A 429,251-nucleotide genomic window follows, 5' to 3' on the forward strand; every position below is an offset into this window, starting at 1 on the left:
TCCAGGCAGCGCCATTTTGACTCAAACCACGATCTTGCTTGAACCAAGGCTTGTTGGACGACTCCAGTGACGCAAACTGCCTGCATCCAACTTCTCGACGTGGGACATCTCCTGCACCATGCAAGAACCCACAGCCATCTTATTTGGTGCTCTTCTGCAGACTTTTTCTAACTGGAGAATCCTCTTTTGCACCATCTTCTAGGTTGGCAGGGGCTCCTGTCCTTCCTGGAATCTTCTGCAACTTCTGGACTTGGTCTCCTCTCTTCACAGGTCTTCAGGTCCAGGAATCCACCATTTGTTGCTTGCAGTCTTGCTTGGTTCTTGCAATAACTCTTATCACGGCTTTTAATGTGTCCTGAGAAAACTTGCAGTACTTTACTCCTGCTTTCCTGGGCTCTGGGTGGGGTATTTTACTTACCTTTGGTGTTTTCTTACACTCCCAGTGCCCCTCTACACACTACACTTGCTTAGGGGGGAATTCATGATTCGCATTCCACTTTCTTAGTATATGGTTTGTGTTGCCACTAGGCCTATTGCATTCTATTGTATTTTCTACTGTTTTGCACTATCCTATGACTATTTACTTACCTGATTTTGGTCTCCAGTGTATATATTGTGTATAATACTTACCTTCAGAAGGAGTATTGCCTCTAAGATATTTTTGGCCTTGTGACACTAAAATAAAGAACCTTTATTTTTGGTAACACTGAGTATTGTCTGTTATTGTGTATGAGTACTGTGTAACTATAGTGGTATTGCAGGAGCTTTGCATGTCTCCTAGTTCAGCCTAAGCTACTCTGGTACAGCTACTTCTAGACAGCCTAAGCTGCTAGAACACTGACTACATTTCACTAATAAGGGATAACTGGACCTGGTATAAGGTGTAAGTACCTAGGGTACCCAATACAAACCAGGCCAGCCTCCTACATGTCTCTGTTTCTGTTCAGCATACACACCCAAACATCCCATCCTGGTGCAACAGCCAGACACTGCAGCACAACACAGAATCAATGAGCTTTTCGTCCGGCCTCCGAAGCACAACTAGTTCTCCTGTCTACACATTCCTTCATATTGTCTGAAAATTATTTTGCAAGCATTCTCATCAAACAGTACGTACAGAGATAAATAGATAAGAGTCCTGTGTTTGGTACATTTTAAAGGGTTTCCATCCACTTACAGCTCTGCCTCATCAGCTCCTGGCATACCTGTTGCACCTGTCTCAGACTGGCCTAAAGAAAGCTTCAATCAAAGCTCCCTTAGCCATCTCACAGTCTCACTGATAGCTAGGGTGAGGAGGCTCTCCCGGGTAGACCCTAATCCTTCATAAAACATCCCTGACCGGCATATTGGATGGGGCTGGAGTGATACCCCAAGAACAGCAAATACTGGCTTCATTATCTGTGCCCTTCAGAGCCGTTTTAAGAAATGGGCAAAGTGGGCTCTGGGCCAGGGCCCCAGCTTTTCGCCCCCCCCCCCTTGACAGAGCTAGCTCTTCTCTGCAGACAGTAGTGCCTGATGACTTTTAAACATTTTTAAACAGGTTGTTTTAAACAGCGTTTCCCTTTAAGTTATTTTTAATGTGAGTGATCTGTGAGCGTCTATTACAGACATTTTGCACAGAAATGTTGTGTTTACGTTTCATGCAACAAATGTAAAAAACAAAGTATTTTAAATCAGAACAGGACCTCACGTGTGAGAGATGAGCCACTGTTGTGTTACAATCTTAAAAACACACCCCACTATCCCTGAATATTAGATGTAAAAACATTTATGGGCGTATTTATACTCCATTTGCGCTGAACTTGTGTCATTTATTTATGCAAATTTGGCGCAAAACTAACTCCATATTTATATTTTGAAGTTAGACATGTCTAACGTCAAAATATTGGAGTTTGTACCATTTTTTAGATGCATGAACCTACCTTGCGTCAATGAGGTGCAATGTAAGCATTTCCGTTTAAAAAAGGGTGCTAACCCCATAGCCCCATATTTATCCCCCCTTGTAAAGCTTGCTTTGCACCATTATTTAAAGCCTGGGTCAGACCAGGCATTAGGGGACCTGTGGACCCATTTCCATGGTTGAACATCATGGAATGGGTTCACAGGTGCCCTCCTCAAGCCCCAGGGACACCCCACCCACACCAGAGGGTCACCAGAGGATGGGCGACCCCATCCCAGGAAGGTAGGGTAAGTATAGGTAAGTATTTTTATTTTTAAATTAAAGTGCCATCGGGGCCCATCTTGGGGACCCCTGCATGGCACAGGGTGCAGTGGCCATGCCCAGGGGACACTGGTCCCTTGTGCTGGCCACTGGGGTGGTGGGCATGACTCCTGTCTTTTCTAAGACAGGAGTTGTGTGGTATGGATGGCTTTGCGTCAGAAAAAGACTCTAGGCTGGTTAGAGGCATTTTTTTTGCCTCTAACCAGCCTAACATCATTTTTTTATGCAAAACGTCCCTTCTCCCATACCGCCACCCCCACCTTGCTAACGTCATTTGTTTTTTATGCTAGCCCACCATTTGTGCCACTTTGCGGCATTCCATAAATTTGGCACCCAGCTGGTGCTCTGGAATGACGCAAGTTGGCATTATACTTTTTGACGCAAAACTGTGTTTGCACAGTTTTGAGTCAAAAAGTATAAATATGTGCCTTAGAATTTGTACGTGTGTGCCTGTGTCTATAAATGACCTGGCCAATGAGGGCATGAAAAAAGGTGAAACTGGATCATAAATTCAAAGCTCATCCAAATGAGGCTGCCAAAATATGTCTGGCCCAGGGCCCCAAAATTACCAAGATGTACATGGTGCCTGTTATGTTTAGGGACGGACCGCCCCATGTCGCCATGTCAAGGAAGGGTATCCGGGAGGTAAATCCCATGATAAGGGCTAGCATTGCGGCTCATGGGGATTACTGAGGGCGGGACGGCACGGCACGCGAAGGGGGAGGAATTAATAACATAATTTTTTTTTTTTAGAAAAACACTTACCTCCGCGCCGCACGCCGCCAATTCTGCGTCGTCTCCAAGCCGGGCAGACACAGGCTCCCAACCTGCCCTTTGGCCAGTCCTGACGCTGCACAGAGCAGCATCAGGATTGGCTGGCAGTGCCCAGCCAGGGCGTTCCCAGGCAGCCTGGGAGCCTGTGCAGGCTCTCTCCAGCCCAGCAACACTGTTGCTGGGCTGGAGAGAGCCTACCACGCATGTGTGTTTGGCCAGCTCTCAATGACCGGCCTAACAGACATGCGCTCTGCTCGTCACCCCCAATGCCCAGCCCCTTTCACAAGGAAAGGATAATAAGCACAGTTTATTATCCGTTCCTTGTGAAAGTATTTGTAGTGGTTGCTGCTGGTGGGGTTGGGGGCTGGGGGCTGACGCTGAGGGCTAGGATGGTCACAGCCTTGACGTCTCGGCCAAAAGCACTAAAAGTTGCCAAATCCCAGGTTCGAGGTCTTTTGGCCAGTAGCTGATAATACAGAGTCTGTGTGGTTATTCATTTAAGAGGTGACGTGTGGACAAGCACTCACTCTTTTCACTGGCACATAACAAACTGGCATTGAGTGGGTAATTGCCCACCCACCTTCGCGCTCCTGCTCATGGATGCAGTCACTGCCGCTCGCTCATCGGTGACCTGTAGAGTGTTCCATGTTGTTCTGCTGTCCTTGCCACTGTCCATTACAGCTGCGGAGCATCTCTCGTTCCTCTTGCTGCTGAGGCCTGTTCCTGCTGAGAGGCCTGTCTGGTGGTGCGAGCCTGCTCCTGTCCTGACTGCTCGTTGCACTTTGCTGTGCACGCATGCATGCGTTTAAGTGGACACTGAGAGCAAAGTGGTGTGTTCTGTCTCGCTCCCCTGCCCCTTGCCTGCAATGTGTCCACATGGCTGTACTCCTCACCAGCGAATCATTTTCAAGGGGCCAAATTGAAGTGAGGCTCTGACATTCGTGGGAGGGATGCCTGTCAAGGACATCTGAGTTTGTACTGCTGCTCTGTTTTGCCCCAGGATCTGAGGGCCTCACGGGAGGGGTGTTTACGCACGGTACATAGCACTGATTCCCCCCTGCTCTACTGCTGTTCTGCAGGTGTGGAGGGTCTTTCTCTGACATGCTTTTCTGCACATCATCTGGCTGCCTGGTGAGTCATGCGAGGTGTGCCTGCTACCTACTGCCTGCAACTATAGCGCCTTGATCATGTTCCCACTTCAGGCATGTCTACCCAGCCAATAGGATATTGGGCCCCCACTCCTCTCCGCAGGTCATCGGCTGGCCAGGTTCCAGCGCTCCTGGGACTAGTGCATCATGCTCTAGGACTGCACCACTGTGTGTTTTGGCACCATCTTCCATCCTTCTACAATGGCCTGCCCCCAACTGCGCCATCGGCGGTCGAGGTCATCTTCACAAAGGTCAGTGGTTGGGCCCGGACACTGTCTACACCAGCCCACTGCTGCTGCCACCCTCATGGCTTCCCTACCTGCGCTGTTTGTGGTGGATGGGCCCCCATCTGCTCAAGCGGCAAGGTGAAAGGACTGGGTCGAGTGGCTGGTGCCCTTTTTTGTGGCGGTGGATCTGGAAAACGATGAAGGGTGTCCCATGCTATTACATTTAGGAGGGGTCTCCATTCACAAACTGGGAAGTCTGTTGTCGAGGATGGTCCTCCATACACTTATGCTACGTTAAAACAGGCTTTGACCTCTCACTTCGAGCCCCTTGCAAATTGTGCAAATGAGAGGTTTTTGTTGCACCAGGCCTGTCAGCTGCCTGAAGAATCAGTGGACACTTTTTATGCCCGACTTAAAGACTTGACCAGCACCTGAACTCTGTCTGATGCCAATTTTGAGATTTGTGCCCAATTCATACAGGGCTGCTCTTCAGTCAAGCTCAGAGAGAACATTCTCCAAGTTCCAGGGATGTTCATGGCTGACATACTGAGCATGGGTCACTCCAAGGAGCTCTCCAAAGTGCGAGCTGCACAGATGGAAGCGGTACTACAAAGCCAGGTGAAGACAGAGCCGGTAAATGCACGGAGTACAGATGAAAAGAAACCCTGTCCCAAATCCAGCTCGACTCCCAAGATATGTTACAGATGTGGGGAGACATATCCACACCAAGGAACTGGCCCCGCTCATGGAAAGTGGTGCTCAGCGTGCAACAAACCTAACCACTTCGCCAAAATATGCCGTTCTTCCATACCCAAAAAAGGGCAGCAACCCAAAGCAACCAACACAATGCAGTCTCTCACAATACCGGAAGATGAAGAGGAAATGGATGATGATAGAGGGAGCTGTTCATGTCATCCATGCACTGCATCTGGGCGGACATCCACAGAGTGCAACATTCTCCTGACAGGCCAGAAATTGCCGGTGTTAATCAACACAGGAGCTTTGATTAATATTTTGGTGCAGGATGTCCTAAAGACACTCCGTTACAATCGGTCTTATGACCCACCTCCACCCAAGTTTTCACATATGCATCATCCACGCCACTCCCACTGGCCAGCATGTTTATGATAGAAATCGCACATGAGTCTCACTTCTCTTGCCAAAGTGTATGTGGCCAAAGGGGCTCTGGATTGCTGTTAAGCTGTTGGATGGCACAGTCTCTTTAACATGTTGCTTTTGCCTACAGCATCCACTTAGGAAGCGTGGACGGCCTGTTGGCGGAATTTGCATCTCTCTTTGAAGGCATAAGATGTCTTAAGGGCTGTCTGATACGTCTGCACATTTATGACTCTATTCAACCTGTCGCACTGAAGCATCGGAGGGTAGCCTTTCACCTATGCCCTAAGGTAGATGCAGAGCTGCAGAAATTGGAGCAAGTAGACATCAAAGAGAAGGTTGACGGCCCTGCGCCCTGGGGGTCCCCAGTCGTGGTGGCCTGGAAACCCAAGCAGCTGGGGAAGGTCAGAATTTGTGTTGCTATGTGCCTACCCAATCTGGCAATCTGACGTGTAAGACCTCTCACGACCACTGTCGACATCGTACCTGAAGTCAGTGGCTCCAGGTGGTTTTCTAAAATGGACCTCCGTGCGGGGAACCACCATTTAATGCTTGCTCCAGAATCTAGAGCAATCACTACTTTTTCCACCCATGTAGGCTTGTGGAGGTACAAACGCCTCAGTTTGGGTGTATCGAGTTTGTCAGAAGTCTTTCAAGACACAATCAGAGGGGTTTTGGCTGGCCTCATCAGTGTCATAAATGTCAGTGATGACATTCTGGTACATGCACCGATACTGGAGGAACACCTGGACCGTCTCTGAGCCACTTTTCAAAGACTAAAGGACAATGAACTCATGTTCCCCAAATAAAAATTAGCATTTCATCAGAAGAAGACAGCATTCTTTGGATACAGTTTCTCGGAGGAGGGGGTCATGACATCCAAACAGCACCGGCGTCCACTACTGTCACTGGAGTGTGCAGCTTTTTGAGCATGGTCACGGATTGGGGGTGCTTTATCCAGAACGTGACAGCCCTCACTGCCCCACTTCGAGAACTGACTAAGGCTAATGCCACGTGGAGCTTAGGACCTTCCCAGGAAGAAGCCTTCCAAGCAACCAAGTGAACTATATCCGCCAACACCACATTGGTCTACTTTGACCCCAGCTGTGAGTCTAAACTACCCATAGACGCAAGCCCCACTTGTTTAGGGGCTGTATTATCACAGAGACATTCCCATGGTGAGTGAGCCCCTGTGGCCTACGCCACTGGTGCCCTGACAGAATGTGCGCCGTTATTCTCATATTAAAAAAGAGGCCATGGCGGTACACTGGGGCTGCCACTATTTTCATATTTACTTGTATAGCCATCCATTCCAGTCCATAAAGACCATAAACCACTGGTTCCCCTCTTCATTGGATTATCCTCTAAACTGTCTCCAAGAATCGAGAAATGGATTCTTCAACTTCGAGCGTACCGTTTCTCTGTGGTATATCGTCCCGAATCACAAAATTCGGCTGATTATTTATTCAGGTATACACGGCCTGGCACTGCAGAAGAGGAATCTGATGCTGAGGAGATGGAGGGGTATGTTCAACTGGCGGTGGAACGATCCGGGCCACTCCCATCTCCCTGGCGGACATTGTTAAAGACACTACTGCTGAAGAATGTCTTCAAATAGCCATCTCAGCAGTAACGTCTGGCAATTGGCACACCCTCACTCAAAGCATACCGAGGAAGCCAGATGGACCCTGACATCCCTTCACAATGTTAACCTGGGACTGTCCATCTCTCCAGGAGGGGATGATGAGGGGATTTTATTTGGTAATCCTGCAGCAACAGGTAATTGACCTTGCTTACACAACACACCAGGGGATTGTCAGAACCAAATCCAAGCTGCGATGCAAGGTATGGTTCCCGAACCTAGATGATATTGTGGAGCAGACTGTCCAAAAATGCCTGCTGCGTCAAGCTGCTGGACTTGCTGAATCATAGGCACCCATCATCACTGAGACTATACCTCGTATCCCATGGCACAGAGCCAGGTCTGACTTTGGAGGTCTATCTGATGGGAGGCATATGCTGGTTGTCATAGACAATTTTTCAAATTACCCTGACGTTGAAATCATGAAGTCAACGACAGCCAGCCAAACAATTGTCCATTTGGAAAAAGTTATGACCACCCATGGTTTGTTGAGAGAACTCCGTACAGATAATGGTTCCTCGTTTTCCAGTCAAGGGGTTCACTGAGTACTTATAGTCCTGTGATATCCGTTACATGCGAATGATGCCACGTTGACCCCATGCCAATGAAAAGGCCGAAATATTCATACAGACTTTAACCAAAATCCTCAGAATTGCCCTGGCAAATGAACACAACGTGGTATGTGCCCTCTATGCTTTTCTGAGGGAGTACCGGCTCACATTACATGCCATGACTTAATTGAACCCTTGCGCTGTCTGCATGAATCAAGCCATGAGTGATACCATTCCCCATGTGGAAAAACCATCAGCTTTAAAGAACCAATTTCTATTTTGTGTGGCACCATGCACTCAGAGGCATATTTATACTCTGTTTGCACTGGATTTGCGTCATTTTTTTAATGCAAATCCGGTGCACACTTAACTCCAAAATATTGGAGTTAAAGTAATTTTGTGCCGGCGGAAAACTACCTTGCGTCAATGAGATGCAAGGTAGGCGTTCCAGGGCAAAAAATGACTCCAAGGCCCTAGGCCTTATTTGTCCTCCTGTGCAAAAATCACATATGGGAGGAGGAGGGCCATAAATAATGGCGCTAAGCCTGCTTAGCATCATTATTTAACACCTGGGTCCGGGCAGGCGTTAGGGGACCTGTAGGCCTTTTTCCATGGTCCGAGACCATGAAAACAGCCCACAGGTGCCCTTCCCTGCCCCCAGGGACACACCCACCCACCCACACCCACACCTGGAGGACACCTAAGGATGGGGGACCCATCCCAGGTAAGTCCAGGTAAGTATTTAACTTTTTTTTTTAAAGAGCCATGGGGGGCTAACTTGGGCCCTCCTACATGGCACTGTGCCCAGTGGCCATGCCTAGGGGACATAAGTCCCCCAAGGGCATGGCCATTGGGCTGGGGGACATGACTCCTGTCTTTACTAGGACAGGAGACAGGTTCATGGGGGTTGTGCATAAAAAAAATGACGCTAATCAGGTTAGAGTCATTTTTTTTAATCTAACCTGATTAGCGCCATTCTTTCCTGCACAACCTCCACCTTTCCCTCTGCCTCCCCTACCCGGTTAGCATCTTGTATTTTTACACAACCGGGCCTTAGCGCCGGCTTGCACCATTCCTTAAATATGGGGCCTGGCTGGCGTCCTGGAATGGCGCTAGCCGGCGCTATACTTTTTGGCGCAAACCTGCGCAGGTTTGTGTCAAAAAGTATGAATATGGGCCTCAGTCTCTGTGGCTTTACACCACTATCACAACTTCATGACATCACAAATCAATGTCTTTAGGGGCACATTTATACTCTGTTTGCGCCTATTCTGTGTCTTTTTTTGATGCAAAAACGGTGCAAACTTTACTCCATATTTATATTTTGCCGCTAAATCCGTCTGGTGTCAAAATATTGGAGTTAAATTATTTTTGGGGATGTGTGAACCCACCTTGCGTCAATGAGATGCAAGGTAGGAATTCCTGTAAAAAATAATTACTCTAAGCCCGTAGCGCCATATTTATCCCCTGTGCAAAAATGGTGCACAGTGGGCCTACATAATGGCACAAAGCCTGCTTAGCGCCATTATTTAACACCTGGGTCAGACCAGGCTTTAGGGGACCTGGGGACCCATTTCCATGGTCAAACACCATGGAATGGGCCCAGAGGTGCCCGCCCCAGGCCCAGGAACACCCAAACCCACACCAGAGGGACACCAGAGGATGGAGGTCCCATCCCAGGTAAGTATTTTAAAAAACTATTCTAAGTGCCATTAGGGGCCCTTACGTGGGGCTCTCTGCATGGCACTGGGTGTCATGGCCATGCCCAGGGAACACTGGTCCCCTGTGCTGGCCACTGGGGTGGTGGGCATGACTTCTGTCTTTGCTAAGACAGGAGTTATGTGTTATGGATGGTTGTGCATCAGGAAATGACGCTAGGCTGGTAAACAGCATTTCTTTCCTCCAAGCAGCCTACCGTCATTTTTTGAGGTAAAACCCTCTTCACCTTCACCCCCACTGTCACCCCAACCCGGCTACCATCATTTTTTCTGATGGTAACCCAAGCTTAGTGCCGACTTGTGGCATTCCATAAATTTGGCATCCGGCAGGCGCTTTGGAATGATGCAAGCCGGCGGTAAACTTTCTGATTCAAAACTGCATTAGTGCAATTTTGCACCAAAAAGTATAAATATGGGCCTTAGTCTCTTCTCTTGAAATGTTAATGGTCTCAGTCACAAGCTCAGAAGTTTTTTTTTTATTATATTAAGCCACAACTTCAATAGTGCTCCTTTAGGAGACACCTGCTGAGTGTCAGGTGCATATTCCTATCCCGCTATGACTATAAAATGGTATATCACCCTGGGGTGCTAGAGAGCTCATGGCAAGATGGCGCACCATAGTGCAGGTCTGCTAGCAATGCGCCAACAATCCAGCATAATCCTGAGCCCTGGTGCACAAAAAGCAGTGGAACAGGGCAGACTTTAACGACACAGTCCTACACCTGCTGTTCTAAATTTTTGCTGTACACTGAGCTGTAGAAGACGAGACGAAAGAAACCGGGACGAGCTTGCAACTCAAAATGGCAGGCAGAGTGGCGGACTGACAGGGGATACGGACAGCCCTGCGCTGCACCCGTTTAAGCCACCAGAAAGTGAAGCAGCATCTGGCCCTACCTGGCTAGGCAGTGCCCTGCTGACGTCAAAATATAAATGATACACTGTTCCAACCAAAAAGAACGGAAACTAGTGGCAGGGGTCCTAAATTCTAGGAGCAAGAGGCCTCACACATCCATAGGATGTCATGCTTCATCATCGGCACTGCTCCTCGTCAGACCGGCACTGCAATGTCTGACGGGCACCACCCCTGGTGGGGGGGCTCTTTGCCGGAGATCTTTTTTTAATAGGTGGTGCCGTGACACCAAAGGTGAAAAAGTGACAAAGGAGATCAAAAGAAAGCGTGGTTAAAATTGGCTCTCAAAACCGCCACTGAGACAATAGTTTTATTAGACCAGATGGACGGTCAGGGCCAAGGTTAAAAAATATATAGTCATAAGAGTGAAATTAGGAATTAAGATCAATCACTCTATAGGAAAAAATATATCAAAGGGAGGAGTCTGGAGATTTTCCAAAGCCTACCCTATCATGGGTCAACATGTTTCGCATCCTGGTGGTCCATACGGATCCAGTGATGCTTCATCAGGACCTAGATGACTATGTGTATCTCCTACTTATAAGGGCCACATATGCTTCCTTAAAAAGTGTACAAATTACTGAAGACCAGAGAATACCTTGGAAAAGTAACAGTCACTTACATAAATGCGGAACCGATAATTCCTAACTGTCGCCCGTCCTAAATTAGAGAACGAGCTTCCTAGGAACACATAGACCAATGGTCCAGCGCTAATGAAGTTTGTGAAAGCTGCTGAGGCCAGGCGGCAACCTACCCCGGTCCGTGGTTCCTGAAAAGTGCCCTGCTGACTGCATATGCCACTTGAGGGGTGCCACTGTGAGCCGGGTATAATCCAGGGAAAGCCACAAACATGTCCCTCGAGGGAAGTGCTTAGCTGATCATACCTGGAAGGCTCGGGTGGGTGACGAGCCCCTGCAGGACTGCAGCTCCTGTGGAGCTGGGTGGTGAAGAGGAGTGGCTGAATCAAGGAGCTGTGAGAGGACTGAGAGATGCTGCGAGGCAACGCTGCTGTGGTGTTAAGTGGGGAGTGCGGCAGAGGCAGTACCAGGTGCTGTGGGGCCCACTGAGTGAGGAAGAGTGAGCCACGGTGAGGACGGTAGCGGGAATCGCCTGCCTCCTCCTGCCTCCCCTGCTCCTGTGACAGCTAGCCTGCCTGGAATAAACAACGGCCTGGTTGTGAACCATCAGGGCCGGAGTGGAGCCATGGCAATGACAGTGCTGCATCGGACTCTGGCTGAGTGGTGGATGCAGGGAGGCAAGAGTATTCAAGCTGCAGTAAAGCATGTGCGGGGGGAGCCTGTGAGACTGAACTGCAACATCGTAGAGCGTGGAGCGGAGGCCCCTGGAGGTCCAGAGCACGGTACGGAGTGGAGAGCATTTATGACACCTGATCGTACCCTGCAGTGTAGGAAGCACTAAGCCAGGTGGTGGCCGTGGTCTGTGGTGAGTGGAGCTGGTAACTAGGCCTTTGCATGTTGCCCCGCCATGATGGGAAAGAGGGACCCTAGCCTGACAACCAACAGGAGGGATGCTTGCAGGGATCCACGCGAGCACTGAGCAGACTGGTGGTGTATCCGTATGCGCTGGAGGTGTGGAGCGTGGTAGAGCACCTTTGCTGATCCATTCCCCCTGTTACTTCTCCCTTTTGAGATTGCAGGTCTGCGCTGTCACTGAGTGGTTGAGTGCTAGACGACATGGGCAAAACAGACCAAACGCAACTTGGCTCACTTTTGAAGCTAAGAGGAGTGCTCACGATTTGCCTGAGGCTGAAGCAGAAAAGGAAGCAGTGAACTGAGAAGTGGGCTTCCTGAAAAGCACTCTACTTGCAATGCCACAAAGCCTCCAAACCACATACAGTGAGATTGGCAAACTAAATCTCTGCATGGATCACATCTCTTCTAAACTGGATCAGCAACCGGAGAGATTAATGGAAGCGGAACAAAGAATTTCCAGCATGGAAGATAGTGTCCAAACCATATCTGGCAAAATGCTGGATATGGAGAAGATCCTGGTGGTTATCAAAACAAAGAATGAGGACTTAGAGGTGCGATCACAGCGCAACAACCTGAGAATCATTGAGGTCCTGGAATCGACTAATACGGGCACTATGGAAACATACGTGGAGCATCTTCTCACTGACGTCTTTGGATCTGAAGCCCTATCTCAGATGCTAATAGAGGAACGTGCCCACAGGTCTTTGGCGTCATGCCCCACCACAGAGCCCCCCCATGCCGCATTCTGGCTAGATTATTAAACTACAGGGATAGTGACACTGTATTGTGGTTGGCCAGGGAGAGGGGGAAAATCACTTACCAAGGAAATGACCTGCCTTTTTTTCCCCTGATTTTAAGTCCGCTGTGCAGGCTGCCCGACGAGAATATCTCCTGGTAAAAAAGAAACTTCAGCGGGCAGGAATCAATTACACCTTGTTATACCCAGGAAGGTTACAGATTGCACATCAGGGTAAAACGAGCATCTTCAGCTCACTGCAATCTGTAATGGAATCTGTCAATAAACTGCTCTGGAAACACAAGGATTGCCGTCCGTAGGATTCTGCCTAAGCTGAGCAATGATTGGGCTTAAGCTTTTCCGATAAGGTGCCATGGTCAAGTAAACATCTGGTCTCAGTTTCAGAAAAAGGAAGTTGAAGCCCTGAGATCTGCTGCACTGAGGCGACAAGAATGTTCTGGTGAGATTGGATGTCTGGCTGAGGAAGCTAAGCAGAGTGGCGAGTGACCAGATTGAGACTCAGCATGCAGTGGACGTCAGGAACTTTCCTGGCCGCAACATATCATCTAGCCTCTGCTAAAGGTTCTGAGCCAGTCTTATAATATATTATGACCACCCTATACACTGGGAGATGATGGGACTATAGGTGCCCTCCTGACAGTGCACCCGAGTGAACTGTAACTGGCCTCTTGTTAGAGATACTACCCTTTGATCACTACTGGTTATACTGTTCGAGGGGAATTTCTGTTGCATAGTTGGGATGTTGAAGTGGGAGAGGGGTAAAGTTCAAGTTATATTAAGTTATTACAGCAGCTGTACCATACACCATCACAACATTGCCCACTATCACTCACATGTGCACAATAACCTTTCAATTTAACACTGGGATGCAGGAACAACAATCCCATAGAGCTACAACAATATCACAGCTAACTTAACAATCCCTGCAAAACACGTCAGGTCCTTGTATATCTTGACAGACACCATATACAGATCCCTTTCCTCTAGGAAACCCACTTGACATGCTATTCAAAGCGGGTGATTGGCGCTCGCTGGGCGGAGGTAAGGGCAGCAGCATCGTATTCCTGATACTCTAGGAGGGGTGATAATACTGATTAACAAGCATGTGCAATGCAATATGGTCTCGCATTTCTCCGAGTTAGAGCTATTAGCAGTTGTAAAATCCTAACCAGATTTTTCTTGCCACATAAAATGGAAAAAAAACTGCGCGATTGCGCTGCTACAGTTCACTCGTAGTGAAACCTATTGGCAAAAGTGCAATTACCTACGTAACCGGCAAAAGTGCAATTAACTATGTAAAAGGGTCGATGTTATGCAAAGCGCTCGACTTCTGCCAAGCAAGATCGTGCTTCAAAAAAAAGTTAAAAAGTAGTCCACAAACCAGATGGGAAACAGCAAGCCTTGCATGTTTTCAGTACTTGGTAGCTGCGCTCGAGGAGGGCTAACCACCGGAAAAGGCATGAGGTATGCTTGCCTTCCACTAATGAAAGCAAGCAGATTTTAACAGGCAAGCCCACAAACCAATGAAAGACACTGACGTGACATGGACGGGGTTCCGGGTCCTTTTCTAACTCCTAAAGCGTCTCACCAGTGAAACGCATGCGCAAGCGCATGCAACGTAGACTCGACTCTAAAAAGGGCACACCCTTCAACGCCACTCACACCAAAGCAGATGAACAGGGCTGCTATGTCATTCTGAAGGGCACACTGGTGGGGGGGGGGACAGTGGTAACAATGGTGAACGTGTGTGGTCCGAACACAGATGACCATGCATTCTACACAAATCTCTGGAATGTACTGCGCCATTTCCTGCCAGCAGAGATCTTTTGGAGGGGGATCTAAATACGACCCTTGATGTAGCACAAGATCAATCCACAGGACTTCCAAGTCATGATCGACACTCCGCCAGGGTGCTACGGGAGGGTATGGAAGAATTCCAGATGGTGGACGTCTGGAGACTACGTAATGCGGCATCACAAGAGACATCACTTCATCTGTGCATGCTACTTGGGTCTGTCAGGATTACTGGCTGGTGTCAGGGGACGTAAGCACTTGGGCCGCAGGCATGCAGTATATGGCTCATACGCTGTCAGACTACTAGCCAGTTAGACTGAATATTGTTATTCCTACACTCCCCTTCAGACCTTTTACCTGGTGCTTTGAGAGCACGGCCCTACTGGTTCAGGTCTGCATTAGACAAGACTGGTCAAGCTATAAGCAAATATTTTGAAATGAATAAAGGCTCAATGATAGAAGCTGGCACCCTATTGGGAGGCCTTCAAGGCTACAATAAGAGGAGTGCCACAAAAGAGGGGATTCCTAGCGATATCTGAGCACAGCTGGGCAAGGCGAAGCAAATAATACAACAACTAGAACAAGAATATGAAAGCACGAAAACCCAAATGTGCTAGGATCCCATATCACTAATTATCAGGAGCTAGCAGACAGAGAACTGTATTATATATCCCATCACTATGTGGCCTGGGCCTACGGGGAGGGAGGTCGCCCAGGCATGTCCTTGACGGCAAAAGTACGGCCTGCTAGAAATACTCATCAAGTGACCCACATTAAAGATCAGGCTGGCAAGAACTCCTGGGATGTAACTAGAATTCTGAATGCTTTCTCACAATATTAAAGTGCTTTTTACACCTCTGTAGGATCGGCCAAACCACTGGAAATAGGGCCTTACCTAAAGGATATAGCAATAGCATGGCTATCTGCCACACATCTGGAGAGTATCTCTCCAGGCTGATAGAAATGGAGGAAGTGCGAGAGGTGATACAGGTGCTTCTCAACGGCAAAAGCACCAGGCCCAGATGGGCTGGCAGGTGAATTTTATAAGCCATATGCAGCGCGGGTTGCGCCATATCTACACGCCATGTACATGGAGGCCTACACAAACAGGCACTGCCAGAGACTCAGGGAGGCCCTCATTGTTGTGCTCCTGAAAAAAGATAAAGTACCAGATCAATGTGGATCACACTGCCCCTTATCACTCATAAATAATGATGTTAAGATATTGGTAAAGATATTGGTGAACCGCTGGCAGCTTCTAATGCCGAATCTAGTGCTCCCTGACCAGTCCGGCTTCATTCAAGATGGCTCCACCGCGCACAATCGTCCAACGCTCTTTGGCCTACTTCAACGCCTAAGCCCCGGCTGGAGGCAGCGGCGCTGCTATTAGAGGCCGCCAAAGCCTCTGATTCTATCGAATGGCCGTATAAGTTCACCCTTCTAGCGCATTTGGGTCTGCCTGGTGCCTACCTGAGTTGGATAAAACTCTTATATAACAGTCCACCAGTACGTACACAGGTGAATGGACACACATCGGCACCGATGTGCATTTACAGTGGAACAAGGCAGGGTATCATCCGGCAGAGACACGCGGCAGCAGCGCTATGATTTAGGCAGCGCCTGATTGGAGTGTGGTTATATGGTGACTATATGGTGGTTTGTGTCAGAAATCCCTCCGCCCACCTTGCGCCACTGATTCGGGAATACATATGATTCGAGCGCCCCTCAGGGCGCTGCATAAACTGGGAAAAGTCAGTGAAACTCCCCCTAATACCCTGTACAGAGCCCTTCTCACTGGAGTACCCGGTAGAGCGGGGTACTGAGGCGGTAAAATACTCAGGTATATAGTACACAAAGATCCCAATTAAGTGCTGAATGCTAACTATAGCACAGCCATATCGAAATGACAGACAGATGGACCAAAATGCCATTTTTGCTCGCACACCGCGTGACTTCCTTTACCTGTTCAACAACATCCCCATTTTTCTTCCCAGCAGATTCTTCATACACCTCAGAGCACAACTCATCAAGCTAGTCTGGGTGAGTAATCAGCCCTGGTAAAACTGGCAACTGCTGACTCTGCCATACAAAAGAGGAGGCTTCACAGCCCCGATCTCCAGATCTATTATCTATGTGCACAGGCGCAGCATGGATACTACTGGTATAAGCCACATAACTACATACCACACTTAGCATTCGAAGCAGAGGACACGTACTCAATAGTGCTATGCCACATACTACCCCACAAGCGCAGAGATACGCCACACTCGGAGCACACCGCACCACCCCGCAGCATGGCAATCACAGGGAACTCGAGAAGACAAGCTGCCCCTGTATGATCCAGCGATGCCGCTTGGACATCACCTGGCACTGTCCATCACACGAGACTAAGGCACTGACGCTGATGAGATTAGCTGCTATTGCCACAATGGGCGATCTGTATCATGAGGGAATCTTTTGGGCACTCACAGATCTGCAGCACATTCAGAACGCCACACCACTCTTCTCCTTTTACTACCATCGTTTAACACATGCAATGCAGGATTTCTACCCTATATTTCCCACTGAGCCCCTGACACTGAACTCACTTCAAACTCTGCTCACGAGCACAGGTCAGCAACATTTTATCATCAAACTACACGTAGCCATCCAGATAGATATATCTCTGCTAGCTGACAGATCGCTGGAGCGGTGGGACACCTTATTCCAGTTGCACCTGACACAAGAGGACTGGCAACAGTGTTGCTTCTTAACGGGACACCTCACCTCCAATTGCAACCTCCCTACTATTCATTTTAAGTACCTTCTCGAACTGCATTATATGCTTTTGAGACTGTATAGATATGAGATCAAAGAGAATGCATGCTGTGACCGCTGTGGGCGGATGGGGGGCTGTTGGACCTGGCCCTTTTTCCGGGTTCATCCCTAGGCTTTTTGCCTCCTTCATCCTATTTTTTTTTTACCTCTTGCTGTTGGCTCTAGGATTCTGAGGACTTTATCACTGCTGATCAGTGATAAAGTGCAATTGCTCTCCCTTCTAAAGTTGGTATGATTGGCTTATACCTAATTGGCACATTTAATTTACCTGTAAATCCAATGTACAGTGGTATCTTTATGCCCAGGGCCTGTAAATTAAATGCTACTAGGGGCCTGCAGTGCTGCTTGCGCCACCCACAGAAGTAACCTTTCAATCCTGTCTCAGGCCTGCTAGCGTAGGACCTGCATGCGCAGTTTACTGCCAGAGGGACCTGGCATCTAAATTTACTTGCCAGGTCCAGAACTCCCCTTTTACTACAAGTAAGTCACCCCTAAGGTAGGCCCTAGCTAGCCTTAAGGGCAGGGTGCTATGTATGTAGAAGGCAGGACATGTGCCTGGTTGTGTGGCCTGTCCTGGTAGTGACAAACAGCCTATTTGATTTCTCACTGCTGTGAAAGCTGCCTTGCTTATAGGATTGCATTAGAAATGCCTTGCCTTATGTCTAGGGGATATTGTCTGATTTATGAAGGGTAGCGTAGGCATATTTGGTATGGTTGTAATGGTAATAAGAAATGCTGCTTACTGGTGTAGGTTGATTTTTTATTATCATTACAGAAATGCTACTTCTAGAAAGTGAGCATTTCTCTGTGCTTATGACTCGGGAGTTTCGCAGCTTGACTCCAATCCACGTCTGGGCAGAGTGACAGTTGGGTTTTGTGCATACTTTTCAGACAGCCTGTGCACAGGGAGGGTGGAGGTGTCACAGAGATGCATCTGCAGTTTGAATGGTCTTCCTGGGCTGAGAGAAGGGGAGGTGGGGCACACTTGCATCTGTAAGGGCTGTGCCCTGGCCTCACACAGAGGGCTTGTTTACCCCAACTGATGTCTGGAGCCTGTGCTGGAGGAGAGAGGGGACACTCCTGGAACAAGCTGTAACTGGTTGGAACCTCCTCTCCCCCCTTTGTAAATCTTTGTAAAACTGAGAATAAGTACAGGGGACTTTTCCCCACAATTGGAGACACTGGTAACATACTTGGAACTGGTCACAGAATGCTGCTGGAGGGACTCACCAGGAACCACCTTGGACTGCTGCTGCTGTGCTGACCTGTGACATGTGGGTCACTAGGAGGAACTGCCACTGACTGCATTCCCCTTGTGCTGGCCTGTTGCTGGGCCGTGCCACCCTGTGCTCCATTGGTGTCCCCACGTGCTGGATGTTGTGTCCCCTGCCCCCTGCAGCGGTCTGCTTTTCAGTCCGAGGAGTGTGCTTTGTTTGGGTGCCCCAGCACGTGAAGAGCTCTTTACCCTTTATGCTAGGAGCCCCTGGGGAGTGATGTACTAGATTCATTTCCAGCACTACAAGAGAGCTTGGCTTTATCCAGGACCAAGTGCGAGAGGAGCGCTTTGTCTGTGTGCCTGGGCCATCGTGTTTGCCAAAGCGCATCAGAGCACGAGAGAACGAAACCTGGAGCGAGCGTGCTCCTAGCGGTGCCCCCAGGGAAACACACACTCTGAGGAACACCCCCGGGGCACCAACCAGCCCTCACTGCTGGAGGTTCACTTCTGTAGCCCGGGCGGGCTGCAGCTGAGTCATGCACCAGGTCGGGTGAGGTTGAGTCAGCCCTTCAAGGACAGGCGGTGAGGAGGCCTCATCAGAGGCTTCCCTGGCCCCCAAGTGAGTCGCTGCACAGAAAGGTGGGGAGGAGGCCTCATCGGAGGCTCCGCGCCTCACCAGGCCTTCATCCTTGTTAGGAGATTGCGGGCCGGGAGGTGGCCTCATCAGAGGCCCCCTGCACCGCTTGGCCTCTTGTTGGGTTTTTGGCTCTGACTCCCTCCCCCCCTTGGGTTGGGGGGAGCTACAGAAATTATAGGTGCCCGGTTTGGACGCGGGCCACAGAAAGGGCCCCTGTATAAAAACGGAGGGGCTGCTTGCCGCCCCAATCACCAAGGGGCCCCTGCTATAGAACTGAGGAGCGCTGGGGGCCCCCTTTCCTCGTGGCATTGGATGTGCCTGCAACATACAAAGACAGGTACAATTTTACTGGCAAAGTGCTGTTTTGGGGCATTCTTAGTATGTTTCCCTGATTTGCCATACATATTTCGAATGTTCCTTTTATGGGCATGCTGGAAATGTTATGCTAATCTGTTTCTTTTTATGATGTGCCATATGCCTGGTAATGTTCCTGTTACGGGCATTTATGCTAATCTGTGTTTATGACTTGCCATGTGTTTCCTAATGTTCCTGGTATGGGCATTTATGGGGATCTTGTGACGTGCATTAGTGTTGTAATGTTTTCCTGACTACAGCTTATGTTGTAGAATAGTGAGCAACCTGTGTGTTATATGTGACTACTGCTGGTTTTTGCGGAGTACTGATGCTGTGTAGTGTTCTGAAAACTGCTTGGTTAGCAGGGTATTACTGACATGTTATGTTTGGTCTAATAATGTTGTGTACAATACAGATTATTGTTATATAACTTGATGTTGTGTTTCCTTTGTGGTGGAGATAGTGCGTCACATGTGTTGTGTGTGTTGTAAAAACGCTTTACACATTGCCTCTGGGATAGGCCTGACTACTCGTGCCAAGCTACCAAGGGGGTGAGTAGGGGTTATCTTGGGTGTGTAACCCCCTCGCCCTGACTAGAGTGGGTGGGTCTGCCTGGCTTAGGTGCATACCCTAGTCATCCAGAAACACTGTTTCTAACAGGGGCTGACTTCATTCACCTGGCCTGGGTTGTGCACGTGTGCAGGTGTTTTTAAAGGTGGTGGTGGTGGCTGACCTGTGCACTATGACTGAGCTCTCTGTACAGTGCACTGTCCAGGTGTGTCTGCTCAGGCTGTTGAAAGCGATCCCACCGGAGGGGCGCTGATTTGTGGTGGATGGTGCTCATGCTGGCAAAGAGACTGGTGGCTATTCACTGTGGAAGGCGCTCATACCCTACACGTACAAAATGGCTGAAGGACCTCATATATTGCAGGGACACACTGGAAACGTATGCTGAGGAACTGCCTGCAGCATCTTGACCAAAAGACATATGGGCTCCTCTCACAAATGATCTATTGAGACAAGAAGGGATCGGTCCAATAACCTTGTAGTTTTGGAAGTAGCACATACTTCTCAATACGTAGAAAAGTTCAGATGTATTGGAAATAAAAATGCATGTCTGTAACATTTAGATGTGTCAGTCTGTATTGCTGCGGGTAACTGTTGCTGTATGTTTGTATGTCTTAGTTTGCATTTGATGAAAAACAATAAAAAAATATGGTATATCACCCTGGATTCACATGTAATTTCTGTGGCACTGCCATACTTATCCACAAGCAATTTGCATTGCACATCACAACTACACATTATGTAGTTATGATGTGCAATGCGAATTGATACACTGCAGGAGATACACTGCAAATTGAAAGAGCCCTTGGGTACTCAAGATGGGTGTTTGTGTCCGTCTTCGAGCCACCCACTCTGACTGACAGTACACTAAAAATACTTACCACCCTGCTAATAAAGTTCCCTTTTGGGACAATACTTAGGGAATATTTAACCTAGTGATGGACCCAACAGTAGACACAGCAGGAGCTATGGGAGACCCACAGCTGTACTTACATGGTCTGGATAACTGGGCCAGTCGGATGAATACTACACTCTTATGCCAGACACTTCACATATCATTCAAAAGCGCATAGATCCTCTTCTAGGATCAGCTATATTTTCATCCCTGACTTCGACGTAAGATCTTTTACATCAGTGAACATTTTACCACGCAACCTAACCGACCATGCTCACTTATTGGCAATACTCAGGAAGCTTGAGAGGCAAAGTTGACAGGCTATGGAGAATGAATGCCTGGTGGCTCCGCAATGATGATTTTAAGAAATATATTAGGCAGCAGATAGTGGATTACTTTACAATTACTGTGGGCACATCTGAGTTCCCGACTACACTCAGGGAAACACTCAAAACTGTCTTACATGGATAGAATATATCATATCAGACAGAAGCCAAAAAACATATGTATAGGGTCATCTGTGACTTAAAAGAAAGTATTGAGTGTCTAGAGTGGCAGCTGAAGGAACCCTATTGTGCTACCTCAAACATCAACAGCTCTCGCTCTGAAAGAAGAACTGATACATAGCAACTGTGTAGGAAGTGGGCCCTTTGTGTAGTATGTGAATATCATGTAGAGGATCCAGGGGTTCTCCAGTGAGTGGACAGGGCTTGCTATGCAATCACAAAGTGATCTATTTAGGGTAGTGTGGTCGAGCAGCCTTAGGTTTAACACAGAGGAGTACAAGACATCTACAAATACACACAATAGTTAATATATGAGACACATGACTCAAGAATGAGATCCACATTCATTTATAAAAATATCAGGTATCTTCATATATGTTTAGACATCAGAGAAAAATTGTTCAGGTAAGTATGTTTTTAAGTAGGAATTCTTTTCACTTTCAAAAGGGTATACTGCAATTTCTGAGTTCTGCAATGTTATCCTACTGGAGGAAAAACAAGTTCTGCAACCAGGTAGAGTATAGTGACTTACAAGACCAATATCCTGGGGTTAAGGTACGTAGTGGGTAAGGTCCAAGGCAACATGCAGAGTACACCCTCAGCGGCACGGGGGCATCTGGGTGCAGAGTGTAAAACAGCGATGGGTGCCCAATGCATTCCTATAAAGATCAATCACTGTGGAAAGAGGCTGAAGACTCAGGCCAGGAGGCTAGTTGGGCAGAACCAACAGCGGGGCCCATGATGCTCGGGCAAAGGTAGGCACCTCTGTTCCTTATCTCCACAGCTCAGGGGCAAGGGGTGCAGAGGTGTCCTTAAGTGTAGGTTTTTCTGACGAAGCAGTTGTAGTAGAGGAGGGACTAGGTGCAGATGCTGCAGGCACCGTCGGAGAGTCCGGGAGGGCTGAAACCACGATGGACTCAGACTCTGGAGGGCTGGGGAAAGTTGTTGGCACTGGTGGTCCACTTCAATTCAGGTTGGAGAAAGCAGGTGTAGTGGGTGACTTCAGATGTTGGGTTTTGATGGTTCCAAAGACTTCAAAGTCCCTTCTTTGGAGTTTGTTGGAGAATAGGTCCGCTGTTCAAGGGGGTTTTTGAGTCTTTTTTGAAAGCAGGCAGTCCTCCCGTGTTTCTGGAGTCACAGCTGCTGGACGAGTCATCTTTGGAGCAGATTTCGATGAGGGATGCAGACAGGCCGGTAGGGTTTGTACCACGTCAGTTGCTTCTTTTTTCCTCTTCTGCTGACGTGGCTCTTCAATGTCCTTGGTATTCTTAGGTGATCAGGATCAGCTTCTCTGGTGCCAGGGGCTCCCCTAAATACTGAATTTAGTGCTGTTAGGGGTATGTAGGGTAGTAGCCAATGGGCTACTGACCCTTGGGATCAATACACCCCCTATATGATCAATTCCTGTGGGATGTGGGCACCCTGCCACAGAATTCCTAGGTATGCCATCACCAAGAAGGCTACTGCTGAAATTTTATGTCCACCTCGCAGTAGCCCACCTTAGGGATTGTACTAGCCTGTGGGTGGCATGTCTACCTGACTAGCTAATTTTCCCACCTGCCCAGGTTCCAAATGGGCTCTGGATAGGGGGCGTGCCTTTCTGTCCTGTGAGGGGAGCCTGATTTGCATTTCAAAGTTGGCAGCCCTTTGAGGCTTGCACCTTAGGAAGGCTAATCAACAGGTCATCCTGTGGGAGGGGGTGTTATACTCTCTTCCCCAACAGGTTTTTGTTGGCTGTTGTTTATTGGACCTTATAGAAACTGTTACTGTATATACTGTGTATACATTCTTGGATATAAAAAACCAAGAAGCTTCTTTTAGGGTGTCAAAGCCCTTTTGACAGCTCACTGTCCAGTTCACTTTCTTGGGCATCTTTTCTGAGGTCAGCTCTGTAAAAGGTGCCACAACAGTGCCATATCCTTTTACTACCCTCCTGTAGAACCCAGTCAAGCCAAGGAATGCCCTGACTTGAGTCTGGGTGGTTGGAGCTACCCAGTCCAGAATGGTCTGGATCTTGGGTTTTAGTGGTTGAACTTGGCCTCCCAAGGCGTCCCAAGTATACAACCGTGCCCTGCCCTATCTGTCGCTTGCCTTGATAGTGAGGCCTGAACTTTTCAGAGCCTCTAGGACCTTCCCAAGGTGGATCAGGTGATCCTGTCAGGTGGAGCTAAATACAGCAATATCATCAAGATATGCTGCACTAAAGTCTTCCAACGCAGCCAGGACTTTGTTCACCAACCTCTGGAAGGTAACAGGGGCATTCTTTAATCCAAAGGGCACAACAGTAAACTGAGTGGAGAATGATGATGATTTCTCTTATGCTCCAAGGGTCAGACCTATCTGCCAGTACCCTGATGTGAGATCAAAAGTACTGAGATATTTGGCTGCCCCTAATCTGTCAATTAGTTTATCAGCCCTGGGAGTTGGGTATGCCTCTGTTTTGGTAACAGCATTGAGGCGTCTTTAGTCCACACAAACCTCATTTCTCTCTTTCCACCCTGGGAATGCAGCTTCGGACCGAAGACTACTGAGCTGGCCCAGGGGCTCTCAGAGTGCTCAATGACATCCAATTCTAGCATCTTGATTACTTCAGCTTTGATGCTCTCTTTGACATGGCTAAACTGTCTGTAGATTTTATTTTTGACAGGTAATCTGCCCCCCAGTGTCCACAACAAATGTATAGCAGGCAGTCTGACCAGGGGTCAAAGAGAAGAGCTCAGCATACCTATGTAAGGCTTGCTTGTTGTCAGCCTGCTGTTAGTCGGTGAGGGTGCTTGAAAAGACCACCCCTCCAACTGAGCCATCTTTGGGGTTGTCGGAGAGGGGATCAGAGAAAGGTTCACTCATCTTCCTGTCCTCATCAGTTACGATGAGCATGGTCACCTCAGCTATGTCATGATAGGGTTTAAGGCGATTGACATGGATAACCCTTTTGGGGTTCCTGCAAGAGCCAAAGTCCACCAAGTAGGTGACTTTCCCTTTTCTTGCCAGTACGGGTAGGGTCCACTCAAATTGTCCTGGTGGGCCCTAGGAGCCACAGGCTTCAAAACCCACACCTTCTGCCCTGGGTGGAACTCCACCAGTGCACCCTTTTTGTCATAACAGTGAAGGAGACTGGCTCTCTATATAGTGTGCAAAACTATGCACACTATGCAGAGAGTCCAGGAAACCACATAATGGTGAACAGAGGTAAAACTAGGCCACCTAATGCTCTAATTTTTATGGTAGCTTGGTCGAGCAGTTAGGCCAATCTTGGAGAAGTGCAAAGCATTTGTTGTGCTCACATTATCAATAAAGCAACACACACACTCAGAGGAATAACTCAAGACCAATTTACAAAAATACTTCAGATTTTTAAGACCAAGATCATCAAAATCGAGAAAGTACTTTTTAAATTATGATTTTTCTAAGTTTAGCAAAAATTGTATTTTGTGCGTAATTTCGCTCCATAGGAATCAATGGGAGAAAACGTTAAAAATGCATATAAAATTAGGCAGTGCGTTTACCATGTCTCCTTTTGTTCTTAGGTTAAGGTCATCAAGAAGTCCTGTGGACCAGCCGGAGGATTTCGGGCGGTTCTTGGTTTTGGTGGTAAGAGCTGCTGAAAAGTCCTTGGAGCTGGTGAAGGGCCACTCCGGGGGACCACTTGGAAAAATAATGCAAAGGTGGACTTCAAGGTGAGTCCGGTGGGCACCCTTGCAGTGTAGAGGTTGCAAGGGGTGGGGGACCCGTAAAGCACAGCTAGTTCTCTGGTGCAGGGCCCAGGGAGGCCGGGCGCAGAGCAGATAGGTGAGCCAAGAGCTTTGTGCAAAGGTGCCCTTGGAAGCAGGAGGGAGGTCACTTTGAGGGTCGCTTGCAGGTCAGCAGGGCCACTCTGGTGGGTGGTTCTGGTGGTTTCTGAAGTCCTTGGATTGGGGCTTCTTCCTGGTCCTTTTGGAGTCCAATGTGTACTTTTTATCTTGGTGTCGGCAGTTGCGTGACCAGTACCACGGGCTATTGCACTGTGTAGCCACTGGAGGGGGCAGTGCCACCAAACTTGGCACACTGGTAGGGTTTGTCCTCAGGGTCTGTTGGGTGAAATGTGGTCTGGCTGCGGTTTCTGGTTCTTTGGTCAGTGAACTGGACTTCACTGGTCTTTGGATCTTTGTTGCAAAAGGGTGATGCCTTCACTCTTGAGGGTAATCATCAGCGATTTTCAGAAGAGTGGAGGTCCTCTGGGGATTTTTATAGTCCATCCACTGTGCAAGCAACCCCTCAACAGTGAATGTCAAGTCCTGGGTGCAGCAGGCAGGGTTTGGAGCCTTTTTCTTTGTGCAGCAAGAATGCAGTTCTCAGTCCTTGGTTCTTCTTTGTTGCTGGTCTTCTTGTGTCCTTTGAATCTGATCTGCAGATCTAAGGATGCCCACCAAATACTGCATTTAGTGGGCTTTTATGGGAGTACCTAGTAGTGATGACCAATGGGTTATCTACCTTAGGGTGGTTACACCCACTATGTGACCGCTTCCTGTGTGCAGACGTCACTTCCCTATTCCTGATAGGCTATTTTCCTACATTGCAAGATGGAGGAAAATCAAAGAGAGGGGTCACTTCACATGCAACACCTTAGGAGTGGTGCAAGCTGGGGTAGCTACTCCTCTTGTCCTTTGTGCATTTTCTTGCCGTTGCTTCCACCAAAAGTTGGGGCTTGCACTGGGGGTGGCCATCTGCTGCTAGCAGCAGGGCTGGAGGTCGAGTTTCAAGAGTGGTAAGCCCTTTAAAGCTCATAGGCAGGGCTGTGAATATTCCTGAGGGAGGAGGTGTGACACTTCTGCACAGGAAGGGCTTTGTTCTCTGGACCCAGAGAGCACAGACTCCCACCCCAGGGTTCCAGAATCCTGTCTGGTGGTGGCATGCTGATTGTGACCGGCCAGCAACCATGCCAGAGTAGTTAGCTTTTGCAGGGGCACCTCTAAGGTGGCCCCTGGGTACATTTTGCAATAAACCCAATACTGGTACCAATTTTTATTTATAATTCTGAGTTGTTTGATACCAAACAACCCAGGGTGCAGAGTGGCTATCATGTAGCTGTGAAACTCGTACTGGCCAGTGTCCAGCACCTGCATGTAAAATGGCTGCTCTGTTCGCTTACTATGTCACATGTTTGGCAGGGACACAGTAGAGACAGACTGTGCATGCACCTATGCCCACACATGCAGTACAGTGCACCCTGCCTCAGAGCTGGAAGGCCTGCCAGAGGGGTGACTTACCTATGCTGCATGCAGTGTGTAGTGGACAGGGCACTCAGACCATGTGCCATGTCAGTTTTGCATTTTAGGACACTCAGCCTGCAATGGTAGGGGTGGGTACACTTGGATGCATGGTCCGTGAGGGTGGCACAATCTGTGCTGCTGACCTCAGGGGCCTACCCTTAGTACCGCATGCCCTGGATACCTTAGTACTATTTACTAGTGACTCATAGGGGCATCTAAAGGTGTTTCCAATTGTGCCAATGCATCACAACAGTTTTGGGAAAGAGATCTGGCCCAGGGAACCTGGTTTGCAGGGGCCCTGGGCACTAACAACTTTGAAACCACATCAAATACCAGGCAAGAAGTGGGAGCTAGCCATGTCAAAAGAGGCCCTTTCTCACAACCAGAGCTTCTGGAGCTTAATGCTGGCCTCAAGGGTTTTGGAAGCTTTATCCATGTACTCAGCCATTTGAGAGCAAAGGCCAACCACATAGTCCACAATATCCTGTTTAGGTTCTCTGAGAGGTCTCTCCCATCCCCCTTTCACAAGACAAAGTGGTCTTCTCACAGGATAACCAAACAAAAGTTAAAAGGGGGAAAAACCCATTCCCTTCTGTGGCACTTTCCTGTAAGCGAAAAGCAGGCATGGAAGTAAGATATCCCATCTCCTTCTCAGTTTTTCAGGGAGTCCACCATACATACCTTTCATTATCTTGTTGAATGTTTCAACAAGGCCATTGTTTTGTGGGTGATATGGGGTGGTAACTTTATAGGTCACCCCACATTCAGCCCACATGTGTTTTTAGGTAGCAAGACATTAAGGCCCATATTTATACTTTTTTAGCACCGCATTTGTGTCATTTTTTGACACAAAAGCAGAGCAAACTTACAAAATACAATTATATTTTGTAAGTGTGTTCTGCTTTTGCGTCAAAAAGCAGCACAATTGCGGCGCTAATAAAGTATAAATATGGGCCTAAGTTTGTACCTCTGTCTGACACCACCTCCTTTGGAAAGCCCACTTTGGTAAAGATACAAATGAGGGCCCTAGCTTCTGAAGGGGAAGTAGTAGTCCTCAAGGGAATTGCCTCGGGATACCTGGTTGCATGATCCACTACAATCAGTATAAATCAGGCTCCTGATGCTGTTGCAGGGTCTATGGGATCAACAACATCAATCCCTAACCTCTCAAGGGAACCCCTGCCACTGGAAGTAGAATTAAGGGGGCATTTGGGTGGCCACCTGTCTTGCCACTGGCTTGACAGGTGACACAGGAGTTACAAAACTCCTTCACCTTTTGGGACATATCTGGCCAGTAGAAGTGGTTCACTAACCTATTCCAAGTTTTAGCCTGGCCAAGATGCCCAGCTAGGGAGATGTCATGGGCCAATGTGAGGATAAATACTCTAAACTGCTGAGGAACTAGCACTCCTCTAGTGGCACCAGATTTGGGGTCTCTGGTCTCATTGTAAAAGCGTCCCTCCTCCCAATAGGTCCTGTGGGAGCCACTGACATCTACCTTTTCCTGATCAGCAGCTTGCTGTCTCAGGCCTTCAAGAGTGGGACAGGTCCTCTGCCCCTGGCACAGAACTTCCCTAGAGGGTCTGTCTGGGCTCAAGAGCTCTGCCATGTAAGGCCCAAGTTCCTGAGGCTCAGTTCCCTCTGGGGCTAACAGGTCTTCTCCCTGAGGAGAGGGGATCTGGACTGGTACCTGTTTAGAAGCTGGTTTACCAGACTTCTTGCCCTTTCTTTTGGTAGGTTGTGTCATTATTCCAGACTCTAGCTCTACTTTTTCCCCCCTGGGCTTTGCACTGTGCTCTTGTTTTTACACACACACCCATTCAGGTATACCCAGCATAGTTGCATGGGTATTTATTTCGACCTCAGCCCATGCTTAGGACTCAAGATAATTGCCTAGCAGACACTGTACAAGAATTGCTGGAGAAACCATCACTTTCTTTTGGCCAGCAACCCCTCCCCATTCTAAGGATGCCATCACCATGGGATGTGCCTTAGCCTAATTATCAGCATTGAGGACTGTATATGTCTCACTAGTCAAGGTTTGGTCTGAGAACACCAGTTGCTCAGTCACCCTGGTGACACTGGCACCAGTGTTTCTTAGGGCTTCAACTCTAACCCCATTGATATGTGGCTTTTGTCTGTATCTCTGCAAATTACTGGGCCAGACAGCCAGGTCAACTACATCCACCCCACCCTCTGAAACTAGAGTTGCCTCAGTGGGTTCACTGACATGGTCAGGACCCACTTGGAATCCCATCTGGAGACTTATCACTGCTTTTACTGCAGGTGCACCAGAGGCATTCTTTTTGTGGGGACAGGTAGGGCCTTCAGTTTGGTGTACAAAAGCCTTGCAGTCATGACACCAAGCCTTTTTTGGAATCCCAGTTTTCACCTCTGTACCAACCCTTGGATTGGGAAGAGTCTGCGGCCCACTCTCCCGAGAAGATCCTTGGGGGCCTTTAATAGACTCTTTGGGGCAGATTTAAGGAAAGTGGTGCTGCACCTAGTGCAGCGCCACTTTCCTTGCACCCTCCTACCGCCACCATGTGTACTCCGTATTTAAAATACGGCGCACCATGCCGCAGGGTAGGGGGAAATAGTGCAATTTTTTATGACACTATTAATGTACTCTGCAGGAGCAGCGCCAAAATGTTGGCGCTACTCCTGCAGAGTACATATAGAGAATGGTATGCCCCCTTTCTAATGCCTGCTCTGAGCAGGCGTTAAAAGTGCTGATAAAAACGGCACAAGGAAATCTCTTGGATTTCTTTGCGCCATTTTTTTTGGCCCCTCTAACGGGTAACACCCCCCTTGCATACATTATGCCTGGCGCAGGAATAATGTGGCGTTTGGTTTACAAAGTGGTGCAATGCATGCATTGCACTACTTTGTAAATATGGCGCAGGTAAAATGCCACGTTCACGCTGCCTTAGCATCACAAAAATGATGTATGGCGGTGCTAAGGTGGCACTAGGGGCTCCCAAATATGCCCCTTTGTTTTTATCCTTTGCCTGGTCACCATCTCTCCCTTGGGAAGGCTTTTTGTCCTCTTTCTTATGGTCACCTCACCCCAGTGGTAGTTTTTGGTTTGACCCAGTGGCTGCCTTCTTCCCCCACTCCTGAGAAGAAAGCAGACCTAGGTCTACCAAGTACTGATGTAACTTTTCTTGAACACAAATACTTAGCAGATGCTCTTTCATAATTAAATTATAAAGCCCTTCATAATCATGCACATTGTTATCTTTTAGTCAACCACCTAGTCAACTAGTTTTCACTGGACACTGCAATTTCTGAATTCTGCGATGTTATCTTATGGGAAGAAAAGCAAGTTCTGCATATAGGGTGAGTACAGTGACCTACAAGACCAATCTCCTAGGGTTAACATGAGTGGTGGGCATGGTCCAAGGCAGCACGCATAGAAGACCTTCAGTTGCATGCGGGCATTGGGTGCATAGTGAAAAACTGCTTTGGGTGCTCAATGCGTCCCTATAGAGATTGGTCACTGCGGAAAGAGGAAGAAGGCTCTGGCAAGGAGGCCAGTCGGACTGAACCAACAGTGAGGCTCAGGCCTGGTTAGCAGGAACCCAGTGCCCTTTCAGTCGAAAATCACATTTTGTACTAGACAAAAAGTGTGGGGGGGGTAACCATGTCAAAAAGAGACACTTTCCTACAAACCGTGTCTCAGAAGACATTGCAATTTAAGGTATATAAGCAAGGAGAAAAGGCAGGTAAACTCCTCTATTAGCTTGTCAAGAGCGATCTAGGACTTTAATTGGTGCCCGGCCTTCTTGCTGTGGTGAATCAGACCCTTCATGACACACACCAAATAGTACAAGAATTTGCACACTGCTATAGATTGCTATAGACATCTGAAACGCTCCCAATAGTTGAAGATCTATTGGCCACTAGAGTGCATAAAGAGGCTCGCCTCCAACTTGAGGCTCTCCTAATTAAAAACCAGACAAGCCCTGGCAGGATTTTATTGACTAATATCCTTAATTTACCTTAAAACTAAATCACTAGCCATGGTTCTTGATAATAGACTAGTTGCAGTGATCTACAACAAGGTCCACTATGACCATAATGGCTTTAAGCCTTTGACGCCTTCAAAATTCTGGAGCATGCTCAAAAAACACTGGGGAATGGCATTTGATCCTAATTAATTTTGAAAAGGCTTTTGACTTAGTCCATTGGCCTTTCATGGTACCTTTTCTAGAGTGAATCAATAATGGCCCCTTCTTTCGCATTTATGTCCAAGTGCTTGCCAAGGAACCCTGAGCGCAAGTCACGATAAATGGCACCCTTTCCTCTTCCTTTGCCATTCAATGGGGCATGCAACAGGGCTGCCCTCACCATCTCTTCTCTTTGCGCTCATTATTGCATTAGCTGAGTAGATCTGGTGAGACTATAAGCAACAGGGCTTTAGGTGGACGATGTTGAGGGAAAATGGAATATCTTTATATTCCAATGATATCTTGATTTATATACATGACTTCGAGTCTTCTGTCCTTAGGTTGATGCAGGTATTACAAATTTATGGCAAGGCATCGATCCTTATGGTAAATGGGACCAAATTTGCATATGGGGCAGTCTTCGGGTGTCATGATGACCTCCATCTACATATTAAACCCAAGATGAGTCACAGACCTTTTGAAATATTTAGGTATGTACAGAGCATCCAGCTGCCAGAGGGCCTGGGACTTGAATAGTTCACTCCTGCTTTCTTGAGTCGAACACAACATGGATACATGGCGCTCTCTTGCTCTGTTAATTTCCCAGGCAAGGATGCACTATTCAAAAGGATTTGCCTCCCTCATTTGTAATAAATCCTCCAGAACATTTGTTAGGAGATTCCACACTCCTTTTCTTTCAGTCATTATGACCATCAACTATAGGATTCATGTGGGTGGGAAAATATGCCCACATAACATTCTAGTAATGTGCCCTACCCCCACATGACGGTGGTCTTGGCGTGGCAGCGTCAAACTGAACTAGTGGGCCGGTCACACAAGCTCAATCAATGATTGGTTCCATGTCGATAGATAAGAGCCTTGTGTTGTCGCTGAACTGGACAGCCTTGAAAAAAGCATGGCATGCACATCCTTCTGTATGTCCCACTCCAACACCATAAACTTCCCCCAGCCACCATTACCTCACTAAGGTGCTGGCATCAAGCACTTCTCTGGATAACAAGGGAGGGTGCCTTGACTGCAGAGACTCCATTGTAGAGTGATTCCTTGTTCAGAGACACCACAGGGCTAGGGGGTTTCGAACTTGGCACCAGATAGGCATCTCCAGACTCTGTGATATATGAGCAAATGCACACATTCAGCCATTTTCATACATGGTAGACACCTACGACATGAGTAAATCACATTTCTTTAAATACCTTCAGCTGTGCGACGCTCTGGAGGCATACATGAGGGACATAACCACTCTCCCAGACCACAGCCCCATGGAGGCAAAGGTTACACTGGCAGCTCTTAAAGGAGAGGGTAGATCTCAACTATATCACACACTGGTGAATAACAACCCACATCCTGTGTTGAAATTGGGGGATAGATGGGCTCAAGATCTAGGTCCGCTAGACAATTTGCACTGGGTGGCAGCAAAGATGGCCCTAGAGTCCTTGTGGTTTCTAAAAGAATAAGGCTCAATCAGCTTAAATATCTATACCATGCCTACTACAGTCCAACAGGCTTAAGCAGAATGAAAAACATAGACCTCCCCACTGTCTGCACTGCGGGACCGAACTGGGCACCTTCTATCTTGTGATAGAACGTAAATTTTAGCTCTGTTCCTCGTGTCACTAAAGTCAGTACACTGTGACAAGTTTAAGCTTATAAACGCACAAGTGAAAAACTAACGTAGAAAGCTGAACTGACATGCATTTTAAATATGCCATTTGCTTGTATTTCAAACTCAACATTGGTGCCTTTCATGTTAAACAGCCTATGTCGAAACAAATTTGTATTTCTAATGTTTAGTGAAAGAATAATGACTTTGAAAATAAGTGCAAGTGAGAGAAATACACTTATCTGTTATACTTAATGTAATGCAATGACAACGCTTTTACAAATTTATACTGTTGGAATACTATTAGTGATGAATTTATAAAGTTTGCATATCATGTGTCTTTCATTAACAAGTATTTTCCAATGCATTCTATAATTTCTTCTGTTAGCATAACTAAGACCTACAGAGCTTGCAATTCAGTCATGTAAACATGCTCAGTTGTTTTTTTCATAACATTAAGGCCCTCATTACAACCCTGGCGGTCGGTGTTAAAGCGGCGTTAATACCGCCAACAGGCCGGCGGTAAAACAAATGGGATTTTGTCCCTGGCGGTAACCGACATCAAAGAGTGCCACTTTAACACACCTACCGCCAGGGTGGTAATGGCTGCTGCGCTGGAGACTTCGCCATGGTTTTCGGGCCAAGCTTACTGCCACGAAAACCATGGAGGTAGGCACTATCAGTGCCAGGGAATCCCCTGGTAGGGGTCTCTCCTACCCTGCCCCCTCCCCAGAGTTCTCCCCCACCCTCCCCCACCCCCACACATATACATACCCACACGCGCACCCATATACACACATGCACACACGCATACCCACCACCACCCACGCATGCACACATACATACCCACACACTGCAACACAGCCCAACATACCTTGTCACACACATGCATTCACAACACTCACAATCACTCATTCATGCACCCATTCGACATGACTCACTCCCGCATGCACGCATTCCAAAACATACACACACTCCCCACATACACACAACACCCCCCACCCCCCTTTCCTTTCGGAGAACCCGACTTACCTGCTTGCAGGGGGTCCTCCGGCTGGAGACGGTCTGCAGTGCTGCGGTCGGCAGAAGCGTCAGCCAGCAAAACACCGCCAGGCCGTATCATTGCTCATGATACAGTCGTCGATGTTTTGCTGGCATAGCAGTGCTGCTTTCAGCAGCGCCGCCTTACCGCCGTCCGCCACCATGACCGTCGGCGGTGTTCCACCAGCATTCTGGCTGAATACCGTCAGCGGTCATGATACGCGTAGACGGCTGGTAGCCACCGCGGCGGTATGTTGCCAGCCGTCGCTGTGGCAGTAGGCAGTAGTTACCGCCAATGTTGTAATGAGGACCTAAGTCTTACTTCAGATTTCTTTCTCATGAGAAGCAAAGTCCTACTTATAAAAAGCCTATTGTCTAACCCTGGAAAAGAAGTGTACTTAACCTTGAGAAGTACATAATGCAGGAAGATGGAATACTTGTGTTTCAACTGTTTGGAGTCACACAGAAAGAGGAGATGTTCTCATGACGGACCTTAGAAAATGTGTAGTTTTCAAATGTATTCTTATTGGATGATCCCCCTTTAGCATGACCTGAATTGATGTCAGTGGACCAATCGGAACGTTTTATAAGATTTGAAATGCCAATGGAACTTTAGTCAGTCTGCAGAATTTTTCTGAGCAGTCCCATGCAGACCCTAATGCTTGCAGATGCCTTGCTGACCTAATGCTTTGCTGATGAAGATTCTGTGAATGATGTATCCCTTGGAGAGGTACCTTCCTCTCTGCCAATTGTCCTTGCCCCTTTAAATGCCCTTTTAGGTTAGACTCGCCACTATGCTGATGCATACGTTATTGTTCTTTTAGTAAGTGTCCCAACTTATTATTTCCCAAATTATTGTTGTCCTTTTTGTATTTTCCTGCATGTGTTACTCACTACAAATGTGTGTCACTAATTTTGTTAGCTTTAGGGTTGACTTGTGCCTAGTCAATGATTATTGACTTGATTGAATTGACTAAATGATTGTGCAATCTGAGCACTGCGTGATTTCCATGTCTCAGATATTTCTAATAATTTTCTGTATCATTCTTCATGAATGCTTGGTCTTGTTAATGTTAGTACCCTTGAACTTATTTCATCGCCTTGGGCAACCCTTAGTGATTATGTATTTTTATAACTTGGTTTTACCCATAGTTTATGTGACTTTGAGCTTATGTTTGTAATAAAGCTTTGATCTATATTATAGAGTTTTCCTTCTGTGGCCACATTGGTCATGGTGTCTAAATTATTGGAGTGGTGTTGAAGTAATTGTTTATGGTTCACCACACATCTTACTGGGTCAAAACATTCCTCGATCTCATTGTGCATTTGATTCCTGCAAAGGATGAAAAATGTGTTCACACAAGCAATCTGGAAATGTAGTTTTATACAAAAAATATTGGCCTTCCATCCATGTGAGCCTTTCCAGTTATTATAGGCGGACCTGTGGTACCTTATCCCAAAATGGCCCTCCTAAGACTTTTTGTGGATGAATGGGGGAGAGGAGGCACAAGCTACTCAACTGCTTGTTGCCAAAAAAAACATTGCCTGTACAACGTGAGGTGTGTGCTGGAATTAACTTCATAACTAAGATTAATGTTACATATCTAAATCTATCAATCCTCTCATAACTTGATTGTATTTCCCTTTTAGAAAAAAAGCTACTAACTGCTGAACACTGTTTTGTCGTGTTATGTCTAAACCCAATTAAAAAGTGTTGACAAAAAAAGAACAAAAGAATCAAAGAAAATCTGTTCAATTACAGGTCACTTTTGGGCATCCACAAACCGGTTGATCCCTCTCCCTAGGATTGCAATATGGGTAGCAGCAGCTATCACTTTCTGTCATGTCAGCAGTGAATGCATATTGTACAATTAACGTGATTGGGTCTCTAGTTGGCAGTCAGTATGCACCCCGTCCACATAGGGACCCTCACTCTAGTCAGGACAAGGGAGATACCCGCTCAGATAACCCCTGCTTACCCCCTTGGTAGCTTGGCATGAGCAGTCAGGCTTATCTCAGAAGCAATGTATAAAGCATTTGTACATAACACACAGTAATAAGTGAAAACACTACAAAAAGACACCACACCAGTTTTAGAAAAATAGCCAATATTTATCTATATAAAACAAGATCAAAACAATAAAAATCCAACATACAATGCTAAAAGATATGAATTGTGCAACATTTACTCAAAAATACAGTTCCTTGAAGTCGATAGCTCCACCTGGGACTATCACGGCGTTATGACCAACAAAACCAACAGTTCAGGCCGACCACAGCGTCGCCGACCAGCTGCGGTGTAGGGGAGACCCGCAAACAGTACCTTTGGAATTGCAGGGCATGGTGATCCTCGCGGTGAGCTCCGGAGAGCAGCATCGCTGGCATTGCGGTGTCGGTTCCGGCATCAGTACGGGGTCGTCGGGCCTTTGAAGTCACATACGTGGCAGATCGAACTCTGGCCTGAGGAAGTCAGGAGCGCTGGCGTGGATAGCGTCAGGGATGCAGTGCGAAGAGGGACGATGCGACATGCAGTGCCCACAGGTCACGGTGCAGGCAGCGGCTCAGGGACGGCATCCAGCAGTGTCGGTGAGACCAGGGCTGTGGTGTGAAGCGGGGCAGTGCGACTTGCAGTGTCACCAGGTCATGATGCAGGCAGCATCGTCGTCCTTGTTGAAGCGCTGTTGTCGGTTGGCCCAAGCCTGTGGTGCGGGACAGGCTGGTGCTTCGTGACCCTCACAAGCAGTGTCCACAGGCCACGGTGCAGGAAGGGATGCCTGGCGACGACACTGGAGTCGATGATGCTGGCATCTGTGGACCAGGGCTGCGGTGCAGGATGGGACGGTGCTTTGTGTACCTCACGAGTGGTGTCCACAGGCTACGGGACAGGCAGCGGCGCCAGTGTCAGCAGGACCAGTGGCGTCAGGGATGCCCATGCTGCTGTGTGAGCAGGCGATGCCGGAGTGCGGGCCTCACAGTTTCGGTGCGAGCAGCGGCTCAGTGAAGTTGTCCGATGACGGCGTCGGTGAGGCCAGGGTCGCATTGCAGTGCCGCTCCTTGCGGCGTTGGCAGGTCATGGTGCAGGCCAGCGGCATCGTTGCCAGCGTCGCAGTGGTTTCTCTTCTTGAACAGCACAAAACGCACAGTTCCCAGTGCTGCAGGTCGAGGAAAGTGAAGTCTTTGGTGTCCCTGAGACTTCTAACAGGAGGCAAACTCTAAACCAAGCCCTTTGAGAGCTTTCTCAAGCAGGATACACAGCAAAGTTCACGCTTTGCTCTCTTTAAGGCAGAAACAGCAACTGCAGGCCAACCCAGCAAAGCAACATAGCAAAGGGGCAGTACTCCACTTCCAGCTCTTCAGCTCTTCTCCTTGGCAGAGGTTCCTCTTGACTCCAGAAAGATTCTAAAAGTCGGGGGTTTTGGGTCCACTACTTATTCCCAGTTCTGCCTTTGAAGTAGACATACTTCAAAGGGAAGCCTCTGTCTTTCACAAGATCCTGCCTTGCCCAGGCCTGGCCCCAGACACACCCCAGGGGGTCAGAGACTGCATTGTGTAAGGGCAGGCACAGCCCTTTCAGGTGTAAGTGACCACTCCTCCCTCCACTTTATCCCAGATGGCTCATCAGGATTTGCAGGCTACACCCCAGATCCCTTTGTGTACCTGTCTAGAGGAAACGTGGGAAAAACCAACTTCACTAAAAGATGTATTTTTAAATTGTGAGTTCAGTGACCCCAAACTCTATATTTCTATCTGTTCTCAAAGGGAATCTGCGCTTCAAAGTTATTTAAAGGCAGCCCCCATGTTAACCTATGAGGGAGATAGGCCTTGCAACAGTGAAACCTGAATTTGGCAGTATTTACTGTTAGGACATGTAAAACACAGCAGTACATGTCCTACCTTTTCAATACACTGCACCCTGCCCATGAGGCTACCTAGGGCCTACCTTAGGGGTGCCTTACATGTACTAAAAGGGAAGGTTTGGGCCTGGCAAGTGGGTACACTTGCCAGGTCGACTTGGCAGCTTAAAACTGCACATGCAGACACTGCAGTGGCAGGTATGAGCCATGTTTACAGGGCTACTTTTGTGGGTGGCACAATCAGTGCTACAGGCCCACTAGTAGCATTTGATTTACAGGCCTTGGCACCTTTGGTGCACTTTACTGGGGACTTACCAATAAATCAAATATGCCAATTATGGATAAACCAATCAACAGTATAATTTACCTAAGGAGCACTTGCACTTTAGCAATGATCAGCAGTGGTAAAGGGCGCAGAGACAATAAACCAGCAAAAACAGAACCCAGTAAACCATAAATACAGGAGGTCAGCAAGCAAAAAGACAGGGGATTCATGCCAAAAAGCTGTCAGGTGTAACAGTCAGTGATCCTGTATGCAGGTTTGTCAGTCAAAGATATATGTAGAGCTGCTACCTGGAAGAATCGCCAAACATTTGCAAAACAGTTTTGCTTGAATGTGGCAGCAGAAATTACATTATTACTGAGACAGGCTGACCTATGGCACATATTGAATTAAAGGGAGCCTCATTTGTTTACTCTCACCATCTGCATTGGAAGCTCCTGATTGTGTTCTATTACATCCTATTTGGATTCAAACATTAACATCTATAAACTCTCCAATGCTGCAGAACAAAAATACACTTACTTGTAACTACAGTTCTCCTACATTGAGATCATTCATAAATTTACATGTGGCCCTCCCTGTACCCGTGGCTGACCTTTATATCCTTTCACAATTGTGAATGAGGTTTGGTGGCCTCTGAGGGACTGGAAATGAGTGCATCTACAACTCTTTGGATGGCGTTTGGGTATTTTCCAGTGAGGCAGAGGGACAAAAAGGTGGCCCTTTTTAGAGTTTTTCTAACACGTTGAAGGCCAGTACTGCTATTTTTAAGTTACTTGGAACTCCACACTCAACGATGGGGAACAATTCAAACACTAGTACCCTCGTGGGTACTAGCCAAGAGCGACCATTCTCAGTTGTCTTTACCATTTAGCCAATGGACGGCATGTTGGAAATGTGATGTCAAGTATTCAAGCTCGAGGTCAGGGACCCTCATTCCACCATTTTCCCATTCCCTCTTGAGGGTAGATAGACAGATCCTACAGCGCCTCCCCACCCAAAGTAGTGTTAATAATAATCCGTCCTATTCCGTAAAGACCCATAGGGAGATTTCACACATTGCTCCCTGCAGGATGTACAGACATTGAGGCAGTACCACCATTTTTAAAAGGGCAAATTTCCCTATCAAGGACAACTGTAGTGTATTCCAGAAGTCTATGAAGGGTCACAGGTTAAGGGATCAGCTGACCCAAGTTCATATTGTATGTTCGTTGTACATCATGCGCCACCTGTATCACCAGGTATTTGACATTATCCACTGTCTGTGGTAATCCCGACTCAGGCAGGTGCGCTGCAGGAAGCCCACGTAGTTGGCCCAGTAGGAACAGAGTTGACTGACGGCAATTAATGGAGAGCCCTGAAAGGTCACCAAATTCTTGCATAACATTAAACAGGAACCTGATTTAGAGGTCTGGGTAACACAAATAGTGCATGGCGTCTTTGACATATAGAGATGCGACATGCACCATGTGACCGACCCCTATGCCCCATCCCTGCAGCACTTGGCGAAGCCGGCAAGCCTGTGGTTCCATTGCCAGGGCAAAAAGCAGGGAAGACAACGGGCAGCTCTGACTGGTGCCTCTCTGAAGCAGTATGTCGAGCGAACCTTTGCTAGTGGGCATTCATAAAGTAGTTGAATCCATTTAATGTAATTATGGCCAAGGCCTGCCCTGGTCAATATTTGCCAGATATAATAACAGCAAAACAAGCCAATTCCCTGTTCTATATCTACAACAGCTAACACATACGGGTCGCTGTCAAGGCTGGGATTGTGTAAAACATGAGTCAGACGGCACAGGTTACGCAACGTATTTCATCATGGAATTAATCCTGACTGATCTGTATGGATCAGTCGCGGGAGGTGAGGCAGCAATCTCCCCACCAGTGTGTGACTGAGGATCTTCTGGTCTACGTTCAACATGGAGACTGGATGATAGGAGTCTGCCTCCATGGGGTCCTTCCCTGGTTTCGGTACCAGCACCACCAGGGCTTCCTGCATGGAATCTGGGATGATACCCTGCTCAAGTGCCTTGTTATAGACAACCAACAATTTGCCTATCAGGGGCTCTGAGAAGGCTTTATACAATTCTGCCAATAGTCCGTCTCCCCCTGGAGATTTAGCAGTCTTCAACGCATCCACTACTCTAAGCACCTCGTTCTTACTGGGGCCCCGAGTTCCTCTCGATCTTCCGGCATAAGCCACTGTAGGGGCAATCCTGTCAGATAGTCAGGAAGGAGGTGCACATCACTTCTGTGGTACGGTGTACACCTCCTGCAGATGATCAGCAAAGACCTTGTTAATTGCCTGCTGAGTAGAGACAACTGGCCACATCAGGTCTCTCAGGGCCAGTACGGGTTTCACTGAGGTTTCAGATTTTATGAGTCATGCTAAGAGGCATCCTGCCGTGTCCCACTACTTACAAAATCTCCATGCGCTGTTGCATCAGCTTTTATGAAGAAATAATCTAATCTACTATGCGTACCTGTCACAGGGATATAGCAGGAGTAGGCAAGTGCCTGGCGATGTTGTGAGCACCACACGTCCACCAGTCTCATGCTCGCCCTAGTCTGTTCGAGCACTGACATCATATAAGGCTTAGTACCGCAGCATGGCAGGGATCTGGCCAACATATCATCTACTACACAATTAAAGTCTCCCGCCATAACCACCTCCACCGCCATGAGTCCTGTGCTGCCACCAGCACTGCACTGAGTTACGTACCGTCATCAGTATTAGGTGCATATATATTGATAAGACATAACTCATGGGTGTCTAGTGTACCTGTCACAATAACCTATCTCCCATCTGCATCAGTCAGTATGTGTCTTTTTAAAGGGGACTCCTGGTGTGACCCAGACCAGGGCCCCTCGAGCATAGCAGGAGTAGGATGTGGCGTAAATCTGTCCCCATCATCTCTTTTTTAAAACATTTGATGCATTCCCCCCACACAAATGCATTTCCTGGAGGAATGCTATGGCCACCCCATACCACCGGAGATAGGCATGCACTTTCTGTCATTTCACAGAATTATTTCAACCTTTCGCATTCCAGGTGAGGAATTTTTATTTAGTCCCTACAGCAGTCATGTATGTTGCGTGTATGTGGAATACCCTGCCTCAATCATAACAGTAACCAACTTGATAACAGGCTGCACCAGCAGTGTGTGGAAGCAGCCCCAACAAGATAAGACAACAAAATACAACATACCCCATCCCCAAACTTACCGTACCCCTACTGACTTAACCACTGACCAACGGGGCACTGAAACCCACCCCAAGATCCCACCCTTACTGCACCCAACTAAGTTGCTAAAACTACTTTAAGTGTGGACACTGTCCGGGTTTCCAAGCACTCCACAAATCGCAAACCTGCTGTGGGTGCTCAGCAATCCAGGGGAGGGAGGGTCCTCAGTCGTTCCCAGTTGTGAAGATGGTAGATGGCAAAATGTAACACAATATTATAACAACAAAGAGCCCCATCCTACAAGGTGTGTGGCAGAGTGCCCATCTCAAACTTCTGATGTACAGCAAAACAAACTATGAATGAGAGCAGGCACAAACCATATTTCCAGAGTCACATCCTCAGCCGCCTACACCCTGCATCAGTACTATTGCAGAGGGTGTCTGGGACCACACATATTTGAAAGAACGAGCTTTGGGACACCGCATCTGACGATTCAGCTTGTAAGATTCCATCTTGGCAAACCACAATGCGACCTCCTGTGAGGTGCCACTTTGTTTCTGTTTCAGCGACGTACTCCACACAGTCTCTGCTCTCACCATTCAGGAGGCTGTTGTTCGAGGCGTAGTCCCAGCATCTCCAGCCAGTCAAATGCGGCTTGCGGATATTAAAGAAAAATGGACCTTGCCCGCACATTGGACTTGGAGTTTCGCAGGTGTTCTCTCAGCAGTTTTTTGATTGGCATGAAGTTTTTCTGAAGCTCTTGATCTTTCCTTGTATAGTCCGGAAATATAAGAATCTATCTTCATTGTGTGGAGGCTATGTGAACAGACATGTTACAGGTTAGCGTCTCAGTTCCTATAACTGAATAGGCAAGCGATCAGGGTTCTTGGGGGAGACCCTGGGCATGGCTCTGCCACCAGTGCCTTGTGTGCCCGATAGATCGTGAAGAAGTTAGAGAAGTGCCCATGTTGAAGTGTGTTAATAATCCAATCCTCTAGGAACAGTTAGGTAGAGAGGCTCTCCACATGTTCCAGAAAACCAATAAGGCGTATATTGTTCCTCCTGGAGCACCCCTCCGTTTGCGTTGCACTGCATGTCAGGCTGGTCACAGTAGCCTGAAACATTGGGATTTCCTTTTTAATGGTGGAAACGTCATCCTCAGCATTGGTAACTATCAGTGACCATCCAGAGATCCAGCTAGAGAAGGTTGACCTCAATGGCCACTGAGTCCATTTTAGTCTCTAGTGCAGCCCTCGTACTTTGTATTGAGACCAGAATCTCAGGTGCGGCTAGAGCTTGGGCCCCAGTTTGGACTCTTCACCCTGCCCAGCCTCCTACAGGGTGCAACTGGGCACAGTGTATTTGGTCAATTTTGTTCAATTGCGCAGCTCTAACTCCCTTTTCCCTACCCGTCATGGAGGCAGCTCCATGGGCCTCCCCCGCCAGGGAGCCAGGCTATGAAGGATTCCACTCAAGTAGCACACGAACAGACACCAAGATGTCACCCTACCCACCTCCTCCAGAGGGTCATGGCCCGGCTGTCCATTAAGGGGCAACAGTGACCGTCTCCCACTGTCTCCGTCACCTTAGTGTTTGCCTCAGCGGCTGGACTAGGGAAGGGGGGAGAGAAATGCTTTCACTGCCCACCTTCTCAATATCCCTTAAATCCCCTCCTACATCGGGTCAGTCGGGAGCCCCAGGTAGAGCCCGGCTCCACCATGTGCCTTGCATATGCAGGGCTCCAAATGAAAGGGGGTGTCAGATGAGGGTCAGATTTAGTTCCATTCGACCTCTTCAAGAGTTCAGTAGCCGCAGGCTTTGGACTCTTCTAACCTGTACACCTCCCAAGGCAGAGACCAGATTTCTTTCAGGAAAGCCACGGGCGACCAGATGGTCCCCCAGTGGACCTAGGGACCGCTAACAGCTCCAGGGGCCCATCAATATCCAGGGTGCTCTCAGCCCAGTGAAATGCCATATGAGCAATAAAGTTCGCCTTTTCAGGGCCTAGGCATCGCCATCTATGGTGCAGGAGAAAAGGAGGGCACTGGGCTCTATCCACCCTGCCCATGCCGCTCCTAACAGCTAGTTACAGATGTTGGGGTTAATACAGCGCTGCTTCGGGATCTGAGTTTTTTTTGGTCTTTTTAGGTGGTGCGTGCAAGCGCTCTGATGTGTTGTAATCTATCGGTGGGTTTTTAACCATGCCCACCACACGCCCATCACTATCACTCGTTCATGGGCTTGCCTTTCAAAAATCCTTTGTAATCATTGGTAAATGCTTTACGTTTGTCCCTCCTTGGGGCAGTTTTGTTACAGCCTTGGCCATCAACCCTGGTACATGGATAATTGCACGTTTGCCGATACTTTTGACTGCGAGCGAACGTCTTTTTCCTTTTGTGTCTCTCCTTCATGGTCATGCTCATGGTGGCCGTGGCGATTTGAATCGGCTCACTTATATCAACTGTTTTACTTTTCATTTTCAATTTATGTGTCGAGAAAAGAACAGTTGGGAATTTACAATGCTAATAGCTCTAACGCGATTAAACGTGAGACCGATTGCATTGCAAATGCTTGTTTGAACCCAGAAACCAACAGGTGTGGTGGTCTCTGCCCCCCTGCAGTTTAAACAGCCTACTGTCTGGGGTTGTAGGCAAGTGCTGCACTCACAGGATTCAGCGCCACAGGAGTCCACGAGGCTCCTCCCAGGTGTGGCCGGCGCCTCCCTCCTCACACGAGCATCAGGGAAAATAAGTCGAAGGACACAAACAGGTCCCCACCCCATGGGGGGAGGCAGAGGCAATTTCGGGCCTGCTGTCGGCATCACAATGACCACACATCAATTTGTTGCCGGTCCCCAACATCCGCAGGACTTAGGTCTTGCTGCCTCTCTCAGTCACTACTGGCTGCTGGCCCACAGCATCGTCAGTTTCTTGTCTCCAAATGTTGAACGCCACAGGGACCAGGAACTGGCACTCCTGGGCAGTAGCAGGTGTAGGCGCTCTGATCAGCGGGGCTACAGCATCTTGGGAGCTCAGGATTGTGCCCTTTCACGCTGATAGCTTCATCGAGGTATGTCTATTCAGCCATCTTGGCTGGTCCGATCCCCAGGGTGTCAGGTGATGGTGGGCTATCCAAGCCTGGATGACCTTGAAAGCTATAGCTAAAATTGAGATATCATTCAAGACAGAGATATTCAGATACTATTGGGTATCATCAGCACATTCATTGATGGTGTGGTGTGCCAGAAAGTTTCCAAGAATATCCCCAAGAGATGTCTGTTATAAGTTGAACAGTGTTTGTGGGAGAACGCTTACTTAAGAGACGTCTTGTGAGAGGGGCACTGGACTGAAAAAGTAGTCACTTACGTTTAGTTACATTTGAAGCAAAACTTTTGCACTTTTCATTTAACACTCACACCTATGTCATAAGCCACCAAAAAATTGAAGATCATTTGAAGGCAGGAGTCACCAATGTCAAGAATATGTAAAATGGCATCCAGGGCCTGCTTTAGCGCTGGTGGCGCCCTGTGCAACAGTCTTTTTTGGCACTTTCCATCCCATGACCACCTCCTAGGATTCCCTCACTACCACCCGGCAAATGTGCCCCTGATCTCTCCTTAGCCCCCCTTTCACATACATTCATTTATTTTAAAGCGCTTGTAAAGGCTGGCTTTACTAATCCACTCAGCTATCCACATAAAATATAGTTCTGTTCTTTGCACTTTAACCCTCTGTGCGACTTTTTGGCGAGTCAAACCTGCCGCTGGACAAAACTCCGATCTCTCTCTGTAGCAGGAAAATTCATCACAAGAGGTAGCTTGACATTTTAAATACTTCTTGAAGGCTGGACTCACTGGGAACCTTCCACAAGGTGCCTTTAAATCGCAAGTTTCGTAAGTTATTGCTAAACACAGCGCCTCCATGAGGTCAGCGCCCCCAATCCAGGCCAGCACCCGCTGATGGCATCCCACTACTTGAATCACAGGTGTCTCAATTTCCTAGCTTAGTCAGGTACTTGATAACAAGTAATCCAGGAGTTTTTGATTAAAATATGGTTTTACTTGAGATGTCACACAACTCACAATTGTCTTTGCCGAGAAAAAAGTGTCTTGATACGACAGTAAGCAAATTATTTAGGTCTGTCTGAGGTTTTTTTCAGAAGCAGCAGACAAGTTCTGTGACAACCAGGGCCCCCACAATGAGAAACTGAGAAATGTTTCCAAAAAGAAGCAGCATGATGGCTCACGGTTCTTGCCTGACCAGGATGTTATTGAAGAAATGATTGGGTTTTAAGTTGGCATTGATTTTGAACAAATGTTTGATAAACGTCATGAAAAGCTTGCCAGTTGTTCAGAGAATTCTTATTGTGTATCGAAGGCTTGAGTGATAAGGGAAAGCGTTAAAATCCTCAAGTAATTGGACATATTCATCAAATTTGGCAACTAGGGAAATCACAGCAGAGAATTATGGAAGTTTGAAGTCCTGTTAAAAAATGTCATTATTTTTCTCAGTCATTAATTAGTTGAGTTAACTTGACCTTCAATGTACGTTGCCTTGGCATCGAAAATGTGTATTACACATTTTTAGGGTCAAGCCTGGGTATTGCTTGCGAGACGCTGTAGTAATTAGAAAATAGCTCGGAGCCCTGCCCATGTCAACTCAGTGTCCTTCATTGGTTCGTGGGCTTGCCTTTTAAAATCTGCTTGCTTTCATTAGTGGAAGGCATGCATAAGGCATGCCTTTTACGGTGGTTAGCCCTCCTCGAGCGCAGCGACCAAGTACTGAAAACATACGAGGCTTGCTGTTTTCCATCCGGTTTGTGGACTACTTTTTCTCTTTTTTCACAGCGCGATCACGCTCATTTTTTTCTATTTAATGAGCAAGAAAAGTCCGGTTGGAAGTTTACAACTGCTAATAGCTCTAACTCGGAGAAATGCGAGACCCGTTGCATTGCAAATGCTTGTTCTGACTGAATGTCATTTTCAAACCTCAGAATCGTGGGATGTCATTTCCATTTTTTGCTAAGGTCTCAGGACATTTTTCATTCATTTAGCTCTTTCAAAAACCATTGTGAAAATAGTTTAGATCTCACTCTTATGTAGCCTACTGGAGGAATCTCCTTCCCTCTCTCCCTCCTAGGGAGGCAACTTTTTAAAAAACGGTGTACCTTTTGAGATTTTTCTCTTTTATCCAAAATACTCTGGACCAAAGACCAGAGACGTTCTTTGCTAAATTAAATGTAACACTACCCATCTTGTTGTGGAATACCTCTAGCCACTCTGTGGAGACCCCCTCCTCAGCCCCCTGGATATTAGGAAGTACTACTGAAGCATTACTGAAACTGGTTCTGATGGATCTTGGGCTCAAGATGTTCCTTTATAGCCTTTCAGAACCTCTCTGCTGTCACAGTTCTAGAAGCTGGGACGGCTTTCCTTAAAGACATGATTCTACCATTGGATGTGTTGAATCTCCATTTCGCATTACGGATTTCCAGAGGAAGCTTTCAATCCATATATATATTTAAGCGAACTAAAAGGACACAGCATTTCGAATAATCAACATAATATAGAGAGTAAATTTAACATCCATGGGCATTATTTTAAAATCAATCAGAATGTTTCTCAGCTTAAACTGAAAGATGTGAGCATTGCATCAATGATGACTATATAGAGACTAACAAGCCAAAGCATTATTTCCGTTATAAAATTGGGATTAACTGAAAATCCCTCGTTTTCTGTAAGAAGAGCTAAATCCATAGGAAACTCTACAAGTGGATTTTCATTTACCATCTATGTCTATGGGGGAGTAAATTCCGCTGAAGAATCCATCTTCAGATTTAGCAATTTCAAATCAGAAGGATTTCAGGTACTGCCAATCTTTAAATAAGACTTTAAGACATCTGAAAGGTACCTTGTTAGAACATGTCATTTGGAAAACAAATCTGTGTATCTAAGCAATTTCTGATGGTGTAGAAACTAGTGGAACTAAGAATTTGCAGTTGGCTATGAGGAGTTTTCTGACGTACCTTTATGGGCTACATTTCGAGAAGAAAAAGTTAAACAAACTTTTAGTCCAATTGATTAAAAGTTCAGCTGCAGGGGTTAATTTATCCGGGGCAATTAAGAAGACAAATCTGATCTAAGACGCCCATAATGTACGAATATTCCAGAACGTTTCCGAAGGAGGAATTGGGAAAAAAAAAAGAAAACAACTGAATGCCAATAGGCTAGTCACAACCGAGGTTTATATTGAAAACGCATCAATGTGTGGAGAATTCCTCAAAATGTGATCTAATTTACGGCATTACCCAAGTCTGTAACCCCAAGGAGAGTCACAAAATTACACATGGATTAAATAAAACGTCTTTAACTAAAAGAAATACAAACTAAGACAATATCTTTCTTCATACAGTTTACATAGTTTATTTGCACTGTTGCCACAATAAATGTGGTATTAACCTAGTTCAGAATATGTGCAGAATAGTTGTGGTAGTTTTCTAATATTACTGGCCCAGATGTCTTGTGTGTGCTGATCCAGGGGAAAGGGTTAGGAGTACTCCCCTCTAAACTGTCTGTCTGTCAGGACTGTCTACATTCCTAATGTAGATCCGCTTTCAGGTAAGCAGGGAAGAGAGTTCATGGGATACATGTCGGCTGTCTCCACTCCATACAGTAGATTATTGTACCTGTGCTACATGTGTTTAGGACAAACACTCCTCTACCGATACAACATATATCATATTTTATTAGCTTATATAATTGCTTCTTGAACTTGTAATTTTAATTAATCTTGCAATTTAGCACCATGTTTATTAGCTGCCTAGAAGACAGAGAGTAGAGTCAGATATACAACAGACAGGTCACGAATAGTAAGTGCAAACTGGGCACTGACTTTTTGTGTCATGACTAATTGTGTGCCATGCCTGTAATTGTGTGATGTGACCTATGTGCTAATAAGTCACATTCAAAAACTTTTCATGCGCAGGAGTTCACAGAACAACCTGTCTAACTAATATTAATTAGGAAGGTAGGTATTTGATATCCCCTCCAATTGGCTGTATATACAGAGATGGTGGCATGCAAGTCACAGCAGACCACCATTTCTGCATATGCATTCACAAATGGGAAATATTTTTTGTAAAGCTTATCCCAGTGTTCGTTAAAGGAAGTGGTGCTGCTTCACATATTTCCCATTGGGAAAGACATCTGGGGGAGAAGGCAGCGGTCTCCTGAATAACATAGAACTCTTACGTGAAAGAGTGGTACTACAAAGACATAGCTCATTATGCAACCTACCAAAAACAGGCAACTATGATACATACCAGACGTAAACAGCATACATATAGGGATATGCATTTCTGTAAGGGCATTACTATGGCTGCATTTCAACAGTGAGGCAAAAACTAGATCTTTAAATTGAGTTAGCATAAGAATCAATAGGACTTTCAAATCCCAGATTTATTAACTGGAAAGTTACATAATACCCTGAATTTCACAATATGCATGGAGCACATCAGTGGGGCACACCACAGATAGCAGAGAATTGGAATCTCTGTTACCCTTTAAAATATTGGCCACCAAGGACCTTCTGGATGCCTATGGACAAAATGGTACAGCAGCAACCGCATTCAAGTGGATGTTAAGGAGACCTGTTGCCACGCAACTGAGCATTTTGTTAGCGCTGCGCACAAGTCGTTCATCTGCCATATCTTGAGGGACCCTTAGCACTGATGTTTGGTGGAAAAAATGGTGCAGAAATGTATTTACTAAAGCGGTTTCTTAGGAAAATTGTTTACTGTAATCACACGTATTCTACTTAACAAGCGTGGCAGATAAAGGACATCTGCATCCAAGTAAACAAACCACCATAATGATAACGTTTGGGAAAAAATGTGCAAAAAATGTGCATGGCTGACACTATTAATAACCCTACCTGATGCATTTAATAATGGAGGCACCATGTCACACAGAAAATTGTTTGTATGCTGGCAATAGTATCACAGCATAAACTATGCGCGAATGGCAGAGCATACGAGAACCATAAAATATTGGAACGTTCGACGGTAAATGTTGGCTATGTTGCATTTGATATTTGCTGGCAGATTGAAAAGCAACGGGGCAATCTCACAGATTTATCACATTTGTCATTTTCTGCCGGAGGAACAACTTTTTCTAAAGGGTGAACAAAGCGCAACTCCTGTGAAAGTATTAAGAAGTCTAAGAGAGTGTGAATGATATAAAAGCAATCCACACACTTTTATGAAAATATTGTATTTTTGACTCTCAGCAGTATTCAATTCAAATTTAGTAATCCTTCAATTGGAGCAAAGCAACACGTTCTTTAAGAGCAGTTGGTGTTTTGTTTTATGTTGTTATAGGCGCTTTAAATGACTTTGCAGTGCCGATCTATCAGAAAAGTGCTGGAGGAAGCCCGCTACCAAACAGTAATCGCCAGGAATTCGGTATTTTCCATTTTGTAGAGGTTGCTGTCGAATCCCCACTCTATCGATTTAAAACAAAAGGAAAATTATATTAATATATGTGTGCTTTGCCAGACTACATCATCAGAACAAAATGGAATGTATCTGCTCCTCATGGACACCAAATTCATGCCCCTTTTTGTCTCTGGCTCTTCTCTCGGGAGCCATTTGTATGACCAAACACAGCCAGCATCCATTAGCTTTAGTGCAACATTCAGAAAGACCAAACACATTCCAGTCTTTTTTTGCTGTCAGTGTTTAATGCTTTGAAGGATACACATAGTACGACCAATAGGGAGACACCACAATGCTTCACTGTGTCCATACTTCAGATTGCATTACTTGTTTCAATACTGCCAGACTATGCCCACATAACTAGGTTTCTCAACTCCCCAAATATTCTAACATTGTCAGTTTTGGTAGTGTTCCTGCGTACCCACAATACCAGTTTCCAAAAAGTTGAAGAATGTCCACATAATCAGTTTGCGTTTCAGAACAGTTGTCACTCGTCTCAGAAGGGCTTGTGCCCGAGATACATCTGCCATCGCTTTCCCCTTGGGCCCATCTCCAAAGCTGTTGAATGTCACCTTCAAAGCTACACAGAAAAACCCAAACACAGCAACTTACCAACCACATTGTTAAGTGCCAGTACTGTTTACTGCGTAGCTGCGACTGTGGCAATAGAGGAATAGAGGAGCCTACATGTTACTTAAAATGGTTAACTATAGCTTTTGATGCATGTATGTATCTATCTAATCTTACACGCACATTATATATTCATTTGCTTATTATGTTTTATTTCACAGATGGTGGCACTTAGGTTCAGGTATTGACGGACTTACAACATGGATTACAACCTAATACTTCTTAAAACAAGAAACTCAAAAGAGCTATTGTATCCTTTTTTTCAAGTAGCCCACTTGGGGTTTGATTGAGCTATGTATCTTAGAATTTTCTCTTGTTTGGTAGTGTGGATATTAACTTACAGTTTTTTCAATTATTTTGGTTACAAGCCACTATATACTATGTTTATTTGGAAATATATGTGATATTAGTTAAGGGGTCAGCCCACTTGGGCCGTAACCATCGGAACATGTGAATATTTATTTTTCATTTGGATACATTTTTTGAGAACAATTTGTATTTAATGTATAGATTTGGAACCCTATGAATTATTCATGTTCCATCAATTTGAGCGGGTAGTAGCATAAGAATACGGTCTTGTACGGTTTTTAATACTGTCGCTGGTAGTAGCCATTTAAAGATGGCCAACACTGAAGAGGCAAGTTTAGGTTTTTCCTGGTGTATAGACCTTCGTTATTGTCTGTGTTTTCATGTTTCCGTGTTTGCACTGAGTACTAAAAATGGAAAAAGTTATAAATCTTCACTTCAGCAACAGTTGATGACTGAGACTCGTTTTTCTATGCCAGTGGCATGGAACGTGGAATTCACTTGGGCTGGATGAACTGTGTTTTTGGATATTGGGGGTGGTCGCTGCCCCGTCTCGGTCTGTCGCATTGAGGCGGAGGACCCAGCAATTTCTTTCTAGCTTGAGATATATATATATATATATATATATATAAATATATAACCTACTGGTGATTGCCAGCAGGCAGTTATAGTTAGGACCTAGTTTCCATAGGAAAAGCATTTTTTGTTTTGCCAATAACTTTGGTGCCTCTTGACGATTCTTCATGAAATTTTAAAAACTAGCACACCACTCACTTCAGCAGCTGTCTTGAAAGTTTCTGGGTTATTCGTCAAGCGAGGGCTGAGAAAAAGGGGAGGTGGTCCCAAAACGCTCTTTCCCTATGCAATTTCCACAGACATTTGAAGATAACTACAGCCTGACCGTTGGACGAAATTACACCAAATTTGGCAGAAAGCTAGCTCTTGGTCCAGAAAGTGTGCTTTTTGTGATTTGTGTAAATTCGTTCAGAGATATGAAGGAAAAATACATTTGTATATTTAGGGGCGCAGATCCTACACGGATCTGACAGCTTTTATGCTGAGGTCTGATTGGTTGTGAACACTTCAACACGGAATTATTGGCAGCCATTTTGGTACTCTGACTCTGAGTCCCCTCTCCCCCCCAAAAAAGTGAAAAATAAAGAAAAGGGTCTGGGTAGGAATATCCTAACCACCAGGCCTGGTGCTGGGGTCCCTCAGGGAGCCCACTTGAGCCAAAAAGCAATTAGAAAAAAATTGTGTTGAAATTCGCGGAGGATCCACAAATCTCACCGAAAAATTGAAAAGAAAAAAAAAAAATGGATTATTTTTTAATTAATTTAGGAACAACTCATTCTGCTCTCCTTCTCAAATTAAAGAGATCATCATTAAAACGAACCCACAGGACCACCTTACCCAAAACCTCAGTATTTCCTTCTGTCCATATACATTCTCCTTCCGAATGGCCCATCGTAAGGTTGGAGTAAGTGGGAGCAAAAGATGTTCCCAAGACTGTCTCTTTCTTCTGGATATAATAGTCGCCAACAAAGATATAGATGTTACTGGTAAGACAGAACTCTATCATTTCTAACAACATCTGTGTGTGCTCCAACGGGCCTAATGATCTACTGTGTACAAAGTATGCACAAGCTTTCAAGCCACCCTCATGTTTGATTGAGGTATATAAAGGACAGAACATCCACCGGTGCCATTATATATTAACAGTTCCACGGTATACCTCTGATCCGATTTAGTAAATCCATGGAATCTCTAATATAGGATGCAAGTGCCGTCACATATGGGAGTAAGAAAATATGTAAGAATCTTGATGTATTCTCCAGTAATGAATCACAGGAACTGATTATCGGACGTCCCGGAGGATTTTTCATGCTTTTGTGTACTTTTGGTAGCACATATATTGTTGCGGTTATAGAGTGATGATTTTTGATGCACATCAGTTCCTCATCTTTTAGCAGAACTTTTTTGTGGCAGTTGGTTAATGGAATTTTTCATGAAATATCCTTGTAACTTCTTTCATAGGCTCTTCCTTCAATTTCTCATAGTTGTCTTGAATCGATAATTGTCTATTTATTTCCTTGCTGTATCCACTGCGATCCATCACCACTATATTTCCCCCTTTGTCTGAGGCTTTTATGACAATATTTTTGTATTTTTGTAGATCTTGTAATGCCCACCAATAATTATTTGTCATATTATTTGCATGTCTATGAAGTTTTTGTTTTTCATTTTTTAGTAATGTCTCTCAGGTCATCAACCATCAGTTCCTGAAACACGTCCACCTTATTCCCAGGTGGTAGTTGTGGACAAAATTTAGATTTTAATTTACATCCACTCATTCCTGATTTGTTCGTTTCCACTCCCATTTTAGTGCAAAATTGCCAGTCAGATAGTACCCCTTCATTCAGTTGATGTTGTGCTGGACTCTCGTTCCAGGTCCCATAAATCCCGTAATGATGCAATATCCTTTATTGTCAAATTCAACAGGGATTGAGGTGCTCCTGAGCTTGTATCTTTGGGGGGGGCAAAGTATTTCTTTAATTTTATTTTCCTGCAGAATTTGTACAGATCAATTCTTGGTGTTCCCAAATCCATTCTCGCACTGGGACAAAATGTAAGAACTCTGTTCCAAAGATTAATGTGTTTACTATTGAGAACCTTTGAGGATATATTAATAACCAGATTATCATTTAAATCTAATTTCATTTTCATGTGCTTCTGTTTCCTCTTCCTTTTCCTGCTCTGCCTTGGTCTTTTCGATCAGTCTGATTCCCTGACCTCATCTTGTCTCCACCTTTTCTGCGAATTGACATCTGTAACAGTCTCATTTCTCCTGAAAAATCCAGCTTGGTAGTCTGTGTCATCAACGGTCCTTCGTCCCCTAAACTCACTTCGGAGCTTTCTACACTAGAGGATCGGTCTGAGTTATCTTGGATTTGATCCATCCCGTCTGTTGTACATTGCATCAAATCGTCTTGCATACATATACACCCTACCTGCTAAGTAATCTAGTTTCTCTGTTAGTTAATTTAAAAAAAAAAAAAAAAATCTGTTGAACTTCTTTTTCATGCTTATCCAGTTTGTTTGCAAGTGCCTCAGTATCTTTATATTTTTCGAAGGCTTTTTCCAGCTCCTTAATTTTTTCAGTTGCTAGTGCAAGCCATCTTTCAGCATGGATAATTATTTGCATCAAACATTTCTCTAATGAACCCTTTGCGTTTTGTTCTCCTTTCAGCCATTATTCTCAGTGTATTAGTAGGTCAAAACCTTGTTCTGGTATCTCTTTAGTTATTATTCCTTTTAATTTTCGGACAATTCCTTGTTCCCACCTCTTAACTGTAGATGGCAGTACAGCTTTAATTTCTCTTCAAGTTCGTATGATGTTACAGTTTAACTGCCGATCGAATTTTCTTTTAAAGCAATTATCACATTTTATTACAAGTATTTGTATGTCTATTTACAGTCTAAATCTCTAGTTTTAATGTTTTTTCCTTTTGCCTTCAAAATAAATGCCGTGGTCTGTGCTATTACCTTCGTTGCTGTGGCTAACCTCTATTCATATATTGTTTGTTTTAATTACTCCCAAAGTACCAAATCGTGCTGAATATCTTTTAATAAAATGCTGTGGTGTCTCTGTGATCCACACTATATTAAGTTGGCCCCAGTGTTCGCTGTATATTTTCATCCAGAGCGTTTTCGATTCCGGACTACGGCCACGTTTCTCTCTCTACATTCCCGTGACTGAATGCTCAACAAGATTACGACGGGCATGGCCCCTGCTTACAGTCTCCCTCCTCCGAAGAACACGGTCAACTTTCCCCTCACTCCGTTACCTGTTCTTTGTTTGCATAAATGATTTCCTTTCAGTCCTCGGGTTGGTGTTGTGGCCAGAGGCAAAGGGCATTTTACTCGATTTATATGTAAGTTAGGACCAAGTTTTCACATAGACAAAGCAGTTTTTGTTTTTCCAATACCTTTGGGGCCATTTGACGGATTTTCACAAAATTTTCTAAAGTAGTGTACTAGTTACTTTATCTGCTGTCTGGAAATTTTTGTTATGATTCATCAAGAAGGGGGCTGAGAAAAAAGGTCGGTCCCAAAACACTTTTTCCCCATGCAATATCTATAGGGATTTTGCAATTTTAGACACAGCTGCAGCCCGAACCGCTCAACGGAAATACACCAAATTTGGCAGAAAGGTAGATCTTGATCTAGAAAGAGCCATTTTCCTAATTTGGTGTAAATCCTTTCAATAGTTTTTGAGTAATTAAAGGAAATAAAATATAAATATCTAGGGATGCAGATCCACCTGCTGGGGATCCGCGGAAAGGCAAGGCCCCGATTGTCTGGCCCCAACCTGCAAGTAAAGTTGCTGCCACCATTTTGTTTGTCGCTTGGCCCGGAGGAGGGAATAATAAAGTGTGAAAACACATAATAGGCCAGGATACAGGTATCCTGACCCCCATAGGATAGATAGATGTGTCCCTGAGGGAACCCTCATGGGTAAGAAATTGTCTAAAGTGTTTTTTTGGCCAATCCGTGGACCCACCACAGTACTCAGCAGGCCCCCAGTGTAACTTTGCAAAGGATCTCTGGATCTGAAGCACACAAAAAAAAATACACCCAGTCACACACCAACCCCAAAAGCAATGCACAGTGTGAAGTTGGGTGCATGCGTGGGGGTTGGTGGAAGTGGTTGTATCAATGTATGTGTGAGTAATTGGGTTGTTGGCTGACTGAAGTGTGAGCCCTGGTCAAGCAAGAGCCACAATCCCTAGCTGAGTGAACCATAAAAAGTCACTAAATTAATCCTACTTAACCCTGGGCAGCTTGGCACACAAAGCAGTCAGGCTTAACTTAAAGGCAATGTGTAAAGTATTTATGCAGTACAGAACATGTAATAAAGTGAAAACACAACACAATAAAAATTCCAAACAAATTTAGAAAAACAGAGAAAATTTTAATAAATTGACACCAAAACTATCAAAATCCAATTACAAGAACCATAGTTATGGATTTTTAAAGTCTAAGTTTCAAAATAGTGCTTAAAAGCAAAAAGCGCCAACTGTGGACATCTGGCTACGCCAAACCCAGGCAAAGTCAAAAGATAAGGCAGACTGCAATGAAGCAGTTCGGATATATGGAGTGGACTGGGCCCTGTCAGCGCTTACCTTCAGACTTAAAATTATTTTGAAGAAAAAGTCTCTGAGAAAATAGAAGTTCAGCAGGGCAAGTCTGTAGGGGTGTCCGAGGAAGGTACATCATTGTCAGATAGCCGTGGAGCGAAGTTGTGGTGAAGATTTTTTACCTGGGGGCTTAGCCGTCAAGAGGGAAGTTGAAAATCTTCAGTGGAATGAAGCAGAAGGCTGTAGCTGAAGACAGTTCCACGAGGTTGGATACCCCTTTCGCGAAGGACCACTGAAATGGATGTGCTGCTGTGGAGAACGCAGTGAGAGAAGCCGCGTAGTCAATCCGACCAGCGATGCATCTTGGGCAGTTAGGCGAGCAGGTTGGACCCGGTCTCATCCTGGTTCTCAAAGCACTTTAAGAGCAAATTTTGTCAGTCTTCAACTTTGGAAATTGGCAATCTGGGCACCTTTAGCACCACAACTAAGGGTCCTGGAGTGGATGGAGACTTCTTGGGGGTTCAAGGCTCACTCTGGCATGGTCCAGGTGCGGGTTCAAGGTGGTGGAAGTCTGTTATGTCCCTGTGACTCCGAACAGGAGGCCAGCAAACTAGCCCTTGGAGTCACGTCTTAAAGTCCTGGGAGCAGGTGAAGATGCAAGGCTCAATAGCAAGTTTGCCCTCTGAGGGTTCAAGGCAGGCTCCGGGCAACAAAGCAGTCCTTCCAAGAACAGCAGCAGGCTGACAGAGTGCACAGCAGGTCACAGCAGCAGGCAGTCCTCTGAGAATCCTTCCGTAGGTCCAGTAGTGAATTAAAGAGTGGGTCTGAGAGCCCTATTTTTATACCCTGGTGCCCTGCTCCTAGAAGGTATGACAAACGTCAAGAAAGGTTCTTTGAAGTTCCAGGAGTTTGCTGCCTGCTCTGTACTGGCTCCTAGCTGGCTGCACTGACAATACAGGGTCATTAAGCCTACTGTGTGGCGGCAAAGCACAGCCTATTCAGGTACAAGTGGGAATGTGCTCAGCTCCCCCCACCCATCCTGCCAGTGGAAAGGCCATTCAGGCTATGCTAATCCCACTATTGTGAGACTGTTTAGGGTGAATTCAAAGTCTCAACTATCAGTAACACCCAGACATGTGACCTAAGGCAGACTGCAGGTACAGAGAGCTAAGGGTAGGAAAATGGCAACTGTCTAAAAGGGACATTTTAAAAGTTGTAATGATAAATTCAACTTAATCATTACAAGTTCATAGACCACCAAACATGCCATAGCAACCTCCTCTTCTTTTTGGAGTTACAGTATTTAAATGTAATAAGGAATCTCCAATGTTACCCGATGGGAAGGGTAGGCCTCACAGTAGTAAAAAACTAATTTGGGAGTTTTCCCACTACTAGGACATGTAAAACATAAAAGTATGCATCCTACCTTTTGATTACACAGCACCCTATTCTAGGGGCTACGTAGGGCCTACCTTAGGGGTGACATATGTAAGAAAAGGGGAGTTTAAGGCTTGGCAAGGGGTTTTAAAAGCCAAGTCAACATTGCAGTGGGACACTGCCTTAAGGCTGCAATGACATGTTTTGAAGTGCTATTTAAGTGAATGGCACAACAAATGCTGACACCCACTGGTAGCATTTAATTTACAAGCCCTGGGTGCTTGGTATAGTATTCTATAAGGGACTAACAAGTAAATTAAATATGCCAATGAAACCATAGCGTGCCAATGAAACCCTGTTTAGGGGATTGAGTACAAGCACTTTAGCACTGGTCAGCAGTGCCAAAGTGCAGAGAGTCCCAAGGCCAATAGAGCAAAAATCCAGAAAGAATGGAGGCAAGCAGGCAAGCAGCTTTGGGGAAGACCACCCTAAGATTGACAGGTCTACCAGCATGGTAATTATATATTACTTTATGTTACAAAAACCATACAAAATCACTGACAAAACCAAAAGTTACAGGGAAGTTATAGTTAGGATGGCGTTTTACTCACACAAAACCATTGAAATTCGGCAGCTATAGTTATACTTATCTGAAGAAACTATAACTTGTGATGTAAAGTAACTTCAGGCCACAAACTATAGTTTCTTTAGATAAGTATAACTATAACTGCTGAGTTTTTTATGGTGTTGTGTGGGTAAAATGTCTAACGCCCCTGTAACCTTTGCTTTTTACAGCATCTCTGGTAACGAGATGTGTTTCGGCTGATCTGACAGCCTTTTTCAATCTGACCAGTAGCCATTTTACTCCCTCATTTTATACTCCTTCTTTCCATAGCGTTAGTGTCACTTGCACTTTATATTTCTCAATTTTCTTTGATAAAAACTCTAATAGTTATATGTCCATTAAGGCAGCACAAGATTAATCACTGTTTAAATATCTTGTCCATCACTGCAGCAAACCCTCATACATTTTAATTATTTTCTTACTTCCAGCATAACTTCGCCCGTGCCGTAGCAGTCATCCTCATCCATGTTTAGTAATTGATGCATAAATCCAATGTCCGGTACCGGTCCTCACCTCTAGACAAATGTCTTAGGTACCCAGCTCCTGGCAACGATTTGAGTTTTAAACAAAAACACAGGGGCTTCCTACAGCACATCCAGTCCCCGCACTGGAGTGCACTGACCCCAGTGTTGGACCTCTTTGTGCTGCCCCAGCCTCCAATTCATTGCTAAAACTTCATTTGAGGCTGGGGACTAGCCGGTATTTACAAACATGTTCAATGTGCCGTTTCCCGGCTTGCACCTGAACGCAGTGGTGCAAGGAAAGACGCTACCACCATCACCTATTAAACAGCAAACAGCCCTCTTCACATTAAAAGAGAGCCTGCACTTAGGACAGGTGCTGTTCCATTCCTTTAATTGCAGATGGGGACAGCATTGGGCATTCCCACAGTATGTGTAATAATTTGGCATCCAACATGTGACAGCGGGGACTTGTCAGCGGGAACGTGGGGAACATTTTGTGTAGTCTGTGTGGTGTAAGATAGGCGCAATGTAATATGCAGAATCGTATACATTTTAAGTGGGAGTTCCTAGAGATTTACCGGGGGTATTCTATTATGAAGTCACGCTCCGGGCCATGTCTTCTTCCCATTTAGTTCTCAGCGGGACCAGAGAGGTCTGCAAGTGTGCGAGGAGGCCTCTATAAAGCCGGACTAAGTGTTGTCCATGTCCCACGGTGTGGAGTGCTTGTAGCAGTTCGTGTGTGGTAGGTTCAGTGATGTGCAGTGCCATCGCACATATTGGATGATGCTGGCGTGAGTTATGAATAGTGTATCTGGCAGACTTAGGGTATGTACAAAAGCGGTGTGGTTTAGGAGAGTGGCCTCTGAAAAAAGGGCTTCCACCATTGTCACCCCCTTGTACATCCAAGGCTGCATTCTGGGGGCTATTGACAGGAGATGTAGATCTCGGGCACAACAAACTATGTAGTTTGCCTCGTTTAAGCATAACCTTTGTGTAGTGTGTTTCTGAGAAGTTACAAGCAGCTAGCCAATAGAGGAGCCATTGTAATTGCCCATTATTCAGTACAATATGAAATCTGGGGCACCCCGCCGTCCCTTAGCTGGCAGTAGTGGAAGCCTGGAAAGGCCAACTCTTTGGCGCCTATATTAGGTCAACCAAGAGAGTATTAAGCAACTTAAAGATTGGTGCAGGGACAACCACTGGGATGTCCACGAAGTTCTAAAGCAGACATGGTAACAAAACCATTTTAGCGAGGGCCAGTCAGCCCGTCACTGAAAGTGTCAGCGTAGTCCAGAAGGTCACCTATGATCTAAGGCTTGTTATGGTTTTAAGGAGGTTATCATTTAACATATCTGGTGTCTCACTCTAGATTTGGATTCCTAGATAACGGAATGTGTGAGGTGACATCTGAACAGTCAGGTCGCCGAAGGACACCGATGGTTGGTCATAGGTGCCTTCAAAGGAGAATGTGTGGGACTTATCAGTATTGATCTGTAGCCCAGAGAGTAGCCCTAATGTAGTGAACACCGGGGCCACCTCTGTGAGGTCCATAGGGAGATCTTTAACATACAGTATCATGTCATCCGCGTATAAGGATATGGCGTGGGTGGTGGGGCCTACAGGGATACCCCAGCACCCAGCTTCCTGTCTTATGCACTGTGCCAATGGTTCCAGGGCTAGAGCAGATAAAAGTGGCAAAAGTGGGCAACCCTGTCTAGTGCCACAATGTATTTTGTATATATTTGAGATAAGTTGACCCGTTCGTGTCTGGGCCTTGGGGTTCGTATACAGTGGGTGTATTCAGGGGGAATGTTAAAACGTTCAAGGGCAGCAAACATGAAATCCAAAGTTATGGTGTCAAAAGCTTGTCTTAGATCCAGAGACAGACAGCATGCCCATCAGTATTGCCCACATGCAGAGTCAATGATCTGGTGAAGGTGGCGTATATTAAGTGAAGTATTGCGATTGGGAACAAAGCCACATTGATCATTGTGAAGGAGATTGGGAAGCATAAGAAGTAGGATATGAGCGAGGACCTTATCAAGTATTTTGTATTCAGTGTGGTGTAGGGAAAGATGCCAGTAGGGAGACACATCAGATATGGGCTTATTAGGTTTTAGCAATGAGGTGACCAGTGCTTGTGCTGTGTTAGGGTGTAGTCTGCCCTCAGCAAAGATGCATTGTACAGGGGTTCTAATTGTGGAGCCAAACCAGCAGCAAACGTTTCATAAAATTCATTTAGGGAGGCCATCGGAGCCTGGTGTTTTGTTCCTGGCTAATTCTTTGATTGCACCCGAATCTTCCTAGTAGTGATAGATGCCCCCAAGAGGTCGCGATCTGCTATTGCTACCTTGGGAAGGATCCGTTGGTCTAGGAATCCAGAGATTGATGCAGGGGCCACCGGTGGAGGGGTTGCAAACAGAAATGAGTAGAAATCATGGAGTGCCATGTTAATATCTAGCTGGGTGGTGGCTCGTGTATTTTGTATCATAGTGATTGAGAGAAATGGAATGGGTGAGGGCGTTGGCTGAATCAGGCGGGCTAGCAATGCCCCCGACTTGTCCACTTCTGTATGCGCCTTTTGTAGATAAGCCCTATAATCAATGACTCACATTCTAATAACTCTGCATACTCAGCCCTGGCTTCTTGTAGTTTCTGTGCATCAATCTAGTTATTTATCACTGCCCTTTCTAATGGACCAAGGCTCTCTTCTACATGGGCGAGATCTCTAAAAAGTCATACCAGCTCCTGCGGCTCTACTTCTGGATGTCCCCTATATCACTTCCTTAAATGCTTCCCATTCTGTCAACAGTTAGGAGGTGGTGTTGGTATTTTGATGAAAACAGTTGTCTGTGGTAGTCGCCAGAGTCTCCCGGAAGATGGCATCTTCTAGTAATTGAGGTGACATATGCCACATGGGTGTAGGAGCTGGGAAACGCCCCAATGAAACTGTGCCTTTTAGGAGTTTATGATCTGGTAGAGTCTTCCCCAGGTATGTTGCATTGGTAATATTAGAGTGCAGTGAGGTTGTGCATAGGATCATGTCTATCCGTGTGTGGAAAAAATGTGCAGGGGAATAAAAGGATTATTCACGCATACCGGCACTGCAGAGGTGCCAGATGTCAGCAAGAGACTACCCCTTGGCCCATTGTTTCAAAGATTTGGCTTGATGCACTGAGGTACCATTGGGGGTGAAGGGTGTGGTGGGGGGAAGGGGGCTGGGGTTTGTTCAAATTGGTATCCAGCACCACACTGAAGTCCCTACCCAGAATCCAAGGATAGTGAACCCAGTCCACAAGAACTGTGGTTATGTGCATCAGGAAGGCCTGTTCCACATTAGGGAAGTATACGCTTCCCAACACTATGGAGCACCATCTAGTGTACTCTTGAGTAAAACATATCTTCTCTGGGCATCGATCTTGGACCCTACAACTGTAAAGGGGACCCCTGCTCTAATCCATATTGCTGCCCCGGGCGAATGCGGAAAAGGACGTATGAACTAACTGACCACTCCATTTTTTATTAAATTTATGGGCCTCACTGGTGATGAGATGTATTTCTTGGAGGCACACCATCTGCGTTTGGTGGCTGTGCAGTTGAGCTAGGATCCTGTATTGCTTTGGTACCGACCACATGCCCCTGACATTCCAAGTTATCGCAGTGTATTTGTTTGTGGCTGCCATGAGTGGCTAAGAGGGTACAAGCAGTGCCAGGTGAGTTGGTACTGACAGTCAGTAAATGTGACAGCATAATTTAGAGGTGAAGATGTTACATATCTAACAACAATAACTATAAAAATATAAACCCAAAGTTGTTTGACTAAAACTGTAAAAGGAAAGAAGACTGAACATAATAGTGTATGCATTCGCCAGCAGGGTACATGGAGTTCTTGCGCATGACGGGTGTCAAGGCGGTGCAATTACCAGGAACTGGAGGTGGCCTGGGCCCGGTGCACCGGAAGCTTGGTGTAACACCTGGCGGCAAAGAAAAATTGTGTTGCATTTAACAGTATTTCTGGTATTATGTGGCACTAGGATGTTCATGAGAGAGTAGTGGAGAGCTCTTCCAGGTGTCTCCCAAGCTGAGAGTTGAGTCTCACCTCTCACCAGCGGAGACCCACTGCAACTTAGTAGCACTCATGCCAGAAATGTGTTGCAGGGGCTGAGAGGGTTTTCTTGGGTAACGGTACTTACAGTTCATTCAGCCCACTAAATCGTGAGCCATCTGGGGAGAAATCATAGGGAATAGTGCTTTACTGCTAAACCCACCCCCCTTTCCCTATCCTATGTCACTAGCATTGTTTGGGGAGAAGATGGGGCTGACAGCAGGTCAACTGGAGCGGAAGGAGGTGGCTGAGATTTGTGCATCTTGTTGGCCCTTAAGGGCTTGATGCAGAGAATGGGCTAAATGTCTCCCCGGTTGTCGGCCCTGCCTGCTCCCTTTCTGCTGTCTTTGCCATCGAAGTGCTGGTTTTGTTGTCCGTGTTGTCTCCAGTTGTAGCGAGTCTGGAAATTGTTGCTCTACCCAGCCCAAGCCTTCTCTGGATAATCCAAGAAGTAGATTTTCTGTTCGTATAGCACCTTGAGTCTTGCTGGGAACATGGGGGCATAGGTAAGGCCATGTGTCTGGAGCTGCTGTTTGACCGTTTGGAACAAGGCCCGTTTACGCTGGACTGTAAGCGTAGTCTGGAAAGATAAAAATCTAAGCACAGTCCAACAAAATGGACTATCTTTCTCTGGCATTACGAAGAACTGCGTCCCCTCCCTAAAGGTCAAAATCTGGGCCACAATTGGTTGGGGTGGTGTGCCAGGGACCTGTCTTCTCATTGGCACCCGGTGTCCTCTTTCCACCACTAACATGGCTAAGAGGCCCTCCGGGGCCACTTCTGTGCACAAACAGTCCGCACCATAATGGGTGGGATCTGGGCCTTCTGTTCCCTCTGGCAGACCCATAATCCTGACATTGTTAAGACATGCCTGCCCCTCCACATCTTCAGGCATCTCCTGTAGCATCTCTACATCGGGTTAAAGGCAGCCATTCTTGGGCGTCTGCTCTTTTAGCCATGCAGTCAGGGAGGAGAGAACAGATTCAGCCATCTTGACCCTTGCACTTTGGCGTGGTCATCTTTGAGTATAAAGACAAATGTCAGGGCACTCATGAATCAATGATATAAAGTTCTCAATGTGTCCAATCTTGCATATATAGTCACAGTGACACCATGTAAGGTTCAAACCCAATTTATTCTTGAGGCGTAGAGTTCCTCATATCAACAAAAGACAGTTCTTAAGGTCGGTATTCATGTAGCAACCACAGCCAACATGTGTTTCGTCCACTGAGATAACACTCTCAAAGACTTCCTCAGGGCATGGTTAGAATAGAGTAAGTTCCAAAAGGGTCTTCTATAGAGCGTTAACATAATCTTATGTGCCAAAAGTAAGTCAAGCGTAGGTAATAACATGTAGTAGTCTCCTATTTAATCCTGTCATAGTAAACGAAGAATATATCATAAGGAAGAGAGCACCGCGGTCCTGTCATCACACAGCGTTCTCAGTATCAGTGTTGCAGTCGAACATCTTTGAGTATACTAATCTCCGTGGAGAGTACCCCCAAGCGCTGCTCAATGGACTGAGGGGAGTCTCGGATTTCACACAACATAACATATAATTTGTCCATAGTCTGATAAACCAGTGTCGGCGGGACACACTCCTCCTGTGTCACCAACGAGGAGCATTCAGACGGAAGAGCAGGGGGAGCAGATGTGAACTTACCCTCGGCTCAAAAGTCTTGGCTTTGGTTCGACCCATTGTGATGAAGCTGAGGAGCCCTGGGTCTTCTCATTGCTGAAGAGCGATTATGACCGATATGTAATGGAAGCAGGATACGGGGGTCAAGGCCGGTGCTCTCTAAGCATTCGCCAGGCGTCACTCCAGGGAGGGGCAGACTGACTGGAATGTTACCTGCTAAGCCACAATAGGTATCCCTTTTGCACCTAAGAGTGAAGCACAGCAGCAGTGCTTGTTGGTCAGCCAGAAGAGGAAGCCCTAGAGGAACGCCCCGGGGGATCCACACCACAAGGGCTCAAGCCAGCTACTCGGTCTGTCATCCAGGGTCTGCAGTGTAAGGGATCAATGGAGCCCACATGGTAGTAGCAGTGTTCAGGTACACAGTTCAGTATCAATAGTGGGCCATTCGCAAGATCTCCCCAACACTCCCAGTTCCTTAGAGACCAAGTTTACTTTGTTTTCTGCCAGTATTGAACAGCAGGTATCAGCTCCGGGCCACACTGCCAGTGTGCAGCCGCAATCCCTGGCGCGGCCCCAGAGGCTCTTGCTTTCACAGTCTTGATCGAGGCATCCCAGGCTGGAGAGGACTCCAACAGCAAAAGCCCAGGGCCTGGTGTAATACTCTCAAATGGCCCAGGTAGTGCTCACCAAGTGCTGTGGTCTTAGTTGGAGAATACTGTTTTTGGTGTCCCACCCACAGGTCCTCCCGCATCTGGGCCCCGACGTTCTGGCTTCTATTCCCGAAATGGGTCCATCGTCTTCTCAGCCGCAGGCTCCGTGGGTTGGGCAGTGCCAAAGCGGGCCACCGGTCTTCCCTTGGGCACAGAATTCCAGGATCATGTGGCCACACCAGGCCAATCAGGGACGTTCTTGTTCAGTCTCTGCTCTTAAGGCACTGGGGGACTCACAGCCACCTCAGGAGCCACAGGCTCAGTCAGACTGGGTCTCAAATTCAGTGAGGCTCCGAGAGGCAGGTCAGTCGCATGGCACATGCCAGTCTGAGATTTCAGATGGGGGGCTTCTAGTTGGTAGGCCATGCCATGGGCTTGGTTTGGCCGAGTTAGACCGCCCCCATCTGAGCGCTCCCCTCCATCCTCACTCGCAGAGAGTAGTCAAGTGCCACCTGTGATGTTGTGTGGTGGCATTAGGATCTTTGGATGCTGTGCCAGGAGTGCAATATTTGTGGATGTCTGGGCCAGACCCGGGAGCTCTGCAATTATGCTGCCACCAATGGCCAAAACCCTGTGGCTCTCTTGTGGACATCAAAGTGTCAGATCCTGCTGGAGTATCAAGACCTGCTTGACAGGTCTACTAGAATTTTACATATAACATTTGAGGTGCACTTTAAAGGAAGGAAACAGAATTCCAAAACACTTTTTTGTGTGTATTCATAGTCTGGTTGCTGCAAACGTTTGTACTACCAGACTTTTGTCTCTGAGTTTGTTTAGGGTACAGGGACTGCCTAAAACTGAATTTTAGTGTAAGATGTGAGCAGACACAGGGATTACCACAGTACCCCCAGACCTCAGAACCCAAGTTTCATATGGCCAAAGGCTTCTGCCATCTTGAAAATACCCAAAGTGGTAGGATTAGGTGAGGGAACCTTTACCTCATTGGTTAGGGTGCCTGTGGGGCAATTACCACCCACTAGCTCATGCCAGGCATAAATGTGGCATCTCAAGGACACTCCTGGTTCTGTGGAAGATCAGAATAGGGCTGAACCAGCTGTCTGAGATTAGTGAAGAGCCTAGAAGACAGGGCCTATTTTCCCTCTTTCACCCAGGTCAAAGAAGAAGACCCCAAGTGTCATAAGGCTAACCTTGTGTTAAAGCTACATTGACAACAAGCTACAAGAGGCCTTTTCCTGCAACTGCAGAGCTGACCAGTGGCAACTGGACCTCGACTGGGCATTACCGTGCCCCCTGTCTGACACCTGGAGAGTATCGAAGTACCTCCCTTGAGATCCTGGGGGTGCTTTATAAGTGTACACTCTGGAAGTGGCTTGGCATTTAAAGGACTAAAGTCAGGAAGTAAAATATTTGACCAGGATGAACCTGGTTAGTGTATCTGACCCAGGCTCCATTGTGGTCAATGCCAAATTGTGCCTAGGTCCTGTTCTAAAGTTACCAATGAGTGTCACTGACACTTTGTGCTTCTTGACAATATTTCTACTTAAAACTTTAAAAACTCCCATCTCCTGATCCCTCTGTTGGAGTTTTGCTATTCTGGTGTAATTTTGTCTATTACTTTTTACTCTATCTCTTTAATTTGTTTTGTAATTTTTATAGTTTTCAATTTTAACTTTATTACACACATTGTCTCTAAGTTAAGCCTGACTGTTTTATACCATAACTACCAGGGGTTGAGTTAAGGTTTACTTAGTGACTTTGGACGTTCACCCTGATGAGGATTGTTATTACTTGAGGTGGGTATTTAACGCCCCTTAAACTAATACCTCAATGTCTTTCACAATCTCTTACGTGCCCATTTCATAACTATTTCCCATAATTACCAAGTTTTCCAAAACATAAATCACCCATAACACCCAAAAATACCCATACCACCAACAAGGGCCAAGTCATCAGATATTTTCAGTTCAATATTGTGCAACAACACACATATAACCCGTTGTAATAATGTGAATAATTATGGTAAATGGATGTAAAATAACAACTATGTAAACAGTTTAACATATGTGTAAAAGTGTGGCAATTTACCATAGTGAAAGGTGATGGTGAGCAAGTATTGCAACACAAAAGGATGATGGACAGAGTGCTGGACAATGCAAACACTCACCCCCCAGTCACGGACCTTGGTTTAATCCATCATTCTTTTGCTCACCATGCCACCCCAGGTTGGACCAAGCCATATGCAAATCAGTCTTGACCCTGTTCCTCATGGGAAGAGTCCAGCCCGAACTGCCAAGCCAGATCCTCCCTGGCCTGGAAACAAGCATCCTGGGACCGGTTTCAGGGTATTACCCTTCATCAGCCAGGCTAGCTTAAATCCAGTGGCACAGTGAGAAAGGGACCCACGTGAGAACCTGGCCTGGCAGTTCGGACTGGAATGTTCCCATGTGGAACAGGGTCAAGACTTATTTGCATATGGCTGGGTTTAAACTGGGGTGGCATGGTGAGCAAAAGAACAATGGATTAAACCCAGATCTGTGACTGGGGGTGAGTGTTTGCATTGTTCAGCACTCCGTCTATCATTCCTTTGTGTTGCTAGAGCAAGTATTGCATACAATACAACAATAAGGCAAAATTACCAGTTTCCATAATTCTCAGAATGCAGTACCAGATATCTGTTTTTATAATGTTCCAGCGTGCTTGAATTATCAATTTATTGGATGTCCTTATGCACCCTTGTAATCAGTTCCTACTATTCCCTCAGATGCCCTACAAGATATTTCCCCTCCATATATTCTCACATATCTGGTTGCCCCAGCAGGAACAAGTAAGCTGAGTGGATGATCAGTCTTAATAATGTGTTATACAATTACTAGTGTGTTGGGGTATACTTGAGTGTATGAAGTGAAGGTGAGTGTCCCCTGCATAGTAAATTGACTACAACCCCCTCTCTAAGTGTCAGACTGCATGTGAATCTGATAACCTGACTTTTTGTTTGGCCCAGTCAGCAAGGTAATCTAGGAGATGCACTGAGGCTGAGGCCTAAGCCTGAGCAAGGTAAAGCCAAGGTACAGAATGTGCTGTGTTACCTACGAGGTCTTGGGTTGTTGACCGTGATAGTGGCAGAATATTAATGTTTCAGGATTTATAGTTCTGGGTAGAAACTTTTTGTCTAACTCAAAGGAGTGCACCCTAATGGCTCAGTCAGGACCCTTGCACTGACGTGTGTATTGAGTGCATTCTGCGTAATGGAAGTATAGCACAATTCATAGTAAGACTCTGTATAGTCGGAGTATGATTGTTTTGACCAGTAGAATCTATTTTGGATGGCCCCTAGCTTCAACATGGCAGAAGATAGCGACTGGAACATTCAGACTCAGGCACTGAAGGGCAGATTCACGAACACAAGGTTATATTTAGAAGAGGTCCTTTTAGCAATGGGTTGCAAATTTGTCCTTTCTGAGCACTGCCACTTGGTGGGTGATAGGAAGTGCATCAGCTGATTCTGATATTATAGGTGAGGAAGTTTCTAGGCAGGGCAAGTCCTTTTGTCTGTGCCCCATGATCACGTAAGGCAAACAGATGAGCAGCAGGTGCAGAGATGTCACACTTCACTGTGCCCTTGTTTTGAATACTCCTGCATGGAAGCTCATCACTACCTGCTGTGCAAGTCATCCCCTTGCAAAAAGTCAATATTTGAACTAGAGACAGAAATTTACATTTGAAAGGGAACCACCCCAAACCGGTTGCAGAACCTTAGACAGTGGCTCCACATCCCCTCTCTAAACAAGCACTGGCAAAGGCAGTACACTCTCACCCACGAGAAACATTGGCTTTGGCGATGATTTTTAGCCATGGTGCACAAATAAAAAAGGCTTGCGACCCCTAAAGTTTGTTTCAAGATTAGCAAGTTGCTGCTGGTCTGTGGGGAAATCTCTCAGTTTTCCTGCAGGCTACCTCACATTATACACCACAGTAGAAGTTATCCGCTGCCACAGGTGGACCTAGACATGCAGTACCACAGGGTCGACCCCTGAAATGAAAAGGCAAGGAGAAGGAGAGTGTGCCTGGCTGTCAGAGTAGAATGGGAGTACCAGGACCATGGTGGGGCATGCCAGGGGAACAGAGATATTCTGCTGCCAAGATAATGGAGCTGGATTTATCAGGAGACTGAATATGGGAGGTGGGGAACCATAGGCTAGCTTAGGGTATCAATGAATTGATGAAGATACAAGTGGACCTAGAGATGTAGTGGAGTGAAATCGGAAACCTGATGGTAACTAAGGCAGAACCTGAGAGGACCTGCACAGCACTGTGGAACATGATGGGGGCCTACTGATGTACAGGGAGAACAAGAAGGATGTGGGAGAGAACCAAATGCTTGGAAGTTGGTTTTGGGTGACAAAATATAGCTGGGTTAAACTAAGAGGCCTGAAGGGGTGCATAGGGGACAGGAAGTGAGCCATATTGGGTGACTAGAGGGTGGCAGTAATCACAATGATGCTACATGGGACCAGAATGGTACTCAGTGATTAAAGAAGTCCTAAACTAAATGGGGTGAGGGTTAGCTGTGAGACCCTGATGTGAGTGGTCAAGGATATGACGTGAAGGAGGGGATGGAAGACTGCCAAGATACCAGTGGACCGTAATATTGAGGGTGAGCTACCAGACATGGGAAAATGTAATACTAGGAGTCATTAATGCAGATAGAAGGCTAGCAGGGACCAGATGGGAGTGATAGGTTACCAGTTACCGGTTTCTGGGGACTCGAGGGAGGTGGGTCGTGCTTGGTTGTGCGACGGTAGCGTAAGGGTGTTGAATCCAGAAAGAAACACCAGGGTTGTGATTTGTGAAGGGTTTAGAACATCAATAAGTCTCTTTTAGATTGTAGCAGGTCATCACATCTTGCTTCCTAATAAACAAATGTTTGTAAACGTGTATCTTTTGGGTAGAAGATTCCAAGTGAGAATTCACAAATCAATAGGATAACAGAACCATTCCATCACAGAAATAAGAGCTGTCCTGCAACATATCAAAGAAGGGAATACTCACTGATTGATCAACCAGCTGCAGCCACTCATTGAGATAATTCACAAGGCCAAAGGCATCAAGAATGTTGTCTCCTTCTGAACAAAATTTCAGGAGAACGGCCATGTGGATGCCTTCTGCACAGCTTAAAAAAAGCACACAAAAAAGCAATAGATTTGTTTAAATTGCAGGATCACGGTTCAAGTTCCAATTGCATTAAAATTCACTTTGTCCAGTTGCCTTCAGTGCATCACAAAGGGAAATGTTCCTTAATTCGTAAGCATCTATTAATGGCATGTGTAGATGTAGGCACACACGCTCTGCATACTCTTGTATCTAGTGTTGGGCTTGGACATCTACAACTTGTTTTTCTTTATAGAAGTATTTCGAGTCACTAGGTAAGTGACTCCTCCTATGACTGGTAATGCGCATGGGCATCAGCTCCATTGTTAAGATTGTCTTCCCGCACAGGGTGAGAATGGAGATGGAGCACGAAAAGTGCAGGAAGATGACCATGAAAGAAAGCTAGAAAAGGAAGGAAGGTAAAAGAAAAAAAGGCATCTGCAACAACTGAATGCTTATGGGGAAGAGGGTGGAAATATATGAATCTACAGCACTATATGCCACAAATAGATGCTTGCGGTTAAGTAATATTTTCAGTTTGTAGCATGCAGCTGTAGATACACAGGCTCTGCATAGAATGTAAAGTAATTCTCCCCTAAGTGGTGGCTAGCCAGAGGATGTTGCAGGATACTGAAAAAGTGTACAGAGCACATGATGGCCCAGGTGAGCTTACTGTTGTGCTAGGACATCGACAGAGTAGTGTTTGCCAAATGTGTGTGGTGTGAACTAAGAAGCTGCCTTACAGATGTCAATCACTGGGGTATTACCCAGAAAGGCTATGAAAGATACTTTTTTACAGGTAGTATGCGGCCTGGGTGGAGCAGGGAGTTGTCTTTTGTTCCATAGCATAGCAGATTTAATTACACTTAGCTATCCAGTGAGCTATCCCTGCTTTGGAAATGGCAGTGCCTTTATGTGGTTTAGTGTAGGCCACAAGACGCTGTTGAGTTTTACAATAAGCTTCGGTCCCATCAATACAGTACATGAGGGCCCTCTTTATGTGTAGTGTGTGGAGGGCTCTCTCTGGTACTGAATCCAGACGTGGAAAGAACACCGCAAGTTCAATTGTTTGGTTGAGCTGGAAATGCGTGACCTCCATAGACAGAATGTTTGGGTTAGGTTTAAGTACTATCCTGTTAGTGTGTGCCTTAAAAAAAAGGTTCCTCACAGCGAGAGAGCTTGAACCTCACTGACCCATCTGAGGGAAGTAATTGGCATTAAAAACGTGACATTTCAAAACTGGAGAGAGCAAGTGTGGATGGCCTCTAAAGGGGGTCCCATGAGCCTAGTAAGGACAACATTAGAGCTCAAGGAGGAACAGGGGGTAACCAGTTTGGGGGGGAGGAGGTGTAATAACCCTCCTAGGTTCTTCCATAAATGCTTTAATGACTGGGAGTCTGAATAATGTTGTTCCCTGTTCTGCAGGCATGCTGCTATTGCAGAGAAGTTTAAGCAAATGGAAGTTTAAACCTGTGCATTGTAAATGGAGTAGGCAGCAGGCAACGTGCAGGCTTGAGTGGATGTATGTGTTTGAAGAGGCAATAGTGGGCACATTTTTTCCACTTTGCTACATAGAAGGACCAGGTAGTGGGATGGTGAGCATCTTTGAGCATGGACACACACTCAGCTGGTAAATTGAGATACCCAAACTCTAAGACCTCAGAAGTCAGATCGCTAGTTGGAGCTGCCTGGGATTGGGATGCCGGACTGTGCCCTTGTGTTGAGTGAGCCTGTTGGGGAACTTCTTGTGAGAGATTCAGGTTAAGAACCATGGCTGCCTGGCCCATGCGGAGTCACCAGGATGAAGGTGAGGGAGGTCTGCCGTAGCTTTCGAACCACAAGTGGAAGGAGTGGGAGAAGCAGAAAAGTGTAGGCAAATATCCCTGACCAGTTCATCCATAATGCTTTGTCTATTGACTGTCGGTGTGGAAACGTGGAGGTGAAGTTTGAGCATTTGGCATTTTCAGGGGTTGCGAACAGATCTATTTTGGAAAATCCCCAGTGCTGGAAGTACGCAAGCAAGACTTGGGGGTGGAGTTACTACTTATGAACTTGTTACCACGTGCTGCTGGGCAGGTCTGCAAAGCTGTTGTCCACACCCAGAATGTACTTTGCTAGCTGATGTACTCTGTGGTGGATCAGCCAATGTCAAATACTCTACGCTACTGTTGAAAGCTGGGGAGAGTGCATGACCCCTTCCATTTGGAGGTAACACATGGAAGTCATCTTGTCTGTTTCGACCAGGACTGTTTTGTGATGTACATGGCAGAATAAAGCTTTCAGCGTGAACTGGACTGCCAAGAACTCCAGACAGATGATACAGAATGTTTGTTGAAGGGTTATCAACAGACTCTGGATGGACATGTCCTGCAAATGCCCGCTCATCCAGTGAGAGAGGCGTCTGTAGTGATGGTCCCATGGGAAACTTTGTCTAGAAAGGGCTTGCCTTGAAACAGATTTTTGCTGTTCCACCAATACAGACCGTGATGTGTGGTGGGCCAAATCAACACTAGATCCAGTCACTCTTAAAATGGATACATGTGTCATCGGCAGCAGGGAACGATGGCGATGCAGGAGGCCATCGTTCTGAGGAGGTGCATTACTGTCCTCACTGTTAGCTGGTGATCTGGCTGGAAAAGAGGAAGCCGAAACTGGAAAGTCTGAACTTGTGCGGGACTGGGAAGAGCTTCCTAGTGAGTTAGTTTATAATTGCACCTAGGAAGGGCTGTATTTTAAGGGGTTGGAGGTGGGTCTTGCCCAGGCTGATAGAGAACCTTAGGTCGTGGAAAAGATCTAGGGTGATCTAGGTGTGGGCCAAGTAACTCCGTCTGCTTGTATTCTTGATCAGCCAGTCATTGATGTACAGGAAGATGTGGATGTCCCCTCTTCTGAGACTAGCAGCTGCCAATGCATGGCATTTGGTAAAGGCTCTGGGAGCTGTAGTTACCCCAAGGGCAGAACCTTGAATTGCTGTCGACTTAGCATGCACCTGAGGTATTGGCGGGCGCCAGGAGGTTCAGGATGTTGAAATAGGCGTCCTTCTGGTAGAGACTGGTCATGACATCACCTTGCTGCAGCACCGGAGTGACATTCTGGAGAGTGACCATGTGGAAGTGCTCCAACAGGGTGTACTTACTGAGTGGCCTGAGGCAGACTACGGGCAAGAGGGACCCAACTTTCTTGAAGATGAGAAAGTACAGGAGTAGACCCCCTTTGCCACGCTGGTGTGGTGGCACAGGCTCTATGGCCCCTTTGAGTAATAGTGCATCCACTTCCTCACTGAGAAGGTGCTGGTGTTGTGGGTAAAACGTTTCTGTAGGGGACATTTGGGGATGTAGCAGTGAATTCTAGACAGTAACCCTGTTCTATAAAGGACAGATTCTATTGGTCTGAGGTGTGGTTTTGCCACTCAGTGAGGAAACCCCTGCAGGCCTCCTCGACCAGAGTTGTGTGAGCAAGGGTGGAAGGGAGAGGGAGGCACTGTTTGTGGGGGAACCTTCCTTAGCCGCCCCATCTTTACCTCTGCCCTTGGAATTGTTCCCCATATATGCACCCCTTAGAATAACCTCCAGTAGGCGGCCTCAAGGAAGGTGGCGTTAATGCAGCCACTGAACTGCGAGCGACCAAAATCCGCACAGGCAGATGGCGTTTGGATAGCTCCCATGTCACTGGCTAGGTCCGTGTCTTTTTTTTAAAAACAATTTTCGAGCATATGAACAACTTGAGGCATGAAAGGGAATTCCCCATCAAAGGACAAGTTGATCAGATGCTGTGTGGACATCAGGCTTAAAGCCAGACACATGGAGCCAAGCATGCCTGAGGAGCATGACACTCAAATTTATTCCTCTGGAGGCGGTGTCAGCCTCGTCCAGAGCCCATCTGAATGTGATATTGGAGATAGTTTGTCCTTCTGCTACAATCTCCTGTGCCCGCTGTTTGTATTGATCCATGAGGTGCTGGATCAAGGCTCACATTTCGTCCCACTGGGCTCGATCGTATCTAGATAATAACTCCACAGAGTTGGAGACCTTCCAAGGGTGTCGGATTGCGTGACAACTCTTTTCCCTGCCACATTAATCTTCTTAATTTCCTTGTCTGGCGGCAGAGTATCCCCAGTAGCCTGTGCATTTGCCCATTTACAGTTGGGGTGCACAAGCAATGAGTCTGGTGGGAGCTCATCTCTGATGTAAGGCAGGTGAGAGGGGGGAAGGCTTTAATTTTTTGTCAGCTTGAGGGGTGACTATACTAACCTTGATGGACTATTTGAATACATCCTGGTTAGGCTTGAGCATCCCCTTGAGAATGGGCAAAAACTGTGTACAACGCTGGGTGTGTGAGAACGTTTCCACTAGGAAGTCATCTTCCTCTGTAATTGTGTAAAGGTCTACCTTGTGGAAGGTGGCCATCATGTGAATTTTCTAATGGCAAGAGGTAGTATTGTCCACAAGGGAAGGCTTAGCAGGGTAGCAGTCTGGGTTACTAGGGGAAATGGCACCATAATCATCCCGGGCTGCCAGGTAATATAGGGCATCATAGGAGTCTACGTCTTCAGGACTCCTCTCCCCATAGGGTGAATAGGTTTAGCCTTCTGGGGAAGGAGGCCCATGTGGTGGTGGAGGAGAAGGAGAAGGAGGTGGAGAAGGAGGAAGAGAAATGGGAGGCAAAGCACGTTGAGGGGGGCAACGGACTGGTGCCCCTCTCCTTAAGCCTTTTCAGTTAGGTAGGTGGAAGATGCTTCAATGCCAGCTGCTCCTCAAAGGTAAGGTTTTGCTTGCAGGGAAGGGTCTCCTGTACCTTAGGTAATGTTTTGCTGCAATTTGCCTATGTGAGGGTAAATAAAAAATCTCTTTTGCCAAGTGCCCAACTCCTCTTGGAGACATTGTAAAATCTGCAGTTTTTGATTGTTGGAGTCTGCTATGGATGGTTGACTGGGCGCCAAAGGCTGTTTTAGCTTCAAACGTAGTCTCAGCGTCAACCATTGTTTGAGCTCCAAAGAGCCAGTAGGTGCAGAGGCCCCAGAGGGCATCAAGGGAGCAGTCAGTGCCGAGGTGGGCCAGTAGCGGTTCAGAAGGCTGTGTTCCTGTATGTGGCCTCAACTTCCGACCCACGTAGTGGCAACCAGTGAACTGATGATGAGCGCTGATACTCACTGTTGCTATTTTCTGATGTTGGCCCAGAGTGGGATGCAGGACTATTGCCTCAGAGTCCGGAGTGAATCAGGTTCCGGAATAAAGGCGGTAGCCTGTTCGGCCTCCACCTCTGCTTCCACTACATCTTCAACATCCTCTCTGAATGTGTCTGGGGTATCCTCATCTCGTTATTCTTCCATGGCACGTTGAGCAAGCCAAAAATCTCGACGATTCTGGATTGTCTTTTTGGACCGTAAGGTGAGGCAGGAGGAGCACGAGTTCTTGTTATGGTCTTGGAATAAGCAGAGGTTGCAAGCTGCCTGTTGATCTGCTCACCATTACTTGCAGTTGCACTGTGGACAGTACCATAAAGGCTGTTTTTCCATCATGTTACTCTCATTGTTGAGCGCAAAACCTGATGGAACAGGCTTGAGAGGAGCGTCGACGAACTGCAAGACATGCATCTGAGTGAAGGACCATGATGGCAGCAAAAAGAAAATGTGATGCAGAAACAATGGTCCAAAGCTATCTGGAGCAAAGGATGCAGAGGCCCGATGAACAGAGCCACACAGCATCTACTCCAAGCCACGTGGATGTATGTCCGACTCTGACAGCAGAAGAAAACAACCTAATGATGGAGCCGTTGCCCATGCGCAATACCAGTTAAAGGATGAGTCACTGTACCTCGTGACTCGAAAAACTTCTTAAAAGAAGAACAAGTTGTACACGTCCGAGCCCAACACTAGATGGCGGAAGTATGAAGAGTATGTGTACAGCTCCACATACCATAAAAATAAGCTTAACATTCTAAGCGAAGACATATGGATTTCCAGAATGTGGCAGATAGCAAAAGAGTTCTAACTTAGACATAGTCTAACAGTTCTTAGATGTAAGCTGTTCTTCTCAGCTTCTTCTATGGGTCAGAAGTGAGATTCTTATCCATCATGCTGTGACAATACACTCCTTTACAGGCTCCTATTCTGGAATATGGATAGCTTTCAGTTTCCCTGGGTCTCCAGTCCAGATCATTCCGGCTCGGATACTGCCAGATGGCCAAGCTAGGATTATTTTACTCTGGCACATCTACTGTGAACACTGGCTGGCCTGGTGCCCTGTTTATGCTTATATGAAAATGCATCCACTATACAAAACAATCATGCTTTCCAGAAATATATACAATGGCAAGGAAGGGAGAAAGGGGAGGGGGTGGAAAATCAAGAGGAAAAAACAAACAAAAACTGTGACCCCTTTCAGTGGGACGAGTAAAGTGGGAAACTCGTATCCATATGACTTGAATGGGGTGCACTTACACCACCTTAGGTGGAGAAAAGGCCAAAACTGAACAAATACAGAATAAACCGTTTTCATCTGTTACTACTGAAAGAAAGAGCAAACTCACTGGGAACAAAAGATGGACCACATGTTTCCAGACTCACTCCAGTGGAATAACAATGCCTGCAACATTATCTTTATTGTTTTATAATAGTATCTTGACATTTCCACCAAAACAAAAAAGAGAGAAGCTTCTACACTTTAAAACAACAATTCATGCTCTGTGGAGCATAAAGGATGAGCTCATTTACCTGTCACTGTATAGCGACTTTGTGATCCCTCCACCAGGGATAATGATGCGTTTCTCAGTCTCATTTACTCCTGGGTAGGGAACAACCTTCTCCATCTCCTTCCAGTGCAGCTCATGCATTGCATTTCCTGCACAACTCTGCATGGCTGGAGTCAGCAAGTAACGAAAAGGAGTGCTTTGAATGCAAAAAGACAATATTTATTTAGCAGCAATATCTAAACAAACACAATGGCACAACCACTGTAAAATGTGAACATGCTAATTGTCTAAAAAAAAAAAACACTAAAGATTTTCCTCCACTTATTCATCTGACTAATTTCTTTCTAAACACTCTTCTCCATCAGATTGTTTTACAGATTTTGTAACCACAAGGACACCACTGTGCATGCAACAACCCCCTCACCACCCCAAATCACAAGCAGAAACAAAACTCAACTAGGCTCACAGAAGCAATCTATCGGTTTCCTTCCCCTTTACGTCGTGATTGATCTGTAACGCAACACCCCTCTTCTACATTTCTTTTGGGGGATCTACTCTCACAAAACAAGCTTGCCTTTCTGATCAGGTTCTCTCATTAGAGCCAACTCAGTTGGTACCAAACCATGTATGTGTTGAGGTCTTTCATGCCAGGGTGCAGAACAAAAAGTGTTATGGAAACGCTCAAGCTAGCTTCTATAAACCACTAGTAATACTTCAGACAACACCCAGGAAATTTTGTATTTTCAAAGTAATTGATCTTTCTCATCAACAGTAGCCCCAAAACGAGCTAACAACTTAATACAAACCCTTAAACAGAGACATAATGGATGCAATGCAATGCAATGTGTTAACTGCCTGACCAACATACCCAAGAAGCTGCTGATCATCGCGTTGATATGCATGGCTGCTGGACAGAAGAATTACTTGTGCAAATTCGCTCCGTTTGATCCATGAAATCAGCGCCTGACGGAATGATTTTGCTTTATTCTTTAAAGTACGATTAGAAAGGAAACAGAAGTCAAAGAACAATTAGAGGTGTCAACACAGCTAATACTTGATTCTTCGTCACTCAGGCAAGACATTTTAAACACACAATTCCTCCACATTTCTCTAAATACTCTGACATCGAGACCAGACATAAATCCTCACCAGACCTGCCCCTTTCTCCTTCAAATCCCACTTCTTACACCTCTTTGCCTGTGAATCTGACTCTTTCTAAATTTTCACATATGTGCCCTCCTCCCTTTTTTTTAGCACGGATAGCACAGTTCTAAGGAGTAGTTAATAAAAGTGGAGTTTTATACCAGGTGATGCCTATATTGGGTTCTCTCCCACTGGTGGGAGGATACCTTATAGGAAGGTGATGCTTGAGACCTTTGGAAGACACTCTGGCCCTAGTGGAAAAAGGCAAACCAGTGCCCTACTTGATCCCCCAATAACACCTTTCAATCCAACACTACATATTTAAAATCATGTCGGTCCTAGGAATGATTCACAGTCTCTTTTTAAAAAGGATGCGATCAGTGCTTTATTTCTCTCCTCTCTGTCCTGCCGCCTTGTTCAACTTACCCTTCAGTTTCAGGTCTAGAAGGAACTTTATATTTGTAGAGAAGAACATGTAAGGAATAATGTAGAATGCCTCTTACTACTTTTTTATGATAAGCTTATCTTGGCTCCAATAACACACTTTCCAGTACAATAAGGGTACTAAAAAACAGGTCACAAATTGAGCATTGACTTTTTGGAAGCGGTATCTGATTTTGCAAAACAACCTATACACTAATGGGTTGCATTGTAAAATCTCTAGTTTCAAGGAGTCGCAGAATGGCCTCCCTAATGATTACTAATTAGGTAGGTTGCTGTTTGCGAACCCCTATGATTGGCTACAAACAAATGGGTGGTGGCCTGCATGGAACATTTAAACTTTTGTTTAAAAAAAATAAAAAATAAAAATAAAGCAGCCCATTTTCCTTAAAGGAACCACTGTTGCTTAAAAATATAATCTCCTTTGGAAATCCACTTGGAGAAGCAGGCAGTGGTCCCACGGACCACTGCATGCTCGCCCAGAGGTCACCTGACAGGGCCCCAAGGGGACTTCTTCCCCTTTGCAACATCAGCTCCCACCATCTCCAAGGTGTTGGTAACTGATCAATTGTTTACGGTTGCAGTCATAAACCACTGAGACATGCCATTGTGGCTGGCAATTAGGAAAGGATGCCTCTTTCACTTCCTCTCCGAATTGTGATTCGGAATGGATCACAAATCTAATTTTGCAAGTCAAAAAGACATTTTTGACTCGCAAAATGGGGTTAGTAAATTGGAAAAGGCCATTCTGCAGTGGCTAATCCCAGGATTTTGTAAGTCACAGGAATTGCAATTGCAAATTGCCGTTTTGTGTAAGGCCCTAATTTATATACTTGGAAATGCAACCAACTTAACATATTTGTACCAAGAATTTAGATTTCCTCAACTTAGAAACTGTCTTTTCTACCCCCAACATTACCTGTCCATCAAAAGGTTCTGCAAACCTAAGTTTACATTTCAAAGCAAACTGCCAAATGTACATCTTGTGTTCCCTTGTAACAGTGGCTCTCAAGGTACAAATCAAGGTCAGATGTTGTCGGAGGACCACAGGTAAGACTAGTACCAACATAGGCCTGAAAGAGGGATGAGTTTTAGACCCATGTTTGTTCTTCATCTACATGGCCAACCTCGACAGTCACCTGGCCCAAGTGATGAGTGACCACTTGTAGGAAAATGCCACTGTTGGCATGGTTACCCCCTAACATTTTGCCTTTTGTTGATTCCAGCTTTGATTGAAAGTGTGCTGGGACCCTGCTGACCAGGCCCCAGCACCATTGTTCTTTCCCTAAAACTGTACCTTTGTCTCCACAATTGGCACAGCCCTGGCACACAGATAAGTCCCTTGTAAAAGGTACCCCAGGTACCAAGGGCCCTGTGGCCAGGGAAGGTCTCTAAGGGCTGCAGCATGTATTATTCCACCCTGGGGACCCCTCCCTCAGCACATGCACACTGCCCCTCAGAGTGCCATGCCCACAACCCACTGCCTGTGGCATAGTTAAGTCACCCTTCTAGCAGGCCACACTATACCACAGGTGAGGGCATAGCTGCATGAGCACTATGCCTCTACAGTGTCTAAGCAAATTCTTAGACATTGTAAGTGCACGGTAGCCATATAAAGTATATGGTCTGGGAGTTTGTCAAACACGAACCCCACATTTCCGTAATGGCTACACTGAATACTGGGAAGTTTGGTATGAAACTTCTCAGCACAATAAATCCACACTGATGCCAGTGTGGGATTTATTGAGAAATGCACACAGAGGGCATCTTAGAGATGCCCCCCTGCATGCCAGCCCAACTGCTAGTGCTAGACTGATCAGGCTCTGCCAACCTACCACTTCCAGACCAGTTTCTGGCCACATGGGGTGAGTGCCTTTTTGCACTCTGTGACCAGGAACAAAGCCTGTCCTGGGTGGAGGTGCTTCACACCTCCCCCTGCAGGAACTGTAACACCTGGCGGTGAGCCTCAGAGGCTCAAGCCTGGTGTTCCAGCGCCCCAGGGCACTCCAACTAGTGGAGATACCTGCCCCCAGGACAGAGCACCCACTTTTGGCGGCATGTCCAGGGAGATAATGAGAAAGACAATGAGGAGTCACCCCCTTAGCCAGGTCCACCCCTAAGGTGACCAGAGCTGAAGTGACCCCCTTAGAAAATCATCCATCTTGTTTTGGAGGATTTAGCCCAATAGGAATAGGGATGTACCCCCCTCCTCAAAGGGAGGAGGCACAAGGAGGGTGTAGCCACCCTCAGGGACAGCAGCCATTGGCTACTGCCCTCCAGCCCTAACACACCCCTAAATTTAGTATTTACAGGCGACCCTAAACCCAGGAAATCAGATTCCTGACAACCTACAAAGAAGAAGGACTGCTGACCTGAAAACCCCGGAGAGAAGAAGGAAGAGGACAACTGCTTTGGCCCCAGCCCTACCGGCCTGTCTCCAACTTCAAAGAACCTGCACCAGCAACGCATCCTGTGGGCCCAGCAACCTCTGCCGACTCAGAGGACTGCCCTGCAACTACAAAGGACCAAGAAACTCCAGTCGACAGCGGACTTGTCCAACCAAACAAGAAGAAACCATCTTTAAAGGGACTCCCATCTCACTACAGAAGCGTGAGTCCCCACCACTCTGGACCCGACGCCACTGCCCGTGTCCAGAGAAACCAAAGACCCAGAAAGGATCCCCACGTGACTCTGGGCTAACCTCTCTGCACCCCAACGATGACACCTGCAGAGGGAATCCAGAGGACCACCCTGACCGCGACTGCCCGGGAAGAAGAAACCCAACGCCTGGAAGAAGCACTACACTCGCAGCACCCAGGCCCGTGAAGAACCAACCACCAGTGCAGCAGTGACCAGCAGGCGGCCCTCACCCTTGCCCAGTCAGTGGATGGCCCGAGAAGCTCCCAGGTGCCCTGCCTGCAACGTCTGAGTGACCCCCGGGTCCCTCCATTGAAACCTATTACAAACCCGACGCCCTGTTTGCCCACTGCTCCCGGCAGCCCCGCTGCCATTGAGGGTGTGCTTTGTGTGCCTACTTGGGACCCCCCCCAGTGCTCTACTAACCCCCTGGTCTGCTCCCCAAGGACACAGGTACTTAACTGCCAGAAGACTAGAACTGGAGCACCCCGTCTCCATAGTCGCCCATGTTCTTTGGGCTCCTCTTTGACCTCTGCATCTGACCGGCCCTGTGTTGCTGGTGCTGGGCGTTTGGGGTTGACTTGAACCCCCAATGTGAGCTATCTATGCCATGGAGACTGAACTTGTAAGTGATTTACTTACCACATTAACCTAACTGTACTTACCTCCCCCAGGAACCATTGAATTTTGCAGTGTCCACTTTTAAAATAGCTTATTGCCATTTTATGCCAAACTGTGTACATTACTGTTTTGATTCAAAGTCCTATCTGTATCTATGCAAAGTACCTTACATTTCATGTACTTACCTGCAATTTGATTCTTGTGGTTCTAAAATAAATTAAGAAAATAATATTGTCCTATATAAAATATATATTGGCCTGGAGTTAAGTCATTGAGTGTGTGTTCTCATTTATTGCCTGTGTGTGCACAACAAACGCTTAACACTACCGTTCCCTCACCTATGGTTCCAAACTGCTGAAGGGGAAAGACGTGCCTACCCTAAATCGACTGCAGTCAAACATTTTCAAAAAGCTGTTTGGGCTACCAAAGCATGTTTTGAAAGCCCAAGTCAGGTTAGAGTTTGGCCTCCTCCACCAGGGCCTGTCTTAGGAACAAGATCATAGTAAAATTATGTTGGAGGCTTAGATCCCCACAACCTAACATAATGGCTCCCTCGTGCTGGCAGAAAATGGGAAAACAGCCCAGTCATGAGGCCTCTTGGCTCTCTGTTTTACAAAAATCGACCAAAGCTTTAAAACTAGAGGACGCCTGGGCACACCCATGCTGCCTTTAAGAGTGTCACCAACAGACTTGTCAAGCTTTCATCACAAACTCTTGATAAGGCAGAATTTGCACACAAACGTTGTTTGTGGGTGGTCCTGCATCATATGCCGCTTGTGGCCCAAAGTCATACTTGGCTATTCACTTTTCTGCGGCCATGAAATATAGCCTGCTGCGCATATGTCTTGGAGTTTATCCATCAAAGTACCTGGTTCCTGTCTGGAAACACACTTGGCCCAATGACAAGTGTTGCTTATGTGGATACAAACAGGAAAGCATACTGCACTTGCTTTGTATGTGCCCAGCTCTCATAGTCCAAAGGTGAACAATCCTAAAGCCTGCCCTAAGAGCCCTCCAAGTTAGGTCATGCCATCCAGCAGTGATCACCCTAAATGGGACCCCAATTCAAAAGGCAGTGAGGTTCCTCATCCATGCAACAAAACAGCTAGAAGAACACCAATATTGATACTGACCAACTGGGAGGGTGGCAGACCTCTCATAGCGATTGACCTAGCGACAAAGGGGCCCATTTCTCGCCTGTATTCATGCACTAGCACGGTCTATGATTTTGGTGGCTGTGTCTTCACCTTACATGCATTCACACCTTTTGACCTCAAAATCTGGAGTCTGTTGGTTAACCTTTTTATGATTCATTATACTATGCTTTCTTAAGTAACATTTTATTGCTTTTACATGCCAAACAACAAAAATAATTGCCAAGTTCCACCCAAAATCACAAGCAAATTGATCCAGCTCAACAATACGTCCCCAGGCCCATGTAGGAAGGCACCCTTTTTGACATGGTTATCCCCTACCTTTTGCCTGGTTTGTGATTTGGCTTTGGCTGTTAGTACACTGGGTCCCTTGCTAGCCAGGTCACCAGTGCCAGATCTTTCCCCAAAACTGCACTGTTGTTTTGCACAATTGTCAAACGCTTTAGCTACCACTTTAAGTCCCCAGTAAATGGTCCCCTGGAGCCTGAGGTACTAAGGAAGGTCTTGGAGGACTGCAGTACCAACTGTGCCACTCTCAGGGACCCCTCACCAAACTCACACAAGTGCTGCCATTGCAGACTGAATGTGTTGGTGCAGGTTAAATTGAAAACACGACCTGTCACACACCCCTGTAAGTCACCCCTAAGGCAGGGTGCATCCAGGCACATGTGAGGGCATATATGCATGAGCTTATATGCCCCTGCTATGTCTTTTGTCGATTTTAAGATAGTAAGTGCACAAGGAAGCCATTTTGAATGCATGTGCTTTAACAAATTCATCAGCTACAGGATGGCTTCTTTGAATCCTGGGGCGTTTACTATCAAACATCTCAGACTAGTAAACTCTCACTGACCCCAGTGATAGATTTATAAAAAAATGCACACAGAGGGCACCTTAGAGGTGCGCCCTGAAAACCTATCAACTACTAGTGTGTTGACTGACTTGTCCTGACCAGTTTAGCCACCACAGATGTGTTTCAGGCCCCCCCCAATGTGACAGCCAGCACCCTGAAGGGCCTGAGACAAAGGCCTGCACTGGGTGGAGGTGTGACCTCCTCTCACAGGCAAGTTGGATATTCGAGGGTGGGGAGCTTCAAGGGCCTTGCCATCTTTGTAACGTGAGCCAGGTCTCTCCAAATGGCGAAGATGACCAAACCCCTTGTGCTGACCCCACTTCTGGTGGCAGCACAGGCAGAAATATTAGTTGAATTAGGAGTGCCCACTTCATGCCAGTCCCACCCTCAAGGTGGACCAGCTGAAGTGGACAATACTTTTCAAAGTCCTCCATCTTGCTTAGAAGGAATTAGGCCACAAGGGTTAGGGCTATGCCCACTTCAAAGAGGAAGTGGCCATAAGAAGGGTGTAGTCACACTGATAGTGGTCAGCACATTGGCTGCCTCCTAGAACCCCTTGAAACGTCCCTAAACTGAGTATTTTGGTGGCACCCCTGAACCCTAGAACTCAGGTTTTGAGAACCTAAGACGACCCAAACAAAGAAGAGTTGCACATGCAGATGAGGAAAAGAAGCAGCAGCTGACACGTCGGACTGCCTGCTGACCTCAAAGGATCCTGCACAAGAAGCCAACTCATCCAGCCTTCAATAAAGATTCCAGTCTCCTGTGGACAGCGAATCCGCCCTGCGAGAAGAAACTCCAAAGAAAAGACTCTGCAGCTGCTAGAACCACGGAAACGCAACACCAGAAGTGATCACTGCACCTGATGTCCACTACCGGAAGTAACGCCAACCAACGGTGCCAAAGCAGGTCCCCAGCTGCTCAAATATCAAGTCCAGTATGGTCTCACCCATCTTTGACTCTCCCAAGACGCCTGCAGCCTCTGCACGCAGGCCCCCTCTCCTACAGGCTTGTGGTGAGAGAAAATCCGACAACTCCAGTAACCACTGCACCCGTGACCGTTGACCCCCGCTGAGGTGGGTCATTGGCTCCAACTAAATCCCCTGACTCTTAAGAGTTCATGTCCACCCTGGGTCCAGCCCTGCCAGACTCCCTGATGACATCTGCAGCCTCAACACACAGGACCCTGACTGAGTGCTCCGGGACATGAAAACCCGACGCCTAAAGACACCCCTACATCCATCACTCCTGGGCACAGGAGAAGAGTATCAAAGGGTGCACCTACGTCCCAGAGCACCCCAAGTCTAATACCTACCTGCTTTTTGTCCCTGACTGGCTTCCTAGCAAGAGCCTGCAGATTGTTTGTCAAAAGATCCAACAACGATAGAGGACCAATGGGCACCCAATGCCTTACTGCACCTCTGCCCCGGGACGGACCAGTACCACCCGGCGTGACCTATTGGTGTGGTTCAGATCAATGCCCAGTAATTACCTTTGCTCCCTGAGCTTGTAAGTCATTGTTAACTATGTGTTTGCTGAATATTGTTTTTCCTCCAAACAATAACATTGAGAAAAATTGCACTTAGTGTTGATTTTTGAAACTGCAAAGTATTTATGCTTAAAAGCCTACTTACCTGATTACAAAGTTTTTGTGTTTGAAACATATATAAAAATTGTTAATTTTCTAAATTGATCTTGGATTTATTCTTTGAGTGTGGGTCTCATTTATTGCTGTTGTGAATCCACTGGACTCGCTGCACAGTGGACTTCATTTTAGTGCACTATATAGAGAGCCAGCTTCCTAAAGACTATTTCTGGCTCTTGGTCCCCAATGTCTTGTAAACATAATGTTGAAGATTAGTTACTCCATCGGTCCATGTTAGTCCCACCATTGCTTCCATACATTTTGAAATTTCTTGGGCATCCTCTCACTTCGTATATGGTTTCCTTGAGCTTACCACACCAATCCATACCCCTCCTCTACGCCTCTAGGGAAGGCGCTGTGGTGGATTTCCATTGGCGGGCTATATCTCTTTTCGCAAAGCAGTGTCCCCAAACCAACCAATGATCTATCTCCTCTAAACCCACCCATGTCCTCCATAATGCCCAGCAGAGCTATCCAAGGTTGCAATTAGATGGAGGACCCTATAACAACAGAAAGAATCCCTATAAGGGCCACCCAGTAGGCTTGTATTACACCGCAATTCCATACAACATGAAAAAATCCCCCCCCGCCAGTGGGTCGTGGCACCTATAACAACCAAGTGAGTTGAGAATGCCCACATGCCACTGACACAAAGGTGTTATATACGCTTGGTGTAGGTACTTGAACAGCACCAAATGGAGCATAGCGGACACTGCCAACATTAGGGGCGCCATACAAGCATCCCTCCAGTCAGCGTCACATAAGTCCCCAACCCAGTCCTCCCATCTCCTTTTCAAGGGGTCCAATGTCGTGGCGGAGTGCACTACCACAAAAATAAATCTGAGACACACCCCTTTACCCAGGTGACCCATGAGGAGCTTGTATTCTAAAGGGCTATATTCTGAAATATCGCTAAGTCTTCTTGATCGGTAGAGAGGGAATGTCGGAGTTGCAGATACTGAAACAACTGGGAGGACAGCATGGCAAATTCTTCCATAAGGCAGACATCCAGACATCCAACATCATTCTTTGAGATCCCTACATTGTCCCAGCCTCGGAATCCCTCTAGAGGAGCTACTTAGGTCAGTCATATACCATTCCAAAGTGGAGTCTCTATGGCAAACTTACTATTCCACCCAGCCCATTGGCGCACAGCCCTCCACATTCTGAACACCACTGAACGTCTGTGGACGTTGGGCAGGGATAGGGGCAGCACAAAGGATGCTCATCACTTTGTCAAGCCCCAGTAAAGCGAATTCGCCCTTCTAAGCAGGTTTGTCCCACCCCCTATGTAGCCAGTCATTAATAGGGAGAAGCTGGGTAGCCCAGTAATATAGCCTCATATCCGCCATGGCTGCCCTCCCTCTTAAGTCACACGAGTACACTTCCCCATGGCCACTCTGTGAAGGACGCCTGCCCACATGAACTTGCGTCACATAGCCTATATGGTATCAAAACATGTTTGTGGGATAAATAGGGGATGATTTTGCAACACATATAAAAGCATCAGGAGGACCATAATTTCAAAAAGCGCATCTCTGCCCATAACATTTAGGGGGGCGGGGTTAGCCCAGTGTTCCATATCATTGCGAACCTTACGCGTCACAGGGCACAGGTTCAGTCTCCATGTTAAATCTGGCTCCCAGGAGATGTGCATCCCCAAGTACTGACAACTAACCCTGGGGATCTGGATTGGAGATTGCAAGTCCTCATCATGGCAGTCACCCTGCAACTGGACCAACTGGGACTGCTGCCACCTATAGGGATTCCTCAATCCAACTTCTGGAATCTTCCTAAATACTGAGGATGACCCAGGACACTGCTTGGTGTGTGGCGAGCCAATGAAGCAGTTTACTCGACTTGTCTCCCCACTCGTACACCTGCTGCATCAAGGTCAACCAACATTTATGGGCCTCTTTCATTCTTAACTGACGTAGGGACAGTCTATCTAGTTCATATTGATGCCTATTTTAGTAAGTAAATACCCACAGGTCTTTATACTCTCAGACTAGAATGGAAGTCTCCAAGTTAGCAATTCGTCTGAGGTTTTTCACAATCTAAGACCCTGAGGTAACAGCAGGCCACCCCCGAACATAAGCTTTGACAGTCCCTCACATGATTTCCGCTGATTTCACCGAACCCTCGTTCAGACCAAGAATGGTCACAAGTTCATCACAGAGAAATTCAGTGAATTTCTCATCTTGGAGAAACCAAGTGTTAAGGCCCCAAATTGGACAGTCATCCTGGCGAGGTGCGTGAAAACAAACTAGGACTGGGGCATGGCCTGATATCCCATGGGGCAAAATCTGTGTCCCGGTACTGCGGAGAAGGTCATCAGCAGGCAAGAACAAGTAGTCAATGCAGGACAAGGACCCTTGGGCAGCAGAGACATGGGTGTATTCCACTGCCTCAGGATGCCATATGTGCAAGGCATCAGTGAGACCAAATCCCCTTGACCAGTCCCCCAGGCCTCGACTGTGTCGCAGAGTACCCTCCTGCAGGCTGAACCAGCCCTACACTCCATAATATCATCAATATCCTCACCTATTATAGTAATCCCATGGGGTGGGGTTGCCACAACCAACTCTCTAATAACTTTTAGCGTGGATTGGTGCAAGGCATTGGAATATAGACATTTACAATGTTATAAGGCATGCCTTCCAACCAGCCTTTCAATATTATATACCTCCCCGGGTGTTGCCAGTTACCTTTGTGACAGCCAGAGGTAGAGACTTGTGTAAGAGGAGGGCCAACCCTCTGGATCCTCTGGTGTGTCCAGCATGGGAAACCCTATCATATCTCCTGCGGGTCAAAAATTGTCAGTTTTGACCCTGCAGATGCATTTCTTGCAACAAGAGTATGCCCAGTGCGTGATGCTGAATGAATTGGAAAACTGCCCCCATTTAATACGGTCCAGTAGGCTGTTAACATTCCATGTCATAATTGTTAGGGAATGAGGCATGGTAAGAATGGTATGGAATCTGTACCTTGTAAGGCCGTACGTCCTCAAGAACAAGACCAGTAAACAGATATAAATTTGAGGGGATATCCAAAAAACCCTAGAGGTTGCAGAACATGGTAATAAATCTGGAACGGAAAACATTCAAAACAACATTCCTTCTCCTTACCCTTCCCTGCCCAAAGAAGCATCTGTTACCTATCCCAAACAAAAACACAGAACCATCTATGAAATTATAGAGGGAGGTTGTACCCAGGTGTGCGAAAAGGATCCCAGCCACTACTCTCAACAGTAAACAACAAAAATAATTGCATAGGATACAGCAGCGCTGGTGTGCTAATAGTATCTAGGCTGCAATATAGTCAATCATCCGGAGGGTTCAGCTGCAGGGGTATCCGATCTGCCAGGACCTCATGGACATCATCTCTATCTCGCCACCCCACCTCCATCAGAATCTGTGATGGCATCGGCCTTCACAGGCCCCTTTGGTCACCGGCGCAATCTACTTCGCAGTTTCTTTCCCTTTGGTCTCTCTTGTCTGCAATTGCCCATCTGACGCGAGTATAAGGAACCCACAGGAAACAAGGGACTAGAGATAACTGGACGCCGCTCAGTCAACCATGTCCAAGCCTCTTTTGGGGACTCAAAAACTAAAGTCTTGGATTGATGAATCACTCTTAATTTAGCAGGGTACAGCAGCATGTAGGAAACCTGCATGGTACGTAGTTTTGCCTTGATGTGGTCAAAAGACTTACGCAAGGTCTTCACCCTGCGAATGTAGACCAGGAAAATCAATATGCATTCTGATTGGAATAGTAGTTCTTTGTCTAGGCGTGCGCCCTGGAGATCTGCGTCCCAGTCTTTGTAGTTCATAAAATGGGCAATTAGTGCCTCGGTGGAGGCCCAAGAGGAGCGATGCGCCTGCTCAATCACAAAGTGAGGGAAAAGCTTGTGGGGTCTAGGGAGAACCGGAGCCAACGCTTGAGAAAGCCCTTAGGGGGCCCGCCCTCCGAACGCACGGCAACGCCAATAAAACAGATTATTTTGCCTGGCCCTATTTTCAGCACCCTCTGTACATTCCCAAAGGTGCTTCATGTCACGGGACAGGTAGGTCACCTCAGATGAGAGGTGTTTAACAGTGTCTTCCAAGGTACAAATCATCAAGATAGCAATCCTTGCTTCCATCTCTAAGACTCTTTCGACTGTCTGGCGTAAATCCTGACGCAGCCGGGAGGCATCAGCACTTACATCACAAATATTTGTCTACAGCAGTCTTGGAGTCGTTAATAGCCTGCAGGATGATTGATGTATTATTTTCAATTGTAGGAGCCTCTTGGCTCCCCCCGGTCCTCCGGTGGGGGTTGTATACTTGTCCATTTTCCTTTGGCTTGATTGGCCTTTGTTGCGGCCCATGCCGCCTTAAAGATGGTAATTTGGAAAGTGGGCAGGGTGGCAACAAGTAAGTTGGGGACTGGCAGCCTGGAAAAAAAATGAAAGTCCGTACAAAATCCCAAGACTAGAACCAAAGCAGGCAGAGGCCGATCAGCTTGCACCAGGCACTGGGACTGGGCAGCATGAACAGTCAGCGCTAGTCCCCATAGTCATATGGCGCCACTAGTCAACAAAGTCTAGGAAGGTGGGAATCGGTCTTGTGTTATAAAGGTCTCCCACACAGATATAAACAGGCTCGTGCAGACAGACAATATTCATAAGGTGGAGGGCCAAACAATGAATTCCAAGGGCAGTGTTGTACAAAATTATGGAAGTTCAATCAATTTCATGTATTTCTCCTCCTTCCGCTTTCGGGTCAAAATAAAATATACTGATAATTGAAAATAACAAATTATAGGGAAATACTCATGAATGTATTAGGATTAGTTCCAATGCATAAGGATTTTGTAAATAAACATAAAGGCGACATGTAAACACTGTAAATATTTTGTTCACTGTAGGAGTATTTATGTATTAATTTTAATGTTTAATTGATTTCTTTTTCCTTTTATATTTTTTCTTTTTACTAAATCATGGTTATTTACGTTTGTATTTTTCTAGCCCTGAAGAAGTCCTGTGGGACAAAACGCGTTGGCTATGGCTATTTTTATTTTATATGAAGTTGTATATGGAAAATTACAAGTGAACTAATAAAAATAATCATGACAAAAGAAGATGTGGTCGATGAGATAATGTTCACATATGGTGCTGCATAAGGATATAAAGACACAGAGGAGATTTATCCCTTTTTTTCCACAAGTGGATGTATATAGGTGCTGAGTCTCGTCCTTTTTAATCATGTTTTTACTAGTGCTCGAATATGTTAATTCCTAATACTGCAGTTTGTATATAATGAGAGAAGAGCGCAACCTTAAAATTCGTATATGTCTAAGCATTTGTACTTTATGCTTTGGATTGGTTAGTTATTTTAGTTGAAATTGCAGACCACAAGAAACACATTTATGTATATTGAAATTATTTTAATTGAGCAAGCAATAAAGAATACTTACAGTGGCTCTCATTTGTATATACACTGAAAGGGACAGCAGAAACAATAAATAAGCTCATGTAGTTTACACATTTATATACCTATTGTGGAAACTAAAGGACGCTGCCTAGCCTCCTGCTTTACATCAGTGCTAGGCCTGGCAGTTCTTGGTGTGGTTTCCCCTGTCTTTATGGCTTCTGACCTCCTGTTTTCTGATCCTGTACTGAATTCAGTTTTTGCTGGCTTTAGGACTCTGGGCACTTTACCACTGCTGAGCAGTGCTAACGTGCAAGTGCTTTCTGTCTAAATGGTATTGGTGACTGGTGAATCCTTGATTGGCATTTCTGATTTAGTAGTAGGTCCCTAGTACAATGCACAGTGTGTGCCCATGGCCTGTAAATCAAATGCTATTAGTGGGCCTGCAGCACTGAATGCGCCACCCACATGAGTAGCCCTGAAAACATGTCTCAGACCTGCCACTGCAGTGACCGCATGTGGACGTGTTACTGCCAGTTCAACTTGGCAAGTGCACCCACCTTCCAGTCCAAAACAATACCTTTTACTACATGTAGGTCACCCCTAAGGGGCAGCCCCATGGACAGGATGCAATGTTTTAAAAGGTAGAACATGCACTGGTGTGTTTTACATGTCCTGATAGTGAAATACATCTAAATTCAGTTTTCACTATTGCATGGTCTATCTCTCCCTTAGTGTAACATGGGATTTGCCTTGTAATATATTTTAAGTTTAGTTTCCCATTGGAAGCAGATAGAGATATGGAGTTTGGGGGTCTCTAAACTCACAATTTTAAAAATACATTGTTTTTTTTAAGTTGTTTTTTAAATTTTAAGTTTGAAAATGCCACTTTTAGAAAGTGGTAATACAACAAAGAAGGAATCCAGAAGGAAAAAATAAATAAAGACACAACTAACCAAGTGAAAACCACAATTTCTCACTGGAACTTAATTTCTTTTAATGTAATCAAACTAATTAAATCAGTGTCAACGAATTACCTGTGCAACTAAAAAACTAACTAAACAAACTAACCCACCAGATAAAATCTAAATATATACAAATCTTATACATAAAGCACCGTAATATAAAGCAAAAGGCTGCTTAAACCATCCAGTGGCAAGCAGTAGCAGAAACAGATAGTGACCGTAGTCCAAGGGGAGTATCTGGCCTCAGTGAGGAAAACCAATCACTGGAACAAAGTCCAATACAGTCCTCAAGTTATAAATCCAATAATTCAGAAATTCCGTTGGTCACTCCTTTGAGATAACAGTCGACGCGTTTCGGCCTTATAACATCCAGCCTCTTCAGGACAATGGAAAAGGTGCCTTACGGCAGAAGATGCAAATATGCATCAACTAAATGCTTGGTAGAGAACAACTGAAAACTCAAGCGCTGCTCTTAAAAAGCGGCAAACCGGCATCGTCAATTCCCAGAAGCCAACTTTTAGAAAGTGGGCCTTTTCTTGCTTAACCAGTCTGTGCCTCTGCCTGGTTGTGGAATACACGTTTGAGTCAGGATGACAGTTGGGCTGTTTGTGAATTCACTTTCGACAGTCACACAAAGGGAGCTGAGGTGTGCCCTGCATATCCTGATGGGCCTTCCTGGGCTAGAGTAGTGGGAGGAGCTGACACTTGCACCTGAATAGGACTGTGCTTTTCCTTACACAAAGCAGTCTCCAAACCCCTGGAGTGTGCCTGGGGCCAGGGCAGGAAAGGCAGGGTCTTGTGCACTACAAAGACGTTTACAAAGACTTTCCTTTGAAGTCTGTCTACTTCAAAGGCAGAAATGAGTTTAAATATTGGACCTCTGAGACCACAACCATAGAATCCTTCTGGACTGAGGACATTCTGCTAGGAAAAAGACCTAGATGCTGTAAGAGGGACTGCCACTCCGCCGGTTGCTTCTATTATGAGAGTGAAAGGACTGGGCTTTGCTTTCTACATCCTGCTTCCAAAGGTTCTCCAAGGGCTTGGACTGAGCTTGCCTCTTTTTAGAGGTGTCAGGGACATCAAATACTTCATCTGCCAACACCTGGGCTCTCTTGCTGAGAGTCCTGACTTACCAAGTGGTACCATATCCAGTTCCTGAGCCCCTGGGAGGGAGTTCTGGTGTAGCCAAGAAGAAACAAAGTACGTCAACTCCAGAGCAACTATGGAACCGGTGCCGCTGTCCAACTCCGTGGCGCTGCCTGCACCGGAGCTGTGGTCTCCGCTGAGTGCAACGACCACGGCCGTCATCGCAGGCTTGATGCCACTGCAGCGCCTCCAAAGTCCCACCACAGCATGAGACCTGAGAGACATTTCACAGACGTCTGTGAAACCCGACTCCACAGCACAATACAGCGAAGTCGACACCTCGCGTCATGGCCAGCTTGACTCATCAACCGTGCTGGATCGTAAGGAACCTATGCCTCGCCACTGATGCCACATCACCCCCTCCTGCAACCATAAGGAACTGGTGCCTCACCTCCCCTGCCTTGCAGTAAGGAACAGACGCCTCACCTCCCCTGCAGCAATAGGGTATCAACACTGCACCATCAACGCCTCACCTCCCTGACTCCGTGGAACATCTTTGAATCCTCATCATTTTTTAATGTACTGCATCTGGGGTCCCTGCAACTTTAACTTTTTTTTTTTCTCTCTCTCTCTCTCTCTCTCGCTCTCTGGTTATCTTAACTGTGTGGCTCCCTTACCCTGACTAGACCCTCATTGGACAGGGTGCAAACCACTGCCAACTAGAGACCCCCATTTCTAAAAATAAGCCATCCATTTGTTGTGTTTTATGGCTCTCTGCTCCTTTATTCCATGTCACAGCTATATAATTATATATTCACAGTGAAACTGGAGGTTTTGTTTTCATTCTACCCCTTATAAAGAAGAACCCAAAATTAACCCAATCATTTACCAAGCGTTCACTCCACACATTCATGTCACACAAATGCAAATAAGCTCTCTTTAGACACGGCTGGACTGGGTTCCTGCCTCTTGCCCTAGATGGTGTGGTACTCTGAGAGCTTGAAAGCAAATACAAACTGCTGATTTCCTTAGGAATATATCAACCACAAATCTATAATTAGCCACAAATAATCAAAGAATCCATACAAATTGTTTTAGATTTTACACATCCTTTCTTTCACAGAAAATTTCAATTACTGTTTTCTAATCTTTTTTCATTTAAATGTTAATTAAAAATAAACTGAATCAAAATTAGTAATATTTGAGGAAGGAAAATGGGTTTGGAGAATGGCAAATTACACTTTCTTTAAAGTTGTTTTATTTATTTTTTGCCTATTTTTTAAAAATGTGCTTCTCAAGATTTAAGTCTTATTGGATTTTGACAGGGACCAGTTAGTGCTTTCTGTTTCATAATACATACTTAGAGCACTGCTCTAACAATATGTAAGTTGAATGTTTGCCCACCACACACTAAGCAAGACACCCGTAGATATGAGGCTATAGTATGTTGATCAGTCCCCAAAGTTAATAGAAGGTACTAACAGTAGTAGATGGTGCTAGGTATATTCTACTGGTGTGCCCTGGGAAGAGTATGTGAAAATTGTACACTTTATTTAAAGATCTAGCTACGTGTCGCATATCTTGTCATAAACATGTTCAGATATCAGTTTACCCCTGATCGCACCTGCCGGCCCTCCCCCCCACCCCGGGGGGGGGGGCAGAAAGCCAGGGATTTTTTTTAAATATAGGGCTGGGAGCAACCTAGCATGGGCATGGCCATGTCCCCTCAAATAAATGGGACAACAGTCTTTCTGCCCCCTGAAAGGCAACAAGGGGTAATTACCCCCAAAATCCCCCCCTGGGGCAGAGAGCCACCGTATGGCTGGAATATATTATATACTTTTAATAAAATAATGGGGTGGGTCTTGCCCATCCTCATATCAGGCCCCACCCTCACCCCTAAAACCTCACCAGTCTTCCCTGCGGACTGAAGCATTCCATCGCAATGGCAAGTGAGAGGACATGTGATTCTTTTGGGTGTTGTTTTTACATATGGGACAGGAGAGTGTGCCTAACTCCCAATATCATTCCATTTGCAAAGCTAAACAGCGCACCTTGTGGGCTTGAGTAGGCGGTCACCTAGAAAAACCTACCAGACCCAGACTTCTAAAAACTATGCATGTTACACATAGTGGCCAGGCAAAATGGGCACCTTCCTTACTGTACTGGGTTATTATAATAATGTCAGTGAAGCTTGGTGCCCAAGGGCAAGAGTTGGCCACCTAACAAACCTACTAGGATCACAAAAGGTACACTATGCAACAAAAAATCCTGAGCACTCAAAAGCAGTACTTCAAAACATCCAAATTCAATTTGAGTTTGTTCGATGTTCCTTAATTAGTTCCACGAGTGCCTCCTTTCGTCTGTACTTCTTACAACAGTTCAGTCACAATGAAAAGGTTTTCTACAAGAGCCATAAAACAGAGTGGTAATGGTATTTTATGTAATTTTTGTAAAACGTTATGACTTTATGTGCTCATAGGTGAATAATTATCATGTTAGTACTAAATGAAGAAGGAATATTGTGCAGATAGGGCGTATCTTTTATAAATTAATTGCTTTTGTACATGTAATTCTAATGTTGAGCACTACCTGGTGTTAGCTAGGTGCAAATATGCTGCAAATATGCTGCCTTATTTTATAATTGTTTTTTGGGAGGGGGAGAAAATATTGTTATATTTACACTTTTGCTGGTATTACTGGACTCTATGACACAGAATAATCTATTGGTGATTTACATTAAGCAGATGGTGTTTACATTTAAGAATACTTAAGGTTCATTATTAGTTTATATGCTTGCATGAATAGCCATGGTGTGTTTTATGGTTGAGGGTTTTCTTAATTTGGCATAGATGGGTGAGCCTACCTCTCGAGTTTGGACGCTTTATCTCACTTTCAGCATGTTTGAACTTGTGCACTATTCTTGTTATGGCTTACAAAAACATTATAAACGATGTAAATGAGATGTGGTATTTTAATTTAGTATATGAGTGGGTATGAATTCTATGTATGATTTAATGTTTCAATGGTATTTCTGTACTGCATAGTGTATATGCTCCCTTACACTTATGGGCTTGGTGAAGGTACTTAATCTAAAAGTTATTATCAGCAAGTGACACATGATATATTTGTTTACAGACCTGAGGAAGTCTCAGGCTACCAAGCCATTACGACAAAACATGTGCTGGCTGTTAAGGGAAAAACTTACCACTTGTGGCTTTTGTGGTAAACCTTTTCATTGTGACTGAACGGATGTAAGAGGTACAGACAAAATGAAGCACTTGTGGAACTAATAAAAGAACAACGAGCAAACAAATTTAATTTGGGCTTTTTGAACTACTTCTTTTTAGTGCTCAGGATGATTCTTTGTTGTATAGAGTTCTTTAAACTATAAATCAAGGGGAGTCCAAGGTGGTGTGCTCTGAATGCACCCCACCCCATTTTCCTACCAACAATGCCCGCAAACCTCAAACTTTGACTAAAAACACACATTTCCCTCACATTTCTATGAGGAAAACTTCTGGAACCTATGGGGAGTCACAACTTCCCTACCACACAGCATTCTCACAAGCCTCTAAAAAAAATAGTACCTCACTTGTGTGGGTGGGCCAAGAGACCTTGACACAAAATGCCAGAAATTGCTACATGGAGAGATCAGCAATAAGGGTAGATGTGGGATTTGGGCTCAGCCACCACCCATAAAACCTATCAATCACAGATATTTATTATTTAAAAAGCAGAAAACAAGGAGATTCTGGGGTGGTGTGCCTTGTGTGAATCCCACAAGATTTTCTCATCCACAATGCCCTGCAAATCTAAAACTTTTCCTGAAATCACCCAATTTTCTTATGTTTCTGTGATGGAAACTTCTGGAATCCGCAGGAATCCACTAAATTCCTACCACCCAGCATTGTCCCACTTGTGCAGATAAAAAAGCTGTGCTACTGGTGTGATTCGGCCTAGTGCCTGAAACAGGAATGGAGACTTTTAAGAAATATATACCTTTCCTGGTTTACCCATGGGTTCCACACTGTTGTCCAACACAAACTGAGAGTAGGTTGAAAGCATTAAAAAAAAAAAGTAAAAATAGGCTACCTCTTTTAAAAATGCCAAAACTGTGGTAAAACATTTTTTTTTGTTTTTTTTATTCAGCTCTGCCTGTTCCTGAATCTTGGAAAGATAGCGACTTTAGCACAGCGAACCATTTGTTGATGCTGTATTTATGAAAAAAACAACAACAAAAAGACACTTTTATGCAGAGCATTGTTTTTCAATTTTTCTAAAAAAAAAACCCTCAAAATTTAGTTATATTTTGGGGCATTTTCTCAGTTCCCTCCAGGGGAATTTCCAAACCCTGGTTACCTTTAAAATCCACAGGATGTTGGGAAAAAAAAGGACGAAAATTTGGCATGGATACTTTCCGTGGACAAAAGGTCATGGAGGCCTAAGCACAAATTACCCCAAATAGCCAAAAATAAGGGCTCAGCACCGGGAGAGCGGGGTGGCCCAGCTGTTAAGGGGCTAAATAGTGTTTAGGACATCAGAAAATACACCTTTTTGAAAAACTGAAATCCGCTTACCTTTATTAACGGTGATCTGATCTGAAGCACTGCAAGCTTTTTATCAGGAAGTAAGTATACTACAATAGAATAAAAGAGAAATAATTCATTAACCTTGTAGCGACTTTTTCCTCAGTGAGGTGTAAACACATGCAGGATATTTAATAGTACATTGCTAACAGATAACTGGAAACAGCATGTTTAGGTTCTTTTGATGGAAATAGTAGTGTGGCAAAAAACGACATGAGAAATGCTGCATCCATAGCATTCAAGAGACTGGTGTGCTTCTGCGGCTCTCAATTGTCTCGTCCTTAATTTTTTACCTCTCTTTTGTAATAGAATTCTGGGTTGCAACATATTTTTAAGTAACATACTAGTTGACCAAACTCTTTTTCTTAAGTTCCACTCTTGTAGCTGCCATTTCAACTGCCCAACAGTCTCCACATCCTTAAAAGAAATAGCAAATGCAACATAAAGGAACATGGTAAGCCCGCCCTTACCTCCAGGATTTAGGGAGGTAACCCCACCATTGTTTAAAATGAAAAACAGCAAAGTGAGTAGCAGTATCGCAGGATCCCTTTCAGGATTCACTGTTGTTGGACCTGGCCCTTTTTACAAGCTCATCCCCAAACTTTTTGTCTTCCTCCTCCTATATTTTCTGACCCTTTTGTTGACGTTAGGACTCTGAACACTTTACCACTGCTAATCGGTGCTAAAGTGCATGTGCTCTCCCTTCCAAACTTGGTATGATTGGCTTACATCTAATTGGCACATTGAATTTACCTGCCTATCCCTTGTACAGTGGTATTCTTATACCCAGGGCCTGTAAATTAAATGCTACTAGAGGGCCTGCAGTGCAGCATGCGCACCCACAGAAGTAGCCTTTCAAACCTGTCTCAGGCCTGCTTCCACAAGGACCTGGCATCTAAATTCACTTGCCAGGCCTGGAACTTTTACTACATAGATGTCACCCCTAGGGTAGGCCCTAGCTAGCCCTATTGGAAGGGTGCTGTGTATGTAAAAGGTAGGACCTATGTCTTCATGTACTGTAAGTCCTAGTATTGACAAATTTGGTTTCTCACCACTGTGAATGCTGCCTCTCTCATAATACTGTATTGGAAATGTCCTAACATATCTAAGTGGTATTGTCTGATCTATGCGGGGTGGCGTAGGCATGTCTGGTATGGTTATAATGGTAGTGAGAAATGCTGCTTACTCGTGTAGATGGATTTTTATTACCATTATAGAAATGCCACTTTTAGAAAGTGCGCATTTCTCTGTGCTTATGGCTCTGGTGTTTTGCAGCTTGCCTGCAATTCACGTCTGGGGCAGAGTGACAGCTGGGCTTTGTGCATACTTTTCAGACAGCCTGTACACAGGGAGAGTGGAGGTGTCACAAGAGTGCATCTGCATACTGAATGGGATTCCTGAGCCAGGAGGGGGATAGGCAGTGCACACCTGCGTTTGTAAAGGCTGTGCCCTGACCTCATACAAAGAGCATGTTTACTCTTGGAGGAGCGAGAGGACATCCCCGAAACCAGTTAGTGCTGGTTGGAACCCTCTCTCCCCTTTTTGTGGAGGCTGCACAAATTGAGTTTAAGTACTGGGGGCTGTTGCCTACATTTTGGAGAGCACTTTTGGAACTGGAACACAACCTCTGTCAGAAGGACTACTGGATGGTGCGAAGGACTCATCTGGACTGCTCTTCTGTTTGTTGCCCTGACGCCTGCTGGGTGGCACAAAGGACTCATCAGGATTGTTTTTTTGCTTGTTGCCCTGCTGCCAGTACTCCCTGACGTGCACTTCCCTGCCACTTGCTGGTCTGCCAGGAGGAATCGCAACCGTTGGCCCTGTGTGCTGGCCTGCCTGGTGTGCCCCAGAGTTTCTCCCACGAAGCCTGGTGCGTGGAGGGCACCAGTTTTGTTCCTGATCTCCCTCCAAGTCTAGCACCAGTAAAGCGCTACATTTACCTTTAGTGGTTGTTACCTGGTGCAGGGAGGATGCTTTTTCATTTGCTTTTCCAGCGCAAGGGAAGTGCTGTATCCTGCTGTCCCAGCGCTCGGAGAACGATTTAGTCTTGTCAACCTTGGCTGGAGCAAGCGCCCCGGTATCACCCTGTGTGCGGGCTCCCCTCTTCCCGGCGTGGTGTAGCGCAGGCAAGCGCGCTCTGTGCTGAATCCCAGTGGCACATGCTGGCACCTACTTGGGTGCGATCACTGCAGCGGCCTGGGTGAAGAGAAAAGGAGAGGACCTTTGTTGGAGCCGCTGTACAGCCTGCTTGCGGGCAGCGGCCCTGTGAGAACTGAAACAGCGGATCAGGATTCCCAGGGGCTTGGGGGGCCGCGAACACCACACATGGACAACCGACCCCTAGGAGGGCCTCAGGCAGCCTTGCTCTCATGAGGAGTGAGGTTGCCTCTCCTTGCGAGGTTCGCAGGGGATGATCCTTTGTGGGCATTGCCACAGTCGCACTGCATGACTGTGGGCAGGGGATCTAGCTTTAGCTTCTTGTTCTGCAGGGAGGACTGTAGGAGGCCTCCCCCCGTCACCCAGCATTACCATAATGGCCCAGAAGGACAGGGAGGATCGCCTCCGAAGCGTCCACAAAAACTACCATAATGCTCCTACTAGAAGCACAGGCAGTTTCTGGTGCCTTAATAATTGCAGTAGAGACCCTCGCTGGGATAGCCATTGCTGTGATTCAAGCGGGCTACTGTAATTACACTACTAGGAGCGCAGGCGTACCGACACCCCCCACACGCCGGTTGAACTTAGTGGACTGTGTGTGCTCCAGACCAGTTTGCAGAACTGATATCTCTCACATAAGTACATTCAGTCATGCCATATGAGCTTTCCCCTTGCCAGCTTGTACTGGCTGTGTAATGCATTGCTACTGGTGGTGAAATGCTACCCCACTGTGTATTAGGAGCACCGTAGCTCCTTTTGCAGGGCAGACATTGAAGTGAGGATGTAATGTTATAGAATGCTTGCCAGATGGGAAGGTTTAATTTTGATGTCTTGGTATTCCTAATCATCTGTTTATGCTGACCTATGTTCTGATTGGTTATGTCATGTTTATTTGGCTATAGTATCAGGCATAATTTCAGGGCCAGCAGTATATGCCCTGGGGGGATATTGTTCATGACCTATGCCACATAGAACTGTTTTATTTTATGTGCATTCATGATGAAGCGTTATCACGTTCACCCTAACATGTGCATTTTTGGTGACAATGACAACCTGGCTACTGCTTATGTTGCAGAATACTAGTAACCTATATGTTTATCTGACTACTGTTTGTGTAGAAGAGTATTACTGATACATGTCGGGTTTGGTCTAATGATATTTTATGCAATACAATTTATTTTTATGTAACTTATTGTGTTTCCTTTGTGGTGTATTTATTGTGACACATATGTTGTGCAAGCGCTTTATACAATCCCCCTGGGATAAGCCTGACTTCTCGTGCCAAGCTACCAAGAGGTTGAGCAGGGGTTATCTTGGGTGTGTAACTCCCTCACGTTGACTAGAGTGGTGGGTTTTGCCTGGCTTAGGTGCATATCCTAGCCAACCAAAAACCCCATTTCTAACAACTGCACATTGACACCTAAAATTGCACCAGGAGTCTGGGGTACCTGCTTCTATATCATGGGTCAAGGGTGCCATTTTAGGTGTCAAGATACTGGAAATCCCAAAGAGGATCTGAAAAGACGGCAAGCTTCGCCAACCCGTGCAACTTACGGTTTTGCGGTCATGGCTTTGGAACCATGGGCCCCAAAAAGCGAGACATGGGTCAGGAAAGCTTTCCCTCATCTGTGGATCCCGGGCATGAAACTTGCTCTGGGTTCGTGGAACTTGTGAGCCATGAGGGTGTCACAAACCCAGCCCTGAGACTCCCAAAATATTTAAAAAACAGGGGAAGATCTGTGCGGAAACCCCCATGTGGAAAATGGGAGTTGGTTGTCCACAGAAGTCGACCATGAAGAGTTATGTTTAGTGGATGATGGAAAATAAGTGCATAGTTTAAAAAAAAATAAAAATAAAAATAAAAAAAATTAAAATAAAAAAAATCGATGAAAAACCCAAAGTGAGAAACTGAGTTATGCTTCTGGCTCAAACGTGCAAAGCAAATTAAATTCACAGGTTATGGTACGCAAAGTACAAAATGTGCACCATAAATGATGCCACCTACCATGCATAAAATGCCCCTATGCAAATGGCACAGTGAAAAAAAAAGGCAGTGTAGCAAGAGTTAAACATGCCAGATGGCATCAGTTATGGTGTATGTTGCGTGCATTGCATACCATAACTGGTGACTTTCAAAGGTTTTGCATGTCTGCGATTTAGTACCATAACATCATATATATATAAATATATATATATATATATATATATATATATATATATAAATATATATATATATATATATATATATATATATATATATATATATATATATATATATAGAGAGAGAGAGAGAGAGAGAGAGAGAGAGGAAGCAAAATAATCACTGTAATAATGGTTAGGTCAGAGTTTCCATTCATATGACATTTTTTGTTTTCAGAATAACTTTGGAGGCGTTCCACAAATCTGTACAAAAGTTCATCTGATTTGGGTTGGATGTTCTGTAGGTCAATCAAAAAGACAGCTATAAAAAAAAAAAGCTGAACAGAAGTACACTAACCTCGGAATGAAAGTGGAATTTACTCAATGAAGTGCTGTGGTTGGTTTAGTATAAATACGTTCAATAGTTTGAGATATTAGTGTTATAAAATATCAAGATATCTATCTATAAATCTATATATATCTCCAGGGAACACATTTGAAACATTCTATGAATTAGTATAATCAGATATTGACAAATTAAAAAACAAATCACAGCCAGCTAGGAAAAGAAAATATAAGTATCAAAGAACAAGCTTCCTTAAACAATCTTCTGAACAACAACAAAATAATTATCAAGCCTGCTGGCAAAGGCGCACATATAGTGCTCCCCAATAAGGAGGACCAGGGTGTGGAATTCCTATAGCCGGATGCCCAGGGCATATTGTTTGGGATCAAGGACAACAAGATTTATTGTTTATTTTGTCCTTGTGACAAGTAGACCAAACCAACTGCAGCACAAACCCTTTGGCTGCCGGTTTACTGTAACACATTATGGAAAAGGGAAGGGCATTGTCAGCAGTCAAGGTAATATTTGTGTTCACATGTTAATGCTGTTCGAGCTTGTATTTATGGTTCATTAATGCAAAGCCCTTACAATTAGGGTGAGCGTTTTAAGGAAATGTTATAAACTAGGACTGCATCACTGACAGGGGTTCCAGTATAAAAATAAGGCTACATATATTGGTCCCAGAATGCACTCTGACTTCATGCAAATATTTGCAAATATTGAAAGCAAGATTAATGATTGTTTGCTTTCAAATTAAAATATTCCCAAAAAATGCAACTAGGAAAAAAAACGTTTTGTTAAATTACTGTGAAATGTTAAGCACCATTTCTTTGAATCTTCATTTAGTAAAATGTGTTTATACATGCTAGCATTTAAAAAAAATGTTCGTAATGAAAAATCAACGTAACCAGTTTTAACAAGATTATGGGAAACATTAAAATAAACAAGCATTGGCAAAGCCAATAGGTCTAACAGTGGTGGCCAGTCTTTTGGTTTTGTCAAAGGGTGTCTTGTTTTGACATGATTTTTGTAAAACTTTATTGCTGTGGGAGCTGCCGGGCCCTCGCCATTTTAATAAAAATTAGCAAAAAGCAAAAATATGTTTTGGTCTCAAAAAGCACACATTGCCACAGTAGCTCCTGGCACTGAACAAAACTTTCTTGTGCAGATATGCTACTTATGAAAGAGAAGTATGAGAGATAAAATTTTAATAATTATGAAAGATCTTGGTTACCACCAGACCAAACAAGATGCCTAATTCTTAATGTCAAACCTGCACCCGTGGTATATGTCCTTGTGTTAGTGTAGATTTATGGCTTTCATGAATTCACAAGAATTTACGTTAGTAGGCCAGGAAATTGTACTACCAGAAAATATCTGTGAACTCTATTTTAGGTTTAAGATCTCTTTTTATTGTTTTAAGATGGAAAAGAAGAACAATACAACATCTCCCACCTACTTCCATAGGCCAGTGAGGAACACAGTTAGGGCAGGTGGGAAAGGGAGAAATGGGAAAAGGAGAGTGGGTAGGAACACCTGCAATTGCTAAAATGCAACACACAGTGGGTAGGCTAAAACGTAAACAAGGCAAGTAGTACACCTCCCATTGGAGTCATATTAGCCTGGCTCAGCTAAAGTGGGTTTACGTTGAGGGGAGGGGGGGATTGGGGTGTAGTCAGAGAATACTAAAATATAAGGGGCATCTCAGTTCCCTGAATTCATCTGACAGATACCGGATACACGGTCCCCAAGTTTTATCAAAGAGGGGTAGTAGACCAGCCGCACACGCTGTCAATTTTTCCATCTCCATTATCGTCCAAAGTTGATGTAGTCAATCAGTGTGTGTGGGAATGACATCTGAACTCCATCGGGAGAGTAGTAGCTGTTTAGCCACACCTAGGGCCAATGTGATTACCCGACCCTTAGGTGATCTAAGGGGGTATAATTGTGGGTTTGGAAGACCTAATAACATGTAACTCAGAAATCTTGGTTATGGTTGTGGCGTAGATTTCATTCACAGCTTTTTTGGACATTGCCACAGCACTTTTTGGACACTGCCACAGAATATGTGTAAGTGTGCCCTCTTGTCCACTTTGGCGCCGACACTTGTTGTCGCCAGTTGCCCTCCACCTGGCAATCCTCGCTAGTGTATAGTACCAGTAGTGGCTATTTTTAAAAACATTTATTTGGTATTCGTGGCCCATGCTCTGTGTAGAATATCACGCCACTCCTTACCTGTAAATGAACGATCGCACTCCTCCTCCCATCTATGCCTTGCTGAGGTTTTTGGTAACACAGGAGGTACAAGTAAAAATGCGTATTTATCGGACAAAAGTTGCCTGTCCGACTTATGGGTAAGTAACCATCGTTCAAACCGTGTGAGGGGCCTGCTCACATATAGGCGGATTGCAGAAGAGGCCACCCAGTAGCAAACCGCGAGGTACTGCCAGCAGGCTGTGGCCAGGAGACCATATCCCTCTTGAAGTCGGGCAAAGTCCAAAAACCCATATGCATCAAAGAGGTTGCCAATTCTTTTACAATTAGATTCCTGCGAGACAGAAAATGATGATTCATTCTGTGCAGGTGGAACGTCTGGGTTTCCGATGAATGGAGTCTGTGCGGAAACAGGTGTGGATAGTCCCTTTCTAACCTGCACCTTATCCCAGGTTCCAAGTGTAACACGTAGATTTGGGGAGGTGTATACCCCTGGTGGAGAGTGTTTCTTTGGCAGCCATGGTATTTTCCAGATATGTACACCAGCCACAGATTGGTTGATAAAGCACCAATGTTTCTCTCTGAGTGGCCATGCCCATTCAGCCATATAACACAGCTGGGCCGCTTGGTAATAGCTCAGCAAATGTGGGAGTCCCAGCCAGCTCTTGGTCTGTGGCAGGTAGACCAGGGCCTTTGCCATTCTGGCTTTCTTGCCATCCCAGATGTACTCCCAAATGTGTGTTTGTATTTTGTCCAGCAAGATGGGGGTGGTTGCAGAGGCAGGGTCTGCATAACGTACAGCACCTTAGGCAGAAGTGCCATCTTAACCGCCGCCAGGTGGCCAAGCCAAGAAAGACAATATGCTTTCCACCACCCACTTCCCCCCTCAGATCCAAACAAGCGGTGCTTAGAATTGCTTTATAATTGTACTCTACTGTGACCTTCAGTGCGGGAAGTATCTGCAGGCCCAGTGTGAACTCTATTTTAGCACGAGCAAATGTGCATGCCTAGATGCTTATGCGAAAATCTGTTGAGCAAGTTTACAAGTTCCCTTTCCCTCCAACCACTTTTTTCCCCAAAACTGGAAGACATTTAACTTCTGCCCTTGTCAAGGAGTTAATTTCCAACCTTTTCCACCATGGGAAAAGATTAGAGAAGATCTGGTGAAAACCTCTAAAACAGACAAGTTATTAGGTTTGCAATATACTCAAAAGGGCACTCCAACTGTGGAACTATTGCTTACTGCTACCTCCAGTCCCAGTATGCAGATCTGCGGAAAGGTGGGAAAATAAAGGAATTGCTAGTACTCAAACCCTACTATAGTATGAGCCCTGGCATAATCAGAGAGACTATTATCTGAGCTCTTACATAGTGAGATTGTTGCCATATTTGTTGCGCACTACATGGCACCAAAGAGACAAGTGGATTTTATCATAGGACAAGTAGATTTATGAAGCAACATGCCCCATTTACAAGAAGATATTTAATGACATTCCACACCTCTGAAGACTATTTAAAAGAGGAGATGAGACAGTTGAGTGATGAAATTACCTATAAAAAAAACTTGACAATAATGCTATAAAACAGAATGACTGTATCTTCGAATCAAAAATTGAAAAAATGGCATACCGAACTGTTAATTAATGATGATCAATACAAACAGCTAACAACATACAATCCGATTGTTCCCTCCAACTAATTTTCTCCCTAAAATTAATAAAACTTTATATAACCCACTTGGGAGACCAATTGTGTCTGCATGTCAGTCTCTCTGTGAGAAGATATTCAATTAAGTTGATAACTGTCTGGCACCTATAGATAAAAAATCTATACTTGTATATTAGAGATACAAGCGACTTCTTAAGGACTCTAGCCAATACCACCTGGACAAATGATTACTTACTGGTATCAACAAAGGTAATTTCTCTTTATACCTCAATAAGACATGCTATCAGTCTGCAAGCATTCACATTCTTTTTAAAATAAAGGAGTGTAGGTAAACTACAACATACATGATTGCCATCACCTATGAATGAGATGTACTTAACTATTAATATCTTTCTCTTCAATCATGTAATATACCAAACACAATGCAGAACTGCTACGGAATTTCTTTTTTACCAAGCTAAACAAATCTCACTATGGTATAGTGGAGAAGGAGTAGGCTTGGAGCTCCAACAATGAAAGTTGTTCGGAGAAAATGATTTTATGGTTACATAAGATAGATTGATGACCTATACATAATATGGAATACAACAGGAAGAATTCCAGGGTTACTTCCACATTATCAGTAACAGTGGTTTCAAATGTACCTGTACCACCAGCACAGAACGGACTGATTTTCTACATGTCACAGTCTATGTTCAAAACAACATGATTGAGACTACATTGTTCAGACAAACCACTGCTATCAATAGCATCTTACATGGTAACAGTTTTCAACCAAGATCACTCATTAAAAGTATCGCATACGGGAATCTGTTACACATGAGAAACTGATACAGTGATAAAGTTCTATCAAATCAATTCGATGAGGTAAAAAAAATGATTCGTGAATACAGGGTACCACAGGGAGGACATCAGGAAAGGTCTAGAATGAGTGAAATAGGTGGTAATTAGTATCCCCAAACCAGGTTACGTTGTTAAAAAAAATCATATCACCATATATCCTTGTCCCCTTTCCCTCCCCTCCCTGAAAACAATGTTATGACCTAGTAGATCTGCTATATACCCCTAAGGTCCCATTACGGTAGCCAAATGTGTCCCTAAATGCCTCTAAGGTGTCCCTATAGAGACTAATAGTTCAATGATGTGCTCCTAACCAGACATTCTAGACTATAAAATGCATCAAAACTCCCAAAAAGTACCATAAATCGTCAGTAAGTGTTGCCAAATATCTCAAAGTACTATAAGAGTCCTTAAAATATGCAGTAATGTTTTCCCAAAAGTGGGATCATTTGCTAAAGAGGGTTGCATTCCTTAAAAGTGCGATTGTTTCTCATAATAGTGCCAACATATGCCCCAAAATCTCCAAATGTCTTCCAAGTATCATCATATTTGCCATCTTGGGTTCCTCATATACCACCATGTGCCCCTAAATAAACATGATATTCCTCAAGAAGTGTGATTATAAGTCAAGAACGGTTGATGTAGATGTGATTAGACTGAAATCAGAGCAATAGAAGGATTAAAATGAGGACAAGAGATAGAAACTCATTTGGCTGACATTAATTGGTTGAGGGCATGTGAATTTACTTAAACAGTATCCCGAAATAACAGGTTCAACCTCCTCCAATATAAATAGCTAATGAGAGCATACTTTACACTCTACATAGTTCACAAAATTAACCCAGCCTTCACCCGTCCTGTTGTGGATGCATCATAGATGGGGCAGACTTTTGTCATATGTGCTGGAAGTGCAGTGCCATTACAACTTCCTGGGATGCAGCTCCACAGACCATTGGGTTCCAAGGTTGGAAACGTAATCCTAATTCAAAATTGTGATTAGGAGAAATTTTACACATGAAAAATAAAGTGTATCCTCAGCTACCGCACCAGCCACTGGGTCTCCTATTGGCTAAACATCGCATAGCCATGCCATGGACAAGTTCAAAGTTCAGCACTTGGCTTACATGCTCTGACTTTTTTTTTTTTTACAATTGTACATTGATGAAAGTGAAAAAACTGTCCATTTGGGGATGGGAGCCCTGCCACATAGAGCAGGATGTATTGTATGAGTATCTGAAAGCTAGAGATAAGGAGTCCAATCTCAAACTCCAACAAATATTGCACATTGATTAAAATGGTAAAAGACATGTTGCCAAGGCTCTTGATAGGAGTACAGCAAACTGTTTTATTTAAGACTCAAACCACTGCTCTTCATTTTCTTGTGAATGAATATATGTTCCGATTTCCCCTGCATAAGGAGAGGCATATTCCACTGGTATAAGTGTTTCTGTGTTTTATGTATCAGTGACTTTGTGCTCACTCAGAAATGTATCTCCAACTGATTTTGATTTACTCTTTATCCTGTTACCTGACACGGATGACATCATGCTGAGCTTGCACAATTTACTCCATAGGAAGAGATAATATTTACAAATATGATTCGAAACAAATGGTGTTATGCTCTGTAAATGCTGCTCTATTGCAATGATATTTACGGACACCCTACTCCACCCCTACAAACATCAAGGGGTGACTTGAAAATAATGATTCATGTGTGCAATTGTGCAATAATTTGCCAAGGAGGGAATAAGGTGAAGAGTCACAGAAAGCAGTGAGTTGCTAATTTGAGTAAAGATTTCAGGTAGGGATACGGCTGACTTAAGAAGCTCCTGCCACTTGCGCTGTATTTGCTTTGTCTTCCTTGCTGAGGACTGGGACAGCAAGTGCAACACATTTGAATCACACTCCTCACTGCTGTTTCTCCTGATCTCTTAATAACTGCAACCTTCATGTTTCCAATAAAATGTGTGACCCTGTGGGATTTGGCTCACCGCACATTGTGTGTCGTGCCTAGACTTTGTGCACCTTCAAACTAAATTAGTGACTCAAGTCTAGTAATAGCAAATTAATTTGCTGAACTTCATACAACATTCTAGTTGGACTACAGCTTCCACTTCGGAAGACACATTGCTCGGAAGATTGTAGACTGTACAACCACAAACAAATCTTAAAAGTGATAAGGAATTTAAACACATTTGGGAAAGTAAACAGCAAGAGAGAAAAAAATAATGAAAACACTGAGAGTTCAAAAGTTCAAAGACAACATAGCGATATGTGCATTGCAAATTATGTTCTCAGCAAAAACATGGGGTATTTTTCTACAAAAATGGCTGCCAGCGTTTCGTTAGGAAGTATTCCTCTGCAAAAACGAATAAAACTGTGGAATATGAGGCGTATTTACTATGACATGACACCAAGCGTTCATGCATGCTATATGGTGCGACAGCAGGTGGGATTTAGAACTTATGGCAACGTCTGGTCAATCCCGTTAGGACGTATTTATCATCAAGCTTACATATGTTAGCACTGGATAAGAATCATAGAAGAAAACACATATACTTGTAGTAGAACTAGAATTGCTGGGTTAGCTGCATTTCCACCTTAAATGTTTATAATATAAAGTTATACAAGAAGAATTTCGTTTCCATAATCTGTTAGGATTCAATGTTTCATCCAGATCAAAGAAATGAGTATTGATAACCTAGTGACTTACAGTGCTTTAACAGGTGACTCAAAGCACAATTGTCAGAACAGTCTTTTAAACTGTGGGAACCTACCTTCGGCATTTATACTCAGCTTTGAATTTGCTCCGAGATCTGCGTACGGATCACTTCCTGCCATTGGTACCAAGCAGTCTGTGTGGAAATAACCAACTTTCACCATCTTCAGTGTAGATATAATGAGGTCCACTGCAAGCTGGCCTACATTCCCCACAGACACAGCTGGCTGAAATGGCAGAAAATGTAAAAGGTGAATTGACTGAAGACTGTCTTGATAATTTAGGACTTTAACACAAGCAACAACTAGTATCATTTGTTCACTTAGTTATCCAGGAAAACAAATATTATCAAAGACTGTAGACAGAATGCAATGATTGGCATATTACCTAAGCAATTCAATATAATTTCCTTTATTTAAAGTCTTGGCACTCGACAATCGGTGTTTAGCCTAGTCAAATAGCAACTGCCTAAGGTGTAACCATGCTCTTACCAAAGTTTCCCTTCTCCCCTCCACTCGCCAGAAAACAAAACAACATATGATAAAATAAATGCTGTAGACAAAGAAAGCCACAATCAGCAGGAATTAAAACTTGCACTAGTAGATATTTTTATCCCAACACATATTGAACCTATTTATACTTTCTTTTGCATAATAGTCTCATACAGTTTTGCACTTCCAATACCTTTGCTGTCACATTATGTTCTATGTTTTTAAAATAGCTACCCTCGCTTCCAAATGCTGTTATGCTTTTCTCTTTCATCATAAATGCTCCTTTTCTAAACATTTTCAATTCTTCGAAAAACAATTAACTTTTACCCATAATCCCTTTCAGACTAAACCCGTGGCTACTCAAATGTTTTCCCTGGGTAGTTCTCCTCATTCCTGTTTATTTGCTTCTTCTGTGTTTTGTCACCCTTACTACATCCCATGACACGTTCTGAACCAGCATTTGCATTACTTTTCACCAATGCAATCTTTACAGGTGGCTATCGGCAGGTGGTAGAGGCACTCCTACTGTTTCATCCACATGAAAGCATCTGCAACCTTTTTCTGCTGTCAAAAATACACCCTCCTCCTAAATTGTCTGTACTCTAATATCTTCATTTTTTTGACCTTTCTATAATTCCATTCCTCTTCCATGATAGACACAGCTTCACTATAGTTTTCTTTTCTCCCCCTTAAGACTTCCGGCGCTGATCGAACAGTTGTGTGGAAAGTAGCTCTAAGCACTTGCATGGCAAACCCCAAAACAACTTTTCTAGCTTAGCAGTTCTTTCGACTTATCCATCAGCCATGTGTGAGATAACAAATCCCCACTGTCTTTAATAGTTTGTTTCTTCAAAAGTGTTTTCATATCACACAAGAGAGCTTTGCTCGGTTGTCCACCATAATTTCCAGAAGCAAGCCTTCCCTCAAATATATTCCTAATTCTTACAAACTATCACCAAATGTAAAAATGCAGATTCCACCCCTGTTAATTCAACCATAAGCATGCTGTACTACTACGTATGGGAATGTTTAGAAATGTGGCAGTCATTTCGCAATTCGGCAGTAAACAACTTTGACGATTTTGGGAGGATACTCCAACACAGGCACAGTAGAATAGAGAATTAGTTAAATGGGTAGAGGGTCACGTAATTTTGAACAAAGCCAGAACTGTGGCTGTACCCGAATCATAAAATGGGACACACTGACGCTCCAACTGCCAAAAAAGGATGATGGAAAACCTTCTTGAATAGGGTGGCGCTCATATACAATGAAAATGTATAACTATGATTTTGATCATAGTTATTCAAGGAAAGGACTGAAGATTTTGACTACTTGGTGGTGGGAGCAGATGGACCTGAGATAACCTTCAAGAGCTCCCTGCAGGTTTCTGTAAGATACAAAACATACACTTTGCCAGATGGTGTGGTGAACAATGTTTATGAATCTTTTTATTGGCCATTATCATTGATACATACAAAAACATACCAAGAAGAAACAATGCAACAATAAGAACTCTTACAGCTCCATGCTTGCCTATTTGCTGGGTCAATCAAATGTGCCAGGTTAAGGATCCACACCCTCTCCCTGTACAGGTGTGTCACAGTCTTCAAATGTTTCTTGCATTTGTGGATATACCGAAGTTCTCAAACAGAGTTGAGTGATCTCATAGTTGGCTCCTCAGCTCACACTCATGCCACTGCAGTGTACTCGGTCTGTCGCCGGTGGACCCAGTTGATTGTGAGTTTGTACCCTGTGGGGGCTCTTCCCCATTTGTGTCCGTTAGCTCAGTTAATAAAGTAGACCATGTCTCAAGATGGTCCTGTAACTTATCACCATGCCTGCTGGCCTTCACGTGCACTTCTTCAAACAAGGGGGATGTATCCCTTACCAATCCTTTAGCCAGGGCCAGAGCCAATTGTAGGAATTTCCAGGGTATCTTCCTCCCTTTTGTTTGTTTGATGACCCCCAGTAGACAGGGTACTGGTACCGCCTCTAAGGCGACACCTGTTACCGTACGCAGTGGCTGAACCAACACCATCTAAAATGCGTGAACCGCTTGACATACCCACACCAAATGTAAGAATAAAGTGTCATCCATCTGCATCTCGGACAAACCATGCTCCTGACCTTGTACATCCTATAGAGCTTGACAGGGGTTAAGTACGTGCGGTGGACATAATCGAAGTGTGTCAGTTTGAGCATGATATTGCAGATCTTTTTCATGAGCATACAAGCGATTTACCCCTCTCCATCCGATAGAGGAGCTTTTAGATCTTCTCCTCAGGCCCGTACAGCGATATAAGAGGTACTGAGTTCCCAACCATGAAACCAAAAGCGTCCATGTTCCTGCTAAGCTTGACTGTCTAAGGCTCAAGTGCCAGAGCGAAGAGGAGTATGGTGAGCCGACTATATGATGATGGGTTCATCTCGTTGCCCCCTGGCTTGGGTACCATACAGATCATCCTTTCTTGCGGGGGTTAGGAGGTGCTGGAAGGTGTTGGGGGTTCTGGAAGGGGAGGAAATATCTCCTTTCCCCGTCCTCCTTGAACTCCTCCAAGAGTGGCTCTGCAAGTTGTGCTGCAAAGGTGTGATCATATTTCACAGGGAAGAAGTTGTCACCCAGTGCCCTACCTCTGGTCATCCTCCCCAGCACCTCTTCCATTGCCTCCAGTGCAAACTCTGCCTCTTGTTCTTCCCTGAGTGGGGTTGATAGCGCAAGGAGTTCCACCTGGTCCTGATAATGTTCTATGGAGGTCGAATCCGCACTGTACAACTTCCTTAAGTGCTCCCTGAGAATCTCATTGATGGACTGCTGGGACTTTGAGATAGTCCCATCTGGGCGTCTCAATTCCACGACAGGGGCCCTGTCAGTTTTAGGCTTAAGTAGCTAGGCAAGTAGCTAACCGGTGTAATCGCTGTCTATATTCCTGGCGCAAGTTTGTGTAGTCAATCCCTGTGTTACATAGCTATTATTTGAAATCCACCAGGGACCATCTCACTACTCAGAATTTTGTTTCCTGATTAGTGTCTGCAATTTTACACTCTAGGGGCCCCAGCTTGAACTGTAGCAGTTTCCGCGAACCATATACCTTGCTTATGCACTATCCCCTCATGACAGCCTTCATGCCTCCCACTCTCAGGGCTGTGGAATTTCATAAAACATCTACTTGTCCATGGGACATGTTGCTTCATAAATCTTCTTGTCCTATAACAAAATCCACTTGTTCCTTTGGTGCCATGTAGTCCGGCGACACATTATGGCAACAATCTCATTATGTAAGATCTCTGATAAAAGCCTCTCTGATTATGCCAGGGCTCATGCTATAGTAGGGTTTGAATACTAGCAATTTCCTTATTTTGCCACCTTTCCGCAGATCTGCCTACTGGGACAGGCGGTAGCAGTAGGCAATAGTTCAACAGTTGGAGTGCCCTTTTGAGTATATCGCAAACCTAATAACTTGTATGTTTTAGGTGTTTTCACCAGCTCTTCTCTAATCTTTTCCCATGTTGGAAAAGGCTGGGAATTTACTCCTTCACAAGGGCAAAAGTTAAATGTCTTCAGCATTGGGGAAAAAAGTGGTTGGAGGGAAAATGCGCTTTTAAACTTGCTCAATAGATTTTCCTATAAGCATCTACGTATGCATATTTGCTTGTGCTAAAATACAGTTCACAGATATTTTCTAGGAATACGATTTCCTGGCCTACTAACGTAAAATTCTTGTGAATTCATGAAAGCCATAAAACTACACTAACACAAGGATATATACCACAGGTGCACGCATCTCGTTTGATCTGGTGGTGTAAGGAAATGCCTCTTGGCATGGTTACCCCCTAACTTTTTGCCTTTGCTGATGCTAAGTTTTGATTGAAAGTGTGCTGGGACCATGCTAACCAGGCCCCAGCACCAGTGTTCTTTCCCTAAATTGTACCTTTGCTTCCACAATTGGCACAGCCCTGGCACTCAGATAAGTCCCTTGTAGCTGGTATCCCAGGTACCAAGGGCCCTGATGCCAGGGAAGGTCTCTAAGGGCTGCAGCATGTCTTATGCCACCCCGGGGACCCATCACTCAGCACATGCACACTGACTCACAGCTTGCGTGTACTGGTGGGGAGAAAATGACTAAGTCAACATGGCACTCCCCTCAGAGTGCCATGTCAACCTCACACTGCCTGTTGCATAGGTAACTCACCCCTCTAGCAGGCCTTTCAGTCCTAAAGCAGGGTGCACTATACCACAGGTGAGGGCATATATGCATGAGCACTATGCCCCTACAGTGTCTAAAGCAAAACCTTAGATATTGTAAGTGCAGGGTAGCCATAGAGTATATGGTCTGGGAGTTTGTCAAACACAAACTCCACACTTCCATAATGGCTACACTGAAATCTGGGAAGTTTGGTATCAAACTTCTCAGCACAATAAATGCACACTGATGCCAGTGTGCAATTTATCGTAACATGCACCCAGAGGACATCTTAGAGATGCCCCCTGAATACCAATCCGACTTCTAGTGTAGGCTGACCAGTTCCTGCCAGCCTGCCACAAACTAGACAAGTTGCTGGCCACATGTGGAGAGAGCCTTTGTCTCTCTGTGGCCAGGAACATAGCCTGTACTGGGTGGAGGTGCTTCACACATCCCCCTGCAGGAACTGTAACACCTGGCAGTGAGCCTCAAAGGCTCACCCCTTTTGTTACAGCGCCCCAGGGCATCCCAGCTAGTGGAGATGCCTGCCCCTCTGGCCACTGCCCCCACTTTTGGTGGCAAGGCTGGAGGAGATAATTAGAAAAACAAGGAGTAGTCACCCACCAGTCTGGACAGCCCCTAAGGTGTCCTGAGCGGAGGTGACCCCTGCCTTTAGAAATCCTCCATCTTAGTTTTGGAGGACTCCCCCAATAGGATTAGGGATGTGCCCCCCTCCCCACAGGGAGGAGGCAAAAAGAGGGTGTAGCCACATCCAGGACAGTAGACATTGGCTACTGCCGTCCCAGACCTAAACACACCCCTAAATCTAGTATTTAGGGGCACCCCAGAACCCAGGAAATCAGATTCCTGCAACCTGAAACAAGAAGAAGGACTGCTGATCTACAAGCCTGCAGAGATGACGGACGACAACTGCTTTGGCCCCAGCCCTACCGGACTGTCTCCAGAGTCGAAAACCTGCAACCAGCGACGCATCCAACAGGGACCAGCGACCTCTGAAGCCTCAGAGGACTGCCCTGACCCCCAGGTCCAAGAAACTCCCATGAGCAGCGGCTCTGCTCAACCACAGCTACATCTTTGCAACAAAGAAGCAACTTTTAAAGAACTCACTCTTCCCGCCCGAAGCGTGAGACTTCACACTCTACACCCGACCGACGCCTCTGGCTCGAGATCCAGAGAACCAACACCACAGGGAGGACTCCCCGGCGACGGCGCCCCCGTGAGTAGCCCGAGATGACCCCCCCTGAACCTCCACAGCGACGCCTGCAGAGAGAATCCAGAGGCTCCACCTGACTGCGACTGCCTGTAACAAGGGACCCGATGCCTGGACCAAGCACTGCACCCGCAGCCCCCAGGACCTGAAGGAACCGAACCTCAGTGCAAGAGTGACCCCCAGGCGACCCTCTGCTTAGTCCAGGTGGTGGCTGTCCTGAGAAGCCCCCCCGTGCCTGCCTGCACCGCTAGAGTGACCCCCGGGTCCCTCCATTGTTTCCTATCTAAAACGCGACGCCTGCTTTGTACACTGCACCCGGCTGCCCCTGTGCCGCTGAGGGTGTGTTTTGTGTGCCTACTTGTGTCCTCCCCAGTGCTCTACAACCCCCCCCTGCTCTGCCCCCCGAGGACACGGGTACTTACCTGCTGGCAGACTGGAACCGGAGCACCCCTGTTCTCCATAGGCGCTAATATGTTTAGGGCACCTCTTTCACCTCTGCATCTGACCGCCCTGAGCTGCTGGTGTGGTAACTTTGGGGTTGCCTTGAACCCCCAACGGTGGGCTACCTATGCACAGGAACTGAGACTTGTAAGTGTCTTACTTACCTCACAATCTAACCTTTACTTACCTCCCCCAGGAACTGTTGATTTTTGCACTGTGTCCACTTTTAAAATAGCTTATTGCCATTTTAACAAAGACTGTATATGTTATTGCTCTAATTCAAAGTTCCTAACTTACCTGTGTGGAGTACCTTGCATTTTATGTATTTTCTTCAAATCTTGAACCTGTTGTTCTTAAAATAAACTAAGAAAATATATTTTTCTATATAAAAACCTATTGGCCTGGAGTAAGTCTTTGAGTGTGTGTTCCTCATTTATTGGATGTGTGTGTACAACAAATGCTTAACACTACCCTCTGATAAGCCTATTGCTCGACCACACTACCACAAAATAGAGCATTAGAATTATCTAATTTTGCCACTATCTTACCTCTAAGGGGAACCCTTGGACTCTGTGCACACTATTTCTTACTTTGAAATAGTATATACAGAGCCAACTTCCTACAGGTGGTAACCAAGATCTTTCGTAAGTATTACATTTTTATCTCTCATACTTCTCTTTCACAAGATCCGGTGGTAACCAAGATATTTCGTAATTATAACATTTTTATCTCTCATACTTCTCTTTCATAAGGAGCATATCAGAACAAGAATGTTTTGTTCAGTGCCAGGAACTACTATAGCAATGTGTGCTTTTTGAGACCAAAAAATACATTTTGCTTTTTGCTAATGTTTGTTAAAATGGCGAGGGCCCAGCATCTCCCACAATAATAAAGCTTAACAAAAATCATGTCAAAACAAGACATGCAATGACAAAATCAAAAGGCTGGCCACCAATGTTAGACCTATGGGCTTTGCTAATGCTTGTTTATTTTAATATTTCCCTTAATCTTGTTAAAACGGATTACGTTGATTTTCCATTACAAACATGTTTTTTACATGCTAGCATGTATAACCACAGTTTACTAAATGATGCTTCCAAGAAATGCTACCTAAAATTTCACAGAAATTTAGCAAACGTTTTTTTCCTAGTTGAGTTTTTTGGGAACATTTTATTTTGAAAGCATAGAACCATTGATATTGCTTTCAGCATCTGCAAATATTTGCATGTAATCAGAGTGGGTTCTGGAAGCATTATATTTAGCTTCATATTTTTAAATTTCAGAAACGTGTACACAATTTTATACAGGAACCCCTGTCAGTAATGCAGTCTTAGCTTATAACATTTCCTTAAAGCGCTCACCCTAATAATAAAGTCTTTGCATTAATGAACCACAAATACAAGTTTGAACAGCATTAACATGTGAACACAAATATTACCTTTACTGCAGACAATGCCCTTCCCTGCTCCATAATGTGTTAGAATAAACTGGCAGCCAAAAGGGTTTGTGCTGCAGGGGTGTTGGCCTACTTGTCCCAAGGACAAAATAATATTGTCCTTGACCCTAAACAATATGTCCTGGGTGTCTGGCTATACGAATTCCACACCCCTGCACTCTGTACCTCTGCTAGCTGTGGAACCCCAGTTATCTGTCTGGTAATTTGTTATTGCTTCCGCCACAGTGATTGGCTGCATGGAGCATCAAGGAGGAGGTTTCCTGTTAGCCTCGAACTGGCTGGCCCTTTATATGCATTTGTGACACCCACGGTCAACAGCAAAGGTGAGTGATCTGATAGATATCATCCCAAGTATGTGACCGACTGGACCTCCGCGCTCAATTCTGCAGTCCCCAATGAACGGTTTAATCTACTGTATGTGCCTCGAGTGATGGGAGAATTCCTTTTTTGCTGGATGTATTTCTCTCCACACGTCCCTGCATCACAGATTTTGCATTGCTGAGCATAGCGCCTATGCCATGCCGAGCTTGGTGGAAGGTCTGTGGGTCCACCTGTCCATGTCCTCATCCAAGATGCAAATGAAATTCCCAACCCATAGCATTCATACAACCCTGCAATCTGTCAAAAGCCTTTGCATTTGGACAAAAAAATCCCTGACATCCACATCTAGAGTACAGATCTCTGTGCCAAATAGCGTCCCTTGTACTAGGACGTATATCTCCCATTAGGGTCTGCTTCGAGTAGGTTAGTCGCAACAGGACTCCCAGAGTCACCGATATCTCCACACCCCTCAAATAAATGGAGTAAGTAGAGGAGAATAACTGAACCCTCCATTTCTTTTTCAATTTATGGGACTCCTCGTCAAATAAGTGTGTTTCATGCAAACATGCAAAGCTCATCCCATTACGCTGCAAATAGGATAATCCCCTGTGTCTTTTCATGTGCCATCCCAGTCCCCTGAGATTCCACATTATCACTCTGTAGGACTGCATCCCTGCAATGTGTACATACCCCACGTTAGGGGCAACCTCCCTCTCCCCAGAGGACGGGCCTCTCATTTCCCTAGCCGTACCAAAATGTGCACTGTCTTCAAGTAGCAAACAATCTGAGTGCCTAACTGAGCTTCTTAAGATCACAAAAAGCAAACAAGTTAGACATCCAACCCAATCATTGTTTTCCCACCCTGGGTAAACACTAAACCTGAACAACGCATCATTGTGCTTTCTCATCTATGAGCATCAAAGTTCATGTTTCAGGCCCCCTCCCCCCCATGTCTTTAATCAGTGATTCCATCACTCTCAATTGAGGGAGCCAAAGAATCACACAGAACACTAAATTAATCTTGTGTGAGGCAGTTCTCAGGTAATAACAATTACCATGACTGCCTGTCTCCGGCGCTTCCAGCCCTTCTGCGGCTTCCCATTCACCCAGTTTTCAGGGTCCCTTGGTCGTGCCGTGGCACTTTGTCCCGTTGTTTCAGCCATGCGCATGCATCGTCAGGTGTCCCAAAGAAATTTGCTTTGCCATTAGCTATCACAAGGAGCCACGCTGGGAACATCAACATGTAAGGCAGGTGAATGACTGAGTTTTTGTTTAACATCCAGGAAAGATTTTCTTTGTGATTGTACTTTGTGGGTGTAATCTGGGAAGATGGCAAAGGTATGATTCTCTGGAACAAAGCTCTCCTGTCTCATCAGCCACCCTGAGGATACAATCCCTATCTTGATAATTAAATATCCTTGCAATCAGGACTCTCAGGAGAGACCCTGGTGGAGGTCTCACCGCCAGGCTCTGGCGCACCCTCTCCACGATGAACATGCGCAACAGGCCCTTCGGTTGCAGTGTGTGTGTGTGATCCATTCTTCCAGGAAGTGTTTGGCTGAGTCGCCCTCCGCTCTTTCAGGAAATCCCACCAGGCATAGGTTGTTTTGGCGCAACATTCCCTATAGGTATTCTGCCATGTTCTCTAGGATTTTGGTAGTTGCCATGAAGTGGGAGAACTACTCCTTGAGTGTGACCATCTCTGTGCCAAATAGCGTCCCTTGTACTAGGACGTATATCGGCCATTAGGATCTGCTTCGAGTAGGTTAGTCGCAACAGGACTCTCAGTGCCACGATATCTCCACACCCCTCAAATAAATGGAGTAAGTTGAGGAGAATAACTGAACCCTCCATTTCTTTTTCAATTTATGGGACTCCTCGTCAAATAAGTGTGTTTCATGCAAACATGCAAAGCTCATCCCATTACGCTGCAAATAGGATAATCCCCTGTGTCTTTTCATGTGCCATCCCAGTCCCCTGAGATTCCACATTATCACTCTGTAGGACCGCATCCCTGCAACGTGTACATACCCCATGTTAGGGGCAACCTCCCTCTCCCCAGAGGACGGGCCTCTCATTTCCCTAGCCGTACCAAAATGTTCACTGTCTTCAAGTAGCAAACAATCTGAGTGCCTAACTGAGCTTCTTAAGATCACAAAAAGCAAACAAGTTAGACATCCAACCCAATCATTGTTTTCCCACCGTGGGTAAACACTAAACCTAAACAACGCAACATTGTGCTTTCTCATCTATGAGCATCAAAGTTCATGTTTCAGGCCCCCTCCCCCCATGTCTTTAATCAGTGATTCCATCACTCTCAATTGAGGGAGCCAAAGAATCACATAGAACACTAAAATAATCTTCACAATGTGCAGAAGCGAGGTGTGCTGATGCGGCCTCAGTCCAGCCGGGTAGGGCACTACACTAGGCCTCCCTCTGGCTAACCACATAAGCCCTACATTGTGTCCGGTTGAGTTACTGAACCATATGGTTGAGGTCATGTCACATTATAGGCCAGGAGCATCCTAAGCCCCTCACATGTCTGCCCTCCAGCCACACCCCAAGGCAAACATGTACATACGGTCAGAGTTTCCTGGTTCTATTGCACCTAATCCACCCCACATAATGTACTTACAAGGTAGCCTTACAGGAACCACCACAAGGCAAACCACACACGTTTTTGTCATTCAAGCAGGGTTTCATTATCTGCTGATGGAGAGAGGTGATCACATTCCCATTCCCCACCAACGGGATGGTCGGAGTCCGCAGCATCCATCTGATCATCCATCAGTGTGCCGTCATCTTGTAGAACAATTCTTGTGTGAGGCAGTTCTCAGGTAATAACAATTTCCATTACTGCCTGTCTCTGGCGCTTCCAGCCCTTCTGTGGCTTCCCATTCACCCAGTTTTCAGGGTCCCTTGGTCGTGCCGTGGCACTTTGTCCCGTTGTTTCAGCCATGCGCACGCATCGTCAGGTGTCTCAAAGAAATTTGCTTTGCCATTAGCTATCACAAGGAGCCACGCTGGGAACATCAACATGTAAGGCAGGTGAATGACTGAGTTTTTGTTTAACATCCAGGAAAGATTTTCTTTGTGATTGTACCTTGTGGGTGTAATCTGGGAAGATGGCAGTGGTATGATTCTCTGGAACAAAGCTCTCCTGTCTCATCAGCCACCCTGAGGATACAGTCCCTATCTTGATAATTAAATATCCTTGCAATCAGGACTCTCGGGAGAGACCCTGGTGGAGGTCTCACCGCCAGGCTCTGGCGCACCCTCTCCACAATGAACATGCGCAACAGGCACTTCAGTTGCAGTGTGTGTGTGTGATCCATTCTTCCAGGAAGCATTTGGCTGAGTCGCCCTCCGCTCTTTCAGGAAATCCCACCAGGCATAGGTTGTTTTGGCGCAACATTCCCTATAGGTATTCTGCCATGTTCTCTAGGATTTTGGTAGTTGCCATGAAGTGGGAGAACTGCTCCTTGAGTGTGACCATCTCCTTGCCCATGTCATTGAGACAGTGCTCTGCTTCAGTCACCTTGTCTGCAACTTTCCGAAGATCTGTATGCGAAAGACTCACCCCTACCGTGACCGAGTCAACCTTTCACTCTAGCGCAATGTGCACACCTTGTATTGCCTCAAGGATAACAGCCACAAACCTCGACCTGATCGCAAATAGGAGTCCCGTTGATCACATGGTCCGAGACGGTAGGCCCTGGGGTGTAGCTATTGGGTAATGGTATTGTTCTGCAGGCCCCTTGCTGTCCTATCCGTCCCCATCATGTGGGTTGTTACTGCAGGTTCGATGTCCCCAAAGAAATACAAAAGAGAGGCGGAGTGGGAGTGTCAAAACCACAGTACACATTTTGGCACTTGTTGGAGGTCTCCATGCCCCCAGCTGTCCACTTCCTTTGACTTGCTTGGGGAGAGCCAACCCCCACACCAACGGGGCAATGGCAAAACTCCATCCAGCTCGTCCTTTCATACAGGCACCCCCAGGCTGCTGCAGCCTATCAGGAGCCTGTCATCTGCCTCCTGCGCTTGCGCCCCCACAAGGCACCATCATCGGCTTCTCTGTGTTTCTAACGCCATTCTCGTCTGGTGCCCCTGGGCAGGATTTCCAGGGTAGGGGTGGGGGAGAGTGAGGTCCAGCCAAGCTTCCTCTCTGAGCTGCCTCTACCTCCGGTCCTCCAACCAGTTAAGGCCTCAACGCAGGTCTTCTCCAACGTCATTGACCCGTTCACTCTAGGGCCTGTCTAGGCCTGGCCAGGCCCCAGTCTGAGTAGGCTGGTATGGAATCATCCGTACAGCCAGATCTCCTCTGGAGCTGGACTCTCCAGGCAGGATTTTCAGGGAAGCGATTCCCCAACCAGTTGAGGCCACAACTCCAGTCGCCTCCGGAGTCTCCATGCCTTTTGCTCCAGGGCCTGTCCCAGTGTGCGGATTCAGGATCGGCCATGCAGCCGGCTCTCAGCAGCAGTCGGCTCCACAATGGTTCAAGGCAGCGAGAGAAGCACCAGCCCGCCCCTGGTCACACCACCAGTGCCAGACAGGGTCCCAGTCCTCTGGCAGGTCTCCACACATTGCACCGCTCCTTCATTGGTTCCACATCGCATCGCCTGGCATCAGCTCTGCCTTGCACTAGGCCGAAGCAATGTCACCCCTTGCAGCAGCACTGACGCAATGTCCCCGGCTAAGGTGCATTCAGGATGGAGGTGAGCAGTATGTTATGACCCAAACTAGCAGAATTCCAAATCTCCTACAGGCAAGATCATACAGGATGTTTTTTAAATATCTTTATTGGATTTTTGTGTTGATTGTTTTGCAAATATCATAGCAAACAGTGCAATCAGGCGCTAATCATGCACCGTGCAAGAAAATACAAGAAACAATCAGGGAGGCACACACATAGCCACACCCACCTAAAGGGCTGTCACATATCAGATTCAAATCAGGTGTAAATGGGATTTTATGGCCACCTCTCTCAGGTGCATCAAGGCTGCCTTTCAGTCCACATCCTCTAGCTCCCCCACTTCGAGGAGCCACTGTTCCCTCAGTCAAGACAGTCTGTCTGGCATATTATTGTCAAGTGTTTTATATGCAAGAGACATTGCTTTGGATGACAATTCTTCCTGCAGTATCTGGCCCTCCAGGGGGGCGGAGTCTGGCAGATCCAGCGTCTCTATGCCCTCTGCCTGTGAGGCATGCTGCAGCTGGGCATACTTCAGGAGTTGATTGGTATGCATAGAGTACTCCTGATGGAGGAACGTAAACAACACCAGATCGCCCTAGTCAAGGAGATCCCCTACACATAAGATTCCCAGCAGGTCACAGGCTCCAAAGCCCTTTAATTCCCCAATCTCTTTCAACCACGTCCCCTCCAAGAGTGGTGTCACACGTGTCAAGTCCTGTGCACATCCCACAAAGTCTGTGGCTCTTCGTCAGGCCTCTATTGCCACCTGGGTGGGAGGCAGCAGTCGTCAGACTCCCTTTCCCACATAAAGAAAATGAAGCTAGGGGAGATCAGTAAATTGGTCACATTCCAACTTGTACATGAAGTGGCCTTGAGGGGCGAGCACACAGGCATTTACCGTCACCAAGTGCGCTGCCTCATTGGAGGCCATGACATCCGGGAGTGCTATTCGGCCATTATAGGGGTTGCATTGGAGAGTGGGCAGGGCTATTCTGGGTGTTTACAGCACCACAGCAGGGAGCGCACATCACTTTCTAACTTATTCAAGAAGACCCCAGGGATCAGGTAGTAGGAATTCTGCAAGGCGTAAAGGACCATTTTGAACATCATGGCTTTACCCAGCAGCGTAAGGGGCAACAAGCACCACAGGTTTGCATCTTCCCGGAAAGAGCAGATCACTGTCCCAAGATTCCTATTGAAACATTGCTCCTGATGTGGCGTCATATACGGACCCAGATATTGGAAACCCTCGGTCGCCACTTGTAGCACTTGAAGGAGACCAGTGGCAACAAAAGGGGTGTAAGGATGGCAGAGCACTTACTTGTTCCAATTAATATGGTAGTCTCAATGCGTCCCGTAGATCTAAAAAATATTGAGGGTCACAGGTACGGTAGTCCTGGGATCGGTGACATACAGCAGGTTGTCGTCCGCATAGAGAGATCTCTTCCTCCTCCCCAGCAATCACTGAGACCCAGAATCCCCAGACATCTCGATGGGAGCGAATCATCACCACAAATGGCGCAAGAGCAAATAGCAGGAGGGGATAATGGACACCCCTGTTGGATGCCACGTTCTATTGAGAATGCTGAGGACAGGACTCGATTTACACAGACTGCTTCATTTGAGGCCCTGGTATAGTAGAGAGATCCACTAGCGGAAGCAGGGGCCGAAGCCAAATTTGCAGAGCCTTTGGAGGAGGAAAGGGCATTGTATGGCATTGAACGCCTTCTCCGCATCCAATGGTAGGAAGACGTGGGGGTCCTCTCTCAGCACCACTGCCAATGTCCAATTGTGGAAGAGTTAAAGGTTATGTCTCGTAGACCTACCCGGCATAAAGCCAAACTGGTATTTGTGGATAAGTGGGATGATCACAAGTCAAGTGGAAAGAATAGTAGCTAAATACCTTCACCTCAATGTTTAGCAATAAGATGGAGCAGTAGACGGTGCAGTCTGCTTCAGGCTTACCCTGCTTTTGGATCACAACAATGATCACGCGTTGTAGGTCCGGCGGTAACACTCCTCGGTCCCTCGCTCTTTAAACAGGTTCTGCATGGGTGGGGTGGGCTGGGGGGGCAGTAAGTTTTACATGTCATTTAAGTAACTCTGCCAGGAGGCCGTTGGGTACCAGCGTCTACCGGTTGCCCTATGGGTTTTACATACAGTTAACATCCCCACAGTGGGACCAACAAAGTTACCAGCATAGTGTCTCCGGTCATCTTCACAGTGTCCATCACAGCTCCCCCCTCTTGTCCACTGGAAGCACACCATGACCAAGGAGGCTGTCCGTGGCATGACAGCTGCAGACCCCGTTAGTGGAACATGGGTGGTCAGTCAGCGGGTGAGTGTAAGGATAGGGAATAGAGGGGGAGGAGGGAGGAGTCGGTAAGTGTGCAAGTTCGGCATATCTTCCACCATTTCCGACACGCTTCCCACCGATGTTGCTGCAGTGACTGCCTCGACAAGTGTTCTAGCCTCCTCTTGCTCTTGCCTCTCGGACTCCACATCCAGTGTACCCTCCTGCTGCACCACCACCCGGGCGTTGGAGTTAAACTTCTGCCTCGGGTGCCACTTCATCTAGATCTGGAGTCTTCTCTGTGAATTTGCCGTGACCTCTCCAGCACCCTGACCTGGGAGACAACCTTGTCCACGGACGTCCAACTGATCCCACACCTTGTCCCGGTTGGTGAAGAAGTGCTCATGACTATCATGGAGCACCTTCAGTTTCACAGGATGAAGCAGCATGTATGTAAGGTCCATGGCATTCAGTTTTGCTGGACTCCTGCAAATGTCTGCCTCTGTTGCTGGACCAACTGGGTGTAGTCGTGAAAAATGAGAATCACATGGTTGTTGAACCTCAGGTCACCCAGGTGCTGGACCTCACAGAGAACAGTGTACCTGTCTTTGTAGTTGAGGAGTTTCGCTATTATTGTCCGGGCAGACTTCCCTGCAAGAGAAGGTGGCGCCAAGGAACAATGTGCCCTCTCCACAACGAACACTGCACACATGGCAGTTTCTGGGATCTCTCTGAGCCTCTGCACCAGTAACAACACCAGAGCGGTGCCCTCTACTCCCTCCGGGAACCCTGCAAATCGCCGGTTGCAGCTCTGGGCATGACCACCTGCACGTGTCTCCAGCCTCTGCATCTGCATCCTAAGAGTTGCCACTATAGCTTTAAAGAACAAAAGTGCTTCCTGGATTTATACAACCTGCTGTTCCGTCTCCTTAGATTTATCTGCCACCTTCCATAGGTCGGCTCACAGATTCAATTTTAGCCTGAATGTTGGCACTAGAGGCCTCAATAGTTGCCTGCACCTGTGCTCCCATAGGCCCTTGAGGCACCTGGAGATTCTCCCCACTTACCGAACCCCCCCAAAGCACTCGATTGCCCTCCAGCCGGACCAGTGGTCGTGTACTGGTCCATTTTCATCTGTTGAGGGCTGCGGGGCACTCTATCTCTGGCATGCTAAAGTCCAGGCAGAGAGGAGATCAGGGTCGTTGTGTGCAATGTGCCTGTTTGGCACTGCAGGTGCTGGGCAGTCTAGTACTGTCCCACTCAGCACTCGCCACACCTGCAAACAGGTCATAATCTCCCACACAGAACAGAGTCACGGGCCCGACTAGCGCACTACTATCCAGTGTAACCCGGCCATGGCTGTAGTTACCTCTCTGACAGGCGCCCCACCAATGTCAAAGCACCACAAGTAGACACAAAAACCTCCATGATCTGGGGTGAGGCCAAAAGCCCCAACAGCTTCCATTGCACACATTCTGGGGGACCTCCTCCACAATGGTAGCCCCTTCAGGTGGAGTGTGGAGGGGGTGTGTGATGAAAGGAGTGTTCACCAGCTATCCCCAAGCTGAGAGGGGGATTAGGCGTGTTTACAACCACTCACTGTGTGCTGGGGGCAGGGAGTGAATGTCCTGCTCCTTAGTTGGGGCACCATTGTTTCCAGGGACAGATATATAGGCCGTGTGTACACTGCAGTTCAGAGGCCTCTCTCCCGGCTCCTCACTTCTCCTTGGGACTCCCAGATCTGCAGTTGGGGGAAACGGGCATCAATGCTCCCCGGCTGTACCATGTATGCCGCTTTAGACCTCAGCAGTGCACCACAGGGAAACGGGTGCAAATTGCTCAAAAAGGCCTGATTAGAACCACAGGAGGTGTGCCCAGAGCAACACGGTCACTACAGTCCCCCACAGTGTCCACCTACACCTCCACTCTACTCGAGTGTCCCTCAGGGCATGCTACGGGGGGCAAAGGGATACCGCTCCACTGGTCCAGATAACAGTTTGTGAGGATCCGGCCCTCCAGCACAGTCCCCGCGGGCCGGACCACATCCCAGTTGTTTGGGCTGATAGCATCTCCACTCCTTGCTTCCTCTCAGCCATTCCTTCAAAAGTCCTGCGGCCAAAAATGGACATCACCCTTGTGTCCCTGCCGCTCAAGGGGCAGATGGGAGCCTTCTGCAAGGGCCAATGACAGGGCAGAGGTGGCGACGGACCAGCCGCCAGGTCTCATCTGCCACACCACAGTGGCACTCCAGGCAACCCCCATCTCCGCCTACTCTGCGGATTGTTATTCGTGGCAGTGGAACGGTGGCTCAGCATGTCTGAAAAGCCATGCTGCCAGGTCACGCCTCTCATGGTGAACAATGTTACTTATTTGTGACTAGTGAGGACACCCTGTCCAACTTGCATCAGTAGTTGCACCTTAAATCACTTATTGTACGTCTCTTGAAGGTATTATCTTGTAAGATTTAAGTATAAACTCAACTCAAAATCATTTACTGTAATCACTGCTCTGACTACTTATAACCCTCCAACCCCCCTTTTTTTTTCTTTATCCATCCTACTTCTTCTTTTCCCTAGGTTCTCTTTCCTCCAATATAGTACATATTTATTTACCCACACTGTGAATGAGAACACACAGCCTGGGATCATAAAAGGGACAGTGGGCTTTGTGGTCTATTTTGGCAGAAACACTTGTGTCAATTGTTGGTCCATTTACAAGCTGGATGTAGGACTATATTTCACTTATTTGTTCTTATGCACAATTAAAAATGATACGAAACTGTTAAAAAAACACAACTTTGATGATTTTGTTCTCAATGTTGTGTCACTATCTCTACATATTGCACAATAATCTTTGCACAAAAAGAATTCTATTGATGGCCACCGAAACATTTCCATAAACTCCCCCTGAATCATGAGGGTTTAAAATGAGCAGTAGAACTAGAGCCCTACACACGTTATTTAAAATGTCAGGCTTGGTGATGTGCTTCTAGAGAGTGTGTAACAGCCTCCTTGAATGTTCCATTTGATAACATGATGGCACTCTAGAGTGATGCAAGACTGATAGGATATTTGGCTCTGTACTGCCACAAAATATCCCAGTGCACTAGCAATCACATGTTCTTGCAGATGGCAGAGATGCACAGATTGTCAAGTAGTGCATACTCTTAAGGTAGCCAGATACATTGATACTTGAGCACCACAACACAAGGTACCTTGGGAATAGAATCGGTCCCTTCCCTTGTGTCTCCTGCTGCTCCCACCAAAAGATCTGTGCTGCACACCTAAGTTCCAGCTTTCCGTTGGCCCCAAAAAAATATCATCCTCCTACTCCCCACTAGTATGCTGCTAATACTCTCACCGTTCTGCCCCATCATATCTTCCAGTGCAATTTTTTTTCACAAATTCAGCATGTGCCTGAAGCTATTCCTTCTACTTCTCACGCACAAATCCTTAAGATGCTGCTCAACTGTCCACTGCAAAAGTCCTGAAACGTACCCCTTTGTGCTCAGCATACACGTTTGTGAGGTGGGAGAGATCAAAAAAAGCTTGAGTAGCCCAAATTCGGTGGGGTGCCTTTAGTACAGTTAAAAAAAAAAAAAAAAGTGCTCCACAACTGCAAAATGATTAAAGTGTTTAAGGTAGGAAATTTCATGGAACGGATAAAGCCCATTCCACACAAGAACCAAGGCATGAACAAGAAAAGAAAGTGCTTGAAACTTTGGACACGAAAGAGAAAAATGATATGCAATTGTTGTGACCAAGTGAATGCCCAAGTCATGCAACGTCAGAATCTGTGAGGTTATGGGGGTTGCCCAATGAGTGCATAAAAAGAAAGAGGCATCATTCTGACAACAGACAACACCATGGCTGACCTCAATGGGGCAAAATGGTTTTCCATATGTGAACATATCTCTAACATCAGCTGCTACCACACTTTGAATTTTGAAATAAAAATCCCCTTGACTTTGCACCTAGGAAGGTATAATAAGCTGTGTTTTGAAGTGTTTGTAGCTATGGTGATGTTCCACCTCATCAGGCCTGTGCTGCTGTCCTGCCTCTTCCCCTCAGTGAGTTGTGATTAAAGTATGCAAATGACACTCATGTACATGGGCAATTAAGAGAAAAATCACCACTTCACTCATCGGCGTGTAGTGTTACACAGACTGAATGAAGGTCACTGGGTCTAATGCTACACAAAACTAAAATATTATTTCAAGGGGCATATATGTGTTTTTTGGCTGGCTACGTGTTTTGCTAGAAAGGAGTGTTGACTGATCAAAAAAGAGTTTGAAGACATCATGACTGTCACTGTTCCTCGAAACACAGAAGTAAAGAATCTTATGGGATTTGTCAAAGACGGGGGGAAGGGTTCTTCCCAAATTCAGCAATAATCAAAAATCTGCTAGCTGCTCCCACATAGTGGAGACATAGGAAGGCATTGCGAAAGACAAGCTTAACAAACAAAAGGACCGTGGCCTACTTTGATCAGGATCTGATAATAGGTGCTAGTCTATAAAACTCCATCCTACCCCAAGGAGGTGAGCAAGTAGTTTATTGGTTTGCACTGATTTGTCACACAACCTGGTGCTACCACCAACAGAACAGTATTGCTAATCCAAGAGGGAAGTCCTAGTAACCTTGAGGGCATATTGGTATTTTAATGTGTATGGCCACCAATTGTAGGTGGTGACCGACCACAACCTGTTCACTTGATATTTTGGGCGGTGTTCCTCACTGTCCAAATTTCTCCTTGCCTTGGCCTGTAAAGGTAGTTGTTTATAACCCTGTGAATTAATTCACAATACACCCAAAGACAACTCCTCCACAGAATACTGTTAGGCAAGGAAGATGGAAGAACATATGAAGCAAATCATCAGTATCACTCAGTAAGACGAAGGCTTACAGAAGAGCATGTGTGTGTGTAATTGACAGACACAAGGAAGAATATGAAAGTCGCAAATGTTCATAATGTTGAAGCCAGGAGGATATGTAAGACAAAGGAAGTCAGTGCCAACGGAAGGTCTCCTCTTGAAAGAAGCATATGTCATGTTATTGACATTTCTCACTCAACTAATTGAACTACAACACAGTGAGCTACAAGCACATGCATGTTAAAGGTGCATAGACATGAGGAAGAAAACTAATTCCAAAGAACTTGTAACTCTTTTTAGTGGACCAGACGAAGAAAAGAGAAATTGACAGAAGTCTGCTTTATGAAATGGGTTGACTCTTTGACGGTTCTGCACCAATCCAGTCATCAAAACAAAGCAAGACACAACAGCAGCAACTCAATACGATCTTGTTGATCTTCAGCATCTCCTGGTAGTAACAGATAACTTTTCTTGATATCTGGAGATAGAGGACATGCGAACCCCAAGAGCTCAAAAAAGTTGCTAACACTTGAAAAATACTAGCCAACAGTTCCTTGTCTGAATAAAACAACTGTTGCAACGTACAAATCCAGGCACAGCAGTTGAGTCTCAAGTATATTTAATGCAGGGTGAAACAACGCTTTGGAACCACCAACCTTCCAGCAAGCCAGACAAACTCCAACTGACTATTCTTATATCTCTTTGTAGAATAACCTGCCCGCCATCTCTGTCCTAGCAACGAAAACCTGACCACCAATCGGCCTCCATGTCATGGAAAGAAATTTCACGACAACTTCGACTGACTAATTATCAAACACTATGAGCAGGAGACAATGTACAAGAACACCAGATCTGAAAGCAAGTACAATCAAACACTGGGTTCTACATGGAAAATGAAAAGATGCTGATTGCAACTGTAGGAGTTACAATTTCATGTTGCAAATAATATTCTATATTACCGATTTGTATGATGAATTGTAGTAACAATTAATTAATAGATTTGCAGCTGAAACGAGTTCTGTATATAACTTAGAAGTGTATTTATTAATGTGTTTAGTTAAGCCACATTTTAGAGGAAACTGCTGTACTGGGTACAGGGATGTTGTTTCTCTCTGAGTGTCAAAGGGCCAGATGTACAAAAATGCAATATTGCATTTCTTAAATAGCGACTTTGTAGAATGTAGAAATCGCTATTCAAGAAATGCAAAATGCAATGTACAAAGATACCGATTTCCTAATAGCGATTCCTACAAAGTAGGAATCGCTATTAAGAAATCCCATTCCATTTGAGTCAATGGGCCTGTTTTGCATTTCCCAAACAGCGATTTCTTATTAGAAAATCGCTATTTAGGAAATACAAAACCAAGGATGGCAATAGGCAAAAGGCCTACCTTGGTGAACCCCAAAAATAGGGGTGCTCCTGTGTGTGCTCTATTGCTATTTGAGTTTTTTTTTTTTTGCACCTGGTTTTAAGTTCATTGTAACTGCATCTCCTAAATGCCCAAGTCGCAAATAGGAAATGCATGGCATACCAGAATAGGAAATACCTATTTGCGATTTACTTTTCTGGGAATTGCAAATTGCGATTTCTACACAGCAGGAATTGTAATTTGCGATTCCTTAAAGGGCTTTGTACATAAGAAAAGCCCATTTTGCATTTCTTAACGGACCAATATAGCGATTCGGACCATTAAGAAATGCAAACTGGCTTCGTACATCTGCCCTTGGCTCCTGCTTTCACCCCTTTCATCAGGGTTTCTGCGACTGTTCTCTCCTCACAGGCTTTGCAGTACAGGAAACAAAATATCAGATAGTGTTTTTTCCAAAATGTGCATTTAACATGAATTAGGTTTCTGATGTTCGAATACTGTTGTTAAATGTTGCCATAGTCCAAAGGCTTTTCCGCTGTAATTCTACTGATGGGTTAACACTCTGAACTGGGATATTGGCCCATTTTAGCTGAACTTCCTATGATGATATGCTGTGAGGCTGCTTGAAGTTTATTTAGAGATGGGCTAGTGTTAGCATTATCTGTATTTGACTAAAGCTTCTGGTTTGTTCAATATTGACCATGACATGATGAATTCATATTTTAGCTAGTTTACTATATGAAAATGTGTATAAAAACAAAAACTCTTATTGTGGGAGTGAGCAAGATGTTTTTGAGCTTTCCTTTATCTATAGGGATGCTGTCCGACTTATGTTTTGCTGCTTATTTGAGACTTTCTGACTAATCTGTGTAGCTCAGCAATTTGGGCCTTCGTGGTATTTATTCTATATTGCTTAGCTTTGACATTTTTGCAATAAAACTATTAAACTTTTTTCTTTGTTCTATAACTCATTTATTGAGTTTTCTTAATTACTTATTTTGTTATTTGCTAAACTGATGATGTGCTCTTACGCTAGATCAGTTCAGAAGTGGAACCTCCTGAGGTAACTGCAGAGATTAAAAAAAACATATCGGTTGTCATGATCGCTGGGATACAGTGCTGAATATAGGGGTACAAGCGCTCCACTCCCACAAGACTCTTCCACTTTCAAACGTCATGAAAAGACTAGCTTGCTTTTCAAATAATTTAGCCCGTTACATTCGCAACAGTGAACTAAAATGTTAAAATCAGAATCTTATGGCCTCATAGAAACAACCTTACGCAATATGTCGATTCTGGCCCTTCTTTTTTATACAGCACTTCAAGTAGACTACATTTCCAAAAGTTAATTTCAGCCGAGAGACAGCCAAAATAAAGCCATTTTTGGTTTCAATAATCGGGAGTCTCCTGCTTGCATCGGGTCACAACCCGCGACTTAAGGACACTTGAACGTTTTTGAGTGGAGCTTGCTTGAATTGTCGGTCCTTTATAGAAGTCAATGGGGGAAATACATTCTCCAGATTGTTTTGTAATTAGAATCTCCCTCTTTACTCTTCTAAAATGTTGGCATGTATGATATTGGTATTATACCTTAACCTCGTTAAGGTCTCAAACGAATAAATATTTAAATCGCTTGTTCTGATCTGTTATTAATTTAATCCGCCGTCACTGTTCTATTAACCAATCATTGTTCTTCTGTACTACAGAATCTGTAGAACATATGTTATCACGTTGAGACTGTCAGAGTAAATAGATAAAATGTCTGAATTCGCTATGGTGAAGAACTAACGTAATTACCGCGGAGAAGAAAAACGCAAAATAATACTTGATGGCATGCAACACCATCAAATATGCAAAAATGTATACGCGAAATCATACATTAATTATCAATCTACATTACTTTGGCAATGCCTAAAACCAATATGAACATAAAAATAATTTAACTGAATTACCAGTGTTAGAGTGCAACCTCGAAGCTGCGGCGGAGGTAGGCCAGCGCACGGTACAAACATTATTTTGGTGTTACTGTTCGTGTTGGCGACAACGAAGTCACAGACGCGTGCAGCGACAGCACAAGCACAGAGAAAGCCTTCCGTGCTTGTCCGACTACCGTCATCTGTACAGTGGACATAGAAAGGGGGCTACAAGTCCACCCTGGCGGCCATGTTGGTGTTTTGCGCTCCATAGCGCGTGTTCGTGTTCTTTGCACATTAGTCCATTGGCAAAGCAGTCGGCTTTGTCTGTGCTAACTGCTGCTGCCTCCATTTAGTTGTGAGAAATCCTTAGTTCTCTTAGTCTGTTTATTTCTCGTGGAGTCACAAGCAAAAAAAAAGGGGTCCTTCCTTGTACTCCGTCGCACGCTGACGTCATATAGGCACAGGGCTACTCTTTTTGCTACCTTGGTCTGTGGACTTAAGACTAGACTGACATTGATTTTGACAATGACCGACTTTCGCCGGCATAATTTTGGAAGGGTGGTAATGCCTTGTTTGCTTTGCGGAACGTGACTCCGCAATTTTCCTGTGTTTGTTGGCCTCAGGCGGTGCAAAGGACAGCCTCGCGCCACTCTTTCCGCCAATGTTTGAAAGTAGTTACAGTCCATCCCGTTAGCTGGGGAGTTTTCATTGTTGGGGAGTAACTCGGGGAGGATGGCGCTACACCCGGAGAAAGCGTCGGAATTGCGGCAGATCATCCACAGCCAGCTGCATAAGGCCAGTGATCTATTGGGGGATGAGGAGGGAGGTTGGTGCCACTCCACGGCTGCCAAACTTTTAGATTGTTTTTGTGTGACATTTTCATTGTTTCAGTGTACTTATGAGTTACATTCAGATGCTAAATGTGTGACTCATAGAGTTACAGTTTGTCACGAGTAAAACCAAATAACGGAAAGCAATAGCAGTGCTGTAAATGGAAATATAGAGGTGCAGGCATTCACTATTTAGAATACTTGTTTGCTCCTAAGAAGTTCTGGTACTCTCACATTAATTGTATTGCAGCAGTTCTGAGAAGTGCAAGTACTCTCCCTTATAAATCAAAGAAGTGCAGGTAATACCTGCCCCTTAAAAGCACTGGACATCAGAAACTGCACCCCTTTGAGCAATGAGAAGCTCTGTGAACATCTTGAAACAGCTGCAAAACACCTGAAATGACATTTTTTTTAACCTAGTACCCCTTAATGTCCTGTGAAGCATTACAATTAATTGCCGAAAGCCAGTATTTCCACCCCCTTATTTGTACATACTTTAAGAGTAATTATAAGAAGAAAGCTTTTAAAAATTTGTTCTTGAGCTGCCTAAATGATCCCTAACCGATAAAGTAAACAAAGACAAACAAACTATGCTAACAATCATTACAGATGATCATATGTAAAGTTGTATTTAATTATCCTGGCCTGGTGTTTGGAGAGTCTTAAACATGAACATATAACCGGTATTTTTCTTGGGAAAAATGGCAACCGTAATCTCTGCCTCAAAGTACAACACCCCAGATATTGATGCAACTCACTGTAGGACTACCAAAACTCCCACTAGAATAGCATACCGACATGGAACCCAATTCATGCGTACATCAAAATAGCTCTTTCTCATTACATGGCTATTTTGCCACAAGGCCAGCTGGCACAGAAACAGGACACCAATTGAGGTTCGAGCACAATTGCTGGTATACATAGTAGTGTCAGCAGGCTCCGGGCTGTGTCCTCAATGCTGCTGCTTACTGCTGGTGATTTAGCTGTGTTTGGTGTGCTGTAGACAGCCCAGATGAACCGGACCTTTGCATCATTTTCAAACGGGCTGGGGTCAGGGAAGGGGGATCAGTCTGCATGGCGACACAGAGCAGCTGCTAATGCAGGCAGAGCCTGCTGCTACAGGTGTTTAGGAAACATCCTGCTTCAGTACAACAAGTATGTGTCCCTTTGCCCACCACTTGGAGAACAGATGAATATTTTCAATCTGGCCAGGGTGCCCGGGCGATGCAATCCACCTGGGAGGGGTGAGGAGGAATGCTGAGGCAGGCACGGCAAGGCGTACAGTAGTTTCCAAAACATCCTGCCAGCTGCAGTGCGACCTCCTCCTATGGCCATGCGCAGACAAGCGTCTACTCTGGCAGCAGCGGGTACACAAAAAATAGTAAACCTGCCGCCCACCGCCTGTCTGCTGTGTTGGCAATGGGCCTTGTTGCAGTTGGGAAAACCGCAACATGCAGGCGCTACCCCTGCATTGTTGCAAGGGGCCAGAGCACACACTCTGCTGCAGGTCCAAATAGCTTTTTTTTTCAGCATCTGCTAAACCATTGACGGAGACCACGTAGTACACTCACTCTGCTGGGTGAGGGGCTCAACTTCATCTGCCTTGTAAATGGGACTTAATTCGTTTCCTGGCACACGAGGTGATGCATACATTAATTAAATCTAGTGAATAAGAGTAAATTGAGATTCAGGTGGCCTCAGTTGTGACAACAGAGCATGCAGCTGGGCAGCATAGTGCAATCCTTCCTTTAAATGCATTGTGGCATCCCAGCACCTCTGTGGCCCCTTGGACGCTATCATTGCCTGACTTATGCATTTTAGTGCAGTGATGCGGACACCAGCACTAAATTGCGTAAATTTATCCCCTGATATGTGATATTTGACAGGGATGCCAATCTCAGTTCTTCTTTCTAAAATTTTCCCCAAAAGAAATGCTTCATAAGGTGACACCTGGACCATATCTGCCAAGTTATCATCTGTATTCATACCTGGGGCATTTTTATACAGCGTGACTATGTTTGACGTTAAGATCACCCTTGCATGGCATATTATACAGTGTTTTTATTAGTTTACAAATACTGCTTTAGAACAACTAGTACAAGAATGCAACTTAAATAGAAATTACTGAGTGAAGCACTCAAGACTGTCGTGGGATAACTGGCTGAGTCGAGATCTCAAAAGTTGTCTTTTGCCATTTCCCAACCTGCTTTTTTATTTTGGACTTAGACATTTTTCTGTGGAATAGTAAAACATGTTTCACGGAAAATCAGATCCTGATTTTGTACAACATACTTAAAATGGAGATTGAACTTAATCTGTGACAGGGTGAGTGGCTTATCCAATCACGGTTTTCCTTGCATTCTCTAAACAGATACAGTTGTGTAAAAATAAACTTGGACTGCATGCCAATATTAATTCATGGAAACCTTTCCTACTAAAATAGATTTAAAAATCCAGCTGCTTTACATCACTGGATTGTGATATTAAGTATCTAAAAAAGAAAATTTAGGATCGTTAGGAAGTGAGGGGGGAATATATAAAGGTAAGGCTTTTCACAACTGTGTTTTACTTTTGTACAAAGATTCTAAAGGCCTTCACGTGCCTAGCGCAGTGAGCGCTTCTACAGGGCTCTTACAAATACAGAAAATAAGTTTGAGAATATGTATAAGAATCTAGAAATACATCAAGCATATCATCAGAGCAAATTCAAAACCATATACATTTAATGTATTGCGCCTTTCCAGAAAATATAATACATTGTATACGTCTGAAACATATAAAGGTAATCATGGTTCTGTGATGAGAATGAATATATATATATTTCCCACTTATGAGCTCGAATATCTAACCGAGCCTGTAAAAGAAAAGGGACATCCAAGGCAGCCAATCAAACAGGGGCAGGAGCAAACCCCAGATGGATTAACTGATGATACTATGATTAATTCGACAGATGAGGAGCAAACAGACGAGTAAATGAAAACACTTAGCCTTGGCCGCTCTTTTTGTCTAACACGTCAAAGTGATAATACTCAAATTAGAAAGTATTTGTTTATGTTCACTCAAAAGTTTAAACTGATTAAAGTACATTTAGCTACAAAATGTAAAAAAGGCCGATACCCACAAAAGAACTTCCTAACAAATACTAAGCCTTGTATGATAGGAGATGCTGAGGAACTCTGTGATGCTTATGTTCCGGACAGAGGTGATGATCTAGCTGAAAATGGAATGAAGGAAAAAAACACAAATGAAAATATTAGCACCCTCAGCGAAATGGGCCTGAAAACCAACCTAAGTAGTGGAACAGAGTTCAACTCTAAATCAAGATCCGTCCCAACACTACTTTACAGTGCTATTGATGTTTTCCACGTGGTAGCAGTCAAGCAACTCACACATCTAAGGAGACAAATACTCAAAAACAAACCAGTGGAATTTGACCTGGTCTCAAATGAGGACTTTTCGCACTTTGGGGGGCAAGAACCGACTTTGTCAATAAACCACCTGACGAGAGTGGGAAGGTAGTGATGTGGGAGAAAGATTTGTACATGGAAGAAGCCCACCGACAGTTGAAGGATCAACGAAGATTATCACAAGGAACTCATCACGAGATACAACAACATGTTGGCATTTTGGGAAAATGAGAGAATTTAGGAATTGGAGAATTCCAAATCCTTAAAGATGGGCCTGCAATTCCGATACTTTACTCACTTCCAAAGGTGCATAAAAATCGGGAGTAACCACCAAGGAGACTGATTGCATTTGCCAAGGGAAGTCTTCTGGAAAGTATATCAGTATCTATAGACCACTTCTTTTTCCCACTTGTTGAACACTGCCATCTTACATCCGTGACAGTATGGATTTAAAAAAAAAAAAAAAAAAAATGATCAATCATGTTTCATGGGATTAAAATTTTATATTTTGGTTACTCTAGATGTACAATCTTTGTACACAAGTATCAAACATGAGGATGAAATAGCAGCAGTGAAGCATTTTTTCTTAGCGAGACCTTTGACTTTGTGTGAACACAGGAAAATAATCATAGACCTGATCAGATTCTGTCTAGAAGAAAATATTTTTTTGTTTAATAGTGTCCTCTATAAACAAACTCAAAGGACGGCCATGGCTGTGCCAGTTGTGCCAATTTAGTAATGGGCTGGTGAAAGGAACAGGTGTCCACGGACCCGAATATGGAAAATCAGCTGGGGCAGGTCGTAATGTGCCATTGTTTTATAGACAATGTGTTTATGATGTGGGATGGGAAGAGTGAAGAAGTAAATGACTTTTGCAAATGGTTAAATGAAAACAACATACATTTGCAACGGTTGTAAGTCAGAATAAATTGTTTATTTGGACATTTATGTTGAAGTAGTTGAGTCTAGATTAGCAACAACCCTTTTTAGGAAAACAGCAGCAGGGAACATTATTGTACACGACCTCAGTAGTGATCCAAACCATATGAAATAGAACATTTCGTATGGAGAGCTAATGAGTCTAAAAAGAAATTGCAGCCCTCAGGAGAAAATTTGTGGAAGCATGCGATATTCTAGTAGAAAGATTCAGATCAAGAGGCTATCCTGAAAGAATTTTACAAAAAGCAATGGAAAGAATTGCCCTAATACAGAGGGAGAGATAATTTTATAGAACGAGGAAACAAGGACAAATATCTTCATTGACACAGAGACCAAGAGAACTACAGAAAAGTCTGGGTCAGCCTGACATACAATAATGAATCTAAAAAAAGGTGGTGAGCATATTGTTGTGGGCTCATTTTAGTGACTAGCTTAGATACATTTATTTTAGCTCCAGGTGTGCTCCCTTTTAACCAGAAGCATATTTCATTTCAGTTGTTCATTTTATAATATTTTGGCATGGCTTGCTTTTAGTTGGGATGTTTTATTTTCTAATCTGATGTTTTTCTGCAAAAGCATTGTTTTTAGTTCCTTTGCACGACCTTTCATTCTGTGCCTCAGCTCAAGGCTGTACATTATACTATACTTAGTTTCTGCCGGTACAAGAGTATGGAGCCAGCCTTCAAAACCTAGCCTTATTATCACATCCGGTCTGTTCTCGGACCACGTTTTGTTAGAAAACACCACAACAGGCCAAAATATGTTAGAGGGGACATTCCAGCCAACTGTCTTATGCAGTATGCTACTTTGTCACAGCTTTGCTGATCTAGGCCCTGTTTCCAGCCAACTGATGAGACTGCCAGCAGACAGACAGGCAAGACCCCTGATTTCAGGCTTTGGGGTTGTGGGTCTTTCAAGGGACTAGTACTGGCACAAAGGGCTATAACTGCTATGCTCTTACGTTAGGTGCTAGAAGTGTAGGTAGGAATTTTAGACCAGTGATTATTCCAGAATGGTGGGATTGTTTATCTGTTTCACTCTAACAGTCACAATAATAACCATATTATGTTTGATTTTTCTAATAATTGCAGCTCATGCCTTTTATCATAGAATGTATTTCTTTTAATAAATATATTAAAACTTATCCTGCGTTCCTGGTCTGTCTTTGCATGTGTGAGACTTTTGCAAATGAGAGAATGGGGTAAGATCTGTTCCACAACGGCTTCCCTGTTATGCATCAGGCTGCCTCAAATCACCTTTATTTTTTAGGTTGTGTGGTGCAGCTATTTAGCTGAAAATGGTTAGTCTGACAGCTTGTAGTTGGCGTTGGACTGACTCAGTCACCCTCACCTGGTACCCAAAACCTAAGCAGTCTTACCCCCATGGTAAGAGTCCTACGACATATTTCCTAATTACTGGGCCATGTTAAATAAATAATAATCAACAGAGTTTTATAGGGAACAAACCTAGCATTATATATCATAGAAGCAAGAACATCAGAGACATACTATTTCGGAACCACTTTCAGAATGAGATTCAGCAGACTTGGCTAAAAGGAGAACCTACAGCTTCCCTTCCATGTACCAACTGTAAAGCCTGCAAATAGTGTTGCAATAGAATGACACACTTTGTCCCATTTTGGGAAAAGCCCTATGGAATCGGGTAACGCGTAACATGCAAAATAGACAATTAAGTGTATTGTATTGAGTGTCCTGACCCCAAAAATGTATGTTGGAAGTACAATCTTTCAAGACAAGAAAACAAATCTTAGAACCTATGAGAGCAATCACAAATAATGACCCCCAGTACTCGGAGGTTTGACACTTCCATGGCAACCATAAAGGGGATTGGCCATTAATGTCATTCTTTGGTCTTGATAAAGAAAAAACAAGAGCAGGATCAATGCCTCAGATTATGTAGATTGAAATCAGAGTACATTGTTAGTCTAGAAACCGTGAAACCAGAAGGGTTGAATAGCAGTGAGGGACTAGGTGTACATTTAGAGGTATAGTGCACAGCCTCATTAATTGTCTCCTTCCCGACGAGCTGCCCAGTTTTTAGGTTCAGTGCAAGGTTTTAAGTGTTGTGTTGTAATACTTTTTATTACGCTATATATTATTTTCACTTTTGACTACATATTTTTCTTAATTATTGTTTGTATATCCCCATCCAAATTAATTGTACCTGAAATATCATGTACCTTTATCAAGTTCTTTAGTCACTAGGGCTTTAATCAATTACATACATGATCAGAAAGTTAGGTTACTTTGTAATTAAGCATAATGTGGCACAAGGTTGAATTAATGTTTTTCATATTTTCTTATCTAGTGAAATGAGGGCAAGACTGAATTATTTGATCAGTTAATATGCCCCACGTGTAGATGTATATTTATTTTCTGAAATAGCAGTGTTAGGCTTGTCAGGTCTTGGCATAGTTTCCCCTGTCTTTTTTGGCTTCTGACCTCCAGTTTCTGATCCTGTGCTGAATTTAGTTTTTGATGGCTTTAGAACTCTGGTCATTTTACCACGACTGAGCAGTGCTAAAGTGCAAGTGCCCTCTGCCTAAATGGTATTGGTGATTAGTTTATCCATGATTGGGATATTTGATTTACTAGTAAGTCCCTAGTATAGTGCACAGTGTATGCCCAGGGCCGGTAAATCAAATGTTAATAGTGAGCCTGCAGCACTGATTATGCCACCTACATGAGTAGTCCTGTAAACATGTCTCGGACCTGCCACTGCAGTGTCTGTGTGTGCAGTTATTACTGCCAGTTCGACCTGGCAAGTGCACCCACTTGCCATTCCTAAACCTTCTCTTTTACTACATGTACATCAGCCCTACGGTAGGTCCAAGGCAGCCCCAGGAGCAGGGTGCAGTGCATTTAAAAGGTAGAACATGTACTGCTGTGTTTTACATGTCCTGATAGTGAAATACTGCTATATTTGTTTTTCACTATTGCAAGGCCTATTTCTCCCACAGGGTAACATTGGTATTGCCTTGAAATATCTTTTAAATGTAATTTCCCAATGGGAGCTGGTAAGCATATGGAATTTGGGGTCTCTGAAATCCTAATTTAAAAATACATCTTTCGGTGAAGTTGGTTTTTAAATTGTAAGTTTGAAAATGCCACTTTTAGAAAGTGGGCATTTTCTTGCTTAACCATTCTGTGCCTCTGCCAGGCTGTGGAATACACGTCTGGGTCAGAATGACAGTTGGGCTGGTTGTGAGTTCTCTAGACAGTCACAAAAAGGGGGCTGATGTGTGCCCTGCAAATCCTGATGGGTCTTCCTGGGTTAGAGTGATGGAAGGAGCTGACACTTGCACTTGAATAGGGCTGTGCCTGTCATTATACAAAGCAGTCTCCAATGCCCTAAATTGTGTCTGGGTCCAGGGCAGGAAAGGCAGGGTCTTGTGCAATACAAAGACTTTCCTTTTAAGTTTGTCTGCTTCAAAGGCAGAAATGAGTATAAGTATTGGACCTTTGAGATCACAACTTTACAGCACTTCTGGTCTGAGGACATTCTGCCAGGAAGAAGAGCAGGGTGCAATAGGAGGGACAGCCACTCTGTCTTTTGCTTTGTTGGGCTGGCTTTCTTCTTCTGTCCTGGGAATGAAAGGACTGGACTTTTGCTTTCTACATCCTGCTGTCTAAAATTCTCCAAGCGCTTGAACTGAGCTTGCCTCCTGTGATAAATCTCAGGGACATCAAAGATTTAATCTGCCAGTACCTGGACTCTTCTGCTAAGAGTCCTGACTTGCCAAGTGGTGCCAAATCCAGTCTCGGGTCCCTTGGAAGTGGAAACTGGTATCCTGAAGAAGAAAATCCATACAACAACGCAGTGCCTGTGAGACCAACGCAGCACCTGTTCCACCGCTGCTCCATCATCACAGCATGTCTGGACTTTGCCAGGCACCATCCCTGGGTGTCACTTTTCCATCAACTCACCTATCGCATCAAGGAACTGAGGCTGCGTGACCGGAAGTCCACTCATCATCTCCCCTGCCAGTAAGGAACCAACGCATCACCTACCCTGTGCGGTAAGGAACCAGCACATCTTGTTTTTCCGGCACCTCCCCTGCTCTGCTGCCCACATCGTTTTTGTTTTTGATGCATCCCAGGTACTGTGTGTTAAAAAGATACAACCATTGGTTCCTCTGAATTAAGACTCATTTCAACTTTCAAAAAGAGATATCTTTACTTGGGTACGTTGGATTTTTGTCGTTTTGGTCTTGTTCTATTCATATAAATATTGGCTATTTTTCTACGCTGGTGTGGGGTCCTTTTGTGATGTTTTCACTGTGTTAGTTTGTGTGTACAAATACTTTACATGTTGCCTATGTAACAAGCTTGACCGCTTGACTAAGCTGCCAAGGAGATGAGCAGAGTTTATCTTAGCTGTGTGACTCGCTTACCCTGACTAGAGTTAGGGTCCCTACTTGGACAGGGTGAAAACTACGCTACCTTGAGACCCCATTTCTAATGAGCAGTAACCCAATATGAATTCTAAAAACGAAAAATGATGTAGTGAAGTAAAGTATCTAGTATTTCTTTTATGATGTTTACCTTGTCAGTAGATGTGCACTTTACCTTTAAAGGTTGTATGTGGAGAAACCACGGCCATCAGTGAGCAAGGCTCAAGGTTATGAGCCAAAACACGTTGGTCCAATTTGCTGCTATTGATAAATATTTTTCACAAGACACCTGTTTGGTTCTCATTGCTGACCAATGTCTATAAAAGTCAGAGTTACTTCTCAATTCCTCGTTCATGTGTTACTTTGGTTATCGTTCCTATTTTTAAAAAAGGGAGCAGTGCTGAGCCTAAATGGTATCGTCCCATTTCACTGATTGACATCCCTGCCAAAATTCTTGGCAGAATTCAGTGCAACTGAATAGTGAAATGGGTTAACGATACTAACATACTAAATGCATGCCAGTATGGCTTCTGAAGTGGTATAGGTACGGTAGAGCAGTGCCTCAAACTAAACCTGATCATTGGGAAATATCCTTTGGCCAAACAGTCTGTGTTACATCTTGCTTTCATGGATTTGTCAATTGCATTTTACTGTGTCAACCGGAAGAAGTTATGGCAGTCAATTATTAAGTTATGCATGAGTTATCTCAAGTAACTATAACGCTTTCGCTAAGGTAACTATAACTCGCACCCTTGCCATGCACTGCTAATTACCCCACATAACACAACAACATTAATATCTTTTATAATATCATTGATAGTATCAATGTAACATTTGCAGTAAAATTATTTAGTCGAAAACTTTGAATGGTGGAGGTACGAGTTATAGTTACCATAGGGCACGAGTTATAGTTATTTGAAATAACTCTATCATGTGAATTTCTGTGGTTTGGTACGTTTAAAGTGTGAACCTAACTATAACATCCATGTAACCTTTGTTTTTTAAGTGTATTTCTATGTTTTTTAAAATTCTATTTCCTAACTATAATGACTCTGTAACCTTTGCTTTTTCAGTGAATTTCAGTTTTTAAGCTTAATATTTATTTATATATATATATATATATATATATATATATATATATAACAAAGGTTAAAGTGTTGTTATAGATAGGTGTTGAAATGAGACAGCTTGGGTTATAAAACCCACTGAAATACACAAACTCACATTCTTACCCCCCCCCCCACACCTTTTTTTTAACATGCCATAAATGATGTAAGATATAATGTCATAAGAAGTACATGTTATGGACTTTGGTGTTTTAAAAAAAACATTTAGTCATGTCTCATCTTAACAAAGATGTCACTTTCTTGGTATTTGTGTGGGTCTATCTATCTATATTCTACATCTGGGAAAGAGGGAAACAGAAAGAGAGTGCCCCAGACTGATTACTACATTCAGTAATCAGGATAGAGTGATAAGATCACTGGTCCGTAAATACTGGCACATTGTAAAATCAGATCCAGTCATTGTATCCAAGTTTCCCAGCAGCCCACCACTAATATATCTCAGAGCATGCTCCACGAAAGATGCTCTGGCAAGAAGTAGTCCTGAGATAAAAACATCCAAACTTGGTTGACACCCATTAATGGATTCTGCAAGTATTCAAAATGTTGGGCCTGAAAATAGGGGTAAACAGTACAGAATATTCCACCCACTTCCATAAAAAAGCATTTAAAATCAAAGGTGCTTTTCATTGTAAAACTGAGTTTGTAGTTTGTCCATACATGCAATTGTAATCTGCTTATTGTTTGCAGCACAACACTGCAAGTCCACAAAGCGCATACTGCAACACGTGTGTGCCATCGGCAACATTGATAGGCTCTATCCAGTAGCGAGGTATTGTGCTGAAGTTCGCAATCATGATGCAATTCAAATGCAGTACTTTGTCATTGATGCAGCACCCCAGAGTAACAGAGGAGTTGACAGAATGAAAGCGCTGAGGCAGTTTGAAACTAAATATGTTTCGACCTTGGATACAAAGTCACTAAATGGTTTAAATGTGGATAAGGATCTATATATATGTACATATATGTGTGTGTTTGTGTGTGTATATATATATATTTGTAAAGATGACTAGGCTCAGAAGTTGTTAATGGGGTCTCATTGTATGCTGTTATTATCTGAAATGAAGTGTGCTGCAGGGATCAGTTATACCCTTTTATTTCTTCTTTCTTCTCTCACTTTAAAGCCTGGATTTTATTAGATGCTTTATTCACATCATGGTTACTGTTGCATCTCATGATTGCAGTTGCATCATCTGCATTGAATGCAGTATATGCCCACTTGGGCTCAATTTTGTTTTGTTTTGGTTAGGTTTTGATTTTGTGTGATAATTGGGACATATGTATTGCAGGCCTCGAAAAATCATAAAAATGTTACTGGACCTGCAGGTCGAGTAGCTTGAATAATCTTTTTGACCTAACTATAATGTACTTGATCCGGAAAAAGTCTCAAATTGTGTGATCGTAGGCAAATATTGTATTTTACAGTCGCCTTTTTGTTCTCACATATGAGTGCAACTTCAAATATGTGTGTTCAACATTTCTGCTTTTGTTTGATTAAATACACTAAATGTTCCATGTATAATAAATCTAGCTCACATATTTATGTATGACTTGCCTCTTAGATTACTAATAGCTTTGCCATCAGGGGAGACGTGTTTCTCTGTTTATGTTTAAACATTCACTTTTAATAAATATATTACTAAAGCATGATGTGGTAGAGCACTGTCATTTACAGACAGTACATTTCAAAGAAATGTCCAAAAACCTTCCACTAACTTACAGCTTTACTGATAAAATTATATAGTGTATTAACAATAATCTGTGAAAGTTGGGTTTCAGAAAACATTTATCATTCACCAAGTAAAGTGTTCTGACCTTTTGGGAGCAGGAGCCCTAGAACCAGAGACTTCTCCCATAATACACTACATATTACAGGACGATGCCCAAACTAAAGCAATCTCAAGCCTATACAAGATACTTAGCAAACCCCCAGAGCCCTATTTGGAGAGGGCCAGGGAGAGGTGGAACACTGTCCTCCCTGTCACGATCCCTCAAGAAGACTGGCCGAAAGCACTGTCTCACGTACGGGGTGTATCAAGGAACCCCAGATTCCGTTACACCCAGTATAATGTTATACACCAAACGTACCTATCACCGGCCAGGATAAAGCATATGTTTCCCGACACGGTTCCGACATGCCCCAGGTGCATGGAGCCATCGGCTCACTTTTATCATATGGTCTGGGATTGCCCCCGGGTGAAAACAGAATAGAACAAGGTGGTGAAGGAGATTTCAGATTGGACAGGGCTTGTGTTGGCAGTGGACCCCAGATCTTGCTTACTGGGAGTGAAGACAAGAGCAAAAAAACACAGACACTTACACAAGTTTGTAGACTTAGCTTACGTGATGTATAAAAGATTGTTAGCAATGCACTGGAAAGCGTCCAACGCCCCTGACCAGAAATCCTGGCACACCCTTACACTGCGTTGGGCCCGCACAGAGCATCAGGTGCTTAAAAAATTGTCACGGTGTGAGAAAGTAGCCTCTTTCTAGCCTTGTTACCCCCACTTTTGGCCTGTTTGTGGGTATATGTCAGGTGTTTTCACTGTCTCACTGGGATCCTGCTAGCCAGCACCCAGTGCTCATAGTGAAAACCCTATGTTTCCAGTATGTTTGTTATGTGTCACTGGGACCCTGCTAGCCAGGACCCCAGTGCTCATAAGTTTGTGGCCTATATGTATGTGTTCCCTGTCTGATGCCTAACTGTCTCACTGAGGCTCTGCTAACCAGAACCCCAGTGGTTATGCTCTCTCTTTACAAATTGTCACTAACAGGCTAGTGACCAATTTCACCAATTCATATTGGCATACTGGAACACCCTTATAATTCCCTAGTATATGGTACTAAGGTACCCAGGGTATTGGGGTTCCAGGCGATCCCTATGGGCTGCAGCATTTCTTTTGCCACCCATAGGGAGCTCTGACAATTCTTACACAGGCCTGCCACTGCAGCCTGAGTGAAATAACGTCCACGTTATTTCACAGCCATTTACCACTACACTTAAGTAACTTATAAGTCACCTATATGTCTAACCTTTACCTGGTAAAGGTTGGGTGCTAAGTTACTTAGTGTGTGGGCACCCTGGCACTAGCCAAGGTGCCCCCACATCGTTCAGGGCAAATTCCTCGGACTTTGTGAGTGCGGGGGCACCATTACACACGTGCACTGTACATAGGTCACTACCTATGTACAGCGTCACAATGGTAACTCCGAACATGGCCATGTAACATGTCTAAGATCATGGAATTGTCACCCCAATGCCATTCTGGCATTGGGGAGACAATTCCATGATCCCCTGAGTCTCTAGCACAGACCCGGGTACTGCCAAACTACCTTTCCTGGGGTTTCACTGCAGCTGCTGCCAACCCCTCAGACAGGTTTCTGCCCTCCTGGGGTCCAGCCAGGCTTGGCCCAGGAAGGCAGAACAAAGGAATTCCTCAGAGAGAGGGTGTTACACCCTCTCCCTTTGGAAAAAGGTGTCAGGGCTGGGGAGGAGTAGCCTCCCCCAGCCTCTGGAAATGCTTTGATGGGCACAGATGGTGCCCATCTCTGCATAAGCCAGTCTACACCGGTTCAGGGATCCCCCAGCCCTGCTCTGGCGCGAAACTGGACAAAGGAAAGGGGAGTGACCACTCCCCTGACCTGCACCTCCCCTGGAAGGTGCCCAGAGCTCCTCCAGTGTGCTCCAGACCTCTGCCATCTTGGAAACAGAGGTGCTGCTGGCACACTGGACTGCTCTGAGTGGCCAGTGCCAGCAGGTGACGTCAGAGACTCCTTCTGATAGGCTCTTACCTGTGTTGCTAGCCTATCCTCCTTCCTAAGTAGCCAAACCTCCTTTTCTGGCTATTTAGGGTCTCTGCTTTGGGGAATTCTTTAGATAACGAATGCAAGAGCTCATCAGAGTTCCTCTGCATCTCTCTCTTCACCTTCTGCCAAGGAATCGACGGCTGACTGCTCTGGACGCCTGCAAAACCGCAACAAAGTAGCAAAGACGACTACTGCAACCTTGTATCGCTGATCCTGCCGCCTTCTCGACTGTTTTCCTGGTGGTGCATACTGTGGGGGTAGTCTGCCTCCTCTCTGCACTAGAAGCTCTGAAGAAATCTCCTGTGGGTCGACGGAATCTTACCCCTGCAACCGTAGGCACCAAAAGACTGCATCACCGGTCCTCTGGGTCCCCTCTCAGCACGACGAGCGTGGTCCCTGGAACACGGCAACTCTGTCCAAGTGACTCCCACAGTCCAGTGACTCTTCAGTCCAAGTTTGGTGGAGGTAAGTCCTTGCCTCACCACGCTAGACTGCATTGCTGGGTACCGCGTGATTTGCAGCTGCTCTGGCTCCTGTGCACTCTTCCAGGATTTCCTTTGTGCACAGCCAAGCCTGGGTCCCCGACACTCTAACCTGCAGTGCACGACCTCCTGAGTTGTCCTCCGGCGTCGTGGGACCTTCTTTTGTGACTTCGGGTGAGCTCCGGTTCACTCTTCTTCATAGTGCCTGTTCCGGCACTTCTGCGGGTGCTGCTTGCTTCTGAGTGGGCTCCTTGTCTTGCTGGGCGACCCCTCTGTCTCCTCAGGCAATTGGCGACATCCTGGTCCCTCCTGGGCCACAGCAGCATCCAAAAACCCTAACCGCGACCCTTGCAGCTAGCAAGGCTTGTTTGCGGTCTTTCTGTGTGGGAACACCTCTGCAAGCTTCTTCACGACGAGGGACATCCATCCTCCAAAGGGGAAGTTCCTAGTCCTCTTCGTTCTTGCAGAATCCACAGCTTCTACCATCTGGTGGCAGCTTCTTTGCATCCACAGCTGGCATTTCCTGGGCATCTGCCCACTCCCGACTTGATCGTGACTCTTGGACTTGGTCCCCTTGTTCCACAGGTACTCTCGTCTGGAATTCCATCGTTGTTGCATTGCTGGTGTTGGTCTTCCTTGCAGAATTCCCCTTTCACGACTTCTGTGCTCTCTGGGGAACTCAGGTGCACTTTACACCTACTTTTCAGGGTCTTGGGGTGGGCTATTTATCTAACCCTCACTTTTTTTTTACAGCCCCAGCGACCCTCTACAAGCTCACATAGGTTTGGGGTCCATTCATGGTTTGCATTCCACTTCTAGAGTATATGGTTTGTGTTGCCCCTATACCTATGTGCTCTCATTGCAATCTATTGTGACTGTACATTGCTTGCATTGCTTTCTATTGCTATTACTGCATATTTTTGGTATTGTGTACATATATCTTGTGTATATTTGCTATCCTCATACTGAGGGTACTCACTGTTATACTTTTGGCATATTGTCATAAAAATAAAGTACCTTTATTTTTAGTATATCGGTGTATTGTGTTTTCTTATGATATTGTGCATATGACACCAGTGGTGTAGTAGGAGCTTTACACGTCTCCTAGTTCAGCCTAAGCTGCTCTGCTAAGCTACCTTTTCTATCAGCCTAAGCTGCTAGACACCTCTTCTACACTAATAAGGGATAACTGGACCTGGTGCAGAGTGTAAGTACCCCTTGGTACCACTACAAACCAGGCCAGCCTCCTACAACGGGATGGTCAGCCACATACGGGGTACGACACCTGGGAAACACTGGTAACCAAGCTCGAAACAAAAAATGATGATAAACCTCCAGAAAGGGGCTGTATAACAAACAAGCTGCACTCACCAGAATCCCAACCAGATATAACACGACAGGAGGCCACCAGGACAAGAAATTCGCTGATGGGGTGCATTCCCCCACACCTCTCCCGCCAAAGATATGATCGTAGACCAGGAGTCTACTCCCAGGTGCCAATCACTGTCCAACGGGAGGAGGGAGTAATAAATACTGAGAACTCCAGCAAACAACGTTCAGAGGGTTCCCTTGCGGGCAACAGTTCATTATGTGGGGAGGAGTGCACTGATCCTTCCAAGCACTCACCAGTTCCGGGCCCCGGGTCAACACTGTGGTCTTTGCATCGCTCTTGAGGGCAGGACCCTCTGTAACCTCGTATCGTGATTCAGGGTGAGGGGACGCGATAAGCAACCAGTGCTGCCCCGCCAACCTGAAGGCAAGACTGCCAATCTCCTTATTCTTCGTCTAGCGGGCACGCTGCGGCACCAGGTAGCGACTCGGCTCGGACAGGCAGACTCCACAGATAGGTCCGAGGCTATCACAGCCTCTGTAGCAGGCAATTCAATCACGACCCCTTGCCCCCATGCGGTGCAGCAGACTCGGTCACCTCAGCGGTGGCAAGGGCCGCATACCCATTTAGCACCATTTAGCAGCCCCCGTCTCACCACCAGCCCCCCTGGCCTTCAACCTCCGTCCACCTCACTTCAGAGGGGGCAGCGGGTGGGGGGGTGAGGGGGGGGGCAAAATCTAGTTTCTCAAGCCGCCAGGGGTCTGAATGTGATCGTTGGCAACACATTGTCCGGCAGGCTGCTCCCTATCCCTCCAGGGAAACCACCAGCCCCGCTGCAGTGCTCTGTTGCCCAATCCACTATTCCCGGGTGCGGGCAGAAGTGGTTTTATCCTGTCCCTCTTATCTGGGGAGTCAGGTTGGGGCGTCCGATGGCAGCTACAACTCCTGATTTATGACGGATTAGAGGGGGCTCAGAGCGGAGCTAATTAGGAAGCTGCTGTCATGTTGGCAGTCCAAGCCATGTTCCCCACATTTTTGTTTCTTGAGAACTGTCCACAAAAAGTGAAGAAAAAAAAAACCTGCTCGGCTGTAAATAGGCATCAAAACGCACCCTTGTTGCGCTATGTGTCTAGGGCAGGACCCCCATGATGAAGCAAGCCACTAGCTAGGTTGGTGAGTAAGGGATCTTTTTCAGAATATCATATGTTCAATCATTAAGAAAGCATAGGGTCCGTAAGGTCATCTAGTGACACTATCTGAATGTGGTGACGTACTCGCTTCTCTTTGTTGATGTACATAAAAAAAGTTAACCCGATGGGGCTGCCCACTTTCCCTGCTGCTTTTCGCGTTGTCCATGGAGCTTATGGTTAATGTGTGAAAATAGATAGGGGGGGGTCTTGGTATAACAATCTTGTGTCCACATCATCTCTGTATACACCGATGATGTATTGGTGCACTTACATGGTGCCACCCAAGACCCCTAAAAAAGTAATAGCCAATCTGAAGGAATTTGACCACAAATCTGGACACCAGATCACTGGCCTAAGTCTCACGTGTTTCCAGTCAGGCCTTCTGAAGCAGTGGGACCTTACCTGCACCGATAGCATCAACTGAAATGGAGCCACTGACATTGTGTATGTTTTTAGAGTGCACTCACAATTATTATTATTGGTACAATAGCACAAAAAAAGGTAGTGCTGCCGTGCTTTATGTACTGCTAGTTGGCTGGAAACGGATTAGGCCGACAGTTGTCACATGGTGTGGGATCAAACTCCGTTCCGCACAATTCAGGTTATGCTGCCGCTCAATTCCAGAAGCATCATTGGTACAATGAGAGCCAAAACAACACCTCCCCTTCTATCTCTTCCCAGTTCACTATTCATGCTTTAGCCAGCACCTCAGGAGACTTTAATGCCTGTTTCTGTCACGATTACAGCCAAATCAAGAAATTGATTTCTGATGCTTTTCTTTTTCAAAATGCATTGATGTTTGAAACGAGGGTAGAATGTTCAGAGAAAAAAAGCAGAAAGAAAAAGAGAGGACTTCACGAAGAGGAAATGCTTGTACATAAAATAAAAACGCTGTGAAGAAAAGTGTAGAATTTTTTTTAATTATCTATGTGATGTCCAACGGGGCATATTGCTAGACAGCTGGGATGTGCCCTCCTAACCACAGGATGCTATGTTGCCATATGGCTAATGTGCTTCCTAAATGTGCATGCCGCTATGGCTGAGTTCTGGTGTCATTGGTGTTTGGGGTTATATTGCCTTTACAAACATAGCAGGGGTGTACCTTTTGAGCTCTAATTTAATTTTCTTTTAATTAATTGCTATTTGAAAAAGTGCTTCATCTCGCACAACTGCTAGATGGAAGGCTGAGTCGGGCTTGTTGGGATTCAAACTCATGATCTACGGATAGCGCATTGATCAGTGGCGATCATACAGTTCATTGAGGCATCCTGCCTGCTTTTGGTGATTCATTGCAAAGTGAGGTTAGTGTGCCATCCACTAAAGCACAATAGTGCTTTGGACAGAGGGATGGTGCATAATGTGTTCACTTAGGGATTCTCCAAAGAGGCATAAAGCAGAAAGGAGGTGGAAGTGTTTTTTCACTGGTGTATGTGGTTGAGGCAGGAGCATTCGTCTGGTCACAGGTGTTATGAGGCATTATTAGGGGTGTAACCACTGGTTGTATATAGATGTTGTATTGCTCATGGTAAAAGAGTGGTACTGTTGAATCTGTGACCTTTTTTTGGACTTACCTCTGCCATGAAGGTGCGTGCTTTCCATTCTGTCTGACCACCTGGGCATCACCGTACACCAATCACTGTCAATACTACCTACCAGACACATTGACTGCCACAAAAAGCATGATTCTTTTTAGGTCGAGTGGAAATGTAGGACCTCTTGTATACTTTTTCCTGGGCTTCCAGCTATTTCATTTGTTAGTTTCAGTGTCATTTAAAAATCGTTGCTTGCTAGTGGTCAGTCATGCCTCTTTGTCTCTTCTTTTTCTGTGTGGGAGCAGGGACCAACAACTGTATTATTACACTTTGTCCTGTTTATCTGGTTTGTAGGGGACTGAGTTTTTTTTTTTTTTAACTTTGTTTCCTGCTCCACTCTAGATAAGCTTCCCTTTTCATTTGCAGAGCATTCTTCCTCTGAGCTGAGCTGTAAACAAGGCTATAAATCAGGCTGTTATCTTTGTCACATTTGATCTTTGTGGGCTCTCTGCATCCTCTCTCAGCTGCCTGGCTACCACTCTTCCTTGGCTTGGATTTTCTTTACCAAGTGTGCCTGCCTGTGTGCTGATAGCAGGGGCGGCAGATCGCTTGTAATTGCTTATAGCTTGGGCACCCAGCTCTACCAGGCTCCGCAATCCTTAGAGACAGTGCCCATTTCTGCTCCATACTGGGATCCCAATTGCAGCTCCAACAGTGCACCTTAGTTCACACACTGCAAGCCCTCAGCCGTGCCAGTGCCAGGAACCCCACACACACACTGTCTGCCAGAGCACCTCAGTTCTTATAGTCAGTATATTCTGCTGTCCTAGCACTAGGACCTCGGGCTCAGGTCCATCAGTGCACCTCAGTTCTACCCCTGTGAGGTCACTTCCTTTCCTATACTGGGACCCAGCTCATATACAGTTCCATTATAGCAGCTCAATTCTAATATTCAGTCACACTGCAAAGCCAATACTGGACTCAAAAGAGCAAAACGCAGCTCAGCCAGTGCACCTCAAGTCTAACATTCAGTACCCCAGTTAATGCGAACCACCACAGCTCCGTCACAATCCATCAATTGTAACATTCAGTGCACATTTCTTCTCAGTACTAAGGCTCACACACACGCCCTTCAGGACTTCTGCTTCTGTGGTTCAAAGGCAGTGCAACTCCCATACTGTGCCCAGCTCACAACTTCACCAATGCACCTACAGGCTAGCACTCCGCAACACTGGCACGCCAATACTAGTTTCCACACATAGCTCCATAAGTCTCACTTCTGACCTTGTGTGCCCGTTACTATTCCAGGACTGCAGTCCACATACAACACTGTCGGTTCACCTTAACCCTAACCTGCAGCGGCCCATTATTTCAATACCAGGAATTACACAGCGCTCTGTTTCTCATTCCTCACCCGCTGCCTTTCTGTTATTCCAGCACTGGGACGGGACACAGCTCTGTCTATAACCCTAATCCTGATCTGAAGCACCCCAATATTGCTGCTTTGAGGTTCACATACAAATCTGCTATTGCACCTCCTGCTGTTCTGCAGTACCCCCCTGCTGTCCCACACTCTGACTTCTGTTTAAGGATGTGAGGGAGACATTTATATTCTTAGCTGCCATCTTTATTTGGCAGGGTCTGTTTCACCTATCTCACTCTGTTCTTGCCTTTACTCTGTTTACTCTCAATGTTTTCTTTCTACCCCACTTTTCTGTTTCCAGCTCTCAAAATCCACACATTAACAGTTTTGCCCTTTCTTTCAAATGTTTAGTTCTGCTTTCTTTTTTCCCCCCTTTATTTCCCTCTTCCTCTTCCTACCTCCTCTTTCAAACTTGCAAAAACATGCTTATTTCTTTCCTTGTTTCGTTCCTAATTTTTCTTCAAGGCATTCATTATTTTACCTTTTTTCCTCTTTCCTTCATTCTTGGTATGCATCCTTTCCCTTTTATTTTTTTTTTTATATTTTTTTTTTTTTTTTTAGATCTTCCTTTCTTTCACTGGTATTTTTCTCATCTTTATCGGTCAATTCTCGTTTTACTATAAATCCCTCTTTTTCTCGTCCTTATATGGAAGCCACAAGTTACTTGTCTGGACCTGAAGTGTTTTTCCCATTCTATGTCTGTGGGAAAAGTGTCAATACGTACATGCATTGGTTCTTTCGCGGCTTGTTTCTCTCACCATTTTCTCTTTCTTTTCACACTTCTTTCATTATTTTTCCTCTTTATCTTTCATTTGCTAGCTTCCTTCCCTTTTTTCTTTTGCCTCACATGTTTGCTCTTCTTCTCTTTGTTGTTTTCATTTTCTCGCTCTTTCTTTCCCTCCTTTCTTTTATTTCTTTGCAACCGCTTCTCTTTCTTCCCTTTGTGTGTTGTATTCCCTTTGCTTCTCTTTTTCTGCCCCATCTGCTTTCTCTCCTGAGGACTAGTTATCAGTGGAGCAACGTGTGTAGTGCCACTGGGGTGCAGAGACCTATGGACCTCACTCAACTTTAATTACTGCTGCACGTTCCTACCGAAATTGCAGTCAAACTTTTTCCTTTTTTACTCCAGGACCTATGACCCTGTTACTACAACACTTGTCCTGTCCATCTTCACTCCTGACTCCCTCTTCCCTTTCACCCTCCAATCTATCCAAATTATATTTGTGTTATGGCGTTTTGAGCATTAAACTCTAATGCCAAAAGTTTATTTATGATAAAGGTTTATATGATAATTGTATATGTTTTAAGATAGAGGAAGAAGTTCAATGGAAGTGCTTTAGTTAAATGCTGGGCCACTGGAATTATATGGCAGGAAAAGATGAAATTATGAGGCAGGGTTGACCAATTTATGTGGCAAGAAAAGTCCAGTTATGAATTTACAATGCCAATAGCTCTAAATCAAGAAAATGTGAGACCTATGCTTTAATATTGTTATTGACTGTGTACTGCTTGTCTAACCTCACACAAGCCTATTCTACTTGGAAATTCCTTTCACACTCCCTGGGCCCACTGCAGGATATAGTGTCAACTGAATAGTCAAGGAGGTGGGCTTCCTAGTTGATGCTAGTATTCTTTTTCAGGCCTCAAAAATCATAAAAATGTAGCTAGCTCTGCAAGTTGAGTAGCTTGAATGATCTACTCGACCTAACTGTAATGTACTTGATCTGGAGACAGGTCTCAACTTGTGTGATCCTAGGCAAATATTGTATTTTACAGTCGTCTTTTACTTCATTCTCACATATGAGTGCACCTTCAAATATGTGAGCTCAACATTTCTGCTGTAAAAACAAAAAAAAAAACACTTTTGTTTGATTAAATACACCAAATGTTTGCTCCATGTATAATAAATCTAGCCCACATATAGGGTACACATGATCTATGCATGGCTTGCCTCTTGATTTACTAATAGCTTTGCCATTAGGGCAGGAGTGAGTTTGTGTGTGTGTATATATATTTAATAAATACATATGTTAAGCAGACCCATAAGAATATCAATATATTTTTTAACCACCATAATTTGTTCAAAGAAATGCACATATCTAATTACATGCATATAACCAGATTATACATGTTTACACACACAAGCATATGCTGTACATTTGTGTTTTGAGTATGGAGGCGGGGTGACAATCTGGATTGGAGGTTATTTTGTCGTATGTATTTGGTGATTTTATTCCTGATGAAAAGTGGTCCTGTTCCATCTGTTGCTTGGGGGTGACACAAAACAGCTTGAAGGGGGAGTTTCTGGCAACCTGTAAACAATGTATGGCCTTCAAGGATGTGGGCTTGAGTCTTTACATGTAGAAGTAGTCTGGCAACAGAGTTCTGAATTTGTTGTAGTTTTTTCATAGTTGATAAAGATGATCCGTGGTAGAGGCCATTGGGTAATCAAGTTTAGACAGTCCAAGAGAGATAGAAGCTTGGACCTTGTGTGAAAATCCTAGGTGGGGAAGATTTGTCTCATAGTTTTTACATTAATGAAGCTTAATCTTGCTAACTTCTCCACTTGGGCAGTCATTGATAGCTGCAGTCACGAAATCTGAGTATTTCAGTTTTGGACGCATTCAGTTTGAGATGGGTCCATGTCATGCACTGATCAATGGCTCAGAGGCAACTGAAGATTTTTGAGTTTCCAGTGCAGAGGTATGGAACTCCTACTGCCCCAGGCCCGGGACATATTTGTTGGGGTCAAGGGCAACAAGTTTTCATGTTTATTTTGTCATTGGGACAAGCAGGCCCAACCCCCTGCAGCACAAACCCTTTGGCTGTCAGTTTACATAGAAGGGAACTGTCTGCAGTTGAGGTAATATGTGTGTCCATATGTTAATGCTGTTTGAATTTATATTTATGGTTTATTAATGAAAGGCCTTCATTATTAGGTTGAGCACTGTAAATAAATGTTTTAAGGTTTCACTACCCTAATGACAGTGGTTCCAGTAAAAAAAAAAAAGTGTGCACTCGTTTGAAAAGTTTAACAGTATGAGGCTAAGTATAATGCTCCCAGAATGCTCTCTAATTAGATGCAAGTGCTCGGAAGCAAAAGTGACGATTCTTTGCTTTCAAAATAAAATGTTCAGAAAAAAATGCAAGTAGGAAAAAATGTTTTGCTACTATGAAATTTTAGGTGCCATTTCTTTGAAGCGCCATTTATTAAAGTGCGTTGATGCATGGTAGTACTTCAAAAAAATATTCGGAATGGAAAATCAGTGTAACCATTTTGAGCAAGATTATGAGAAGCATGAAAATAAACAAGCACTGGCAAAGTCAACCGATCCGACATTTTTTTGTGAGACTTTTGGTTTCATCAGTCCGTATCTTGTTTTGATATGGCTTTTGTAACACTTTATTGTTGTGGGAGCTGCCAGGCCCTCACCATTGTAACAAACACTGGCAAAAAAAACAAAAACGTTTTTGGTCTCAAAAAGAAAACATTGCCACCAGTGGCGTAACAAAGGCTCCGCACCCCACTCCAGGAGGTTCCCCCTCAGCACAGCACTTACTCTGAGTCTGGACAGGGGGCCTCCACGTTCCCTGCAGGGGGCCTCCCTCCAGTTTTGTTACACAATTGATTGCCACAATAGTTTCTGGCACTGAACAAAACTACCTTGTGTGCTAATAGGCTGCTTGTGGAAGAGTAGAATGGGATTACTCAAAGCAAAGCCAGCCGATAGAGAGAGAAATGTAAATTTAATAAAAACAAATTTTTTGTTAACGCCAGAACTAACTAGGGACCCAATTCTTAAAGAAAGTCGCAAAAGTGCTCCCATGGTATATGTCTTTGAATTAATGGCTTTCATGAATTCACAAGGACTTACAGAATTTAGACCAGGAAATCGTACCCCTAGAAAATATTTGTTAGCTATATTTTAGCACGAGCAAATATGCGTGGGTAGATTTGGTCATGTGAAAATCTATTGAGTGTTTACACGTTCACTTTCCCTCCAACCACTTTTTTTCCCAATCCTGGAAGAACTTCTACTTCTGTCATTGTCAGGAGTACGTTTCCAAACTTTCTCATTATGGGAAAAGATTAGAGAACAGCTAGTGAAAATCCTTAAAACATGCAAGTTAGTTGATTTGCAGACTCAAAGGCATCCCAGCCCTGGAACTATTGCTTAATGCTTCCTCCAGCGGAAAGGTGGCAAAATAAGGAAATTGCTGTAGTCGCGATTGAAATTCCAAGTATTCAAACCTTATTATAGTAATAGCCCTGGCATAATCAGAGAGGCTGTCATCAGAGCACTTACATAATGAGATTGCTGCCATAATTTGTCGCTGCACTACATGGCACCAAATGGACAATTAGAGTTATTTACAGGGCAAGTAGATTTAAGAAGCAACCTGTCCCATGGACAAGTAGATATTTTATTAAATTCCACACCCCTGCAATGTCTTTAGAGCTTTCCAGTTTAATAAATATTTGTGTGTGATCTGTGTAGTTCTATCATGTGAGCTGAAAATCTTTTTTCATTGCTGGTAATGACTCCATATAGAGGTTGAAAAGCATGGGTTAGATGTTAGAGCCTTAAAGGACCTTTCCTTTTGTGAAGTATGGTTTGGATGAGAAAGAGGAAGAACGAATGGCATATGTTCTGTTTTAAAGGTAGGATATAATCTAATTGAGAGCAGGCCCCTCTATACCGGCGCAATAGAAGTAGTGCGGTGATTTCCCGCTTGTAGGAGGCTGGCCTGGCCTGGTTTGTAGTGGGTACCTAAGGTACTTACACCTTATACCAGGTCCAGTTATCCCTTATTAGTGAAATGTAGGCAGTGTTCTAGCAGCTTAGGCTGTCAAGGGGTAGCTGTAGCAGAGCAGCCAAGGCTGAACTAGGAGACATGCAAAGCTCCTGCAGTACCACTATAGTTATGCAGTACTTATACACAATAAAAGACAATACTCAGTGTTACCAAAAATTAAAGGTATTTTATTTTAGTGACCCAAAGCCAAAAATATCTTGGAGGCAATACTCCTTCTGGAGGTAAGTATTATACACAATATATACACTAGTAACCAAAATCAGGTAAGTAAATAGTCATAGAATAGTGCAAACAGTAGAAAATACAGTAGATTGCAATGGGCCTAGGAGCAACACAAACCATATACTAAAATAGTGGAATGCGATTGTTGAATTCCCCCCTAGGCAAGTGTAGTGAATAGAGGAACGCTGGGAGTGTAAGAAAATACCAAAGGTAAGTAAAGTACCCCACCCCAGAGCCCAGGAAAGCAGGAGTAACGTACAGCAAGTTTCCTCAGAACACACTCCTAAGTCATGATGATGAATTATGCAAGAACTAAGCAAGACTGCAAGCAACAACCGATGGATTCCTGGACCTGAAGACCTGTGGTGTGAGGAGACCAAGTCCAGAAGTTGAAGAAGAGTCCAGGAAGGACAGGAGCCCCGGCCAACCTGGAAGAAGGTGCAAAAGTGGATTCACTGGTTGGAAGGAAAGTACAGAAATACACCAAAGAAGATAGCTGTGGGTTCCTGCTTGGTGCAGGAGATGCCCCACATCGAGTTGTTGGATGCAGGCTGTTTGCGTCGTTGGATTCCGCCAACAAGCCTTGGGTCAAGCAAGTACGCGGTTTGCGTAAAAAATGAGCTGCCTGGACCTATGAGGGACCTGGGGGTCTCAACTTGGATTGAGGAGACCGAGGGGGCTCTCAGCACTTCAGAGAGCACTCAGAAGACCAGGAGGCACCCACAGGAGTCCCAGAACATGGGGACAAAGAAGATGCAAAGTGTGGTCATCGCAGCACTACACTAGAGGATCCCACGCCGCCGGAGAACAACTCCGAGAGCTGTGCGTCACAAGATGAAGTGATGGGGACCTGGGCTACGCTGTGCACGAAGACCTTTTGGAAGAAGTGCACAGAAGCCCGAGGGGTTGCAGAAGGCGCTGTGCACAGGGGTACTGTTGCAGCACGGGGAGGCAAGCTTTTACCTCCACCACATTTGGACAGCTGGACCCTTGGACAGTCTGGGTCACTGCGGTCCACCATCTGTGTTCCAGGGAGCACGCTCGACGACAGGAGAATCGGTTGTCATTGCAGAGAGGTGCTTGCTGATGCAGGGAAGGGACTCTGTCACTCCAAGGGAGATTCCTTCATTTTGTCTGGTGCAGGATGAAGACAGGCAGTCCTCAGAGCGTACACAACTTGGAAACTGTTGCAAAGGCTGGCTGCAGCTGAAGTTGCAGATCACAGGAGTCGTCCTGGATACTTTGTTGCAGTTACAGAGGTTTGTATCTGATCTGACAGTCAGAAGCTGAAGCAGAGGAGTCCTGGAGGAATCTTTCAAACCGAATCTGAGGAAACACCCAGAGGAGAGACCCTATATATCCCTGAGAGGGGAATTGGCTTCCTACCCAGGTATGCACCTATCAGGAGTGGTCTATGACGTCACCTGCTGGCACCTCCCACTCCGAGTTCTCCAGAGGGTCCCCACACTTTGGAATCCAAGATGGCTAACGCCAGGGTCACACTGTAGGAGGTCTGGGCACCACCCCTGGGGTGGTGATGTACAGGGGAGTTGTCACTCCCCTTTTCATTGTCCAGTTTTGCGCCAGAGCAGGGACTGGGAGTCCCTGAACTGGTGTAGTCTGGATTATGCAAGGAGGGCACCGTTTGTGCCCTTCAAATCACTTTCAGAGGCTCTGGGAGGATACCCTTCCTACGCCTGTAACCCCCCTCTCCTAAAGGAAATGCATTGTTCTGCCTTCCTCGGATTGAGCTGTTCAGCCCCTAGTAGGGCAGAAACCTGTCTGTGAGGTGGCAGCAGCAACTGAGGCTACAGTGGAAACCTCGGAGAGCTGGTTTGGCAGTGGGGGTCCATGGTGCAGCCCCCAAGGTGTATGGAATTGCCCCCCCATACCAGATTTGGATTGGGGGGTCACCTCCATGATCGTAGACACTTCACATGGCTATATATGCGGAGTTACCATTGTGAAGCTACTTTTATGTATCATTATGTTTCAAGCGGCACTCCACATACACCCCATCATTTTTTTTATTTTTTTATTTTTTAAACAAAGAAACCACTAACTAATTATAAAATGATACCAAACTACAAACACAAAAGCGCTAACTCAAAACATGACAGAAATGTGAAACTGAACATCTGAAAATATAAAACAGGCAGTTTACGCTCACCGTATTTGCCAGATTTTTTTTTGGAGTGGTAACTCCTGAAACAGCCGGCCACACACAGCCCAGGCTTTGAAGGGCCATCGGGGCAGTACATCCGGCTCTCCCTCTGGATACCTCTTTGGGCACAGACTCTACATTTCTTAGTGGGCAAGTCTTTTTTGGGAGTGGGAGGAATGTGATCAGGAAAATGGCGATCTTTCAGTCTAGCCCCATCCTCCACCACTGCTACTCTAGGAACTCTTGCCTGTTCCACCACAATAAGGCTCTCTATCACCGACTCCTGAAATGTAACAAATTTCATCCTTGACTCAGGTGAACAATCCTTGAACACAATAAAAGCATTAAAAGTTGCCAAATGAAATAAATTTAGACTACAATAAATAAATTTATGGCCAACTTTTTATACCACACGTAAGACTTACAAAGAGCAGTGTAAGGTTCCAACCCCTGATCTAGTCTATCAACACCACCCATGTGCTTATTGTAGTCCAAAATGCACACAGGTTTGCGCACTTCGGCAGCCTGACCCCAAACAGTCACAGAGGAAGTACTCTCATCATGGATGGTAGTTAGCATGTACACATCCCTCCTATCTGAAAAAGAGCTAGCAGCTCATCATTCCGCAAAGCACTGCACTGTCCCCTCTCAAGTTTTTTTACAGACAAGCTCCCTTGGATAGCCTTTCCGGTTAGAACGGATTGTGCCACAAGCAACAGTGTCCACTCTGAACAACTCCTTGAACAACTGCACTCCAGTGTAGAAATTATCTACGTACAAATAGTTACCTTTGTTAACCAGTCGTCTACCAAGTTCCCACACAATTTTCTCGCTAACTCCAAAAGTGAGCAGACAACCAGGGGGGTCAATACTGGTATTTTTTTTTTTGTTGTTGTTTTTTTTTTGTTGGATTAATTCCTGCTTACAGTGACTGGTGATGATGCCAGATTGGGTAAGGGAAACGTATTTGTTTTCAGTGAATGGCCTTTGGGACCAGCAGAATCTCATACGGCTACAGAATGGAACTACTACTCTCGGTCTGTGCTTGAAATGAGATACATAGACATCTTTGCTGAACCAAAAGTGTGATGCAGCCCCACTGCTCCGGAAGTGTATGTCAATGTAGCATTAACAAACTTTCCAGTAGGGTGCGCCACCTTGGATGCACAAAAATATGTGAGAGAACATTAATCTTGCTAAGAAACAACCTCTGTAGCTCTAAACCGGGTCAATGCACACCGTTCTCTCAGTAAGTAACCCTCCATCCTTGCATGGACAAACCGTAGCCACTTCAAAGGAGCATAAACTTAAGTCTGTGCCAGTGCACCGGGCCAAAATGCGGAAACATCTTCCTCTCCAAGGATGCATTTGCAGCTCATGGCTGCACCATTGCCCCTCAGCTGTGCTTAAGGAAGCCATGTCAGTCAAAAAAAATTAATGCAAAGACGCAGCTACATCAGTGGCCTCAGTCTAGCATTGGGAAATCTGTCACTCTAAACATGTAATATCAAAGGACTGCTCCTTCCGTGCACCTCAGCTGGGCATGCAACATGTGGAAAACGCTTGCCAAACCAAACATGTAATATTACTGTTTGCCAATGTACCCTCATTCTGGGATGTGGGAATCTCTGGCATTTAAACATGCAGTGTCAACTCAGCTCTGTCAGTGAGTCTCTCTGGTAGTGGACTATTTGTGCCAGCTGCACCTAGTCATGTGACTGACAAATATCACAAATAGTGAGGCAAAGGTAAGATAGGTTTGGAAGGATGGCCCACTCTGAGTTAACAAGAGGGGAGCTGTCACTGATCACACTTGCGCGTCACAAAAGCTCTGCCTGAGCACTCTCACAAAGGGTTTGTCACTAGTCGTTTGTGACCTCGGATAAGCTGGGGCTATAGGACAGGGAGAGGGTGGGGTGCCTGTCACCTCCAGAGGATGAAAACCTCTAGAAGCTTCCTTCAATTGAAAGAGAGCACCAGATATGAATATTGGACCTCAGACCCCAACTCTTCAGTACATGCCTGAACCTGTGGACTCTAACAGGAATAAGGACTGCTGTGCTGCTGCGAGGACTGCCACTTTGCTGGACCGCTGATCTGCTGTGCTGATCTGCTTTCCTCGTGCCTGGATGAGAAGGACTGGACCTACATCTCTAAACCCAGGACCCCAGAGTGACCTCAAGGGCTAGTTGCCTGGCCTCCTGATCAGAAACCTCAACAACCTTTATCCCGGCATCTGGACTCTACCATCTGTGAGTCCTGCATTCCCAAGTGTTGCCACCCCAGTCCTGAACCATTGAAGGTGGACTTGAATGTGCTTTGCCAGCACCTCTTTTTATCCAGCAGAACCCACCCATCCTCTGTAGCCCGATGCATCACCATTGGAATAGACGCATCACCTCTGTTGCGCGGACTTCCCTGATGCAAGGGGTTTGCGTAGCTACAGCAGCCCATCAGAACCGCCACTGTGCAAAGCCTCTCCACCACAGGACATTGATTTGCAACACAGCCCGTCGGAATCATCACTGTGCGATACATCTCAGCACAAGGATATCACCTTGCACTTCACAGGTCACCAAAACTGCTTCTGCGTGACGCATCTCCTCGCCCACAACTCACATCGCCTGTGCTGCCCGACACATCTTCTGCATCTCTTCGCAACCAGGATTTAAGATACTCTTGTTCAGCGGGCCCAACTGGGTTCATGTAGCCTGTCTGCGCTCCATCGCAGTTGTTCTGAACTTGTTACTTTGTCCTGGTCTACTACGACCAAATGGCACTTTGTGCGTTTTGGTGGTATTTTCACTTCAATATTAAATAAAGATTTTAGTTGTTTTGGTCTTGATTTATTTATTAAAAAACACTCTGTCTAAACTGGTGTAGGACTTTTCTTATGTTGTGTTTTCACTTTCTTTGTGTTTGAAGAGCTGCACAAATACTTTAATCATTGCCTCCAAGTTAAGCCTGGCTGCTCTGTAACAAGCTACCAGGGTGTTTAGCACAGGTTAATTTAGGGTTTGCTTGTGACACTTTGCCCTGACAAGGACTTTGGATCCTGTTTTATTAGGGATTAACACCACCTCCCCTGCCCCTCCACCAGTTCCCCAATTTCTTAAAAATAACCTCTAGCTATCTTTTTGTGTGAAGGTCTCTGTAGAAAATCTCAAGGTACATCTTTTACCTTGTTTACATCAGGAATTTCTGCACATGTGTGGTAAGGCCCTTTGTCTTTTCAAATAGGCTATTCGGTGGTCTGAATTAAGGTTTTTTTTATTCTCGGGTTCATGTAACAGTCATGTAATTCATGTTTGACGTAAGAGCATTTCCATAGCTTTTATCCGTTCTCTTATGGAGGTCATGTGGTGTTTCAGAAGTAGAAAAATAAGAGACTACTTAGATAAAATATTAATTGTTTACAGACCATAGCTTGTCTTACTGGCACTTGAGTTATTGCCCATGTCCCTCATTAAATTGCAATTTGAGACACTTACAGAAGTCAGTCTAAAGTGATTTTTCACAACAGTTTTTTTTTAGTCTTCGGCTGTCTGGAATACACCTGATTGGCAAAAATTGTTTCTGTACATAGATTTCATATCCTGGTTGCCACATTAAGCCAGTGACTTCTTGGAATAATTTCAGAATTATCTTAGCTCCATTGAGTATTGTTGTCTACTCTGCTTTAGTATTTTGCATCATACTTTTAAAGTCCAAGTATTCTTGATTACAGCAGCTCCTGTCTGCTGCACTTTCCCTGATATTAGAAGCGAGAGCATCTTCCGATTGGCTTTCCTGTAAGTGTTTAATTTTTATTGCACAATGTGTGCTGTGAAATTTTTAAATTGCAATATTTGTTGTATGGTAAAGTGTAATTTTAAGTTTATGGCCAAGGGTGTGATGAAATCCAAAGTTTGCCCTCACACCCCTCTGCAAAGCGTGTAGCCCCATACAATAGTTGACTACAAAGAGTGTCATAGAAGATTTAAAGTGAAAAGAACCATTTTAAGTGTACGTTTTGACTTGAACGTCTGTCTCTTGAGAAGCTATTTAGAACATTGAAGGGTGATTATTGTTTGACTACATCACTAAGACTATAATAATTGTTTTCTACTTTTCAGATGGATGTCCATGGCAAGATCCGTGAAGTTCTAGCTGAGACAATCAGTGAAGAATTAAAGACAGAGAGCCATCATTTATCAGAAGAGGATTTGATGAAGGCATTGCGTAGACGTGGGATTATTGATGATGTTCTCAAGGAGCTTAGTTTTGTTAAAGTGAATAATCTATTTTGCCTCAATACCATGATGTGTTTTGTTATTGTTGATTTACTAGAAAATAAGTACATGGTGTAGTTTCACGTGTTTGACATCTCTCCCTTCTCTGTCTCTACCCCTACCTCCCCTGCTCCTTTACTTTTCTGCACTCACCAAGTTGGCAGATATGCGAGTGCCCACAGTTCTGTTGAATGTGTGAGCTGAACGTGTGAAGGAAGGAAGGAAGGTGTGCCCACTGTTTTTGTAAATTCACAAGTTGGTGATGCCAGAGTGTCTTGTGCCCACAAAATATGATTTGTTCAAATGGTCCATGCTACGTAAGGGGGAGCTCCACTTCAGGATTTAGGAATTCTTTCCAGACTGGAGGATATGTTTTTGGGGGGGGTGGAGGGAGGAATGGGCTATTTTTTTCTTTTCTTCTCAGAAGAAAAATGCTGCACTCGCCATGAACATTGTAAAGGGTGCCAAATATATTAAATACTCATGATTAAGGAGCTAAGTGGGTCTAATGAAAAAATCATCTTATAAGATCATGTTTGTATTTTTTGTGAATAAAACATTTATTAATCTGTGGTTCATAAATGTTAGTTTCTTTCTACACATGTGCCAGCATTTCTGCTTTCAGAGGGGTATACAGTCTGTTGTCTGTCCCTACTGTTTGCCTATATTCAATTTCCTTTTGGTCATTTTCTTCTTTTTTAATATTACTGAATAGTGCCATTTACAAATAGATAACACAGAACTGTACAATCTGTACCTGATATAACAAGTATTGAGCACATATAGAATACAAGGAGCATATTGGCATTCATCATTGATTATAAACATGAGAGTATCCAACCCTCCATGGCACGTCATACACTGTTCCTTGCCCTACACTCTCTGTGAAATGTCAGTTGATGGGGTGTAATTTGAAATGCTCTTACCATGACTCTCCAATTTTCATATGTTTCTGAGGACATCCTCATTGTTTAAAATTCAGGCTTTTCCAGAAACATGTTTTTTTTTTAATTCTATACTTGTAGCTATCCTTTAAAAGTGTATGCCTGTGTGAGGGTTGGGCAGGTGTTACTGTTCCTTCACTGGAAGGCTAGCACCAGACCTCATTTAAATTAAATTGGAGGTAGCAATTGGTTTCAATGCCTGGGAGTATATATAACACCATTTGTTTGGGTGAAGATGACAATTTTTTGTTTGGCTTTCTTTCACAGTACTTTTAATTTTCTGTTGTAGTTTTTCCAACTCCAGCTTTTATAAGATTCGTTTCTCTGTATGTGGTTCATTTTCTTGCGCTCACTGAGTTTCCATTGTTAATCCAAAGGCCATTTATGTCAACACGAGTTGGTATTTTTACTGCTCAACACCACAGTGATTAGATATAGATTCAAGTCAATAGTTTCTACCTTGCTTTATAAGCTATAATTTTTTGTTCACTCTCTCTGTGCTCTTCTGCTCGACTGCTCCGTGTACCAGTGCTAGATCATCCTTTTTAATGAATAGTCTGTATCTTTTATATATGTGGTTGAAACGCCACATTGTAGCCATTTCAGATTGCTCGCTAAAGGGTGCATTGATATTATTAATGCTGTATTTGAGGCAAGATCTTGTACCTTAGTCAGACGCATAGCATTGTCCTTATAACATAATTGTAGGGTAGTGTTTATTGCAGATGATCGGAGATGGTTCCATGGCTTTGATTTTCTATTCTCAGACCTTCCACACAAATTGATTGTGATCAGTGTACTTGTTGACTGAGTGAAGAGGTAGTCTGACACTAATCTTGAGAGGTGATACTCCATAGTAATTGAGGGGCAAGTCAGCCATAAAATTACGCAATATCCCATTCATTAAAGAACCTTACACTGAAAGGTTCAGGTAGAAGTAGGATAAGCATATTAGGGTTTTGGTCCCCTATATCCTCCTAGAAACTTGTTTTTTTTATCTCCGACAATTTAGTTTCTGGCCTAGTATGTCCTCTTTAGCTGATTCCAGCATAGAGTACCTCTGATGTCCAAATCCATCATTTTCGGTTCCTAGGGTGATTCTGGTCTCATATATGCCTACCATTTTGTTTCAGGTGGTAGATAATCCCAAGGCACTAGAAAAATATTAGAGTTGTAGTTTGGATAGGTGTGATCTACAGGAATATTGCTCCTGAAAGGACCATCATGGTTTAAACTCTGTTCTTCAGAAACAAATTACAATAAAGTAATTCAGTGAAACAACAGTTTCAGCAACTTAGTTGCACTGCTTTCTTAGTTGTAGTACTTTTCATGGACCATCTTACATGGTGCAGCCTATGCTCCCGGAACCAATCACTTGCTCTTTGCTATAGATTGAGAAAGCTTATGAAGATAAACAATTACTTATTTTAAACACTTCTATGGTCTGACAACATACCTTTTCATCACCTCCAGGACAGTAGATTTACCCTGCAGTATGCAGCTTTGCAATTGATGTGTGATGATGTGGATTCACCAGTGCCTTCCAGCAAAATTGAGCTATAGAGAGACTGTTGCCTGAAAATAGTATAGTCCCCTTTTTTGGAGCTATGCATCACACACAATATTTTCAACTCCCAATTCTTTTCACTGGGGTCTGCATTATCATTGACCATCAATTTGTGAAGATGAAACCATTCATAAAGTTAGCTACTCCATCAATAAAATAATGAATGTTAAAGAAAATAGCAAACCTCCTTCTCCGAGTCAATTCAGTGTAGTATATAAAGAGCTAGAAAGTGCATCTAAGTCCTGCCCTAGAGGTTTTGTTACATAACTGAATAGTATGATAATACACTGCTGTACTGAAGTAATATCAGCAGATTAATCACTACGTCCCAACAATCAGTATTCTCCTTCTGTTTAAAAATTAAACAGAATTCCCTTGCATTGAATTTTTGTTTTGGTATTGATTTGCATTAATTCTGTGTTTTGATTTCGAAACAACTGGCAAGTTTTTTTTCTTTCTACTTAATTAACATTTGTATCCATTAGAACATCTGTTTATCAGGATACAGCAACCTCTTTGCTGCCCTATGCGTGGTCCCTGTGAGGTACAGCACCTTATTTAAACAGCACATCTTTTTTTAAACTGGATAAACAAGAAATGTAGTAATACCTGATGGAGCTGTTTTATCTCTTTCTGTCAGATGGAGGACAGACCGGTGAAAATGGGTCATGAAATCTATATCGGGTGTCAATACCTAATGCCAAAGAGGCCACATAATGGAGCTAATGGTAACCAACACTCAGACCCTCATTATGAGTCCTACGACTGCCAGACTCGCGGTGGCGGTCGGACACCAACATTGTGACCATGGCAAAAGTGCCATGGTCCGACCGCCGGCGCTGCCGCTTTTTTGCCGGCCGGTGGCCTGGCAGTGCCGACGGTCTTAGTCCCTCAGGCCAGCGCTGCCGGGGATTACGACTCCAGTGTCTGCCAGCTTTTGCATGGCAGTTCCACCACCATGGAAAGGCTGGCAGAGACGGGGTGCTGGGGACCCCATGGAGGCCCCTGCTCTGCCCATGCACTTGGCATTGGCAGTGCAGGGGGCCCCATGGGCAGCCCGTCGCGCTTTTCACTTCCTGGATTACAGGCAGTAAAAAGCCTGACGGGTGCTGTCGCACCTGCACCTAACACACCACAACATTGCAGCCGGCTTGATCACGAGCCAGCGTCAATGTGTGAGTAGTTTCCCGCTGGCCCTGCAGGAAACTCATAATGACCTCCACCGCCAGCCAGAGACAGGTGCTTGGGGCCCCATGGAGGCCCCTGCTCTGCCCATGCACTTGGCATTGGCAGTGCAGGGGGCCCAATGGGCAGCCCGTCGCGCTTTTCACTGCCTGGATTACAGGCAGTAAAAAGCCTGACGGGTGCTGTCGCACCTGCACCTAACACACTACAACATTGCAGCCGGCTTGATTACGAGCCGGCGTCAATGTGTGAGTAGTTTCCCGCTGGCCCAGCAGGAAGCTCATAATAGGGCCAGCGGGCGGAAGAATGAGCAGGTGGTCTTCTGACCTAACAAGACCTAATGACCTCCACCGCCTGCCAAACTCGGAATGAGGCCCTCAATATGTTGAGAACTAGCTAGGTATGAGGTCCATGCAAAGTAATTCAAAAACATAATTCAGGCTGTGAATAAGTAATTAGGTGAAAGTCCAATCCATACATTTTAAAATAGCAAACATTTTATTTTTTATTTTTTAAAGCAAGGTGATAAAAAAAAATACTGTCTCAACTGAGATTAAAAAATGTCAGAAAAATATCTGCATAGTGTGATCACCTTTGAAGAGCAGAAAATATTAACCAGTACTCAACAGTAGGTCATATAAGTGCTTTTGCTGACAATGCTTCACCCCTCGGTGAGACTCCCAAAGAATCTCAGTCCCTGACATTGATGTATAATGACCAAGTGGGTCAAGTTCCAAGTAAGGCACTGTTGACTATATTCTGCAACTGAGCACTTAATGGTCAGTGGTTGCAGACAGAAGATATGGCAACATTTGCTACAACACTTTCCTTTGAGTGAAGTGCACCTTCATTATAACTGCCAAACAGGCAGTGTGGATGGAAGCAGTTCGTAGAGTAGGTATTTGTTATCTTGATAGTTATTCTAGTGGCTTTTACTTAACAAGCTCTCAAAGCATTGGGGAAAACACCAGGAGTTTTGTAAGCACTTATTTTGATTCCCTACAATACTGATTGACAGCAAGAGTGAATTTTATCAAGATCTGATGCAGAGACGAATTGGTTGTGATAAGTCTTAGCTTTAGGAATACTACCTGGGTTGCAACGCTTACTTGCCTGGACTTGAGTTGGCTGCTGTCTTTCAGTGCAATCTTCAGTTTAGCCTGAGCCGTTTTATTAGTTAAATGTTTTGCATTCAATCTTTTTTATCAGTAGAGTTAAGCTTGTGAAAGAGGAATATTGATTTACTGCCTTTCTCTATTTGTAATTTATTGCCATCTTGTCTCCTAGGAAATGCCAGAGAGAGAAATGACATCTACTCCAAAGCCTTCAACACATTTAATTGATAAAGAAACAAGAGTGCTCAAGAAAAGTAAGTTATCTTTTTCAAAAAGTACCCATACAGTCATATACCATTTTATCTTAAAAGAATGTATGCACGACATTAACAATAATTTTTGGGAAGGAGAGAATCGGACAGGACACCAAACGTTTCATTGAAATTAACTTTTTTTCTCTCAAAGGGCTTCTGATTAACGTATCTGCACGGTACTCATCTGCAAGATCAGCGGATTGCATGTCCTTGTAACTATGCTCTTTGTGCTAGTCACAGTTCTAGTGACTGGTTTGTGGCCAGTTGACTCTACAAATAATCTTTTTACTCCAATTTAAATGTAACCAAAAGTTTTATTAACTGGATTGATGCCTATCCACAAGGGGCTTTTCATAAACGGTCGCCCTATTATAGGACATTATTAAAGGAGACAGGAGTTTTCTTTGGTCATTGGAGGCTATGGCATAAAATTAACTTGTTGCCCTCGTTTCTACTTACCAGAGGTATTTTCTAGATTGAGAGGTTTTGTTGCTTGTTGCAAAATGCAGTTACTTCTAAATGTATAACCTATTTTCACTTTATTTGTAGTGAACACTAGTCAGGTCTTGAGTTCATTGACATCTTACAAGTTGATTAATGATGTTTTTATGCTCCAAAAACCTGTTAAAAGGTGAATATTTGAGAATGTTGCTGGATGATTCACAGCCAGCACGTGTTTCTCCCCATGTTGGTGCAGCCCTTTAGCTTTTTCAAGGCTGGACAGCTCGGCTTGGTTCAGCTAGGTTCTTGAAATTCTGTTGTATACTGCTTAGATGGCGTAAGTATTCTGAATATGAACAGGGAGCTGAAGTTGTATTCTGTACAAAAAGGCAATCTGGCCAGCAGGACTAAGGTCTTGTGGGGTCCAGATGGGAAGGAAATCCAATAGCGAACTGTATTATGGTCTGTTTATGGCGGCATTGAAGAAAAAACAAATTCAGTATTGTTTCCTTCATACAATATATCTATGAGAAAAAGAATTTAACATAAGATGATTCAGTCTGTTTTTGAGTCATAAAATGCCCCATGCATGTCAGTTCACTCACTCTATAGTAGGCATAGTCGTACTTCAAACCATCATTAGCATGAAGTGAGAGAGGAATACTTTTCTGGATGGAGCTGGGCCGAAGCCAACTCAATGTATGTATATGTTGTTGATTTGTAACTGTCATTTTTCCTATGTCATAAAAACAAACATTCACATACTTCGTACAGAATCATCATGTCATAGTATTTACAGGACAGCAAAAAGGGTTTCATACCGAGTAATTAATCTTCAGTGTAAACTGTGTTTTTCTACATCAAGCAACTTGACCATGTGTCTATTTTGTTTCTTATGTAATCCACTATCTGATAGTATGTTGACTTGAGCCTTCTGTCATATTATCTGCTACTGTGGGTCTGTAGAATCTATTAATTGTTTCCTTGTTGATGAGTCCTCATCCAGTTTCTGATCTATGCTTACAGCCCTCATACTTCATGAATGACCATTCAGAAATATCTTTTAGCAATAGCGAGTAATTTGGGCCCTCTGCTCATCACCAGTGTATTGCAGTAGCTATTTTCAATGTACCCATGTGCAATTATCAGTCGCAGTACAATTGTATGTTGCCTCAGTTTCCCTTCCGGGTGTCAGTGTAAGCCAAATCTACATTGTTCAAATTCTAATGCTACCATGTCTCCTAGCGCAGTTTGTAGTTAGCTTACAAAAGGTGTCTGTTAGTCAACAGCCACTGGTTACGTCCATATCATATGCATAAATTGGTGTTCTCATTAGTACATTTGGGGTTCAACTGGGATCACGTTGGCTGATATATCTTGTGTAATAATAGAGTTAAAGATGTCATGTGTAAGCACTTCAGATGGATCAGTTAAATCGTAGATTGGCAGTTTCTTTACATATGTGTTCTAGGATATTTTTCCATTCAGAGTCTGTTGGGAACAGGGATTCAGCAATCTTTAATCTTTCTCCCATCTTTCTTATATTAGTGGCTATTGACCTGGACGCATTGATATAATTTCCACATGTATCACCATTGAACAGCTGCCCTGCTTGACTTAAATTAATGTCTGTAAAGTACATGAATCTGGCGGGTTGCTGGGGAAACCCTCCCATGTGTTACATGCCACACTGGCTATTGCAGCACATAACAGAAAGTGTTCCCTATGTAATGAATAGTGTTCTCTAGCATTATCAAATGTATGCAGGTTTTTACCTGCTTTTGCTTTAGCATTTAAGAATAGTTGCCTAAACTTCTTGAGTCCATATAATGTTCTTTTTTAACAAATTCTATTGATTACAGCAGGATATAGTGAGGACAGTGCAGCAATAAAGAAACATAAAACACCTTATATATCCGCAGTTCCATTTTGTGATCCTTATAAGCAGATATAATTACATTATGCTGTAGTTTACAGAAACACTCGCCCAGGGGATCTGCTGGAATTACCTAGGTTCGTACTGAAGGGATAACTGTACAGGCATCATCTGTATACAGTGGAGATGGAGGAAAAAATACACAATAAGAGATCACATTGTACCCAAGAGAAACGCCTCAGGAAAAAATGGTTAATCAACTGTCCATATACTACCCTGAAAAACAGACAACGTAAACCCCACCCACCCTTGCCCTGCTCCCCTATGCGTAATCCTAGTTAGTGGTGTAAGGAAGGAAAAAAGGAATTTGCGTTGGGCAGTGTAAGGTGGTCATAGAGCACCCCACCATAATGTAGGTGGTTCCTAAGCCCCTGTCCAGCAGGACCCAGAGTTACTCAGCATGGCATATGGGGGAGCCCTCTGCAGAATCCAGCCCTTACGATTCTTTAAGCTCATGTATCATAGTGGACCAGACCCTTAGATAAGCCTCCACTTTCTTGTCCCTACATACATGTCTCCTCCACAACTGCCCACTCAGAAATATCATTTAACCAGCCTGTGTGCATATGCGGTGTCTGACGGAGCAATTTAATCGCAATACGTCATTTGCTAGCACCAGCCCTAGAAGAAGGATCCTCTGACTTATTTTTTTCTTGGTAGGGGAAGGGAGTAGTCCCAGTAGCACCTGGCAAATCTCGAGCAATACACCCACCGAGGTTCTGTTTTGAGTTTGCAAGACTTCTCACCTGTAAGTGGACAGAGAGGGACATGACTGAACCATATGTATAAAGTCTCCTATAGGGGATCCCACATCATGGACAGCTAGCTGGTCTAGTAAGTGAGTGATGTTTGATGTATGAAATTGTAGTGTAAGAGTTGAATGTGTGCATTACAGCTGATTGTTCGCACCCCTTTGTGGGCCTTCACCCAATCTGAGTGTAAGAGGGGTTTCCAGGATGGCATCCCACATGTTTTGAGCATTAAGAGTCCATGGCGGTAAGTCCTCATGCAGTGCTCTGTTTATATATGAGAGATCAGCCTACGGCCCTGAGCCTTGGTCAATAGGGTCATCAGAATGCAAGACTGGGATGGTTCTGTGGGAAAGGTCGGCCAGACCATGCGGGCCGCAGTTGAGATTTTCATGTATTGGAGGTATTGTCCCAAACCCAAAGAAAAAGATTCTATAACCGCATCCCAGGTGATGAATTCTCCTCCAGGACATAAGTTCCCCATGGTATTGCAGTTGCCTTATTTCCACCTCTGGGCCGACCAGAGTTGGCAATTTGTACAATCCATAGAGGCATATCTGGCTCATAAGGCACACGTGTAATCACCTGCCGAACCACACCCTGCAAATTTGCGCCACCTGTTGAATAACATAAGGAAATCGTATAGGGCAGGGTTCTGCAAAGTCGGTCCTAAAGAGTTTAGCATATCCACGTTTAGAAAAATGTAGATTTCTGAAACCTCTTGTTTCTAAATGTGGATATGCTAAAAATCTGGCATGGACCCGGCTCTCCAGGACTGACTTTGCAGAACCCTGGGGGAACCCAGGAGCCTTTCATGAGTAGAACCAGTAGGGACTGTCCTTGATACGTCCTGTGTAAGAGCTGTTTTTTCCAATTATTCTTTGGGGGGTCCTAACTAGTGCACTGTGTATTGCAAGTGAGCTGCCATATAGTAAAGTTCTAATGTGGGATGTCCCTGCCCCCGGAGCTCCAGTTCCTCTATAAGGTAGTCAGCTGTACACACCTCCGTTTGTTGCCCCAGAGAAGATCCACTATTAGACAATCCAGCGTATGAAAGTAATGTTGAGGGACTGCACAGAGGGCACTCTGAAGTGTAAATTGGCATTGTGGTAAGATGATCATTTTTACAATAGCTATGCGGCCTATAAGGGAAAGGGGAAATTCCTTTCAGAACCGCGTAGAAGCTTGAAGACCTGCCATCACTCGCCCCACATTTTTAGCGAGATAGGGTGGGCTGTGTGAGTCCTGCGGACACCGAGGTATTGCACTTCCTCATTTGTCCAGGAAAATCCTACAACATGTAGTTCCACTGGCGGGACCTTCACCAATTTCCTAAAGGAAGGGGAACAACTTGGCTTTCTCTGGATTAATCTGTAGTCCAGACAATTCCTCAAACTCATGCTTGATATTGAGTAGACTTGGTGCTGAGTAAACTGGTTGTCTCAGACAGATCAAGGTGTAGTCTGTGTACATAGAGACCACATGAGTGGTTGTCCCATTGTGATCCCCCACGGGCCCATCGCTTTACATAGTGTCTCTGACAGGGGTTCCATAGCCAGGGCAAACAGGAGGAGCACCTGCTTGGTGCCTCTACTCAGCTGAAATGATTGTGAAACCTTAACACCCGATCAAACTCTGACGGGGTTGGAGTAAAAAAGATGTACCCATTGGATAAAGGTAGGGACAAGACCCATTTTACTTAGGACCTGCCAGAGGTAGGTCCAGTTGGGGGAGTCAAATGCTTGGTCGATGTCTAACAGAGGTAGGGCCTATGCATCATCTTGCAAGTGTGGGGCATGGTAGACATGGGTCAATCGTCGAAGATTATGAAGAGTGTTTCATCTGGGGATAAAGCCCGACTGGTCATCATGGATGAGATCTGGCAAATATTGCAGCAAGCGCACTGCTAGCAGACCACTAAGACGTTTAACATCCACATTTGGGATGGATATCTGCTGATACGCCGAAGTATACCTTGGATCTCTGCCTGGTTTTGGTACAATAACTATTAGGGCCTCACCCATACTGGCCAGCAAGCTCCCAACCTGCAGAACTTCATTGCACACCTTCAATAATTTATCTGCCAGGAGGTCTGCATATTTTAGTTAAAACTCAAAGGGTGGACCATCGCTACCTAGAGTTTTTGGTGTCTTAAGGTGTCAAATCATGGCAAGCTTTTCCTCCCTGGAAAGCAGGCTATCCAAGTGTTCCTGGGTCGAGGCTCGGAAGTTCCAGGTCCGCTAAGAAATCTTGTAGTCTATGGGCAGGAGGGCACAAATGTTCCTTATATGTTTGTTGCATGTGAGAATGGAAGACACCTTTCAAAGTCTTTTGCGTGTGGACCAAAATGCCAGAGTTATCATAAAGGGACATCACGAGGGACCTGGGCTCCTCCTGGTGCACCAGCCTGGCCAGTAGAGCCCCTGGTTTATCACCCTCCATATGGAGCCGTTGTCTGAAGCAGTGTAAGTATGTTTCTCCAGCATACGCCAATCCTTCAACAACTCCGCTCTGGCTTCACGCTATGGTGGGCATTGCTATGGGTCAGAAGGGAGCAGTGTCTCCAACCCTTTGAGTTGTTTCCAATTGATGATGCACCCCATAAGTTGTTTTAATACAAACCTGTGCATAACTACCTTCATAGCTTCCAGGTCTAGTGCCCTGACACTCACCGAACCCCAGTTATCAGTGAAATAATGCACCAGTGACTCGCTGACTACTGATGCAAACAGGGGGTGGGTGAGGGTCCAGTAACGCTTCCGGGAGGAGACGCCATAGTGGGATCGCTGAACGTCCCAGTTGCCCTCCAAGACTCAGGAGCAGTGGGGAATGGTTTGAAAAGTAGTGGGCTAAATAAGAGACTCCCATCACAATAGGGATCATGCTACTAGAAATAAAGCAGTGATCAAGACGACTGTATGTATTTGTAGCAAATGTATAACATGAGAATGTCAATTTCAAGGGACGCCAGATGTCCGATAGCTGTAATCCATGCAGTACTTCTCAGAGTGCTCTTGTCAGATGAGGTTTAGCATGCACCCTTGGAAGCTCCCTATCCAGGATGCCGCCCAACACACAATTGCAATCCCCTGCTTGGGCAATGTCCGTATCTAAGTAGGGGGAGGCTGCTTTCATGAGTCCAGAATAAAAATCTGGTCAGTCAGAATTTGAAGTGGAGACATTGATAAAGCATTCCTCACTGCCATTGAGAGCTCCCAGCAAAATGACATAGCGCCTGTCTGGCTCAGCAATGTGGTCTCTTTATTGGAATGGGACTCCTGGAGTCACCTAGATCATCACTGCCCTTGCGTACCCCTCCACTGTTTCTGTAAAAAAAGTGATACAGTCCCCCCCCAGACATGTTTCCTGAAGAAACGCAATTGAGATTTTATAGCGCTTCTGTTGGACCTTGCCCTTTTTGCAGGGTCATCCCCAAACTTTTTACATCCTTCTCCCTATTTTTTCCTGACCTGTTTTTGTTGGCTTTCGGACTCTGGGCACTTTACCACTGCAAACCAGTGCTAAAGTGCATATGCTCTCTGTCTAAATTGAATTGGTAATTGTGTTTCCATGGTTGGCACATTTGATTTACTGGTGAGTCCCTAGTATAGTGTACCATGTGTGCCCAGGGCTTATAAATCAAATGCTACCAGTGGGCCTGCAGTACTGATTGCTCCATCACATGAGTAGCCCTGTAAACATGTCTCAGACTGGCAACGGCAGTGTCTGTGTGTGCAGTTTTAAACTGCCAGTTCAGCCTGGCAAATGTACCCATTCGCCAGACCTTCCGTTTCACTACATGTAAGTCCCACTAAGGTAGGCCCTAGGTAGCCCCAGGGGCAGGGTGCAGTGTATTTAAAAAGGTACTGCCAAATTTGTTTTTCACTATTGTAAGTCCTATTGCTTCCATAGGTTAACATGGTGATTGCCTTTACATGTCTTAAGTGCAGTTTCCAATTGGTAGCAGATTGAGATATGGAGCTTGGGGTCTCTGAACTCACAATTTAAAAATAGATATTTTGGTTAAGTTGGTTTTTAGATTGTCTGTTTGAAAATGCCACTTTTAGAAAGTGTGCATTTTGTTTGCTTAGCCGTTCTGTGCCCCTGCTTGGTTGTTGAATCCACGTCTGGGTCAGAAAGACAGTTGGGCTGTTCGCGAATCCACTCTAGACAGTGACACAAAGGGAGATGAGGTGTGTCCTGCATGTCCTGCTGGGTCTCCTTCGGCTAGAATGGGAAGGAGGAGCAGACCCCTGCAACTTAAAGGGCTGTGCTTGTCCTCCCATAGTGCAGTGTCCGACCTCCTACAGTGCATCGGGGGCCGGGCGCAAGGCAGGATCTTGGGAACAACAGAGACTTTCCTTTGAAGTTTGCCTACTTCAAAGGCAGAAATGAGTTTAAGTATTGGACTGTTGATGCCACAATTTCACATTACTTCTGGATCAAGAGGAGCCTTTGCCAAGGAGAAGAGCTTGATGGTTGAGGAGGACCTGCCAATTCTGACTGTTGCTTTGCTGTGCTGGCCTCCTGCTGCTGCTTCTGCTTGAAGAGGGAAAGGACTGGACTTTGCTTTCTGCAAACCTGCTCGTGAAGTTTCTTCAAGGGCTTGGTCTGAGCTTGCCCCCTGTTCTGAAGTCTTAAGGACATCAAAGACTTCATCTGCCAGTGCCGGAGCTCTTCTGAGCTCTTCTGCTGAGACTCAGCACCTATTCTCAATGCGTGCCCTTCGCACAGTGTGTCGGAATGTTCATGCAACCACTCCACCCTGGGTGTCAAAATCTCTGACCTCAGCGCATGGACCTAAGGCTGCTTGTCTGGAAATCGACGCATCCCTTCCCTGCGAGGAAAGAATCAACGCATCGCTTGCCCAGCAGAGAAACAATCGACGCACAGCCTCACTTGCAAGTAAGGATTCAACGCATTGTTTGCTTTTCTGACACTCGCTCGTGCGTCTTTATTTTTGGCGCATACCAGGTACTTTGTGCTAAAACAACGCATCCATTGATTTCTGTGGATTAAGACTTTTTAATTTAAAAATTCATATCTTTGCTTATGTATGTTGGATTTTTGTCATTTTGGTCTTGTTTAATTTAGGTAAATATTGGCTATTTTTCTAAACTGGTGTGGAGTCCTTTTGTGTTGTTTTCACTGTGTTACTGTGTGTGTTTGTGCAAATACTTTACTCATTGCCTCTGAGATAAGCCTGACTGTTTGTGCCAAGTTACCCAAGGGGTGAGCAGTGGTTATCTGAGCTGTGTATCTCCCTCACCCTGAATAGAGTGAGTGTTCCTACTTGGACAGGGTGCAAACTGACTCTCAGCTAGGGAACCCATTTCTAACAACTTCAGATAGGCAAACACCCGCTTGCGTTTAACAAATTGGGCAATACCCCTAACGTTCCAAGTGAGAAGTTTGATTAATGTAGTAGCCATGCGTCCAAAGCAGCACCTAAATCTCTTTAGAGGTGTTGTAATCCACTGACTCCCAACCCATCCTGAAACATTGTTGAATAGCAGAAGGGGTCATTACACACACAAACAGAACCAATATCCCCACTTTAATCCAAATGTAAGACCCAGAACTGCCCCATAAATCCCCCAACCCCTGGCAGTGTAACCAACCCCACCCTCACCTAGAGAAAGACAAGTCTGAAGTCAGTGGACGTCGCCCCATGCCACAACTCCCCCTTTTTAAGAAGTAAAAAATAGTGTAACTATTTAAAAGAAACCTACAAAGCCCCTCCTACCATCATCCAAACATAATGCAATGCTGGAGGCTAGATCTGCAAGGAAGGTGCGAGGCCAAGACACTCAAGCTCCCTTCCCGCGCCCCAGCTGGTAGTAGCAGGGAATATCTGAAATACTTTAGACAACAGAATCACTCAGGTAAGGTACACGGGAAGGCAGTAATAGTACTTCACTCCGCATAAACACCGCCCTGCAGTATCTTGCCTATACGGTGCACTGTCTCAGAAATGTCACCTCTGGGGAAAAAAAAGAATCATGTCAGGGATGTGAAATTCCTATCGGCCAACGCCCGGGACATATTGTTTGGGAAGATTTAAGAAGCAAATTGCCCCATGGACAAGTAGATATTTTATTAAATTCTGCGCCCCTGCATGTGCTCCACTGGGGAGCATAGGTCCATGCAGCATTCATTCCCCCCCACACAACACTGATCCGGTCGGTCCCATTGGCGTGTTGCTCCTGAGACCCCTTCCGAATCCTGGCTCCCCTCCACAGCTTGGAGAGTATCATCTCTGGTCTCACCACTATTGTCTCCATCCTACGTAGTCGTTGACAGTGAGTTGAGGGATGTGATTAACTCGCCGGAGGCATCCCCAGTCGATCCGAGGCCTTCGATGAAGAACTGGCCAGTGTTCAACCAGTCGCACGCCTCTCCTGGCATAAGAGAGAACAAAGCCTTTCCTGCATGTTGAATCCTTAATTTCGTTGCGAACAGCAGACTGTATGTCATATTGAGATCTCGTAGTCTTCTTTTGATGGCAAGAAAGGTTTTTCGTTGCTCCTGCAACCTATGTTAACAGCATTAACATGGATGTGCCTTATTATCTGAACTGCAGACCGTTCCCTTCTCTGTAAACTGGCAGCAAAAAGGTTTGTGCTGCGGGGATTGTGCCTACTTGTCCCAAGGACAAAATAAACATGAAAACTTGTTGCCCTTGACCCCCCCACAGTATGTCCAGGGCATTGGGCGATAGGAATTCGACATTCCTGGGTCCAGCAAAGTCCAGTGGGTGAACCTCCTACCTGTGCAGCCATTGGTTTCCCGGAACCGACCCCCTGGAACCAGTCTGCAGCATCTTTTGCGACACCCAGGATCCCCCCCCATTAAAAATTATTGGGCACCCAGCTCTACGTTTGCACCCAGTTGCCCCTCTGCTGCTGAGTATGTGTGTTTGGTGTAGTCCTGTGGCCCCCCTGGTGCTGGCCTAAACCCCCCAGGCCTGTGTTCTGAAACCGGGGGTAATTACCTGCAATCTTCTTTCTACCAAGCACCCCCAGTCCTCTTAGGATTCCATTGAAAACCAAACACCAATTTCGACCTCTGCAGCCAGCCGGCCCTAGGTTGCTGGTGGTGCACTGTTGGGGTCCGCCTAAACTTTCACCTGTGGACATCCGAACCCCCGAAGACTGGATTACTAAGTCATGTACTTTCCTGTTAATTGTGCTAACACTTCCCCCTCCAGGACTCTATTGACTCCTATGGAAAATTGCACTTTGTCAACTTTTGAAATTGAAAAGTGTTACTTACTTATAAACTGCTTTACCGGCAAAAACCAAACAAAGTACATTTGATACATATGCTTCATTCCTATTTACAACGTTACCTAACTGCAACAAAGACTTTTTGATTCCAGTAATAAAGTAACAAAATACATTTTTCTTATATAAAAACAATGGGCCTGGACTTAGTCATTGAGTTTGTGCCTCATTCCTTGACTGTGTGTACAACACATGCTTTGCACTACCCTCTGATAAGTCTAACTACTCGACCACACTACCACAAAAGAGAGCATTAGTATTGTCTACTTTAGCCTCCATTAAGCCTCTGGGGACCCCCTGGACTCTGTGCACACTATACCTCGTTTTGGCATAGTATATACAGAGCCAGCTTCCTACAATCACTTCAGCATAGCTTAAAGTCGTCTGTTTTAGACCACTTGTATACCATGTTTTGTAGCTGTCCTGCTAAGTAGCAGGCTTCCATATCTCTCACTGCCATTCGTCCCTTATTGTATGGTAGTTGCAATGTTTTAAGTTTGATCCTGGACTGGTTGCCCATGTCATTCTTGTGATTGAAACGTTTCATTCTTGGAAAAACGTTTTGGGTAGGTGGGGTAAACACTCTCTGGAATAAATATGGAAACATTAGAACTATGGCCCTTTCTACTAACACCACTTTAATCATGATAGAATTATGGATGAAACTGTCACTATCTGTTAACTTGTGCTCATGTGTTATGGTTATATTAAACTTTAGGCTTATGCCTTAGTGATGTATTACCATTATGCCTGAATATTTATTATCTATGTCTTACCATTGTAGTTCCAAGTTTAAGCGAATAGTGCTGCTCACCCGTGCCCATTGTCCTAGTGGTATTAGTCTGGACTTGTTCAAATTGATATACAGGCTCGAGAATGTACTGAGTTCTGCTCATATAATTTGTCTACGCATGTCTGCACTAATGGCTCCATTGCTAGAGCAAATAGCAGTGGTGACAAATTCATCCCTGTTGGCTGCCTCTCACAGTAGCCAACTATCTTAAACATATTTGTCCATTTTGGCATAAGCATTAGGTCTGTTGTAAAAATATTTATAAATTTCATAAACCGTGGCCCGAAAAATTAGGAAAGGAAATTCCTGTCTTTAGCAGCTATCATAAATTTAGCCTCCAATCCTTCTGATGAATGCAGCTTGTGTGCAAGTCTTTGTAGGTTATATATAATACTGTGTTTTTGGATAAATTCAGCTTGATCTGAATGTTCTAAATGCAGGTCTATTGCTAGAATGTGTCAGGCCGGGGTACCACTGAGTATTTTTGTATCGCCTGGGATCATAGAAAAGGGTCTGTAGGATCTACAGGCTTCTGGGTCCTTTTCTTGAACCAGGGTTGCTGAGATTGATGCATCTGGGAGATTGACCCTCTTCAGTACTTTATTGGCGACTTCTAATATCCAATCTAGCAATATTGCACCTGTTCCTCATAAACTCTGTTCGAGGACCATCCAAATCAGTTGATTTTCCCCCCCTTTTTAAAATTTATTTTAATTTCGCTTAATGTAAATGCTAATTATACTGTGGTTGGCGGTGCATCTAATAGGTATGTTAATATTTGTCAGGTAATCTTTAAGATGTTGAGGGTATGTATCAGTTTGTTTATATAGGTCTTCCATGTAGGTCTAGAATGTTTTATTTATGCCCTCTTCGGAGTTTTGTGTTTGCCCAGTGTTATCTCGTGTTGTCACAGAAAGTGGTCTTTTTTTTTTTTTTTTTTTGCTCCCCTTTTACTAGCCATGCTAATAGTCTGTTTGACCTTTTGCCTTTTTAGTACTAATTTGGTCCAAATGAGATGTGAAAGTATTTGGCACATCTGTCATAATGTCCTCTTTGTTCCAGAGTTTTAGCCTCCAGTCGCCCCATCGGCTTCTGCCTTTTCATTACTTTCTGCTGTAGAAGAACCGACTACTTCTGATGGATACAACTACCTGTGGATTCCTCACCTAATGAATACTCCCATGGCGCCAGCATTCAACGGAAATCTTCTTCCTAGTCTCTGCACGTCGACGAGGACGTCACTCTAGCCTACGCGACGCCGTCTGACGTCATACAGGCAATAAGAGGTCCTCGACGACGTGCCGACGTCAGTTCCCTTTTTTCCGTGCATTCGAAACGGTTATCTTCGAGGGAGCAACTGTTACTTTCGTGGTTACAGTGTATTTTTTGCTGCGTAGTCCTTCGCTGCAGTAATAATGTCGCAGAGAAAGTCGGGTTTTAAGCCTTGTCGTGAGTGTGGGGGCAAGATGTCAGTTACGGATCCTCACTCCGACTGCCTTTGGTGTTTAAGCTCCGACCACGACGTCTCGACTTGCGATTCATGCCAGCACATGAATCCAAAGGCCCTCAAGGAATGTGAGGCGAAGTTGTTTATGGCGAAGTCGAAGAAAGAAAAACATCATAAGAAGTCTTCTTCGCCAAGGCATCGGCGTCATCGAGACTCCTGGCGCCGTAGAGAATCACGGCGCCATTCAAGCAAGGAGACTCGTTCCAGGTCTTCGGATCGGCGCCGGAGGACTTGGGAGGTCAGTCCCACGGTCACGCCGTATCCATCGACGCCGTTGCCCTCTCCGGCGTCACCGACTTCACCTGGACAGGCGTCGGTGATTGAAGTGGTGCAGCCTCTGGTGTTGTCTCTGGCGTCGCAGATGTCGAGGCCGGCGTCGGGGTCGCCTTCGATACAGGCACCCCAGTATCCGGCTTTTCCCACCCCTGGAGCCAATAGTACTGCATTCCTAAATGCGATGTATACCATCTTCCAACAGATGGCTCCAGGGGGTGCTCCGGCTGGCCCTTTGGCCTTTTCATTGGGTGATCCTGTGCCTCTACAGCCGGCACCCTTTATGCCCTTTCTCCCTTTTGGGAACGTGGGCTCGGCGCCGGTGTCGGCGCCGGTGGCCACTCCGGTGACTTCGGAGGGATTGGTCCCGGAGATTTCCATTCCGTCGTCGGGATTTCGTCCTGTGACTCCGGTGGGTCCATCCGCTCCGAGTGCTCTTTCATCGGCGCCGAAGTTACCTGTGGCGCCGGACGCGGCGTCGGTGGCTTCTGAAGATCGGCGCCGATCTTCTGCTTCGGCGGAGGCATTGTCGACTCCACGTATCGAGCAGAGGCTTCATTCGAGGAGACGTGCTCTCCGTTTATTAGAGGAGCAGGAGTACCAACGAGTCCTGGAAGAAGGAGAACTAGAGGACTCGGGTGATGGACTGCATGGTCTAGATACAGCCAGTGGGCTGGACACTTCCCCTGAGTGGGATCTTTCGTCTCCAGGGGAATACACGGAGGAGGCTGCTTCCTTTCACGCAGTGGTACGGAAGGCAGCTAGTTTTCTGGACCTGCCTTTGCCGGTGGCAGAGACAAAACAGAACCTTCTGACAGAGGTGCTTCATCCGGCCTCAGCTGCGGCAGAGCCTCTATTGCCGTTTAATGACGCTTTGCTGGATCCGGTGCTAGAGGTGTGGAAGAGACCAGTATCTTCCCCAGCGGTTCATAGAGCCGTAGCCAGGAGGTAATCACGTAAAGGGCCTGTCCATCCAGGGTCTCAAATATTATTACATATTTACCTCTTGTGTCTCACACATTATTTAATGGATGGAATGACATGCTCCCAGCAGTCTGTTACTTACCCTCTTGAGTAGGAAGAATAGTACATCTTTTCCCTCCATTTCTTTGCTAATTTTTCATTTTTGTTTTTAGGCAGGTTTGTCTTTTGGAGGACGGCTATCCTCACCAATTGGTGTTATTAAATATGCTAAGAGTGCATGTCTTTTTATTTATAGTTTTTAAGCCACACTCCATGTTAGTTTATTTTCTCTTCCCGCCATGTAATTTTAGGGCTTTGTTGGTTTATTTTGTTCTGCACTGTGCCTGTCAGCTTTCTCACGTCTTGTCTCCTGAGCAAGTGTTCATAACATGCATGTCCAATGTAGTTTATAACTGATTTGAGTTTAAAGATAGGCACATAGTTTGACTCTTTTGTCCCTCTGTAACACCCAACATTTTCCAGCAGACAACAGTAAATCATTGAGAAACAAAAGGTCAGGTACTTATATTTCTGGCAGGTTGCAGTCATAACTTGGCCTCTGAGAACCCTACTAAATTGAGGGGAATCCATAGTCCTGTCCCCTGCATCCAGCTTTGTTCGTGTAGTTCAAATCAAATCAAATAGTAACTTTATTTTGGCTAAAAGCCATAAAAGTAAACACTAGAACACCATATCATAATTGAGCAAGCTAAATAAGTTATAAGATCACATAGCTATTGAAAACCGTGCAAAACAACAATTTTTCTAAAAATCCTAAAATATTAAATATACAATTATTAGACCATTATATCTTAACTCCAAACAGTTAAAACTTGTTATGCTGAATAAATATAATCTAAGACCAATATGTTAAAACATGCAATTATAACACTTCTCTGGTTCTTATAGCCCATGCACTTTGCAGGAATCTTGCAACTGAAAAAACTATTTTGTCATTTGTGTCAGATGTCAAAAAGCGTAATGCTGTATTCCATTCCCTAATCCCCACTGACCTACATAACGGAGCAATCCACTTCTTCCTAGGTGCCAAATATCTAGGGCAAAAAAACATAAAGTGCACAAGTGACTCTATTGTCTTTTGACAATAATGACAAAATATTGAGCTACTATCCTCCGCTCTCCATCGCGCCGTAAATGTCTTGAGCAGGAGGATCCCTAATCTAAATTTTATGAAAAGTGTTTTAGTATAGGGAGGATTTACATTGTCCATATAGGCCTCAAATTTGGTGCTACATTTATGGTCTAGGAACTGTAGGGTCCGACTGCCTTGCTTTTTAGACCAGATTTGAACCAGGATATTCTCCCAGTAGCACCTTTTTACACGCTCTTTTACTTCCTTGGTCAAATTATGAGGAGTACTCCACACCTCCTCCATCTTGAGGAGTTTACACATATCTCTGATGTGTCTAAACCAAGGGATCTTTAATGCACAATCACCTACGAGAAACTCATCTAATGCTACATGGAGGTTAGACAAGTACTCCGAAGTCCAAAGACGAACCCAATACATGAGAGGTCTTAATGCAATTTTGTTATGGATCTCGTTTAAGGCTAGGTCAAATCTAAGGGGGGTGAGAGGGGTACTCATCGGTAGCCGCAAGAAATCCTGTATGAAACGGTTTTCTACCATAGTCAAACACCTAGAGTTAGTGTATCCCCAAAGCTCAGCGCCATAGATTGAAGCTGCAACTGCCGCTGCTTTATAAACAGTAATGGCGGGTGATATCTCCCCTTCCAAGGTACTGCCAATTTTCCTTCCTATCGCTGTTGACCTCTGCCTGAGTACTGTCAGACTCTTCCCAATCTGCGCCGACCAGTGTTGGTCATCACTTAGCCTGATCCCCAGATAGTCAAATTGGCTGACTCTCTCCACTGGTTGGCCTGCTATGGTCATTTTCCCCCTAAACGATTTATGTGGGTTAAAAGCCATGAACTTTGATTTTGTTGGATTTATTTCAAGGCCTCTGGTAAAACAGAAGTTATAAAAAGCATCCAGTTCATTTTGTAAGCCCATGGGTGTTCTCGAGATTAATAAAATGTCGTCAGCAAACATTAAAATGGGGACAGGGGATCCAGCTAGCCTTGGGGCATCATGGTTGCAGTGTAGCAGTTGGTCCACCGCACCATTAATGTAAAGATTAAACAATGTTGATGCCAAAATGCACCCCTGCCTAATGCCTCTATTGACAGGTATAGCTTCCGTTAGATCGCCACTTTGTGACCAACGTACTTGAGCGTAAGTCCCTTCATGTAGGTACCTAATCAATCTTAGTAATTCTCCTTCAAGTTGGTAGCTCTCCATGACATTCCATAATAGATCCCGAGGTACCATGTCAAAGGCAGCTTTTAAATCAATAAAGGCTACATATAGATAGCTCTTATGAAGTGACAAGTATTTCCAGCAGAGAAGGTTAAACCTAAATACCTGATCTATTGTACTCATTCCTTTTCTAAAACCTGCCTGGAAGTCGGAGAGAATATGAGAATCCTCTATCCAAGCCGGTAGTCTGTTCAGTACCTGCTTGCTGAATATCTTTTGACTAACATCAATTAGGCTAATAGGCCTATAATTGGAAGGTTGTTCCCTTGGCCCTTTCTTGTAAATAGGGACTATGATTGCTCCTTGCCACGTGGTAGGAAGTCCTCCCCCTCTCAGTATCTCTTTCCTGAGCGCATTTTGATACAGAGACCAAGTTGTCGGTCGAAACAAATATAAATCACCTGGGATGCCATCAAGACCAGGGGCCTTCTCTTTCCGTATTGATCGAAGAGCCAGAGTTGTTTCTTTTAGGGAGAAAAGATCCAGGTCGAATTTGGGTGATATAACTCTCCCGTCCATAGAAGTATTGGGAAGAGGTTCATTAGGTTTTAAAGAAGGAATAGTGGTGCTACTAGCTTGAGGTTTTCTGTATACATTTTTAAAATACGTCACCCAAGTTTCAGGCTGAATTACGGGAAAGTTCTCCACACCTTGAGAGCTACTTTTGTCTGCCACTAATTTCCAGAATAATTTAAAATCTTTCTCGTAAAGTGCTTCAACCATCCTATTCCAATATTTAGTTACCCACTCTTTTTTGCGTTTTTTAAGTACCACTTTGTATGCAGCCCTGAATTGTCTGATCTCTTGGTAGTTCCCTGCCTTAAGTGCTTCCAATAGCTGTATTTTAGTCGGGCGGCAGGAGTTAGAGAACCACCTCTATGTTCTATTCCCAGTCTCTGTTCGCCTCCTTGCTATCTGAAAATTGGGTTTTAGCCGGGTGATCAAGATACTATGCAGTTTGATCAAATCCACCAATATCATATTTATATGCTTCAGTGGAGAAAGCGTTGTTACAACTATTCTATAAATTAATAGCTGGAAGTTTACGTCATTCTCCACCCAATCCCATTTCACATTTTTATAATCATTGGTCAGGGTTAAAACATTACTTTGGGCCCATGTTGTCAATGATTTACAACTAAATAGAATAGTAGAAAAGGTGGTACTCAGAGCTTGTTGGTCACTATCATAACGAGGGAGAACAACCATGTCAATAAGAGATTTCCAGAGAGCGTCATCTACTAAAATATAGTCCAGATGGCTTTGTTTGTGTAGTTGCTTTAAGAAGTGTGGGCGTTTGCCTCATTGTCAGCCACACCATTCCACAGTGTCTCCTGCTTCTAGGAAGTACCCCAGCCGAGTCATTGTTTCTTCTTCCATTGTCTCTTCACTCATGGGCCATGTATGGATTTGTTGTTCATACATCAGTCTGGTGTTGCTTGCCCTGTTGCTTCTCCTGGTGTTTTGAACATTCAAATTGTTTTTCTAGTTTTCTATCTAGTCCCATGCTGTTTCAAAAACCGTGAAAAAGAAAACTTTCCTGTACTTCAAAATGTTATATTTAGCAGGGTAGAATAACATGCATGTTAGTCCTTGCTCTCACAACCACCTCTTCACTGCCTCAGAAGACCTTCGCTGGCATTGGGCAAGAGGTGTATAATCCAGAAAATGTTATATTTTTGTGCCTTGCTACTGTGTGTGGTTATTCGTTAGAGCTTCCTGAAAGATTGCATTCCTGTCACGAAAATTAAGAAAGCGAGTTAGAGTTGCTCTTGCTGGAATTTCGAGCTTTGGTTGGGGCATCAGTGCAAGGTGTGCAGGCTGTATGGAGAACAGTTAACTTCTTGGGCGCGTCTGTTACCCATTTGTCAAAGAATAAATCAGTTGACGGACCATTAGCCATTCTGGGAAGCCAGGGAAGAGTAGATTATTTCTTCTTTGCCTTCCTTCAGAGTCTTTGGATCTTGCACAAGGTTGCAGTTACTTCCTGGCAACGTGGAATTTGCTGTTTTTTTCCCTCTCCTTTAATTTACTTCTTGCGGTTTTTATCGCTTTTTTGTTAGCAGTGGACTTTTTTTGCTACATTTTCTTCACTTATAAGGGACATTTTGATTGATAATGTGTCTGTCCTATTGTCAAGAGCTGATCTTGTCTCGTTAATTGCTTTTAGGATGGTGGTGGCCTACTGAGCTTCAGATACATTTTGCTGACTGAGTTCTGGGTCAGTATTTTCCATTAGGATGCTAGTAGAGCCTGCTGTGTTTTTTGTTGGCTTGTGCTGTACTGTACGATTTATCCTTTCATCGTTTTGAAGCTTAAGTTTAATGTCCACTTTGTTGCTCTCCCTTAAATTCCAATGTGTCCTTATATCAAGCCTTTGGGTTAGTTGTAGGGTTTAGTTAAAGATGAAAGATGTTTTCTGTTTGAATGGACACCAAAGTGTAGGGTTAGTTATACATTTCATATAAAAACAAATGCTTTAAGAGCTGCTCAGTAAAGCAGGTAGGGGATTTGTTGAGCTTTCTTTTCAGGTTTGATGTGGAAGAACGTCGATTGAGCCTCTGACTGTAGTCTTTCAGTGACATTCTCATCTGTTACTCCCGTTTCTCATCTGCCCCCTTCCTTCAATTAATCGTATCTTGTTTTGCTGCTGTCTGCTATAGCTTCTAAGGGCTTCTTCATTAGGACTACTATTTAGCGGTAGCACCATTGAGTCAAAATGTGAGAACAGTCAGCTACTTCCCTCAGTAAGAGGCCCAACTTCGATTCTTTCAGTTCAAAATTTGTCGTACTGTGTTGTGCTACTCCTTTAAATGTACACACTGAGTTGCATTCAACTTTGTGTTGGATTGATTTTGCTTTGGGGCTCCGTGTGGATGTGGATTGTTGACAGCAAGCTCCTCACTGCCTCAGACCTGGGGACTGGAAGTTGTTCTATGGAAAAGGCATGCCCCTCAGCAGGCATCTTTCATGTAATCTCCGGCCTTTCAAGGTTCTGATGTCTGATGTGTCTAGTGCTTATTCTATTTGCTCCCCAAGGGCTTGCCCTTGTTTGTGTGGTGTGCCACTGTGTGTCCATTGTGATAGGCCAATATGCATGGTACTTCTGACATTCCAAGGTTCCACTGCTCACTGTGATTACGGAGCTTCTGTTTCTGCATGGCAACTTCGGTCGTTGTCTATAGCTGCTGCCACTGCTCTGGTGGGCACTGTGTGGGCCTTGGATTCCTTCACTTCTTGCTGGTCTATGTTCATGTGACTGCCATGTTATGATTTCATTTGCTTCTTTTCTCCATTCATGCTCATTGATGTTGATCTCAGTCCTCGGAACCAACTCACTGTCTGGATTATTTTTTATGCTCATAAATGTAAGGGTGCCATTTTTTCAGTGGATGACCAGGGTCAGAAAAATGTTTTGATTGCTCTCAGGCTATTCGGAGCACTTTGGTTTTACATGTTATCCACCATCTTGTGGTCACACCCCCATCAAGTCTGTGTATATTTTAAACTAACTTTAACAGTAGATCTTTAAGATAGCTGCACTGTTAAGCCAGACCTAAAAATCAGGTAAGGGTTGTGAGAACTGTATCAGATATTCTAGTGACCAAAACCTGACAGTGAATTACAAATATGGGCTGGAAAGTACATCAGTATGATGTTTTACCTAGCTCTTCAGGTCCAAGTCTCAAACTTATGGACTCCATCCAATGCTATAGCCTCACTTAGCTGGCTGAGTACCACATTCTTGGCTTTGAAAGTGAGTTCCCCTATACTGAGAAAGCTCCTAAACTGTGTCTTTAGCTACGACGAAAAGCTGACCTAGCTTATACATTATTCTGGCCACCCAGATCTTTAGGACCCTAATAAGAAATGAAGTTGTCAAAGGCTTGGCTGTGCTGGTAAAAAGACTACACATTTTTCTGAGACCTTTCCATATCAGATGCCTCCCAAACCTGGAGCAACATAAACTTATGATTTCTGGAGCAAGCTCCTAGAGAAAACAGGAATAATCAGCAGTCACCTGGAATTATGAAGGGTTAGAAGAATTTGCATTCACCCAAAACATAAAACTGACTGAATGCAACCTACAAGAAATAGTGAACTTTATTTGCAATGTTCAGTTCTATCTCTTACACTTCTTCGGTACATTCCTCATGCAACACTTCTACAATACAGTTAGAATACATCTCCAATTCTCACACATGATACAAAGATATACCTCCAGTTAATCAATACCAGAGCCACAACCCACGTAACAATGCATTTCAAATGCAGTAGATACTTACTCTTCCACAAGCTAGCACTTTGGACCTCTTAAAGTGCTAAGCAACAAACAATGAGATACAAAACTACACATTTAGTACGCCAGGTAGTTTAAGAGTGTCTCTACTGATGTTGATCCTCTTACGCTCTTGGTTGAATTCCATACAGTATTCTTCCAGCTTAACCGCACCTCCAGCAGGGTTGGTCCTCTGTTGCTCATGGATGAAATCCACACAGTATTCCCCAGCAGCTTGAATGTGCATCCTTCAATAGGATCCGTGCTCCATCGATCCTGGTAGGATTCATATAATGCTGCCTGTGGCTTAAGAGGGCCTCCATTAGATTTAGTCACTGTGACACTTAAGTGACCTCCATTTATGTCTTCCTTTGTTTAAAGGTGCCTCCACTGAATTTGGCAGTCACAACTGGGTGGGCTCCACATAATAAATACCCTGGTGGAATGCTTGACTGAAACCCCTTCGTGTATTTGGCATGTACTACGGTTCACCCCCAAAGATGGCAAGCACTTACCTGGACAACTGCGCCAGTTCTGACACTCTGTACCCTACTCCTTCCTTTGCTCTGAGATTTACACCTTATAGATCAACTTTATACCACTCATGCAGCCTATCCTAGCATATCCCACATATTCCAAGCTATAGCCAACTCCTTGTCAACCATGGGACTCAGATTCCTGATGCATATCAGAGTGCTTCACCTGCTTGCCAGAGATAGTGCCTCTTACTCAACTCCCCATAAAGCAGAAGATCGTGCAAGGGTTATGGAAGGAATGACTAGACTAGTATCATTGCACCAGTAATATAAAACTGCTGGACCTAAAACCCTGCTGAAAGAGGTACAAGAGGCTATTAGTATTCCAGAGCGGTGATTTATTTAACGGCCTCCACAGACTTGTTGCTGCTTCTTACAACATGATCTATTTGGAAAGGAATAACACAGCATCTATTGTGTGTAATGTTTGGTATCCTATAGTACCAGAAGTCTTGAAATATAGCTAAACTTATTTCAACCCTGTTGCTGGTTTGGATGAGACAACCACTACATTCCCTCACCAGGATGAATACAGTCAACATCTCCTTTTCCTCCAAATATGCTATTGTCTGGGTCCAAGTTGTAGTAATACTTCTGACAGAGTACATATGTCTCAGAATCTGTATCATCCGAGCCAGGATGCACATTTGAGCTCCAAACTTGGCTACATTATATTTTCCAGTGAACCAGTGTTGGCATCATCAGCTCTGTAAAGCCACCTTTTCGTTTAGTTGCCACGCTTGTGCAGTTTTGTGTGTCCAGAAAATAACTCCAGGGACTCAGCGGCCACTAACACTGTCAATCACCATCTGGAATATTTTGGGATGTTGGGCACCTCACGCACATCTAGCCAGTAGAAGGCAGCCGCAGTACTGGACAGTATGTGGTGGTTTCAACCATTTAGGCCGTCCCTCATCTGCTCAAATAAAACCAGCAATTTTAATAGATGTTGGCTGAGGAGATGAAGGGGCTCAAAAATGGTGAGTAGAGTTTTGAAAGGGGCGCCCAGAATTTCTTCCTTCTCCAAACCAAACATTTCTTTGCAGTTGAGTTTGATCCATGTTTGTGCAGGGCACTGATCGGAGCAGTGCTGAAATACTAGACTCCCCAGAGCAAGAATTTACAGAATGTATAACTTTAAGTACGCTTATGAGCCTGCATTACTGCAAATGATTTTAATTTAAACCGAAATGCAATTCTGAATTGATCAGCATTATCTCTTTCTCATGACTTTGCCTGTATTGCTCTGCATGGCGTTTTTATTTTTAAATACAGTATACAAATGGAAAGGTATCTAAAGAGTACATCAATTGATATAAAGAAATATTATCAACAATAGGAAATTTACAAGTTAGAGTCACACGTCAAACGTACTGGTGTCTCAGTGTGTTCCATGTTATAAGGTGATATGATTTTTTGTAAAAATTTTTTACTGAGTACGCAAGGTGGTCTTCAGAGAACCTTACCATTGGTTCAAAACAGAAAACTAGGTATTTAGGTATCTGCTGATTGATTGTAATCTGCTAGTGATATGTTGATAGTAGAATGGTACAATGTCCTGCATTGTAAATTCTTGGCATGTGCACCCTTGCGATACTCTCACCTCAATGGATTATGCTGGGCAAGATGGCAAAAGTTTTAAAAAGCATTTCGTTATAATTGCTGGTGCAAACACTTAATCATATTTACCCATGGAATTGTTGAATGCATTGCTGCTATTTTTGGAGCGAACAGTTACTTTGTGGCATTTACCAGATTATGTTTTGCATTTGGAGTGTGTCAGATGAAGTTCTCTCAAAATATCTGTTTAAAAATGAATACTGATTTTAGCTGTTGTTTTAAACTTTTCCAGCAAATATCGACCCAACGAGAAGATATTTGTACCTTCAAGTCTTGGGTGGAAAAGCCTTCCTAGAACACCTTCAAGAGCCACAACCTTTACCTGGCCAAGTTAGCTCCAGCTTCACACTGTGTTTGCATTTTCGAAATCAGCGTTTCCGATCAAAGCCTGTCCCATGTGCCTGTGAGCCAGACTTCCATGATGGATTCTTGCTTGAAATACACAAAGAGAGTCTAGGTATGAAACTTTGTGAGCTTACACGTTTCCAAGCTGTAGTTGTTTTATGTATTGTCTTGTTTACAATGAGTGAATTTATCAGATATGACAAACTCCTTGATGGCCTTCACTCAATGCTTTTGTGAAACTGAGTTGATTTTGCTTCGTTTGTTGTTTTTGTTGATATAATGCGGACACTTCCAGATAATGGGACTTCTTACTTTTGTATTTCATCAGTAAACCAGCAGTATGTCTGTATTACTTCTGAGTTCTGGGGTATGACAGGAGTGTTACAAGTGTAAGTATAAGCAAAATATTTTAATTCGGTCCAGTGTGGTTAGAGGGGATTAAGTCAGGTGATTTATGATAGTGAAGTGACTGTAACTGTAGCGAGCTTTTGTGCATTACAAAAACGTAGGTTACAGATGGGTAACTTGTCTTTTTCTTCATCAAAGGGCTTTTGTCCTTTTTCCAGTTAGCCAAGTGCAGTTCAGTCCTCTTTTGCAAGCCTGTGGTTTGAGAGGCAGGAAAGGTGGTTTGAATGACCCATGTCAAAAGCTAAAAGCCAGCAGCCACACAAACCTTTCCATAAATTATACTTTAGAATAGTGTTTTTGTAACCTACGCACATATTTGTCAAGGTCTCATTCCATCATCTTCCTTTTGATATCTTGTAAAAAACAACTTTCTAATATATGTTGCTCCTTCAACTCCTAAAACGTGATGCAAGAACAGATGAGAGTAGGAAATGCACTGTGTGGGTGTGTTACTGAAGCAGTGGGGAGTCAAGGGTGGGGGGGGGAGGAGTTGCACAGCAGGTCTTTAAGGGCAAGCCCAAGCTGAACCTACGATACAGGTTGGAAAGGTAAATGGAGGACACTTTTTGAAGGGAAGAGAGGGCGAGTAGATTCTAGTACAGATCTATAATTGTCTTGACTAGAGGTGGAGTATAAACTTTACAGACACGGAAGTATGATGGATAGTTAGGATTATTGTTCCCTCTAATTTTTCCTGCTGTGTGCGGCAATGAAGGGCCTCCAAGGATATGAGCGCCGAAGGTACACAGAGATTTACTATGCAAGTGAGGGCAGTGCAAATACTACTATATCAGTGGTGCGTGTCATGCCAAAGTATTGTTTCTCAACCTGGTTTTAAACTTAACCTATATTTGAACACATTGTTTCATTGTAGCGCACTTCACAATCTGCAGAGGCAGGCATGCTGTCAGAGACCCCATTATAAAATCACTGATGTCATCAGAAATGTTTCACCATGGATGCAGTAATAGGGAAATTTCCACTATAACCACTTGAGTTTTTCTCCTCTACGGTGCTCATCTCTAGTGTTTAGATTTCCATTTCTTATTTCTATCCTGACTTTACCTACTCTATTTTATATTCTTACCTCTTACCCGTTATGCTTGTCTAATCTCCCTAACCCTTTTTGGGATTATTTCCTCATTTGTACATCCATCATTTTTCTGTTGTTTTTTCAATGTCAGTGTACCTCCTCCAAATCTCCACAAAGTTTTAAGTGTTGATTTGTGTGCCATTAATTCTGGTTTTTTCCTCTTAAAACACAGGAGGAGTGTGGAACACTTCAGCACTAAAGGGAAAACCAATGTGAGGGAGTAATTGTGAGTGCAAACTATTACATCAAGTGGCAAACTTGCAACACAAGAAACTTGCTGGCCAATTCTGATTTTGTCTTTATAGTCCTGAACCTTTCTCGCACTAACTCCTTCTGGACCTTTGTTTGCTGGGTTTTCCGCTAGGACTTCACTGTGAAATACAGGTCAAACTAGGCACTGCTATAGTTAAAAGCAAGGGCCCTCACACACCCAACTGAGTGTCATGCTTCATCCTCAGGCCTGCTCATTGTGGGACCGGAGCTGCAATGTTGGACCGGCCTGCATGGGAGCTCTTTGCCAGAGATCTTTTTCGGTCACTGCTGTTTGTTGAGTGCAGGAGTGGATTGGCCCTGCAAGTGAAGAGGAGTGTGTAGGGCTGGAAGGTGAGTTAAAATCGGCTATAGACCCTCAAACATATGTGTTTATTGAGTAACCAAAGGGTCTATGTCAAGGCTAAAAACAAAAGTGAGAGTGCCGTGGGGGATGATGTCCCTGCACTCGCCGCAATGAAAAGAAAGTAGTGAGAGATAAAGGGAACTACCCTTATCCCTATGTATAAATCAATATGTTTCACGCCTGTAAAAGTAAAAAAAGGATCAAGTGGGATTTCAACAGGACAGAGAATGTCAACCTGGTCCTAACTACAAAAGACTGTGAGTGTGGCTGTAATGTATAAAAATGATAAATAGCGGGGACTTACATATAAGCCTATGTACCCTAATTTTAGGTTAACCTGGAAAGAAAAGTTGTAGATTGTATCCAGCATGTGTAAATACAGACATCAAACTGTGTGGTCACATAGTGGTTGAATGCATACACCTGGTGAAATCATGTAAAGTTCCCGCCATAGGAAACTCATGCTGAACCTCGTCACAGGGTTTATATTATCACACAAAGATGAACAATGTTGTCTTATCCTCCTTGTTTAAGGACATAGCCCCTTGGGTAGTGTGGGCCGTAGGACTGCTGCAAAACTAAAATGTACAGAAAAACTCAAAGATAAAAATGATATCAATGTATAGTTATAAACTGGATGATGCGTGACACCCAGTTTTGTGTGTGAAGGCCCTTGCTTCTAACTATAGCAGTGCCTAGTTTGACCTGTATTTCACAGTGAAGTCCTAGCGGGACTCTCCAATTAGGAAAAGTGTACTTTGATGTTATAGGTAACTCACTTCCTATACATGTAATCAGAAGTCGTGGGTTCTGTTGTGAAAGAGAGTGAATCCGTTCAGCTCACTCCCCCATCCCAACTGTCAATATCCCCCAGACCCCAAAAAAGGGGAGCTCTGAAAGGCTTGCTGCGATATCTTCAATGAAACTCCTTCAGCAGTCTTGCGGTGATGCATGGTGGTGCAGACTTGTTCCCACAGTCTTTGTGAAATATACCCCTTCCATCGCATGAGCTACTGTTCTTTACAGATTCGGGGACTTAGGGTGGCATCTATCTATCTATCTATCTATCTATCTATCTATCTATCTATCTATCTATCTATCTATCTATCTATCTATCTATCTATCTATCTATCAAACTTGAGTTCTCCATAAGCCACAAACACCGAAGGTTCTGTCCATGTGGTTAATCTGGTTTAAACTGTGGCCCATTTACAACCGGTTATTTTGTATTTAGAAGGCCTAGGTGATCAGTAGTAAGAGTCATAAAACGGGGAGAGGAGTCGCTGTTGTAAATCTTCTCCCGGAATGCACAGACTTTGCTGAAGCTTTCTTTGCTGAGGATGTAACATTCTTCTCCCTCTGAATTTCAGAATAGAGTATCAGCTTTTATATGTCTTTTTCCAGATCAGCAGGTGATTTTATAGGAAAAACAACAGAAATATAATGTCAATCTGGCATGCCATGCATTTGAATATTACAAAGATTTTAAAATTCCAGGGTTCTTAGGATTTGTCCAAATAATCACTTTGCACACTGCCCTCTCCAGTTAGTGCTTCCATTAGATAAAATCTTCTTTAATACTCAAGAGTTCTCAATCCCTTAAAAGGCAGCGGAATGATGTACAGTGTCAAAGACAAGAACACAGTTAACAAGTGATAGAAGACATAACTGTGTTGTGGACGGTTAATTCATTGTTATGAAGTGCTCTTTGAAGAGTCGAGTCTTCAACTCTTTCCTAAATTAGCGCAGCATTGGGACAGTTCTCATAGATGCAGGAAAGTTGTTCAAGATCCTGGATGGAAAAGTCTTGCTGCCTGTTGGTGTTCTTAAGTAGTAGGCTGTTGGATGTAGTTCATCTGTGTGTGGGTGTATCTCTGTGAAAGATGGATCCAGTCGCAAATGCTGAAGCATCAGCTTCCACTGTGAAGTGTCTGATCTGTCTGAGAATGGGAGCAGATGCAAATGTTTCTTTCAGAAATTTTAAGACCCCTTCTTGTTCTCTTCCCCGCACAAAGCATACGTATGCTAGACATACCTTTTGCAGGGGCTCAGTTTTGTAGGAAGTAGGATGGTCTGGTTGGGGTTTTCACTCCCAGTAGCCCACCTATATGAATTGACCTGATTAAATGTCCCTTAGTTGCTAAAAGTTCTGTAGGTTGCATCATGTATGGAGATGAAACAGGTAGGAGCCCAAGTCGAAAAGGTTCAGTGTCTTATAACCTTCTTCTTGACATAATCTTCCAGGTAATCTTTCAGTTCTTGGCCATCCTTTACCAAGAATGGGTGTATCGAGCAGTGAGGAGCCTTGGCCCCAGGGATTAAATGAACTGTACATTTATATCTCAGATAGGAAGGCAGTTTACCATCTCCTGTTTGTCTAAAGAGATTGACATATAATTTCAAGAGTTCCAGTATTGCAGTCTCTGCTTAGATATGGCAAAACCCCTTAATAGATGTGTGTCCTGGAGATCAAGATGAGTAAAAAAAGAGGTTCACATGAGAAGGAAATTGTCACATTCTTCTAATCAATTTGAGGAGCATGGAAATGCATCCTGGTCGTGCTCAATATCCTGGTAAATGCAGAACCATCAATCAGATTGAAAATGAGAGATTATATATTACCCACTTCAGTTTCCACAATCACTTCATGGGTCTTCCATAGTATAGCACCAGGTGTTAACGAAGTTCCAGCTATGTCTTTAATAGCATCAGTCTTTCTTTGCTTTGTATGGGTATACTGATCTTGGAGTGTAATGCCTGGGCAGTGAAGCACCCAGTAGCTACCCTGTCAAGTAAAGCCATAGTTTGCGGCAGTCCCGTGGGTGTTCCTAATATTGCTTCTATTAAGAAATGTCTCTTGTTTACAGCAAATACTTGATGTTGAATTAAGTCAACTCGGGGTTTGCTGATCAGAGTTGGGGCTGTTACAACAGAAATAGCAGAGACATTTGCTACATATTATGAGCAGCTATACACATCTCAACGCTAGGGGACAACGATCGCAACGGACTCAAAGATGACTTAACCGCTGCTGAATTGGTCGCTGCCAATCGTGGCCTGTAGTCTGGGAAGGCGGCGGGTCCCAATGGCCTACTGATAGAGCTATAGAAAGGCATGGCGGACAAGTTTGCAAAAAGTATGCTGGCAATGTTCCAAGCTGCTCTGACAGAGGGAGGACTCCCGCTGGACCAGAAAACGGCAACAATCATGTTAATTACAAAGTAGGGCAAACTTCTCAATGAGTGTGGATCTTACAGAACTATATCATTACTAAATGTTGAAGCAAAAGTCTTGGCAAAGGCCCTGGCAACAAGATTACATAAGGTCATAAGAAATCAAAAAAGGTTACACACGGTTCCACCTAATGCTAAAGGGTTTCTTTCAAGGAAATAGTTCAGCGAGTCATTGAAAGGCGAACTTTATCGAAGCAAAAGCCCTCACTCACCATCCGGTGACATGCTTCATCATAGGGCCAGCTCCTCGTCAGGCCGGCACTGCAATGCCTGACGGGCCCCACAGGGGGGCTCTTTGCCGGAGATCTTTTTTAGAAAACTCGTTTCTGGCCGGTTGAGAAAAGGAATAAAGTGAAGGATTGGTAAATAGGAAAAAAAAATTTAAAAAATATCTAGAGGTAGAATCTAATAATTTTAATGCTCATGACTCAACCTCTGACAAGATTAAAATCAAATAAAGTTGGGAATTGGTGGAGTAATGACCACAATTACCATGACAGCCAGGTAGGTATAAACCTCAAAAGACAGAGTGCACAGGATCCCCTGTGTCACTCTATATGATTGGTCAACATGTTTCTCGCTTGTTATCAAGGAATTACCTTATGCGATTCGTCAGGACCCAATAATATACCTAATCCTTTGAATTGCGAAGTTTATCACATATAAAATAATCCCGGGTTGCAGATCCAGACGCAGGTTTACTGGCAATGCCCATACATACTGAAAATCAGAATTGACTTTTCTAGCCTGGACTTCCCCGATGTGGCCCTACCATTAATTTTTGGAGGGTTTTTGACTTTTATATGTGATAAACTTCGCAATTCAAAGGATTAGGTATATTATTGGGTCCTGACGAATCGCATAAGATCAGAATTGACTTTTCTAGCCTGGACTTTCCCGATGTGGCCCTACCATTAATTTTTGGAGGGTTTTTGACTTTTATATGTGATAAACTTCGCAATTCAAAGGATTAGGTATATTATTGGGTCCTGACGAATCGCATAAGGTAATTCCTTGATAACAAGCGAGAAACATGTTGACCAATCATATAGAGTGACACAGGGGATCCTGTGCACTCTGTCTTTTGAGGTTTATACCTACCTGGCTTTCATGGTAATTGTGGTCATTACTCCACCAATTCCCAACTTTATTTGATTTTAATCTTGTCAGAGGTTGAGTCATGAGCATTAAAATTATTAGATTCTACCTCTAGATATTTTTTTTTATTTTTTTTTCCTATTTACCAATCCTTCACTTTATTCCTTTTCTCAACCGGCCAGAAACGAGTTTTCTAAAAAAGATCTCCGGCAAAGAGCCCCCCTGTGGGGCCCGTCAGGCATTGCAGTGCCGGCCTGACGAGGAGCTGGCCCTATGATGAAGCATGTCACCGGATGGTGAGTGAGGGCTTTTGCTTCGATAAAGTTCGCCTTTCAATGACTCGCTGAACTATTTCCTTGAAAGAAACCCTTTAGCATTAGGTGGAACCGTGTGTAACCTTTTTTGATTTCTTATCTATTGGGAACCTTACACACGGGACCAGGAGTTATTCTCCGAATATCCCATTTTTCTTGCCCCTCCTGTGTTGTTTTTTTTGATACATAAGGTCATAACCTCACTGGTCCACCCAGACCAGTAGGGTTTCATGCTGCACAGAAGCACGAGGCTCAGCTTACGGCTTATGGGGTACTACACTTGGTTGAGCCTAACCATCCTACTCAAGAGCACTTATGGCCCTCGACGCACAGATGGCCTTTGACAGCATCAACTAAAATAATATATTTGTGACCCTACCGAGGATGGGATTTGGCCCTAAATTTTGTGGGTGGGTTAGACTTCTTTATCAAGACCGTATGGTGCGGGTGAAAGTCAATGGTGTGGAGTCCCAAGTACTTGCCCTGAAAAGGGGGACTCATACATGGCTGTCCCCTCTCCCCAATGATTGTTGTGCTGGCGCTGGAGCCGCTTACAGCCAGGGTCCGCCAAGAGAGAGCATACAAGGCCTAGAGGACTCCCTGTATGTGGACAATGTTCTGCTATTCGTTACTCGACCTACCCTGTCCATAGACCGAATTCTCCACATCTTTCATATATTCGGGGACCACTCAGGTTACTGTATTAACTGGATGAAGTCCCTGATTTTTCCTCTGAGTGGAGATGCCCTCGTGCTGCCCCCCCAGATGTGCGGCAGTGATTGTCCTAGATGGATTCCAATACCTCAGGGTGTATATCACTCTGAACCCACAAGTTTTTCTACACATTGCTTCCCCAATTAGACAGACTGTGGGCTGATGTGGAACATTGGCGACACCTACCATTGACACTAATGGGAAGAACAGCATTATTCAAAACGATGACACTTCCATGCCTCCTATATATTCTACAGAACACGCCCTTCAAAATCCCCCTGACTTTTTTTCTAGCAAAATGGATCACAAGATTAGAATATTGATATGGAATGGTGCTGGGCAATCTAGACTCTCTTGACGAGGAAGATTGGGCGGAAGCCCTGCAAAGTCCCCGGAAGATAGCGATCCAATCCCATTCTCGTTTGATTCAGCTCCCCATACTACATAGGTTTTACTACACCACAGTACTACTACATAAAATTGGGAGAGCTAGTTCAGCGCTGTGTCTCGGACTGTGGGCCTAAGAGTACAGTCTTCTACTTACTCTGGGAATGCCCCAAGATTCAGAGATACTGAAGGGCGGTGTTTCGCATAATGACCCAGGTAACTGAGACTGAGGTCCCCCTGGATGCCAGGTGTCTTATACTAAAAGTAACAGAGGAAGCCACTTGGACTCGATATCAGAAACTATGGTTCTGATAAGGTGCGGATCGCCCGCCTCGAGTAGCAGATTGGGAAGTAGACCTTGATTGGTGCCTCATAGCTGAGCAGGCTGCATACAAAAGCCAGGATTTGTAAAGAAATGGGAAAAAGTGTGGAACCATTGACGCTTGTTTAGAGGCCATTGAGTAGGAGGTGGAGGTTACTGGGGGATGGAGAGTCCAGGAAGCCTCCCAAATTGTTCCTGCAGTCACGTGCAATTATCTGTGTTTATAAACTTCATGTACCTGAAGTGTAAGGGCGCAATACTGATGTGGTTTTCCTGTGATAGATATGTCAGTCATCATGAAAGTGAACACATGCCTTTGTGTAAAAAAAATTCTGAGCATTGTTTAATAAAATTATTTTGTGGCTTTTACTTTTATCGAAAGCTGGGGTTGTTATAAGACAAAATGACTTAATTGGACGTATTAAACTTTTTTTTTTTTTGTTGTACTTCTTTATTTAGTGGTTTTTTACACTGACCCAATCTGCATGATCTCTAGAAGTCCTGTTTCCTTCTGTTTTTTTTTTTTTTGGTCTTCTGGTATTCTGTGCTTGGGCACCCACCTTCTGTGTCTGTTTCAGAGTTGGCATTGTGCCTCAAACTGCAGAGTTCACACAATCAAAGTATTAACCAGACACCAATACCAATGCCCACAACCTCCATCAATGGATCTCTAGCTACGCCAACACTAGCCCCCTTAAGGAAACCTGCCGGCAATCAACACCATAGGAGATCCATCTGGTTCTCTCCCAACCTAAAAAAATGTAAGAACGCCTGCAGACATCTCGAGAGAAAGTGGAGAAGCAGTAAGAGCAAGACAGACCACAAAGCCTTCAAAGACCCGTCACATTGCACCACTGGCTTATCAGATCAGCCAGAAAATCAGCCATACAGGAGGGCAACAACGCCACTGCGAACAACAGCAAGAAACTCTTCACCATAGTCAAAGAATTTGCAAACCCCGGCACGGACACCACAGACATACCCCCTCTCCCAAGACCTCTGTGACAACTTCGCCACCTTCTTCCACCCAAAAATCCAGGACATTAACAAAGGATTCGCAAGCAAAGACCCTCCACCTCCGCACACCAGCACATCCCCAGCGGACCCCAACCCCCTGACGACCCTGGACCCGTCTCACCCTGGAGCACATGCGTACCATCCACTCTGGGGAATCCTCAGACCCTTGCCCCCACCACATCTTCAACCGAGCCGGCACCACCATTGCACGTGAACTATGCTGTACCATCAACAGCTCCATCAAGACTGCCACCTTCCCAGACAAATGGAAACACGCGGAGATAAACCCACTACTGAAGAAGCCCTGCTCAGACCCAACAGAGATGAAGAGCTACAGCCCAGTCTCACTGCTCCGTTTTCCAGCCAGGGTAATCGAAAAAGCAATCAACACACAGTTCACCTATTTCATTGAGACAAACCACATTCTAGATCCCTCCCAATCCATATTCAGGAGCAAGCACAGCACTGAAACCGCACTCCTAGCAGCCACGTATGACATCCGTGCCCTATTGGACCACACTGAAAGCGGTGCCCTCATCCTCCTCGACCTCTCCGCCGCTTTCAGCACTGTCTTTCTTACTACTTTCTGCACCAGACCACACAGTGCTGGCATCTGCGGCAAAGCCCCGGAGTGGATCCGCTCTTTCCTCACTGGCCGAACCCAGAAAGTCAGGCTCCCACCTTTCTCCTCAAAACCGACAGAAACCAGCTGCAAAGTACTCCAGGGCTCCTCTCTGAGTCCCACCCTCTTCAATGTCTACATGACCTCACTCGTCAAGATCATCAGACACCACAGGCTCAACATTCTCATACGCCGACGACACACAGCTAATTCTCTCCCTTACCTACGAACCATCAACAGCCAAAAGCAACTTTCACAACAGAAAGAAGGCAGTCGCCGACTGGATAAAAGATAGCTGCCTCAAGCTCATTTCAGATAAGACAAAGATCCTCATCCTGGACCCCACTACCACCATCTGGGATGACTCCTGATGGCCCACTGCCCCCAGAACTGCCCCATCTCCCACCTACTGTTCACGCAACCTCAGCATCATTCTTGACTCCACTCTCTATGGCCCGTCAAGTCAACGCTGTCTCATCCTTGTGCTTCCACACACTCCACCTGTTCCAGAAGATTTTCAAGTGGATCCCCATCGATGCAAGAACAGTCACTCATGCACTCACCAACCATAAACTCGACTACGGCAACGCACTCTATGCTGAAATCAACAAAAAACTCCAAACACGACTCCAGAGAATACAGAACACCATGGCCAGACTCATCCTGGACATCCCCTGCCACAGCCACATATCCGCCCACCTGAGAGGCCTACACTGGCTCCCCGTCAACAACCGCATCTCTCAAACTCCTGACACACGCTTACAAGGCCCTTCACAACATTGGACCTGCCTACCTCAACCACCGCCTCTCCTTTTATGCACCCCCCCAGGCAACTCTGCTCTGCTCAAGTGGCCCTCGCCACCATCCCTAGGATCTGGAAGAACACGGCTGGAGGAAGAACCTCCTCCTACCTCACCACGCACACCTGGAATACGCTGCTGCTTCACCTGAGGCAGTCACCCTCGCTAACTAAGTTCTGGAAAGACCTCCAGACCTGGCTCTTCGACTGACCTGCGTCCCTTCAGCATCTTGAGGTCTGTCTGGGTGATGTTGTACTTTACAAAAATTTGATTGATTGAATAATTGTGGAGCGATTCGGTTCAGCATCAATGCCTGTGTGCCCTTTAACTGTTTCAAGAGACCCTGCTCGAAGGCTGTAACTGCTCGTTCATGCTTACAATCAGGCTTAACTTGAGTTGCTGAAATTAGGTGATTTATGTGATTACATCCTTGCTTTATTGCTGCAAAGTAAGCAGTCCCATATGAACAGAATGCAGGGCCCTGTTTGTTATCAAAAACTGTTGATTTTATCAAAGTATTTTAATTGACATTTTAGTTTCCATAAACAACAGAGTGTTCAAGGGGTACCACTTGTACAGCTATGTTCATCTGAACTCAAACCATACCGTACTGGGCACATTGGACATAGTACAATTTCTCCCAGAGTCATATCCCTTCCTGACCTTCTCCACTTTCTGTCCCCCCCTCAGTTCCCTCCCATCTAGGATTCCCTGTGGCCTGCTGTCAGAGGGTTCTATCGCCCTATTAATTATTTGCCCCCACCCCAAAGTTACCAGGTCCTCCTCCACTGCTTCGTCCTGCCTTGTCGGTCTAATGTGGTGCTCATCAGCAATGGTCCATTCTGTGAAATCCTTCTTTCACTGTGCCACTGTTGGGGGCCATGGTGCAGCCCAGTGTATGGCTCTCCCGCTCCCTGCCAACACCACTCCCAGTGCGAACATCCTGGCCTCTATTTGTGTTCGCTGCCTCCTTTGGACAATGCCTAAAAGACACAGCTTGACAGAGACCTCACGTATCAGTTCTGTAATTCAGTTTAGGAGAAGCAATAAACCTCTCCAAAATTCTGCTATTTGTGAGCAACCCCAAGTTATGTGGATGAAGTCTGCTGCAACCTAGACGCATGTGCCATACACCATAATCGTCTCCAGATAGATTTTGGTAAACTTCTGAGGGGGTCATGTAGGTCCTGTGTAGGAAGAGGAAGTGTATGAGCTTGAAACATGCACTGGGTGCACAAGCTTTGTTCCATTCTTTAGCTGTCAGGTTGCCTGGGCAATCCATGTCCCAGCGCTCCTGGGCTCTTTCCCACAAGGGAAGATCCTCTGCAAAGGTGGATCTGCGGAAGACACTTTTGACCACCCTGTACCACACTGTCGCCAGTTGACAAATCATGTATGGGAAGTCTCTCAGGATGCCTACCCTCTATTAAGAAAATCTCTTGGAGTCTGCATTTCTGCCAAGAGTGTTTTTCCCAGTTGTCACCTCCGTCCAGCCAGTGCATCACATGCTGCAGCTGCATCCGTAATGCAGTGTAATAAAGGAAGAAGTCCGGCAGCCCCAACCTGCCTTTCGTCCATGGAAATTTCAACGTGGAGAAACTCTCCAGGCTTCTCTTACTTGCTTACAGTAGTTCAGTCAACAGCCTGTTCAAACAGAAAAATGTAAACGCTGGCATTGAGCACATCACGTTCTGCAGGATGTCCAAGTACCATGGCAAGAACACCATTTCTGTCAGGCAACTCTACCTAGGAGCATTTTCCAGAGGTCAACTGACTTTCTCAGTCTATCACTCTTCCTACATTCATATTGTTCCTGATGGCCCCTGGATACCCATATCCCCAAGTATTGGATCGAGTCCTGCTCTCAGCCAAGCCCAAGGCCATCCGCTAAATTAAATACCTAACATCCACAGGGAACAGTTTGGATGTATCTCTGTCAGTTTGTAGACCTGACACTTCTGCAAATTCATGTAGCACCTCTAACAGGAGAGGTACTGAATGCACCATCTCTCGTAAATAGATTAGTATGTTATCTGCTTACATTGATACTACGTGGGCTGTGTTCACTGTCTGGATGCCTCACAGTCCAAGGGTCCTGCGGAAGCAGCAGGTGAGGACTGAGGACAAAGGGCAGCCCTGTCTGGTCCCCTTGCCCAGGCACCAGGCTTCAGAAACTATGTACCCTGTTCCTACTCTATCCACCAGTTCAGTGTACAAGAGCTTAACCCATACAATAAACTGTGGACCAAAAGGAGGAGACAAGCAAGGTGGCCGTCTAATCATGTTTTAGGCGAGCTCCCACTGGCCACTGCAAAATCCTGCCTAATCCTATGCACCCTGTGTCATTGCTCCCCCACAGGCCCCCCCGATTGCATAGAGATCCTTATAATAGTGTTTTTTTTTTTTTTTTTTTTAGTTTCAAAAGTTTTATTAAGAATATATAAGGCGATACATACAGCATATAAACAAATTGTTTAGCTTTCAAAACATTGTTTTTGTTCTTTTACCACAATTATTTCCATTGTGAGCATATATGCATGTACTGTCAGGTAAGTAAAAATTCCCAGTTGCATAATTGAGTTTTGTACCCTTATTTTGAAGAAAAGTGGAGAACAGGTGGGGGGGGGGGGGTGGTAAAGGGAGGGGGAGCGAGGATAGGGTTGTGTGGGAGGGGTTGAACTTGGTATAGGGGAGAGACGAAATAGTCATATGAAATGGGGAGGGGGGAGAAGGGGAAGACAGAGGAAGGGTAATCGCGGGGGAACGTAGAATGAAGAGACTCGGGGTAGGCAGGGGGTCTTTGTATCCTGAGACTAGCTTGTTCAGGCCTAAGAGTAGATCGTTCTGTACTGCTCCGTCTGTAGCAAGTTATTATCTAGGGGTAGATAGTATGTATGTTAGATATGGTAAGGTCGGTTAGAGAGTGTCTACGTCTTATATGAGTTGATTTCTCAGTCCTTGTTTGTGTTAGGAAGCGACTTGTATTACTATGTTGGGTAGTTCAGGGTCTCGTGCATATGACAAAATTAGAGGCCTGTGGATTGATAGAGAGAGAGAGAAAAGAGAGAAAGGGGAGAGGATAGCGTAGCTAGGGAGAGAGAGAGGGGATAGTAGGAGATTAAATGTGTTTCCGGAGTCTAGGATTCTCAGAGGGTGATTGGTAATTGATATTCCCTAATCATTGATCATTGAACATTGATCATCCGTTGGTCATCCACCAGCCGCTTCATGGTCTCTTCAAGAATGGGCGCCAGACCTCCTCAAATTGTTCTGCTTGGTCCTGTAGGTTATAAATCACTCGTTCATGGGTAGCCGTTTGATACATGGCCGTCATCCATTCTATGGGTGTGGGGGCAATGCTAGATCTCCAGTGCCGGAGTATGCATATTTTGGCCGTGGCAAGCGCTGTGTGGATTAATCGTTTATGTGCCCGCGATAGGGAGGGATACGGACGAATGTCATGTAGAATGATAAATGCTGGTGGGGTCGGTTTTGGTATCTGTATGAAGTCCGATAAGGCGAGGCGTACCGCGTCCCATAGTGACTGTACCGTTGGACAGTGGCATAAAATATGAAGTTGGTCACAATATGGCTCTGTGCATCTCCAACAGTTCGCGTGAGGTATCAGCCCTGCCCTGAAGAGTTTAACGGGGGTCCAGTACCACCCCTGAAGGATTTTATATAGGCAAAATTTCAGGCGTGCTTCACGTACGCCCCTGTCGAGGGCTTCTAGTATGTCTGGCCATTCTTCGTCCGTGTAGGTTATCTCTAGTATATCCTGCCACTTTAAGCGTAGTCGTTCAAATAAAGGCTGAGAGTAAAGGTGGTTAGTTAATTCGGCATAGAGGCCAGCCAAGACGCCTTTTTGTCGGCCCCATTTCTGAAGATAGGTGACGATGGGTGAGGTTTTGAGCATCCACGGGGGGTTCCTAATGTTCCCCGCATACAGTGTTTGAGCTGTAGATATCGCCACTCCTGGTTACTTTGGATGCCTAATTCTTCCTGGAGGGAGGCGAATGTGCGGAAGCTATCTCCATCTATTATGTGAGATATATTGTGGATACCTGCCTCGGACCATTGGAGCCATCTGAGAATATTCCCTCCTATTTTAATGCTTTTATTCCCTGCTATGGGAGCCTGAGTATGCAGGGAGGGGTGTACTCCTAGTAGTCGATGGGCTCTGCACCACGCTGTGTTTGTAGCTTTGAGGATGGGGTTAGCTAAGGGAACATGGTCGGCGTATGTTCCTCCCATCTCCGTATACTGTCCATAAAGGAGTTTCTCTGTGATCACCCATTGCGGTGGGTCGGCTATATCCGGAAGTGTGTATATTAGCTGTGAGAGTTGTAGGGCCAGAGAGTATTGTTCTACCGAGGGTAGTCCTAATCCTCCGTAGGGCCGTCGTGCCAGTATTGTTGCAGGTTTCAGTCTTGGGCGTGAGGAGCCCCAGACAAAGGCCCTTATGGATGCGTCTATTAATCGGAGTGAGGAAAGAGGTATCTGTAGGGGGAGCATGCCTAGCACGTATGTGAAGCGTGGTAAGGTGACCATTCTGACCGCCTGTGTCCTGCCCCACATGGACAGGCCTAGTAGGGACCATTTGGCAAAGTCTTGTTTCATTTTAGATATAAGGGGGTCTATGTTGTCCCTGACCATATGTTCTAGACCTCTGTTAATGAACGTTCCTAAATATTTAAGGCGGGTCGGGGTCCATTTGAATTGGAGGCCATGTATCGCTGCCCTCGTCGTTATGCGGGATAATGGTAGTGCCTCACTTTTATCCCAATTTACCCGATATCCGGATAGGGATGCGAAGTCTTCTATAGTGGAAAGTAGTGCTGGGAGCGAGGTTTCTAGATCGGATATTGTTAACAGAATGTCGTCTGCGTAGAGGTATATTTTGGATATGCCCCCGGTGATATGGATCCCTTTTATTTGATGAGAATTTCGTATGGTGGCAGCTAGGGGTTCCATGGCCAATAAAAATAGAAGTGGCGACAAGGGGCATCCCTGGCGTGTGCCCCTTCCGATAGGGAATGGGTCTGACATGATGCCCCCACAGTTAACCTGTGCTGTGGAATGGTCATATAATAAACGCACTTTAGAGATAAATTGTTCCCCCAGGCCAAAATGCTTCATGGTTGTGAATAGGTAGGACCACTCAATGCGGTCGAATGCTTTCTCCACGTCTAGGGACAGGGCTAGGGCTTCGTCAGGTAATTGTATGGATTCTAACAGTGTATGGCAAAGAGTTCGCATATGATTTCTGGAGGTACGGCCTGGTACAAATCCTACTTGGGTATTGTGAATCAATGATGGTATCACCTTGCGTAGCCGCGCTGCTAGAACACTGGCTAGGAGTTTGACATCCCCATTCAAAAGGGAGATAGGACGGTAACTGCCGCAAAGAAGGGGGTCTCTCCCTGGCTTAGGCAAGATGACAATCGTGGCTTTATTGGATAGAGCGCCCAGGGAGCCTTCTTGACATGCTTCCGTCAGTGCTTCATGTACTGCGGTTATTGCCTCTTCCCCAGCCCATTTATAGAATTCCGCAGGGAATCCGTCCTCTCCTGGTGATTTATGGTAGGGGAGGCTTGTTATAACTTGGGTTATCTCTTCTTTGCTTATGTTACCGTCCAAGAGGGCCCTGCCTGCCTCAGACAGACGGGGCAGATTGGCCGCGGTAAGGAATGTCTCTATTTGTGTTTGATCTGTCGTTGTTTCAGGAGTGTACAAATGTCGGTAGTACTTGGCGAACTCGTTTACAATGTCTTGTGGGCGAGTTAGTACTGCTCCTGAAGAAGATGTTATGGCCGCAATGGCAGAGGCTGCCTCTCTTTGTCGGAGCTGCGCCGCTAGGAGGCGACCTGCTTTTTCCCCTTGTTCGTAATGGCGGCCTCGCAATTTTTGCAGTGCGTATTCCGCCTGAGACGTATAGAGTTCATTGTGTGCCATGCGGGCCTGTTCTAAGGCGTGTCGCAGCCTAGGGGATGGTTGGGCGGTATATTGTTTAGTGAGGTCCTGTATCGTGGTCTCTAAGGTGGTTTGGCGGGCTATTCTGTCTTTGTTGGCCAATGCTGCATCTCGCATCATATTCCCTCTTAGGGTTGCTTTTGCTGCCGCCCATAGGATCCTTTTTGAGGATACAGTGCCTGTATTCTCGGCCATGTATGTAGCTACATGGGCTTTTAATTGTTCCTTCCCTTGGGGAGAGCGATATCTGTGTACAGCCAATCGCCATGGTTTACGACCAGAGAAGGAGAGTCCCACCTGGATCCGGATTAGTATTGGGGAGTGATCTGAGAGCCCGCTATCTAGGATGCAGGTGTCTTGTATATGAGGGATTACAGTGTGTGATACTAAGAAATAATCCAGACGCGATTGGGTGCCATGGACGGTGGATAGGAAAGTATATTCCTTATCTTTCGGGTGTTGTATTCTCCAGCAGTCCACCAGACCGACGTCGGTGGTCAGGTCTGTCAGAAGCGCTCTGTCGTGATTGTTACATATATCAACAGGGCCTGTCCTATCCATTATGGCGTCTTGGACGAGATTCCAGTCTCCCCCGATTATGTATCGAGTGGTTCCGATTTCTGTCAGGAGGCGATTTAGCTGTAGAAGGAATGGGCGTTTTGGGCCGGTTGGTGCGTAAATGGATCCCACGCATAAAACAGTGTCCCCTAGTTTTAGTTTAGCAAATATATACCTTCCTTCCGTATCATTCCAGGTTTTAATGATAGTGACCGGGAGGGATTTACGTACTAGTATCGCCAGTCCACATTTGCGGGGTCCGTTATTTCCAGATTCCTGACTCGTCGGACGGCAGCTGAAGGCAACCCTCCCTACCCAATCCCGTTTAAGTTTACTGGATTCCAGAGTGTCAAGGTGAGTCTCTTGAATCAGAGCTATATCTGTTTTTTTAGATTGAAGATAGGACAATATCTTTTTCCGCTTAACATAGCTCGTCATGCCGTGTACATTCCAAGAGAGTATGCGTAATGGTCGCGTCGCTTGAGGGTGGGACTTCGACATATTGGATAATTGTGAGTAAGCACCCTCGTTCCGGGGTTGGTGTTGGTGGGGGGGAGGAAGGGTGGGAGATAATGACTTAGTTGGTAGAGTAGGAGTTGTGTTTCGATATGATACGGAGTTTTATTTTATACGGGGGTTAGCGGCTGGTGGAGGCCAAGGGAGTCCTCTGGAGAAGAAAGAGAAGAGAGAGGAGGGGTGAAGGAAGAGAGGCAATATAAGTAGGATGAGAGCCAGATGGAGGGGAAATATGAGGGGAAAAGATGACAAGGAGAAATGAGAGGGAGAAGAAAAGAGGGAGAAGGAGGGGGAAGGGATGGATGTGTGTGCTAAAGTTGAGATTAAGGGTATAGCAAGAGAGCGTACAATTTGGGGGAAGAAGTGGAGAAGGATAGGGATGAGGAAATTTAGGAGTCCAACCTCCTTCGTTCGTTAGGTCTGTAAACGGCGGGACCGATTTCTCTCGGGGCTCTCGTGCCGTTGGGCGATCTCGATCGAGGGGGGGCGAGGGGGGAAATAACAGACAGCCAGTTATCGATATGTCGGTGATAAGGAGGAGTGGGGGGGGGGGTACACATCAGTGCATATGTTTATGTTTATGTATCGGGAAGTGGGTCTGTTCATCAGTGATTAGTGGCTAGTATATTAGTTATATAACTAAAGTGTATATTGGCAGAAGTAATGGTCGGTTCGTAACTATAGTACCTGGGCGGCGCTGGAGAGGAGGGGGGGGTGTCGGGTGTTGATGGGGTATGGTGTTTAGGATGTTGTGCCTAGTACTTGATGCTGTATGGTATCGTAGGGTGTTTAAGAGTTCATAAGATAGGGTCGTAAATTAAAGTAGGGACTGGACAGACAGAAAGACCGAGACCGGCTGGCGAGGGGGGGGGAGCAGGGCGAAGGAGGGGGGGGGAAAGAGCTCAAACAGAGTATTACAGTTCTCGCGTATGCATGTGTACATAAAGAAACCAATATACAGTACAATATGATACTTCCTGAGCATTTCTATTCAACTATAACACTGCTTCGTCTCGTCTCTCCTTACAACTTTTCAATGACATATTAGGTTGATCAACATAGCATATCCTGGTATCTTATCACATTATCATGTTAGGAGCCATTATGCCAAGCGTCTCTCTATTAATCGTAGGATAGGTAATGAGTGTAGCTGAGCCCCGGATTACGCAAGGATAATGCGTATCTCGTCCTAGTACCAACTCCTTGCCGTGTATTATTACATCATAATACTGACCTACTAAGGTCTTACTTGGTGTGTGCCACCATCATAGTCGTTCTATTGTAGATGGTAGGTTAAGATAGTAATACTGATTAGGATGGAGGTAGATACGAACATCTGGGGAAAGGAATAGCTAATAGTTTATAATTTACATTGTGATGTTATAATGTGGTGCGGAGTGGCAGTGTAGAATGTCATATTATTTCGCTTCGTTATGCGGTATTATGTTGTATTATGTCCTCGTGTTCTATTTTTTTTTTTTTTTCCCCCAAGTTTCTTATTGTAGAATAAAGTAAAGTCCAGTAATGGGAGCTTTGATATGTCTCAGGTTATATCATATTGTGTGTCCCTGTGTTGGAATTAATTTATCTTTACGTGGTCTAGTCCCATCCCTTGGGGTGATAATGGGGGCTAAACGGTTCTAATGTCAGCGCTGGTCGAGTGTGGTGTGTATTAGGGAGGTTTCACATACTTTGTTATTTACTACCATGAGAAAATTTGTAGTGTGTGGAATATAAGGTAAGTTCCATGATAGTTAATTAGTGTTTATTTTTGTTATCTGTTTAATGCCCCTGTTACCTTGTTACCTTGTTATAGGGTTATAGGGTTATGGGGTCGGGACCGGGCTCTTATTCAACATACAGGGAGTTTGTGGGGTCTGATCCCTGTTCTAATAATCATCATCTGTTGTGTACTGAGGGCAAATAATGACGTACTGGTAGTTTTCCATATAGGGCCTCGGCTCTAGTCGTAAAGAGCATAGGTTTTTCATGTATCTGGTTTTAACATTGATACTAGCAGTCTTAGACAATTACAATAGTAAAACACATATGATCTGGAAAGGTACTCATCCTTCCGCAGAGTCTATAGTTGTTATTTTCGACTCTCTAGCGATAGTCCCACAAGTCGTCTTGTCGCGTTACCTTCTCAAGAAGACCCAGTTGTAGGCTTTAAAGGGGAGCGGGATTTGTCTCTTTCCGATAGTTGGGTGTGGGTTACTACTGCGTGTAAAATCTGACCCCTGTCATCATATGATCTGGTTAGTCTCTCCATGTCTCTACCCCTATGACTGGCTCCGGTGTCGTATAGAGCCGTCTTCACCTTTTCTATTCCCGAGTGGGGGGTTTCGGCCCTATCACTGCCTCCTACAATGTCATGCTCACTGTCTGTGTTGAGAGAGTCCATAGGCTGGGATTGGAAAGAGTCAAGGAAGAGTCTCAATTCGTCGGGGTTATAAAAGTCCTTGGATACTCCATTTTTGGTAACCCACATTCTTGCAGGGTCAAAGAGGCCGTATTTCATCTCTAGTTTGCGAAGCCGGGGTCGTAGGGCTAGGAAAGCCTTTCTACGTTCGTTGGTTTCCTTGGAGTAATCGGCGGTTATTCGGATCTCGTGCTGGTCTATTCGGAAAGGGCCGTGGTTGCGTGCTACTTGGAGTATTTGTCGGGTTTGATTATGCCGCAGCAAGCATGCGATGATTGGGCGGGGCCTTGAGGAGTTGTCAGACCGTTTTGGGCCTATCCTGTGTGCCCGTTGGAATTCTAACGGCGGGTCAAAGTCCAATGAAACCATTTTTGGAAGAGTGGAGGTCAGAAAAGCCTGCATGTCCGAGCCTTCTTCATTTTCCGGGATCCCAAGTACGCGGATATTGTCTCTCTGGCTCCTGTCCTCCATGTCCGTTAGTTTGCTCCTGAGGTAGATGAAGTCTTGTTCTCGCTCCGGAGACGTGTTGATCTGCGTCTCTAGTGATCCCATGCGTTGCTCTAGCCCTGTCACACTAGATTGAAAGCCTGCAATGTCAGATCGCATGGATTTGGTTTCTACTGTCAATGAAGTTATAGAGGCGTCCATCCCCTCTATGCGGCGGCTGACGGTGGTGATCTCTTGTAGTATCCTGTCCATAGTTGTGGATTGATCTTTATCAGACATCGTGGTGGACTCGTTTAAAGGTGGAGATGTTTGAGGGTTTATCTTCGTGGGGGTTAGGCGTTTGTGTTGTAGCGCTTCTGAGAATAATAGTTGTCGTGCAGGCTTGCTGACAGGTTTATGGTTCGGTTTGTTGCCGGGCATCGCCTCAATTGTCCACAGAGTCTGGCCACGTGGGGCCCGAGATTCCCTCCGTGGATTCCGATAAGGATATAGATGTTCGGTGGCTTACGCTGGTGCCAGTCCCCTCCCTTCTCCTGTATCTCTGTTCTCTTGGCTCCCTCTGGCTCTCTTCATCTCCGATGCCCCTCCAATCGCTCACCCCTCTCGTCTCCTCGCCTCCACGTGCCTCCCGTCGTGCCCCTCTTTAGTATTAGTTGTCTGGAGGGAGGGGGGCAAAAGTTTATTATCCCAGCGGGAGGGTTTTTGTTGTCCCTCTGTGATGGAAAAGAGGGGAGAAGTCGTGCTTCTGCCTCCAGCGATGCCGTTCTTAGTTTGGAGAGATTCGATCCTACCTCTCTGACCGGGTTCCTATCCCGGCTGCCGAAGGGGCCGCACCCCTTTGCTGCGTCTCCCCGTCTCCCTGTGGGGGGTCGAAGGTCCACGGGTGTTTGTTGGCGTTGTAGGGAGATGGATACGGGTCGTCACGGCTCCCGCAGTCCCTGCGGCCTGTTCAGCTTGCTCCTTGCCGCTGCGGGCACGCCGTCCCCGGTCTTCCGAAGACGCGACTCCGCCCCTTTTGTAAGGCCTTATCGGCCTGGGGCGAGTCGCGAGTTTCCTGCCTTGCGTCCCGCTCCTACGGGGTCCCCGGACATGATTCCGTGTCCCCGCTGTTGTAAGGGTGGAGGGGCACCGAACCCGGTGTGTTGTCCGGCTGTCTTCTCGCCCCCGTCGCCCCTCCGGGACCGCCTCGGCACGGAGCTCTCGCTCTAAGCGGCCATCTTGTTTCGTGGCCCGGCCACGGCCCCTATAATAGTATTTGGTCTCCGGGTGGGTCCTGAAGGGGCGTGGACGGCCCCATGAGTGAAACTTGCTGCAGACAAGCCCAGAGCCGCACTTTCAGCGGCAGCATATGTAACCCTATGTCGGAGGCTAAGGGGACTCCCGGACCCCTGAAGGTGTTGTGGAGGTCGGAGAGCAACCCAGACGACGTGCTCTGTGAGACCTGGTAAGGCTGCATGGCCTGTTGCTGCCCCATTGAGGCAGTGCTGTAGGCCACAGCCTGTTTGTGTGTGCTGGGGCCTGCGGTGTGCCATATGGCGCAGGAGGCATCTGGACTGGGGCCGGACTGAACCGGCTACAACCACAGAGCTTGTGGAGCAACTTGGACTTGGGGTGAACACGCCATCCCCTGGGAAGTTGGATTTATCTTGCTGGCCTGGGATCCTGGAGTTGGAGTTGGAGTTGCAGTTGAGGGGCGGACAGAGGTGGCCCTGTCCTGCTCACCTTATTGACCGTAAGAGACTCCTACTGGTGGTTCTGGTGCCCCACTAGGGTGCCCATAGTCCTGTCCAGACCTCTGAAGAAGCCCGGTGGGGGGGTGAGGTGTCCCACTGGCCACGGGAAATGCTGATTCACATAGCTGCACTGAGGAAACATTAGTCACAGAGAGGGGCATGTACCTACGGACACTATTGACACGACTGGGGTGCACCCTGAAGTTTTCTTCCTGAGCCTTCGGACTGGTCCCTGAGTTGTTGCTGTTGTGGGGGCCCCATTGTGACATTTCTCCTGGTTTGGTTAGTGTGGTGAACCTGTGGAGGGGAGACAATTGTTGGATGGCATGGTTGTTGATCCGATCACTGGGACCTGGGTTTCCTCGAGAGGCCTATATGGCGAAAGATAAACCTGCAAAGACTCTGCAGTCTAACAACATGGATAATCATACACACCCAATGCCCCCCGGTAGCGGCGGAGCAGGTTGCAAATTGGACTGTTGCCCACAGTGCCCCTACAGTGATGGACGTTAAGACAGCTATTACGGGCTCTTAAGAGGATATGTTTGTAAAAATGGCCACAGTTAGAAAACCGATAGAGGATGTGGAAGGGCGGTCTCAGAGAAACAATTTGCGTTTCATTGGCTTCCTGAAGCGGGCCGAGGGGTAGTCCGCTGAACTGTCGCTGGAGGAGGGATAACCACCATTTGTAACCTCGGAAACTATCAAACTTTTCCACCATTAAAAGAACTTGTGTGCCGGAGCCTAAGTCAGGGGCACTGCCTCGAGTCCTCATTGTCCGGCTCTTCAACTATAGAGACCTGACTTTATCCTATAACATGTTAGGGTATAACAGATACCAGGGACGTACTATTATTATTTCCGGATTATACTCAGAAGGTGCAAGAGCTCTAGAAAGGTTTTATCTTAGCAAAAAAAAAAAAAGTGTGAGGGACCTTGATCTTAGATATGGTCTGATGTTTCCTGTACAGTTCAGGGTGCAACACAATGGAAAAGCACACTTTTTTGACTCCCTGGAGGCTGCCAACGATTGGATAGGCAAGCTGGGGGGAAACGAAGCGGAGTACTTCCTCGAGCCAGAAACCTGACCCACGTAATGCAGCCCCTCGATGAAGCACGAGATCGTTGCATAGCTCGGCTGAATCTGAGACACTTGCTGGGACGAAACAAACTGGATGGATAGTGGTGTGCCCCGATGGTACACTTGAGGACTCCAAATGTGTGGCAAACACCAAGGAATCGTTCCACCAGCATTTTGGGGACAGGGACAGATTCAGCGACAGCACCGATGCTGGAACTTGCAATGCTTCCACAGACCGCTTTGGTCCTTGGGACATTGACCTGAAGTGTGGAAGGCCTTGGGTGCTGAAGGGCCTGCGGGTTACCGCCTTGCAAGAAGTTCAGAGAGATTCCAGGCATGGCTAGGTGCTCGAACTGTTACGATCTACTGGCAAAGGAACTGTAATGTTTACTTCTGCTTACACTGGATATTGGGGGGGCTCATTTTGTGAGGGGAGGGTCAACATTTGGTTGGCTCGGGGGGGGCAAGGAGAGGGATGCCATAGCACATTATTCTGCCTTCATAATGTTATTTTTCCTTGGAACAGAAATGTGATGGCTTTATTATTCACAGATGATTCTGTTATGTTTGTATGTGTTCCTAGGCTGCCGGTATACTCTCTCCTGTGTACTTAGGAGACATTGAGAGCTCCTATCCCGTTGGTGTGGTTTGAGCGTCTTTGGCCTTGCTGCGCCGGCGTGATGCTGGGCTCTCTGTGCATTGCCAAGTAGAGGTAGAGGACTCTAACTCATTGGGATGGGTGGGGCGGTGGGCTCTGAGTTTTAGCCTGGTATTACTGGGCTTCTTTTGTTTGAACACACTGCTTAGGGAAGGGGGGCTGGCTATTGTTTTTTTTTTTTTTTTTGGGTGGGTTTGTATGAATAAGATGAGGAGCTCTACTGTGATTGGCTGTGAAACAGAGATACGTGATGAGTGGAGAATGTTCCTATTTAGTACATTATGAGGTGGATCAGTGCTGGAAATGTTTATTTCAAACTCTGTTTATTATATTTATGAAGTGCATATAAACAGTATACAGTGTATAGCATCACACCACCAAAATGCTTTAAAGGGAAACATTGGTTACAGCAATACAAATTGAGTAATACTCAAGAAAGAGCATAGAAGTCCACTTTATGGTGCATTGGTGAAACCTGTAGTATGATTGCAGTTATGCCAGCCTGACAGAATTCACAGCTATACATTTTGCAGGTTCGGGAGAGTGGGGAGGGAGGTAACAATAAAGGGAAGGGAAAATCAGAACAAAATAACAAGAAATATCAACAAACTGCTCAGTTCAATATAATAAAAAAGCTCGTCATGAGGTATCAAATGAGCCAAGAGCTTGGGGGTGAGCTAAATTATGGCTAGAGGGGAGAGGTAGAGGATACTATTTGCAAGGGCAGAAAAACAGCCATATTTGAGAAATAATTCTAGCGTTTTAGCTTTGGTGGAGTAAAACCGGTAAATTCTATGCATGAAAGATAGACTAAGAGAGGATGCCAAACATGTAAAACCGTGCCTGTGTGCCAGACAATTTATGACTAAGTTGCTTTAGTTCCATAGTGTGCCAAAGACAGGTGAACCATTGTGGGAGGGAGGGTGAAGACGGCTGTTTCCAGGGCAGGACAATCAGCTGTCGCCCGGCATGGAGCATATGGTTGGCAAGCATCCAGTCAGGGGCAGTCAGACCTGTCAGGCCTAAGGCGAGATATGGGGTGAAAATGCACCTTACATGCATGTTAGAACTACATGAGAAAAAACTGAAAGTGCTGGAAGGTGAGTTGGCAGGGTCCCCACATAAACTGGGGGGATGGAAGGATATTAAAAGGGAGCTCTTAGAAACTTGGGACAGACTTGGGTGTACTGTGTATAAACAGCGTCTTTATATGGAAGGTGACAGAGCTAGTAGAATGTTGGCCATGTTGCTCTGCATGGACGTACAGAAGGCACCGGTGGTGATGGTGAGAGATTCTAGAAGTCGGGAGATGAACACCCAACAGGGCATAACTGACGTCTTTGCTGCACCCTTACGAGGTTATATATACAACCATGTACTGGCTCTGCTGCCATGGTGGTGACATATTTTGCAGCTTTATGGAGGAAAGCAAATCTCTTCTAGACCCACCTCTGTCTAAAGAAGAAGTTGTGTCAGTAAAACATGCTTTTCGAACTGCTAAAGCTCCATGGGGGGAGGGGGGTGGGCTACCAGCTGAGTAACATCAGAAAAAAAGCTAATCTCCTATCAGAGCGTTTGCTGATGGTGTAGCGGGGGGCACTGCAAAAGGGGAGACTGCCGCATTCAGTGAAGGAGGTGATCATAGTTATGATACCTAAACCTGATGGGGACTCTGAGTAGTTCTCTTCTTATTGCCCCCTGTCTATACTTCAAGTGGATGCCGAGATATTCAGCAACATTCTGAACCACTGGCGACTGGACTGAGGTTAATGATGCATGACTTGGGATTGACCATTGGGAGGACCACATATGTGATCTTGTTATATGCCAATGATGCATTTGTATACTTGAGGTGACCGGAGTGCTCCATTCCTATCTTACTCGGGACATGGACGGAGTTCGGGGAATTGTCTGGGCTCCACGTTAATCATGCCAACTCTAAATCAGGTCTTGGGTCTGTCTTGTTAGAGGCCAACTGCCTCAATTATTTCTACCCTGGGAGACAGTGAGTGTATACTACCTCGGTATACAAATTGCATGACAAGTGGAGACGTTATTGGGAGAGTGTAGGAAGTTGGCTCTGTATGCACTATTTCAAAGTAAGGAATAGTATGCACAGAGTCCAAGGGTTCCCCTTAGAGGTAAGATAGTGGCAAAAAGCGATAATACTAATGCTCTTTTTTGTGGTAGTGTGGTCGAGCAGTAGGCTTATCAAAGGAGTAGTGTTAAGCATTTGTTGTACCTACACACAGGCAATAAATGAGGAACACACACTCAGACAATTCCAGGCCAATAGGTTTTTGTATAGAAAAATATCTTTTCTTAGTTTATTTTAAGAACCACAGGTTCAAATTTTACATGTAATACTTTGCATGAAAGGTATCGCAGGTAAGTACTTTAGGAACTTTGAATAATCACAATAGCATATATACTTTTCGAATAAAACACATATAGCTATTTTAAAACTAGACAGTGCAATTTTCACAGTTCCTAGGGGAGGTAAGTTATTGTTAGTTCTTGCAGGTAAGTAAACCCCCTACGGGGTTCAAGTTTGGGTCCAAGGTAGCCCACCGTTCAGAGCAACCCCAAAGTTACCACACCAGCAGCTCACGGCCGGTCAGGTGCAGAGTTCAAACTGGTGCCCAAAATGCATAGGCTTCAATGGAGAAGGGGGTGCCCCGGTTCCAGTCTGCCAGCAGGTAAGTGCCCGCGTCTTCGGAGGGCAGACCCCAGGGGGTTTTTGTAGGGCACCGGGGGGGACACAAGTTAGCACAGAAAGTACACCCTCAGCAGCAAGGGGGCGGCCGGGTGCAGTGTGCAAACACACGTCGGGTTTTCAATTGTAATCAATGGGAGACCAAGGGGTCTCTTCAGCGATGCAGGCAAGGGGGGGGGCTCCTCGGGGTAGCCACCACCTGGGCAAGGGAGAGGGCCTCCTGGGGGTCACTCCTGCACTGGAGTTCCGATCTTTCAGGTCCTGGGGGCTGCGGGTGCAGGGTCTTTTCCAGACTTCGGGATCTGGGAGTCAGGCAGTCGCGGTCAGGGGGAGCCTCGGGATTCCCTCTGCAGGCGTCGCTGTGGGGGCTCAGGGGGGGCAACTCTGGCTACTCACGGTCTCGTAGTCGCCGGGGAGTCCTCCCTGAAGTGTTTGTTCTCCACAAGTCGAGCCAGGGGCGTCGGGTGCAGAGTTGCAAGTCTCACGCTTCTGGCGGGAAACGCAGTTGTCTTGAAGTTGCAGTCTTTGGTGAACAGGGCCGCTGTTCTCGGGAGTTTCTTGGTCCTTCTAGAGCAGGGCAGTCCTCTGAGGATTCAGAGGTCGCTGGTCCTGGGAAAAGCGTCGCTGGAGCAGTTTCCTCAGAAGGGGGGAGACAGGCCGGTATAGCTGGGGCCAAAGCAGTTGGTGTCTCCGTCTTCTCTGCAGGGTTTTTCAGCTCAGCAGTCCTCTTCTTCTTAGGTTGCAGGAATCTAGTTTCCTAGGTTCAGGGGAGCCCCTAAATACAGAATTTAGGGGTGTGTTTAGGTCAGGGAGGGCAGTAGCCAATGGCTACTAGCCCTGAGGGTGGCTACACCCTCTTTGTGCCTCCTCCCAAGGGGAGGGGGTCACATTCCTATCCCTATTGGGGGGATCCTCCATCTGCAAGATGGAGGATTCCTAAAAGTCAGTCACTTCAGGTCAGGTTGCCTTAGGGGCTGTCCTGACTGGTCAGTGACTCCTTGTTTTTCTCATTATCTCTACCGGCCTTGCCGCCAAAAGTGGGGCCGTGGCTGGAGGGGGCGGGCGGGCAACTCCACTAGCTGGAATGCCCTGTGGTGCAGTAACAAAGGGGGTGAGCCTTTGAGGCTCACCGCCATGTGTTACAGCTCCTGCAAGGGGGAGGTGATAAGCATCTCCACCCAGCGCAGGCTTTTTTACTAGCCACAGAGTGACAAAGGCACTCTCCCCATGTGGCCAACAACATGTCTCGAGTGTGGCAGGCTGCTAAAACCAGTCAGCCTACACAGGTAGTTGGTTAAGGTTTCAGGGGGCACCTCTAAGGTGCCCTCTGGGGTGTATTTTACAATAAAATGTACACTGGCATCAGTGTGCATTTATTGTGCTGAGAAGTTTGATACCAAACTTCCCAGTTTTCAGTGTAGCCATTATGGTGCTGTGGAGTTTGTGTTTGACAGACTCCCAGACCATATACTCTTATGGCTACTCTGCACTTACAATGTCTAAGGTTTGGCCTAGACACTGTAGGGGCACAGTGCTCATGCACTGGTGCCCTCACCTATGGTATAGTGCACCCTGCCTTAGGGCTGTAAGGCCTGCTAGAGGGGTGACTTATCTATACTGCATAGGCGGTGTGAGGTTGGCATGGCACCCTGAGGGGAGTGCCATGTCGACTTACTCGTTTTGTCCTCACCAGCACACACAAGCTGGCAAGCAGTGTGTCTGTGCTGAGTGAGGGGTCCCCAGGATGGCATAAGTTATGCTGCAGCCCTTCGAGACCTTCCCTGGCATCAGGGCCCTTGGTACCAGTTACAAGGGACTTACCTGGATTCCAGGGTGTGCCAATTGTGTAAAGAAAAGTACAGGTTAGGGAAAGAACACTGGTGCTGGGGCCTGGTTAGCAGGCCTCAGCACACTTTCAAATCAAAACATAGCATCAGCAAAGGCAAAAGGTCAGGGGGTAACCATGCCAAGGAGGCATTTCCTTACAGAGAGTTATGGATGGTCTTTGGCCCTCAATCAAATTTTGGAATACGCTACACCTGTCCATCCCCTCCCGAAGTGCAGACGTGGATGGCCAACTTGTGTGAATGGGCAGTGGCTGAGGAAGGGTGTATGCGTCAATGCAGGACGGACATAAAGCTAACAGATGCTGGCAGACTAACTTGATCCCCCAGACATTAGACCTCTCTGAACTGATGATATCCAGGCTTTGGGCAAGGTGGTGGTGTGCTGTATAGTGGGAAGAGTTACCATGATGTCTGTCCTCTACTGTTATGTTAAGTGCTTAAGATCCTAGACTATGTATGATGGAAACAGCCAGTATCCTCTGATAGTATGGACTAGACTTTGAATGTTTTCAACAACCAAATTACACCTTTGTTCCTTAAATCTAATGCTACACAGATACTGGGTGGTTGGGTTGGTAGGGGAAGAGGGATGTTCTGCATTGAACGTTATACCATTTACAGTATTTGGATATTACTAGTTGAAAAGGTAATAAAGATAATATGCAAAAAAAAAACTGTGGGCCAAAACTTATTTGGTGCATAGTTGCCCACATTTAATTCCAGCCCACCAGGTCGAAGGCAACCTACAGATTCAGGGCCGTCAGTGCCAGGTCATCCCCCAATCTGGGAACTGTGTGCATGATGGGTGACAAGCTCCTGATGTTTAATATTGTGCTCTTTTCCTGGATAAAACCCATGTGTTCAGGGTGGACCAGCTCATGGACAACCCTCAGGAGCCTATTTACCAGTACTTTACACAGCAGTTTGACATCAGTGTTTAACACGGACAATGGTCTACAGAAGGTGAGGTTCACTAGGTTCCCAACACCCCTTAGATATCAACATCTTCACTGCTTCCCTCATAGTTGGGGAAAGCACTCCCTTCTCTAGTTCCTCTGTGAACACCTCCAGGAGGGTCTCAAGGATTGGAATCAGGTAGTGCCTGGCATAGCTCAGCTGAGAACCCATCCACTCCTGGCACCTTAACCCTTGCCATCTCTGAATACCTCTTTAAATTCCTCTACCTCCAGTGGACTATCTAGGCTTACGTCTCTTTTCATCCGTGGAGCTGACCAGGTACATCCCATTTTGGAACTGCTGCACGGCATCGCCTGGCATCTCATGTTTAGGCAAACCATTCCTGCAGGTAAGCGCCACAAGTGTGGTTTATCTGATTTCTAGCTATCAAGGTTACCTGCCCTCCACTTGTAGGGACATTGTGTGTGGGGCCTCTCCCTGTTCACTAACCATGCCAGCAGTCTGCCTGATTTATCGACCTGCGAAACTCTGTCTCTGTCTGTACTTTGTATGTGTGTATTTATCCAGACTCATCAATACCTCTTCCACCTGTCTGGTAATTTCCAGCAGGTGTCTGGGGCCCAACAAACCCACCCTCTGGCTGGTTCCCCAGTCTCTCTTGTTCTGCCTCTAGTTTCCTTAGTTCTTGTTTTAGTTGTCACTTGTTAAAAAAAGGGGTCTCTAGTTGACAGAGGTATACACCTTTGTCCAAGTGGGGACCACAACCCTAGTCAAGGTTAGTCGCTACAGAGTCCAAATTATCCTGTGTCCACCCTCTGGTAGCTTGGCACTGAGCAGGCAGGCTTAACTTAGAAGGCAAAATGTAAAGTATTTGTGCAATAAATCATACAGTAACACAGCGAAAACACCTCAGAAATACACCACACAGGTTTAGAAAAATAGGAAATATGTATCTGAATAAAGTAAGGTCAAAATGACAAAGATTCAATAACCACAAGTTGAAATATCACTTTTAAAAGGTTTAAAAGAGTCTCAGTCCTTAGAAATAAACAGTAGTCTCTTTGTTACACACACAGTACCCGGTATGCATCAAAAATAACGACGCACATAGACCGCAGAGGAGGAGATGTTGGAAAAATAAGGTGTTGCGTCGGTTTTTCCAGTGTGGCACAAACGATGCGTTGTTTCTTTCCACGCTGCAGGGGGTTTGTGTGTTTTTCGGTGCGCAGTCTTTGTTCCTTATTGCGACGTGGGGACATTTTGATGCCCAAGGATGATGCGTTGAAAATCCTTGACGCACTGGAAGAAGGAACATGCACTGCGTCGATCCGGTAGGCGATGCGTTGAATTTTCCGTCGCAAGGTAGACACTGTGTTGAATTTCCAGTTACGAAGTCGGGGCTTGGTAATTCCGGTCGGCTCTGCAGTGATCTCTTGGCCACATTGCTGGCTTTGCGACGATTTCTGCAGGCATTTCGTTGATTTTTCGACAAACAAGGAATTACTTGAAGAGGTGAAGTCTTTGTTGGCCCTGAGACTTCAGAAACAGGAGGCAAGCTCAGTCCAAGCCACTGGAGAGCACTTTTGGGGAAGGCATTGTCCTTCTAGCAAAGTTAGAGGCCAGCAGGGCAGCGGTCCTTCTCAGCAAAGCAGCCCAGATGAGTCCGTTGGGCAGCCAGGCAGCTCCTCTGACAGAGTACAGGTGCAGGTCCAGAAGTGGCTGAGTTGGTGGGGTCAGAGACCCAGTTTATATACCCAGAAATTCCTTTGAAGTGGGGGAGACTTCAAAGAGTGGTTTTGAAGTGTACAAGTTCCCCTTTCAGCCCAGTCCTGTCTGCCAGGGTCCCAGTGGGGGGTTATCGGTCCTTTGTGTGAGGGCAGGCCAATGGCCTTTGAAATGTAAGTGTCAGGCCCTCCACCCTTCTAGCTCAGGAAGACCCATTCAATATGCAGATGAATGCAGATGTGACTGAGTGTCCTGTGTTTGTGGTTGTCTGGGTGAAATGCACAAAGGAGCTGTCAACCAGCCCAGCCCAGATGTTGATTGGAGACAGGCTGTAAGGCACAGATGGTTTTAAGTGCAGAGAAATGCTCACTTTCTAAAAGTGGTATTTCTAAATTAGTAATATGAAATCCAAGCTCACCAATAAGCAGGATTTTCTGTTACCATTCTGGCCATACTAACTATGACCTGTTTAACCCTTTCAAATCAGAATCTACCACTCAAAAAGTATATGAGGGCAGCCCTAATGCTAGTCTATGAAAGGAGCAGGCCTCACAGTAGTGGCAAACGAACGTAGGAGTTTTTCAGTACAAGGCCATATAAAACACATATGTACATGTCCTGGCTTTTACCTACATAGCACCCCGCCACATGGGTTACCTAGGGCCTACCTTAGGGGTGACACATATGTAGAAAAAGGGGAGTTTAAGGCTTGGCAAGTACTTTTAAATGCCAAGTCAAAGTGGTAGTGAAACTGCACACACAGGCCTTGCAATGACAGGCCTGAGATGTGGTTAAGGGGCTACTTATGTGAGTTTCAGAATCCGTGCTTCAGGCCCACTAGTAGCATATAATTAACAGGCCCTGGGCACATGAAGTGCACATTATTAGGGACTTACAAGTAAATTAAATATGCCAATTGGGTATGAGCCAATGTTACCATGTTTTGAGGGAGAGAGCACATGCACTTTAGCACTGGTTAGCAGTGGTAAAGTGTCCAGAGTCCTAAATCCAGCAAAACTGAGGTCAGAAAAAGTAGAGGTGGAAGGCAAAAAGTTTGAGTTAACCCTTCAGAGGGGCCCTTTTCCAACACCACCGAACTCCGATTACCTGAGCCTTGCACTCCCCTCTCAGAGCAATGTAATAGGCATCCCCTCTCCCACCCTACTATCTGTGGATTCCTGATTCTCTCTGAAGAAATGTAGTGTGTAATCTGTGTGTGAAGAATGCAGTGTCAGTCAACACGCCTGTTGTTAGCCTCCTTAGCGGAGTTTTAGCTCTTATCCACCTGGAGTGGAGGGTCGGGAATAAGAGTTGTTATGGCAAATGTGAAAACATGGCAAACAACAGACAACAGTAGAACATGTCACACAGCTATACGTGGTGAAAGAACAGTGCATGCCACAGACCCCTGTTAAAGAGAGAAAGTTGAAGAGTTCTCTTGAAACTAAAATGCATGATCAACAAATTCGTAGTTAAAGAAAAACCTGTGTTTGAGTTTGAAGGAATTTATGGCCTTAGCACACAGGTACGTATTCTGTTATCCTAGTTAAACAAGAATATGATTGAAAGTGACTGAAGAATAGGAGCAGAAGATTGAATTAGCCAAAGGGTACATGTAGGAAGTTGGCTCTGTATATACTATCAAAAAGTGAGAGATAGTGTGCACAGAGTCCAAGGGTTCCCCTTAGAGGCTGATCGTGGCAAAACGTGATTATACTAATGCTCTATTTTGTGGTAGTGTGGTCGAGCATTAGGCTTATCAGAGGTTAGTGTTAAGCATTTGTTGTACACACACAGGCAATAAATGAGGACGACCCACTCAAAGACTTAACTCCAGGCCAATAGTTTTTATATAGAAAAATACCTTTTCTTAATTTATTTTAGAACCACAAGATTCAAGATTTGAGGTAAGAACATAAAATGCAAGGTACTTCACACAGGAAAGTATATAACTGTGATTTAAAACAGTAGTACCTACAGTTTTAGTTAAAATGGCAATATGCTATTTTAAAAGTGGACAAAGTGCAAAAATCAACTGTTCTGGGGGAGGTACGTTTGGTTAGTTTTCTCAGGTAAGTAAAGCACTTACACAGTCAGTCTCCTGGGCATAGGCTGCCCACCTTTGGGAGCTCAAGGCAACCCCAAAGCCACAGCACCAGTAACACAGGGCCGGTCAGGTGCAGAGGTCAAAGGAGGGTCCAAAACACATAGGCGCCTATGAAGAACAGGGGTGCTGCGGTCCTAGTCTGCTTACATGTAAGTACCTGCGTCCTCTGGGAACAGACCAGGGGGGTTTTGTAGAGCACTTGGGGGGACACACACAAGCCCACAAAACGCACCCTCAGCCGCACAGGGGCGGTCGGGTGTAATAGGCAAAGTAGGCGTCAGGTTTGCTACAGAAAGCAATGGAGGGACCCAGGGGGTCACTTAGGCGAACCAGGCAGGGCACAGGGGGGCTTCTCGGGCCAGCCACCGACTGGGTTAGGATGAGGGCCGCCTGCTGGTCACTCCTGCACTGGTAGGTGGTTCCTCTCGGTCCTGTGGGCTGCGGGTGCAGTGCTTGGTCCAGGCGTCGGATTCCTTGTTATCAGGCAGTCAGGGGGAGCCTCTGGATCCTCTCTGCAGGTGTCGCTGTGGTGATGCGGGGGGGTCGACTCAGGGTACCCAAGTCTTCATAGTCGCCTGGGAGTCCTCTCTGCGGTGTTGGTTCTCCTGAACTCGAGCCGGGGTGTCGGGTGCAGAGTGTGAAGTCTCATGCTTCCGGCGGGAAGAGAGAGTTCTTTAAAAGTTGCTTGAAAGTTGCAAAGTTGTTGCAGGTTTTGAACAGTGCTCTGGTTCAGGGCAGTCCTCTGAGTCCTCAGAGGTCGCTGGTCCCTGTTGGATGCGTCACTGTGCAGGTTCTTTGAGTCTGGAGACAGGCTGGTAGGGCTGAGGCCAAGACAGTTGTCGTCTCAGTCGTCTCTGCGAGGCTTTCAGGTCAGTAGTCCTTCTTCTTGTTGTAGGTTGCAGGAATCTAGTTTCCTGGGTTCAGGGTCTCCCCTAAATACTGAATTTAGGTGGGTGTTTAGGTCAGGAGGCCAGTAGCCAATGGCTACTGTCCTTGAGGGTGGCTACACCCTCCTTGTGCCTCCTCCCTGAGGGGAGGGGGGCACATCCCTAATCCTATTGGGGGAATCCTCCAAAACCAAGATGGAGGATTTCTTAAGGCAGGGGTCACCTCAGCTCAGGACACCTTAGGGGCTGTCCTGACTGGTTGGTGACTCCTCCTTGTTTTTCTCATTATCTCCTCTGGACTTGCTGCCAAAAGTGGGGGCTGTGTCCAGGGGGTGGGTATCTCCACTAGCTAGAGTGCCCTGGGGCATTGTAACATGTACCCCAGGGTGTCAGAAACTAGTCTCAGTGGCAGGCTGGCACAGACCAGTCAGTCCTGCACTGAAGGATTGGGTAAAATACAGGGGGACATCTTCTAAGATGCCCTCTGTGTGCATTTTTTTATAAATCTACACTGGCATCAGTGTGGGTTTATTATTCTGAGAAGTTTGATACCAAACTTCCCAGTATTCAGTGTAGCCGTTATGGAGCTGTGGAGTTCGTTTTGACAAACTCCCAGACCATATACTTAATATGGCCACCCTGTACTTACAATGTCTAAGAATGGACTTAGACACTGTAGGGGCATATTGCTTATGCAGCTATGCCCTCACCTGTGGTATATTGCGCCCTGCCTTAGGGCTGTAAGGCCTGCTAGAGAGGTGACTTACCTATGCCACATGCAGTATTTTGTGTGCATGGCATCCTGAGGGGGATACCATGTCTATTTTGCCTTTTTCTCCACACCAACACGCACAATCTGCAATGGCAGTGTGCATGTGTTCGGTGAGGGGTCCCTTAGGGTGGCACAACACATGCTGCAGCCGTTAGGGACCTTCCCTGGTCACAGGACCCTTGTTACCGCTGGTACCTTTTACAAGGGACTTATCTGTGTGCCAGGGGTGGGCCAGTAGTGGAAACAATGGTGCATTTTTAGTGAAAGAACACTGGTGCTGGGGCCTGGTTAGCAGGGTCACAGCACACTTCCCAGTCAAGTCAGCATCAATATCAGGCAAAAAGTTGGGGTGGTGGTATCTGCAACAGGGACCCATTTTCCTACAGTACACATCATCTGATAAAAGGTTTTGGGAGTAGAATGATTAAGCACATTTACAAATACACATGTATTCAAGCAGAAAGAATGGTTCGTTGTTGGATCTGCAATAAAGGATGGGCAGTGAATTAAGTTAATGTTTAGGGTCTTAGGGTCACAGCTGGTCTAGAAAGCTGGCTCTTTATATAGTGGACCAAAATTAGGTACACTGTGCAAAGAGTCCAAGCAATCCCCAGAGGTATCACAGAGGCATAAATAAAATCCTAAATGCTCTCTTTTTACGTAGTGTAGTCGAGCAGTTAGACATATCAGAGGGTAGTGCTAAGCATATAAGACTCACACTCATGCTGTAAATGAGAGACACACTCACTAAAGAAATGCAACACCAATGTATAAAAATAACACATAGTTTTATGTAAACTTCGATACGAAGATCACCGGAATCAGGTGAGTACTTTTTGAGTTAAGAATTTGTATAGTTTTCAAAAGTAGGCAGTGCATTTTTCAGGAAGCTGCAGTACAGTCCTATGAGGGAAAGACCGCAATCCAGATAGAGTACAACGACTTACAGGACCAATGTCCTAGACTTAAGGGGCTTTTGGTGCAAGGTCCAAGGCCACAACAACAGGTCACCTTTGGGAGCTGTGGTATGTCCAGATGTACAGGTGTTACAGCATTGGGTGTCCCATTCAAGTCTATGGGTATCAGTCCAGTTACAAAGTCACTGCAGGGATGGACTGGAAGGGCACACAGGGGGCTCGACCCTTGAGGTCTGCAGGCATGTAGTGGCACGGTCTAGCCATTCTTCCTCAGGCTGTACGTTGCAGGTTTGTCTTCTGACATTGGGTCATGCACTGGATTTCCTCTTGGTTACAGGGAGGCCCGTAGAAACACTCTGCAGGCGTGGACTGTGGTTCCAGTCTGACTGAGTCAACTAGTGGTCTCAGGTTTCACGAAGTGGGAGACATGAGGGCCCCATGGGTTCTCTTCTGGGTCTGGGGTGGATGGGTGCAGAGGTGTCCTAAGGTGTTGGGTTTTGACTCTTGATCACTTAGCAGATGCCCTGGTGAAGTCCACAGTGAGTGACTTTTTTTGGAGGGCTTGAGGACCACATGGATACCGATGGCCCACTTCAACACAGGATGGGCAGCTCAGTTGCAGTAGTGATGTCTGGCGTCAGGTTTGTAGCTGTCCTGGTCCTCTCATGATTTTCTGGGGTGCCTGGACAAGCAGGGAAGCAACTCCTCTACTCCAAGGGTGTTCCTCCTGGAGATTTGCGGAACACTTGCAGCCCTCCTAGTTTCTTGGAGGCTTCAGCAGCAGGACAGGTCAGTTGCTCCGTGAGGGTCGGGTGCAGCAGGCAGGCTGGCAGGGTTGGCACCAAGTCGCCGTGCTCCTCGGTTCTCAAGTTCAGCAGGCGTCTTGTCCAGTTTTGCTTTTGTGTCCAGAGAAAATTTGAGGATCAGGGGGTTCCCTAAATAATTAATTTAGGGGGCATTAAGGAGAGTGAAGGGTAGTAGCCAATGGGCTGTCTCACCCTTGGGGTCCTACTCCCTCCCCTCCCCCTGATGATCACTTCCTGTGGGGAGTGGGCATCACCCTAACCAAAGTTCCTAAATTCCACCTCATGCAAGATGACAGAATTTCTAAAGTGTGTCCTCTTCAGGCTGGCACCCTAGGGGTGTTCCCAGTTTGAAAACGTGTCACACCATCTGCATAGATAATGTTCACACTTGTCCAGGTGCCAAATGGGCACTGAGGCAGGGGGGTTGACATCTTCCTCTGAGGAAGGCCAGTTCTACATATGAGAGGCGGTGGACATTGTTGAAGCTCCTGCCTTGGAACGCAGGTCATCCTGTGGGGGAAGGGTGGGCAACACCCCACTCCGGATGGGATTTTGTTTCTGACCCCTCGAGAGGAGAGGCTCTCCCTCTGGGAGGTCAGATACCCATCTGTTAGTGGCAGACTGGCCAGAACCGGTCAGTGAGCTCAACAGCAGTTGGTAGGTGTTTCAGGGGTCACCTCTAAGGTGCCCTCTGAGTGAAAGTATTAATAAATCCATCACTGGAATCAGTGAGGGTTTATTAATACGAGATGTTTGATACCAAACATCCCTAGGTTCAGAGAAGCCATCACGTAGCTGGGGAACTCATAGTGACCAGTGCCCAGCACATGTATTTAAAATGGCTTTCCTGTACAATTTATAAGGGTCTCCAGATTTTTTTGTGCACAATAATATCATGTCCTTATTGGAAGTTAAGGTTAAAGCAAAAGCATTTGCTTGTGCTTCAGCATTCCACAGTGTAACACAGCTGTTCTAGTCTATTTCCTTTGATCTAACACCATTGGTTTCTGCCAGGTTCAGCTTCTCGGCTAAATATATTACATGGTGTATTGAAAATTGACAGCTGCAACGGAAACCACCCCAAACTTAAACTCATGGAATCACAGATGGTCTTATGCAGCAGCAAGAGGCATCAGTGAGGAAATGCCTCTTTTGTATGGTCACCCCCAAGGTTCTGGACTGGTGCTGCTGGTTTTTCGACTCTTGGAGTACACTGAGGCCTGCAAATCAGACCTCGGTGCCTGTGCCCTTACCCTTAAACATATGCGTCAAGTTGGCTCATACCCAATTGGCTAAACTAACTTACCTAAGAATACATACAAGTACACTGTTCCAAATGAAAACAGCCTAATCCTACAGGAGCGAGAACCCTCAAGCATCACATTGGATGACAAGCTTCATCATCGGTGCCCATAAATTGTTGTTTGGAGAAGTTGTTTTCATTGTGTATTGGTCCTGATGAAGCGTCAATGGATCCAATTGGACCACTAGACGCGAAACATGTAGACCCACGATTTGAGGCCCCATAACAAATCTGGTCCTCTTGTGCTTTTGTAGAGAGTAAGTGAGCATTATTACTCACCTTTACGCTCCTTGTGATTTTAACCTTGGTCCCCTTCTTATGGTAGCTGATTAAATTGATGATGTATATCTAAGATGGGAACCAATTTTATATTTCTCTTTCTCTCCATATTGTTCGGGTATTTCGATCAAGGTAGTTCCCCTATACGACCTGGTTTTCTTTGCTATACTTAGAGCAATACAGTTAAGAGCCCCCTCCGGGGGAGCCAGTCAGGCATTGCAGCACCGGCCTGACTAGGAGCTTTCCCGAATATGAAGCTTGTCATCCAATGTGATGCTTGAGGGTTCTCGCTCCTGTAGGATTAGGCTTTTTTTTTTTGGAACAGTGTACTTGTACGTATTCTTAGGATTATTATTGGGAGATCGTACACTGGACCATTACTCTCCCAGTCCCTCCCCCCCTTTCTTACGTAGTAAACGAACTTACCTACAAGTCCTCGGTAAAAGGTACCTAGGGTATGTAAGAGAGTTACCCCACGGATTGAAGCACTGGCTATGGCTCCTTGGGTGGGATATGAGTAAAACAAGCCTCGCAGTCCACCATTTGAAGGCTGAAAAAGAAGTTTAAACTGCTAGTCAGACCTTGCCGTTTAAAGCAATGGCAAAGCCAGACTTCCCCCAGCATACACATGGGCCCTCCCATGGCAGGCCTATCAAGCCATAAGTCAGGGTCCAACATGTCTCACTGTCAGAACCTGTATTTGACACGTTCTGGTACTAAAAATGTGAAACTGTTGTTTTTACTGTGGAATGGTTTGGTCGCTCCGTTAGTGAGTACAGTTGCCTGCTAACCCCTGTCAGCTGTGCTAACTCTGGTATGGTGCACCCAAAGTGGGTCATCCAAGCTATTACAATAAGCCCAATTTGATTCTCAAGTCGAAATTAACGTAGCAAGTTGCAGTGTGCAACTTAAATAAAGTTGCCACTTTGTTGCCTTTAAGTTTCCTGTGCCCATACCAGTTGCAGGCGTGATCACACCACTGAGACAGTGTTCTGCCTTCCCGGGGAGACGTGCTAACAACTCTTAGAAAGCCTACAATGGGGGCCTGCTTGCGAAGGATGATTCACCTCCCTCCTGCAGAGAAGCTATTGGCCGCAACAGAGTAGCTTCAAAGGAGAAGCCGCCTTTGATGGGCAAATGGGTAACACTGGGGAAAGTGTCTTCTACATTGTTTAAGCAGTCAGGCTGGCAATAGGGATCGGAGAAAGGAAACCAGTTGCCAGATCGGTGTTCTAGGGGCATGTAGGCCCCTTGGTAGCCTCAGCTCTGGGTTAGGCTAGGGAATTCCACATGTTGGGAGAGGGGTCGTGCTATATTGGAAGTGGTCAGAATGGTGCATCCTGGGATGCTCGAATGCCACATTTTGCAGGATTTAGTCAGCAGGTGAAGGGAAGCTGCTATCCCATTGCCTACCAACCACATCCTGCACTGAGGGCATATTATGAACATAAGTAGGGCACCCCGACCTCGGATATCATCTGTACTGGAAGAAGGACTGAGGAAAGGCTGCACCATGTACCCAGCAAAGTTGCTGCACTGTTATGGACTGCACCTTGTGGCTAGCAAAAGAGAGGGGCTGTGCCTGCCATATCCTGCTCGAGAAGAAGTAGTCCTCAGAGCCCAACAAAAGCCAAGAGACTCCAAGTGCCAGCTGACTGGCCGCCTGTTTGCAACACAGGGGTACAACAGCTGAACCAAAGTCTTCAACCCACTGCCAACCGCTGCCATGCAGCATCAGGGACCATGACCCTATGGGCAGTTTTACCTGAGTTCACTGAGCCTGAGAGTGTCGTCGGAGTGCAGCTGGGACCTCCAGTTAATGACCTAGGAAGGATTGACCTGTGATAGTGATACCGTAGTCCAGTGGCAACTAGACTTCTGCCAGCACTGAGAGGACTTTGAGTGATGTTGATCCTATGACTAGAAACAGCTCACCCCTTTTGTGAACCGAGAGCAGTTGTAGCAAGACCCCTGTTGACCACATTGCATCTTTGAGCATCTTAAGCATCCTACATCAGGACCACTTCTATAGGAAAGTCCTGCAAAGGATAGAAGTGCCTGGAACTGACTGAAGACTACTTCACCTGCTGAGGTAGCTGTTTCTTAGGACCTTGCTGGTCCCCCTGTCTGGCTCCATACCGGAGTTGGTCTCCTAAAGTTGACTTCAAGTAACATTACGTGTAGCCTTAGTGAAAACGTTTTTAAGTGTCACATTCGTTGAATTTTCCAGTGCTTGTTTGCAGTTGCATGAAATGCTTTGATTTACTGTACTTTGTAAATTCTATAACTCTGGGTCCAGTGGATCTTCAATGTTGTAGTGTCTAAAAATTCATAAAAATACAGTATTTTTATAAATTTGTGTTGGATTTTTTTAGTGTTTTGTTGATTTTGTTTTCATTTGTTTTGGTGTTGTTTAAATGTTTTATACTTGTCCCTTTGTGTAAACCTTTCTGCTAAGAGCCACCGCTACCCAGGGTTGAGCTGAAAGTCTGACAAACAAAACCTAAAGGTCTTAAAGGGGTTGGTAAGTGTATTACACAGTGAGGTCTCACAACCACACCAAGTAATACACCCCATTTCCTCACAGCATTGATATTTTATAGTCTAATAACACAGAGGTTAGATTCTGCATCAACACCATATGGATTGTGGTTACTGCCCTTTACAACATATGATTAAGGTCCTGTAGTTTTGTATGATCTTCGCATTTGTATTGCTATCATGTAACTTGCATATATTTCCTCTTTGGTAGGTGATGGAAGTAAGATGGCAGATGCAACCACTATGTTGTCAATTTGTGATCCAGTGCATTTAGTTCTAATAAAAATGGACCCTTCTGGCGAGACAACATTGGTATCATCTCATTTCCTGGCATGGCGCTCTGTCCTTGGCTCAGAAAATGGAATTGCCACTACTGCTGTGGAACTTCTGGGTGTAGGTAAGTTGATGTCGCTACTGTAGTACACTGTGCTGAGGCTATTATGGAACATTGTCTTTTCTGTGCAGTCAGAAAACCTTTTTCAGAAATAAATTCATGTACCGGGGTCAGCGTGCTATTTTAGTTGCAAAAATAAGCATGTGGAAGAGAGTATGAAATAGCTTCATTGTTGACTATTGATGTTGACCCATATCCATGTTCAGTTGTCACAATGAAAACGTATTGTAGGAGTTTACAAACTAGGGTTATGAGTATAATGAAAAGGGATGTAGGTGGCTACCCATTAACAGAGGAGGCGTCCAGAAGATTGCTACTGGAGAAGGCAATACACAGACATATAAGGTGTTAGGTCACATGGGAGAGAAACATTGTTTTTGAAGGAACTTGGCTGTACTTTGATGTGAGCCAGTTGCCTTAAACTTAACTCTGACAAGATGGAAGTCCTGATTTTCGGTCTAAACACATCCATATGAAACCACAGCTGGTAGCCAGCCAAACCTGGACCTACACCAAGACCAACAGATCAGGCAACCTCTGCATCGTCCTCAACAGCAAACTCACCATGAATCAGCAGATCAGCGCAGTCGCCTCCACCTGCTTCCACACCCTCTGCATACTCAGACGGATGCTTCAGATGGATCCCGGTCAGCACCAGGAAGACAGTCACCCAGGCCCTAGTCCCCAGCTGCCTCAACTAAGGCAACACACTCTATTCTGGCATCTCCACCCAACTCCTCAAGAGGCTGCAGACCATACAGAACGCTGCCGCCAGACTCGTTCTGGACCTCCCCAAACGGACCCATGTCACCCCCCACTTCAGAAACCTCCACTGGCCACCCATCCAGAAGAGATGCCAGTTCAACAATCTTATGCATGCCTACAAGGCCCTTCATAATCAAGGACTGGCTTACATCAACCATGGTTCACCTTCCATGGACCACAATTCAAATTACATCAACCCACCAGACACCTGCACTCCTCCTCACTAGCCCTCACGCACACCCCCTGCATCTGCTGAAGCAGTGGCCATGCCTTCTCCTACATTGCTGCCAAGACCTGGAACCAGCTTCCCCTCCACCTTTAAACAGCACCCTCCCTCGCGTATTTCAGAAAGAAACACAAGACCTGGGTTTTCGACTGAGACATCGCATCCCAGCGTGCTGATACCCCCGGGTTGACAGTGCTGCGGTCTACAAATACTGATTGATTGATTAAAAACTATCAATACTTTCTGTCAACCTGCAATGTATTCTACAGAAAAGAGATGTAATCCCACTGCAGCATCCTCTCTTGCTCTGTCCCTTTCACTCAACGCTTTCTGAGCCCCCAGCCCTCTTTCTTATTCTTGCTGCTTTTGCTACTGTTTCAATACTTGTGCTCTCTTTTATTGCTTTCCACATTTGTGCTCTATTTTTCTTGTTTTTCCACACTACTGTTTTCTATTGTTTTTCCACACCTGCACTCTACCAACTTGTTTTTCCACACTTGTGCTTTACTTTTCTTCTTTTTTGACACTTGCACTCTATTTGCCTGTATTTCCGCACTTGTGACTTTCTTCTTTCTGCCTCTGTTGCTGCTTCTTTTCTCCTCTCTTGCCCCTTCTGGCCCTCACTGCGTTCCCACACATACCCACTTACCTCCTGCTTCATTTTCTTGCTTTTTCAGGTGTCTACTTCCAGCCCATTTTAGCCAAGCCCACTGCCCCCTGTAATCCTCCCCCTCCCAGGACCTATTTATTGGCGACCTGGAGTGCTGAAGGTGCATCAAAGGCAGGCCCATCAGCGCTTGTCTGCGCCTGGACTGTGTCCAGCACCATGACTCCTGGCCTGTTCAGCCCCAGACACTAAACAGCAGCTACCCTCCGCTCCCTCATCCCAGAACCCCCAACCGCCAACTGCTGCTGCACTAATCCACAAAGCATAGTAGGACCTTTTTCCTGCTTCCACTGCAGCTTTGTTTGCAGCATCCCTACTACACACACCCCCTGCACTCATACACCCACACTGCCATCCCACAACACGCCACGCTTGAGCCTCAGTAGACACGTGTATGCTCCTTAACACCCGCTCTCTCAGCAAAATCTCCGTGGAAACCTGGGATCTCCTCACCAACGGCACTCCAAACCTTCTCTACCTGACGGAAACTTGACTGAACCAATCGTCGTCTTCCGTCGCTGTGACCATACCAGTACTGTACAAAATCGTATGACAAGACTGTATTCACAAACCAGGAGGTGGAGTTGTAATTATGTACAAAAACACCAGCAAATGCTCCACAACCACAGAGTCTGACACCCCCTTCATGGAAAACATGCACTTCAGCCTTCAAACAAACAAACAAGAGCTTTAACCTGAAATGTACCCTTACATACAAACCACCAGGATCACAAGCAGACGAGAGCAACCTCATCTCAGACTTCATTGCTCCCCTCACTACTAACTCCAAGGAATTCATACTACTCATAATTAATTTTGTGTTCCATTGTCTCACTAGTGGTTTTTATGGCATCCATTCTTGAGTCCAGTTTAATCTCCCCACATTCCTCATGGCCCCGGTTGCTGTGCTGGACATCAGTTGTTAGAGTCTTCCCCTTGTTTGACACTGTGCCCGCTGCAGCAGTTTGATTAGCAGCTAGATCACCCATGTTGAATTTGCCTCTGATTACTTTGTTGCTTTTTGTTCTCTTCTACCTTTTTCATGAATTGCAATCCCTCTGGTGTGCACTCTAAGGTGGCATGGTCAATCTCTGTGCCGCATCCAGTGCTCTCCCCTCTCCACTGTGACGCCTGTTAATCAGTGCTCCTTGGTGCCAGGAGAACGGAACATTAGGAGAAGATGGACCGCAAGATCTCAACTAGTGCACACGTTTGCTGCACCCCACTTCCACAGATGACCGTGTTGCTTCAATAATTATTTTCTACCTCTGGTCCTCAGGCTGCATTACTGCTCTTCTCTGTCCCTGCTTCTACCTCCCTTGTAGTCTGAGAGGCTCCCTGCACCCTTTTACGACAATGCTTACTCTGGACTAGACTCTGTGCCTATAGATCTTTGGGGCACCACCAGACCTGCCACTTGTTGTGGCACCAAGGTGGGGGGGGTGGGGGAGTCCCCAGCTCCATTTTCGATGGCTGGTGAAGAGAAAAATTGTGCTTTCTTGCTTCATCTTGGTTACCACCTATAGATTTCTCTGATGCCCCTCTCGAGGCCTGGGTGCTCATCTGGCGTTCCCCCTGAGGCGTCCTCTCCTTTGTGGGAAAATTACTATCCTAGTTAGCTTTGGGTGGGCAGGAGTGGGAAGAAATTGCCTCAGTGTTTCTTCATTTCTCTCCACCCTTGCTCTCGTATTTGCAAGTTCCTCTCCTTTACCCTGCTTCCTGAGACACACCTCACTTTTACTGCATTGCACCATCTATACAACTGCTTTCCTGTTCGGGGTTCCAGAATCTGGGCACTCGTCGATAGGCTTGCCCAGTGCACCTCCACAGCCAGCAGCTCTGCAGGCTGTTCTCTCCTCTTTCTTCGCCACACACCACCACCGGACTGTAAGTGGGTGGCTGTGAAGGTGATCTCTTGCGCCCCCGGCATGCAGGCCTTCAGCTGCTTGTTGCGACCACACTATGGCTTTCTAAGCACAAAATCAGTAACCCAGACCACATTTTGGAGATTTTCCCCGATGTTGCTTGCAGACAACAGCCTGTCACGTGGGTGCTGTGTCTGGGACTTCTGTACTGGCATTTCTTGGTATTGAATCTTGACACCTGCTAAGTGTGCGGGCGCCCCACCTTGATAACGGTGTTTGTTCCTATGTATAATGTCCCAGAGGTCATTTAGAATGTGGAACACCGTGTTATTTAATCGATGAGGCTAGTGCCAGCCTCAGGAAGGCTTGGAAATTCTAGAAAAGACTAGTTTCAGTCTGCTTCGTTAAGACCTTGGAACACTGCTCTATTACTGCACACACAAAACGTATACAACTCATGATATATTGAAGGTCAAAATTGAGTACTGCTAGCCCCATGGCTGGTGTGCCGATACATATGAAACATCACTGCACACAACCTCCTGTCCATGAGTCTACTGACAGGTGTCGTAAAGTGACTGAGATTTGTTGTTTTTTCCCTTAGATATGAAAAATACGAAGTTCAAATTAGGTCAACATATTTTTCAACGCACATACCTGACCCCTAGCCAGTTCCTGTAATGGCAAGAACATTAATCTTTTACATATTTTCTGGGCATGTCCGACAAACTTCAATACAAGGAACTGATCATTCAAACAATTGGGGGAAAAAAGCAAATACTAAAATAAAACACCCCAATGGGCAACTTTCTGGGCTTTAGAACTTATACTAAGAAAAACAAGACCAAATGTAAATTTGGGAATCTGGCACCCATTCTGTCTAAGACATTTGGCCTGGATATGGAAGTCAAGTACTCCACCGACAATAGGGAAGTAGAAACCAGAACTAAAGAAATGGATAGCCACTGAGAACTCAGCCATAGCTAGCCAATAAAGGAAAAAAGGTCACCAGTTAGACCACTATACTATTGAACGGAGCGGGAAAAAATGATGACGGGCCAACCCAAACAGTGTGCCACCATAAACTCAGTACAGTGCATTCGTAGAAAAGAACAGATACAATAGCCCATTAGCTACCCTCTCACACCCCTCCATCCTACCTCAGCGGACAACCTAAATCTTCCCGCTCATAAATACGCATGGGGAAGCTGGCATCACACCCGCTAAAAACACTTTGTGCCTTATGAGAACTGAGAACAGATGGCAGTAATTTAAAGGCTTAAAATGTAAAATTGCTGTCTCCTGAGAGAAACTGTTTAATGTTTAGAACTAAGGGCCTGACTTTAATCTTGTCAAAGAGAATACTCTGTCAGAATCGTGACGGATATCCTGTCCGCCCTATTACGATTTCCATAGGATGTCATGGGATCGTAAAAAGGCAGTCGGGATTTCTGCCGCGTTTGTGACCGAATATTCCCCTCTGTTAGGATCTAAATCAGGCCCTTAGTGTTTGAGTGAAGATAATGTATCAGGACTTTAATCAGTAATTCTGATAAAAATGTTTAACCATGTGAAACGTACACGTTTCTAAACAATACATAAAAAAGGGTGGGAAAGACACCGTCAGAAGGGGAAAAAGTGAGAAAGAGAGCAGGAGGCGAACAAAGGAAGAAGTGAGCAGCATGCACCTTAGCATAGATGGCTCATGTCTTGTGGCTATCATGGGAATTGTATAGCTAGAAGAATAAACTGCAATTTGGGTCACAGTGTAGGAGGTATTTCTTTGAGAGCTAAATATTAAGAAATATGAATTTCCATGTTGGCGAGATGGTTTGCTGTTGTTCTTGCCTGTTGAGGATTGACATTGTTTTCATGGAGGCTTTAACTATTCGAAGTACAGTTTAGTTCCATTTTGTCCCAAGGCTTTTTTTCCCTCTGAATATGTTTTTTCTGATAAATGTTAATCCTGTCTAAATCACATCTGCTTTCATACACTGGAAAATTCTTATGTTTTACTTGGGTACATGTGCATAACTGTTAAATTTATAGGAGTGAACATTGTTGAAGAGGCTGCAGTGTTTCTGCAGAAGCATTATCTTACAACTGGAAATAAGACTTGCCTGTGAAAGTTCCAGGATTAATCTTGGGGACCTGCACCCTCTTTAAGAGAGTGTGTCACTAGTTGGACCTGCCAACCCGGCTACCACCCAGTCTTAAGATCCTCTTCGAAGTCTTAGTTACAGCAGGCACGCATAATCGCTAACCCATTTTTACATACATTTATTAGACTTTTCCATACAATACTAACTGAAGAGACAACATTTAAACATTGACATATCAATAATGACACTTATAGAAACTTTATCCACAAAGAACTTTGCAGGTACCTGGTAGGTTCTATATAGGTAGTTATAATGAAGGTATTTAAACTATGCATTCCTGTAGACTGTGTACATACTCCATCCACTTTCCTCCAGTGTCTGCAAAAGCATTCAGTGAATAGACACTGTGGTGTAAATGTGTTGCCAAGCCTTAAAACATCAATTAAAGATGCTTGCAGAACGAATTCTGAGATGCCATCATTGGCTTTATTGATTTGACAAAACTACTGCAGACCCCCATTTTGTATTTCAGTATCGTATGCTATCCTTACAAGGATCTGTTGAAGCTGAGATTTCCTTTGCTCATCACTGAGTGTGTGCTGCAAATATGGGAATCTCTTAGCTAACACTCAGATCTGTGGCTACTGGTCCGCTCCATATGAAATACTTGTCTCAATTGTCAAGTGAATTGTGTTAAAGAATATTTATGTTAAGCAGCTGTCTGTTCTTTCCATTAAGATCGTCAAATGAGTTTGTATCTGTTTTAAAGAAGTCAGGAGACCAAAGTATGAGGGATAAAGCAAAACACTGAAAAGGATTTATTTGTCCTCACAGCTACTTACAGAGATAATCTAATCTTCAACCCCAGGCAGTAAGGAGATTTGGAACATACACATTTATACTATTCCCTGCACACCATCAACGTGCATTCATTTTCAAACAAGTGCCATTTGCCATTGAGCCTGACAGATACACACCACTGCATACCTGTTGTCAGAGTTCTGGGATTCAGCTCTGCTATTACAGGAGACCTAACCTAGATTCCACCTCTTCCCAAAAGGTAGTCTAGCCTTCGCCCCAAGAAGCCTCAGCCAAGGAACACTGCACCTCCATTTGAATTGTTCTTAAGACTGAGGCTTACACCCAAGTCTAACACAAATGAGCATTATTTACATCTTTCAGATAAACTGCATTCACACATGATTAAACTATGTAGTAATGAAAATACTATTATGTGCATGAGTCTCCAGAACTCATGGCGTTTTCTAAAATGTGGTACCAAGTAACTGCTTAGGATCTATTACCTGGGGTGCACAGCTACCATGTTCCCCTGGGAGGATGTGGCACACAATCCTGTCATAAAATCCTGTACAGTGGAACATTACCTCAAAGGCATATTGTGCAGCAACCCTTTCATAATGTTAGAGACCTAGGAGTACTGTTTAAATCGGGTCGTAAGTAACTAGTCTATATTAATGACCTATATGTTTCCAGCCCTAATGGCGTGCCACTTCAATGTCCTCCTGCATTGTGGAGCCCTCTTAAAACCACCCTAAGTTTGTTGACTCAAGCTTTAGCCATGTGAGAGACTATAATTAGGTGGCACAATAGGCCAGTTTTCTTTAACCTACAACTGATTGCCATCTGTGTATTTGAGACAGATGTTGTTATCCTCTGGGATGTCTCTGTTGCATAATCATTTTGAAAGTGGAAAATGCTGGTGAGCCAGTACTATGGGTAAATAAATGCCACTCAAGTGTGGTAACTCCCTTCTCTCCAAATAAGTGGGACTCTTGTGATCTAACCAGTTCTTACATGATTCAGCTACAACCACTGTACGGTTTGCTGGCTCTAAGTATTCAGATATGAAAGATGACTTAAAGAGCATACCAAGCATTGCACTGCATGCACATTTTTTTAAAATTCAGCTACATTTTACAGCCCTGTCAAAAGGTGGCTAATTATTTAAGAGTTGGTATTGAACATGTTGAGAGTACTGAAATTAGTTCAGGTGAGTAACATTTGATGTTTTCTTGCAGGTTCGGAGTGCAAGGTTTCTGTTGGTGTCTTGAATATTAAACTTGAGCTGTACCCAAGATTAAACCAGACTTTGTCTCAAGAAATTGTCAATACCCAGGTAATTGCCCATGTGTGCTGCACCTTCACTTCTTTTTATTAATAAATGCCCAGGAAGTAATCAATTTTCAGAGTCAGATGGGATAGCATACCAGCTGTGTCTTCAGTAGCCTTTCTAGTTGTGGCACTTGAATATCACAGAAAGATTTTGAAGAACCCTGAACTCTCTGGTGCTGTTTAATTGGTCTTGTATGACAAATGTTTGCAGGCCTCGGGAGGATGTTACTAGGTTTGAGCTTGCATCACTGTTAGTTTCAGTTTTTTGACTTACTGAATTGTTATTATGGTTAGTTTATGATATTTTAGAACCATGCATTTTTTTAATATGCAAAAAATATGGAACTAATACATAGCCCCAGGTGTCCTAATTGCTGACAGGGGCATTGGAGATTACCAGTACACAGACGATACCTATATGTAACTGGTGTTTTGTGTGATGTGACCTTAACGTTTGTTTGGCTAGGTGCTGCCTTGGATGCATACAAGCTTGCATGTCCAACATATATCTGAAGGTGTCCATAGCCAGAGGGCAGCTTGTCCTCTTCACTAATGCCAGCAAGAAACAAAATACGTAACTGGCTCAATAAAATTAGTTTGAACAGGTTTGCATTGCAGCTCCTGGATTTTCTGGATTCAAATGCAAGTACTGGTTGAGTTTCGTCTTGATGGTTTCAGTAGATTAATGGTGGGTGTCTGTCAAGAGCAGTCGGACCCCATGGAGATTGCTCTTTGTGCCGCAGCCTGAACCATCAGTTGTCTCTGGGATTTCAACAAGATGGATCCAACCCTTCAACAACTCCACTGGCTTCCTCTGCAATGTCTCATCACCTTCAAGACCAACCGTTTTTAATCCATATGGAAAGTAAAGACCAAACCTCTTTGAACCTGACTACAAAATTGAATATGTTTTGAGCTGTTTGCAAAACACAGACCAGCAACATGGTTGGATTCAGAGCCAGAAAGTGTTCCAAAGTTATAGAACTCCATTCTAGGCCCAACCTGTTTGGCACCATCCCTCGTGTGGTCCAGGAAAATATCTTAAAACCTTGCTCTTTTAGCAGCTCTTTATTGCATTGTCTTTGACTGGTGAAATTCTCCATGGATATGTACAGTATTGTACCCCTGTTACAGCCTAGACCCCGGCCCTCCTCAAACCTTGCTTTCCCTTATATTTCCAGCACTCCCACCTTACCTGTCTCCTGCCACAGTATGTTGTCTTCCCACCCTCCTTCCAACCCTCTTTCACCCTTAACCCCTTGTCCTTGCACCCTCTTTTTCTGCCACCCTCCCTCCTCTGTCAATTCTGACACACTTTCCCTAATTCTTTTGTACAGAACTGTGTTGCGATGTGATTAGGCCTGTGTGATGTAAGTCCACACACATAGCAGATGGAGGCCATTAGACCCATTTATTCACTTCTATTTCTGCTAATTCCTAACATTACTTTCTTAGCTGTTGCTGTTGAGTATCAGAGGATAATTTTTTTGTCTCCATTTCCAGAAGACGTTTCCTGCCATTTGCCAGCTGTTTCCAGGAAAATGTTTTCTCCACTTCAACCTTCACCCTACTGATATTTGAAAATTGTGGGTGCCTCTGCCACATCATAGCAGGACTAAGTACTACTGTCTGCAGCTGACAAAGTCAGAAAGGTGTCCTATACCTTTCTTCACATGCTTTGTCCCCCCATAGGGTTCTCCATTTATCAGACTCTCGTGGATTGGCTTTGAACTTGGTGATAAGGGCTTTGCTTGAGGGTGTTGTAGTTGTTGATAGAGAAGGACATAGTGAAAGAGGCTGTAAGTCCTCTGAATCTGTCTTCTCTAAACGAATTGCTGAATCAGGTGAATGTTTTCTGTCTATATTTTCCAGACTTATATTACCTCCTTTGCATCAGATATGTGGTGCCTGACCGTTCTTACTCCAAACATATTGTTGAAGAACATAGATGAAGTTAGTTTAAAGGTTTGTTATAATATTGGGCTCAACTTGCATTAAGCTAGTGTGATTGTGATACTTTTAATCGCAAGCAAAAGATGAGAAAAGAACTGGTCTATGGCCATTGGATCACTGCCAAATTAAATGTAACCACAGACTGCATCTAAGTTCATGGAGATTAGATGAACAGTAAAGTACATGTTGTTCTTGCACCTTGACTATTTGGACACAATGGCTGCAGTTATTGCACTTCACTCCTGAGTCCCATCAGAAGGTCCTCAGCCTTACCATCTAATAACAAGGTTCTGTTTGCCACCTCAGAAGATAACCTTATTACTTGCATTACAACTTGCTTTTGGCACAAACCTACTTAGCATAAACCAAGCTTTTGGGCGGCTTACCGGGTCCCACGGTATAAAAGGAGCATCAATCACATTCACTGCTGGTATGTTCAGCCTATAAATCTAGAGAAAGGTAGATTTAGGATTGAGAATACTCCTGATGGTTATTAACTTGCACTTTGTTTTCTCCAATGGAGGTGAAGCAAAGATAGAGAAGAAATCTGACATAAATCAGGGAAGATCACCTGCGAGTGGGATTAGACATAATACAACGGTTAGCAGTTTTGCGATACCTGTGATAAAATGGCGAAAATATCTCTGGATTTTCTAAAGGCAAATCAGATATTGTTTCAGTCAGGTCCATATTCTAACTCCTGTGAAGTATCAGAAGTTACTAAGGTTCCTAGTGGGCAGCAAATACATGAAACACACAAAATCCTACAATTTGGTCTTTAGTCAACACCAAGAATGTTCTCCAAGTGTATGGCAGTAGTAGGTGCATGCCTTAGAAAACAGCCATTTTTCGTAGACCCCTAGGTAGATGACTGCTTAATCTAAGCTTCTACTCCACAGGAAGTTCTGCACCACTTCAGTTGATACAAACCATTCTTGCCCTCTGGACTTGCAAGTCAGTCACATGAAACCATCTGCAGTCCATGTTCAATCCATTCACTATCTAGGCACTGTGTTGAACACTCTGCATGACATGACATAATACCCAGGATCCTTGCTGTTCATTAAAATGAACAGACAAAACAACCACTGGCAAAGAATGATGGGATACTGGAAGACTGATTCCTTAAAGAAGCTCTTTATTCCCTAAAGAAGCTCTTAATTATGTGCGTCTCTTATGACGTTGTGCAGTGATCTTTTTTCGCCAGCTCTGGGACACCTCTTCGAGGTAGCTGTGTGCTTTAGAAATGTTTTGTAAAGAGGAAGTGTAAATTTTCTAGTCTACAGACCATCTACTTCACTGGATTTCTTTATTTATTATTATTATTATTATTATTATTATTATTATTATTTTTAAGAATATGAATGACATTTGGCAGAGTCTTTTTGGGAGCTGTATTTTTTTTATTCGATGCTCTGTCTTGTTAACATCGTGTCAGTTCACTGTTCACGGCTATAATGAGGATTGTTACTTGCATTCCACTTTCATATGTTTGAAATGTAGGTAGCTTGGGAGCCTCAGTTTTGAGACTGCATGATGTAAAACCGAATGAGTATTTTACTGGATGTGTATTTTTTAGCATCAAATTTCTCTCAAGTGAAGTACTCTGAACTGTTCATTGTGCTTGGCAGCCAACCATTTTCAAGCTCATTTCAAATAGCTATGACCTTTTTACTTCACGCTGCGGAAAAGATCCTTTTTTAACCTCTTTCAAAGTAATGCAAAGGGACTTTTAGTTTGTTTCCTTGGCATTGCTATATTTAAACTTCTAAGACACACTTTTCATTCATAATAAATGGTAAGTGAATAGCCAGTGAAATGTAACAGAAGGATTTTTGGACCAAGTACTGGAGGTACTAAAGGCAAATACATTTAAATTTCTTCAAAATGGCGATTTGCTGATTAGTAGACAAATTCTTAGCATGCAGCAGGATGGAGTTTATTTAAAAGAATTCTAATGCTGTTACTTTCTGTCCTTTGCTTCTTGGAATACGTTGTGTTTACTTTTTGACCTCGCTTTCTGACATTCAGTTTGGCAGTTTGTAAGAGTAAGATGTTCTGCAAAGTGTTGATTTCAATATTGCTCTGTATGTAAGCTTAACACCAGCATGTGAACTGCATCAATGAATCACTGACATTAATGGTTCGCTTTTCAACCAGCTCGCGTTGGAACACCAGAAGACTGCAGAAAAGGAACGTTTGTTTCTGGTGTATGCCAAGCAGTGGTGGAGGGAGTATCTGCAGATCAGACCGTCACACAGCACAAGGCTGGTAAAGATTTTTGCACAGGTATGGTGGGTACACCTTGGTTTAGAAACAATTTCTCAGTAATTCTAACTGCTGTTCTTTCAGCATAACAAACTCTTACTCACAGAATGTCAGAACTACTGTCTGTGGCCCAGTACCTGGACAACTTTTGGTCCAGCTGAAGTGGTGGTCTAACACATACTAGATAACCTCTTTGGTGGGCTGGTTCTAGATTTATGACCACTCACTGCCGAGTGTTTTTTCATGTTTAGAAATATTCCCATTATTAGAAAGACTTGGAGTAAGGACTTTTACTCATAGTAGCTACTCTCATGCAGCTCCGTCTACATATGTCATTTATGCATTGCTAAAAAGGAAAAATAGATAAGCTTGTTAAGCTGAGCGGTGAAGGAGTAAGTGACTTGTCTGCCCCCCTGGTGCTTAAGCGCATGCTTGCACACTTCCTTTTGAAAAATCTCTGGCATCTACTCCTGTATCGTCTGAAGGAAAAAGGATGCCCCATACGTATACAGAAGACTGGAATGGGCATGTTTGACAACGAGTGACTAAAGTAAGATGTGTGATTAACTTGGCTTATGTGTTTTTTCTCCATGGATCATCATGCATGCATTTGGTGTATGATGATGCCTGTGGTGATTATGCTGCTTTTCTGTTGTCAGCTATGTACAAATCAGTCACCCCACCACAGCATAATTGGGATAAATTTAGTGCAGATTTAATAATTCTTAAAGCTGAAAGAAAGTGCATAGGAGCCCAAATATATGTGGAGGTAGGAGGCAACCACCTCAGTTGCCAGTTAAATTGTTTAGTGTGTCCCATTTAGGAGCTTTAAAAAATCTGTTTACTTAGTAACTATCTCTTCTGCACCTTCTCAAACATTTGTAATGGCTCATTCTTTTCTCCATTTTCTATCACCAGTGTATCTTGCTTGCCATGAGTTTGATTTAATCGTCACATTTTTCTTATTAGGTACTCCCTATTGTGTTTCATGTTCATAGACTCAAGTGCATGTTTTTTCAATTTCAAATATTGTGCTTAGTATTGTTTTATTTGGTTTCTTACATGTTTTATATATATATTTTTTTTTTTCAGTTTGCACGAATATATTTAGTGTTTGTTTCAGAGCAATCCGATAGCTCGGTTTGCAGGCATGTTTGAATGTGTTGTAGCCAACTTATATTTTTCAAACAGTCTCGTTGATAGATGTAATACAAATAATCAGCTATCTTTCACATACGCTTTTGTAAGTGAAAGTGCATTAAGGCTCACATTCTAGTGATTGTTAATTCTGATAACATTCAGCAACCTGAAAGGAGTATTTAAACTTCATTTACATAGTTGTTAGACAGAAAGAAATCTTCACTTCCAGATAGCAGAGACCTGAGAGGAAGCACAGACCTTCTCCTTTGCGAAGGCCAAAGGCAGACGAATCAAGTTGCCAGATGGGCCTTATCAGCTTCTCCAGGAACACCATGACTATTAAACGGAGAAAGAGAGACACATAACCGCTGCCTTCATACGAAACAGTAACTCCATTTCTCTAAGGTGTGCGGGTGAAAGGCAAGGACATCTATAATCCCACACAGGCTACTTTTGGTACTAAGGTTAGCTTAGTTAGAGACAAGGAGGCAGGATTGGAGAAGAGATGGATAGAAATTCGATATCACTGTTACTATGGTGCGATTTTTCCTAATATTCTGTTTATTCGTTAATATTGTTGCCACTATATTATTAGTTTTTAAAGGTTTAAATGAACAGCTAAAACATTGTTCGCACTAGGATAGAATTTTGATTTTAATAATAATATAAAGATATATTCTCAGTGTGTTTATTCATGGTGAAAGGAGGTTTGGAACCAACTAACAACAAGTATTCCTGTGAGTCTCACAGGGCTGATCGTTGCCCAATATGCATCTTCAGCATGTAATCCACAGGGGTTTGTTCGTTACAGTCCACAGGCTTCTCTCTCGTTTTAGCATGCAGACTTAGGGCCTGATTTAAAGTTTGGCGGACGGGTTACTCCGTCACAAACGTGATGGGTATCCCATCCGCTGTATTACAATTTCCATTGGAAAGATTGGAATCGTAATTCTGCACATGGGATATCCATCATGTTTGTGACGGAGTAACCCGCCCCGCCAAACTCTAATTCAGGCCCTACATCTGCACTACCAAATGGGCTCGCGATCCCAAAGCTCAGGCCGTATTCCGAATAAGATTCAGAAAACAAAACAGATTTTCTAAATTATTTGATGATTTCAGACTTTGTTTTTTGACAAAGGCAGTCTGTATCTTGTGCCTTCTCCTCTACAGTCTGTTGTGTCTCTCTCAAGACAAGATTCTCAGTAGTGCCTTATGGAAGTTGGAAAATGTATGGGCCTTTGAAGCTGCTAGCTTGGCTATGAAAGCCATGGTTTCTTTCCCGAAAGCAATGTGTAGCCCATAATTAGCCTCTCAAGTCAAAAATAATTTGCCCTCTCAGAAATTCTGGCGTGTTGCCCCAACCTCCATTCAACAGTACAAATTCTTTGGTGAATCTGCATATGTATTGAAAGAGGTCTTGCTCTGTAACTTTGAAGGACTGCTTGTAGCCCTCATCAGCATTATCAGAGATGCGCTATTTTAGGGCTGTTAAAATTTGTGCAGGCATTTCGGCTTTGTAGCTATGTGGTACTTCTACCCTTAAAAGCTGTTGAAAAGTATGACTTACTCTTAGTGGATTAAGGGGAATGGGTAGGATTCAACAATAAATCTTCTGATGACCACTTGAAAATAAGTCTCAGGTCGCCAATGTTGATTACAAATATGTTTGGGTCTGATCTGTGACCTCAGTGGCAATTATGCTACTGATGTTGTATAAGTGGCTTTCGTATACAAACCAAGCCTTACCTGTCTTGACCGATAACCCTCTCGAAGTCAGGCTGTGGATCATTGCTGCCAAATTCCTCTCCATAAAAACTATAAATTGTGATACATGGGTTATTTTGTACTGTTATTTTAAAGCTAGGCAGCAGAACATTTGTCCCCTAGTTCAAGGACTACTTGTTAATAATGAAACTTGTACTATGAGCAGTGAGGAATATACTTGTATTTAAAAAAAATTGCAAGACAAATATTACTTTCATGAAATAATTGCTGACCCAAAAAGTTAAATTGTGATAAAGATTTGAATTTACAATGTTAATTTTTGTCCTTGGTGCTGTGATTGTCACAAGTGATATTGACTATTATAATACATGTTAGTTGTCACAAGCATATAGAATATAAAAAGCAACACAGTTATCTGTACAAAATGGAGTCCAACTAATGAACACTAAAAGAACCATCACAGTAGGTTAAGCATAGTTAACTCAAGATTGTGAGCAAAGTTTCAGCCATTAGCAACATTGCAGGTTTGTGAGATCTTGTATATTAAATATTGACCACAGGGATTCCCCTTGCGTGCTCATCAGACACTTTTTTTTGGGCACTGGTACTATCTATCAAATTCCTAGTAGCCATTAACTCTAACAAAGCTTAGGCTCTTATGGAGTGACTACGCTTCTTTAGAGACCACTTATGAGTTTATTTTAGGGGCAGTTAGAGGTGGGCTAACATCTTTGTTCTGAAAAGAATCCAGGAAAAGGGCAGATGAACTTGAGTATGGCAGCATTTCTGACTCTCCTAGGCAGTGTTTCCATAGGTATTCCCAGGTTATTGATGCCCCCTGGGTTATAGCACTATTGGTTCATTGGGAAAGAGTGTAGCTTGCACCAACTCAGTGGCCATCTCTTCCCTGCTTCCGGTCTGAGATCCTAGTCACTTTTCGCTGTCAGAGAGGTTGATGGGACCTCCATTCTTCTCTCTGTCTGCCTCCCTGCACATGGTTTCTACATCTACAACTCTGGCAGCTCCAGGTGGATGACCTTTAAGCAGCTTTTTTGCCAGGACTGTAACTGTGTTTCACCTTATTGAGGATTTAATTCTTCCAGTATTTCACTGAGATCTTGCATTCCTTGGCTGAGGAGATTCAAAGTCAACTGGTGATTGAGGAGTCAAGGCTTCTTAGGCTTTGTGTTGACAAAGCCAGCATTGGTGGTGTCTCTTCCAAAGACAGCCTTGTTCTGATGTCTTTATGCCAGGGATGTGTGCTGAGCCTTATGATTTATGTGGTCGTTACTCATTGAGTTCGCCAGCAAGAAAATATGCAGCTTCTTCTCTGGTCAGGCATTTGCAGACTCCCCTTTCAAACTCTGTGGCTGTGTGATCAGGTTCCAAAACCTGTTCAGAAAAGAAAATAAAAGAAATATGCACAGCAGAATAACAGACAGAGTCATGGTAATTCTGGTAACCTTAGTTCTAGCACCCCTTCTTCACAACACTTTCCCTGCTCTCCTCTAAGCAAACATATGTGCATTTACAACCTTGCCTTGTCAGGGAGACTCTTTAGGTACTGGGGGAAAGTTGGTAATGTATAGGCAGCAGAGTGGCTATGTCGAGACATCTAAAAAAGACACCCAAGCTGAAGAGTTCCTCAGCATGAGTGCCTTTCTTTGGGTGTTTTTTGCTGTGAGTCACTCTGACAACTGTGGGTGACTGACTGCATTACACAAAAAAAAGTTTTTCTGGTCCTGTGTAATAGTGCAGGGAATATCCAGGCCCTTGTAAAGGAGGCTGAGCAAGTGCTAGAAGGACTGGAATAAACATTAAGGTAAGTTTTTCTGATTTCTAGTCTATTTGTAGACCTTCTACTTGAAAGTCTGTTGCTTATCGAATCACTGAGATTTGTCTTATCTCCAGTGCTCATCATACACCTTTTGTATTCATCTTTTTCAGGATGAGAACTGGGTAAACAGGCCTGTATGTTCATTTGTCAGGCCCATGCGAGCAGGGCGTCTGTTGGACACTCCTAGACAAGCTGCACGCTTTGTTAATGTCATCGGCTATGAAAGAGCCCCTGTTGTTGGAGGAGGTGGCAAACAGGAACAGTGGTGCACACTACTTGCCTTCTTGTGCACCAATAAGGTACTAAGACCATAGTATTGATTGGGACCGCAACTTTTTTTTCTTTGAGTAAAATTATTCCATTTATTTTTTTTCGGAGTGTGAGCAGAACTTTATAGCACACCCTACAAACTGTATTGACACTAGTTGTTCTTCCTACAACGGATAAAATATGACAATTTCAAGATAAGCTTTTGAAGCTGCTTTAAGCTGAATTGTGGAAGTTATGTCTTAATTTTAAGTGTACATTTGTTCCAAACATTTGCACCCAAAGACAAAAAAGAACAACCTGTTACATTTTAGAAAGGAAGAGGGAAAGGTCAGCTGATCTAAGATAATAAGCAGCAATATGTTGTAAGCTTTGCAGTGAGACTACTGTGTTAAAATTTGATTTCATTTTTATCATTGAATACTTTTGATGCCTAAATAATTAGAATCTTGCCTTTTGCAAATACTCAGCTTTTTTCCTTGAGGTCTAATTATAGTGCATTTACATACAGTATACCGGATTTTATAGCTAAACTCACAACAATTTTTTATTCTTTTAAGAATGTAACGATCATTGAAGTTTGTAATTTAATTTATACTGATCTTGGAGTCTTAGACTCTCAATATATGATTATCAGGGCTTGTAGGAACCTGTCCTGGTGTGTGGTGGGTACCTGAAGTACTTACACCTAGTTCCCTATTAGTGTAGTGTAGGCAGTGTCTAGCAGCCAGGCTCTCTAGAGGTAGCTGTGGATGAGCAGCCAAGGCTTATCTAGGAGACATGCAAGACTCATGCAATACCACTGCAGTCATACATCACTTAGACACGTGAAAGAAAACACAATGGCCATCATTACGACTTTGGTGGTCTTTTATAAAGACCGCTGAAGCAGCGAGCGATAGAAGACCGCTAGTACTGGCGGTCTTCTGACCGGCATATTATGACTATTGAAGAATTTCCTCCACAGTTTGGGTGGAAATCCATCAGCAGTTGTGCTGGTGGTCAGCAGTGCAGAAGTGGTTCCACAGCTGTCACTGCCACATCAAAAGGACTCTGCCTAATGTATTATGAGCAGTAATACGGCATGGCAGTGTCCTGATGGCGGGGCGCTGCCGGTGGTGGAAGCGCCGGGCCCTAATCTCTGGCGGACTACCTCCTCGCCGGACAAGGTAAGTCAAGTGTCTGACAGGGGAGTAGGGTGGGGGGTGTTGTCTGTGAGTGGGTGTATGTCTGCATGTGTGAATGTAAGTGTGTATGCGTGTGTGATTGTTGAAGTGAGTGAGTGAGTGTTGGTATGTGTGTGTGAATGCGTGTCTGTTGGTGCGAGTGAATGGGTGTATGTATGCGTGTTGGTGAATGAGTGCATGTATGCGTGTTGGTGAAAGAATGTATGTATGCGTGTCGGTGAGTAAGTGCATGTAACCGTGTTGGTGAATGAGTGTATGTATGCTTGTTGGTGAATGCGTGTATGTAAGTGTTGGTGAATGCATGTATGTGGGGTGTGTGTGTATGCGGGAAGGGTGGGGCGGGAGAGGAGGGTGCTGTCATGTAAGGGTGATTGGGGGGGGTACTGTAATCGATTGGGGAGTCATCTGCCGGTGGCAGGAGAGCAATTTCCTGTTGCTGGCAGCCTTTCCGCCAAGATTTTCGTGGAGGTGCTAGTGCCGCGAAAACCCAGGCGGAAAGGTGACTCGTAATACCGCTGGCGATCTTCATAGGACATCGGTCCGGAGGTGCCGTCCTCTGGCCCAGCTGTTCTACTGCTCTGGCAGTACCAGCAGACGTGGCAGTTTGGCCTCTGCCAAACTGCCACACTCATAATGTGGCCGTGTTCACCGCCAGCCTGTCAGCTGTAAAACCACCACAATGGCAGGGTCGTAATGAGGGCCTCTGTGTTAAAAAAATAAATAAAGGTACTTTATTTTAGTCACACAATTACCAAACAGTACTAGAGAGGCAACCCTCCAATAGGAGGTAAGTAACATACTTGATATGTACACTAGTAATCGGTAATAGGCATAGAATGTGACAGAAAACAGTGCAAATGCAAATAGGCAATAGTGACCTTAAGGGGAGCCCAAACCATATACTAAAAAAATGGAATGCAAATGCAGGACCCCCACCTAGGTAAGTGGGGTGTGTGGAGGGGAGCTGAGGATACTAGGAAACCCCAAAGGTAAGTACCACAGTGCCCCCAGCGACCAGGAAGAAAGGAGTAAGTTACTGGATTTTCCCCAAACCACCGAAAAGGAAGAAAAAGAAGAATATGCAACACCCAGACAAAAGTGCAAGAAATCAGCAGTGGATTCCTGAAGAGGAAGACCTGTGGAACAAGGGGATTAAGTCCAGAAGTCACAGAAGCTTCCAGTGGGGGCAGGAGCCACTACCCACCCAACTGTGGATGCAGGAGTTGGTCGACGGTAGGACGCAGATGGTCAGGAATGCAGCCCTGGAACAGATGAAGAGATCCTGGAAGATGACGTTGATGTCCCACGCAGATGGATGATTGCAGTTGGTTAGTGCCGAGGAAAAGCCAACAACAAGCCTTGGCAAAGGCAGAAGTCGCAGTGAAGCAAAAGTGGAGCTGCCGGGGACCAGCAAGGTCCAGGAGGACTCAACCCACGGGGGGAGTTCTAGGGGGACCCTCAGCAAGGCAGAGAGTCCACAGAAGAAGAGGCAGCCCCCACAGGAGACTCACTGAAAGAGGAACCAGGAGTCGTAGAGGAGCCCACGCAGCACAACTGGAGAAGGGTCCCACTCCGCAGGAGAAAAACAAAGAGGGCCGTGCATCGCAGGAAGGAGAGCTGGGGCTACACGGAGCCTGAAGATCCATGGAGGAGATGCCAACAAGCCCTGGTAGTTGCAAGAGACGTGGTGCACGGGGTACTGTCCTGCGTTGTAAGGCAAGGGCTTACCTCAACCAAAGTTGGACAGCCGGCAGCGAGGACTAACAGGACTACTCCGGACCATCACCCGTGATGCAGCATCCACACAGCTCAGGATGAGAGGAGATCCTTGCAGCCGGTCGTCGTTGCAGTTGGTGCCTGTGGATGCAGGGGAGTGACTCCTTCATTCCAAAGGAGATTCCTTCTTCCTTCTCGTGCAGACTGAAGACTTGCCGCCCTCAAAGGATGCACGCCAGTTGCATTTTTGACAACTTTGTAGTAAGTAATGGTAACCTTTCATAGATTACTTCCTCCACAGCCTACAGGACAACTATGCCTGTCCCGCTCATAGTACCTACCTTACCTACTTTGCCTCTACCATCATCATCTATGCCTCCAGTGGACACATGCCCCAGAGTTGTCAAACAACCAATGACTCCACCAACTCCTAAGGACAGGGGGGACGAAAACTCATTGTATGCTGTGTATTCTGATTTTGATGAAGAAAGTGAACTCTGCAAGAAGCTGACAGAAACAATTAGGAATGGGTTGATTGCATCATACCCAAGGATTCCTAATTTGAAAGGGTGTTGCTTGAGGGAAAGAATGGCACTCAAGGACTATGAGGTAAGTATGAATCCTAGCATATATTAACACACGGTGCACTCTTAGAGGACCACACCCCTGATCCCCAACTGTGTGGCAAGCCACACAAACAGTAATTAGAAAACAGATAAGAGGCACTCGTCAGAGTAAACACTTGTATACCAATGAGGCCAAAGAAATATATCAGTTGAAGTCACTACAATCATCCTTCAAGCGAAAAACACCATGCTATGTGTCTTTAGAATGGTGTAAGATACAAAATTGATTGAAGAGGCGAAACAGTTTCCAATATGCTTCCAAAACTCTTGAACTTTAATGTTGATGTCCAAATTCAATCCAATCAGTTACTCAGCAATACTGCCATGAATCATAATCTTTATATTTCTTTGCTCCAATCAGACCCCACAGCCAACACGTGTTTCGTCCCTGGGAAAAGGACGATTGTAGTGACTTCAACAGATATATTTCTTTGGACTCATTGGTATACAAGTCTTTTCTCTGACGAGTGCCTCTTATCTATCATACCCAAGGAGGTTAACAAATGGCCCATCCTACCATATTCACCTCTGGATAGTATAGACTAATTTCATGCTCTTATGGACAGAGTTGCTAAAAAGTTAAAACTTCAAATGCTTTGGTGGAGTAGGAATGTCTTATCTATGACTTTAAAGCTCATTTACTCAAAGCTGTAAGATTCATACCCTTACTGGACTTTTCTGGTCAGAAAGCTTAAAATAGTTGAGGACGTGGCTAAGTTTGTCGCGTGGTACCACATAGATAAAGAGTATAGGGCCCCGGATTCAACCCCTGCCTGCCTTATGGACTATCTGATGTCATAACATCAGCAGCTCAGTGTAGATCAGAGAGCCTGATCACACCATCATAAGTGCCCTAGGACAGAGACAACCAGAGGACAGATAATCTGGGTTGTATGGCTGCAAAATGCTTTAGCATTATTAGGCAGTTAAGTTTGCCAGATGTGGCATGACATCTTGCACCTCTCCTTGACCTCGTTCCGGAAGGTAAGAAAGAAATTGTGAAGGCAATTGTCAAGAAGGTAGCAATAATGTCTGCTCTTATCCTTAATCCTGCAATGGGCGTCTCCAATGTGGGAAGCCATGGATCAACAGCATTCCATCCAGAGGTCCATGCAAAAATCTTTGATAATCCATATGACAGACTCGACCTGTTTTGAAACCATGTGCATGATGCTCTACAGAACATTAAGAAAGATACAGAGATGGCAAAATCCCAAGGAGTTCTGTAGTATCAGCATCCCTACGGGGGTGGTTTCAGTCAGTAGGTAGGTCAAAGACTACCATATTTACCATCTTGACAAACCAAATATGATCTCATATATACACCCAACTGGAACCAAAGACAAAGGTAACGCAGAAGAGGGGTGCCCCTCAAATGGGCTTCAGCAGCAAACTAAGGAAAGCATCATACCCTCCACTGCCCCCCAATTGCCATTACAATTTTGGCAGATGGGGTGGGTAACTTCCCTTTTCCCCCATGCATGGGAGTCCTTAATGGATCGAAAGGTGCAGCAGATTGTCCACTTAGGACATATGTTGCAGTTTCTTCAGAAACCACCTATCTACCTTCCCAAGAAAAGAACATCATCATTACTTGTGTGAGCTACAACACAAAAGAAAGTGTCAATGTTGACAGTCTCCGGGCCTCAACTAACAAAAAAAGTTCCTGCAAAAACAGTAATTTCTCATGCTTCTACTTTTCAGTGGCATTGCCTCCATTCGACCTCATATTAGCACCCCTAATATTTACCAAGTGCCCAGCACCAGTTAGTATCTTCTTTAGATGATAGGTCCTTCAAGTGTACTCTTACCTGGATGAAGGGAATTGGCAAATGATTCTATGGCCGTCTGTATCGGTATATCTCACAGGTTGGGAGTGATTCTAAACGTAGACAAATCCTCTAGGGTACCATAAATTAGGCTTCAGTTTTTTGGAATGATATCAGACACCCAATTGGGAAAGGCATTTCCTTCTCTGATCAGAGTAAGGAAGCTCTGGGCCATGGCAACGAACCTCTGCAGTATATCTGTCAAAGTCAGGCAATATATATATCTCTGCTGTGACTTATAAATTCCTGCATAGACCTTCTGCCGGTTCCAAATGAGACCCCTCCATCAAGAACTGAATAATCAGTGGCATGAGCCGTGTCACAAGATGGTTGAAACAGGTGTTGCTATGATGGAAATTCCTCACAAATCTCAATACTGAACCCTCGTTCCTTCCTTCGCCAGACAGAGTAGTGCTAACGATGGATGCATTCATGCACAGCTTAAGAGCTTAGATGGAGGAACTGTTGACTGTAGGCCTCTGGTTAGATGTATAAAAGATGCTCCTTATCAATATAATGTAGCTTCAGGAGCTAAAGACTAGGCCTAAAAGTGTCCCTCCTAAGACTGACAGATCTAGCAGTCCTCATCAGGACGGGCAAAACAAAATCAATGTTTGACATCGCGAAGCAGTGGGGAACCGGGTTCTGGCCTCTCTTAGAATGGGTGCATTTGCTATGGGATTGAGCAGTTTCTCACCAAATCATCATTACTGTGGTGCCACAATGATAAAGCAGATGCAGTATTTCACACATTGTCAAACTGCTAGGAGTTTCATGATGAGCAAGTGGACTACACCTTCCACAAGTGGCATTACCCCACACTAGACTTGCTTGCCACCATGACTAACAGTAAATGTCAGTGCTCCAATATCAGATTTTTGCAACCAGGAACCAAGGGCAACGCCTTTTTGATCAAATGGCCTAACATCTTTGAGTATGCCTTTCCACCATTTCCTCTGATCCGAAGGGAACGGAGAAAGGTGAAGATGGGTCACTGTACTGTGTTTCTCATTGCCCTGATGTGGTCATGCAATTACTGGTACAGCAAGCTCCTGACACTATGAGCAGTCCCAGCAATACTATTAAAAGTGCACTCAAGGCTCCTCTCCAGACACAACTGAGAGATAGTAAATTACAACCTCAAGTCGCTGAGCCTGACAACATAGTATCTGCCCATTTAGAGTTTGGTCACTTGACTCCCTTAATGGAATGCAAGAATATCCTGGTACAGGCACGTGCACCAGCAAAACCAAAGACATATAACTCCAAGCGGAAGCATTTTTGTGTCAGGTGCAAAGGCAAAGAATTCTATCCATTGCATATGCAGCCCCATCAAATACTTCCATACATTTTGGACCTAGCCAAAAGTGGTCATGTGGCAGCAGTATCAAGGTTCAGAATAATGTAACACTCTTCATCCACTCTTCTCACAACATCTCATAAAACAATTTATGAAATGACTTTTAAGAGCATATCCTTTAATGTGGCACCCTCTAGTCCCCTCAGAGCTCAACAGTGCGTTGAGCCGGTTTATGCTACCTCACTTAGAGCCAATTAACAGGGTGCATCTTAAATTAATCACTTGAAAGTCGGCACTTCTCCCAGTGCTTACATTGGCAAGGAGAGTAAGAAAGATATAAGCATTTTCTGTGAAAGAACTCTTTCTGTGCTTTGCAAGGGAAAAAGTTGTTTTACAGACACACCTCATATTCATGGCTAAAGCCCCTACTGTTTCCAGTTGAATGAGCCTGTCATTCTGGGAGCTGTGTTCTCAAATCCCTCATATTCAACAGAGGGGTCATTGCCCTCGCTGGATTTGCACGTCAGTGTATATTAGTTCTACATTTACAAAACCAAAGACATACAGTCTTCTGACCAGCTACTTGTGTTCTTCAGCCAGCCAGGAAAAGGCCGAGCCTGCATCACCTTTAGCCACAGCATGGCAAAATTTCCGCTCCAAGAAAGAATGATGGGATATTCACCCAGGAGAACTGCAGCACTCTACTATTGTCGTAGGCAAGACTGCTGGTTTAGGGATGACTGCACTTTTGTTTGTAGGCAACTAGGCCAATCCTACAAGTTGCAACTGTCGGCCCAACCCTCCCGGCTCACAAGCAGTACCTCACCAAAAACCCAAACAGTAAAAGGTGATTTCTGGCAGCCTTTACGCATGGACTCTAGAGTGCGACATCTCAGGGGAGCCGTGGTTAAGCAGAGATTACCCTTTTCTCACATGAGCAATAAGTCTCATTCACACACAGGCAGTGAAGGAGATGCAGTAAAGTTTTCAATAGGTTTTATTAACAAGACAGCAATCTACTGAAAAATGCATCAGCTGCAATGATCAGGCTAATGAACAATGCAAGAAGCAGAATTGTAAAAACGAGAGTCATGAATATAAAGACCCCCACCATCTTGCAATAACATGAGATGTGAAATAGGCCCTAAAACCCTAGTGTGGAGAACCGAATCTCCAACCTAATGAGAGATAGGTGTGTTAATCCTAATCTGCCAGTACCATGTCCATAAGAAGAGCCCCCAACCCTCGTTATCTTGGAATGAGGTCTCTAGATCAGACTCCGTGGGGACACGAATGCTGGGCCTGCATCAAGGCGATGTGTAGCATAGATAGCGTTGATGGCATCTGGTAGGAATCCCTCTGCTAACCTTGTCTGCATGAGATGTATTTATACAGATCTTGTAGGACCTCTGATGCAGGTATGTTCCCAAACAATCGATAAGAAGGCACTCTTGGGGCAGTAATTTTATAAACAATTCTCTCAAAAAGTACATTACATTCCTTTTGTACATAAGTGGGAAAAGGACATGATGTGAATACCTACATATATCACTGGTCTTGACGCTGATAGGGACGCCTTCACAGAGTCGCACTGATAGCCGTGAAATCAAACCATCTTCCTAACTATAAACATAACAGCCATCTTGGAAGACATAATTACATAAATGCGCTAAAACAGAGCAAGCTAAGTAAGTTAAAAGTCACTAGGTGCGAGGACATTTTTTTTAAGCCAGAACGCTAAACAAACTCTTGATTTCCAGTAAAACTAAATAGGATCGACTACCTTAAGGTGTGTTTTCTTTTGTACAGCTACCTGGAAGAGCAGAGTATGTTCACGAAGCACTGCTGCCTGGATGTGGATGCTGCAGCTGGCTCAGCAGTGGAGAAGGCAGTCCTCCGCAGCTGTTTCATTAAAGCTATTTTTAATTGTAACTCAATGCTGCTATTACCACCTCTGCACACAAAACTTTAGTGTTGTCAGTTAAATATGGCAGTTGACTCCTACTGCAACAATATATCCCTTCAGCAAGGTGTAACTTGGAGAAAGTGACTTGTTTTGACATGATATTTCAGTCTTTATATGTTACAGGCACACTTTTTAGCTGTTAATTTGCATGCCTTTCTTGAACTTTGTTGCAACAAAATGGCTGTTTTTTTTTTTTTTTTTTACCTTAGCAGTGCATATTGGAGAAAGCATCATGTTTTAATTTGAGTTTTTATATTTGTTACTCTGATTTCTATGTTTTTTTTCTATTGCAATGTTTTTAATTATCTGTATACAATAAAGGTATTAGTGTATAAACATACTCGATGACATTACTGACGGCATCACAGATTACATCATCAAAGATGAGCCCACTTCCCACAGTGATACGATTGTTATATACTGCTTACTATTCTTATTCAAGCATGTGAATATATGGAAGATCCAATGTTGATGAAGAAATTAGTTCGCTACCTGTAACTTAAGTTGTCCAACGTTGGTATCTTTCCTATATTCACATGTGAGCCTCCCTGCTCTTCCCAGTCAGAGGTTCAATTATTATGTGCGCTACTCGCACTCTGTGCTATGACCTTTGGTGCCCTCTTGAGGCTGTAAGAGAGCCTAGCACTTCATCCTTATCGGCTAAAGTTTGAATTGTTTCAGTGAGGTGGGTGTGCTACTAAACAATCACGACATTGAGGACCATGGCCTTTTAACACTATTTACTGCTGTTTAGAACAGCGGGAATGAATCAAGCATGGAAATATATGAAAAATACCCAAGGCTGGAGAGCTGGAGTTGCAGGCAAGTAAACATTTTCTTACTAGTATTGGGAGTATTCCAAGGTGAGGAAGAAATTAGACTGGTCCGGGAAGCTTTTCTCCAGCAATGCTCCTGCACGCCACTACTTCACAAGAGCCAGTGGCGGTGGACAGAGCAGAGCTGCATATAAGCACCACCCTTGCATGCTGGTGTCAGTTCCCTTCTTTGCGTGCCTTCTTATGTGGATCTGAAGGTCCACTCCCAATTTTATAGATCTTCTGGTGGCCTCCACATTAAATACAGTGTGCTAAGGAATGAAGTCCTCTCCTAAAACAGCTGATTTCAAACCATGCTGTGACTCTAGGTTACAGGTGTCTGTTTCAGACCTGCAATAGGTGTCTCGGCTTGGAATGTGACTTGAATTTATGTGATGAATGCATCCACATGACCTGAGGGCCATCTGTGACTAAGAAGCAAATCTGTCACTGAACAGAAGTAGACATCGTGGCCTCTGCGCAAGTCCCGCTCCGAGTGTGGACCCCAGTCCTCCTGAGGGCGTTCCTGTGAGGGGTCTACTTCGTGATCGAAGTCCTGTGGTAAGTCCAAATCGAAGTCCAAACACAAAAAAGTGAAGTAGGACTTGAAGGTTCAGGGTGTCTTGATGTGGGACAGTATCCCTCTAGGTCTGCGGCCAGGGAGTAGATTCCACAACGTATCCAGGTCCACCGGGATTTATCTGAGGCTAGTGGGATTGATAGTCACCCTAAGACAAGGTTTAACTCACCATTTGGACCACCAGCAAAAAGGAGGGCACTGTTTGCAGTAGTGGTCAAACGGGCAGCTTAATTCCTGGATTTCTAGCTGCCTTTAGCAAAGCCCAAAATAAACGTCCTTACAGAAATGTCAAAGCCTGGGCCAGCTACATCTGATCCCTTGCTCCCTTTATCAAGGTCCTCACCAATGTCTTGATTGGCACTGGGCCAAAAGCCTTGTTTTTGCCCACTGGTGAATAAGCAGATGGCCAGGTAACCCTGATGATCTTACTACACATCCTGCTCCAGATATCTTTGTGGTTCATGCTTCAGGAGTAAGGAGAACCCCTACGCGTTCCCCTTGACTCCTTTAGACATTATTTTCCAATAGGATTAAGGTATTTGGAAAACACATATCTCCTCTGCCGACCTGCTATTGTGATCAGTAAATTGGTATGCTGTTTGGGTCACTGCACATAATCCCTCTGGGACATGTCTAGGGAGATCTTGCCCGCAGTCCTGGAAGACTATTATGCCTCTTTGACTCATACTGTCCATGATATGCATGATGCAGCTTAATATGATTTGTGCTAGCCTAAATATTACTGATTGCTTGAGGGGGGTGGATGTGCTTTTTCGACATGTCTGGCCACGTTCCACAGCATTTTCCAGAGATGTACAAGCCACTCATTGATTTTTTTTTTTTTTCTTTGATGACTCGCACCTTTGTGGTGAAGAAAAGCTGATTCTGCCTTTGGGCACTTAAAAGAAACCAGAGCCACTGTGTGCTGCCTGGGTCTGTTGAGCTTTGGCAATCAGCTCCCGCATCAGTTCAAAAGGTTTGTCTTGAAAGCTGACATATAGGCAAAGACAGTCTTCCCAAACCAGAAGATCACTCACTCCAATCCTTTTGAGGCCATGGATGTGGGTCTGGCAGGCAGCGCACAGGTCAGCAGAGGCATCGGCTTTCCCAGTCCCCTTCCTAATAGTGGCAACAGCCACAAATCTTGTATCGTCCGCCCTTAGTGGCGGATACCTATCCTGTGGGAGACAAGGGTGTTGATCTATCATGTGCTGCAAAGCATTCAGCGTGGCTATGCACTACTCTTTTTGTCCGTCTAACTCTTTTTACCCATGTCAGAGAATTTTGGAACAGCACCTGTACATTCTGTTAGAAGAGGTGCTTGTGTTACTCTCAAAACATAATTTAAAGGGTTCCAGAGTAGAGGGTTCTTAAACTTGCTGTTTTGCAGCATAAATCTTTTCTGGATTCACGTGCTGTGCATTATTCTGCAATCTAGTGGTAGAGTCAGGAATTTTCCGACTTCTTACTTTTCCCTTTGTCCTTTCTTTTTTTTTTTTTTTTTTTTTGTTGGGCGCGGACCAATCTGCCTATTTGATGCCTCCTGTGATGCTGTATCTCCTCCGCCGGAAGCTCCCACCTTTTCTATCCATCTTCAGATTCTTTTTTTCTGCCATTGAGGCTGGAAACCTGCTGAAGGAACTCCAACACAAGGAAGAGCTTTTGTGGCAATATCTGAAAACCGGCGAAAAGTTAATTGGAGTCATTAACCATCACCAACAAAGGGGTATTGGAGGTGTATTCAGAGAAAGCAAAGAAGTTCAGAGAGACTTTGAGAATGCCTGTTGAGGGGGCTCCTTGAAGGGCCTAAATGAAGAAGACACCCTTCCAGTTTTGCGACAACTGCCACCACCACAAGTTCTCCCAGTAGGACAGGCACCTGGTCTGAAATCTGTCTTCCAGTCGATGACCGAAGCAAGGATATAAACACCTACATGGTCGTCATGTAAAAGGCACTAAGGGTGAGAGAGAGACCGAGGTGGGTCCATCACAGTATGCAGGGCCAACATACCTGGGCCTCTCCAGCGAAGAGCAGGACAGTGTTGCTGAGGAAGCAGAAGGAGAGATGTCCGACGTCAATGGGAAGATCGTTGATGTCAAATGTCAGATAACAAATGAAACAAACCAGAGGTAAGAGAGCCATTAACCTCGAAAAACAGCCAGAGTCATGTAAATCGGACTCAAGGGTGTCGAAGGGAGACTCGGCGTCTAAGATCTCGCTGACCATAGGCACCCCCCAACAAAAAGAGACCGTCAGATCCGTCAAAGGAAATCCCGCACAAGAACTTGACAAGTCCAAGTCATCGAAAGACCCTCAAGGAAAAGGTGCTTTGGCGTCAAACGCAGGCTGCGAGCGGAACGAAGCTCCATGAACAAGACTCATTCAAAGGGCTCTCCGATGTTGAAGAGGAAGACACCAAGTCTCGATGCTGAAGAGAAGGCAGGAGAGATAAAGAGAAGGCATCTTGAGGCCAAAATGGCCGTCCTTATTTAGAAAAAGAGGGATTGTTACAAGAGATTAAAGGGGTTCCGCATACCCCAAAAGACTTTGATGCTGAAAGAGCACACAGAGAAAGAGGTCTAGGAAAAAGAGCTCCAAGAAGAGGACAGAGACCTTTTCTATAGGGAAGAGGAGGAACAGCTGGCTGAAACATATCAGGGCTCAAAATCTGAATATGTGGAACAGTGGCAGTATCTGGATACAGACTCCCCAGAAGAAGGGATGACAGTTACCAGGGGGTGAATGTCTCAGTGGCTTCACCCTCGATAATAAAGGCATGTATAACCAAGTATTTAAACTTGCAGCATAGAAGTATGAGTACACCTGGAGGGAGAAAAAAACGAAATCCTGCTTTTTTCTGGAAATCGTAATGCCTACGCAAACCAGGAACCAGTTTCTCCCTATGCTTCTTAGTTTCCTGGACCAGGGAAAAGAAACCTTTTAAAGAGCCAACTACTTGTCAAGAGGTGACTCCAGGAGCAGAGAAAAAATACAAATATCCATCAAAGGACTCTTCATATATAAAAGGAACAGTTACTGCAGATTCCATCATTGGGGCAACTGCAAGAAAAAGGGCCAGTGTGCCATTAACAGTAGGGCGCCTCCAGAAAAAGAAAGCAAAGGGATGGAGCTTATGGGGAGGAAATTCGAATGAAGGGCAGCCAACCAGTGGTGCATAGCAAGTTCAAATGCACTGCTGAATCGCCATACACATCAGCACTAGGAAGAAATTGAAGAGCTGATGAAGCACCTCCCAGAACAATACAAAAAAAGGGTGGCACTCTTAGTGGAGAATGTCAAAAGATTGGCCAACACACATTTAAAGTCAGCTTTGAATGCGGCAGATACATCTAGCCAGCAAATGATGTTGGGACTAACGCTCAGAAGGCACTCATGGTTAAGAATCTCATGATTCAAGCCGGAGGTACAGGCCAGCATCCTTAACACTCCATTTAAGGGTGAATAGTTGTTTGGCAGTATGGTTGATGACCAACTCAACCAGTTAAAGAAGGACAATGAAACTGCAAAATCAATGGGAGCGTTGTAGTTTCGGAGCGAAGTGTGCAGGGAAACAGGACCATCACACAGGCCCACAGGGAGAGGACGTTTCCAGATGGGAACTTAGCATCGAGGCTTTCAGGGAACAAGACAAGCAGCTTTAACACAACAAAACTGGCAATACTAAAAACAAAGCTGACAGTCCTTTCATGGAAGAGGCTAGGGAAGGGGTCAACCCACAAGAGATCATTAACTCCCATACACAAGTGACTCTGCAGCTCAAACAGACCTCTCGCAGACACCATCAGGGAGAGGTAACTTCAAGGAACAACTATTCCTACATGCAATATCTGTTGGGGGTAGAATAAAATAATTCCTACAGGAGTGGAGGAAAGTAACATCAGTCAAATGGATTTGAAACTAACCCAATTCGGATATTGGGTAGAATTTCTAAAAATTCTCTCCAGCAAGAGGACCAAAGAAAAAGATACACTCCAAAGAAAAAACAACACGTCTCCTCAAGGAGACAGAAGAATTATTTGAGAAAAGAGCAATAGAGAGGGTTCCCAACAAAGAGGTCAACAAAGGAAACCATTCAAATTATTTCCTTCTTGCCAAAGCAGAAGACTCTCTACGCCCACTTTTAGACCTTTGGTTCATAAGCCAGTTCATAAAAACCCCTAAATTCAAAATGACAACATTGCAAGAAGTAATCTCTCAATTACAAATAGGAGCTTACATGTCAACAATAGACTTAAAGGACGCCTACTTGCACATCCGAATGAATACGCAACACAAAAGATTCCTACACTTTGTGGTAAACAACTATCACTACTAGTTCTCAGTACTGGCATTCAGGATAAAATTGGCCCCAAGAGTGTTCACCAAGTGTATAGCAGCAGTAGAACACCTCAAGAGGCTAGCCATACATGTTTACCCATACCTAGACGAGTGGCTAGTAAGAGCAAATTCTTACCAAAAATGCAAAGAAGACAATACGGAAGGTAATGGAGAGCCTTATTCTCACCAGGTTTCTCAATAAGCATAGAGAAATCATCCCAAAAACCAGAGCAGGAAAAGATATTCCTTGGAGCAAGAATAAACTAAATTCTGGGGAAGGTGTTTCCCAACGAAGAGAGAACACAATCATTGAATGCGGAGATTCAAATTTACTAGAAAGGGCAGGCTCTGACAGTGAGGACGGTGGGGAGATTTGTAGGTAGAATAGCATCATGCATTCCCCTTATCCCATATGCAAGACTTCACATGAGACCAATTCAGAAATGGGTACAAAACCAATGGTCACAAGCATCAGGGAGTTGGGACGATTTAGTGGTTGTCACCCAATAAATGCAGGAAGAAATAGCATAGTGGAACAGGTCAAATAAAACTCCAGGCATGAAATTTCACTATCCAACTCCATCAGCAACAATTACAACGGATGCCTCACATATGGGGTAAAGAGCACACATAAACTCACTCAAGGTCAGAGGAATTGGGAAGGAAATGGATGCAGTAAAACACATCAACATCTTATAACAAAAAGCCATGTTCCCATCCTTAAAAGCCTTTCAGAAGCCATTAGTAGGAGAATCAGTATTAATCCAAACAGGCAACTCCACAACAATGGCTTACATCAACAAACAGAGGGGAACACAATCCCATCAGTTATCAATACTAGCCCAAGATTTCTGGATTTGGGCATTACACAGGAAGATAACATTAACAGCAATCCACCTTCGGGGAAGGCCAGTACAAAGGTGGAGAAGCTCAGCAGACAGGCGTCTTGTTTGTCCTAGTGGTAACTAAATCAGAAACTACTCAAAAGGTCCTTTGGAAGTGGGGAACTCCAACAATAGATCTTTTCGCAACACCACAGAACGCAAAATGCCAAAGGATCGCATCCAGGCAACCTCACCACCAGTCCTTAGGGAATGTTCTGTAGATAAACTGGTCAGGGACATTTGCTAACACTTTTCCCCCAATACCACTATTATACAGGGTGATCAACAAATGCAAAAGAAGCAAAATGACTCTAATCTTAATTGCCCCCAGAGGGCAAGACAAACATGGTTCTCAGAACTACTACAGAAGGCAGAAGGGAACATTCAAAACCTGCCAATACAGCAAGACATGTTATCCATGGAAAGTTTTTAACTCTGAACCAGAAGACCTGAGCTTTGCAGCCTAAGTCATGAGGACTTCGAATTTTGGATACTTGAAACTACCAGAAAAGATTGACAGTACTTAGAGAGGCAGGAAAACCAACTACAAGAAGGTGCTACTTCTCTAAATGGAAAATATACACCTTATGGTGCCTTAAAAGGGGGGTGTTATTAAAGAAAAATACAAGGGAATCAACATTGCTTAAATACTTAACACATCTGATAGATTGCAAATGTAACATATGCATCCTTAAAGGTTTATTTCGCTGCATTAGTTGCTTACACAAGGGGGTCGCATAAGTCGTTTTTTCACAGCGTCAGTAATAAAATGATTCCTCAAAGCAGCCAGAAGAATTACACCATCAAGGAAAGAACCAGCACCTGCATGGAACCTTAATCTGACATTGACTCAATTAATGGAGCCACCCTTTGAGCCCTTGCACAAAGCATCACAAAAGATGCTCACACTAAAGACAGCACTTCTGGTGGGTATACCATTGCTCCAGAGAGTGAGCAAAATACAAACTCTTACTATTCTCGAACCATATTTGCAAATTCACAAAGGCAGAATTGTCATGAGAACAGATCCACAGTTTATACCAAAAATTGTTTTGCAATTTCATCCAAACCAAACTATTCAAATACCAAGTTTTTCCCAAAACCCAAAAAACTAAACAGAGAGAGCTTTATATACATTAGACAAGCAATAATGTACCACATTGAAAGAGCAAAACTATGCAGAAAGATAAAACAGCTGTTTGTCATCTTACCAGACAACAACATGGGAAAACCGATAACTAAAGGTATATTGGCCAGATGGCTCTCTGAAACTATTCAAATATGGCACACGAATGCCAGGGAAAAATTGAGGTGTAACCCAAGGGCACACACAACCAGGAAGAAAGGAGCAACCATTGCCTTTCTAGAAAACACACCACAACAGAATATTTCTGTGGCAGCCACGTGGTCATCTGTGCACACTTTAACATTACTACTACTGCAAAGATATTCAGATGAGTATAGAATCTCAGGTATGGCAAAAGGTACTAAAATATCTATCTTCAAATATAAGTCCCTCCTCAGCCCAACCCTGCAAATCGAACATACAGCTACATAATCTATGTACAGCATGTGAATACAGAAAAGATTCATGCTGCAAAATGAATAGTTTCTAACCTGTAGGTGTAGTTCTGCAGCGTGAAGAATTTCCTGGACTCTCAAGCGACCCGCCCACCTCCACCAAGAACATGGAGAGAAAAAACAGGAGGGGAAGAAAAGAATAATCTGAGAATGGTGACAAAAGGTATGAGCTTCCGGAGGAGGAAATAGAGCGTCACAGAAAGCACCAAAAGGGAAGCTCCTTCGATGCCCAACAATAACAAAAAATACAGAAAGGACTAAAGAAAAAGTAAGAAGTTGGAAAATTCCAGACCCAACCACTAGATGACAGCATAATGCACAGCATGTGAATCCAGAAAATTCTTCAAGCTGCAAAACTACACCTACAGGTAAGAAACTATTTGTTTTCTTGTGCCAAAGGACAGGGGGGTCTCCGACCTCCCTTCTGGATGTTTTTCTATGTAAGGACAAATTCACAATGCTCATGCTGACCCAGATCCTGTCTTCTGTAAACACTGGATGGTGTTTTTGGACCTGTAGGATGCATATTTTCATATACCCGTCCTGCAGCTCACGAAAGTGATGGTTTCTGCCCACCTTCTTAGATCAGGCAGATATCAGTTTTTCCCTTGGCGACTGACCGTTGAAGACCGGCTCGCCACAGTCTGTCGCAGACCACCACCGTGTGATAACGAACATCTTGACATCATTCAACAAGCTGAAGCAGCAGCTGGCTCCTTCATAGAGGATCCCATTCATTTGAGCTATCCTGAACACTGCAGTTCAGGGTCAGGGCCTTCCCTCAGCTGCAGCAAGTACATGGCATTTAGGCTATGTTCCAGATGTTTCGACTTCAATGAGTGCAGCTCTGAGGCTTCTTGGGCTTTTAGCCTCTAAGATCCTCCTTGTCAGTTATTCCAGTTGGCACATGTAGGCTATGCAATAGAATCTGAAGATCCTGTGGGCCCAGAATAAAAAAAAATATCTGTTGGATGTCATTTGGATCTCTGATGATAGGACTCACGAACTGCAGTGGTGGCTGCTTGTATGGCTCAAATTCGGTCAGTGGGTATCCCCTTTCCCTCCCCCAGCCAAAGCTGATGGTGATGACAAACGCATCTCTGCTGTGCTTGGGAGGCCATCCATCGCAGGTGGAAATTAGAGGACTTTAGTCTCCAACAGAAACGCATCTCCATATTCATCTGTTGGAGTTGATGGTCATTTGTCTGCCTTTGAAGGCCTTCCTGCTATACATCAAGTAGAGCCGAGTGAAGGTTCTCACACACAACACTACTGCTAAGTAGTAATGCAACACGCAGGGCAGATTGGGTTCCTGGTCCTTGTGCCTGAAGGCTCTCTGCCTCTGGAACAGGTTGGAGCATAAAGGTATTTTACTGATTGATCTGGCAGGGTCATTTAATGCCAGAGCGGGTGAGCTCAGCCGCAGGTATCTGTCAGATAATGAAAGGTGATGCAGGGCAACTGCTGGCTGTGAGGAGAACCTGGCTAGATCTTTCCACCGCTATTGAGAATGCACAGTCAAAAGCTTTGCACATCGGAATTTTTACAAGAACACTTGTTTAGTGATACATTATAGCTGGAATGGAACACAGACCTACTCTACACCTTCCAGTCAGCCTTATCTGCCTTGAGTTCTACATAAGATTAAGAATGACATGGCCGAAATAATCCTAGTGGCTGTGGATTGGGCCGGGAGAGTAAGGTATCCTTGAAATCTGGATATGAGCTTCTGCCTTCCAATCAGGCTACCACTTCAGGAGGATCTTTTGTCGCAGCAGTAGGACAAGGTCCTTCACTCACATTTGTGTAGTCTACGCATCCATCCATTGCAATTGAGCAGCAGCAGTTCACTGCATTTGATCTGCTGCCTGCAGTGGTGCATATCATCTTTGCCACAAGGCACTCTTCGAAAAATCAATTTATGCAGGGCATCAGGACAAATTTGTGGCTTGGTGTGGTATCTGCAAGACTGACACTTTGCAATCAAAGCCATGGGATGTTCCTTTGTTTTGTCTTTAGCCCAGCAAGGCCTTGCAGTGTGCACTGTTAAAGGTTGTTTACCAGAAGAATCGTCTGATGTGTTGAGATGTATAAAAGGTTTTACATATGCAATAGTGAGCTCAGCCGCTCACTATTCTATTCTAAAGTCACTTTCCCATACTGATTTAATCAGCTCGTCACATGAGTACAACTCATGCACTGTCAGTGTGACTGTCCTATACAACGTTTTTCCTGGAACTCTGCACCTAGGGCTGGATGACCCTCTTATCTAAAGGTGCGACACCCTTCGACGTTGGGCAATCCATAACCCTCCCAGCTTTCTTTTCCCTCTAACCCCTCAAAAGAGGAGGAGAGTCTTCACCTTCATCAGCTGGTCCTCTAAAGGGGTGTAAGCTTTTATATTGACTTTACCGAGAGGCACCATTTGGATGATAAGCTCTTTGTGGGGTTCTCCAAGGCAAAGAAAGGGAAGGCTATGCAAAAGAGGACCTTGTTGAGGTTTATAGCCCTCTGTCTTAAGATTTGCTATGAAGTGGTCAGCAAGAAGCTGACAAACTGTTCTGAGAGCCTATTTTATCAAGGCTGAGGCTGCTACCTCTGCATTGGAACATAGAGTGCCTATCCTTTACATCTGCAAGACTGTAACATGGGCATGAGTGTGTATGTCCATGAAGAACTGATGCTTTTACATTCTGGTTCAGTGGGAGGGGTGTTTCGCCCACTCAGTTCTTCAAGATGTGTTTGTCTAAGTCCACCCCACTGACTGTCCATCAGAGAGTTACTGTTTTTGGTGTCTATTTTAAGGTGAGGAATCTGTGATTAGAAGTATCAACAAGTTGTTTGCCTTCAGTAAAGCTCTTCCTGGTGGATACACTACCTAACCACAGATTCTTCACTGTCCTCACCCCATCTCATTATGTGTAGTGGTATTTTTCAAATTGTAAAAAGGTCCCAAATTAGGGTCCTATTTAAGTCTTGGCGGAGGGAATACTCTGTCAAAAAATGTGACGGATATCCCACCCACCTTATTACGATCTCCATAGGATATCTTAGGATCGTAGTAAGGCTTCACATTTGTGACTGAGTATTTCCCTCCACCAAGAACTAAATCAGGCCATTAGTAATCAGCACACTGTTGCCAGCAATTGTTTATGCTCTGTGTCTGGTGGCGTGGAAAGGGTAAAAAAGTAAGAAACTGATGTTAGCGCCTATGTGTGGCTCTGCTCTGCCACTTTTGCTGCTGTACATCGCAAAGTCATACGGTGTCTTAGTGGTGTGCTGGAGAAAGTTTCCACATCCAGTCTAACGCCTAGTTTGTATGCTAAGGTGAGAAATCTGCTGTTAGATTATCCGCCAGAAAGAGCATTACTCCAGATAAGTAGCTTGTTTGACAGTCTCTAGTATAAGGCGTGAGAAACTGGGCTCAGTCCCACTTCTGTGCCCAACATTGCCAACGCTGAAGGATACAAGATAACCCACCACAAGTGCATCAACAAGCCTGGCAGAGGGATCGCTATCGTACACAAGAAATCCATCCAATGCATCATCTCAAATGCCATCATCCCAGCCATGGAGCACCTCAATTTCTGAGTTGAAACAGACAGCAAAACCACCATTAGGAACACCCTTACCTACCGTCCTCCAGGGCCACGTCCTGCCTTTTGCAACTTCATTGATGACTTATTTCTCCCCCTTTGCCATAGACTTCAACAACTACATTTTCCTCAGAGACCTCAACTTCCATCTCAATGTCCTCAGTGACATCAACACTATCAATCTCCTCAGCAGCACGAACAACATCAGACTCGCTAACTCATCCATGATACCACGCACACTGCAGGACACATACTAGACCCCATCTTCACCTCAGCAACCGCATCAGGTACAGCCACACCTCATAACTCACGTGGACTGACCATTGTCCACGTCAACATCACCAGCTCACATATGTCTGTCGTTAGTCTGCCCAACACCCCCTACTGCAGCTGGAACAAAGTCTCAAAGGACATATGCATCAGCTCCCTCAACACCACCCACCCGATCTCCTCCAACAACCCAGACCAGAACATCAGAAACTTCAACAGTTGGGTCACCAACTGCGCCAACCGCATTGCTCCTATTGGCAACAACACCTAAGAAAGTCCATCAAGGAGGCTAGCTGGTCCACTGAAAATCTCAGAACCACTAAACGACACTATATTCAACTGAAAAGGAGATGGTGCAGGAGCAAGAACACCACTGACAAGACCGACTTCAAGACAGCCCTTAATCTCTACACAGACAGTTGAGGGAATCGAAGAAAAAGGCCTTAGCCTCATGCATTGGATCAAGCTCCAATAATAGCCAAGAACATTCAACATCGGCAAAGAATTTTCCAACCCCTCAGCTGTAAAAAACAACATTACCCCGTCACAGGAACTCTGAAACAACCTTGCAAACTTCCTCCATAACAAGATCGCCAACATCTGCAGAAACTTCAAGACCAAGCCCGCGAAAGTCTTCAGGCAACACAAAAATCCTGTTACCACCACAGACATCTGGCTAACTAAATGAAGCCCGCTCATCCCACAGGACACCATCTCCATCATTAACTCACCCCCAGTCACAGATCTGGGTTTAATCCATCATTCTTTTGCTCACCATGTTTGGACCCAGCCGTATGCAAATCAGTGTTGACCCTGTTCCCAGGGTCAAGACTGATTTGCATATGGTTGGGTCCAAACTGGGGTGGCATGGTGAGCAAAAAAATGATGGATTAAAGCCCAGATCTGTTTGAAAAGTTTCAGCAGTCCGTCCATCATCCTTTTGTGTTGCTAAACTCACCCTAAGTGGGAAGGGTATACCCAGACGTTGGTCCCGTGCTCACTGTGCCACTGAATTCAAGCTAGCATGGCTAATGAAGGCTGCAACTGGTTCCAGGGTGCGTGCTTCCGGTTTAGGGAGGGCCTCTCAGTTCGGGCTGAACTGTTCCCATTCCACTCTGCCAATCCACTCTATGCTCCTTGTGTCTGCGCCATTCCTTTATGCTCTACAGTACTTTTATGCTACACCACTCCACTCTATGCCACTCCACTTCACACAATGCAGCCCTGCTCTATGCCACACACTGCTACTTTACGCCGCTCTGCTCTATACCAATCCTCTGTATGGCACTCTGCTCTCTGCCAGTCTACACCACTTTATGCCACTCAGTTTAAGACGCTTTACTGGCGGCTGGTCTACTCTAGACCACTCTACTGTACACCACTCACCACACCATTCATTACTACTCTAGTCTACTCTGTGCCATTCCAGTCTGTCGTTCTACTCTATACCACTCTATGCTGTTCTACTCTATGCCGCTCTGCTCTACACTCTCCACACCAGTCCACTCTGTTCTGTGCCTCTCCACCAATCTTTAGCCATGCTGAACAGCAGCCATTGGTGTTGCTAATGCATGTTTATTAATTAGGGCATTGGTTGGGTATTGAGTGTTTTAGAAGTCTTGTCCACATTACCTCCTTAAGTAAGCCTTGGACTGCTCAGCTGTGGTATCCTGAAAGAGTCAAGTAATGGACAGAGGGGTACTTGGAAGACTAGTTTGGGGCCCATTTGTTTTCACCAGTGGTGAATGAATGTGATTGTCATAATCTGAGTGCCTCACTGCACTAAGATCTTGGGAACAAAGTCTCACATGTAACTTCCTTAAGGAGACAATCCCTCCATACTGCATGGTTATCACTGGCATGAAGAACAAATGATATTTCTTAAGTTCTACCAATCAAGTTGCGCCCAGAAACTAGAGAGTGGATCCAAAACAGTGACAATCCATTTGTCATTGATCACACCTTTGAACTAGTACTTCTCAGCTGTTTTGATGACTAAGCTGAATAACTTCATGCTGTTTAGTTTAATAACACACACATTCCATGCTTGTTGAATCTTGACTTCAGTGCTGCTTTTCAGAGGCATTTAATCAAGGATCTACAATAGAGGTCGACATTGGTTTGTTTGAGAACAACATGGAGCCACTCTGTTTTGTTTGATTTGGAGTTTTCTAAACATGTTTCGGACTGTACTATTTAGATGTGGTATAATATGCAATATTACTAAGTTCACATACATTTTTTAATGTGCTATGATTGATTGCCTACTGTGCTGCTTCTTTTTCAGGGTGACTGTGAAGACCATTCCAACCTTCTGTGCAGCCTTCTCCTTGGTTTTGGCTTGGAGGCTTATGTGTGTGTGGGAACAAAGGCAAAAGGAGCTCCACACACGTGGGTGATGACTTGCAGCACTGATGGGACCATCACTTTTTGGGAGAGTCTAACAGGGCACAGGTCAGTAAAAGTGTTAATGGTAACATACAGGATAGAATGCTTTTAAAGAAGGAGGCCCACACCTTTCTCATTGTCATCTCCATATCTGAGATTATCAGATGCTCTTTATGAGTAAATTATTTACTGCCTATTGCAGTCTAGTGGTAATGCAGCATTTCTGATGATCATTTGTTCCTGCAGATTCCACACCTTTGTTATATTCCCAGGGACTACACTGGATATGGATATTTTTCCAGCAGTGCTCTATTTGTGCCAGTATGCGCTGCCGCATAGTATTCAAGACCTTTTCACCACCTCAGCTAGTCCAGGACATTGATCCTGACATTTCCGGCACAGTTCTGAGTCCCATTGAGGATGATTCTGAGGTTTGTCGGCCTCCTGGCCTCGTGCATCCTCCTCGTCACATACTCTAGATGGCACCTACTGACCTTGCAATGGAATTTAAGAGTTCAATGGGTCTACCACTGGGGTTGCCTCTCTGACTCTGACCATATGTTTCAAAAGACATCTTGGGGCCTCATGCGAGGCAGACAAGTACCAGCCTAACTATTAGTGGGCCACTCTTCCGTCACCACTTGAATGTCACATTAGCCAGGAATGCATTGTTCCTGGGTTGAGAAGGCTATCTTGGCTTTGCAGTGGGCAGAGTTAAGTGTATTTGTCTGCTCTTTGCCACTTTTATGTTTCTTATCAACCCTTCCTCTTTAAATCATCAGTTACAATTCATTATCGGACTGTGCCCCATGCATATGTTCCTTCCAAAGCCATTTGTCTTGCCTCAGTGGTACATAAAACTAGACCTGACATTCCTTATGTGCACACCTCTTGAGTCTATGCACAGGCATCTGCCAATGAAGACAATATTTTTTAATCAGCATCAATTCTGCGTGCCCTGTGCATTAGCTGTAGGTGTTCTTGACCACTGTCTTCATCCTTATAAACCCTGGGCCTCTCTGGGCTGAAAACTGATTCTCGAAGGCAGCAAAGCCCTGCTGTTGGAAGAGGTGACCCGCCATCACTTTCTGGGAGTGCAAGTCTGGACCTTGGCCAAACAAGTGCTGTGGCTCTGTGCTCCAGCCTTCATTCCAAGATGGTGGGTGCTGAAAAGGGAGCTGCAGTGGCCGCCAGAGAAGCCCGGATGCCTCTCCAGCCCTGAACTTATGTCACCCCTTCACTCGGAGTGGCTCTAACAATACCTGGGCCCATGGAGGGACTCAGCGGGTCACCCCTTCTGCCCTTCCTGTTGGCCTCGTCCAAACCTCACCAGTGGCTGGGCTAGAGGTGGGTCTGGGAGGCTGGCTTGGTGTACTTATGGTTCTGACTCGAAGGTGGATAGTCACCAGGGAGAGCTGCTCTTGTTGCGGGTGCATGGTAGCAGGAGCACTCCCTGCCACCCTGCTCACCTTCCTTGTTAAAGAGCCAGTAAAGAGTAGCTGCAGTGCCTGGGGCCTTTGAGAGACTTGAGGCCTGCTGTGGGCCATGACGACCTCACTCAGTGGGTGTGTGGCCCTCTTCCTGCCATAGTAATTATCTTGGACAGCCTCCAGCCCTCGGAGACAAGGCCTTTAGATGGATGCCCTTGGCCTGCAGTTGGACAGCCTCCTTCTTTGAAAGTTCTTCCCTTTCGAACACAGACGGGTGGATGGGTGTGGCAATCCCTTGCCCCCCTTATTTATTGCTGGCAGTTTGTAGCCACCGGAAGAGACATTGTAGGGGGAATCCATGGCTCCTGGGAGCAATCAAGTAGAGTTTGCGGTATCTGTACTCCAGCATGACACTAGATCGCTTGCCTGTGTTGTCCCTTAGCCTACATTGAGTTAAAATTCAGACATGAGGTGTGGGGGATTGCCCCTCCTCCATTTGTTTTTATTTTTCATTTTATTTTTACTCTGGGGTGTGAGCATGCCAGGGCTGAGTGGCACCCACTCTCCCCAAGCCTGTCCCCTCTTCAATCAATCAATCAATCAATCAATCAGGAATTTATAAAGCGTACTACTCACCCGTGAGAGTCTCAAGGCGCTGAGGAGGGTGGGGAGGGGGGGGGGGGGGAGGTGCTGCTACTGCTCAAACAGCCAGGTCTTGAGAAGTTTCCTGAAGGTAAGGAGGTCTTTGGTCTGGCGCAGGTGGGTGGGAAGAGTGTTCCACGTTTTGGCGGCGAGGTGCAAGAATGATCTACCACCGGTTGTAGTTCTGTGGATGCGTGGGACGGTTGCGAGGGTGAGGGTGGCGGAGCGGAGATGTCGGGTCGGGGTGTAGGAGAGCCGTCTGTTGAGGTATTCTGTTCCTCTTAGACCTGCTGTGAGGTGGTGGCAGCTGGGCCACATTTCCCTATAAATGGAGGTGCTGTGTAGGAGGTTGCTAGTGGGGACAGATTGAGTTGACTCATCGGGGTCTCTTTATAACACCCCAACCCACTGCAGTGCCCCTCAACCCCACACACATTTGGCTATGCCCTATTGTTGAAGACTGGCACAGACATCCTGTGGACTGAAGGTGTTTGTTGCCTTGGCCCCCTATGGTTGACAGTGTGATGAAAGACCGGGAGACTGATAGGACTCAACAAATGAAGATGGATCAATATGCAGCTGGTGGTGCTGGGGATGGCAGTGCCTTGGGTGATGGTAGCCTAAGGACTCACAGGGTCCTGCTGGAGCCCAAATCCAGGCAGTTATTGAAAACTCTAAAAACCTATGCTGGAGGTACAAATAGACCACTGAGTAAAATGTGGAATGCTTGCAGACAGAAGACCCTCAGATCCACAGTGAGCTCCCTCACGGAGCTTACAAGACATCTAGACAATGGATTGAATGATGCAGAGGGTAAGGCTAGAAGATGTAACCTCTGATTTGTGGGATATCCAGGGAAAGTGGGGGGGAATGGCACCAGACTATTTCCTTGAAAACTGGATCAGAACTGTTGTGAAACCTCAAAGCCTATCTGACCTTTTTGTGTTGCATAGGGCTCCACTGAGGGCCAACCAAACAACGGTCATTGCCTAAATCTTAGTTATCAAAATAGGGATGTGATTCTGCAGACTGTTGGGAAAACTGGTGATCACACATTAGGGGCAGGTGATTCGCATCTTTGTAGATTATACACAGAAGGTCCAATAGCTTTTAATATTGTTTGTCTACTTGCACTTGAGACAGGAGTAACTATAAACCCCATACTACACCGCAAGAACAAAGGAGGGGCTGAGGAAAACACACTTAAATAGCTCTGAAGGTTTCCTGTGGGCCGTGCACTTGAGCCACGGGTAACTACGCGCCATATACCTCACTGCAAAGGAGGGGCAGAGGACAATGCACCATATAGCGCTGAAGGTTTCCCTTGGGACGCTCCCGGGTGAAGACCGGGACAAGAGCGGGCCCGTCTTCACCCATCATTGACCGGAAGAGGCTGGGCCATCACTCTTGTTCCAGGTGTCTGAGGACTCATGTTGTATGTGGACCCCTGTTGTTTCCACCTGGAAGGTAAATTGTAGCCAATTATTGTGTATGTTGTACTTGTTGGGCCTATGTGCTGCCCAGTTGGAGTGGAACTTTGTACCCCAGTTGATTGTGGTTTGGAAGGGCTTGACTGCGCTTACTATTTTAGCTTAACTGAGGATTTGCTAAACTTTAAATTTGTTTGTCAGTTGGCTATCTGCCAGGTGATATTCATTTGTCATCATGTGTCCGTGGCAGGTGGCTCCGCTTCTTCAACTAACTTAAAAGGAGGCTTTTCATTTTGTATCTGATCTACCTGGGGACCTAGTATCGAGCTTTTGCAGGACTTTGTTTTTTTTGGACAATGATTTGACTGTTATTGGTTAAACATCTTCTGTTACTGCTGCAATTTGACTCAGTGTTTTTCAGTTATTCTAATATCATATTTTTGGGAGCACATTTGGGGCACAACTCTGTGTATACCTCCGATTTGAGATTTCATTGTTGCTTATCTTTTTATTTTCTTACAAGGCTACGGGCGTTTAGCGGGTAGCAGGGGAAACAGGAGTTTGTTGTGTCAGCTGGGATTCACTTAGGGTGCTGGTGGATCCCTTCTATAAATTAGGATCCCATTTAATTTCCCACTATGGGCAATCGGAGGTCTGCTGACATTTTCGCCACCCTTAACAAACCCACTAGACGAACCAGGAATGCAAGGGACTCGAGTACTCTTAGCCAATTTAACGATTTGATTGTGTAGGTTGAGGCTACATTGAACCCTTCTCCACCCCATTTGACCCAGGCCCCCACAAAGTGTGTTAAAATCACAATAGCCAATATTTTTGGCAAGAAGCTTAATAGAGCCACGGTTAGTATGGGCAAGCCTTCCAAGTGCCAGGGTCTGCACAGTTTGCAGCTATGGATGGAGAATTATTTAGTGTTCCCTTGGTGTGACATCCCCCTCCACTTGAACCAGAAATGTTTTATTCCGACAGGGTCACTCTATTGGTGGAAACTGCAGAGGCAGAATCATTATTGCCAGGTTGTGGGGGAAAAGAGGTTAGTATTTTTCCCCAGTCTCATGATGCAACAACTAATTTGTGCGAAACTGTTCTAGCCCTGTGCAAGGAAGTAGCTGGTCGAAGAAGAGTGGTTGAATCCCTAGACTCTATATTGAATACAATTACCCAGATGTTAACACAGGGTATTGAGTCACAGGGCGATAGGGTTAGTTCTGTTTTCTCATTCCCCCTCCCTCCCCAATTGCTGGTATTCCCCACTTGAGTACGTTGGGGAAGTCCTCGGATCTATGTGGGTCATTACGAACTCGCCTAGTTCCTTCCTGTCAAACTATTATGTGTCGGGATAAACAAAGGAGGATAAGTGTTGGGCAGAATCACAGAATTGACTGTAATGCTCGTGATCCTTACAATGTGGTGTACCCTAGTGGAATTAAGGTCTCTGGCTTCTGCAGGCCTTTATATAGAGGGAAGGTACGGGGTGGTCCATTGACTAGGGACGCTTGTTGGGTCAACCAATGGAGGGTGCCACACTCAGACCAGTTCCAGTGCCGGTTTTCCTAGCTTTAAACTGGTTAACGTTCCAAAGTTGGGGAAAGAGTCCTTTGACAACAGGGAGTCTTTACGCAGCCAAGTTTTACACTGGTTAAGAGACAACTAAAAATGCAAGTCGATCATAATGCAAGACATTGAGTGTCCGCGGACGTTCCCTGAACGTGGATCACATGATACCATTGAGGTTTTGGTGGGCTCAAGGAAGATTCTAGATGGCCTACTGGCAACAGAAACCCAGGATATCTTTACCACTAGCACAGGGATTCAACATGCCTTTTGTAATAGCATATGGTGGCAAAGATGTTAAAGAGCGGGGAGGGTGATTACAGCAGTGATCGGCCTTTGAGTGTTATTTGACTGCAACCTGTAGCTGCTCCTGGTTCCCACATGTCTGTCCAAAACGATGTCTGTGCAGTAGCCATTTACCCCATTTAGAGATAGAAGCAGATGTAGTTTCCAGGGGTAATGATCATCTGTGGGGTACTGCGACTGTGCAACTTGAAACCAATGGATTGTTGCATATTCTCTCTTAGAATCTTGTTGGGTTACGTAGCAAGTTCACCGACCCACAATGGGGCAGTTATATTGATTATTTTTATCTCTGCCTCTTTCGGGAGACTTGGGCCTTAGAGACGATTTATAGGTCAGGTTTTGTTACCTGTTCAGTCGATGCACTGCCCTTCTTGTCTGGTGGCCCCTCTGAGGGCCTTTTGATATGGGTTAAAATCTCACTCAACTGGGCCATTGAGGAATTTACCATTGGGTCCCCCAGTGTTGTAGGGTTGTCCATTAAGGCTTGTAATGGGTCCATAATTAATATTTATAACATCTATACCGTATTGTGGCTTATAATAGTGGTTCCCCAACATTAAGTATTCTTGACAATAATTTGGAGTCTCTGTTTAGTCTAGCTTAGTCTAGCAGGTGACTGTAACACTACCTGTGAGCCACTGGACTTTATCTTCAGGTCCAGTGGCTAACATAATAATGTTTGGCTATCCCAGAAATAAATGCTCCACCCTTAAAATCTTGTTCCGCGGTGGCTACACAATTAGCTCGGTTTACTATCACTCATAGAGTGCGGGTATGCAGTGTCAATCAGTGTGATATTGGTAGGGCATTCATGTTCCTTAGAGGCTCATCAAAGAGCACAACTGATTATGTAATGTGGTCTCTCAATATGTCGGATTGGTTTGAGGACTTTTGTATAATCGAAAGAGTAGAGAGTGACCACAGTCCCCTTCACTTAATGCGTAAGGTGGGGCTCTTTGATTCTACAAATCAGTTTAGCGCTTATGTGAATATCACTGTTGGGAACTCCAGGAGGGTCCTTAAATGGACCCTGACCTCCCCTGAGGCCAGACACGACTCCTCTCGACGATCGGATCCTCCATTTTGCCCGCGTTTCCCTGACCCCCCCGCCTTGCTGCCGTTGCCGCCTCATCCCCGGTGCCAGTGATAGCAGTATCTTGCGTGCCCTACAGTAGTATTGTATTTTGTTTTTTCACTTCGAACTTCGTTCCCTGCTGTGATTTTATCTGTATTTGTGCAGTTTCCCCGCCCCACTTCATTTTCCCTGTTGTTTGCTGCCCTTCTCCCTTTCCGGTTCTTACAAGTTTCCCTCTCCCTGCTGCTGCGGCCCCTGCGGCCCCGCCCCCCTCGCACCCCCATTGGCCACCGCCTCCCAGCTGCTGCTCCTCCGTCCCTCCTCCCAGCTGCTGCTCCTCCCTCCCATCTCCCCTTTTTAATGGCGGCCGCGCGCAGCAGGGCACCGATGGCGCACCAGAGGCAAGACCACCTGCGCCTGGACTGCGCCCAGCGCCCGTCCCCCTGGTCCACGCCTCTCAGACCCCCCAAAGCAGCACTACTCCTCCACAGAACTCCATGCCCTCAAACCAGGCCAGCACCCCCGCCTGCGCACAGGCCAACCCCAAGCATACACACGGACCTTTCACATGCCATTTATGCCGTTTTACCTGCACTCACACAAACACCAACAGCACAAACATGCACCACAACAACACCTACACACACCACAACCACAACAGCCCCCGCAACCACCTTAACTGCATACTCCTAAACACCCGCTCCATCCACAAGCACGCCATCGAGCTCTGGGACTTGATCACTACACACTCCCCTGACATCGCCTTCCTCACGGAAACTTGGATGAACCCCTCATCAGAACCCGACATAGCCATAGCCGTCCCAGAAGGCTACAAAATCTCTCGCAGAGACCGCATAAACAAACCAGGAGGGGGCATCGCCATCATACACAAAAGCACCATCAAGAACACAACCAACACCCTCGACACCCTAGACAACGCAGAACACCTACAATTCTTAATTTACATAAACGCCAACACACCACCCATTTACCGACCACCTGGCCCCCGCCCACCTTTCTGTGATGCCGTCGCTGATACCTTCAGCTCCCACGCCCTCACCTCCACAGACTATATTCTCCTTGGTGACCTCAACTTTCACCTGGAAAACACCCCCGACCACAACTCCATAACCCTGCTAGACAACCTCACAAACCTAGGACTCAAACAACTGGTCACCTCACCCACTCACTTAGCAGGACACACGCTGGATGCAGTCTTCACCTCCAGCAACCACATCACATTCACACACACCACCGAACTCCACTGGGCCGACCACCACTGCGTCCATTTCTCCTTCATGAAACCCCCCACCCACTACTGACAACACACCCCACCCTACCGAATGTGGGACAAGATCCCCATAGAACACCTGAACGCAAAGCTCACACAAACGCCACCCCCCTTCACCAACGACCCCAACATCGCTGCTCACAGCCTCACGCACTGGCTAACAACCTTCACAGACTTCCTCACCCCACTGAAAACTAACAACAACACCCTCACCATCAAGACCGCCCCCTGGTTCACCACTGAACTCCAAGCGTGAATGCCGCAAAACTGAGAAAGCTTGGTGCCAAGAGCCCTCCATGAACAAATTCTCCACCCTCAAAACTACCATATGCAAACACCACAAACTCATCCGGACCACCAAAAGGGCTTACTACAAAGAACGCATAGATAGTAACTCACATAACAGCAAGGAACTCTTTACCATCATCAAAGAGCTCACCAAACCCAAATCCTGCACCATCGACCCCCCTCACACACAAAACCTTTGCAACTCCCTCTCCAACTACTTCCACCTCAAAATCCTAGACATACACAACAGTTTCACACATTCCCCGCACCCACCATTACCACCACTGACACCACAGACATGACCAACAACACAACGCCTCCCCACCCCAACCAACTTCACACCTGGACCCCTACCAACGACAAAGAAACCGAAAAAAATACATGAACTCCATCCATACAGGCTCCCCCACAGACCTCTGCCCCCACCACATCTTCAACAAGTCCAGACCAATCATCGCTCCCCAGCTCTGCGCCATAATCAACAGCTGCTTCGACGCCACCACCTTCCCAGACACCTGGAAGCACGCTGAAGTCACCGCACTCCTCAAACCCAAAGCAGACCCAGACAACCTCACCAACTACCGCCCCATCTCTCTTCTCCCCTTCCCCGCCAAGGTCGCTGAGAAGATAGTGAACGACCAACTGTCTCACTTCCTAGAGGAAAACAACGCACTCAACGCCTCCCAGTCTGGATTTCCCAGGAACCACAGCACTGAGACCGCCCTCATCGCCTGCACTGACAACATCAGAACCAGAGTCGACAAGGGCGAGACCGCCGCACTCATCCTCCTGGACCTCTCCGCAGCCTTCGACACTGTTTGCCACCAAATCCTCCGCGCACGCCTCTTCGAATCTGGCACAAGGCCCTAGACTGGCTCACCTCCTTCCTCGCCGAAAGACCCCAGAAAGTCCACCTCCCTCCCTTCCAGTCCCCAGCAACCAAGATCATCTGCGGGGTCCCCCAAGGATCCTCCCTTAGTCCCACCCTGTTCAACATTTACATGGCCCCACTCACCAACATCCTCCGCCCGCGGAATCACCATCATCTTGTACGCAGACGACACCCAGCTCGTCATCTTCCTCACCAGGAACCCTTCCACCGCCAAGACAAACCTCCACGCCGGACTCCTCGACACCACCAAATGGATGACAGCAAGCCACCTCAAACTCAACTCCAGCAAAACAGAAATCATCATCTTTGGCCCCTATAAGACAGTATGGAATGACTCCTGGTGGCCCACTGCCCTCGGACCACCCCCAACACCCTCCACCCACGCACGCACCCTCAGCATCATCCTAGACTCATCTCTCTCCATGGCCCAGCAAATCAACACCATAACATCCTCCTGTTTCAACACCCTTCGCATGCTACGGAAGACCTTCAAATGGATTCCCATTGATACCAGAAAAACAGGCAACCATGCTCTCATCAGCAGCAGATTAGACTATGGAAACGCCCTCTACGCTGGTACCACAGCCAAGCTGAAACTCCAGCGTATCCAGAACGCAGCCGCACGCCTCATCCTCCACCTCCCACGCCACAAACACATTTCCGCTCACCTCAGAACCCTTCACTGGCTGCCCATCAGAAAAAGGATTGTCTTCAAAGTCCTCATCCACGCTCACAAATCCCTCCACAACACTGGACCAGCCTACCTCAACGAACGAGTGAACTTCCACGCACCCACTAGACTCCTCCGCTCTGCTGACCTCGCCCTCGCCACAGTCCCCTGCATCCAACGCCCCACCTCCGGAGGCAGATCCTTCTCCTACCTCGTCCCCAAGACCTGGAACTCCCTCCCCACCAACCTATGCAAGTCCCAGGACCTCCTGACCTTCAGAAAGCACCTAAAGACATGGCTTTTTGAGCACTAAAACGGCTTCCCCAACACCGCCTTGAGATGCTTTCGGGTGAATAGCGCGCTTAATACATTTTTTGATTGATTGATTAAATGGTCAAACATTTGCTCTTGTCCTATACTTGCTTTAAATTATGAACTCTTTGCCTCAACTTTATCACCATACAAGGAAGCCAATGTGTATGCTTTCTGTATTTCTACAATTCAGGGACAATTGTTTGACTCCTTAAGTCATCTGTTTGAGGCAGAAGGGGTACTGGCAGTTCGAAAACAGCCATTACTGACTCTGCCCCTTAATTTACCAAGGACTGTAGCAAGGCTAAAGCATGTCTGATAACAACCATAAGATCCTTAAACCCTTTACTACTGATCTGCGAGGATACACAGCATTACAAATATGTGCTCAGGGCTAGCAAAAAAAGCTGGGAGGATGAAAACTGGCAGGGCCTCTTGGAGTATTCCAAAAGGAAAGATACTGCCTTCTTTTGGCATAAAATTGCCTATGGCAGTTTGGATGTTCATACGGTGACTGAACATCACATTAAACAGCAAGTATGGGTCCTACTTTTTGCTATGTTATATTCTTCACCCTCCCTAGACCAGTTGTCCAGAAGTACCGAGCTGCGTACTCAGGTTAATGGTAATCTTTTGGTACCTGCCTTAGATTTATTTTCTCTGACAATACTAAGGAAGCAATAACATCTTTGAAGCCTGGGAATGCTCCTGGCCTTGATCTTATTCCAGCTGACTTTTATCTCTCAGAGAGAGATTTGGGCCCTGTACATAAGCATACTGTGCAGTGCCTTGATGGCAGGAGCTCCTCTTTCTGATTCTTAGAGGAGAGCTGTAATCCTACCAATTTTTTAAAAGGGCGCTCGATCTTACCCTAGCAATTATAGGTCCATTAGTTTAATCAATATGCTCGAAAAAGTATTTTGGCGTCAGAATTTACCTAAACTACAGGAGTGGGCCCTTGATGAAGACACTCTTTTTCTATTCCAGGCCGTGTTTAGATTTAAGCTCAGAACAGTTGACCAGGTCTTTAGGTTCATGTTGATTCTGTGGAAATATACAAAAATCCAGAAGGACCATATTTATGTTGCCATCATCGACCTCAGAGCTGCATTAGACCTGGTTCCCAGATCTTGTCTCTTGGACTCTTTGGTCAATGGGGGCACCCTCCTCCTCTAAGTGATCTTAGAGGGGCTCCACAAGAAAAAATACACTCAAGTACGGTAGTGTAGGGATGGGGCATTAACAGAGAGGATTAGCGTTCTGCAAGGGGTTCAGCAGGGATGCGTCTTCACGCCAGCCCTCATTTCTTTGTACATTAATGACTTAACCACCTAAATAACCGTATTCACGATGCCCCTACACGTATCTTTGTTTTTATCCCTGGGTTGTTGTTTGCAGACTACACTTTGCTCATTTCAAGAACCCCTGTTGGAGTTCAAAATTTACTAAATAATTTCCAAGACTTTGTAATCTAAGAGGATTAGAGATTAATTTTAAGAAAACAAGACTCATGACATAACCGCATAGACCGTTCCAGAAGAACCTGTCAGTCGGGGTATGATACTTGAGGAAGTGAACCACTTTGATTACCTGGGAGTTCGAATAGTAGTTCCCTGACTTGGTCTGCCAATATTGAGAAAGAGAGAGGCCACTATTTTTCATAAAACAGCTGCAATTGGAATGATGTGTAGGGACACTTTCTAGGTCAGCCTCTCCTACTGTAAAAGTGTACAGGATGCTGCACAGTCAGCTGCATTATACGAAGCGGAGGGTTGGGGTATGGTCTTTCTAGATTCTTGCCAGAGAAAATTACTTTATAAAATCATCATTTTCTTTACCCCAGTCCACCCCGCTTGTCTGTGTACATTTTGATTTTGGCTTTAAAGTGGATTGGTGATCTGGCAGTGCTGAGACCCTTGGTCTACTGGGTCAGGATCTGGTCTACACCAGAACTGAATACCTATAGAGTGGGCCTCAAGGAACTAGTGCAGCTGGATAGAAATTTGATTACCCTCTTGCTGTCACATGTTAACAAATGGCTCTATATCCTTAACCCTTCTTCAATTAACTTCTCATCGAAAGCTCTCCTGAAGAAATCAATTTGGGTGGTTTTAAAAGCTGAATGTCTATGGGACTTGGACAATGATAGCCTTGCTGGCAGGCTCTTGATTAAGAAACTATCTCCGAAGTTCAGAGTATACCTAGATGGGGTTAATCCTTGCTGGGCCAGAGCACTCTTTATTAAGTTTAGGGTTGGTACCCTGGCACTGAATAGTTTTACTTGTAAATGTTACATGGTTTGCCACGACAAAACATTTTGTATTGTATGCATGGACTGAGTGGAAAACATTGAATATTGTTTGTATAGTTGCCCACTCTATGAACATGCTAGAACAAAGTGGTTGGAAACCATATTGCTGGAATCTACGGTTCTGCATTATTTCCCTGCTTTCTGTATACATAGTTCAGACACGACCATTATAACATTATTCTGCTTGAGCAGATTTTTGCTAGCAGTGAGTGTGCCAAGGAAACATTTGGGAATCCCATTTTGGTAGATGTGCCTTCTGGATATGTGACATTAAATTAATTTACAGACTTTCCACCATCTAGTGCTGGAAGATCTGGATGTAGCCAGGATCATTGGTATACCTGCATTACTCTCGAACCTTTTGTAAAATCGTTTTGATTATTTGTGTTCCATGTCCATCCTTTGAGGCTTTTTAGTAAAAATATTGAGGATTCAAATGACAAGCATAGTGGCTATTACCTTGTTCAACTGAGGGCCTTTTTTTCCCTTTTTATTTAGTGACGTACAGTTGTCTTTGTAGCACTTGCACTGTATCAAATTCTGTTGACTGGGGATATTCTGATAGGTATGCATTTAATTTTGTATTGGGTTGTAAGTCAGTATGCCTAGTCCATGCTGTCATCGGGTAGGGTCATGCTGTGTGTTTTAGACTTTTGTATTCTTGTCTGTTTTAATTTGTAATTTTAGGGTACACTAATGATTTTGTAATTATGTATTTTCTGTGTACATTGCTTTAATGGTTCTTGTGACCGAAATAAACTGTTATGTGTTTGCCATTCTCCGCTGATGGTGGAGTGTAAAATGGACTGGGTTGCCCCTCATGTTCCCCTCTGGAGGTTACTCCCACAAACTTAGCAGAATTCAACCTTTTGGTTGGACGGGTGGTGTTGATTACCACACAAAGGATACCTGTTGAAATGTGGGGGAGACTGTTAATGTGGATCTTAGGGGTGAATGCCTGAATGAAATATATGGCCTCTGTAGACATCTGCAGCGTGAACTGACAGCTAGAGAGTTGGCAAAACTGCAAAGACTGGCCCTAGGTAGCCCCACTATCGACAGTGAGTTGCTTTTGACTTGATGAGTGAGCGAGATCTGGGATAGGTTGTACCAATTCACCAGATAAGACTATGGACAAATGCTACACAGGGAGGGAGATAAAATTGGATGACCACCGGCCTGGCTCTGGAAGAAAGAATAGCCTACTTCCTTGATACTGGTTTTCGGATGGCTCAGATGTGGCAACGCAAGTGCATTACACCTGAATCCCATCACACGATCTGAATCACGAAGCAGGATTTTCTAGAATTGTTACAGCTTTATAAGATCTCTATTGGCAGAGGAGGAGCTGGAGGTAGATCTACAAGGAGAGGAACTGTTTAATGCTACAAAAACAATGCCTTGGTATAAAGCTTGGGACAGATGGAATTCCTTCTGAGTTCTCAAACTTTTGCAGCACAAGTTTCTGAGAAGATGTAGTGTCTTTCACGAAGCTAGGGGTGTTGGTGTGCTCCCATCATCTATGAGAGAGACCAATATTACTATGATAAAAAAGGACACACACCTAAGGGATACAGGCTCATACAGGCCCCTGTCCATGATTAGTATAGACACTAAGGTTCTGTTTAAGGTGCTCATGACTGTAGTTTGTTGATTCACGAGGATTGATGCAATTTAATGCTGGGGAGGGGCACTTAAATGAATTTTGCAAGACTCTCACATTTTATACATTTGTTAGAGGGCACAGAGATGGGTATCAACAATGCCTTTAAAACCTTAGATTGGTAGTATTCGTGGATGGTATTGACTTGGATGAGATTTGTCTGGTGTAGGAAAGCACCCTTTTTGGTATATTTAGCCCCCACTTTTTGCCTGGTTTCTGATGTCGATTGGACTGTTAGTGCGCTGGGTCCCTGCTGACTAGGTCCCCAGTGCCGGATCCTGTTCCCCAAAACTGCACAGTTGTTCTGCACAATTGGCACACACTTTAGCACTCACTGTAAGTCCCTAGTAAATGGTACCCCTGGTCCCAGGACCTGGGGTACTAGGGAAGGTCCCTGAGGGCTGCAGCACCCGTTGTGCCACCCTCAGGGTCCCCCTCACCAAACCCATACAGTGTTGCCGCGTTGGTGCAGGCTAAATTGAAACACAACCTGTCACACACCCATGTGTGCTAGGTCCCCTGTCACTGTATGGGAGATAAATCATCCCTAATGTAGGGTGCATCTCATGTGAGGGCATATATGCATAGGCAGATATGCCCCTGCTATGTCTCTGATTCTGAGGCATAGTTTAGTGAACCAGGAAGCTATTTTAAATGCATGTGCTGGACACTGGTCATTATGAGTTCCCCAGCTACTTGATAACTTCTCTGAACCCTAGGATGTTTGGTATCAAACTTCTCAGCATAATAAACCCTCACTGAATCCCTGACCCCATCTGAGGTGGGTCACTGGTGCCAACGACAGCCCCCGGCTCCTAAGAGCTCGAGTCCACCCCTGCTGGACTCCGATGCCTGCAGCCTCAACATGCAGGACCCCCTGACTGCGAGTGTTCCCAGATGAAAAAACCTGATGCCTAAGGATACCCCTGCATCCGTCGCCCCTGTGCCCTGGAGAAACAGACCAGAGGTGCACCTATGTCCCGAGCACCCCAAGTCTACTACCTACCTGCTTGTTGCCCCTGACTGGCTTCCCAGACAGAGTTTGCAGCCTGTTTTTCACAAGGTCCAATTCCCATTGATAACCATTGGGCACCCGACACCTCACTAAACCCTGCCACTGGCTTCCCCAGTGCTTCCCGGTGTGACCTGTTGGTGTGGTTCTGATTAGTGCCCAGTATTTACATTTGCTTCCTGAGCTCACCCTCTCATAGTTAACACCGTGTTTGCTGAACATTGGTTTGTTCATAGGATAACATTGCGAGAACTCTGAAAATTGCACGTTTTTGATTTCTGAAACTGCAAAGTATTTATGCTTAAAAGTCTACTTTCCTGATTACGAAGTTCTTGGGTTTGAGGCATATATATAAAAATCACTATTTTTCAAAATTGGTATCAGATTTATTCTTTGAGTGTGTGTCATTTATTGCGTCTGTGAGTCCAACAAACACTTAGTACTACCCTCTGATAATCCTAACTGCTTGCCCACCCTGCCACAAATAAAGCATCTACTTTTGCCTCACCAAAACCATTTGGGGATTCACTGGACTCTCTACACAGGATACTTCATTTTAGTGCACTATACAGAGAGCCAACTTACTACATCTGGGAAGAGAACCGTGAGAGTGAGGCACAGAAGTCAGGTACTCTGCATTATGGGTAAGGTATAACGAGGAGTATGATGGTGTTCCTTCCACGATGTCTCTGTGTTCTTCAGAATTCAGTGTGCCTGATTCCAACGTCAACCTTTAAGGAATTGAATAGCCTCATCTCGGTGGAGTGTGCGGGTAAACAGAGCAGACTTAGCCCAGAGATATTGAAATTGGATACAGGCTGGAGGCCTAGCGTTGTCAGACCTACAATTATATTATATTTCTAGAATGCCTCAGTATGCACCACTATGTTATGACTAGGACCAGGTAAGCAAGGTTGCTGGCGGATTCGTGGAGGAGGGTCATCTTTCAGTTCTTGTTAGTGCTACACTCTCCTGACTGACCACAAAAGGGCATCCGTCTGTTACATATTTGTTGCATGGGAGTTGGAGATAAGACAGGTTTTTGAAGGGCCCACCTTTTGCCAAACAGTGGAACATTTCATATCTACAGCCATCTAAATATATATGTAGCAGATTATATGTATGAGACAGTGTGAAGGAGTGGGCTCCAGGGGTGTGGAGTTCCTATAGCCCAGCACACAGGACAAAATGTTTGGGGTCAAGGACAATAACGTTTTCATGTTTAGTTTGACATTGGGGCAAGTAGGCCCTGCAGCCCAAACCCTTTGGCTGCCAGTTCACAGTACCACATTATGGATCTGGGGAGGGAACTATCTGCAGTTAAAAGTAATATTTGTATCCATATGTTAATGCTGTTCAAACTTGTATTTATGATTCATTAATGCAAAGCCTTTATTTTTAAAGTGAGTGCTCTAAGCAAATGTTTTGAGTGCGGACTGCACTGACAATGGTTTCAGTATAAAGATGTGTACATGTTTGCTAAGTAACAAGGCTACGACTTATGCTCACAGACTGCTCTCTGATTAGATACAAATATTTGCAGAAGCTTACAAGCAAGATTGATGATTATTTCCCTTCAAAATAAAAGGTTCACAAACAAAATGCAACTAGGAAAAAATGTTTTGCTAAAACACTGGGAAATTTTAGGTACTATTTCTTTGAAGCATCATTTAGTGAAATGGGTTTATACATGCTAGTGTTTCCCAAAAAATTCATAATGGAAAAGCATTGTAACCATTTTCAACAAAATTATGGGGAAAATAAACAAGCATTGGCAATGCCAATAGGTCTGATATTCGTTATCATCCTTTTTGTTTTTTAATGCGTCATTTAAACAAAATTATTATTATTTTTTTCTTAAATTTTTTGGTCTCAAAAGACACACATTTCCACAGTAGTCCCTGGCACTGAACAAAATTACTTTGTGTGCCAGTATGCTCTATGTTCACACGCATACTTCTGTCACTCACAGTGAAGCCAGCTGATCAATAGAGAGAGAAAGAGAATTTCAATAAAAACTAAAGGTCTTGGGTAATGCCATACTTAATCAGGGGCACAATTCTTAAAGAAAGTCACAAAAGTACTTCTATGGTATATGCCATAGCATTAGTTTAGACTTATGGCTTTTGTGAATTTGCAAGAGTTTACAGAAGTAGGCCAGGGAATTTCCTGGAAAATATTTGCAAGCTGCATTTTAGCATGGGCGAGTATGCACGTGTAGACTTGCTCATGCGAAAATCAGCTTTACAAGTGTTTAAAGATCACTTTTACTCCAACCCCTTTTTTCCTAACCCTGGAAGAAGTTTTACATCTGCCCTTGTCTAAAGTAAATTTCCAACCTTTCTAAATATGGGAACATTTTAGAGACGAGCCTGAGGAAAACCCCTAAAACCTGCAAATTAGTAAGTTTGCACAGACTCAAAAGGGCATTCCAATACTGAAACTGTTGCTTACTGCAAACTGCAACCCCTGTATTTAGGTCTGCGGAAAGTTGGCAAAAACAGAGAATTACTATTAGTCAAACACTGGTATGAGCCATGGCTTTGCGGAGCTCTTATATAATGTGGTTGTTGCCAAGTGGGCAATAATGGAATAAAAAAGGAGACATTCATACCCTACCATGAGACCTGGCATAATAAGAGAGACTATTATGAGTACTCTTTTTTAATGAGATTGCTGCCATAATTTGTCACTGGACTACATGGTACTAAAGGGGTCAATTGATTTTTTTACAGGACAAATAGATTTAGGAAGCAACCTGTCCAATGGGCAAGTAGATATTTATTAAATGCCACCCTCTGGGGCTGTCAGGTAGTGGTTGTCCTATATCCTTGGGAGGCATTGCTTACATTCCAAGAGACTCAGCAAGCTTTTCTGCTGAGACCAGGACAGTTTCTTCAGTTTACCAAGATGTTCACAACTCTGGAGATCTGGGCTGGCTTCCCAGCAGTGCAGGTGATATCCCAAATACTGGAGTCAATATTAGAGGCAAGGTTGACTAGAGGCATGGCTTCAATGTCTTTGAGCTTCTCCTCTCCTGGAGCCCCTGACTGATAGTGAGTGGAATAGGCTCTGTATTCTGGTTCAAACTGTAGCCATTAATTCTATTTGTAACTTCCCTATTTTTTGCTGTGTACACTGCTCCTATCTTAAGTTCCAGGGACTTAATAGGCTATTACTGGCACATCTAGCGACATGCCCAAGATGCAGTAATGGGATGGGGCATTTATACATATGACTTGGGTGTCTGTAAACTGGCAGGCCATGGTTTCTGCACTCCTTGTGGTGACTGTCTTGGAATTGTGTGCCACGGTGAAGCAATGCCTGCTGTGTTTAATAACCATGCCTAAGAAGGGCCAGAAGATTAGGTACAGGTCTGCGGCATTGGTCTTGCTTTTGGCGATGCACCGCGTATCTATACGATGGCTCCCCCTGTATGCCCCACAATGGCAAACTTGGAATAAGGATCTGACTAAATGGGCTGTGGCAAAGGAGCATTGATCAAGAGAAGTGTTGAGGGATGAGAATGTGTAGGATGATTCGGAAATCTCAGAGGAAATGGTAAGTCTTTGTACAATAGGAACCAGCATAACCAATTAAGATACAACACAGAGGGTTCCACAGAGAATGAGTGGAGCAAGTGAGGGGGACCACAGAGTGTACAGAACTGGTATTAGAGGGAATCATGTATGGAAATTATAAATTAGCACTGCGGTACTCAATACCTCTCTCTAGTTTACTAAGAAAGTGCACTGTTGTTGGGTTGATAGGCTGCAATAACTTGGCATGTCTTGCATCAAAGTAATGCTGTGCTTCACACGTTATGCTATATAATGTGTAAGGTTAAACAAAAAGACTACAAGTGTCCTTTTTGTGACCTCCCTGCACCACTTTTTCACAGACAAATTGGTACTGAGGATTCAGGCTTCCTTCTTATCAAAAGTAGTTTAACCTTTCCATCTTGCTCACCCTGCTGCCATTTTTCAGAAATACTTCATTGGCTAGATGCTTAGAGAGCTTTGATTTTCTACACTGGCCACATGAGAGACCATTGTGTGGATGATCAGCTCTTTGTGAAGCTCCCACTGACCAAGAAAGGCAAAGTTGTGTAAAAGAGGACTCTGTCAAAGTGGATAGCCCTCTGCATTAAAATTGGCTGCACGCAGGCTAAAAGGAAAACTTCAGAATGCCTGCTGGCTCATTCCATCAGATTCATGGCTGCATCGATGACACTGGCATGTGGGATGCAGGTTCTTGGCATCTGACAGGCTGTGAGGGGGGTGTCAGTGTACATATTTATGAAACACTGCTGCCTTGACGTTCGTGTCCGAGGGGAGGACTATTTTGCCCTCTTTGTTCCACAAGACTTACTAATGTGAGTCCACTCCTCAGACCTTTGGAAAAACTGCTGTGGTATCTGTTCTAAAGGTCAGGTGTCTGTGGTTAGAAGCATCCATCAGAAGAACAGGTTACTTGCTTTCGGTAACACTCTTTCTGGTGGATACTGTAAACATAGGTTCTGCCCTGTCAACTTCTCATTCTGTGGTGTTGGCTCCTGAACATCTTCATAAGGCTCCAAGTTAGATTTGGACATACTGTCACCTGCAATTTGTTTGAGGCGCTCCGGGTTTGAGAGCACGGACAGAGAAAGATGAGGAAACTTACATCAGCATGATAGGGTTACGCTTATATGGAGCTCTGCGCCATCACTTCCAGGGTGGTGTGAAGTCACTGTAGACCCATGCAGCACCACCAAATGGTGAATGAGGAGCTTTCTGAAAAATCTCCAGATTCAGTCTAATGCCTGGAAATATTCTAGAGGCGAAGAATTTGCAGTTTAAATACACACCTGTAAGAGCATTACCAAAGTTAAGTAACTTGTTCAGTTTGTTAGGTAGCTGGCTGTTAGCCGGTGTGACTGAGTCTGATATAAAATGCATCACTATGTTGCATACTTTCTGGGCTGGAGAATGAAATGTTTCACAGCACAAAATATCTAATTTAGTCCTTAGGGACAGTCACATGGGGCCATGGTGGTGTGGAGGCCATCCTTTGTGGCTGTACCCTTCACAGAACTTAATGTTTGCTGAAGTGGCACCATTGTTGATCAACCTACTCTGCAAAGTCTTTTGTTGAGAGAAAGCAAACTCCCAAAATGGAAGTTTTTCTCCAGTCAAAAAACAAGTGGCCTTGAGGCGCTGGCAGATTTCTACTTGCGTGTTAGAGCCATTCTCCCTGCCTGCGTTCACCATGCCTCCCATGGTGGCCAAGCGACTGCAAAAATGGTTGACTTTCGCTTCGCCCTCAGAGCGAAGAGATAACTGTCACTGTAATTTGACAGGCCCTTACTGGATGGGCTGCCATGTCATGAGTTTACACTGCCGGGGCCGGCATAGGTTTCATCAATGTAAATCTATCACTTCCTTTAACTCGGAAACTGAAACCCTTCTGGTTTTTTAAGGCCGAGCCTGCGAGTTGATGCATTTGCGCATGTGTCTCATATGCGAGACGGTGTTGTAGTCAGTAAAATGCTTGGAGCCCGCCTGTCGCTCATCATTTGTTGGTTTGCGTGCCACTCTTCTTTACAGCCTCGTAATTCATCAATACAAGTCTGGCATAATTTCCGTTCCTCTGTGTGGAGCAGGGATCAAGCACTAATTGATTTCAACTAAATTAGTGCCCGTCTGCTGCTCCCAACGTGAATAAGGTACTATTTTCTTCTAACTTCCAGTACCTCCCAAACAGAAGGCTTGTGACAGGCAAAAATATCCTTTTAGACCTGGCATCTTTTGGCGTGTTTCCCTGTCTTTTTGCCTTCTGACCTCCTGTTTTTATGGTATAGTGTACTCTGTTTTTGCTGTTTTTATGTCTCTGCACACTTCACTACTGCTGATCAGTGCTAAAGTGCAATTGCTCCCTATGTAAAATACATTGGTGATTGGTTTATCCACAATTGGCATATTTGATTTACTGGTAAAGTCTTTAGTAAAGTGCACCAGAGGTGTTGAGGGTCTGTGAATCCAATGCTACTAGTGGGCCTGCAGCACTGGTTGTGCCACCCACATAAGTAGCTCTGACCTGCCAGTGCAATGTCTGTGTGTGCAGTTTTAAAGTGTACCCACTTGTCAGGCCCAAACATTCCCTTTTACTACATGCAAGACACACCTAAGGGAGCCACTAGGTAGCCCCATGGGCAGGGTGCAGTGTACATAGCACATGTAAAACAGATCAGTACATGTCCTATTGTCTAACAGTGAAATACTGCCAAATTTGTTTTCCAATGTTGCATGCCTATCTCTCTCATAGGTTAACATGGGGGCTGCCTTTAAATAACTTTTAAATACAGTTTCCCTTTGGGAGCGGATAGAGATGTGGAGTTTGGGGTCTATGAACTCATAATTTAAATACACAACTTTTTGTAGATTTAGTATTTAAATTGTCTGTTTGAAAATGCCACTTTTAGAAAGTGGGCATTTTCTTGCTTAAACCATTCTGTGCCTCTGCCTGCTTGTGTATTCCACGTCTGGGGCAGGTTGACAGTTGGGCTTTTGTGAATTCCCTCTAGACAGTGACACAAAGGGAGCTGGGGTGTAGCCTGCATATCCTGATGAGTCTCCTGGGCTAGAGTTAGGAGGGAGGAGCTGACACCTATACCTGAAAAGGGCTGTGCCTGTCCTCACACAATGAAGTCTCCAACTCCCTGGTGTTTGCCTGGGGCCAGGCCTGGTCAAGGCAAGATCTTTTCAACAACAGAGACTTTCTTTTGAAGTTTGCCTACTTCAAAGGCAGAAAGGGGTGTAAGTAGTGGACTCAAAACCCCAGAATTTTATAGAACACTTCTGGATCAATAGGAACCTCTGCCAAGGAGACGAGCTGGGGGAGGAGTACTGCCCCTTTGCTGCGTGTGCTTTGCCGGGTTGGCTTGCAGTTGCTGCTTCTGCCTAAAGAGGGCAAAGTCTGGACTTCGCTGTGTATCCTGCTTGTGAAGTTTCTCCAAAGGCTTGGAGTAGAGCTTGCCTCATGTTGGAAGTCTCAGGGATATCAAAGACTTTAGCTTCATCTGCCTACAGCACTGGAAACTGTGTTTTGTGCTGCAACAGAAGAAAAACCACAGCGTCGCCGTCAACGACGCAGCTGCCTGAACTGGGACCTGACGACGCCACACAGAGCGTGCCCCACGTTGCACTGCAACCCTGGTCTCATTGACGCCGCAACCTGACGCCGTCGCCGAGCCGCTGCTTACACCGTTCGTGACCTGTGGTCCCCGCACTCCGCATTGTCTTGTTCGCACTGCAGCCTTGGCATCCCCGATAATGCTGCTCCACGCTGCCACCGACGCTGCTGCCTGCACCGTGGCCCTTAGACAGCGCTCTTGAGGTACATGAAGCACCGTCCTGCACTGCAGCCCAGGTCCATCGACTCCAGTGTCTTCAGCAAACGACCCAGTCTGCACTGCAACTTGTGGGCACCACACGCAGCCCACCCACCGCAACCTTGGGCCTACCGACGACAGCGCTTCAGCAACGACGACGCCACTGCCTGCGCCGTGACCTGGAGACACCGCACGTCGCACCGTCCCGCTTCACACCGCAGTCCTGGTCTCACAGACTCCGCAGGACGCCGTCACTGAGCCGCTGCCTGCACCAGCCTGGAGTTCGATCTGCAACACGTGTGTCTTTATTACTGTATGTTGGATTTTTCTTGTTTTGGTCTTGTTTTACATAGATAAATATTGGCTATCTTTCCAAAACTGGTGTGGTGTCCTTGTGTAGTAATGTTACTGTATTACTTTGTGTTATGTGCAAATGCTTTACACATTGCTTCTTAGATAAGCCTGACTGCTCGTGCCAAGCTACCAAGGGGGGAGCCGGGGTTATCTGAGCCACGTATCTCCCTTATCCTGACTAGATTGAAGGTCCCTACTTGGACAGAGTGCAAACCAACTGCCAACTAGACACCCCATTTGTAACACGTACCCAGCAGGACAAACAAAATTACAAATTTTTTTTTTTCAAAGCAAAATGTATTTTATTTTGTTAAGTCGTCTATTCTCAAGATTCCACTTGTTTTTTTTTTTTTTTGTTTTTTTTTTGCTCATGGGCGCTGTTGTCAAAAGATGACAGTATACTTGTTTGAATTATGCAAGCCCTTTTGCATTTCAAATGCTTGTTATATCTTTGTCTGTTTTTTTTTTTTTTTTTTTTTTTTGTATTTTTTGTTCCCTCCTCTTCTGTCATCCACTCTAAGAGCTTATTCTGCACTGCTCTGGCTTTAGGCTGTACTTTTCATGTCACGAACCTCATAACCTCTGCACCTCTAATTTTTGGGAACAGTTGGGGTGTATCGCTGTGCAATTTGTGCTACCATTGATACTCGCTCATTCTGACTTGCTAGCAGGACAATGTTGCACAGTTTGTGCTGGAGAAAAAGGGTTTCATTAAGAAAGAAGAGGTAAGAGGTGAATTCAATATAGTGGTGCAGCTATTCCTTTTTGTCCTTGAGATAACAAGAAACCTCCCTGGCCAGCTCTCATGTGGAAGATTACCCTTCTTGGTATCATACAGGTAGTGAAAGTAACCACTAAAAGGTAAAAGGGTCGGCAAACCCTATTTGGCTAATCTAGACACCAAGAGCAGGCTTGTCTGTACTCTGTCCTCCAACCTCCACTAGGATATCTTAATTTGAGTATATACATATGCACAGCAAAAAGGGGAACTAAACTATGTAAATCTCCCAAATCAATCAAGCACCATAATCCAACACAAGAAATACAGTTGCAAAACTGGGCACTCATGTTACACACAATGAATCTTGTTCACTTCATAGTTGTGAGCACTGTGCTTTGTGTAATTTATACGAGAACACAGATTACTATTTTCCTGCCAAAACCATTATCCCTGAAACACTTGTAGTGGTCAGAATGACATATGCAACACTTAATGTGAAACAGTGATGCTTGTGATGAAAGAAAATCAGTTTCTAATGCAGTACAATCAACTGCTGATTATTTACTGGAAAGAGTATGGGTTGGGGGAATTCCTAGCTTTCTCTCAAGGTTTATGGTTAGGTGTGTGCACGCATCACCTGATCAGCAACTCTGCTTTTGGTCCTGACAGTTCCAACACTCAGTGGACGAGTGATGAACTGAAGGGTGGGACCAGATTCATAAGGGGCACACATGAGGACCATCCAGGTCTTGATGAGCGGCCTCTTCTCAACTTGGCTGGGTCATAGGGCCTTTAACTGTGGCTCGGGACATATCTTCAGCCCTTTGCAATTTAGCAGCAACAAGTCAGGGCTAGTGCTTTTCCAGAATTCTACAGTTTTGAAAATGGCTTGGAACTGTTTTTTCCTCCTCAAAAAGGCCTTGCTCCCAGAATTCACTGTGCAAATACTCCACTTTTGTGTTTGTGGGACAGCGTCCACACCCCGGCTTACAGATGTATAGGGGTCATTCAAAAAGACAGTCCCAATCAACTAAGAACAACCCCAACCACAGCTGCACCAGGTGATTGTGAGTGCAATTAGTCTAACATCCATACTCATGGTATTCTTCGCAAGTACAATCCAGATACTTTTGTGAATATATACATTGTGTGACAGATGGCCCTCTTACCCAAGGTCACAGGACTTAATTTATGATAAACCACCCTTCGTACAGATGCTGCATCACAGAGCTACAACAGTGCTGCAACGAGCCAATACATGGACAGAGGGGTGAAGAAGATTGCATGTTTGAGACTGTAAACCATAAGTAGCACTTTAGGATCTCCCCTTTCCTAGGTAATCCATGGGTGTCTCTAGGGGGCACTTCCGGTTCCGTGAGATTAGGGTTCCCTCAAGTGTCACTAAAAGAGAAAAAAATGGAGGTGTACCTTAGGGGGCATGAGAAAACTTGGCTATGATGGGATAACTATGGAGACAATAAGGGGTATTTGTTGTGGACTCCCTTTAGCTGCTAGATTAGGCCCCCATATTTTAGCTCATACGGCCATAGCTTGTGCCTTTAAATAAATACTTATGCACATTTTATTCATTTTATTATATTTTGGCACTGTTCGCTTTTCAGCTTGCTGTTATACTTTTTTTTATCAGTTGTCTTTCTGAAAAAACATAATTGTTCATGTTTTACATTTATTTGCCCTTTGCACACGTTTCACTCTGCTATGCTCAAGCCTGTCAAGTTTGTGCACAATGTTTTTCCTCAGTATTGTCGCTCCAAGAGTTACGGAGTCAGCCTTCTAAATGTAGACATATTATGTCAGGCCTGTTCTTACAACATAACATGTTTTGTTATATAAACACTACAAAGGCCTAAGAAGGATAGAGGGCATTCCAGTCATGGGCATCTGCAGTTGTACACTATTTCATTGACTTCTTTGCTTATCCTGGCCTTGGCTTTGGAGCCAACTAGGAGGATTGCCAGCAGATAACAGGCAGACCCTCGCCTTCTTTCAGATTTGGGGTCAGGGCTTCTCCCATAGACCGGGGCAGACAGAAGGGTTAACACCACTATGCTCTGAGGTTTAGACATTAGGGTGTAGGTAGGCAGGCATCACCAGATTCATGATTATATTAGGATGTTAGGACTGTTTATATTTTTTTAAGGAGTGTGAAGCACTTGCAACACCACAGTTGTCAGCAGTAACTTATCACACATGAAAGGAACCACACAGTCTTGCAACAATAAAGATACTTTATTAAAGGAACACCAAACTAGATTACAATAGGCAAACCCCCCTATACAAGTATATACACAAGTAAAATTAGGAAATAGCATAAAATCGCAAGGGGCCTATAGAGGGGCCAAACCATATTCTAAAAAAGTGGAATGCAAGAATGGGTCCCACACCAGAGGATATGGAGTAGTTAGCCAAGGGCTGGGAGGGAGTGGAACTAAGAGGTAAGTATCTAGAAGGCTGCCAGCGACCAGGAGCAAAAGACGGGAAGTGTCCAAGTGAGGCAGGAAGCAACGTCCACCCTTCTGTGGGTGAAGATCCAGGTCGACCGAGATGGATGAAATCCAGTTGCGGAGCCTAGGAGCTGCAGAGGAGTCCCTGAAGTTGCCTAGGACTGTCCCTCGCCGGTCGCTAGATTGCAGAAGAGTCAGTGGTCAGGATGACCACCAGCAAGCAAATGCAAATGGAGCTGTTGGAGATTTGCAGAGCTGAAGAGGACCGCAAGGTCCCCTTGGAGGAGGAGTCCAGGCTGAGCCTGAGAGGACAGGAGAGCCACGTGCGAGCTACCCGCTGGCAGCTGGCACAGTAAGTCGCAAAGAGGCTGAGTCAACACACCTGGAGAGGAGTGCCACGTCACTGGAGAAACCGAGAGGAGACTGCCCTTGCAGTGGTGGAGAGCTGGGGGCCGGGGCTTGTTGGAGCTTGAAGATCCCTCAGAGCAGGAGTCAAGAAGCCATGGTTGCCGCAACAGTTGCGGTGCACGCTGGGGTTCTGTCTTTGAGGAAGAGGCAAGGGCTCACTGCCTCTCAAGTTGGACAGACGGCAGATAGGAACCACCACCTGTGTTGGAGTATCTTCGCAAGTCCAGAGGACAGCAGATCCCAGCAGCCGGCTGTTGTTGCCTTTGGTGCCTGTGGATGCAGGGGGCTGACTCCTTCACTACTAGGGAGGTTACTTCTTTCTTCTTTGGTGCAGTTGAAGTCTTGCAGACCCCAGAAGATGCATAGCAGTGGGAAAGTTGCTGACAGGAGATGGGGAAACAGTGTTGCAAGGAGAGGTTGTCCCAGTGTTGCAGTCTTGTTCAGTTCCTGTGAAGTCCAGCAGGGGTTCCAGTGGCCAGGAGCAGTAGAGGTTTTTGCAGAGGAGTCCTGGTGGCATCTTGTACGGCAAATCTAGGGATCCACCCACAAGGGAGTCCCTAAATAGCCCAAAGAGGGGCTTGGTCAACCTCTGAGGTGACCACCTATCAGAGGGGGTCACTGACGTCATCTGCCTAACCTGACCAAACAGATGCTCCCAGGGGCCTCTGCATATATTGTTTTTCAAGAGGCAGAATCATGTCGCCACTTGGAGGAGGTCTGGGTACCATCCCTGGGGTGTTGATGGACAGAGGAGTGGTCACTCCCATTTCCTTTGCGCAGTTTTGTGCCAGAGCAGGGACCGGGGTCCCTAGACTGGTGCAAACTGGATTATGCAAGCAAAGCACCAGTTGAGGCCTTCAAAGCAAATCAGTGGTGTGGGGAGGCTACCCCTCCACAACCCTGCAACACCTATTTCCAAAGAAGAGGGGTGTTGTGCCCCTCTCCTACAGAAAATCCTTTGTTCTGCCTTCCCCTGCTTGAGATGGTCAAGCAGCAGGAAGGTAGAATCCTTTCAGAGGGGCTGCAGCAGCATGGGCTGATCGAAGACCCTGCAAGACTGGTAGGAGCAGTACTGGAGGGGGTCCTCTAAGGAGCCCTTTGAGTGCATGGAATCATGTCACCAACACTGGCATGAGTATTGGGGCATTATTCCGAATGTTTGATACCATTATGTAGCTGGCCCACAGGTAGTGGCCAGTACATAGCTAATATGGCTTCCCCGCACTTAGAAGTCCAGGGAATTGGAACTGGAGTTTTTAGGGGCACCTCTCCTTATGCAGGGGGTGCCCAAACACACAGGGCCCTGCATCCTACCCTTTAGGCTGGGAGGACCTACCATAGGGGTGACTTACAGTGACCTGGTGTAGTGACCAGCCGTGAAAGGGTGCATGCACCTTTTCACGCAGGCTGCAAATGGCAGGCCTGCAGACACAGTTTTTATGGGCTCCGATATGGGGGGGGGAGAGACCCCTGGTCTTCCATTGCCCTGGGTACCTAAGTAACATATACTAGTGACTTACAAGAGTACACCAGTATGCCAATTGTGGGGTGTAAGACATACCAAAGCAACATCATTTGAAGAGAGAGCATAATCACTGGGTTCCTGGTTAGCAGGATCCAGGTGAAAACAGTCCAAACACACTGACATCAGGCAAAAAGTGAGGGTAACCATGCCAGAAACATGGGCTTTCCTACTAGTCCTATGACGCATTATTCTGTGCAGCCAATCACCTCACAGGCAGTAAGAGAGTTCTGGCAATCACATTTTGCAAGCTAACCTTATATCCCACAAGTGGGATCTGCATACCTAAGGGGTGTCATGTTCCTGACCGGAGAGTTCCCAAGTGTGGACTTAATGTGCCTTCAACTTAAAATGTCTCTTGGCAAGGGCATAGGCAAGAATGTAAGCCATGGGAAAAATTGTCAAGAGGTTATTTAAGTTTATGTTGGCAATCAAATGCAGTTCATGACTATTGATTTTAGTTGAGATTGATGTCTGTGGGCAAAAACGTTGGGGCACTTTTACAGCAAAGACAAAGCAGGATGTCTGCTTTACAGAGAATGTGTCTTAAATGATACATGATACCGTATGAAGACAAAACAGACTAGTAAGTGAGGCGTGGCTTTGACAAATTGTGGAACTAGGTAATGATGGGAGCTGTAGAAGAAACATGTAATTGGGACAGTACAAGAGTACTCAATGTACATTTGATTTCCATAATTGCATTCTAGGTCTTCATAGTTAAACTCACATAGAAATAGTGATGTACTCAAAAGTTGGAATAGTTGCTTGTTCTTTACATTCATTGGCAATGTATATGTTTCTAATATTTCTTTGTGTGTATCAGGTCTCTTAAAATTCCATGGGACTTTCTGAATGATTCTATTTTTCTTTTAGCATGGATTCTTTTTTTGGTCTTGTTAGACTGACTCCAGAAAAGTCTTGTAGTATTGTGTGCAAGGATACGTGATTGTACGCATAAACATGTGATTGAATACCTCCAATCCAGTGGGCGATACAACAAACAAAGCAATCAAAATGGTCAAACATCAGTTCCCCTGTTGGTAATTAACAGGCTTTATTTTCCCCTCTCCTGAGTGAGGTTGCCCCTTACGTGTATTGGGAAGGCCTGTGCTAAAGTATTTTCAGTGGAAACATCCTGTATGCCTAGTTTTCAGATTTACTGTTTACAAATGTTAAACACTTTTTTTCTGTTCTGTTTAGGTACATCCATAAGCCAATTAATCCAGATGATCCTCCACTTGTCGAACAACCAAAACCTCTGTACCCGTATCGAACTGTGGGATGTGTGTTCAACCATCAACGGTTTCTGGGTAATTGCCAGCCCACAGATGCAGTAGAACTCTGTGCGTTTGACCTGCATGACGAATCTAAATGGAAACCCATGAGTGAGGAAGCAATAAGATCAGTGTGCGCTCCAGGATCCACTACGTCACTTCCTCCATTCCCCCCTTTGTGTGCTTCTTTGATGGATGCTGCAGCAATAAGCAACGACCTTGAGTTACAGCTCAGAGTTCTTGTGTCGGAGCACAGAAAGGTAATGATCATCACACAGCAAAGTATTTGTTTTTTGAGAAATGTGTAATGCACTTCAATTCTATTAGTACTCGCTACAGTTTCTTATTCCGTTGTTATGGAATCTTAAATGTCGCCTTAACTGAGCAGTTTCTTTTTAGTGCAGCAAAGCATTTTGTGATAATTTTGCTTTAAAATTCAAATCAGTCATTGGATTGGAGTATTGGTAAGAGTACCTCGCCCAACTACTTAATGTAAAACAAGATGCATTGAAGATGGCAGATCAGAAGCACTAGAAGAGTGCTCTCTGCCCCAGTATCTCAATCCTTGACTATCCTGCCACCCCAGGCCCCCGCGGACCCAGCAGAATGGTTGAAGTCTTCAGAATGGGGATGGGGATGGGGGTGTGAAGAGCGGAGAAAAGCACTGCGATCGTGCCAAAAGGGAGCGTACGTTGAGTGCGTCTGACCCTAAGGTGGCGGCTGCGATCACAGCATTAGAGCAGTGGAACCCGGGAAAAGGCAGCTCCGGCGGAAAGATCTCCTGCGGTGAAGAGATGGACAGGATTTCTGTGCCGCATCCCCCTCGTCCCCTATGTAGAGTGAGCAGTGCTGGTGGTGCCCCCCCTCCGGGCCTGGAGTCCAACAGAGGAGGCCTGGAGACAGTAGGTGTGCAGCGGTGGCCCCTGGTGGAAGGCCAGCCTTGTGGAATTCAGCAAGTTGAAGGTTCTCCATGCGGACCACTCCCATTTCTTTCAGTCTCCTGAAGCAGTTTTGGACTGGTTGAAACGGAGTGATGGGACAGGACTCCCAGAATCCCCGCACAGGGAAGGTAGCAGGAGACGTCACAGGGCGGTGGAGGTGCAGACCACTGCACATAGAAATAAGACGCCACCGCACTGACCGTGGAGGCAGAGTGATTGTATGCTCGGATGGCACCCCGAGTCTTGACCATAGGAGGCAAGAGCACGAGAAGCCTAAGCTGCTAGTTCAATCTGTCACGTCGGAGGCGTCCTCGCGATCCAAGTCCCAGTGTAGCACAGATAGATGGTCTCCAGAAACAGATAATGCATTTGGTGGAAGTTCAGAATTGGTCCGAGAGAGTTAGTCTTGTTTCAGGGTTGGAGCTTATGTTCTCCTCTCTTTTGACTCTCCTTCCTCTTTCTTACCCCTCTCCTCTATGTCCTGCTGCCTTTTGGTGCTGGTGGGCAGGGGACTGGGACGGCAACTAGACTTGGGGCTGAAACGGTGAGGTGTGTCTGCGATACCCCCCTGTTATTGCTCAGCTTTTTGGGTATAGTGTGTGCGTGGTTCAGACGATCTGCGTGTGGTAGGAGTGTCGATACACACAGTCCGGACCAGAACCTGGCTATCAAGCTGAGACTGAGATTGCTTTCTCTTTCTTCTGGACACTAGAGGAGATAGCGGAGTGTACACACTGTTGGGCAGACACTAGTTGGGGGAGGTGTTTACCGGGGTGGGGATGGGGAAATTGTATGTGAGTTCTAGTTGGAGTTCTGTTTTTGACACTGTGAATACTGAAGGCACTATACTGAAGAAAAGGCATGGAATTACACTATTGCAAGTACACTGTGCCGGTGGACTGCCGTGGGGTGGGACTGCGGTTGTGGGGGGGTGGGGAGGGGGGGGTCAGAAGCTGACGAGTTGAGTGTGTATTGGCACAGATTATGGCATGTACCCTAACGTGTGTAGTAAAATGGAATGTTAGAGGGCTGCACTCTTTTGTGAAGCGCTACAGAGTACATACATATCTTAGACTGCTTGATGTGCATATTGCTCTCCTACAGAAGACGCACTTGTTGGAGAATGAAGCTCAAAAAGTACAGAAAAAGTGGCGGGGTCAGCTTTATTCAGCAATATATTCATCCTACGCCAGAGGGACATCTATTTGGGTTGCCCCGGAAACTCCCTTTAAATTACAAAGTCTAACGGCTGATGTGCAAGGCCGATACATATTCTTACACAGAGTATTAGATGGCTGAGAGCTCTGTATTTAAAATATTTATGCCCCTAACACAGATGAGGCGGAGTTCTATCAGCGGCTCCAACAAGAATTAATACCTTACACAGGGATGCCCATCATCTGGGCGGCTGATTTTAGATGCGTCTTAGACTGTACTCTAGATAGGGACCCACCGAAGACGGACACTAAGATGCATATGTCTGCAAAGCTAACAGACGTTATGAGGAACCTACACTTCGTAGATGTGTGGAGAGAAATGCAACCCACATCCAAAACATTTTCTTGTTACTCACCTACACATGGGGCGTATAGCAGACTAGATAGATTTCTCCTTGCCAACAATGGTATGCTTGACATCCACCGGGTTGTTTACCAGGTCAGATTCCTATCGGACCATGCCCCCCCTGCTATTGGAATGTGAGACACATACCCAAACTAGCGATTTCCCCCTATGGCATTTGAGACCTGACTTACTTAGCGACACTGAATATAAAAGAGATCTTCAGGATGTGCTGAATGGATATTTTAGTGCAAACTGGGGCACAGCCAGGACCCGTGGCATAAAATGGGAGGCCCTACAAGTAGTCATCAGAGGCGAAAGTCTTAGTAAATCATATGGCATCAGGAAAAAGCTAGTCTGTGAGCTCACGCAACAGGAAGACGCCTTGGCAGCCCTGCAGCGTCAAGTAGACAATGGCGATGCATCGGAGTCTGACTGCCTGGCAGTACGTGGTAGAATAGAGGACCTTTGGGGTAGGCTGGATAATCATGTCTGCTGGGATTTTAAACAGTGGTTGTTTCGGGAAGGGGATTGTTCAGGGCGTATGTTGGCTTAGCTTCTCCAGCGGGAACGTCCCATCCCCATCATCCTGACGCTCCTCAGACTTTCTGGGGAAATTTGTTTAGGACAATTACGAGTGAATTTACATCTGCATGAGCACTTGAGGAATATCTATGCTTCACTGCAGAGCGTACCTGGATAGACTCCAGATGCCCCGCCTTAAGGATGCTCAGGTTGTGGAGCTAGAGGGAGAGGTGTCGTTGGAGGAGCTACAGGAGGCATTGGGGAGGTATGGCGTCCAGGAAAGCTCCTGGCCCCAACGGGATTCCAGTTGAATTTTACCTAACATATTCTGCAGTGGTTCTTGACCGTTTGTTGGACATACTTCATGAGGCACGGAGTGAAGGCTTCTTGCCAGAGCATATGAGAGAAGCATTGATGGTTATGTTACCGAAGCCATGGAAAGATGTTGAGGACCCGGCTCCTATAGACAGTTATCCATGCTTAACGTTGAACTTAAATTTCTAGCTAAGGTACTGGCGACTCGATTAAGTCGAGTGGTGGCACATTTAGTGCAGGGAGATCAATGCGGATTCATACCGGGGAGGAGGACCCATATGAACATACAGCGCCTATCACATATAAAGCATGAGACTCATGACTCTGCACTCCACGCAGCACTGGTGGCCTTAAATATAGAGAAGGCATTTGATACTTTATCCTGGGAATACCTATGGGAGGTGATGCGCAGGATGGGCATAGGTCCTGACTTCCTATCATGGGTGCGTCTGTTGTGTGCAGTGCCTCGGGCGCGGGTGCGTACAGGGCCGATAGTGTCAGACTCCTTTACTATCGAACGGGGCACGTGGCATGGATGCCCCTTGTTGACACTGCTGTTCACGTTGGCCATGGAGCCCCTGGCCATACAGCTGTGGACTGGCTTGGATAGGTGGGACATCAGAGTAGGGACGAGAACACATATTATATCATTTTATGCAGATGATGCCCTAGTGTACGTTACAGACCCAGAACAGTTATTCCCTCTCTTTTTAAGTATGATGGATATTTTTGGTCAGGTATCGGGCCTCCGAGTTAACCGAAGGAAGAAGGTGTTATTCCCGATGGCAGGTCTGTTGATGGTGGAAGCATCAGAATTACCACGCTTGGGTCTGACCTGGGAGACTGAGTCCTTTCAATATCTGGGCATCCAAGTAGCGCACTCCCCGCAACTACAATATAATTTGAATATGGGGAGAGTGCTGGAGGGCTTCTGGGCCTCGATTCAATTTTGGACCTCCCTCCCACTATTGGTTATAGGTAGAATCGCACTTTGTAAAATGATCTCACTCCCGCGGTGCCTGTATGTAATGCAGAATTCACTCTGTGAACTTCCCCCTTAGCTATTCCGACACCTAGATAAATTGCTATTATCCCTAGTTTGGGTAGGTGAGAGATGTAGAGTCCGCATGGAGGTATTGAAGCTGAACCTAGTCAGTGGGGGCCTGGGGCTACCAGACCTATATTTATATTACTTAGCTGGGTTACTACGGTATGCAGTCCGGTGGTGTGATGATGCCCCCAATTGGGAAAAATATTTGTAAGGTGGCTCTGTATGTGTGGCGTGTCTCCAGCACATTCTAATGGGTGGTTCTGGGCTTCTGCGAGGTACCCCCTACCTGGTGGTGCAGGTGTCGAGAGCGAGAGGTTGTACAGGTTCTGCGCAAGGCACCATACTGCGCCTGCTTCTGCTATGGTGGATCTGGCCCTTTGCCAAAGCTGCTGACATGATGGATTTTGCGCAGTGGCGTGCAGGGGGCTGTAACAATGCAGGGGATTTATATCAAAATGGCGCGTTTATCGCAAGGGAAGTGGCCGAATCCCTTTTTAGAATAGATCAGAGACCGTTCCTGCAATATAGAAACATATCGCAGACGGTCCGGGAGATTTGGATGTTCTTTCCCGAGGAACCTGCCGAATCACACCTCTTCGTGACACTTATTGACCCTGGCAGTGACCGTGGTCTCTTCTCTCGAACATATAAGACTCTAAAAAGAGATAGGCTGATAGACTTATAGGGGACTAGGTACTGGTCGGAAGCTAGACTGGGAACGCCACTTATGGATGGGGAATGGAATAGAACTTGTTCCAAAGTACGGGACACGACTAGCAACGCTAGATTTAAGTTGACACTCTTTTATTTGCATAGAGCATACCTGACACCTCAAAGCTTGCATAGATTATTCCCATCATGGCCGGACAGCTGTGCTCGCTGTGGCGTGTCTTCAGCTTAATTTGACCACATACCGTGGATCTGTGGCTCTATTCAACCCTTTTGGTGGTGAAGACACTGAGGGAAGTGACGGCTGTTGGAGTGAAGGTCACAATGAAGCACTGCCTGCTGGGTCTACTTCCCATTCCCAAAAAAGGATGCAAAATGGCGTATAGATTTGTGCAGTTGGGGCTTATTTTGGTGAAGAGAGGCATTGCGATCCAATGGGGGCCCGAACCCCCCACTACATGTTACTTGGCTAGGTGATTTAGTTGAATGGGCGACTGCAGAGGAATGCCGCCTACTAAGGGTTTGAGTGGATGAACACGCTGAACAGGATCTGAAGATCTGGCGGAGTATGATTGATGGGTTACCCGGTGAGTGATGTGGAGGGATCCTTACAGATGCTTCCACTAGTTGAGCTCTAGCCCTGGTTGGGCCACTCGAGCAATGCGTATGTGAGCTATGGGTGTATAGTTGTGAGTTTTTGAGAGAGGGTGTCCTTCCACCTCCCCTCTTGGTTTCTGGGTCTTCGTGAGATGGCTCTCCTCCTTTCTCAACTAGGGAGGGATCCCTGCTCGTCCACAGTCTTTTGTCCTGCTGCCTCCCCTTCCCTGGACGTCTCCTCCGCATGTACCCATTGGCTTGGATAAATGGATGATAACCGTTGCTCTCTCTTCAGGTCTGTCTCTGAAATCTAAAGCTTTCAGTGTTAATGTTCAATAGTTAAAGTTTTTCTGTATACTGCACTGAACTCGTGGGGGGTAACGCCACTAGTCTCTATGCTTTCTGAGTTCTGTACATATTTAGACGGCCTAGCCTATTACCATTGTTGTGTTAACTCTCCATACACGCTGTGTTATAACGTTATACAGGGAGTGCAGAATTATTAGGCAAGTTGTATTTTTGAGGATTAATTTTATTATTGAACAACAACCATGTTCTCAATGAACCCAAAAAACTCATTAATATCAAAGCTGAATATTTTTGGAAGTAGTTTTTAGTTTGTTTTTAGTTTTAGCTATGTTAGGGGGATATCTGTGTGTGCAGGTGACTATTACTGTGCATAATTATTAGGCAACTTAACAAAAAAAAATATATACCCATTTCAATTATTTATTATTACCAGTGAAACCAATATAACATCTCAACATTCACAAATATACATTTCTGACATTCAAAAACAAAACAAAAACAAATCAGTGACCAATATAGCCACCTTTCTTTGCAAGGACACTCAAAAGCCTGCCATCCATGGATTCTGTCAGTGTTTTGATCTGTTCACCATCAACATTGCGTGCAGCAGCAACCACAGCCTCCCAGACACTGTTTTCCCTCCTTGTAAATCTCACATTTGATGATGGACCACAGGTTCTCAATGGGGTTCAGATCAGGTGAACAAGGAGGCCACGTCATTAGATTTCCTTCTTTTATACCCTTTCTTGCCAGCCACGCTGTGGAGTACTTGGACGCGTGTGATGGAGCATTGTCCTGCATGAAAATCATGTTTTTCTTGAAGGATGCAGACTTCTTCCTGTACCACTGCTTGAAGAAGGTGTCTTCCAGGAACTGGCAGTAGGACTGGGAGTTGAGCTTGACTCCATCCTCAACCCGAAAAGGCCCCACAAGCTCATCTTTGATGATACCAGCCCAAACCAGTACTCCACCTCCACCTTGCTGGCGTCTGAGTCGGACTGGAGCTCTCTGCCCTTTACCAATCCAGCCACGGGCCCATCCATCTGGCCCATCAAGACTCACTCTCATTTCATCAGTCCATAAAACCTTATAAAAATCAGTCTTGAGATATTTCTTGGCCCAGTCTTGACGTTTCAGCTTGTGTGTCTTGTTCAGTGGTGGTCGTCTTTCAGCCTTTCTTACCGTGGCCATGTCTCTGAGTATTGCACACCTTCTGCTTTTGGGCACTCCAGTGATGTTGCAGCTCTGAAATATGGCCAAACTGGTGGCAAGTGGCATCGTGGCAGCTGCACGCTTGACTTTTCTCAGTTCATGGGCAGTTAGTTTGCGCCTTGGTTTTTCCACACGCTTCTTGCGACCCTGTTGACTATTTTGAATGAAACGCTTGATTGTTCGATGATCAAGCTTCAGAAGCTTTGCAATTTTAAGAGTGCGGCATCCCTCTGCAAGATATCTCACTATTTTTGACTTTTCTGAGCCTGTCAAGTCCTTCTTTTGACCCATTTTGCCAAAGGAAAGGAAGTTGCCTAATAATTATGCACACCTGATATAGGGTGTTGATGTCATTAGACCACACCCCTTCTCATCACAGAGATGCACATCACCTAATATGCTTAATTGGTAGTAGGCTTTCGAGCCTATACAGCTTGGAGTAAGACAACATGCATAAAGAGGATGATGTGGTCAAAATACTCATTTGCCTAATCATTCTGCACTCCCTGTATGCAGAGATGGAAATATGGGCTCTAAAATGGTTTGGACATTTGGCCTGTGTGGCTGGACTGAAATGTACCTCTAAAGAAATGTGGATATAATACAGTGCGATTTTTGTATGCGTTCTTTTATAAGCATAAATACAAATTAAAAATGTAGAACAAGATGCATTCGAAAACAAATAGTGTCTGGAAATCAGCTCGCTTATGTAAGGAAATGATTTTTAGGGGTCACTCGTTGGATACTGCATTTCAGTTGCTGACTTGACGACCATGGAACAAAGGCTCCATGATCAGTGGTAATTTACATCAGTGGGAACAGTTTTTCAAGGGGGCTTGCAAACATGGCCTGGAAGTCAAACGTGCAATGCTCAATCTCAAGTCATCAACTTGATACAGTTCAATTACTCTCAAGTCAGGCCTCTATTCTCTTTGCCACACTTCAGACCCTGAATACACGTCTTTGCACTACTGTGGTTTGTGCTACAGTTCAAAGTATCAAGATTTTATTGAGGTTTTGGTGCATGCGCTCAAAGCCTTCTCGGACTCGAGAAAATACCTCAGCATGCCCCAACATAAGAAGGTCTGGCCTAAGAATTATTTCGGCCGTTTTTCATGTCCAATAACAAATTTGCGCTGTCTTTGCACTCGAGCACACGCAATTTCAACGCATAACCTATGTAGATGGAAATTAAAACGCCCCGGTTTTGCAGCATGAATCCTTTTTTCTGGATTCACATACTGTGCATTATTTCGCCATCTAGTGGTTGAATCCGGAATTGTGTTTTTTTTTCCCTTTTTCCTTGACAGGCCCAAGCCTGCAGCCAATCTGAACGCTGCTTTCATGCTGCTGGCAGCAAGAAAGCAGCGTTCGGATTGGCTGGAGCACTCTGGCTGGGTGCTCCAAGGCAGAGTAGAAGTCTTTGCCTTCTCTCTCCAACCCAGATCTATGATCCCCGTACACCAGAACCAGGTTGCTTTGCTTGATGATTGGCCTGTTAGAACAGCTGTATATGTCGGAGTACAGAGAGTTATATTTATATGCATTTATTAATGGATGGAACTGTGTACAGTTAAGGTTTCTCTGTGTTAGGGCTGGCATTGTATCAAGTGGTGTAGACCACATGAATTGCATCTTCTCAGCCTCTCGATTGCTCCATTTTTTTTTTTATATATATATGTTTTTTAAAGGTTTTGTACTAGGTTTTGTTTAATACCCTTTTTTTAGGGGTTAATATATTTCTAGCTCAGGACTACTTTCATTCAGCCTTGTTGGGCCCTATCAGTGATTTGTGTCGACACAATGAGCCATAGCTGCTAAGGTTTCAGATTGCTATGTATGACATTTTCATAATTTCAGTGTAATTATGAATGACATTTCAACAACTATGAGTGACACTTTCTCAGAAGGAAAATGAAGACGAGGGAAATGTAAATACCAGAAATTACACCCGTTTGAGTGAGTCTGTCACTGCAGTCAGGCAGTGCACTCCTTCACACTGTACTCCACTGCAGCAAACAAAAGAACAAATTCAGCAAAGCTAGTCATAATTAAGGATAGACGTATTGTTGCACTTACTTAGAATCCGATAGAGGTGACAAGCTTTGAGGCAACAAGTGGGCCCCCTCCGGCGTGATGGACTGACACACAGCTTGGTGCAAACAGCAGCCCCCCCTCCCCTTTCCTGGCTGCAGTCGCCCGCGGGATCATCACTGCGATACACACTGCACAACAGTGCACATGGCAGACCAAATTAAAGCGACAAACAGCCTGCTCTACTAGCAGGGCACCGGGCCGGCAGCAGGTTCACACAACGCTGCAACTCTGCCACTGTCTGCACAGGTGGGGCCGGGTAAACCTCAGAGGCCTGCTGCAGACTCACTCAGCTGCGCTGCCAGTACCTAAGAGAGCATGATTTGAAATGCCGCCCCCTCCGCTCGCACCAACGGACACTCACTGTCTCCACAGTAGTCATTGTGCGTTCTGACAGTGACTTTCACACTAGTTATCACGCCGCCATGGTGTCTGGGTTGTCTGTTACATTGTTGCACAGATAGCATGAGCAGATTTAGCCAGCCCCTAAGCCTGAAAGGGAGCATCGCCCATCGTGCTGCCACAGCTTTCAGACTAATGGTGGATCGTGCATTATAGGCGCTCCGGCTTGACAGCTGTGAAAGGCGCTATAATGTTTGATTGTGCATTTCAGTGCAGTGATGCGGACCAACTCTGAAATGCATTAGTCTAACGCCTGATACAGTGGTACCTGGCAGGGTTTATGAGCTACTGATACATGTCTAGGCTTAGCCTTTGCATTTAGGGTGTCTCACTGAGAAAAGCAAAAAATGATGAGTGCATCAGTGAATTCACCTCTACCACTGGTACTCTAGGCTGACTTCCAAGTGATCGTTTTTTTGACTCCGAAAGCTCGGGAACTACTGGCATGCTCGTTGCAAAGTGCATGGTTATTTCTTCTTGTTAATACCATTTACTGGTATTCATCTTCTTAAGTTGGATGTCCCTTCACTGAATCGCCTCTTATCTAGCCCCTTCACACTTCTCCCCCGGTAACTGCCTAGAATGTTGTACTCAGCTGTAAGAGAGATACGAGAAGAGCTGGGCTAGACTGACAGATTGGTGATGTGAAAATAAATGTGCCATTATGTCATACTTCTTTGTTTGTGGTCACATTTTCAACCCCCTTTCTCATTTTAAGTATCAAAAAGCTGTCCATCAGGGTAAAAAGTTTAAAACCATCTTGACGGGATCCTCATAAATGCACACTAGTCAGAAAAGATAAAATGGCATTTAGATGTATTCAAGCTAGCAGTCAGAATGACGGGATAATCCAATTTAGGGACTTTTATTTAAATGTCAAAGTACAGTGCTATCTTTAACTCTCTCATACTTTTTGTAAACAGCGGAAACATAAGTAAGAACCAAGTTTGAATCCACTATCACGATGTATGCCTTCATGCTGTCCATTGTAGATTCATCCTTTGCACTCAAACAAGAATTTTAAAACACAGCTTTAAAAATACAATGTGTGTGACCATCATGGGATACAGTCAAACCAAATGCAACCATCTGTATTTCGAAGTAATTTCTGTTTGGTTTAAACTACAGGACCTTGGGCTTGCTACAGTCTGGGAAGACCAGTTGTCCTATCTCTTATCACCAGCCTTGGCAGCCTATGAGATTGAACGCACTACTGGCATTTCTGCGGGGAACGAGGAGTTTCAAGATGCCATCAGAAGAGCAGTGCCTGATGGCCACACTTTTAAAGGATTCCCCATCCACTTTCTACATAAAAATGCAAGGAGAGCATTTGCAACCTGTCTGAGGTAATCTGTATTACTCAATTACAACTAATTAATTGCTCCTTTAGCCTTAACAGTTTTCTGGTTATCGATGGTGTCATAAAACACGTTACCTGGTCCATATTTACATAACATTAATATTTGCCATACTTGTCAAACCTTCATTTTGGTTTGTATTTTATTATGCTGTAAATCTGCAATTGATCAGATAAAATAAGTACCAAACTGCAACTCTTAAAGTGCTGTGTGTACCCTAAATACAGCAATAGTGGTAGCTTACCACTGGTGCTAGGCGCAGGATACACCCTGGGTGAAGGAGGGAGGGAAAGTTGGGAGTTTTAAATCTATAAAAAGTAAATTGGCAATTAGCGCTTGAAATAGACTGTGACATGTCAACACTGCAATGAGAAACGTCAACGCTTCAATGAGCGTGTTAAGGCAATAGTTTGTACATTATAAGTAAATGGGTGGAAAATATGTGACAAAGAACCTGAAGACATTAATGTAGAAGATAAATGCATATCTCCTAAGTTGTGATTAAGGTAGATGGCAAATATTTTTTAAATAAAATCTATGTAGTTTTACCTCGCGGTACTAACATACATACACAACACACATTAAATAACACTAGAATCAGGTGAGTATGTAGGTGTTGTTTATTGTAGTGACTCTTGTATTGTAATGCTCAATCCTTCCTTCTCCAGACTCTGTTCAATCAAGGAGGCCGTTTATTTTTGCCCAATACAGAAGAGCCCACTTTCCATCTCCCAATAAGCTTGCTGTTTTGGGGCTAATGCCCCACTGCACATGAAACTACTTGTTGAGATGTACGGGGCCCAAGAAACTCCACAGATGGTTGATGGTCACCGAGTACGGTGGCGCAAGTCACTGATGGCACATGCAGGAAGAGTAATATTGCCCCAAGAGCCAATCGGACCTTGAGGATCCTGCTGAAGCGGAAAACATAGACACACCATTAGGAAAGGAACTTTGGTGTAACTACCTCATGGCACCACAAGATCCAAAAGCTACAGGGGTAGGTGGCCCCCCCAAGGTTAAAATAAGGTGAATGAGCAGTGCACGCTGCCCTGGCAGCCGCGCCTCCTCCACAAGGGCGGAGGAGTATCGTCCCATTGGCTCAGAGCCAGCAACTGAAAAATAAAACAAAGTTTTATTACGTTTTTATTTTTCAGCTGCGGGCGGAGCTAGCATGTGCAAGGAGGGGCCATGGGCCAGGCTGAGCCGTGGGAGGGGTGGAGAAGGAGTGGAGTGCACTTAAGTGCGCATGTCAGTTTGGCCGCCCGTCTTAAGTCAGCCAACAGACATGCGCATTTAGATTTCATCAACCCAGCTGTATTTGACAGACTCCCAGTGGCTGAGCGAGCGGTAAACCAGCCCACTTAGTCCAATCCCCACGCTGCTCTCTTGTTTGATAATAGCATGAGAAAAGCATGGGGATTGCACAGGGAGCATATGGAGCTGCTGGGACCAGGAATAGGACCACGAGGCGGCCGGCAGAACCAGGATTTTTTTATTTTATTATTAAAACCCCCAGGTCCCCCACTCCTGTGTATCTATCCACCTGACCCACTACTTTTAAATTGCGTCGGCGGCCACTGTGCCCTGGATGGCTCCAGGGGGACAGATCTCCTCTAACGAGTGGTTCGGAAAACAATCTAAGGCCTTACAGCACAGAAGAAGGTCCTGGAGGGAAAATCAGGTACTCCTAAGATGCCTGATTTAAGAGGTCACAGTGGGCTAGGCTGGCCGACTGAGGAAGGCGCCCCACCCAGTAAAGCTGCAGAAGGAAGGCTCCCACTGAAAAAATCTCCTTAAAAAGAGGTCTTGATCAAAAGACCACTAGATACAGGACCAAAGGGCAGATAAAGCAATGTCTAGTAGAAGGCTCAAAGGGTGGACTTAAACACAAACACATGTGGCAAAGGCCCAGTGAGCAAGGGCTACAGGCTCTCGGGAAAATCTCAGTGTTTCCCCAAGGATCATACTAGGAAGGAGAAACCAGTTAAAACACAAAGTGCACCAGGACGTGTACAAGGCATTTGTGTACAGAACATTCACCTATTTAAAATCAAAGGCAAAAACATTAAAACAAAAGTGAAACGGCTCTCAAAACGTGTGAAACACAAAAAAGAAACTAGTAGCAGTTCAAAAATACTAAAAAGCTTGGGAGACTGAACAAAAATACCTCTGAAATTACAGTAGGTTTGATCAGGGGTGGGGCATGAAGGTAGTTTGGCTGCAAAAGTCACCAGGCTTCACATTTTAGCATATTTTGCGCAGGACACAGATGCCAGGCACATGGAGGAAGGAGGGGGCTGGACGCTACAATACATTTCTATATTAGAGTATTCTAAACAGCCGGTTGTTTCTACTGCAAGCTTAGATTTCCTTTAATTAAATTACCCGCAGCCTTCTTTCCAAGGACTTTGCACATTTCTTATTAGTAAATAAGCCAAATGCTTACTCATAGTCCATTATAGATAGATTATATTATTTGCTGATCATAGATATGTAAAGGATTTTGTGACGGTATTCCAGGGATGTCCACATCTAAAACAATAGGATTTAAATTGTACTGTGACTGCAGGTAGTAGATGTCGGTCATGAACACACATAAGAAATGCTCTGGTGCTTGGGTAAGATCCCTTTGATTGACGCTCTTCTAACTCTCTCTAACTACTGTCCTGCAGTTCGTTCTGGCATGTCCAAAATTCCTTGGGCCGTTGTTGACCCGCATCAGATTGTGGTCAGACAGTGACTGCTATGGCTATGTAGTTGTAAAGTTTGAATAAAAAGAAACACCTCAACAGCATAGCTAGCACAGTAAGTGATATTTACACATTTTTATTTCATGAATGGAAAAGTGACAGTGACACCAGTACCACCCAGGCTACCTTCCCCCGCCCCAATAGGCCCGACATCTTGAAGCTAGACTGATGGATCATGACACAGTGATGTGCTAGCAGCTTCTTCATTTGTATCTGGCAGGTCTTGCTCTCATCAATAGCCTTCAGCAGTGGGTTTCACATGAAACACGCCTCCATAGCCCTCCCAGTGCATTCTGGCCAATATGCTCCATCTCTTGCATCGTATCAGATTGTGGTCTGAAAGGAGGTCATGCTGCAGCTCTATCAGATGCTTCTAGCACCCTTGTGTATTCCTGTGGCCTCCACAGAACTGTGAGGGGCTCCAGTGGGGCTTACGCCGGCAGGCCCTCCTTCAACACGGACTCATCCCCCATGGCATTCATTTCAAGGATCATTCTAATGCTGGTTTAGACTTCCACCTTTAGCCGAGGGTCCATGCTGGGTCTTTCTACGCTAGTGCCGAATTTACCAGCATCATCCCAGAATCTGGTTTCAAACGCTGGTCTCCGACCTCAGACCGCCATCGGTTTGATCTAGGTCTGTATCTCGCTATGAAATTACAAAAGTGCAACTAGACTCTAATCCTCTACCTCAAAACAGACTCTTGACATGGTGCGGGTTATGCAGAATTGTGCTCATGACGTTGACTATGATAAGGAGGGCAACCTGCTTCTCCCCCACTATACTAGTGATGAGCTATACCTGGATTTACAAAATGTCATTGGGCTGCATACATCCACAGAGACTAAGCTAGACTTCCCACCTGGGCCACCAACAGAAGAAAGTGCTTCTTTTGGAGTAGTTGTGCGAAGAACAGCACTTTATTTACGGTTGCCTAATATTGAAAGTAAGTTCTTTCAGCCAGGTCCAACTCCTTCTGAACTACCTTTGCCATTCAAGGAGCTATTGCAGACACCCTACTATTTACTTGGTCCAAGCTGTGTTCAGGCCCTCCATTCCTGTGGGCCAGTGCCTGGTGGTATAAGCCAGCTTACAGCCATTCCTATTCTCTTTGGAAAAAGGCTTTTTTTATCCTTAAGATCCTTGAATGCTATATTCCTTATGGACAGGAACACCCATGCTTTATCGGACATGGCCAGGGAGATTTTGCCAGCTTTCCCGGGAATTCTAAACCTCACTAGCACAAACAATAAATGATGGTCAGGGCACGGCAAGGTATACCCTGCATGTTGGTTTTGACATACTATGTAAGCAAAGCTATTAGCACCAGTATAGTGCATAGAAAGCCTGTCTGGGTGTGCTAAACCAGGTTATAAGAGGATGTCCGGATGTCCCTTACGGACAGTCCTAGGTTGTTTGGAGAAAAAGGCTGATTTAGCTCTGAAGTGATTTAAAGACAGGGGAGCCACAGCACAAGCATGGCTACACTAATGTCCCAACAAGCAATTATTTCCTTGACCTCAACCCACTGAATTCCTTTCTGATGAAAGAAAAATTAATGATGCTCACCCTTTCTTAAGATTCTTTCTGCTTTGGACTCAGGTGACTGGATAGTGTCCCTGGACATGCAGGATGCATATTTTTATATATACATCTTGCAGTCCTATAGCTATTCCCCGCAGTTCACTGTGAGGTTGGAACACCACAAATCTACTGTGCTCTCCTTCAGCCTTAACTTTGTTCCTTATGTGTTCACGAAGTCATGGCGATGGTCACTAAACACCTAAACACCTGTATCTTAATAACTGGCAACTCAAGGCAGGCTCTCTGCAGTCAGTCATGGACTACCTCTGGAGGATATCCTAGGAGTTCTGTTTCAGTGAGCCAAAGATCCACCTGTGCCAATCCAGAGGATTTTTAAAATCGGGGCTGACCTTGATACAGTTGCTTTTAAGACCTTTCCACTGCCACAATCAGTCTGTGATATTCAGAATATGATCTAGATGTCTCAGACTCAATCCCGGGTGTTGATGAGGATGGTTATGAGGCTTCTTTGATTCATAACCTTGTGCATTCTCCTCATCCTGAATGCCAGATGGCATATGTGGGCCCTGCAGTGGTTCCTCCGGTTTTAATGAGTCAAGAGTCAGGGCTGCCTTTTCTACTTCATCCAGCTCTCTCTGGAGACAGCTCAGGATCTTGTGTGGTAGCAGATTAGTGCTAACCTGACCTGCAGCAGGTCACTCAATCTCCTCCCAAACCAGATCTCATGGTTGTGAGAAATGCTTCACTTCTGGACTGGGGGAGGGGTTACTCTGGGGACTGTAGAGATCAGATGCCTTGTCTCTGGCAGAGAGGCAGCTCTAAATCACCTTTTTGGAGCTATCTGCAAGCTCTCTGGACCTAAACGCCTTCCTGCCAACCATCAAGGTGCTGCATGTCCTCACAAACAATGTGACCATCATGTGGAACTGCAACAAGTAGAGCAGGTTGGGCTTATGGACCATGTGCCAGGAGGCTTTATATTTCTTAAGGTGGCTGGACCAGCAGAGCACCTTTGTGGGAGCCAACCATCCAGCAGGGTCTCTGAAAGCCAGAACAGACTAGCTGAGCTTGAGTTGGTTGACAGTTCACAAGTGACATGTCCAACCCAAGGTGGCAAGGGACAACTGTGAGCAGGGGGATGCCCTAGTTAGACCTGTTTGCCACTAATGAAAATATGCAGTGTCATAATTACTGCACACTGGAGTCTTCTATGGTTAAGTTACGGGAGAACAATTCCGACTACGATAGGATGTGGAGGGCCTGATTCACAAAGGTAAGTTACACTTCTGAGTAAGTTTACATTCTCACAAACTGAGTGTCAACTTACTACAAAAGCGTCAGTCAAATGTCTCCATCCCCAGAGTAAAGCAATTTACTTTTTCTTGTGTGAGTGGATGATGTGCCTCTCTGACCCCCACACCTCCAATACCCCTTTTTACTCCTCGAATCCCATCCGTTTACTACTGTCTGTTTCTTCTCTCACCCACTCCCCTGTTTCCCTCCCACATTTACAACAGTCGGTTTGGAGAACTCCGCATATATAAGTATAGACAAAACGTACACTTTGTAGTATGTTTTGTAGTAGTGCAGTTGGTGAATCAGGCACAGTCTTTCCTTTACGTGTGCCTGCCTTCGTCTCTCCTGCCTTGTGTTTTGAGGAAAGTCAGCACAGACCAGCCCAAGTCATCCTAATTGCCCTGAACTGGGCAAGTAGAGTGTGGTACTCCGACCTCCTGAGCCTGTGCATTAGCCCTCTAGTCTGCTACTACTTAGGGTAGACCTCCAGCAAGGGGGAGGTGTGACTGCACCCCAAATCTCCCAAGCTTATTCTTCCATGCATGGAGATTCAGTGGCAGCAGTTGAATGCATTTGATCTGCCAGCCGCAGTAGTTGAAGTTGTCCTTGCAAGCCAACGTGCTTCAACAAAGTCAGTCTTCGCTGGGAGAAGTTTGTTGCCTGTTGTGGTGTTCATCATTCCGACCCGCTGCATCCCAAACATTCAGTTGTCTTATTGTTTGGTTTACCGTTCACTCAGGAAGGACTTGCATTGGGCACTGTTTAGGGTTATGTTTGGGGCTTTTTTGTGTTTACCTGATCAACCCTCAATATTTAAATCACATCTTGTAATGCGTTTTATGTGACTCACGTTTCCCTCTAAGCCATTTGTCATGCCACAATGAGACTTTAACTTAGTGTTGACATTGTCAGTTGTGCTCACATTTTGAGCCAAAGCATAGCTGCTGACTGAGAGCGCTGCCACTCAAAACCGTCTTCCTATTTGCCATCAACTCTGCCGCATGAGTGACCTGCAGACACATTCTTTGCAACTGCCCTATACTGCCTTCTTTCCAGACAAACTAGTGCTGAGAATTCAAACGGCTATCTCACTTTAAGTTGTAATACATTTCCATGTTGGCCAGTCTATCACTCTGTCAAAGTTGTGCACTCAGCCCCTGGAAGGGGAAGAGGAGACCCCATTAGCTCAACCTCAGACGAGCATAAAGCTTATGCATTGATTGTACAAAAGACCATCATATGAGTGACCAACTCTGTTGGATTCTCAGGGTCAAAGAGAAAGGCATTGCAAAAATTGACTTTGTCAAGATAATTAGCCCTCAGCATCAAACCTGCTATGCGCTGACCATGAAGCAACCCATGGAGGGCATGTGGCCTCATTTCAGAAGGGCTAACACTGCTGTAACAACATTGACAAGGGGGGTGCCAGTTCTGGACATTTGTCAGACTGCGACATCTGCTGCGGACCATCGCCCCGGGGAGGCTGGAGAAGACAGGCACCCTCATAAAATACACGCAAATTGCAAGAGGCCAGAGACTGGATACAGAACCAAAGCTTGCTATGCAGCATTTATAGACTGTTGAGATTGTGGCAAAGAAAATCATGTAACAGGGACCCTGCTTTGGCACAGATGCCTTTTGATTTTGAAGAGGATTTAGGAGCGTGAAACTGCCTGTGGTGAAAACCTTAAGGAGCGTTACTGGAGCCATAGTCTGAGACTTAAATACTTTCTTTGGATAGGAAAACCAGCAACGTTATAAAACATTTAGACAGAGCTGAAGATGTCACATGCGGAAGCAGACTTCTCTCAGGCCTACTTCACACCTCCCCCCACTTCCCCCGACCACCACCAAAGGCAAAAAAGGAAAAACCTTCTCTTCACTGTGCAGCATCTCTTGAGACTACAGCAGCCCAAGACATTGTCCATTAATCAAGTTGGAGGTCAGGTTCCAATTCTGGTATATGGGGCTCCTGCGATCACATGACTGTGGCCTCAGAGCTATTTAAAGTGAGAAGTGGCCATGAGCAGGTCTTGGGAGGACAAGCGGGTGAGTGAGGAAATACAGTTCTTAAGAGAAAATGTTTATCCTCTTATCTATTCTAGTCCCTCTTTGTTTGTTTTGTTCCTAAGAGGGTTGCTGAGAATAAACTACCTGTCATTGCTTTTTTTCTCTTTATCAATAAATCCTGCACTCTTAGAAGAATAATGTTAGTCAAATACCCATTCCAACAGTTTATGGTAGTAGAGTGATACATGCTCATATGTCACTACAGGTGTGCCGACGTATGGGTTTAATGGGGCTAGAGTATGAGGTTTGTGAACACAGTGAAAATACAACTTTCTATATTTTTCTGAGGGCCGTGTTAAGGGTTGTGGATGGAAACGAGCCAGTCCAGTGACTGCAGTGAGTAGGGCGGTAATGCCAATTGCATGAAGTGCAGTTTATGGCCTGGTGCCAGCACTAGGCAGAACTAGTCAGTGATAGAGCTGTGTATTGTATGTCAGTCGTAAAGGGCTAACAAGGTGATAAAGGGTGTGTGCGTGTGTGTCTGTGTGTATGTTTGCATATATGTGCATTGGTATATATGTGGTTAATGTGTGTATCTCTGTGGTGCTGGATGTGGGGAATTTAGCATACTTCTCAATTCTCATCTTCAGAAAGACCTACACTTCAAATTTTGTTTACCGTCTCTCTTTGGAGGCAAAATGTCTTAATTTCTGCCTTCTGCACCTTGGAAAAAAGCTTTAATTTAAGATGAGTTAACGGAAAAAATACATTTTCACAATTTCTTTAAAACCTCTCCCTTCACCTATTCCCAAATGTTGGTGGATACCAGACACTTGTCCACTTTCACAGATATCCATGACCTGCTTACTTGTATGATTGTTTTTTGAATTAAGGAGGAATTATACTAGATTAGCCTCGTGTCTGTTGATGGTGTCCAGACCCACTCAGTGTCCAGCCTGCGCTTGAAGCATGTGCTATATGACTTTACTTGGCTTAGCCAACTCATTCCCTTTGCTGAATGCAGCAAGAAATCTGCCTTACACTGTGAGCCATATACCTTGCACTATGAATCATATGCATGCAAACAAAAGATTTGATGGCAATGCATCTGAGATAAAGATTAGCCGTTTTTAGTTTGAGAAGTTTTCCAGGAACACATCTTAGAACACCAGGTCAAAACTGAGGCGCTTGCCATTGTGACTTCAGTGACTGCTGTGGCTAAGCAGTTGTTAAGTTTGAATACAAAGAAACACTTCAACAGCACAGCTAACAAAGTAAGTGATATTTACACATTTTTATTTCATGAATGGAAAAGTGACAGTGACACCAGTACCACCCAGGCTACCTTCCCCCAGCCCAATAGGCCCGACATCTAGAAGCTAGAAGGATGGATCATGACAATCAGTGATGTGCTAGCAGCTTCTTCACTTGTATCTGGCAGGTCTGGCTCTCATCAATAGCCTTCAGCAGTGGGTTTCACATGAAACACGACTCCATAGCCCTCCCAGTGCATTCTGGCCAATATGCTCCATCTCTTGCATTGTTGCAGTTCATCCAGTGAGGCGCAGCTTGATATCTTTTCATTTCTACAATTATTTCAATGTTTTGAAACACTGTTGGCACTCAGTCCCTGCTGTGTCCACCAGAGAGTCCATAAAGAGTGAAGCATATCTTTGTTTTGAGTCCTGACAAATAGAGGTTTCTGCTTTTTTCATAAGAATGCTCCTAGGACAAATAGTTGTGCACCAGATGGAGATGACCCTTGAAGTAACATGCTTTTTGATGAACAGTTAAGAAGGCACTGGTCTTTAAATGTTATGCAGCAAGCAAGTTTGGCAATGCCACAGGGACACTGACTGGGACGACACATAACTAGCGTACACATGGATGATGAGTACTGTGGTATTGAAGCAAGGTCACTAACATGGAGATACTACCACTGGGACACAAACACTGGAACACTGACACAGGTACCCCTACACTGGCATGGGGATGTTGAGCTATGAATATGTCACTTGATTGTTGACGTGTCACAAACATTGACACTGACGCAGGCTCATACACAGCCGTTATGACTGGCATGGGGACACTGACACAGGAACACTGATAAGTCAACTAACATTAATGCTGAGAGACTGAAACAAGGGTGCCCGACTTGACAAAGGGATGCTACAGTACACTTAGACTAACATCAACACTAGGAAATGTCAAGCAAAAGCACATGAGCAACAAGAATGGAGGCACCGACACTTGGCCATTGGCATCATAGCACTAACATCAACACAGAGAAACTTGAGGGGACACTGACATTAGTGCACTGAAATAGGGACGCCTCAGCACTGGAACAAAGGGATATCGATATTGACAATAGAACACTAGCATTAATATTGGGCAGGCAATCAATGCCACTGGGGCACAGCCACAGATAGTGTGAAACACTGCCATTGGTACAGTTAAACTTCCGTGGAGACACTGACACTGGAATGGCGACACTAGAAAAATGGGACAGATATTGATGGCGATATTGCCATTGAGACACAGATATGGGCACTGAAACGTCAAAGGGACGCATGGAAACACCAATAATGATATGAGACTATTGACATTTGGAAACTGATGTGGACATCAGGAGATTGCCATTGTAACACTCACACTGGGCTCTGGAATGTGGTGCTGCAGTAACACACAGGCACTTATAAAAGGTCATTGATACAGAGGCACTAATGTATGGATACCATCACAGGGAGACACATTGGGAGACTATGAGCATTGAACCAACAAGTCTATATCCCCAACTAAATAACTGTGTTTCACAGCACTCAGCACCAAGAGGGCATAACGCTGGCAAATGTTGATCATCAGCAATTATTCTTAACCTTTATTCTTGAGATAATAAGGCCGCCTGTCACCAATAACCTTCTCATCCCTGTCAAAAATAACCACAGTCTTTGCTTTTCCTTTGTGGATTGACAGAATACAACATTATCTTTCAGCATAGTGAAGCCACATGCTTTCTGCTGTTGCAGTTTATTGGGGCTTCAATCAGTCTGGGCCTGCTGCATTTAGAAGTTGCTGAATAGCAGGGTTGCTTAGTCTTCATTGAACCTCATTCATCTTTCTTCCACCACTCTACACTTCCTGTCTAGTCCTACGCTTGCAGAATACTTTTCTTCCCTGCTCCCCCCTCGATCATTATTTTCTTATTTTTATATTATTTCTCCCTTTTCTGCCTCTCTCTGCTCGTCTTGGTCCAGTCTGAAGATGAAAAATAGATCTGAATCTCTAAAGATGATTGCCCACTACCTACAACCACCTGCCCAATTTAAGCATTGAGTCCAACTCTGAAACGATGGTAGGACAGCTGCCTGGGAAAGTTCCTGTGGCTTTTAACTAGTGAAAGTGGAACTATCACCACATTCACTCCCAGAGCTGTGCCCATACTTACTCAGCATCTTGGCCTACCTTGCCTACCTCCTCTACAGACTGTCCCATTTAGGTCTATTTCACAGAAGATATATTCAGAACCATCTTAAAACCCATTTAATCATTAATCCGTTGTTTTTAGCTAAATGGACCTAGAAACACTGCTTTCTCCATACTTCTCCCTACAGGTGTAATGAAGAAGAACACACAACTCCATGTATTATAGTATTTTTGTTCTATTTAGTTTTCAGAAACTGTACTGCATGAAAGTGCTTCGAAAACACTTTAAAAAAGTACCAAAAAGTGTGCTGTGTTCTTTGCAATCCCACCATACTGTGCCCTTTATCAAAATATGTTGTGTGGGAACCAAATCCCTGTCAAGCACTGAGACCAGAGACCGTCCTGTAGGTATTTGTTGGGGCCATGGCTTCCATAACATCTACTCCTGGCTATGGTTCTGTATCTGCATGAGTATACACATTCACGAAACGAGTACACTACCAAGACCCATTGCCTTTGGGAGGTACTACTGTGGTATGTATTCTTAAAGTGTGTAATATGCGGTTAGAAGTATCCATCAGAAGAACAGGTTATTTACTTTTGGTAATGATCTTTCTAGTGACTATCTAACCACAGATTTCTCACTGCCCTCACACCTCTTAGTTCCATAGGGGAACACATGAATATCATCATAAGGTTCCAAGTTAAATTTTCCCACAAAGTCACCTTCAATTTGTTCTAAGTGCTGTACATCAGAGGACCCAGAAGGAGAAAGATAAGAAACTGACATCAGCGCAATGGGGTGGCACTTACATGTAGTTCTGCTCCTTTACAACTGAGGCAGTGTGGATTCATCACAGAGCCACATGGTACCACCTGTCGGTGTGACGAAGCATTGCTGAAAAAATTCTCTTGATCCAGTCCGAGATGTAGGGACGTTCTTAGGGTGCGGAATCTGCTGTATCTACCAGAAAGAGGATTAACAAAGGTAAGTAACCTGTTTATTAGCACCACAAGCGCAACCAATTTCTTTCATGCTCCAGTACTTATTTCTACCATACCACCACCCTCCTCAATGGAATTCGGTTTGCTAACTCTGCTGGGCCTGGTGGGCTGTTACAGTCCGATATATATATATTTAAAAAAACACATTAGCGAGAACTGACTTCCATCCAGTCAGTGACATAGTAATGTTTAAGGTGCAGTTTTGCATAATGAAGACTGTTCTAGATTCACATGGTTTGCACAACTCCTGCCTCCTAGTGGTTGGGTCCAGAAGTGTTTCTGTTGTAACCCTATCGTAGTGAGTGGGTGGTAATGTAAGTGAAGCACTTGTATAACGTCGATCATTATCCCACAATCCCCATGTGCGTGTCCACCGTTTTAGATTATTTTTTCTGCCATAGGTACAGAGGTGCATCTAGTAGGCTCGCAACTATTTTGTTGGAAACAACACAAAGCATTTAATATAAGTGATCAAGATTGATGCTGGAGAGAGGTTTTTAGGGGTTTGTCATGATGGGGATTCAACGTAGTCGGAGAATGGTATTTAGCCAACGTGGGATTCCTGGGGTTCCTTGAGGCCATTTTGGAGCATGAGCACACTTTTTAAATTTTGCCCAAACTGCCACACGAGTACTACACAACAAGCATCCAGTCTATAGGTTCTGCCTCTTCAAGAACCCATATGTCGGAGGACTGTTTTCCATGCTTGCTGTTTAAATCCAAAACGTTAGTGCTGTGATTCTAAACGTTTTGACTTCTGTGAACCCCCCCACTTAATCTTTACTAAAGCCCACGTACCCCACTTAATCAATATTGGATTCTGCGGACCTCCACTGAGTCATTACAGGAAGCCAGGTACCACCGCTTAAGCATTTTCAATGATATGAACCTCAATATAAAAATACAGAAAGAAGAATTCATCAAACAAAAACACAAATTATGAAATATTTATTTAATTAACAAATATTTAAAAAAAAAATCTTAATAAGAAGGTTGGAGGCTTTTCAGAATTCAGTTAAGGTCAGTAATTGTCCATGCTGTATTTTGTTTGATGCATTTGCTCTGCTCCCTCAAATCAATCTGAGGATCCTAACAATTTTAACCTCCAATTTCAAATTCCTTCACATTTAAAAAACGTTTAAAAATGTTCAGTTGTACATTTTAGTTCTTCATCTATATGTACTTTATTAATCTGTTGATATGATTTCATTTTCTAAGCAGTGTTTGACCTCTTGAGTAAGCTGTGCAGTCTGAACCACAGGTTAAGAACCACTGCTCTAGTGCATAGAGATACAATTCTTTGAGCACATTGGGTGACTGTGACATGGTGGAGTAGTTTGCCCTAAGGAAGCGAAAAAGGGGTGCTCTTTTGATGGGGGAAATGGGTTTCTTCAACGAAGCCAAGGAAGCTACACCATGGAACATCAACATTGAGGATATTTCAAGTGTGGTCTTGGAACACAAACAGTAGTTAAACGTATAATATCACAAGCTCAGAACCCCTTCGAGGTGTCCGAAGACGAGGAACACAGAAAAGGTGATAGGAGGAGTGCTTGTAATACGTCTAACTTCTGGCCATCGCTCAGCCAGCGTTCCAACCTTTCTCTTTTGCCCACCATGCCACCTCAGATTACATCGAGTCATTTGCAGATTAGTTTTGGTCGGGCTCCAGCAGGAACAGTCCAGTCCGAGCTGCCAATCCAGATCTTCTTGAACTAACAGAGGAGGCCTAGTCTCTGGTTCCTTGTATTCCAGCTGGCTTGGCAGTTTGGTCTGGTGCTGCTAAGCCAGGGAAGTTTAGAAGATCTAGTGGTTGTAACAACTAGGGTCAGCAAGGAAATAAGGTGCAACATTCAGACACATCAGCTGCGTGGAACTGAAAACAATCTTCCTAGCTCTAAAAGCTTTTCAGAGCCAAGTGAAATACAAGAAAATCCAAATACTAAAAGAAAACACAACAGTAATGTATTATCTCAACAATAAGGGATGGGGTGTAGAGTGTCATACATGCTCTCACAGCTGGGACAAATCATCTGGAAATGGCTATTGCAAGAACCATTTTGTTAATAACAAATTATGTCCCTGTGTGGAAAACATATATGCCGATGACCTAAGCAGACAAACCCTGCACTCACAACTGGGACCTATAGCAATCTTGAGCAAACAAACTCTTCCAACACTTGGGAATGCCAGAAATACTTCCACCCTCTGACCCTGGGAAATGTCCTGTGAATAAACTGGCACAGGCTAGTTACTTATACTTTTTTACCAGTACCATGTATTTAAAAAACTCTGAAGAAATTCAGTGTGTCCAATATGACTGTGATCCTGATAGCTCTCCAACTGCCTCACCAAACATGGTTTTCACACCTACTGCAACTGTCGGGCACCAATATTTCAAGATTCCTTTCTGCAAATGAACCCTAAGCAGGTACAATTTAGGGTTTTCACCCAGTTCTAGAGAAACCATTGTTACTGAGCTAGCTGAGTTCCACCAACACTATGCATCATTCAAGGTATAGGGAGACCGTCCACTAGAAAGTGCTATGCCTTCAAGTGGAAGAGATATCTAGCATGGTTTAAAAGTAACAAACTCTTTAAGATATTTTTTTACCAAGGCATGGTCCTAGTCAGATACCCCAAATATCTGACTAAATGTAATGCTTTGCTAAGGGTGCAATCATGCAGGTATTGCAGTTTCTTTGAGAAGACTATATACTAAGCAGATTTTCTCAATCCAGATAATCAAATTGTTCATGGAAGTGGCAGAAAGGCATTTTTCTGCGTAGGCAGTGCCTTCCCCACAATGGAATCTCAATGTGGGTCTATCTGGGATAGTCACCCTTTGAGCCCATGCACCAGGCTGCACTCAGATACCTTACATTAAACATGGTCTTCTTGGTGACCATTGCATTATTAAGAAGGGTGAGTTACAGGCACTCACGGGATAGGAACCATATATATATATATCTTTAAAGTGGTTATGATGACACACTCTAAATTCTTATCAAAGGTCATATCACTTTTTCACATGAATCAAACTATCACCTTACCAGACTTTTTCCAAAGGCTGTCCAGTGCAGCTGAGAGAGCCTTACACTCATTAAATGCCAGAAGAGCTGTTATGTACTACATAGAAGCTACTCAGGACATTAGAAAACAAACCAGTTTTTCGTAGGAAACTCTGTGCATGCCTTGGGTACATTTGTAATGAAAAATACTGTTGGTGATCAATTCAAGCCATTGAAATGTATGATTAATTGTCCAAGTTTTTAGTCAACAAACCAAAGGCAAATTCAACTAGGAAAAAAGGAGCAACAGTGACCTTTATGGAAAGGATTCAGTGCACAAAATTTTCAGGGCAGTCACATGGTCCTCAGCACATACCTTCACAAGGCATTACTATTTTAGGCATAGTAATGAAGAGGTCACAGTGGGCCAAGCAGTAATAAAAAAAATATATCTCTGTGCGCCCATTTCCTCTTGTAAGCCAGCTTCCCAAGGGAGTTAATACTGCTACATAATCTGTGCAAAGAGTATGTGAATCTAGAAGACATGTTATGCCGCAAAATATATGTTAGTTACTGGTAATTATCAGTTTGTAGTTTGAAATTCTAGATTCACATGCAGCCTTTCCACCGATCCATAGAAGGAGTTTGTGGAAGGAAGAAAAAATACAATTAAAAAAAGAATCTAATATAATTAACACGCACAAGACATTTATGGGATTGGGGTTTACGTGATACGAGCTCTCCACCTATGTTGACCATTAGAAGGCAGAATTGTTCTAAGAATGTGAATTTATAAGAGATTCTTGCGGCAAACTATAATTACATGTCAGTAACTGGTTTCTATTGGAAAAAGTATCCGAACCAGACATAAACTTGTGACGATGCAGCCTCACAAATCAAATCATACGTTGGTCTTCGGTGGAACTCTTGACCCTAGAAAGCAGCAAGACTCAGTTGGGGCTGCAAAGCAAAATATATGGCAGAATATGCTATGCAAATAAATCAAATCTATGGTGTTTGCAATATAAGTTGAGGTTCAGTTTGACATAAAAACTGCAAGTGTTTTTAGTGTTCTGAAATCGTATTTTAGAAAAGAAGACCCATTTTCAGGTTTAGTGACAAAATACCACACTTATGGTAAGTTCTGTATCAAGACTTTTGTCATCAAGGCTGGCAAGCTTTCTTTAGTCTAGTGGTAACCAAAACAAAGTGTCAATATCTAAAAAGCATTTCTTGGTGGGCCTTGGTGCCAGTATTCAGCATGGTTTTAAGTAGGGCTGTATATTATTTGGAACTCTTCTATATAAATGGGAATGCTCTTTAGATTATTATTGCGTTTTTTGTACATTGTATAGTATTTTTTTCAATACATGCTCAGTGTTAAGGAGGCTTTACCATCCTTCTGTTTGAAATTATGTACTGCTGATAATATCATAAGTGGCCAAGTAGAATGCATTATAATCAACACATGTACACTGCCAGAAAGCTTATACAACAGAAAACTATATTTGAATTTTTGCAAATATTTAATATTTAAGAATATTGAAGGCAACATTTGTATTTTCCATCATATTGTTAATCTCAGCAATTTAATTGTGCTTGAAAGAGCCAGAGCTACCAGATCTTTAACTTGGGCCAATTCATCACAAACTATTATTTGGCTCTAGGAGTAATATTTTGTATCTCGGATATAGCGTTTGAGCTGTGAAAATTTCTCCTGATACAGACCTGTTGTTGGAGTCGCACACACTTACATTTTCTCTTTCCAGGTCTCCATTCTGTGATGAGATTATCTGCTGTCGAGGGGATCAGATGAGACTTGCGGTTCGTGTTCGAGTGTTCACTTATCCTGAATCTGCATGTGCTGTTTGGATAATGTTTGCATGCAAATACCGCTCTGTGCTATGAAGCAAAAGATGTACCTTTTCACTCACGAGCTGGAATTACAGTTTGAAGACAATTTGTGCACAGAATGGACTTTTAAATTGGAACTGTTTGCCCTATACTTGCTGCACCTTTTCACTATCATCGTAACAGATTTTTATAGTATTTATAATATTTATTTATAAAATAAATTATGATGGGGGAGATTTTGAAATGTTAATATTTGTATAAATAAAGAGTTTTATTATAAGAAGAGTGTGTTTAAAAAATATTCCATAGTTAAGATATTTTTTGAACTTCAATGTGTAGTTTGACGAATGCGATGTTTATATTCTTTTCTATGATATTTGTTACAAAAGTATGTATTACTAAACTGCTACAGAATGTTTACATCTAAGGTTTAGGAGAATACAAAACCAGTTGCAGACTAGTGTGACCTTGTTGCCAATCAAGTGAAACTAAGAAGAACAAAACTGTTTTTCTAGTGCATTGTTTAATTTATGTCATGGATTTACTGTGAAACGAAGATGTGTATTATAGACTGACACAGTCTTACTTAATCAGGCAATCGTAAGTAAAAACATTTGCAGAGAATACTGAGTGTGTTAAAGTGGCATTCTATTACAATGAAGATGAATACAGATGAAAAAATTGCCTGAATTGAGTGTGCCTTGATAAATATTTTTATTTTTTGGTCTTTTTTGTGCTGAAGGAAAAATGTTTAACAAAATTTCATTTATCACTCCACAATGGTCTCTGTTTATTATTAAGTGTTTTCTTGAAGTTGTTGAAGACTGTTACTTTAGTTAAGTTTCTACATGTTGTAGGAAAATAGATATTTGTGTGTTTAATATGTGGTGCATGGTGGACCTAGCTTTAGGAAGGATAACTTGCCAAATCCCTGCTTTGGGTTCTTCTGCTCCATTGTCCCATTGGCATTTATGACTACCTTCGAACCACTGTAACAAAGAAATCGCTAATTGGGAGCTGTATAGTTCGGCCACACAGACTCTAGTCTCTACTTTGATCTCCATGGTTGTCTTTCCAGAGAAGTATGTAATAATAACTGACTTTTGTTCCAGTTTATCATAACTATGGCAGTACTTAAGATTATGCACAGCGAAAGACAACGTAATGGCTCTCTGTGTTATATGTCACCTAGCAAAGCTATAATTTCCAAGTCAAACTTGTACAGGCTCAGCCTGGAGTTAACTAAATTCAGATCGAGGTTTCCAGGCTAAACATTGTTGACTCAACCTCTATTCAAAGCTGTCGATTATAAAGTAACATTAGAATGCCTGTTTCTCCATGTTGGAATTTTGCTCCAATAATTTTCAAAAGTATTCTCAACAAAACCTTTATCTAATCTGATGCAGTATCAAGGACACCAAAAACAGCGTTTCTGCCTCATTAGCACCCATGCATCCTCCATTTTCCTTTTTTAATTCTTTATTGCCTTTTAAGATGCAAGGATAACATGAACAAAAGTAATATTCATGCATAAGATTGGCAAATCACACAGTACAAACGTATTTGCTTCTACTTTAAAACGGAGAGAGAAGGTTACCTGAACATATGTTTTGATGGTATTTGTGAAAGAACAATGATAGCTAGAGGAAACTGATTGCAAGGTCTTAGATAATCGCCACAGAGTGACAAAGCTGCAGGCAGTAATGTGAGCAAGGGGGATGAACAACAGACCTTAAATTATTGGATTACGATTAGGACTGAAATATATTCATTTTTTTAAAACTTTGTGCTGTATTATTAATGGTGACCGTAGCCAAATACAGCCACAAATGCTTTACGTGACAGAGGGAAAATATAGATATTATGCAACACCTTTGAGACACAAGATTGCACAGAGTTTGCTGAAGGAACACTACACAAGTATCCTACTTGTGGATGGTTGACAAATGCTGTTTTTTTTCCATGCTAGTTTATGCTGTGCAGCATTCTCACGTGGCTGCAATGCAGCGGTTTCTAATCTCTTTGGTATTGTCTGTTTCGTGGTGGGTATATATGCTGTGTCTACTCTTCGGGGATCGGTGATGCAAGGACCACATAAGAAGAATGATTCAGGTCTGGGGTATCTGTGTTACAGTTCTCCCTCATCTCCATACCGGAACTACCAGACTTTTTCATATTCCACTGTGGGACGGCTGCTGACCAGAATGGGAATGATCAATGAAGCGCAATCCAAGATAGCCACCGCTTTTCCTGTGATATATTTACTTTTCCTACTTCTTCATAGTGTAAATGGAAAAACAGAAGCTTCAGTTCCCTGTGTCGCAGTGAAGTTGAAGTCCCTTACAAGTTCCTTGCCCCTTTCAGCATTTTCATGTCCTTTTTTTCCTAGTTCTCCGGTGTTGTGGGCACCTTTCAGTCCTGGCTGTATATTATAAATATGCTTGTGCCTGACATTAGTTATCTGTCTTTATTCCATGTTGACATCCTATTTATCCTTCTGAATCTCAGACCTTCTTGGATGGCTCACTACCTGTTGTCTGCCTTTGCCTTTTTCCTCCAGTTCCAGATGACCCTTTTTGCAGAAACTTTCTCCTTACACATCTAAATTATTATACAGTGGCAACTGAAGGACATTGTCCATGTCTTGGCCGCAGGTTGAAGATAAAGAATAGCAAAGAGGCCCACTCATTTACATGTAAGGGTATCCATGATATAGTTAAGAATACGTGCAAACGTTTACACAAAGCTATATAATTCAGTAGTCAATGTTCACTGAGTGTTATTGGCATAAAGTAATGCTTCTAAGAGATACCCTTAGGCAGATCTAGTAGAGCAGCCAAAGTTTAGAGATTACCGGATCAGTTGGAAAAGATAGTCTTCTGCAGTGCTACATGTAAGGATTTGAAATTCGTTACAATGATGGCTGTGAGAAGAACAATTGTACGCTTTTAAAAGGATGTTGAACTCTCACCCACCAGGTTAAAACAGAGCATTAACTGACACTATGAACAGATGTATACATGAAACAGCCTATCCCTTCATGTAGATTTGCTTTTACTATTATGTTTTCTTTCTGATATATAAAATTAATTGGAATTATTACCACGTTCTCTCACATTCAGTAATTTCCCAATGCAAGTCCTTACCTTTATAGTATTTTTTTTCTTTTTTTTTTTTTTAATAGGTCTTGTCCATCATGCTGTTGATTGTGAAAAGACATATCAGCTTAAAGTGGGCTTGAGCCCGCCCAATGCTTACCATTGCTTGGCTTCATTGGCATTCCTATTTGCTTGCTGTTCATTCGTTAGGTTGTTTGGGCTTTCCTTCGTCTGGTGTTTGTTGATTTCCTAGAGTATAGCCTCATTTCCCATGTCTTTCCACTGCTTACTTTTAAGGCACTGCTTTTTTTTCCCCCCTTAAAGTACTCCATTACAGTGCATGTGTTTTCCGGCTGTCTCCCTTGTGTACTTCTCGTCCCCTCTAAACCATGCTCCATGTTGCTCTCTGTTACCCATGTGCTTCTCTCCCACCCCATTTCTGTGTTGTACTCAACCTTGTGTACACAGCCTTATTCCTTCTTACACAGAGAATCACATATGCACCCCTGGGAAGGACCTGTCCATTGAGCGTATGAGGATGTTGCACACATCCCAGTCATTGCTCAGCTTGATTGTGTGGTTCCAGAGGAACGGACCTGTGCACATACAGGTCTTGCGTTAGGTAACTTGGAGATCCTAGCAAGGACATCTTCCAACAAACTCAGTTTAAGAGCAAATGGCTGCATCCCACTACTGATCATATCAACAGGGGATCACTGTAGGGTCTGAACAGGGCTAGCTGTTTCAACTCAACCACAGAGATTGCTTTGCCTTTGTAGAACTCAGATTATTTATATTATTCATACCAATTTAATTTGAATTTAATGAGTTTGTTGCCCAGGTTCACATAGGGTCATACGGGCTCCCCCTTTCTGTGTGATATATGAATCCCGCTACTGAGCATTACCTAGGAACATGAACCTACTCATGCTGAGTGAATGCTGTCCTTTTTAAATTAACTGTGTGAAATTGGGATGAACCTGTCAGACTTACTTCACGGATATTGAGGACTACTTCGATGGTTATATTTTCTCTATGGCCACCAAGGAACGTCTGACAGGCCTCCAAAATATTTGTTTCCCTCAGTGAGGTGACCTGCTGCTTAACCACTAATATAGTTTCTTTGCTAACTAGTGGTTTATGCGCAAACTAGGTTGAAGCACTAACCTTTTCAGCCTCCTATGACATTGAGCTGCTTTTACTGAAGAGTATGCGTACATATATGTGTGTGTATAATCTTGTCCAATCTCCTTTCAAGCGGGCACAAAACCTTATTTCTATTAGGTGGGTGGAAAGACTACAGCAGCACAGCAATCAAAATCAAATGGTGAGTTGTTAATTTTTTCTGAAAAGTACAATGTATATATACATATACATACATACATACATACATACATACATCATTCGTCCTCTCCTCAATAAGGTGAAAACGCTGCTTGAAGGAAACTCCAAGATTGCAGTAATCAGTTTGAATTATGTGTGCTACCGAAATACCATCAGATGTGTTTCGGCTGTCCCACAGCCTTGCTCACAGACGTGAGGTGCCATATTACAAACCTGTTTACAAAAAATTATGTGTCACGTCATCAAACCGTGAAAACACTTACAAAAGAGTTGGCTTAACAGTGATAGTAATGCATTGATGACCAATTATGTAGGTCCTTCACGCGGCGTTGGCACCTTCATCATATTAAGGAGAGGACGAGTGTATATTATGCAGAGGCTGCTGTCTCTGCTCTGTAATGATGCAGCCTTAGTTTTGGTGAACAACGGAAGCCAGATAACTGAAGTGCGTTCATATATATATATATATATATGTATGTGTGTGTGTGTGTGTGTGTGTAGATGTGTGTGTATAATATATATATATATATATATATATATATATATAAAAAATAATGTTCAATGGCATGTGTAGCTGCTGATACACATACTGTGCCATATGGATTCCGACATCTAGTGTTGGGCTCGGAGTGTTACAAGTTGTTATCCTTCGTAGAAGTCTTTTCGAGTCACGAAATCAAGTGACTCCTCCTCTTTGGTTCAATTGCGCATGGGCATCGATTCCGTTGTTAGTTTTCTTTCCGCCGTCGGGTTTCAGAAAACTTAAAAAACGTTCATTTAGACTCTATTGTATCGATCGGGTTAATAATCTTCCATCAACACAGCAGTACCGTCGGGAAACAACTTTGTTCTCCCCAGAGGCATGCGTGCCCAACTCTGGCCTAGTCGGGCCGACCGCGTGAAGAGCCTCATGGATCAGACTCCATTCCGATTTTGCCCTCAGTGCCACGCAAAGTACCCATATAAAGACCAGCATCTGGTTTGCAACCTCTGCCTTTCTCCAGACCATCGGAGGAAAATTATGAGGCCTGTTGATCCTTCCGATCGAAAAAGACTTTAAGAGACAGAAGAGCAAAAAGGCTTGAAATGGCGTCGAAGAGCGGGGAACATTTCGAAGTAGAAGAGGAAGAATTAATGCAGACAGCAGTCTCAGTCCGGGAGTCGGAGCAGGAATCGTAGGAAGACAGACCAGTCACAGCCGGACAATATGTGAGTGTCTGCCCCTGCACCCTCACCAAAGAAAAAACAAATGGTCTTGGGTACGCCACTGCCGGAAGCCCATGGCTCGGCCCGAAAAAAGACCGTCGGTGACCGACCCCCCAGTTTGGCACCGAAAAAGGCCACTCCTCCGAAAACCTCGGAAACAACAAAAAGCTCAGTTTTAGACTCAGGTAAACGCCAATTTTCGGAGTCAAAAATAAGAAAACCCGTTTTTAGAGCTGAAACCTTCCTCGTCCTCATCTTTTTCGATACCGAAAGAGCCAACATATACAGAGGAACATGGACTTTCGAAAAGACTTAAAGAAAGCCACAAAACCTCTGAAGAGGAGTTAGAGGTAGAACCAATACTGCAAATTATGGATGAAAGTCAATCCAGGATCCACATCCATAAAGAAACGGGGAGAATTCTCACAGCACCTCCTTTAAAAACAAAGAGGAAGCTAGCATTTCAGGAGGAATTTGACACTATGCAGCCTCCAGCTAAAGTGCCAAAACTGAAGGAGAAACCACCACCTCCTCAGTCTTCTCCTCCTCATTCTCCACACCTACCTACCTCTCCTCCCACCAGCCCTACACCAATGCATTCGCCCACTCATTCATATGATTCACAACAGAACACTATGGATCCATGGGATCTTTATGTCCCTGATCCCATCCCAAGCGATGATCCAGACAGCTACCGCTCTAAACCATCACCACCCAAAGTTAGTACTGTCTATAACCAGGTAATAGCTAGGGCTGCAGCCTATCTTCGAATTACCATGCATACAGAGCCACTAGAAGAGAATTTGTTATTCAACACTATCCCCAACTCATTCTAGGTACCAATGCCTCCCAATGCTCCCAGGCATGGTAAAACATGCAGATCCGATTTTTAAGGAACCAGTAAAGGCACGCATTATAACACCTAGATTAGAAAAGAAATGCAAACCTGCACCATCTGACCCTGATTAGATCACCCATCAGGTACCACCTGATTCTGTTGTAGTTAGTGCAGCCAGGAAGAGGGCAAATAGGCAGTCCTCAGGAGATGCACCCCCTCCTGAAAAGGAGAGCAGGAAATTCGATAAGTGGGGAAAAGAGTTGCGTCCCAAGCAGCAAACCAGTGGAGGATAGCGAACTCACAAGCACTACTAGCTCGTTATGATAGAGCCCACTGGGACGAGATGCAAGATATAATTCAGCATCTCCCCAAAGAACACCAAAAAAAAGGGCTCAACAAGTAGTGGAGAAAGGGCAAGCCATCACAAACAACCAAATAAGATCTGCCCTAGATGCAGCAGACACTGCTGCTAGGCGTGTCAACACAGCAGTCACTATGCATAGACATACATGGCTCCGGTCATCTGGATTCAATCCGGAAATACAGCAGGCTGTGTGAAACATGCCTTTCGACAAAAAACATCTTTTTGGGCCAGAGGTAGACACAGTAATCGAGAAAGTACGAAAAGACTCCGACACAGCAAAAGCAATGGGTGCACTCTATTCTACACCTTATAGGGGGTCATTTTGTAAACCTCAATTTTGAGGTGGTTTCAGACCACAGCCCTCAGAGGCATCAACCTCTCAAACAAAACCAGCCTACCAAACACAGTACCAATGTAGTAGTTTTAGAGGGACATACAGAGGAAAATACTCCAAAAATATAGGACAATTCCAGACTTCTAAGCAGCCTGCAACACACCCAAAACAGTGACTTCCCTCACTCCCTTTCACTCCACACCTCTCCTGTGTGTGGGGGGGGGGGCTACAACAGTTCCACACACATTGGCAAAACATTACCACAGACAACTGGGTACAATCAATTATCCGCAATGGTTATTGCCTAGAATTGATAAACTCCCCTCCTACTATACAATCAAAATTTCACAAACTAACCACAGAACACACACTTCTGTTACAAGAAGAGGTCCAATCTCTACTACTCTAAAAAGCAATAGAATAACAATCCTAGATAGGAACAGGAGTTTATTCATTATACTTTCTAATTCCAAAAAAAGATGGCACCCTCAGGCCAATAGTAGACCTCAGAACCCTCAATCTTCACATCCTGTCAGAACATTTTCATATGGTAACTTTACAGGATGTCATCCCACTTCTACAAAAACAAGATTTTATGACTGCATTGGACCTCAAGGATGCATATTTTCACATACCCATCCATCCTGCCCACAGAAAATATCTAAGGTTTGTCATTCAAGGAAAACACTACCAATTCAAAGTATTACCTTTCGGAATAACAACAGTGCCAAGAGAATTCACAAAGTGCTTGGCAGTAGTGGCAGCTCACCTAAGAAGACAACATATACTTGTATTTCCATAGCTAGACGATTGGCTAATAAAATCAAGCAGTCTTCCACAATGACAAAAACATATACGTTATGTTATACAAACCTTGCACACACTAGCAAACTACCAAATCGATAAACTACCAAAAATCACACCTTCAACCAGCACAAATACAACCGTATTTAGGGGCAGTACTAAATACTCAGCAAGCTATAGCATATCCGAAAAACACAAAGGATACAAGCTTTTCAAAAACTAATTCCACAAATACAACCAAATCAACAATACACTGTAAGATTTGTCATGATAATACTAGGAATGATGGCATCTTGCATTGCAGTTGTTCCACACGCAAGATTAAACGTGCAGCCCTTACAACAGTGTCTTGCACAACAGTGGTCACAGGCACACGGTCAACTCCAAGATCTAGTGTTGATAAACCGCAAAACATATATGTCCCTCCAGTGGCGGAATTCTACCAATCTAAACAAAGGGCGGTCATTTCAGGACCCTGTGCTTCTGACCATAATTACAACAGATGCATCAATGATTGGTTGGGGAGCTCACCTAAACAATCACAACATTCAAGGATAATGGGATGTCAAACAGCTACATATAAACCTCTTGGAGTTATTAGTGGTATTTCTGGCACGCAAAGCTTTTCATAATCTTCTCACACAGAAGAATGTTCTTATAAAAACAGACAACATGACAACCACGTACTATCTCAACAAGCAGGGAGGGACACATTCATCCCAACTGTCCCTTCTAGCTCAAAAAATTTGGAACTGGGCAATCCACAACCAAATTCATCTATTAGCACAGTACATCCCAGGGATAGACAATCAGTTGGCAGACATCCTCAGCAGAAATCACCTACAAACTCACGAATGGGAGATTCATCCTCAAGTACTTCAAAAGTGGGGAACACCAAACATAGACCTGTTTGCAACAAATGAAAACACAAAAGGCCAAAACTTCACATCCAGACTCCCACATCCCTGATCCAAGGGCAATGCTCTATGGATCAATTGGTCAGGGATATTTGCGTATGCTTCCCCCCCCCCCTCCCAATCCTTCCATTTCTAGTCAACAAGTTGCTTCAAACTTCACTCAACATGATACTCATAGCACCAACATGGGCACGTCAGCCATGGTACACAACAATACTAGATCTGCCGGTAGTACCACATTCCAAACTTCCATGCAGACCGGATCTGTTGACACAAAACAGAGGTCAGATCAGACCTCAAAATCCCAAAGCACTCAATCTAGCAATTTGGCTCCTGAGGTCATAGAGTATGGATATTTACAACACCCATCAGAATGTATGGAAGTTATTAAACAAGCAAAAAAAAAACACTACTAGACAGTGCTATGCAAACAAATGGAAAATATTTGTATATTACTGTCAATGTAAAGATATAGACCCTCTTACAGCATCGATACAAAATATTGTATGTTATTTACTTCATTTACAAAAATCTAACTTAGCATTTTCTTCAATAAAAATACATCTTAATGAAATTTATGCATTTTACAAAATATACAACATACCTCTTTATTTAGAGTTCCTGTCATTAAAGCTTTCATGGAAGGCTTAAAATGCATCATTCCACCTAGACTTATGGGTTCACCATTTGAGCCAATGCACTCATGTCAACTGCAATTTCTAACATGGAAAGTTGCCTTCCTAATAGCAATTACTTCTTTACGAAGAGTAAGTGAAATACAAGCTTTTATTCTTGAGGAACCTTTCTTCCAAGTACACAAACATAAAGTTGTACTGAGAACAAATCAAATATTTCTACCAAACGTCATATCACCATTTCACATTAATCAAACTGTGGAACTGACAGTCTTCTTTCCACAGCCAGATTCTGTGGCAGAAAGAGCTCTACATACATTGGACATCAAAATAGCTTTAATGTACTATATAGTCAGAACTAAACCATTTAGAAAGACTAAACAACTATTTGTGCTTTCCAAAAACCACATATAGGTAATCCTATATCAAAACAAGGTTTAGAAAGATGGATTGTAAGGTGCATCCAAACATGCTATATCAAAGCAAAAAGACAGCTTTTAGTTACTCCCAAAGCACATTCTACAAGAAAGAAGGGTGCAACAATGGCTTTCTTAGGGAATATACCAATGACTGAAATATGTAAAGCAGCTACATGGTCAACACCACATACATTTACTAAACACTACTGTGTAGACGTATTATCACAACAACAAGCCACAGTAGGCCAAGCTGGCCTAAGAACGTTATTTCAAACACCTTTAACTCCTACAGGTTAACCACCGCAATTTTTTGGGAGGACAAACTACTTTGTAGTGAATGCACAGCATGTGTATCTGCAGCTACACATGCCATTGAACGGAAAATGTCACTTACCCAGTGTCACATGTTCGTGGCATGTTCTGCTGCAGATTCAAGTACCCTCCCTCTTCCCCGGAAGCCCGTAGTCATTTAAGTTACTACATTTGTATATACATTTACATTTGCAAGGGCATCTCTTACTTTATACCTATATACTCTATCACTCCTTCCTTTACCCTCTTACGGGAAAACAATCTAACCACAGAGTTGATGCCCATGCGCAGTGGAACTAAAGAGGAGGAGTCACTCGATCTCGTGACTCGAAAAGACTTCTTTGAAGAAAAACAACTTGTAACACTCCGAGCCCAAAACTAGGGGCCAGATGCATCAAACGATTTTGCATTCGTAAACGGTGCGAATCGCTAAATTTGGCCGTTTGCGAATGCAAAAACGTGGGCTGCAATGCATGAAAGGCATTCGCAGACCAAAAACAAGGAATCGCAAAAATAGTGATTTTTTTGCGTTGTGACTTGGTTTTGCGTGTCGTATTTTGTGTCTCGCAATTTGCGACATGAAATACTGAATCGCAATTAGTGATTCGGTTTTTCAAGACGGAAATTGTGAGACGCAAAATGCGACACGCAAAACCAAGTCGCAATTTGATGCATCAAAAATTCGCAAATTGCTAATTTGTGCAGAATGGCCTTTTGCACATGCAAATTACCACTAGGTGAAACCAGGTGGTAACCAGGTGCAACCTACATAAAGAGGCCCAGAATGCCTCCGACTCTTTTCCACAATGGCTGCACTCTACATCATGGCGAGGAGAATGAGGATCTTGGCAGGTTTGAAGAGAGGGAGGAGGAGACAGGAGCGCATTTTCAGAGTGCGCATTACGCTTTTTGACCAGACTGAGGAGGAAATTTTTGATAAGTACAGGTTGAACTCAGCCATGATACTTGACCTGATAGCTGAGCTACAACCCATACTGCAGCGCACAACACATAGGACTCATAGCATACCCACCCATGTGCAGGTATTATGCTCCCTCCACCTACTTGCCTCAGGGAGCTATCAAGGGGTCATAGCAGCAGCTGGAGGAGTATCACAGAGTGCCCTCTCTAGATTTTTCAATGCATTTATCAATGCCATGCTGAGTAGGATACACCAGTACATCCGATTCCCTTACACCCCACAGCAGGAAATACAGCAGACAAAAATGTATTTCTACCAGATAGCACAGTTCCCCCACCTCCTAAGTGCGATAGATGGTACACATGTTGCAATCTGTCCACCATCGGCCACAGAGTATGTGTACTGCAACCGTAAATACCAACAATCAATGAATATACAGGTGATATGCAATGCCTCCTACATCATAACTGATCTTGTGGCCAGGTACCCAAGGAGCACACGATTCATACATCTTTCGTCACAGCGGGATTCACACAAGACTGCTAGCTGGGGAGTTTGGTGAAGGATATCTACTAGGTATTGTCCCTCTGTACACTGGCGCATTGATGGCGTTGTGACATCAGATGGCTCACTCATTATACCCTCTGTTCCTTCCAGGAGACTGTCTACGCAGTGCGCACCTACATGATGACGCCCTTCCTCAATCCCTACAAAACCAGCAGAACGGAGATACAATTCAGCACACAGGGCAACCCGCAATGTGGTGGAGCGCACCTATGGGCTGCTGAAGAGTCGCTTCCGTAGGATCCACAAAAGTGGAGGGGCACTAAAGTGTAGCCCGGACATGACCTGTAGAATAGTGGCCACATGTGCAATCCTGCACAATATAGCTACCACCAGGGGCATACCTGTGGAAATATCTGATTCAGACTGATGAGGATGATGATCCCATGCCCCAAACCCCCCCCCCCCCCCCCCACACACACACACACACACACTGCCAGCAGACAGGACCAGTGCAGCAGAGGGCAGGCAAAGGCGTGCAGACATCACGCAAAAACATTTCAGATGTAAGTAATAACAACACAACTTCACTGATGTGTACTGGTAGTTAGAACATTTATTACCTTAACGTCAGGTAACATAAGTTTCACTAGCCAAAAAAATAAAATAATATGTCATAAAATAAGCAGATAACAGTGTCTCACTATTGATTCATAGTTTAGTGTATCACAAAAGAAGCAGACAGTCCCCTGTGGCCATTACAGTCACTTTCTACGGCCACGCAAGCCACTCGAGTTAGCAGTGGCCTCACTGGCACCTCTGTTATCGGCCTCAGTGGCAGTGCTGAGCCTGGCACTGCGACACCTAGGATCAGTGGTGGGCACTGCTACGCTGCTGAGGCTAGATGAGTCCTCAGTCTCCCCTAGTCCAAGTTCACTGGGTGTAGCAGAGCGGTTACCCAGCATATTATCCAGCACATTAGTGATCTGTACAAGTCCCTGTGCCACATCCCTACTGCTGTGCGCTGCCTCCACCTGTGCGGCCACAGCACGCTACGATATGAGGGCTGTTGAAGTAGCGAGGCGATTGACCGTCAAAATCCACCAAACATGCCCATAAAACGCCTCTCCTGCCTGCGGTGGCTCACTGTCGTGCCTTAGCTCTGTGCAGGGTTCACTCACTGCAATTGTCAGCTCCCTGGTGTTCTCAGAAGCTGTGATCTGTCCCTCATGCAGCTTTGAGATGTTGGAATTAAGGCACTCCAACTGCCGATTCAGCCCCCCCCCCCCCATGTTGGCATTGTGTGCTTGCATCTGCCTTTGCATTGCTGATATTTTCCTGTTGTGCAGGTGCTACAGTTTCATCATAGCGGATTCCAGCCCGCCGAAGACTGATGGGCCTTCTCCTGCTTCCATGTGCTGTGCGCCTGCATACTGAGGCCTCCTGCAGGGTGTTGAGTTACGCTGGGGCTGGGACTCCTGCATAACAGTCGATCTGCCATCTGGGGAAGGTGTGTGGCCGTCATCCCGCATGTCGTCTGAGTCCTGGCTCAATTCGGGGAGCGGTACAGCCCTTGCCCTGCGTCTGATAGGCGCAATATTCAGTGACTCACTGGTGTTCGAGTCTAATGCAGGGTGGGTTTCAGCATCCCCCACAACGGCACATGCTGATGCTGCTGGGCGTGAGCCACCTGCAACGACAATGTGCAGCACGTCATTTATGTATGTATCACCAAAGGTTACACAACCATAATAAATGTACAGTTACATCATATCACTATGTAGTGGGTGTTGTGTTCTTCTGGGTGTCGCTCTGCCTAATTACATTCTATGTGCTACTTTCAGCTCTGGGTTGTGGACTACCACTCCCATAAGGCATTGTTGTGCCGCTTCTAAGATGTGGAATGGACTACTTCTCACAATGCTTTGCACTATTTGCTAATTCCTAAGGGGCATTAGTACATACACATATGGAGTTATATTTCAATATTGCACTTACCTTTACTGGTGCTTAGTGTGCCAGATGTGTCTATGTTAGTGACCCCACCAACAGCTTCTGGGAGGAGTGTCAACTCCACCAGGTCTTCCATCGGGGTGGAGGGTGTCTCAGTGGATGGTCCGCCTCCTGTGCTCCTTACCTCCTGTAGTCTTCTTGCCACCCTCTCCTTGGCACGGGAACGTAGATCGTACCACCTCTTTTTGATCTCCTCCACTGAGCGCTGCGCATCACCCACAGCGCAGATTTTAGTTTGAATGTCTGCCTTGAGTTTTCGCTTCTCACTCTCAGGGACCTGGAGTGAGCTCTTCCCGAACAGCCGGTCATGGCTCCTCACCACCTCCTAAGTGAGCACCTCCAGTTCCTGCTCACTGAACATGGGTTTTCTTTTCCTCTCTCCCTTCTCCTTTCCATGTGCAGAGTTGTCCATGGTGATGTGCAGTCCTGCCTTGTTCACAAACTTGCTCCCTGTCGCTGGGCTGTCTCTCTCTCTCACTGCTCCTTTGGGTGTGGCACCCGCAAACTGCCTGGGATGACTCACTTCCTGCTTGTGATGTCATCAGGCTCTGCCAGGTGTGCGTTCTCGCAATTATTCCCCCATTCTACATCAATGGTATTTTCACATTTTTGAACACGACTGCAGCCTGAGCCTCTGAACGGAATTGCACCAAATTTGGCAGAAAGATAGCTCTTGGTCCAGAAAGCATGGTTTTTATTTGGTGTAAATCTGTTCAGTAGCTTTGCAGTAATTAGAGTATTAAAAAAAACATAGATATCTAGGCATGTGGGTAATCTGTGGATCCTACTGTGAATCTCTCTGGTTTTGTGCAAGTAAATTCAGAACCTAACTATAACGTCCCTGTAACCTTTGTTTTCTTAAGTGAAAACGTGTGTGTATGTGTATATATCTTCGAGACATGTGTGGCTGTAGATACACATGCTATGTATACCTCCACCATCTAGTTTTGGGCTTGGATGTGTACAACTTGTTTATTTTCAAAGTGAGTATTTTCAAGACACAGGACCTAGTGACTCCACCCCTGTTAGTGGTATTGTGCATGGCATTGGTTCCATTGTTAGATTGTTTTTTCTCCGCCGTCTAAGTGATCTCCATTTCATCGCTGTTTTGTGTTCTCTCTGGTCCTTCAGATCCGTTCTACTTTTAAACAATCACCCTCTTCGTTGGTTTTCTCCATTGCTTTTCGCGTCTGTCACCAACCTCTTGACTCCTGTGTTTAAGATGAAAATGTCCTCATAATGGAAAAGACTATTTTGGTTCTGCCCTACCTGCCAAATCCAGTACCGGACTCCTAATCAGCGTGTCTTACATTTTTGGCAAGCTCATCAAATCGCCTCAGCCTGCCTGGTGCATAGGCAAAAGGATGAAGATACCCCAGACCTCTCAGCTGTTGAAGGACTCCTAATGGAAAAGACTATTTTGGTTCTGCCCTACCTGCCAAATCCAGTACCGGACTCCTAATCAGCGTGTCTTACATTTTTGGCAAGCTCATCAAATCGCCTCAGCCTGCCTGGTGCATAGGCGAAAGGATGAAGATACCCCAGACCTCTCAGCTGTTGAAGGACTCTGTTTCTCACAAGAAGAAATTGGGGTTTAAGGAGGCCCTCAACTCTCCTGTTCCTTCCACTCCTAAAAGGCACGAAAGAACTACCTCTCCACTGCTTCCTTTTCGACCTTAGCCTCCACTCCCATCTCATTCTCCACAACACTCACCACAGGGTTCCTCACATGTGGGGGTTGAGGACAGTCCAAGGCTACCCTATGACCCTTCTTGTCAGAGTCACCAGATCCTTGAGGTCTGTGCACGTTCCCAACACGTCCACCACTGAACAGCTCCAAGACTCTGATAGATAAATCACAGAGACTGAGAGAGTTCAACAGGGGATTAGGAAGGGAACAGCTGGGAAGGAGACCTGTAGTAAGAAAAAGGTTAGAACACACAATAAGAAAATTATATCTCCTGAAATCAATACTAGACTATGATTCTAAGCCTAGTCACTCTGAAAACATGAACAATCTAAGAGTTAAGTTTAAAATGACTAAGTTTCAAGATGGCCGAATACCTGTAGGGGAATCAAGATTAATTAAATGAAAACTTTCTTATTCAAGTACTTTCCTTTACATGAGAATCAGAAAAAACATTCTGACTAAATTTTAAACCAGTCATATAAATCCTGTTTTGAGAATGTATACTAGGACCATACAATATTGCATCTAGAAACTCTGACCTGTGTATTCTTAAAATGTTTCAACACAAATTGCGCATGTTGCAGATATATATATACATATATATATATATATATATATAGTAAACACCATAAAAGGATTGTGCACCATGAATAACACAATATGGATTCAGGAAACAAATCACATAACTTGTCAACTCGAATATTATATAATAAATATCTTAGAATAGTGGCATACAATAAACGACATGAATTAAACTCGAGGAGAGAATCGTGCGTCTTGCCGATTCGAGTGTCACCATGTAAAATACCAAGAAATAAAATGGTAGCACGCAATGAATATCAAAGTCAAATCATCATTAATCGAATCGCGCGTCTTGCTGATTCGTAAAACACGATGTAAATGTCAAGAAATAACAGCTCACAATAAATAACAAGATCAAAGTACAATGAAACGAATCGCGCTTCTTTTGCCAATTCTTAAGCCATCATGTAAATGTCAAGAAATGGTAGCGCGCAATAAACAACAAAGTTAAATCCTCATGAAACGAGTTGCGCGTCTTGCCAAATCGTAAAACATCATGTAAATGTCAAGAAATAGTAGCGCGCAATGGACAACAATGTTTAAACACCATAAAACGAATTGCGTGTCTTGCCGATTCTTAAGCCACCATGCCAATGTCAAGAAATGGTAGCACGCAATGAATAACAAAGTCAGACCTTTATGAAACAAATCGCGCGTCGTGCCTATTTGTAAACTACCATATAAATGTCAAGAAATGGTAGCGTGCAAATAATCTGTTACTCATTTAAGAATTAAACCAAGAATATGAAAATTCTAAATAACGGTGTCGGGATAGCCCCAACACCGTCTTACCGCCTGGAACAATGATCACCGATAAAGGGCAGAAGACTGGAAGATCCAAATAGGCTGCCGGGACAGGAACTCAGGACGAAGCTGCTGTTCTGCACCGGGACCTCTGAATAGTGAGCACTGGGAGTTGGGATGGCTCTCTTTTATAGAGTCTTGGCCCAGCCCAGAACCACGCCCAGGCATGTTGCAGGGAAAGTCTCTGGAAGGCCCTGGAAAGGGACCACATCCTAACACACTCTGAAAACCTTCAGCAATACATTGCAAAGGAACAGTAGTTGTAAGCATATTAAAAATAAGTTTTCAGGATTGAACTCTGCAATGCAAAAGGTTAAACCACAACATATCAGCACAATGCATAAATTACATTGTTTTGAGAGTGCTGGGTTTTTGCATTTTTGTCGCCAATAGAGCGCGTACTGCTCTGGTGTTGACACTTCTCATCACTCTAGGGCACAGAGACCTGGGATAATTGACGCAGAATATCCAGCAGACACAGTGTGGAGATACATGTGCAGTGTGAGAAGGATAATTTCCTCTTGGAGGGCGTGTCCTCTACCCAGTGCTCTCTACAGTGCCTTGACATGATCAAAAGATTTCTCAAATCAGCCACTGGCATATTTAAGGCAGCAGTAAAAAGTAAGGGTAGTTACACCTAGGGTCGAATTTAAGTCCTCCCCTATTGATCTTCCATACATACAAGGCCAATTACTTCCTGGCTGTCTAGTTGTGCACACAGCTAGAAAACATGCTAACACACAAGGCGCAGGTGATGCTCCCCTTCCAGTCCAGGAAAGCAAGTAAGTTGATGCCAGGGGCAAATGGGTAGCAGGACTGTCTGCTACACATTGTCGCATCACCAATTCCATTGACCTACTACACTGGTACAACCAAGCTCATTGGGATCAGATGGTAGCGCTTGCCCAATGTCTCCCAGAGCAGCACTGCAAGAAGGGACAGCCTTTGGTGGGCGAGAAACAAATTACCCCACCCCCTTATGGATCTCATTATACCGACAAGGGCCTCAATAGGCAAACCCAAATCAACCTATTTCTCTAAGGTTTTGCGGTTTCTCAAAGGTAGAGTTCTGTATAGACATGGGATAAGCAGTCCATAGTGCAGTCGTTGAATGTATAGTGGTAACAAGCTATCCCATTTTTAAAGAATCTTTTGCGTGCTACAGCAAAAATATTTGTTTCAACGTGTTAAACAAGTAAACAGTACATATAGCATAATAATCATTTCGCCCCTTGGTTGCTTCTGGTGATTGTTCTTCATCTTGGAATCAATTATATATTTTTATACAGCTGAGTTAAGTATGTACTTGAAATTCTTCACCACCACAAGGCTAAGAGAGGCTCAAGCACATCAAAGCTCTGAGCCTGATAGACAGTCTGTTGTTGGATGGACCCAGAAGGTGGCCTTGGTCTCAAATTATATTGGTTGTAATCAGTATGCAGTGGTTGTGGGATGTCTGTAGTCTGCAAGGCAGGGATTCTTCAGCGTGCCCGGATAGGGGTACTCTTTTTACGTGGCTGGCATGAATCCAGTTTTTGTACCCCTGGCATTTCACAGCAGTGCTTGTTGTTAACAATACCTAGATGGGACCCTTCCACCTTTGTTGAAGATAGTTATTTCGCTGGAAACTTCTGGTGAAGTCCCAGTCTCCGGGCTGGAGGCTGTGTCCTTAAGTTGCAGAGGGTATAAGCAAAGTGTCCTTCACCTGGTTGTGCAGAAGATTTCGTCTTTTAGTCAAAGCAATTTTGTAATCTCTCAGCATTGCATCGCCAATGTGCACAGTGGCATTTCCTTGCGGAGCCCCTCCCCCCCCCAATCAGTCTGACAGTCACAATCTCATGGGGGCTCAACTTTGTGTTGCCATTTGGTGTACTGCGCATGCTCATCAGTGCTATCGGCAGAACAATTGCCCACGTCAACCCAGTTACAGAGCATATCTTAGTTCATTTTGCTTTCAAAATGCCATTTCTCTTCTCAACCGCACCTACTGCTTGAGGGTGGTAGACACCATGAAACATTTGCTTAGGAAGCTGGTCTGGTCTGGTGTGTGGTGGGTACTCAAGGTACTTACACCTTTTACCAGGTATCCACTCTTAGTGAAGTGTAGGCAGTGTCTTGAAGCCAGGCTCTTTAGAGGTAGCTGTGGATAAGCAGCCAAGGCTCATCTAGGAGACATGCAAAGCTCATGCAATACCACAGTAGTCACACAGTACTTATACACATGAAATCAAACACTCAGTTGTACAAAATAAAGGTACTTTATTTATTTATTTTTTGGAACCAATCACCACAAAATATTAAACAGGTAACCCACCCTTAGGAAGTAAATAATACACTAAATATATACCCAAGTAATCTGAAAGTGGCATAGAAAGGGTTAGAAAACAGTGCAAATAGTAATAACCAATAGTGACCCTAAGGGAAGCCCAAAATGAACACTAACAAAAAGGAATGCGAACACAGGACCCCCCACCTAGGTAAGTGGAATGTGTAGAGGGGAGCTGGGAGTACTAGAAAACCACAGAGATAAGTAACACAGTACCCCCCCCCCCACACCTCCCCCCAGTGACCAGAAAGCAGGAGAACATCACTAGAATTTCCCAAACCACCTAAAAGGAAGAAAAAGAAGAAAAGAAGACACCCTGACAAGACTGCAAAAAACCAGCAGTGGATTCCTGGAAAAGATGACCTGTGGGGAGAGGGGACCAAGTCCAAAAGTCATAGTGGAGTCCAGGGGGAGTAGGAGCTACTACCCACCTAGCTGTACTTTTGGTCAATGGTGGGGAAGAACAGGTCAGCACTGCAGCTCTGGTGCTGGAAAAGAGTTCCTCATGGATGCAGAAGATGTCCCACGCTGGAGTGAAGATTGCAGACGGGTGTCAGTGCAGGAATTCCACCAACAAGTCTTGGCAAAGGCAAACTCGTGGTTAGTGGAAAAGTGGTGCTGCCGGGGATTAGCAAAGCCCAGGAGGACTCAACCCAGGAGGGGGAGTTACAGGGGAACCCGCAGCGACACAGAGGATCCACAAGAGTGGAGGCAGCACCCACGGGATGGGGACACAGAATTTGCAGAAGGAGCCCACGCAGTCCCACAGAAAGGGATCCCACACCGCAGGAGAACCACGTCACCTGAAGATCCTTTGGAGGAGATGCACACAAGACTTGGCAGCTGCAGCAGACATGGTGCATGGGATTACTGTCCTGCATGAAAAGAGAAGGGCTTACCTCCACCAAAGTAGGACAGCTGGCAGATAGACCACAACCCGTGATGCAGGATCTATGCAGCTCAAGATAAGGGTAGATCCACGCAGCCGGTCGTCATTGCAGCAGGTGCCTGTGGATGCAGGGGAGTGACTCCTTCACTCCAAGGGAGATTCCTTCTTCATCTTGTGCAGGCTGAAGAGATGCTGTCTTCTGGGGATGCACAGCCAGGGAAATGTTGCAAAGCTGGCAGGAGCCGTGGAAACAAAGTTGCAGAAGAGTTTTCTTCATGGGTTGCAGCGTTGTCAGTTACTGGAGGGTCCAGTCATAGTTCCAGCTCACAGAATTCAAAGTGGAGTATCCAGAGGAATCCTGCTAGAGTTTTGCAAGCCGAATCTGAGCACCCACCCAAGAGAGAGAGACTCTAAATAGCCCTGAAAGGGGGATTGGTCACCAAGCCAGGTAAGCACCTATCAGGAGGGGGCTCTGACGTCACCTGCCCAGTCTGGCCACTCAGATGCCCCCGAAGTTCGCTGCCAACCTTGGAAACAAGATGGCAGAACCCAGGGACCCTCTGAAGGAGCTCTGGGCACCTCCCCTGGGGTGGAGATGGACAGGGCGAGTTGTACTCCCCTTTCCATAGTCCAGTTTCGCACCAGAGCAGGGCCTGGGGGGGGGTCCTCCAAAGTGCATGGAATCTTACTTCCAATACTTCCAATTGTATTGGGGTATGATTCTGACATGTTTGATTCCAAACATGCCTATGTTCGGAGTTACCATTATGTAGCTGGATCTAAATAGTGACCTATGTCCGCAACCATAGGGTGACTTACAGTGATCTGGTGCAGTGACCTGCAGTGAAATAGGGTGCATGCACCTGTTTCACGCAGACTGCAATGGCAGGCCTGCAGAACCCTTTGCATGGGCTCCCTATGGGTGGAAGAATAACTGCTACAGCCCATAGAGATCCCCTGGTGCCCCAATGCCCTGGGTACCTAGGTACTCTATACTAGGGATTTACATGGGAGTACCCATATGCCAACTGTGGGAAGAAAAATGTACAGTTACTAGGGAGAGAGCAAAATCACTGGGGTCTTGGTTAGCAGGATCCCAGTGAACAGTCAAACACACTGACAATAGGCAGAAAATGGGGGTAGCCATGCCCAGAAAGAGGGCATTTTCTTACACAGTATATGCCCCCAACTTGGTACTACAGCACACTTAACAGGATTGTTTGTTATTAAAATAACCTGATAGCGGCCTTTCCATCTCGGTTCCAAGCACAACTTCCTCACCTGATTTTTTTTATCAGCACATAATTGCAGGTGGTGAGGCTGTGACACTGCTCTTGATGTGGATTTACAGTGACAGTGTCAACCCTTTGAGAAACCGAATGCACTACATCAGGCAATCGTTTGCAGTAATTTACTAACATGTCATCTGTGAGGTTCACAAGTGCATTTGCCTGTACAGTGGGCAATCTCAATGAACGCCTCATGAGGATTTCATATGGCAATAATCCTGTCTTCCTGTTAGGTGTACTTCAGAGACTCATCAACACCAAAGGCAAAGCATAAGGCTATTTCAGTGAGGTGGATGCACAGACTTTCACCAATCTAAATTTCTGTTTAGCTGCTCCACTATGCCAGATGCTGTGGGATGATAGCTACAGCGTAATCTCTGCTCCACTTGTAAAGTTGCACACAACATCTTAAGGACTTCATTATTAAAATGAGTCTCATGATCTAACTCCAAAGAAACTGGAAATCTGCTGAAATCCAATTGTTATTTGCGTTTTTAATACGTTCTGCTATGATCCAAACCCTGTTGTTCTGCCTCTAAAACATGTTCCTGAAATCTCTTGAGCACTTCCCATGTATCAGCTTCTGGCAACATTGAAAAAGCAACGTTCTCTTCAGATTGATTTGTGTAAGCCACATGAAATCTGCAGGACACAAGTGCACAATAACGTGAAACTTCATCAGCAAATCTCTTTCCAGCTGTGACATGTCCATTGCTACTTCTGTGAGCGGCACATTTAACCACTGCAACTTCTGTTGGTAACTGCAGTGCATCTAGCTTTTTTTTTTTCTTTTTTTTACAAATGTTCTCCATTCTGAATGGGAGTCCCAGATGAGGTCATGAAGCCCCTCTGTGATGATCATAACTGTAAACAATTATGGACCATGGCAAAGCCATCTTATCTGTAAATAGTAGGCATTCTCAATTGGGCTGATAGACTGCAATCTCTTGCAAGAGCAATCAGTTCTTCAACCTGTGCTGAGGTAATACCTTGAATCCATGAAACTTCCACAACCTCTTGAATTGTACAAACACCGTAAGCTGCTCTCAAGACACCTTGAGTGGTTCTCAGATATGAGCCATCCACAAAGATTACATAATGAGGCTCAATCATACGTTCATCTTTTATGTCTGGCCGATGCTTGTGCATAAATTTGTGACATATAGACAATCATTTTCAAACTCTTCATGGGGGGACATCGCTTGGTGCCGCAAGATGGCAGGTGGGCGTTATCCCGCATCATGCGCCGCCATCCAGGCATGTAACTTGCACTGCTTGGTGGGACAGTGAGGCCCGATCGAGGGGGCACCTAAAGACCAGTTTGGGGCCTGGGTTGCCTCCTCCATCAGAGGAATAGCTGTGGTGGTCTAGCAGGCCTTCCCCTCGAGGTCCAGAAGCAAGGGGACGGCCTGCATTTGGAGACAGCTGCATGCCTAAATACAGCATGGCATTGATTTGTGGTAGTGAGGGGCCGTGGGCGGCGGTGTGACCCCTCCGCCTCTCCTCCAAGGGAAGATGATGAAATAGGTGCCACTGTAGCTCGGACATGCTAATGAGAGTGGCCAACAACAGAGATGAGCGCAGCCCGGGGTGGGCCTCCGCCACTGGGCATCCCTGCAAAAAGGCACCCAACGTCCTGAGGGGGGAGGGTGGGAATGTGTTGTGCCGGCCACGTTGAGTGGCATTTCCTGAAAGGAAACAGCAGGACTGCAGATTGGCCTCCTGCAGTGCTGAGACGACTGCCACGCTGACATATGGGCACAAAGGTACCCCCGGCACTGCCAGTAGGTGTGCGCTGCAGGCCCAGAAGGGTAGTGGCGAGTGGCCTGCTGGTGCAAGTGGTGCAGATCTGCATATGATGGGATGGCTTTGTATGACCACCCCTGGCGCCCACTCCCTGTGATGCTGATCTGGACCACAGAGGTTCTCTGGATTGATAAGCTGTGACTGTTAACGAAGCTCTGGAGGCCCACATAGCCATGAACATTAAATTACTAACATTGCGCCCTCTCCCCACAGCAAACCATCCACAATGGTCATCCCTGCTGCAAGTGTGTGCCACAGGAGGGAGGCCGCATGGTGTACTCATCAGATGTGCAGGACTGTTGCTCCCTTACTTCATTGCATTAACCTCAATCAGGGCAGACGTTGGACTGCTGTTGTCCCCTTCCTCAGCCTTTGTGGAGCGCTGGCTGATTGGGGCAGAGGGCCACTGTGGTGCACTGGCTATGGGAAGGGGCAAGAACAACAGCCTCTCTTTCTGGTCCACTGACTGCTCAGACCATCCTGTAGGGCTCTAATCCTCTATCCCTTTGGACCACGCTGCTCTCATATTAGCTACCTGAGCCGCCCTCATGCATAGTTCATCAGCCAGAGTGGCAGAGGGCAACATTTAGACAAGCAACTGCTATTTGTGGCCTCTGTAGTCGTCGCCCACTGCCTTGGCGTCATGGGTAGGTGAGGGGGCTCAACAACTGCTCGCTGGGGCATCTGACGGCTGTATCCATGCCCTCTCCACCCCCCAGAGGGAGAGCAGATGTTTGAGACTCCAATACCCAGCCTACATGATGACAAGCTCAATAAGATCTTGGAAGCCATCACGGCAACGAGATAGGACTTGTGCACTCAAGTGGATGCTGTGGCGAAGGAAGTTGGACTATTGAAAGAGGATCACAAGAACTTGTCTGCCAGAGTAGCAAGCACGGAGAGTGAACTTAAGGACTTGCAACTATTGCTAAAAGATCTGGAGGGGTAGGTCCAGTCCCTTACCACATGGGTCCGGGAGCTGGAGCACTGAGCAGAGGATGTGGAGTGCCAATCCCGGCGGAACAACCTCCGAATAGTGGGGTTTCCAGAGGGAGAAGAGGGCTCAGACCCAATCCACTTTTTTGAGACGCGGTTGGCCCTAATGGTGGGAGCAGACGCACTACATCATGGAACAAGCGCATAGAGTGCCAGCCCTCAAGCCATCAGCTGGAGCGCCCCCTAGACCAGTGTTGGTCTTCCTTCTCAACTACATTGACAAAGAAACAATAATGCAGAAGACACAAGCAGCGACACCACTCCAGTACGAGAACACTCACAGTTACTTGTTTCCAGACTACACGGCTGCAGTCCAGCATCACAGAGCCTCTTTCTCAAGAGTCAAGAAAGGACTGCGCCAGGCCGGTTTAACATACTCCTTGATGTTTCCAGTTAGGCTCAAGGCTATAGCCAATGGAACTAGTTTCTTTCTAACTGAACCCATGGACGCCTGGGACTGGGTGAAGCAGCACAGGTATGAGACCTCCACGCCGTCCTCACCACTGGATCCACACTCAACAACTGAGACGAAGGAAATGTGGAAGGAAAACCCTTAAAGAACCTGATTCAGACAAAATGAAAGGCGCTACTCTCCCAGCAGAGGTGCGTATGGAACAAGAGCAGGGCCTATCAGCTGCTCTATGGCTGGATAGGGGGTTGATCCTGTCAGAGGACAGCGGAGGATGACTCTCTGAGTCGGAGTTGGAGGCCTCTGCCAGTGAGACCCCTCTGAAATACTGCTGAAGGGCACCCCACAGACAGTAGATTCATTGATTTAGCTGGGTCTTGCCCACCTGAGTGCATGTTGTCCTTCAGTGGCCTCTCCTTCTGGCCAGCCAAATAAGACTGAGGAAGAAAAGGGACCTCATGCCTGAGATGGGACATTGCATCCTGTTAATCACTGCACAGTGTGGGCCGAGCGGTGCACAAACCAGATAACACTTCTGTGAAGCCACCTCATTTGAATTTAGTACTGCGCAGACCACCCATCCCCACACCCTGCTCCTGGGTGCCTAAGGCCCATGCCACTGGGCTAAACTGAGACCCCATAGTTTAGGACTACATGTTAGTGGTTTGGGTGTACTCTGAAGTTCAGGAACGCCCTGGGACGGGGTTGCGGATAATAGTTGTAGTTATAACCCAGTTTGATTAAGTCACATAGCATGCATAAGCACAAGTTTAGACTCGAGTCCCCAACAGGGAGAGATTATCCTTCCTATATCCTTTCTCCTTACTGCAAGTAAATGGCAGGAATCAAAATAGTTACTTGGAATGTTTGTGGTATGGCCATGATTCATAAGAGACATGGAATACAACAGTACATCCTGCACCGCGGGCGAAGATAACGCTATTGAAGGAAACACACATAGCTAGGGGCAAGGACATCAAGCTGTAGCATAGATGGCATGGACAATGCTACTGTACAATGTACTCTGGGTTTGCAAGCAGAGCCATGGTTTGGATCCGTGCAGGAGTCCCATTCCATTCCAAAGGCATAGATATAGACTCAGACGGTTGTTATGTTTTTGTGGTGGGATCACTGGATGGTAGGCCAGTGCTACTGGGCAGTGTCTACAGCCCTAACATCTCCCAAATAGCTTTCTTCACACGATTAGCCACTGTTTTATTAAGATGAGCACATCTCCCATGGATATAGGTGGGGATTTCAACAGTGTGCTCAGTGTTGACTGTGATCGTTCATACCCCCCACTATCCACTCCACCTGTGGTGTCTGCTACTGCACACTTCTCCCAATAGCTGCAGCAGTGAGCATTGTGCGACTGCAGGCACACACTAAATCTCAAAGACAGAGTTCTCTTACTATTCCATACCACATGACCTGCATGTCTGATTAGACTATATGCTTTGTCAGTCCCCTTTGCAATTATTGGCCACAGCTGCAGAATACCTGGGGAAATGTTCTCTGATCACAATCCCATACTGGTACGATTCCACTGGGGCCACCCGCGACCACTGGTTCCACATGGAGGTTGCAGCCTGTGGCACTGGAGGACCAAGAGTTCAGGGAAACCAAACAGGAGAATTATCTGGTTGATAATCGGGGCACAACAACCACTCATTTGGTCACATGGGCACTGTATCCGCACAGCAGTGGAGGTTCGAACAATACACAGCGAGCTAACAGAGTAAGAAAACATGCTTAGGAAGGTAGAACTCCGATCACACACCTCAAATGAGGGAAATCGTCAATTACTTGCCGCCACTGAGATGCATGTCTGCCTAGTGGAGGAACTAAACTGCCTTGCATTTAAAGCATAGCAGGCTAGGATGTATGCTGAAGGAACACATCGGGTTGTCTGCTGGCGTGGTTGTTGCATAGCTCAGCCCCACTGTTGCCTATTACGGTGATCAGGGTGTCCCCCCACATGCCTGCTAACAAACCAACTACATATCCATGAGGCCTTTACTGCTTATTACCGAGATATGTACAATCCTCCCACCATTGGTTGGAACTAGGACAAAACATGCATTTCTCTAGGGAGTCACACTGCCAGTACCACCCCCTTCCAGTGTAGGGAACCTTAACATGCCTCTCGCAACACTCAATGTAAGTGGGGCTAGATGGGTACTCCATCTAATTTTATAAAACCTGTTTGCCAATTTTGGCCCCCAGGTTGCTAGAAGTCTGTAACACTGCATTGACGGATGGTAGACTTCCCCTTTTTATGAGTTTGCCCTTACTCTTGTCTCTCCCCAAACTGGGCAGGAACCTGCAGGAACTGGCTTTTTCTTCCCTCCCCCACTTTCTATGCTGGGATCTGACTATAAAAGTCTAGGCAAAATGATTGCCTCTTGGTTGCTAGGCCAACTGCTCCGACTGATACACATAGACCAGAATGGTTTTGTTCCGAGCAGGTCCATGATGCTCAATATATGCAGGCTGCACAGAATTATGGAGCGGGCACCAATCCAGTGGCCCTATGCTGCATGGCTGGTCATAGATCTTGAAAAAGCGCTTGATATGCTGGACTAGAACTATGTGTTCTCAATTCTCACAGCCTTTGACATTACTGACTACCTGTATAACCTTATCCCCTTTTTGTAAGTGGATCCCATTAACCGAGTAAGGGTGGGTCAGTGTATTTCCCACTCTTTTCCAGTGAAGAGGAGCACATGTCAGGTTTGTCCCCTATCCCCCTGCTTTTTGCCTTAGCCATGCAGCCACTGGCTCAGAAACTGTGCCAATAGGGCAGAGATTGGTGGATTCCTTTAGAAGGAACCCTGCACGTTGCCTCCTTGTATGCAAACGATGAGCTGATTTATATCTGCAACATTATAAGCAGTATAACTGCTATAACTGAGATCCTATCTGAATTCCGATCAGTGTCAGGACTGGGGGTAAACTGGTCTAAATTCTGTCTGTATCCCCTTCATCCACACTGTCCTCTACAGCGGTTGCTAGTGGGTTTGCAAGAAGTTTGTTGGGAACCAAATACCTTGCGTTATTTAGGTATACACATTTATCATACCACTCAGGACGTGCAGAACAGCAATCTTACGAGGGCTACTATCTCTATACGCTCTCAGATGGCTTTCTGGAGCACGCTCCCCCTTACATTTCAAGGTAGGATTGCACTCTCAAAAATGGTTATTCTTCCATGGTTATTGTATTACTTTCATAATCTCCCATGACTTATCCCTAGGAAAGTCTTCCGTAAGCACTGGGTACCTTCCTTTGTAACAAAGGTAGACGTTGGGTGGTGCTGCGCAAATTGCAACTCCCAATTGAGAAAGGGAGGCTGGGAGCTCCTAATTTCAAGCATTACTATTTGGCGGTGCAGCTACAGTAGCCGTCCAGATGGCTGATGGGTCGACTCATGGAAGAGCTTGGGCAACGCACCACTTGAGATGCACAGCATATGGTTCAATAAACTTTTCTCCCATCTGCCAGGCCGCCCCCACACTAGTACATTTTCAACAATAGCTCCCACCAGCTATAAGTGAGGCATCAAGCTAATGCCCCGCAATATTCTCCAGAAATTCAACTGTCAGCCTTTCAGCCACTCCAAGAGTTGCTAGGCCACAGGTGTCTGCAATGCTGAGAAGTGGTGGAAATTAGCACAGTGGCAGCTCTATTCCGAGATAAGGTATTAGAACCCATTTACCACTTGCGTGCTGATGGGGGCATACCTGGGGATCACTTCTTGGTGCACGCCAGACTTCTCCGACCTCTGGCAGATAACGGATTCTGAGCCGGACCCTCCACCTTTAGTGCACACACTACATATCATGGGCAGTGGTAGACACTTGATCACCTGGTTCACTAGCACCTTGACAAACACGCCCCGGGACCCATTGCAATTGATTCGCAGAACTTGGGAACAGGATGTACACAGGGAGTTTCCTGATAAGGAATGGGACAGGGTATTGGTATTTCATAAAAAAGTATTGCAGAGTGCCAGCTTTCAATATATACAATACAACATATTACACATGGCATACCTTACGCCAGCAGCACTGCACAAAATGTTTGGTTCCCCTTAAGACTGCCCCCACTGTCACAATCCGACTGCTGATATGATCCCCATGTTTTGGTCCTGTACGGGATCACACTGTTTCTGGCTCCAAATAATGGAGGCTCTTGCAGAATTAAATAAACGCTCACTCTTGCACACTGCAGAGAGTGCCCTACTGGGACTCTTTTGCCTCCCTAAAGAAGCGATAGTAACTAACTGCTTTATCGACTTTCCATTCGTCATTGACAGGCGAGCCATCGCCATGAGCTGGAAATCACCCTAGCTCCTGACTAGCTCCTATTGGTGTGCATCAGTCTTGAAGTGGGGTAGAGCTGAAATAGTGGCAGTTAGGCTGAAAGAAGCGAGAGGATTGCGAAAGGTCCCAGTGGCGAGTGGCTGGGACATGTACACACAAGAGTTGCACAATGACAACTCAACTAGCTAGCACCTGGCCAACCATGACTAATGCTTTGATCCCCTCTGGAGCCCCCCCACATGGGATTTATGTCCTCACCCTGGGCTGAAAGGCCCACAGTAGTGACTCATTCAGTCTCACATACTGCCCGACCTATGTTACTGCAATCTGTGTACTATTGCCATAAATATGTCCTGCCTATTGTAACTCGATATCAGTATTGCGGACCGATGTTGCACATCTCTTGTCAAAGCAGTGCCAAGGTGCTTGTCTGCATTTCATTTTTTAATGCGAGTATGATGCTTCCTTCTTGTTCACCAATAGTGTTTGTTCTTAATGTTGTTCCTAATGAACCAGCGACTCTGGTCTTATCTACGATACGTAAGTGAATTGACATCTCTTATGCACAGAGATGAATCTTAGTATGCACTGCGTAACATAAAACAATGGATCTGTATACCTATGTATGAAAATTAATAAAATTGGTTACAAAAATGTTCAAACTCCCCATCATGTAGATCATTGTCGGGCAATGGCAGTAAATTAGACAGATTCAAAGTCTGACATCTGTTCAAGGAGACACTTTCTGCCCCTAATAATTGTTCATATTTGGTATGTCTGGTATTTATCAGATATTGTGTTTTTGTTATGGTAAGAAGAATCTCCACAGAGTGAGGAACCATAACAGTTAAAAGATGGCCAGTCACTATGTTTCACATCTCTCGATGCTGACAGAAACCACCACAACACCTTTAAGGAAGTTGGGCAGTCCTCCGGCTACAGGGTCAAGAGTAATCGAAAAATAAGAAACAATCTCCATGCGTCTGAGTAAGCACTGGGAAAGCGTATTGCTTCCTCTCACTGCAAAACTATGTGAATATCTTATTGTAATTAGACATTCCCAGTGCCAGGGCACGACAGAGACTTTCTCTCAGCTCTAAAAAAGATTTCAAGCATTCGTTGTCCAATGGAAGTGGATCAGGCACATCTTTTTGGGTCAGCCTCAGTAAAGGCTCAGCCACTAGAGAAAAATTTGGCGTCCACAGTCTACAGTAGCCAACCATTCCCAAGAACATTCTGACTTCTCTCTGTGCGGATTAATTCGCAAAATAGTTTAAATTCTCTCTTGTGACACCTTTTTTTGCTACTTTCTCAATGATATGTCCCAAGTATTGGACTTATTTTTGACAGTACTGCACCTTCTTTGGAGAACCTTTATGTCTATTTTCAGCCAAATGATTCAGGTGAATAGTATCCGGTTTACAAACTTCTCTAGTGCTTGATTACACATGTAGGTCATCGTTGTTTTGTACCAGAACTGAATCAAAAGGCCTCTGCAGAGACTCAAGATTTTTCTTCAGGATCTGCTTGAAAATTGAAAGACCCTCAGCATACCTTTGTGGGCAGAGTGTGGTGTATTTAAAATGTAGGACATGTACTGGTGTGTTTTACATGTCCTTATAGTGAAATGCTGCTAAATTCGGTTTTCATTATTGCAAGGCCTATCTCTCCCATAGGGTAACATGGGGATTGCCTTCAAATACATTTTAAGTGTAATTTCCCTTTGAGAGCAGATAGAGATCTGGAGTTTGGGTTCTCTTAACCCACAATTTAAAAATACATCTTTTGGTGAAGTTGGTTTTTGAATTGTAGGTTTGTAGATGCCACTTTTAGAAAGTGTGCTTCATCCTGGCAAGGAGGGGCTGAGTGGATGCCTTCTTTCACTGGTTCTGGAGGGGGCATTGTGCCCAGTGTGCTTCATCCTGGGACGGAAGGGCTGAGTGGATGCCTTCTTCCACTGGTTCTGGAGGGAGCATTGCGCCCTGTGATGCAGATGTTTTGGAGTGCAAGGTCACAGTCTCTCACCTGGGTGTCACAACGACAGCTTTTACAGGGGCCAGGACGCACTGCAGTCCATGTAGTCACCACTACACACTGCTCTCCGGCGGTGACGGCTGCTCAGTGAACCGCAGTTGCGCTGCAGGTGGCGGTGCTGGCAGTGGTGGTGGTAGCCTCCAGGCCTTCACCTGCAGCCTCGGGCAGCTGCCCACTGAAGCTGCTGCTGCTAGCAGTGGTGCTGCTTGCGGTGGTGCAGGTTGCGGTGCTGGGTGCGGTGCAGGTGGCGGTGCTGGCCGCGGTGCAGGTGGCGATACTGGCGGTTGTGGTGGTAGCTTCCAGGCCTTCACCTGCAGCCACGGACTGCTGCCCACTGGGGCTGCTGCTGCTGGCAGTGGAGCTGCTTGTGGCGGTGCAGGTGTCTGTGCTGGCCGCGGTGCAGGTGGCGATACTGGTGGTTGTGGTGGTAGCCTCCAGGCATTCACCTGCAGCCTCGGGCGGCTGAAGTTCCATGGCTGGTGTTCTTTGCCCCTTCCTGCCCTTGGCAGATGGTGGTGCCTCCTTGCTTCTGCCAGCTGGAGTCTTTGACTTGGCCTTGCTGGCTGGTTGTGCCTCCTTCCCCTTGCTGGATGCTGTCCCCTTCTTGCCAGGTGGTGGAAGCTTCTTGGCCTTGGGAGGTGTTTGTGGCACACTGGCTGTGCTAACGGGTGCTTTCTTGGAGCCTCTCACAGCTGCAGAAACCACAGCGGACGTGGACTGTGTGGCTGAGGCCCTGGGCTGGGTTCTGGCCACCCTGGCCCGAGGTGAAGGACGGGGGGATGGGTAGGGAAGAGGTCAGTGTTGGCGAGGAAAAACCTCTTAGGGACACTGGGGTGGGAACAGGGTGAAGGTTTGGGAGTGGAGGAAGAGGGAGTGGTTGTAGGAGGTGTCTGCTGTGTTTGGGTGCAGGTGCATGAGCTGAATGCTGTTGTGAGGTGGATGGCTGTTGGGTGGGTGTGTGCTTGCATTTGTGTACTTTGGGAGGAGGGGTCACAGACACATTGGGAGAGGACACAGGGGACGTGTGCATTGATGTGGGGGTGGTGACTGCTGGCGAGGGGAGTGTAGTGATAGGCATGCTGGTGATGGAGGTAGTGGATGAGGATGTAGTGCAGGCAGGTGTGAGTGGAGACGCTACTGGGAGGGAGGTGGACGACAAGGAGGAGGGGGACACAGTGGAGGCAGTGGATGTTGGTGTGTCTGCTTGGGGATGGTGCTTGTGTGAGTGCCTGTGAGAAGAAGTGTGGAGCTTGTGTTTGTCTGAGCCACTTCTGTGTGTTGATTTGGGTTCATGCTGGTCTGAAGGTGTGCTTGGGATAGGTTGGGGTTGAGGGGATTGGGACTGGGTAGAGGAAGTTGGAGGGGGAGGCTGGAGACAGGGACAATGGCTGCCATCAATGCATAGGCCAGAGCCTGGAATGCTCTCTGTTGGGCCGCCAAGCCAGAGTGAATGCCCTCCAGGTATTCATTTATTTGTTGCAAATGTATTTCAACACCCTGGATGGCATTCAGTATGGTTGACTGCCCAACAGTGAGGGATCTCAGGAGGTCAATAGCCTCCTCACTGAGGGCAGCAGGGCTGACTGGGGCAGAGCCTGAAGTGCTTGGGGCGAAGGAGATGCCCACCCTCCTGGTTGAGCGGGCACGGGAAACACGCTAGGGGGGCTGCTGGGAGGGCAGTGATGGTATGGGTGGTGGTGGCTGTACCTGCTGTTGGGGTGGGCACAGAGGTGTCTGCCACCGCCAGGGAGCTTCTCTCGGAGGAGGAGTCGCTGTCGGTAGTGTCACCTCATGTCTCCGTCGTAGTGCTCCCCTAGCCCTCTGTCCCACTGGTGCCCTCACCGTTGGTGGATTCGGCCTCCAGGCCCATGTGGGATGCAGCTCCCTCTGTCACTGGTGCCTCTGCTCCTCCGTCAGATGATGCTAATGCACACAAGGACAGGGTGACAAAACAAAAAAGGGGGTGAGACAGAGGATACACTTGGTCAATGCCAGCAACAACACTACCGTTGGCGAACACAACACACAGGGATCAGCCCTGTGCACTAGGCCATGCACTACCAGTTACAAAGCTAGTTACCAGCCCATGGGGTACATTGCCTAACGCCATTAGCTGCACACCTGAAACCCACAGGACCCTGCCCAGTAGTAGATGCCCACTAACACTATTGGGGTTGGAGTGCTTCAGAACCTGCCCAACAAGGGTCCTACCCTGCCAGTTTGCCCTGGCCTAGGGGAACCCACAGCCCACATCCCCCACCCAGGTAAAACCTTAACGCGTGCAAAGTCATGATTCTGAATCGGTACTCACCCCCTTGTGGTTGCTGTGATGCCTTCAAGCGCCCATCCAACTCCGGTTAGGCAACCGCCAGGATGCGGAATATCAGAGGGGTCAGGGTACGACGGGCACCCCTTCCTCGTTGGGAGGCCAGCCCCAGCTGGGCCTCCGCCGTCTTCCTTGCCCAGCGGCGCAGGTCCTCCCACCGTTTGCAGCAGTGGGTGCTCCGCCTGTCAAAGATCCCCATGGTCCGCACCTCCTTGGCGATGGCACGCAAAATACCCAGTTTCTGATGGACGCTGACCTGCAGGAAAATATGCATAGAAAAAAGGTATTAGTCATACCGTACGGACTGTTACAGTCACGGCCCACAATACCCCTCCCATCCCCTTACGCACAGACATTGACCACCAGACAGTCAGCACTCTGCCCAGGAACCATCAGCACCCCCACACGAGGCTTACACACACAGCAGTCCATACATTCATGGCCCACGCATCATGCTCACAGTGTACTCACCTGTTTGTCTGGAGGACCATAGAGTAAAGTGTACTGGGGTAGGACCCCATCCACCAGTCTCTCCAACTCCTCCGAAGTGAAGGCAGAGGCCCTTTCCCCAGACACTCGAGCCGTTGTCGCTTTCAGACACAAGTCACAGCAGCACTTGCAGTGTAGGTCCTCTCCTGTTGAAGGTCAGGTAGCAAGTGAGTGAACAGATAGAAAATGGGGGTCACGTCCGCGGCGGTGCATACCGTCACCACCGGCGTACATCGCCATTGGCTCCTGGAACCTATAGGGCCCAATGATAACCAATGCGAAGTTGTGCTGTGGTCATCAACCGCTGACCGCAACGGCGCACAACACCAGCGGAATTACCTCATTTCCACTTGTCTCTCCTCACAGGTCAGGCAGCCGCCATTTCAGGGGGGTACAGGCCATGGCACCTAACTGCGTCACAGCAGACATTGGCACATCAACTGACTCTCGAATTCACATACTGTTTCTGTAAAGGAAGAAATGCATTTTTATTTTCACATATGTGTGAATATGACCCTCTGCTCACCGTTTTTCACCCTAGAGTTCAACCGCTGAGGATGAATAGGAGATGGAAACATCACCCGTGTAAAGACCCATGGTGGACCTGGCGACAATGGAGGACAGGCACATTATCCTGACCTACAGACTTGATAGGGCTACAATCCAAGAACTGTGTGCGCAATTGGAGCCAGCCCTGATTTCAGCTATCTGCCACCCCACATGTATCCCCCCCTCTAGTGCAGGTCCTGTCAATGCTCCATTTCCTGGCAAGTGGTTCCTTCCAAGCAACAGTGGCCATGGCATCAGGGATGTCTCAGCCAATGTTCTCCAACGTGCTGACCAGAGTGTTGTCTGCCCTGCTGAAACACATACGCAGTTATATCGTATTCCCCCAGGTGGAGGATTTGGCCACAGTGAAGGGTGACTTTTATGCCCTGGGACATATCCCCAACATCATTGGTGCCATTGATGGTACACATATAGCATTTGCCCCCCACCCCCTCCCGGAGAAATAAACAAGTGTTCAGAAATAGAAAAAGCTTTCACTCTCTGAATGTACAGATGGTGTGTTTGGAGGACCAGTACATCTCCCATGTGAATGCCAAGTATCCTGGCACTGTGCATGATGCCTTTATCTTGAGGAATAGCAGCATTCCATATGTGATGTCTCAACTCCAGAGGCACCGGGTGTGGCTAATAGATGAGCCTATGATCCCCACCCAGTTGATGTAGGTATATGGGTGTGGGTTTAGCCCTAAGGGGGAGTGTGTGGCTAACAGGTATCCCTCAATATTTACAGGTGACTCTGGTTACCCCAACCTCTCATGGCTACTGACCCCAGTGCGGAATGCCAGGACAAGGGCAGAGGAACATTACAATGAGGCACAAGGGCGAACAAGGAGGATAATTGAGAGAAACGTTGGCCTCCTGAAGCCCAGATTCTGGTGCCTCCATCTGACAGGTGGATCCCTGTTCTACTCACCCAAGAAGACGTGACAGATCATCGTTGCATGTTGCATGTTGCACAACCTGGCCTTGAGACGCCAGGTGCCTTTTCAGCAGGAGGATGAGCCTGGAGATAGTCTTGTGGCAGTGGTGGAGCCTGTGGACAGTGACGAAGAGGAGGCAGAGGAATAAGATGTGGACAACAGAAGTACACTCATTCAACAGTACTTCCAGTGACACACAGGTAAGACACTGTAACTTCACCTTCCATTGCAGTTTTGTGTTTGACATTGAACATGGCAGCCTGATTTCCCTATGTCTATGGCCATTTACTGTACCCTTTGGCATCTCTATTTTCAGATCTCTGTGCCCCACTCTGGCTCCTGGTGTGTTTACTGCTGCCCACTACAGGTTATACCTATGTTAATATTATAGTAGATTAGAAATGCAATGTTTCCAGTTTGTGAAACTAATACATGTGTCATATAATCCACAGACTCTATATTTGAATTTGTTCAAAGGGTGTTTATTTATGTGCTAATAAGTGGAGGGTGTATTGCAATGGGCTGGGTTGCTGATGGAGGAAAGTCCAGGGTAGAGTCCAGTCTATTTGTATCACAGGTGCATTGTCCAAGGGGGCATAGGAAGGGGAACAATGGCAGTTCAAGGTGGACAGGGTAACAGAGTGGGACACAAGGGTGACAATCAGGAGAGTCTTATTTCCTGGTGGAGGTCTTGGCAATACTCTCTGGCTTCTGCCTGGATCGCAGGGACCGTTTGCAGGGTGGTTCTCCTTCTGCAGGGGGTGTGGTGCTGGTGGCCTGTTGGTCCTGTGGCGGGGTCTCCTGTTCACTAGCACCAGCGAAGGTGGAGGGGTGTTCTTCGGTGTGGCTAGTGTAAGGGGCCCTTTGGTGTGCCACTGCCTCCCTCATGGTGCTGGCCATGTCTGCCAGCACCCCTGCGATGGTGACAAGGGTGGTGTGGATGCCTGGGGTCCCTGTAGTGGTGGACACACTGCTGATTGACGTGTCCTAGGGACAGAGGTATGGGCCAGCTGGGTGAGTGATGTGCTGGTGTTTCCTGGGGGGGGAGGCTCTGTGGTGGGTTGGGACTGTGGCAGGGTAACCGACTGTCCATAGGTCCCTGATGGGCCAGGTTGGTCATTGTGATCCAGGCGTGCAGAGCTGTTGTCATCACTGTGGGCCTCTTCGGGGGGGGACTGGATGTTGGTGGCACCTCCTCTCCGGTGACGTTGAGTGGGGGTCCTGTGGGGATTTAAATGCAGTGTTATTGTATCTGCGTGTGCCATCTTGTGCATGGATATGTTTCCCTATATGGTTGGTATTAGCAAGGCAGCTTTGGCTTGTGTGAGTTGTGTTTAGTTTGGCTAAGTGATTGTCATTAGTGTGCATGCTGTGGTGATGGGTGTCCATGCATTGGTGTTGCATGCAGGGCTTGGAATTGGGATGGGTGAGTTCGTGATAGTGGGGTATATGTGAGGAGGTGGAGTGTTTCTTGATTTCACCAAGTCCTGCTGAATCTGTGTAATCACCCTGAGCAAGTCATCCAGTGTGGTCATATTGACAACCAAGCACAAACCAGTAGGATTTAAATTTGTGGGGTCACTATTCTGTCAATGAGACCAAATCCTCTGGATGTACGCATCGTTGCCAATAGGCCCACTTCCTGGCAGCTCCAACTCTACCAGCTATAACAGCGCAGAGTTTTAGAGTGGCCAAGTGGGGGAAAGGGAATTAAGGAAGGGAACAGCTGGGAAGGAGACCTGTGAAGACAAGAAACACAGATACCAAACAGAAATATCAATCATAGATTATTTTGAAAATAAATCTGTAGACCATAAATGATTACACTTCGTAATCCTCTTGAATGGAGGGTTGGTTTAGAATTCCCTAACAGAAATGTTAATTCACACTTCCAGTAATTCAACAACACAATTTCAAATTGCAGCATTAAATTGTATTGTTCACCAAACAATTTGCCATTGCATTCAACAGGCTTTTAACTGTAACATGTATTTACACATTTGAATTTCTCTGTGAATTCGTATGTTATGTAATTTGCCTTGTTTTTTCTTCTTGCTGCTAAATGAGAGAGTTCAAATTGAAACCTGTTTTGTTTTGTGTGGTTGAGAGAAAAGGCGGCAATTATGTATATGCTAATTGCAAAAATAACCTTAACTTGACCTTTTTAAAGTAGCTATTAAGTATCAACTGTTCATTAAAGAACACATAGGGGGTTATTCCAACTTTGGAGGAGGTGGTAATCCGTCCCAAATGTGACGGATTTACCACCAGCCGTATTACGAGTTCCATAGGATATAATGGACTCGTAATAAGGCTGGTGGTATATCCGTCACTTTACCGTCACTTTTGGGACGGATTACCACTTCCTCCAAAGTTGGAATAACCCCCATAATGTCACCAAAGAAAAACAACTTCGACTGAATACAAAGTAACAAGAAAACAGATGATGGAACTTTGGAGCAAAGACCACCATCCGTCTTACCGTCCCCAGTTTAGGGCAAACTCTCTTTTAAAACTCCAGACAAGGAAATTCCAGGTGATTTTCAGGAACCAGATGTTGTCATAAAAGAAGATCTTCAATCCAAATTGAAGCGCACCAAAACAGGAGCTCCGATCCTCGTAAGAAATCCAGAATAATGAGCACTGCGGACTGGGTGTGGCCGTTTAAATGGAGGTGCCCCACCCATGGAGCCACGCCCAAGGTGCACCACCCAAGATGGCTGCCGCAAGAACAAATGGGACTCAAGGTCCCCTCCAGTACTCTGAGGATGAAACAAAGGCACGCACAAAGCATTTGAAACATTCACCTGCTTCCTCCAAACACTACACACTGCGCACATAGCACGCAGACACCTGAAACCAAACCCCAATGATGCTTGCCTGTGACACAAGATGGTTCACATCAAAGACAATTCTCGATCCCTGAGCAAACCAAAAACAAGTCATTACAAACATAGTATGTTCTTTTAGATATTTAGACATGACAGCATGTAGGTAAGCTCCGTCCTGATGATGGATACCAAATAGGAGCAGGTCCTAGAGCGCGCACCGCTGTGATGTTGACAAGGATGCAAATCCACTCCCTGCCATTTCTCCTCAAACAACTTGTCTGAAATGACGGTGATCCAGAATCCACAGTGACTTCCAAACAATTGTCACCCATATTAATTACGGACACAGGTTCCCCCACCTTCTCGCACACATCTACTTTAGTTTCAACCATTTTTATTGAAAGAACCATCCTTTTATTAATCCCTTTCTCAGTTAAGCCACCGGACTCAACTTGGTTCTGAGTATCATCCACCAACATCACTCTAGTAGAATTCCTGTACACACGTGCAAAATGCCCAATCTTTTTGCATTTCGAACAAGATTTACCTACAGCGGGGCAACTTGCTTCATTAGCCAAATGATTCTTTGAACCACATCTAAAACATAAGGTATTCTTCACACTCTTCTTCCCCTCACCCTTGTTCGGCTACGTAGGTTTCACCTTACATGTAACAACATTGATATTCTCACATGCAACCTTGTTTTTGTTTAATACCTTTGAGGCCACCCAAGATCTTTCTATGCCCTTTGCAATTTCAAGTGTTTCTGCTAACGATGGGTTTCTGCAGCAGAAAAGTCTTTCCTGAACTTTGAGATCAAAGCAATTCATCACTAACTGATCTCTAAGGTACTGTTCAATGGGACCGACAAATTCACAAGAGGAAGCTAAGATTCTCAACTCAGCAATAAAGTAGTCTATCGTTTCGTGTTCATAGTGCGTGTGAAACACTTATGTCTCTCAATAATCGTGCTAGGTTCTTTCTCGAAATGTCTCTCCAATCTTAAGACAGCCTCATGAAAATCATCCAGATCACCACCAGCAATTGGACTAGCAACCGGTAAATGATCAAAAATCCTTCGACCTTCCATCCCCAGACAATTATATAACAAAGCTTTTTTCCTAGCCACGGGAAGCCCTTCCCCATCTATTGCAATCATATAGCTTTTGAAGGATCTGAACCATTGGCGTCATCTAACTTTTGGCAACCCTGGTTCATTCAAAAAGACAGTAGGCAAGTTTGCCATTTGCAAATTAGACATTTTTGCAGAAAATGAAAACCAAAATGAATTATGAACACACCCAACCAGTCAAAACGTCATAATCATACACACAAAACACACATGCAATAATAGCAAATCCTTGAAAGTGCTAAACACCCAAAAATGAGTGTTTGACACTTTGAGAGAAATGAAAATACAAAAATACAAATGAAACGTATATTAGTAGAATAAGTTTCAAAATCCACCAGGTCTGTATATCAGTCTCCGGAACGCACAGCGAGAAGCCAACACTTCCTAGGCTCCTCACAGAAAGTGCATTGACGGCGAAGAGAAGAAAAAAATGCAAAGAGATCCCAAAATTGCCGAGTGGCAAGCAAGCACTACGTTAAAGGCTCCACCTCAGTCCATAAACTCTGGAGCAGCCAGCGGCATATTTCCACAAAGAACTTGCAACAATAGCATAACTTTGCCAGGAGAGAGCCTGCCCCTTTAAGAATACTCCACTCAAGAAGGAACAACCAGCAGCAGCTAGCAACAAAGTACCATTCCCTTTAAGTCTCCATGGACAGGCAAAGGGTCACTACAAAATCCACAAACAGCATCTTGCAGAAACGAGCCTGCCCCTCTAAGGGCTCCTCTGTTGCCCAAGGGATCAACCGGCAGCGTATTGCAATAGCCTGCCCCTTTAAGGCTCCTACACTCTCAAACAGTAGCGCGATCCACGAACTGCCTGCCCCTTTAAGGCTCCTCAGGGTCAGTGAGTCTGCCCCTTTAAGACTCCTCCAAAATGGACAAGACTCCACCCCATAACATAGAAGAAGGGCCGGTGTGTCGAGTTCAAGAAAACAGCACGCGGAGAACTGAAGTCGATCGACCTCCCGAGGGATACGCTGACATATCGAGGTTCTCTCCACTCGTCGCCAAAAGATGTTGTGTTCCACAGGATACAGAAGATGCCGCAAGAGGTAAGTTGTCTCCAAATACTTTTATTTCAACATGGGAAATACAGCGTGTCCCTCTACGTGCCCCATGTATAACAACGCTGCCCGAACCGTCATAGAATCCCCGTTCCCGATCAAACCCTCACATTCTACATGTTGTTCTCGTGCACACCACGAGCCAGGTGCAGCATGAGAACACAAAGCAAGATACAACAATATTGAATTAGTAAACAACTTTTATTCTGTCCATCTTTACATTACAAAAACCAGCGCCCCATGTGGTAGCTCCCAAGTCCTGGTGTTAGCAATTAAGCGCAAGTGCTGAGCACTGGAAACCACCAACTTAAATTAAGCACTGACCAAAACCCTCCCTGTCCTTGAATCCCAACAACTCAGATACTCTAAAAGCACTGACAATCTTCTATACCATTATTAAACGAAACAGGTCAACCTCAAACTGGCTGTAACAGCACAAAGGTAAAGTACTCAACAATTGATTCAGCAAGTCTATTGTAACCGATGCCCTAAGCTTCACTTGTTTGGCCTGCTCCTTACCACAGCCACTCAACGTTCTCTACACCAACACACCTGCAGCAGTATCATAACCCCACTACAACTTCCCATAAAAAGAAATGCCTGCCAACTTTCCAGAAAAAGTAGCAAGTGACAAACTTCAGTCTATGAGACTCAACAAAAATGCAACCCTCCCTCCCTCAACTGGTCTCTCACACACAGCAGCATTAGCATGCCCAAACTGCAAAAATGTCAGCCAAGCATTGAAGTACATCCATTTAGTAGATGCAGAAACCGATTGTTCCACCAATTCCACAATTCTTATTCCCTCTGTTCCCAGATGTGGGCCGGAAACTATGGCCCTCATTATGACCTTGGCGGGGGCTACAGCCGCCCGCCAAGATCTGACCGACATGCGGCCACCAATGCAGCCGCACCCCATCCGCGGTCATTAGGAGATCCCCGCTGGGCCGGCGGGCGGAAACCTGGCCCAGCAGGGATCTTGCCGCAACATAGGAGTTGCGGACGTGTGACGGGTTCATAGCAGACAGTGAAAAGCTGCATGGGGCCCTGTCAGGGGGCCCATGACTCCCCGTACCGCCAGCCTTTTCCTGGCGGTTCAAACCGCCAGAAAAAGGCTGGCGGTCAGGGACTCGTAATCCCCTGAGCAGCGCTGCTAGCAGCGCTGCCCGGGCGGATTATCACCGCCGGGGCAAATGTGGCGGAATACCGCCGGCCCCGGCGGTGCGACCGCGGTGCTTCCGCCGCGGTCGTAATACCCCAGGAAGCACCGCCAGCCTGTTGGTGGTGCTTCCGTCATTTTAGCCCTGGCGGTCTCGTACCGCCAGCGTCAAAATGACCTCCTATGTCTTTGCCCTTGTCTGCTCCTGGGGCCAACATGTGAAACCTCCGGCGCTGTGAACAAGACAAAGAATAAGCTATAAAAATGCTTGTTCTAGGGATATGTCTCACTTTAGAAACAATATTCAACTGCAAACATCTCAACGTATAATGCCTCAACTGTTTCAAGTTCCTGGAGCCCTTTGCCTAGTCACAAAGGCAACCACTGTCATAATGTCCACATTGAACAAAAATGTCAAAATCTCAAGTTCATCCCCCACTAGATGACCAATGCAACTAGCATTGGGAAAAACTAAGGAACTGCAATGCTCCTGCTGTACTCCAGCCAGTGTCATGGGCATTGTTTGGCACACCATCTGCCATCCCAGAAAACACCAAGGCCTATGGTTACGGCCGCATCAGAAAAAATCTGAATTTGCCAAAATATTTCTGCATCCAACAAATACATTAAATGCATTAAAATCCTGTAGAAATTACCTCTAAATGCACAAATCAGCTTTCACTGCCAAATCTGCACCCTGTGATGGAGATCCGTACATGGCAAAACCCATCCACCTGCCAAACGTACCTGCTCTGACAACTCTGTAGGCAAAATTCAAATACTCCAACAATTTTTGCACTGTCAATAAAGACACCTTCCTTTCACCAAATCCTTTGTCACCATCTCACGCATCTTGTCCTGGGGCAGCTTAGCAATCATATCTATGTACTCTGTCCAGTTCTATCCCCAAAAATGCCAAAGCTGTACGTGGTCGCTTTGTTCTCTCCAGAGCTAAAGGTGCCACCAACTCATGTGCTAATTTCTCAAAACATTCCAGAGCCCTGCCACATTCACCAGTCCCCTCCTGCCTCACAAAGTAAAAAATAATCCAAGTAGTGCCACGCTAGCCAGTGCCCACTGAACCTTATGAATGCTCATTTAAGGAAAATTCTAAACATCTCAAACAAACAATATGAAATAGCACATCCCATGTGCAAGAACCTGCCCGCTAAAATTACTCCAGCAAATTGCATCCCCAACAGGGAAACATCAGAATGCACTGGTAGAATCTGAAAAGCTGATTGAATATTGCTTTTTGCCAATTCAGCACCCTGCCTGCCTTTTTTAGCCAGCCTAATGGCATCATCCACTGAAGCATATGTCACTGCCACATTTTCATCTGCAATTAAAAAATTGACCAAACCCCCCTCTGAGCAAAGATAAATGGTGAATCAATCAATATTCTACCTGCACCTTTCTTAGGAACAATGCCCACAAGTGAAAGCATCAAATCAGGAACAGGCTAGTCTCCAAAGGATCTCGTAGTCCTACCTTCCTTACATTCTTTGGACAATTTTTTCACAATATGTGGGAAGTCTCTGGCTGATTTCTAATTATCTTCCCATCCCTGCAACCTTGGACCTTGGTTCCCCAAACGAAAACCCTTTTGAAACTCTACTCCAACTTAAATGCTGCATCTCTGTCTGGGTAGAGCTGCAACCACCAAGACAACTTAACGTTAACTGGAGTAGATGCATTTTGGTAAAGATTGTCCCTGTTGTCCTCTGCCTGTAGCTGGCCTCCATTGATCCCCTGAGTAAACCATGGTTAAACTCTGTGCAAGTGGGTGTTGCCCTCCACATTTAGAACACTCATGTGTATAGCCGCAAAATTACTGGAGACAAAATCGTTTGTCAAAACTCAACAGGCTCCTGTGTTAAGTATCTGTCCTTTCCCACCTGAAAAAGCAAATGCTGGGTGGGCCTGTAGAGAAAAGGCCGATACATGATGGGCAGCCCACTTACTGTGTGTGTTGTAGCCAGTGGCTATATAGAGGACATCCATTGTAGTCATAGCTCTGAGTCTACATCCCTTCATGTTTTTTTAGGATTGAGACTCAACCTAGCCCTGAACTTATCTTATCCTAACAACGAGTCGCCCCCAAAATGCATTTGCGCCTTGCAGATAATGTAAACAGTGCAATAGCTCTTTCACTGTGCTTTTCACATTTTATACTAGCATATATAAGAAAGTCCAACTATCCACTTTGATAGGTACCCAAAGTTGCCTCACCAGCTCCCCCATTCCTCCTCTTTAGACTCTCCCTTAGACCGAAGCTCATGATGCAACAGCTTAAACACATCTACATATTCATGTTTCCATATTTTTGTCTAGTCTTTTTGGATAAATGCGACCCCAATGGCATGCCTAACCCACGTATGGCAGTTTCGTCCTATGTTGTGCATCACTGGACTCATCCTCTTCCGTCACAGTATCCTTATATGTTTTATCATCACATTGCATTTCTCTGTCATACATTATTTTGGATTCCTCTGCTGAACCCTTACCTACACACCCTATCCCTGGAGGTGGCTGTGTATAATTATAGCATTTCCATCCACTGTCAGAAATCAAACCACCACCGAATCCCACCAATGTAGTGTTGGTCTGTTTCTCAGCATCCTCCCACACATTCCAAACTGACCACCATTGCCTTGTAAGTTTTTGCAATGTCTGACTTCTTCCGAAAGGAAAATCTCTGCCCTCGATCTGCATCTCTGTGGTTGTCCACTGTATTTTGGCAGCGGTTCACATGTGCACACTTGAAAAACACAAACTGCCTTTCTCCCTTCTGTTACATTTCCTTTATCCCACCCTGAAAGGGTACCTTAATCCCATAAAGCCCCATCACCATCACGCAACTCCTCCTTCCTCCAACTCATCCCCTTCGTTGCTGAATTCAACTCCAAAACATCCACTTAATGCATCTCTTTCAAACCACTACATCTGGATGCTCACTATCACCCAGACCGCATCATATTGCTTCCAAGCCCCAGCAGTTTGAGGCAGCAATGTTGAGACACGATCCCTCATTGATGGAAAAGCCACTGTTGACTCTCTCATGCCTTCCGATTGACATTCAGGAGCTGTAGTGCTCTCCGCCGGTATCTTCATGCCACTGACAGCCCTTAGGACTGGAATCCTCTTGCTGACCCCTGTAGCTAGCTCAAAGCCACTGGGAATATTCCACCAAGTGTACCATGAGCTGCTCCAGCTCCTCTTTCGACCTACTGAGCATCTCTGCTAGGTATCCAAACCCCTCTGCCTGCAGCACCACTAACGTGTGGTGCACGGCTCCATCCTCACTCAGATTCTAAAATATGTGCAGATCCCCTTAAATCCTGCCACTCTACCACAGCATGCACTTGTTTGCCAACACTGTCCCTAGTGAGTTTGTCGTGTGCATCACTAGCACTCTTAAATGCCCCTGTGTTCTTTGCTAAGCCATCTGTATTTGCCTTATGTTCTGTGACAGATCCTCTGCCAAGCAGTGCTTGACTTCCTGCCTTGTCCGATGCAGGCCGCACTTCATCACATGGGGGAACTACATCTCCTACTAGGCTTTGGGCCATGACGTCATCACGCCAATCTGCCAAAATGTGCCATGCTTGCAGCACCACCTGGTGATCTTCCCCCGATGCCACACTTGCTTTCAAACTACACACTAAATTCCCGCCCTCAATAGGAAATCTAGCCCTTCTAAGCAAATCATCATTTGCCAATGGTACTGCCAGCCATGAGGCTCCAGTACCACTCTGCGCCACACCGCAACTCTTCTGGCTGGACCGCCTCCTAGACCTGGAGCACCCGCTGGAGCATTTCTTCCTTCGCAGGAATCAACACTGGATGAGGCAAATGAAGCTTTTGACCCAACATAAGGGTGTGTAAAACCAAGCAACAGATTGCAGTACATACCAATTCAATTACACAGTATGACAATTTGGCCATATAAGGAAAACTCTAGTTGGAAATATAGTTAAGGGGTTTTATAGTAAGCTTAAGCTCAAAGTCATGAAGACATTTCTCAAGAGAAAGTTATAAAGGTACAGTATCACGAAGGGTTGACCAAGGGGATGAAACAGGATCAGGAAACTAAAATTAAGAAAATGAGACACTCTACAAATATGATGCAAAACATCAATAGACTTGTCTGATGAACTGAAAGCAAACATTGCTCAGTTTAAATGAGCATTAAAGCAGTTCAAATCATCAAAGTTCAGGTTGTCTGGGCAAGGGAAGAGCCTACAGATTAGCCAATCAAGGAGTAAGATGTGCTGGGTGAAATTCTTGCTGGCAAAAGACAAAAAGGGTAAAAAGAATTTGGAAAAAAGGTAATCTCGGGCAACAGGTCAATAACTAGAGGAGTAAGCAAAGGTCAGTAAAAAGGGAAGGCGTCAGCATTTCAGAAGCTTGGCCAAGAGTCTTTTTCTCTGGGTTAAGGGAAAAATCTTTAAGTCTCAGCAAGGCATTTCAAAGGTGCAAGGGAAAAGAGGATTATACCTCTTAGAATCCAAGGGTTTCAGCAAACAGAGATGAAGGGCAAAGGGATTCTGCAAGGGGAGGTGCTGACAGACTCTCGGTTCTGACAGAGTCCAGAAAAGGAATTGTACACACTTTTTACAACAAGCAAGTGAAAATGCTCATGGAAACAATCTCAAGTATAGTCAAAATTCAGGTTCAGTATTACAAGATGCATCTGGCTCTTGTCAACTGCTCCCCAAATGGGTAAACCTGGTAGAGCTGAAGTTTTACATAGCAAATAATGCAATGCAAAACCAACAGTGCTACATTTTCCAGCCATTATTAAGACCAACATGGGTCAACCAAGAAGGAAAATGCCTGTAGGATAAACCAAAAATCCTTAAACTGGGAACTAGATGAAAGATGCACCGAAAAATTGAGAGCTGGAACACAGCAGGCTAAAAGTCCAGAATGGCTTACCTTTTGAACACAACAAGACTTCTGTTGTTAGCAGGAAGCACAGACCACCAATATCATTGCTCTAGACAGTTAGTCAACATATCATCTACCTGCAATTAAACAGCAAAAGGGAAGATCCACAGGAGGTTTGATTACGTGCATAAGAATGTCTTTGCTTAAAAATCTTGAAATGTCTTACACTACATTAAAGAGGAAAATTCTAAATATTAACTTAAGAAGCAAGGCATGATCATTTGAGATTATGACTGTCTACTTTCCATCAGGTGGCTGTGCCATAGTCAAGTCAGATAACATCTCCTGATGAAAAGACTGAAAAAAACGCAAAATCGCCATTCGAAAATGTGCCCGCATGGCCTACTCGCTCTAAAAAGAACTGCACACTGGTCTGTGGTGATTTGAACATAACATTGCACCCCCTAATGTATGGTCAGATGATAAACAATAAAGACAGTACATGGAATATACCTTCACCACCCACAGAGCTTTGTGTGAGCACAAAGAATGTTGAATTAATCTTCAAAGCTCTAGTGGAGGGAGGTATGCACCCACTGAACAGTCGCACTCCAACAGATAAACCTCCAAAATCCACCGTTCAAGTTGGCAGCAGGCAAAGTGTGATTGATTACATGGCAATAAACACTGAAGCATGGCACCTTATTGTCAACATGGGAGTGACTGGCACGATCACTGACCATGATTCACTTCTTCTGGTCTTGGTGCATCCAAATATGGGTTTTCTGGCACCAGCCTCCAGTTTAAAAGCAAGCTGCCCTAAAATTGCCTTAAAATCAAACAGGAAATTACTACATTATTACGATTGATGACAAGTGTGATCCACATATTCATACCATGAGTCACAAATAGACAGCATTACATACCACAACCTTAACCTTACCTGAATATGAGGGGACTTAGCAACTACAGCAGTCGCAAAAGTTTGAGGCGCTGCTGGTACAGACAACTGTGGAAAGGAGCAAGATCAACGCTCGATGAGGAATGTGTGAAATTAAAAATATCTTTCACTATCTTTCAAGAACCAACATCTGTCTCATATCAACAAACAGCTATTTCTTAATAGCAGGAAGCGGTATAAAAAGTTATTAATATTTAAAAATAAGCATCACTTGCATAAGCTCTAGCAAAGTCTGTTGGATGCACTATCCTTACGAAAACCTAAAACATTTTGGGATATCTTCAGATGGGGCTTTAAAGGTGCTTCAATAAATCTGGAGTTGAACATTTGTCCACAACTCTGGGTAGATCACTTTATCACTCTTTACCAGAGAGATGGTGATACTGCAGTATGTGGATCAAACAATCTATTAGTACAACATCAAGCGATGACTTGGGGTAACAATCAAAATTAGATATCACAACCATAAAGCCTGATTCAAAGTAAAAAATGAATGAGTGCAAAGGCTCAAAACAACACATTCCAGACCATTCAATATCTACAATAGCCAACTCATTCCTTTGTCATCCTTCAATTTTGGAGCAAATTCATGAATTTAGCGAAAAGGAAGTAGTCCAAGTGATCCAGGCTCAAAAAACACACAAGGCAGCCGGTCCGGATAAAATCCCCTCAGAAGTCTTATCACAATCACCCATCACTATGGTCACCAATCCTGACTCATTCCTACAACATTTGGTTTCGAGAAGAAATTCCTTCATCATGGAAAAATCAATAATTATGCCTCTACGCAAAAAAAGCTCCAGAGACCCTGTGTGCAATTATTGTCCCATTTCGTTGCTTTACGGCGTGGGTAAAATATGTGGAATGTTGTTACTCTCCCGGTTGGACCAGTGGCTGAAAGAAAGGGATCTAATTTCCCCGTACCAAGCAGGCTTCAGGAGAGGCCAGAGCACAGTAGACCAAGTATTATCTAAATCTTATCTGCTCAAAATACGCCTGCACAAAAAAGTCATCATTATAGCTGGTATTTGTCAACCTTCAAACAGCTTTTGACAGCTTTGACGGTTCCATACTGTCGCAAACTTTAAAGGATATGAGAATTCCAGAACAATCCAGAAGTTACCAATTGCACTATGCTCTGGTAATACTACTAGGGTGAGGTACAGCACTAGAGGTGAATATACAATGAAGATCCCAATACAGTGAGGCATTAAACAAGTCTGTGACTTAGCACTGACTCTTTTTAACTGTTACATAAATGATGTTGTAAAAACTCTTACAAATCTCAACCTCGATGTGCTCAAATTGAGTAACAAATTCATTCCAATACTTCTTTTTGCAGATGATGCTGAGCTGTTGGCCGGAACAGAGATCGATGCACCGTTTGCTGGCAGGGTTCGAGGCTTTCTGTCACTAGATGATTAGCTATCAAAGTTGAAAAAACTTAATATATGATCCTTAATCAAAAGCAGAGGCTGCAAGCCATTTTCAAGGCTTATAGTAAACCCTTGACTCAAGTACCTACATATGACTATCTGGGTATTCGTTTGGATGGTAATCTGCTTGCTGAAAATCTGCAGTAATCTGCAGTGGGCTTTGCAGTTACCCCAAAACAATACCATATTGGCCTAGCAAGCCAGAAGGGTGTTGGGATTCACAAACTCCTGCTGTAATCTCTCAGTGGGGTCAGCATTGCTGGTCAACAAAATGAAAGCAAGGACGGCAAGCTCATATGGCGCAGAGATCTGGGGACACAAGAAAATACCAGTAATGCAAATTACTGAAAATAATGTCATACAACGGTTATTACATTTCGGCCGTGCACCACCAATGGCTGCCCTGGGACTAGACCTAGATATTGGACAAATTGAGGACTACATTGCACTGGCACCACTAAAATACTGGATTCACATATGGTCCAAGGGGGGACCTTGCATCATACAGATTCACATGAAGCTAGGAGATTTCCATACGTTACTGTGGTTCGCTCACCTGTCAAATGTCCTAGCTAACATTGGCCTAAAAGATCTCTGGCTTCATCCCGAAACAATCACAAAGGACATCCTTGATGTGGCTATGAAGGCATATTGGGATCATACTAATCAAGTAAAGTTCATTCAAGCAGGCTCTTTCTTAAAGCGTTATGTGTCATTTAACCAAGATCGGGTCCCTGCTGCTTTTATTGATGATATTTACCAAGCAGAAAATATACCTCTTTACTTGAAATTTCGATTGAAAACATTGCCGGTGGCCACAGTAATTAAAAGGTGGACATCAAATTCTGATGAGGGGACAGATCACCGTTTGTGTTCTCTGGGTGCTCATGAAACATTATCCCACGTCCTCCTGTTGTGTCAATTTACACTATTCCTTCAATACGCAATATTTACGCCCACTCTTCATAAAGTTTGGGATTAGAAAGCATAATGAGGCTTAGGCTTTTTGCATGAGATCTTATGACAGAAATATCATTCTGGCTGTTTCTTTTTACATCTATGCAGCTTGGAAACAAAGAGCTAAAGCACAGGAAAATGACATTCACAGATAGACAATGCCCATAAAGCTGTGGCTGGGCTAATTGCTTGTATCTCTCCAGCTTAGGCTCAGCATCTACTGACGTTTACATGGAACTGTGTAACTGTGCTCTTTATGTTGCCAGAATGCTGACCTTTGGTACCCCTTTTTCACAAAAACCTTAGCAGGGCTCTAGCACCAAGTAATTAGCACCTAAGCACTTTTCAAAGTTTATCTAAAGACCAGAAGTAAAACACCAACTGGGGGCTAAGTTCTCATTATATCTATGCCTTTAATGTTACAAGTAGGTTGCCTTTAATGTGCCCAATGGCCCCATTTTAAACATATTGTGATTTTATGTGGGGTGTATTATCAAATTGATTCTGAGTCTTGAAAGTACTTATTTTTGTTTGTTGGAAATGGCCCTTTTTGCATGGTTAGCCTCAAACTTTTTTGCTTCTGAACTCATGTTTTTGACTATGTGCTGCATTTCGTTTTTGCTGGCTTTAGGACTTTGGGCACTTTACAACTGCTGACAGGTGATAAAGTGCAAGTGCTCTCTGTCTCAATGGTACTGGTGATTGGTTTATCCATGATTGGCATATCTGATTTGCTAATAAGTCCCTAGTATAGTGTACCATGTGTGCCCTGGAGCTGTAAGTCAAATGCTACTAGTGGGTCTGCAGCACTATTTGTGCCAGCCACAGGAGTAGCCCTGTAAATATGTCTCAGACCTGCCACTGCAGTGTCTTTGTGTGCAGTTCTGAACTGCCAGTTCGGCGTGGCAAGTGCACCCACTTGCCAGGCCCAAACCTTCCCTTTTACTATATGTAAGTAACCCCTAACATAGGTGCAAGGCAGTCCCATGGGCAGGGTGCAGTTTATTTAAACGGTAGGACATGTGTGTTTTAAATGTCCGTTTTCACTATTGCAAGGCCTCTCTCCCATAGGATAACATGGGGATTGCCTTGAAATATCTTTCAAGTGTAATTCCCCATTGGGGGCAGATAGAGGTGTGGAGTTTGGAGTCTCTGAACTCACAATTTAAAAATACATCTTTTGGTGAAGTTGTTTTTTAAATTGCAAGTTTAAAAATGCCACTTTTAGAAAGTGGCTATTTTCTTTGTTAACCATTTCGTGCCTCTGCCTGGCTATGGAATACACATCTGGGTCAGGATGACAGTTGGGCTGGTTGTGAATTCACTTTAGACAGTCACACAAAGCTGAAGTGTGCCCTGCATATCCTGATGTGTCTGCCTGGGCTAGAGTGGTGGGAGGAGCTGACATTTGCACCTGAATAGGGAGGCTACGCCTTTCCTTACAAAAAGCAGGGCCAGGGCAGAAAAGGCAGGGTTTTGTGTATTACATAGACTTTTCTTTGAAGTTTGCCTACTTCAAAGGCAGAACTTGGTATAATTACTGGACCTCTGACCCCACAAAGTTAGAACCCTTCTGAACTGAGGACACTCTGCCAGCAAGAAGAGCTGGTTACCCTAGGGGGAACTGCCACTCTGCCTGTTGCTTTGTTGTGCTGATCTGCTGCTTCTGTCCTGGGAGTGAAAAGACTGGAATTTGCTCTCTACTACCTGCTTTCCAAGGTTCTCCAAGGGCTCGAACTAAGCTTGCCTCTTGTTAAAAGTCTCAGGGACATCAAAGGCTTCATCTACCAGGGCCTAGGCTCTTCTGCTTCGAGTCCTGACATCTGTGTCGTGTCAGAAAAACTGACACAGTGCCTGTCCCGCATCTGAAGAAGTGACATAGCGCCCGTCTCGCTGTTGCAGAATCGATGCAGCGCCTGTTTCACTGTGGCTCCTCCAAAACAGCGTGTCTGGATTTTCTATGCATCGTCCCTGGAGCGTCAATTTCTCTTTGACCCCGCACCACAGTAAGAAACCGAGGCTGCGTGTCTGGAAATCAACACATCACGTTTCCTGCAAGGAAAGAATCAATGCATCACTTTCCCTGCCAGTAAGGAACTGACGCATAGTCTCTCCTGCGAGGAAAGAATCAACATATCACCTCCCCTTTGCAGTAAGGAACCAACACAGTGCTTTGCTTTTCAATGCCTTCCCTTCCCTGCAACGTGCATTGTCTTTGTTTGTGACTTATCCCAGGTACTTTATGCTATAAAGATACAGTCATTGGTTCCTATGGATTAAGACTCATTTCCACTTTTAAATAGTGATATCTTTATTTGTGTATGTTGGATTTTTGTTGTTGTGGTCTTGTTTAATTCAGATACATATTAGCTATTTTTCTAAACTGGTGTGGAGTACTTTTGTGGTGTTTAAACTATGTTACTGTGTGTGTATGATTACTGTGTGTGTAAAATAAGCCAGACTGCTCATGCCAAGCTACCAAGAGGGTGAGCAGGGAGCTCTGTGACATCCCTTATCCCGACTAGAGTGAAGTTTCCTACTTAGGTGGCGTGCAAACCACTACCAACTAGAGCCCCCATTTCTAACATTGTTGCTCTCTTCATAATGTTAAGGTGAGGTTATACCTTGTATTTTGGCAGCTGTAAATGGACTTACCACTGGAAGGTGAGTAAACAAAGCACTAAGGGCCTGATTACAACTTTGGAGGAGGTGTTAATCTGTCCCAAAAAGTGACGGTAAAGTGACGGATATACCACCAGCCGTATTACGAGTCCATTATATCCTATGGAACTCGTAATACGGCTGGTGGTATATCCGTCACTTTACCGTCACTTTTGGGACGGATTAACACCTCCTCCAAAGTTGTAATCAGGCCCTTTATGCTTAGTGCACTCTAAAACCTTGTACTCTGATAGATGTTGATGGGCCCATCACTGGGCGGGTAAAACACGTCAGCACTTTGGTGGTCATTACAACCCTGGCGGTCGGTGTTAAAGCGGCGGTAAAACCGCCAACAGGCCGGCGGTAAAAAAAATGGAATTACGACCGTGGCGGAAACCGCCAACATAGACAGCCACTTTAACACTCTGACCGCCACGGCAGTACAACCAAACACCGTGGCGGTAACCGCCAACAGACAGGCGGAAGACAAGGTTCCGCCCACTGTATTACAACAGTCCAATCCGCCACCTTTTCCGGGGTGGATTCACTGCGAACAAAAACACGGCGGAAACAGGACTTGGAAGGGAAAACGCTCACCTCTATACACCCCACGAGGAATCAGGACACCATGGAACCCGAGCTCCAGATACTCCTAGCCTTTGTCTTCCTGCTCCTCTACCAAGAACATCAAAGACGGCGGCGAAGACCACGGTGAGTACTGCACCTACGACACAGGGGAGGGGGGGAGGGAAAAAGAGTGACACACACACGCAACACTCCCCCCACCACCCTCACCCACTACAACACACACACAAGTACATGTTGATACATAACATTTACAACCCCCAACCCCTCCTGGAAGAATGCAAGGACAAAAGGAAATTAGTTGAACGTTTGTAATCTATTAAAATACAGTAATCAAAAATATATCTATATATTTACACTATAAACAAATATATACACCAAGAATACAAGTCCAAGGTATTCCACCATTAAAGTCCATGGACCACTGGGCCCAAAATGCATGGGCGAGGCCCACACTCAATACCCGATCAAAACAGAGAGCACTGCAGGGGCATCAGATAGAAATACAACAGGCACCTCAGGGGGAACGGAAGGGGGGGGGCACCTCAGCCGGATGAGTGCACGACGCCAGATCTACGAGGGGGCTCCATGCCCATTGATGTATCCAGGGGAGTGCAAAGCCACAGTCTCACAAGTCTTTACAGTGGGTGGTTTGCCCACTGCTGCATCCTGGGGAGTGCAAAGCCACAGTCTCACAAGTCATTCCAGTGGGTGGTTTGCCCACTGCTGCAGCCTGGGGAGTGCAAAGCCACAGTCTCACAAGTCTTTACAGTGGGTGGTTTGCCCACTGCTGCATCCTGGGGAGTGCAAAGCCACAGTCTCACAAGTCTTTACAGTGGGTGGTTTGGCCACTGCTGCATCCTGGGGAGTGCAAAGCCACTGTCTCACAAGTCTTTACGGTGGGTGGTTTGCCCACTGCTGCATCCTGGGGAGTGCAAAGCCACAGTCTCACAAGTGGATAACAGTCTCCACTGGTTCTGGAGGGGGCTTGGTGCCCAGAGTGCTTCATCCTGCCAAGGACTGAGGTAGTGTATGCCTTTCTCCACTGGTTCCGGAGGGGGCTTGGTGCCCAGAGTGCTTCATCCTGCGAAGGACTGAGGTAGTAGATGTCAATCTCCACTGGTTCTGGAGGGGGCTTGGTGCCCAGAGTGCTTCATCCTGCTCGTGGTGGCCTCAGTAGCGTCGGCGCTCATTGGCCTGCGGTGCTGGTGGCGGCGGTGTCCTGTTCAGCTGTGCTGGTGGCGGCGGTGTCCTGTTCAGAGATGATGGTGGCGGCGGTGTCATTGGCTGCGTTGCTGGTGGGGGCGGTGTCCTTGGCAGCGGTGCTTGTGGCGGCGGTGTCCTTGGCAGCGGTGCTGGTGGCGGCGGTGTCCTTGGCAGCGGTGCTTGTGGCGGCAGTGTCCTGTTCTGCGATGGCGGTGTTGTCCGCCGTGCAGGTTTTCGGCAACTTGCATGTTTTTCTGTGCCCCTTAGCCACACTCCCAACTGTACTCCTAGGAGAAGCTTTGGTGGTAGATGTTTTGCCTCTCTCCCGCTGGGCAGTGGCCAACTTTTTGTGCTTTTGGGGTGGGGGACTGTCCGTGGTCTGGCTCCTTGGCACACTGGCTGCCCTGCTGCCTGGCGCACTCCAGAAGCCGGTTACTATTGGCACCACTGTTCCCGCAGATGTTGTGGCTGAGGTGCTGGATTGGGACCTGGAAAGGCGGGCCCCAGGGGACTGAAGGGGTGGGGGAGGTGAGGGGAAGAGGTCAAGGTTGGACAGGAAAAGTTTTTTGTACACACTGGGACAGGTAGATGGAGGGGGTTTGGGAGTGGAGGAAGAGGTAGTGGTTGTAGGAGGTGTACGTTTGCTGACTTTGGGTGAAGGTGCATGGGCTGAGGTGGATGGCTGTTGGGTGGGTGTGTGGCTGCGTTTATGTACCTTGGGAGGTGGGCTCACAGACACACTGGGAGAGGACACAGGGGATTTGTGAATGGTAGTGGGGGTGGTGAGTGCAAGTGAGCGGTGTGTGGGGGTGGGTGTGCTGGTGATGGAGGTAGTGGCTGAAGATGTAGTGCATGCAGGTGTGAGTGGAGATGAGACTGGGAGGGAGGAGGGAGACGAGGAGGAGGGGGACACAGTGGATGCAGTGGATGTTGCTATGTCTGCATGGGTATGATGCTTGCGTGAGTGCCTGTGGGATGTGTGGTGCTTATGTTTGCCTGAGCTTCCCTTGTGTGTTGAGGTGTGTGCATGCTGGTCTGATGGTGTGCTTGGGATAGGTTGAGGTACAGGTGTTTGGGTCTGGGTGGAGGAAGTTTCAGGGGGGAGGCTGGACACAGGGACAATGGCTGCCATCAGTGCTGAGGCCAGAGTCTGAAAAGCTCGCTGTTGGGCTGCCTGACCAGAATGAATGTCCTCCAGGTATGCATTGGTCTGTTGCAGCTGCCTTTCTACACCCTGGATGGCGTTCAAAATGGTAGACTGGCCAACAGTGAGGGACCTGAGGAGGTCAATGGCCTCTTCACTGAGGGCAGCAGGACTGACGGGGGCAGGGGCTGAGGTGCCTGAGGCGAAGGAGATGCCCACCCTCCTGGGTGAGCGGCCACGGGGCACACGCTGAGGGGCTGCTGGGAGGGTGGTTCTGGTAGGGAGGGCGGCAGCTGCACCTGTAGATGCGGGGGGCACAGAGGGGCCCGCCACCGCAAGGGAGCTCCCATCAGAGGAGGAGTCCGTGTCGCTGGTTTCAGCTCCTGTCCCTGCTGTGGAGCTCCCCTCGCTCTCCGTCCCACTGGTGGCTTCTGACTCTGTTGGGTCACCCACCAGGGCCATGTGGGATGCAGCTCCCTCCTGCTCCGGTGCCACTGCTCCTCCGCCTGATGATGCTAATGCACACAAGAACAGGGAGACCACAAAATGGGGGGGAAGACAGAAGAAAGACATGTTCAGTGCATGCAATACCGCTACAGTTGGCGGACACTACAGACACAGAAGCCCCCTGCACTACGCCGTGCACTCTGAATTCCCTAATTAATCACAGGGACATGGGGTACAAGGACTATGCCCGATTGCTGCACACATGGAAGTTACAGGAGCCTGACTAGGTGTAGTTGCATCTGAACACAGGTGGGGTGGGGTGCCACATGGCCTGCTTTAAGAAGGGACCTTGCCTACTAAACTCGCCCTGGCCTAGGGGAACACACAGCCCACCTCCCCCACCTACAATGCACGCTGAATCAGCAGAATGAGAGTGTACTCACCCCCTTGTGGCTGCTGTGATGCCCTCAAGCGCCCATCCAAATCCGGATATGCCACCGCCAGGATCTGGAACATCAGAGGAGTCATGGTGCGATGGGCACCCCTCCCACGTTGGGAGTTCATCCCCAGCTGGGCCTCTGCCGTCTTCTTGCTCCAGCGGCGAATGTCCTCCCATCTTTTACGGCAGTGGGTGCTCCATCTGTGGTGGACCCCCAGGGTCCGGACTTCCTTGGCGATGGCACGCCAAATATCCTTCTTCTGGTGGGCGTTGACCTACACGAATAGTACAGGGGAAAAGGAGAAGATATAACCGCATTGTAGGTCCTCTCCTGTCGAAGATCAGGTATCAAGTGAGTGAACAGACAGAAAATGGCGGTGACGTCCGAGGCGGTGCGTACCATCACTGCCGGTGTACATCGTCATTGGCTCCTGGAACCCATAGGGTCCAATATTAACCAATGTAGGATTGCACAGCGGTCTTTGACCGCCTCCCATGACGGTGTACAATGCCAGTGCAGTTACACTATATCCCCTTGACCAGCCGCCATTTCAGGGGGCCACATGGCATTAATTTTGACTGCGTCACACATATCTAGGCCTTGCATAAACACTAATAAAGGCATATATCGATTTTAAAAAATTATGCAATAAAGTTGTGTTTACGTACCTCAGTGTTGGTTGACTCTCTGCTCGCTGTTCTCCTCCATAGAGCATGTCCTCTGGGGCAGGTGAGGAGATGGCGGCATCCTCCGGTGTACAGACCGCTGGTGGACCTGTCGACAGTGGAGGAGCGACATGTAATTGTCACATACAGACTTGATCGTACCACAATCCTGGAACTGTGTGCCCAGTTGGAGATAGACCTGATGTCAGCTATCCGCAATCCCACAGGAATCCCCCCTCTAGTGCAGGTCCTGTCAGTACTCCATTTCCTGGCAAGTGGGTCTTTTCAAACAACAGTGGCCATTGCATCAGGGATGTCACAGCCTATGTTCTCCAACGTGTTGTCCAGAGTGTTGTCAGCCCTGCTGAAACACATGCGCAGCTACATCGTGTTCCCTCAGGTGGAGGATTTGCCTACAGTGAAAGATGACTTCTATGCCCTGGGACATATCCCCAACATCATAGGTGCCATTGATGGGACACGTGGCATTGGTTCCTCCCCCCTCCGCAGGAGTGAACAGGTGTACAGAAACCGGAAGAGTTACCATTCTATGAATGTGCAGATGGTGTGTTTTGCCGACCAGTACATCTCCCATGTGAACGCCAAGTTTCCTGGCTCAGTGCATGACGCTTACATTCTGCGGAATAGCAGCATCCCTTTTGTGATGGGGCAACTACAGAAGCACCGTGTGTGGCTATTAGGTGAGGACATGGACCCAATCCAGTGTGACTAGGTGTCTTGGTCTGGGGATGTCCCTAAGAGTTAGTGTGTGTCTAAAAGTTGTCCCTCGACATTTGCAGGTGACTCTGGGTACCACAACCTGTCATGGCTACTGACCCCAGTGAGGAATCCCAGGACAAGGGCAGAGGAACACTACAATGAGGCCCATGGGCGAACTAGGAGGATTATAGAAAGGACCTTCGGCCTCCTGAAGGCCAGGTTCAGGTGCCTCCATATGACAGGTGGTTCCCAATTCTACTCACCAAAGAAGGTGTGCCAGATCATCGTGGCCTGCTGTATGCTTCACAACTTGGCTTTGCGACGACAGGTGCCTTTTCTGCAGGAGGATGGTCCAGATGGAGGTGTTGTGGCAGCTGTGGAGCCTGTGGACAGTGAAGACGAGGAAGCAGAAGAAGAAGAGGACATAGACAACAGGAACACGGTGATTCATCAATACTGCCAGTGAGACACAGGTAAGAAGACAACACTGCCTCTTACATCTGATACCCTTGTTCTACCTCTCATCTGTCTCTCACCTTCACCCAGTGTATGGACCCTGATTTGTCACTTTCCCTTTCGATTTCACAGATGTGGGTCCCACTGTGTGACATCTGCTTTGTTTCCGCATGGACTAGAGCTGTGTGACATAGGTATGTTGACAATACATTGGATATGGCATTTTTCCACAGTTATTGCAAATACACATTTTCAAAAGCACAGACTGACTCCAGATTGTTTTGTGATTTAAGGGTGTTTATTTAAGTGCAAAATAGTGGAGGGGGTTGTAAATTGGTCAGGGGTGATGGTGGAGGAATGTCCATGGCAGAGTCCAGTCTATTAGTCTCACAGGTACATTGTCCAAAGGGGCATAGGAAGTGGAGCTAGGGTAGTTTGAGTATGGACAGGGTGACAAAGTGGGATAGAAGGATGACATTCAGGGTGGTCTCATTTCTTGGCGGGGGTCTTGTCATTGTTCTCTGTCTTTGTCCTGAATCTCAGGGACCGTTTGCGGGGTGGTTCTCTATCTGCAGGGGGTGGGGTGCTGGTGTTGTGGTCCTGTGGCGGTGCCTCCTGTCCACTAGCGCCGGCGGAGGTGGTGGGCAGTTCATCGTCCAGGCTAGTGTCAGGGACCCCTTGTTGTGCCACAGTGTCCCTCCTGGTGTTGACGAGTTCCTTCAGCACCCCTACAATGGTGCCCAGGGTTGAATTGGTGGATTTGAGTTCCTCCCTGAAGCCCAAATACTGTTCCTCCTGCAGCCGCTGGGTCTCCTGAAACTTGGCCAGTACCGTTGCCATCGTCTCCTGGGAATGGTGGTAGGCTCCCATAATGTTGGAGAGGGCCTCGTGGAGAGTGGGTTCCCTGGGCCTGTCCTCCCCCTGTCGCACAGCAGCCCTCCCAGTTCCCCTGTGTTCCTGGGCCTCTGTTCCCTGAACTGTGTGCCCACTACCACTGCCCCCAGGTCGCTGGTGTTGTTGGGGTGGTGGGTTAGCTTGGGTTCCCTGTAGTGGTGGACACACTGATGCTTGACGTGTCCTGGGGACAGAGGTATGGGCCTGCTGGGTGGGTGCTGTGCTGGTGTTTCAGGAGGGGGGAAGCTCTGTAGTGGCCTGTGCCAGTGTGAGGGGAACCGACTGTCCCGAGGTCCCAGATGGGCCGGGCAGGTCATCTAGATCCAGTTGGACAGAGCTGCTGTCATCACTGTGGGCCTCTTCTGTGGGTGGAGTGGACATGTCTGGACCCTCCTGTCCGGTGACGTTGGGTAGCGGTCCTGCAGGGGTGTAAAGGCATGATTATTGCATCTGTATGTGCCATGGTGTGCAATGGGTGAGTGACCCTGTACCCCAGTGCTTGCATTCTTGAGTGGGACCTTGTGTGATAATGGTTTAGGGGGGTGTATGGGTATGTGCAGTGGCCATGCCTTGGTGATGGGTTTCCATGCTTTGGTGTTGCAAGCAGGGCTTGGGTTTAGGATGTGTGTGTAAGGAAATGCCTCCTTGGCATGGTTAACCCCTGACTTTTTGCCTTTGCTGATGCCAAGTTATGATTTGAAAGTGTGCTGAGGCCTGCTAATCAGGCCCCAGCACCAGTGTTCTTTCCCTAACCTGTACTTTTGTTTCCACAATTGGCACCCCCTGGCATCCAGGTAAGTCCCTTGTAACTGGTACCCCTGGTACCAAGGGCCCTGATGCCAGGGAAGGTCTCTAAGGGCTGCAGCATATCTTATGCCACCCTGGGAACCCCTCACTCAGCACAGACACACTGCTTGCCAGCTTGTGTGTGCTAGTGGGGATAAAAAGACTAAGTCGACATGGCACTCCCCTCAGGGTGCCATGCCAACATCACACTGCCTGAAGGGATAGGTCAGTCACCCCTCTAGCAGGCCTTACAGCCCTAAGGCAGGGTGCACTATACCATAGGTGAGGGCATAAGTGCATGAGCACTATGCCCCTACAGTGTCTAAGCAAAACCTTAGACATTGTAAGTGCAGGGTAGCCATAAGAGTATATGGTCTGGGAGTCTGTCATGCACGAACTCCACAGCACCATAGTGGCTACACTGAAAACTGTGAAGTTTGGTATCAAACTTCTCAGCACAATAAATGCACACTGATGCCAGTGTGCATTTTATTGTAACTTACACCCCAGAGGGTACCTTAGAGGTGCCCCCTGAAACCTTAACCGACTACCCGTGTAGGCTGACTAGTTTTAGCAGCCTGCCACACACCAGGCATGTTGCTGGCCACAAGGGGAGAGTGCCTTTGTCACTCTGTGGCTAGTAACAAAGCCTGTACTGGGTGGAGGTGCTTCTCACCTCCCCCTGCAGGAACTGTAACACCTGGCGGTGAGCCTCAAAGGCTCACCCCCTTTGTTACAGCACCCTAGGGCACTCCAGCTAGTGGAGTTGCCCGCCCCCTCCGGCCACGCCCCACTTTTGGCGGCAAGGCCGGAGGAGATAATGAGACAAAACAAGGAGGAGTCACTGGCCAGTCAGGACAGCCCCTAAGGTGTCCTGAGCTGAGGTGACTCTGACTTTTAGAAATCCTCCATCTTGCAGATGGAGGATTCCCCCAATAGGGATAGGAATGTGCTCCCCTCCCCTCAGGGAGGAGGCACAAAGAGGGTGTAGCCACCCTCAAGGACAGTAGCCATTGGCTACTGCCCTCCCAGACCTAAACACACCCCTAAATTCTGTATTTATGAGCTCCCAGAACACAGTAAGATAGATTCCTGCAACCTAAGATGAAGAAGGACTGCTGAGCTGAAAAACCCTGCAGAGAAGACGGAGACACCAACTGCTTTGGCCCCAGCTCTACCGGCCTGTCTCCCCACTTCTAAAGACACTGCTCCAGCGACGTGTTCCACAGGGACCAGCGACCTCTGAAGCCTCAGAGGACTGCCCAGCATCTAGAAGGACCAAGAACTCCCAAGGACAGCGGCTCTGTTCCACAAAGACTGCAACTTTGCAACAAAGAAGCAACTTTGAACCAACACACGTTTCTCGCCGGAAGCGTGAGACTTTGCACTCTGCACCCGACGCCCCCGGCTCGGCTTGTGGAGAACAAACACCACAGGGAGGACTCCCCGGTGACTGTAAGACCGTGAGTAGCCAGAGTTGACCCCCCCTGTCCCCACAGCGACGTCTGCAGAGGGAATCCCGAGGCTCCCCCTGACCGCGACTGCCTGCTTCAAAGACCCGACACCTGGTAAAGGCACTGCATCCGCAGCCCCCAGGACCTGAAGGATCCGACCTCCAGTGCAGGAGCGACCCCCAGGTGGCCCTCTCCCTTGCCCAGGTGGTGGCTACCCTGAGGAGCCCCCCCCCCTTGCCTGCCTGCATCGCTGAAGAGACCCCTTGGTCTCCCATTGAATCCTATTGCGAACCCGACGCTTGTTTGCACACTGCACCCGGCCGCCCCCGTGCCGCTGAGGGTGTACTTTCTGTGTGGACTTGTGTCCCCCCCGGTGCCCTACACAACCCCCCTGGTCTGCCCTCCGAAGACGCGGGTACTTACCTGCTGGCAGACTGGAACCGGGGCACCCCCTTCTCCATTGAAGCCTATGCGTTTTGGGCAACACTTTGACCTCTGCACCTGACTGGTCCTGAGCTGCTGGTGTGGTAACTTTGGGGTTGCTCTGAACCCCCAATGGTGGGCTACCTTGGACTCAACTTTGAACCCCGTAGGTGGTTTACTTACCTGCAAAAACTAACAAACACTTACCTCCCCCAGGAACTGTTGAAAATTGCAGTGTCTAGTTTTAAAATAGCTATATGTAATTTATGTGAAAACTGTATATGCTATTTTGCTAATTCAAAGTTCCTAAAGTTCCTAAGTGAAGTACCTTTCATTTAAAGCATTACTTGTAAATATTGAACCTGTGGTTCTTCAAATAAACTAAGAAAAAATATTTTTCTATACAAAAACCTATTGGCCTGGAATTGTCTCTGAGTGTGTGTTCCTCATTTATTGCCTGTGTGTGTACAACAAATGCTTAACACTACCCTCTGATAAGCCTACTGCTCGACCACACTACCACAAAATAGAGCATTAGAATTATCTCTTTTTGCCACTATCTTACTTCTAAGGGGAACCCTGGGACTCTGTGCATACTATTCCTTACTTTGAAATAGTGCATACAGAGCCAACTTCCTACATTGGTGGATCAGCGGTGGGGTACAAGACTTTGCATTTGCTGGACTACTCAGCCAATACCTGATCATATAACTAAATTCCAAAAATTGCCATTAGAAAATTATTTTTGAAATTTGAGCCATTTTTCTAAATTTTTTAAAGTCCTGCTAGGGCCTTGTGTTAGTCCCTGTTAGCATTTCTTTTAGAGTTTAAAAGTTTTGTAAAAGTTTGAATTAAGTTCTAGAGATAGTTTAAGATTCTTAAAAAGTATTCCAACTTTTAGAAACATAGGGGGTCATTACAACATTGGCGGTAAAAGCCGCTTACCGCCGTGCAAAAGACTGCCAATACACCGCCGCGGCCGCGGAATTCCGCCACAGCTATTATGACACACATCTCGGAAACCGCCGAAATTCAGACACCCACACAAGTCCGCCACACCAAAGGTTAGTGGAAAACTGGCGAAAACAAAACCTCCACCTCCACGCCAACAGAAACACGCCCATGCTATTACGACCCACGAATCCACGCAGCGGTCTTTCCAATGTGGTATTCCATTGGCGGTATACACCGCCGCGGTCAAAATACACACACATCTCCAAAACACTGCCACATTGGAAAATTCAAAATACACACACCTGATACACATACACACACCACTCCCACACACCCAACACAATATAAAACACCCACCCACATCACCCACAAACCCCTTCGACCAAAATCCCGAACGAAGCCCAGAGAGAGACACTACAAACAACTACAAAGCATCCACAGGCACTCAACACCATCACCCACACAACTTCCACGCACAATACACCACACACATCAACACTGACACCACCCCACACATCACCCAAACCACCCCATGTCACGCCTAAGACACCCCCGGTTTTCCGAGGAGAAGCTCAGGGTCATGATGGAGGAAATCCTACGGGTAGAGCCACAGCTATTTGGCTCACAGGTGCAGCACACATCCATAGCCAGGAAGATGGAGCGATGGCGCAGAATAGTCGACAGGGTCAACGCAGTGGGACAGCATCCAAGAAATCGGGAGGACATCAGGAAGATGTAGAACGACCTACGGGGGAAGGTGCGTTCAGTGGTCTCCAGGCACAACATTGCGGTTCAGCGGACTGGCTGCGGACCCCCACCTCCTCCCCCACAACTAACAACATGGGAGGAGCAAGTCTTGACCATCATGCATCCAGAGCACCTCGGAGGAGTCGGTGGAGGAAGGGACACTGGTAAGTCAAATCTTAACTATCATATCCCCCACCCTACCTGCATGCTATCTCACACCCCCACCCTCACACCCTCCCCTATAACTCCAAATCCTCACATATGTACTAATAACACAAACCACACATCCCAACACCAAGCCCTGCATGACACAACTAAGCATGGTCACCCCTCATTAAAGCATGCTCACTGCTCATACCCATAACAACCCCCTAACCATCATCACACAAACCCACACACAGGAATGCTTGCACTGGGGTACACAAACACCCACCCATTGCACACCATTACACACACATGCAATAATCATGCTCTTATATCCCTGCAGGACCACTAAGGAACGTCACCACACAGGAGTGTCCAGACATCTCCACTCCACCCACAGAAGAGGCCCACAGTGATGACAGCAGCTCTGCCCTACTGGATCCTGATGACCAGCCCGGACCATCGTGGGCCTCGGGACAGTCGGTTCCCCTTGTACAGGCACAGCCCAACAACGACCTTCCCCCCTCTGGTAACACCAGTAGAGCACCCACCCAGCGGGCCCATAACTCCGTACCCAGGACACGTCAATCAGCGGTGTGTCCACCACTACAGGAAACCCAGGAGAACCCACCACCCCAACAACAACAGGGACCTGGGGGCAGTGGTAGTGGGCACACGGTCCAGGGGACGGAGGCACAGGAACACAGGGGAACTGGGAGGGCTGCTGTGCGACAGGGGGCGGACAGACCAAGGGAACCCACCCTCCACAAGGCCCTCTCCTCTATCATGGGAGCATACCACCACTTCCAGGAGACGATGGCAACGGTCCTGGCCAAGTTTCAGGAGACCCAGCACCTGCAGGAGGAGCAGTATTTGGGGTTCAGGGAGGAGCTCAGGACCATCAGCGCCGCCCTGGGCACCATCGTAGGGGTGCTGAAGGACATACAAAAAACCATGAGGGACACCGTGGCACTCCAAGGGGCCCCTGACACTAGCATGGACGATGAACTGGCCACCACCTCCACTGGCTCTAGTGGACAGGACGCCCCGCCACAGGACTACCAAACCAGCACCCCACCCCCTGCAGACGGACAACCACCACGCAAGCGGGCCCTGAGATCCAGGAACAGGACAGAGCAAGATGGTAAGACCCCTGCCAGGAAATGAGACCACCCTGATTGTCCTCCCACTGTCCCACTTTGTTACCCTGTCCATACTTTAACTGCCCCAGCTCCACTTCCTATGCCCATATGGGCAGTGCACCTGTGTGACCAATAGACTGGACTCTGCCATGGACATTCCTCCACCGTCCCCCATCACCATATTACAACCCACACAAATACATTTTTGAGCACTTAAATAAACACCCTTGAACCACAAAACAATCTGGAGTCAGTCTGTGATTTGGTCAATTTGTATTATCAATGACAGTGTCAAAATGCGTTCCCAATTGTAAAGCCAACATACCTATGTCACACATCACAAGTCCATGAAGGATGCAAGCAGATGACACACGTTGGTAACTACACCTGTGAAACCGTAATGGAAAGGTACAACTCAGTGACCAAATACTGCAATTAAATAACAGACAGGATTGAGGTAGAAGTGTGAAAGTGAATGTAATGTGAAAAAAAGTATTTCTCACCTGTGTGTCACTGGAAATATTGCTGTATGACTGACTCCCTGTTGTCTATGTCTTCTTCCTTAGCTTCCTCCTCATCACTGTCCACAGGCTCCACAGGCTCCACAGCTGCCACAACACCGCCATCTGGACCATCCTCCTGCAGAAAAGGCACCTGGCGTCGCAAAGCAAGATTGTGAAGCATCGAGCAGGCGATGATGATCTGGCACACCTTCTTCGGTGAGTAGAATAGGGAACCACCTGTCATATGGAGGCACCTGAACCTGGCCTTCAGGAGGCCGAAGGTGCGTTCGATCACCCTCCTAGTCCGCCCATGGGCCTCATTGTAGCGTTCCTCTGCCCTGGTCCTGGGATTCCTCACTGGGGTCAGTAGCCATGACAGGTTGGGGTAACCAGAGTCCCCTAATAGCCACACCCGGTGCCTCTGGAGTTGGCCCATCACATAAGGGATGCTGCTATTCCCCAGGATGTAGGCGTCATGCACAGAGCCAGGGAACATAGCATTTACCTGGGAGATGTACTGGTCTTACAAACAGACCATCTATACATTCAGCGAATGATAACTCTTCCGGTTCCTGTACACCTGTTCACTCCTGTGGGGGGGGGACCAGAGCTACATGGGTCCCATCAATAGCACCTATGACGTTGGGGATATGTCCAAGGGCATAGAAGTCACCTTTCACTGTGGGCAAATCCTCCACCTCTGGGAAAACGATGTATCTCCTTACGTGTTTCAGCAGGGCAGACAACACTCTGGACAACATGTTGGAAAACATAGGCTGGGACATCCCTGATGCCATGACACTGTTGTCTGAAAAGACCCACTAGCAAGGAAATGGAGCACTGACAGCACCTGCACGTCAGGGGGGATTCCAGTGGGATGGCGGATTGGTGACATCAGGTCTGGCTCCAACTGGGTACATAGTTCCTGGATAGTGGCACGGTCAAACCTGTAGGTGACGATTAACTGTCGCTCCTCCATTGTCAACAGGTCCACCAGCGGTCGGTACACCGGAGGATTCCGCCATCTTCTCAATTGTCCCAGCTGACGGTGCCTAGGAAGGACAACAGCGACCACAGAGTCAACAAATTCCCAGGTTTGTACCCACAGATACATAGAACACGACACCAAACACAAAACCCTTCCTGTATGTGTGTTGAGTGTAGGCCTAGCTATGTGTGACGCAGTAGTAAATGAAGCCATGTGGGCCCCTGAAATGGCAGCTGCCTGACCTCTAAACTGGGACAATGGGAATGTGAGGTCACTGCGCTGGCGTTGTACCCCGCCGCGGTAGGCGGTGGTAGACCGCGGCGCAATGCTGCATTGGTTAACATTGGACCCTATGGGTCCCAGGAGCCAATGACGAAGTGCACCGGCGGTGATGATACTCACTGCCGCAGACGTCACCGCCGCGGACGTGACCACCATTTTCTATCTGTTCAATCACTCGATACCTGATCTTCGACAGGAGAGGACCTACACTGCAAGTGCTGCTGTGACCTCGGTCTGCAAAAGACAATGGCTGCTGCGTCTGGGGAAAGGGCCCCTGCCTTCACTGCTCAGGAGTTGGAGAAGCTAGTAGACGGGGTCCTCCCCCAGTACACGCTACTCTACGGTCCTCCAGACCAACAGGTAAGTACACAGGGAGCACGTTGTATGGGCTATGCCTGGGTGGAGATGGCTGGTTGTAAGAGGGAAGGGGGCAGAGTTCAGGGAAGATGAATGCATGTGCCACATGGCAAGGGTAGGGATGGGGGCCACTCACATCGGCGGTGCAGTTGGGAATGACTTCTCTTCTTCCCTTGTGCATGTCATGTAGGTCAGCGCCCACCAGAAGAAGGACATTTGGCGTGCCATTGCCAAGGAAGTCCGGATCCTGGGGGTCCACCACAGACGGGGCACCCACTGCCGGAAAAGATGGGAGGACATTCGCCGCTGGAGCAAGAAAACGGCGGAGGCTCAGCTGGGGATGGCCTCCCAATGTGGGAGGGGTGCCCGTTGCACCATGACCTGCCTGATGTTCCGGATCCTGGCGGTGGCCTACCCGGAGTTGGATGGGCGCTTGAGGGCATCACAGCAGACACACGGGGGTGAGTACATTCTCATTCTGGGGACTTGGCGCGCAGTTGAGGGGTCTGGGTGGGGGAGGAGGGCTGTGGGTGTACCTAGGCCAGGCAGAAATACATAGGCTAGGCCCCTCCGTAATGCAGGGCATGTGGCACTCCACCCCACCTCAGTAGTGGGCCAAGTACAGGTATACATAAGCCTGTGGCATCCATGTGTGCAGATGTCCACCATAGCCATGTAGGCCATATCCCAGCATTTGCATCTGTAGAGGCCAAGAACACGGCGTAGTGCAGGGGGCTGCTGTGTCTGTATTGTCCGCCAACGGTAGTGGTAAGCCATGCACTCAACCTGTCTTTCTTCTGTCGTCCCCTACCCCTTTTTCTGCTCTCCCTGTTCTTTTGTGCATCAGCATCATCAGGCGGACGTACAGTGGCACCGGGGCACGAGGGAGCTGCATCCCGCATGGCCATGGATGGCCACACCACGGACTCAGAATGCACCAGTGGGACGGAGGGCGAGGGGAGCTTCACGTCGGTCACCGGATCACCAACCAGCGACACGAACTCGTCCGCCGATGGGAGCTCCCTTGTGGTGGCTGCACCATCTGTGCCCCCCACTTCTACAGGTACAGCCGCCACCTCCCCCTACCAGCACCGCCCTCCCAGCAGCCCCTCAGCGTTCGCCCCGTGCCCGCTCACCCAGGAGGGTGGGCATCACCTTCGCCCCAGGCACCTCAGGCCCTGCCCCAGTCACCCCTGCTGCCCTCAGTGAGGAGGCCATTGACCTCCTCAGGTCACTCACTGTTGGGCTGTCTACCATTGTGAATGCCATCCAGGGTGTAGAAAGGGAGTTGCAACACACTAATGCATTCCTGGAGGGCATTCATTCTGGTCAGGCTGCCCATCATCGAACCCTGCAATCTCTGGCCTCTGCACTGATGGCAGCCATTGTCCCTGTCTCTAGCCTCCCCCTTCCAACTTCCCCCACCCAGACCCAATCCCCTGTACCCCAGCCTGTCCCAAGCACACCATCAGACAAGCATGCATACACCTCAACACCCAAAAGTAGCTCAGGCAAACAGGCACCACACAACCCACAGGCACTCACACAAGCATCACCCACATGCAGACACAACAACATCCACTGCCTCCACTGTGTCCCCCTCCTCGTCGTCTCCCTCCTCCCTCCCAGTATCATCTATACTCTCACCTGCATGCACTACATCTACAGGCACTAGGACTCGCACCAGAACACCCAGCACCACACCCCGCTCACCTGCACTCACCACCCCCACTCCCATTTACACGTCCCCTGTGTCCTCTCCCAGTGTGTCTGTGACGCCCCCTCCCAAAGTACACAAATGAGGGCACCCACACACCCAACATCCATCCACCTCACGACAGCCTCCAGTACCTGCACCTGCACCCAAAACACCTAAAGTGACACCTCCTACAACCACCTCCTCTTCCTCCACTCCCAGAACCCCTCCAGCCACCCATCCCAGTGTTCGTCAGAAACTGTCCCTTTGTAACGTTGACTTCTTTGCCCCCACCCCTCCAATTCATCAGTCGTAGCGCCTCAGCCAAAAAGACTCCAGTACCAGTGGTGCGAGTTACAGGTGTGTGGAGTGCACCGGCCACCAGGGCAGGCAGTGTGACACGGAGCGAAGGCACTGCCAGTCCACCCCCTGTAAAGCATCTCAAGTTGGAAAGTGGCCGACGGGACCGGGTGAAGACTCCTGGAGGCAAAACTACTCACAAGGGTCCCAGGGGGATTGCAGAGTCAGCTGTGACTCCTCCAAAGGTGGGGAAGGGCCCGAAGAAGTCTGCACAGCCTGGTGTGAGCAGCACGGCGGAGAAGGGCAGCATCGTTCCCGGCGGCCGTGACACCACCGCCAGCACCGTTGTCACTGGTCAGGAGACCACCGCCACCGCCGGAGTCATTGCCCAGGAGGGCACAAGTATCGTCACTGGTCAGGAGACCACCGCCGGAGTCATTGCCCAGGAGGGCACATGTATTGTCACTGGTCAGGAGACGACCCACCACCGGAGTCAGTGCCCAGGAGGGCACAAGTATCGTCGCTGGTCAGGAGACCACCGCCGGAGTCAGTGCCCAGGAGGGCACAAGTATCGTCGCTGGTCAGGAGACCACCGCCGGAGTAATTGCCCAGGAGGGCACAAGTATCGTCACTGGTCAGGAGACCACCTCCACCGCCAGAGTCTGTGCCCAGGAGGGTACAAGTATCGTCACTGGTCAGGAGACCCCCGCCACCGCCGGAGTCAGTGCCCAGGAGGGCCCCGGCTGCCACAGCCCCGCTGGGCAATGAGGGACCGTCATGCCACACACCAATGCACAGGTCAGATACCGCCATGGCAAAGCACTGCTGAACAGGGCAAAGCACAGCTGAACAGCCCAGAGACCGCCATGGCAAAGCACAGCTGAACAGCCCAGAGACCGCCATGGCAAAGCACCGCTGAACAGCCCAGAGACCGCCATGGCAAAGCACTGCTGAACAGGGCAGAGCACCGCTGAACAGGCCAGAGACCGCCATGGCAAAGCACCGCTGAACAGGGCAGAGCACCGCTGAACAGGGCAGAGCACCGCTGAACAGGGCAGAGCACCGCTGCAGAAGGAAAAGACCACCACATCAAGCATCGTTATCCCATGTACAGCTGGGACAGTGACGGGACAGGAACTGTCACGAGGAGCCTAATCCAGTCTAGGCACCATTCCCCCTCCAGAACCAGTGGAGAGATCCATCCACTACCTCTGTCCTTAACAAGATGAAGCACTCTGGGCACCAGTCCCCCTCCAGAACCAGTGGAGGCTGTTATCCACCTGAGAGACTGTGGCTTTGCACTCCCCAGGATAATGCAGTGGGCAACCCACCCACTGTAGAGAGTTGAGAGACTGTGGCTTTGCACTCCCCAGGATGCAGCAGTGGGCAACCCACCCACTGTAGAGAGTTGAGAGACTGTGGCTTTGAACTCCCCAGGATAATGCAGTGGGCAAACCAACCACTGTAGAGACTTGAAAGACTGTGGCTTTGCACTCCCCAGGATAATGCAGTGGGCAAACCAACCACTGTAGAGACTTGACAGACTGTGGCTTTGCACTCCCCAGGATAATGCAGTGGGCAAACCACCCACTGTAGACAGTTGAGAGACTGTGGCTTTGCAGTCCCCAGGATGCACCAGTGGGCAACCCACCCACTGTAGAGAGTTGAGAGACTGTGGCTTTGCACTCCCCAGGATAATGCAGTGGGCAAACCAACCACTGTAGAGACTTGAGAGACTGTGGCTTTGCACTCCCCAGGATAATGCAGTGGGCAAACCAACCACTGTGGAGACTTGAGAGATTGTGGCTTTGCACTCCCCAGGATAATGCAGTGGGCAAACCAACCACTGTAGAGACTTGAGAGACTGTGGCTTTGCACTCCCCAGGATAATGCAGTGGGCAACCCACCCACTGTAGAGACTGGAGAGACTGTGGCTTTGCACTGCCCAGGATACATCAATGGGCATGGAGCCCCGTCGTGGATGTGGCGTGGTGCTGTTATCCGGCTGAGGTGCCCCCCCCTTCCCTTCCCCCTGAGGTGCCTGTTGTATTTCTCTCTGATGCCCCAGCAGTGTTCTCTCCGTTTGTGGACAGGTATCTTGTGTGGGCCTCGCCCATGCATTTTTGGCCCAGTGGTGCACGGACTTTGAGATGTGCATATCTGCACTACTTCTCGTAATGTATATACTTTTGAATGTGTTTATATCTATCTGTATGTATTTGGTACATGTATTTTGATACATTACAATGGTTGAACTCATTTCCTTTTGTCTTTGCATTCTTCCGGGGGGGTTGTGGGTTGTTACTGTGATGTTTGGAAATGCATTAGTGTGTGTGTTGTAATGTGCGAGGGTGGGGGTGGGGGTGTTGCGTGTGTGTCCCCCTGACTTTTGCCTCCCCCCTCCCCCCTCCCCTATGTCATAGGTGCAGTACTCACCGTTGTCTTCGCCGCCACAGGCGCTGGTGTTCGTAGATGAGTAGGAAGACAAGGGCAGGGAGGATTTATAATTCTGGCTCCATGGTGTCCTCCTTCCTCGTGGGATGTGTTAAGGTGAGCGTTTTCCCATTGCAAAAGCTGTTTCCGCAGTGTTTTTATCCACGGTGAATCCGCCCCGGAAAAGGTGGCGGATTGGCGAGTTGTGATACTGTGGGCGGTACATTGTCTCCCGCCTGTCTGTTGGCGGTGACCGCCGTGCTGCTTGTCTGTAACGCCGTGGCGGTCGGAGTGTTAAAGTGGCTGTCTTTGTTGGCGGTTTCCGCCACAGTCATAATTCCCTTTTTTGTCCGCCGGCCTGTTGGCGGTCTTACCGCCGCTTTAACACCGACCGCCAGGGTTGTAATGACCCCCATAATGTCTAATGCAGAAGAGAATGTGTTGGAACTCGACATCACCCCTTACCTGAATCTTAGGATGAAAGAGTTAAGGTCTCTCTGCAAAACAAAAAAGATTAGAACTGGTTCAAACCCTACCAAAATACAGCTCCAGGAGCTTTTGGCAGAGTTTGCCAAGAACAACCCCTCTGAGGATGACCTCACAGAGGAGGAAGCTAGTGATGGGGAGGAAGTCCCACCTCCAGTCCCACCTCCAGTCCTAGTTAGGGAGGCCAGGGTCCCTCAAACCCTGACTCCAAATGTGATAGTCAGAGATGCTGCTTCTCTCACAGGAGGGTCCAGCACCTCTGGGATTACTGAGGATAGCCTCAGTGAAGATGACCTACTGTTAACCAGGATGGTCAAAAGATTGGCTTAAGAGAGACAGCTCCTAGCCATAGAAAGGGAAAGACAAGAGATGGGTTTTGGTCCCATCAATGGTGGCAGCAACATAAATAGGGTCAGAGATTCTCCTGACATGTTGAAAATCCCTGAAGGGATTGTAACTAAATATGAAGATGGTGATGACATCACCAAATGGTTCACAGCTTTTGAGAGGGCTTGTGCAACCAGAAAGGTAAACAGATCTCACTGGGGTGCTCTCCTTTGGGAAATGTTCACTGGAAAGTGTAGGGATAGACTCCTCACACTCTCTGGAAAAGATGCAGAATCCTATGACCTCATGAAGGCTACCCTGTTTGAGGGTTTTGGATTCTCCACTGAGGAGTAAAGAATTAGGTTCAGGGGGGCTCAAAAATCCTCGAGCCAGTCCTGGGTTGATTTTGTTGACTACTCAGTGAAAACACTGGATGGTTGGATTCAAGGCAGTGGTGTAAATGATTATGATGGGCTGTACAATTTATTTGTGAAAGAACACCTGTTAAGTAATTGTTTCAGTGATAAACTGCATCAGCATCTGGTAGACCTAGGACCAATTTCTCCCCAAGAATTGGGAAAGAAGGCGGACCATTGGGTCAAGACTAGGGTGACCAAGACTTCCACAGGGGGTGACCAAAAGAAAGGGGTCACAAACAATCCCCAGGGGAAGAGTGTTGAGACATCCAAAGGGAAAAATAGTAAAGAGTCTTCTACAGGGCCCAAAAACCTGCTCAGGAGGGAGGGCCCAGAGCCTCTTCACAATCCAATTTTGGGGACAAGGGTAAAAACTTTGATCCCAAAAAGGCCTGGTGTCGTAGCTGTAATCAGCCAGGACACCAAACTGGAGACAAGGCCTGTCCCAAGGAAGGTTCCACTTCTAACTCTACTCCAGCTAACACTGGAATTGCCAGTCTCCAAGTGGGATCAACAGTGTGCCCAGGGCAAATCAGGGTTCACACTGAAGCTACATTAGTCTCTGAGGGTGGGGTGGATTTAGCCACACTGGCTGCCTGGCCCCGTAATATGAACAAATACAGACAGCAACTCTTAATTAATGGGCAAAGTGTAGAAGGCCTGAGGGATACAAGTGCCAGTGTCACCATGGTGACAGAGAAACTGGTTTCCCCTGGTCAATACCTGGCTGGACAAACTTATCCAGTCACCAACGCTGACAATCAGACTAAAGTACATCCCATGGCTATGGTAACTTTAGAGTGGGGAGGGGTCAATGGCCTGAAACAGGTGGTGGTCCCCTCAAATATCCCTGTAGACTGTTTGCTTGGAAATGACCTGGAGTCCTCAGCATGGGCTGAGGTAGAACTGAAGACCCATGCAGCCATGCTGGGTATCCCTGAACTGGTGTGTGTCAAGACAAGGGCACAGTGCAAGGCTCATGGTGAAAAAGTGGTGTTGGAGCCTGGAAAAAGGGCCCAACCCTCCAAGAGAAAAGGAAAGACAACTGGGGAACCAGTTGCAACACAACAATTAAAAGAGAACCTCTCTTCTCAGGAAGAAGTTCTGCCCTCTGAGGGAACTGAGCCCATGGAGTTAGAACCTTATCAGGTTGAGCTCCTAGGCCCAGGGGGACCCTCAAGGGAGCAGTTGTGTAAGGGGCAAGAAACCTGTCCCTCTCTTAAAGGCCTTAGGCAGCAAGCTGCTGAAGAGTCCAATGGAAAAATACCAGGAACACACAGAGTCAATTGGGAAGATGGACTCCTCTACACTGAGGCAAGAGATCCCAAACCTGGTGCCACTAGGAGAGTGGTAGTGCCTCAGGAGTTTAGGGAGTTCATTCTAACCTTAGCTCATGACATTCCTCTTGCTGGGCATTTGGGACAAACCAAGACGTGGGAGAGACTAGTCAACCACTTCTATTGGCCCAACATGTCCCAGAAGGTCAAGGAGTTTTGTGTCTCCTGTGCCACCTGTCAAGCCAGTGGTAAGACAGGTGGACACCCAAAGGCCCCCCTCATTCCACTTCCAGTGGTGGGGGTCCCCTTTGAAAGAGTGGGTGTAGACATAGTGGGTCCACTTGAACCTCCCACAGCCTCAGGGAACCAATACTTACTAGTAGTAGTGGATCATGCTACTAGATACCCTGAAGCAATTCCCCTTAGGTCGACTACTGCCCCTGCAGTAGACAAAGCACTCATTGGTATTTTTACCAGAGTGGGTTTTCCTAAGGAGGTGGTGTCTGACAGAGGTACCAACTTTATGTCAGCATACCTGAAACACATGTGGAATGAGTGTGGGGTGACTTACAAATTCACCACACCATATCATCCACAAACCAATGGTCTTGTTGAAAGATTTAACAAGACATTGAAGGGCATGATCATAGGGCTCCCTGAAAAACTCAAAAGGAGATGGGATGTCCTCTCGCCATGTCTGCTTTTCGCTTACAGAGAGGTGCCTCAGAAGGGAGTAGTGTTTTCTCCCTTTGAACTTCTGTTTGGCCATCCTGTAAGGGGACCACTAGCTCTTGTGAAAGAAGGCTGGGAGAGACCTCTTCATGAGCCTAAACAAGATATAGTGGACTATGTACTAGGCCTACGTTCAAGGATGGCAGAGTATATGGAAAAGGCAAGTAAAAACCTTGAGGCCAGCCAACAGCTCCAGAAGTTTTGGTATGACCAAAAGGCTGCTATGGTTGAATTTCGGCCAGGGCAGAAAGTCTGGGTTCTGGAGCGTGTGGCTCGATGGGCACTTCAGGACAGATGGAGTGGCCCTTACCCAGTGCTAGAAAAGAAGAGTCAGGTCACCTACCTGGTGGACCTAGGCACAAGCAGGGCCCCCATAAGGGTGATCCATGTGAACCGCCTCAAGCTCTTCCATGACAGGGCAGATGTGAATCTGTTGATGGAAACAGATGAGGACCAGGAAGCTGAGAGTGAACCTCTCCCTGATCTCCTCTCCACAGACCCTAAAGATAGCTCAGTTGATGGAGTGATCTATTCAGACACCCTCTCTGGCCAACAGCAATCTGACTGCAGGAAGGTCCTGCAACAGTTTGCTGAGCTCTTTTCCCTAACCCCTGGTCAGACACACCTGTGTACCCATGATGTGGACACAGGAGACAGCATGCCTGTCAAAAACAAAATATTCAGACAGTCTCACCAAGTTAAGGAAAGCATCAAGGTGGAAGTCCCCAAGATGCTGGAATTGGGAGTCATTGGGCACTCTGACAGCCCCTGGGCTAGCCCAGTGGTCTTAGTCCCCAAACCTCACACCAAAGATGGAAAGAGAGAGATGAGGTTTTGTGTGGACTACAGAGGACTTAATTCTGTCACCAAGACAGATGCCCATCCCATTCCAAGGGCAGATGAACTGATAGACAAACTAGGTGCTGCCAAATTCCTAAGTACCTTTGACTTGACAGCAGGGTACTGGCAAATCAAAATGGCACCAGGAGCAAAACAAAAGACAGCATTCTCCACACCTGATGGGCATTATCAGTTTACTGTTATGCCTTTTGGTTTAAAGAATACCCCTGCCACCTTCCAAAGGTTGGTGAATCAAGTCCTTGCTGGCTTGGAGTCCTTTAGTGCAGCTTATCTTGACGATATTGCTGTCTTTAGCTCCAGCTGGCAGGATCACCTGGTCCACCTGAAGAAGGTTTTGAAGGCTCTGCAAGCAGCAGGCCTCTCTATCAAGGCATCCAAATGGCAGATAGGGCAGGGAACTGTGGTTTACTTGGGACACCTTCTAGGTGGAGGCCAAGTTCAGCCACTCCAGCCTAAGATCCAGACTATTCTGGACTGGGCAGCTCCAAAAACCCAGACTCAAGTCAGGGCATTCCTTGGCTTGATTGGGTACTACAGGAGGTTTGTGAAGGGATATGGATCTATAGTGACGGCCCTCACAGAACTTACCTCCAAGAAAATGCCCAAGAAAGTAAACTGGACTGTAGAATGCCAACAGGCCTTTGACACCCTGAAACAAGCAATGTGCACAGCACCAGTTCTCAAAGCTCCAGATTACTCCAAGCAGTTTATTGTGCAGACTGATGCCTCTGAACATGGGATAGGGGCAGTTTTGTCCCAAACAAATGATGATGGCCTTGACCAGCCTGTTGCTTTCATTAGCAGGAGGTTACTCCCCTGGGAGCAGCGTTGGAGTGCCAGTGAGAAGGACGCCTTTGCTGTGGTTTGGTCCCTGAAGAAGCTGAGACCATACCACTTTGGTACTCACTTTGTAGTTCAGACTGAACACAGATCTCTCAGATGGCTGATGCAAATGAAAGGTGAAAATCCAAAACTGTTGAGGTGGTCCATCTCCCTACAGGGAATGGACTTTATAGTGGAACACAGACCTGGGACTGCCCATGCCAATGCAGATGGCCTTTCCAGGTTCTTCCACTTAGAAAATGAAAACTCTCTTGGGAAAGGTTGGTCTCATCCTCTTTCGTTTGTGGGGGGGGTGTAAGGAAATGCCTCCTTGGCATGGTTACCCCCTGACTGTTTGCCTTTGCTGATGCCAAGTTATGATTTGAAAGTGTGCTGAGGCCTGCTAATCAGGCTCCAGCACCAGTGTTCTTTCCCTAACCTGTACTTTTGTTTCCACAATTGGCACCCCCTGGCATCCAGGTAAGTCCCTTGTAACTGGTACCCCTGGTACCAAGGGCCCTGATGCCAGGGAAGGTCTCTAAGGGCTGCAGCATATCTTATGCCACCCTGGGGACCCCTCACTCAGCACAGACACACTGCTTGCCAGCTTGTGTGTGCTAGTGGGGATAAAAAGACTAAGTCGACATGGCACTCCCTTCAGGGTGCCATGCCAACCTCACACTGCCTATAGGTACAAGTCAGTCACCCGTCTAGCAGGCCTAAGGCAGGGTGCACAATACCATAGATGAGGGCATAAGTGCATGAGCACTATGCCCCTACAGTGTCTAAGCAAAACCTTAGACATTGTAAGTGCAGGGTAGCCATAAGAGTATATGGTCTGGGAGTCTGTCATGCACGAACTCCACAGCACCATAGTGGCTACACTGAAAACTGTGAAGTTTGGTATCAAACTTCTCAGCACAATAAATGCTCACTGATGCCAGTGTGCATTTTATTGTAACATACACCCCAGAGGGCACCTTAGAGGTGCCCCCTGAAACCTTAACCGACTTCACGTGTAGGCTGACTAGTTTTAGCAGCCTGCCACACACCAGACATGTTGCTGGCCACATGGGGAGAGTGCCTTTGTCACTCTGTGGCTAGTAACAAAGCCTGTATTGGGTGGAGGTGCTTCTCACCTCCCCCTGCAGGAACTGTAACACCTGGCGGTGAGCCTCAAAGGCTCACCCCCTTTGTTACAGCACCCCAGGGCACTCCAGCTAGTGGAGTTGCCCGCCCCCTCCGGCCACGGCCACACTTTTGGCGGCAAGGCCAGAGGAGATAATGAGAAAAACAAGGAGGAGTCACTGGCCAGTCAGGACAGCCCCTAAGGTGTCCTGAGCTGAGGTCTGACTTTTAGAAATCCTCCATCTTGCAGATGGAGGATTCCCCCAATAGGGATAGGAATGTGCCCCCCTCCCCTCAGGGAGGAGGCACAAAGAGGGTGTAGCCACCCTCAAGGACAGTAGCCATTGGCTACTGCCCTCTCAGACCTAAACACACCCCTAAATTCTGTATTTAGGGGCTCCCAGAACACAGCAAGATAGATTCCTGCAACCTAAGACGAAGAAGGACTGCTGAGCTGAAAAACCCTGCAGAGAAGACGGAGACACCAATTGCTTTGGCCCCAGCTCTACCGGCCTGTCTCCCCACTTCTAAAGACACTGCTCCAGCGACGCGTTCCACAGGGACCAGCGACCTCTGAAGCCTCAGAGGACTGCCCGGCATCTAGAAGGACCAAGAACTCCCGAGGACAGCGGCTCTGTTCCACAAAGACTGCAACTTTGCAACAAAGAAGCAACTTTGAAGCAACACACGTTTCCCGTCGGAAGCGTGAGACTTTGCACTCTGCACTCGACGCCCCCGGCTCGACTTGTGGAGAACAAACACCACAGAGAGGACTCCCCGGCGACTACAAGACCGTGAGTAGCCAGAGTTGACCCCCCTGACCCATCACAGCGACGCCTGCAGAGGGAATCCCGAGGCTCCCCCTGACTGCGACTGCCTGCTTCAAAGACCCGACACCTGGTAAAGGCACTGCATCCGCAGCCCCCAGGACCTGAAGGATCCGACCTCCAGTGCAGGAACGACCCCCAGGTGGCCCTCTCCCTTGCCCAGGTGGTGGCTACCCCGAGGAATCCCCTCCTTGCCTGCCTGCATCGCTGAAGAGACCCCTTGGTCTCCCATTGAATCCTATTGCGAACCCGACGCTTGTTTGCACACTGCACCCGGCCGCCCCCGTGCCGCTGAGGGTGTACTTTCTGTGTGGACTTGTGTCCCCCCCCCCCGGTGCCCTACACAACCCCCCTGGTCTGCCCTCCGAAGACGCGGGTACTTACCTGCTGGCAGACTGGAACCAGGGCACCTACCTTGGACCCACCTTTGAACCCCGTAGGTGGTTTACTTACCTGCAAAAACTAACAAACACTTACCTCCCCCAGGAACTGTTGAACACTACCCTCTGATAAGCCTACTGCTCGACCACACTACCACAAAATAGAGCATTAGAATTATCTCTTTTTGCCACTATCTTACCTCTAAGGGGAACCCTGGGACTCTTTGCATACTATTCCTTACTTTGAAATAGTGCATACAGAGCCAACTTCCTACAGTGTGGTTTGTGATAGTGGGACATTTGTGAGGAGTTGGAGTGATGGGGGTGAGGGCGAGGGTGGGGGTATGTGATAGCATGCAGGTAGGGTGGGGGATGAAGTAGTTAAGATTTTACTTACCAGAGTCCATTCCTCCATCTACTCCTGCAAGGCCCTCAGGATGCAGCATAGTCAAGACTTGCTCCTCCCATGTTGTTAGTTCTGGGGGAGGAGGTGAGGGTCCGCCGCCAGTCCTCTGAACTGCAATCTGGTGTCTTGAGACCTCAGAACACACCTTCCCCCATAGGACGTTCCACCTCTTCGTGATGTTATCTCGTGTTCTTGGGTGCTGTCCCACTGCGTTGACCCTGTCCACTATTCTGCGCCATAGCTCCATCTTCCTAGCTATGGTGGTGTGCTGCACCTGTGATCTGAATAGCTGTGGCTCTACCCGGATGATTTCCTCCACCATGACCCTGAGCTCCTCCTCAGAAAACTTGGGGTGTCTTTGCGGTGCCATCGGGTGGTGTGGATGATGTGTGGGGTGATGTGTGTTGTGATGTGTGGGGTGATATTTAGGGGTGTGTTGTGTGAGGTGCGTGGATGTTGTGTGAGTGATGGTGTTGAGTGCCTGTGGATGCTAGTGTTGTTTCTGGTGGTGTCTCTCTCTGGCCTTCTTTCTCAATTTTTGTCATAGGGGTTTGTGGGTGATGTGGGTGTGTGTTTTATATTGTATTTAGTGTGTGGGAATGGTGTGTGTGTGTATCAGGTGTGTGTATTTTGATTTGTCCAATGTAGATGTGTTTTGTAAGAGTGTGTGTATTTTGAGTGTGACAGTGTGTACCCCCAATGGAATACCGTGGTTGAAAGACCGCCGCGTGGATTCGTGGGTCTTGAAAGTGTGGGCGTATTCCTGTTGCCGTGACGGTGGAGGTTATGTTATCGCCAGTTTATCACTGACCTTTGGTGTGGTGGACTTGTGTGGGTGTCTAAATTTTGGCGGATTCCGAGCTGTGGGTCATAATAGCTGAGGTGGAATTCCGCGGCGGTGTGCTGGCAGTCTTCTGCACGGTGGTAAGCGGCATTTACCGCCAATGTTGTAATGACCCCCTTTATGTCAGGTGCACTTGAAAAGGATAGTCAGTTACACCTTTACCTCATCCGATTTAGCCATAATGTTCACTGCACTAACACTGGGAATGTACTAGGTGTGATGTACCTGTTCTCCTTGAGCTATTTCCCTGAATACCTCATCCTTGTGCACTTCGGGTCACAGGAAACCTAATCGTTAAGCATAACAGGGGACTTCACCTGCTGTCTATTTATTTATTTATTTATCTAAAAGCTAGGCAAATACTTCCTATCTCAGTAGCTGTTCAGGGGCACATTCTTGAGTGGAGAGTAAATATATGTGTAGTGTACAAGCTGAGTCCCTTTTATGACTTGTTAGCGCTAACTCTTTCCTCTCTCGAATTAGGTATAGTATTAGATAGAGTATTTTCTTACATTCATACAGGAAAAAGTATTGATGTCTGTTCAAGCAACCTCCTATTTGTTACACTTCATGCATCCAATATGTTACAAGGGGAGTGCATGAGACTGGAGCTCTCTCGAGATTAATAACTCATGAAAATGTAAAGCCACAAATTGGTCAGATGACTGCTGATTGCACTGTACTATTTTTAAATTGAGGTAATTTTAGGATTCAACTGTGAATGATTGATATATTAAAGTTCAGAGGGCAAGACAATTCGTCAGCTCATCAGTCCACCTGATGTTGAAGGGGTTACATCCAAAAGAAACCAATCTTGCATTTCCACCTTGAAACATTGGTGTAGTTTCCCAGGTTTGTCATCAGACATAAGTCCATCTGTACTCTTACATACAAGATCGCCACAAACGTATAATTTGACAATCCACAGCCCTAAATGTTCCTTCCTTGAGGACAACTTCCCAAGCTAACTATGTGTAAAACAATAAGCATCTATTACCAAGCTAGCATTCTCATGGGAACGTGATCTGGAAGAACAGTACATATTAGCAAGATGACTTGACATCTTCTGCACAGTCACAAATACAGGGCGTAGCACACCTCACTTAGGCTAATACAAGTGAATTAAAAAAGCACATTTAATCATTCAAATAAAATACATTTTAATATGCAAACTATAAATTCAGCATTAGTAAACCTTCACTAACATGTATATTACAATCATTTTGAATGAAATAACTATATGAAAACATTTCCATTAATGTGGAACAGAGCTACATTTCTCTATTTTTGCATACAAATTTAGAACACTTTCAACAAAAATCTAATATTGTTTTATTTAATGCAAACTAATAATTTAAGGGCACATTTATAGGCCCCTAGCGCCACCATGCGCCACATTAACATCATTTATTTTGATGTTAATGTGGCCCAACGAGGTCAAAATCCCAGCACCGTATTAACAGAGTGGCGCAATGCATGCATTGCGCCACTCTGTAACCCTTTGCACTACATTATGACTGCGCCATGCAGAATGTATGCAAAGGGGGCACTCCCCTTTAGGGGAGCCGGAAAAATGGCGCAAGGAAATCTATAAGATTTCCTTGCGCCATTTTCAATGGCACTTTTAACGTCTGCTTAAGAGCAGGCGTTAAAAGGGGTCTTCCATTCTTTAGAATGGGCTCCATTGTACTCTGCAGGAGTAGCACCAATATTTTGGCGCTACTCCTGCAGAGTACATTAATAGCATCATAGAAAAGTACACTATTGCCCCTTACCCTGCGCCATGGTGCTCCGTATTTTAAATACGGCGCACATATGGTGGCGTAAGGGGGTGCTAAGCGGCGCAAGGAAAGTGTCACTGCACTCTGTGCAGCGCCACTTTCCAAACATCTGCCCCTTAGACTCTAAAATATAACATAATGACAGATAAATTATTCAAATGTAATTTAATCTCAATACCACGTAGGTTTAGATGACTAGTCTTTGATGAATGCACACTAACATGGTTTCTCAGTGCATCACATTACAATCAAACTATTAGTACTTTGATTAACATAATTCTCAAACAGATGATCACTGTGACATGAGGAACAATATTAAAATTTCTGCTACATCATGCCCATACCTCTCAGCCAGCTCTTGCACAATAGGTAGTGGCTTTTCTTTCTTTGGGGGCACATTTCTAACACCTTTTGCCTGACACTCACTAAAGGACCTCCTGAGTGCTTTGGACACTTTTTTCCCGCCTGGTGGTGAGCACGCAGGGACTGTTGCAGCCACTCCCCCTGTTGATGCGGGGAAACCCTAGCTATATTTTAGTCACCAAGGGCTAGATAGTGGATTTCACACACTAGGTTGATGAACCGAACCAAATCTGTTTTGTATAAATGTCATTCGAAATACATCTTAAACATCACATTTCACATATGATAATCAATTTACCTTCAATAACCAAACAAGTTTATTAAGAAGTTAATAATTTATTTCCCTATATTAACAGCGCTAAGGTCACTAAAATAATTCTCAAACACAAATGATACATGTAGAGAAACAACAAAGGCTGATTTGAATGCTGAATATGTCTAAGTTTAATCAATGCAAAAAGACAAATTATCTCAATGGTTATAACACAAAACCATAGCAATAGAATCTGGGCAAAAGAAATTGAATATATCTGAATACTAATAAGACAGGAAATATCAACCAGAGTTCGTGAGAATGTGAGTAATACCTCACTAACCACTAATTAGCATTGACACGTCGGGCTTCATGTAAAAGTTTTAGTAACACAGAGTTAGAAAACATCTAGCTATGGCGCTATCAAAAATAAGCAGTAGTAAATTAACTTTTGCAGCTGGTACCTGAAAAACAAAAGACAAATAACATTTCACATCTCATACAATTACCAAAGCTCTACGAAAATCAGCAACAACATTTACTTCGTCAGTGGGACAGTAACATTAGGCACCAACATCAGGACAGGAAAAGGTATAAGGATAGGGGTAATGGTTTAGAATTTGGACTATATTATACACTAAACCATCTAAGCATAAGTTCAGTGTTGAACAGAGATAAACTAATAAAATACCAGAAATGTCGATAGGCTATCTGTAAAACATGAAATGTCAAAGTAACAGATCATAAAGTGACAGAATCTCTAGGACTCAAGATACACGAAAATCCCACAGAAGAATGACCCACAAACAATGGTGACTGAACATTAAATTAAACTTGTTAAATGAAAATCATTGGATAAAGCATGAGGTGAGAAAGTTATGACCAATCAGAACTTTAACAGATATCAAAATTATACAATTAGTTTACTCTAAGCTCTTCTATTTTCTGTTATTCCATTGATGAAATCTAAACTAATACATTTGTATCCTATACTTCCTCTTCTTCAGCTTCATCTATGGATTCATTGTTTCCACTCCACCAGAATACTAAGTCACAGGAAAAAGGATTACAAAATATGTTACCACACCATTTCTTTCCTCTCGAGAAAAGGCATACAAGTTAGAATCATATCTACAAACAATGAAGTCACTCAAACTACGGAACACACTAGAAACATTTTATATAGCTTGCATTGTACAGTGACCTTACATCTGCTTCTACTTCAGTCCAGCAGAGGCCACCAAATACACATTTATTTCTACCATTTATTTTAGTTAATGACAAAAAAGAATTTCATTAGCTTAAGTTAGCATGGACAAAATATAGGCCTTACATATGATGGTGGCCATTCGGTTAGTCACGATTCTCGTAAATACAATATTATCATTAAATTAATTCACACATTAATTTGTAAGTATAATTACGTAAAGACTAAACATTTATCAGGAAAATCTCTGTTTTTACACCCCTGAGGCCTCCCATCTAGGAAGGGTCATTCTAACTCATGCCTGGTTGAAGACCCCAGTCTTAATCAAATCATCCTGACCAGTGAAGCAAAGCATATGCAGGGCTTCCCGTTCCAAATTACTAGAAATTGGATGCCATACCCACCCAAAAGAAAATTGCCTCACAAGAAAACAATTATGCACCTGCCTGAAAGAAACACTACCCAGCTCCTCTATTAACCCCACAAAATGGTTGCAGCAAAGGGTATCAGCATTCCCCTCCCCCCTGAACCTAAATACCCCCTCCACATCAAACCGCAGCCCTCCTCGACCACAACCTATCACTACCCCTGCCAACTAGGGGAGACTGGCTGAAGCCATGCTGCCCCCGGGTACCTTCATTTGACGTGCAGAGCAACAGCCTGAAGAGAGGCTGGGCAGATTATATTTTCATTACCAGTGGAACACAGCTGCAGATGCACTGCTTAAAGACAATCTTTAATTCCTTTTATAGGACTTGTTTTCTAGCCTTGAACACATAGGATATATACACACAGTGCCCCTTTAGACTCACATGTTTCAAGTTACAAAGATATAAATTGAGGTTTAAATGGTTATGGCTTTTTCAGTTCTGTATTTATGCCAGATGTGCAAGCGTATGTGAGACAGTAATGCAAATACCATATTTTATCAAGCTTAGAGTAACAAACCATTGAGAGAATCTGTATACTTTACAGATTGCAAGACATTGTTTGAAACCGGTGCATAACCCACTGTGCTATTTCACCTCCACTGTAACTTGTGATCACCCAGCTCACAGAATGTGCCTGCAGTGGGATCCATCCTGCTGGAGAAAACAACCTCAGAATCACGCGTTTTTTGTTGTTTTGAAAGCTTGTTATGTACATGAAAATGATTCTCACCTGCGTTACTGTTCGTTCCTAAATTAAAGGCACTAAGAAAACTTTCATTTTCATGTGTTTGGATTATATTAATGAAGTGTTCCCACTCTGTATATATTTTTAGTCCATGACAGTTTTCATTGGGTTTTAAAATAGAAGCCTTATTGGCATGTCAGATTTACAACTATTACTTATTTAAAAATGTTTAAACTAATTACATTTAAATGTTGTTGTTTATAAGGTATGTAGTGAGACTTTTTTGCAGACAATAAATATATATTTTCAAACATGTTTTATCATGTCCTCATATTTAACTGTATATATTTTGAAGACAGTGAATTTCATACAGGGAAATGCAGCTACGGACAAATGGAAGTGGAATAATTAATTATAAGGAAAAATAAACTGTCCAAATAGGAACTCATTCAGAGTGTCTCCTGATTTGTAAGAGCATTGACTCGATAGGAAAGGCTTTAAATTCAACAGCAGCACTTATTAAATTAACATGGCCACCAGGAGTGCCTCAATGTTGCCTTGAGTATAGAATATCAGCATTCTAGTAGTTCATCAGAACTCCCTATGTACATTTGTCATCATCAGGCTTCCCCTGAGCAGAGTTCTTCCTGAGGGCAGCATCTGTCATAACAGCGAGGCACGATGTAGAAGAAGGAGTGCACCACCAAATGACTGTAAAGGAAGCAGTGACAGACAAGCCAGGCCATTTGTGCAGACTAAAGTGTGGAGCTCCACCATCTGTACCTGGAGAGTGAGCTATGACGTCTAAGCAGCTGCTACCCTGCATTGTGGCAGAGGGGAAATCTTTGAAAGCTAAGCACAGTGCTTAATTTGTAAATAAAAACGAGCCGGTGCCTAAAGTACTCTTCTGAACACGGGGCTGCTGCAATTAAATGTGCCAATACGGAATACTGAGGCAGAGTAATCCTGAAGCCATGTTGGGCCTCTTTTATTCATTTACAGCCACTCCCTACCACTTCAGCGCAATCTTGCAGCTTTCTGTTTTCGTCCTTTGTGACGCTTTTTCATTTTTGTCTTCCTCCGTCTTTCCTATATGTATCTTTTGCTCACAGAAAAGTGCTTGAGGCAGAAGAATTAGTGCCGGCCCTATGAAATAAGTGATGGTCCCAAAAACGGAAACCACCTGCTCCAATTAAGCACTGGTTAAGCAGCTGAGAAAAGAGAGAGCCCTACTGATAAGGGCATCTGAACCTGCTGGAGGTGAGGCTGCATACTTTGGAAACAGGTGGTTCAGGGAAGGGAGAGCGGCACACCTGAACAAGAGAGTAGAGGAAAGAGAGAGGCCTGCACAGTTACTGCATAACAGAGGGCTCTTTATAACAAATCCTGTCTGCTTCTGAAAACTTGAGGAATGCAGAAAACTAGTGTATATTCCTTTACACCTGCCACTCCACATTATTTGCAGAGCAGACTGAGCAAGAAGAATCTGCCAGAGAGTGTATTTTTGTATCTCAGTTTTCTAGTGTAATCTTTAAATAATCCCTGCCATTGGTTGCATGGACCTTTGTTTTTTAACAAGGAGAATTGCAAAGGAGCAATGATTTAAATCAGACACCATGAACAATTAAGTCCATTTGGGGCAGTACAAGAATCAGAGAGAGAGAGGGTGTGATTTCAAAAGTTTCATTAATTTATACAGAATGTAGTCATCATCATTACATATTCAAATAATCCATTAGTCAGTATTTCAAACCAATATAAAAGACCACATTAGTTAGGATTACAAATGAAATAGAGAAACTAGACCAAGTGTGTTCCAAAAAGGAAATCTCTAATCTAGATTAATGGAGTCTAGGTGTAAGAATCACAATTTCTCCAATAAGCAAAGAAAGGTGCTGGTTCAGAAACTCAATTGAAGAGTTCTGAGAGAGTGAAAATGCATAGGCATGAAGCCTTAGCACTTAAGTAATGAAGATTAGCAAAAGCTGAAAAGCATTTTTAGCTTTAAATCAGAAGGTGCACCTATTCCCTAAGTGAGAGAAAGGAAAGGGTCAGAAGGGGTGTCTCCTGAAAGAATTCTTCTCTGCTCTAGGAACACACATTAATATAAATCTGGTAAAACATAATTGCAACAATTGAAATGTTTCCCATATCTAATGTCCGATTCATTGTCTGCAAACTATGTGAGCGGGCAAACTCCCTAGTTTCTCACATCTTCACAGTAGACTGCAGAATCATGTCCTTGAACAATACATCGTTCACATCTTGTGGTTCAGACAGCCCTTCCCACGAGTCCCATTTCCTGTCATCTCCTCTCCTCCTGGTGAGAACCTCACTATCACTTGTCATACCAAATACCTATTCACTAGCTAATAGAAGGCTTCTACAAAGATACATCATCTGCAGTGGAAGAGAAAAACATACTGCACAAGACAACAGTTTAATGCGAAAACAGACTTTTTAACCCTAATTGGTAAAATCAATGTTTGATATGGCATCAGTAGTTATTCTAACTTAAATCAATATATTATGCTACTTCATTATGTGCTTGTAACGCTTAAGTATGATTACTTACTACGAATTTGCATGTATTATTCCCATGTTATTCAGCATAAGATTTTGCACTTTCCCGTTAAATATGTTTAATTTGCAAATAAGGAAGTTCGCTCTATTAATTCCACGTCTGATGGCTAGAATAGCCATCACAATATATCACAAATAAATCTGTAAGGGGCGCTTTGTTTTCTTACAAAGTCATCTATCTTATTCTTTAAGAGCTGTATTGCCTTCAATGATTTGTAGGCCTTTCTCTTTCTTTCTTTCATTTCTTCCCTCCTCTGCTTTTTATTTTCTTCATTTCTCTTTCTTATTAGGTAAGATCTATCATTATTGCCAATAATCAATCTAGGTTTAAATATGACTCCTAAAAATCCACTCCCAATATTTCCAAGCCTACTACTTGTAGCAGAAGCTCATTTAACTAAGGTTCCTAATAAATTAGTTGTTGCTAATGTTTCTGTTTAAGGTTTTTAGTAGAAATGTTCTTTGTAAATTCCTCTATCATCTTTCTCCTGTTGGGTATATATGAACAGCAGTGTTGTGCTTTCAGCTTCTTACAGACTCCACCTTTCTCTGCCAGCAATGTATCTAAATCAAATCTATCTTGCAAAACCATTGATCTGATAGCTACTAATTTGGTATTGACTGCTAACAAAGCACCTGTTGTACTAATGGCCAAAACCCACTACTGTACAAGGCTTTATGATATGCTGTAGCTAGTCAGACACCAAACTTTATCCCTATTTGAGCTATTTATTTCTTCAAACAGGGATCTTAAGGCACATGCTTTAATAATGATTAGCTTTCATTTGTCTTGTAATGCTCTCAAATGTACTCACGATAGACCTGCTACACATACCTGTGAAGATCTGATGTCACTTCCTGTGAGATTGTGATGCGACTTCCTGTGATGCTATAACCTATGCAACAAGACATGATGCCACTTGATTATTGCTTACTTGGCTACCTCCCCCCAACTTCTTTTTTTAGGACTTGTGCCCTGTGCATCACTTTATTTCAAACTGCACTGTGCTCTTTGCATCTTTCACATAGGCATAGTTTTTCACATATAGGTAAACTTAGTGCAGATGCTGCAGTGCTCAAAAGGGCGGTGGTATGCAACATTTAAAATGATCATATGTACAAGAGGGATGTTTCAAAAATTTTAAGACACACAACGGTCCAAAATGTATTTGCTGATTCCTGTCAACAATTTGAGTAACAGACAATCTCTTTAAAATTATTGACGTATCGATCCTATATTTAATTTACCAGAGTCTCTTCAGAACAAAATGTTCCATCTGGCACAACATCTCCAAGCAATGTATATTATTTGTGTGCTGGGATGGTCAATTGTAGTTGTTCTCTGGATCCTCAGATTGATTTGAAGCACCGTTATGCAGGCTGCTTGTTTTCTGTGTCTGATTATAAGATTCTGCCTTGCCAGTTCTCTCCAACAGAGTGAACTCTGGCCAGCGTGACGAGGAGGAGGCTCTTCTTCGTTTTGTCCTGAAAAGACCCTGGTAATTACATTTAGAATCAAAATGTGAAACATCCTTCTGGTACATATGTATCAGTTTAAATGTTGACCACCTCTGCAATTTTGAGCACTGCTCCCTCTGCACTCTTTTAGGTTTTGCATGCATGTGTGTGCTTGCATTCTATGCTTAACAAAATCTTTTGCTGATAACATAAACTAAAAAGGGGCTTAGAAACTGCCCCTTACTTACCTGAACTTACCATTGGCTTGGTCCAACGTTGCTCTAATTTACGTGCTTCTGATTGGCCAGCATGTCATCTGCACGTTGTCTGCTTCACTTCCTGTCTTCTTTGCTGTTCATGCTGCCATGTTGTCTCGGGACCAAGTACTCCTTCTGGTCACTTGCCACTGGGCACTGGCCAGTATCCTTTCCCGGCTTTGACGCTGAGGGTACTTCTTTTTCTTTCTGCGTGCTGTCTTCTTTATTCATCGATGTCTTCTTTCTTCCCTGCCTTCTTCTTTCTTCTTCACCACATGCCGTCTTCTCTGTCTTCTTTCTTCGCTGCTGTCTTCTTTCTTCTTCGCCGCATGCCGCCTTCATTCTTCACTGCATTCGGTCTTCTTTCTTCTCTGCTGTCTTCTCTGTCTTCTTTCTCCATTACCATTGTCTTCCTTCTGCGCCACATTCCGCCTTCTTTCTTCACTGTCTTCTTTGATGCCTGTCCCTTGTTTTCCAAAAGCATTTATGTTGTATCCACGATAAATGAGGTCAAACAGGTAGGAGTATATTCCACGTTTATTTCCAAAGAATACAAGAACCACCTCCAGTATTTGTCCCCGGCACTCCTCCAACCGCCTTCCTTCACTCGCCGCACCTCCCGCATTCCAGCCCTCGAGCCCCCATCCAACCCTCTACATTCCACCCGACCCGCGAGCCCTCTACATTCCACCCGACTCGCGAGCCAACACAACATACCATCTCTTTTTCCTTTTTTTTTTTTTTTAAACTTAAAACAAAACCATACTATAACTACCAAAAATGATAAAACTAGGAAATAACAAATACAAACCTAATAATAACAACAGAGAGAAAAAAATATATATATATATACTATAGATCAGCTCTTAATTTCCATGGCACAAACTTTTGACGGGAAGATCTGCGTGGAAAATTATCCTCATACTGTAAAGCTGACTTCTGCGTATTCACATTATGTAAGTTTTGAACTTGTAAGGAAGAACTCCTATTTGGACACCTGTCAATGTCATTACAAGGATTCAAGACAGGCTCACTAGGTGACTTCACCACTCTGGAAAGATTCCACCAACGACCATCTTCAACCATAATTGCACTTCCACAAACTTTCTTTACCCTGACAGGCTTCCCAAAACAATCATCACCTTTTCTTACAGACACACATTTTTTTATACGCACCAAATCTCCAGGGAATACCTTGCATAACTTGGTGGCTTTGATCAAATCATATCTCCTCTTCATACGTTCTTGACCTGACTTCACCTTTTCCCATTCCAATCCCTTTTTACTACCACACAATCCCTTGGTATTCAATGAACTCTTCAACCAAGAGGGAAAGAGAACGGTGGTTGGTTTACGCCCTTTTAAGGCTTCAAAAGGTGACACATTAGTTAATGAATGAGGTGTGGAACGATAAACCCACAACATGGTGCTTACCACTTCAAAAACGTTGTAATTATTGTGTCTTGCCCACTTTATACAGTCACCAACCACCCGATTCATCCTTTCAACTAAACCATTTGTCTGTGGGTGAAATAATGAACTCTTCAAGTGCTTAATACCAGATTGCTTTAAAAACTTCTCCATTTCCGCATTAACAAATTGCACACCATTGTCAGAAATAATGATTTCCGGAAAACCTTCCCGCAAAAAGACTTCCTTTAGAAAATTCACAGCATTAAGCGCTGAAGGAACTGGATAAAAACGAACCTCAGGCCATCTACTATGATAATCCATAAGAACAAACGCATATCGTAAGTTGTGAGGAAGAAAATTAAATGGGCCAATCATGTCAATCCCCAGCTTAGACCACGGTCTTGGAGGTATTTCAATAGGATGTAACGGTGGAGTAGATACTTTTAACCCCTTTTCCGCCGAATTGCAAACAAGACACCCCTTGACAAGCAAATCGACCTCTTTGTCCATAGATGGCCACCAATAACTCTCCCTTAACCTCCTTTTAGTCATAGTCACTCCAAAATGTCCTTCATGCGCTATACTAATCAAACCTGAACGTAAATCGTGTGGGGGAATGCACCTTTCGCCCCTCAACAATATCTGATCTTCTATAGAGATCTCATTTGCAACTTTACAAAATGGTTGTACCGGTAAAGAAACATTCTTTTCACTTGGCCACCCATTAACTACAAACTCTTTGACTTGGTTTAAAATAGGATCCTTTGCAAAAGCCACCTCCCAATCATATTTAGTATAGGCTCTGGACATCGGTAGATCCACAGAAGCAATAAAACAATCCTCTCTATCGTCCTCAGCATCAACACTCTCCAACTCTCCCACAGGTAATCTAGAAAGAAAATCTGCTCTCACATTGAGCTTCCCTGGTAAAAATTTAACCTCCATATTGTACTGCAACAACTTAGTGGTAAGACGTGCAATGCGTGGGGTAGTGTAATTGTTTTTTTCCCCACCGAGAATGTATAATAAAGGTTTATGATCTGTCACTATAACAAACCTCCTGCCCCAAATGTAGCTCCTAAACTTCTCACTTGCCCAGACACAAGCCAACAATTCTTTTTCTATTACTGAATAATTGACTTCAGCCTCCCTCAACACTCTAGACGCATAGCTGATGGTGACTTCACCATGTTCTGTGTCCTGGACCAGAACTGCCCCTAAACCATATTTGCTGGCATCAACCATAATTTTACACGTTAACGCAGGATCATAGGAGTGTAAAGCTTTAGCATCAGTCATTTCAGCTTTTACCAACTCAAATGTATTCTGACAGTCCTTGTCCCACTTAAATTCAACACTTTTTTTCAACATATTTGACAAACACTTCATCTTGGAGGCATAGTTCGGAATAAACCTAGCATAAAATTCACATAATCCTACAAATGATCGTAATTCATCTTTATTCTTAGGGGGAAGACATCGACGAACAGCATCCAATAACCCTGGTCTTGGTTTAACACCCTCCGACGAAACAACATGTCCCAAAAATTCAATCTCTTTCCTCCAAAATTCGCATTTCTCCTCCTTAACCACAACCCCATTGTCTTCAAAGATCTGTAATACCATCTTGAGCACTGTATTGTGAGCCTATAACTGTTTTGCAAAAATCAAAACATCATCCTGAAAGACCACTACACCTTCGACATCTTTCAACAGAAATGACATGATGCGATGGAAGACTGAAGCAGCCGAAGCAAGGCCGAAAGGCATTTTACGAAATTGAAAAGTACCAAACGGGGTGTTAAACGCTGTTAAATGCCTAGAGTTTTCGTCAAGAACAACCTGGCGATAAGCTGAAGCTAAGTCAATTTTTGAAAACCCGACTGCGCCGCTAAGTTTTTCAAGTAGATCACAAATTCTGGGTAAAGGAAAAGAATCTACCCAAATCTCTTTGTTGAGACTTCTTAAGTCAATACATAAACGGATCTCACCATTGCGTTTGCGAGCAACCACAATGGGAGACAACCATAAACTAGATTCAACTGGTTCAATCACACCTGAAGATTGTAACTTTTCCAATTCTGATTTAAGGTCCTCCCTCAAACTAAATGGAAATGCTCTTAACTTGTGCTTTATCGGGATAGCATTATCTTTAACTTTGATACAATGCCTAAAACCTTTGATACATCCTAAATGTTTCCCAAAAACCCTAGGGAACATTGAATGAAGAGTAGACAAGTTCATGTCATCACAGTCTCTAACCACCATTACCTGTTCAGTGGTACCTGGTCTCAATACCATCCCAAATAGACCTTGGTGGAACCAGCCTAAAATATTAAGACCTTTGACAGCAACATACACCTTGCCACGGATCTTGCGCCCCTTGAATTCCAACACATCCTCAATGAAACCCTCCAATTCAATCCTCCTTCCTTCATAGGAAACAGGAGCTCTATCAGGTGGAAACAATTTTCTATGACCCCACGTACTCTTGAACAAGTCTAAAGTTCTCATAGTAATGCGTGCCCCAGAATCCACAAGTAAATGAAGTGTTTTACTCCCCACACAAATGTCTACATACGGGTCGACACACTTCTCAAATTCATTCACTGGCAGTTGCTCATCTGTGACAACCACAATCATGTCACGGAATTCATTTTCCAAACACTGATTGGACTCTTCACAGATATCAGACACACTGCTGATATTAACATTCTTGTCACTCTTGACACTCTGACACACTCTAGCAAAGTGGCCCGTACGGCCACATTTGTGACAAATTACATTCTTAGCAGGACACCCTTTCGAGTCCTTCAAATGTGGAACATTTCCACATCTAAAACAAATATTAGTGCGTTTGAAAAACTGATTATTGTTAGTCTTGAATTCTTTGCGTGAAGAGACAACACTGACACAAACTTTCTCATCTTCCTTGCGTTGATCCGAAAGTTCTTTAAGAGAAATTTGAGCAAGTTCAATGCTTTTAGCTTGCTTGATAACCTCTTCAAGTGAAGGATCACCCATCGTAAGTAGTCTTTGTTGAATATGTCTATCATAGCAATTCCCAATGAGTTGATCCCTGACTAATTGGTCACGAAAAGCACCAAATTGGCACTGTGCACACAATTTACGAAGCGCACTAACAAAATCGTCTATCGATTTATTTTGTAGCTGGATCCTCTTGAAAAATTTGTGGCGCAAAACAACAAGACTGGGTTGTTTATCAAATCTCACAATCAGCTTCTTCACTATTTCCTGATATTCATCCAACTCTTCATTATCAGTAATTTCAATTTCAGGAAGATGTTTCAAAGTCTCACGGCCTTCAAATCCCAGGGAATGTAATAACAAAACCTTTTCCTTTCAGGTCTATATCGTGATGCCCCAATGGCTCCCAAATAAGTCTCAAAAGTATAAAACCATTGAGACCAGGCCACTGGTGGTTCCCCAGGTGTTTCAAGAAAAGGAGGAGGAGCCGAGACAGATTGCATAATTATAGAGTATAATTAGACAATCTAGTGGTAGAACTGAAATAGTAATGTAAACCAGGTACACAGAAACATCTGATGTAATTCTGAAGAGTGTACTTATGCTGTTGTTCTGACAAAAAACGAGTAAAAACTCCTCTTTAGCAATGTTCAAACAATAAGTCCGTTTTTTTTTTTTTTTTTTAAAGAAAGTTCACCTTGTTTTGACCAAAAACGAGTAAACAACCTCCTCTTTGGCAATGTTCAAACAAACGGTCCGTTTTCTAAAGCAAGTTCGCCTTACATTCCCATTTTTTTTTTCTTATTGAAATTGACGAAGCGTCCTGAAAAAGAAACGTCCTGGAGTGCTCAGTTACTCAAATACGCGTTGTAGGAGAGCGCGCGTGAAAAAGTGAAGTAAGAAAGCGCTCGCGGCCGGGGACCGAAGTTAAACCAATATTTAATGTCATACACACACTGAATGCTACAAGCGACTAAGTGCGCGTGTATTTCAATTTTAAAGCACCAGAAACACTCCGTGACTCTTTCCAGCGAAGACCAAGATCTCACTCACCCCGGAGATCCGTTAGCAGTGCAGCGTCCATCTCTCAAAATGTAAACTGAGCGTAGGTTCGGAGATGGTTCAACGAAGACCCTCGTCGCCAAAATTATGTTGTATCCACGATAAATGAGGTCAAACAGGTAGGAGTATATTCCACGTTTATTTCCAAAGAATACAAGAACCACCTCCAGTATTTGTCCCCGGCACTCCTCCAACCGCCTTCCTTCACTCGCCGCACCTCCCGCATTCCAGCCCTCGAGCCCCCATCCAACCCTCTACATTCCACCCGACCCGCGAGCCCTCTACATTCCACCCGACTCGCGAGCCAACACAACAATTTCACTCTTGAAAACATGCACACCAGCGAAACCAGTTGTGCCATTTATTTCTGTTATTTTTGATGGGACAGTCAGTACATATTTATCTGTCTTCTTGAAAATACATCTGCGGTCACTCGGAAGGGAATCCAGCCTTTCCTTTTGTTCCTCTGTTGTGGGTGCATTTCTACTTATGTTGTAGTAAGCATGATGCGTTCTGGTTCGGGATCTGCAGTCACTTTGTTTGACTTACAGCAACTTTATCACTATTGCATGCCATCCCATGTCTCAGCTGTTCTGCCTCCTATGTTTGCACGTTAAAGAAATAGAGCCAAGCATTAAAATATGATTTATCGAATATTGGAATGGTATGGTCCACATCGGCTTCTAATGCCAATGGAGGCCCTGAAGGGAGAAGATCTTTTCACTGAGGGGTCTGCTGCCATTGAGCCATGTCCCATCAAGGGAACACATCTGTCTCAACACACATGTTGTCTGTATGTGGTCAATAGTGTTAGTATTTATTTGCCCTATTTATTTTTAAAAATATATTTTTTTTTTACTTTGTACATGTGTGCTCCCGCTGACCTGTATTCTTCTTTTTTCTCCTTGTATTAGTAAGTGCCTATTCCCAGTGGTGGGAGCGTAAAATGGCAGTAGGATTCTTCTGTTGCATTGGGAGGTATTGTAGGAAGCTGGCTCTGTATATATTATCTCAAAATGAGAGATAGTGTGCACAGAGTCCTAGGGTTCCCCTTAAAGATTGATAGTGGCAATAATAGATAATACTAATGCTCTATTTTGTGGTAGTGTGGTCGAGCAGTAGGCTTATCACAGGGTAGTGTTAAGCATTTGTTGTACACACACAGGCAATAAATGAGAACACACACTCAAAGACTTAACTCCAGGCCAACAGGTTTTTATATAGAAAAATATTATTTTCTTAATTTATTTTAGAACCACAAGATTCAGAATTCAAGTAAATACATAAATTGTAAGGTACTTGGCATAGGTAAATATGGAACGTTGAAGTAAAACAATAAGGTACACAGTTTTGACAAAAATGGCAATAAGGTATTTTAAAAGTGGACACAGTGCAAAAATCAACAGTTCCTGGGAGAGGTAAGTACAAGTTAGCTTATCAGGTAAGTAAAGCACTTACAAGTTCAGTCTCTGGGGCATAGGCAGCCCACCGGTGGGGGTTCAAGTCAACCCCAAACACCAAGCAACACAGGGCTGATCAGGTGCAGAAGTCCAAGTAGGGCCCAAATAACATAGGTGCCTATGGAGACCAGGGGTGCTCCGGTTCTAGTCTGCTAATAGGTAAGTATCTGTGTCCTCGGGGAGCAGACCAGGGTGGTTTGGTAGCGGCACAGGGCGGCTGGGTGCAGTGTGCAAAGTAGGTGTAGGGTTTTAGATAGAAATCAATGGAGGGACCCAGTGGTCACTCCGGCGATGCAGGCAGGGCACAGGGGAGCTTCTCGGGCCAGCCACCAACTGTGCAACGATGAGGGACGCCTGCTGCTTACTCCTGCACCAGTAGTTGGTTTCTCTCTGGCCTGGGGGCTGCGGGTGCAGTGCTTCTTTCAGGCATCGGGCTCTTTGTTACCGGGCAGTCGCGGTCAGAGGGATCCTCTAGATTCTCTCTGCAGGCGTCGCCGTGGGGGGTGCAGGGAGGTCATTGCAGGGTGTCCACATCGTGGGAGTCGCTTGTGGGGTCCTCGCTGCAGTGTTGGTTTCTCTGGACACGAGCCGGGGGCATCGGGTGCAGAGTGTTGGGGACTCACACTTCCGTAGTGAGGCTGGAGTCCCTTTGAAGATGGTTTCTTCTTTGTAGATTAGACAGAGCCACTGTCCACTGGAGTTTCTTGGTCCTTTGAGTTGCAGGGCAGTCCTCTGAGTCGGCAGAGGTCGTTGGTCCAGCTGGATGCGTCGCTGTTGCAGGTTCTTTGAGTCTGGAGACAGGCTGGTGGGGCTGGGGCCAAGTCAGTTGTCATCTCCGTCGTCTCTGGGGGCTTTCAGGTCAGCAGTCCTTCTTCTTGTTCAGGTCATCAGGAAATCTGTTTTCCCATGTACAGGATCGCCCCTAAATACTCAATTTAAGGGTGTGTTTAGGGCTGGAGGGCAGTAGTGTCTACACCCTCCTTGTGCCTCCTTCCTGTGGGGAGGGGGGCACATCCCTATTGGGGGAAATCCTCCAAGGCAAGATGGGGGATTTAATAAAGCAGGGGTTACCTCAGCTCAGGACACCTTAGGGGCTGTCCTGGCTGTAGGGTGACTCCTCCTTGTTTTTCTCATTATCTCCTCCGGACTTGCTGCCAAAAGTGAGGGGTGTGTCTGGGAGGGGTGGGCATCTCCACTAGCTGGAGTGCCCTGGGGCGCAGTAACACTAGGCTTGAGCCTTTGAGGCTCACCACCAGGTGGTACAGTTCCTGCAGGGGGAGGTGAGAAGCACCTCCACCCAATACAGGCTTTGTTCCTGGCCACAGAGCGACAAAGGCACTCACCCCATGTGGCCAGAAAACTGTCTGGATGAGGCACGCTGGCAGAAACTGGTCAGCCTAGCAATAGTAGTTGGGCCGGTATACAGAGGGCATCTCTAAAATGCCCTCTGTGTGCATTTCTCAATAAATCCCACACTGGCATCAGTGTGGATTTATTGTGCTGAGAAGTTTGATACCAAACTTCCCTGTATTCAGTGTAGCCTTTATGGAACTGTGGGGTTTGTGTTTGACAAAATCCCAGGCCATATACTCTTTATGGCTACCCTGTACTTACAATGTCTAAGAATTGGCTTAGACACTGTAGGGGTATAGTGCGCATGTAGCTATGCCCTCACCTGTGGTATAGTGCACCCTGCCTTAGGGTTGTAAGTCCTGCTAGAGGGATGACTTACCTATGCCACCTGCAGTGGTTTGTGGGCATGGCAGCCTGAGGGGAGTGCCATGTCAACTTAGTCTTTTTCTCCCCACCAGCCCACACAAGCTGTGAGGCAGTGTGCATGTGCTGAGTGAGGGGTCCCCAGGGTGGCATAATACATGCTGCAGCCCTTAGAGATCTTCACTGACCACAGGGCTCTTGGTACCAGGGGTACCATTTACAAGGGACTGATCTGTGTGCCAGGGCTGTGCCAATTGTGTAGACAAGGGTATAGTTTTAGGGAAAGAACACTGGTGCTGGAGCCTGGTTAGTAGGGTCCTAGCACACTTTCAATCATAACTAGCACCAACAAAAGAAAAACATTAGGGAATAACCATGCCAACAGTGGCATTTTCCTACAGGGATGACTTGTAATTGGATAATGGAGATGTAGCATTTTAATTATGCCCTCTCTACCAACTGGGGTTATGTACCAATTTGAGTGAACAGAGCTGCCTTTTTGAATGGCCATCAGGGACATCTATTAATCCCTGTTCATGAAGTAGTAAGTGTGGGTTGTTCTCTTCTGTATGGCTATCTTGCAGTCCAGCTAAGGCTGGATATTCCTTGTAGTGAATGTAGGCTCCGCTCATCTGTCGTGGCTGCCTTGCTTTCAAGCTGATTGGTGAGTTCTCGCCAGCATACACTCGTGGGTGATGGTGTGCTTTACAAATACACACAACGTAACAGTTCCCTTTTCCATAATGTTCACCACTTATACCATCTCAGGACGCACTCTGTAATGAATAAACTTTACACTGTTCCATCATGGCTGCTATTTATACTAGGCCGATAACGTGTTTTCATTACAGTGATTAACCTTTGATGTTCTGACATGTCTTTTAAGTGTACATTCTGAGTTAGGGTCTTGCTGCTGTGAACCATGCTCTTTTATTTTATCATTGTAAAAGGGTATACTAGCAGAAGCCTTTGTCCCAGATAGGATTAAAAACTCTTATCTGTTCCATCATGAAAGTTCTGAAAGGCTGGATGAAGAAAAATTCCCATTGTAGCGAAAGATGGCCCAGAGTATTCTCAAGGCTACTGTGCAACTAGCTGAAGGCCCATTCACAGTGTACTGAAAATGCCTCGTATGTTTATCCTGGCTGCCTTGTAAAGAAGGTACGTTTATAATGTAGTGAAAAAATGCTTCACATATCCTTCAGGACCATGCAGCCCAGAGGCATGGTCCCATCACATTTTTTTTGTAATTATATCGACCTTAAACCCAGTTGAGTATCTCAGCATCATTCGTCAACACTTGATTCGAAACACATGTAAGGTGTATTTCATAAATCAAGTATAACTTTGTTTTCTTTCCTCAAGAATATTTTAAGGTCTTGAGTATATGTAGTTTATCCGACAGTTGGAAGACCTATTGTTTCAAAGTACATAATACATCCTAGGAGTGCCCTCCGGGTCTCACCTTGATCATGGTTGGTTGGCTTTGTTTTTAGCGTAACTGGGCATTAGTAAGCTAACCTTTTTTTCAGTAGAGCGTCCCATATATGCATGTAAATATTCATGGCACATGGTCATATGTAAACCCACAGACAAAGATCTTAACAGAAAAACATTTTTTTAAATGACTGGAGTTGTTATTGAACCATTTTCCCCAAGCACGTGATCACACCCTATTGTGCTTTTTTTAATGCGCCCATGTGCTGTTTGCGAAACATATTAACTTTGCCAATGCTTGTATTTACATGTGCCAACTATATCTATTTTGCAGAATAAATTGAGTGACATGTTTTCCGTGTCAAGAGAGGGTCATTTTCATGGAATAAGGAAAGAGTCCCA

General features: G+C 45.4%; 2 protein-coding genes across 3 annotated transcripts; one reads left to right on the forward strand and one right to left on the reverse strand.

Moving 5' to 3' along the window:
• Positions 1-47,145: 47,145 nt before the first annotated feature.
• PSMG2 (proteasome assembly chaperone 2) lies at positions 47,146-132,146 on the reverse strand. The gene is made up of 7 exons (XM_069219932.1): positions 131,976-132,146; positions 108,732-108,900; positions 96,582-96,640; positions 76,908-77,026; positions 76,062-76,235; positions 69,251-69,371; positions 47,146-49,250 (listed from the first exon to the last, which is right to left on the reverse strand). The coding sequence occupies exons 1-7, from the start codon at positions 132,033-132,035 to the stop codon at positions 49,158-49,160; spliced, it is 795 nt and encodes a 264-aa protein (XP_069076033.1). The 5' UTR covers positions 132,036-132,146; the 3' UTR covers positions 47,146-49,157.
• A 387-nt stretch (positions 132,147-132,533) lies between these two features.
• On the forward strand, positions 132,534-330,499 carry CEP76 (centrosomal protein 76). Of its 2 annotated transcripts, XM_069219933.1 has the most exons (12): positions 132,534-132,734; positions 163,737-163,892; positions 168,876-168,957; positions 191,914-192,138; positions 233,068-233,253; positions 240,915-241,012; positions 245,122-245,250; positions 250,045-250,233; positions 273,178-273,344; positions 302,218-302,551; positions 313,095-313,312; positions 330,137-330,499. In XM_069219933.1, exons 1-12 carry the CDS (start codon positions 132,672-132,674, stop codon positions 330,273-330,275), a joined length of 1,986 nt encoding a protein of 661 aa, XP_069076034.1. In that variant the 5' UTR covers positions 132,534-132,671; the 3' UTR covers positions 330,276-330,499. The 2 variants fall into 2 exon arrangements, with proteins under 2 accessions (XP_069076034.1, XP_069076036.1); XM_069219935.1 differs by lacking the exon at positions 191,914-192,138 and having other exon boundaries at positions 330,137-330,413.
• The last annotated feature ends 98,752 nt before the right edge of the window (positions 330,500-429,251 follow it).

Source organism: Pleurodeles waltl, chromosome 2_2, assembly GCF_031143425.1.
Source record: "Pleurodeles waltl isolate 20211129_DDA chromosome 2_2, aPleWal1.hap1.20221129, whole genome shotgun sequence".
NCBI lineage: Eukaryota > Metazoa > Chordata > Amphibia > Caudata > Salamandridae > Pleurodeles > Pleurodeles waltl.

Coding starts and splice junctions, on each gene's coding strand:
- PSMG2 (XM_069219932.1), bottom strand. CDS start 132,035: ATGTTTGTACCGTGCGCTGGCCTACCTCCGCCGCAGCTTCGAGGTTGC. Junction 108,901..131,975: donor GAGGTTGCACTCTAACACTG/GTAATTCAGTTA, acceptor CTGCCATTTCAG/CCAGCTGTGTCTGTGGGGAA. Junction 76,236..76,907: donor GATGATCAGCAGCTTCTTGG/GTATGTTGGTCA, acceptor TTGCATTCAAAG/CACTCCTTTTCGTTACTTGC.
- CEP76 (XM_069219933.1), top strand. CDS start 132,672: ATGGCGCTACACCCGGAGAAAGCGTCGGAATTGCGGCAGATCATCCAC. Junction 245,251..250,044: donor TGGTAAAGATTTTTGCACAG/GTATGGTGGGTA, acceptor CATCTTTTTCAG/GATGAGAACTGGGTAAACAG. Junction 302,552..313,094: donor TTGTGTCGGAGCACAGAAAG/GTAATGATCATC, acceptor TTTAAACTACAG/GACCTTGGGCTTGCTACAGT.